Source organism: Sinohyriopsis cumingii, chromosome 12 (genome assembly GCF_028554795.1).
Source record: "Sinohyriopsis cumingii isolate HCF-2022 chromosome 12, ASM2855479v2, whole genome shotgun sequence".
Lineage (NCBI taxonomy): Eukaryota > Metazoa > Mollusca > Bivalvia > Unionida > Unionidae > Sinohyriopsis > Sinohyriopsis cumingii.
Window position 1 is genome coordinate 27118035 of NC_142972.1, and position 576716 is coordinate 27694750.

General features: G+C 35.9%; 7 protein-coding genes across 23 annotated transcripts in view; 2 read left to right on the forward strand and 5 right to left on the reverse strand.

The window, feature by feature from the left end:
* Positions 1–1035: 1035 nt before the first annotated feature.
* On the reverse strand, positions 1036–42620 carry LOC149786143 (uncharacterized). 2 transcript variants are annotated; one of them, XR_016424884.1, is made up of 8 exons: positions 41506–42620; positions 32842–32968; positions 28549–28714; positions 24503–25532; positions 22156–22273; positions 12191–12345; positions 1981–4597; positions 1036–1910 (listed from the first exon to the last, which is right to left on the reverse strand). XR_016424884.1 is itself a non-coding variant. In XM_089976479.1 (7 exons), exons 1-7 carry the CDS (start codon positions 42486–42488, stop codon positions 4495–4497), a joined length of 2682 nt encoding a protein of 893 aa, XP_089832605.1. In that variant the 5' UTR covers positions 42489–42620; the 3' UTR covers positions 1036–4494. The 2 variants fall into 2 exon arrangements, 1 of the variants encoding a protein (XP_089832605.1); XM_089976479.1 differs by having other exon boundaries at positions 1036–4597.
* Positions 42621–124940: 82320 nt separating this feature from the next.
* LOC149786144 (serum paraoxonase/arylesterase 2-like) lies at positions 124941–178561 on the reverse strand. 6 transcript variants are annotated; one of them, XM_089976493.1, is made up of 10 exons: positions 178425–178561; positions 169965–170045; positions 164920–164990; positions 157260–157315; positions 154055–154205; positions 149545–149668; positions 148258–148458; positions 140067–140148; positions 134535–134675; positions 124941–127565 (listed from the first exon to the last, which is right to left on the reverse strand). In XM_089976493.1, the coding sequence occupies exons 2-10, from the start codon at positions 170027–170029 to the stop codon at positions 127395–127397; spliced, it is 1062 nt and encodes a 353-aa protein (XP_089832619.1). In that variant the 5' UTR covers positions 170030–170045; positions 178425–178561; the 3' UTR covers positions 124941–127394. The 6 variants fall into 6 exon arrangements, with proteins under 6 accessions (XP_089832619.1, XP_089832615.1, XP_089832614.1 ...); XM_089976489.1 differs by having other exon boundaries at positions 178397–178561; XM_089976488.1 differs by having other exon boundaries at positions 178367–178561.
* A 22298-nt stretch (positions 178562–200859) lies between these two features.
* Positions 200860–404585, reverse strand: LOC149786145 (uncharacterized). Of its 8 annotated transcripts, XM_089976484.1 has the most exons (26): positions 404173–404466; positions 394176–394324; positions 390953–391055; positions 379862–379917; positions 378221–378322; positions 372782–372895; positions 368961–369043; positions 366986–367069; positions 363355–363469; positions 281265–281436; positions 277529–277603; positions 267906–267995; positions 264279–265100; positions 258542–258686; positions 255928–256003; positions 255019–255255; positions 251181–251313; positions 244175–244261; positions 237482–237679; positions 236800–236896; positions 234237–235907; positions 232401–232617; positions 225026–225076; positions 220355–220405; positions 215962–216009; positions 203665–203719 (listed from the first exon to the last, which is right to left on the reverse strand). In XM_089976484.1, exons 1-25 carry the CDS (start codon positions 404216–404218, stop codon positions 216004–216006), a joined length of 4980 nt encoding a protein of 1659 aa, XP_089832610.1. In that variant the 5' UTR covers positions 404219–404466; the 3' UTR covers positions 203665–203719; positions 215962–216003. The 8 variants fall into 8 exon arrangements, with proteins under 8 accessions (XP_089832607.1, XP_089832606.1, XP_089832609.1 ...); XM_089976481.1 differs by lacking the exons at positions 215962–216009; positions 404173–404466 and adding an exon at positions 404532–404585 and having other exon boundaries at positions 200860–203719; XM_089976480.1 differs by lacking the exon at positions 215962–216009 and having other exon boundaries at positions 200860–203719; positions 404173–404464.
* Positions 404586–421030: 16445 nt separating this feature from the next.
* LOC149786146 (large ribosomal subunit protein eL24-like) lies at positions 421031–431761 on the forward strand. Its single transcript, XM_089976496.1, has 5 exons — positions 421031–421084; positions 421222–421297; positions 425335–425582; positions 429359–429410; positions 431629–431761. Exons 1-5 carry the CDS (start codon positions 421080–421082, stop codon positions 431713–431715), a joined length of 468 nt encoding a protein of 155 aa, XP_089832622.1. The 5' UTR covers positions 421031–421079; the 3' UTR covers positions 431716–431761.
* A 12434-nt stretch (positions 431762–444195) lies between these two features.
* LOC149786147 (U3 small nucleolar RNA-associated protein 14 homolog A-like) lies at positions 444196–504493 on the reverse strand. Of its 2 annotated transcripts, none has more exons than XM_089976497.1 (14): positions 504467–504493; positions 499723–499798; positions 491068–491135; positions 489368–489435; positions 479955–480097; positions 479428–479505; positions 474645–474722; positions 474135–474257; positions 468443–468537; positions 464503–464626; positions 462585–462662; positions 460456–461528; positions 455186–455285; positions 444196–444500 (listed from the first exon to the last, which is right to left on the reverse strand). In XM_089976497.1, the coding sequence occupies exons 2-14, from the start codon at positions 499774–499776 to the stop codon at positions 444234–444236; spliced, it is 2349 nt and encodes a 782-aa protein (XP_089832623.1). In that variant the 5' UTR covers positions 499777–499798; positions 504467–504493; the 3' UTR covers positions 444196–444233. The 2 variants fall into 2 exon arrangements, with proteins under 2 accessions (XP_089832623.1, XP_089832624.1); XM_089976498.1 differs by having other exon boundaries at positions 504471–504490.
* Positions 504494–504655: 162 nt separating this feature from the next.
* On the forward strand, positions 504656–540720 carry LOC149786148 (sialate O-acetylesterase-like). Of its 2 annotated transcripts, none has more exons than XR_016424885.1 (9): positions 504656–504886; positions 512639–513000; positions 513154–513295; positions 520369–520588; positions 520933–521033; positions 528659–528786; positions 532954–533111; positions 535104–535193; positions 536158–536295. XR_016424885.1 is itself a non-coding variant. In XM_089976499.1 (9 exons), exons 1-9 carry the CDS (start codon positions 504730–504732, stop codon positions 540339–540341), a joined length of 1731 nt encoding a protein of 576 aa, XP_089832625.1. In that variant the 5' UTR covers positions 504656–504729; the 3' UTR covers positions 540342–540720. The 2 variants fall into 2 exon arrangements, 1 of the variants encoding a protein (XP_089832625.1); XM_089976499.1 differs by lacking the exon at positions 535104–535193 and adding an exon at positions 540078–540720 and having other exon boundaries at positions 536158–536356.
* A 23685-nt stretch (positions 540721–564405) lies between these two features.
* LOC149786149 (guanine nucleotide-binding protein subunit beta-like protein 1) overlaps positions 564406–576716 on the reverse strand; it is a 21057-nt gene continuing 8746 nt past the window's right edge. For both annotated transcript variants that reach the window (XM_089976500.1, XM_089976501.1), the window contains exons 2-3: positions 572325–572621; positions 564406–567220 (exon numbers count right to left, since the gene is read on the reverse strand). In XM_089976500.1, coding sequence (XP_089832626.1) covers positions 566547–567220; positions 572325–572619 — 969 coding nt within the window. In that variant the 5' untranslated portion in view covers positions 572620–572621 and the 3' untranslated portion in view covers positions 564406–566546. The remainder of the gene's footprint in view (positions 567221–572324; positions 572622–576716) is intronic.

Consider the following 576716-nt stretch of genomic DNA (forward strand, 5'->3'; position numbering starts at 1 on the left):
TGAGCTGTTTAGTAAAAGCACTATGTTGAGGTGTAGTGATCATGTTTTCAAGATGACCATATTGGCACAATTTTCATTTTGGACCAACCAGATATAAGAAGTTTGTTGGTGAAAACCCCATAGTAATACTACTTTTCAGGAGGAGTATCAATAACAACATTTTCAAGATAGCCACTGTGGCAGACATTTAAGTGGCATTTTCATAAGGACCAGGTAGACATTTATCAGAAGTCTTTTAGTGAAATTCCCATGTTGCTATGAACTTGCATTCAGGAGAAATAACAAGATGTTTAAGATGGCTTTGGTGTGGCCATATTGGATGTCCAAGTGGCACCATTTTCATAAGAACCAACTAGTCAACGGGATTAATGTGTGTGTAAAGTTTAATGGCAATTCTTCAAGTAGTTTCTGAAGAGTAGCAATAATACAACTTTCATAAACAGATGGACAGCAGACCATCCCATGAGCCTGGACTGGATTAGTGTCTCACGGGTTTTGGTGCAGTTTCGCTTGCACAACTTCATGCACAACTACTAAAATTTCAAATTTCAAATAATTTAACTCAGCACACTAATTTCATCAAATTCAGTTAAATATGATTTTTAATTATAATTCTTCTATATATCTTTCTAAAAGTACCTTCTCAAACTCCTCGACTTGTCCCTGAATTTGACTCATTTTTGAAAAATACAGGGCTTTTCTCTCTGGTGAAAAAAAAAATGTATTCCAGATTTGTTCCCATTTTGCTGGTGGAGCATCAGACTTGCAATCCAAAGGTTGCAGGTTTGATACCCACTCAGGCCCGTTCTTGTTGGATGCTTCAGTTTGTCCTTGGGACATGCATTTTGCTACATTATCCTTGGCATGATATAGCCAAAAATCTGTTGAAAGTGCTATTATCACCAAGAATAAAATTAAGAAAAAATACACCAAAACAGATCAGGTCTATCCATCCAAGTAGAGAGGAAATAACACAGCTTAGAGTTTCAATTTTCAAAGTATGATTGATAGTAAGAACAGGAAAACCAAATACAATTTTTACTAAAAATATTTTTATTCATGAAAATAAAGTATAAAAGAGTGATCAAAAAACTGAGTTCTTATGTATAGAATAAACAAATGCCTTTACAGATGGGTACACTGCAAAGGGTCTCACTGAATAAAATTTTCTCGACATGGCCATAAGCAGGAACTTATTTTGGGAGAATGGGCACTCAAGGGCTACAACTCCTCCAAATAATGATGTGGAATGCTGTAAATCCAACTCATTCTATGCCTTGTCAGTATAAAGGTAGATTCTAAATTTGATTGAAATCCAACATTCTTTGGTAAAGTTATGATGATAAAACCAAAGTAGGACATGTAATCATCGGCAAAAACTCTTCTAAAGGATAATGTGGAATACCGAAAATTTAACCTGTTTTAGGTCTCACCAGTATAAAATTTAAAGCAAAATTTGGCTGCAGTTCCATCCTCTTTAATAATACTAAATTTGATTGAAATCCACAAGCCATGGTAAAGTTTGCTTCTAAAACTCGAGTCAAAAAAGGCTGGTGAATAAGAAGCATTGAAAAAGGAAATGTAACTTGTTGAGGTCCCATCTATATAGAACTGCATGCCATTAGTTAAGTCTAACAATCCTCGGGAAAGTTTTGCTGTGAAACTAAATGTAAGAGGACTGGCAATCAGGGCCCATAACTCCTCAATGACAGAGAAACCACAAATTCTTTATCAATATAAATAGGTATACCAATTTAGTCAAAGTCCAGCAATTTTCTGTCAAGTCTTGCAGATGTCAAATTGCTGATTGTGGGATTAACTGGTATGAGCAACACAATTATTACAGAGCTCTAATGACTTCTTCAAATGGGGACCTAATTACATAGAGTTATTACCAATCAAATGGGGACCTAATTACATAGTTACTACCAATCAAACGGGGACCTAATTACAAAGAGTTATTACCAATCAAATGGGGACCTAATTACATAGTTACTACCAATCAAATGGAGATCTAATTACAAAGAGTTGTTACCAAATCAAATGGGGATCTAATTACATAGTTATTACCAATCAAATGGGGATCTAAAATAGTTATTACCAATCAAATGGGGACCTAATTACATAAAATTGTTATCATATATACTTGCTAATAAGTTGAGTCAAACTGCAAATTAAAAGATCATGATCTGCTTTACCATAATGCGTCTGAAGACCAGGGTCTATGTTGTTTGTTCTAATGGTTACTCCTAACAAACTGTAAAAACCCAGATCTGCTGGTGCATTATTTAGTGGCAGATCTTGGTCTGTGAAATTTGTGAATGGACTCAACTTGTAAGTGTATATATATGATACAAGTTTAATGGGGCTCCAACTATACTGAGTTATTACCAATTAAGTGGGGATCTAATTACAGAGTTGCTTCCCAATTAAATGGAGTCCTAATTACAGACAGCTGTTATATAATCTGACATTTGATTCATACAGAAAGGATAAAAGAAAATTGGTTTACTTTATATATCACAAATACATAAACCAATGAAATAAAGCTATACCGTTTTGTGTTAATGTTACAATATATGTACATATTATCAACTTTTGTGTTAAATTTCCAATATACTTTTTGAAAGTGACATAACTTGAAATCCCTTAAAAGCATTATTAATGGCACACTAAGATTTTAAACCAGATTTAAATTTGTCGTCATGTTTTTGCTCAAATTTGCAAGGTAAATTTTAACATTACCATACATGTACCTCTCCATATATTTAATGCTGGATCAAAATCAGCAGGTGATTTTGCATAATATAAGATTACTATACCATTCTTGAACTACAATTTTTTTATATTAGTTTATGAAAACTTAAATGGATGTATACACATGATATATATTTACAAATATTTCATTTCTGTTGTGATGCAACTAATTACAAAATCGGTCTACTTGTTTGTAATATACTGTACAGATATTGTACTACTTGTTTGTAATATACTGTACAGATATTGTACCACATGTTTGTAATATACTGTACAGATATTGTGTACCATAGAAAGCTATTTACAGATGCTAACAGAAGATTACATAAAATTTTGTACGGACTTTATAATTCACAAAGAAATCTTCAAGACTTTAGCCATCCATAACAAAGCACATTTTGTCCAGTAGTCCACCAACAAATCAATTTTCGCCTTAAGAAATTATGCTGACACGAATGCCATTCTAATTGTAAGTGTGCAACATTATGTTTTAAACTGCTCTTCACAATCTATTCAAATTCAATTTTAAATTTACTTGTTCAAATAAAAAACTTATCGATCATGCTTTAACTGACCTAAATTTTGACTTGTGCAAATGTGAATACTCAGTTATTCATCGCTAGATGAAATCAAAATTTTGTCAGAAGTTACAAGTTAAAAATGTCTTCTTACTGGCAACTAATACAGTGGTGCTAATTTTCCTGTCAAGTAAAAAAATATGTGTACCAGCCTATAAACAACACACAGATCTACTACTGCATAATGCGCTGCATATGGAAATATCTTTTTTAAAAACTCTATGTACAATACAATTGTCAACAGTAAATTAAATATAAGATTTCATTGTTAGTACACGGTATATATTAGAGACCAACTATAAAAAAAATAACTGAAATTATATACATGTCAGTAATGCTTACTACTTTTCAGTCTGTACCCATTATATATATGAACAATAGACATAAATTCATGGCATACACTAGTACATCATTCATACATCATTTCTTGCAGAGTTTTCAATCACACCAAGGAGTGGAGTATTCCCGAGATAAATGATTCCATATAAAGTTAATCAATGTCACACAATAAGTGTGGATAATCACATTATACAAACAATGAATGAAGTATACCATCCTAATCACATTTACTGTATTTTTATAATTAATGAAGCGTACATTCATCTCCAGTAAAGAATGTCGTTACAAACACGAACAAATGTTTTCTTTGTGGTTTTTTCTTCTTTCTGAGAAGTAAAGTACATGTTCGTATAGAAAAAAAAACAAAAGGTAAAATTAATCTTTGAATGTTCGGTGTAAAGATTAATTACACAATAACTATAACTTAGATGAGGAGTTATTGCACAAATGAAACAAGAAATTAAGTGGTTTCAAAACTGAAATGTTTGCCTATGAACTTAGGCAAGGAGTTTTTAAAGTTTTACACAAATGCCTTAAAAAATGAAGTTATTTGAAGACTACAAAGCTCATCTGTATGTTAGCATGAGAATCAAGACAAAGATGGATGTACATGTATAATCTTCATGTCAATTTCATTCAGAAAAGAACTTTATTTTTCACAATTACAGAAGAAAGTAAAGAAAACTCAAAGAACATTGTGGGACCATTTAAACATGACAGAATAAAAATGAAGTTAATAAAAAAACAAAAGAACCATCTGGATAATAAATGTGTATAGTGATTTGTGTAGATTTGGGTGAGCTTCATATCATCATCAAAATCACTTGTTCCAGAAAAACAACAAAACAAGTGCTACAGACATCAGACCCCAGTTGGCAATTATGGATGCAGCACCAGCAATACGGCACTTCAACGTATCAAACCTGAAACATAAACAAGATCTGCATTAAAACTTATTTCACAAAGTCAGACCCCTTAACACTTATGTATATGTGGTACTATGTGCTTTAAACAGTGTTCCAGTTTGGCATAAATATAGGGGCACTATGCCCCTCCCAACATTTTGAGCACCTGTCAAATTTATGACCACCACTGTCAAATTTATGACCACCACCATTACAATTTATGACCACCTCTGTCAAATTTATGACAACCACTGTCAAATATTTGGATGTCATTGAAAATTTAAAAGCACTCCAATCATTAACTTCCAAATTTCTTTCTGTTCCAGCATCATGCTGCTAGCTGGTTTTGCCACAACCTTTCCATTGTTTAACTTCGATATTGTTAAATCCCACATTGCTGCACACAAAATTGCATTTCAATGTTGCGCTATCCTGTATTAGAAAATGTCTACGAGAAAGAGAGCTGGTAATTTACTTGCAAAGACAGAACCTAAAAAATAAAATAAAGTGAAATATTTTGGTACATGCATTTTATTTTAAATTTATTTACAAGACTGCAATGTTTACTTGATTCCTATTTGATACCCTAAGCTAAAAATCTATCACCCATATTGCCAAAAACATATATCCTAAATTATGTATCTGCATACACTGTGCACAAAAGAGACAATGATAAGACTTATAAAACTTGATTTTTGTTTTGTAACGATGTATAAAATATGTATTTCCATTTGTTTTGGTTGATTACCTCTGACACATATTTCATTTTCGTTTAAACCATTTTGTGCATTTATGTTATGTGCTGACTTTCTGTCATATTCTTGACAGAATCACCCCAGAAAAGGCAATTTATGCATTTGTTGATCATTTCTTCATCACGAGAAGCTACTGGAAAGCTTTCTCATGTACCTACATTAACCGAGCCCAAGACTCAAACCCACGCAGACAAAGGTGAGACGGCAGTGATCTGTAACGGTGACCGCTTTAGACCAATCGGCCACTTGGGGGCCCAAAATCGCTTATTTAGTGTCAAGCCAGATTCAGCACATGATATTGTATATGCTATATATTGTACATAACAGATAGAAGGCCTCAGGGTAGATTAGTTCTGTAACTAATCGAGTTACCTTCTCTAAATAAAGTCTTTATTATTATTATTATTATTATTATTATCAATACTACATACACACAATATATAGACCCTACATACGTTAATGAAATGGAATATGAATATTAATTATGAGAAATAAGTTGTATCATAAAAGTAGCTCATTTTTTAAAAAAAGGGAATATTTTGTTATATTATTTACATTATATGGAGAAAGTAATTATATTTAAAGATTCATAGTTTTAATTTTTATGATATTAATTTTTTTTTTATCATATATCATGTAGACTACACGGTCATTTTTTATTATTATCATTATTATTATTATTATTATTATCAACAATATTACAAAATGTGAAAATGGATGATAAAACTATTATTGGAACAGGAAGAGTAAAATGACCTTTTGATATCTGTTTCAGATTTTCTCAAAATTAACCTAAAGAGGAACAGTGACCAATGGACATGGTGGCAGCCAAAAGTTATAACCACTGGGAATGCAGAATAATGAGAACTAGACAGTATGGGCAAGAGACAGAGGAATGGAGATGGCTGCAAAGTTGGCATAAACAAGGAAGGCTGCTTCCCCTGATAATATTACCCTTCACCAGGCCACTGAACATCATAAATATTTCCATGGCTGGTTTATCCAACTGATGAAGATGAAGATGGATTGCAAAATATATACTGCACATAGTGACAAAGGTGAAGATGTCGTTACAGATGTTCAGAATAGTCAATTCCATTTTTGAAGGGTTGAAGAAGTGTCAGATAATAGACCAAACATCTTGCTATATGCACACAATGGAGAAGTAACAAATGCATTCATTGCAGATGAAAAGATCTTTGCTGGCTCAGCAGAAATAATCACTGATGCATTGGGGAACCAACTGAACAATAAGCAGTTGTCTGTACATGAAATGTCTGGATTTGCACCAAAGGGTGCAGCTATCTTTTTAGGAAAGAACTGAGTTTGGAAAAGACTTAAGGACAATAATGGGAAACATACTGAATCACTGCAAGAACCACAGATCAGCATTGGCAAGCAGGGATTCTTTTGCAGGAGTGCTGGCAATGAAGCAGTTAGACAGCATCATAGAAAATCTGTACAAGAATTACAAATACATTTTCAATGAAACAGAGTGTCTGAAGGTTTTTAATGAGGCCCCTCTGGCAATCAATGAAGCTAATAATAATAATACTTTATTTATAGAGGGTGACTCAGTAGTGAAGGTCTATTTTCCATTGAGGCCCTCTTCAGGAGAGTATAACAATGCACATTATATGAAGATAACAATAATTACTATTTATTATAACATGTTTAGTATTAAAATACTAAATTCCATTATCTATTAGAAACACATACATGCTCATGATATCTCTTCTTAAATACTCTAATATTTTCAGCAGATCTTACATGTAGTGGAAGCTTGTTCCACAGCACTATACCAGAGTATTGGAAGCTCTTTTAAAATTGCTCTGTTCTTGGTTTTGGTGCTAGAAGGTTTCCATATGATATTGATCTCAACTGGTATTGTGCTGAGAAAGGCCTGAATGATTCCTGACAATCAGAGATGGCTTAATCATATGATATTGATCTCAACTGGTATTTTGCTGAGAAAGGCCTGAATGATTCCTGACAATCAGAGATGGCTTAATCATGTGATATTGATCTCAACTGGTATTGTGCTGAGAAAGGCCTGAATAAGTCCTGACAATCAGAGATGGCTTAATCATGTGATATTGATCTCAACTGGTATTGTGCTGAGAAAGGCCTGAATGATTCCTGACAATCGGAGACGGCTTAATCATGAGCAGGCAGTCATGTCAGTCGGGAACAACTAGACATCAAAAGTCTTGTAGCGAAGCCTCATGACAACATGACCACCTCATCTTGACACAACCATCCATTTAGAAGAAGTAGCAATAACAAGATTTTCATGATGGCCAACTGTGTGCTTGCCAAACTGGATGTCCATTGGCACCATTTTCATTTAAGACATTCCAGATACAGTAAGAAATCTTTTGGTCAGAAGCAGTCACACCAGTATGTCTTTCTGTGGCAGTGGAGTTTTCAAGACAGATGCTGGCTGTAATATTAGCAGTCAGAATGGCAAAACAATCTAGACATCATAAGAAGGCTTTTACTGAAAACCTCATGCTGATATAACCATACACTCAAGATAAGTAAAAATAACGAGATTTTGAAGATGGTCATTGTGGTATAGAATGTCTGAGCAGTACCATTTTCATTTAGGACCATCTAGACTATGAAATTAATGTCTGTGAACAGAATATAAGGCAATCCTCCAAATATTTACGAGTATTAATAACAAATTGTGCTAATGTACGGACAGATATTAGATCAAAGACCATCCTGTAAGCCCTTCTGGTCTACGACATTTTTTCATTCAGAACTTGTTAGGACAGAATTTGATCTGACAACAGTATTTTATGTAGCATTAAACTGATTGGCAGTTCTGGTGAAATCTGAGGGTCAGGTTTTATTTTTAAGTCCTCCAAAATGTGTTGGAGGAGGATATAAAGATTAGTTGTTGTTACTATTTTCTATTTTCCATCTAATTAGAGCTTAGGTTTTATATTTATATAAAGTTCTGACCTGTCCTGAGACAACATGGTATTAAATGCATCAAGTATGACTGATTATTGTAAAACCCAAAGTACAAACACATGCAATTGTTCATTATGTTTCTTTCCATTTCTTCCACATGCAAGACTGATAAATATTATGTGTGTGTGTGTCCTTCATTATAGCACAATTCAGACATAACACATGGTGAGGCTCCCAAAACTGTATATCAATTTCGTAAACTTCTTAAATTACTATAAAGCTCTAGTGCCAAAATAAACATGTTTGATTTAATAATTTGGCAAAGTATATTGCATTCTTTTCAGTGTCTTTCTTTACTTGAATAAAAAGGTTAAAAGTTTCTTTTGGAAATCTTCATTTCATCTGTGTCAAAAGTCAATCATGGCTCATTTCATCTGTGTCAAAAGTCAATCATGGCTCATTTCATCTGTGTCAAAAGTCAATCATGGCTCATTTCATCTGTCTCAATAATCAATCATGGCTCATTTCATCTGTCTCAATAGTCAATCCCTGTTCATTTCATGTGTCAATTGTAAATTACTGTTTATTTCATTAGTGCCAATAGCCAATCACTGCATTTTGATTTTAGTTTAATTCTTAAAGATGTCAACTCATTAAAGCTAAAAAATTTCAATCTATTTATTAATGAACCATCAACAATGTGGCCATTTAGTCTTCTTTGTGTTTGTCGTTAACGCTTCCTATGCATAAATGTTGCTTAGTCCAGGGTCAACAATTGCCAACATCTGATTGCTTAGTCCAGAGTCAACAATTGCCAATATGTGATTGCTTAGTCCAGGGTCAACAATTGCCAACATGTGATTGCTTAGCCAAGGGTCAACAATTGCCAACATCTGATTGCTTAGTCTAGGGTCAACAATTGCCAACATGTGATTGCTTAGTCCAGGGTCAACAATTGCCAACATGTGACTGCTTAGTCCAGGGTCAACAATTACCAACATGTGATTGCTTAGTCCAGGGTCAACAATTGCCAACATGTGATTGCTTAGTCCAGGGTCAACAATTGCCAACATGTGACTGCTTAGTCCAGGGTCAACAATTACCAACATGTGATTGCTTAGTCCAGGGTCAACAATTGCCAACATGTAATTGCTTAGTCTAGGGTCAACAATTGCCAACATGTGATTGCTTAGTCCAGGGTCAACAATTGCCAACATGTGATTGCTTAGTCCAGGGTCAACAATTGCCAACATGTGATTGCTTAGTCCAGGGTCAACAATTGCCAACATGTGATTGCTTAGTCCAGGGTCAACAATTGCCATCATGTCCAGGGTCAACAGTTGCCAACATGTGATTGCTTAGTCCAGGGTAAACAATTGCCAACATGTGATTGCTTAGTCCATAGTCAACAATTGCCAACATGTGATTGCTTAGTCTAGGGTCAACAATTGCCAACATGTGATTGCTTAGTCCAGGGTCAACAATTGCCATCATGTCCAGGGTCAACAATTGCCAACATGTGATTGCTTAGTCCAGGGTCAACAATTGCCAACATGTGATTGCTTAGTCCAGGGTCAACAATTGCCAACATGTGATTGCTTAGTCCAGGGTCAACAATTGCCAACATGTGATTGCTTAGTCCAGGGTCAACAATTGCCAACATGTGATTGCTTAGTCCAGGGTCAACAATTGCCAACATGTGATTGCTTAGTCCAGGGTCAACAATTGCCAACATGTGATTGTTTAGTCCAGGGTCAACAATTGCCAACATCTGACTGCTTAGTCCAGGGTCAACAATTGCCAACATCTGATTGCTTAGTCCAGGGTCAACAATTGCCAACATGTGATTGCTTAGTCCAGGGTCAACAATTGCCAACATCTGATTGCTTAGTCCAGGGTCAACAATTGCCAACATGTGATTGCTTAGTCCAGGGTCAACAATTGCCAACATGTGATTGTTTAGTCCAGGGTCAACAATTGCCAACATGTGATTGCTTAGTCCAGGGTCAACAATTGCCAACATCTGATTGCTTAGTCCAGGGTCAACAATTGCCAGCATGTGATTGCTTAGTCCAGGGTCAACAATTGCCAGCATGTGATTGCTTAGTCCAGGGTCAACAATTACCAACATGTGATTGCTTAGTCCAGGGTCAACAATTGCCAGCATGTGATTGCTTAGTCCAGGGTCAACAATTACCAACATGTGATTGCTTAGTCCAGGGTCAACAATTGCCAACATGTGATTGCTTAGTCTAGGGTCAACAATTGCCAACATGTGATTGCTTAGTCCAGGGTCAACAATTGCCATCATGTCCAGGGTCAACAATTGCCAACATGTGATTGCTTAGTCCAGGGTCAACAATTGCCAACATCTGATTGCTTAGTTAACTGACATTCACATCAAGCATAAAACAATGCAGTGACAAGAAAGTTTTTCACCCAAATAAATCAATTAATTTACAATCTAATTAAGCGTTTGCTGACCACATTTTCTCTCACAGCTTAATATTGCCAACATTTTTGGGAACTACTTTATAAATAAAAAAAAAAGAAAGATGCCATCATGCACACATGGCTTAACAGTGTTGTCAGATGCAATCATGCACTCAACACAACCCCTGAATCACACTGTCAATTCCTGACACAACTCAATCCATTTGTCAACAATTATTCAAGATGCAGCAACAGTTACGTATAGTATTAAGATTCGTATGGAATCTAGCTGAGAAATTTCTAGCTGTTTGAAATTTATACAGATGCTACTTAATGACCTTAATATCAACACATGGATATATATTGAACTAGAAATGTTCTACATCTTTTATTATGGAATTTTTGAATTATTTTTGGTACTGAATTTAGAGACATCATCATTAACACATACACTTCCCTGTGCGTATTTTTGTTAATGGAATTATTATGGATAAAATGAGCTCAGCCAGTAAGTATATGTATCAATAATTTAATTGTGCATGCAGTGCTAAAATAAAAATGGACAGCTGATGTCAGGGGCTCCTCTAACTCAAAAGCAGGCCAGGTCCCTCCTATATTCACACAGGCCAGGCCCCTCCTATATTCATGCAGGCCAGGCCCCTCCTATATTCTAGCAGGCCAGGCCCCTCCTATATTCAAGCAGGCCAGGTCCCTCCTATATTCAAGCAGGCCAGGCCCCTCCCATATTCTATGTCAGTTGCATGTTGGGCTTGTCCAAATAAAAAGGTGTTATCTCATTTGCCTGACAAACCTATAGTGTACAGACAAAACTGCTGCAGAAAACCTTGCATGCATTGGTTGTTGTGGGCTTAACTCCATTTCTCAGCACATGATAGGCTACACATGGTGGCCTGTATAATTGGTGGAGGAAAAACTAGCGAAAACCCCTGGAAGAACAACCAACCCATGAGAAGGTACTAGCAAGCTTTCTCACATACCCACAATGGAAGAGTCAGAGACTTGAACCCAAATGGAAAGAGCTGAATTGGCAGTGAACTTTAAAAGGCAAGCTCTTTAGACCACTCGAATGCCCAGTTCCTGCATGCATTGGTATTATACATGTATAGTATACATGCTATACATGCATGTATTGACGTATGGTTGAATGTTTAAAATCAAATATTAATACATAATTAATACATAAACTATTTCTTGCTTAATATGCATTGATTTAAGCTGGTCACTAAGCCACTGAAGCAAGAGCTTGGCACCCACTCCCATACACCCCCTTCATTTGTAGGTCCATGAGGATATATATATGTATCATTTGCTTTAGCTAACTGACTTAATTTGATTATCAGACCTGGCTTTTAGCAACCTTTTAGAAAACTGAGACCTGCTAGATATAATCAAAAGATGGGCAAAAAGCACTGTGGTGTCAAACATGAAAAAGTCAAATTAAAATGCCAGATATGATAACAAATATTCAATATATTACTTGTTGTCAAGGCCAAACTGCTTCTTCTCATACTCCTCTTCCATTGTCTGCCCATCAAAGAACCATGTGACATCCTTGAGGGGATACTCGTACCCCTGGCGACACTCACACTTATAACCACCTCTCTGGAAACGCTTCCCTGGTATTGGCACACACTGAAGCAGACGAAATAAGAGTAAATTTATCATAGTGGTTACATATTCATAATTTTTCATCTTTTCACTTTATGTTCTTGTCTACTCTCCCTATACGTCTTCTCTGCAAATTTTGGGCAAAACTCCACCCATTCATTCTGCTGGAAGAAAACTTGTACCTCTGATTTGATTACAACTGTGCAAAGGGGTAAGCACTGTACAAGTCATTTTCGGTTCAAATCAGATGCGGATGAAACCTGTATGGATTACACTAAGCCCCTATCTCTTCCGTTAATATGTATTTGATTTTTATCCAGGACAACATTTCATAAAGGATATCAACAATTAGATTGCCTGTTGTTTTCTTCCCTGTTGTGGTAACTACAATTGTGGATTATAGATATATAGGCTAAAAATAACATATCACCCATACCGGCAAAAAACATATATAGCCTAAATTATGTATTTGCATAGTGTGCACACAAGACAATGATAAGACTTATATAGCTTGATTTTTATTTTGAAACAATGTATAAATGATGTATTTATTTCCATTAGTTTTGGTTAATTACCTCTGATACCTATTTTTGTTTTCATTTAAAACATTTTGTGCATGTATGTGTTTAGTACCAACTTTCTAGAAAAAGACAATTTACGTTGATCAATATTTCAGGAAAAAAATTGTAGTACAGTACATGTACTTTGTAAATTAATAATAGCTAAATGCTGATACTGTTTATTGAGAAGAATTACAAATGTTGGTCAGCAACAAAAACTGTTTTGTTTATGCAACATTTGAGAGAAAAGCTTAGTTTATGTGTAAAAATTACATTATACCAAGGCCAAAGAAGGAATTGTTTAAAAAAAGTTTTCAATATACTGGTTCACTGGTATGAACAATGTTCTGCAAGCTCCTAGCATTTCTTCTTTTCATAATGAATGTCTCAAATGGATGAAATCTTTAGAAAATTGAACAGTTCTAGTACAATAAATACTACTTTTCTGTAATTTTGCGCCATTTTCAGAGTTGAAATTTTCAGTGCAGAATATTTTATATTTATATATGTCCTTGTGTTCATAGATGCCTGTGCATATTTACAGGCTTGATACTTTGATTTTTAAAATCACCGAACTATTGAGTGTCAAGCCAGATTCTTCACATCATGTTGTATATACTGTATATATTGTACATAACAGATATAAGGCCTCAAGGTGGATTAGTTATGTAACTAAATGAGCTACCTTCTCTAAATAAAGTCTTTATTATTATTATTATCATTATTATATTATTATCATTATGTTAATAATAATTCAAAGAATAATATTCCACATGATGATGATTGATCCTAAAATATGATTTTTCATCCATTTTTATGAGAGAGAGAGAGATGTAAACTATACCACATGTGAGGTACCTGATCAACATATATAGCAGTTTCATTCTTCGCCAACCAAAAATATCAGTCTGATACATTTATTGTCAAGATGTTGAGTGAACTAGCATTGGAGGGTATAACAAAAGCCAAAATAATTACAGTTAGATTAAAACCAATGTATTTATTCCAGTTCTCTAGATATCAGTTTGTAATCATGCCATATTGTTGCATTTATTTCCCCAAGTTTTGAATTTTATATTAAACGACATAGAAATTAAGGATGATCCATCAAGCCACAAAAAAATGTTTCCAGTCAGCAGACCCTAGCAGTTCCCCCTTGGATAAAAACAATAAACAATTTTAATTTAAATAAAAGAATGAAAGTCCTGTAATTGATTTGTATATCTAACTGAACCAGTTTTGCCTAGCCAGTACTTGAAGTGCTTAGTATATTAGGCAGAGATGCTCCCAGGGTGCATGATTACGTGATTCGCACAAAATTTGTATGAATTTACGCACTTGGAAAGCAGTAATGCACAAGAACTCCCACAAATTAGTTTCAAGACACAGATATAAAAATGTACTCTGCACACTATACAATTTATTTCTACCATTCTATTTCGTAACTATTTACACATCTGCTTTCCTTAGCAAGGCATGAATGGTTGTTACACTAACTCTGATTGGCACATTGGGCCCCGTAACAAGTATTCTGTCATAGTGTGAACCTTGCATCAAGCAACTTTTACAAATCCATGCTATCCAGAAGACCCAAAATGGCTGAGTTACAGTGTGGTTCATCTTTTGATGATGAATTCATTCAGAAAATAATGGCTGATCATAGTAACAAAGGCCATTTATTTTTAAAGCTAGGAGGTATATCAGATTATTGGAGCTGAGAAAGTATTAATGGAGATACCAGTGAGTGATTTTGAACCCCAAAATGGTCTAAATTTGAGTCTGATGTACATGCTGGATGGACTAAAACTAGATGGCATGATTTTCAACCCTTCATATCAGTGGTACCGTATTTTGGAATTATGAAAGGCTGTCTGCCAAATTAAAATACAGACAATGAAAAAGTAGACAGCACTTTTCATTTTACAAAACATACACACAGGAACAAATTAAATGTTTATTTTGCAGTGTTGACACAAGACCATATATATACACGTCACAGTAGAAATATAATCATTATTTTATGCATTCCTCACAGAAGAAATATCAGTTTACACATAGCTAATACCTGGCCATTGTAGAGATGCAAGCTACCAATCAATGAATGCTGATGCCTTTATTAAATGTTATTGTTTTTGCATGGTCCACATGCAAGAACCAAAATGATATTCTGGTAATAGGTTATTCATGCATATATTTATATTCTGTACAAATATAAATTTGGTTTCTGCCTGTGGACCAGCCTTATTTTTTGAAAACAGCTCCAATTTTAGCACAAAATGGCTATTTCATAGTTACATCATGAGCACATGCCTATGATGCTGTATCAAATAATTTTATAAATCAATTACAATTTGTAGATTTCAACTGTTGAAACATTTTCTGCCATGGTATTATCTGATAAAATTTTAACGTTTGTGAATTTTTGGGCCAAAAAGAGGTGCCATAGTATCTACCGATTTAAAATAAAATGTGATTTATAATTCTGTGACACTGTGACCATAATACTCTAAAGCTATGATGAATTTAGAACTGAAGTATGGTGTTATGTATATCTATATTGTGTTCAACCTTTGTCCATGATTGAAGATTGTAATGATATTTGCAAACAACATATTACATAGCTAATTTTTGTCCATGACTGAAGATTGTAATTTAAGATAATGATCATTTGCAAGCAACATGTCTATTTGGATTTGAGTTCAGGACATTGGAAAAACCCATGTTCTACCTGATATATAACAGGTTAGTTGCTAAAATGTTAGTAAACAGACCTGACCTTCTTTAAATTTTGATGGAAAATTTCACTGTAAATTACCTAGGTCATAAGTCAGGTTAAAGTCAGTATATAAGACTGAAGTAAGCAAAATTATTTCATTCCTACTTTAAGTTCAGTTGTGTTCAGACATAGTTTGAAGGAAATCATGTATTTAAAAATTATTCATTGGAATTACAGTGCTCATTGACATTTTTGGACAAAATCACTATTTTGGGATTACATGTATTGTTAAGTCATTCGAGGACATTCTGGATTGTATAACTGTGATCCATGAAGACTGTTGGCATACTGACCTATTCAATACTGGCACATCAGCACATTCAATATACAAGTCCATTCAGGACATTAGACACATTTGAACTTGTGATAGCACTTTTAGGATTATCTGGGACTTAATTCACTATACTGCAATTAAATTTTCACTTTGCATTCTATGAAAATAAATTAATTATTGAATTTTAATAAATTTATTAGATTTTTTTTTTCTGTTACTTAGTTTAGAGACCATTGAGTTGGAACAATGGATTTATGACTATATTTCCTAAAGTAGGCTATCCTGTAATGAATTTAGATCTATATTTCCTAAATTAGGCTATAATGTAATGAATTCTAAATTATATTTTCTAAAGTAGGCTAAAATGTAATGAATTTAGAACTATATTTTTTAAGATAATTTACAATGTACAGTCAACTCTCAATTCTTGCATTTACATGAATTAATATTGACACCCATATACCCTGAGATGTGCCCTGTTCATGAAGATACCCAAACATGCAGTATAGGTTCCCAATCATGATTCTGGAAGCTTCACTCTACCTCAATGTTGCCATTGTAGTAGCGGTTACTCTGTTCAACACTCTTAGTTAAGAACTCCCTTTATCCCTTATATTAAGTGTTTTCCAACAGTTATTATACAAGTGCTTCCACCTCCACAAGGAAATGAAAAGCTAAAACTCTGGAAGTGTTATGTATATTTTATATAGTTTATATCAATTTAATTTAATTGTTTGTTTGTAAGTTTTAAATTGTTTTTTTTTATTCCATTACATGCTATTTTAAGACAACTTTGTTTACTGGATTTGATATTGTCCATAATAAGACTTCAGCTCTGACTGATTTGTTTTATTTTTGACATGTGTGTGTGTGTGGTTTGGATTTTTAATGTAGCTTTAACAATTTTCAGTCATATCACTATCATGTCTACAGTGTGGCAGTTTACAGTGATGTCTAGCACTGGGGCATCATGCCACAGACATGTAGGTATATGTCCAACCCAGTCACATTATCCTGACACCAGGCCGACCAGTCCTAACACTAACCTCTTAATTCTGAGTAACAGGCGAGGCAACTGTTAGTACCATTTTTAAAAGTCATTGGTATGACTCAGCCAGGGATAGTACCGACGAACTCCTGCATCTGAGGCTGACATTCTAACCTCTAACCGGAGCTGTCTATTTTTGATGTAAACAACTTTATAAAGGCATTGTATCTAATGCTGACCTAGTTTCTGACCTTGATTTAGAACCAGTGATAGTTTTTGGTAAACAACTTTGTTTTAATTTTTGTTGTTGTTCTTTCTCAGAGTAAGATTCATAAAGTGGAATCATGGCCATACTTGGAGTATGTGACAAATAACATGTGTTCATTGTTACAAACCTTTGGTTTTCCTAGAAGGATGAACTTTTGACCTCCATCCAGGACTCTGTTTTGCATTGTAGTTAAATTTATTACTAATGTTTTGATAAAAAGAATTGTCATTCATGCCGTAACACTTCAGAAGTCAAATTGTTTTATGTTGTGAACAGTTTGGGCTAATTATTTTATTTTCTTCAAATTATTTGGATTTCAAATGTAATTGTTTACTCTGGAAATACTAGTGCTCTATATTAATTCTTGGACAAGGATATTTATCAAAATTTATACAGAGTGAAAAACTTGAATAATATTTTCTGTGATTCAACAAGAGACTGTTGAAACTGCAGCACTTCACAGGTTACAACAGACATCGTCTTCCAGTTTGGATTTCATCAGGACTCGAACTCAGATTCATTTAGGACTTTTTAATAATAGGACTTCTATTACTTAATTTTTTGATCAATTCTGGATTTGATTCATAAACTGTATGTTATTTTTCTCATTTTTACCTTGTTTTCTAGGGAATTAAATTATTTGTAAAAGTTTACAAAGCTTGTTGTCTTCGCTGTTTTCTTGTTAGTTTCTGTAAGAGCCTAAACACGTAACGAAAGCAAAACTTCAAGTTGTGGAGAGAAATATGAAAGAGGTGAGTAGGTGTGCTACAGGGTACAGAGTCAACTCTTCTTACAATTAGGAATTGATGATATAAACAAAGGCATACAGCATTTACGAAAGTATTGGCTGAAAAATGTTTTATTTTGGTGCATTTGGTGTCATAAATGTTAGGTCTAAGGAATGCATCACATCACTTTTATATAATTTCCAATAGAAAAATTCACCTCAAGTCATGCAAATTCAACATGCACAAGGTTTCTCAGCAATGTTGTTGTTGTTGTTGTAGGGTTTAATGCCATTTTTCAGCACACGATATGCTATACATGGCAGCCAGTATTAATGGTGGAGGAAGAACCCAAGATTCTCAGGAATGCAATGTACATGTAGATCAGTGGGTTACTGTATATAGCTAACTATGACAGAACTGATAAATAATATTACGCCTTTGTCAAAACATTTTCATAGACAATGATGCATAAATCAAGGGTTTACTAATCCACTTGCCCAACATCCAGGACAAGCTCCAATTCGGTTTGGGCAAAATTAACAAGACAATAGCCCATGGGCAAATCCAAAAAAATGAAAGAGGTATATAAGTTACAAGAAATTTTATTTAACGTCATTGGTTTGGGTAATATACCGTGACTCTGAGCTACTTTACTGACAATAGTTGTCTTCATTTCCTAATGCTTTACGCTCTGCAAGTTTTATACCCTGCAATCCTGTTACAACACATATTTCAAGAAAATGTGACTGGGTGGGACATCATGCTACATATCTGCAGCATGATGCCCCAGTGCTAGACAGCACTATAAACTGCCACATTGCAGACATCGTAGCAATACAACTGAAAATATTTTAAAGCTACTTTAAAAATCCAAATCACACACACACACACACACACACACACACTCACACACAGTATTTATATGTTGTTTACATGATAATTACAGGAGACTCTATACATACTGCTTGGCAAACAATTAAATGGAAGAAAAAATAAATGTGTTCAATTCATTCTCAAAAGCAAATTTATTTTGATGCAAGTTTCTTATTTGAAGTGGTAATTATTAAACAAGTGTTGTGAGTATAAGTAAATTATACAGTCTCCTTCTAAATCTCTCTCCTTTTTAAAATTGTAGCTATGTCCAAAATATTTTCTACCTATCTCTGTGCATGCATGTCCATATCTGTTTTTGCTGTTCCAACTACATCTGCATTCAAACTCTTTCTAATCTACAAATCTATCTACATGTATATAAACATATATATTTTTGGATAACTAATTATCTGTATATGGTTTTAAGATGCCAGTAGATATACAAAAGGAAACAAAAGTTTCAATAATTATAATGTGATTTACTTAAAATATACCATATTTTTATCTTATTATTTTACTCATGTTGGGATGTTGTATTTCGGGCAAGCTCAAAGTCCCACAGACAAGTTCAGTTTTCCAATCAGGTTGTTGCTGGCAAGCTGACTTTTTTAATCTGTAAATCCCTGCATAAATGCATGTTTTGGTCTTTATACATTATCTCCAGCATCAATGCATGTTTTGGTCTTTAACTCATTAACACCTGGAGATTTTTGTCATTTTCATTTGAAATGCAAGTAGGAAACACATTTTGGGGGCTACTTCTGAATACATCCATCTATTTTGCTTGCATATGTACAGCAGGGTAAAAGTTGGAGTTATTTCTTTCTTTTCTTTTTTTTGCTTACTGGACCCATCATTTTTGTGCCCTGGCCCCATTTTACTCCAAATCCCCATCTTATCCCACTTTGTGCAATGGTTCTCCTGTCTGTTTGCAGTTCATAATGGTCTGCCTTAAAAAGTCTAAACTCTGGACACAAAACTGGATTCCAACCATGAGCAAAATTTGGGTGCAAAAAAAACCCTGGTCTCAATATATAGGTTTTTACCTCTGTATTTTGTAAAGTGACTAGAAAGTCCAGATTATTTACCAATGTAGAGCTACATCTGTCTACTTTTCAGTAATACCAACACTTTAGTGTATCTCAAAGGACCTTGATGCCACAGAGCTTGGAAGTAGGTTACTACCTCCTGGCACTTAAATGGGGCAGCAGGGGTAAATGAGTTAATATACAATAACTCCTGAGGACAAAAAACCCACATTAACTTTATAATGAATCAACCATGTTCCATTCTGCAAGGTTTCAAAAGGTTCCCTTTTGAAGGTGGTATACCTGGAGATGTCAAATGAAAGGAAATTCTAAATAAAACATCCACAAACACATGACAACACACCAATGCATAGCTGCTTTTCTCTGCTTGGGAGAATGGGCAACCAGAAAGCCATATATTTGGTAGTGTGACTCATCATAGTTGTATCCATTCTGGAGTACATCACTTCCTTGTGTATGTTTTTATTGCCACTGGACAAAATAGAGGAATTCATTGAAGTTTGTCTGAATTTCGGTTTTGACACCAGAGAACAACCACTGTACCTATCTCGTGATTATTCCGCCAGTGCCAAGTCCGATATATCAGAGTCATCCATAACTGTGATCTCCATAATATGGACGTCTGCAATTATTATTGCTCTCAGTTATATTACATATCACAACATTAAGAAATGAGGATTATCTGTGGAAAATAATCTGTTGCACCAAGTTCTCCATACTTGAAGTACTATATTCCATCATAACCATGGTAATTATACTGTATACATCAAGATCCTGAAATTCTAATGAACCTTGACAAACATGTTTTTTAAGATAATTAACATGGTGGCTATATATTTGTGAGATTTAATCAATCCTGGTGAAGATCTGACAGCGACCGCTCAGGGGTCATGTTCTGATGAACTTTGAATTAACCAGTGGAAATGCAGCTTTCAGAAATTTGAAAGCAAATGAAATCATTTGGCACATAGTGATGCTCTTCAGCCATTCTGCTGAGTCTCCCAAACGCGCAGTACAAGACTTCATCTGTCTGGCTGATAAAATTATCAATTATGGTAATAACACAGGCAAACAGAACATGACCACTATGTGGTCACTGTCAGATCTTAATATACTTACTTATTAAATATACTAAAAACTATCTCTTATTAGGGTATGGATTTGCTCCAATTTTAGTATTATCCTTCCATGTTTCACTAGTTTTCTTTCAAACTACCACTATTTATTTACAAAACTGATATTGAAACAACAGTATTTTATGGCCCTTGCAACAACAGTATTTTATGGCCCTCTGTACAATCTAATTATTAGCTAACAAGGGGCCCCGAGTGGCCGAGTGGTCTAAACTGCTCTCCGTTCCAGATCACTGCCATCTCACCTTTGTCTGCATGGGTTCAAGTCCAAGGCTTGGCTTGCGTGGGTACATGGGAAAGCCTGCCAGTAGCTTCTTGTGGTTCTTCCCTGGGTTTTCCAGGGTTCTTCCTCCACCAGTTATATTAGCCGCCATGTATAGCCTATCTTGTGCTGAAAAATGGCGTTAAAAATTCGCCTGTGGTTGGAATTTGATTTTGTGTCTGGATTTTAGACTCTTTGGTCTCAGATCTAAGGCAGCCTGGTATAACTGCACACAGACAGATGAACCTTTGCAAAAGGTAGGATGAGATGGGCATTTGGAATAATGAGTGGTCTCGATACAAAAATGATGGGTCCTTTAAGCAAAAAAAGACAACCAAAAAAAAGAACTCCAACTTTTACCCCTTCTGCTCATATACGAGCAAAATAGCCAATGAAAAACGATGTTGCTAAAACAACTAGGCATTTGGTTAATGAAAAATCACTTGGAAGTCGATGTATTAGGATGTATTCAGAAACAGACCACAAAATGTGTTTCCTACTCGCATTTCAGGCGAAAATGACAAAAACCTCCAGGGGTTAATGAGTTAAACATCACTGTGAGAAGTGTGTGTTTATAGTGCCATTGATATGCTCAGAGTCATGACACCATATCAAAATTAAATGTACAAGTGCAGGAAACTTTTATTGTCAAATGTAGTCTCTAACTTGATGCCATATTATTGTGACTGTTTTTATTTCTTTGTTGTCCATGGATACTAAGAACAAAAAAACAGAGAAGTTGAAGAATTTTAATAAATAATATTCTTGATATCACAGACTGCTATTTAAAGGTGTTTCATTCCCAGAATATTACATTTGTTAAGGGCTAGCCCAAATGAAAATACCCTATATAATTATCTGCAGTTGGATTGTTTTTCTTTACCAAAGTCTTTAAGAAAGGCAATCAATTATCATGTACTTACATATTGAGATTTGTAGTCACATTTGGCCGTGTTCTTGAAGGCGTTAGCCACATGAAACTCTGCAGGACACTGGATTATGTCCAGTTCCTTCAGGGACACATCTATTGTCACCACACCTCTGAAAATTTAAATAAGGTCAATATTTTACACTAATATTTCTGTGTGTTCTTGTTCAGTTGTAGAACAAATTATGAAATCTTGTTAACATAAGACCATCACACTGATCCACATTTAAAACCAATGTTTTCGCATTTAAGATGGGTGAATCATAAATTCTGTGAGGATATAATTTTATAAAACTTGATGAGCACTGCAATAAACAAGAAATAGATCATCAATATCACATGCATAGGTGTCAACTTGTACGGTTTACCCGTAATTTGTATGGCTTTTTCCTTTTTCGTCAGTGTACAGCCGTACAACCGTTTTGTGTGTTTTTTCCGTAAAAAAAATGTTAAATTAAAAAAAATAGTTTTTTGTTTTTTTCATTTTATGTGAATCTGGGACTCTTGGCATAATCTTTTTTAAGCACGAGAATTCAGTGAGACTATGGTGGCCTGAAACAACCAATCAAAAATCATACTCAAAACCACGCTTTTCCTTTGATAATGAAACGAGTTTCATTCATGGTTCAACTCCAGTGTGTGAAGATCTTGTCGTTAATCACTTGGAGATTAGACGCTCACTCGGATTTCTAATATTGACTAATTGCCTGTGTAGTAAGTATCTTTTCTTATTTTATACATTATTATTTTATTATTTATACTTATTACTATCAAATGCATAAAGTTTGCATAAATTTTCATACTTTGCATAGTGTGGCAATCATGTTGGTTTAACTGTAATTCATCATACTGTTCTGTGTAGAGATAAAGTCAACTTTAAAATTTTTTAACAATATACTAATTAAAATTAATACTCTACTGATTTTAGCACTGGCATTTTATTGTACTGTTATAGTTTTGATTCAAGTCTGTCAGATAGGTAATGAAAACAGGAAGATGCATTGCCATAATGATGGACGTAGTACAGATACTGAGTGACTCGAAAATATATAACACTGCCAATTGATATCAAGTTTGTGACCAAAATTGGCACATCATATAGCAAATTCATAACTTTTCAAACACCAGATTCGCAATTTTAATAAAAACGATCAACTGCTTATGAGGTATAAACTTTCTGACTGCTACTTTGTACAAAAAATTATTTCTAGATTTCAATTTTTGAATAGCTTCTGGCGTATTATCTTGGGGTTTATGGGGACAAATAAAAATTTGTAGCATATTTGTAATAGGGAGATCTTCCTCTATTACATGTCAAATCTAAATATTTAAATTATTTTTTGTATTTCTCTCATCTAGTTGAAATATTCCATCCTTCAAATGGCTGAGCCTAACTCAAAGAAATGCAAGCTTGAAGACACTGACCGAGGTCGTGGCAAGTTTCACTGGCTGACTGGATTAAAGTTTTCCCTGGCACTGTAGATGTATCCAAGTTAGGATCTTCACGCGCTTTTTGAAAATATGCAGTAAAGACATTAAACTAGTGGTGTCAAGCATATATGATCGGTAGGAACACTTCAGGCCAAAACTGCATGAAAGAAATTTTGAAATGAAGGAGGAAGCATCCATCAAAAGCTTCTTTGCTTAGCCAAAGCAGGAAGATGATAGTGTTATAAGTAAAAAGAATGATATAAAGTTTCAGAAATGTAAATAATTATGTAAATATGTGTCATAATAATTTGTGTATAGCATTTTGTTGTTTTAAAACTGTTGATCTTACCTGTCCATATGAACACTGATAAATACATGTAAATTATCTTCAATACAAATCAGATTAGAAACATATCTGCAACGCAGTGGTACTTCCCCAAGCTTTATACAATCTTTCAAAGCCCCCAACCCCATTTTACCAATCAAGTATAAACTTAAAAATCACAATGTATTTTCATATGCTGTCTACTTACTGTCACAACGTCTCTGACAGACCTTGGATAATTTTTTTTATGTAACATTCTTCACTTAGTCCATCGATAACCAAGCTATGTCAGGCTGTCTTAGGTCTTTTCCAGTAAAACATCATTGGGATTCGGGAAAGACAATTTCAATGTTGTTAAGTTGTCACTTATAGAGGCAATTTATAATTTTGCATCATTTTCATTTTATAATATTGTAACATTTTCATCTGTTTGAGTAATCAGAGTAATCCAACATATATTTTAAAAAACTGCTGTCCCTTATGTTACCATGTATTTTTATTTTACCACATCTTATCTAGTTAGCCTCTGTTCTCTCCTCAAAAGCAGTCATAACAAAAATTAAAGAATATTAACAACTGGACTTACTTAAATTCAATGTTAGACTTGAGGCTATCCATGCCAAAAAAGGGAATGTAGTAGGTGACCACCCAGTCCATCCCCATGTCGTCACACCTAAAGTAAGGCCTGGACCATTCCCCATCTTCATAACGTGGAGCCCTGTAAGTGATGGGATAGTGCTCAAATCGAATTAGACTGGTTATATTTGGCCCAGACCGAAGCATAAATTTGTCCACATACTTTCTCAATCCGTTAAAATTTGCAACCCAACGTCCTTTCATTTGTCTGAACCAAGGTTCATCTACATAAGGAGTGCTAAATCCAGCAAAGTCTACGGCTCTGAAAGTGTCCAGACCTCCACCTTCAGTTTCATTTCTGAAGGCAAAAGGACCAAAGAACTCTCGTGTGATCCCTGTTGCATATCGGGCATCGGTAGAATTAACTGGTGGTGACATGCGGAACTTGTAACGATCGAAGAACACCCCTGCTCCTCGCACTTTAAAGTCGGCCATGACCATGGACAAGACTTCTCCAAAAATATGGGTCTCATTCAACCTGCGATCTCCTTTAAGCTCCCCAAATTGTTCATACTCATCTACATTCTGAAGGAAGTTGCTTAGAAAATGTGCCATCCTCAATGCCGTACGCCCCTGGGCCTCAAACTGTTTGTTCACACCAAATGAAACATCCCCAGGGAGGTATAGTTCATTCGCCTCCTTTGATTTGCAGGTTTTTCTGGTCACATCGAGACGTCGATTGAGGATTGTTACCATTCGTGACCATGCTGGCTCTTCAAATGCATCTCTCTTCTTTCTCAGTTTTGGAGTTTCCCCAGAATAGTTTGGAACAAATCGCTTCTTTTTTGTACTGTTGATGTCAACTGATTTTTCTATGGTTTTTTTATTTGCAGCACGCTTTGCGATCCATCGTTTTCTGGGAGTTTGTATCAACTCTGGTGACACCAGATCAATGAAGCGATCCTTGGTGGGAGCAAGCTCGGTGGATCTCTTCTTGCGGGTCACCCATGTTGGGTTCTGATTAGGAATCACTCTAAGGTCTAAATAGAAATAGAGACATAATCATGAAATTTCATGTATAAAGCCAGCTGGATTATGGAAATGTGCATGTACATGGGAAAATCTAATATCAATTGATAAAACAAGAATCTGGTACTGAATCTTCTAGATGGCATTATTAGTCATCCAAAATATGAAAGAATGAAAATTTACTTGAACATAACTAGAAAGAGAGTACCAAACGAACTGACGCCCTCTGCTGGTTGAAAACATTTTCAAGGAATTCAAGATAAAACAATTCATAATTTTAATTGTTGAATGCTGAATCAGTCCTTTAGGGAAACCCCATGTCATTTCAGAGGTAGTAAGGACAACAATCAATTTAATTAAGAGCATCATCATGGCAGCAATACTGGATTTACAACCAGCATCATTTTAAATTAGAACAAACTAGTTGTCATAATAAATGCATTTGTAAAAACCCTATGTTGATAGGTCCATCCATTTGGTGAGGAGTAGAGAAAACAATGTTTTCAAAAATATGACTTTCTATTCAGGAATAGAAATAACAAGATTTTTAAGATGGTCGCTATGGCAGTCGTACTGAACATCAGTTTGGCACCATTTATTGGCAAAATTTTTATTTAAGACCAACTGAATGTCATAAGAAGTCTTCTGACGAAAACACCACATCAATATGACATTCTGTTCAAGTTGTGAACAGATGTTTAAGATTGCAACCATTGTGGACATATTGGATTTCAGATCAGCATCATTTTTATTTAGGATCAGTAAGATATCATATGAAATCTTTTTGTGAAAACCCCATGTTAATATGACCATTCATTCACGAAAAGTAGCAATGACAGAATTCTCAAGATGGCCAGTGTGGTGGCCATATTGGACATCAGATTGGCACCATTTTCAATTGCCTATGATACAACATTGAAGTAAGGAGTGATGATCTAAAAGACCGTCTACTCACTTTAATATTGAACTTTCAAATAGGGAATTCAAGGTATGACTGGGCTCAACCCTACATGTACAAGCAAAAAGATGGGCATTCCCCAAGGTAGTATCTTATCTGTTACGCATTTTAACATCAGAATTAATAACATTACCGAGTATTTGGCTTTTAGTGTTGATTATTCCCTATATATTAATAATTTCCTAACATGTTATCAATCAAAACACATACAATTAAAAGATAATTGCAACAAAATATAAATAAGATTCAACATTAGGCCATGTTCAGTGATTTCAGGTTCTCAAAATAAAAAACATTATGCATGCATTTCTGTCAGCTATGAAGACAACATGATGATCATAAACTCACAATGGACAGAACACATATGCTGTTTGTTGAGGAAACAAACTTTTTATGCAATGTCTTCGAAGAAAATTCACTTTGTTCACACATTAAGTAACTGAAAGTTATATGCTTTAAACCCTTTGATTTACTCAAAGTAGTAGTGTATGTTGAATTGTGTGCTGATGAAAAAGTTATATATACATACATACACACAAGGGGGATACCTTATCAACCAGGCGCTGCTGATTTACCTGGCTACTTTTACTTTACACCCAGCTACTCAAAAAACATTTTTTATTGCCACTGGGAAAGGTCCCCCAAACCCTGCCAACATTAAATCTAATGGAAGGTCCTCTGTGTGTGTGTGATACAAATTGATTGTTTGGTATTCAGGTAGAAATTTTACACTCCTGCCATGGTCAGTTGGTGCAAACTAGTCAGCTAACAATTTACCTATCAAATGTCATATAAATACCTATCAAATGTCATATAAATACCTATTGAATGTCATCTAAACACTTATTGAATGTTACCTAAATACCTATCAAATGTCATATAAATACCTATTGAATGTTACCAAAATACCTATTGAATGCTACCTAAATACCTATTGAATGTTACCAAAATACCTATTGAATGTTACCTACATACCTATCAAATGTCATATAAATACCTATTGAATGTCACCTAAATACCTACTGAATGTTATCTAAATGCCTATCAAATGTCATATAAATACAAACTGAATGTCACCTAAATACATATTGAATGTCACCTAAATACCTATCAAATGTCATATAAATACCTATTGAATGTCACCTAAATACCTATTGAATGTTACCTAAATACCTATCAAATGTCATATAAATACCTATTGAATGTCACCTAAATACCTATTGAAAGTTACCTAAATACCTATCAAATGTCATATAAATACCTATCAAATATCATATAAATACCTACTGAATGTCACCTAAATAGCTATTGAATGTTACCTAAATACCTATCAAATGTCACCTAAATACCTATTGAATGTCACCTAAATACTGCAGTTAAATCGCATACTATAGCAAAGTGATTTTGTCAACCTGTTTAAATTTTATACTGTACTTAGTATTTAAATATAATTCTCCTTACTGTTCTCAAATTATGTTTAGCAGAATATTAATTGCATAGTCATCGTATTCTCATGCATATTACTTTCTACCTGTATATCTTCATATATGCTATTCCACACCTATTCTCACTCACAACAGTTTCTACTAATACTCTATTCTTCATATATGCTATTCCACACTTGTTCTCACTCACAACAGTTTCTACTAATACTCTGTTTCTTCATATCTGCTATTCCACACGTGTTCTCACTCACAACAGTTTCTACTAATACTCTATTTCTGTATATCTGCCTTTCCACACTTAATCACAATGAAAGCCACACTGGGGTGACACGGATTTGAACAGAACTTTTCCACTAATGTTTGAATAAGTATTTTTTTATGCAGAGAGACAGGAGAGGGTGGAGTTGTGCAGTTGGTGAGTATTTGATTTGTGCATGTGTATGTGTGGTAGGAACATGTGAACAGTTCATACTACATAGTGATTGATATTTTGTTCTGTAATCGCTATTGCATTTTTGTACTCATTTTGTTTATTTGTTTTTAAAAACACCACATCCATTGTAAGGATAAATAAAGTAATAAACATTTATCTATATTTGTATTTGCAATTGAACTAAACTGTACCTTGTGTGGAAAGACAGTCAAATCCAGTGCGATACTCTTCCTCTGTGGCCTGTTCAATCTCCCAGCCCTGGAAAGGACCATCATGCCACCATGGGTAATAATACCCAGGCCTACACATGCACTGGTAACCACCACGCCGGAAACCCCACCCAGACAATGGCTCACACTGAAATGATCAAGAGGTGAACAGTGCACACATTTGAAACTTTTTTCACCATCCATTTTCTAAACACTTTTAGGACTAAAACTTATCACATTCTTAAAAACTTGAATTTGGCAAATTGCATCCCACCAAATGTATCCATGCTTTGAAGGTAAACAACCAGGGTTATGGCCTAAACAAGAGGTAAATGTTGAAATGCTCTATAGTTATAAGGTGGGTATTTTGATAACTTTAAAGATATAAGCGATGGGCAATTCATACATGCTCTTATGCCCTACTAATGCATACACAGCTACAAGGTGTGGATCTTGACAGCTTCCAAGCTAAAATCCAAGGGCAGGTCTCCAACCCTTTATGCATGACCCAAGGTTTGTATTGGATACAACATCTGAATTTGTCTCATGTTCTTCAGGCCTGGGATCTCAACAGTTTAAAAGTTATGGCCTAGGGGCAAGATCCCTACACAATGAGCATGATCCAGAATCTGCAATGATATTATCTCTGATTTGGTCTCCCCACATACTTAAAGGTGGGGATCTCAAAAATTTACCAGCCACAGGCAGACAGAAGTGGACAAACAATCAAGAAAAAAAAAGAACTCATTATTTCTGTTGAAACTTCCCTTCCTACCCCTGCTGCTCATGGGACACGTCAAGCATCACAAACAATAATACGACACGAACCTAAGACTCGTATTGAACAATGGGTGACATAATGGGTAGCAACAGTATTACTACAATACTGCTCATGTATTAACAGATTGTATCATGCAGCCAAAACCAAACTCAAAAATCAACATCAGCAACATGTACAACAATGCTTACAATATACACATTACACAAACCTATTTTTAAAATCAAACCAATCTAGCAGGAACAGATCAACAACTGCATGCTGATTAGTCAATGTCTCTCATTTAGCTTCATTCAATCAAAGTTACATGTACTGGTTTTATGTCATTGCTACATTTTCAAAATCAGCTTTAAAAACAAAATTGAATGATCATTGGATGTACTCCAGAAGAAATACTAAATCAAAAAAGTGTGTTTGATTGACCATTTGAAATAATGGAGATGAGACAAAAAAGTGACTGTGTTTGACTGACTGTTTGAAACACTGGAGAGGAGGCAAAAAAATTGACTCTCTGACTGACTTTGAAACATGGGAGATGAGAAAACGAAAGTGTTCAACAACAGATATTGGGATGTACTTTTGACAAGGCTGGACAGATAAAGTCAGTGGACATAACCAACCACCTGTCACGAAATTGGAAAATAGGAATGGAAATGTATTATAATTGCTCAAATTACAACAAGTGGTCACAAAGCCGATGTGCATGATACTGAAAGCTATTCTTGAAGAAAAGAAAATGTTAAGTGGGAAAACATTGTATACAAGAAGTCAAGGTCTGACAAAAAGGATATCCTATGGTTTCAATTCTTTAACTGCTGCTTCACACGTCACTGAATGTGATAGAAACAGAAGTCACAAATATGCTCTTAAATATTTAAACAAGAGTCCCTTAATGGGATTCATGCTTTACTGGGTGAAAAGAATTTTTAGGAATTCAAGATAGCTCCATTTCTTTCTTTCAACTGCTGAGTGTTGAAACCATCGCTGATATTCTTCAGTGAATACAAAATTTTCAAAATTAACTGCTCTACCGAACATGTCAGATGTCAGATTGGCACCATTTTCATTTTGGAAAATAGACATCACAAGAAGTCTTTTGGTGAAAACCTCATGTCAAAATGACCATCCACTTGGAAGGAATAGAAACTAGTGATACAAGTACCGCTTGTATGAGCAAATGTATTTATAAGCAGATTAGCAAATGCAGGTTAGTAAGTGTAGGTGTTGTTAAGTAGCTGACTGGGTATTGGTCAGTCTGTGTGTTGGTTGGCATGTATGGGTGTTGGCAAGTGAATTATGTTAAACCTAACATTAAATTTCCCTTGTCGATACTGCCTTTTTTTTTTATATACCTAAAACAAGAATATTTTTAGCGACATGGGGAAATGACATGCTGATCTCATTATTACTTTTTTCTTGTCGCCAGAATCATACTAATGGTAAATCCTTGTGTCAATATAATTATTTCTCGTGTGTATAATGAGCAATGGGGAAGGGTGATACTGGGGTGTGAAATATAGGAAATCGAAGAAATTTTAACCAGAACTCGGATTACACGACTGTTAAATTTATCCTAATGTCAAAGGGATAAACGAGTATGTCGCGGACTGAACTGTCTCAGCTTCATAATAATTCATCCAATGTATGAACAAAATCCATCAAGAAAATATATGCAAAGTAAAGATCCTAAAGCAAATTCATAACGCAATTTTTCAATCAATGTGACACCGACACCAAGATCAATGCAAGAATAGAGTGTGTGAAGAATGACTTGTCTTAGGTTAATAGTAATTTGTAGTAAGTACATTTATGAACAAAAGTATATCAAACAAAATAAATGTTTTAAACAATACCTTAACGCAAATATTGTTGGTTGGTAACGGTTAAAGGTATAAACAAAAACGTCTTTTCACACTTTGATAACCAGTGCTAACCAACTGAACACCTAAAGTATGTATCGACATAGTCCAGAAAGGAATGTAACGTGTTATATACGTATTTATTATAAATAAAATTACCCAATCAATACCTGAAGTAAAATACTCATATAATGATAAAACGTTTTACGATAACTAATCTCAATATGCAAACATAAATAATTTTCAAATTCTCCCGTCTTTCGTCTTCCACTAATTTATTCCGTAAATTCTTTCTTCTTTTAATTCATTCCACCAATTCTCCCCTCTTCCACTATTAATTCCTTCCGTTGCCACCCTAGTTGGAAAACAAAAACATCTGCCCGTTATCTGATTATATCCTAGACCAGCAAGTTGTTGTCCACCTTTTTTTTTTTCTTTTTTTTTACTGGTGGCGTCAGTCAAACAAAAAAAAAAAAACAAGGTGGAGAACAACTTGCTGGTCTAATTATATCCCAATATGTTGCATTTTACAGCCGATTTCATCGCTGTCACCGTCTCAATGACAACTCCCACTTCAAATACTGTGAAAATCACGTAAAATAGTCACTTGCTTTAAAACTGAAAATAACGTAAAATTAGTCACGTGTTTTAAAACGGATATAATCCTTATTATTGGATTCAGAAATGTACAGTTCACAAATATGGCAGTGAGACTAGACCAACAAGTAGGTCTTCGCTTTTTTTTTCCTGATAGCGCCGTCAGAGAAAAAAACGAGGAGACCTACTTGTTGGTCTAGCGGTGAGTTATATTTGTAGATATCACTCAGGAGTTTTGTCTCATCGTATTTTAGTCAAGTAATTATGACAAAAACATTAAAATTGTAAGCAAAATATGTTTCTGCCAGTTCTTATGACACTGCGTTTTGTTTGCTGTTTTTAAACAAACGTGTCCAAATGTTTGCTTCTACTGGAAGCATTATTCTATAAGCCCAGCAATCAGATTATGGTGTCGATGTGTCCCTCCACAAACTGCACATTCCTGTAGTATATTTCAGATGAAACAGACCAATACATCCTTTTGCACCTTACTCCCGATGCACTAGGCCATACTGCTGACCACAATCGCAAGATATTTAACAATTGCACTTAGGTTGATTAATTTCGTATCTAATGTGTGTATTTTTAAAATACGGTTACCAAATTTTGATAATTACATACATACATACATACATACATACATACATACATACATACATACATGTTAAATGACTATAAGATACTAGTTTAATGAATTACTTCCTCTTCCCAAAAATGTGTTAGGAAAATTAACTGATTCAAACGCCTGCGAAAAACGACGATCAGCAAGCATAAGAATGGACGATGGGCAGAAAGAGACACGTAGGAGGAAAATATAATGTTCTAATAGAGCGCTGAAAAATCATACGAAAAATTGTTAACGTTTAACCCAGGATAAAATCAGACTCAAATACCGGTACTATGCCCAATAATGTGATAAAAGAGGCCAGTTCCGCAGAAACCAATTGTGTGAGCCGTTTAAGTGGTGTGTGTGTGTGTGTGTGTGTGTGTGATTGTTTGATTGAGAGAGAGAGAGAGAGAGAGAGAGAGAGAGAGACTTACAAGTGTTGTGGGCTTGCACCTGGCTGTCCCAGCGAACATGTTAGGATCTTCATTACCCTCACTCGTTGGGCAAGGATTGATATCGATACGCTCAAATTCAGCATCCATGCCGGATATAGCGACAAATCTAAAAATTAAACGTAATATACGCTTGATAATATTTTTTTTTAAAAATTCATGTAAATAGCTAAAGATGTGCGCCAAGCATTTTAGCTATATATATATATATATATATATATATATATATATATATATATATATATATATATATATATATATATATATATATATACTGTTATCTTAATTTCATTCTGAAGATGTATATAGCGTTGTGTTTAGATTTAATCTGAGATGATCATTCATTTAAATTTCTGAAATTACAAAGTGCTAATTTGACAGTTTGAACTAAAACACTTTTTAGGATTATTGTGACTTAATTTCAAGACATTCTTGATTACATCTCTGTGATACAGCAATACTGTTGGCATGTCAGCATATTCAATACTATTTGATACATCAGCACATTCAAGGCCTGGAGTTCAATCAGAACACTATTCTTTTGGACTTGTGATAGAATGTTTAGGATCATTTTAGATTTAATTCACAATATTGTAAGTTCCTCTTTAATTTTTATTTTGTAACTTAGAGCCGAGTGGTCCAACTATAGGCCCGCACTCATACATGTCGCACACGGTGAAATAGAGAATTAAATTATGTGTTGACTTTACTAAATTATGTGGGTTTTCCTTTCCTCTTACTTAGTATAAGACCACACAATCGTAATAATAATGCCATATTATGCCACTCAATGCGATATACAGCCCCTTCCAGGGAATGGGCTTGTGACCCCCTACTTCTTAATCGAGAAACAACTTTTTTTCGATAATGGCATGATTACACTATCATAAGTTTGTGGTTGTTTTTGTTGTGTTATTTTCTTTTTTACAATTCGAAACTGTCTTTGTCAAATAAAACCGAAACAATGCTTCTTCGAAACAAGAGTCACTTAGAGTGACTGACGCTCTACTGACAAGAGAATTTCCACATATTCAAGATAAGGCCAACTCTTCTTTTAACTGTTGAATTTTGAAACCATCTCTGATAGTCTTGAGCAACAAGAATTTCATATTAACCGCTGTGGCAGCCTTATTGTATGCAATATAAGCAATTTAGGTAAAATACCATTGCCAATATGACCATCCATGCAGATTAATTACAGACGAAATTGAATATGCTAAATGTGGCAGCCATGTTTATTTAGGACCAACTAGATGGTAGGAAGTCTTTTGGTGAAAATACTATATTGATATGACCATCAATTCTGTGTGTGTGAGTGTGTGTGTGTGATATGGATTTTCAACGTAGCTTTAACACGTTTTCAGTCATATCGCTACGATATCTGCTGCTGCTGTTGTTGTTGTTGTGGGGTTTAACGCCATTTTTCAGCACACGATAGGCTATGCATGGCAGCCAGTATTAATGGTGGAGGAAAAACCCTGGAAAGAACCACCAGCCCTCGAGACGTTACTGGCAAGTTTTCTCACATACCCACATTGGCCGAATCCTAGACTCGAACCCACGCAGACAGAGGTGAGATGGCAGTGATTCGTAACGAAGAGCGCTTTAGACCACTCGGCCACTCGGGGTTCCATATCTGCAGTGTGGCTGTTAAAAGTTAGGTCTAGCACTGGGGCATCATGCCGCAGACATGTAGCATAATGTCCCACCCAGTCACATTATCCTGACACTAGGCCGACCGGTCCTAAAGCTAACTTCTTAATGCTGAGTGCCAAGCGAGGCAGCTGCTAGCACCATTAATATAAGTCTTTGGTATGCCTTGACCGGAGTTCTAACCCGTGATCTTCCGCATTCGAGGCGGACGCTCTAACCACTTAGGCCACCGGAGCGGTCACCATAGATTCTGCAGAAGTAAAGATAATATTTTCAAAATGGCTGAATTGATGACCATACTGGGTGTTAGATCGTTATTATTTATTTCAGAGACCTACTGAACCTCATAAGAAGTCTTCTAGTTAAACCCCAATGTCGATATAACCTTCCATATCGGAGGAGTAATAATATTTTCAAGATGGCCAGCCATAATGGATATCAGATGGTCAAAAAAATTTAAGACCATGTAGATCTGATCAGAAGTCCTCTGATGAAAACATCATGCTGATTTGACTTACTGTTCAGGAGAAGTGTCAATAACAAGATGTTTAATATGGCGGCTGTGGTAGCCATATTGGATGACAAATCGGCACCATTTTCCTTTAGACCCAACTAGGCATCGTAGAAAGTCTTTTAGAGGAAACTCTATATTGATATCATCATCCAATCAGGAGGAGTTGAAACAAAAATATTTTCAAGATCGCCGCTGTGACGGCCATATTGGATACCAAGAGCGCCAATCCACTACGCTCCTTTATCGTCCGTGGCTGCCAGCAATATGCATTATTCTTCCTGAGTATGCATAAACAAAATTCGTCATCCACAAAACAATGTAGCAATCTCCAATACATCAATGAAAGCGCCCTTTTATTGATCGACAAATGACCGTGTTTGGAAAAGAATCTTGGTTGGCTCATTCAAGCAGCATGAAGGGTCCTGTTGGAACTATATTGCGGGAAAATTTTACTTTCGCCGTGCCTCGCTGGAATGGTTAAGCAGGTTAATGCATATTCACTAGAAGCGAGGAAATCTTATAGTAGGGTGATTAAGAAAGCGATGCGGATTTTCACTCGTGGTAAGTGTAAGGACAAAATTTGTTGCAATTATCCAGATAGTAGAGCTGACATACAGAATGACTGTAGCGTCTCCTTGTCTTCTGTGATATAATATATGAGACCTGCTTCTCTGATGCACACAGTCAATAAAGGACAATATGATGTTTGGAACGGTGAAGAGATTTCTAGACTCTCAGATCATGAGCTTACATCCCACCCCTGTACATATCTGGAAAAGGAATGTGATGTACAATTGCTTCTGACCTATGTTGCAATTGGCTGTCATTCGCCCCTTAGCTATGTCCATTTCTGAAATGACGGTAGGTACGCTTCTGATTATAGAGTCCTATACTCTCGAAGCGGATGTAGACCAAAATGCATCTGATGTTCTTTAATTCTTCTGTCTCCGATTACAGGTATGATAATCGCTTTATTTTTTGAAGATTTTTCTCACAAGCTACGAGGTCAGTATAATGGAATAAGTGTTTGAAAACGGTGCAGTCATCATTTCAATTTTCCATTTCCGATATCCTCATTGTAAAGTATAGTGTCATGGATAAATTTCTGTTGCTGATAAATAGGAAAACGTATTAAAAATTGAGACTGGCTCTTTATTAATTCTAATAGTATTACTTTTCATTATATTATTTTAGCTATCAACTTCATGCTCTACGATAATTATTTTTATAATTTGCAGCCATGAATAAAAATTACAAAAATTAGATTTAAAAAAAATCATTTACCAGGAGTTACAAAAATATAGATATACACAACACGACACTATGGATTAAGCCTGGTTGGTTTAATCAATTTATCTCATAGAACTGGTAGATTAAATGTTAAAAATAATGTAAATACTTTCATACACAAGGGAAACTCGTTATTTCCAAATATAAAGCCTATTTCACTTTTTTTTTTACATATCATTAAATAAAAATAAAATTAATATAGAAAAAAAATTAATCGACCCTTGATGGGTTTTTTATGAAGAAAAATATATATTTTTAAATTATTCTAATGAAAAGACTGCTTATATGCTTATATCTATCTATTCAAATGCACGAAGTGTGGGTGTTATAGTTGTTAGAGCGTCCGCCTCGGATGCATGAGGTCGTGGGTTCGATCTCCGGCCGAGTCATACCAAAGACTTACAAAAATGGTACTAACAGCTGCCTCGCTTGGCGCTCAGTATTAAGAGGTTAGTGTTAGGACTGGTCGGCCTGGTGTCAGGATAATGTGACTGGGTAGGACATCATGCGACATGTCTGCGGCATGATGCCCCAGTGCTAGACATCACTATAAACTGCCACACTGCAGACATCGTAGCGATATGACTAAACAATTTGTTAAAGCTACGTTAAAAATCCAAACCACACACACACACATTCAAAGTACAATAGTTTGTCAAGAGAACAGCTCATTGTACACCCGCCATGTGTTTAATGGCCCTCTACGTAGTAAATCTTAGGGCATGTTTGACTTCGGAGATTATTGATCAATGGGTCTAAATAGCCTCAACCTTTGGTCGTGACATGCAGTCTTCAACTAAACTTTCCGTATAGAAGCCATTATTCTCGTCTTAAAATGAACCATGACCGTGACATGTGATCTCTAAAACATAAAACCTACAAATTTCTTTATTACCATAACTGCATATCATCCACAAAGTTGTCTTTTTATCCAAACTTATTCTGTAAAAATCATTTTCTTTTAGGAAGAACTACACCATGGGACGAATGTAATTTAGGAGGAGTAGCAATAACAAACTTGTACTCACGGACGGACGGATGGACAACAGGCCACATCATATGTTCTCCTAATCTATAACAGCAGAGTGAGAACGGTTTGAAATTGTATTGTTCCATAAAGTTTATCGAGAAGCCGAGTCGTTACATATGGCAACTGTCTGCCGTATTGTTTATTGCTAGCAACCATTGTTTGGTCTTTCATTGTCCTTCAATACACTGTATCTGTCAATCACCAACTGTGTTGCTGCTGAGATTGGCATTCGAAAGAGTGCACAACGCTATAAAAGAATTCGTTCTGAAGAGCACACGACTTTAAAAGGATGCGTTCTGACGAGTCCAACAAGGACTCTAAAAGGATGCGTTCTGAAGAGTGCACAACAATCTAAAAGGATGCGTTCTGAAGAGTGCACGACTCGAAAAGAATGTGTTCTGAAGTGTACACAACGACTTTAAAAGGGTGCATTCTTAAGAGTGCACAGCGACGTCAAATGCTTTGTTGACTATGCTTACACATTATCTTGGGTTTCCGTCATTTAACGTCAAATGCTTTGTTGACTATGCTTACACATTATCTTGGGTTTCCGTCATTTAACGTCAAATGCTTTGTTGACTATGCTTACACATTATTTTGGGTTTCGGTCATTTAACATCAAATGTTTTGTTGACTATGATTATACGCTGTCTTGGGTTTCCGTCATTTAACGTCAAATGCTTTGATGACTAGGATTATACGCTGTCTTGGGTTTCTGTCATTTAACATCAGATGCTTTGCTGACGGATTATACGCTGTCTTGGTTTTCCGTCATTTAACGTCAAATGCTTTGTTGACTATATGCTGTCTCGGACAATATTTGCGTTTTATTTTAATCTGGGGGAAATATAATGCGATAGATTTTCGTTCAGCTATCTCATAGGATTTTAATGGTTTTCAAGAAACAGTATTCAGTCAACTTCTTTCAATGCAAAAACTCGTTGGCACTGGCCTTTACTAATTGAAACCTTTGTCCGAAACGTTCAGGGCAGTCATTTACATCACTCTCTAACACCCTCACTCCACATCTCTCTCTCTCTCTCTCACACACACACACACACACACACACACACACAAACCTCAACAAGCAACACACCGTTGTACTCCTACGAGGTTTCAATAAACGTCAAGACCTATCCGGGTCGACTGCCGTGGCGTGTCCTAGGGAACAACATTCATCTCGTGTTAAAAGTGTCGTTAAAAAACAGCAACAACCGACATCAAGAAAAACAAAGTGAAGTGTTAATGAGGAGGTTCTGTACGTACTCCTCAAAGACCTCAATTACTGCGGCAAAACAAAAAGATTTAATTACTCAGACTTGTAGCATTTATGATCCCTGAACTTACTGTTGGGATACCGTAAGTACTCGCTTACAAGACGAGTCAAACGGCAAACAACTTAGATCCTGATCCTCCCTAACATAATGCGCCTGCACATCAGGGCCTAAGTTGCTTGTTCTACTGATTACTTCTGAAAAACTGCACAGACACAGATCTGCCGCGCATTATGTGACGACAGATTTGGATCTGTGCAGATTGCAGTTGGACTTGTCTTATAAGCGAGTACAAACGGTATTGTGATAGTCTGTTCATATGTTGTTGTAGGGTTTAACGCCATTTTTCAACACATGATAGGCTATACATAGCAGCCAGTATTAATGGTGGAGGAAGAACCCGGGAAAACCCTGGAAAGAACCACCGACCCAATAGAAGCTACTGGCAAGCTTTCTCACATACCCACATTGGCTGAATCCGAGACTCGAACCCACGCAGACAGAGGTGAGACTGTTCATATGTAAATATGTTCTGGCATACGTACGAATGTAATGCCCTTGAACTATAAAACCTTAAAAGCTACACAAATGAAACTTGTCACTGATATTGCTGCATGTGCAAAGTTTGCCAACACTTTTGGGATACTGATCACACCATTTTACATAAATTTCGAAGAACTCTTGGGTGGTGGTAAGTCCCATAATAGCTTGCATGTGTTATAGATGACCTAAGTGTTAGCATTGGACCCTGGGTCTTTCCCTACCCCACAAGAACTTATCCCTGATTATACTGTGACATACAATCTATGGAGATCCACACCCAATAACCATACATACACGTGCTGGGTATAAGAAAAAAACATACAAACATGCAACTGTTATGGACTCAACCAACAGGGATCAAGCCCCTGGGTCATAACTTGGAAAACACTGAGATCCCCACTCTACGACATGCATACACCTACAGAGGTACTGATCTGAAAATGAAACTTTACACGTGTAATTTACATCATAGATGATAAAAACGTTTTTTTTTTCGTTTTTTATTTTACCTCGAAAAACGCGTTTTTTTTACGTTTTTTATTTTTTGCTGGACAATATAAATTATATGGAGGAAACCATAGAGTGGTCAGATCAGTCAGATGGTGATAACGACGCTGAGTGACAAAAATTTCCATGTTATCTGGACTACGGTTTAAAACTTTTGACATTGTTTCATATTTGTATCACTGAAACTTTAAAACTGGTATGTAGCGTGTAAATAAGTAAAATATTGATTTTTGTGTTGCCTAAAAACTACTGGAACGTTTTTTTTTTCGTTTTTTATTTATTGAGAAAAAAATGCGTTTTTTTTACGTTTTTTTTAATTTTAATTTTAACGTTTTTAACATCTATGATTTACATTGACCCCTGAGTATATCTCAACCATAGGGGCCTATGGCCCCTGGATCATAGCTTGAAAGCTTCCAAGATCTCCAGCCTTCAACCCTGTACATATTACATGGCATGCAAACCAATTACACATGCTCAACATACATACAATTTGCTCCTGAAGTAATTATTGCCCTCAGGGACCTACCAAAGACTTAGACTTTGGGTTGGAGGTCAAAACGGCCTACCGTGGGGGAAAATGTTGTTTGCAAACCGCCCCAACCCCCCAACCAACAATTATTTGTCTCCATTTTATGTTTGAAAATAAGTTTAAAGAAAAACTTAACATATCATGGACTTTAACAGCAGGTTCTGCCGTTTAATGGAATTTAGTTTAAACCATATTTATTTAAGAAACTTTGTCAGATACAATTACAAACACATGATTTGGGGGATTAAGTAGGAAGCATAAGCTTATTAGCACTGTCTCCCCAGCTGTAAAAAGAAAGAAAATACAACATCAAGCATCTCGAAGCCAGTACCAATACAACATCAAGCATCTCGAAGCCAGTACCAATACAACATCAAGCATCTCGAAGCCAGTACCAATACAACATCAAGCATCTCGAAGCCAGTACGAGCGGTTTTATAAAAAATATGCATACACTTATATACAAAGCGTAACAATGAATAAGAACTAATAACTTGCCATTCAGTCAATTAATTAAATCTATTAGTCATAATGTAATTTTGTACAGCTAAAATATTTGTTGTTTTTTTTACAGTTAAAAATAAAATAGGGTTACCAAGTGTATATAGGATCTGATCTCTAAGATTTAAATATTTGGCACAGTCTAGAAGAAAATGTTTTGCATTCTCAATTTCACAGCAATACTTATTATCAGATTCACGATTAGTTATTTGCTTTTGTTACTGAATATTTGATACTACGCTTTTGATGGTGTTTCGGTTATAACCACTATAATCATTCCAAAATGGGTCATTCTTTTTCTTATGCAAGTATATTAATTACATTGACACCGATATGGGAGCAGCGGTTGTCCTGTGGTAAGTGTGACTGGACTGGACTGGGTTCTGGATTCGAATCCTGTACAGATCCGTTTAGGCTGGGCATGGTACTTAATTCCGTCGCTTCGACAGCAAATCGTCTGCCATGCGGTGACAAAGTGTTAAACATCAATCGATTAGGGGTACCCAAAGTGGTCCAACTGCTGCAAAAGGGTCTTTAAATGTAAGGTCTAAGGATGAGTATTATATTTGCCCCTCCCACCACGGTAGTAGTATCCTAGTGCAGTAATCTTCCCTGTTATATACCGTCTTAATTCTTTTCGTTAGTTATATCCACATACCTTAAAATAGCCGGTCTTTGTAACATATCAATTCTTGTTGCAGCTAATGATGTGGATGTTGACTGGGGGTGGGAGACATATGGGATAATAATGACACTTATTTGGGTGTTAGTGAAAAATGAGTTGCCAATGATGTGCATTTACCTTGGCCTCCTGAGATGGGTCCAGTTGGAGTAGCGGGGCATGAATTCCACGACAGGTGCTGTCATACTGACAATCCATCTGTTGGACCGACCGCAGTCAAAGTAAGGCTTGGTCATCATGACGGGGAGGGTGAATTCTGTGTCGCCCTGGCCAGGTTGAGGGGGTCCAAAGAAGGTGATGCTATCAAACTCATCTTTCAGAAACTTGCCAGTCTGGTTAGAAAATTTTACGCCCACAGAGTACATAAATTTACGCAGAGAATCCTTATACGCGGTATTGTCCGGCCACCAAAACAAGGGCTTCTGCCTGCTCGGATCCGTGGGGTCGAATTCGTATCTCGTGTACGGACAGTACTTGAAAGACTCTGCCGTATAATTCGTGTCACGACCAGCTGCATAGTCTTGAATCTCGCATGTTAAGTTTGAAGGTTCTCGAAGCCAGTTCGTAGGTTCGTTATAATCATCGGCTCGCCATGATCGGGGCCCAAATAGTTCCAAAGTTTTGTTGAAATCAACAGTGGTGTACCAATTGGGGTAGGAACAGTTATTGTCAAACAAAAGAGCTGAACCGTTAATAAATCCTTCAAACGCCGTTACATCGGCCGCCGCTGACATGTAGAGATATTCGAATCCTGGCTGAGACGGGAAGTCCTGATCCGAAAGATTCATCCTTTGGTAAATAAAACTGTAATAGAAGGCCCTATTCAAAGCCATATTATGCAAGTTCAACAACATTGACCTATTGGCAAACAACACTCTGCTTAACAATTTGTTATATTGTGGAACTTGAGCTACTGACTCTGAAGGTAATTCAAGTTCATTTTGGGGCTTTGACCTGCAATTTTGGGCTGTGACCGATGCTATTTTGTCCATAATTTCATCAAATTTGTCCCTCTTTAACCACGTAAAAGGTCCCGCCTGTACGAGAGACAAGGCTAAGAAACCCAATATGCCTGTCGCGATAATCACACGAAGGTATTCCATAGTTAGTGTAACTCCGTGTTCCCTTTAAGACATCACTGAAGGCACAAAAATTAAAAAATCTTTCCAACAGAATATAAACCAATGTCTTCCTATCCAAAATGGCGGCACCTTGTTTATTGCTCACCTATTCAAATCAGGTAAAGGACGCCGCATCAGGGCACATGTAGGTAACATAGTTTCTGTTTCAATTTGTTTATTTTTTAAAAAGGATAAATATATAGATATACTAATTTGTCAAAATATGTACACATTTCAATAATATGACTTTATGGGTATTTAAAATTTAGCTTGCTCTAAAACAAATCTTTTCTAAACATATAAGTGCTTGGACACTTTTAAATTCCTCACACTTACAGTAAATAATTTCCCACATGTAGCCCCTTCGCTGCAGGCATTGATCGTCGTCTCACTCAGGTATTGTAAGCAGTCTCGCAGTGTACAGGTGGCAAAACTAGGACACCCTCTGAAATGTCATATCCGTGTTCTTAAAATTAAGTATACATTTATAAAATTATACTTTAATACAATTTATATAAATAAACATATAACAATGGTATAAGCAAATAATTTATTTACGTTAATGACTAACACCTCTGTTATGTTCGCATGTTTTCCGCAGTGAGGCGCTGCATAGTTGTTGAGGTAATAAACGTAGAACAAAGAACGGTCCATTCATAAATATGTCTCATCCGTTTATTCGCTTCTAAATCTAAATTGGTTATTTTTCGGAAATCCGTTTACTACTAGTGATAACCGATCTTCAGTCATACGATGTATACTGTATGCTTGTAGTCTCTTATTATACCCCCCCCCCCTTATACATTCCTCTCTTTTTCTCTCGCACTTTTGATACATTTTTCATTTTACATTGTAATCTTGCATGTTTCTGTTCCAAACTTTTATAGTTATGTCTTGCTTCTGCCCAACTGATCTTGGATCATTGATGTTATTGTTGCTGTTGCTGCTATTTTACTTGTTTCTTCTCTCGAATTTAATGTTATGGTCATTCACCCTCCTCCTTATTATTATTATTAGTAGTAGTAGTAGTATTAGTGGCAGTAGTAGTAGTATTAGCTCCGTTTAAACTGTGGAATACTCATAATCTAAGGGCCGGGTTTGATACCCCACCCAGGCCAGCCCAGGTCGACTGCCTCTGCGTGTCCTTGGGAAAAGGCAGTTAGCTCCCATTTTCTCTGTATGAAATGTGTTAAAATTGCTGTTAAAACCAACAAAAGGCACTTTTTACACTTTGTTTTCGATGCTATTGGATGCTGTGATGAAACTATATTGTTTTATGAACATTTTCCTTGGAATTATTTGTATTTGTCTTTTTAATAAACTAATGTTCAAATGAAAAATTTCTGAGTTGATTGCTTTATAGATTCGTTGTTTCCATCATTTTGCATTAAAGAAATTTAATTCCTTGTGCAAAGTTCTTTCCTGGAAGGGGTGCCTGGTTGAAATGGGGATAGGAAAGGTAATGGGATGACCACTGGATATTCAGGAGAAAATCCGTAAGGAAAAAGTAAAACTTATGAGGCCGGCGAGAGTTAATTCAGTGACTTTTGTCTCCATATCTCACTCTCCTCATTTCCAGAGTGGAGGTAGTTGAGAAGGGAGATGTTATAGTGGAGGTAGTGGAGAATGGAGATGTTATAGCGGAGGTAGTTGAGAAGGGAGATGTTATAATGTTTCAATTAGCATAGGATGTGTGTTATTTATATTTACGTCTCCCTTTGTCAGACTTAGTGATTATTTATTGATGACGAGGAGTCGGTGTTGGGAAGATATTTCTCAACCCAAGTAATTAGCCAGTTTCTAAGAGCAGATGTCATTATGTACAGTATTCACGAGATTTGATGACAGCGTGGATTAGGCCTTTCGAAAAATGGACCATCCCTAATTTCTTAACTTAAGGAATTATCCGGATATTTTTGGGGATACCTTTTTTTTAAAAGTAATTTGAGATAGGAATACAAAAAATTGTATTAGGAGTTGGGTCGTGTTTTGTATTGTATGGCGTGGAGTACTAATATTTGACTCGGAAAGGCTTACTAATCTGTCACAGAAATGTGAGACAAGAGAAAGCCATGCAAGTGTGAAATTGTTAGTTTCATAATGTGTGGTCTTTAGGTTGCATGTAACAATGTATTTTGGAATATAATTTTGTATGAAATAATTTTATATTAATGGACTACATACATTACGTATTTTACAACTATCTGAAAACACATAACAGAATTGGAGCGTTTGCAATATAAAAAATACGTTATATATAAAGTACATCGCTTCATTACCAGAGATTCACATGGACTTGACGTTGTGTCCGTAAACTTACCAGAGATACACACGAAGTTGATGTTGAATTCATAAATTTACCAGAGACACAAGCGAAGTAAATGTTGAATTAAAAAAATGTAAGCATGTTTGAACTTTTCGTGTTGTACCAGGGAATACACTTTTTTCTGTGTTCAGAGTCAAAATGGTATTGAAGAACAATATTATTTTTCGCCAGTCTGGAAGTAAACAGTTTCTGCATTTTTTGGACGGATTAGTATCATGCTTGGTCCACCAACGAGATTCTCTTTCTAGTCGATATCAAGATACCCGTAGTAGCGTGGTCTCTCTCTCTCTCTCTCTCCATATATATATATATATATATATATATATATATATATATATATATATATATATATATATATAACACTTTTTTACTAAAGAAAGTGCAAAGTGTACTATATAAAACAAACCTTGATGAACTTTTCGAGTTAGCGTACCAACAAAATTGTCTAAAATCCTTTGTTTTACACCACATAAGATATATTTGTTACCAGGTGCTCCTTAGAAAAATTTAACTTTCACTGAATACTAAACTAGGCAATAAATGTCCGACCATGGTAGTCCAATTCTGTTTGAAGGTTAGAATATTACAGTTAAAATTATTTTACAAACATTTTGTACATATTTCCTTTTATTTAACTAAGCAACTTGTAATATTTATTAATCATAACACAGTTGCAATTGTACCCTTTCAGTTGTTTTCTTGTACAATTAGCTCTAATTTAACCCTTTCAAATAAATTTTCTTGTACAATTAGCTGTAATTGTACTCTTTCAGTTAAGTTTTCTTGTCAATTCAATTCAAATCAAGTCCAGTTATACTAGTGGACAGAAAAAATACCAATATTGTGTAAGCCACCTGTGCAATTAGTTCAAATCCTGCTAGTCTGTTGAATTTCCTATCCCTTAACGTTCTATCTAATCTAGTACAGAAGTGTACATAAACGAACTCCCTATTATTCCTTATTTAAAATAATATGTCTAAGCGACATTTAAAAGTTTTGTCACTGGTAGGTTTTTCGATAGTTGTAAATTTTGAGCGGTGGTCCAATGGTTCAAATTTGTAGGTTTTTTGGTAAATTCAAAGAGGGAAACCAAGCCAATTTAGGTTTCCCTATTAGACAAAAAAGGCAATTTGTTTAGCCCTTAAAAGGACTATTTTGGTGGTGGTGGTGGTTCCGCCTGTTTTTCTCCACTCATGTTGAAGTATGTTATTGGCGGTGTGTATCGTCTCCGGGGGCGGTCTGCTGGTGGTAGGCCTGGATCGGTTAGGTCTTTCAGGATCCAGTCAAGCATTCGAACCTGATATGAGATGATCTGTGTTTTCAGCCCGTGGTGGACTGTCACTATAGTAGCGATCATGACTGCTAGATTTAAAGGGCACTCTAGAAGTAGTTCCCCTATCTTTTTGAAGGCCGTCAAAGCTTTTTTTTGCTTTTGATTTACTTGGCTTGGTAGTAGGGCCAACATCTTCTTCCCATTTGTAGAGTATTAGGGTGCCAAGTTCGTCTAGAAAGAGGGTGGCTTCTTCTTTGCTGTGCCAAATATTTGTTATGCCGTAATCTGCTGAATATCCCCAGGCAATGTGTCTGTTTGCCTCGTACAGAGTACGTTTGCCTACCCTTGGATCTGCTGGGTTTGCTGGTTTAGGTGGAGATGTGACTGAAGTAGTGGATTTCAGTTCAGTTAGAGTTGTTTTAGTTTCGAGAGATACGGCTTGTGGTGGTGGTGGTGGCGGTGATGGAGTTAGCTTTAGCTTCTGCTTCTTTTTCGTCTTCGCAGTTGGAAGAAAAGGTGTCTCAGTCATACTCCGGATGCTTTTTATCATCGGAGAAATTTGTGGTGGTGGTGGTGGTGGTGATTTCGTGACTGCTTCAATCTGCTGTGGTTCTGTAGTTGTAGTTGTTGTAGAAGCTTCCCTGGTGTTCGCCGCCCTTTGGGTTGGTTGTAGTTCGCTGGTTTGAGTGGAGATGGTGGTGGTGGTAGTGGTAGTCCCAGTTAATAGGGGCGTTCTTTTCGGGTGAAGGTGACCGTCTGTTTCGTGCGGTCTCGTAACAGGCGTGGTAGAGCGGTTAGTTCCCTGAAGTGGGTCCAATATCCTTCTCTGCCTACGTGGCCATTGTTTACGTCTAGTCCGTTTCACGAAGTATAGGTCTTCCTTCTCATCGATTAAGTGGCCTCCGTCATTGCTGGTTTCCCAAACGAGTAATAATGTAGTTCGTTTCGTCCCAGCTCGTAAGCTCCAATTAGCTGCCTGTTGGAGACCAATGGCTCTAATGGCTCTCAGTGCTGGTGCGGGGATTACTGCAATAGCCGGCAGCCATTTTTTCGTGACGCCTGGCTGGCTTTGTTCGCTCTGTGCAGTTCCGCTTTCCATCGCTGTCGTGTTACCTCTTGCTCTGCTCGACGCGACTATGATGATGATGATTAGACTTGAAACTGCCCCGGCTTTAAAGTCAAAGCGCGGACGTGAAGGAAAACATCCCTATACGGTTTACGAGCCGCAACGTTCAATGAGTGTCATGAGAGGGATAGTAAGAAGTCAAAGAGCATGAATCAAGATTCTTATAGCCAAACAAACGACAAAGACATTTTTTCTTCAAAACAACATTTTTTAAATTCAAAATCACTTAACACTAACAAACAACTCTAACATTTTTTAACAATAACCCAACAATATAACATCAGACATTTTTTTCAAATCACAAACATTTTTTTCAAATCACAAACATTTTTTTCAACTAACACATTATTTTGGACAAGGCTGACAACGTTGTGAATGAAATTGTGATTTCCACTGTTGGAAGTCATTAGGTCATTGATGGACACTACGTTTCCTAGCTTGAGACAAAAGATAGGTATAATGGTCACAGAACCATCGATCTACTTTCACATCGTTTCTAGAAGAAGAGCGAGGATCAAAATGAGTCACTAAATGTTCTAAGGAATAGTCCAGGCTGCGATGATGCAGAAAATACACACAATATTGTCCACACTCCAAGGAATCTGTGCCTTGTAATTTCACATTATTGAATCGGGTGGTCTGAGCATTTCTTCTCATAAAGTCAATGATATCGTCTTCCAAAGGGGGCAATCCATACGAATCGAAATATTCCACATATCCTTCTTAAGGAAAGTAGACGGCTATCCAGTGGGTTCCTGGGAGATGACTGTCGTCCGTGTTGATCACATAAGCTAGATGGTCTTGAGGTTTGCGATGAGGAAGTTCATCTTTAGCACAGACGACAGGATTCCAAGAAGCCGCGTACGAACTATGGTTCAAAAGGTAATAAAGTTCCCAGGTATCCATTGATTTGTGTGTTTTTTTTCTTTTTCTTCTTCACAGGTAATAATAAGTGATCAATTCGATCCTGACTTTTTGCTTGAAAATGTCTGACAAATAACCGTTTCTTCGCTTGGTCTACCCACTCTGATTCAGGAGAGCTTCGATACGATGGATCTCTTGAGTGGTTAATGGTGGACAAGAATGTTCACGCAAGTCTTTATACCACTGATGCAACACGACTTCGTCCGAGATGAGACTCCAAGCTTCGTCCAGATACTCGTCCAATTTTTCTTCTTGACTTAGCATCAGGCATTTATCGTGTTGAATTTGACTGGGATGATCGTTTTGACATCCATAGCAATCTTTCTTGATCAATTCTTTTATTTTATCTGCCAGGACTGTAGCAAAACAGGAGACTAAATGGGCTTCTTGTTCTGGCCATCTCGACTTCATCATGATAACTTCTTCTTCCACGGTCTCCTCACATTCCATGTCCAAAGTTTCTCCACTTTGTAAAGAGGGATAACAGTCTTCCATGGCTTCTAATAATCTAGAATTACTTCTCTCAAACTGTTGATTTCTATGGTATTGTCAAATTCTGCATACAGGATGACGTTCACTGTGTTCCCTGCCTCCAGTGGACTCGCAAACTGAATTTCCACACGAATTTGGCCGGATTTTATAGGGTGGAAATGCCCCTCGTCGCTGCCTTGGTCTCGAGTGAAATCAAAAGCTCACAAAGCGTAGCCTCCTGCATAATCGTCGTACGTAATGTCGTGACTGGTGTTGGTTTCTAACTGTCCCGTGGCTTCGTACAGGGACAAGTACGATCTCAAATAATTCTTCGCGGCACCAAAGATAGGCTCAAAGGGTCGAGTACACAAGGTCTTACCATCGCGACTGACTTCAATCTTGGACACATTGTAATGTTGAAACTCAAAAGGATTTTGATCGTGGGTTCCGTTGAAGGCTGAATTCCTGACGATACCAACAATCAAACGTTTGGGTAACTGTCCTTGGAACAGATGATCTTCGATCATGGATCACTGTCCTGCAGGAATGGTGAACGTTTTCACTTCCATTCTTCGTATCGGATACTTGGCGGTCGTTTTGCTCAACGTCTGACTGACGTCGTTTCCCACTTTAGGTAACACTTCCACACGACGCACGTAGAGTCTGGCTTCTTCGATTTTGGTTTTGTAAGTGGAACCATCAGCAGCCATCAGATGGAAAGCGGCACTGCTGCGATTCAGTCTCAAACGGATATCCACCCCGTTCAGCAAATACTTTTCTTGTAACCACATGTCTAGATGCAAGCGATCCATCAGTTCTAAACTACGACTTAGATGAATTTTCGTTCGTCGTTCTACAAATCCCGTTGGATTTGAAGCATCCCCAGCAAGTGTAAGGCCGTTGAACTTAGTCGCTTTGTCAGGTTTCCATACCACGCAAGCATCCAGATGAGTGTTCTTGGCTTCTTTTCCGTACGTCAAGAGATTCTCCAGGTACGCTTGGTAAGGGTAACTATCCATGCTGCTGCTGACCAGTTTGTTATTCAAGTACAAGTCCACTTCGCTAAACAAGGAATGCATGAAATTATTGACAGGAGCTACTACATCATCATTGTCTAGGTTAGTTTTGGGTGGTTCGATCACTTTCACTTTCAAGTACAAGTAACTGCTATTCAGATCGATGTAATCTTCGGGTTGTCCTTTGACTTCAAACTCGATGGGAGCTGAATCCGTCAAAGAGGAGACGGGATGAAATTCCACCCATTGGGATTCTTGCATCGTCATCATGGTGGGTGGCATGGCAAACAGATCCAGTTCCGACTTGGAACAAGCGCAAGACTCTCGGTGCATCATTTTTTTCTATTTCTCAATAATCGAAAACGTCTAAGTCTCGAACGGTTCTTCTTTTCTTTGTCTTTCTAGCTTTAGACGTGTGAAGTCTATTGAAAGGGTGTTTTCTTTGTCGTCTCTTTCTGCCTTGTCCTTGCTGAATGCCTGACTCAGCAGCGTGCAGGGAATTTATAGGAGTTTCTCGTCGGCCTAAAAGGTCTTTACCCGTTTGCAACAAGACATTTTTGCCTGCCCTCATGAAGGCTTCTTTGGGGTTTTGTTTGTCGATGATGACATTTTGGAGAAATTCTTTGCCTTGCGTCAGTGCGGCATCTTTCAAGGCGTGCAATCCGCGTGTCACCATCGGTTTCAACACCGGAGCCACCGAACGAAAAGCCGATTTTAACATATCTCCTAAACCGTGTCCTCGCTGTCGAGCAACCCCTCGGTACAGTGGATACATGACTTACGAGTCGTGAGAGAACCGTTTTCGAAAATGGAGTTTCACCGTGACTTTTCCTTTGGTGAATGGAATATTTTGTTCCAGATCTCCTTTTATAGCAATGTTGACCTGTCCAAATAAGACTTGCTGACAGGCAAAAGTGAGGATGTACAAATTCGCGGTGGACGTGATAAGTGTTTCCACCTTCCTTGTCAGCGGCCGTGGCAGAATCCACTTTGAAAGGAATGACACGCAGTAACGGTACGGAGGTGTGTCCCACCACGTTGTACTCCACTACATCGGAGTACACAAACATCAAATTCAGTCTTTGGTTCAGTTCTACCGGGGCACGAAATAACTTGCTAAAAGAATCGTTGTCGGAAATGACTGACAATTCAATTTTCTTGAGCATGGCTATCCTCATGTCCATGTCCCCACCCAACATGTCAAACAATTCAGGACAAAATAAAATGGACACGATTTTACCCCCCTCAGGAAATTTCATTAGGAAGCGACGAGCTGCTTTGTGGTATTCCATGGTGACACTTTTTTGGACACTTTCCAAAGCTTTCATAAACACGACATTGGTGACACGTTGTAACTCGGGTAAGTAAAACGTTCCTTTGAGCACTTCTCCGTTCATGTCTTCCAATTTATAAAAGGCAGGATGACGGCCATGCACTCGTCCAGTGACACGAAACAATTCGGTAGTCCAGTTAGGTAAGTAACCTTTGTCGAAAGTGCGTTTGGTTTTGCCAATGCGTACCCAATCTCCTACGGCCAACACTCCACTTTTCTTGGGGACAGCCCTCGTCGGGGACGTACCAAACAGGCGCTCAAATACCAACACTTCGTTCTCGGGAGTCACTTCTTGCGGGGCAAGTCCGATGCTTCGATGGTAAGATTGGTTGTACGCTTGCACCAGGTGCGGTAAGATGTCGATGTACTTCAGAGTGTGGTGATGCGTAAAATATTTCCACATGCGTTCTTTCAAAGTGCGTTGAAAACGTTCCACGATGCTGGCTTTGGTTTCGGGATTCTCGGTGGTAAAAAAATGAATGTCACGTTTCTTTAATTTTTTTTGGAAAGCTTGGCCCAGAAACTCGGTGCCTTTGTCCGTTTGCCATCGAAGAGGGTGACGACCGCTTTGTTTCAACACTCGTTGCAGGGCTCGCACTAACTCGCTGCTCGATTTGGAAGTCAAGGGTACGACCCAGGCAAATTTGGAAAAGACGTCGATGACACAAAACAAATATTTGTAGCCGCGATTGTAGCTGGCCAAATGAGAGACATCGGCTAAATCGGCTTGCCATCGATGATCGATGCCTTCCACTCGGGTGCGACTTCTGGAAAACTTGCGTCGAATGGGTTTGTGTAAAGTGTAGGTAGCTTGTTCTTGTAACCATCGTTGCACTTGAGGTAAACGGAGACTTTTCAGTCGCGTTTTGGCAACACGATACAATTTTTGAACTCTTGCGTAACCTGCAGGATGGGAGGGATCGTAGTAAATGCTGGCTAACACCTTCTCCATTTTTTTGGTTTGTTAATAAGGCACCCACTCTTCGAGGATGCTACTTTGGGTGGGTCGAAAGGGTGGTTTGGAAACGGATTTACGTGTCCGATGGGCTACGGGAGTAGTGGTGGTGGAGGTGGCAATGGAATGGCTTTGGTCTTCTTTTCTTTTTTCACTTCTGCTTTCCCTTCTTTCTTTGTCACTTCTGTCGGAGGAGGAGTGGACATCATCTTTTTAACCCAAGTTTTCATGTCTTCTCGTTGGGGTGTGGGGGACGGGGTCAACAAGGATGATGCAATCTTACTTGTCATGGGAGCTGCTGACGGTGTTTGAAACACTTCTCGTATCTCTTCTTCCTCAGGTCCTCGTGGGGTAGCATCTCTGGTGACCCCTGGGGATGGTAGTAGTGGTGGTAGTGGTACTGGTGATGGTGCTGGACTTTTCATCAAGGTCTTAAAATCTTTCAGAGTGGGAAGAGCTGTTTCGTCTAAAGCTTTCTGGTGAAAGAGTTGCAGTCGTTGCAAGAGTTGACCGTACTTTTGCGATTTTTCTGTTTCGGACAAATCTTGGCGATCCATCAAGGACTGCAGTTCGTGTTGTAACTGGGACATCTCGCTCAAATTGGGATTGGGAGGTAAATGCGGGGTGCGTTGTTCTTGCCAACGATGGTATTCCATCCATCGTTTGTAAGGCACTAAAGCTAGTTTTCGTCCTTCCATGGGGTTGTCAGGGGTCGATTCTGAGATCTTGGGACTTCCGAGGGCCTTTTTATCTTGCTCCCACCAGTCCTCCCAACATGGTTCCCAAGACTCCTTTCAGTAATAGGCCTAACAAGAGGGGTAAAATTCCTCCACGTTGGACCAACATCTTCTTCTTTTGTCCGATGGGAATTTTCTTTTGAACCCTTTGGCGAAGAACGTGACGATGTTTGCCTAAGCATTGTTTCTGGTGTTTGGACAAAGGGATCGTGCCTTTCAAGACGTTCAAACAACATTCGCACACGGCATCGATGACCTCTTTGGAGGCTGATTGAATGAGTTTTTTTCGTAGGGGTGGAGAAGCTTTGGACAGGACAGATAACATGTCCCCATGTTTGACTAAACGAGGAGGCAGTCCTTTCCTTTTCTTTCCTTTGGTTTGTTTAGAAGAGGGATGTTTTCTGGAGGGTGACATCTTCAGGAGCACCAAAAACACTGATACCCCGACTTGGTCACATGCCTTTTTTATACTGGAACGCGTCGCCACTGATTGTCTTTACGTCGTATCAACTTGAGGACAGGCATGACACGTCGTGCAGGGGTACGTAACGGACTAAATCGAGCCAGTTCTTGCTTGGACAAATCCAGTAAACTTTGTAACATACCCGATCTTTCTTGGACTTTGATTTTGGGAGAAGGTACTTTGTGAGCAGCAGCCACTGCCACTAAATTGGAGGGTCCTGCCACTGGAGAAGTTCTTGGGGTCATCAACGGAGAAGTTCTTGGTGTAATCAACGTCTCCAACTACTCTTCAGTTCTTGGTGTCATCAACGGCGAAGTGGATGAACCTGAGGCTGCCGGAGACGCGGTCACCGCCGTTGCAGGTCGTGGTTTGCGAGTGTAAGGTTGCGTCCTGGCGGAAGTGCCTGTCTTGCGACTAGTTTTCTTCTGTGGACTTTTCTTTTTCTGGGGACTTTTTCTCTGTTTCTTTTTCTGGGGGCTTATTTTCTTTTTCCGGGGTGGTGACTGGTAAAAGGAGGGTCCCGCCACTGGAGAAGTTCTTGGAGACACGGGTCTCCTTGGGGACTTGGTCTTGACACCGTGGCTCTTTTTCTTCTTCTTGGAGCTTCGTTTGACTTTTTCTTGGGGAGAAGTTTGGGAGCATTAGGATCTCATCTTAAGAGAGAGCGAATGATGACCCCTCCTAGAGTACCGCTCCCTCCAGGTTTCAGAATGATTTGTTTTTTGGTTTGAGTGTCGATGCGAGGATCGGCCAGTTGGGTCAAAGCGACTTTGTTTCGATCAAAAAAGCGTTTGGTTTGATGAGGAATCTGAATGATCCCTTGTAGTAATTGACGTGCCGTCACCGTGAACCATCGTAAGAATTCTTTGAGACTAGCTTCTAACACGCGAGCCCGTATTTGTGGATTTTTTTCTCGACTGATGCCATACAAGGCACGAATCAATTTGACGGGAAGATGCGACTGAGGGGACGTCATGTTCAGACTGTGTGAGACAGACGAAAAGTATCTGAGGTTTTTATAGATTTTTTTGTTGAGTGAAGTTAAGTCGAGGACGGAGACGTGTACAGGACAGGCCCTCCGTCTTGGCACCAGTGGTGAAACAAGTGGGTACGAAATCGCAAATCATCGGGGGTCGTAGGTTTCAAATCGACGAGTAAATAAGCGTGTGGAGTTTGAGTGGCATCGTCGTACGCCTGAGTCAGCCAAGGCGTTCCTAACTGTTTGGCTAAGACTTGCACTTGCGATTTATCTCGAGGGGTTTTAAACAAGACCACGTAATGTGTATTGAGACTGATGGTGCGATGGGCTTTACTTTGTTGAAACAAATTTTGAGTGATGTAAACGACACTGGCATTACGGTGATGCCCTTTGCGCGTAAACCACAGTTTAATTTCTTCTTCGTCTTCTCCTAACATGTCGTCGAAAATGACCAAATGGGTTTGACGGGAGTCAGAGACGATGCCGTCGTCTTCTTTAGGAATGCCTTCCACAAACACGATGGAATCGCCTTGACTTTCTCGCAAGAGGCTGTACGCCGATTGCCACTCTTTGTAACACCACACGATCCGCTGAGGTGGTCGATCGATCAAATGATGTTTATGTTCGATCAAACGTTTGACGAATTCGGTTTTGCCTGAACCGCTAGGTCCAGCAATGAGCGTGTTAAGGGGATGGCGAAGATACAAAGCCTCCCAACTGGCACGATCTAAGTGTTCGTCGATGACTTTGACAGTGGAGGAAGAGGGAGCAGAGACAGCAGAAGTAGCCATAGTGTTAGGAATGTCACTTGTGACACGAAAACAAACAAGACAAGTGTTTAGATACTTTTTCAGGACACGTTTATTGAATGTTTTAAACATGAATACGAAAGACAAAAATACATAAAATCCAAAGGCTTAAGTACAACGATAAAAGGAACATCAAAATCATCAACGTGGAATAGAAACAGGTGTCTGTACAACATGTTTTGGGTAATGTTCTGACCAGTTCTGTAAGGGGTAAGGTCACACAAGTGTCCTCCCGAAAGGGTCTTTCAGGCATGTCCACGACAGTCCTGTCCTGGGTGACGGGTTCTTCTTCTTCTTCTTCTTCTGGCACTGTCACTAACACTGGTTGAAAAGTAACTTTTTTCCTTGAACAACTCTCGTGCATACTGGGCCACTTCTTGGGTCCAAGCCTCAAAACCCCCTTTTTTCCAGGCACGGACATCTGTCCAATGGGGGTGTAAGTTACAAGCTACACACACATCGTCATACACGTCTTCGGTAGCTAAAAGTTGACGAATCTTTTTTTCTTGTTGAGGTCGAGAAGTATCCAGATGAAAACGCAAGGCTTTGAGCAAAAGGAGTCTTTCGTGACCATTTAAGGCCATTTGGGTGGTAAGTACTGTTCATAAAGAGTCCACAAGGAATCGGCTGGTAAACGAAATCCAAGAAAACAAGTCACTCAGACACACACCACTTGTCGACCCAAATTGATTGGATACAGTTCTTGTAATAATTGATGGTAATGATCCACGGTTTGAATATGGTCATTGAGTTCCTTCCACGGAATCTGTTCAATTACATGTGATAAAAGTCGTGGCATGTCAGCCTGTTTGTATACTCTCTTTGTTTCGGAAACAATACACGTACTTTCTACCCAGAGATCTTCGTTCTCCAGTGGGGAATCTATATGCTTCAAACTGTAACCTAAACTTCAAACTTCGCTTAGAAGTTTCCTCTTCCTCTAAGTAGATTCCACGTAAAATATATTGGTAATCCTTTAACTTGTCTTCCTCAATGCGTTGCACTAGGTGAATCTCGAAGTAACCAAAACGATCAACACGTAGATCATCGGGGGCCTGGAAGTATTGAACAAGGTCTGACCATTGAAACAATTTCTGACGAATGAGATCTTTTATACTATTCAGGCACCAGTGGTTAAACATCTGGTGACGTAACGGATGCAACTGTTCTTTACGTTTGACTTGTATTTTGACCAGCTCTTGGTAAATGCGTTCTCTCAACTCCACAGGCAAAGCACGAATGTTCTCTTGTAAAGTATCCATGAATAGGTCAGCCGTACAATTCACAATCTTCTCCTAGAGTAAAAGTAATCCACAAAGTGAGTCATTTCTGACCACTGCCATTCAGGGTAACGTCCAAGAATGTCACTGAACTCTTTTGATGTAAACGGTCTAGAGTAATATAATAGGACGAATACACACTTGACCCAAAGAAATCTAACACATTGGTTGACTTTTTTCACTTTCCTCTTGTGAATTTCTCGGCACAAAAGTTCTACAGTTACCCATTGAGATTTCACTCTGGCAAACCCCTGCCAAACTTCCTTGTAAATCTTCTCTTGCAGTTCTTTAGGTAATGATTCAATATCCTTTTTGAAATGAAGTTTAAATACTGGTCTCGGTGATGTCCAACATTTGACTCCTAACCAATCTGGTTTCTTCTTCTTCAACGAAATGGTAAGTTACTTCAATGTCTCAGTCCCACTAAGGGTAAGTAATGACAATTCGGTGACCAACGAGCATGTTCTAGATAGGCCGAATCTTGTGGTTCCCAGTGGTGAAGTGACACACCGCAACCGAAGCATTTGACTTTATCCCCTTCGCCTAAGTAGAAAAATCCGGCTCTGGCTAATTCTTCGGGGTTCGGACCTCCCAGATACCTAGGCCATTTTCCTTTGAACGATTGAAGACGATTTTCAAAGTCGCAGTATTCCGACAAACGCACAGGAAACGAATATTCGTCTTTCACAGGTTCGTTTCGATGAGGGAAGGGTGACATGGACAGAAGTTTGCTCAGGGCTGGATGACATCCTTAGAGGGGTAAACGTGAAGGTGGACATCCATATCGACCATGAAACCCAATAAAGTGTCCACGATGACCAGGGACATCGATTTTGCATCCCTCAGGTTTGACACGCACAGCATCACTTTCCATGATAGGGGTAGTGACACTAAAGTTCCCATGATGCTTTACGGCATCGCTAAGGTCACAGCGTACAGCATAGTTCCCATCGCAAGGCTCACAATCGCATTCCACTTCAGAGGCCCCAAACTTGAATTGTGCCTGTCTGAACATGTTTTGTGTTTCTCTGAAAGTATTCATCTTGTTCGCTTGGTCTTGGTAGTCACAATGAACTATCGATCTTGACCATAGCCCCCATTTTATACTAGTCGCAATGAAGTCTCAAGCTTGTACATCGTTCCTTTTTTATGTCTTGTTTTGGAAGGTACCGTCTCTAAGGTGCCGTCATAATTGTACCGTAGTGTAATGGGTGGAAAGGCCATAGAAAGATAAGGGTAGTGCGGAGACCATCGAGTATGTTCCAGAATAGCTGAATCTTTATAGATACATAGATCCATTCGTAACTTCAGGCCACAACTGAAACACTGTACTTCGTATCCCAATCCAGTCTCAGGTCCCAAGTAGACAAATCCTGTTCTAGCTAAAACATGCGAAGAACGTAATCCTTTCCTATCTGTAGGCCATTTTTGAAACGTGTCCAATCGACGGGCACAATCACAATAGTCAGGTAAGAAGACTGGAAAATGGTACGGTTTGAACTTGGAGTTCTCACTGGATTTCTCACTCGATTCTTGCTGTGGCGAAGTCATACTTCTGGTGAGTAGCTATCCTCTTACAGCCAATGTTTTATACCGACATGTCCATACAGCAAAGTAAAGTGTTTGGGAAGCCGCACTCGCTTCTGGTACACGATTTGATAGACTTTTTCCAAGGGTCGACTGACGATGTGGTGAGTGGGTAAACGTACAATCTTGTTGGGCTGATAGGTGGTCACTTTAAAGTGTTCATCCTCTCTAGACTGTAAGGCTTCTTTCAATACCCCAAAGTTCACCACACGACTGGTACGATAATTCAGAGTCAATCCTTTCACTTTACACTTTGTGTGCACTTCTCCTTCTTTGTCCCGGTATTCGTAGCCATAATTCTTTGGACCGTCACTGACGAAACTTAGAATCTTGTCGTCGGGATGCTCGCCTGTCCAGGCTCCTAAACGGTCTCCTTCGATGTCAGGGTGATGTTGACTCGGGTGATGGATGTAAATGCAACTGTCCGTGTCAAAGCACTGGACACGTTCCCCTAACAGTTCTAAAGCTTCGTACAATTTTAAGCGAGCATGAGCTGTCACGTAAGCCGCAATGATGACATTTCCAAAGGGGTCGTCTTGTACAAAGTCCAGATCTTCTTCGTAATTCACTAAGATCAAATTCTCGCGAACGACGTCTACGTGTTTCATGAATTTGGTTTTGTCGTGAATCATTTGGAAGTAGCGGGAAGGCTTGGTCAAATATTCCGTCTTGGGTAAACACGGTCGTTGTGCCATTTTTCCCCACAAGCAATTTAACATCACTTTGGCAAACGATCGCCTGCCTTCGTTTTTCTCGATTTGGTCTAAAGTGATGCCTTCTTGTGCCCAGTATTTCTCTTTGAATTGTATTTGGTCTTCGGGAGTGTGACACCAGGACGGATAGCCGCTGGCTTCTTGCTTCAGTTTCAAAAAGGCATCCACGTAGTCTGCGAAAATGCCTTTCTGCGTGGGGTCACCCTTGTGGTATTGTTGTGTCTTGGGAAAGTGACAAATTTCGTACACTTCTAACAGTTAGTATCCCATGTCCAGAGCTTTGAACAATTCTACGCTAACCCACGTCCCCGTCAAGGCCCGTTCTTCCTGGGTGTGCTGACAAGGTTGGTCTTGGATGCACGTTTCGGCACAAGTACGGCACAAAGGAAACATCAGTTTGCCTTGGCATTGGTGAGGTAAGACGGGATGGTATAGGTTCGTGGGAGGCAAAACTTTGCACTTGATCAAGCCTTCGTATTGTCGTATGTTTTTCAGGTCGATGCGTTCGGTGAACAATTGTGGGTGCCCTGCAGGAAAGCGACAATATTTGCACACGTAGGGATACAGCGAACACACGTCCAAGTATTTGATTTCTTCTCATTTCTCTTCGTCGGCTTGGTACAGCAAACAGGTGACATTGGTCCTTCCTCCGTACAAACTATCCCTCGGGTTCAGGGGGTCCATGAACTGGTAACTTTCCACGAAGCATTTAAACTCTGGATCGGTTTTCAAACGGTGATCGTACTCGTGTTCCCACATTTCCACCACTTGGTACCCTTCCTGTTCTAACTTTAGGCGTCGCTGACAAGTGGCCGGGTACAAATCTTCCATGGTTCGTTGTAAAAACTGATTTTTAGTGCCACGGTCAGGGTAACAGACGGGACATCCGTGAAATAAACAACCGTTAAACTCGTACACGATCTTGGGGTTTTCTAAGTCTCAGCCATCGACCGAATGCGTTCCGATGGTCTTTTCGCCCCCTCCGTTGCGGGCATGCTGAATCCACTTGTCTTCCTTGTCGCACAAGTAACGTAACCAGCGTAGGGCTTTGACCGAGTATTGACGTTTGAGGACTGATGACAGCCACGGTGTTTTCAGGCATGAATCGTTGGCGGTACACTAAGGAACACGCTTTGGCAATGGTGCAAGCTTCTTTCAAAGGATCGACCCCTCCGTGTTCCATGAACAGTTCTCGAAATTTTCCACAGCAACGCCGTAAAATGTCCACGTCGGAACGACAATACTTTAGCATTTCTTCCTGAAAGTCGAAAGGGTCCGAGGCGTGAGCCTGGTACCAAGCGTAGAAAGCTTCTTGTTGTTCGGTACGCATGTTGTCAGGGTCGTAATAGTGAGCCTCAGGCAAACGGGGTAGAACGGCGTGTTGATTGGCTTCCGTATTGAAAAAGTGTGGAAAGTACCCTTTAGCCATTTCTGTCATTCCAAACGTTTTAGGCATTCGGCTCAAAGGCATGGCCAAATAGCTCATCGAATCTTTAAACTGTACTTGTCCCACTTGCATGGAAATGATTTTGGCTCCGTTCAAAATCACTTTAGGACGCTCGGTACCTTGTTCCGTATAGTATCTGAGAAGAAACTGTCCATCGTATCCGGAGAAATTGTGAGCCATCACCGTGGCATGACGATGACAATCTCCGTAACGTTCGATGTCCTCTTGGCACCACGTCTTGTCGATGGGGTCTAAGACCCATTGGGCAAAATCGTCTCGCGTCTTTGGTCCTCGAAAGATTTTTTCACGTCCTCCAGGAATCTTACTGCAGTGAGGGCAATAACTCAAGATAGGTTCTTGAATGCACTTTTCGCACGCACGATGAGCCACGCAGAAATTAGGAATGTGAATACCGGTCTCTTGCATGTATTCGAAATTGAAAAAGATGAAATTGCCTTTCTTCTTCTTCTTGTGACCGTCCTCTACCTCTGGTTGGGGTTGGTATTTTTGCACGTAACATTTGTGTTCCAAGTCCACGATGTGGTGACAAATGTGACATTTTTTCTTTCCTGAACATACGTGTGCCTTGGCATTATTGGTACGTATGCATTGTCCAAAGGTAGGGCATACTCTCAGGAGTTGACAAGCGCATTTCTTCTGTGAACCTTGTGTTTTCAAATGTTGTTGGTAACAGGTAGGACTGACAAACGTGCGCTGACAAGCTGGACAATGCACTGGTTCTTGTCCTTCGTCCAGACAGGGTTTAGAGGCCAAACATCCTGAGGATTTCGATCCACAATGTTTGTGTTGTTCTCGATTGTTAAGGCCATAGTCACATTTCTCACAATAATAAATATATCCCAGGAATCCAGTGATACTGGTAATGGTATCGAAATGGTCAACGTGATGATAAAGGTGAATGTATTTTCCATCCTTAAAATCTTGGCCTCGAAACAACAGAGACCCACGCACTTCTTGAGGGTGCACTTTCAAGGTGTAGAATGGAGCTAGGACATCTTGCAATTTTTGCATTTCAGGAATGCCACAGGGTGTGTCTTTAGGCAAGCCGGCTTGTTGTAACAGGAGTTCTGCTTCATTTCGTTGTTTGGCTCGGTCATATTGTCGAATAGTTTTCCATGTTCTTTTCCATTCTACCGTGTCGTTCTTGTTGGCATAGGTTCGTCCCACCACGATGGCACGGGCTAAACACATCTGGTCTTGAGGGTTGTTAATTCGGACGAGACTTGTTTTGATCCTGCGAAGCTCGTCCACCAATAACATCTTTTTGCGTCCAGTCCCTTGAGGAGGAGAGACATGGGTCATGTCCAGTGTGGCTTTTCCATCGGTGATGTCAAACTGGTCATTGGATTGTTGTACGTGTTGAATCTTGTCCATGACTTTGGAAGCGGTCAATTCTGCAGGGCTGCTAAACTCGATCCAAACAGGGGATTTCAAACCTTCGTGTTGTATGGAAAGTCTCAAGCGATCGTCTTCTTTGGGTTGACATTGTCGCTTGAGTGTGGTAAGTAAAGAATCAAACACCCCGGTGATGAACCCTTCTGCTGTCTCCAACGGTACTTCGGACTTGAAATCTTTAAACTTCACCGTGTAGGTGTAAGCCGTGGTTCTAAATTTTCTAGAGGAGCGCTTTTCTGTCTCTCGAATGTGATAGTATTTTTCAGGGTTAACTAAGGGTGGTGAACTTTGTTTAGAGGGTTTGGATTCTGGTTCACTCATGTCCTCTTCAAAATCACTGGCATGAATTTGTGCCAAGACTTCAGCTCGGGTACGAGGCGATAGATCACGTTTCTGCCTCTTACTTTCTTCTTCTTTCTTCTTGAATGAATTGGATCGTTTCATCTTGATAGCAAAACGTCAAATGACTCAAGTTTAAACACCATGGACTAATTTATAGTCATGGCAGACCAGGGTATATAAAGGGTATGTGTCTTGTCTTTTCACTATTCATTTCACTCTCAAACCGAGCACAACGATGGAAGAGACTACCCAGATCGAACGTTTCATCAGAGCTTTGCGAGGGGTCATTAGAAAATTTTCTTCAGACCAGCCATCGGAGTACTCTCCTTCCTTTCGAGATAAAAGTCAAGATACTTGCTATATCTGTCAGAAGAAAGGACATTGGTCTTCAGAGTGTCCAGACCGTCAGAAAAGAAAAACAGGGGCTAAAAGAGACAAAAGTCAAGATACCTATTATCATTGTGAAGAAAAAGGACATTGGTCTCCAGATTGCCCTAAGAAACAAGAGGAGACAGAAGAAACGGATTATGGAGAGGAAGAAGAAGAGAAAGAAAGTATACAGGTGAAGAAAAAGAAACAGGAGAAGAAAAGAAGAAGGGAAGAAAGTGAGGAGGAAGAAGAGGAAAAGACTGTGACGGTGAAGAAATTTATAAAAAAAACTGAGAGTGAACAATGAGACAGAAAAAGTCTAGGAACTTTTTAAAGTGATTTGTTGTGAATTGTGAATTGCATTGTAAATATTTATAAAAAATAAATTAGAAATAAAGGTAATTGTCTTTGGGTTTTGATTTTAAAATAACGTACACTCGCACACTCATGCACAGACACGTGCTATAGGGGTAAAATGGATTTTTTTTGAGTTATTGGCAATTGAAAGTCTATCTCTTCTCAAGAAATGTGGGTGGCCCTGAAAAGGGCCTTTTTTGGTGTAGGGGTGAGTTTAAGCAATCAACTTTAACTGTCTTAAGCCTTTGCCACGACCAAGGCCTACTTCTGGACTGCGTACTGTTGATGATGATGATTTGGTTGAAATCACTAAGGGTGGCACGGTAGGCTTAGTCACAGGGTTGGAGTGTTTAGCTCGGGAAGGTCGTATTTTCTTCGGTCGTGATAAAGAAGTCTGATACATTTCCGACTGGACGTGGGCTGACTGAATTTTGTAACGCGTGTTTGGATTGGTCAATGTACTCAATTCGTTTCAATCCTTCCTCTACCTATAAATAAGCGCAGTTCACTGCATTGATTCAGCTGTTACACGGCGCCTCAAGATGTGGACCGACGTACAATCTTCCACGCTTGTGTCTTCGATGATGTTCCGGACGGACATACCAATGTATGTCCGATCCAACTGGACAGTTGTCCATAGGACAGACACGAGTCTATGGATACGTAGGATCTATGTAGAACGTCAAGGATGTCTCAAAAGAGTGTTAATCTATGGTCCTACAGTGAGACGCAGCCTAAGGACAAGAAGAAGACCAATGCGGTGCCCTTTATGTTAAGGGATACATTAACATAAACCCAAAGGCCCTTTTCAGGGCCACTCCAATCTCTCAAAAAGAGATAGACTTTCAATTGCCTACCCCATTTTTTATTTTTATTTTTTATTTTTTTATTTTTTATTTTTTTTATTTTTTATTTTTTTAAAAATAAATAGAGACCCCTCTCTGTTTCAATTTTCGTATGTTCCGTTTCCATAGACCCATCAGGTCGGGACCGTATTAAAATAGGGTCCCGACCCTGTTCCATTTTCCCTTGTCGCTCAACAGACCCACAATCTTTTTCCGATGTTAAATTCCCCTTGAGGCTAGAGTGACCCAAGACTTTTTCCCATGTTCTATTCCCCTTGAGGCTAGAGTGACCCAAGACTTTTTCCCATGTTAAATTCCCCTTGAGGCTAGAGTGACCCATGATTTTTCCCCATGTTAAATGTCCATTGAGGCTAGAGTGACCCAGGGGGTTCTGTAATGCTAATTTCCCTTGAGGCTAGGGTGACCCACATCACTACTTACGTGTGTTGTTGTTGTTGTAGGGTTTAACGCCATTTTTCAGCACAAGATAGGCTATACATGGCGGCCAGTATAAATGGTGGAGGAGGAACCCTGGAAAACCCCGGGAAGAACCACCGACCCACGAGAAACTACTGGCAGGCTTTCTCACGTACCCACGTTAGTAGTGAATAGGGATACCCTAGCGACAATGGAAATTAGCATTACAGGACCCCCTGGGACACTCTGGCGACAATGGAAAATTAACATGGAGAAAAATCGTGGGACACTCTGGCGACAAGGGAAATTAACATGGAGAAAAAATCATGGGACTGTTGAGCGGCAAGGGAAATGAACATGGAGAAAAATCGTGGGACTGTTGAGCACAAGGGAAATGAACATAGAGAAAAATCGTGGGACTGTTGAGCGACAAGGGAAATTGAACATGGGATTTTTTTTATTTTTTTTTAAATATTTTTTAAAAAAGAGGTAGGCAATCGAAAGGCCATCTCTTTTCGAGAAATGTGGGTGGCCCTGAAAAGGGCCTTTGGGTTTATGTTAATATTAATATTAACATAGATGGCATCTGTCACATCTTCTTCTTCTTCTTAAACTCCTTCTAACTGCAGGTCCATACACAAGTACCCTCTTGAGACATCCTTGTCTTTCTATGTAAACTCTTCTCATCCATAGACTAGTATCTGTCCTATCAACAATAGTCCACTTGGACCGGACATACATGAGCATGTCCGTCCTAAACATCATTGAAGACACAAGCGTGGATGATTCAACTGTGGTCCACATCGTGAGGCGACGAGAACAGGTGAATCAATGCAGTGAACTGCGCTTATTTATAGGTAGAGGAAGGATTGAAACGGATTGAGTTCATTCACCAATCCGAACACGCGTTACAAAATTCAGTCAGCTCGCATCCAATCCGAAGAGAGCAGTTTGTGACATCAGTTGGTCTATATAGATTCGCTAGCGCTTGTGTGCAGTCAATCTATGCGACAGTGATTCAACATGACGGAAACTCAGAAAACGATCCATTGGGGTGCATCAGCAGTGGAGACCGCCCAAGGGAACCCGGACTTACTTTCAGAAGAGGTACATTGGGATTTTGTGGATTTTCTTACCTCGCAAGAATTTGTTCCGGAACCTTCGTTACCTTCTTCATTACCGCAAGTGGAGAATTTTAGACAGAGACAGAAAGAAGAATTGGAGAAATTTATACAACGACAAAAGGAAGCGGAACAAGCTTTTCTCCTACAGCAACAGCAGCAAGAAGAAGAGGTAAGAAAAAAACAACAACAACAACAAGAAGTAGCAGCAAAGAAACAAGAGGGTGAAAATCAAACGGTCACGGTACTGTTGGACATTTTATCGGAGTTAAGGAGTCTGAAACAAATGTATCAGACTTCTTTATTACGACCGAAGAGAATACGACCTTCCCGAGCTAAACACGTCAACCCTGTGACTAAGCCTACCGTACCACCCTTAGTGATTTCAACCCAATCATCATCATCATCAACATTACGCAGTCCAGAAGTAGGCCTTGGCCGTGGCAAAGGCTTAAGGCAGTTAAAGTTGATTGCTTAAACTCACCCCTACACCGAAAAAGGCCCTTTTCAGGGCCACCCACTTCTCTCGAAAAGAGATAGCCTTTCAATTTGCCAATAACTATAAAAAAAACAAAAACAAAACAACCCATTTTACCCCTATAGTACGTGTCTTTGTATGAGTGCGTGAGTGTACGTTCTTATTTTAAAATCAAAACTCAAAGACACTTACCTTATATAATTAATTTATTCTTTTATCCATAGTTACAATCCAATTCACAATTCACAACATATCACTTTAAAAAGTTCATTGACTTCTTCTATCTCCTTGTTTAGTATCTTTGTTTTTTCAATTTCTTCACCCTCACTGTCTTTTCCTCTTCTTCCTCCTCACTTTCTTCCCTTCTTCTTTTCTTCTCCTCTTTCTTCACCTGTCTGCTTTCTTCCTCTGAAGAATCCCTCTCTTCTTCTGACGAATCCCTCTTTTCTTCTGACTCCTCTTGTTTCTTTTTTGGGCAATCTGGAGACCAATATCCTTTTTCTTGACAATAATAACAGGTATCTTGACTTTTGTCTTTTCTAGCCCCTTTTTTTCTATTTTGACGGTCTGGACACTCTGAAGACCAATGCCCTTTCTTCTGACAGATATAGCAAGTATCTTGACTTTTATCTCGAAAGGAAGGAGAGTAGTCCGTCGGCTGGTCTGAACAGAATTTTCTAATGACCCCTCGCAAAGCTCTGATGAAACGTTCGATTTGGCTAGTCTCTTCCATCGTTGTGCTCGGTTTGAGAGTGAAATGAATAGTGAAAGGACACGACACACACCCTTTTATATACGCTGGTCTGCCATGACTATAAATTAGTCTATGGTGTTTAAACTTGAGTCATTTGACGTTTTGCTATCAAGATGAAACGATCCTATTCATTCGAGAAGAAAAAAGAAGAAGAAAGTAAGAGGCAGAAACGTGATCTATCGCCTCGTACCAGAGCTGAAGTCTTGGCACAAATTCATGCCAGTGATTTTGAAGAGGACATGAGTGAACCAGAATCCAAACCCTCTAAACCAAGTTCGCCACCCTAAGTTAACCCTGAAAAATACTATTCCATTCGAGAGACGGAAAAGCGCTCCTCTAGAAAATTTAGAACCACGGCTTACAAATACACGGTGAAGTTTAAAGATTTCAAGGCTGAAGTACCGTTAGAGAAAGCAGAAGTGTTCATCACTGGGGTGTGGGATTCTTTGCTCACCGCACTCAAGCGACAATGTCAACCCAAAGAAGACGTTCGCTTGAGACTTTCCATACAACACGAAGGTTTGAAATCCCCTGTTTGGATCGAGTTTAGCAGCCCTGCAGAATTGACCGCTTCCAAAGTCATGGACAAGATTCAACACGTGCAACAATCTAATGACCAGTTTGACATCACCGATGGAAAAGCCACACTGGACATGACCCATGTCTCTCCTCCTCAAGGGACTGGACGCAAAAAGATGTTATTGGTGGACGAGCTTCGCGGGATCAAAACAAGTCTCGTCCGAATTAACAACCCTCAAGACCAGATGTGTTTAGCCCGTGCCATCGTGGTGGGACGAACCTATGCCAACAAGAACGACACGGTAGAATGGAAAAGAACCTGGAAAACTATTCAACGATCCGACCGAGCCAAGCAACGAAATGAAGCAGAACTCCTGTTACAACAAGCCGGACTGTCCAAAGACACACCCTGTGGTATTCCTGAGATGCAAAAATTGCAAGATGCCCTAGCTCCACGATACACCTTGAAAGTGTACCCTCAAGAAATGCGTGGGCCTCTGTTGTTTCGAGGCCAACATTTTAAGGACGGAAAATACATTCATGTCTATTATCACGATGACCATTTCGATACCATTGCCAGTATCACTGCATTCCTGGGATACGGTTATTACTGTGAGAAATGTGACTATGGTTATAATAATCGAGAGCAACACAAGCATTGTGGATTGAAATGTTCAGGATGTTTGGCCTCTCCACCATGTCTGAGCGAAGGACCAGTGCCTTGTTCAACTTGTCTGCGCACGTTTGTCAGCTCTACCTGTTACCAACAACATCTGAAGACGCAAGGTTCACAGCAGAAATGTGCTTGTCAACTGCTGAGATTGTGCCCTACGTGTGGACAAGGCATATGTACCAATACTGCCAAGGGACACGTATGTCGAGGAAAGAAAAAATGTCACATTTGTTTCCACATCGTGGACTTGGAACACCAATGCTACGTGCAAAAATACCAACCTCCACCAGAGAAAGAGGACGGTCACAAGAAGAAAGGCAATTTTGATTTCGAATGCATGCAAGAGACCGGTATTCACATTCCTAATTTCTGCGTGGCTCATCGAGCGTGCGAGAAGTGCATTCAAGAACCATTCTTCAGTCATTGCCCCCACTGCAGCAAGATTCCTGGAGGGCGTGAAAAAATCTTTCGGGGACCGAACACGTTAGCCGATTTCGCTCGATGGGTCTTCGACCCCGTCGACAAGACATGGAGCCAAGAGGACATCGAACGTTACGGAGATTGTCATCGTCATGCCACAGTGATGGCTCACAATTTCTCCGGATACGATGGACAGTTTCTTTTGAGGTATTATACGGAACAAGGCATCGAATGTCCTAAAGTGACTTTGAACGGAGCCAAAATCATTTTCATGCAAGTGGGACAAGTACAGTTTAAAGATTCGATGAGTTACTTGGAATGACAGAAATGGCTAAAGGGTACTTTCCACACTTTTTCAATACGGAAGCCAATCAACACGCCGTTCTACCTCATTTACCTGAGGCTCACTATTACGACCCCGACAACATGCGTACCGAACAACGAGAAGCTTTCTACGCTTGGTACCAGGCTCACGCCTCGGACCCTTTCGACTTTCAGGAAGAAATGCTAAAGTATTGTCGTTCCGACGTAGACATTTTACGACGTTGCTGTGGAAAATTTCGAGAACTGTTCATGGAACACGGAGGGGCCGATCGTTTGAAAGAAGCTTGCACCATTGCCAAAGCGTGTTCCTTAGTGTATCGACAACGATTCATGCCTAAAAACACCGTGGCTGTCATCAGTCCTCAAACGACCCACTATGTCAAACGTCAATACTCGGTCAAAGCCCTACGCTCGTTACATTACTTGTGCGACAAGGAAGACAAATGGATTCAGCATGCCCGCAACGGAGGGGGCGAAAAGACCATCGGAACGTATTCGGTCGATGGCTGAGACTTAGAAAACCCCAAGATCGTGTACGAGTTTAACGGTTGTTTATTTCACGGATGTCCCGTCTGTTATCCTGATCGTAGCACTAAAAATCAGTTTTTACAACGAACCATGGAAGACTTGTACCAGGACACTTGTCAGCGACGCCTAAAGTTAGAACAGGAAGGGTACCAAGTGGTGGAAATGTGGGAACACGAGTACGATCACCGTTTGAAAACCGATTCCGAGTTTAAACGCCTCGTGGAAAGTTACCAGTTCATGGACCCGCTGAACCCGAGGGATAGTTTGTACGGAGGAAGGACCAATGCCACCTGTTTGCTGTACCAAGCCGACGAAGAGAAAGGAGAAGAAATCAGATACTTGGACGTGTGTTCGCTGTATCTCTACGTGTGAAAATATTGTCGCTTTCCTGCAGGGCACCCGCAGTTGCTGACGGAACACATCGACCTGAAAAACATTCGACAATACGAAGGTCTGATCAAGTGCAAAGTTTTGCCGCCCACGGACTTGTACCATCCCGTGTTACCTCACCATTGTCAAGGCAAACTGATGTTTCCTTTGTGCCGTACTTGTGCCGAAACGTGCAACCAAGACCAGCCTTGCCATCACACCCAGGAAGAACGGGCCTTGACGGGGACGTGGGTTAGCGTGGAATTGTTCAAAACTATGGACATGGGATACCAACTGTTAGAAGTGTACGAAATTTGTCACTTTCCCAAGACAGAACAATACCACAAGGGTGATCCCAGTCAGAAAGGCATTTTCGCCGACTACGTGGATGCCTTTTTGAAACTGAAGCAAGAAGCCGGCGGCTGTCCGTCCTGGTGTCACACTCCCGAAAACCAAATACAATTCGAACAGAAATACTATGAACAAGAAGGCATCACTTTAGACCAAATCGAGAAAAACGAAGGCAGGCGATCGTTTGCCAAAGTGATGTTAAATTGCCTGTGGGGAAAAATGGCACAACGACCGTGTTTACCCAAGACGGAATATTCGACAGAACCTTCCAGCTACTTCCAGATGATTCACGACAAAACCAAATACATGAAACACGTGGACGTCGTTCGAGAGGATTTGATCTTGGTCAATTACGAAGAAGATCTGGACTTTGTACAAGACGACCCCTTTGGAAATGTCATCATTGCGGCTTACGTGACAGCTCATGCTCGCTTAAAATTGTACGAAGCTTTAGAACTGTTAGGGGAACGCGTCCTGTACTTTGACACGGACAGTTGCATTTACATCCATCACCCGAGTCAACAGCACCCTGACATCGAAGGAGACCGTTTAGGAGCCTGGACAGGCGAGCATCCCGACGACAAGATTCTAAGTTTCGTCAGTGGCGGTCCCAAAAATTACGGCTACGAATACCGGGACAAACAAGGAGAAGTGCACACGACGTGCAAAGTGAAAGAACTGACTCTGAATTATCGTACCAGTCGTGTGGTGAACTTTGGGGTATTGAAAGAAGCCTTGCAATCGGGAGAGGATGCAAACTTTAAAGTGACTACCTATCAACCGAACAAGATTGTACGTTTACCCACTCACCACATCGTCAGTCGGCCCTTGGAAAAAGTCTATCAAATCGTGTACCAGAAGCGAGTGCGACTACCCAACCACTTTACATTGCCGTATGGACACGTTGGTATAAAACTTTGGTTGTAAGAGGATAATCACCCACCAGAAGCATGACTTCGCCACAGCAAGAATCGAGTGAGAAACCCGATGAGAACTCCAAGTTCAAACCGTACCATTTTCCAGTCTTCTTACCTGACTATTGTGATTGTGCCCGTCGATTGGACACGTTTCAGAAATGGCCTACGGATAGGGAAGGATTACCTTCTTCGCATGTGTTAGCTAGAACAGGATTTGTCTACTTGGGACCTGAGTCAGGATTGGGATACGAAGTACAGTGTTTCGCTTGTGGCCTGAAGTTACGAATGGATCTATGTATCTACAAAGATTCAGCTATTCTGGAACATACTCGATGGTCTCCGCACTGCCCTTACCTTTCTATGGCCTTTCCACCCATGACATTACGGTACAATGTTGACGGTACCTTAGAGACGGTACCTTCCAAAACAAGACATAAAAAACATAAAAAAGGAAAGATGTACAAGCTGGAGACTGCATTGCGACTAGTATAAAAAGGGGCTATGGTCAAGATCGATAGTTCATTGTGACTACCAAGACCGAGCGAACAAGATGAATACTTTCAGAGAAACACAAAAGAAGTTGTTTAGAAAGGCACACTTCAAGTGTGGGGCTTCTGAAGTGGAATGCGATTGTGAGCCTTGCGATGGGTACGATGCTGTACGTTGTGACCTTAGCGATGCCGTAAAGCATCATGGGAACTTTGTTCTCACTACCCCTATCATGGAAAGTGATGCTGTGCGTGTCAAACCTGAGGGATGCGAAAGCGATGCCGCTCGTCCTCTTGGACATTTTACTGGGTTTCGTTTTAAAGGGGAATGTTCACCTTCACGTCTACCCCCCTACGGATGTCATCCAGCCCTGAGCAAACTCCTGTCCATGTCACCCAACCCTCATCGAAACGAACCTGTGAAAGACGAATATTCGTTTCCTGTGCGTTTGTCGGAATACTGCGACTTTGAAAATCGTCTTCAATCGTTCAAAGGAAAATGGCCTAAGTATCTGGGAGGACCGACCCCCGAAGAATTAGCCAGAGCCGGATTGTTCTACTTGGGCGAAGGAGATAAAGTCAAGTGCTTCAGTTGCGGTGTGTCACTTCATTACTGGGAACCGCAAGATTCGGCCTACGTAGAACATGCTCGATGGTCACCGAATTGTCATTACTTACCCTTAGTGGGACCGAGACATTGAAGTAACTTACCATAATCTGTTCATGGAAACTTTACAAGAGAACATTCGTGCTTTGCCTGTGGAGTTGAGAGAACGCATTTACCGAGAGCTGGTCAAAATACAAGTGAAACGTAAAGAACAATTGCATCCGTTACGTCACCGGTGTTTGAACCACTGGGACCTGAAGGCTATACAAGGACTGATTCAATTGAAAGTGTTCCATTGGACAGACATTGATCAACGATCCCCTAGTTTTAAAAAGGATTGGTTTGTTATGGACGATTCTATCTACTACATCATTGTAAACTTACTGCATCGAATTCCAGAGGAAGAGTTAACGAATTACCAACATCTTGTACACAATGTCAACTTAGTAAATGAGGAAACTTCTGAACGAATTGTAATGTGTAAATTAGTGACTAAACGATTTAAATTCGACACTGAAGTAAAACCATGTCTGTGCAAAGAGTACATTTCTTGTGTCAGACAAAAGAGGATTTAGTATGACCTATTCATGGATACTTTGCTAGAGAACATTCGTGCTTTGCCTGTGGAGTTGAGAGAACGCATTTACCGAGAACTGATCAAAATACAAGTGAAACGCAAACTCAAAGTTATTGAACCTTTTTTAAATTATGCTCTGTTCCAAAGTATAAGAAGACTGATTATGAGTGGATATTACATCAGGCACAAAGGTAAACGAGGCTATTGGCCACCACCCAAGGATTCCAAAAACAGTGTATATACTTATGGATACTTTACAAGAGAACATTTCGGGCTTGCCTGAGGAGTTGAGAGAAAGGATTTACCGAGAGCTGGTGAAAATACAAGTCAAACGTAAAGAACAATTGCATCCGTTACGTCACCAGATCTTTAACCACTGGTACCTGAATGGTATAAGAGGACTGATTCGTCAGAAATTGTTTCAGTGGTCAGACCTTGTTAGTGACTTAGTGAATGAACGAAATGTTCATCATTTTGGTTACTTCGAGATTCACCTAGAGCAACGCATTGAGGAAGACGAGTTAAAGGATTACCAACATATGTTACGTGGAATCTGCTTAGTGGAAGAGAAAACTTCTAATCGAAGTTTGAACTGTAGGTTACAGTATTCTAGATTTCCTACTGGAGAACGAAGATGTCTGGGTAGAATGTACGTGTATTGCTTCCGAAAAAAAGAGCATAAAAACAGGAATCCATGCCACGGCTTATGTCACAAGTGATTGAACAGATTCCGTGGAAGGAACTCAGTGACCATATTCAAACCTTGGATCATTACCATCGATTATTACAAGAACTGTATCCATTCAATTTGGGTCGACAAGTGGTGTGTGTCTTAGTGACTTGTTTTCTGGGATTTCGTTTACCAGACGATTCCTTGTGGACTCTTTACGATCAGTACTTACCACACTCCCATGGCCTTAAATGGTCACGAAAAACTCCTTTTGCTCAAAGCCTTGCGGTTTCATCTGGATACTTCTCGACCTCTACGGGAAAAAAAGATTCGTCAACTTTTAGCTACCCAAGACGTGTATGACGATGTGTGTGTAGCTTGTGACTTACACCCCCACTGGACAGATGTCCGTGCCTGGAAAGAATGGGATTTTGAGGCTTGGACCCAAGAAGTGGCCCAGTATGCACGAGAGTTGTTCAAGGAAAAAAGTTACTTTTCAACCCGTGTTAGTGACGGTGCCAGAAGAACCCGTCACCCAGGACGGGACTGTCGTGGACATGCCTGAAAGACCCTTTCGGGAGGACACTTGTGTGACCTTACCCCCTACTATAGAACTGGTCAGAACATTACCCAAAACATGTTGTACAGACACTTGTGTTTATTCCACGTTAATGGTTATCATGTGCCTTTTATCCTTGTACTTAAGCCTTTGGCTTTTATGTATTTTTGTCTTTCGTATTCATGTTTAAAACATTCAATAAACGTGTTCTGAAAAAAGTCTATAAACTCTCGTCTTGTTTGTTTTCGTGTCACAAGTGACATTCCTCACACTATGGCTATCTCTGCTGTCTCTGCTCCCTCTTCCTCTACTGTCAAAGTCATCGACGAACACTTAGATCGTGCCAGTTGGGAGGCTTTGTATCTTCGCCATCCCTTTAACATGCTCATTGCTGGACCTAGCGGTTCAGGCAAAACCGAATTCGTCAAACGTTTGATCGAACATAAACATCATTTGATCGATCGGCCACCTCAACGCATCGTGTGGTGTTACAAAGAGTGGCAATCGGCGTACAGCCTCTTGCGAGTAAGTCAAGGCGATTCCATCGTGTTTGTGGAAGGCATTCCTAAAGAAGACAACGGCATCGTCTCTGACTCCCGTCAACCCCATTTGGTCATTTTCGACGACATGTTAGGAGAAGACGAAGAAGAAATTAAACTGTGGTTCACGCGCAAAGGGCATCACCGTAATGCCAGTGTCGTTTACATCACCCAAAATTTGTTTCAACAAAGTTAAGCCCATCGCACCATCAGTCTCAATGCGCATTACGTGGTCTTGTTTAAAACCCCTCGAGATAAATCGCAAGTGCAAGTCTTAGCCAAACAGTTAGGGACGCCTTGGCTGACTCAGGCGTACGATGATGCCACTCAAACTCCACACGCCTATTTACTCGTCGATTTGAAACCTACGACTCCCGAGGATTTGCGATTTCGTACCCACTTGTTTCACCACTGGTGCCAAGACGGAGGGCCTGTCCTGTACACGTCTCCGTCCTCGACTTAACTTCACTCAACAAAAAAATCTATAAAAACCTCAGACCCTTTTCGTCTGTCTCACACAGTGTGAACATGACGTCCCTTCAGTCGCATCTTCCCGTCAAATTGATTCGTGCCTTGTATGGCATCAGTCGAGAAAAAAATCCACAAATACGAGCTCGTGTCTTAGAAGCTAGTCTCAAAGAAGTCTTACGATGGTTCACGGTGACGGCACGTCAAATACTCCAAGGAATCATTCAGATTCCTCATCAAACCAAACGCTTTTTCGATCGAAACAAAGTCGCTTTGGTCCAACTGGCCGATCCTCGCATCGACACTCAAACCAAAAAACAAATCATTTTGAAACCTGGAGGGAGCGGTACTCTAGGAGGGGTCATCATTCGTTCTCTCTTAAGATGGCATCCTAATGCCCCCAAACTTCTCCCCAAGAAAAAAGTCAAACGAAGCTCCAAGAAGAAGAAGAAAAAGACCAGGTCCCCAAGAAGAAGAACTTCTCCAGTGGCGGGACCCTCCTCTGACCAGACACCACCCCGGAAAAAGAAAAGAAGCCCCCAGAAAAAGAAAAGTCCACAGAAGAAAACTAGTCGCAAGAGAGGCACTTCGGCCAGGACGCAACTTTACACTCGCAAACCACGACCTGCCACGGCGGTGACACGGTCACCGGCAGCCTCACGTTCATCCACTTCTCCGTTGATGACACCAAGAACTGAAGAGTACTTGGAGGCGTTGATCACACCAAGAACTTCTCCGTTGATGACCCCAAAAAGAACTTCCCCAGTGGCAGGACCCTCCAATTTAGTGGCAGTGGCTGCTGCTCACAAAGTACCTTCTCCCAAAATCAAAGTCCAAGAAAGATCGGGCATGTTACAAAGTTTACTGGATTTGTCCAAACAAGAACTGGCTCGATTTAGTCCGTTGCGTACCCCTGCACGACGTGTCATGCCTGTCCTCAAACTGATACGACGTAAAGACAATCAGTGGCGACGCGTTCCAGTATAAAAAAAGGTGTATGACCAAGTAGGGCATCAGTGTTTTTGGTGCTGCTGAAGACTCAAAGATGTCACCCTCCAGAAAACCCCAAGGAAAGAAAAGGAAAGGACTGCCTCCTCGTTTAGTCAAACATGGGGACATGTTATCTGTCCTGTCCAAAGCTTCTCCACCTCTACGAAAAAAAACTCATTCAATCGGCCTCCAAAGAGGTCATCGATACCGTGTACGAATGTTGTTTGAACGTCTTTAAAGGCACGATCCCTTTGTCCAAACACCAGAAACAATGCTTAGGTAAACATCGTCACGTTCTTCGCCAAAGGGTTCAAAAGAAAATTCCCATTCGTCAAAAGAAGAAGATGTTGGTCCAACGTGGAGGCATTTTACCCCTCTTGTTAGGTCCCATACTGAAAGGAGTCTTGGGAACCATGTTGGGAGGACTGGTGGGAGCAAGATAAAAAGGCCCTCGGAAGTCCCAAGATCTCAGAATTGACCCTTGACAACCCCATGGAAGGACGAAAACTAGCTTTAGTGCCTTACAAACGATGGATGGAATACCATCGTTGGCAAGAACAACGCACCCCGCATTTACCTCCCAATCCCCATTGAGCGAGATGTCCCAGTTACAACACGAATTGCAGTCCTTGATGGATCGCCAAGATTTGTCCGAAACAGAAAAATCGCAAAAGTACGGTCAACTCTTGCAACGACTGCAACTCTTTCACCAGAAAGCTTTAGACGAAACAGCTCTACCCACTCTGAAAGATTTTAAGACCTTGATGAAAAGTCCAGCACCATCACCAGTACCAGTACCACCACTACCAGTGACCAAGACAGAAAAAGGAGAAGAAGAAGAAGGGTTTCAAACTCCACCAGAAAAAGTACGCAAGTTAACAACACCACCTACCTCCAGAATTGGATGGATTAAAAAGATGATGACCACCCCTTCTTCATCACAAGAGAAAAAGAAAGTGAAGACAGAAGTGAAGACAGAAGTGAAACAAGAACCGATATCCCCCGCTCAGACATCCTCCTCTTCAACACCTATTGCCAGTCGCACACGCAAAGCATTGCAATCCAAGAAAGTACCCCAAGAGAAAAAGAGTAGCATCCTCCAAGAGTGGGTGTCTTATTAACACACAAAAAAATGGAAAAAGTCTTAGCCAGCATTTACTACGATCCCTCGCATCCTGTAGGTTACGCAGAAGTTCAAAAATTGTATCGTGCTGCCAAAACTCGACTGAAAAGTCTCCGTTTACCTCAAGTGCAACGATGGTTACAAGAACAAGCTACCTACACTTTACACAAACCCATTCGACGCAAGTTTTCCAGAAGTCGCACCCGAGTGGAAGGCATCGATCATCAATGGCAAGCCGACTTAGCCGATGTCTCTCATTTGGCCAGCTACAATCGTGGCTACAAATATTTGTTTTGTGTCATCGACGTCTTTTCCAAATTTGCCTTGGTCGTGCCCTTGACTTCCAAATCGAGCAGCGAGTTAGTGCGAGCCCTGCAACGGGTGTTGAAACAAAGCGGTCGTCACCCTCTTCGATGGCAAACGGACAAAGGCACCGAATTTCTGAACCAAGCTTTCCAAAAAGAATTAAAGAAACGTGACATTCATTTTTTTACCACCGAGAATCCCGAAACCAAAGCCAGCATCGTGGAACGTTTTCAACGCACTTTGAAAGAACGCATGTGGAAATATTTTACGCATCACCACACTCTGAAGTACATCGACATCTTACCGCACCTGGTGCAAGCGTACAACCAATCTTACCATCGAATCATCGGACGTGCCCCGCAAGAAGTGACTCCCGACAACGAAGTGCTGGTGTTTGAGCGTCTGTTTGGTACGTCCCCGACGAGGGCTGTCCCCAAGAAAAGTGGAGAGTTGGCCGTAGGAGATTGGGTGCGCATTGGCAAAACCAAACGCACTTTCGACAAAGGTTACTTACCTAACTGGACGACAAATTGTTTCGCGTCACTGGACGAGTGCATGGCCGTCATCCTACCGTCTATAAATTGGAAGACATGAACGGAGAAGTGCTTAAAGGAACGTTTTATTTGCCCGAGTTACAACGTGTGACCAAAAAAGAAGACGACGTGTACGACATCGAAAGCATTCTCGAACGCAGAACCCGTAAAGTGGGCAAACGACGTGTCAAAGAAGTCAAAGTACGTTGGAAAGGATATCCACCCAGTTTTGATTCTTGGATCGACGCTTCGCAAGTCATCGACTATAAAAAGAAGTGACCATCATTCCCTTTCACACAGACGCAGCTACGTCGACCACTCCTTCACCTAGTTCTTCTGTGCAAGATTTACAAAAACAACCTTTGTGGGTGTGGTGTGGAGAACGTGTGCCTAAAACGCAAATCGTCTTTTTCTGCCAAATCTTCGTGGTGTATTGTGTCATCGGGGCAGCCATTGCCAATTTGAGTTTGCAACAAGGAGACAAACAATTGTGGACCATTTTATTGAGCAGTTGCATCGGTTACCTGCTTCCCAATCCCTCCCTGAAATTTTCCTCGAACGGGAACCACGGAAACCTTGTGTCCAGTGCCAGTGCCAGTCACCACTCCAACAACAACCACAACCAGAACCCCATTTTAGGCGGAGACACGCCTCTGATGTCCAGTAACCCCTCGGACAGCCACAGAACTCTGGAATTATGAGTCACCAAAACCAATTTTACTTAACCTTACCCAGTGACAGTTCCATGGAGGTGTTTCCCAAGAACACGTTGTGCTGTTACACGGCCAAATTACCTGAGGCCATCCCCTTAGATCACGAAGCCCATTGGGAAGTGGCTTTAGTAGAAATCATTCACCCAACCCAAGTCTACAATGTCCTTCCCAATCAAAATGTTTTTACGGTGGAAGTTCATGACGAGGAGGTGCAAAAGCACTAGGATAAGAATGTTAAATATGAACACAAAACCTATAATGACAAAACTCAAACGTCGACCTACCACTTGTTCATTCCCCCAGACTATTATTTTAGTGGTCAACATTTGGTGAGCACCATAACCTCCAGGTTTAATCTCGTGTTTCTGAAAGCTTTGGAAAGTGCCCAAAAAAGTGTCACCATGGAGTACCACAAAACAGCTCGTCGCTTCCTGATGAAATTTCCTGAGGGGGATAAAATCCTGTCCATTTTATTTTGTCCTGAATTGTTTGACATGTTGGGCGGAAACATGGACATGAGAATGGCCATGATCAATAAAAAGGAATTACCAATCGTTTACGACAACGAGTCTTTTAGCAAGTTATTTCGTGCCCCGGTAGAACTGAACCAAGGACTGAATTTGATGTTCGTGTATTCAGATGTGGTGGAGTACAACGTGGTGGGACACACCTCCGTGCCGTTACTGCGTGTCATTCCTTTCAAAGTGGATTCTACCACGGCCGCTGACGAGGAAGGTGGACACACTTATCACGTCCACCGCGAATTTGTCCATCCTCAATATTTACCTGTCAGCAAGTCGTATTTGGACACGGTCAACATTGCTATAAAAGGAGATTTGGGACAAAATATTCCATTCACCAAAGGAAAAGTCACGGTGAAACTCCATTTTCGAAAACGGTTCTCTCACGACTCGTAAGTCATGTATCCACTGTACCGAGGGGTTGCTCGACAGCGAGGACACGGTTTAGGAGATATGTTAAAATCGGCCTTTCGTTCGGTGGCCCCAGTGTTGAAACCGATGGTGACACACGGATTGCACGCCTTGAAAGACGCGGCACTGACACAAAGCAAAGAATTTCTCCAAAATGTCATCATCGACAAACAAAACCCCAAAGAAGCCTTCATGAGGGCAGGCAAAAATGTCTTGCTGCAAACGGGCAAAGACCTTTTAGGCCGCCGAGACACACCTATAAATGCCCTGCACGCTACCGAGTCAGGCATTCAGCAAGGACAAGGCAGAAAGAGACGACGAAGAAAACACCCTTTCACCAGACTTCACACGTCTAAAGCGAGAAAGACCAAGAAAAGAAGAACCGTTCGAGACTTAGACGTTTTCGATTATTGAGACACAGAACAAAATGATGCACCGAGAATCTTGCGCTTGTTCCAAGTCGGAACTGGATCTGTTTGCCATGCCCCCCCCCAACCATGATGACGATGCAAGAATCCCAGTGGGTGGAATTTCATCCCGTTTCCTCATTGACAGATTCAGCTCCCATCGAGTTTGAAATCAAAGGACAGCCCGAAGATTACATCGATCTGAATAGCAGTTACCGGTATTTGAAAGTGAAAGTGATCGAACCACCCAACACTAACCTAGACAATGATGATGCAGTAGCTCCCGTCAACAATTTCATGCATTCCTTGTTCAGCGAAGTGGACTTGTACTTGAATAACAAACTGGTCAGCAGCAGCATGGATACTTACCCTTATCGGGCCTACCTGGAAAATCTCTTGACGTACGGAAAAGAAGCCAAGAACACTCATCTGGATGCCTGCGTGGTATGGAAACCTGACAAAGCGACTAAGTTCAACGGCATTACACTTGCTGGGGATGCTTCAAATCCAAAGGGATTTATAGAACGACGAAAGAAAATTCATCTAAGTCGTAGTTTAGAACTGATGGATCGTTTGCATTTGGACATGTGGTTACAAGAAAAATATTTGCTGAACGGGGTGGATATCCGCTTGAGACTGAATCGTAGCAGTGCCTCTTTCCATTTAATGGCTGCTGCTGATGCCACTTACAAAACTATCATTCAAGAAGCCAGACTCTACGTGCGTCGTGTGGAAGTGTTACCTAAAGTGGGAAACGACGTCAGCCAGACGTTGAGCAGAACGACCGCCAAGTATCCGATACGACGAGTGGAAGTGAAAACGTTCACGATTCCCACTGGACAACGATCCATGATCGAAGATCATCTTTTCCAAGGACAGTTACCCAAGCGTTTAATCCTTGGTATCGTCAAGAATTCAGCCTTCAACGGAGCCTACAACGAAAACCCTTTTGAGTTTCAACATTACAATGTGTCCAAGATCGAAGTCAGTCGCGATGGCAAGACCTTGTGTACTCGACCCTTTGAGCCTAACTTTGGTGCCGCGAAGAATTATTTGAGATCGTACTTGTCCCTGTACGAAGCCACTGGACAGTTAGGAACCAACGCCAGTCACGGTATTTCGTACGATGATTATGCAGGAGGTTATGCTTTGTGGGCTTTCGATTTCACTCCAGACCAAGGCAGCGACGAGGGACATTTCCACCCTATAAAATCTGGCCAGATTCGTGTGGAAATTCAGTTTGCGAGTGCACTGCCCCCAGAGAACACAGTGAACGTCATCCTGTATGCAGAATTTGACAATACCATAGAAATCAACAGTTTGAGAGAAGTTATTCTAGATTATTAGAAGCCATGGAAGACTGTGGAGAAACTTTGGAGATGGAATGTGAGGAGACCGTGAAAAAAGAAGAATCCCAAGACAAAAACGAAGAAGTTGTCATGATGAAGTCTACATGGCCAGAACAAGAAGCCCATTTAGTCTGCTGTTTTGCCAAACACTTGGTGGAAAAAATGACGGAATTGATCAAGAAAAATTGCTATGGATGTCAAAACGATCATCCCAGTCAAATTCAACACGATAAATGCCTGATGCTGAGTCAAGAAGAAAAATTGGATGAGTATCCGGACGAGGCTTGGAGTCTCATCTCGGACGAAGTCGTGTTGCATCAGTGGTATAAAGACTTGCGTGAACATTCTTGTCCACCATTAACCACTCAAGAGATCCATCGTATCGAAGCTCTCCTGAATCAAAGTGAGGAGACGAAACGAAGAAACGGTTATTTGTCAGACATTTTCAAGCAAAAAGTCAGGATCGAATTGATGACTTATTATTACCTGTGAAGAAGAAGAAAAAAAAACACACACACACAAAACAATGGATACCTGGGAACTTTATTACCTTTTGAACTACAGTTCGTATACGGCTTCTTGGAATCCTGTCGTCTGTGCTAAAGATGAACTCCCTCATCGCAAACCTCAAGACCATCTAGCTTACGTGATCAACACGGACGACAGTCATCTCCCAGGAACCCACTGGGTAGCCGTCTACTTTCCTCAAGAAGGATGTGTGGAATATTTCGATTCGTACGGATTGCCCCCTTTGGAAGACGATATCATCGACTTTATGAGAAGAAATGCTCAGACCACCCGATTCAATAATGTGAAATTACAAGGCACAGATTCCTTGGTGTGTGGACAGTACTGTGTGTATTTTCTGCATCATCGCAGCCTGGGCTATTCCTTAGAACATTTAGTGACTCATTTTGATCCTCGTTCTTTTTCTAGAAATGATGTGAAAGTAGATCGATGGTTTTGTGACCATTATGCTTATCTTTTGTCTCAAGCTAGGAAACGTAGTGTCCATCAATGGCCTAATGACTTCCAACAGTGGAAATCACAATTTCATTCACAACGTTGTCAGCCCTGTTTAAAGTAGAATGTGAATTGAAAAAAATGTTAGATGTTATATGGCTGGAATATTGTTTAAAAAATGTTAGAGTTGTTTGTTAGTGTTAAGTGATTTTTGAATAAAAAATATTGTGTTTTGAAAAAATGCCTTTGTCGTTTGTTTGGCTATAAGAATGTTGATTCATGCTCTTTGACTTCTTACTATCCCTCTCATGACACTCATTGAACGTTGCGGCTGGAAAACCGTGTGGGGATGTTTTCCTTCACGTCCGCGCTTTGACTTTAAGAACCGGGGAGTTTCCAGTCTAACCATCCATTATCGACTCATCCTCCTACGAAGATGTGCTCCAAACTAGCTAAGCTAAACGAAGCCTACGTGAATTTGCATAGGGTCAGACAGAGTCTGATACCGAAGCCAGAAGAGATAGAGAATGTGAGAATGTTAAAAGTCACTGAAGACCTGATAGAAGAGCTCTTCAGAGAAGAAGTGAACAGGGAGAAAGAAGAATAGACAGAGAAGTACAGACTTCAGAGACAGCAGCAGCAACAGCAACAACAACAACAACAGCAGCAGCAGCAGCAACCTGAACCTGACAGAGGCTTTGTCGATTGTCGTATCGACACCAAAGAGTTCTTCTTCTCTTTCCGAAGAAGCAGACCTATCGCCAGAAAGTCTATCCTCAGAGGACATCGCATTCTTAGAAACTAAAAGATTGCCATAGCAAACAAAAAACAGCCCTTTTCAGGGCTACCCCAATACTCTAGAAAAGAAATAACAATCGATTTGCCAATGTGTGTAGGTAGATTAGTGTGAATATAAACACTAACTCTTTTTTATATTGTGAGGGTATGTGTTTGTGTATAGGATTGTGTGTTTGTAAGTGCTCACGTACGTTGGTGTGGATAGTAGATTAAGATCATGTCTTTTTTTGGTGTTTGAGGTGTGGGGAGAGTAGATTTGGGGTTTGATTGCTTTGCGTATGTGGATAGAATATTGAAGTGATTAATGAAAATTTTTTAGAATAGGAATGGGTAGTATAAAAAAGTGAGTGAGTGTTTCTTTTAGGTCCGCGCGTTGTTTTTGGTCATGATCTAGGTAAGATCAATTTTATGTTTTTAGGGGGATGTTTTCCTTCACGTCCGCACTTTTAGTATAAATTGAAACTCGTTCGGCAGTCCAGCTACCCTTGTTGATTGATCAACACCAGAATGAACACCAGACTAGCGAAACTGTTGGAACTTCATGTGCACCTGGAATATGCCAGGCGCATACTAAATGAACTGGCCGCGGAGGCCATTGTCGAAGAAGCAAGGATGAAAGAGGAGGAGGAAAGAAGAAAAAAAGAAGAGGAGGAGAGAAGATACAAAGAAGAGGCGGAGAGAAGATACAAAGAAGAGGAGGAGGAGAGAAGAAACAAAGAAGAGGAGGAAAAGGAGAGAAGAAATTTCAGAATCCCAGAGACAGAAAATTGGGATTCTGAAGCTATTTATCCTCCCTCTGCTCTCTCCCCCAAAAAAGTAAAAAACAACTGGAGAACAAGATGTGTATGTGGTGCCAGGCCTGGAAGGTGCCATCATTAACCAGGTGTCCATGAAGTTCAACAAAAAAAACCCAGCCCTTTTCAGGGCTACCCAATACTCTAGAAAAGAAATAACCATCAATTTGCCAATGTGTGTAGGTAGAGTAGTGTGAATATAAACACTGACTCTTTTTTCATAATGTGAGGGTATGTGTTTGTGTGTTTGTGTTTGTGTTTGTGTTTGTAACTGCTCACGTAAGTTAGTGTGAATAGTAGATTATGGGTTTGTTTATTGTTTCTTAGCGTAGGTGGAGAGTATAGTTTGGGTTTTGTAACGGATCAAGTACGATTGTGTGGATAGTAGATTATGGATTTAGTTTGAATGATTTGCGTGTGTAAATAGTAGATTTGGGGTTCGTTAAATGTTGCTTCACGTTATGTGGACAGTAGATCATATGAAATGAGAAAAGTAGGGGGATGTTTTCCTTCACGTCCGCGCGTTGTTTGGTCATGATCTAGGTAAGATCAATTTTATGCCTTAGGGGGATGTTTTCCTTCACGTCCGTACTTTAACTATAAGAACCCACAAGGTTAGATGTTCGAACCATTCTATGGAATAATAAAAACGAAGATGGTGGTTGCAAGTGAGTTGTTCAACAATTTGGTACATATATACAATTGGATAATGGATGGTATCTATGTAGTGGAGAGACTAGAAAAAGAATGGAAGATAGCAGAGTATCTGGACTACGCTAAATGCCTAAACGTAGCAAAAGAAGTGATAGCAGAAATGATAGAAGAGGAGGAAAAGAGATTGAGAGGTATGATAAATCCCACCTATGTCAGAGTGGGGAGTTTGAAGGAAGCACTGGATTATGTCATCCAAGTCCGGTGCTTCCTAGAACATATAGTGTATTGGACGGAGTTGTCATATGTGAAGAGGGGGCTGGACAGGTTGAAAAAAGGAGAAGAAATAATGAAACAAGTGATGACTGAAGAGGTGAAAAAGATAAAAGAAAAATGGAGTCAAGAAAGACAGGATAAGGAAACAATAAAGAAGAAAGAGGCCTTTGACAAAGTCAATCAAAATTGGATCAAGATACAAGAGATGTTCAGAGCTATGGGTCACCCAGACTGGTTACCAGAAAAAGAAAAGAGGAAGAACAAAGGAATTTGGGGAAAGATTAGGGGTTGAATGAGGAAATGGAGGAAATAGAAGAAGAAGCAGAAGAAACCCAAAGGCCCTTTTCAGGGCCACCCACATTTCTCGAAAAGAGATAGCCTTTCGATTGCCTACCCCTTTTTTAAAAAATATTTTTAAAAAATAAAAAAAATCCCATGTTCAATTTCCCTTGTCGCTCAACAGTCCCACGATTTTTCTCCATGTTCATTTCCCTTGTCGCTCAACAGTCCCACGATTTTTCTCCATGTTCATTTCCCTTGTCGCTCAACAGTCCCACTATTTTTTCTCCATGTTAATTTCCCTTGTCGCCAGAGTGTCCCACGATTTTTCTCCATGTTAATTTTTTCATTGTCGCCAGAGTGTCCCAGGGGGTCCTGTAATGCTAATTTCCATTGTCGCTAGGGTATCCCTATTCACTACTCACGTTAGCCGAGCCTGAGACTCGAACTCACGCAGACAGAGGTGAGATGGCAGCGATCCGTAACGGTGAGCGCTTTAGACCACTCGGCCACTCGGGGCCCCACGTACGTGTGTGTGTGTGTGTGTGTGTGTGTGTGAATGGAATTAAGTAAATCTTCATCGGTGAGTTCTAGGTGACCGTTTAACCCGAGAGAAATTTCAGACACTGGCAACCAGTCAAATATCATCACATTTGGTAGTCCCCCATGAGCTGAAGCTCGAAGCGCCACGAACACATATTTTGGTGTACGAAAACCATACTGGTTACATATTTGCCATGTAAACTGTCCCTGAAGAGTAAGGCCTGTCTGCGAGCATATGGTGACCGCAACAAACGACACCGTTGACGTGGTTTCAGGTTGCATCGACTACAACAAACGTGATTATGTGGTCAGTGAGGGGATTATCGCAGGCACCCACAACGTTAATTGTTGATAACCCAACGTTACCAACAGCAGCACCTCGGTCACGCCAAGCTGAATCGCCACTGGTACCCTTACGGCTTAACATGACTGTTTTGCTCCAAAACTAACCTTGCGAATATCTCTCCAAACCCAAATATATAACTGAGAGTAATCGCAAACAAAAACATTAGGTAGACTGTTTGACGTTTTAATCGAGGCTGTAGAAATCCAAGGTTAAAATTATTGTTGGAGTTAAGTACATCTGCACCAGTATTAATGCATGGTTTTGATGTCGCACAATAGTGTACAGTATGATCTACAGCCGTCCAACCTTTTTGACACCATGGACCACTGAAAAATGTTTTTCTTGAAGCCGAGGGCCGCAACAGAAAACTGGAAAGCAACGACTATATAGCTGCTCGAGCTCTCGCGGGCCATTTAAAATCAGGCCGCGGGTTCGACAGCACTGATCTTCAGTATCGGATGAGTACTTATAAAACATGATAGACGTGCCAGTAAACTTCGCATAGTCGTCGCTCTATCTGACAAGTCCGATAATAGTCGTGACAGTGTCAGGGCTGTCCAGAATTGCTTCAGTTTCCTTTCCATCGAAGAGATATCGTAGGCTATCAAACAAATCCAATCTTGGCATCGGCAGCGTAATCGTTATCGTTGTCCTGTCTGCGTTTTTCCTCGATTTCTAAGAAGACCTCTTACCGGCGAAAATACAGAAATGTGTTCCAGGAACGTCACTGGGCATTTGCCCCCCCCCCCCAATTTGCATGTGCTGTAAAATTGGTTTAGCCTATATACGAAAATTAACAAGTCCGTCAAGTTTTGCCCACCCCCGAATTAAGTTTTGCTCCCCCCCCCCCAAAAAAAAAAGTTGAAATGACGTCCCTGATGTGTTCTTTACCTGTAATTTTATTTTTAATGTCCTGAGGTCCCTAGCCAGATACGAATAATACAGAAAATCTTGATGCTCCTATATTTCCTCACAGGCAAACCCATGTCCCATTCATTATCGAGTGTATCTTGGAATTGTACCATCGTTTTCAATTATACATTATTGGTTTCGTTCAGTATCTTTTTCAAGACAGCCGTGATCCGCTTCATATGGCCATATTTACGCTGCTGTCAGATGAATTGATAATTTCACTAACCGGAGCTGGCATAGTTGCTGTAGACAGAAGTGTACCTGCCTTTGGTGGTGCTTGAACCACTAATTATCTTAGGCGATCTTGAATCGATTGAACCACCTGCAATCCTATATTTTTCAGCCGATGAGCAACCATGTATTTGATGCTATCAACGATTGTCAGTGCTAGCTGTTAAATAATTGGTGTAACGTGCGAGGTCAGTTCCACGAGTACCTTTGGTGCTCCTATAAATAACCTCTGGACAACATCACCAAGGACATTGATGATTAATGCGTCATGTACACGGGTTTTATCACGTTGACAACAGTCACTGATATTACACGTACTTATATTTAAATTCAAGTCGATCTCTAAAGTACAGTTGTATTGTCAAGGTCTCCTAAATATGTCCAGCATGTGTCCGTCCTGGTCCACAACGGTAAAGCAAATATGTATATCCTAGTCATTATGACATGAAAGATGTAGTCGCGCCGCGGAACTAATCCGGAAATGTCAGGCGCGAAATTGTATCACATGCGTAAGATTCGTTCGTCCTCTGTAATCGCATTAATATCATTGAGCCAACCAAGAACTGTTATCAGCAACGACTGTTCAATATCAACCTCGTACTGTAGAGATTCAGCTGAGGTGTCACAGTTGCGTGTGGACTGGTATACGCGTATGAAACATTTTAGAGCCTTTACCGCTCACCAATGTGATCCTGTGTTGGATCTCATTATTTATTGATTCAATCTCGTCAGAAGCCCAAGATCATTTTTGGTTACCCCTCTGTCTGCCGGAAACACAAGAGGGTTTTCACGTTGATGCCACCAAAAAGCCGAGATCTAATATTCGGCACATTGCAATAAACGTACAACGGAGTTAGTGCGATCTCGAGTGGGCGGAATTGCCCCATGGTGATTGGAGTAGAAAAGTCACAGTAAAGTTTGATTTGTTGCTCTTATCGTGATCATGGAGGCAACGCTCGGGGTTGTATTTCCAACTACATGCTTTATCGGGAACCGACCCCACCAGTGTTTCCATCTGATCCTCAAGGTCATAGATGTCACAAAGTCCACTAAGATCTTCTCCTTCCTTTGGTTGTTATTCCGGTTCTTATTTTAGAAATTCCATAAGTTATGACGTATTTGGCTCTCTAGATGCACGTTTTGTTTAACTGAACTATTCTGATTGTTTCTGTTTAAATTCAGGCCTTCATTGTTATTGTTTTTGTATTGGTGTAGGTTGGGGAGCTACGAGTCTTATTTGCTGTATAAATGCACTTCTTTCCTCGTCTTGTTGCTGTGTGGGTGCAGACGTTTGTTGTTCATGAGTTTGGGGTAATACACATCTTTGTTTGTTCTTGGGTTTAGGATGATACACTTCATGTTTTGGGTTATGAGGTGATACTTGTTGCTGCTGATGTAAATATGCATTTCTTTGTTCAGCTATCTGCCTGTTCGTTTCTTCTTGTTCTTTTAGAAATTCAGCAAATTATTGTTGTTGTTGCGTGCATGCTTGTGCTTCTTCGTGTTCTTTCCGCGTGGAAGCTTGCGTTTCGTGACAATTTTAATTAGGGCGTGTCTTTGTATGCTGGTCCGGGTTGAAATTCAAAGGAAATGAGTTGCATTCTCATATATTCTGTCTTAAATTCTTCTGCGTTTTTCATTGTGTTTCTTTTCATATGCATTAAGAACGCGTGTAGAATACTTCCACTGATCACCAGTGGAATATCTCTTTCAAGTAAACTCTCACAATATCATTTTAAACCATTCAGTGTCCATGAGTTTATCATGTATTTTGATAATATTTTTAACAAGTGATCTTTCCATGTCATAAACTTATGTCCGGAATTATCCATTTAATTCGATCACATACATTCTGGATTATCTCATCGTGATACATCAAGACTGCTGGTACATTAAACCATTAAACACTGGAATTGATTCTGAACACTTTATCCTTTTCGACTTATGATAGAAGTGTGTTCAGAGCGGCATACACACGATTATTAAAGATCACCTGGCGAACTGGCTATTTAAAGTATTGTGCCAGAGTTTACATCCCTGACTTGTACTCGAATATTACGGTGTCGCTCCACATTCTCTGCTATCCCTGGCAGGTTTGGACGTTTCTTGCGCACATTATTGGTTGTGATGTGCATCAACAACGAGTCTGTGTCCATATACAGCATCTAAACGTTGCTACAGTTCGGCGGTTTGACCGTATCATAATAAAACTCACACATGACCATTTTTAACACAGTCACGCAAAAATGGATTGGCTTTGTCAACTTCACTTTCGATTTTTAACTGTGTACGGGTCCAACAAAGGTCTTCCGGGAACCAGTAAACCTGCAAAGTATATCTTGCACACTGTCTCGAACAAGGTCAATGCAGATATGTTTTCTAGGACTCTCCAGTGCTTTAAAAAATACAGCACTGTTCACAAATTTAAAGGAGTACATTTCAAACGCATTTGTGGTTTCTGTGCGTATATTTGTATTCCTTTGTATGTAGGGCGCCATCCATGCGCTCTGGCGAAACCGCAACACTCGTTGGACTTGGCATATACGCATACCCAATCGCAGACACAGCTGAAGGTCTTCGTATATGAGATACGTAGTTCAGAATTTCGACACAGATTTGGTACTTGCTTAGTACTGTTATGCATGTCTACATTGTGTGCTTAACCTTTATTCAGTGATTGTAGGTTTTACTTTAAGATATAGGTTATTTGGAAACAACCCGTTCAGATATCTACCTTTTGTCCATTTTTTTAAGTTATAAATAAGATGCCTACTTATATTTGAGTTCAAGGTACAACCCTATTTACAAAACATAGAATGTTATATAAGCGAACTTAAGGGTTCTGGTTAAAGAAAAAAAAACTTTTATTCTTTCCATTCTTTAAGTTAACTCTGTGGAAATATTTACTGTTGTTTTCATTTATAATTTGTGAGAAATAACTAATCTAAATTATTCATTGGAATTACAAAGTGCTCATTGACGTTTGGATTTAAACACTATTTTGGGATTATTGTGAATTCATTAAAAGACATGGATTACTTCACATGCATGCCAACCATTATATTTATTGTGCAATCATTGCACGTTTTCACCAAATGACTTTTACGCTCGACCATATACGGATTACGCTCTTATGGTTCATTACATTTTTTTAAACGTCATAAAAAGTTGTTTTTGTCATTATCATCTCTTTAATTCCACATATAAATTTGAGAATATTCTTAAAAAAGATGACTGTTGCGTAAGAATAGCGTGAGAGTGCTTTCTTTATTTGCTATTTATAGGATGTATTTCACCCATTTTCAAGAAAACAGACGGGTTTCTTCAAATATGAACTTTGTCTCACATGTTTATTACATTGATTAGCTTTTCAGTTAGCACACCAGTCTAATGTTTTAAAGAAAGTGCCGCCAGAATTTAGCGAAACGCTTTACGGTGTGACTTGTGAATGTTATTTGATGAAAAATGTTAGAGCAGATGGATCTTTTTAAACTTCAAAACATGTTAGATCAGAAAAAAAAGGACAAATCTGAACCGCTTTACACACATGGAAAGATGAATATGAGAGTGATGTAATACAGCACTTAGAGCACATGATCATGTTTATTGCAAAATTCCAGTACAAGATAATTCGGAGGAAGTAGACAAGTTAAAGTGAGTGCTGACATAAATATATTTTCAGTTTATTTTATGTTTGTATTCTGGTTCTAATCCATATGGACTTAGCCCTTCGTGATAAGAATTTGGTAGAAACACTGTTTCATTCGTGCTGTAATTCTGGCATGTAATGTGTACATTAAACCTTTTACGCCCAAATTATCTTTTGTGCTGGTTATAATAGCAATCATTACGCTTCAGCCTTTCGCCGGGTTAACATGAAGTCTTCACTGTGATACATCAAGGCTTGGTAAATTAGTATATTTAAGATTGGACTTCATTCGGAACACTATACTTTTGGATTGTGATTTAAATTTTAAGATAATCTGGCATTTAATTCACAATAATTTAAGTTCCGTTTAAATTTCCATTTTTTATTCTGGGGAAATAAATTGTTTGTTCAATGTGAAAAGCTTGTTTGTTTTGATTCCATCTGCTACTGAGGTTAACACAATAGAGTCGTGACTACATTTTGTAAAATGTTTTCGGAAATATCAGGATGTTACAATCATACTGGGATAACTACTCGCGCTTCTGATGATAATGGATAGTCATCGTGTCCGCGATGAAGCTTGTCTGGAGACTCCATGTTAATTTCGTAAAAGTACCCGATATCACTGTTTTTATTATCTTCTCGTATTTATTTTTCACGTCTGTGTGCGAGGGATCAATCTATTTTGACCCCACCAACAAACATGAGCTGCATCTTTGCCAATTAATATAAGCTGTTGGTGCAACTGTTTAGGACAGAAGGGTTGTATCCATCCACGAGCGGATGTTGGATTCTTCGTAGCGGTGACTTGCGACAGAAATCTCGCTACGGATTCCTCTGTGAATAAATAAGTGCTGACTTTTTGTTAGTGAGCAGTTGCATCTCAACTTGGTTTGATACAACCATACGTCCCACTCCATTTGACAATAGGTAATGTGCAGAATCAAGTTTATAAAACGCTTGTCAGTATCTCAAAGACATCTGCCAGCAGAAGCACGTCCGTTCTCAAATATTGATCATACTAGTCGCCGAGGTTTTGACCACTAAACTCGGGCCAGACATTGTTTGCACGTGTGTAGTTCTTGGTGTAAATACTTTCGTGAGACAACGATAAATGGAATGTCTCGATCTGTGGCAAGCGAGTTTCGGCAAATATGCTCCAGTCGATCATGTACTCGTAGGGATATATTCCTTTATGAGTAAGCAATGTAACCGTTCCATAATCAACAGCTAGACGAGTGATAGTATAACGATCATTGCTATTCGCTGTAAGGCTTCTCACGAGTTTATCCAGGCAGAAATTGAGGAACTTCAGCGATTAATAAAATACAGTTGATCCAGCATAAACGTCATGTATTTTGCTGTGTTATTGGGGATCACGCTTATTAGGGCATTTAATGCAGTTGCAACTCCTTGCGTGATCAGTTGCCCATCATACCAACGCAGGTTATGAAGAACAACAGGATTTTTTGTTTTACTTGGGTAAATTCGCAAACGTAGATTTGCTGTAACAAGATAACAAGTTGGGATTATTTCGGATTTACAACAGAACACTTTTGATACAAATACAGTGTTTCATAATCAACGACTTGAATGAGAAAATAATTATGATTAATGCGTGCGTATATAATATTTAAAATATTGTATCAATTAACATCATCCGCACTAGCTCAATAATGAAAATACAAATAAATGACCTTAAACAGTAATAATAATAATAACAATAACATTATTGAGGACTTTGTGTAGCGCCTAATCTTTAGAAGCTCTAAGCGCTTTACAACATTAGACAACGCCTATAAACTAAAAAACATATATAATGATATTATTACAAAAAAACAAACACCATGCAATTAGAAAACATAAAAATATGCTGAAAATATTTAAGGTAGGAAACATAATTAGGTCTTTAAATTTGTTCCTGAAGTCGAAATAAGTGAGTTTTAAGATCACTCTTGAATTAGATCACTGTGTCTTTGTGTCTAAGTTCAGTGGGCAATTCATTCCACGTTATTGGGCCCTGGTATGCAAAAGAACGTTGTCCATATGACTTCGTTTTCGTAGTGGGAATAATGAGTATACGATTGTCAGAAGAGGAGCGTAAGTATCTTGCTGATGTATACACATGGGTGAGGTCAGATAGGTAGGTTGGATTGGAGTCCGTCAGTGAAACATATCACAGAGAACTCTAAGTATGATCCGAGCAGCTGTGTTTTGAACTTTTTGAAGTTTATGAAGTAGATATTGAGATGAACCAGACATAATTGAGTTACAGTAGTCCAATCTTGAAAGTACTAATGAACACACAAGTGTTTTAGTGGTATCAGCTTAAAGATATTTGCGAATGGAGCTAAAGCGTCTCCGCTCAAGATATGCAGCCTTGCATATGTTCATGACATGATGGTGCAATGTGAGAGTACTGTCCAGAGTGGCACCTAGGTTTCGTACTGACTGTGTGAATTTAATGTTGGTGCTGCTGATATTTATTGTTTTGAGGTAAAGGATGTGACTGAGAAAGTCTTTGTCCTGTGACCAGAATGGCCTCAGTTTTATCATCATTCATCTGCAGCTTGTTACATGTCATCCATGATTTCACATCAGAAATGCACCTCTCTACACCTTGGATGGTAGCATCAACTTCAGTTGGGTGGCTAGATTTGTATATTTTGGTGTCGTCAGCATACAACTGGTGAGACACTGGACGATCTATGACACTTGAGAGCGGCTGAGGGTATAAAATGAAGAGAACATGTCCAAGAACAGACCCCTGTGGAACACCACAACATAGATCAACTGGGCTGGAGTGTATTTCATTTGCAGACATAATTTGTGTTCTGTTGACCAAGTAGGACTTGAACCACAGTAAGGCTGTATGTTGAATGCCAAATACATGCTGGAGACGGTGAAGTAATATATCATTGTCATTGTGTCAAATGCTGCAGACAAATCAAGGAGAGTGAGGACTCTTTCCGCTATCCAAAGCAGACAGAATGTCATTAACTACTTTTAGAAGAGTAGTTTCAGTACTGTGGCAAGGACGATATGCAGATCGTACATTGCTAAAAAGACTGTTTGAATTCAGATGAGATACAAGCTGGGATAGAACAACCTTTTCTAAGATTTTTTATATGAATGGGAGATTAGAAACTCGGCAGTAGTTCTTTAAATCGTTATGGCCGAGTGTTGGTTTCTTCAGCAGAGGCTTTACAATGGCAGTTTTGAAAAATGATGGGAATTCCCTGGATGAGAGAGAGGTATTAATAACATCAGTTAGTGAAGGCAATACTGAATCTAAGCACTCAAGCAGGAGTAAGCACTCAAGCAGGAGTGGTGTTGGAATTGGATCAAGTTCATATGACTTTGGTGCACTCTTCATCAGGATTGTACGTACTAAATCCATAGAGACAGGTTCAAATGCTGCTAATGGTTGCCGCTCAAATTCTGTATCCCAGCTGTATGGTGACGACGAGTCAATTGAAATTGTGTTGTCAAACTTATCTCTAATGGTTTGTACTTTGTCGCGGAAAAAATTTGCAAATAGGTCCGGAAGGTCGACTAGAGAGAAGGTAGTTGGAAGTCGTTTACATTTGTTCCTTGACATTAGCTTGTTAGTAATCTCGAAGAGCTCTTTGCAGCTGGAACTTTCCATGATCTTAGCAGTGTAGTGAGCTGATTTCGCTGCATGAACTATATTTGTGACGTTCTTCTTAGCGGCTTCATAGATTTGCTTATGAATAGTGAGTCTGGTGGAAAGCCAAAGCCTCTCAGCTTTATGGCGGTCTCTTTTAGCAGTGCGAAACTGGTCCCTAACACTGTTATACCATGGAGAACACTTTTGAATTGATACTCTGCATTCGGTGGCTGGGGCATGTTTGTCGAGCAATGAACTCAGGCAGTTATCGAGTTTTTCTGCTATCGGAGGTAAGCAAGCTGTTAGGTTTTTCTTGGATGTCATGCATTAGTTTTGTTCTATTTATCATACGGAGGTTTCTCTTAGTAGAAATAAAGGTGGAGGGTTAGGGACTGATACGTCAAGATGGTATATAATGCAGAGGTGATCTGATGCAGTTTCGTAGGATACCAGGGAGGACCGTAGAATATTTTCATGAGGTCTATGAAGAATACAGTCTAAATGTGACCTTCTTTATGGGTGGGTTGGTTATATGACTGTTTGAGGTTGAAAACATTAATGGAATCTAGGAGTTTGTATGTGTTTGGGTTTCCGGAACAGTCACAGTGAAAGTTTAAATCTCCAAGAAGAATCAGGTTGCCACCTATCTAAGTTCCATACGCCAGGAGATTCGGAAACTGCTCCAAAAAGAGAGATTGAGTCAGCTTTTTTTTTCTACTAGGAGGAGGGCGGTATAGGCAGAAGAATTGAACTGAGCGTGGTTTGGACTAGTTCAAACGATGTGTGGCAGAAATTGAAAGTTGTGTGGTTAAGACGTTTGATCATGGAGTTCATTGTGATGACAGCAATTCCACATCCGCGAAACCGGTGGGTGTTAGATACTATCATGTTTACCCCAACCCAGAGTAGCTCCAGTTTGAAACATGTATAATCAAGGTAATTCTGACAAGCCATTGTTTGATGTTAAACATTGCCGAAGGCTAGCACTAATCCGTTACGTAAGATTGCCGTAGCTAGAAGTGGAGAGCCGGACCTCGGAGTTGCGAAGTCACAGATAGCCAATTATCACCTAGGTGTGGAAATGTTGTCCAAGATCAAAAGAAGTTGCCTGAAGAAGTGGGAGTGTCTTAACTCCTTTTCCCTGCAAACAGACAGACAGGTTGAACTGGCCGCTAAGACGATTGGACAGGGGCACAATGCCACCCAATCAGAATCGCGATAGGGGAGAGACCCTGATTTGGGTAGAATGTCATCTCCGCGTCTTCCGGCAAGAATTAGTTCGCTGAGAGAAATTACCCAGAGGAGAGGTTAGCGTAACTCCGAATAGCCATTCGTTATTGGCGGGAAAATCTTAGAGCAGGAAATTCTAAGTAGAGAGCTTCAAATAAGGTCAGTGGGATATTTGTTCGGTCTTTGTGGAATGCGACTGCATTTTAATTGTAGGTCGTATGTATACTTTATTATTCCTAGAATCGTAGTAGGAATAATTACTTTGTTTTGTTAATATGTTTGCATATTTTGAAGAAATGAGTTGGTCTTTGTAAAGAATTATATAGCTTGCTAGCCGTCGTAAGAGTTAATATTGTACTTTGCTATATGGGTATTTTATAGTAGACTAACACCTGTGTTCATGTGATTATAGATTTTGCCATTGTTGAATATTTGTAATGTACAGACATACGTCTGATTGTTGTCAGATTGTAGTACGATGAGAGTAAATATATATGTATATATACTGACGTGACGCAATGTATTGATGTCTGTATAACAATTCGCTGATACCGTGTTATTACGCCATTGTTTACCCTGCAAGAAGTGTGTGTGAATTTCGATGTGTATGCATGCGTGACCGAAACCGTGATAGCTTATCTGATGATTAATTGTCGATATAGTGTGAGGTGGGATTTGATAAAACATATGTTAACGCCTTGTGGTTTTTCACAGGAAGCTTTGAGGGACAGACCAGTTACAGTTTGGTCCCACAGTCTCAGATAGAGAGACGGAGGAAAGGAGAAGAAAGGAGAGAAGAAAGGTGAAGTTGAAGTCTGGGAGTGAAATTGGAGGAGGAGATAGAAGAGAGGGAAAGGAGAAGAAAGGAGAAGTTGAAGTCTGGGAGCGAAATTGGAAGAGATAGTAGAGAGGGAAACGGAGACGAAGGAGGAGTTGGAGAAACGGAAAGAAGGAAGGAATTAGCGGGGAAGAAAGAGATGAGTAGATGCAAGGACGGGGGAAAATCGAACTCACACTGTAAATCACGGGATGAATTAGGCTGTCACTTGGTCGAGGAAAAGACGAGTGATTGGAAGTTATCATTTTAATTTATCGAATTTATTAAATTGTTATTGATTGACTTTTCATCTTCGTGTTCTCTATAATTTAACCGTTGGCATTGCTGACTGGGGGCTCAGTGCTGTAAATCTACCTCGTCACTAATTTAACTTTCTAACCTCACGAGCCAGGGTGGAACTTTCATCATAATTTAATTAAATTATATTGGAAGAACCCCACCCCAATGCGTGCAAACGTCACAGATACGCGTACTTGGGCTCATCGCCTGATGCTTTTAGCCATATTTCTGTCAGGAAAAAGGCGTCGATATTCTGATTGCTGATAAAGTTAACTATTTCTGTGCGCTTTTCCGGTGGTCCTACTAATTGGGCATTGAATAATGCAATACGAAAAGGTATCTCTTGGATAGTTGACACAAAGTTTAACGATTTAATAGGGATTTGAATAAAATTATCTAAACTAACGGTCGAATTTTTAAATTGCTGAGCCGGAAATGGCATAAGGGAGATAACTGCAATTCTTCTTCCTGTTCTACGCCGGCCAGTTTTGAAACAGCGTTTCTTTTTTCGCTTCTGTTATATTTAAGTAATGATGAATGTAGTCCCAGTTCGTTTAGTCTAGAGCACAATGTAGTGTGGAGAGCCAAGGAGTGGTCATTTAACTCAATTAATGAGGGTTCATCATAGCATAAATGGGTTGACTGGCGAGTATCACGTGATGGCGGTTTGTTCAACAACAAAGGAAGTTGTAGCAGTGGAGCAAGATAGCTGATAAAAGTCTAGTTGTTCTCGTTTCCAAAACAAGGAGATGAAGAAACACATACGAACTAAACAGCCAATGCACGATGAGCACAATAACGTAGACGAAGACAGACAACAAGCACATATATCATGAAAAACGGCACACAAAAAAAACGGAACAGCTGCTTCAAGCCGGTTAAGCGATAGCGGCCATAATGACAGTACAAGGACAAAGGGTGATTGATTCACAGTGATTTCACACGAAATTATGTGTTTTGCTCAAATAGTAAAACTGGTACTTTACTCATATAGTAAAAATGTATTCACTCAAATAGTGAAAATGATGAAAACAAAGATGTACAAAATATATTTACAGTCCCAAAACACACTGGGTGTTACAAACCCCAAAGATTAGCCCACGGCTAAAAAATTACATGTATGGAGCTACTCCATCACCAGCACACTTGGCTACCAGTCACACTGGTCAATCAGGCAGACAGTATTCCAGGTTGGTCAATCAAGCAATCAGCGCCCACCATCCTTGGTCAGCAACGCCCGATCACTTGCTACTCGACATGCAACACTTTTCTCAGCTCTACGACTGCTATGGTTCAGCTTCACAGCTGCTACGGTCAATTCCAATGGTTAGCTCTACAGCTTGTACCACCATGACTCCGATCACTCTGGTCAGTCTAGTCAGCTATACAGCTGCGACTCCGACCACTCTGGTCATCTGAAAATACATCTAACACCGTGTACAATGCATGACACGGGCATTTTACGATAAAACGTAATGACGTTATATACGGTAAGCTACACAGATTACATTATCCGCAAAATAATTACAAAACAATGCACAAGTTCAGAAGTGAACCCAACGGTGCCCAACAAGAATCCTACAGTACTAAACGTTTCTTAAAAATGCAACTTTATATAGTGCTAATATAAATCTCTTGCTAAGTCACAAACAAGAATAGAAGATATTTGCATGATATTACGCAAGTCGAAGCTACATAGAAAATATACAAAAATAAACGTGGTAGTACAATAGTTATAACTTATGCACAAGAAATTAATAATTCACATACCTCTACAGCTGAAGATGTGCAAGTCCTTAAAGTAGACCGCTCACTGACAAGACTTTCCGTAATGTAAAGATTTTGTCTTACGGTGAGGCATTTATACACAGACGATGTCTGTGTGCTGAAAGTTATCGGTTCTTCCCATCGAAAGCACTTCGCACTTAAAGGAAGCTTTTTTGGGGATAGAACTTCCGGTTCAGGAGTCCCGGGTCTCTAAGAGGGGAGACGGAAGTAAAACTAGCAGGGCAGTATGAGTTGACAAGCCTAGTCGGTATAGAGTAGAGGAGGAGGAGGAGGAGGAGGAGGAAATGGAGAAGGAAGAGGATTATAGAGAAGTCGAAGAGGAGAAGGAATTTGGAGAAAGTAGGGAGGAAGAGGAGAAGGAAGTGGAGGAATAGGAAAGAAGAATATACAGATGAGTAGACAACAAGGACAGGTGGAAAGCTATCACACACTATTAATCAAATGATGCAATAGGCTATCACAGAGTCGAGCGGAAGGAGAGTACTTGGGAAATTGTAATCGTTTGATTATTGAATTGTCATTAAACTATTCGTTGAATTTCACCCTTTCTGTATATTCAGTCATTTGACCGTCGGCATTGCTGACTGGGGGCTCGGAGCTTTACATATATTTTTCACTAATTTAACTTCCAACAAAAAGACTGGATGGGACTTCTATAATAATTTAAATAAAATATTGGAAGCTCCCCACCCCATACCTACTACAGTGACGGCATAACAACCCGTCACGCCACATGTATGTTTTGTCCAGTATTTCATTGCTGGGCTGGAAAATTTATTTCTTCAAATTATTTAATTCAGGTGGTTATTTTCTCTGGAAATACAAAAATCCTCTAATAACATTCTTGGATAGAAACAATCGCTGGAATTTATAGTGAATTAAGACCTGGAATTATATTACTGGGATTCAACAAAAGACTGTTGGCACTTCATCACTCCACAAGCTACCACAGACACATCATCATCGTCAGTTTTGGGATTTATTCTAGACTTGTACTGAGTTTTATACCAGACTTTAAATTATTAGAACTTGTGTCTGTAATTCTTGTATTATTTTGGGATTTAATCCGCAATACCGTTAAGTTTTTTTTTTCCTTCTAATTTTCACTTTGTATTCTAGGAAAATAAGTTATTTGTCAAATTTGACAAAGCCTGTTGTCTTTAACTCTTTTCTGTGACTTATTTTAAAAGCATATACTCGTAGCAGATAGACCGTTTGCGGAAAGGTCCTCTTCCCCAACTGAGTAATTTCCGTGTGAAACGTTAAAACGTATAAACAATGCCAAGCAAATAAATATACACTTCGGCGCAAATTATTTCGGAAATATAAAACATGAATGGCTCTAACTCTGTTAAAGAAGTTCAAGAGCTGTATGGAATCAGCTCAACAAGATTATATCTGATATGGAATGCTCTAAAATAGTATCATGATGTGAAAACATCAGGCATCAACAACAAGAAAAATATCTACCGCCCATGACTGGAGAAAAAAAAATCATTTAGCACTGGTTGGATTCGATGATGGGGTGGAAACAATATCACTGAATTAAACAATATGAAAAATAGGAGATATTCGCTTAGAGCCATTAAATAAGCTCCTAACGCTTGCAACGATTTCAGCAGGGCTCGGATCTTTATTTGTAACACTAACATAGTGTTTCACAGAACAGCAATTTGGAAAAGGATATAAATGAATGGTAGAGGAAATGATAAATTAAATCCGGGAAGAAATTGAGCTGGACATGATTCTTACTTATCCAGCAGGGCCGCGATCAATAAAAAAGCGAGGAGAAGTGTCAAGAAGGTCGTGTATGAGGTCTCGCTTACCAACCACTGCTCTCCAACCTCGAAACCCATGAAACTTGCTTCCACGAGGACTCACTCGGGCTACAATCGCGAATGCATAGGTAACCAAAAACAATTCCAAGCGGGGAAAATTCATGGGGAATCTAGAAGGGTTTAGGGTTGGGAATAATGATATATAAATGTATTCTCAAGCGCTCATTTCGACACTACTTTTGGTTTAGCGACAATGAAACAAGTATATTACGGTTTTGAATTAAATCATTTCAACCTTTATATGATTGCAGTTACCTCAGACATAATAGATAAAGTTGACCTCTATACTTTATTAAATTTTTCAAAAACCACTTCCTGATGCTCCAACGTTTCATCTTCCTTTATAAAATGCAACCCCAAATATATTGTTTTGAATATTTTGCATTAATTGTTACAGTTTTCTCCGGCAGAACAGGAGCTGAAATAAATTCTAGTTGTTGCATAAATAATGTGGAGTAAAAATCGATAGTTTTTCTAATGATTTCCGTACGATCGCTTATTGCATACTTTACAATAGCTATAACTATTAACAGTTCGACAATTATCACCACTAGTAACTGGACTGCTCCGGTGGCCTAATGGTTAGAGCGTCCGCCCCGGATGCGAGAGGTCGTGGGTTCGAACACCGGCCGAGTCCTACCAAAGACTTCAAAAAACGGTACTAACAGCTGCCTCGCTAGGCGCTCAACATTAGGAGGTAAGTGTTAGGACTGGTCGGCCTGGTGTCAGGATAATGTGACTGGGTGGGACATATTGCTACATGTTTGTGGCATGATGCCCCAGTGCTAGACATCACTATAAACTGCTACACTGCATACATCGTAGCGATATGACTGAAAACTTGTACGTTAAAAAGTAGAATGTGATGTAAAACACTGAGACGTATTAAGGAAGGACATAACCCTATGAAAACTACCGCTCAGTATGTAGGTCCGACCTCCCCGTCGATATGTCACACCTGTTGCTTATGTAAACTTCAAGAAGTCTGGGCCATAAATTTCACCTGTTTATCTGCATGAGTCCTAGAGCAGCAGGGAAGTTGTACAGACCCCCTGGCTCAGATAAATTTAACCCTCCTACCAAACATTTCTCTGTAGAAGCCTCAGATTTCAAAAATAAACCCTCCTACGCAAATTAATCCGCAAAATTTCAACCCAAAGTGCATTTTCAGACATAAAAAAAAACAGCATTTTTTTGGGGGGGGTATTGTAAAATTTGTTTGTGCCATAATGAATTATGGTGGGTTGCGATTTTATGAGTAAATTTGATCAAGACCAACTCGATACCTACTACGTGGATCATGAAGATTAATCGTGACAAAACCGTGCGGTGTTGCTTGAGCGTGACTGAAGAAATTTTTAAACTTATTTATATCCATGTCGCCGTTGCACCAAGTTTGATGAATATTCCTCAGCGTGTGAGTATCAACGCCATTAAAAACTGATAAAATATTACAATTATCTCTAATTACCTTCGGAATTTGCGTATATCGCTGCGTCACGTAAATCACATCGGTGTTCTTGTGTCGGCCACGCGAGAATATCCTAGCTGGGTTAGTTTGCTTATCCAGCATCACATCATCGAAAACAACAAGATTATTAGCATCACCGTCTAAATTTTCCACTGATGGAGCCTCATTGATATCCGTTATAAATTCTATCGTGCCATCCTCAGTTTTATCGCTAAATTCCTTTAGTACTTTATAACATCGCTGATCATCAACGGACGGTGCAACCAAATATAATTTATCCCATTTTAACCATCTCATTATCAAATTTAGCAACAATTGCGTTTTTCCAGAACCAGATGGTCCAATAATTATCATTCTAATCGAATTTGGTAATGCCTCGGTGTGCTTTACTTGCTCGCGTTTTTTCGTGGCTGAAAAATCAATTACATTCATGTTATTAGAATATTATGGATTCATATTGTGTTAAGTGTCGCACTCGAACTGCTACGCTAAATCCAATCGAAGTCGTTACGCGCAACAACAGGAATGCAATCAAAGGTGAATGTGAAGTTTGTAAGACAATTAAGTTTAGATTTGTAAAAAAAAAAGTAGAACCGGAGGAGACATCGCAACCTCCTTAACAAATCTGCCTGGAACTCCCTGGGCGAAATATCCCGGAGAGAAACATTTACCAGGATATAATTACTGCGGACCTGGTACAAGGCTAGATATAAGACTTAACGATAATAATCAACCAAATCCTGGCGAGGATCCAGTAAACGCTATCGATAACGCATGCTACTATCACGATCTTGCATATCGCAGCGGAGATTTACAACAAAGACATCTCGCTGATATTAAATTAATTCACGCAATAGATGCTATTCCTGATAAAAATTTCAAAGAGAAATTGGCAACTTGGTTGATAAAAGGAGCAATGAAAGGTAAATTAGTACTAGGTGCTGGTAATTTATAATGGAGCAAATATATTATTCTCCGCGAGGATTTTGGCGAGGAAAATCAGCAATAGCCAAACTTGCTAAGGCAGCAAAAGTAAAGCAATCTGTCGCTGAATCGTGGCTATCGAGGCAAGCAGTCTGGCAAATTTATCTTCCTCCGCCTAAGAAAATATCATATGCGAGTTTCTCTGTCAGCGTCCCTAATGAAGTCCATCAGGCTGATCTTATGTTTCTTCCTTACGATACCGTTGACGGAGTTACATACAAATATGTTCTGACGGTTGTTGATATTGCAAGTAGGTACAAGGAAGCGGAACCGTTATCGAATAAAACAGCAACAGATATTGCTAAGGCGTTTAGCGAAATTTATTCACGATCTCCATTAACATGGCCGAAGCTTCTCCAGGTTGATCCAGGTCGAGAATTTCTTGGCGCGGTTACTTCACTGATGAAAAAGAATAATGTTAAAATCCGTCGCGGTATTGTAGGTGTTCATCACAATCAAGCTATCGTTGAGAGATTCAATAAAACTCTTGCAGAACGATTATTCGGATATCAGTACGCGAGAGAATTTATCCAAGATAAACGATCTCACGATTGGGTAACAAGATTACCTCACGTGATTAATGCGCTAAATAACGAAGTAACACGAACAATATCAATGAAACCCGCAATTGCAATTACAAAGACAAAAATACCACTAAAGCGAGATTCTACTATTCCACCTGTGCTAGGTAGCGTCACGGTCAGATATTTATATAAGGAGGGAGAAGCCGAGGGTGGCAGAAAAAGAGCAACTGATCCAAACTGGAGTGTTACGACACATAAAATATCAGCTGTAACAAGATCATCAGGAAGGCCAGCGATTTATTTTCTAGATTCACTAGCGCCACAACGCGGATTTACCAAAGAAGAATTACAAATAATACCAAAGGATACTCAATTACCACCATCGTCGTTAATGTGAAATTTAATTCTACCTAACTGAGATAATTTTCTTACTCGAGACACGGCCAGATAAACTAAATTTGACCAGGAAATTCTATCATCGACGATCCAGACCTGGCCATCTACTGTTAATCCCTGTGATGAATGTATCGTTGCTGCGTATCCGAGTTTCCATGGCGATCTTTCTGCGTTTATTGCATCATTGACAAGATTAATATCAACGAAAATAATATCATTCAAAACTAATATTTTTTCTTCTCCACATGGCAAAATAACATTGATATTTTGTTTCCTAGTATCAGTTGGCCTATAACACAACGGCACCTGCAATGTTGGAAATTTATCACAATGAAGTTTGAATAATATTTCCTGAATAACATCGCGAACAATTTTTCTGCTAGCAACAATCAGATGATCTGGACGCCACAAAGTTAGAAAATTATCCATCGAAGTTTCGTCGATTATTTTTCTCATCACATCACATTGAAATTTATTAGGTTGCAATCGAATCATTTTTTTAAACTCGGTCAGTAAAATATCATTAGATCTATAATCAGCATCAATCTCTTCATAATAATCTACAAAATTTCTAAGCCACCTGTGAGGAGATTCACCATCAATAGGATCAGGTTGGCCGTGATCTCCGCACATTATTACAGCGGTATTTTTTTCTTCTAGCCAACCCAGGAATAATTTTAACACAACTAAATTTACCGTGCAAATTTCATCAAATATTATAATCTTGTTGATATATTTATTTCCCATTCGAGCTGAATCCCACAATCCACCACTATATTTGAAATAACTGTGATACGTACAAGAATTAACGCCACGCTGTTTTATTTCTCGCGCTAATCTATGAGTTGGAGTCAACACGATCATATCAGAGTTTGAAAATAAGTTTATTGCTCGTGTTGTTTTACCACTACCGCCAGGACCATTTAGGTAAACGAATTTGTTTCGTGAAATTGGATCAAACACAGATGATGCTGTTGATATTTCATCGCATTGGTCTTTATGAAACTTATCGCAATCTTCCACATCCGCGTCCTCACAATAATCTAGAATATCCTCGTTTTTTATTCTCCAAGTTCCCCAAGAACCATCGGTGATTAAATTTTCTAATCTGCACTGATATTTTTTATCAATATAAAATGAATCCGTTGCAACCCTTACCGCGATATCAGAAAATTTATTTATCATCGACAGCAAATTAATACTCACATAGGCGAGCATTGATGATCTTAAATGAGTATACTGCGCGGATTCTCCATCGAGATAAGTGATCACGGTACCCAACTTTTCTCCATCAATAATAATATTTTCTCTGTTGCAAAATATTCCACGAGACACTGTATCAGCAATAATAAAATCCATCTCCGCATCATTGATAAATAACCTAGCGTGGCGATGTTTATGATCAACTGATCCTCCTTGAGTAAATTTACCAATTATTTTTCTTCCAATATCTTTCGCGTTCTCACAATCCGTGGGTAACCACACCTCGGTCTGCTTTCTATACGATATAATTGCTTCACTTACCGTCAATGATATTAACATCGACGAATCCAACATAAATCTCAACAATACCGTAGGGACCCATCTGCGTTGAGATAAATGCCGACCAAACCAAATATAACAAATTTTATGCAAATTTTCAGCAAGTTCGAATGAAGTAACATGAGCGAATCCGGTCATTACAAAATCGGGTAACGGTCCGTTAATTGCCACTCTCGTCATCTCGTTAGTAGGATGACCGAATTTAGCAAAGTAATCTGCACAATCGCCATACCCAAGGAAACTTCCAGGATAGCATGCGCTCATATCAACGGAAATCATATCTTCGAAATAATACTTGGTATTCCATAATCCTCCATGGCCGTATTCGATACAGCTAAGTTGAATATCATTAAGAAATTCATTCCTTGTAGGTTTCCACGAATTTCTTTCTCTAGCAGCGTGAGCAGCAACAGACGGAACAGTAAAGCAATTTGTCAGTAACTGATCTGGATTTGACGAATACTTCTCCGCGATATTTTTCATCGATTCATGTAATATTTCATCTCGGTAAATATCTCCGCGTGGTAAGATAAATTGATCGTATCTTTCTTCGCTAGAAAATAACCAAATCGATATTGGATCGGACTTGGCTAATAGTTTGATAAACCTAAACATTGCATCAGAATTGTCTTTTGTGCCATCAACGGGATAAAACTTAACAACACGATCTCGTGGGAATATCATTACCGACTGACTCCACGCATGTGAATTATGATCAACAATTTCGATTGGTGTTCCTCGAGAATTATACGGCGATGAATATAATATTTCACCCGATAGTGTTTTAACCGTAATAGGAAATTTAAGTTTCTTACTTAACGCAGCAACATCATCGATTGATGCGCCATCAGCAACTGTCTTTGCCCATGAATTAATTTTATCCAATCTCAATTGAGTCAGACCAGATCCACGACGAGCATTCCTCATGTGTTCGATAACTCGTTCAGCTACACAATTTATTATCGGAGATTCCCTCATCGTAGGTAGGTTTTTCACATCAGGATTATTATTCAGCCGATAAATTCCATAGACAACAGCACTAGAAGGATACGCCCTAGCATAATAAGGACCATCAATCCCTAGTAGCAATCCTGGTTTCGAATTTTTATCAAGAACAACATTTTTCTTACCGCCACGTACTGGATCTCGTTTATCACGAATAATCCAAATGTCATCGGGCATTTGTGCAATAAATTTTATTCCGAAAATAAATCTCTCTTCTTTGTGTGAGTTTTTTATATGTTCGATTATCTTCTTCGCTCGCTCCAGATTCATCGTAGCATCAACGAAATTAGTTTTCCATGTCGACCAGGTATGAATCGCTCCATCATCGAAAAATTCTTTCTTTGCACGATCAACCTCTGGAATGATATATTCTACCTCATCAAGATCAAATAAATCCATTATTATATTTTAGACAAATATCTAAATTATAATATGCAATGCAAATGGATAATAGTTGGATCAACAAAGTCATGTGACAAATCCTGCAGAGGTGAATATTGCGGCGCTCATATATACGAAGTTCGACGAGGCAACAAGGGTCCGCAACGGTGTTTAGTTTGTCAAGTTGGTATTCGAGGAAAGACAAGATTGTGTTTCTCTTGTGGTGGGAAAAAATATCGTGAGTTACGGCGATATTATGAAAAAAGATCCTCGTCAGTGATAAAATGTGAGGAAGATTATATTAATCGTTTCAAAGCAAATTACGATTTAAACAAACAGAATATTGTATATGGAAATGAAATCAACGATTCCTGCAATGAAAATCTCACACGAGTATAGATCTCATCCTACCATCGAGGGTTACGAAGCATCTGAGGATGGTAATGTCAGATATATAAAAACGAAGAATCTTGTTGGTAATGTTGATAAAAACGGTTACGTGAGATTTACAATCAACAAAACTAAAAGAAGAAGGGGAGTAAAATATTTTAACCACAGATTTGTGTTCGAATGTTACAAAGGACCAATAAAAATCGGACTTGTCATCGACCACATTGACGGTAATAAACTTAATAACGAATTATCTAACCTTCGAGCTGTGACGCAGAGTGAAAATTCAAAGGCTGGTAACACAGGTGGTGGGCAGCGACCAGCTAAGGCTGTCAAATCGGTAAATCAGGTAACAGGTAAAGAACTTGTATTCGAATCAATGACTGCAGCTGCGAAATATTTCGTTATTAATTCAAATTCGGTACGACGAGTAGCAGAAGGAAAAATTAATAAAACTTTTTCTTATGATGCTAATTCGTGGATTAAATTTTCCTACATCCGAATAATATTTGATTCGGAAAATGACGAAGAATAATTGAATACTACAAAATTAGTATAATGGACGAACAAACAATAAACGATATCATTGTAGCCATCGACGATCTGAAGAAAAAGGTAGATCTTCCATCGGATCTAGACACAAATAAAATTCGATCGGAATTTGAAACGATTATTCAAGGGAAACTTGAATACAAATACACACTGCCGTCCGAATATAAATTAATAAAGAAAATCCAGATTGCGATATATCAATCACTTGCGACAGTCAGCGATGATCGCATCGAGGATTTTGTTAAATTATCGATGTTGGTAGAAAACGCTAGATTGATTTTATCAGACGCGTATGAATCACGAAAAATTACAAGTTCGCGTGTCAGGCAGTTGAAAAAACTTGTCGATGAAAGTAAAATTAGGGAATCATCTATATCCTGAATAATTTCTGCAAAACAAAAAAAAAGATTAATTTTGAACATTCCCCTGGTTTTTATTTATTTTTTTCGCCTATTTTTCCCACGGATACAGATTTGAAAATCTCACTCACGATTTCACCAAAAGATTGATACTCACAGTTTCCCCGCGTATATCAAGTAAATTTCCTTTCTGATCCGTTAATTTGAAATTTATTCTTGACAAAAATCGATTATGACATCGCAGGTAAAACGGATTCATTGGCTCCTTGATTATCAAATAACCGGGAGATGCGCTAGGTGAAAATGAATACAATACAAATCCCTGATTCGCTTGATTCGACACTGACGAATCAACATTATAGCTACCCTCGACAACATCCGCGTGAAGATAAATCGCGATAACATCCGTTATATTAACGATACCCGGCGAGATATGTCGTCCAAGTTTGGAAGGATCATTGTTGTGTTTAAGAATCAATTCTGAATATATTTTTTTGGTCCATGAAGCATGTAATTTCGGAAATAAATCATCAATGGTATCAGTGACGGATTTTCTCATCGCATCAAAATCAGAATTGGGAAATTTGAAATTTGGCAGTGTTTCCTCGGTTAATTCAAATACTCTCATGAATTTTTGTTTCTCACCCGAGTTCTTGATCAACTCGAATTTGCTAATAGGAAGAACATAGTCGGCAATTGATATATCGTCGACTATCGCCCGAATAAACATATCATGATAATATTCAATATCATTCGCAAGTTGATTTAAAATTTTCACGTGCTTTATAATTTCGCTACATGAACCAGATTTATTTAGGATGCATTCATGAAATGATCCTCGCAATAAATTTAATTGTAATTCGTGTTCTTGAATAAACTCGTCTAGTGTTCTTCTTACCAAGATACCGTCTATGGGGGCTATTATCCTGTTAATGTGGGTAGCGTCGAAGATTTTCACATCTGGGGGGATTTTAGGAAGAGGTAACCACGAGAGAATTCTTTCGTTAATAAAAGTGAAAGCGAACATTACTAGATTAAATTTGTGGTTGTTCATGAGATTGATAGCGCTGTGGATTAGAGGTTTGTGTTTGATATCTCCATACCATCCTTCGTCGGTTGTAAAATCCGATTTTTTTGGTTCCGGTATTTCTGGAAGGGTTTCATCATACCAACCTGGAATAATAACATCCGATTTCTTTGGTTCTGCTAGAGGTGCAACCTCGGGCCAACCTAATACGGTTCTAATCGACGATTGGTAAATATCAACAATATACGGCGATTTTACTTCGATGATCGATGACAATGTTGGATCATGTGAAGATATCTTTATTCCCGGAGTAGCATCGCCGGTTAAATTTGATATTCTAGTGGTAAACTCATTATTCAGCTGATCAATTTCGTAACTACCGGTTGGTATACCAACAACGATCCAATCCGGTGTTCCATCGGGTTTATTCTTATTTGCAAAAACTAGTGAATTATTTGACATCAAATTACCGAATGATTTTGATCTAACATTAGGCCAGCTGTTGTAGACACGCAACTGTGTTAATGCAATTTCGCTAACGTTAATTGGTGTTGAGAAATTAATGCTAAACTCGGGTTTCGTTGAACTTAACGATATTAACGTTGTTGTTGGCGGTGTCGTGTTTGTCACGATCTGGGCTAACTCGGACATTATTAATATTCATTTGTTCAATCTCCGAGTAAATACTAATCATTGTAGAAAATTCTAGATCGGATATAATACCATCGTTGAGACTTTCAGAAAGTAGCGATGATAATTTCGAATACGCGTCACTTATCTTAGTTAGTTTATTTTTGTATAATAATAATTTCTCATTTGTGCATGAAGATATTTTCTTCGCAATTATATTTAAAACACCAGCGATTGTTGTTGCTGACGAGATTATTATTGTTGCAGCGATTGGCGCTATCATTGTTACCGCGGATAGAATTATTCCTGCACCAGCGACCACAGCAGATACCGCGTACACTGCAACGTCAATGATAACTAATTTGCGCTGGTATTTATTTATTTTTGTTTGATAATCGTCAAGTTGTTTTCGCAACGAATCCTGCCATGATCGCGCCTGATTGTAACGGTAATCAGATGCGGTCATATATAATATAATTCTCTGTATAATTCTGGGGGTGTTTCTGATAAATATTCGAAAACTACAAAAAAATGAATTGGGGTTGTTATGGTTCTATCTGGTGGTACTAGTTCGGTATAAATTATTTGCCCTTCAGTTAAGGGTACAATAATAAAACCAGGATAATATTCAATGAAAATTGCATTAGTGGTTTTTGCATTGAATTTTATCCTGGAGATAATATATATTCGATAAATACCCGTAATTGGCGCCTGAAGGTAAAATGGTTCAACACCAGGTGTCCATATATCTTTATGTGTATTTACCACAAATGGCACACTGCAGGTAACATTTTTTATTTCTACTTTTTTTGGTATCGAAATTCGCGATAATCCTTCAAGGTTCATTGACGATATTTTTGTGTTGATATCGTCAATTTCTTTACCTAATTGCTTTACGTCAGTGGCGTGACCAGTTTTATCGGCGGATTGATCAATTTTTGCTGTTGCAACAAGAAGTTTCGTGTTTAAATCTCGAATTTTTTCATCGTACGTTGATGTATCGACTTTTTGACGCGCTAATTCACGTACCACGTTAATTTCATCGTTGATGGATTTTATTTGTCCTTGCATCACGTTAATCCCCTTGGTAAATTCAGGAACAACAACATTACCAAGTTTAATAATTTCCTCGTTGATTTTTTTGTTGAGATCGTCGATCGATGGTTTCTGACCCATCGAGATATTTACTTCGTTAATTTCGGCAAGAATATTAGTAATTTCCTCGTTGATTTTTTTTATTTTTTTGTTGAGATCGTCGATTGATGTTTTATCGATTTTCTGACTCATCGAGATATTTACTTCGTTAATTTCGGCAAGAATATTAGTAATTTCCTCGTTGATTTTTTTTATTTTCTCGCTAAGATCGTCATGTGATGCTTGATCGGCTTTCTTATTTGCTAGTTCGTTTGCGGCGGAGGAAGTATCACTGGATGTTTTTATATTCTCGTCAAATTTTTTGCTAAATTTATCTAAAGCATCGTCAAGTTTTTTAAGGTCGTTATTTAGCCTATTAAGTCTTTTTGTCATTCTATCCTGAAGATCGTCGTGTAATGCTTTATCGGCCTTCAGGGGTAACTTTGCTATAATATCGGCGATATCAGCAATAGATTTTAATACCATCTCCGATTGGCGAGTAAATTGACTAATGTGATCGCGGTATTCGTCTCGCTTGATTATATCAGTTATTTTGACGTTGCTAGTTTGTAATCGCCCTTCTGCATTTTGAAATACAGCAACTTCACCAGGATCAACTTCTGACAGCGATAAAAGATTGTTAATATCGCTCTTGGTTGCAAACTTTGATGTATCGATGTCGACTGCATCTTTTTTTTCTTTCCTAAAGAGAGACCTACCGTAAATGTCAACCATGATATTTATCTACGGTATATTCAAATAAAATTTTGCGAAAAGGACGAGATGATTTTGAAATTGCATCAAGGACGTTAATTGACTCCGGGCCGCATATTGGTGGATCTGCTAATGTTTGTGTTGGAAGTGTTGAATACCAAACCGGAAGTTTTAGTTTTGACACGTATTTGATAAATTCATTTGGCGGTGCTAATCCGTATGAGTCGAAGTAAATAACTTCGCGAGGATTAATCGCGTAAGCAACCCAGTGAGTGCCAGGGCCGGAATTTTTATCGAGGTTTATTATTCCTGTCTCGGTGAGATTTGGTTTGTTAGGTAGTTGATCTCGCATAAATACGCCTCTGAAAAATTTTATTTTCTTTTTTTTTGCTTCACTTATTAAATCTAAATTTGAGGCTGGTAGGCTCGACTTAGACCGGATCCGTACGGGGGTCGTCTTAGGTAAAGGCCGGATCCTTGTTGCGGCTGCAACAATTTTGCGAGAAGAGAGGGGAAGAGAAATCCTCCCTTTTTTTTGCGATATCCTCTTCCAACAACTTTTCCTGCTATTGCGGAACCTATCCCACCAAGTGCACCTAATCCTACTGCCTTTGCGCCTGCTATTAACGCGGGTATAAGCGCAGCCAATGGAAAAATACCACCTACTTTGATCATATCTCTGATTGCTCCTATTGAGAGATTCAAGCGAATACCAGTATTTGCTGATCTGGCTCTGGTGAAATGTCCGTGTTGATTTTTAGTTAACGATAGTTTGTTAGGTCCACCGTGAAGTTGATTACTTTTTAAGGTTAAACTTAAACCTCGTCGCGCTGTTGTTGCTGCATGAAGTTTTTTCACCTGACCGGGGGTCAGAGTTACGCTGACGTGATCGTATGGCATATTAATAATCACTTAATCTAAATTTAGAATTTATTACATATTCTCTACGGGAGCGTCGATAACTCTCATTCTACCGCTGATGCCTTCCAGGAACATTGTTCTATCACTGAGAATTACTGCGAATACCTTATATAAATTATTTCCTGTTCGAATTCTAGCTTTGAAATGAATATCGACGACGGATTGCTTTATCAAATCGAGATGTTCCAAGGAAAAGTAATAAATAGGATAAAGTTTATTAAAATCTAGTTGTGATATTTGCAATCCAGTATCGATATTTTGATCGCGACCCATGAAACTTAACAATCGATGATATGCGCGAGCTGTCGAATAATTTTCAAAATTGATGGATATTTCCTCGGATGGCTCCTGTTGGCCATTTACTCTCAGTGACACGTTTGTTGCGCTGATATTATCGAATATCATGTGGCTATATAATTGATGATATCTTCGTGTATGCAAAAAAGCGACAAAGATATGACGTGGCGCAGAGGTACCTTGCTGCGATGCAATACGCCAAGTAAAATCACCATCAATATCAGTAGTTGTGGAATCTGTTGTTGTTGTTAGCCATGACATGATAGATTTACCACCTTGATTCATAAATGATAATAATTTTTCTTCCACGATTAATGATGGAGTTATCGCTGGCATCCACAAGGTAAATTTTAGTAATTTTACCCTACCTCCATGATTCGTGTGATCATTTGCACCTATCACGTTCGTTTGGTAATTGATATCACCTTCTCGCCAAATAGCATCATTACTATCTGCTTTTCTAATAAATGTTACGGTATGCTTTGCTCCGTAAATAACTTTTCTAAAATGCCTGCAAAATCCAAATATATGAGATAACGGAATAGCACAAGAGAATTTTCTACGTATATCCCACAACATAGATTTTCTCGTGGCAAATCCAAGATTATAATCAGGATTAGTGCCGAGGGGAAGATCTTGGATAGTATTAATAAGGACTGGGGGGGCGGCGCGATCTCTAGGTTGTCCGATATCAAGCGGTCTATTATCGGGACGATCAGAATTATCTTTGGCAAACATCATACCCGGACCAGCTGATCTGGTAAAATCATCCGAGTATCTCGCTAGACCTATTATCGTTGTTGCTAAATCAACATCATTGGTAATTGACTCAATCTCTTTTCCATCAATCATGTAAGTGGCGCTCTTGAATAATGCCATAATACCGTTATTAACAAATCCGACTCTAAAATCTGCTCCATAGAGAGTAACGCCGTCATCTCTAGTAATTTCACCGGTAACTTCGATATATGCCTCAGATGGAAGAAAATATCTTGTTGTATCGTGAACTTGAATTTCCAGGCGATTATCAGTATTTGGTGTAACTGTGTCGTACGAGAAATACTGGAAATCTCGCACTGATGTATCCCTACCTACTGGTTCATCCATGTCAAATACTTCATTTGACACTTGTGAGAACATTTATTATTAATAATATCATCTAAAACGAAGACCATCGCCTGAAACAAAACTTGTATTTGCTAGATTTGTCCTAGCAACATCCTGCGCTAGATTTGTCTTAGCAACTTCCTGTGCTAGATTTGTTATAGCAGCTTCCTGTGCTAGATCATTTATTTTTTTATTTGCCGCATCATTTATGGCCTTACTGACTTCAGGTGGCATTTCGCTGGTAATGGGTAATTTGACGGGTTGCTTTTTACGTACTAAACTTAATATTTTATCTTTGATAGCGTTGAAGCCTTTACTGGCCAAATTACCGATACCAGAAACAGCAGTCTCACCTATCTTTCCTATTGCTTTTAATCCTAGTTGTTTTACCATTGGTCCAATTTTAGGTATTACTCGCGTGACAAGACTTCCAATGATATCGCCAAATCCATTACCGTGAATATATTTGTATACTGGCAATCGAGAGTTTACTATGCGGACCTGATTAGGTCTGCGTTGATGTTTATGAATAATCATGTTATTTCAATTGTATTGATTTAATCGATGAGTTCATCGACAAACTCTTTATAAATGTGAGAATCGATGATACCACCACGGAATAATCGCTGACAAATATCTGATGCTTCGTTGACTATCTCACGGGAGTTATTTCCAGCTCGCTTTCCTCCGATTAATACTTCAAGGCGAGATACATCGTTGACAACACTATCGGGACAAACTGAATATCCGCTTCCTGTTTTTTTTGTTTCTGGAGATTCCAATGGCGTTGAGTAAAATATTTCGTCTGACGGCGATGAAGATGTCCCTGACGACGATAACCCTGACGACGATGACTTCGGTGGCAAATCCCCTATAGGACTATCTTGTTTAGGATATTTATCCTTTATAGTAAGATATGGGCTTATAGCAGCCTTTTCAGAAGTACCACTTCTCTCAGGTGGCGAACTTTCCTTACCTGTAGGTAATGAAAGAGGAGTGGGACGAGGAGGAAGAGGTTGTAATAAAGTAGAAACATCTGTAGGTAATGGATCGAGGTAGGAGTATGCTGATGCAGGAATATCCTTTTTAGGTGTTGCTAAAAATTCTCTTGCTCTTGCTCTTGCTATTGCTTTTCCCTCTGATAACTCTATTTTGTAATTACCAACATCCGATATAAATTTCCCAAAATCTTCATCGGAATATCTTACTGGTTTTCCTAAACTACCAAAATACATTATCGCATACCAATCAACAGTTTTAACTTTATTAGCATCAAATTCTTTTCGCAAAAAGAATCTTTTATTTTCCGTAGAATCATCCGCAGCCATTTGAACTACTGAATCATAGTTACCAAGTAAATAAAATCTTATTGGATTCAAATAATTATCCGCTGATACACTAGGATCAATTGTAAACGAACTAATAGCCGGTGATGATTTATATTCGGGTACAATTATCGGTTCATCACTCTGATCTTTTTTCTTTTTTGGTTTTCTTTCCTTTTTCTGAGGTGGAGTTCTTTCTTTTGGTCTAGCTCCTAATTCCTCTGGTTGAAATATTGGCTCCTGTGGTTGAATATCTTCCTGTGGTGCTGCTTTTCTTCCTCGTGTTTTAGTTTTTTCTTTTCTTTCTTGTTGTTTTCTTTCTTTTTCCAGTTGTTTTCTTTCTTTCTCCAGTTGTTTTCTTTCTTCCGCCTCTTGCTTATTATATCTTTGTGTATCTCTTGCCGTTTCTAAAAATCTTCTGTAACGCGGATCCGCTATCTTACTTATTGATGTTGTTTGTGTGTAAATTTTATATACCATATCATACCAATTATCGCGAGTTGCATATCTTTTTTTCCCCACTGCAGTCAAAAATTCAGCTCGACTACTAAAATATTCCTCCGCAAATTGGCCAATCTCATCTATATTATACAATGTCGAGAGGGGCTGTGATATTATTTCCCATCCCTCATCGGTGAAATTTTCTCTTAAATTATCGATATTAAACTTCCCTTTTATCATTGAGATTTTTCTTCCTCCCGGTTTTCCACCTCCAGGTTTTCCTCCATCAGCAATTGCAAGTTGTTGCGCCGCTGCTGCTATTGCTAATCGCTCGGGTAATGTTCGTGATTGATCCTCAATACCTTTCAACATAGGAAAGATTCCACGTTTTCTAGCATCTGGATCTTTTTCGTCGCCATATACAACCTGCTCAATTGTTCCGGTCACTGGCTTCAACCATTTTGCCGAAGTTTCTGAAATTCCATGTTGCATATCTTCGTAACCACGAACATTTCTCTTAAATAATCGTTTTGTCGGAATTAGCTTCTTTAATGCCGCTAATTGATCTCGCGCTAATCTAGCAGATTGAGGCTCTCCAACTGTGCTAACTTTTCGACTCATCTTATTTTCAACTATATTGTTTTATTGTGAAATAAAATTAGTATCCGCAGTCGGAATTTGCAATCACAAACAAATTTTACAATACCCCCCCCCAAAAAAATGCTGTTTTTTTTTATGTCTGAAAATGCACTTTGGGTTGAAATTTTGCGGATTAATTTTCGTAGGAGGGTTTATTTTTGAAATCTGAGGCTTCTACAGAGAAATGTTTGGTGGGAGGGTTAAATTTATCTGAGCCAGGGGGTCTGTACAACTTCCCTGCTGCTGTCCTAGTATGTGGACTGAACAGTCCCATGTATCCGTTTCTTGATCTGGTCACATACTTTTGGTACCATAGCAGCGGATTTCACTGTAATTAATGAATATAAAATAGTACCTTCTATGTGTTTTATAAGTGATTGGCTTATTCATGCACGAGGTGTCTGGAATATAGTGATACCGTTTGTATATCAGACCCTTTATTGGGGATTCAATCCCATCAGTAGTATATGGGGAAACCCTAGTCTCAAAGGAAATCTCAGTCAAAAAGGTCGTGGGCAACTCTAGCCTCAAGGGTTTTTGAAAGATCATGGGCAACTCTGGCGTCAACGGGAATTTAACATGGAGAATATTGTTCCTGTATACGGACAATGGAATGGATTGAGTTTGTATAGAGACAAAGGGAATTGAAGATTGGGATGTATAGTGACAATGGGATTTGAACATTGGGTGGCGTCATGGGGTTTATAGGGTCAAAACTTTTTATAGGGTGAAATATATTTGAAAGGACAAAGGGTTGATAGAGACAAACATAGCCATACAGAAACAAAAAAGTGTCAATGGAATACCCAGTCAAAAAGGTTGTGGGCCACTATAGCGTCAAGGGTTACTGAAAGGTCGCGGGCCACTATAGCGTAAAGGGGAATTGAACATGGGAAAATTGAATGGACCATTTTGGCATCAAGGGGAATTGAACATAGGGATGTAGAGTGACAATAGATTGGGACTGTCTAGGGACAATGGGAATTTAACATGGGGTATACAGGAACGTCACTTTGGGGACAATGGGACTTTAACATGGGAATATTGGGCATGTATAGGGACAAAACATATTGGGTTTGCATAGGGACAAGATGAATGATGACGTACTGGAGAGTGGCAACAATGTCCGCCAAGCGTTATATAAAGTTATATGTCCCACTCCGCCCAAAAAAAGACTCTTAGCCAGAATAGAGACTCCAAAAAGAAAAGTCTATTGTATGGGTACAAAACATTTATTCAAATATATACATGGGCTCTATGGCCTGTGCCTTGGTCTAAGCACTATCCATTTAATACATAGGAATTTGGACATGGAACAAACCTATTCACAAGTTATCTATTTCTTGGTTCTAGAAAAATTTCTTTTAAAAATTAAAGTTCATGCCTTCCAAAAAAACCTATATACAACGTATATGCATTTCAAAAAAGAATGACACTTTCATACTACAGTTAATGAGAAAAACTAAAACAAGATACAAACGATCAAATATAACAAAATTAGGGCTTTTATTTCATCAGTCACACACGTTTAAATCTGGTCAGCTACCATTTGTGTCCCAGCGTAGATGTTTCCCTTCCCATCACGTAGTCTCTTTCATCTGTAGATCTATTGGTATATCCATCATGCTAGGTTATTGTCTTCTTCCCATGAAGGTACAACGTATGCCATATGAATGGTCACTTTTCCATCGGTGATGTCAAATTTTTCTCTCTTCATCTGCACGTCTTCAATAACCCTCAATCGTTTGGAAGAAGTTAATTCTGCTGGTGTACTAAACCCGAACCATACAGATTTCAAACTGTCGTGATACATAGATAGGTTCAAACGACCTCGATCTTTAACTTGACACTGATGTTTGAGTTCCTCTAACAAGTGAGTCAGATAAGTCCGTGATGAAACCTGCTGCTTCCTTGACTGGAACCTCAGACACAAAGTCTTTAAAATTCACCGTGTAGGTGTAAGTTGTCCTAAATTTTCTCGAAGTCGCTGTCTGAGTCATTTGGATGCTAAAATACTCCTTTAGGTCTACTGAATCCATTTTCTTCTTGGACGCACTTTGCTGTGGCGGTATGGTGGTGAAAGTGGTCAATGATGTTTGTTCCTTCTCTTTTTTCATCTGCGTAGAGTGATTCACCTTTCTCGACCTTTGTCCTTGCAATGAAGTGTCGTTCTTGGACGTCGTCCCTATTTATGCCTGGCGATATCAGCGTGTACATAAGGTAAAGTCTTGTAGTCTGGAAGTCCCACTGGTTGTACATAGATTTACATGACATTAGTAAATGAACAACTAAGATTTGGTACTGCATTGGTGATATGATCGTGAGGCACGGCATCGCACTCGAGTTTTCTCTCGCTTGATGCTTGCTGTGTGAAAGGATTCATCTTTGTCGCTTGGTCTTTGTAGTTACAATGAACTATCGGTCTTGGACGTTGTCCCTTTTTATATGCTGACCAATATCGATGTGTCCGTACGGCAAAGTGAAGTGGTTGGGAAGCCACACTCGCTTCTGGTACACGATTCGATACATTTTTTTTCAAAGGTCGACAGACGATTTGGTGTGTGGTTAAACATACAATCGTGTGCGGTTCGTTGCTGGTCACTTTAAACTTTCCATCCTGTCCAGACTGCAAAGCTTCTTTCAGCATGCCAAAGTTCATCACTCGACTGGTGCGATAATTGAGAGTCAATCCTTTCAATTTACACTCCTTGTGCACTTCTCCTTGTTTGCCCCCGTGTTCGTAACCTTCATTTTTAGGACCGCCACTAGCAAAACTTAGAATTCTGTCGTCAGGGTGCTCGTCCGTCCGGGCTCTTAAACGGTCTCCTTCGATGTCAGGATGACGTTGACCCAGGCGATCCATATAGATGCAACTGTCCTTGTCAAAGTACAGGATGCGATCTCCTAACAGTTCTAAAGCTTCGTACAATTTTAAGCAAGTATGGGCTGTCGCGTAAGCAGCAATGATAACATTTCCAAATTTGTCGGCTTCTACAAAGTTCAGCTCTCCTTCGTATTTGACTAAGATCAAGTCCTTACGAACGACGTCCACGTGTTTCATGTATTTGGTTTTGTCGTGAATCATCTGGAAGTAGCGGGAAGGTTCTGTCAAATACTGCATCTTGGGTAAACACAGTCATTGTGAGATTTTACCCCACAAGCAATTTAACATCACTTTGGCAAATGATCGCCTTCCTTCGTTTTTCTCCACGTGGTCTAAAGCGATGCCTTTCTGCTCTCAGCATTTCTCTTTGAATTTCATTGTGTCTTCGGGAGTGTGTCCGCCGCTAGCTTCTTGTTTCAGTTTCAAAAAGGCATCCACGATCTGCGATAATGCCTTTCTGTGTTTCGTTGCCCTTGTGGTACTGTTATCTCTTGGAAAAGTGGTAAATTTCGTTCACTTCTAACAGCTGGTATCCCAGGTCCAGAGCTTTGAATAATTCCACACTGACCCAAGTTCCCGTGAAGGCGCGTTCTTCCTGGGTGTGCTGACAAGGTCGGTCTTGGTTGCATGTCTTGGCACAAGTACGGCACAAGGGAAGCATCAGTTTTCCTTGGCAATGGTGAGGTAAAATGGGATGGTACAAGTTCGTGGGAGGCAACACATTACGTTTAATCAATCCTTCGTGTTGTCGAACGTTGTCCAGGTCGATGTGTTCCATCAGCAATTGCGGGTGCCCTGCGGGAAAGCGACAATATTTGCACATGTATGGGTACAGCAAACACATGTCCAAGTATCTGATTTCTTCCCCTTTCTCCTCATCGGCATGGTGCAGCAAACAGGTGGCATTCGTCCATCCTCCGTACAAACTGTCCCTTGAGTTCAGAGGGTCCACCAACTTGTAACTTTCCACAATACGTTTAAACTCGCGATCGGTTTTCAAACCGTCATCGTACTCGTGTTCCCACATTTCCACCACTTCGTATCCTTGCTGTTCTGCACTTCAGCATCACTGACAAAAGTGGCCTCGTACAAGTCTTCCATGGTATGTTGTAAAAACTGATTTTTAGTGTCAGGTTGAGGGTAACAGAGGGGACATCCGTGAAATAAGCACCCGTACACGATCTTGGGGTTTCTTAAGTTTCAGCCATCCAATGAATACCTTCCAACGGTCTTTTCGCCTCCTCCGTTTCGAGCATGTTTGACCCATTTGTCCTCTTTGTAATGTAGCCAGTGTAGGGCTTTGACTCAGTATCAGCATTTGACAAAGTTCGTCGTTTGAGGGCCGATGACAGCCATGGTGTTTTTGGGCATGAAACGTTGGCGGTACACTAAGGAACACGCTTTGGCAATGGTGCAGGCTTCTTTCAAAGGATCGATACCTTCGTATTCCACGAACAGTTCTCAAAATTTTCCACAGCAGTGCCTTAAAATGGCCACGTCGGAAAGACAATACTTTAACAGTTCTTCCTGAAAGTTGAAGGGATCCGAGGCATGAGTGTGGTACCAAGCGTAGAAAGCTTCTTGTTGTTCGGTGTGCATGTTGTCGGGGTCATAGTAGTGAACATCAGGCAAATGGGGTAAAATGGCGTGTTTACTGGCTTCAGTACTGAAAAAGTGCGGAAAATTGCCTTTGGCCATTTCTGTCATTCCAAACATTTTAGGCATTCGGCTCAAACGCATGGCCAAGTAACTCATCGAATCAATAATTCGTACTTGTCCCATTTGCATGTAGATGAGTTTGGCTCTGTTCAAAGTCACTTTGGGATGTTCGGTACTTTGTTCCGTATAGTATCTCAATAGAAACTGTCCATCGTATCCCGAGAAATTGTGAGCCATCACTGTGGCATGTCTCATCGATGGGGTCTAAGATCCACTGGGCGAAACTGGCCAGCCTGTTAGGTCCCTGAAAGATTTTTTCACGTCCTCCAGGAATCTTGCTACAGTGAGGGCAATGCCTAAAGACTGGCTCTTGGATGCCCTTCTCGCACGCTTGATGAGCCATGAAGAAATTAGGAATGTGAATGCTAGTCTCTTGCATGCATTCAAATTGGTAAAGATGAAATTGCCTTTCTTCTGGTGGTCATCTTCCTCTTAATGTTTGGAATGGTATTTTGTAATGAAGCATTCATATTCCAAGTCCACAATTTGGCAACAAATGTGACATCGTTTCTTTCCTGAACATATGTATGCATTGGCACTGTTGGTACGTATGCCTTGTCCACAAGTAGGGCACAATCTCAGCAGTTGACAAGCACTTTTCTTCTGTGAACCTTGCGTCTTTAGATGTTGTTGGTAACAGGTAGGGCTGACAAAAGTGCGCTGACAAGTAGGGCAATGCACTCGTTTTTGTCCTTCGTCAAGACAGGGTTTAGAGGCCAAACATCCTCAGAATTTCAATCCACAATGCTTGTGTTGCTCTTGATTATTGGACAGCCCCACTTGCTGTAACAGTTCTGCTTCACTTCGTTGGTTGGCACGGTCCAATTGTCGAATAGTTTTCCATTTTCTTTTCCATTCTTGTCGGCATAAGTTTGTCCCACCACGATGGCACGGGCTAAACACATATTGTCTTGAGGAGGGTTGTTAATTCGGACGAGGCTCGTTTTGGTGCTACAAAGGTCATCTACCAATAATACCTTTTTGCGTCCAGTCCCTTGGGGAAGAGATATGTGGGTCATGAACAGTGTCGCTTTTCCATCGGTGATGTGGAACTTGTTAGATTGTTGCAAACGTTGAATCTTGTTGATGACTTTGGAAGGTGTTAATTCTGCTGGGCTGCTAAACTCTATGCAAGCAGGGGACTTCAAACTGTTATGATGAATGAAAAGTCTCAAGCGATCATCTTCTTTTGCGTCACATTGTCGGTTCAGTGTGGTTAACAAAGAATCCCACACCTCGGTGATGAACCCGTCTGCTTTCTCCAACGGTACGTTGGACTTGAAATCTTTAAACTTAAACGTGTATATGTAAGCCGTAGTTCTAAATTTTCTAGAGGCGCGCTTTTCCGTCTCTCGAATGTGGTAGTACTTTTCAGGGTTGACTGGTGATAGACTTTGGTTTGAAACAGGCTGTCTCTGTCTAGTTACAGATGTGGAAGGTGTTGGTTCAGGTTCGCTCGTGTCTTCGATCTGAGCGAACACTTCTTTCGCATGTGAGGCGATACATCACGTTGCTGCCTCTTAGCTTCTTCTTCTCTCTCACTGAAATCATGTGATCGTTTCATCTCGATTGCTGATTCAGAAAGGAGTAAACCAAGTTCATCCTCACTGTATATATACCTCTTGTTCTGACAATGACTTGATATATTTCACAAGGGTGAAAGCCAAACAGATAGGAACCCCTGGCTGACTTATGCGAACAACAATGGTGCGTCTTAAACACCTCATGCATTATGACGACCCTTCAATTCAAACCCTACCATGAAAGAAGAAAGTTGCATGACAGAAAAAAAACCAGACAGTTGGTGTCCTCAAGAGAACTAGAGACGGTACTGTGCCGCTCAGACACTCCAGAAAACCACGTTACTCGGCAATGATGTCTCCTTCTCTCAGTCACTTCTACTTTGTCGTTGACCACGATGTCTACCAACCCTCTTTTAACACACATTTTGTCTTCATTTGATATTCTTTTTTAAAATACTAAACCCATTTTTAAAAGAACTACCCTTTTTTGACAACAGCGAAGGTGTCTCCTGCTGTTACCAGTGTTGCTGCACCTACAAAGGTGATCTTTCCTAAGACCAAAGTATGAGACAGAGCAAATATGTTGTGAAGTTTAGTAGATGTATTTAAACAACAACTGTCAAGCCCCTATGTCCCTTTTCGGTCTGTGATAATAACTTGTGATACTTCGGATTTTCTAAAGTGGAAATAGGCTAAACAACATAAAGACCGTAACAACAAAAGAAAGCCTTAAATCTTCTATAAAAAGAAATTACATCTATAAAAAGAAATTCATCAAAAATAGAATTAAAGATTAACGATGACTAACCAACAAAACCGAATTTAACAAAGGCAATGACATGTGTAGAAATACCTCTCACTTTGAGAAGGTATGCATATGCAATCTGCCATGCACCAACAACTTGAAAAAAATATAAACAGAGAGAAACCTCAAGTCAAAATTAAGTTTGTTCAAAATTATTTGTGTTTTTAGGGAACATACCTAATCACTAATAAAGGGGGAAGAGGGGAATATAGACATAAAACTTTGATATTTCTGATAAAATGAGGGGATATTCCTAACGTTCTTAATCAGCTCTTGGACGGGTCTGTGGGATATCCTCAAATAAAGAAGTACATACTTCTGGTCACGTTGCAAGTGTGCACGTGTTTTGGAAAAGGTAAAAATTAAAAAATACATTTTTCTTGTCACATTTGTAAAGTGAAAAGTCTATGCAAGTGTCAAAAGCCAAAGTCATATAACTTTTGTACGGCTTGCAAACTTTTCCATTTTAGAAAATGTGAAGTTATTATCACAAACAGAAGAGGAACATAGGGCTTGACAGTTGCTGAGAATCTGTATATCTGCTGCAGACCCTGATCATCTGTATGGCTATTCCTTGGGTTCTACAGCAATGGCCATCTACCATCACAAACTTCTCCACTTGTTTAGGGTCCAGCTTTAGAATATTTCATCTGACAAGAACCCACATAGCCTTTGGATTGGCCACTGTGGCCAACTGGATAGCCTCCCTCCTTCCATAGTGTCCCTTTGTATAACTTCTTTAAACATTGTTACCATGAAGTGGAAAGTCATCGGCCAAGCATGCCCTTTGTGCTTGATCTCAAACTCCCTTGAGCAGCTATTTCTATTGTGAATGCTGCCACTGGTAATGTCCATTAGAATGATTGTCTGCTTCAGACTTCTTTCCAAGTTGACCACATCAATGATGGTTACTCCTGTTATGTGTTTAGGCTCTAACAAAATGTAACAAGAAAAAAGTGAAGACAACAAGCTTTATAAAATTACACAAATAATTTATTTCCCTAGAAAAACAAGGTAAAAATGAGAAAAAGAACTTAGTGTTTTATGAATTAAATCCAAAAATGATCAAAGAACAAGAATTAAAAAACAGAAGTCCAAAGTCCTAGTAATAAAAAGTCCTAATCAAACTGAGTTTGAATCCCGATGAAATCCAAAATGGAAGGTGATGATGTATGCTATGGTTAGCATCATACTGATATGTCAACAGTTCTTTGTTGAATAACAGAAAATAATATTCCAATTTGAATTTTGTGTAAATTTCGATAAATATCCTTGTCTAAGAATTAATTTAGAGCACTAGTATTTCCTGGGAAATCAACTTGAAATCTAAATAAACTGAAGAAAACAAAATAATTAACCCAAAACTGGTCACAACATAACACTTTACTTTATAAGTGTTAAGGCAAGAATAATTATTATTTCTCAAAACATCAGTAATAAATCTAACTACAGCGCAAAACATATGCCCGGACGTGGGTAAATACTCTGGAAAAACCAGAGTTTGAAACAATTGCTACATGTTATTTGTCACATACTCCAAGTATGGCCTCGATTCCACTTTATGATACTTCCTCTGAGAAAGAATTAAAAAAATATACAAAAGCTGTGTACTACAAACTATCTGGTTCTGAATCAAGGTCAGGAACTAGGTCATCATGAGAAACAATGTTTCTATAATGTTGTTTATGTCAAAAATATAAACAAATCTGTCAGAATTGAACTCTATTCCAATAAATAAAATTACATTACAATAGCAAGTAATGGAATAAAAAAAATTAAACTTAATAAAAACAAACAATTACATTAAATATAAATTAAATCAAATATACATAATACTCCTGTTTCATGAATCCACCTCTCCTACACCATCAGCTTCTGGTGGCTGGACTTTATTAGGCCCTCCACAGTGTCAACAAAATGAAAGTATTACATCACCATTACAAGATGCAGTTCCCATCACTCTTCCTGAAGGAAACCAGGTTGCTGGGGTTAGGCTCCCATATTTTGTAAAGATAATATACTACTTGAGTATCTCAGCAATGCTCAGGAGGTCTGCAAAAAATATGTTTGAGAACCACAGCTCTAGTGGATCATCCTGTTTGACACCAAACACACTGTACACATGTGCCGCCTCATTGACCTCAGTTTAAGCTTTTGCACCACAGCCTGTCCCTTACCTTGTCATTACTGCATGCCCAATATAGCTTCAACTCTGTATGTGTCCCCTGTCCAAGTGAACAACACAGCGCTGGTTGTTCCCTTTTCATGGCTCTTGCATTATTCCATGGCACATGATGCTTCACATAGCACTATTCTTCCCAGCAGCATCCACTTACACATGTGGTGGATCCCCCATCTTTTGGTATAAATAACCCTCTAAAACAATTATCCTGCTGCTTTTAAGGCCAGTTCATGTGGGAGTCTCTGCCATCCTGACAAAGAAGACCCTTCCATGGCCCTTTTGGGCTGGCTATCTGGTGTCAACCAACATCATAAGGCTCAGCAGGAGGAATTTGACCTTATGGAGGTGGTCTTACAAACCAGAGTTTGAGATGGGGGGTGGCCATGGGTGCTGGTTCTTCCTGTTCATCATCTCAAACCATGGTCATTTCACTGAATATGTCAAGCTTTTTTTTTTTATAGCTTTAACATTTCATTTATGATGTAAAGCATGGTGGAAAATGGATGGTGGGGGGTAAAATAAATGTAAATTGTAGGTATGATGGCCTTTTTATTTAAAATCATTTTTGCATACTATTATTATTTTCCATTGCTGTCCAAGTGGGCAGAAATTATGTGGCACATAACTTTCTTGCTAACAATGTGTGCTGAAAGGAAGTGAGTAAAAATTATGTGGTATGTAGCTTTCTTGTTAGCAATGTCTGGTAAAAGGAAGCAGGTAAAAGTTATGTGGTATGTAGCTTTCTTGCTAACAATGTGTGCTGAAAGAAAGTGAGTAAAAATTATGTGGTATATAGCTTTCTTCCTAACAACGTGTGCTAAAGGAAGTGAGTAAAAATTATGTGGTATGTAGCTTTCTTGCTAGCAATGTGTGTTGCCAATGAATTAAAAAAAATGCTATGCTGCAAGCATTAACCATCTAAATAATTAGTGTGTATTAATAAGCATTAGCCATCTAAATTATTAGTGTGTATTTATTTGGATGTACTGCTCTAATTGTCAGTAAATTCCTCTCTCTCTTGCAATAAGTCGGCACTCAACACAATGTATCAACTGCATCCAGTCAGTTTCTTTATAATGATTCATCAGCACTCAAAATTAGCTGAAGAACTAGTCACTGTTCATCTATCCATAGCAATAACTGCAAAATAATAGTATGTCACATTTTATCTGATGTGATTTTTTAAATATTTTATTAACCCCTCCCTCTTTCTCATTTTGTTATACAAATATGAAACCCTTGCACCTCAAAATGTCAAGATAACACAGAAGAGCAGTGATAACAAGACTTTTAGGATGGTCATCATGGCAGCTATATAGGATGCCAGATCAGTTACATTTTCATTTAGAACCTACTAAAGACAACACAGAAATATTTCTGTGAAAACTTGATGTTGATATGACAATATATTTTTATGGAGTAGCATGATTTGCAAGACGACCTCAATGATTGGCAGATTAAGAATTGCTGTCAATATGAGGATGTAAGAATTGCTGTCAATATGAGGATGTAAGAATTGCTGTCAATATGAGGATGTAAGAATAGTTGTCAATATGAGGATGTAAGAATTGCTGTCAATATGAGGATGTAAGAATTGCTGTCAATATGAGGATGTAAGAATTGCTGTCAATATGAGGATGTAAGAATAGTTGTCAATATGAGGATGTAAGAATTGCTGTCAATATGAGGATGTAAGAATTGCTGTCAATATGAGGATGTAAGAATTGCTGTCAATATGAGGATGTAAGAATAGTTGTCAATATGAGGATGTAAGAATTGCTGTCAATATCAGGATGTAAGAATTGCTGTCAATATCAGGATGTAAGAATTGCTGTCAATATCAGGATGTAAGAATTGCTGTCAATATGAGGATGTAAGAATTGCTGTCAATATCAGGATGTAAGAATTGCTGTCAATATGAGGATGTAAGAATTGCTGTCAATATGAGGATGTAAGAATAGTTGTCAATATGAGGATGTAAGAATTGCTGTCAATATGAGGATGTAAGAATAGCTGTCAATATGAGGATGAAAGAATTGCTGTCAATATGAGGATGTAAGAATTGCTGTCAATATCAGAATCTTTAGAGGATGACCATATTATTTCCCATGTCTATCCATCACCACATGTGGACTGTTGTTGTTTTTTTTTAGGGTTTAACACCATTTTTCAGCACAAGATAGGCTATACATGGTGGCCAGTATTAATGGTGGAGGAAGAACCCTGGAAAACCCTGGAAAGAACCACCAATCCTTGAGAAGCTACTGACAAGCTTTCTCACATACCCACACTGGCTGAATCTAACACTTGAACCCACATGGACAGAGGTGAGATGGCAGTGATCCATAATGGTAAGCGCTTTAGACCACTTGGCCACTCAGGGATTTAGCTTCATGAAGTGATGGTTTGACAGAAGAAAGGATTGACAGAAGAAAGGAGTGATGGATGGATAAACAAACATGAGAAATCCTACATGTACATTGACTCCAATGGCTGCAATATAAAAAAAGTCACTAATATATGCTCTACTTCCAGACTCTATGACCCCACCCATGGGCTTAAGACAGGGTCAAAAGTGGCAGCAAGACAAATATAAAGTATATAATAATTTTATATTCCAAAAATGAAGAGACATGTGAGAGGGGTTATTAAAATATGACTGATGAAAAAAAACTTTAACCAAAACTATTATTAACATCATTCAAGATGTACTTTTTATCCCTTGACCTGATAGGGAAAAGAGGAGGATACGTAAATATTATAGACAACCTCAATGCTGGATGCCCCGTTTTGAGGGGCATGCAAAACTTTAAGAATTTTAATACTGACGATGTCATTACTAAAATAAGTGATACGTACATCTCATTGTCTGCAAAACATTGGCTTGACAAAAATGCATGGCAACCAGCAAGTATTACCTTTAATTATTTGACCTGAACATCAATAAGTCAATATAAGTCAATATTCCTGGCATCACATGACTGAATGGTTTAGTCAATATATTTGGCATCACATAACAACAGTTGTGATCCAATGGAACCAATAAGAATTCTTCCCTTAAAGTTTGTAGCTACTGTACTAGCAGAAATTTCAGTTCCATTGTTTCGGTAGACTTCTATCACATCTGTTATCAGACCTTTTGAAGTCTTCATACGGAAAACCTGTGTAAAGAAAAAAACTATTTAGAATCTAAAATATTATCTATTTACTTGTGTATAATGTGTACAGTTGATCTGCTGTTGATCTGATGAATTATGGTCCATGCTGTTTGTCCAATGATTTTAAATGGAATGTATTGCTGTTGATCTGGTGAAGTAGGGTCCATGCTGTTTGCCTAATGATTTTAAATGGAATGTATTGCTGTTGATCTGATGAATTAGGGTCCATGCTGTTTGCCTAATGATTTTAAATGGAATGTATTGCTGTTGATCTGGTGAAGTAGGGTCCATGCTGTTTGCCTTATGATTTTAAATGGAATGTATTGCTGTTGATCTGGTGAATTAGGGTCCATGCTGTTTGCCTAATGATTTTAAATGGAATGTATTGCTGTTGATCTGATGAATTAGGGTCCATGCTGTTTGCCTAATGATTTTAAATGGAATGTATTGCTGTTGATCTGGTGAAGTAGGGTCCATGCTGTTTGCCTAATGATTTTAAATGGAATGTATTGCTGTTGATCTGGTGAAGTAGGGTCCATGCTGTTTGCCTTATGATTTTAAATGGAATGTATTGCTGTTGATCTGGTGAATTAGGGTCCATGCTGTTTGCCTAATGATTTTAAATGGAATGTATTGCTGTTGATCTGGTGAAGTAGGGTCCATGCTGTTTGCCTAATGATTTTAAATGGAATGTATTGCTGTTGATCTGATGAATTAGGGTCCATGCTGTTTGCCTAATGATTTTAAATGGAATGTATTGCTGTTGATCTGGTGAAGTAGGGTCCATGCTGTTTGCCTAATGATTTTAAATGGAATGTATTGCTGTTCATCTGGTGAATTAGGGTCCATGCTGTTTGCCTAATGATTTTAAATGGAATGTATTGCTGTTGATCTGATGAATTAGGGTCCATGCTGTTTGCCTAATGATTTTAAATGGAATGTATTAATGCAGATCTGCACTCTAAATTACACATAGATAGTCATCCTTGTTTAATTAAACAATAATAAAGAAAATACTGATATAACAATGTATTTTTTAAGTCCCAAAATAATTTTTTCTTTTTCATTTGAACCTGATACTGAAATAATGAATTCTGAAACTGAAAATATCAGAAAACGACAAACATAAAATTGAATCCCATCAACAAATTACCTCATGAAAAATGAATTATCCTTCAACTAAGATACCTTAATTTGCTTGCTTATAATCATGCTAAATTTATGTCATTAAAAAATAATGAACACTGCATATCTTTTCCTTCTTACATTCCATTTGTAGCTATTCAAACCATGTATGAACATTAGGCTGATAAATGTAATGACAGATTTTCCTCTCTCCATTGTCACCACTCTCAGTTTTGTTTGCTATTATATTTTTTTGTTGTGTATTTCTTATTACGCTGATTTGCCAAGCCAATCACAACAAAACAGATTTATTACCATAATAAATTGTCCCTGTGTAGATATTAAACATCTATTGCATGAAAAATCAAGGAACATTTCCTGTATAGATGTTGAACTTCAACTGCATGAAAAATCAAGGAACATCCCCTGTATAGATGTTAAACTTCAATTGCATGAAAAATCAAGGAACCTTCCCTGTATAGATGTTAAACTTCAATTGCATGAAAAATCAAGGAACATTCCCTGTATAGATGTTAAACTTCAATTGCATGAAAAATCAAGGAACATTCCCTGTAAAGATGTTAAACTTCAATTGCATGAAAAATCAAGGAACATTCCTTGTGTAGATGTTAAACTTCAATTGCATGAAAAATCAAGGAACATTCCTTGTGTAGATGTTAAACTTCAATTGCATGAAAAATCAAGGAACTTTCTTTGTGTAGATAGTAAACATCCTGTACATAAAAAATTCAAGGTGTTTCTTCTTCAACATGACTGTCCCTGCCAACAATACCTCATTTGGAGATGGCAACAATAAAGACAGGTATGGAGGAAAATACAAATGTTACTTAAGCATGAAATTAGGTCACAGTGACCTACTCTTGGCATGGTCGAGTTACTCTCCATCAGATGCACTGACATATCAGTTCTCATGCATAGATGAAATAGGGATAAAGAACAAATGAATAGTCAAAAATACCAGTTACTCAAACCTAAAAACAAAATCACCATAACCCACTTTTGGTATGGCCATTACTCTTCTTGAGATGCCACATACATTTTTTCATAAATTCTGATGAAATAGGGTATAATATATTAAAGGTGTAACAGACAGCTGAAGATACCAATATCACTCAAGTGTGAAAATAAAATTACACTGACAAAGATTTTTATATTCTCAAAATGCATCCACATGCCAAAATCATTTAAATAGCGACAAAGACATTGAGAATGTAATGAACGAATAAATGAAAACAACAAAAGACATTAAATTGCCAAAATGAGGTCACCGTGATCAACATTTGGTATGGATGAGTACCTGTCACTGTGATGCCAATATTTATGTGTGTTTGTGAAACTGGGACTATGATATTTTGGGTGTTATCAATAAACAGTTCATAAAAAAAAGTAATTAAAGCATGTTAATTATGTCAGCATGATCTAGTTTAGGTACAGTTTGGTACTCTCCCAAAAATGCATCCCTGTATGAATTTGGTTTAGGTACAGTTTAGCTCTTCTCCTGGAAATGCAGCCCTATATGAATCTAGTTTAGGTACAATTTAGCTCCTATTCTGGAAATGCATCCCCATATGAGTCTAGTTTAGGTACGGTTTAGCTCCTCTCCTAGAAATGCATCCCCATATGGATCTAGTTTAGGTACGATTTAGCTCCTCTCCTGGAATTGCATCCCCATAGAGATCTAGTTTAGGTACAATTTAGCTCCTCTCCTGGAAATGCATCCCCATATGGATCTAGTTTAGGTATGGTTTAGCTCCTCTCCTAGAAATGCATCCCCATATTGATCTAGTTTAGGTACAGTTTAGCTCCTCTCCTAGAAATGCATCCCAATATGGATCTAGTTTAGGTATGGTTTAGCTCCTCTCCTAGAAATGCATCCCCATATGGATCTAGTTTAGGTACAATTTAGCTCCTCTCCTGGAAATGCATCCCCGTATGGATCTAGTTTAGGTACGGTTTAGCTCCTCTCCTAGAAATGCATCCCCATATGGATCTAGTTTAGGTACAGTTTAGCTCCTCTCCTAGAAATGCATCCCCATATGGATCAAGTTTAGGTACAATTTAGCTCCTCTCCTGGAAATGCATCCCCATATGGATCTAGTTTAGGTACGGTTTAGCTCCTCTCCTAGAAATGCATCCCCATATGGATGTAGTTTAGGTATGGTTTAGCTCCTCTCCTAGAAATGCATCCCCATATGGATCTAGTTTAGGTACAATTTAGCTCCTCTCCTGGAATTGCATCCCCATATGGATCTAGTTTAGGTACGGTTTAGCTCCTCTCCTAGAAATGCATCCCCATATGGATCTAGTTTAGGTACGGTTTAGCTACTCTCTTGGAGATGCATCTCCCTACAAATTGTCATCAGTGTAGATAAAATAGGGTCAAAGATATTAATGGAGTAATGAACAACTGAGCTATGAGATAGTGCAAAATCTGAACCAGACCATTGGTACTAATTTAAGTATGATCTTTTTTGGTATCAGCTGTTGTCCACACACAACCAATAAAATAAAACATGATCCACTGATATTACTAGAATCTATGTTGGGGTTTCCACCAAGACAAGGAAATCCCAGTCAAGAGGTTACATTATTTGTCCCCCCCTCCACAAGAGTCTGCCTCATGGGAAGTCAAACAATGTAACCCTGCAACTGAGATTTCCTTGTCTTGGCACAAACATGCAACATAGATTATTTTTCTCACCCAATTTTTTCAATTACTTTAAAAATAATCCTGCATTTTTGCAATACAGTTAGCAGATTCAACATATACATTATTAATCTATTGCCTATTACTTCATATAAAGTTGATCTGCTCTTGTACTCTTCTATGAAAACCTGAATAATTATCAAATCTAGCTATGTATGCCGCTCTTAGCACAGAAAAAAAGTAAGGAAAAGGTTATAATTGTTATGTGTATTGCACAATGAGTGTCTGGAGCAATGTACTTTTGTTTTGGAAATACTTCAAATTAATATAAATATGTTTATGAAGGCAATGGGGTGACCTGTCAGCCCAAAGTACACAAGTACTATGCATTGGAAAGTAGAAACATTTTATATTACTGCTATATTATCACAGTTAATCGATGACTGACAAATGAAAATAGCAGTAAGTAACTAATATCTTTTATATGGTTAGCTTTAAACTTTCATCAGTTTTGATCTGGAAAATGTTCCATGGTAGGCCATTACTGTGCATAGTGATTATATGATTCTAATCTGGAAAATATTCCATGGTAGGCCAATATTGTACAGAACTTGAACAAAAAGTATCAATCCCATTCTGGTATAATAAAATATTAAAATAAATGATAATACAATCTTTCTGAAGAAACTGTGTGAAATGTATGTACTTTTTATTAAAGACATAAATAAGGAATATGACATTTTCCTTGCACATAAGCACATAATGTGTTCATACAAAAATCTAATATCAATATTACTTTCGTATAATTCTATGGAGTTCTTGATGCAATACCAGGAACTTGGAAAAACACAATTAGAAATACTAGAAAAAATAATCTGCACTACATGAAAATAAAAATCTTCTCAGGAATCATTCACTATATTCTTGAGATATAACCACAAACCTCTGACTTGCCCACAAGGTCATGATGACCTGGTTTTCAAACAATTTCAAGTTGGTGCTCAGATAAGCAGTATTTTCCTTCAGGACCAAAAAGTAGCCACCAAATTATTATCAATATGGCCACCATATCAGCCATTTTTCAAGCCACACTACCATCATTTTAATGCAAAAGCAACTACATATCCGAAAACATGCTTCAGTGATAAATTAATGTTGATACTGTATAACCATTCATTTTGGAGGATGTGTCATTACAAGATTCTAATGAAGGTTGTCATGGTTGTTGTGGTGGCCATATTGGAAGGCCATTGTGGCACCCATTTTCATTCAGGAGAAACAACTTAGTACAAGAAATGCTTATGTGCAAAATCTATGTTGACATCACTATCACTTCTTCTGGAGAAGTAAGAACAAGTCTTTAAAAGTGGACATAGTGGCAGCCATTTTGTAAGGTCAGATCAGCACAATGTTCATTTTGGATATCATAAGCAAGAGGTCCCTGTGAGCCTGATATTGCTCACTTAGCTGACATCTGCCTAAAAGCCAAACACAAGAGAAGATGATCAAGAAATTTGAGTCAGCAGGATGTTTTTACAAAAATCTGTATATGTTATGAAAACAACAGCTTCCTGGTTTCTCTATCTTGGGCATCTCCACCCACATCTTAAAGCACATTGGGATGATTTACCCAATATCATGAGGCTTTTTGTCAAAGGTGTTTAAATTCTGTTAAGCAACACAACCATCTGTATATGTGAATGAACAGAATTTAACAATATCAGCACAATTATGACTACATATTGCCAATTAAGAGTTAAGTTGTTAAAATGTTAAGGTAAAAATTGCTAAAACTTTGGGAAGACAAACCCTTCCTAACAAACATAAACATGAAGTCCTACAAGATAAAAGATGATAGCTAAGTTCTTTCAAATTTTGAAAAAGGAATAAAATATAAAAGAATAAAGGTAACAATCTTTAAAATACACTTTCAGAATTTAAAACAAATAAAACACATTCTTTAAAAAGACCAAGATTTGTCTGGTGTTAAATGGGAGTATCAAAAACAAGATTTTTAAGATGGCTACCATAGTGGCCATTTTGTACGCCAATTCAATAACATCAAAAATCTTTAAATGAAAACCCAAAGGCAGTAAGATGCTAATGTGGAAGCAGCTATATACTGCAAATATGAAGTAGTTTTTACAGTAAAAGAATGTAAGTAATGCCATCCATCATGACAAAGTTGCTGTTGCATGACTAATCAAATTTTGGGAGGTCACATGGTAGGCATCATTATCATGTTGGAACAAGTAAATAAACTGAAAAGTGTTTAAGAAGAAAACCACATTCTGATATATCCCTTACAATATACTGGTAATAACAAACTTCTGAAAGTGGTCACCATGGCCATCAACTTGGAAGTGTAGTCAGCACCATTTTCACTTAGGAACAAGTAATTATTATAAGAAGTCTTTCAGTAAAAATTCCATCTTAATGTGATCATCTGTTTTGGAGAAGGAGCTATAACAAGATTTTCAAGATGGCTATCATATTGTATCAGACAGCGACATTTTTACTTTAAGGAACATTATAAGAAATCTTTGAGTAAAACCCCCATTTAACTACAACATCTGTTGAGGAGAAGAAGCCATAAAAAGATATTCAAGATGGTCACCATGGTTTTTAAGATGGATGTCATGGGGGTCATATTGGATGTCAGATCAGTCTTATTTTAGCTTTTGACCAACTAGACTTCACATGAAGTATTTTGTTAAAAATTCTAGACTGATATGACTGTTCAGAAGGAGTTGAAATTAAAAATTTTCAAGATGACCACATTCCGTTAAATAAAAACTCCATGTCAATATGACCATTCACTCAAAAGAAGTAGTTGTAACAAGAATTTCAAGATGGCCACCATGCGACAACATCTTCATCAAGGAGCACCTATGTATCGTAAGACGTCTTGTAATAAAAACTCAAGTATGACCATCCACTGAGGATAAGTGGTGAAAACAAGTTTTTGAATTTCTTGGCACGGGGCACCCGCTTTATTTAGGACCAATTAGAAAGACCTAAGCGTGAAACTGTGTCAAGTTTCAATGCTTTCCTCAAAGTAGCTTGGGAGGAGTGGCTTTAACAAACAAGATAATAGATGCATAAAAGCAGAGTTAGCAAAAATGATAAGCAATAAATCAACAGATAGAAAGATAAACAGATAAACTAACATATAATACCTGCGAAGGTGCTGTTCTGCTTTTCCCTGCATTGGCATCATATTCTAGAGCTTTCCCAGGGCTGGGGTGCCCACCCACCCACAAATCCCCAGAGCTGGGATCAACTTCAATATTGTCCACACCACTGTCTACAGGAACAGTCTGGAGAAAATAAAAATACCTTGATAGAAGTAACAATTAATACCTAATGGACACCTGTAATTAATGAAAAATGGTTAAATATTGATGAGAAACATTATATTTTGTTTTTGTTTCCGTAGAATATCTTATGTACAAAATATCCATTTATACTGAGTCTTTACCTCAGTTACTGTTTGTACTAGACACCTGACTGTATTGTTTTCACCTCAGTAGATCACCTGTTTGTACAAAATATCTGATTATATTTTAGTGTGTGTGTGTGTGTGTGTGATTTGGATTTTTAACGTAGCTTTAACAATTTTTCAGTCATATCGCTACGGTGTCTACAGTGTGGCAGTTTTTAGTGATGTCTAGCACTGAGGCATCATGCCGCAGACATGTGGCATGATGTCCCACCCAGTCACATTATCCTGACACCGGGCCGACCAGTCCTAACACTAACCTCTTAATGCTGAGCGCCAAGCAAAGCAGCTGTTAGTACCATTTTCTAAGTCTTTGGTATGACTCGGCCAGGGATCGAACCCACGACCTCCCGCATCCGAGGCGGACGCTCTAACCACTAGGCCACCGGAGCGGTATATTTTAGTGTAATTGGGGTAATATTAACTAAAGAAGGAGAGGAAAATACCAATGCCTTAACCTTAGCAAATAGTTTAGCTACTCTTAATGAAATGGTTTTGATAGTCACATCTTAGATAACTGTGCATGCGTATTGCACCAGAGAGGGTCTGCAAGCTGTGTAAGTGCAATACGCGATTGTATAACCAATAGAAGAATTTTGAGTGTGTGTGTGATTTGGATTTTTAATGTGAAAAAGGCTGATATTAAACAATTTCAGTTTCATTCACTCAGTCAATGAATAATATTTACTTAGTCTTAAATCTGTTAGACTGCTTTTGTATGTTGACTGCCTTTTATGTTGCAGTCATTCTATTGTTCTCATCATGTCAGTCAGCATATATACATTATATAAAGCTGCTGAAATAGACAACAGTTTCCTTCACACAGGGCCAGCAGTAGGGAGAAGTAAATTGTCACACTTTGTAGTTTCAACTCAGGAAAAAGGTGTGTGCTGTTCTTTTAGCCAATTATACATTTGTCAGTGTACTGCATTGGAGAGAAGACAAAAATGAATGCAGTTATTTTCTGTGAATTTAGCATCAGCAAATTTCCCAGCGTCTGGCTGATGACTACCAAGCCAAACAAATGCAACAAATTATTTTGAAAAAATCATTCAATGAAGCATAGTGGGTGGGGAGAAGTAGATAAAAAAAATGATATACATGTAAGTAAAGAATAAGCTGAGGTGTCTCACTCAAATAATTCAACGCCCTCTATCCACTATCATTCCTAAGAGGCAAATGTAGGAATTTGCTAGCAGTGGAATACAACAACTAAAATTATTTGGGTTTCCATAGAGGGCAATAAATTGTGGAGTGAAGAGTGAACTTTTTGATTCAGCTGAATACATCCAAGAAGCCTTGAGCAAATTCAATACTGCATGAAAACTTCCATTTGCTCACTCAACAGTACATAAGTTTCAAATTTAGTATCCCTAAGTCTCAATTTTTTTCCTACCAAATGCTTTCGAACCAAATTAACACCAACCCACCCCTCACTTCCCACCAAAAAACCTTATTGATTTGGAAGACTGACTTGTGAGGACATTCTAAACACAGAATTTGTCATATGACAGAGAACTTTCACCCATGTAATTCTGTCACTAAATAACTGACAACACCATCCTGTGCACTATGACAGAGAACTTTCACCCATGTAATTCTGTCACTAAAAAACTGACAGCACCATCCTGTGCACTATGACAGAGAACTTTCACCCATGTAATTCTGTCACTAAAAAACTGACAGCACCATCCTGTGCACTATGACAGAGAACTTTCACCCATGTAATTCTGTCACTAAAAAACTGACAGCACCATCCTGTGCACTCTGTTATATATGTGCAGCTACTAGTACAATTCTTTCATTGTAAGAAACACAACGCCATCCTGTACACTCAGTCTATCTCTGATGTTGAAGTACAGCATCTGTGATGCTATGATTTTTTTACTCAGTTTTCCAGCCATCTTTTCAGAATTACTTTTTGTAGCTTTTAAAGTACTTCATTTATTGCTGTATGTATCTATGCTGTATGTATCTATACTTTTTCAAGTGCTGTTCTGAGATAGGTAGACACTGCAGAATGTCGATAGTATCGACTTCCACTTAAAATCTGCTGATTCTTTCTTCTGTTATGTAAGCTCTGTTAAGCATATCTTCCAAGTGCATCTATTTGCCAAGTCTTTTATTCAAATTAATATCATACTTGATGCGAAGTAACATGCATTGTAATCTTATTGGTGTAATGTAAAACTCTTCATTATCATTTCCAAGGGTTTGTGGTCAATCTACACTTTCACTTGTCCATCATATGTAAGCTAATGACATTTCTCCAGTCCCAAAAAATTATAAGAATTCTTTTTCAATTTGTGCACATCTTATTTCTGTCTCAGTCAATGCATGACTGGCATAAGCTACAAGCTGTCCTTTCTGCTGAATGAATGTTCCTATGCCACTCTGAGTTTTCTGAATCCTATGCCATTCTGAACAGTCTGAATCTTAGGCAACTCTGAACTGTCTGAATCCTATGCCACTCTCAACTGTCTGAATCCTATGCAACTCTGAATTGTCTGAATCCTATGCTACTCCAAGTTGTCTGAATTCTATGCCACTTGGAGCTGGCCTTAATCCTATGCCACTCTAAGTTGTCTGAATATGCCACTCTGAATAGTCTGAATTATATGCCAATCTGAGCTGTCCTAATCCTATGCCACTCCAAGTTGTCTGAATCCCATGACACTTGAAGTTGTCTGAATCATATGCCACTCCAAGTTGTCTGAATCCCATGACACTTGAAGTTGTCTGAATCATATGCCACTCCAAGTTGTCTGAATCCCATGACACTTGAAGTTGTCTGAATCATATGCCACTCCAAGTTGTCTGAATCCTATGCAACCCTGAATTGTCTGAATGATATGCCACTCCAAGTTGTCTGAAGCCTATGCCACTCTGAATTGTTTCCATCCTATGCCACTCAGAGTTGTCTGAATCCTATGCTACATCAAGCCATCTCACTCCTATGACACCCCAAGTTGTCAGAATTTTATGCCACCTAAACTGTCTGAATCCTATGCCAGTCTAAACTGTCAGAATCCTATGCCACTCCAAGCTGTCTAAATTCCATGCTACTCTAAGCTGTCAGAATCCTATACCAATCCAAGCTGTCTGAATCCTATGCCACTTGGAATTGTGGACCTTAATGGTTTCAAACAAAAGGGAAAAATTTCAACTCATCATCTTCATCTAAAGCAAGTGTTGTCAGGAAGAGCATTTCAAGATGGAGAAATTGATGTTACAGATCATCCTGAGAGGTCCCCTGTGGCCTCAGTGGTCATGGTTCAGTAACCTCCTCAACCTGTTCGTAGCTGACCCTAATAAATTACTGCTGAGGAGGGATCTGCTATCGCAGCAAATAGGATCCCTCCTGCACAACAATCCACACATCTTCCATCTCTGCACCTGTCTGTGACTTGTATTATTTGTTTTCATATCAACAAACTCTACAAGCTTTATTTTGATGTACTCTTCCTCTACACTTTCATGGCCTGATTCATGTTCAATTAGGTTAACTATTCTCAGCTTCCTTCCCATCTCTCTGTGTTATGCTATCTTGAAATGGTTTAATTTTTGACAATAACTGCATCATTGTCCCAAAAGCTGGACAATTTCTTGGACCCGGCTCAAGCTGGTGACTAAAGAACTTGCCTTGGTAGATAGATGGATAGGTTGAAATGAGACAGTCCAAACTTCCTCCCCCGTCCCCTGACCAGTAGAGTGGGATGAAGATCGAGATCCCAATGAGGAGACAGTCCGTCATCTTGTCTTTGCTCTCAGGGCAAAACAGGACTATTCCTTCTTACACCCTCCTTGACAAACTGAACTTCATGATTGTGATTTTGGGCATTTTGTTTCTGCTCACAGGAAGGAAGGGGACTAACCTGTTATTCTCATTGGAGAAAGGAGTGATGATCCCTTCTAAACGCACGAGAAGGTGATTGGTAATCCTTTTATTATGAAACAGTAGGGCATGGGAAGGTACATGGCCTGCCCAGTCCTGCAATGGAAGGAGACATGGGAAAGTCATTCATGGTGTCATGTGAGGAAAGAGAGGCATGAATAACTCTCCATTGTGTGATGGTAATCACCCAGCCCTACAATTACTGAATGGGAACAGAGAAAGAGTGCAGTGCCTATCTCTTTCCCTAGACAGGTGAACAAAGCTCTGATTGGTTACTGATAATGACTGACTGGTGCCTGTGTCTAAACCAGGTGCCCAGTGACCATTGACAGTCTGTGGAAGACTGACACTAAACATTTTAACTGTGTACTGGCACCCTGAGTACTGGTACTTGATGCATTATCTAATGACAAGTGAGGAAAATATGGAGTCAAATATCAGGCACCTGTTTCCCAATCAGTTGACCATGGACCCCTCACTTATGGGAACTGATGACTTCATAAAAATGCATGCGATTGACAGTACATATGCCAAACGACTAAATACATGATGAAAAACAATGAGTGTAATGAGATATGTGAGACCAACATAAAGTCAGTTGAAAAGAAGAACAATATTCTGAATGATGGAAATAATAAAAGAATCAGACTATGATCATGTTTCTTGTTCAAGACCAGGTAACTTCCTCCAGGGTATTGGTTGGATAGCAATTTTTTAATGTACCCATATGATATAAATGTAACCAGATAAAACCAGGTGGTGGGCCTGATATGGCCCATGGGCCAAAGGTTGCATATGCCTGTTCTGGACCTCCAAATACTATTGGAATATTCACCGAGGGAAGTGATAGCAGTACAATAATAGCAAGTAATGTATTAATGCTTTTGGGAGTTAGCTCCAGAATATGGAAATACCAGCCTTGAGACCATATCATGAATGTCTTATGCTAACATCGAGAATATGGAAATACCAGCCTTGAGACCATATCATGAATGTCTTATGCTAACATCCAGAATATGGAAATACCAGCCCTGAGACCATATCATGAATGTCTTATGCTAACAAACTCTTGCTCTGACAAATACTATACCATCTTACTGAAATTTTCATGACTTAGCATGAATCTCAACAAAAGGATCTTAAGATTTTCTAACATAGGATCTTAAGTTTTTCTGTTTGCAAGGCAGAGCAACTCCAATGAATAAGTTATAAAGACATACATGTGGTATTACGATATGCAGACTAAAAACATCCCACCAAACTATACATCACCTTTAGTATAAAATCGGAGATAAGAAAAAAATAACATGATACCTGTATACCATCTAGACTGTCATCCTTGTTTCGTTTGAACACTGCAATCTGTTGGCTGCCAAACTCTGCCACATACACAAGTCTGAAATACAGTTAACAAGGTTTTTGGGATGAATTTGGAAACAGTATATTAAAAACACTAGTATCCAACCCAGTTGAAAGGCTGAAAAAAGCAAGAAGTTTAACATCCGTCATGAGAAACAATGATTCTGATAGGAAAAAAATATATATAAAAATATCTCATTTTATTCCCACACTGGACACTCCTTGGACAAAAGAATTTTTGCTGTTTTATTGAGATGACCAGTATAGAGAAATAAGACCATTTTGATGATCACAGCTGTTCCTTGTTTATTTTTTCTTCATGTTTAAATCTTCTTGTGAAAGGCTGATCACTAGTCTTTTCTTTAATGGGGTCCATAAAAGCTGAACAAAAAAAGTGTTTCTTTTGATAGTTGATGCTGAAATAAAAGTAAATTTACAAAATGGAATGAAATTCAATATGAAAGCAGGAAAGCCATGTAAATCTAACCTGTATTTTTCTCTTAAAAAAATCAAAATGATAAATTCTATCATTTTTGTCTACCAAATACCATGACGTAAAGCTTTCTTTTTCTGACTGCAAAAAAATAGAAAAAGAAAACAAAAATTTCTGATAGGTATTCCTCATATAACAACTTTTTAAACATAAACAGATTGGAAATTTCCAAATTCCATATCTCTTCCACCTTTCCAAGCGCTGTACAATTTGGTAGCTCAAATACAGTGTGACCCTGCTATAACACGGTAGTAGTGAGCCTAAGAACCAGACCATGTTATAGACCAAACCATGTTATAAGCAACCAGGTCAGTTAGCTTAAGAAAAAGATGCATGTACCCAAAAAAAATTGCAAGGGGGGGGGGTAGGTAATAAATGCAGGCGGTAAAACATGTGCTTCATCAGCACAGTTACCATCTTAAATCAATGCATATTAAATGAGAAATACACCTGTAGTGTAAACAGAGAAGGCATATATATTAGTTTAATTTTTTTAACCACGAATTGGTATATGTACATGAATACTGTTTATATATACATGTCTAATGTATAACATGAATAGAGTATTAACACCGTGTACTCACCCGCAAATCTCATCATAGACACTGAATCCACAATTCAAGCAATTCCAGACTTGCCAAGTCTGAAAAGTCCGTCTCAGTAAGTGATTAACAATATATCATTAACTGCTATTGTAAAGCTGGAAAACATAATTAAAAGTTTGATGCATCGATGATAAACATTATGTTCAACTGAAAGGTTTGTAATGTATGCGTAGACTTTATTTACCACTAGTACAGTTGCACAAACTCTAGTTCCAAACCCTATGCAGCTCATTGAATTTGTTAATATCTTCTTGGAAATACTTTTCTATTTCACATGACGATGGCAATCATATCTCCCACCACAAGACATACTCAAATTGGCACGTGATGTCCAATAAACGTAATTGTGTCCTTTCCAGCTATTATTCACAAGAATCTGAATACTCCTTTTTTATTCTTCTGTGTTTATTATTAACGCTGGGTTCCAAGGGTTTCATTGCCGGGAGCGGATGTGGGAGATAAGCATCCACTTCCCTTGGAAATCTCCCAATGGCTTGCGTCTGATAGAGCCTCTGACAACCAAATCCAGTTTCAGGCCTTCACGAGTGGCGGAACCTGTTTAAACTGACTGGAGAAGGAATGACAGGCGAGTTTCTGGTGCCTCAAAACCAGATACTTTGGGCAGATGGGGCTCAATAACCTTGGGTGGTCACTCATCCAGGAGAAGGTAAACTCCGATCTCAAACCTTCGCTGCCTTGCGACTATACCCTCTCATGGGAAAGGCTAAGGAAGTAAACCCCAACAGAAAATCCAGAGACGGAGTCCCTAAGGCGACTTGGCACTGATTTCAGTGTCATCTCGGCAACTCCTGTGACGCAGCTGGTGCCATGATGTACTGGCTTGTCCTTTCCCTTGGATCCATCAGCTGCGTGGAGAGGGGGGATCAGCTGCATGGGCAACAGTTGATTCTCCATATCACCCTGCCCAGGCTTGCTCCCTGGAGAGGACACTCGAGCTTCACTCCACAGCATCAACACAACATGGGAAGCAGCAGTTTACTGGCTATAAGTCACGCTCGATTGGTGTACAGCCAGATGCCAGGGGTTGCTTCTGATGGTGGGAGAGACCAACATGTTTCACTGGACAGCTACCACCCGCCTCAAACTGGGCAGCCCCCAGCCAATAAGGTGCTGTCCCGCTACAGTTCGCCTGCCTTGCTGGGTACGTAAGGCTTAAGGTACGCAAGTACCTAACAAGTGGACTGCAACAACTGCACCAAGAAATAACAAAAAAAATAATAAAAGAAGACTTCAATCCTCAAGCTAGGTACCTGGAATGTCCGGACCATGCTGACTGGGCTTTCAGATGATCTCCAGACAATCAGCGACGTTCGAAAGACTTCAGTCATCAATGATGAACTTGCAAGGCTCCAGGTCGACATCGCCTCACTACAGGAGACACAACTACCAGATTCCGGGTCCCTCAGAGAAAAGAACTACACATTCTTCTGGCAAGGAAAGAGCGCCGATGAAGCCAGAGAGTTTGGTGTTGGATTCGCCGTCAGGAACACTCTGCTGAGGATGATAGAACCCTGCCAACAAGGAAACGGAAGACTGCTATCCCTCTGCCTCCACACCACAAACAGGCCTGTCAACCTGATCAGCATTTATGCTCCCACACTAAGATCCTCCAGATAACAAGGATGAGTTTTACGATGAGTTAAACTCGCTCATCGACAAATTTCCCAAGGAAGAGAACTTGATTTTGCTGGGCGACTTCAATGTCTGGGTGGGTGCCGACCATGACTCTTGGCCCTCCTGTTTTGGCAAGTTTGGTGTTGGGAAGATGAATGAGAATGGGCAGCGCCTTCTAGAGATGTGCTCGTACCACGACCTCAGCATCACCAATTCATTCTTTCAGACAAAGCCACAGCACAAAGTGTCTTGGAGGCATCCACGGTCTAAACACTGGCACCAGCCAGACTTGATCATTACAAGACGGTCAGCCATGAAGGGTGTGCTTCTTACCCGTACCTTCCACAGTGCTGACTGCAACACCGACCACTCGCTGGTGTGCTGTAAAATGAAGCTTCAGCTGAAGAAGATCCACCACTTTAGGCAAGAGGGTAAAGCACGCATTGATGTGAGCAAGACATCATATCCAGACAAGGCTGAGGAATTCACCTATGCTCTTTCCAAGACATTTGATTCGGAACCCCCCAACAGCAGTGCCAAAGAAAGATGGGATCACATCAGAGAGACTGTATACAGCACAGCTACACGGATCTTTGGTAAGAAGCAATCAAAGAACCATGACTGGTTTGAGGCTAACTCTGCCACACTCATGCCAGCCATATAAGAGCATCGCAGTGCTCACCTTTCAATACAAGCGATCCCCCTGCCAGAAGACACTACATGCATACAGGTCTACCAGAAGCAAAGTGCAGAGATTAGCACGGCAGTGTGCCAATGAATACTGGCTTCAGCTCTGTCAGAGTATCTAGTCAGCAGCAGATATCAGAAACATCAGAGGCATGTACGATGGCATAAAGAAAGCAATGGGTCCCACAAAGAAACTGACAGCACCACTGAAGTCTGCCACAGGCGATACCATCCACAACAAGGGCAAGCAGATGGAGCGTTGGGTGGAATACTACTCCAAAGAGAACCACGTGACCAATGATGCCCTCAATGCCATTGAAAACCTCCCTCTCATGGCTGAACTGGACGAGAACCCTACTGTAGATGAACTAAAGAAGGCCTTAGAAAAACTGTCCCTAGGTAAAGCCCCAGGGAAGGATGGCATCACAGCAGAACTCATCAAGTGCGGCTGTAGCGTGCTGCTCACACACCTGCACGACCTCCTCTGCCAGTGCTGGGACGAGGGTGCAGTGCCTCAGGACATGAGAGATGCTAACATCATAACCCTGTACAAGAACAAGGGCGACAGAAGCGACTGCAACAACTACAGGGGCATATCACTTCTCAGCATCGTGGGTAATGTTTTCGAACAGACTGCAGATGCTTGCTGACAGAATTTACCCAGAGTCACAGTGTGGGTTCCATGCAGAGAGGTCCACAATCGACATGATCTTCTCTGTCAAGCAACTGCTGGAAAAATGCAGAGAACAACACAGACCCCTCTTCCTGCCTTTATAGACCTCACCAAGGCATTCGATCTGGTCAGCAGAGATGGACTCTTCACAATCCTGGTGAAAATAGGTTGCCCTCCAAAGCTGCTAAGCATGATCCAGTCCTTCCACGATGACATGAAAGGCACAGTGCAGTACGATGGCTCAACATCCGACCCCTTTGACATCCGCAGTGAAGTTAAACAGGGCTGTTTCCTTGCCCCCCACACTCTTCGGCATCTTCTTCGCAGTCCTGCTCAAGCACGCCTTTGGGACATCCACATTAGAGATTTACCTGCACACGCGATCAGACAGCAGACTGTTCAACCTGGCAAGACTGAACGCAAAGAGCAAAGTGTGTGAAGTAACCATCAGGGACATGCTCTTTGCAGACGATGCTGCTCTAGCCACCCACACAGAAGCTGAGCTTCAGTGCATGATGACCCGCTTTGCTAAAGCATGCGATGAGTTTGGGTTAACCATAAGCCTAAAGAAAACAAACATGATGGTTCAGGACACGGAATCCCCAAGCATCATCATCAACAACTACGAACTTGAGGTGGTGAGTCAGTTCATGTACCTCGGCTCTACCATCACCAACAACCTTTCACTCGATGCTGAGCTCAACAAGCGGATCGGAAAGGCATCAACAACTCTCTCCAGGTTGTCGCAGAGAGTGTGGAATAACAGCATGCTGACCATAAACACTAAGATCACCGTGTACCGTGCATGCATGCTAAGCATTCTCATGTACGCCAATGAAACCTGGACTCTATGCCACACAAGGGAAAAGACTGAGCACCTTTCACATGCAATGCCTCCAATGCATACTCGGGATCACCTGGAGCAATCAAGTAACAACTAACGAGGTGCTGGAGCATGCCAAAATTCCCGGCATTATCACACTCCTCCGCCAACGTCGCATTAGATGGCTGGGCCATGTACGTCGGATGGATGACGGATGGATCCCCAAAGACATTCTTTATTCGGAACTCGCCTCTGGCAAAAGGTCGATCGGATGGCCACATCTCCACTTCAAGGATGTCTGTAAGCACGACATGAAAGCCCTTGATATCAATGTCAACACCTGGGAAGAGCTCACTCTAGACAGATCAAGCTGGTGACATGCTCTGATCACTAGTCTGAAAACTAGAGAGGACAAGCAATGCTTGCTAGCTGATGAAAGACGATCGCAGAGGAAGAAGCAGCAGCTCCAACCAACACCAAACACAACCTTCAAGTACAGCAAGTGCAGCAGGTACTGCCACTCCCACATTGGACTACTTAGCCACATCAGACGCTGCACAACCGCCAACCGGGACATCTCTCATGGGCGCAGTTCCATCGTCTCTCTCTCTCGGCTAACGGATGCCAACAATTATTAACACTTTTCAAGAAGATTATTTTCCCTTTCTTCTTAAACATGGAGGTATAATATTAAACAGATACCAATACAAACACCAGATGAAGCACCGTTTTCTGGATGCCATTTAATTTTTTTAAATAATCAACAGTTTGATCATGCAGATGCTTCACATGAACAAATATGTGCAGTTTAAAGAATCTGGGGTGCTGCTGTTAAGTTAGTCTGGTTTCCTTTCTAATTTTACTAATTCTAAGATGAAACCTGAATCCAAATAAAACATGGATAAACCAATTATTCAGATTTTTCAGCAACGATCATTTTTCCGTAGTTTTTGCTAGTATGCCCTAAGTCCGTATTTTAGGGGTAATTTTCATAAGACTTAGAGCAAAATCGTAAGAGTTGGCAGGTCTGCAATTCCATCGAAAATATGCACACACAGATTTAAAATATTCAACAATTTTGTCACAGGTCATATTGGTCTGAATTCAGTGGAAAAACATAGCACATTCATGTAATAAATGACAAAGCACATTTACTTTTCAGTATGTCCCAAGTCAGTAGAAGTTAGTTAGCGTTTCAAGCTGCCGTTGGTAGTGTTTGTAAGCAAAAACCTTTCCCTTGCATAAAGGAAACTTTCATGGCACAGTTAACGTGTTCCAGTCAAACTGGAAAATGCAAAAATCAATCAGATTCCATTACTTTTATTTAAGTTTGGTACTGACTTCCTTTGAGAAAAGTTTTTTGTTTTCATTGAAGACTGTAGTCAGCTTTCTTTGATGAAGGGTGCATGTGTTATTGAAATCACTGCTAAAGGACAGCTTTGGAGAACCAAACAAATGCCCGTTTCATATTGTGGCGGCAACATCAAATAACTGTATTGCATGAATGCGACTGATTTTTTTTCTCCATTTGCCCAGAGTACAATTTCATAACAATGCTCCAAAGGTAATCAGTTTCCTTTGAAATTTCTATTTTATCTGGGTACATTTTTAACAAGGAATTGGCTGTCATTTGGCCTGTTCTAGTTACTGTTCCCCCCTGCCTATTGAACAAACCAAAAAGTAAGATGTGCATGTTTTTTTTTTACATTTGTGGTAGAAGGGTGATGCTGCTTTCCATGCATGCATCAGAAATTTAACAAAGGGATGTTCTGAAGGATTTAATTCTGACTGAAAAGAAGAGGAATTGTACTTACCATCCACATACAAATGTCAGTCTTTGTAAATATATTAATTACTAGTGAGTGGCCAAAAATCTGATGAAAGATAGATTACGAGATAATGCCTCATCCGGTTGATCTCTGTTACCAGAAATGTCAACAACAAAAAAGCGGATATCTCAACATATAGTATTCATGCTAGATAAATTTCAGTGCATTTTATATCCAGTCTGCAGCTTCCTTTCATGGGGCTTCTGAATTTCTCCACTCCAAACAAGTGGTTGTATATACAAGTTTAAAACAGCCAACAATGTTGCCAATATAAAAAAATAGGCAGATGGTATATTTTGCTGCCAATAAGGGAAAATATCCAAGTCTGCAACATTGGCAAAGAACTACGCGATCCCCGAACAAACTTTTTACATGTTATTTTTTGTACTTTTGAGAAGAAAAAACTACTTTGTGTAAGATAAAAATACATATAAAACTGCAGGAGCAATGCCACAATTGTCTTATATTATTTAAACGTGACCTCTTCCCCAAAATGATAATAAACTTTTAGTGGGTTTTTGTCGTACTTTTAAGAAAGATATTTTTTTTTTGTGTACAAGAAAAATACATGTACATAAATTTCGGGAGCCACACAACGACCGTGTTATATCCAAATTCGTGTTATGACAGAGCATGCTGTAGCAGGGTCACAATGTACTGTTTTTGCAGTTTCTTTTTCCTCTGCAGGAAAGAAGATACAAATATAAATGTAAAAGAAATATATCAGGCTAATTTATGCTTTTAAAACTCATTCTATCAAATATTTGTTATGGTATCAATTTTCTTGTTTGGGGAAAAAATACAAGGTGGGATCCTAAAATACATGGATCAAACAAAATATTCTATTGTTTCCACAAAAGATCATAATTTAATGTGGTATCTTTACTGTTTCTTTAAATCTGCAGCTTGAAGTAACCATGAAATCTATTTAAAAAAATAGTATCCCATAAAAACTGATACCCCATGAAAAATAGTTAATTCACATTAAGTTTCCACTGCAGCCAAAAATGTTTGAGCCCCAAGAGTGTGAAATTTATAGGAACAATGGAAAAACTGATTTCAGGATGGGAAAATACAATAAGGTTATCTATATATGGATACAAACATGCATTTCTTCATATAAAGTGGTTTTTGCCCAATTGTGTTAATAAAGTTTTCACTAAAAAGTCCAAATGTTAACCAAAAATATTTATAAATGGAAAAACTGCCATAGTGGCATAAAAATCTAATCAATTTATCTACTATGCACACAACATGCCTTCCAATTTTATCTCTCTGCCTCAAGTAGTCTTGTGTAATGATACTAACAAGTTCCTTGGGATGGACGGACAGAACCAAATGAAGATGACATCACTACAAACAGTGGGGGATACAAATACTAAGCCACCAAGTTATACATACGATTTATCTGGAGATATATTTATTCCACTTGGCAGGTGGAGTGAGGAAGCAACGGATCTAGCCTTCATGCCATCAAAAAATAGGACTTCCCCATACTTCACAAAGAGAAAGTATTCCATGTATGTCAGGTAGTGATTCTTGAACCAGAGAATTTGGGTGATGTAGAACTTGTCAATGTCAATGACCAAAAGGTCATTCATGCTGTGGAAAGAAGTAGTTTGTAAATATGAATCGTTTCAGGCATACTTAAATGAGACTCTCACACAAAATAATCACATTATTGTTTAAAACTGTAACTCTCTTCCTCTCATCTTAACTTTCTATCAGTCTGAAAACTAAAAAACCTGATGGAACATTTGCGAAAAAAGCATTTTCTACTATGTTTTTTTGCCTATCTATACCTATCTAGTCAACATTACTCTACAATTCTGGTCTGAACTAATCTGAATGAAAACTGACTTCTTCAAGGACAGGAGCTCAAAAGATACAGTACTCCCACATCCATAGCAGTATTTTGGTGTCATACTGAATATATGGCAAACTGATCAAAATAACCAATTTTCACATGAACAAATGGCTATCCCAAGATGCACACAAAGTGTAACATTAATGGAAATAAGTTGATGTTGTTTAATATTTTTATACAGTGATGAATAGCTGTGAGTCACAGCCAACCAGTTTTGATGTGCCATATACTTTCATCAAAGGACTGATCCATACTGAAGGGTAGCCAGATACTTTCATCAAAGGATTTATCCATACTGAAGGGTAGCCAGATACTTTCATCAAAGGATTTTCTATACTGAAGGGTAGCCAGATACTTTCATCAAAGGATTTATCCATACTGAAGGATAGCCAGATACTGTCATCAAAGGATTTATCCAATCTGAAGGGTAGCCAGATACTGTCATCAAAGGATTTATCCATACTGAAGATAGCCAGATACTTTCATCAAAGGATTTACCCATACTGAAGGGTAGCCAGATACTTTCATCAAAGGATTTACCCATACTGAAGGGTAGCCAGATACTTTTGTCAAAGGATTTACCCATACTGAAGGGTTGCCAGATACTGTCATCAAAGAATTTATCCATACTGAAGGGTTGCCAGGTACTTTCATCAAAGGATTTATCCATACTGAAGGGTTGGTCATTACACGTGTACCAAATATATTGAGTTATAGCTGGGAAAGGAAGGAGAGAATGACTGACGCATAAAAACTGTGAAATCAATGAACTTAAGTTTCTTATAGCTGGGTAACAAACAGAAAAGAGGAAAGATACTTACGTTCGAAATAGGGGATCTGTTATACTTTTGATGTACTTCAATTCTCTCTTTGTCTGGTCAAACTCAAACACCTCTACTCTGTCCTGATCTGGTGGATGGGTCAATACATAAAGATAAACCACACCTGAAAAAAGTACACAACATGTTTTTGAAAGCTGAATGCTACTAGAGAAGCTGCTAATGTAGCAATTGCAAAGGATAATACACTAGCAGGATTCATTCTAGACTTTGACCTTGCAACATTGACCTTTTGCAAAGGATAACACATTAGCAGGATTCATTCTAGACTTTGACCTTGCAACACTGACCTTTTTTGCAAAGGATAACACACTAGCAGGATTCATTCTAGACTTTGACCTTGCAACACTGACCTTTTGCAAAGGATAACACACTAGCAGGATTCATTCTAGACTTTGACCTTGCAACATTGACCTTTTGCAAAGGATAACACACCAGCAGTATTCATTCTAGACTTTGACCTTGCAACACTGACCTTTTGCAAAGGATAACACACTAGCAGTATTCATTCTAGACTTTGACCTTGCAACACTGACCTTTTGCAAAGGATAACACACTAGCAGTATTCATTCTATGCTCTGCCTTTGCAACATTGAACTTTTGCAAAGATTAACACACTAGCAGTATTCATTCTAAGCTTTTGACTTTTATTTTACATCTTTAGTACATGCAAGTTCCTTCCGAAAATTAAAGACAAAAGATCACTATGGCAGACTTTAGACTGATTTGAGTGAAATAGTGGAAACTCTAGAACATTATGCTTTAGTCTGACTCCACAAGGAACAATTTCAAAGAATATAATACTGGAAAATTGAATATTTATTGTAGTATTTAATAATTTCACAATGCGAGTGCCTTTGATATAGATATGTCTTTTGATTTCTTCAACGAACAAGAAACATGGGTAAGGTGTTTGTGACTCCTGTATTTTTTTTCTAAATGATGCCACTTTTTGACCTGGTATTGTCCAATGGGCCCCACTATTTTCATTTCTGGAATTAACACTGTACTATGATATAAAAAAGGAACCATTTACTATTTTTACATATTTGATATTCACAGCAAACACTGATACTCTACTGGCTGAAAAAAATTCCATCATCATCTGGTCACAAAACCCCATGATAATATTACATTTTGTTCAGGAGGATGAGCTATACAATTTTCAAGATGGCCACTGTTAAGGCCATATTAAAAATCAGATTTAGCACCCTTTTCATTTAGGTCCATCTAGACTGCATAAATTGTCTTTCAGTGAAACCCCATGTTGATATGACCATCCATTCTGGAGAAATAGCGATATAAATTTTTCAAGATGGCGACTGTGGCAGCCTTACTGGCCATCAGATTAGCACCAATTTCATTTAGGACCAACTATACAAGTCTTCATATGAAAACTCCATGATAGTATGACTTTCCGTTCAGGAGAAGCAATAAAATGTTCAAATTTGTGCCAACGGATGGATGGATGTGGACAACATACAATCTCACAAACTCTTCTGGTATACGACCAGGAAAGATGAAATATTATGGGTACAGTGATCCCACATATTAAAGACCTCAGAGATCGTAGTATGGATATGTGGAGTGAATGAAATATTACAAGTATTCAACATGTGCAGTGCATGTTGGCATGCATTACTAACCCTGCCCTATCCTTCTTTCTCTCAATGCAGTCTATCCAAAGTCTTCAATGGCAGCAATTGCAAAACTCTCTCCAGTATGTAGAACTTGTAGAATTTATATATAGATGTACTTTTGTATTTCTTTCACAAGAATTAAAGGAAATACTACATAGAAGTCTCAGTTCTGGTAAATAATGTATAATTATGGATGATATCTGTGTTGCATATGAATTGTGTGAAGTTTGTATTGTATTGTCTCAATTGTAATTCTTGTTTATATTTATTGTATTTATCATCTAACTCCCTTTCCTTGGCCTCACTATCATATGCAGGTGCTTATGTAGAGGCTAGGCTCTGTAAGTAACACTCTGATCTGTCAAATCTATTAAAGGCTGCAACTGAACATTTGTCAATTGTGCTGCAAGATCATAGGAGCTCAAATAGCCACCCTCTGCTACTTGGCACTGAGCATATATTTAAACTTGTAGCTTGATCAAAGGGTTGTCACATGGGAAAATGAAGAGGGTACTACCTTTAAAAACTAAAAGAGATTAAGGTCAAACATTAATTCGCAGATGTAGAACTCTAATTGTCATTGAACAAATACATGTACTAAATTCATGATTCGATCTAATGGATTGTCAACTTAAAGAACAAGTGAATGTTGCCTATACAAGCCAAGGGTTTACTGTGTCATGTGCACTCTCAGAAAACTTGGGAAATATCAAATGGGAATTAAAAATCTAACTTATGGAAAAGGAAAATACAACTTGAATCAAAACTGTCACTGCATCAAGCAAAGTGTTTATACAGCAAAACACAAATATTAATACAAATACAGGTTGTTAGGACTTGCATGAAAATGGAAGCAACATCCTTGCTAGTAAACACGCACAGTAAATTACAATGATGGACACTTCACTATGTGGTGGGTAGTATTTAATTTACTTATTATATTTTAAAATCCAAATAACTAGATACAAGTTAATGCATAATGATTTGTCATAAAACAAACACAGTACATACCATATATACATTTCTGAATGGGAGCAGTGGCATGACAGTATAAAAATATTTGAATTCACTGCATTTTTGGGCACTGCAAACTTCTTGAGTTTCCAACTTTACCTGTAGATGATTGATTTTTTTGTATATCTTGCTTATACGATGACCCATATTCTACAAGAATCAAATTTTCAGTAAAAGAGGTAGAATTATAAGCAAGTATATATGGTACATTGCAATTTGCTGATCATGTATGAAAGAGAGAGAGAGAGTGATGCTGCGGTAAAAGAATCTGAACTGAACCGTTAAAGATAATGATCACACATTTAAGGAAATCCATGTGGCAATAGTGAAGATTGCCTTTTTTCAAAACACACCTGTAATTGAAATCTTGTGAGTAATATCCTTAACAACTATCATTTAATCAACTTGATCAAAAGAATCTATCTTTGTCAAACTGTTGTTTTTGGGGGGTGGGGGTGGGCCCTGAGTGGCCGAGTGGTCTAAAGCGCTCTCTGTCACGGATCACTGCCACCTCACCTCTGTCTGCGTGGGTTTGAGTCTTGGGCTCAGCTAATGTGGATAAGTGTGAAAGCTTGCCAGTAGGTTCTTGTGCGTCGGTGTTCTTTCCAGGGTTTTCCACCATTAATACTGGCTGCCACATATAGCCTATCTTGTGCTGAAAAAAATGGCGTTAAACCCAAAAACAAACTGTTTTTTTAGATTAGGCAAGCTCTGGACATTTCACTGGACCCAAAAGAATTCCCAGCAGTTTCAATGGGCAACATACTAAATAGGCTGGACGCAAGAACTCTGTCTGTGACTTACTCAAAAGTCATTGAATCCTGTATACTTCCAATGTTATAGTTAAAAAGTTAAAAAAAGTAACCAAAACAAGTAAATATTCATCACCAATTTGTAATAGATAGTGAGCATTTATATTATCATGTCTTTGTGAGAAAATGCATGAGTGACCTTGACTCCAAGTTGAAGGTAACAGATGGGCAATGTAATTTGAAATAATGGCTCAACAGAAAAATGAAACTGTGGACAAATATGTAACAGAAGCATGTGATACATATAAATAAAGATGTTGATGTATGAATTATTGAGATTTTGCCAAATGTAGAGTTTGCAGAACATAAAGCATTACAAACTGTGCATGACCTTTCTCTCAATTTTTCTGACTTGACCAATCAAGTACCTAGCAAGCTTGAGCTTGTCCAAGCTGAATTTGAGCTTTATACAGGCATCTGGCACATGAATTTGTCAAGCTGTATAAAAGAATCATTAAAAAAATTAAAAATTTCTTTAAGTACATGTACTAGGCCTTTTTTGTCACAAAATACATTCTCTCAAACAATCCAATATTTTCACCGGCAATACATCATCATAAAGCTTTCTAACAAAGTTAACATAAAAACATTTCTCACACGGTGAAAGTCAATACCTTTGATAGGAATGTGTTCCAGAGGCAGAGTATGTGCTCAGTTAATGTACACATGCAGAGTATGCACTCTATTCAATGTTGACCCTTCAAAACATATGCATTAATCAGGTATTTATAGACTGTACATGTTCTGCGATTTCTTCTGTATTAGTGATGCCACTTTCTAATGATGGGTTTGATATTATGAACTTGTCTGTAAAATTTTCATTCCATGTATTTTGCCAAGTATTATGAACATGACAATTTATATAATATTTGAAGTCAGTACGGGTATAAGGAATCTTCCATTCAGAAAAGGATGACTGGAGAGTAGCTTTGTTTTAGTCCTAGTTTGTGTGTGCACACTTTTCTTGTAACAAAACAAGAACAATGTGGTCGATTCATGTGTTTACTGAGAGAAAAAAATCCTTGCCAGTTTCAGGGTGCTCCCATACTGATATTCCATGGACATGTTGCATGAAGTTTGGTACTGCATCAGTCCCCAGCATTGGTAAGTCCTTAACCCCATGCCGGGGGTCATTAAAATCAAACAATTTCACTTTGCCTTTTGCCAGGTAATAGCCCTACAAAAGAAAAGAAAAGAAAATGGCAAGTCAAAAGAATCCTGGGCTTCATGATGGTAAGTAAAATGATCAGTCCGGGTTTATGGCACATCAGCATAATAAGGCCACACAACAAACATAATAATGAACCGTACAGGCATAGAAACAATTAAAAAAAGAACTGGAATAAAAGTATGTAAAGAATTCTGATGAAAAAGCAATGTAAACAGATGAAATATTCTAAAAGATATCACACGATGCATTTCAGATCAAGAAACCATGATGTACTACCATATTTGCTGGCCTATGAGACGATACTTTTTGACCAGAAAATCTTAGCTTCGTCTTATACTCCGAATTGACTTACATGTGGATTATGTCAGCTGAATCACTGTATCATATTTTTCGTACGGAAAATAATTCTCCAGAGTACAGAAAATAATGTGCAATAATATTTCATTTTGGGGAAGAGATCATGTATGAACAAATATAGGATCCCACAGTGAGTGTTTTAAACAATTACATGATCGTCAGTATTAAAAATTAACAGAGATCAGATGTACAAGCGGCATGCACCAGTAATGTATGTTGTTTGTAATATACTTTGTTTAACATTAATTATCTGTGCATTAGAATTTACAAATTAGAAGATGAATAACCATGACATATAAGTTATTATAATTTAATTCCACACAGCATCGCAAGTTTTATCCTATCTATAACTCAATACATTTTTGGGTCAGCATTAATATATGTAGCTAAAAGTACATAATACATTTAAAATACTTCTTGTGAAATAAATTAGGTACTTTTAATTACATTTAATGATCCTAATGGAAAGATTACAGAGTTACAGGTAGGATAAAATTCGCAATGCTGTGTGGAACGAAGTGAAAATCACAATCTGATGTGTTGATCTGGCCTTGTTTTATACTCGGCATCGACTTTCATAAGGAAGAAGGATGGAAAATTTGCCAAATTAGCTGATTCATCTTACAGGCTGGCAAATACAGTAATTAAATCACTGAGACAATTAAGCAAATTACATTTTGTAATAAATGTTTGCTTCTTTCAAGAAATCCAGAATCTGAGATACACTTATAGTCTCAGATAGTTCTTTCATATTTTTTGTACTGTAAAGAGTTTGTTGTGAGAGACACTCTTGTGGGTCCCTGGATCTCATGTATATATAAACAATCACTGATCTGACAAAACTCTGAAAAGAAAAATTATAGGGTGTTTTTTAGAAGAAAAATGTGTTTATCAAGTACATTGTAATTGCTACAAAAACCAAAAGATTGATGGGGGGGGGGATCCCAAAACACTTATCTTGGCTAATGATTTTAAACGAAAAACTAAAACTTGGTTTTTACATGGAGTCAAAAACAGTTGCAAGTTACATTTTCAAAGAGAAATATAAGATATAAAAACATTTCCACCAAGTTTGATTTAAACTGACCCCGTGACTTTGGAAACATAAAAAATATATTTTCCAACTGACTGCTGTAGAAGGTTATTGGTAATTGCAAAGCGACCAAAACCACAACAATAGCAAACTATATTATAACGAACCTTTCTGCAATCCTTAATCAAACTCAACACAAGTCTGAAGATGTACAAAAGAATGTTATGTTAGCTTTCTATGGAGACTGAATTCAATATGGAAACCACAAAAAAACACATTCTTCACAGTGTTACGATTCTATGGTCACAAATTAAGTAACAGGAAGAAGCAAAACTAACAAATTTTATAAAACTTAACAAAGAACTTAGTTATCAAAGTTATAAATGAAGATGTGAGAGGAACTTATAGTATTATGAAACGAATCCAAAATAATCCTGAAAAAGGTTTATGAAAGTACTAAATGAATAAAACATTCTGTATAAATTTCAAAACCAGAAATGTACTTGTCCACCAAGAAAACTCATGACATCAAGATGGCATCATCCAGAACTCCTTCAAAAAATTCACAACTGTTCCAGAATAATAGTATAGACAAAATAATGAGCACTTAATATTTCCACTGAACAAATGTATTTCATCTTAAATAATATCTAAGTACAACATGAAACACATCTGCAGACTTACAACAGGAAGACAAGAAATGAAGATGACTCCTAAATATGAATGAATTTGACTGTTCAGTTCTTTCCTTAAAAATCCTTCTTTTGTGACTACTGGTATATTTCACAATATACTCTGTAACAGATGTTATTGCAAAACACCTATTCATGTGATCTAGCCCAACCAATGGGGAATTACTTTTCTAGAACTGTCTAAACCCCATCAACCAATCAGAAATTATCCCAAAGTCATCATTAAGGATATTATTATTAGTATTTGTCAACACACATATAAGCATCTATTTATAGATCCCATATAATTTTTACTCTCATAACAGACTCAGGTTATGTAGGCAAAATTGAACTAAAGGTATTCTGTACAATTTACAGCTATGAATAAAACTTACAAAAATTAGATAAAATCATGTACCAGGAGTTACAAAAAATAAAGATATACATAATGATATTACAATGTCATGAGGTACAATTATACAGTTTAATGTTTTATGAAAAATGAATGGGCAGTTTCTTCAAAAGATGTGGAAAATGTCACATGACAAGCATACCATAAGCCAATGTGAACAGTCAAGTAAGGAATGAGATAATGTTTGCCCATTCCAAAGTGTATATACAAGACAAACACCAAACATACTGGATGTGCTTGTTGAATGTAGGTTTAAATTCTCCATTACAAGCTGACTAGGGACCTGCCAGTCATGATACACATAAAACTGATGACTGCCCTTTCACTGTAAATACTGCTTGTAAAATGCTTGTTTTTATTTCTCATGCAGGTCTTATGTCAAAATATACTGGCTCTTAAGATTGTGTGTGGACCAACATGGAAAAGTCTACAGATTTTGGAGCAGGTAGCTTCTAGATAAAGTGATTTAGATAAGATTTATACAGGCCATTCAATATGAGCTATCCCATTTTTAAGGTACTGAAAAGTGATAAAAAGGAGGTAGGGGGAAGTAATAAAATATTTTCTAGACAAATAATGATACTCACTGATGAGATGAAAGCAAGTCCATTCTTGAGGACAGACAAATCTTCAGCACCATCCTCTAAATGATAATAATATTAATAATATTGATGATGATGATGATGATGATGATGATGATGATGATGATTACAAAATCAACAGCAAAAACTGCACAACTGCTTTTACCATACAAATATACCTGGTTTTTTTTTCACTTTTGATGTGAGGGTGAAGAGGGGAGCTGATGTGGCATTTGACTACCACTTAGTTGTTGCAAGGCTGAAACTTAAGCTGAAGAAGAACTGGATGGGCACCAAAGAGAAGAAAACAAAGTAAAATATTATTCTGTTGAAAGATACAAAACTAAAGAAGAATACAGACTGACGCTTAACAAATACCAAGTGCTACAAGAGATTCTTGAAGATGAGGAAGACAAAGCGAACAACAGATGGCATAAAGTTAAGAAGTCAGTAAAATCAGCATGCCAAGAAGTACTAGGCCCCATTAAGCACCAGAAGAAACAATGGATTTCATCCGAAACATTGCACAAAATCCAGGAGCAGAAACAAAATAAAGCAGCAGTAAATAGCAGATGGACAAGAAATACAATAGTGAAGGTATAAAAAGAGTACACTGACATCCACAGAGAAGTGAAAAGAAGCATCAAGATAGACAAGAGAAACTACGCTGAAGTACTGGCAGCAGAGGCAGAAGAAGCGTCTGGAAGTGGAAAAATAAAAAAGCTGTACGACATCACTAAGAAGCTGTCCGGCAAGTACAGCAAAACAGAGAGACCCGTAATGGACAAGCAGGGAAAGACCATGGCAAGTACAGAACACCAAATGAATAGAAAGGCAGAACATTTTGAAGAACTGTTGAACAGACCAGCACCACTAAATCCTCCAGAAATCCACCCGGTCATTGCAGACCGCCTCATAAGCTGTGGCAATCCCACCAGAGACGAGATCAGGAAAGCCATCACCCAGCTGAAGAACGGCAAGGCAGCTGGACCTGATGATATCCCAGCAGAAGCCCTCAGAGCAGACCTCGAGGCTTCAGTGGGAAAGCTATACCCCCTCTCTGAGAAGATCTGTGAGGAAGAAGAAATACCGACTGACTGGAAGGAGAGATACCTCATCAAGATCCCAAAGAAAGGCAACCTCAGCAATTGCTCCAACTACTGAGGAATCACATTCCTGTCAGTACCAGAGAAAATCTTCAAACAGGTCCTCTTAGAGAGGATGAAGGAGGCCACTGACCCATAGTTATGAGATGAGCAAGTGGGCTTCCAGCAGAACAGATCATGTATGGACCAAATAGCTACTCTTTGCTACATAGCTGAGCAATCGTTGGAGTGGAATTCTTTGCTTTACATCAGCTTTGTCAATTATAAGAAGGCATTTGACAGTGTGGACTGAGAGACACTCTGGAAACTTCTTAGCCACTATGGCATCCCAACCAAGCTGGTGAACCCGGTCAAGAATGCTTATAACAGAATGTCCTGCAGAGTCATTCTTGCAGGACAGCACACAGCTTCCTAGTGCAGACTGGCATGAGGCAAGGCTGCTTGCTGTCACTGTTTCTCTTCCTTCTTACCATCAACTATATTATGAAGATGTTCACCAATGGGAGGAAAGATGGGATCCAGTGGACATTGTGGAGTCAACTGGACATTGCTGATGACAAAGCACTCTTGTCCCACAGTCAGCAGCAAATGCAGGATAAGACCAATGTACTGGCAGCCACATCAGCACAGGTTGGCCTCAACATCCACAAAGACAAGACCAAGAGCCTGAAGATCAATTATGTCAATAACAACCCAGTCACACTGCATGGAAGTCCCTTGGAAGAGGTGGAGTCCTTCACGAACATGGGCAACAGGGTGGCAAGGATCAGAAAGGAGAGAGAAGCTTTCCTACAGCTCAAGAACATCTGGAGCTCCAAAGAAACTTCCTTGAATACCAAGAACAGACTGTTCAACTCCAACGTGAAGTCAGTCCTACTGTATGGAGCAGAGGCCTGGAGAACCACCAAGTCGACCATAAAGAGAGTTCAGACTTTCATCAACAGCTGCCTAATAAGAATTCTCCAGATCCGCTGGCCAGACACCATCAGCAATGCCAACCTGTGGCAGAGAACCTCCCAGCTTCCAGTAGAGGACAAAATGAAGAAGAGAAGGTGGGGTTGAATAGGACACACCCTATGTAAGCCGCTAACCAACATTACCATACAAGCAGTGAGATGGAACCCTCAAGGCAAGTGAGAAGGGGCCAGCCAAAAAACAACTGGCGATGTGACCTTGAAGCAAACATCAAAAAGCTTGGTCACACCTGGAGTCAACTCAAGGGGATGGCACAGGACAGAAGTCTCTGGCGATCTTTTGTGGGCAGCCTATACCCTGGCAGAGGTGACAGGCAAAACTGAACTGAACTTTTTCAATTTCTTTCTTTGGATCTGATATGGAGAAGAAAGAGTCTAAAAATGAATATTTTGCATTGTGTTATAAATGTGGAAGCAGATGTTAGGGATGACCATGCCAAATTCCAATGTGTATGTGTATTTGTGTGTGTGTGTTTGTGCACACAAGAGAGAGATTGTATCCCTTTCATTAAAACATAAACAATACAATTTTTTCAGTTTTACATAAGAACTGTCATTAGTGATTTCCCCATTCTTCCCTTCTAGCATTAATAATTCTCCTTCAGTTTTATTCATTTGCATTTATTTAAGCACAAGTGGTTGCACATGACTTTACTTTTAACTATTCATGCTTTTAAACTTAAAAAAAATCTAAAACAGCATAATTTATGAATATTTCTGCACACAAAAATAAATACATAAGGTTAAGTTAAAATCTTACATTGTCAGACTTGATCCAACAACCGATGGTTTGATTCATGTTGATTTATTGACAGTAGTTGTCCATGAACATTAGATTGATTTATTGACAGCAGTTGTCTGTGAACACTGGAATAGATTTATTGACAGCAGTTGTCCATGAACATTAGATTGATTTATTGACAGCAGTTGTCTGTGAACACTGGAATAGATTTATTGACAGTAGTTGTCTGTGAACACTGGAATAGATTTATTGACAGTAGTTGTCCATGAACATTAGATTGATTTATTGACAGCAGTTGTCTGTGAACACTGGAATAGATTTATTGACAGCAGTTGTCCATGAACATTAGATTGATTTATTGACAGCAGTTGTCTGTGAACACTGGAATAGATTTATTGACAGTAGTTGTCTGTGAACACTGGAATAGATTTATTGACAGTAGTTGTCCATGAACATTAGATTGATTTATTGACAGTAGTTGTCCATGAACATTGGAATAGCACCTGCCATTTCAGCACAAATTGGGGATTTTTTTAAAGTCCTATTCTGGAGGTGCTAATTTTGATCTTCATTAATTTGGAAACTAATCATGTATAAATAATGCACAGCAGAGTTTCTCAACAGAAGTTCAACTAGCCGCCTGAACACTACAATAAAGGATGGTATCTGAATCACCAGGCTTTGCCACTGAGTTACAAATCTTCCTAGTATTGTCAAACAAGAGCCCCTTCAAAGGAATCTCCAGGTTTTGACACTGGGCTACAAATCTTCCCTAGGGTTCTGTCAAACAAGAACCTGTCAAAGGGGCCAATGTTCCACTGTCCATGAAGATTTTGAGCATTTCAAAAACCATCTCTGACACTGCTGAGAAATTCCAATTGTTACATACCAAATTTCATAATAAAACAATTTTCTCATGTTTGACTGAACATGTTCAAAAGGCAACTTTCTGATTGGCACCATTTTCATTTAGAACCTGCTAGATATGATAAGAAGTCTTTGGTGAAAACATCATGTCAATGGGACTATCCATTCAGGGCTAGCTACAGTAAACATTTCATGATGGCCACCATATAAGAAGTCTTTTAGCAAAGCACCCCATATCAATATTGCCATCGATTTTGGCAGAGTAGTCAAAACAAGATTTTCAAGATGGCCACCATACTGGCCCTACTGTATGTTAGATTAGTATCGTGTTCATTGAGACTATCATGATAAGAAGTCTTTTGGTGAAAATGCCATGAAATTAATGCCATCCATTTAAGCACAACAATAAACATGATTTAGTAATCACATCTGAGGTCAGATCAGCACCATTTTCATTTAGTACCTAACAGACATAAGTCTTTTAGTAAATACACCATGTAGATATGACCATTCAATCCTGAGGCATATTGAAAACAAGGTTTTCAAGATGGCCAAAATGGGAAGGAATGCACTCCCCAATCTGAATTACAGTCAAAATATCTAACATGAGGTGGGAAAGGTCTGAGGAAACTTGGACTAAATCCCACATGAACTTATTGTACTGCATTGATAAATAAATAGATATATATTATGATTGGGTAAGCAGATGGAAGGAATACTACAATGAATTAGATAGGCAGCTACTAGTATTTGGTTTAAGCTGTATGCAACTGACAGTAACACTGGCACTTCATATACTTGTTAAGTTATTATCAGTAAAAGCTGAAACTGTTCATTTTGAAATAATATCCACTAACTTATTTAGTTTTCCTTGTGAACCCATTCAAATTAAACAAAATGCAACTGGACAAATCTTAACAGCAAGTGAAGTTTTTAAAAAAACAAAGGCATGCTTTTTATTGGCAGAATTTACTTGAGGATTTATGTTCTAAAATTGTGAATACTGACTCCAAAGATCTGAACAACAATGGATCAAGACAATATATTTAAAAGGAAATGTTTTTAGTCTTTACATCTTAACAGAATTTCTTTGCATATTTTTGGCAGAAAAAAATCTGTTATATGTGATATGTCCAAATATTCTTTTTGAGGTTGCACACCATATTGCACTTAAAGTGAAAGTAGCTTTTGCATGTTTAAGCCATCACTAAAATGGAGAAGCAGCATGGAGCTGGTGTTACACAAGAATACCTTCAAAAGTAATATACTACAAAAATGTTTCAATAATTTGGTATTCAATATTCAATTTAGAAAATGAATCAGTACACAGCTCCTGTGTACACAATGTGTGACCACATGCAACTACTTTTTCTGCAAATGGTTAGTCGTTCTGAGTGATGGAGGTCAATGGCTGAGTAAGATAAACATGTCCACATCAATCTGGTTAAGAATGAGACATCAGATTTATGAAAACAATGTTGTAAACAATTTTCCATGAATCCACAGTTTATCATGGCTTCTATATTAATAAGTCCTCCTCCAAAGATACTTAAAATTTATATATATATATATATATATATATATATATATATATATATATATATATATATATATATATATATACACACACACACCTCTCCCTCGATAACTTGCGCTCGTCGGGGTCCAAAAACATCTATCGCACTATAAGTGAGGTGCAAGTTATTGAGGAACCTATAAAAAAGCCTAAATCAATAAAGGGATCGATGTAAAGGCAAATGGGGGTGGGTGGGTTGGCAGGTTATAGTGTTGAATTCTCAATTTATAATCATGCTGAGATTAACTGTGAATAAATATCTCTTCATAACGATGTACTTTATCTTTTCCTCATAGAGCAACATTAATTTCAGGATAAATTACAGTATATTGAGGAGATCATCAAAAACATTATTCCACAAGGTTTCCGTTCGCTTAACACGTGTACCACTTCACACATTGTGTACTAAGTCACTAATTTGTGTGTTGAATTGGATACATGATAATACTTGCCATTCGTGACACGCTTGACAAATATACAATGCTGTCGAGCATTTCTGTGCACTTAAGGTTTCTGTCTCCAATACTGAAGCAAAACGCATACCGAATTCGATTGATTGATGAAAATAACATACAACAATGCTTACCATTTGAAATGAGGCAATTGTCACCAGAATATTCTGTTCAAAATAATATTATTTTTGGATACAGGGGATACCACCCCCTTGTTTTCCTGACTCGCGATATGTTGGCCTATTCTACACACAACATGGAAAAGATGTAATATTTATCAATCAGGCAATAGAAATGAAATACATTACTTTGGTCTGTTTCTGTCAGCAGTTCAGTTGAGTAATTAGGTTAGGTTTATAGCTAGTTTTACAAAATTCAAGGTAAAAATGCCAATAAATGGCAAGAGATATTAAGCAAACTAAACCAATCTTGTAGAAAAGCTAGTAAAGTTCAACGTTTTGAAAAAAAAGAAGCTATTATATGGATGAGAAGCAACAATGAATAGGATGTAATGTTTTGACAATGTCTTATTGATGGTGAAAAAATTACTAAAGAATTTAGAAACAGACTATATGCTGGCGAATTTCTTGAGAATTAATGTTGTTGCGGCAAGTTGACATGTTGGGTAGCAGACGATTTTGTACGTCTGGGACAACTTCTTGCAAAATTGGAAACTTGGATTAAAATGCAGTATTGTTTTATGGTATACATTTCCCTCTTCTGTATAATGTATTTATTTATATGATTCTAAAAGATACATAGTAAACTGGATTTCTGGGTTACCTGTTCAAAAAGGTCATGGAATGGGTCTTCATATTGACATTTAGAAATCACATTTTCATATGCATTTAGAGTCGAAATGCGGGATATTTTTGTACACTTTATGCATATCACTTTCCTTAATTAAAGTACAATCGTTCTTTCTTGATACAAAATTTTTTTGGGAAAAAAAATAACATGTGATTCAATGTTTACTGAAATGATGTATCGTTGCACAGAATTACCCGACGTGCAGAATAAGCCGACATGGTGGTAACTTCACATTTTGAAGAACATCAGTTAATTTTTTTGTGTTACTCCTTGATTTCTCTGCTCAGATTTGCATGCCTTTGAATTTTTTCTTTGTACCTCCCTTGCTTGATTTGATACAAAAGACATATTCAATGTGATAAAACAACACAGGTCTCTTTTAATTGATTTTTTAATGCAACAAACACTTCCCATGTTGTTGATCAAAACAAAGCCGTCATGTAATTAGGTTCTCACAGAAGTGCTCACGGGTTTCGATGTGCCGGTCCATTGACTCTTTTCATGTTTTCAAAGAACAGAATATGTTGTGATTATAATGTTTACACTGAAACGGAATTAAAGGATTAGAATGTGACTTTCACATAGCAAGACATTTAACTGGTGTTTATTTCATTCTATGATGTCACCTGTTAGCATTTACCAGAAGTTTTCATTGATCGCTATTTCACCAGGCTGTTTATTTACAGTGTATTGACAACTATTTATCATTAAAAAAACTTACATAATATATGATATGTTATTTAGAAAATTTCACAATATGGATCCTATCTTTACAGGCATTAATCACCATTTTCAATGATAAAACGAGCAATGTATCAAAGTTTAATTTACCAATTCTTATCGAAATTTTTTCACATTCAGCATATTTTAAAGATATTTAAAATATATATTCTTTGGAAAAAATCGGGAGCCATGCCGGACACCACATTATAAGCGGGATCTCGAGTTATGCAGGCAAGAGTTATCGAAGGTGTGGTGTGTGTGTGTGTGTATATATATATATATATATATATATATATATATATATATATATATATATATATATATATTCCCTTTCTAATCATAAATTGTTTTTGCAAGCACAGTGTAACAAAGAAGATCTATAAGCACCACCAGTTTCTAAGCAATAAAATTCTTACCTTCATAAAGTGTCCTACATGGCCCTGGGGCATGGTGGTATTTCACATCCTTGTAGTAACCCAAGAAATACCTGTAAAAGTGATGGCAATACTTATGAATAACATGGGCAGCATTTGGAAATAAATTCTTACTTGTGTCCACAGTTTTGGAATGAAATCCACATTAAAAGAGAAACTACCAGAGAACTGGGTAGCAGTGCAACAAAAATCAAATGATGTTTTATTTTCAATTCATTTTTTTTATCCACCTGCTCCACCCCACCCCCCTGCTTCAGTGGCCTAGTGGTTAGAGTGTCCGCCTTGGATACAGGAGGTCATGGGTTTGATCCCCAGCAGAGTCATAGTAAAGACTTATAAAAATGGTACTAACAGCTGCCTCGCTTGGCACTCAGCATTAAGAAGTAAGTGTTAGGACTGGTCGGCCTGGTGTCAGGATAATGTGACTGGGTGGGACCTCATGCTACATGTCTGCAGCATGTTGTCCCAGTGCTTGACATCATTATAACTGCCACAATGTAGACATTGTAGCGATACAACTGAAAAATTGTTAAAGCTACATTAAAAATCAAAATCACCCCCTCCACTTCCTATCTTTATAAATACTTGAACTGTTTCAATGTAAAACATAACCTCATTCTTCCCTGCTTTGATCTCCACAAAGATGTTTGAGTCTCTTTAAGTCCCTAAGGGTAAGGACTGTCCCATCAGGATGTACTTGCTGGGTATGTACAGTTGTCTTTTCATACACAGTTATAGGGTGGGGCACTTGATGGTTTTCAACCCATGATCCCAGAGCTAATTGGGTGGGTAGGACCCTGGTGCCAAAATCAGCCACATATATAATTTTGTCTTTCATGCCCAACAAGTGTATATGTTGTTATAGAGTTGGGATTTCAATTTTCCGTTAAAACCCATGAACTACTTCCTGAAGGCTGGCAAAACCATAGTACATGTACTGTATATATGGACCATATCAAAATATCCTGAGCTTCTTTGGAATAACTATATTAATTATATAACTAGAGACATTTTTAGTAGAAAACTACATGTAGTAGCCAGTTATCATTCCAGAAAATTAAGATAGGACAGTGGGTGCACCCCATTGCCACATTACACTGGCATCACTACATTACACTAGTAACACCATATTACACTGGCATTACCACATCACACTGGCATCTTTACATTACAATGGCATCACCACATTATACTGGCATCACCACATTATACTGGCATAACCACCTTACATTGGCATCACCACCTTACATAACATAAATGCATTACACCAGAATTAAGATATTAATCTGGCTTCACCCCACTACACTGGCATCACCACATTACATTGGCATCACCCCACTACACTGACATCACCACATTATATTGGCATCACATTACACTGGTATCACCACATTACATGGCATCACCACATTACAATGGCACCAGTAAACTACACTGGCATCACCATGTTACACGTGGCATCACCACATTACACTGGCACCAACACAATACAATGGTATCAAAACATTACATTGGCATCACCACATTACATTGGCATAACCAAATTACATTCGCATAAATGCATTACACTGGCATCACCACATTACACTGGCATCACCACATTACATTAGCATCACAACATTATATTAGCATAAATGCATTACACTGACATCACCACATTACACTGGCATCACCATCTTACACTGGCACAAACACATATGTGTGACAATGATGATATGAAGTCAGATCTAATCATGTATGCAGTTGAATAATTTTAAATAATCAAAAATTGAAGTATATTTTCATTTACCAAAATAATCGAAGATATAATTTATCAATATTTAGACATTCTTTTTCCTGGCTGCAGTCTTTCATGCAAAATGCAGCAAGAAATCTTGATACTTAATTCTGAGTAAATTTGAAATCATTCTGTTTTGTCCATATACTGATATTCTTTTCCATCTCTTCAAACTGAACAGCTTTACTTTTAAATGGAACCTCTGCTAAAGTTTTAAAATAATGACTGTAAATCAAAGATATAATCTTTCTTGTTGTGCCTACAGAAGTAACACTAGAAAATTTCTCGTTTGGGATTAAGCCTACATAGGCAATACAATATTGTTATGTATATTAATTTAGTGTGTGTACCTAAATTTCATTATATCAGTCGCTGATGTTTGTAAAAAAAAGGATTTTTTCCCTATTTGATTTTTGTAATGATTCTAATAAGTAAACAAGATATTTAATAAACATTAATTTCAAGGCCTAAGCTTAATAAATTAATAGATTAGAAGGTTCTGGCAGCAAACTTATTTACAGTTTGGTGTAATTTTTCATTAGTCTGAGTGGATATTCCAAAACACTCTATTGTAACAAAAGTCAAGATAAATATGTATATAAAGGATCTGGCAAACAATTATTCATTCCTGTTTTATGATCAGTCTGTGGAATCATTTATAGCTGTGTTCAGATATAATTTTGATAGGAACTGTATTTTTATTTTTGAAAAAACTCAATCATTTTAATGGAAAATTATACCAAACAGTAAACAAGTTTGCTTCCAGAACCTTCGAAGGTCAAAAGACCATAACAATATGTTTACAAAGTACCATTATCTTAAAGTACAATCTACATGAATAAAAGTTAGCTATCAAAACATTTTGTTTACAAATGATCATTAGCTTAAACTACAACAAACAATTATGGATAAATGTTAAGCCCACAACACAGACATATATAACATAGGATTGAATTGTAACTTATTAAAATTACCTACTTCTTTCTTCTTCCTGCTTCTAATGTTTTTCTTTTTAAAACATCCCCAATATTTTAAAATACTGCAGTCTGTGGGAGTTTTAAAAAAACAGCAAAGGCAACACAGAAACTTGGTTACCGTAACATGCATTTCTTATACCATGTTCGGAAAATATGAATGTGTGTGTATGTATTTGTGTAATATGGATTTTTAACATAGCTTTAACAATTTTTCAGCCATATCACTATGATGTCTGCAGTGTGACAGCTTATAGTGATGTCTAGCACTGGGACACCAGGCCGACCAGTCCTAACACTAACCTCCTAATGCTGAGCGCCAAGCGAGGCAGCTGTTAGTACCATTTTTGTAAGTCTTTGGTATGACTCGGCCAGGGATCAAACCCAAGACCTCCCGCATCCGAGGCATATGCTCTAACGACTAAGCCACTGGAGCGGTTGGAAAATATGAATGAAATGGACAACTATACAGAATGAAATTTTTCACTGAGAAATAGATATAAGGAAAATCTTTGATATTTAATAACACTGAAGAAAAATCTAATAAATGAGATGTGTAAATATGGTAATTTTTGCATTAATTTTATATGAAACAGTTCCAAGACAACAGATGGGATTCTTCAATGTGAAACTACTTGTCAAAGATTCATTCTATTTTGATACTACATACATAGTGGACCAGTATAAGTTGAAAATAAATGGTGCCATATATCATTTTTAAAAAAACAACAGGCTCTATCAATGTGACTGTTGGATGTTATATGACTGAAAAATGTTAGAGGAATGGGATTTTGTTAAACTTAAAAACATGTTGCATGGGACTGTCATTAGGGGATAAACCATGGCAGTTTGAGGATACTATAACAGTCATCATTTGTGGACTTTGCGACTATTCACGAAAGTTACTACAGACATGTAGAATAGTTAAAGTGAATGTCATGCATTACTAATTTATCAATTTCTTTTGTGTCTATACTCTTATATTAATTACTAATCCACATGGATTTATTCAATTTGTGACAAAAAAATTAACTGCAGATCCAGGTAAATAGAAAAAATAAATGTATGTTAAATAAATTAAATATGTCCATTTTTCATACATTCTTCTGTAATTATCGCATGTAATATATAGATTGCTCTTTCTATGCTCAGATCATGCTTTTACATTTATATTAGTAACAAATTATGCTTATACCATCTTGGGGGTTGGCATGTGTGAACCAACAAAGCAGTTCTGGTTCACATTTAATACAATTGCTCTTTGATTGGGTACTCGGGTAACCAATCGTTAGGACTGACGGGTAACTGGTAGAAATTTCCCCAAATTTTGACATCTCTAGTGGGAGGACAGGGTGTGTAAATACTGGTATGAGAGAGCAGAGCTTCCGAATTCCAAAGTCTGAGTATAATAGTTGTCTAAGGGTTTGGGGCCTATGACCATACAGATAAACATAACTAAAAAACATAAACAATAGTTTGAATGACCTTGACCTTGCATGAGGGTCAGTGGGAAGCAGGGGTGCATGGATATAAAAGGGAAGTGCTGACTGATTCTACAGTCCAAGTATGAGAGCTAGTTTGGAATGTATCACCATAGAGAAGAACCATATCTGAAAACTTAAATGATCTGAATGGGAAGAGTTTCTTGATTTTACAATCCAAATATGTCAGCTAACCCTCACACGTTTTGACCATATAGAAAAACTTTAGCCAAAACATAAGATTTTCAAATAATCATGACCTTGCCTGAAGGTTATAAGGAGGGTAATAGTGCATGGATATTAAAGGACAGAACTTCCTGATTCTACAGTCCAAGGAGCTATCCCTCCCAGCATTTGTGGCTTACGGCCTTCAGAAAATATTGGCCAATACTTCACTCAATGTTGTCGCTGCCACCAATGCAGCTGATGACCTAGGGTTTGTTGATGCTAAAACTGGTAAGACAAAATTTGAGGGGCCCAGAGTGGCCGAGTGGTCTAAAGCACTCACCATTACAGATCACTGCCATCTCACCTCTGTCTGCGTGGGTCAGAATCACGGGTTTGGCCTATGTTGGTATGTGAGAAAGCTTGCCAGTAGCTTCTCGTGGGCTGTTGGTTCTTTCCGGGGTTTTCCTGGATTCTTCCTCCATCATAAATACTGGCCACCATGTATAGCCTATCTTGTGCTGAAAATGGCGTTAAACCCTACAACAACAACAACAACAAAATTTGAGTTGAGTACATGTTAATAATTAGTAATTCTGTTAATTAAACTGAGTTAAGATATGAACTTACCACAGTCTGATCAGATACTGGATGAGAACAGCCAATAGAATGAAGAGGATAATTTTTCCATACATCTTTCTACGTCATATACTAAAGAAAACAGAAACATTTAATTTAAAATGCTCTAGATGACAAGAAAAAATAAACCAAAACATGCTTAATGGCAATGTAAGTACATAATTAACCAAAACATATTTAAAAGCAAGTATATAATAAACCAAAACATGTTTAAATGCAAGCTAAGATTGTAATAAGCCATTAGGAAGATGTATTAAGGTATTTTGAGTATTTAATTTGCATAGTTTGTTAGTTAAGTTTTTAGTTTTTTTAATTAAATTATATGCTATGGATAATTGTATTTTGGACATGACCTTGTCCAAAATCAAGTTCCTCTTTTTACCTGACCTGAATCTTTGATTTTTTAAATTCTGTGAACATCTGTTACATAGCTAATATTTTCTCTAGGAGTATGGGTTTACTATTAGGATTATTATCTCAGCCTGAATCAAGGACATTGTGTTCACCATGTTCTTTATTTTAATTTTAGTAACAGACCTTTTCATTATAACAAAGATTTTATCCAGTAAACATTTGTTACCTTTAAGAATGAAATTTTCCATTAGGTAATACTTTTTAAAAAAGAAAATGCTAATTGTGACATGTGGTCAAGTAGAGGACTATATAATCTTGTTTACTGGAAAAATTATTTATTCATGCTAAAATATCTTGAGGCAGAATCATTGTTGTGTCCAGTATTACATTTGGGCTGGAATTTATTTATTCAAATTATTTATTCACTGGAAATACATAGTTCTTGTCAAAGAAAATAATATTCTTGGACATAGAGACTTGGATTTATAGTGATATTCAAATAAGAATCTATTCTTGGATTGCATTATTATGACCAAACTAAAGACTGCTTACACACCACCAAGACATGAACAATCACAGTCACATCAACACCTTCAGCGTTGGATTTATTTCCGGAATATCACTAAATTTTATTCAGAACTTTAGTCATTAGAATTGTGTTCAAAATTCTAAGATTATTTGGGATTTAATTCGCAATGCCATAAGTTCCTTATTTTATCATTTTCACTTTGTATTCTAGAGAAATAAATTATTTGTTGAATTTTATAAAGCTTGTTGCTTCTAAATCTGTTCTATACTTCTTTTAAGACAACAGAGTTGTAATAATGGATGCATCTATCTTTCCTTATACTGTGTTCATGAATACTATTTACCTACTTGTATTTGTTTGATTTGTAATTCAGTGTACATTTAGCTATTGATAATAAAGGTGATTACATAAAATGTAGATAATATGCTCAACAAAATACAGGGCTCTCAATGGAATTTCAGGATTAGGATTTCTGATCTCTTTACTCATGGATCTCAGAAGTCCCCAGCCTATTTCTGAGAGTCTCTGGCATAAAATTCAAGAGTTCCTAACTTCCAAAAGGATAGAAAGGAAAAAGAAAAGCACATGGTCGCTATTTAAATAAAATCAGAATAGCCATCACACTAAAAGGAAAATGAATTACCATCATTAAATGAAAGAAAAATGGAATTTAAAAAATATAACACAATGTAAATGTGCAAAAATATAAAATAATTCAAAATAAATATGTTAATTAGTAAAGAGTGTTAAATGCCTTATGAGTTGACCCTAAGGAATAAAGGTGGGATATAACATGGGTTCTTTAGAAAAAAAATGAACTAATCTTGGTACACGTATTGTACCTAAATACATGTAACCTGAGACTACTAATTGTTGTCAAGATGAATTTACACAAGCTTTAAGTACTGATATTCAAATATCACCAATCAAATGGAACTTTTGCCTACTGATGTATTTTTTCTTTTCTTGTTGGCATTAGCATTATTTTCACCACAAATCTGTTTCCTGAAAAATGAAAACATATTCTGCCAACTTGTTTTCATAAGTCAACATATTTTTCTGCACGTTTAAAACATCTCTGATGATACTGTAGTACTCTGTGGAAATCCTGCTTACTTAACAAGCAATTATTATCATAATTATTATTATTATTATTATTATTGGATATCAATGGTCTGACAATACTGTCCAAATTGAACTCTGGGAAAGCTTTGATTACATTCATGATTTATATTCACATGATCGACAATTTAGTTTAAACACTGTTAGTTATAACAAAATAGAACATCATCTGTTGGTCAATTAATCGCAGGTGCTTCCACTCAATAGAATGTGGTTTCTTTGAACTACATCTATGCTGCCTTCAGAGGGGCAGCCCTTTCTACATTTATAATGATTTTTTTTGCTGTTGCTGTTGAAGGGTTTAATGCCATTTTTCAGCACATGATAGGCTATACATGGCGGCCAGTATTAATGGTGGAGGAAGAACCTGGGAAAACCCCTGAAAGAACCACCAACCCATGAGAAGCTACTGGCAAGCTTTCTCACATACCCACATAGGTTGAATCCAAGACTCAAACCCACGCAGAAAGAGGTGAGATGGCAGTGATCCGTAACAGAAAGCGCTCTAGACCACTCGGCCACTCGGGGCCCCCCAATTATAATAAGGATTAACTATTACTTAGTCGTTAAGCCTGTTTACTTAAGTCTAGCCTTCAGCAGACTGGCCATGGCTGACCAGAATATGAAATGAAGGAGTGTCCTGGGGTTAAATGAGGTACATCAAAGAGACATGTAACAGTGAGAAACAGCACATCCTTCAAGAATGTCATGTATATTTGACCCAGAAGCTTGGGTCCCTGAGAGCCCTGGAAATGTTAGTTTATTTTTTGTATTGAGTGTTGATGCAAAAACTATTCAATTGTAAGATAGGGTTACTAACTAAATTAGACTGTTAACTTTCTTTGTCTGAGACTACTAAGGAATATTTACGCTTGCAAGGATTATCAATAGATAAAACTGTGCCTTAATATGTAAAATATATGAACCCTCATGTTTTTCACTGCTTTTTACGTGGTGCACTGTATAGCTCATGTAACATACTATTAATGAACGACATAATATAAAGAAATACAGGCAGTTTATTCTCCTTTATATAAGTATAAATGATTAGATGTGTATAATTGATTTAATATCTACAACTTATTGAATATGTATAATTGATTAAAAGGTATAATTGATTTAATAGATACAATTTACTGAATATGTATAATTGATTAAAAAGGTATAATTGATTTAATAGGTACAATTTACTGAATATGTATAACTGATGAGATAGGTATAATTGATTTAATAGGTACAATTTATTGAATATGTAAATTGATTAAATAGGTATAATTGATTTAATAGGTACAATTTATTGAATATATATAATTGATTAAAAAGGTATTATTGATTTAATAGGTAGTTTATTAAATATGTATAATTGATTTAATAGGTACAATTTATTGAATATGTATAATTGATTAAATAGGTATAATTGATTTAATATGTATAATTGATTAGATAGATGTGTATAATTGGTTAAATATATATAACTGATTGCATGTGCATAATTGATTATATATCTATAATTGATTAAATAGGTATGATGTATGATTGATTCAATATGTATAATTGATTACATGTGTATAATTGATTACATGTGCATAATTGATTAAATAGGTATAACTGATTACATGTGTATAACTGATTAAATATGTATAATTGATTACATGTGTATAACTGATTAAATATGTATAATTGATTACATGTGTATAACTGATTTAAAATGTATAATTGATTACATGTGTATAACTGATTAAATATGTATAATTGATTACATGTGTATAACTGATTTAAAATGTATAATTGATTACATGTGTATAACTGATTAAATATGTATAATTGATTACATGTGTATAACTGATTAAATATGTATAATTGATTACATGTGTATAACTGATTTAAAATGTATAATTGATTACATGTGTATAACTGATTAAATATGTATAATTGATTACATGTGTATAACTGATTAAATATGTATAATTGATTACATGTGTATAACTGATTTAAAATGTATAATTGATTACATGTGTATAACTGATTAAATATGTATAATTGATTACATGTGTATAACTGATTAAATATGTATAATTGATTACATGTGTATAACTGATTAAATATGTATAATTGATTACATGTGTATAACTGATTTAAAATGTATAATTGATTACATGTGTATAACTGATTAAATATGTATAATTGATTACATGTGTATAATTGATTAAATATGTATAATTGATTACATGTGTATAACTGATTAAATATGTATAATTGATTACATGTGTATAACTGATTTAAAATGTATAATTGATTACATGTGTATAACTGATTAAATATGTATAATTGATTACATGTGTATAACTGATTAAATATGTATAATTGATTACATGTGTATAACTGATTTAAAATGTATAATTGATTACATGTGTATAACTGATTAAATATGTATAATTGATTACATGTGTATAACTGATTAAATATGTATAATTGATTACATGTGTATAACTGATTAAATATGTATAATTGATTACATGTGTATAATTGATTTAAAATGTATAATTGATTACATGTGTATAATTGATTAAATATGTATAATTGATTACATGTGTATAATTGATTAAATATGTATAATTGATTACATGTGTATAACTGATTTAAAATGTATAATTGATTACATGTGTATAACTGATTAAATATGTATAATTGATTACATGTGTATAATTGATTTAAAATGTATAATTGATTACATGTGTATAATTGATTAAATATGTATAATTGATTACATGTGTATAATTGATTAAATATGTATAATTGATTACATGTGTATAACTGATTTAAAATGTATAATTGATTACATGTGTATAATTGATTAAATATGTATAATTGATTACATGTGTATAACTGATTAAATATGTATAATTGATTACATGTGTATAATTGATTAAATATGTATAATTGATTACATGTGTATAACTGATTAAATATGTATAACTGATTACATGTGTATAACTGATTCAATATGTAAAATTGATTACATGTGTATAACTGATTAAATATGTATAATTGATTACATGTGTATAACTGATTAAATATGTATAATTGATTACATGTGTATAATTGATTAAATATGTATAATTGATTACATGTGTATAACTGATTAAATATGTAAAATTGATTACATGTGTATAACTGATTAAATATGTATAATTGATTACATGTGTATAACTGATTAAATATGTATAATTGATTACATGTGTACAACTGATTAAATATGTATAATTGATTAAATAATGACAATTTCACAATTTATGGAGCACATAAATAATCGTAGAATTAGAACATTTTAGGTATTAGAGTATCCAAACTGTGAATCCATTATGTTTCCCTTAAAAGATGTTTTAATCTTGGAACCAACCATTCCATTTCAGCATTGGAAAATTTCTCAAAATAATGCAAATTCATTCCTAGTTGGTTCCATTTATAGGCCACCTTCCTCCAAAGCAATTTGGTGTAACTTTTTGAAACAAATGGAAAATGTTCTTGCGCAAAAGAAAGAAACATATATTTGGTGATATAAATAAGGACCTTCTCAATACTCAAATAAGGAACAACTGGATGGAATTTATTGAATCATTAGGCCTAGTCAAGCTGATAAATGAGCCAACAAGGGTAGCAGAAAAATCAAGTAGTACTCTTATTGATCACATTTATACCAACCTACCAGATAATGTGGCTTGTGTTAATGTACCGAATGTTGGTCTTAGTGACCACTACTTTTTTACATGAAAGGTTAAATGCAAGAGAGAGAGAAATAAGAAAAATACACACAACACTATCACATACAGGTCATTCAAAATTTTTAATGATGAACAATTTCTCAATGACCTATATAAAGTTCCATGGAATATGATCCAACATTTGGATGACTGATGAAGCTCTGAGGGTGTGGACTGATTTATTTATGGATGTAGTCTCTAAGCATGCACCACTAAAAGTACATCAAGTAAAGAATGAAATACAACCTAATTGGCTTACTACTGAAATCCCAGACATTATGAAAACACGAGACCAATTCAAGGCTATGGGAAACCATGCACAATATAAAGTATGGAGAAATAAAATAACAAGTATGATTAAAAAAGCTTAAATTTTTTTTATTATGAATCATTTCTTGAAAACAAAAAGAAGAAATCAAACACCATAAGAAAAGTCTTCAATGAACTCACCGGAGGAACACACAAAGATCAGACAAATAAAATTCACTCACTTCTGGTAAATGACACCATAGTCACTGATGACACTGACATTGCAAATGTTTTCAATGATTTTTTCACCAACATTACCACAAATTTAAAAGAACCAGTGATAAAAAAAACAACTTTAATGAACTGAAAAGTTCTGCAGCAGCAAAATTTCCAAGGAGGCATGTTTCTCTATCCCACCAGTATCAAAAAACTTAGTTAAAAAATGTCTTGATACCAAGAAAGCTACAGTACTTGATCAGACTGGTCCACGACTCATTAAATCTTCTGCCTCTTCTATTTTAGATAGCACAATATTCATAATCAATTTAGGTATCGTAACCTCATCTGTCCCCAAAATATGGAAAACTGCAAAAGTAACTCCTATTTACAAATCTGGTTCTAAGGATGATGCTGATAACTAATGACCAATCTCAATACTACCAACTTGTCAAAATTAATTGAAAAACATGTCCATGACTCATTCATGTCATGTTACACCCTAATCGATCAGGCTTTAGACAGAAACATTCATGTGAGACTGCCCTGATCTCCCTAACTGACAAATGGCTTCAAGCACTTGACCAAGGTAGAATAATAAGATCTATATTTGTAGATTTCAGGAAAGCTTTTAACAGGTTGATCATGAAATCCTTTTGAAGAAACTGAAAATTTACCAATGCGATGAAAGCACAATTAGATGGTTTACTTCATACTTAAGTGGGAGAACACAACATGTTTATATAAATAATGTTCTGTCTGAACCTGGAACAATCAGATATGGAATACCACAAGGATCAATTCTAGGTCCATTACTATTTATTTTCTTTAGTAATGACCCACCACTTTTACTAAGGGATTCATCTATAGATCTCTTTGCAGATGACACAACATTGTCAGACATCCAAAACACAAAGCATGAACTCTAAATTTCTTTACAGAATGCCCTAAACAAACTGGACAACTGGTGCGCATGCAATGGCATGGTCGGTAAATACTGGTAAAACTAAATATTACTTATCTCAATATAGCAAAAAAGGACAAATCATGACTGCGATGAACTATGTCTGACATGGAAGGATACAAATCTGCAAATGGTCTGTCATGATAGACTACTTGGTGTTCTGGTAGATACTAACCTATTATGGACTGAACATATTAAACATATCGGTAAAAAAAAAGTCAATTCAAGCTTATGGCTTTTCAATAGGATAAGACATTTTCTTTCTGAAAGGCACAGAAAACTATTTTATAACAGTTACATACAACCCTTTTGGACTACTGTAATACAGTATGGGGTAATTCAAATGATAAAAACATAGCAAAGCTGGAGCATCTTCAAAAAAGAGCATTTGGGCTTATATCAATCCAGAAAGAAAGGAAGGAAAATTTAGCTGGTAAGTTAATAATATTACCTATTAAAGACCGAATCCATTTGAGAAAAGCCAAATTAATGTACAGGATATCCAATAATAGTGCTCTTGAATATTTACAATCACTATTCCAGTAAAGGTTACCTGGCAATGCTCCACACCTGTGATCCATGTCTACCAAAGAGTATAAAATTCCCAAACCAAATAATTCTTTTTAAAAACGTTTCCAGTACTCTGAACTTTGTTCTGGAATAGTATCCCAATTGAGATTAGAAATGCCCACTCTATTTCCTTCTTCCTAACCAGTATATCCAATGACTTTAGAAATGCTGATAAAATAAATTTCTTCGTATGAGGGCCTTAAGACAGATTAGTTCTTTGCTAATCGTATTACCTTCTTTAAATCAAGTCATTATTATTATTAGTATTATTAGTATTGTCAAGAATGGGGTTAGACCAACAAGTAGGTCTAGAGTGCGGTAGAATTTTCTTTACAACAATTTTTTTTTTACCGCGAGGCATTTTTAAATTACTATAATACTTTTATTCTTTACACAAATTTTAAGCAAGACATTTTTTGTCCAGCTCTTCTGAGATTTGAGGGTTAAAAATCTTTTTCAAAACTATAATCCCTCCCAATCCCGTTTAATAATCGGTCCCCATGGCCATCGCGTTCACAAGAGATGTCAAGCCAACTTATTTATTACACGTGCATGTAAAATTATGTTTGTTTGGGTTTACTTTCTTACACAGATTTCGGATTCATTTTCATTAAGACGGCTAAAATACCTTCCGAAATAAATATATCTGGCACTTCACCTTGTTTAGGAAATAAAACTTATCTCACACTAGTCCTACAATGTAAGACGTATCACATCTTATTTATGTTTTTAAGTGCTACGTACCATACGCCCAAAACATAAATATCATCGTCCAGATCTTACACGTAGGACTAGTCTCACACGTACTTTGTACAGACGGACGGAAAGCATCTCCTAAGTGAAGAGTACTAACGAACATCACGCACAGATAAGAAGTGCTAGACGCGAGCTTGCTGAATAAAAAACAAAAGAAGCAATAATCTGAAGGAAAACTATCGTATGATAGACAGGGTCCTGTGTCACTGTCAGAACGGGTCATGGGGGTAATTTTGCCCTCGGTATGTATTTTTGTTTTCCTTCAGATTATTGCTTCTTTTTTTTTCAACATCACGCTCGCGTCAAGCATCTGCAGAAAAGCTGCATCTTCGCTAGCCAAGGTTCCGATATCATAACCCTATATATCTATCGGAACCTTCGCTCGCGAAGATGCGAAAACCTCTGACACGGGTCAGATGAGAACAAAGAAAGACGCCATCATTGATTCAAATATATTTATCAATTTATAAAAATGAGTGGGCATAGAGGGTGAACATTTGCTGGAACGTCATTTTGAAAGACAAAAAAGCTTCCTACGAAAATGAAAACAAAAGGTCCATAACGCCAAACCAAAGCCTCTTACTCACCGAGAGTTTCTCTAATTGGATTAGTTTCATCTCTTTTTTTTTCTTCTTCTTTTTTGTTACTTTATCGCTGTCGTTTGTTTTTCCAAAATTTGCATGCGCGTTTTCGTTTACCGCGGTACGTTTCACTGAACTCGCACCCTCACTGCTGCTATAATTAAATCATTATTATATCAACCAAATATTTTATCAAGACATACACAATATCTTGTTCTGGGATCGTGTAAATGTATTGTTATAAATCCGTGCAGAGTAATTTGTACTTTTGAGAAAAAGAATTTAAATCTAATCATGTCCATATCTCCACTACACCAAGTTTAATAAATGTTTCTCAAAGTATGTGTATCAACTCCATTTAACACAACTAAAATATTACAGTTAGCTCTGATCACTTTAGGTACTTGTGTATATTGCTGAGTAACATAAATCGCATCAGTATTTGTATATCTGCCTCGAGAAAATATTCTTGCTGGATTTGTTTGTTTATCTAACATTATATCATCATATACTACTAAATTATTAATAAATCCATCAAGGTCATCTACAGATGGGGCTTCATCAATATCGGTGATAATATTAATAAAATCATTACCATCTTCATCCAACAATTTTGCATTTTCATTAAAATCTTTGAGTACGTCATAACATCTCTAATCGTCAACTGACGGAACTACTAAATACAATTTATCCCTTTTGAGCCATCTCATTATCAAATTAGGCAGTAATTGTGTTTTACCAGACCCAGATGGACCTATTATTATCATTTTGATAGAATTCGGTAATGCTGAAATATATTTTACTGGCTCTTGTTTTCGTGTCATTGAGAAATCAATGACATACTTGTTGTAGAAATATAATTAAAAAAATTATGAATCTATATTGTGTACGATGTAGAGCATCCACTCCCACGCGTGGACTAGCAACAATAATAACAAAAAATAAAAAGCGTGCACTCAAAGGTAAATGTGTAAAATGTGGTGCAGGTAAATATAAATTTAGTTCTAAGAATAAAATCGGCGGTGATATCGCTACATCATTAGGAAAATTACCAGGAGCTCCAAGGGCTAAATACCCAGGAGGAAAATATCTTCCAGGATATAATTATTGTGGTCCTGGAACCAGACATGATTGCCGACTTGACGAGCGAGATCAACCAAAACCTGGAGAGTTTCCTATAAACGCGATTGTTAAAGCATGTCTCGTTCATGTTGTAGCTAATAAAAGTAAAGATTTAGAACAACGACATATTGCAGAGGTAAAATTAATTCATGCATTAAATTCTATGAAAAATAAATATATTAGAGAATCATTAGCTAATTGGTTGGTAAGATCTGCGATGAAAGGTAAATTATTATTCGGAACCGATAATTAATCAACCGATTATTATAAAATAATAAAATCGATTTATTATAGCCTATGGGGATATTTGAAAGGTAGAGCAGCGATTAGTAAACTCGCTGATGCAGCGAATGTTACACGTTCTGTTGCTGCAAAATGGTAGCACGACAGGCAATATGGCAAAATTAACTACCACCAACGAAAAATATTCCGCATGCACATTTTAATGTCAGCACTCCTAATGAAGTTCATCAAGCAGATATTTTATTTTTACCACATGATATTATTAACATCGGAAGACGTCAATTAACACACAGATACGCGTTGACTGTCGTTGACGTTGCAAGTAGATATAAGGAAGCAGAGCCGTTATCAACTAAAACAGCAGCTAAATTTCCTCTGCGCTTGAACGAATTTATCAACAAGGACCCTTACGATGGCCACAGCTATTACAGGTTTATCCTGGCAAGGAATTTCTTGGTGCGGTATCATCGTTGATGAAGCAACACAATGTCAAAATCAGACGAGGACATACTGCAATTCATCGTAATCAGGCAATTGGTGAACGATTTAATCGAACACTTGCTGAGCGGTTATTTGGATATCAATATGCAAAGGAAATAATTCAGAAAGATATGAGATTTCGCGAATAGGTTGCAAGATTATCAAGTGTGATACATGCATTAAACAATGAGATTAAACAAACAACTGATATGAAACCCGTTAATGCTATTACAAAAAAAAACATATACCAATACAATGACATGACTTTTTAAAACAACCAGTATTAGGTAATGTAACTAAGATATTTATATGAACCCGGTGAACTTGAAGAAGGTAAACAAAAAAGAGCGACTGATCCTATTTGGAATATACAACACATAAAATTTCAAGTGTGGTAAGATCCACCGGTAGACATGCAATCTACAGATTAGATTCAACTGCTCCTCAACGTGGATTTGTATGCGAGTAATAACAAGCAAGTCCTGAAGATACACAATTACCATCTCGTTCACTTTTGTAAACTAGCACCTCGACGTCGATCACATTCAGGACAGGTCAGCATTACATTTTCGCGTGTGTGACCAAAATTACTATTAATTCTGTCTACGGTGAACTGTCTTGGATTATTTTTTTAATATCGCCACAACATTACTGTGTTACAGCTTGCACAATGATTGTTCTGTCGCTGTTTCAATGTCATGATAAATTCAGCATCGAGATCAAAGTCGCGTTTTTTTTGTCCCATTGTTTATAACTAACTTTATTTTTCTTCTTACTATATCATCGTCATTGCCAGAAATGGTTTCCTGACTTTGACTATTATGTCCTGTAAAGTCTATGATAACCCTCCGCAACTGAGATATTCTTCTGACTGGAGACGCTGCGAGATAAACTAAGTTTGACCATTCGATACGATCATCGACAATCCAGACATTTGTATCAGAGATGGTTGATTCTTGTGATGAAAGAATTGTCATTGCGTATCCTAGCGTCCATGGAGTTTTGTTCCTGACTCGTGATCGAATTACACAATGGCACGGGTAGATTTGAAAACGTTTTGTTATATAACATAAATAATTGTTGTTGAAGTGTATCAAGAACTATATTTCTCCTTGCAACTATCAAATCATTTGGTCTCCATAAATTCCAAAAAAATATTAATAGGAGCTTTTGAAATTATTTCACGCATTATTTCACACATTATTTCACACTGAATTTTATTCGGTTGTAGTCTCATGAATTTTTTAAACTCTCTTAACTTTGGATCAAGTGCTCTGTGGTCATCGGTTATTTCTTCATAATAATCCACAAAATTCCTCAGCCATTCGTGTGGAGACAATACAACAAAAGGTGGTGGTTGACCATGACCGCCACACATTATTACAGCAGTATGTTTTGTCAATAACCAATCAATAAATATTTTTAACGTTTCTAATGAAATTGTACATATTTCATCCCAAACAATAATCCTTGGAATAAATTTCTGGCCCATTCTTTCAGGAGTCCATTTATCTCTCTTCCATTGAAAGAATTTATGATAAGTGCATGATATAACATTTCTTTATCTCATTTCTGTGGTCTGTGTGTAGGTGTTAGTACAACTATTTCAAAGCAACTGTTCAAGAATAATTCGATCACACGAGTTAATTTACCACTACCACCAGACCCATTGAGATAAACTGTTTCATGTCTAGCTGCAGGATCATATGCAGATGGTGCAGATGATAATTTTGATATTTGATTTTTCGTGTGATAATAAATACCCTTAATTTCAACGTCGGTGGATTCAGAATAATTAAATATATTTTCTTGTTTTATTCTCCATTCATCCCATGATGCATAAGTGCCGATATGTAGTTGTTATAGCAATCCTGTATTCTTGTTGATATAAAATGAATCCGTGGGAACTCTGACAGCAAACTCAGAAACTATATTTATCATTGATAATAAATTTATCGAAACGTACGCGAGTATTGAAGATCTTAAATGAGTAAACTGCGGTGACTCACCATCAATATAACTCATAATTGTAACTAATTTAGTTCCAATTTGGCAGGAAAACTGTTTCTCGACTTATAAACGTGTTTCTATTCGTTGTATAAATAATTATAAAATCGAGTTCAGCATCATCTATAATCAGTCTTGTACAATATCGTTTATGATCATATGATCCTCCTTGGGTGAATTTACCGATTCTTTTTCTACCAATATCTTTTGTGGTTTTATTTTCCAAATCACTCATATCAGGATTTTCATCATCGGAATATTTCTTTTGTTGTGTAACCAAACTACTTTCTGCGCACGATATGATATAATTGCTTCACTTACTCTTTACCATAATAGTATTTTTACGTCAAGCATATACCGCAATAATACTATTGGGGCCCACAATTATTCTGAAAAATGTTTGTCAAACCCGACATAACAAATGGGATGAAGATTTTTAGCAAATTTAAATGACTCGATACAAGCAAATCCAGTCAAGTCAAAATCCGATAATGGTCCATTTATCGATACTCTGGTCATCTCGTGTGTGGGATGATCACATCGCTCAAAATACTTAGAACACTCTCCCATACCAAAAAAAAACTTCCCGGATAACATGCAACTATGTTAACGGAAATAACATCTTTGCGATCGTATTTAGCATTCCTTAATCCACCGTGTCCGTATTCGACACAACTGCGTTCTATTTCTTCAAGAATATCCAATCGCGTTGGTTTCCACGAATTTCTCTCTCTAGCAAAATGAGCAGCAACTGACGGAACGGTAAAACAATTACTCAGTAATTGGTCAGCCCTGACATTGTTAGGGTCATGGGTACATTTCAACACAATATTTTTCATTTCTTCATGGAGAGATTCTCCATTAGGCCGTACAAACTGACCATAGTTTCCATTATCGGAACTTTCAAACAGCCACACGGAGACAGGATCATTCTTACTTATTTCGTTAATAAAATCAAGTATATCTCCTTGCTAAAATTTAACAGTTCGATTTAGTGGAAATATTGTTCCTGCATTAGTCCACGCATGCGCATTATGATCAATAATTTCAATAGAGGCTCCTTTCGATTTATACTTTGATTCGTATAAAATCTCTATTATTGTTCTTACTATTATAAGGAATTGTAATTTCTTTCCTAGCTCAGCGACGTCTTTGACAGGTGCTCCTGTATTTTTAATTATTTCTCCCCCCTCGTTTATTATTTTATGTCTTTTGTCCGTTTAACCGTTTCCACGTATTGCGTTTGTAAAAGTTTCCGTTACTCGTTCGGCTACAAAATTTATTTTTGAAAATTTCATCGGTTTTAGATTATTAACGGTCGGTTTATCATTTATCGGATAACGTCCATAAATAACCTCAGTTGCACGATACGCTTTTTTATAATACGGTTTGTCAATGCAAGTCAGCATTCCTGGTTTAGAATTTTTACTTAATACGACAATTTTTTTCATTATGAAGGACAGATTCACGTTTGTCACTGATCATCCAAGTATCATTGTTTGTTTCTGATAATACAATAAACTTCACTCAAATATCTTCGATTGTCGAGATCATTAATAATCGGCGCTGCTTGTTTGTCGTTCATTGTAGCATCGATAACACCATCGGTGTTGCTTATGATTTTAAACGTCGACCACACATGAGATGCAAAATCTTTGTGAAATACTTTCTTGGCGTCATGAATAGTATTAATCAAACTTTTATTCGTCGGATCAACAGATCTCGTATCGGTAAATCGGGGGATATTCTGTCAAGATACAATTTATCTTTAGAAGGCTTTATCTTAATCTCTGTTAATTCTTCCATATAATTAAGACAAGTATATATTTAAATTGAATTATGGTATATATGTTTGAAGTGTGGTGTTGGAGTTAGAGAAAAAACGCAGTCGTGTGTGCAATGTGGTGATAAAAATACAGAGAGCTCAAAAGATATGATAAAAAATAACAACGACAATAATAACAAAGTTATAAGAAACGCTGAAGACTAGCTAAATTTTCAAAATAATAATCATTTAAATAATAATAATATATATATATATATATATATATATATATATATATATATATATATATATATATATATATATATATATATATATATATATATATATATATATATATATATATATATATGGATGGAATAAAAAGAATTTGTGAGGCATCCTATCATTAAGAAATATGAAGCATCCCGTTTTGTATTTCTGGTTATCTAATGTTTGGCGTTGATGGAAAGAAAAAGTATTACTCTCATAGGTTTATTTTCGAATGTTTCAACGTATTAATCGAATGCGGTCTTGTAATCGATCATATTGATTCAAATAAGAAAAATAACAATTTATGTAATTTGCGGGATATTAAACAAAGTCAGAATTGCAGATTTTGAAATCCTGACTGTAATGATAAGAGTGCAAGATCAGTTGTATCCGTAAATGTAGAGACAGGTGAAGAAATAATATTTCCATCGATAAGGTCTTCAATACATTATGTCGCAAATAATATAACCAAATCAGATTTATTCGAAGAAATATAAACAAAAGATACTTTTTCATTATTGTTGAAGAAAGATAACTTTGTCAAGCTAAGACAGCTCCGGTAGTGTTGCTACACTAATACTATATTACTGTTTTTTTTTAATTTATTTAATTTTTGTTTCACATTCTACATCGAACGATTGTTCAGTCATTCTGAAGCTTTTATCATTGGTATGACAAGGATATCACTATAACTTTTCACTATTATTGAAGGGAGATAACTCTGTAAAGCTAAGCTCTCTCTCTGGCAGAGTAATTCAGCAGTTATTTCTCTTGTTACTGCGTAATCTCACAATTTATTTATTTTTGGTATTGTCGTAAACTAATTATACAAATATGCAATAAATTAACTATCTGCGTGATAACTGACAGACGTAGTTTAAGAAAATATGTCACTTACCTTGCTCACTCCAGAATGCAGACTTCCAGACTGATTGAGAGGTAGCAATTCTATGCCTTTTATAGTAAAGATAACGCCCACGCAAATGACAGAGATTTCCAGAATTACTCAATCACGTGATTTTTCTGGAACATTATAAAACATTCACCCATGCGTATGACAGGGATTTCCAGAATCATTCTCCGTGGACTATAAAAGGCAAAGAATCGCTACCTCTCAGTCAGTCTGGAAGTTTGCATTCTGAAGTGAGCAAGGTAAGTGAAGTATCTATTTAGTAATCTAGAGGTTATGTTTGCGCTATATTACATAATTGTATCATATCGTCTTGGTTGAGGAATACAATATATATATATATATATATATATATATATATATATATATATATATATATATATATATATATATATATATATATATATATATATATATATATATATATATATATATATATATATATATATATAATGATTATTGCTTTTATCTGAATTTAGTTAAAATTTCTTCTTTTTTATTCTTCCACTAATTTTAGTCGTTTTTGTCGAGGAAAATCAGACAATTCTCTAATTGATTTTGACTATTTATTTTATAAATTCTTGTATAACACCTAAAAATGATGTTTTTCATGTGGGTTATTTGGTCAGTTTTTTGACTGATCTTCGAGTAAAAACTTGAGAATTTATCGAAAAATGGTCAAAACAAATTAGAGAATGCTGGGGCTGGGACTTTCACCCTCAAGAATTACGAAATCTGGCAGATTTGTTTTGACAAGTTCATCAAAATAGACACCAAACAAAAAAATAAACAAAACAATTTTGTCATCAGAATAAAATAAATATGATTTCACGTTGAGGATGAAAATCGTCAAAAATCTATAGCTATGATTTTACGTAGAGATTTATATCCAAATTTTCGTTTCTTAATGCAATTAAGTATCCGCTCTGGTCAGTAAGTGTTAAATGTTTCTTGACAAGTATGGATTATGACATCGTAGATAAATATGATTGATCGGTTCTTGTACGATTAAATATCCAGGAGGAACTTACAGCGTAAAGGTATATAAAATATATCTTTGCTGAGCTTGACTAGATTTTTCAAGATCAATTTGATAACTGACATCAATTGCACCACATACAAGACTGAATGCAATCGTTGATGTTATATTTATAATTCCCAGTTAAATATGCCTACCGCCACAGTATGGATCATTGTTATATCTGAGAATAACCACGGGTGGGGCTATTTTTCTTCATAACTCAAGTATTTTAGGAAAGTTTCCTTCGATAAGATTATTAACTGATTTCTTAAATACATCAATGTCAAATGCTGGCAATATAAAATTTGCTAACTTCTCCACGGTTATTTTATAATGATTAATGTATAGTTGCCTAATACTTTTTATTCCGCGTCCTCCTATATCGTAAGTTCTCTCATTTATCACCGCGACATATCTCTTCTTAGCAAATAAAATCTCTGATTCAACATGATTTAAATGTTGCATCGTCGCGATGATTCTATATTTTAAATCGTCATTGGGGAAGCTGCAAAACGTAATTTTTAAATAACTACGCTAAGGTCTCGAATGCTTTTGTGTATTCGAGTTCTTTGAATTTAACTTCTCTGTCAACGTCATATAATGCAAAGAGCGTCACGGGATATTTTTTGCTGCCTATGGTGATTTCGGTAGGAGATTCAAGATTATGCTGTAAATCCGCATGAAATACCCATGGATAACCTTGTAAATATTCCGGATGCGTTATGTATCTTGCGTATTGTGTAAGAAATTCATCTCGTTCTGGTTCTGGTGGCTCATGATATTCAGGTGGGACTTCAGGACAACGTAGGACGCTTCGAATCGATGATTGATAAATACCTACAGGGTAATCTGGTGAATACATTTCAATCACAGCTGATAATGTCGGTTCGTGGACTGTTATAGCTATCTTGGATTTTCTTCCTCTTATAGATTTTATTCTGAGCTGGAATTCATCATTGATTTATTCGATTTGATAATTACCTGTAAGTACGCCGACAACTTGAAAATCGGGAGTTCCATCGTCAAGATTTTTATTTGCAAATACAAGCAAATTATTTGCTTGTAATCCACCGCCTGATTTTGACCTGATATTTGGCCAGCTATGATATGCTCGTAATTTTGCTAACGCTATTTCGTTCGCGCAAATAGAAGTTGGAAAGTTAAAAATAAATTCAGGATTAGTTGAGCTTACCGATATCATCGTAGTTTTTGACGGTGTTGTGTTTGTTACAATCTGTTGAAGTAGCTCGTTCGGAGTCGACATTCTTATTTAAATCCTGATTTTCTAAATCGGACTTGTATTCTATCAGAGCCATGACTTCTTTGTAAATCTTTATCATCTACGTAAACTCAACATCTGATATTTTTCCATTGTTAAGACTTGCTGATAACAACGAAGATGACATCGAATATGCTAACGTCGCTGTATGTAAATTTTACTGTATAATTGTGCAGTTTTGTATTCATGCATGTACATATTTTTTTCACAATAATATTAAGAAGGCCAGCAATTGTTGTTGTCGTTGAAACACGAATTTCAATAGTTACTGGCTCCATCATTTTTATCGTTGACATTAGTACGCCGGTTCCAGCAATAACAGCGAACACTGAATACGCTATTACGTCAAAGACGAGTACACATCTGTGATATTGTTTTACCATTAATGTGTACTCGTCAACGATATCTTTTAGTTTTGTTTGCCATTCACGTGCTTGATTGTCTCTAAAATTATGAACGTCCATCGGAAGGCTCATTATATTTTATTTAGTAATCAATTGAGGTGTTTCAGCGACAAATTCCAGACACCACCAGTAAGACGCTGCGGTAAAAAATTTTTATCAGATGATTCTAGTATAAATGTTTCTTCGTCCCTGCTATTTAATACAATAGACACGGTTCCAGAAAAACTGTCGATTGAATGACGCCAAGGATACGTAGTAAATATAGTAAATTTTGCATCGCTAAACATGGACAGCCTGTATACGCAAGTGACTTCCGTGGTATACTTGATAGTGTTATTTTGTTGTGACCATGTTGAGAATCCTGATGACACTGTGTATACCATGTTGACAATCTGCTTGTGGGGAATTTTAACAAATTCAATTTTTAACGATATCAGGAATTACACTTATAACTTCTTCTAGTCTTTTTCTGATCGTCTCATTATCCGATATAGCTGTTTTGATATCAACAAGTTTTACGTTGGCAGCCATTGGCTTATCAAACAAGTCATCTACAATTTTATCGAGTCTTTAAAAACTTCTATGACGATTTAAAAACATACTTTCGTGAGTGTCATACTCAGCTCGCAGCGTGGATAATTTAGTATATACTGTATTGTAGTTATTGTCTACGTATTTGTATTGTTGCGACATCTTCATTAGATATTGGATCTCTTAAAACAACTATTTTATTTCCATTCATGCTGAGTTTACCTGTCATTGTATCACCGGTAGATCGTAAACGATTAGCAACACTTCTTGCAATTTCACTTCTAATAGTTGCGATTGATACACTTGAATCTCTGATTCTACCGCCTTCAGTAAATACTGGAATGTTATATGTGGTAGCGCCAAGAACTCTACGAACTAAATAATTTTTTATTTAATGTTGCTTGTCTTCAAAACACCGTACTTATCACGAAAAATGACAACCTCATCCTGATCAACTTGTGCAAGTTCATAATGTCGGTGAGCTCAACTTTGGGAAATACATCATATACAATATTATAAAGGTAGCAAAGCTTGTGAAATTTATGCCGGTTTGCTATTATAGTTCAGGAGGTTTAGTTATATGTATTTTGAGCAGATGTACTTCTCATTAGACCAGTGTTATGTATATTTAATTGAATTGTTTGATAGTTTTTAAAATAAATTATATTTCAGTACATGTTATTGTAATGTAACAATGTTTACTGGACTTGACCTTGTCCAAAACTGAGTCAATTTCTGCTTAACGTGATTGACTTTTTTATTTTTTTTATTTCATTGATGTAAATAAATAATAATAGCTTCATTATTCTCTATGGGTATGAGCTCATTGAGAAAAATAGTATTCAAGTAAACAAGAAGGCGTAAATATGTTGATCAGGGTCAGGGTTTTGGATATCCCCAAGTGAATGTAATAAGTTATTGTGTTGTAAGTAAAAAAGGCTCATTAAATTATGCTAGAAAATTATTTTCCATTAGGTAATGGTTGTTTTTAGAAATTGCTAATTTGTGACCTGAGGTCAAACAAAGAACTATATTATCTTGTGACTGTTAGGATTTTACCAGTCGTGCTTTAACATCTAGCACTTTAAGATGTATTGCGTTTTGACCAGTTTGGGCTGAATTTTATTTTCTTCAAATTATTGAATTCAAGTGATTATTTTCTCTGGAAATACAAAAGTTCTCCGGTAAAATTCTTGGATAAAGACATTGGAATTTATACTGAATTTAAACCTGGGAGGATATTTCCTTGATTCAACAAAAGACTGCTGACACATCAGTACTCTGCAATCTATAACAGACACGTCGTCGCCTTCAATTTTGGATCTCTTCGGGCCTTGAACTAAGCTTTATTTAGGACTTTTTATTACTAGGACTTGTGTCTTTAATTCTTGGATTAATTTTGGATTTAATTCGTAATACCGTAGGTTATTTTTTCTCATTTTTCCCTTTGCATTCTAGGAAAATAAATTATTTGTTAAATGTTACAAAACTTGTTGTCTTCACTCTTTTCTGTTACTTATTTTAAGAGCATAGACTCGTAACACCAGTGTAAAGTGCCGAATTTTGAATAGTATTGAACCTTAAAGTTGAATGCAATGAGCATTCAAATTTTATCACATTTAAGCCAGAAAAATCTTGTGAAGCGTCACTTCGACCTTTCTTCTTTTCTCCTCCCCCCATGTCAGTGTTAAACTTGAAAGGCTAACGTCCATGACTCATTAAGATTTGACCAGGGCATTGCAACGCTGTCCCGAGAAAGTAAACATTTGAGCTATCAACCATAACCGCTTGGTAGGAACCCATGTCAAATTATCATTTTCAAAGGTAAATTGATATGCAGCTTAGTTCATATATTCTAGGCTATCCAAAATCTGACGAAAGAAGTGATTATCTTGGGACAATTTTGGAACCGCTGCGTACGATTTGTCAAAGTAAATTAAAGCGTACACTTTGGAAGTAATGTGAATTTAAAGTGACGATCAGGGTAGAAATTCTTTAGTCCAAAAATGCTGAGAGAGGAGAAGTTTGGAGCCGAGGAATCATAAAAAGAATAGTGCTTTCCTCGTTAAACAGGAATGGGGACCAGGTGGCTTTCTTGTAAGAAAAGACAAGATTTAGTTCTAGAACGCACAATTTCTGAAAGGGAACAGCATTAAGGTACTGAATTTTAATTTTTCACATAATTTTCTATTTTGATTGTTTGTTTTATGCAAATGTGTTAGATATGACAAGGATCCATATTATGTATCGCTTTTTTTCTTCTTCAATTTCATGGAAATCTGTTGATGCTAAAGTTGTTATGCAATTTATCTCTTTAATTTTACAGTTACTAGTTCATCGATAGAACTGACGATTGCATGCTATCCAAATTTTTATATCGGTGGATTTTCATAGGGTTATATGAAATGATTTCCTTTGTCTGTTAGGACGATACTGATCATTGTGAGTTAACGATAATCACATATTTATATTTGATTTTGTAATGTTTAAATAATCTTGTAAGTTAGGGATTGCTGTGAGATAGAATTTTGTGAATTTTATGCAATAGTAATTGAGCATGTGGTAGCGTAGGTAAAGAGATACGGTAATGTTAGATAGACCGCTCACGTGTTAATTTATGGTCGGTCGCTGTGAAGCGAGAGTGATGATCTATCGAATTAGTTCAGACTTTATGCAGTGTTTGGATAGCTAGTTATTTATGCTTCTGAGTAACGTAAGTGAGGGAATTTATGCACGTATATAAAGTGATACGCATAAAGATTTTGGGGTAATTTTGTTCTTTAAGGAAACGGCTTTCTGGGAGAGACAGGACAGTCCGAAGACGGAAGTCGGAAGTCCGGAAATAGATGACGTGTTCGGAATAAAAGACTAGGAAGTCCAGGAATAGATGAAGCGTTCGGAATAGGAAGACTAGATAGTAGAAATAACTAATACACGGGTAACAAGAGGAAGGTGATGCAATCAGTCGTGGACATTGCGCTCTTTTCACCACTCGTTATTATGATGAAATAAATCCAAATTAGACACTTCTATTAAATTCAGTTGACATAACTTAATTTGAATAGGAGTTGCCGCTATTAATTGTTATTGATAAAAATTTGTTATTTTTGTTGTCTAAGGAGGCTCGTATTGCATATTTTTTCCAAAAGTCTTGCTCAGTTCTCTGTTGATATTCTATCTCTCCACTTCCACCGGGCTATAAAATCGAGGGAGGTCATCTCCTAGATAACGCCTCCAAACCCAATTAACCACCTCTCTTACTAACAGGCCGACGTCAAAACCAGTCACACTTCTTTTTGTTTCAAGTTGCACTTTTTCTTATTTTAAACATTTGACGAACTAAAAGTAACTCAAACGTATTTATGATTGTCAACTAATAGAAAGAGCTTTTCAGTTTTAGTTTAGGATAGGTGGGCCCTAATTTAGATGGTTGGGCCCTAATTGAAACTAGCAGTGCTTCAGTTAAGGTGGGATTGAAGTTTGCAAGCGATTATTTTGACCAGATATCAATGGTGTGTAAATCTATATTTAGTATACATTCAATTTCATGTGTTTTTGAAAATAAGCTACCATCTGCTAAGTGTATTGTGCTTGAAAGATCATCATAAATATCGTTGATGTAGACCGTGATCATTATGGGCTAATACAGATCCATGTATGACTCGTATAGTAACGTACCGAAAAGTAGATTCAATTGTAGTTTCGAAGACAGTCTGAGTCAAGCTAGATAAAAAGTCTGTGATCTAATCAGCGAAATAGATATTGATGCTATAGCTACTTTAATTTATGTATTAGTCCTTTGTGCCACACACGGTCAAGTGCTTTCTAAATATTACAGAAGAAAATTATGCATTTACCTTAAATATAGCCAAAGGGTGGGGTGAGGGTGGTAATAAAAGCGGGTGCAAAAATACATGCTTTTGATTAAATGAAGATAAACTAGACTGAAAAACACTTGTATATTGACAACTTATATTTGTGTAATACAATCCATATTCCGTTAAGTACTGTATATATATATATATATATATATATATATATATATATATATATATATATATATATATATATATATATATATATATATATATATATATATATATATAATAATAATAATAATAATAATAAATCCATGAATTCGAATATAGATCACGTTATAAAATTCATGTGACAAATTAAAAAATGTAAGTAACATCTTTGCAAGATACCCTTCCTTCAGTTACACTGACGGCCAGATATCAATAATTTCAAAAGATATCGTTTTATGCCGCAGCTGGTAGCGACCGAAAGCATAATTTTTTCCATTGCAAAATTAAACTTTCATGGCAGAATAAATGTGTTGCAGTCACTTTGGAAAATGCAGCGATCCATAAGATTCCATTGCTTTTATTTAAATTTGGTGCTGGCCTTCTTTCATGAAATATTTTCAAGATTGTAGTCAGATTTCTTCGATGAAGGGCACGTGTATTATTGAAGTTACTGCCAAGGACAGCTTTGGAGATGTATGTTTCTCATTGCGGCGGCAACAACAAATAATTGAAGAACATTGATTGAGACTGAATTTTTTTTTTTGTATTTATGCAAAACGATCGGTGCTTAAAAGGCAATCTTTTCTTTGAAATTTCAGCAAAACTTTTCGGTGTACATTTTAAAAACAAAAGGAATTAGCCATCATTTGGTCAGTTGTAGTAGTTACCGATCCTGACCTCAAAAGTTGGTTGATTGTAGCTAGACCCGATACCATGACTATTGAATAAAATAACAAGTACATGTCCTGGGTTTTGGGGTGGGTGGGGGTGGTGGTGACATATCTGGTAGCGGAGTGATGCTGCCATCCACGCATGCGTCAGAAAATATTTATTAAAAAAATGGCAAACAAGTGTTTTATTCTGATGGATTACCACAGAAAATGTTAGGGTTCTGAAGGTTTAATTCTATGAGAGAAAAGAAGAGGAATATATATATATATTAATATATATATTAATTACTAGCGAGCGGTCCATAGTCCGACAGTTTTTTGTTCGAAAGATCCATTATAAGATAGTACCATGTCAGGGTGATCTACACTACCAAAAATGTCACCCAAAAAATAAATTAAAAAAAATAATAAAAGTTGAGATCTCAGAAAGTACTCAAGACAGATGTCAGAATAAGTGGATTAGGATATAACAATGCAGTGTAAACATGGTTTGTCAATATAAACAAAGAATTTGTTTATTTAACAATAAATAAATTTCAGTGCATTTTATATCATGTTTGCGGCTTCCTTTCAGGGTGCCTCTGAATTTCATTACTCCAAACTCAAGGTTGTATATAAAAGTTTATAATGTCGCAAAAAAGCGCCAAAGAAATCCCCGGAAGAAAAAAAAACCCACCTCGCCAGATGGTATATTTTGTCGCCAGTAAGGAAAATAAATTGCTATTTGCGACATTGGCGAAGCCAGCGTGATCACTGAATACACTTTTTGCAAGTTATTTTTCAAACGTTTAAGAAGAAAAAAACTTATTCCATGTACTAGAAAAATACATGTATATAAAATTGCACGAGCCACGCCACGATCGTTTTGTATTAGAATTCATACATGATCTCTTCTTCGAAATGATAATAAACTTTTTACATGCTACTTTTTGTACTTTTAAGAAAGAAAACTAAACTTTTTGTGTATGAGAAGAATACATATATATGAAATTTCGGGAGCCATGCCAAAATCGTGTTATATCCGAATTCACGTTATAAAGGAGCATACTACATACTATAATACCTGCATTTCCATCACAGATAAGATTGATCACAAGCAAATGTGTACTGACGAATGGATGAACTCTGCACAGCCATGACTAGTGTCCACTTCAAAATGTAGTTCTTGACCCTTTTGCAAGTAATCATAATATCATTTGCAAACAGATAAGTTGCTTCTTTTAATTTTTTAACTTCTATTGTCATTCATATTGATAAAAAATGACACTTATTAATTAAACAAGAAACATGATTTAAAAGAAGAAAGTAGAGCACTATGGTTAACTACCTGTAAATTGAAAACACTGGCTTTTACATGCCAAAAAGAGTTGGAAATATAATCTAAGCAAAATGAGGCACCAGGTAACTCAAACATTTAAAGGTATTGACAGCTTATCTAAGTCATTATTATGATTTAATTAACATTGCTACCTACAATACAATTTTCATCCTCCATTTCTAACTTTCCCATTTCCATTTCTTCATGACTTCATTTTGCCATCATTCATAGGTCCAGAGACATCATCAACTGTTTTTTTTTTAATGGATTTTTGGAGAGAGAGAGAGAGAGAGAGAGTAAATCATGTTAGCAATTCTGTCTTGCCATGAGAAACATTCCTTGCAGGAAAGAAAAAGGTAACTGGCATTGTTATCACTCTACAAATTACATAGTATGCCACAATGCATTTGAAGTTCATGATAATAATTGCTTTGAAATGAGAGAGAGAGAGAGAGAGAGAGAGATGGATGTGGTCATGGGGTTGAGGAGACTTACCATAAAGGTATTTATTCATTGCCCATCCCTGTGATTCTTTAGTGGTCGATTAGTCTGCCACCTTACCAACCCACACAATGAGTGAAAAAAGTTGAGGGATGATCGAGTGGCCTTCGGACATTTTAATATCGAATAATAAGTTTTTCATATCCACATAATAGGTTTTATAAAACTGCACATCACAATGACATGGGTCATCAGAGACACATTGTCATGGAATTGTACAAATCCTTTTACTTATTAAATACACGTAGTCGGGTTTTGTTTTTTTTGTGTACAACGATTCCCGAGTGTTATTTATGTACATTGTACAATATTTTGAAACAGTTCAGTTCATCCTATGCTGTAAGTGCGAAGTGTTTTCGATGGGAAAAACCGAATGCTTCCAGTGCAAAGACAATGTATGAAGACTTCGCCTGCATATAAATGCCTCACCGTAAGACTAAATCTACACATTGCGGGACATCTTGTCAGTGAGTGGTCTACTTTAAGGACTTGCACATCTTCAATTGATAGGTATAAGTTATTTATTAATTTCTTGTGTATAAGTTATAATTATTGTACTACCACGTTTATTTTTTTTATATTTTCTATGTAGCTTCAGCTTATATAGCATAATGCAAATATTTTCTATTCCCGTTTGTGACTTAGCAAGAAATTTATATTAGCAATATAAAGTTGCATTTTGAAGAAACGTTTAGTACCATAGGATTCTTATCGGGCACGAGTAGGTTCACTCCTGAATCTCTGTATTGATTTAAATTATTGTGCCGATAATGTAATCTGTATTGCTTACTGTATATAACGTCATTACATTTTATCACATATGCCTGTGTCATGCATAGTACAGGGTGTTAGATGTATTTTCAGTTGATCAGAGTTGCAGCTGTAGAGCTGATCAGAGTTGACGATGTACCAGCTGTAGAGCTAACCACAGAAATTGACCACAGCAGCTGTAAAGCTGAACCATAGCAGCTGTAGAGATGAATGAACAGTGTTGCTGGTTGAGTAGCAGGTGATTGGGAGTTGCTGACTGATTGGTGGGTACTGGTTGCTTGATTGACCAAAGTATTGAATGGTGGTTGGTGTCTACCTTAAAAACTGACTGCTTGATTGACCAGTGTGACCGGTAGCCAAGTGTGCTGGTGACAAAGTGTGTACCTCCATACATGTAATCTTTTTGCTCTCATGGAATTGTATAATCATTTTATTTATTAAATACATGTACTTGGGTTTTGTTTTTTGTGTACAGTGATACCCGAGGGTGATTTATGTATATTGTAGAATATTTCAAAACAGTGAGTTCAGTTCATCCTATGCCACATGTGTGAAGTGCTTTCAATGGGAAAAACTAAATGCTTCCAGCACACAGACAATGTATGACGACTTCGTCTGTGTATAAATGCCTCAGCGTAAGATTAAATCTTTACATTAGGTCTTGTCAGTAAGCAGTCTACATTAAGGACTTGCACATCTTCAGCTGTAGAGGTATGTGAATTATTAATTTCTTGTGTACAAGTTATAACTATTGTACTGCCACATTTATTGTTGTATGTTTTCTATGTAGCTTCGGCTTACATAGTATAATGCAAATATTTTCTATTCTTGTATGTGACTTAGCAAGGAATTTATATTAGCAATATAAAGCTGCATTTTAAGAAAGGTTTAGTACTGTATGATTCTTCTCGGTCACTGTTAGGTTTACTTCTGAACCTGTTTGTTGGTTTTTAATTACTGTGCTGATAATGTAATCTGTGTAACTGACTGTATATAACGTCATTACGTTTTATTGTATATGCCCGTATCATGCAGAGTACACAGTGTTAGATGTATTTTCAGTTGACCTGAATGACCAGTGATTGGAGTGGTCAGACTGACCCGAGTAATCAGCTGTAGAGCTGACCAGAGTGATCAGTTATCAGTGATCGGAGTTGACCCTAGCATCTGTGAAGCTGAACCATTGCAGCCGTAGAGCTGAATAAACAGTGTTGCTGGTTGAGTAGAAGGTGATCGGGTGTTGCTGATCGAGATTGGTGGGTGCTGACTGCTTGACTGACCAACCTTGAATACTGATGGCTTGATCGCCAGTGTGACTGGCAGCCAAGTGTGCTGGTGATGGAGTGTATAATTCCGTACATGTAATCTTTTAGCCATGGGCTAATTTTTGGGGTTTGTAAAACCCAGTGTATTTTGGAGACTGTAAAGATAATTTGTATATCTGTCCCTTTTGTTTACATAATTTCACTATTTGAGTGAATACATTTTATTATACGAGTAAAACACATCATTCTTTCATTGTGAAATCATTATGAGTTATTCACCCCTTGTACTTATACTGCGTAAAGCCATTTATTCATATTTTCATAAAGTTCATGCATTTTATGTTAATTGATCCAATATTTAGCTCATATATATGCACATATTAATCACAATTAATTGCTCATTCAATTCGTTCGTTATTAAACACTGTATCTGTATCACCATCAAAAGTGTTGGCATTTATGAATTGTGTCAGTCATAATATCTTGACAGTCATATGAGTGTATTTGATTGTATATTGGTATTTATCAATAGGGCTCATTATGATGTACTGGCTTGTCATTAGAGCTGTACAGCTTGTCACTAGAATAGATCCGACTTATAATGGTATTTTTCAATAGTGGTGATCTTGATTTACTGGTTGCCATTCAGTGTAGATCTGTAACAAGAGCATATCTGACAAGGTTGGTATTAAAAAAAAACATGCACTAATCATTGTTTATGACACCCTTACCATATAAATCGACTTTAATTAGTTTTGTTTTCAGAAAGAAAATAAAAATACAGCAGTAATACCTTGTTATCTTAAAAAAGTTTTCTTTTAAGAAAGATTTGGCTGACCTTGTTCACTTAGAACACCTCCAACTCCTTGCCTTCCCCTTCCCCCCTTTAAGACCGCTCTGGTGGCCTAGTGGTTAGAGCATCTGCCTCAGATGCGGGAGGTCATCAGTTTGATCCCCGGCCAAGTCATACCAAAGACTTACAAAAATGGTACTAACAGCTGCCTCGCTTGGTGCTCAGCATTAAGAGGTTAGTGTTAGGACTGGTCGGCCTGGTGTCATGATAACGTGACTGGGTAGGACATCATGCTACATGTCTGCGGCATGATGCCCCAGTGCTAGACATCACTATAAACCACCACATTGCAGATATCGTAGTGATATGACTGAAAAATTGTTAAAGCTACGTTAAAAATCCAAATCACATCACATCCCACCTTTAAGCATCTGGAAGACTTGCATAGAACTTGGGTATGGAATTGATATGCATGTCTGATGTATTCCTTTAGTATGGAATTGATATGCATGTCTGATGCATTCCCTTAGTATGGAATTGATATGTATGTTTGATGTATTGCCTTAGTATGGAATTGATATGTATGTCTGATGTATTGCCTTAGTATGGAATTGATATGTATGTCTGATGTATTGCCTTAGCATGGAATTGATATGCATGTCTGATGCATTCCCTTAGTATGGAATTGATATGCATGTCTGATGCATTCCCTTTGTATGGAATTGATATGTATGTCTGATGCATTCCCTTAGTATGGAATTGATATGTATGTCTGATGTATTCCCTTAGTATGGAATTGATATGTATGTCTGATGTATTGCCTTAGTATATGGACACCTAGCTGAACATGTACAAGATATCTGCATTTACAATATTCTTGCCTATTTGCAAGCTAGCACATGAAATGATGCAAAATTATGTATAAATATCAATGTCGGCATTTATGTATAATTACCTGGATAACTGTAACAATTATGTAAAATTTCATGGATAATTATGTAATATTTTCTAATGAATACCAGAATGCGTATAACTGTGTTGTCTTGATGTACATGTTATTTCAATAATAATTTATAGAAATAGTAGTAAAAGCTCATATGAGATTTGTTTTACAATTTTATGTCCCTGCTGACTTGAAAATAAAGATTACTTGACTTGAGCAAGCATTGTACATGATCCGATATTGATGTTAGCAGGCATGGAGTCCATGGAAAAATTTCAACTTAAATATTTTTGAGGGAATTTTTTTAATGGATAATCCAAAAGAGTTAACACCAAGAACAAGTTGTTAAATTTCACAAATCGGCCTAAAGTGGATAATCTGCAATGAATCCATTGTTATGTATATTTTATTTGTATTGTTGGTTTTTCTCAAAGATTATGACATATATATATATATATATATATATATATATATATATATATATATATTGTAACTGACCTTTGTCTAAAATCAAGTTGATAGTGTACCTGACCAGTGACATTTATTTTGTAAACAACATAATACAGAGCTAATATTTCTCTAAGATAAAAGATTAAATATTCAGATCATTATCAATGGAGGTAAACATGTTTATTTGAATCTGAATCTAGGACATAAGTTTTTGACTTGGAAATTCTTAACATTGTTGACTACTTTTAATGTTTTCAAGAGGAGGCTGAACTACATCCTGGCTCCATTATTGTGTCTTAGCTTTTAATACCAATGTTGTTTACCTGAAAAATTACTCAATCTTGCTTTAACATCCAAAGTGGAATCAGTCTTATTGTTGTGCTTAGTTTTTAATTTGGTTTGATTTATTTATTCAAATTATTATTCAATGAAATTACAAAGTGCTCATTATATTATTGGACCAAAACATTAAATTGAATTTATAGTGAATTCAGTCGAGGCCATTTTGGATTATATTATTCTGATATATCATAAGACTTAACACATCACCACATTTCAGGCTATTGGCACTTTAGACATTAGAGACTACAAGCACATTAACACATCGAATACTGTAATTTATTTGGAATACCACTGCAATTCAGTTGGAATTTCATAATGTGGACTTGAGACAGAACTTTAGGAACTATTTGGGATTTAATTCACAATACTGTAAATTCTTTCTAAAGTTTCACTTTTGTATTCTAGGGAAATAAATTATTCAAATAACTTTACAAAACTCCTTGGTTTTTGTTCTTTTTTGTTACTTAGGTTAAGACCAAAGAGTTGTAACACCAAATAGATATGCCCCATCAGTGTTTCAAAGGAAACAAGATGCACGAATAATGCTTGTCCATATTAAAGCTAAAATAACCTGTAAGAATGAAATAAAAACAATGAACAAATGTATAATGTAAACATTCAAGAGGACTGATAATATTTTGTTGAAAGATTAAAAGAGCAAAATAAAAAGGATTTTATAAAACACATTTAATTTTCATAGTAATAGCCAACTTGTGAGGCCAATTTGTGAGATTTTGATTAATTTACTGTATATACATGCTTATAAGTTGAGCCAAACTGCAAACAACAAAGATACTGATCAACCATACCATAATGTGCCTGCAGATCAGGATCTATTCTGTTTGTTCTACTAATTACCCTTACCTGCACAGAACCAGATCTGCTGGTGCATTATGTGACAGCAAATCTGTGTCTGTGCCATTTGCAGTTGGACTTGTAAGCGAGTATACACAGTATGTACAAAATATGAAATTTCTACAAAAGACTTGTTATACTTTTGTCTGGTTGAATCTTTTGTACAATTAAGAAAACTATATTAATGCATACATACATACAAAAAACACATCTATTGTTCTGTCATTATTTTACCTGAAGATACAACATACATATGGACGGGTAAAAAGCGATATATGAAACAAAAACTTCTTTTTCTGCAGCAAATAGCTTGTTGCAAGTTTAACAGTATCACAGACAATTATCACACTTTTGTAGTATGGATTTTTATAAATATATTTTTCCTTAAATTATTCTGTGCAAGGAATGGTTTGGTATGAAGTAATGGTTAATTTACCAATCCATTTAGAATGTATCCCAAACGATGATGCAAGTATTTACTCCATTATGGTTTCCAGATATAAATTTCTGATGTTTACATTAATTTATTTATACTGAGTATAACAACTGAGAATGGTCTAAATGAATGATAAAACAGACTTGTCATTTATAGTAAAACGACATGAAATAAGAGGTAGTCCTATGAACAAGTGCTAGAACAGTTATAACATTCTGCACAATGTACCCTTAATGGAAATATTACTGAAGACCAAGGTTTTCATTCTATCATACAATACTGGTCAAATAATGAAAATGACTTTTGTTCAAGATAATGAGTTTTTATGTCTTTGTTCTTTATCATCAAAATAAGTCTGAGTGGGTGACAATGTAAGAAAATAAAATTTGTTCAGTACAATATAGAACTATAGCAATCACATGTCTAATAAAAATAAAATTACACAAAATGTATGTAAAACACTAATTAATGCATATTTTTTCATTGATCTTTTTATAAGCACCTTTATGCTTAAACTGAGAATCTTTAATAAAAACATTCAAGCCAGTTTGACGTCCAGTATCAATTGTTCAAGCCAGTTTGACGTCCAGTATCAATTATTCAAGCCAGCTTGACGTCTAGTATCAATTGTTTAAACCAGCTTGACGGCCAGTATCAATTGTTCAAGCCAGTTTGACGTCTAGTATCAATTGTTCAAACCAGCTTGACGTCCAGTATCAATTGTTCAAGCCAGTTTGATGTCCAGTATCAAATGTTCAAGCCAGTTTGACGTCCAGTATCAACTGTTCAAGCCAGTTTGACGTCCAGTATCAATTGTTCAAGCCAGTTTGACAACCAGCATCAATTGTTCAAGCCAGTTTGACGTCCAGTATCAATTGTTCAAGCAAGTATGATAGCCAGCATAAGGTATAGAAGCATGTATGGTAGCCAAAATAAAGTGACAAGTGTGTGTGATAGGCAATAAAAAGTGTACAGGTGAGTATGATAGCCAACAAAGTATAGAAGCATACATGATAGCCAAAATAAAGTGACAAGTGTGTGTGATAGGCAATAAAAAGTGCACTGGTGAGTATGATAGCCAACAAAGTATAGAAGAATACATGATAGCCAACATCAAGTGACAAGTGTGTGTGATAGGCAATAAAAAGTGTACAGGTGAGAATGATGGCCAATATAAAGTAATGGTATGTTTCATACATGTATGAAGTAAATAAAAAAAAACCACAAACTGAAAATAAACAGATTGACTTTTCTGCATACAAATTGCATTGAATTTCATGTACAAATACTTAAATGCAACCATTTTTTCAGTTTAGTGCAATTAATAGTATGAAAAATATTTACAATGACTTTGGGGTAAATAATGAAGAGCCCAAAGTGAGTCTAAATTGCTCATCTGACTTATTTTGGCTTGACGACAATGGAACTGTAGAGAGTTGGCAATGCAGTTCTAAAGATTTTGTAATGACTTCTAAGCATATAAATCATCAGTAATAAACATGTAGTGAAATACATTTGTACACAGCAACATGCAAATATTTCTCGGCTAAAGTTGTAAATGTTTCTCTCAGATTTCAATGAAATGTTAACCTATTAAATCTTCAGAGTTACTGGTTTTTGTGACTGAAAATATGTATGTAATTTATGATTGATAACTAAGACATTTTATTATTTACGGAGTCAAAAAAATGGAAGAAATATACATCTACATGAATGTACATCTACATGAATGACATTAAGATTCCTATCATCACAGTTTTCCAATGAATAATATATTCCATATATTGGTAACACAGAGCAGAAAGTCAGTATGCATCCTGATTATTCCTTTCTGTTACTGAAATCACAATCCCAGAATGATGCAATGTTTTGGACTGATACAGTTTACACTGTCTAGTATCATTTTATTTTAGACAAAACCAATAAACTGTGTGCTAAACAGACCAATCTCTTCCATCTGTTGAGAAGCTTGTGTCTGCCATCAAACTGCTGTGTGTGCCACGGTCACCGAGTTCATAATCTCGCTACATCAGTCTACAGTGAGTAAAGGGTCAAACCTAAAGTGAACATGATGAGGAACCAAGACTGTTTATAGCATGTGAATTAGGAGGGGTCAGGAAGGTGTCTTTGTCTGTTTCTGGAGCTGTGCTGCTGATAATACTGGGACGTGTTGAGATGATGCGGGACTACGAGATCGAGATCGGGGCCGTCTGTGTCGACTTGGAGTGCTAGGAGGCTCCTGAAAATAAATATTTACTAAAATGATGAGAAATTAAAAACCCAGTTTATACTACATATATATGAGTAAGAGCATACATTTCACTGTTAAAGTCACCCTAGCATACAATACACCATAACATACATTGCCAACTAAAATAAAAGATGAATTAAAGTGGTGTACCACTGTATATACATTGTCATTGTTATGGGTTTAACATAATTTTTCAGCACATGATATGCTATACATGGTGGCCAGTATATCTGGTGGAGAAGAACCTGGGAAAGTTGGTTGTCAATTTTATGATATACTAGCAATTTAAGGCTATCCACAAACAAGGATGTGATAATGGTTTATGTATCAGAAAGTTTTATTACCAACAAGTGACAAACACAATGATGAGATGGTGGGGATAATATATGAAGGTTTCCAATCAACAGAGAATGTAAATGGTGTGTATGAGGGTAATTAGTACGAATGGACAGGTACCTGACATAGTCACTCAGGCCTCGCAGGGTTTTGCACTACCCAGAAATACTTGGCCTGGCTGGGTTTGAAGTTAAAACTTTAGGATGACTAACCTTTCCAAATAAACATACACATGCATAGCTGCCAACCTCAGAGTACAAAAATAGTGACTGCTTATGACAAAAATACTGATTTTCAGGAAACAAATACTGATTTTTAAAACTTCAATGCATATGTAACTATTTACAATATCTACAACCATCAGTAAAGCAGGACAATAACTTACATAATTATTTAATGTCAAAGATGCATTTTGTTGCACCCATCAAGAATGTACAAGTTCACTCAGTTCATTCAGGCACAGGCTGTTTATGTTTTTCAATCATTATCGATTTCAATATACCATCTTTCACTGATGATCTGAATTCTGTGCGATTTTCTTACTGAACTGTCTTGCACATGAGTAATCCTTTGCTATTTTACTGTCTGGAAAAAGTGTGCAAAATAAAATCGCTGTCAACACTAGCAACTGAAAGAGGGAGGTACAAATTTTGTAAAACGAACCTCTGAATGAATTACATCAAAGTTCTCTCTGGTATTTATAAGCATTGTTAGTTCAGACTGTATTGATGATGAATCAGCAAGCTGATGATTATTAGCTTTTCATGCTCTTTTATTTTGTGGGTACTTCTGTGCCCATTAGCAAAATCACAATTACACAATTTAAACATTATGGCATAACTGTCCTTCCAGTTCTTTTTTCTTTTCTTTGTTAAAGAAAATTCTGAATGTTCTGCTGTCCTTTTTGACATGATGAAGATGAGATATAGTGATAGCAGCAACTGCTTTGCACAATCCAGTGGTGATTAAAGACTGGCATGGTAGCCTCAATTTCTAATGAACTAATCATATTTTAAAACTCTATATCCCTATATACATGTGATACATTTACTCTAAGAATGGAACCAGGTGCCTGTTCTAAACAGAAAATTACAAGTAAATTTTGTGTTTAATATTTTATTTTAAAACAAATGGATTGTTAACAAGAAAAAACATACATCCATATTCAGGTCCAAAATATGGGACAACTACGGGAAAACCATGACACTTGGCAGCTATGCACATTTAGTCTTGAAGATAAAACAGATCTTCGAGATGTTAAACTTCTTTAAAATATATGTAAAATACAAGATAAAGGTAAAATGAAATAAAAAATTCTTTAAAATGTATGTAAGATACAAGACAAAGGTAAAATGAAATTAAATTCTTTAAAATGGATGTAAGATACAAGACAAAGGTAAAATGAAATTAAATTCTTTAAAATGGATGTAAGATACAAGACAAAGGTAAAATGAAATTAAATTCTTTAAAATGGATGTAAGATACAAGACAAAGGTAAAATGAAATAAAATTCTTTAAAATGTATGTAAAATACAAGATAAAGGTAAAATGAAATAAAATTCCTTAAAATATAGGTGTTGATAGCAGTTATATAAACAACGTTCTGTTAAAAGTTCAAAACATTTTGTTGGTACATTATTAAAAAGTTTCTGAATTGAAATCACACAGAAAACTTCTGTCTCACAAAAGGGAAGTCAATCATTTAACAGGAATGTGTTCCATTGGTCATAGACCCAGTGTACAAGAAATGCACTCTTTGTCACGGTTCACCTTTCAGGAGGTATGACACTTTCCAGTGACAGATTTGATCTTCCAAAGCATGTTTTGTGGAGTTTTCATTCCACATATTTTGCCAAGTGTACAAAACGTGTCAAATCAGGATATGGAATCTTCCATTCACAAACGAGTGACTCTAGGGCAAGTTTGGTTGCTTTGTCTGCACCTTCTTTGTCCTAATACTGTATCAATGTGACTGGCAGTCAACAGAACAAAATCAGAACAAAATATTTTTTTGCCACATTTTATGAAGAAATCAAATTTCTGCATGATTTAAGAATTTAATAGTTTGACAAATTTCAAGTTGTGCGAGGCTTTCATGGTAGAAAGCAAATCAGAACAAAATAATGAACTTTTTGTGACAGATATTATAAAACTGAGTAGGACTGTAATTTGTGATAAAAAAAAGAGGCATTATCAGGTAACCAAATGGAGATTGTGCCCTGGAGTGCTGCAGTGGCACCTACAACCATGTCTCCATCAGGATACAGATGCCTGATGGGAGGCTATGATTTCATTGAATTGACTCTGAAACATGAAAAGATTGGTATAGGACTGTGAAATGGCAAAATGTATGTCAAAAGGTGAAAGAAATTCAGTTTCTTATTAAACAAGGCTGGTATTTGGGTCTAAGGACAACAACAAATGCAGGGTTAGATGCATTAACAAATGCCAGATTAGATGCATTAAAAGATCATTGGTAGTATACCAAAGATTAAAAGATCATTGTAGGTAAACCAAAGATCCAATTTTGTCATTCTGAGATAAAGTGACGGTTCATTTGCTTCAACACAGGTTACTTAATAGGGAAATTCTAATGTTCCCAGAAAAAAAAGTGACTTAATTGAAGCAGATCAGGCAAAGACCCGAAAATTCTAAATGTTCCCAGACAAAGTCTCAGTCTACGACTGTGCGCTGGACCAGCAATTTGCCAGGGAGTTCTAAATGTTCCTGGTCCATGACTGTGCACTGGACCAGCAATTTGCCAGGGAATTCTAAATGTTCCTGGTCCATGACTGTGCACTGGACCAGCAATTTGCCAGGGAGTTCTAAATGTTCCTGGTCCATGACTGTGCACTGGACCGGCATTTGCCAGGGAATTCTAAATGTTCCTGGTCCATGACTGTCACTGGACCAGCAATTTGCCAGGGAATTCTAAATGTTCCTGGTCCATGACTGTGCACTGGACCAGCAATTTGCCAGGGAGTTCTAAATGTTCCTGGTCCATGACTGTGCACTGGACCAGCATTTGCCAGGGAGTTCTAAATGTTCCTGGTCCATGACTGTGCACTGGATCAGCAATTTGCCAGGGAATTCTAAATGTTCCTGGTCCATGACTGTGCACTGGACCAGCAATTTGCCAGGGAGTTCTAAATGTTCCTGGTCCATGATTGGGCACTAGACCGGCATTTGCCAGGGAGTTCTAAATGTTCCTGGTCCATGACTGTGCACTGGACCAGCAATTTGCCATGGACTTCTAAATGTTCCTGGTCCATGACTGTGTACTGCATCAGGCATTTGCCAGAGAGTTCTAAATGTTCTCAAAGTTCAGGTTTATGATTGGGTATTGGATCAGGCTTTTCTGTTCCCCAAGTCCAAGTCCATGATTGTGTATCTGATCAGGCATTTGCCAGAGAGTTCTTAACATTCCCATACAAAATCCAAGTCCATGATCATGTATTGAATCAAACATTTGCCTGAGAGTTCTTAACATTCCTATACAAAATCCAAGCCCATGATCATGTATTGGATCAAGCATTTGCCAGAGTTCTTAATGTTCCCAGACAAAGTTCAAGTCCATGGTTGTGTATTGCATGAAGCATTTGCCAGAAAGATTTGCAAGTTGACTGATATACAATAGAGACATAGTTCAGTTTAGCTGTTACTAAAGATTTATATAATTAATGTTAGATCTTTCTGTCTGCTCCCAAATGCAGAAAAGTTGGTTTATGGTCAAAAGTAAGTCCTACAAATTTGGTCAGCTCCACATGAGGAGTAAAAAAAAAAGATCATGAATTTTATACAAGCAACAGAAGTACACACAATTTTAAATTTCAGAAATGATAATTGTCTTCTGAGCATAACCTTGGATCTAAAGCAAGTCAAAACGCAGTCACTTCCTGGATTAAGGCATCTCGCCTTGTTAGTTTTATGTTGAATAGTGAAGCCCACAATATGATGCCCTTAAGCACACCCACATCAAAAGTATAGCTTTTAGAAAATCTGGACCCTACCCTAACTATATGTTCTTTCTTTATAAATGCTTCATTAAAACTGATACTAGAGAAGTCAGTCGTTTACCTTATGTTTCAAAGATTTGCAAATACAACTTTACAGTTTTAGAGTACTATAGTTGGAAGGGTTGGTGTGGTCCGTTTCAGGTCTGGGTCTTTATAACACATAGGACAATAGTTGGAAAGGTTGGTGTGGTCCTATTCAGGTCTGGGTCTTCATAGTGTTATAGGACAAGAGTTGGAAGGGTTGGTGTGGTCCTTTCAGGTCTGTGTAACACTGACCCATTTATTTCTCACCAGGATAGCAGAAAGTTATGTTTCCAAAAAATGTATTGTTTAGTATTGTATTAAGAGCTGTACATGTCTGTTGGTTGGTTGAAATGATAACTCATTACTGGCTTTATCATGCCAAGGAGTCAACAGGTGCCAAGTGCCTTTCCCAAGGGCACACCAATGCAGCTCATTTGTGTTGGCCGGTGTGGTTTCCAAACCTTGGATTATGAGTCTAATACCATTGAAATCCGAAGGTCCCTTTAAAAAAAAAAATTTGTTTCAGAAGTTGATTATGGATAATATCTCCACAGGTTTTATTCAGATTTGCAACTGTTGGATTGATATAGAAATCTCTAAGGACCTTTTCTGTTCTCTGATGTTATACTTGCAAGCATCATAAGACCATGGCTTGTCAACATATTCAGGTATTGAATAATATTTTGGTTATGTGTTCCTCCACTATATTCTGGAGTATGTTATTAAATAAGAGTACTGGATCGGTTACATTTTTCATAATGATCAGCCATAAAATTTGATTTGCAGAAAAAACAAAACATTTCTCAGTCAGCTTTATTCAATTTCCATCTCTTGATCTACCCTTTGAGGTTCAGGTGTATTTTTTAAGAATATTGCAAGGTGCAAGGTTACTACCAAAGAAGTGATCACCAATTTCCCATTGAGAAGACAAGTAAAAGAAATGGGCCACAGATGGTCAGATCTCAGGATGATTAGGATCCTGTAGCATGATGCAGGCCAGTATATGACTTGTCATTACAAAGGCATGATGCAGGTCAGTATAGGACTTGTCATTACAAAGGCATGATGCAGGTCAGTATAGGACTTGTCATTACCCAGGCAATGATTGTGCTTGGAAACAAAGTTCTTTCCTCAGTTGTTTATCTTTTTGCATCCCCAAATTGTACGGAGGCCATGACAAATGCCAAACAGAACAAAAAGGTGCTGGTCTCTGCTCAGTAAGATCATCAAGATGATTGACTGACCGACGAGTACTTTTGGGAATATCTATTAAGCACAGTGTAAGGCTATGTGTATGGACTATAGCCTGTAATGAAGTATTGAGACTACTTGGAGAAGTTTTTTTGTTTATGACGATGGCCTTATCATAAATATTTACCTTTCAACCTTGGCAATAACATTATATTATGGTATCAGATATATTTATGGACTTGGTGAAAGTATGGTATTTGTAGGCGGTATTTCTGGTGCAGTTTCCATGCTTTTTAGACTTCTAATGATATTGAAGAGCAAGAATGGATCATCAAATCATTTCATATCCATGTGTCTATCATCAAATCATTTCATATCCATGTATCTATCATCAAATCATTTCATATCCATGTATCTATCTATCATCAAATCATTTCATATCCATGTGTCTATCATCAAATCATTTCATATCCATGTATCTATCTATCATCAAATCATTTCATATCCATGTATCTATCATCAAATCATTTCATATCCATGTGTCTATCATCAAATCATTTCATATCCATGTATCTATCATCAAATCATTTCATATCCATGTATCTATCTATCATCAAATCATTTCATATCCATGTGTCTATCATCAAATCATTTCATATCCATGTATCTATCATCAAATCATTTCACATCCATGTATCTATCATCAAATCATTTCACATCCATGTATCTATCATCAAATCATTTCATATCCATGTATCTATCATCAAATCATTTCACATCCATGTATCTATCATCAAATCATTTCATATCCATGTATCTATCATCAAATCAATTCATATCCATGTATTTATCATCAAATCATTTCATATCCATGTATCTAGTACATTTGATAATTCAACCTTTGTTCAGTTTCAAACATGCATTATACCCCTGACAATAAGGTCAAAAACAATCCATTGAGAGTACATTTATGCATGACATTACACTGTAAAGTTGCTTCAGAAAGGTCACTGTATAGCTTTAAATTTACATTAAAGTTTCCTCAGAGATCATTGTACAGCTTTACATTTACATTAAAGTTTCCTCAGAGATCACTGTACAGCTTTACATTTACATTAAGTTTCCTCAGAGATCATTGTACAGCTTTATATTTACATTAAAGTTTCCTCAGAGATCATTGTATAGCTTTACATTTACATTAAAGTTTCCTCAGAGATCATTGTATAGTTTTACATTTACATTAAAGTTTCCTCAGAGATCATTGTACAGCTTTTTATTTACATTAAAGTTTCCTCAGAGATCATTGTATAGCTTTAAATTTACATTAAAGTTTCCTCAGAGATCATTGTATAGCTTTACATTTACATTAAAGTTTCCTCAGAGATCATTGTATAGCTTTACATTTACATTAAAGTTTCCTCAGAGATCATTGTATAGCTTTAAATTTACATTAAAGTTTCCTCAGAGATCATTGTATAGCTTTAAATTTACATTAAAGTTTCCTCAGAGATCATTGTATAGCTTTAAATTTACATTAAAATTTCCTCAGAGATCATTGTATAGCTTTATATTTACATTAAAGTTTCCTCAGAGATCATTGTATAGCTTTAAATTTACATTAAAGTTTCCTCAGAGATCATTGTATAGCTTTAAATTTACATTAAAGTTTCCTCAGAGATCATTGTATAGCTTTAAATTTACATTAAAATTTCCTCAGAGATCATTGTATAGCTTTAAATTTACATTAAAATTTCCTCAGAGATCATTGTATAGCTTTAAATTTACATTAAAGTTTTCTCAGAGATCATTGCATAGCTTTAAATTTACATTAAAGTTTCCTCAGAAAGATTATTGTACAGCTTTAAATCTGTGGCTTGCAGCAGTCACACACTTAAAAAAATTGTTATCCCACAAGATACAGTGCATTCACTCTAATATTAAAAAACCAGTATCCCCAAAATACAGTGCATTCATTCTAATCTTCTATTTACAGGTTAGTTCACATTATGCTAACTATCTTGTGCTTTCTTTGCATATTTCCCTAAAGACAAAGAAGGACTGTAACTCTGGCATTTACATTTTACCAGCAAGACAAAGAATGACTGTAACTCTGGTATTTACATCTTACCAGCAAGACAAACAATAAATTTAACTTTGGTACTGTTTACATTTAACTAACAAGACAAAGAATGAATGTAACTCTGGTATTTACATTTTACCAGCAAGACAAACAATAAATTTAGCTTTGGTACAGTCTACATTTAACCAACAAGACAAAGAAATATTGTAACTCCGGTATTTACATTTTACCAGCAAGACAGACAATAAATTTAGCTTTGGTATTGTTTACATTTAACCAACAAGACAAAGAATGATTGTAACTCTGGTATTTACATGTTATATTACCAGCAAGACAACAAAAGAATGTAACTCTGGTAAATACTTCTAATAGTAAGTTAAGTCTTACAAGCAAAGTCAAACTGGACAAATATTTTATGTCAGTTGTACCTTTCCACATTACGTACTTGTTGATGAATTTAGGGTTCAATTTTATTGTACTGATTAACTCTACATGTCCTTTTGACAACTCATGGTTTGACAAGATGATGTTTTTGACCAGTTGTTCTCTAACTTGTTGCCACAGATACTGCATCTGATTGCATAGAACAAGGATACTTAAAACATAATAAAAAATCTTCCAATTTCACTCCTTAGTTAATGTGAAAGCAACAGTTTGACCTAGAGAATGCTTTATTAATGACAGAACATAAAGTATGGCTGTGCATTTATCAATTCACTGGATGAAAAATAAAAGTGAAATGATAATGAATCACACTGGTTAGGTAAATCAACAAAAATCATTGAGCAAAAAAAGAAATAAAAAAGATAAAGGTGAAGAAAAAGTGGTTAATAACCGAAGTTAAATAATTGAAGCTCTCAGGAACTATTGTAATTTCTACTTCAGTCAATTACCTGCCTGGTCACTATCACCGTATCACTAATCCTTTCAATACACAATTCATAATAAAAGTTTAAGCTTTAATTTCTATAGTGGCAAAAAGGCACTGATTTTCATCTTGAACAGATGTGGATGACAAGCAATCACACAAAATGCAAAACCTGTCAATTTAATCTAATGCTATCTACTCTATATTTTACCACAGTAATATTTTAAAGGGTGGGTTTAAAATCTAAGTAATGACAACCTACTTTTATAAGTGCATTTGGTGAATGTTAAATATTAAGCCTAGCATGTTTTTTTCTTTGAATAACCTGCTAGATCCCAAGCTGGGTGAAATGTATCAGAATGCACATGTAATATGATAAAATGTTATTCGTTATTATTATGATGTTCCTGGAGACATCGATTTCAACAGTATTAAGCATTTGGTATTTGATATGATGATGAAAATAGTGAGAGGTTATTTATTTCCTGCAATGTTCCCAAGGAATGTTTTAATGACATCACATCAACCAAAAGTCTGCAATAATGTCATTAAATGTTCAAAAGATAAATCCTTGATTTTAAAGAAATTGCTATAATATTTGGTGGCATGGTTGTTTCTTATTAGTCAGTTTGTCCTGTGTACCTTTCCTATAAGATGCCATACTTTAATATATGTGTTACTAATGAAAAGCTTTGTTTATTATATATCTCTTTCTGAAATGGTGTAATATGAAATTTAAGACACATTAAAATAACTTCTAACGATCAATGAAAAAAAAGCCCCATAAAAAGACACGTTAGATGGATGGAAATGATGGATCATGGAAACAGTGTCTCATATTTTATGCAATTTGTTACGGATGAAGCAATAACAATCCATGGTTATCCAATTCCTATTTAATAAGACAGAACCTCATATGTTAAAAAGAAACAATAGAATATAAGAGAAATATTTTTTATCTGGCCTCTCTGGCCATACCCACTTCATCACAAATTTGACTTGACAATGCCCTTTTGATAAGGCATATTGGGACATGATAACTGTATAACCATGCTGTGTTACTTCCTCCTGAACCAAACTTGAAATTGAGCAAGTAGCAACAAGCCAATCAGCCAGCCTCATTGTGGAAACATGTTATACATTTCAGGGGAAATCTGACAGATGTTTCATTAAGATGTGATTTAAACATCCCGCTAACCTATCCATTACATTTTTGTTTATTAGTCTGGCACTGCCTTTCCAATGCCTGACACCCTTTTTTTTTTTACTGATTCTGACATTTTGTGCAAATAGTTGTTTAAATCCAAATAACCTAAATAATATTAAATCTTAAAAAATACTGATCTTAAACATCACTGGGTTCCACTAAAACCAGATAGCATAAACATTTCATCACATTATGAGCCATGTAATTTCTCCCTCAAACAGAGATACCCACCATTTTTTAAATGTGTATGAATTAATTTGATGTCGATCGGTGACATCCGTGGCCAACAGAATTGATGACATCAACATAACACCATGCTATGTCAGATTGTCCTCAGCCTGAGTTTGCCCTTCCATGTATATTCCAGCACCCCAACTGATCACCAACATTACCTGAATTTTATTTCATCTAATGCATGCTTTTACTTCAGATCCACTTAAGAAATGCAGACTCTCCTCTCTTCATTCCCTCTCAAATTAATTTGTGTGCCATGTGCAAATGTTGTTATTATTAGATTAGTCAATAATGGAATTTGTTACGTATCACATCACTAATTGGAGCATTCAGTAAAAATATCAGAATTATGAGTGACTTCACTGTCTGAATTAAGGGATGGCATCTCTTAATTTTAAACTGAATATATGAACCTCGTTTAAACCTAACATCTTGATTATTTCATAGAACTGTTTATGTCAGATAGCTTTCTTAGCAAATCATATCCTTCCTTCCTTAGATTGAAAGAATGGTGAAATTTATGATAAATTGTGGCAGTGGGGTTTTAAGAAAAGGGTAAAATGTACAACAATTTTCACTCTTGCTCTGTCCCTCAGAAATTACAATCCAATAGTACTGCTTGATGGGAATTCCACAGCAAATATTGTGTCCTGTTCCTTAAATGGCATCAAAAACCTATCATTAGTAAGTTTTGTCTTCCTCACCTAGTGAATAAGCAATATGTTTTAAATGTCATCTTCGTCAGCAACATCAATTGTGTACTTCCATGTAGTCATATTTTTTTAAAACATGTTGCTGCAAGAGTACTATCAACAATTATCAAAGTAGGCCACAGTGGTATGCCATGTTACTTCATGCACATGAGACTATATTTATGATCCATCATGTAACTACATTTCATCAATACCCTTGCAAGTAGTCAATGTACTTCAAGTATACACTCATTCTAAGGAGTCAAGGTACTTCAAGTATACATTCATTCTAAGGAGTCAAGGTACTTCAAGTATACATTCATACTAAGGAGTCAAGGTACTTCAAGTATACATTCATACTAAGAAGCTGAGGTACTTCAAGTATACATTCATTCTATGAGTCAAGGTATTTCAAGTATACATTCACTCTAAGGAGTCAGGGTACTTCAACTATACATTTATACTAAGGAGTTGAGGTACTTCAAGTATACATTCATTCTATGAGTCAAGGTACTTCAAGTATACATTCATTCGAAGGAGTCAAGGTACTTCAAGTATACATTCATTCTAAGGAGTCAAGGTACTTCATGTATACATTCATACTAAGGAGTCAAGGTACTTCAAGTATATATTCATTGTAAGGAGTCAAGGTACTTCAAGTATACATTCAAACTAAGGAGTCAAGGTACTTCAAGTATACATTCATACTAAGGAGTCAAGGTACTTCAAGTACACATTCATACTAAGGAGTCAAGGTACTTCAAGTATACCTTCATTCAAAGGAGTCAAGGTACTTCAAGTATAAATTCATACAAAGGAGTTGAGGTACTTCAAGTATAAATTCATACTAAGGAGTTGAGGTACTTCAAGTATACATTCATTCTAAGGAGTCAAGGTACTTCAAGCATGTGCTCATACTAAGAAGAAATACTCATCATTGCCAAAAGTATGCAATAGTGACTAATTTTTTAACTGATGTGATTAAATTAAGTCTTCATTCAGCGCCATTTATTGGATACTTTTGCATGACTCATAAAACCTGGGTGACTTCATACTTAATAACACTATTCACTGCTATCAAACTCAGTAACTGACCTACTTTTTACACTCCAAAAGCAAAGATAGGTTATGGGCATGGGAAAGTTGCAATCATTCAATTCTTTTTTTGACTCTTCATCTACTTAACACCTGATGACACTAGAAAGCTGGCAATCATTCAATTCTTTTTTGACTCTTCATCTACTTAATGCCAGATGACACTAGAAAGCTGGCAATCATTGAATTCTTTTTTGACTCTTCATCTACTTTAACACCCAATGACACTAGAACATTTTCTGCTATATGCCAATACCTGGTGAACATTAGATGTGTAGTTCACACTACACTTGCTCAAAGAAGCGAAAACTCAGAATAAGTGGTAAATGATTACTGTCAGATTTCCCCTACTTTTGAAAAGAAAGCTGTAAAGCGAAAGCTAAGCTTAGTTTTTCATACACATCATGCATTTCTCAATAAAAAAGATCTTGTATAAAAACTTATCAATTTCAGTCATGTGAGATATTTTGGTGCTTAAAGAAAATACCTTTTCCATCAAACCCTCAGTACAACCCCTGGTACAAGACACCTATTCCTGTTAAGGTTTAGAAAAAGAAAGAGAGTTATACTAGATCATGTCTGATGGCAAATTTAACTATCCTTCTTGGTCTTTATTAGTAAAGCTTGTTTTAACATTACAGTGGTCCACCTCTAATACAGCCACTCATTCTGCACTGGGAAATGGGCCTTATATGATGGGTGGCCTTTCCAGAGGGGGATTACATTTACTGTTAGAAGTATATGTAATGTATGTAGTCAGAAAACTCAAAATAACATTAATTATTAAGAGGTTCTGTTTGTCTTAAGAATATACTTATTTCAAGTGAATATACATTACATTATTAGTTCTTATTTGGGGCCCCGAGTGGCTGATTGGTCTAAAGCGCTCACCATCCCTGATCACTGCCATCTCACCTCTGTCTGAGTGGGTTCGAGTCCATGGCTCGGCTAGCGTGGGTACGTTGGAAAGCCTGCCAGTAGCTTCTTGTGGGTTGGTGGTTCTTCCCTGGGTTTTCCAGGGTTCTTCCTTCACCAGTTATACTGGCCGCCATGTATAGCCTATCCTGTGCTGAAAAATGGCGTTAAACCCATGAACAACAAAAAGTTCTTATTCTTGACTTAATCATGAAATAAGAGTGGGGTATTGTTGTTAGTCACATTGCAAAGCCATTCAAAAGTGTCATTTAAATTTTGATACATAATAAATTTCTTTCCATAAACTCTATTTTCCTACTACTGCTACGAATTCTTCTCTGTTATGCTGTTGTTTATTGGAGTCTTTCCAACATACATTTTTTTGGTACACCCCTCCTCCTATGTTATTGAGTCAAATAACTTTTACTTTTCTTCTAGAAACAAGTACTGTCATGTGATTATTTTTTGGTCTTTGTCTGGTACCCTGTTTTGTTCAAGGTTAATTTCTGTGAGTGACAATACACAAAATCTTTATTTAGCCAGTGCTGACCATGTTATGATCTTGACAATTAGCATCTGGTCATAATCATGAATGAGAGGAACTCCATAGCTGTGTGAGGCCTAAAACTCTATCACAACACTGTTGAACCCATTTCTTGTAGATCATATAGATAATGATATAATATTAACCGTAGTGGTACACATTATAATATTAACCGTAGTAGTACACATTATAATATTAACCGTAGTGGTACATATTATAATATTAACCTTAGTGGTACACATTATAATATTAACCATAGTGGTACACATTATAATATTAACCGTAGTGGTACACATTATAATATTAACCATAGTGGTACACATTATAATATTAACCGTAGTAGTACACATTATAATATTAACCATAGTGGTACACATTATAATATTAACCGTAGTGGTACACATTATAATATTAACCGTAGTGGTACACATTATAATATTAACCGTAGTGGTACACATTATAATATTAACCGTAGTGGTACACATTATAATATTAACCGTAGTGGTTTTAACCAACACTTCTTTCAGTAATGAAAACCTGACTTCGGGAAACAGACATCGGTAGAGATAATCTGACTATTCTCCTTACAGTATGAATTAAATATTGGTTCTGGACACATAGTAAAATAAAATTTGGCTGCTAGTGAGGGAAAAAGTTGACATTTATGCACTCATATACTGGCTGCTGGCCATGTTAGAGAGGTACTTTTGAACACAAACTTGACAGAGCCAAGGGATTTTGGTTGTAAAAGGAGGCCATTCAAAAGGGGACCGCTGTAGGTCTTTTAAAACAACTGCTTTACAACTTTCATTATTTTTTTGAAAGTATAATATGTTTAAGAAATCTAATGGAGTTGATCTTGAAGCCAAGGATATTGCAATTTTGCCAAAGAATAATAAATAATTTCTCTCACTTCATGTGAAGAAAAAATGTTATGGATCAGATTACATGAAAATGAAGATAGAGTGGCCCTTGACAAAACAAAAAAAAATATTGTCATTTGGTGTCCACTAGCAAAAGCCCATTATAGCATAAAGTACTGAACATAAATATTCTGAGATGCAAAGAAACTTGTGTATAATTATGTTGTATGGATCCCCATAATCAATTAGATCAAAGCAAAAAGTGTGTTTCAAGTATCCTGTATTTCTAAATACTGTTGACATCCATTCTTAGAATAAAACTGACTTAAATTTCAACACAAATGACCAAAATGGTAAATGTAGTGCTTACAATGTTTAAGTCCAGACAAAAGTTTATATTATGATTAATACATTACACTCCCAGAATACAAAAATTTAGAAATGATTGCTGAAGCAGAAAGCAATATACAAAGTGATTTACATACTGGCTGTGTGTGCTTATGTAGGGACATGTATGTCCATATGTATACATCAATGTCTGTATGTACATGTAAGTTACTTGATCTGCCGGAATCAACTAAGGTATTCCAGGTAAATTTACAAATGGATGGACAGGGAAACATGGTGATTATTTTCCTTTGTGTGAACTAGAAATCAGCAATTGATATGTAGACTTCTAAAAAGTGTTTTTCTGTGTGTCAAGAAAAATCGAGATAGAATAACCCTTATTTTCAGCCTCCACAAAAAGCAGGGCAAAGAATGTACAAAGCAGTAAAAAAAATGGAAGTAAATGAAATTTTACAAAAATGATTCACTCTTGCTTTAAATATAAGCTAAATTAATCTGAATTTTTATTTTATGGTCAGTAGGAAAGGAAACAAAATAAATAAGCTTAATGAAAAAGGAAGAATTAATTCAAGCAAAATTTGAGTTTTTTTAAAAACCAGTTTAGTTACTGATGTTAATTCACAATTCTTCCTAAATTAAATGTGAATTTACAGAGATTAGATATGTAAAACAAAAGTTTTGACCTTTTTTGATGAAAAAGGCCAGGAACATGCTTGCTTTGCATACCTATGGTTCCAGTTCAATGACTGGATTCACCAGGTATGAGGCTACATATGCTCTGGATTCCCCATTTTTAACTCTCTCTGGGAATTCATTTTGCCAAAGTCTGAGTCGACCAATGGACAAAGTACTATAAGTCATAATAGATCACTAAATCTTTCATTTTAACATATTAGTAGCTTCACATTTTTACTGAATCACTGATAAGCAACAATATACATTTCTGGTTGTAGGTTTACGATGAATAATTAAAAGCAGCATTTGCTTGCATGTTGGAATGTATCAAGATGGATGAAACAGATGTGTGACTACTTTAATTGAGTATGAGAGATTGTAAAAACAAATGTGACATGAATTACTGCTGAAAATTAGGTATGTTAAAATAAAAGACAAAACATCTGACAGGGCATTTTTGTAAATGTAACAGGCATAGTCAATCTGTTCTCTCATCGAGCAAATCTAAGTATAACATGGCGCCTATACAAAACTGGTTACTAATATCTAACACTGGTCACAAGCTTACAGAAATGTCTGTCCAAGTTAACAATGACAGTTACATCTTGCATGCATTTTAATTGGCTAGTTCTACAGAAAAATGGTTTGCTCACAATTTCACAATTTACAGAACTTTGCATAAGTTTTTAGAACTCGTATGATATACTAATTGTTAATTATCCAGTACTTCATATATGTTATTAGAACTAGTTCATTACAACATTTGCTCATTACACCTGCTGATTCAGTACTTTGTACAAGATGTTAGAACTAGTGCAATAAACCATTTTCCCAACTACCTCAACTATTAAAGAACATTGTAAAAACTATGAGAACTTGTATGATACACCATTTGCTAATTACCCCAGATGTTACTTTGTACAAGTTGTTAAAACTTGTACAACATAGACTTATGTTGTTAGAACTTGTACAATAGATAATTTGAGTTGTCAAAACTTGAACAATACACCATCTGCTAATTACGCCAGCTGAATGAAAATTTTGAAAAAGGGTTACCTATGCAAATGACAAGACAAAATAAATTAACTCTTCAAAAAAGTCAAACAATTGCTCATATTTTCTGAAAGCAATTTGTCATTTGCACCAACAGTTATCTGAATTTTATATTGTAAAGTCTTCAAACGTCAATACCACTGAAGCTAAGCCTTTGAAATAATATTTTCAATAATGTGATTTGAAGAAAAATGGTAGATTCTGTCCTATGGAAAGGGAAATAACTCTTGTAACAATGATCATAAGAACTGTCATTTCTATAACTGACAATGTACCTGCTGAAATAAAATATACAAGTGTGATGATTATTTTTTTAAAGAACTCTTGAGATTGTGCAAATCTTCAACCTGTGCTTCCACCAAGGACACATCTCAAAACCACAAATCCCACAAAATTTAACTTAAACTGAAGCCTTTCAAATGCACATCTAAAACTTTTCAATACACATTTTTAAAGATCACACAGTGTTTGATCATTCTCACCGGCACAATATAGAGTATTCCATTGGAATTAGGAAAGAAGTCCAAGGATATCTGAATTTAAAGTCAAAATTTGTAACAATGTATTAATCTTGTGAAAACAATGCAATAAGTGAAGCAGACTTGAAATTTATACTAAATTTTGGCACCCAAAATCTATAAACATAATTAAAGACAGGAATGAAGTTTAATCTGTTTTTTGTATTTATAATATGAATCCAAACTAAGAAAAGAATTATCCTAAACTACGCATGAATGCTTGTGGATAATACCAGACCTGCCAACCCTAAGAAGACCTTGTCAGTAAGGCAGACAATATTTTTCCATAAGTCAGACCATTTTTCAGTAAAGTGCATTAATACATCATGTACTGATATTGTCAGGTTGGAAGTAATACATTAAAAAAGTTCAGAAGTCTAATCAGAGACTGGTACAGTGACAGCAAACATTATGTTCAAATAACAAGTTTTGACAGTAAACATCGACCTCAATTACCTCCAGTAGTTTTACAAACTGGATTAAAAACTCTAAGGAACTCAATGGCTTCATGCTATCACACAATCCTTTGCTTTTTTCCCCTTCAGTTTCAAGTTTCAAGTAATTATGGCAACCATCTCTCTTGCCATGAGATACTCAAATCAACATATGACGTCCAATAAATGAATTTGTTGCCCTGGCTTCTTTTTCCCCATGAATTCTGAACATTCCTCTTTATTCTTCTTTGCTATTTGAACATGTATTTTTGTGTTGGTTATCATTTTTACATAATTCTATAAGCAACAACTTGATCATACAGTTTGCTTGAAAAAAGCATCTGAAGTACTCCTGTAAAATTAGTCAGGTTCCGTGACCAACTTCACTGATTCCAATGTGAGAACTGGATATGACTCAAACATGGATAAGCCAGTATCAGGATTTTACAGCAACAATTGTATCTCTGTCATTTTTGCTATTTTTCTGTAAATCCATATTCTATGGGTCATTTTCATTAGACTTACAGTTAAATTGTAAGGTTTGGCATGTATGAAATACAGCCACTGTTAAAGAGAGATTCAAGTAGAATTGAGAGTATCTTGGATCCAATCAAGAATGTTACACCAACCACCTGCTTATAAGAATTACCCGTGAATAAAAGTTAAGTTCCAGAGGTTCTATATACAGTCTTACCCACTTATATTGACAACACTTATGTCAACAAGCCATTTATTTTGACAAAAAAGCAAAGTCCCAGTCCCTTGGTCTACTGTTACTACCAAAAAATTGTCATGCTTATGTTGACAACGAAATAAAAAATAAACATACATGTCGACAGAAGTTCTTGATCCCAGCCTGAACAATTCCTTTGTTTTCTAATTATTTATGTTGACAAGCTGCCAGTTCTGACCCGTACTTTGTTCAACAATTAGTTTATCTTGCTGCCAGGCTTTAATTTTCCCACCTAATCATTTATGTCGATCAGCTGCCAGTTCTGACCCATACTTTGTTCAACAATTAGTTGATCTTGCCACCAGGCTTTAATTTTCCCGCCTAATCATTTATTTTGGCAAGCGGCCAGTTCTGACCTGTACTTTATTCAACAATTAGTTGATCTTGCCGCCAGGCTTTAATGTCACGGTCGGATAAAAAAAATAGGCTTTTGTTTAGTCCTATAAAGTTGGCCTCTTGCGGTGACTTAAATAAAAGCAATGAAATCTGATTGATTCTTGCATTTTCCAAAGTGATCAGTGATTAAAACAAGTTTATTGTGCTGTGAAAGTTTCCTTTTTAACTTTATTTATTTTTATGATGGCTACCATCAGCAGTGTAAAATGCAGATTAAATTTACAGTCTCTGGAAGCTAAATATCTGGCTGTTAAGAAAGTTACGGGTGGAGCATCTCACAAAGATGTCTGTGAACATTTTTCTCTTAAACATAACACCCTGTTAGGATGGATAAAAACTACTGAGTCAATAAAGAAAGACTATACTAAAGGTAACTGCACTCCCCAAAGGAAGAATCTGAAGACTGCTAAATTGAATATGTATAGGTGGCCACAGCAAAATGGTTAAATGAAACCCGCATTGCACATTTCACCTTATCCATAGATCGTGATATGATAATCAAAAAAGCAAAAGAATTTGTAAAAAACTTAGTGTGGAGAACTTCGCTGCAACAAGTGGTTGGTTCAGTAGCTTTAAAGTTCATCATAACATCGGATACATGAGGATTTGTGGAGACGCCAACTCAGCAGACACATCACAGCTTGATAGATGGAAAGCCCGACTTAAAGATATATTGCAGAATTATAAGTCTGAGGATATATACAATGCGGACAAAACAGCTTTATTCTTTAAGTGTACTCCAGACAAGACATACTGCATCAAAGGTCAACCATGTGTTGGTGGGAAACAGCCTAAAGAACGCATCTCTGTTCTAGTCACATTGAACATGATTGGCAATGATAAAATGCCACTTCTAGTTACTGGCATGTCTAAGAAACCTCGCTGTTTTAAAAATGTGCACAATCTTCCTGTGGATTATTATGCAAACACAAAAGCTTGGATGACAACAGACATTTACATGGAGTGGATAAGGAAACTTCACAGAAAAATGAAAGTGCAAGGAAGAAAAATTGCCTTGCTTGTGGATAATTGTTCTGTGCACCCATGTGTGGACTATCTCCAACATGTCCAACTAATTTTTCTTCCACCCAATACCACGTCACTCATACAGCTGATGGATCAAGGAATCATCCAGAATCTAAAACTACATCATCGTAAACTTCTCACCCACAAAAAGCTGGCTGCGATTGATCAGCAAAAAGAATTTAAGGAAGATTTGCTTGGGGCTCTGTACAACTTGAGGAAAGCTTAAGGATTAGTGAAGCCAGAGACCATACAGAACTGCTTTATGCATGCTTTCTTTCCTGGAAACGAGGAATTTCATGGATTCTCCCCATCAGATATCCATACAGTCTTGAAAAAGATGGCTTATATGAAGGTATTGGAATTCCGATGGATGAGTTTGTTTGGATGGCTACTGAAATGGATGACAAGGAACCATGCCAAGCCGCTCTAGCAGATGATGACATTATAAAAATGGATTACATTTCAGAAGACAGCACAAAAGACAAGATAATTGATACTGATGCTAATGATGAATCGGAAACACTAACTTTGCCATGTATTTCAGGCAGAGAGGCTTTTTAAATGTGAGATGGTTTGACAAGATTTTTTGCACAATCAAACTCATTGGTAATATCAGAAGAAGCGCATGGTCACTTGGAAAAGTTGCAGTGTCTTCTTCAGAACGAACAACTAACAAGGTTCAAACAGAAGAAGCTTGCATGAAGTTCAGAAATGCATGTATTCTCATTATCTCCCATGCCCACTTTTTGTGTTAACAACATTTAATTTTTATTAATTTAAATTTAAATTAAATTACATTTTTTTGTAATTTTATGCACTGATCATGCTAAAGATAATAATCTCAATTGCATATATATGTATTTGTCATTAAAATCTTTCTCTGCTATTTATACTTTGAGAGAATTCATGACTTATTATCTCCAGGATGTATTTTAAATGTATACCACTTGACCTGACATTGTTACAATATTGTATTGTAAGAATCATTTTCTTTTAATACCTCATTAGCATGCGTCAATGTATACAATATTATGCCTTCATTAATCATATCAGCCACATATCTCTTGTTCACTTTTATGTACTTTTCATGATGACTTCTGTAACTAAATACATGTACTGTTTAAACAAACTTACTGACAGTTTTCATTTCCCTGTGAATAGCCCCATCCCCTTGGTACCCTCAGTAAGATGGGAACAGACTGACCAAAATCTAGGCCAATTTAAGTACATGTACTTGAAGCATCTAAATAACAACTATGCAACCATGTGCAAATGCCGACACTGAATATCATAGTGAATGTTTTTCATATCAGGATGTGACCAATGCAATATTTCATTGTGGATTTTATTACACAAAGGTAACCAAAATGTAATTTGTCAATAAACAAGTGTATTTCACACTGGTTTTGTCTTCATGTACTCAAAATTTCCATTGTTTGTTTTCTCAAAGTGTAAATGCCACTCACTGACGAATTAGAGTATCTTTTTTCAGCCCCCCCCCCAACTTTTCTTGCCATCTGCCTATGTCGACAATATTTCCTCTGGCCTGAGGATGTTGATATAAACGGGTAGGTCTGTATGTATATATATATGTATATATATATATTTACACACACACACAAACAAATCAGGACAAAGTTAACTGTATATAGAGACCACTGACATGTACACTTGTTACACACAGGTTTTGCTGTATCAATTAAAATGTAGCTCCATATTTCTAAGAGATACTAAAGAAATTCAGTGGTATAAGAAAACAATGACCAGAAATGTTTTTAAAAAGTTTAAAAAGTTCTAAAGCAATAAATCAGAACACATGTATCTATCTGCATCAACTCTTGTTAACAGTTATTTTTCAGTGTGCCAAAGAAATTAATCAAATAAAACAAATCAGAATTAAGGTGAAACAGGGATACAAAAGATAGCACTATGAACAGTCTATGGTTAAACATTTACATAAAATAAATGATATCAAAATAAAGGATTATTAACTATTAAATTCTCAGTAATTTGTTGGAGATATCTAATAAGCATGCCACCATTTACCATATTCTGTTTTCCACCATTCTGTTGTGATGATCCCTCACACAGATTCTCCTAAAACAAAACATACAAGATATATAAAGGACACTGAAATATTTTGCTATTATTAATGCATCTGATATATATATATATATATATATATATATATATATATATATATATATATATATATATTATATTCTACCAACAGTCATTACTAGCATGAAATTTCAACATATTTACTTTCCCTAATTACTTTTATAAAATGTTATGCTTGTATAAATCCATTCTTATACAGACAATGAACCAGGTCCAAGCTAGGAAGTGAATCTGGTGAAACAGTCACCCCATTTCCTGTCATTGTGCCCAAATATACACTTTTTTTCTAGTTTACATCTCTCCCACACCTAGGAAACTGTGTGGCTCAGTGGTCAGCATGCCACACTTGTGACCAAATGGTGCAGGTTTGAATTATATCATTGGATCTGCATAGGATGACTAACTTGGTGGGTCCTTTATTCCAACTGCCTCAACACTAAGTAACCCATTTGTGTTGTTGTGCCATAAAAAACCAAGCCAATCAATTCCTCACCCCATTATAGGCAACTGAATACTTCTGTATTCTGAGTACAATATTAACTCAAGCATGATTATTTCTGTTCAATGAGTAATATAAAAGAGTTGAAACATAGTGTTTTCATGCCTCTGACCAACTTTTATGAAAATTTAATGATTATGTCATGTTTACCCCCACCCAGAGTAGCCCAGTTTGAAACATGTATAATCAAGGTAATTCTGACGGGTCATTGTTTGATGCCGAACATTGCCGAAGGCTAGCACTAATCCGTTACGTAAGACTGTTGTGGCTAGAATCGAAAAACCGGACATCGGAGTTGCGAGGCACCCGATAGCCAATTATCACCTAGGTGTCGAAATGTTTCCAAGATCAAAAGAAATTGCCTGAAGAAGTGGGAGTGTCCTAACTTCTTTCCCCTGCAAACAGACAGACAGGTTGAACTGGCCGCTAAGACGATTGGACGGGCACAGCGCCACCCAATCAGAATCGAGATGGGGGGAGACCTTGATTTGGGTAGAATGATATCCCTGCGTTTTCCGGCAAAAGTTAGTTCGCTGAGAGAAATTACCCAGAGAAGAGGTTAGCGTAACTCCGAATAGCCATTCGTTATTGGCGGGAAAATCTTAGAGCAGGAAATTCTAAGTACAGAAAGCTTCAAAGGTCAGTAGATATTTGTTCGGTCTTTGTGGAATGCAACTGCATTTTAATTGTAGGACGTATGTATACTTTATTAGTACTAGAATCGTAGTACGAAGAATTACTTTGTTTTGTTAATATGTTTGCACATTTTGAAGAAATGAGTTGATATTTGTAAAGAATTATATAGCTTGCCAGCCATCGTAAGAGTTAATATTGTAATTTACTATGTGGGTATTTTATAGCAGACTAACACATATGTTCATATGATTATAGATTTTGCCATTGTTGAATATTTGTAATGTACAGACATGCGTCTGATTTTGTCAGATTGTAGTACGATGAGATTAAATATATATGTGTATATACTGACGTGACGCAATGTATTGATGTCTGTATAACAATTCGCTGATACTGTGTTATTACGCCATTGTTTACCCTGCAAGAAGTGTGTGGGAATTTCGATGTGTATGCATGCGTGGCCGAAACAGTGACAGCTATCTGATGGTTAATTGTCGTTATAGTGTGAGGTGAGGTTTGATAAAACATTTGTTAACGCCTTGTGGTTTTTCACAGGAAGCTTTGAGGGACAGACCAGTTTCAGTTTGGTCCCGTAGTCTCAGATAGAGAGACGGAGGAAAAGAGAAGAAAGGAGAGAACTCAGGACAAGTTGAAGTCTAGGAGCGGAATTGGAGGAGGAGACAATAGAGAGGGAAAGGAGAAGTTGAAGTCTGGAGCGAAGCTGGAGGAGATAGTAGAGAGGAAACAGAGACAAAGAAGGAGTTAGAGGAACGGAAAGAAGGATGAATCAGCGGGAAGAAATAGATGAGTAGATGCAAGGACAGGGGGAAAATCGAACTCACACTGTAAATCACGGGATGAATTAGGCTGTCACTTGGTCGAGGGAAAGACGAGTGATTGGAAGTTATCGTTTTTAAATTATCACATTTATTAAATTGTTATTGATTGAATTTCATATTCGTGTTCTTTATAATTTAACCGTCGGCGTTGCTGACTGGGGGCTCAGAGCTGTAAATCTACATCATCACTAATTTAACTTTCTAACCTAACGAGCCAGGGTGGAACTTTCAATTTAATTTAATTAAATTATATTGGGAGAACCCCACCCCAATACAACAGAACGCCACAGATTATTTATGTCTGAAATTATGTTTCAATCCATGGTACACCGAATAAAAAATCTGTAACCAAATCATTACTCTGAGGAGCTTTAAAGGCTAACTGCTTTAAGAAGGGAGTGAAATTCCATGCATTTGTTATATGTGTAGCCTGGCCATTTGTAACCAAAGGCTGATTGCTTTAAGAAGGAAGTAAAAATTCCATGCATTGGATGGATGTGAAGCCTAGCCATAGCTTTAAGGGAGTGAAATTCCATGCACTGGATTGATGTGTAGCCTAGCCATTTGTAACCAAAGGCTGACTGCTTTAAGAAGGGAGTGAAATTCCATGCAATGGATGGATGTGTAGCCTAGCCATTTATAACCAAAGGCTGACTTTAAGAAGGGAGAGAAATTCCATGCACTGGATGGATGTGTAGCCTAGCCATTTATAACCAAAGGCTCACCACTTTAAGAAGGGAGAGAAATTCCATGCACTGAATGGACGTGTAGCCTAGCCATTTGTAACCAAAGGCTGACTGCTTTAAGAAGGGTGTTACGTATATCTGCTTTAATTGATATTTATTTTAATTTAATTGTTTGTCAGTTTTATATTTTTTATTCTATTATATGTTATTATAATGTAAATTTATTCACTACAGATGATACTTTTTCAGAAAACTGTTTGACTGTGACTGTTAGTTTATAAACACCAGTTGTTGATCTAAATTCTGACCTCGTTTCAGAACTTGTAGCTACTTTCATAAATAAGTTCTGTTTTATTTTAAAATGATTGGTTGTTTCCAAGGTCATGATGGGACTACATGATTTAAGATGCAAACAATTGCTTTTATTTTTTATTTCTTGGAGTAAAATGATTGGTTCTCGTCAGGGTCATTTTGGTGTACGTGTCATAAACATGATCGCGTGACCTCTCTCCCTTTCGATTTCGCAATTCCGGTTTTTCCATTATGTGCATTTGTTAGTTTTAATAGAGATGCTTTGAGAGAGATTTCTCAATTTTGGGCTTTTTACACACTGATGTCAAATTATTTTGTTGTAGCCAGATTTATAGTTCTAATTTTCTTCCGATCAGTTGGATTTCAAAAGGATTAATTCTTTTTCCTCTGGAAATATTTTGAGGTGTGCTCACACAGAAATTTTGGAAAGACATTGCTTACAAATTTGATTTGGATTTCCAACACCAGAGTGCCATTATTTGTATTTCTACAAGGAACTGTATATAAGCACAGTACTCACTACAGCATATTTCACCATCATCCATCTTGGATTTTCCACCAGAATTCAAACTTGAAATTATTAGAACATTTGTTACTAGGACTTTTGCAAAATAATTCATGGATTATTCTTAGATTAGTTTTGGATTTGATTCTTGAAACCGTAAGTTCTTCTCTTTTTTCCATTTTTACAGAATTTTTCCAGGGAAATAAATTCTTTGTTAAATTTTAAAAAACTTGTTGTTTTCACTCTTTCTGTGTTACTGTTTATTTGAGCCTAAACACATAACAAGGGAGTGAAATTCCATGCATTGGATGGTTGTGTAGCCTAGTCATTTGTAACCAAAGGCTGACTACTTCAAAAAGGGAGTGAAATTCCATGCACTGGATGGATGTGTAGCCATGCCATTTGTAACCAAAGGCTGACTACTTTAAGAAGGGAGAGAAATTCCATGCATTGGATGGATGTGTAGCCTAGCCATTTGTAACCAAAGGCTGACAATTTTAAGGGAGAGAAATTCCATGCACTGGATGGATGTGTAGCCCAGCCATTTGTAACCAAAGGCTGACTACTTTAAGAAGGGAGAGAAATTCCATGCAATGGATGGATGTGTAGCCCAGCCATTTGTAACCAAAGGCTCACTATTTTAAGAATGGAGAGAAATTCCATGCAATGGATGGATGTGTAGCCTAGCCATTTGTAACCAAAGGCTAACTGCTTTAAGGGAGTGAAATTCCATGCACTGAATGGATGTGTAGCCTAGCCATTTGTAACCAGAGGCTGACTACTTTAAGAAGGGAGAGAAATTATATGCACTGGATGGATGTGTAGCCTAGCCATTTGTAACCAGAGGCTGACTACTTTAAGAAGGGAGAGAAATTATATGTACTGGATGGATGTGTAGCCTAGCCATTTGTAACCAAAGGCTGACTGCTTTAAGAGGGGAGAGAAATTCCATGCACTGGATGGATGTGTAGCCTAGCCATTTGTAACCAAAGGCTGACTACTTTAAGAGGGGAAAGAAATACCATGCACTGGATGGATGTGTAGCCTAGCCATTTGTAACCAAAGGCTGACTGCTTTAAGAAGGGTGTTACGTATATCTGCTTTAATTGATATTTATTTTAATTTAATTGTTTGTCAGTTTTAAATATTTTATTCTATTATATGATATTATAATGTAAATTTATTCACTACAGATGATACTTTTTCAGAAAACTGTTTGACTGTGACTGTTAGTTTATAAACACCAGTTGTTGATCTAAATTCTGACCTTGTTTCAGAACTTGTAGCTACTTTCATAAATAAGTTCTGTTTTATTTTAAAATGATTGGTTGTTTCCAAGGTCATGATGGGACGACATGATTTAAGATGCAAACAATTGTTTTTATTTTTTATTTCTTGGAGTAAAATGATTGGTTCTCGTCAGGGTCATTTTTGGTGATGCAAACAATTGTTTTTATTTTTTATTTCTTGGAGTAAAATGATTGGTTCTCGTCAGGGTCATTTTTGGTGTACGTGGCATAAACATGATTGCGTGTCCACTCTCCTTTCGATTTCGCAACTCCAGTTTTTCCATTACGCGCATTGGTTAGTTTTAATAGAGATGTTTTGAGAGAGATTTCTCAGTTTTGGGCTTTTTACACTGATGTCAAGTTATTTTGTTGTAGCCAGATTTATAGTTCTAATTTTCTTCCGATCAGTTGGATTTCAAAAGGATTAATTCTTTTTCCTCTGGAAATATTTTGAGGAGTGCTCACACAGAAATTTTGGAAAGACATTGCTTACAAATTTAATCTGGATTTCCAACACCAGAGTGCCATTATTTGTATTTCTACAAGGAACTGTAGATAAGCACAGTACTGACTACAGCATATGTTATCGTCATCTATCTTGGATTTTCCATCAGGATTCGAACTTGAAATTATTAGAACATTTGTTACTAGGACTTTTGCAAAATAATTCATGGATTATTCTTAGATTAGTTTTGGATCTGATTCTTGAAACATTAAGTTCTTCTCTTTTTTCCATTTTTACAGAATTTTTCCAGGAAAATAAATTCTTTGTTAAATTTTAAAAAACTTGTTGTTTTCACTCTTTCTGTGTTACTGTTTATTTGAGCCTAAACACATAACAAGGGAGTGAAATTCCATGCATTGGATGGATGTGTAGCCTAGCCATTTGTAACCAAAGGCTGACTACTTTAAGAAGAGAGTGAAATTCCATGCACTGGATGGATGTGTAGCCTAGCCATTTGTAACCAAAGGCTGACTACTTTAAGAAGGCAGATAAATTCCATGCACTGGATGGATGTGTAGCCTAGCCATTTGTAACCAGAGGCTGACTACTTTAAGAAGGGAGAGAAATTCCATGCACTGGATGGATGTGTAGCCCAGCCATTTGTGACCAAAGGCTCACTACTTTAAGAAGGGCGAGAAATTCCATGCACTGAATGGATGTGTAGCCCAGCCATTTGTAACCAAAGGCTGACTACTTTAAGAAGGGAGAGAAATTCCATGTACTGGATGGATGTGTAGCCTAGCCATTTGTAACCAAAGGCTGACTGCTTTAAGGGAGTGAAATTCCATGCACTGGATGGATGTGTAGCCCAGCCATTTGTAGCCAAAGGCTGACTACTTTAAGAAGGGAGAGAAATTCCATGCACTGGATGGATGTTTAGCCTAGCCATTTGTAACCAAAGGCTGACTGATTTAAGGGAGTGAAAGTATTTATTTTAATTTTACTTGAATCAAACATTTAGTAAAATTGCTGTTTTCAGCAATTGTAGTAATATTTTAAAGTTTGTCTGTCACTCTACACTCACATTTTCTTTTTTTCAGACCCACTTTGCCCTATTCAGGAAGGGGAGAGAAAAGTTAATTCACCCCAAAACTTTAGTCACAACGAGTAAATAAATTATTTCTTACCATATTCATTTTTGTTCACAGCAAATGGTCCTATGTAGAACACACACCCACCCACCGAAATATATAGGAATAAGCTATTTGCTATCAGATTTGGTAATTTCACATTACTCAAATATAAACTGTAAATCGTGAATGGTGGGCTGAATGGATTTTGATATGAAATATATAATGTACATAGCTGATAATTATATTATTGTTCATATCACTGCTTCACTGATAAGATTTAATAATAATAATAACAATAATAATAATAACAACATTTATACCATACTATTACTGAATTAAGTAAAGGTGAATAAGAAGTTTTATGAACCATTACACCTCATATTGATCAACGTGAAGCACAGGTCAATATGATAGGTGTACTGGTTTATAAAACTCCATATTCATCAAAATATCGGTCTATCAGTTTTATTACAAAATTTAGTGAATCTTTTAAAAATCTATCTTGTTTTAGAACAGAAAAGTGGCATTCCAGCTGCAAGATATTATCAAAAATACTTTAAAGTAAATGACATTGGGACAGCATAATGCAATGAATTATTGCCAATCCCATGATGCCTTACCAGCCAACAAAAAAGGCTTTGCATAGAAAACATAGAAAATATGATTCTAAACTAACTGAATGAGATTGGTGCAATTATCTTAATATATCTAATCTTCATATTTAAATTTAAAATAACAATCCTCTCTCTTTTTCCAAACACCTCCTAGGCTCTAGGTATGCTTATATCCCCATTAGATAGTAACATCTCACCCCAATCTTTACTGACTAAATACATGCTGTAAATTTATGTAACTTATTCTTTTAGCATAACTTTCAACATTCATTTTATCCAGATTATTTTCAAATGAATCACAGGCTTTCTTTAATGTAAAAATACTGAAAATGACAGCCCTACATGTGAACCACTCCTCTTGGTGACTAGATCCTGCTGTTTGGAAGGCAAGATTCCATGGAAGGATGCGTGTCTCTTGACATTGGAGGAGAGTACAGGAGAGGATGTGTTCTTTTCACGATCTCGGATAACTGGATTGTACTCTGTCCTTTGTGTTGGTGTAGTGGGTGGACTTTGTTCTATCACTCTGACTGGAGTTGCTCGCTGGTCAGAATTTGTTCTGCAAAAAAAGAAAATTTTTCATAAACCTTTCCTAAATATCTACAAAACCTATTATTGTAGAAATGAAAATAAGAAAGTGACATTCTGCCATGTGCACTGTCATATTTTCATCTGAAACACCTATAATACATATATGTTCCTTTACACTTTTTACTGAATTCAAAAGAAATATGTTTTAAGAAAGAGAAGATTGGTCCCTTGAACAAAAGAATGACTGACATGGGCCATGACCCTATCATGACACCCAAGGATATGACCAAGATGCAAATGTAGTACAGGAAGAAAGGATGTATGTCATAGGTTCTTACACATATTGTGATGCTATGTTAAAGTCATCCAACCGAGTGGGCTACAATTTAATATCCTTCAAAACATGTCCTCCTTCTTGACCCATCGACTCCAGCAATGAATATAACCCAGGGACAAGAGTAGTAAAGGAAGAAATGAGAGCGCAATCATGTTCACTTTAAATGTGAAATTAGTCCCATAAGAAGTAAGAAATTAAAGAATAACAAATACTGAAAATAAAACCTTAGCAAAAAGCATTCACACAAACAAAAGATTGACCAATGGACAATCCAAAAATCAGATTTCTGTTTAGGGGTATAACAGTCACAAATGATGTACTTTGTGAAAATATATTTTCCCCCTCAATATGCAGTGCACCTTATTTTCTGACATATTCAAATCATCAAAACTCAAATATATTTTGTTTTCACATCTTTCAATATGTTATTTATTTGTTCCAGTCCAAAGATGCTAGCATAAATACAGTCCATATTTTATTGAAATAAACTATGCTATTTGTAACAAATGTTCCATTGGAAATGATTGTACTTGCTAACTATGACAATTCTAATCTAACGACAATCAAAATTTATAGATAAAAACAGCATATCAGGTGATTGGAGCTGTAGAGACTTGTGCTTTTGTCTGCTCATTTTCACCTTGAGTCATTGATGCTGAACAGTGTAAAGTATTTTTGAAGTTGTATAAATAATATATGGGAATAAATTTCTTAACAAAGGAATATGCTAAGTGCATAAATTATTAACAAATCAAACAGCTATTAGTTTGAAAAGATTTCAAAGAAAGATTAAACTATTTCTTATAAAAAATACAAATTAATAATAGGCAGCGACTATAAAGCTGAAAACAGGTCAAGTTTTTGTCAGGGGCAAAAATAACCCAACTATTCTTGGTGGTTGGCAGGTAAGAACATCACAACATGGAAATCACTCATTAAAGTTTCACAAATACAAATTCTTGTCTCCTCAGAGACCTAAATGCTTCACGAAGCCAAATTCTGTAATCTGCACTATTTCTTTTTGAATTGTGATTAGCCGCATGGAGATTCTGAGTTTTGTACCAATAAAAATAAAACCAATCTCCGGATTACTATATCGATATCCTCCATAATCTAATTTTTAAAAGCCCCCAAAATAAATGAGTTTTACTGAACGTTATACCTCACATGTAAACATGACTATGACATATGTTAAAATTTTAACACAAAACCTTAACACTGCTTACTACAACATCACTAACACCATTTAGAAGGTAATGTATATTACTTTCATTGGCAAACTTTTAAGAAAAGAAAAAAAAGCATTATACCTTCTGTGAGTGCGGTTTTGTGGCCTCTTTACACTCTGACTGTCATCTGAGTGGTTACCAGAGGAGCCATCACTGTGGACTTGAGCTTTCTCTATGGCAGGTTCACTTGTCTCACTTCCCCCACTGATTCTGCGGACTCTTGATGGTGGTCTCTCCTCCTCTGAAGGAATGCCAGAGGCATTTTCAGAAACTTTACGCTGAATTTTTTTCCTTGGATCTTCCTGGCTCTTAGAGAAAGTTTGTAATTTCTGGAGCAGCTTTGTTACAATGCCATTGTTATTATTTGGCTTTTTGTCCATATCTAACTGTCTTGAGATTAAGGTTTCAGGAAGGTCACTTTCAGAACTAGTGGAAAGAATTCTCCGTCTGTCCGACCCAGTTGGTGAGAATCTTTCTGTTGGACTTCTGTTATCATGTGATGAACGAACAACAATTGAAATATTTTCCATACTACCTAAGCTACGTTCTTTTCGAGTTGTTGGCAATTCATTATTATCCAAAACACTCTGTGTCAGAGTGGCTGATGATGAAGCAGTGGATGACGTATTTTGTCCTATTTTTCCTAAAAATCGTTGCTCTAACACATCTGCCACTGGCAATCTTCTTCTCTCAGTAAATGAAGAGCGAGACTCTACATTCTCAACAGTGTGTGTGGGACTAGCAGGTCTACTGCCTGATGATTGCCGTTTGCGTCCATCAATGATGGGAACTCCCTGGCTGCCACCTGTTGGACTAATTTTGGCACCATTTTTCTTTTCTACCACCTCAGCACTTTCCATGTCTTCTCTTCTTATATCAGACATCTGGTTCTGTAAGTCTTTGCTACGTCTGCGGCTATGTGTCTGAGTAATTTCACTATCACTTGTTACAGATTCTTTTCTTTCTAATGCCATTTCATTTGATCCATGAACAATATTCATGACTTTAGTATCTGATTTTTCTGATACAACTGAACTATCCGATATGTCTCCTTTCATGTCTTTTAAGTCTTTACTTTTTCTTTTTTTGCGACTTTTATCAGAATCTTTACTGCAAGAGTCTTCAGAATTAATATCCACTGATGAAGCCCCCTTAGCACCTAATGCATTGAGTATGGAATGTTCTCCATCAATTGTATAAGTTGAAGACATCTGATGCTCCTCCATTCCTGAGGTTCCCTCTACATTACCTGCCTGTCGGCTATCAAAACTAAAGCCTTGAGATTCTTGTGCAACAAGCCTGGCTGTACTTGGTCGTGGTTCCAGCATGGCCTCTTTAGGCTGGGTAACGTAATTTTCACCAGCAGTAAAGGGTCTGTTCTGGTAGTCCTTACTGTGAGTTCGCTTGTGCATCTTTGGCTGGGTTAAAATTCCCTCGAACTTGTGCCCCGATTTTACACTGGTTGATCTGTCAGAATCAGCAGGACCTGCAGCTTCATTGAGACTAGAATCGTTACCAGGTTCTTGTCCACCAACTTTTGGAGTGTGTAACTTTTGGGATTTATGTACCTTGTCTTTTCTATGAGAATGCTTTCTTGCACTGTCGTTGGAGTCCATTTCTTTATCACTTTCATATGATCTGTTACTATCACTACTTGATGACCTGCGACGAATTAAACCTTTGGCAAGGGCTGCCATTATAACATCAGAGCTGTTAGACTCTCCAAGAGAAGATACTGCCTTGACATATATCCTGGAAAATTATACTGGATGTAAGAAAATATCAAGACAGAATCTGATGTAGATGTTGGAAAATCAGATATAAATAAGGGGGAAAATATTTTCATTTATATCAAATGATAAAATATTATGTGACAAATACAGAGCATATGACAATAGTGCTAGTCCTCATGTCATAACTGAAAGAGAATGAAATTTATATCACTACTGGTAACTGATTGATAAAACAGTCAATTACTGATTGGTTATGCAAAAATAATAACTGAACACTATTTAACAGACTGTTTACAAAGTTAAAAAAATGAATGCCAGGTTCGAACTCAAGAAACATTTCAATACAAAAAAAACAGGTACCATCAGTAACTGTGCATATGTACTAATTGTTTTTCAAATTTATTTCTAGAAACTTTTTCTACTAACACACTAATAAACTTGGAGAAAATATGAGCACTGACTGAGTGGTATACTATATCACCTTTAGAACTGATCTTTTGACCTCCCAAAAATTTATTGCCTCTCCTGCTCCATATCTATGTATCCACAAAGTTTAGTTAATGTACGTGGTCTACAACTAAACTTATCATTCTGCAATCATTTCACATCTCTAGGTTAATGTAATCTTGATCTTGGACCTCTGAACCCAACATCCATGCAACTTGAAAAAAGTTATAAACAAAAAGTAACATCAAAAGAATTTTTTTTCCCTCTTACTGGAGGCAAAGCAATTTGTTACCTAAACAAGTTGACAATACATACTTGTATGTTAGATTTGGGTCCAGACCCTTAACATGGGCTTTCTACTTAGTCCCAGCAATATGGGCTTTGTCCTTGTCATTGATATAAACATGATATTGTATGACAATACATACTTGTATGACAATATATACTTGTATGACAATACATACTTGTATGTTAGATTTGGGTCCAGACCCTCAACAAGGGCTTTCTGCTTGGTCCCAGCAATAAGGGCTTTGTCCTTGTCATTGATATAAACACGATAACCTGCAAAACATTATCAATAGGTACCTTTTGTAAAAACCATTACAAATCTGAAGCACAAAATTAGAACAAAAGAAAATGATTCAGGAAGAATTTTTATTTTTTATTTTTCCTGTAATTAAAGTATTTCTATGATTGGAGTTTTAAAAAAATTCAAACATTGTTTCAAAACTCTGGAATTTATCAGATGAGAAACCAGTGACACAATATTAAAAATTAAAATTTTTACATTATGGATATTAAACAAATGCACAAGAAAACATAAAACCACTTCCAAATGAAATTCTCTCTCTCTTCCTTTCAAAATATATTTTGTTTAATGAAAAATGAAAAATAGTCATAAATTCTGCAAATGGTATATATTTTTCAGTGACAAGTAACAGTTCTAGAGTAGCAGCATATGTAAATTTCTTTTACAATGGTACTTTCATCTGAGTCATATTCATCCATGTATCTTACTTAAATATGGATAAGATACAACATGGAATGAAAAGATGCTCAGCAAGTGTTGAATCTTCTATAATTTACTTTTCTAATCTAAAAAATGTCCAAAATTTGAAATAAAGACAACCAAATGCTGTTTAATACCTAGAAGAGGTTTCTTCATTTCCTTTCCTTCTGCATCTAATATTTTTGAAGGCTGCCATCTTAGAACAAGTGCATTGTCTCCCCTGTGTTCCAGACGTAGTTTCCTAGGTGGTGTTGGAAAGCCTGGCTGTGGAACTCTTTGGAAGTAAACATCCTCCTCTTCAGAAGGGTAGGGAGACAGGGAGTGAGGGACTGTACCTGTTGACAGAAAAACTGATAAAAATAACCAGAGTTCCATATGTTGGGATGATTGATAGAGTAGCCATTTTGAATTAAGGAACCTAGCTTCTCACCATTACAACATTGTGTTGACAGTCCTATTAAGAGGAAGAGGAAGTGTGTGTGTGTGTGTGTGTGTGTGTGTGTGTGTGTGTGTGTGTACATTGGATCTCATGGCACAACACAATAATCGTGGCTACAGAGTACCAAGTAAAAGTTATATATTAAAAATGGGAGAGAAAAAAGGTTAACTATCACTAAATGGTAATCAAGGTAAGTTAGGAATTATGTGTTTAATTCTCCAATATGCATCAACATGTATGACAAGGGAGATTACTGACTAATGGATCTCAATGACCTGGACCTTTATTTTAAGGTTTCGTCAAAACAAGCAACATCCAATGCAAGTATGTGAAGCTAATCAGCAAGGGCTGTAACTCTGTCCAAAATGGAGCAGGTGTGACGAAATATATAAAAGATACATTCATGACTATGAAACTATGCTCACATAAACTGCATCATCAGATGTCTGATGGTTCATGAACTATGCTGATTACAAACAACATCCCATAGAAGGATATGCTGTTGCTGTTTTGGGAATAACACTATTTTTAGTACATGATAGGCTATACATGGAGGCCAGTCTATCTAGTGGATAAACAACCTAGAAACAATCACAGAAGGAACCACCAACCCATGCTTAAGCTAATGGCAAGTTTTCTCACATATCCCAGATGGCCGAGCCTGAGACTCAAACCCACATGGAGGTAAGATCTCAGTGATCTGTAAAGGTGAGTGCTAAAAACCACTTAGCCACCCTGGGTCCCTGCAAAGATATCAAGCTGACAAACGTCACAACTCTGTTCAAAAACAAGCAAAACCTGCAAATAGCACACTTATGTCTAGTACACAACTTTCTTACCAAAGTCAATCAGAATGTAGTAATGGTTCTTGAATTACTAGTTACAATCATCATCCATGTCAAGATATTAAGTTAATTGTTACGGGCCATAAATCTATCCAAATGGATCTAATCCAACAAAACCCATCAATCTATCCAAATGGAGCTAATCCAACAAAACTTATCAATCTATCCAAATGGAGCTAATCCAACAAAACCCATCAATCTATCCTAATGGAGCTAATCCAACAAAACCCATCAGTCTATCCCAATGGAGCTAATCCAACAAAACCCATCAATCTATCCCAATGGAGCTAATCCAACAAAACCCATTAAAGGCACATCTATGCCTATGAAACAATGTTCATACCAAATTGCATCAAAATATATTGAATGATATCTGAGCAAGCAACAGCCTATGAGGATATGAAGTTAACTGTCAAGGGCCATAACTCTATCCAAAAGCTTAAGAGACAGAACCCATAAAAGACACATTGAGGACTACAAGACAATTTACATACAAAATTACATCCAAATATGTTCAGTGGTTATGGAATTATGTTTTGTTACGAGGATCAACTGAAGTGAAGATATAAAATTTACAGAAACAGGGGTGATAACTCCACCAAAATTGGATCCCAAAAGCCATAACTTTAAAACAGCTACACTTAATTGGCAATTCAACTGCCAGATGACATCCAATTAAGCAACATGGCTTCAGAGCTTTGGTGATCGCAATAAGTATGAATGGGTACAGAGATGGAAATGGGGAGTATTGTATGGCCCTTTAATTTTAATGTATGACCTTAAAAACCAAAGTTTGACTGTGACCTGTTCTAATTCTGCATCATCCATTCTTCATTATAAACCTCTTTCATTTCACAAAACAAAGTGAATCATCTAATGTTTAGTATTGGCACTACTATTTTAACTGATATGTCTATGAACTAAGCTATTCAAAACTGAACAAAAATGATAAACACGAAAGTTAGATGAAATGAAAATGTTGAAAAATTATGAGCAAAAAAGAGCAAACATCATGAAAATAAGAGCAAAAATTATGCATTTGTTTTCATAAAATCTGAATTTTAAGTGTGTTTGATAATTATTAGAGGAAAGTATTACTGTTGGGATGTGGGTGAATTCTGCAAACACTGCATGAAGTGATACAATATACAAATGTTTAGTACATTTTAGCTATGTCTTACATCAGTAACTACTATATACGTATTTGTTTAAATAGTTGTTACTTTTTTCTTCATTGGAAGCTTTTCCTACTTGATGTATTGACTTTCATCATTCAACTGATTATTGTACCACAACAAAAACCCTTATAAAATTTGGTGCAGGTATGTAACATTTTTTTAATCTTACCAGGACCAAATATGCATTTTAAACAATTTGAATGGCTTAATTTTTCTAAAACAAGAAACAACCAACAGTGATATAGCCAGATGGCAAACCATGGATATTGTGAATTCACTTCATTCAGATTGTACTAATCCTAGAAGATTTTTTTGGTTCCTCTAAACCACAGATTGTACTAATCCTAGAAGATTTTTTTGGTTCCTCTAAACCAGAGATTGTACTAATCCTAGAAGAATTTTCTGGTTCCTCTGAAACACACACTGACTCAACTAAATATACAACAGTGACTCTATGAGCAATAATTTCTGAGAACACATTCAATCCTAGCAATGACTCTAAATGACATAGTGCAATAGACTTCATCCCTGGAGACTGTGATATTTATTATGGACCTATCAATATGGTCTTAGAAGAGACAACAAGAATTAGCTTACACAGGATATCAAACAATGTAGATTCTTAATGCATTTTACAAAGTTTAAGCCTAACATGAACAACTCTGGAGACATGACCTTTTTAGAGTCAAAACATTACTGGTACCTTGTTTTGGTCTTGGGTCCAGATTTATGTCTTCCTTTCTTAACGACTTAAATCAGTTCAGTCAAAGTAACTTTCAGATAGACCAAGTTTTGCTATAACTATCCCAAATTAGACATTTACACAGAATATAGACTAGAAGTATAAAATCAGGAACAAAAATGTCCAATTTGTATCCCTCTTCACAAATCATGACGAAATAACCAATCTCAAACAACTTCCTCTTAAACAAGCTAACCATTTGTCAACAGGAAAGTCATGCAAAATAGGACTTACATGGATTTGCTAAGGGGGAATTAAGGATAAAGTTTTTTTTATCTAACCCTATTTTAGATGAGAATTCTCTCTAGTAGAATGTGTTATATTAAGAACAGTGATGTGGTGCAAGAAAAGATTACTCTACAAAGAACTATACACAAGCATGCTAGGATATATACTGCTAGCAGCATGATATGGTAGATAAATTTCTTAATGTAGCACAAAGGTTAACAGGAATATCTCTCAAACACATCAAAAATCTCCACTGACCATTACAGTTTTGGTCTATCTCACCTATTTGGTCAAAATTGACTTGATCTCACCAGACAAGCTAATAAAAATATCTCTTAAATGCATCACACATCCCCAAAGATCATCAAATTTTAGGTCTATCTCACTTCATTGGTCTGTTTCATGTTGATCTCCCCATACAAAGCAAATAGGTTTAGGTCTCAAACCCATCAAACATTTCCACTGTTAATCATATTTGAGGTCTACTAGTAATATTACCTTGATCACATCAAAGATGAGAAAAACATGATGCATTGAGCTAATTTTTAACTCCAATAAAAGGTGTTCCAGTTTTTTTTTTAAAAAGATGTGCCAGAAACATCCATTAGTGTCAGTGCATACAAAAAATATTTTTCTAAAAAAAACACCCCATAAATATGATACCCGTAAAATTGAGAACTGAGTAAAACATGGAACAAGAGGCTACTAAGGTAACTCTAGTCAGTAGTCCATGCCTAAATTGTTTTGTTACAATTATTGAGACAAATAATTTTCATTTTTCTCTTTCAAGCTGGACATGGTTCTTCTCATAACTGCTATAAAAGTCAGTCCCTCAGTATCATGAAGATCATGGAGTCATAAACTTGTACTATGTCAAAGTCAAGGTTGTCCTATACTAGGGTACATTATAATGGGTAATACAGTAAATACTCAGTATAATGCTGGACAAGGGAGCTATAAAACTGTCCCCTGTTAAAGCCTGGGTTGTCTTACATTAGGGTGCATTATAATGGGTAAATGCAGTACTCCCTCACTATAATGTTGAGCAAGAGAACGATAAAACTGTACAGTGTTTTAATTAAGGCTGCACATTCAGGTACATTATACACAATGCCTTATACACCCACTTAGATGGGAACCATCACCATAAATGTGTTATATCAGAGACTGTGTTGTAATGAGGTACATGATACTGAGATACATTATGCAGTCATATTCCCAACTTGAATGGAAATCAACACCATATCCATGTTATATCAGGGACCAAGTTATACTGAGGTGCCTTATATATCATACAAAAACATACAACACCCACTTACATGGGAACCATCACCATATTCATGTTATTATCAGGGACAGTTTTATGCCAAGGTGCCTTATATCATGATACATTATCCACTAAGTCCCATCATACATTATCAATTACTGTGTTATCTTGAAGTACTTTATAAATAGGTACAATATACATAAAGCCTTGTACACACACTTGGGTGGGACCCATCAACCTGACATCAAGATTCACATACTCAAATATAAAGCAAATGCCTCTTATTGCATGAGTACCATGAAAGTGTGTTACAATTCTGAACAAGTACCATTTTACTTCCACTTGTTCAAAAGGACAAGTACCTCAAAAGCTCATATCAAGATCTCCATCCAGAAAAAATGTAAACATCTGACTATATTTGGTCCATACAAACTGTCCGTCATAACAAAGTATGTGTATTCTTCATGCAAGTGCTTTTGGAAGAATAATGAGGGTGTGTTTTATCCAGTAGTACTTAACAGCTAGGTCCCTTTCAAAATGGGACCTACAATTTACCGAACTTTCAGGAGCATACAAATTTCACAATTTAACAAGTCCACAACATCCAACAGTACAAACACTGTCATGTGTTTATCATGATATCCCTTTTTATTATAAAACAAATTGTACTCAAAAAAGTTTCACAAAATTAAAGTCAGTACAAATATATATGATAAGAACATATAATTATTTTGATGACTGAATCATGCAAAAAAAACCTAACAATTAGAATAACATGACTTGATTTTATGCATTGCTGCATCATGATAGACCTGATGTAATGTTTTGTTACTTAGTCACAAACTTACTGGTTCATATGTGTACTTAAAAGCACCCAATAAGTGCTTGACAATGGCCAGAAATGTTTACAATTTACTGGACCATTCCATGCAATCCATTTATATTGGAAGTCAACAGCTAGGTGAACACATTTAAAGTATGTAAAGTAAAGGAAGACACAAGCTGGGTACATAACATGTACAACATGCAAAGCATGGGAAATCACAAACTGGGTACATAATAAAAATATTTACAGCATGCAAAGCATGGGAAGTCACAAACTGGGTACATAATAAAAATATTTACAGCATGCAAAGCATGGGAAGTCACAAACTGGGTACATAATAAAAATATTTACAGCATGCAAAGCATGGGAAGTCACAAACTGGGTACATAATAAAAACATTTACAGCATGCAAAGCATGGGAAGTCACAAACTGAGTACATAATAAAAACATTTACAGCATGCAAAGCATAAAGCAATGAGCACAAACAAAGGTGTAACTATAAGATTCAGTTCACATTAAATAAGTGTTTGTTATTTAATTTAGAGTGGCTAAAAGATTCAGACAACTGTACAGTTAAATCCGAGCTAAACCTTACACTGCTTTGCATTAAACTGTATCACAGTGGTGAACCAGTAGTTCCATCAATGTCGATTAGTTTCAACTTTTAGTTTACAAATGGTGCACAGGAGGTGCACTGTATGCAAGTTTCAATTTTAAGTACAACTATAAATGAACAAGTAAGCTAAACGGGACTCACGCACTACTGTGTACTGTTGTGTATTCTTGCTTATGAGTTGAGATTCTAAAACAACAAAATCTGAATCATGCACTGAAAAGTCTGACACAAGAGAACTATATTTACATTTGAGCCAAACACACTCAAATTTATACAAACATTTTGTGTACATTACAGTAATTACTGTATGAAGTAGTAATTAATAAAGGCAAAGTGTTTCTGAGAGCAAAAGTTGCTTTTTCATGCTGTATGAAAGTAAAAATAGTGGAATAAATCTCCATTTATATACCACTATTTCAGGTTAGCAACTAAAGAATGAGCATGCAGCCATCCTTATTTCTGGTAAATTTCCAAGAATTTTTTAAAATTTCATCTTACTAAACGAGTCAAAGACTTTTTTATATTTGAATCATGAGGTATATCTCAACTTATAAACATTTTTACAGAGTACCCTATGTGGATTGGGTTTCCTTCTCCCTACACAGGTGCGCAAGACTAAATTAGAGAGTTTGAAATAACACAAAAAGACTATATAGCAATTCATGGTAATAGATCTGGAACTCCTTACCCCAGTGAGCTCCCTGAAGGGATTCGTACCCTGATACCACCACCTCGTCATGAAAATCTCCCGTCACCAAAATCGAACCATCGCTGTCTGAAGTAGGACAAGGTGGTCACATTATGCTAATGTGTTTACTGTAAGTCAATCTTGAGAAAAAGTTAAGAGCCTGTGGAAAAACTGCACCAATACAAGCTCAAGTCTTTCATTTTAATTCTATCATTGAATAAAACCTACTGAAGAATCAATATTATCAACATTTACAATGAGACACATTAACATACATCTTAAACAAAACAAATTTTAGAATCTGCAACTTCCAGTTTTTTCCTTTGCAAGATAATGTGCAAACGTTTACCAGTATCTGAAAAGATTTCTCTATTACTTTCAATCTGCTCCCAGAAAATAATATTTTTAAGATCCAAAACTTGACCAAATTTGTGTATAATGACATATCTTGCTGTATATTATGAAGTATAATTACAAATTAAGTTAAACTTGCTGTTTTATTTCTTTGTGTTCATCAGGAAAATTCATGTTTATGTACTGCATAACTTGCAAAATATATCATAAAAGACTTAAGCTTGTATTTATGTTTAAAGAGATCTGATTAAATTCTAAAGTAAACACACTACATCCCTTCCAAATAATTTTCAAAAGATTCCACTATTTCAAACTGCTAATTTTACAAGTAATTTAGAGCAGTTAAGTAACATGTTGAAAATATAACTTACCATAACTCTGTATAACATGATGTCTCACATGCAGGTGTTATGTAATAGACTTTCATATACAATTATTGATAATGACACAAACACCAGCATCACAAAAATAATACCTATATCTCTGTTAAGGGTAGAACCATCTCAATAAATTTATGACTTGATAGTATTTCTTTTTAATTACTGTGATAAAACGTTTATTTAAAAAATATTAAATTCAGTTAGAAATGAGATTCTAAAATGTTGTTATTAAACAAAACTTTTCAAATAACAAATTTTACATTTTACTAAAGAAATACTTTCAATGTTGATGCACAATTTCTGAGCTTCTAATTATTCCCACCCATGTAAGTTTGTTCTACATTTCTTCACAGGTTTTACTCAATTTCTTTTGTGTGCAATCATGTAAATCACAAAAAGTAAATCATGCAATCCTGTAAAGCATAATACAATCAATGATAATGTTTTTCATGCATGAACTCAGGCCAACAAAAATTAATTAAACAGCCTTCTCAAAGTGGGGAAACACTGAATATCATACTTTCCAGTAATACTCAGAAACTGTCCCAATGGCAGCATTATCAGTTTTTAATTATAATTTTTCAAGATTTTTATTAGTGTTTTCAATTTCTACATTTCTAAGGATATTATAGCAGGGAAAACTGTAGATTTTAGAAATGGTGAGCACAAATGAGGTACATTTTTATTTACAAATTCAAAAATTCCTAGAAAACTATGACTATCAGACAACTGCTTTTGTATATGCTTGAAATAGTCTATAACATTGCCAACAACTGTAAAACTGTAACAGTGATGATAACTGTAACATGGAAACATTGCTAATAACTGTAAAACTGTAACACTGCAGTTTTAGTATGGAACTAGGACCACTGATTATTAATTGAGCAGAATACCAATTTTATTACTTCAAGATCATGCCACTGACTGTAATATCAGCATGGAATTTTTCTTTTTACCTTTCCAAGACTTTTATCAGTGATGTCTACTTATATATATATATATATATATATATATATATATATATATATATATATATATATATATATATATATATATATATATATATATATATATATATATATATATATATATATAGGTTTTGTCAATGCACTTAGATGATTTCAATTTTTCCTGCACATTAAAATTAACCACGTCTGTCCAATATGAAATTACTGTTTAGCTTTTACAAATACCCCTGTGTATACCCAGTACAAGACTGCTGATTAAAGTAGCTTTTACAGAAACCCCCATGTCTACCTGGTATGAAACAGCTGATTAAGGTAGCTTTTACAAATACCTCTGCGTCAGCCTAGTATAAGACAGCTGATTAAGGTAGCTTTTACAGAAACTCGTGTCTTCCTAGTATGAGACAGCTGATTAAAGTAGCTTTTTACAAAAAAACCTGTGTCTACCCCATATGAGACAGATGATTATGGTATCTTTCACATAAAACCATGTGTCTACCCAGTATGAGACAGCTGATTAAGGTAGCTTTTACAGAAACCCCTGTGTCTACCCAGTATGAGACAGCTTATTAAGGTAGCTTTTACAAATACGTGTCTACCCAATATGAGACAGTTTATTAAGGTAGCTTTTACAAATACGTCTGTGTCTACCCAGGATGAGATAGCTGATTAAGGTAGCTTTTACAAATACGTCCGTGTCTACCCACTAAGAGACTGCTGATTAAGGTAGCTTTTACAGATACTCTGTGTCTACCCAGGATGAGATAGCTGATTAAGGTAGCTTTTACAAATACGTGTCTACCCAATATGAGACAGTTTATTAAGGTAGCTTTTACAAATACGTCCATGTCTACCCACTAAGAGACTGCTGATTAAGGTAGCTTTTACAGATACTCTGTGTCTACCCAGGATGAGATAGCTGATTAAGGTAGCTTTTACAGAAACCCCTGTGTCTACCCAGGATGAGACAGCTGATTAAGGTAGCTTTTACAGAAACCCCTGTGTCTACCCAGGATGAGACAGCTGATTAAGGTAGCTTTTACAAATACTCCATGTCGGAGCACTTCATTTTGATTGTTTAGAAAGTATGAGCTAGTTACATATGGGTCATCTGGTGCACAAAAAAATAGTTTTATTCTCTCAAATGTTAATATTGATGTCAACTGAAAAAGAAGTGGTCTGAGTCCATAAAAAACATTCTGACAAAAATAGAGATGAAATTATGCTAGAAAAAATCTCTGAATACTATCAGAATAAATACTCAACCTCTTAACTGATTGTTTAAAATTTACTTTTTATATCTCATTGTTGCAAGCCAATATTATTGAAAGCCAATGACAATAATTCTGTATGCTCACTTTCTTAGCTATGACTGCCTACAATAAGATTTCCTCCATTCTAATGAATATGCATAACTTGCTAAACATATTGTTACAAGAGAGATTAAAATTTTCTTGGAAAGTTGACCCAACAGGACCTTTTCTGCTTTTTGAATCATTCAATCAAAGTTTCTCTTTCTCACTTATTGATCTGTAAAAATGACACTACTATTGATAAATAAGAGGTAATTGCATTGTGTTGTTGATGAGGCATTTTCATTAATGTATCTTCATAGTTTAAAATAAACGTAAGTCTGGTTGCAGGCAGAAATTACTGTAAAAAAAATCATAAGTTTTTCCCTATGGCTTGTGATGATATATTTTATCTAAGTGTAACACACATCCAGCTTTAAACAGTGCAGACCCCCAGTAGTCATAAAACATCATAAGCACAAGTTTTAAGTCAAAGTCAAATTCAAAAATTTCAACTGCTATTTATGTTAATTTGACTAAATGTACTCTTTCCAAATTTTCAGAAATGGCTTAAATTTGTTTGCTCTATGTGACTGCAAAATTTCATCTCTGCCAAGTGATTTTAAGTATGGTTTTACTTCTGGAGTCTTGAGGTTGAGTTTAATTATTGTGCTCAAACAGTGTTGCTGACTACGGGGTAAATCTGATGTCTCCAAATGCACTGGCAGATCAGTGTTTATACCATCAGCTTGAAGTCATTAGTGTCATAAACACCACAGACTGCATATTATACATTATGTGGCAACAGATCTAGGTGTGAGGTCCTTAATACAATGAACGCCATCAACCCTGATTTGCAAGTACACAATATGCTGGAGATCTGGGTTTATGCAGCTTGTAATTGCGTATGCATTCACTTACACAGCAACTAATAAATAATAAATAAATTTGATCTTAAGATAATTGTTTCTTGCCCCAGTGGTCAATGTGTTGTTGTTGTTGTTGTTGTAGGGTTTAATGCCCCACTGGTCAATGTGATTTGCTTCTTGTGAAATTGGTGTTAATTAAAAACAACTTATTTTATCCACATTTGTGTTTATATTTTATTATCCAATGTTTGTATCCATTATCTCCAGACACTAGGAATAACAAGGCTACAGAAACTTCAATGAACTAACCCTATCAGCACTACAGAATCAAGAGCTCAACTTTCCCAGGAATCAGCATTGAACCAAGATCTATGATTACTTTCTTTTAATGGAATCAAGACTGATCTCAAAAATAAAACATCATAATCATTGTTCATCACTTCCAAATGATATACCTCACATACAATGCATTAACAGAAGTGCGTATACAATACTGTTTACTGACAGGCCAGTCTAAACTGCCAAATAATTATACCTCAACCCTGTTACAAATCTTTTCATTTTTAACTATTTCAGATGCTTGCTTCCAGTTGAAGAAATGTAATGATGTCACTATACAAACCACTTTGCACTCTTTCTACCTGATAAATATAATTATACCAAGGTTTGAATTTCAATCTGTACAAGTTTCCAATCGGTAACCATGAAATTTACTCTGCCAATTTTTCTTAATCTTTATAGAAGTTCTTGATAGTTAAAATTAGTAGCTGAAGATTTATTTATTTTTGTTTTTAAGCAGAACCTAAACACAAGACATTCCTGGCCTATTTTAAAACCTGATATGCATTTCTTACTCTAAAGCGACCAAGTGTTAACAGTTGACATTGGAGAAAAGTATTCATTAAGAATCAATCCTACTATCAAATATGACTAACAATCACATCAGTGAGCAGAGAATTGTTGCCATGTTTAGTGAAAATCTTGTTTTCTTTTTTATTCATCAATTCAAATATAATTTCTACGAACTTTACATCGAAAAAATTCAGATTGGTTGATAAATGCAGTATATACAGGTCTTCTGTTATGTGTCTACAAACCCTTAAATGCATTTGACAACTTGACTACATTTGCACAATGTGAAGTAATGGAATTTCCTAAATAAATGAGTGGAAAAATAAATGGAAAAATATATCACAAAAAGTTCCCTGCTTAGTATTGTCTTTGTTAGTCATACTGGTAATAAGAAACAGTTTTAATGTTGAACTCTATCTCAGCTGTTAACTCTTTAGTAATAATTTGCTGTAAGTCAGGCATGCTTCATACAGCCCTGGAGTGATTTTGTTACAGACTTTCCTAAAACATCACTAACACAAACTCCACCTGGCAAACTAGTCATGTCATGTGTCATTTGATCTGCCCAATGTTCCATTCCCTCATTTTTTAAAATCAAGCTGTTTGGACGCAAAATTCAAAGAGTTTTAATGAAACTGAAGAACATTTCAAGAATAAAACCAACTTATTCTAAATTCAAGGAGTTTCCAAGGCAACCCTTCAAATTTAAGGAGTTTTCAAGGCAACCTCTCAAATTTAAGGAGTTTTCAAGGTTGTATGAACCATGCCATGGTAAGGAATAAATATTCTACCTGTATATTGCAAGAAGTAATTCTGAGATTATGTATGGATAAATAAATGAAGCTATATTAATTACAAGACAAAGACAATGCTTAATGATCAAACCTGGTTACAGAGCTAGCTGACTACATAAAGACAGCATACACTAGCTATAATTTTCATCTAAGACAGATGGAGAATATACAAGAAACAGAGATCTGTCATGAAAAAATTAGTGAAATGAAAGTTAATGAAAATCACCTTCAGTTACTAGACAGGTAAAAAAATACCTTTACTACAAGAGTAATATTTCGAAGGCTTTTGCCTATGAGAAATAAGTAAGTCATTGAAAAGTTTAATAAAGTTACACAGTGTATGGAAAAAAGGGTGTGTACCTAAAATGTGTCATGTACGAGTAAATATTATTGACATTTAAGAAGAAATTATTATCTCACTTTGTACGTAACAGTTAATTAAAATAACACATCCTCCAATTTATTTTCTGAAAACATTTCATTTTTGTCATCCTTTATAGTTTATCAATGCAAAAAAAGGGTCAGATTTAATTTTTGTCATCGTATATAGTTTTACAATGCACAAAAAAGGTCAAGTAATAAACACCTTCACAGAAGTATGCTTAAATTAGGTTCATGTTTGAAGATTATTTGCTTTTACACTTCTCGATTTGGCAAGAGAATTCACCCACATATGGTACATGCCTTCTGGAAAGACTTTGAAGACTGTGGTGCTGAAAGGGTTAATATGACTGAAAGAAAACAAAATTGAAAGATCTGCATATTTTTTTCTTTTTCAATGCATATTCGAGAAACTAAAATCCCTATTATATTGGATTTTTTATTCATATGATGATGAAAATACTGAGAGACCCTAACCCCACCCAAAGAATGATGACTGAAAGTGATTACTGTGGAGTTATGTGTGTGTTATTTGGATTTTTAATGCAGCTTTAACAATTTTTCAGTCATATTGCTATGATGTCTACAGTGTGGCAGTTTATAGTGATGTCTAGCACCGGGGCATCATGCCACAGACAAGTAGCATGATGTCCCACCCAGTCACATTATCCTGACACCAGGCTGACCAGTCCCAACACTAACCTCTTAATGCTGAGCACCAAGCGAAGCAGCTGTTAGTACCATTTTTGTAAGTCTTTGATATGACTTAACTGGGGATCGAACCCATGACCTCCTGCATCCAAGGCGGATGCTCTAACCACTAGGTCACTGAAGTGGTTTCAGTTTACTATGGTATCCCACAAAAAAAAGTAGTATGGACAGGGCACTTTTGTATGGTAGACCCCCACTTAAGTAATATGGACAAGGCACTTTGGTGTGATAGTCCCACTTGAATTGCACTGACAAGGCATTTTGCTGTGGTGTTATGATTAGCAGTGTCATATCATATCATGCAGCAATATCAGCATCAATTCTGGTTAATATCAGCAAGTGATAATCCCTGTCAAGCACTCTGTGTAGCAAACACACTGCATGTGGCAGAATCAGGTGGAACGTTACCTGGCTGTAGCTGGAGCTGGGGCAAGGGTTGCGGCTGCCTCCCAGGACTTGGACTCTGGACAAGGCTTGGGATGATGCCCCCCTGGATCAGCACACTGGATACAGACCTTAATGCATCTTGAAGCTGGGACACCTAAAAGAAAAAGAGACTTGTAATTAAACTATATTTCTCACATATGCATGCATTTTATCAATAAGGTACAATGACTTTTTAAATCAATAACTGAGTTAATTCTATGTTTAAGCAGAGTATGCATTACACAACAGCACTTGCAATGCTTTAGCTATTCCACCAGTAATATACCTGAAACTGAATGACAGGTGAATTTCTAAAAGACTCATTTTATAAATTTGAAAAGAAAGAAACAATTTTAGACAAAATTAGCTCAAGACTGGTCTTAATACATCTGGAGCTTGGCAATCTAAAAGAAAACTTGAAGGCAGCCATGTTGAAAGTCTGACTGGCACAATTTTCAGCATGGACAACTACATATCATAAGAAGTCTTTTTGTGAAAATCCAATGTTGATATAACCAAAAATTCAGAAGTATAAAAAATTTACATGAATTTTAAGCCGCCCACTGCAGTGGCCTTAATGAATGACAAATGGGCACAATTTCATTAAAAAGCAACTCCAAATCATGATTTCAAGATGGCCACCCAGGCAGCCATAATGAAAGTCATATAGGTGGTGCTCTACAGTTTCGTATTTTGCATAGGGTTAGGATTTTAAAGAAAAAGAATTTCCCCAGCTTTCCTCACTGGTTATACTGGCTATTTAAAAAAGACCTTGTATATCTTAGGTATAATACAAAGAACCTTTAATTCCCTTTATTTTGGTGCATGATTGATGGGTGTACTATGGGTTATAGAGTATACAGCTTGGCCTTACTTCAGATGTTCACCTTTCAAAACAGTGCTAGCTCTACCTGGTCATTTTCACTTCCTGAACTTCAGAAGTAAATTGTATAAAAGAGAGCCGATAACTTTTTTTACATTTTATATATCTGGTAATTCATTCATAGCACTTTCAGAAGCTGGTATTGTCTAGTCTGGCAAAATTCATTTTCCCTATTTTAATAACTGCTATGTATAGTGTACTTTCGACTAATTCAAGCTGATTTTTAAACACAAGGGAGCAGTCATTTTAGTTAGCAGTGTGCTTAAATCATGTAAAATTTCCAAAGTACAATATCCAAAAGAAATAACGTCCACATTACATTAATGTAGCATAGAGGTATGCCAACATTCTCTCCACTGTGCATGTTTTAAATGCGAACTACTTCACCTTACATATGTCACTCTCTCAGAAGTACATATTATCTGGTGAGCGCCCCCATAGGCAATACATTCATTGAGGATCAACTAACTGTACATGATAAGAAGAATATTGTTATGATTCTTCAGCGAAGATCACAGGCTGATATGACTACCTGATAAGCAGTGACAAGATTTTCAAGATGGCCACCATGACAGCACTGTTGGAGGCCACATCAGCACCATTTACATTTAGGTCTAACTGCATATCATAAAACGTCTTTTAGTGAAATATGACCATCCATTCAGGAGTGGCAATAACAAGATTTTCAAGAAAGCTGCTCTGGATATCAGAAAGGAACCATTTTCATTTACAACAGACTAGACCTCCAGATTTAACTGTGTGCCAAGTTTCATGACCTTGCACCACATAGTTTAGAAATATCAACAACAAGCATTTGCTACTGGGCACCAAACAAATGAATGAAGAAGGGCCACTGCATATTTGTCACTGACAAAAATTTATTTTAGCAGCTATGGAACCAGACTGTGCAGTTGCTACTGGACAACAGAAAGATGAGGGAATAACGACCATAACATATTTGTGTCACAGAAAACAGATTATTTTATGAACTATGGAACCAACTATTTGCAATTGCTACTGGACACCAGACCGAATGAAGGAACAAGGGTTATCACATATTTGTGTCAAAGACAACAAATTATTTTATGAGCTATGGAAGTAGATTATGTGTGGTGGAATGTTAAATGATGTATTAAAAAAAATGAAGCTCCATGATTGGATGAAAATAATTACCAGATAAAACATCAATTTTTCTGAATAAAGCTATGCATGGGTAAGTTTCTGATGCCACTTGCCAGATATTGACAGTGTGACCTACAAGGGAATATGCCTATAAAACGAGCCATATCTTTCTGTTCTTACTAAAAAAGTACATCAATGTTGAATACACCAAGACTATGCTCCATGGGAATTAAATTATTTGTCTGTACCATGTGCTCTACTGCTTAAAGACCAGTAAACTAAAGAAAGACCCATTTTGTTCAGCTTTTATCTAAATAAAAGGTTTAACAGCACGTCAGCAAAATACTGGCTATTGTCAGACATGATTTTGGTCTTCCATAAAAAAGGTGATTTTATTTAAGGGGGGATTTGGAGGTCCTCCCCCTATGGGGTCTCAAGAGGCCCTGATCTGGGGTCCACTGGACACAACATGTTGATATACCAGTCTAGCTCTTTTTGAGGCTTTGGCAAAGATTTCTTTTGCCTTCCTTTTATCACCACTGACTTTTTTGGCTCAATGTTCAATCGTTTCTTTTCTTTCTCAACGATAGCCTTTTTCCTTTCAAGCTGGTGCTTGTATTGGCGACTTGCAGTACACATATTCTGACAGAGGGCTACATCTGTTCTCTCATGCAAGAAATCTTTTTTCTTATAGTAATTAAATGCACTTTTTCCAGCTACCTTTTGAGCTTCAATTTTTCTGTATGCAACTTCTTTAGCAGGTGCTGTTCCAAACTCTTCCAACCGCGATTACCGTAATTCAGATCTTTCTTGCAGAGGTCACATAAACTGACAACTACATTTCCATCAACTTTTCGCTCCAGCTATTCCCATTTCCATACATTTTTTAAACCTTTAACTTCTAAACCATTCGTGTCATGGTCTCTCTCAACAACTTGGGATGCCATGTTTTGCAAGCATGCTTCTTCTTTCCATTGCTATCAGTTTCCGTTATACAAAGATTCACTGGATGACTACAAGCCTTTGACCAATCAGAATACTCTTTACAAGAGTCATGTGCTAACTAATATATGAAAAAATACTCTACAAGGGTTGTTACAGAATGTGACTGGACAGACTGTTTTTAAAAAGCCCAGATCAGATATGATATAAACAATGGACTATATTAAGAAAAATCTGATTCAAGTCAGGAGAAAAGTGGAATTCCACTTTAAAATGGAGAAAAATCATGTCTGTATTGTGCTGCTAAATCCTGTAAATACATATTTTTTATATCGAAAAGACATATATATATATATATATATATATATATATATATATATATATATATATATATATAACCTTTACTAATGAGGTTGATTTGCATACAGACATACGAACAGACAAACATGGATGCCAAAGTGATCACTGTGTCAGGCTTTTTCCAAAATAAGCTCAACAAAAATCCATCTTTCTAGAGCAGGGGTGCACAACCTTTTATGGCCCATGGCCAAATTACATTTTCTAAGACCACTCGAGGGCTGCAAACAATAATTTATTTAATATAATTAATGTTCATGGGCAAGATTTCTGTGTTGTTTTAATTCGCCCTGAGGGCCAGACAGAACAAGTTCACGGGCCAGGGTTTGTGCATCCCTGTTCTTCAGTTTTTGTTTGATTAGGAAACATTGCCCAAACCAGATGAAGAAAAAAATTGCTATGACATGCACTTGGTACATCAGATCAAAATTTTAAAGTTTTAATTATCCCAAAATGTAGAAAGTTGTTAGACGAAATAAAAAATATTCATTCCAGTAGATCTTTCACAATCATAACCTGCAACTGTAAACTGGCACATGTTTTCTCCAGCTCTATCTGCTTATGCTCCCCATTGGTTGATGTCAGCATGCCCTTGCCACTTTCCTCCATGTGATTCAGCATCTCTGCCCTGGCTAGTGTGTTCTCAATCTCTTGACTACAGTTGTACGAGTTATACTCATGCTTGTTTGTGTCAACAGAACGGAACGTCTGCGAGTTCAGCACCTCAGTCTTCCAGGCTTGTAATGATTGCACCTGTTGCCATGAAAAATCACTAATTACAGTATTTCCTTCAAATATGCCCAAGAGCCAGCTCTGTGTATTACATTATTTCCCTCAAATATGCCCTGGGGCCAGCTCTGTGTATTACATTATTTCCCTCAAATATGCCCTGCGGCCAGCTCTGTGTATTACATTATTTCTCTCGTGCTATGCCCAAGGGCAAAAATATGTGTATTACATTACTTCCCTCAAATATGCCCTGGGGCCAGCTCTTGGTATTACAATATTTATATTGTATGTTTATATTCTCATAAGATGACTTTTGCATCTTTAAACATTATATAAAACAATAATTAACAAATGAAATGACCTAAATTTGACAAATCCTTATGTGATGAGGATTCTTTTGCCACTCACATGAGCCTCAAAAATAAACTCTGTATCTTTGAATATTTTGTGAATCTACTATATTTTCCTTGTATTAAAAGCAATTTGTCAAATCAGGCAATTATTTACTTTTGATAACAAAGGAGGCCACCATTAGAAGAATTTGCACTGCAAATTTATTCCTGAAGTATTGATGGTTGAACAACAGAGTAACTGCAATATGTTGATGCTTGAAACATTCATTGCATAAAGAGCAATAATAAAAAAATCACAGTAACAGTAGTTTCATATCTGAAATCTGACAAAACTTGGACATACTTCTTTCCATAAATGCCTTAATGCCTCCAACTGCAATGTTCTCAACTGCTTCTCTTGTTCATATAGCTTCCTTTGTCTGAAAATGTAAGAAAATTGAACTTAGAATCACTAACTTCACCCTGGCATGAAACAACATGAAAAAACTTAGGAACTGTCTCTTACATAATTTCAAGGCAGATTGGTTTAAAATGGAGACAAATGATAGTCACTAGCAACATACTATATGAACACCACTGTTTATATGGAGCAAGTGGTTACAGTGAAAATTAATGACAGTGACTGGCCACCTAATGAAAATACACTATTGTTCATTAGGAGAGAGTGGGTACAGTGAAAACTAATGCAAGCGAATGGGCAACTTAAAGTAAATACACTATTGTTCATTGGGAGAGAATAGGTACTGTGAAAACTAATGACCGTGAACAGGCAACTTAATGTAAATATACTATTATTCATTTGGAAAAAGTGGGTACAGTGAAAACTAATGACAGTGAATGGGCAACTTAATGTAAATACACTATTATTAATTTGGAAAGAGTGTGTACAGTGGAAACTAATGACAGTGAATGGGCAACTTAATGTAAATATACTATTATTCATTTGGAAAAAGTGGGTACAGTGGAAACTAATGACAGTGAATGGGCAACTTAATGTAAATACACTATTATTAATTTGGAAAGAGTGTGTACAGTGGAAACTAATGACAGTGAATGGGCAACTTAATGTAAATACACCATTATTCATTAGCAAAGAGTGGGTACTGTGAAAACTAACAAGATCAAATAGACAAATTAATGTAAATACACTATCAATCACAATAAGCAAGTGGATACAATGAAAACTATACTGAGTGGGAAACTTAATGTAAATACACTATTAGGACAGAATGGGTACAGAGAAAACTTATGACAGTGAAAGGGTAACTTAAAGTAAATACATTATACATTAGGAAGGAGCGGGTACAGTGAAAACTAAAGACAGTGAATGGGCAACAAATGTAAATACACTATTTTTCATAAGGAGCAAGTGGGTACAGAGGAAACCAATTACACTGAATGGGCAACCTAATATAAATACATTGTTAATCATAAGGAGAGAGGAGTACAGAGAAAGCTAATTATACTGAATGGGCAACTTAATGTAAATACACTATTATTTCAGGGATACATGGAAACGTAGCATTTATAACTTATCCAAAACAGTATCTACAATCCACTATCCGAATGGCTAGAGCTGCAAGAAATCCAAGCAGATCACTTGTTACGTTTACCATAAAAGATAATTTATAATAATCATAATGATCTCTCTGACAATGACAGATGTCACATATCAGTTTCTCGAATTCAAACCTTTCAAGTAAACGTTTTCTTTTTAGTCAAGGCATCCCACATCAGTGAAGTTGTCATCTTGAATATCTAACAGGTCACGTCAAGTTCTTCCTCAATGTCAAATTCATTTCACCTGCTAAGGGAAATGACTCTTGCATCCATGCAAGAGTGTAACGCAAGAGAGTACTTTTCAAAAGACTGCTTCAGCAAGCTACATATGCCAAGAGTTTAATCGTAGACCTTTGGCAAGCAAAAATGTGGCACTAATTATTCTGGATTTCATGGTTGACACAAACCACTAATTTAAAACAAAAACAAAGATTCATCTTCTAATACAACAGAACCCTTCCCAAATCCACAAATTTAACTGCCCATGAAACAGTTACATTTTGCAAAGCCACAAAAATTGACACCCACAAAATTAGATGCCTTTACAGCATGTCCTGGGAAAATGTGACTATTAACAAGGGTTGTGAAAAGTATGGTTTCTTGCAGTAATACTGAATTTTTGTATAAGTTTTGTCAGAAATTTGATAGGAATAAACATGTTCAATAATAAATTTGGTAGTAACAAACACGTTCAATAGTAAATCTGATAGGTACAAACATGTTCACATGTAAATTTGATAGGAACAAAAGCAGATTCCTCCTCTGACAGCATTATTGCAGTAATAAACATGCTTATCATCTTTACATAGTGTTGTTTACAATGACAATGCCATTTCATCTCAATCTTATTTCTAATGGGAAAATGAAACATGCCAGAGGACAGAATGCAAACATTTCATTCCTAGAAACTGAGTTTTAAATGCAGGATAATCAAAATATGTCAGATATAAAGAACCCCATATTCATTATTAATAGAAATTTCTATTGCATCATTTATAAATTATAAGAGATGGCTTATTTATCAATATTATTCTTGTCTTTCTCTCTTTCATTTTCCTACAATGATTGGCTAAATGACAGGTCTAAATCCTTTATTCAAAGTTGAGGATGATCTTTATAAATTGGACTGTTTTGTAATATGTTTTGGGTTTACAGTAAGGGCTATTCAGGTTCCTCGAGTCTGTCATTTCACCTAAATGTACCCAAAAAGTGAAGCTCTCTGATTTTCCTTGACTTCAGGCTATTCCCACATTTGTTTGAATACAATGCACTAACGATCAAAGTAAAATGCTTAATAATCATGTGTATGACAATAATCAAGTGTACAGCACAACAATTAAGTATATGGCATAATAATCAAGCAGACAGTATAATACATAATCAAGAGTATAGCAGACCTGTCTAATTCTGAGCGTAGTACAACAATATGGTCCTCTGCTCTCCTTGCCCTGATTTCCTGCCTAACACGCACCACATCAACATTATGTTCTCGGGCCCAGTAGCCTCGCCACATCTTCTGAATCCTGATGGCAGCTTTTTGCTCTGAAAAAAACCCAAAAACAAGACTGTTAAACAAGCTAAAGTCTTATCCTTGTCAACCCAGAACTTCATATACTCTTTGCTGTAGCATTTTAAGTGAAAGCACTACATTACTCAAATCCGGGATGAAAATGCTGTAGCTTTTTCATAATCTTACACTGTCCTAACCATTCTTCTCTCACTGAATGCAAACACTATCATCCCTGGAACATCTCAAAGTTACAGACATTTCATAAGATTGAAATTGCACTTCAGTTGTCATGGTACCAATATGTTTTGTTGGTTCTTGTCTCACATGAGAGTGAGATCTGAATTGACAGATATACATTTCCAGTACAAAGACTAACTTCATCTGTCGAACTGGAAGAATGTATTTTAAAAGAAATTTATTAAGTTATGTTTAATGGAAGGTCAGGGAAATATTATCAGTGTTAGCTGCTCATCACGTAACTGTTTATAATGAATTAGCAGAGTGATTTATTCAACCAAACAGAAACAAAATTTTAAATAATACCAATCCAGCTGCTTAGAGACATCAGAGTTAGTATTAATGGTGAGAAGTGGAAATTGACAAGTCATGGAAGACAGCTAACTAAGCTCAATGACACTTAATTGGACCTGGTGATGAATTGAAAGTATAGGAGGTTCCAAAGAAAACTCTCTCACATGTGTACCTTGTTTGGACACATCTACATACTACACACCTAAGCTAGTGTAAGGTACAGTTGAGTGTAGTCGAGTAACACATGCTGGTCTAGTATTCTAGCACTCTATTATTCACCAGATATAAATTCCACTCAACTCCACAGGCACAAATGGGATCTACTTGGCTAAATTGGTAGAACTTAAAGCACATAATAATTCCATGGATCTTGAACCAATCAAATTGCAAAACTCCATCACACACTGACATTTGGCCAGATGTGTAACACCAAGATAGTACACAGTGCAGTCTAGTGTAATCAGTGTACAGTACATGACATACAAGGATCTGTAACAATTTCTTTCACAATTATTGATGAATATGTTGACAATCATTATGTTATTGCCACCAGAAAAGTACTCACATGTCATGATACCAGCGGTAAGAATTCAGCTAATAATTTTGTGGTAATAATCTAACATACATGAAACTTGCCCTGTATTTAATATTCTATGTAGATAACTAAATATTTGCTTTAAAAAACTTTTTCTTCTTTTAGTCACAGTGACCCTTAACTTTGACCCAAAAATTGATAGGCTTCTTCCTTACGCCAAGCGCAAGCTACTCACACAGTTTGGTCCAGGTTTGTAGAAATAATATTATCTTACAGAAACAACGAACCTACTGTATTCTTTCATTCACAGCTACTTATCCTTTGAGTTTCTGACCCCAAAACTGACAGGGTTCTCCCTTATCAAAAATACAAGCCATCCATAAGTTTCACAAATAACAGAGAACACAAATAATTGTGCTGAAACCATTTTCTTATTTCTGTCAGAGTCACCATGACTTTTCAAACCTGACCACAAAATTAAGATTCTTCCCTACACTTATTGCAAGCCATCCACAAAGTTTAGTGTCTGTAGATGTGGCCAACTCAAGTTATTGTGCAAAACAAAATTGGTAGTAGACAGATGGATGAAAAGACAGACAACATCACAACCAGGTTATGGTGGGCATATAAAAATCAGTCCCTTAAGTTGAATGAACTCTTTTATCATGAACTATGCTCCTTGAAAAAAAAGAATATTAGCAAAATGTGCTAATTTTGGTATGAAATTTTTGTAATAAAACAACCAGCTACAAGGATAGTCAGTAATAGCATTTCATTACTTACACAATTAACTGTGTGTATGTATTACGCATCTCCCCCAAAAGAAAGTAGCTGATGTACATTAAGTGGCCATAAGTGTGGACTATACATATGCCCAATTAATTCTATTACCGCTGAAAATTGTTAACTAGGCTGCAGAAAATCATAAACGTTATAAGATTCAAATGAATTCTATACTGGAATAATCAGCATTTTCAACAATTCATCCTTCAGTTAAACTTCTGATAAACGTTACTAGGAATCCCCATAATTTGGTATGCAAAACACCTTTTAGTGATGTAGTATAAGTATACAAATTTTCATTCCTTAATTTCAAATAGCTTCAAAGAGCAGAAGGGAAAATGTGCTGAAAACATAAAATACTGTGCAGTGACATTGTCTTCGAAGATAGCACCCCCCAATATATGTGACATACTTTCTGGTGATGTTGTATAAGTGTAAAAAGTTTCTTCCCTTCATCTCAAATGACTTTAAAGCTACAAAGCAGAAAGGAAAGTGTGATGTAAAATGCTGAGCTGTGACTTCGACCTTGAAATTAGGGGACACGCACGCACGCGCACACACACACACACACACACACGTGGCATGAGACACACCTTCTTAAGTTTCATCCCTAAATCACAATTGGCTTTAAAATTGTTAAGCAGAAGGAAAGATGATAGAAAATGTAAAATACTGAGTTAACACCTTGAAGATAGGACTGCCAATATGGTGTACAACACACCTTCTAGTGATGATGTACATATATACCAAGGTTCATTCCTTAATATCAAATGGCTGTAAAATTATAAATTATAAAGGAAAGAGTGATGAAAAAAATAAAATATGAACTGTGATCTTCATCTTTAAGATAGGACCTGCTTTTGGCGTGTGACACATAATGATGAATCAGTATACCAAACTTCATCATGCCTTAATCTCAAACGGCTTTAAACTCAAAAAGCACTTCAAGTTAAGAAGCAGAAGGGTGTGTGTGAAATATTAATGGATGGATGGATGGGTGGATGGATGGATGGATGGATCTACATATGGGTGGATACTATGTCCTAGTCTTTGAAAAGGCAGAAGGCAATAATGGAAGTAAAGAAATCTGAAAATTATTTGTGTACTGAATTTAATGTACATTTATATTATACAAGTATTTCAAAACTATATGCAACCTCTCAAAAGGGTCACCTTCACAGGTAGCTGGTTAAAGGAGTTTTCATTGTCATTTATATGGCTAAATTGTAACCCCAATATAAGATCTTTCAAATTATATTTTGCATTTATTAAGAATATACCAAACAAATAATAAACTATTAAAGAAACATCAAATCCATTCTCCAGATTATACTTAAAAGTACTTTTTCTTACCATCTGGGTTTTTATTTAAACAATTTTTTCACGATTCACTAAATGGCGGAAGTTTTGTTTTCAAAATGAGGCATTTGCACTAAACATTCAGCAGGTATCCAGGAATAAAGTCTGAATTCTCCTTAACAGACCCGAGGAAAATTTGTACTCCTCAACTCTTTAGGGCTTTTCCGGTAAACTATACTTTGGACCATGGGAAGGCACTTTTAACATGGAGTAGTCACCCACAGAAGCAGTTTAGAATTTTATGTAAAATTTTCTATGATGGTATCAAATAATCAAAGTACTCTGGGCATGTATTTTGAGAAATACTGCCTTACATGTGCACCATGTATTTGTAAATGTTACAGACCTTAATCAAGAATAAAATGATTCCCAGGAGCAAAACAGAGCGACTGAGAACCCTACTCAAGAGAAACAGTTTAATGTAACAGTGACTTAGTTTTTACTAATGCCTGTAGTACTCTTCATGTACCAGTATGTACCAGCCCAAGTCATTTGACTCTATGAGCAACAGTATCTGAGAAAATGACCTAAATACAATCCCTAACCTCAGTGTTGATGCAATTCAGACAAAAACAGTAAACTGTGTTACAGAAGTGAATGTTTGTGACCTAAGGAACATTCTCACTCCTGTCAAAATATTATGGCTAATAGCCAACATAAATCCGATAATCAAAAAATATTTTTAATGTGTATTATGGCTTTTCACCTTGCAAAAAAATGTACACAGAAAAAATATTAGCTAAAAGTTAAGATATAACTGCACACAATGATAGATTAAAATCCATATTTGTTGGAATTAATGGTAATGTGCTTGCAGACAGATGGGCAACAGATAACTATGTAGAACATTATTGTAACCATTATTACGGTCAGTTGAGCTATCATTACTTCATTACATTCAAATTGTTTCAAGCAGTCATGTTCATAATCAATACATTCCAATCACACCACACCATTTGATGCAGCCATGATCATCATCAATACATTCCAAACACTGTTTCATGCAGCCATGTTCATCATTAATTTCAATCAGTTTTATACAGCCATGTTCATTATCCATTCATTACAATCACACAATTTTATACAGCCATGTTCATTATCAATTGAAGCGCCGAGTGGCCGAGTGGTCTAAAGCGCTCTCCGTTACGGATCACCGCCATCTCACCTCTGTCTGCATGGGTTCAAGTCTCGGATTCAGCCAATGTGGGTATGTGAGAAAGCTTGCCAGTAGCTTCTCGAGGGTCGGTGGTTCTTTCTGGGGATTTCCCAGGTTCTTCCTCCACCATTTATATTGGCCGCCATGTATAGCCTATCGTGTGCTGAAAAATGGCGTTAAACCCTACAATAACAATCATTATCAATTCATAACAATCACACAATTTTACACACCCATGTTCATTATCAATTCATTCCAATCACGGCATTTTATACAGCCATGCATATTAATTCATTCCAATCACTATTTTATACAGCCATGTTCATTATTAATTCATGCCAATCACACCATTTTGTACAGCTACACTCATTATCAATTCATGCCAATCACACCATTTTGTACAGCTACATTCATTATCAATTCATTCCAACCACACCATTTCGTATAGCTATGTTCAGCATAAATTCATTCCAGTCATACCATTTTGTACAGTCATATACTTCATTAATTCATTCCAAACACACTGTTTTATGTTCATCACTAATCCATTCTGATCATGCTGTTTAATGCAGTCATGTTCATCACTAATTCATTGTAATCATTTCTGACTTATTCCTCAAGTATTTTGCAATTCTTTATATTTGCATACTTTTATCTTTACTTTTAATTGGCACCATATTTCTAGTATTTAACTTGCATGCTGTTAAACCTCCATGCACAAGACATATGGCAATGTGTTGTAATGATGGTATTCTTCGCAAATAGTGGTATTGCTGCAAGTACTTCATGTGACCTGGCGCCGAACCGTGGAGCAAGAACTCAAGACCAGAGGCCTCACCCTGCAGACCGCCCCCATAACAGCAGCTGACAGACCAAAATGGTGCTCCCTTGCTGTCACCTCAAGCACCAGACGGGGCAGAGAGGATTGATTGATTGATTGATTGATCTTTTATACAAAATGGCAAAAGTTATACCGTAAGTACTAGACATGATTAATATCTGATTGGTTCTTTTATACAAAATGGCAATAGTTATACTGTAAGTACTAGATGTGATTAATATCTGATTGGTTCTTTTATACAAAATGGAACTAGTAATACTGTAAGTACTATACCTGATTAATAATTTTTTGATTTTTAGGCTAATGACATTCATTCCAATTTACAGCATTATCCATTAGCATAAATCAGACTTCACTATGCTGCTCACAGCTAGGATGAATATATATCAATATATAATTAATACAGAATTCTGCATTACCATCCGAGGTATAGTCCACAAGTACTGCATCACTGTTTGGTCTGGATATAAACCCTGAATCTTCCAGTTTGTTATTTACATCAGTTGGAACTTCTCTTCTGATAGCTTTTCTTTCAAGATTGTCTGAACTGGGTGGATTAACCCGTAACTCTTTTGGTCGAGTTTTTGCGTCACCTTCTGTTGCAGGTGGTTTATGTATACTGGCATATTTTCCAGGAATATAGTCTGAGTGTGTCCGTGACACATTTGATGAGTATTTTGCAACAGGAATTCCTGTTTTAGCACCAGATTCATTTTTATCATGTCCTTTAAGCTGCTGATGCCTGGCACTTTTCTTTACTTCACTTGCTTTATCTATCAATTGTTTTGTCCTTTTCTCTGCTTTTTCTTTTATTTGGTTGATCTCATTACTTGGAATGTTTGTTTCCGTATTTCTTGGAATTATTGGCTCAATTTGTGATGCATCCTGACTACTGTCATAATCCTGCGCCAAAGCTGTTGGTGGAGTTTTCTTTTTTGTTCCCACAACTGGTTCATTACCAGAATGTTGTGGTGGAGAAAATTCAAAGTTTGGTTTTAAATATCCTTTCAAAATTTCCTGATTTAGTGGTCGTACTTGTCTGCTGTCATAAGCGACATATTTATTTCCAAGGGTTGTTGCAGGTCTATTATCTCCCTTGCTGAAAATATTAACAAAATTGGCAGTATTGGGTGTTGAAACTGATGGGGCCGTCATTGGTCTGATTGGAGATTTGTCGATGTCAACAGGAAGATAAATGGATTCCGAGTCAAGTAGACTGGTTGTACTTCTTGAATCATAATCTGCAATATCAGAAAAAGAGCTATGTACAAAAAGAACTGATCTACATCTCCTCTTTCTTATTTGAGGCTGATTTTCAAAGATCCTCATGCCAAAATTTGCAGAAATTGTTTAATGAATAAATCGTTTTAGACAGTGCTTTATATAAATCAAATTCAATATCCAAATTTGCCAAAAAGTAAAGCAGTAGTTTTCTGCAACTATTTTAGCTTACAAGTACTGAGATAATGAGATGCAAATTAAGTTAGCCTAACATTAGCTATTCCACCTTTTGACATAAAAATTAAAAACTATGCACATCAGAATGGAATCATAAAAGGCTGACAAAAAGGCTGACAAAAAATAAATCAGTGTCACTATCAAGCTTGTGCTCTGTGTCCCAACTATTTCAGTTTGATTTTGCTGCAGGAAGCTTGTCATTGATAAAAATTACCTTGTCCATTGTCTCAACATCTCATATCAGTACTGGGACTGATAATTTGGCACATGAAGTGATAACAATTCTAAAGAAAATGTAAAATATGCCACTCTCTCATTTTTGCATACCCAGGTAACTCTCAAGCCATTCCCTCCTTTTATCCTACCCAGGTAACTTATAATGTATAAACAGGGTGTGGACCCATTTTTTAAAATAAGAAATATTCCTCCAAATTGAGCCCTATTTGCTCAATGTGAATAAAATCCCAATCAAATTTAACCTCCATTTATTACGTATTTTATCATCAAGTGATTTGTGTCCAGAAGTTTTATTCAACATCATGAAATTAGCAATATAATTAAGAGATTGTATATTCCAAGTGCTCTGTAAATAATGATATATAAAGAAATATGGATCATTTATTTTATTAGTAATGTGTACTGGTGGCAACTGTCTAGGAAATAAATATCAATTAAGTCTTGTCAAGTGAAATTTGCAGTTTTACCCTCCAATTAATTATCAGTCTAATTATCAATGTGATATTTTATCTTGTATTTAAATGAGAAAAGTGTCCATCAGGGCAATGCCCATAATCATTTCCATTAGAACCTAATTAAATGCCAATTGTCTTTTGATCTTTGACTTGTGGAAATGTCTCTTGCCTTGTTGCAATCAATTAAAAGCAGACCTGCTTCACATTATCATAGTAATTAATTTTTATTATCAAATAAAGTAACGGACATGGAATAAGAAAATCTACATGGATGGCAAATGATACCTGTGATGGAGCTAGCTCATGGTGTTGTGTCAAGTTAACCCATTTTAACTGATGAATTGAACAGTATTTTAATTATTATTATGTAAGTAACATAATTAAAGTAGCTAACATTAATCAATAATTAATGCTACTCATTGGCAAAATGTGATCAGGATAGCAAGGGAATCAAGCGAAGGGTGTACTATGAAAAGGCTAGTGTTATAGATAGAGTTCATTAAGAAGAAGTGAGTTCCAAAGGTTATGGAGGGAGTTAGGCACACTGCTAATGAATCCTAGCCAGTCAATGATTTGGACATCAATGTGCTCAAAGTTATGGAGGGAGTTAGGCACACTGCTAATGAATCCAAGCCAGTCAGTGATTTGGACCTCACTGTGCACAAGTTATGGAGAGAGTAAGGCAAATTGCTAATGAATCCAAACCAGTCAATGATTTGGACATCAATGTGCTCAAGTTATGGAGGGAGTGAGGCACACTGCTAATGAATCCAAACCAGTCAATGATTTGGACATCAACGTGCTCAAATTTATGGAGGGAGTTAGGCCCACTACTAATGAATCCAAACCAGTCAATGATTTGGACCTCACTGTGCTCAAGTTATGGAGGGAGTTAGGCCCACTGCTAATGAATCTAAACCAGTCAGTGATTTGGACATCAATGTGCTCAAGTTATGGAGGGAGAGAGGCACACTGCTAATGAATCCAAAATGAAAAGGTTGGCATTAAATGACCAAAGTGAAAAAATAAAATTTCATTTTTTTACAACTTTGCAGCAATTTAAAAGAATGTGTTGATTATACAGTTATGTGTAATTACTGTTATTTGATATTTTATTACAGCATCAAACGAAGCAGTCCTTGAAAGGGAGACAACAATAGCTCATTATGTAATGAAACCCCACCTATAATGAATTACTGAATAAGAAAATATGAAAATAATCCAACTATAAATTAGTATCAATGAGAAATATAAGTATAAAATTATGTCAGTAACTTAAGGAATTTAATGTATGTGTTGAAAGCTGTGATGCAATTAGCATGTAATATGTTCATATTAAATAACGAAATTATAGGCAAGGCCCCCTGAAAATAAAAAGGGTCTTGCCTATTATTTCATGTATTTAAAATTTAAGCCATGATTGACATCCTCAAATGAAAATTTGAAGGTGTATCTTTTGCTTTTGTCTGACAAAAACAGTGCCCTGGAGGGCATACAGGGTCAAGATTTGGGGGACATGGGACAAACAATTGCAGGAAACTGGCACGCCCACACTCTATGTGCAACACTGGACAAAACAAAATACTAATTATTGGATAACCCAGAACAAGTAGGCACTATAACATACTGATAATTTGATAGCCTTAACCTTGCAGAAAATATACCATATTAATAAACAAATAGCTCAAATAAAAAACAAAATGATGCATCATCTAATGTAACATCCTGTATGGACAGATCATATTATAATTTGATAGCCCAGACCAAGTTGACAACACAACATACTTAAAACCAGATATCTCAAACCAAGCAATGTACCACATTATAATCAAATAGCCCAGACCAAGCAATGTACCATAATATAATAAGATAGCCGAGACTCAACATACAACATACCATCTGATGTAATATCCTGTACAGACAGATCATTTAATGTATGACCCTGTCTGTTTGGGGAGTGTCCCACTGCTGGGCTGCCAGGGTTACCTGGAACAAAAGAAAAAATACATTGTTAATTGCCTAAATATGCTACTGTTTTTACTAATGATTAACATACAATCAGCTACACACACCTGGTATTCCTTGTACTCAGTTTCACTCAATTTCTAACCAATTTTTATAGAAATAAGCCTCCTGGATTATCTTATTTGTATTTCTGACAATACTGTGATTTTTATGAGATACATACTTTACATGGCATGAAAAAAAAACTTTAGTTTTCAAACTATTCACCATAGAGTCCTTTAATTACAGAAAATGAGTTCAGGAATTCCTCAAATTTGTGTAAATCGTTTGAAATTCCACAAAGATAAACGAAGACTAATTTTTGGGAAAATGTAGGATATTATGGCCATTTTAATCCACAATGCATGCTTAATGGTCAAAGAAAAGCTCATATTTCCAAAGCAGTAAAACTAAAGATATTTAAAATCTAAATGTAAGTAAGAAAACTTGAGATATTTACTGAAACTGGACCCAGATCTGTAGGCACACAATGAGCCAGGAGACCAGTGTATATACTTCTTGTTGTTCTTATGGCTTCCATCAAACAGTGTAGACACATTGGCATGATCTGCCAGCAATTTACAGGGTCTACACTATATATTTCTCTTAGGATTCCCATTCAACAGTGTAAACACAATGGCTTGACCTGCCAGCACATTACGGGGTCTATAATATGTTTTTCTTAGGATTTCCAATCAACAATGTAAACTCAATGGCTTAATCTGCCAGCACATTACAGGGTCTACACTATATATTTCTCTTAGGATTTCCATTCAACAGTGTAAACACAATGGCTTAATCTGCAAGCACATTACAGGGTCTACACTATATATTTTTCTTAGGATTTCCATTCAACAGTGTAAACACAATGGCTTAATCTGCCAGCACATTACAGGGTCTACACTATATAGTTTTCTTAGGATTTCCATTCAACAGTGTAAACACAATGGCTTGATCTGCCAGCAATTTACAGGGTCTACACTATATAGTTTTCTTAGGATTTCCATTCAACAGTGTAAACACAATGGCTTGATCTGCCAGCAATTTACAGGGTCTACACTATATATTTTTCTTAGGATTTCCATTCAACAGTGTAAACACAATGGCTTAATCTGCCAGCACATTACAGGGTCTACACTATATAGTTTTCTTAGGATTTCCATTCAACAGTGTAAACACAATGGCTTGATCTGCCAGCAATTTACAGGGTCTACACTATATAGTTTTCTTAGGATTTCCATTCAACAGTGTAAACACAATGGCTTGATCTGCCAGCAATTTACAGGGTCTACACTATATATTTTTCTTAGGATTTCCATTCAACAGTGTAAACATAATGGCTTAATCTGCCAGCACATTACAGGGTCTACACTATATATTTCTCTTAGGATTTCCATTCAACAGTGTAAACACAATGGCTTGATCTGCCAGCACATTTCAGGGTCTACACTATATATTTCTCTTAGGATTTCCATTCAACAGTGTAACAATTTTAAAAAGCTTCCAATACTCTGGTACAGTTCGTGGAACAAGCTTCCACTACATGTAAAATCTGCTGAAAATATTAGAGTATTTAAGAAGAGATATCATGAGCATGTATGTGTTTCTAATAGATAATGGAGTTTAGTATTTTAATACTAAACATGTTAAAATAAACAGTAATTATTGCTATCTTCATATAATGTGCATTATTATATTCTCCTTAAGAGAACAGTCCTTGTTAGAGTTTGCTGTACATTAAGATTATTTGAATTTTAAATCAAATTAAATGGTATTTTTTAACATGTAAACTCCCACTGCAAACTAAAAAAGTCTAAATAAAAATAAAAACAAACTCAAAACCTTATAAAACATTTGAAACCTGCTATAATGGCATATAAATCTAATCAGGTCATGTGCATATGCATTGAAACATGTCAGTCATATTTAATTTGTCTACCTCATGCAATTTTTGCTTAACTGTACTCAGATTTTTGTAAAAATGACAAAAGTTTTAAAATGTTTTTAAAATTGGAAATATACTGTAATGACCTGAGATTTTAATCTGGTCATCTCTTGCTTCAAGGGATGGATGGATGGACATCAGCAGAATAATGTTCTGTCTGATACTGCAATGGTGGCATAAAAAATATGTTTAATAGCAAAAGAATTACATAAACATCTGTTGTGTCAATATGAACCATAGATTCTTTACAACTGTTACTTCAGCCAGCCTCTTTAGGTGTGTCAACCTACATGTACAAGCAAAAGCTGAGTCAATGAACGGGAAAAATCTTTGACTTATGATAGAATATTGGTATTTTAAACAAATTAAGTTAAATAATGGCCTGGATCTAGTATAAATTTTGACCTACAAAAGCAAATATTTATTAAATTTATAATAGGTTCTGTGAATTTGGTTGTTGGTCTTATTATGTATGCAACCACCTAAAAGATATTCGATTTTTTTTGTTTCAAACAAGTCACCTTGATTCAATAAGCTGACCATATTTGCTACTTTTTCTCACATTGCATTTTAAGAATTGGCCGAAGAAAAGTATTTCTTGTTTTGGCAGACTTGTTTGTGTATGCTTAACATTTTTTGTTTTCAAAATAATGCAATTTGTATCATTCATCTGGACATAGAGATATCAATGAAGGATTTTCTTACAACTAAACTTACAGAGCCCTGGGCAGATGAGTGGTCTAATGCACTTGCCTTTACAGAGCCCTGGGCAGATGAGTGGTCTAATGCACTTGCCTTTACAGATCACTGGGCAGATGAGTGGTCTAATGCACTTGCCTTTACAGATCACTAGGCAGATGAATGGTCTAATGCACTTGCCATTACAGATCACTGGGCAGATGAGTGGTCTAATGCACTTGTCTTTACAGAGCCCTGGGCAGATGAGTGGTCTAATGCACTGGCCTTTACAGATCACTGGCATCTCATCTCTGTGAGTTCAAGACTCAGGCTTGGCCAATGTGTGCCTGAGAAAGCTTGCCAGTAGCTTCCTGTTGGTCAGTGATTCTTCAAGGGGTTTTCCCAGGTTCTTCCTCAACCAGATGTACTGGCCACCATGTATAGTCTATCATGTGCTGGAAAATAGCACAAATCACACAACAACAACTAAACATATTTTGTATCAGAATTAAAGAAACATATTTGTGTGATCTTCATGACAAGCAATAGGCTGGTAAGGACCAGCAATTTTTAAAAATACAAACATCAAAAGCTACAATTCACATTATAGTTCATATCCAATCCAGCAATTCTAGTATCAACATCATATTTTCCCTTTAAAGTTACAATGATGCCATGCATATGATAAGAAAAAATATCACTACACAAAAATAAGTTTTGAAAATGTTCTTCACATCTCTAACTGCATCTAGTTCAGCTGACTCCTAATAAAATTTCACTTTAATATCCTACCTGCTGAGCCTACATATCTAACTTCAGATGTCTTCAACCGCTACTGTTTATACCCTAAGGACAGTCTTTGTTATGTAACGGCCTGGCAGGATGCCAAGTCTGAACTTGCTTTTAAGAGCTTATTACAAAACTTCAAGCAGTTTATTTTAATTCAGTTCAATTTCAACGTCATTCATACAAAGATCAACTGTTGATTTATTTATCTTATCTTCTCTGTCATTCATCTTTTATTAATGCAACCCAAACTACACACTAGACTCTCAAGGTATAGCTCCACTCTAATACAACATTCAGAAAGTTTACTTATCACAGAGGTAAACGCTGACAAGACAAAGACGGAGTATAATGTATGTTTCTGAGTGCTAGAGTCTTTACAATGTGCCAAACAATCAATGCAATGCTTTGTATCAATACAGTGATACGCTGAATGACTAAAGTTTGTAAGCATTCTGTACAAACAAGGCAGAAACCTTGACCTACATGACTCTCTCAAGATAGCAACTTCTAAACACCTGAAGAGAATTACAGAGAAAAGGTTCTACTCTGTATAAAATATAAAGCTGTAAACAATAAACAGAAATGAGGACAAGCATGCCCTGCCAACACACACACATATATGAGAGAAAACTGATAAACAACATATCTGGGCTAATACAATATGTGCAATGAGAATTGTAAATTGGAAATATGATCCCCGACAATTTGGTTGTGGGTCTGGGAGACATATAGGCTGGAAATAATACACGACCCTAAAATATGCATTTTTCCTAACGCCTTTTTAGTACTGTCTTCATATTATTATGGAATTAATCACAAATACACTACAAATCAGGCAGCTGTTTGCTGACTATGCCTTACATATCCTTAAAAAATATACTTTGACTGGATAGAGACAATAAATAAATATTTTTACCCACTGTATAGAATTATTACCTATTATTTCTCTAAGATCCATATATATGCTGCAGGCTTTCATTCAGTAAGCGGACTGAGAGAAATATGAGACAACATCAGTGAAACTTTTTCAATGTGTTAATTCCTAACATGATCTGTAAGAGATTAAACCATCTGTCGCCATAATTGCTAAGGCTGTCACATAGGGTGCAAACTGTCTTCCTTGCTAACTCCATTCAGATAGAGCAAAAGTAATCTTTTTACCATTGATCCCTATGCATTTTTCTCTAACCACGTCCACACAAATTTATTTCTGAAAGCACTGTATACTTCATGAACTGTTCTATTGTCTACTTCAGCAAGAGCATGGGCAATGTCTAAAGCAAGAGTCAAACTGGCACAGAACCCTGTTTTAATAATATATAAGATTTCCAAAATGAACTGAGTGCCATTTTGTGGCAGTCATAATAATTAGACTGGTTGATTCTGCAGACCTAGCTGAAGTAAAAAATATTTAATAATGCATTGACTCGACAAAATCGTGTAAAGAGCTCCACGTTGGGTACAAATACGTTCATTCAAATGGTGTTATGGTATGTTTACACCATATCGCAAGACCACCTCATAAAGTGTTGATTCTCACATAAAAACTTTACCATCCCAACCGCAACCAATTTTCTCCATAAATTTACAAAATGTAATAAATGATCGATTTGATCCAAGCAATGATGGAAATTCTGTTGAGTTGTTTTTAAGAAGCTGTTTAATGGTTCTTTTAGTTTTAGTAATGGCAGCCATATTTGACAGAGAATCAGCAGTATATGTGCAAACTTGAAAGGCACCTATGCCAAAATGCTTTCAGTCAAATTTGGTCAAATTCTGCTGAACAAAATTAAAATTCATCAAACCAGGCTGACCTGTCAAATTGTGTTTCTATTTTTAGAAACTGCAGCCATATTTGATGGTAGGCTGGCACTGTATGGACAAATGTCAGGATGCTTACATTTAAATTTATCAAGTTCTGCTGAGTGATTTTGAGGAATTTTTAACAGTAATGTTTCTTGCAAGTTGATCAAGCAGTTTTATTAGAAGTTGTAAATAGTCACTGTGAATTGATCCAGGACGAAAGACACAAGAGACAAATAATCATATCAAAAACTCACTTGACCTCATGGTCAGGTGAGCTAAAAAATACTAGGGCACTACTGCAGCAAATCAAAATAATAATCTGGCATTTTTTTTACACATATAAATAGTGGCACAATACTGCAAGTGATCTGATTAAGGGAAATAACTCTTGTAACGTGCTGTTAAGCTATCAAATGGTAATAACCTTAGTAGAAGTATACATGCACAGCACAGCACAGCCAAATATACATTTTTTTCATCAATTTATCAAGAAATCTAATGAATGAATAATAAAATTTCAAAAGTTAAAAACCAAAAATTATTTCAATGTATCTCTGCTGTTTAAATGAATCTCAAACAGGGCTTGTATGGTATTAAGGACACCTGAAAAACATTTAACTGAGCCATATACCACTGAAAAGATACATCGACAAAAATAGTATTCAAGGAAATTAGCATCGTTATTATCTGAGAATAACGTTGTGTGTATGAGTCAATATACAATGTAAGCAACTACAATACCACCCCCAAAAATAAATATTACCTCCACACAAAATATAAGGCACACAAAAATAATAAAATTCAGCAAATTTTTACTCCCCACCTCAAATAAATTCACAACAGCCACATTAGGAAAAAGTTGCCACGGCATCATTAACTTCTATCTAGGTTTCTCCAACAGGTACATGTCACTCCAGGATAGACAATAAGAAAGATCCTTTGAAGGGACTGATGCTTCATTCAAAATCAGGCCATTTCTTCTTTTTAACACATTGGTTTGTGTGCCTATGACCTCATATGCACACATTTCTATCTCACCTTCAGTCTTCTAAAACACTGACCTTGAACTTGAAGAAAGGAACCCTAAGACGGTTCACAACAGTTTCTAAAAATGATATACCAAGTTTCATTCCATAATCTCAAAAGGCTCTAAACTTGTGGAGTGAAACAGAAAGTAAGATGAAAAACTTTTTTCTAAAAATGTGCCAAGATCCTGACTTTGGAGATTGCACCCCCTTCCCATGTGGCACACGATGTACCTTCAAGTGATGATGTAAAGTTTAATCTATTACTCTCGAAAAGCTTTATAGTTATGGAGTGGAAGGGAAAGTGTAATGAAAAACAAATTATTCAGCCTTGACCTTGATTTTCAAGACAGCATTCCTAATGTGGTACATGACACACCTTTTATCCCTTAACATAAAATAGCTTTAAAGAAGAGAAAGGGTAATGAGAAACTTTAAAAGTGAGCCATGCCCTTGACCTTGAAGACAGCATAGCCAATGTGATACACAGCACACCATTAAGTGGTGATGTAAAAGTATGCCAGGTTTCATCCCTTAAACTCAAAATGGCTTCAAGATGGCTTCAAAGCAATGGAGCAGAAAGGAAAGTGTCATGAAAACATGCAATATTGAGTTATGACTGAAACTTTGCAGGCAGGACCCCCAATTGGTTCACAACATGTCTTCTAACGATGATAAGTAGTATAAAAAGTTTAATCCCTTCATCTAAAATGTTTAATCTCTTGATCTTGAAAGCTTTCAAAACTAAAATGAGGAAGCGAAAGGTGGATAAAACAAAATTAAAAAACTGAGCTATGGCTGTCACCTTGAAGATAGAACCTCCAATGAGGTATGCAACATACCTGCAAATTATGTTGTGTAACTAAACTGAGTTTCATTTCCAAATCAAAACTGGCTTTGAAGTTATTGAGCAGAAACAGATGTATAGCTCATGGATGACACGAAAGACAGGTGCTATATCCCAAAAGCTTTTCTCTTCCAAATGGAAGACCAAAAAAGGACATATTTTTTGACAGATCTAGAAGAAAAATAAAACTAAGGCTGGCTGCACTAAAACCAACAATATTCACAAAAAAGAGGGGGGGGGGCAGCTAAAGCATTGCACAGGTGTAGGTTATATGCATGTACTTCATTAGATCCTTGATATCTAGGCAACAATGAAGCTCTAGCTACCTTGGTGATTCCCAAGACTCTTAGCTCATGAGATTAATGGAATTTAATACAGCACTGTCTATAAATGAAAGCAATTTTCTGCTGAACAAAACTCCACTTCAAAAATTCTCCTGGATCTCAAATGCACTGGCATGCCTCATTCTTGATAGTGAAGAACAAGAACCAATAACATGTGCCTTTCCCACTGGGTGTTAATCCACTGGTAAAACTCAGCTGAATCTGCCTATAAACAAGCAACATGCATATACCAAACCAACTGTTAAAATTGTATTAAAAAAAACTAGTAGACATAAATAAACTGAAGTATCTCTTAAGTGGACAGTTAAAGGATTGCAACACTCAGCTGTTGAAAATGCTGGCTGGTAAAGAATGGCTAAACATCCAGTGACAACGTAGTTAGAGTAATCAGAACTGGACCAAATATGAACAATTTAGGTAACTCAGCTGAATTTCATTCTAATTTTGTCTACACAAATGTAAATATTAACCAATTATTAAAATAAAATTAAAAAATTATCCAAAAACTAAAATAAACAACAACATATTAAACAGATATAAACTGCAACATGTCCCAAGTGAACAGTGAAGAAACTGAGACATACCAATACACACCGCAATATGTTCCAAGTGAACAGTGAAGGAAATGAAACAGATATACGCTACAATATATTCCAAGTGAATAGTGAAGGAATTTAAACATACAGATATACACTACAATATGTTTCAAGTGAACAGTGAAGGAAATGATGTGATGTGATGTGATTTTTATTTTTAATGTAGCTTTAACAATTTTTCAGTCATATCGCTACGATGTCTGCAATGTGGCAGTTTATAGCGATGTCTAGCTCTGGGGCACCATGCCGCGACATGTAGCATGATGTCCCACCCAGTCACATTATACTGACACCAGGCCGACCAGTCCTAACACTAACCTCTTAAGCTGAAGGCCACCGGAGCGGTGTGAAGGAAATGAAACACAGATATAAAAAACAATATATCCCAAGTGAACAGTGAAGGAATTGAAGAATGCAGATGTTGAAACTGTGGCTGGTAAAGGACAATTAAATGTTGTTGTTGTTATAGGGTTTAACGCCATTTTTCAGCACAAGATAGGCTATACATGGCGGCCAGTATTAATGGTGGAGGAAGAACCCGGGAAAACCCCAGAAAGAACCACCGACCCACGAGAAGCTACCGGCAAGCTTTCTCACATATCCAAATTTGCCGAGCCCGAGACTCGAACCCACGCAGACAGAGGTGAGATGGCAGTGATCCGTGACGGAGAGCGCTTTAGACCACTCGGCCACTCGGGGCCCCCGACAATTAAATATATAAAGTGATAAGGTAGTTTGGGAAATAACTAAACTGGGTACAAGGAAGGTTTGACAGTTTGGCAGAAGTAAAAGAACATTTTAAAAGTGAGGAACAACACCTGAACAGGGTAACAATAACTGTGAAGTTAGACAGCGGTTTCGAAGTAATGGTAACCAAAGTAAGCAGCAATACGGGTTACTTGGGAGAGAGACAGTGTAATGTTTGATTTCATTCTTTTCCATGCAGGTATTTGATAGCAGGGTAAAAGGTAAAAAGGGTAAATGCTGAAAAGAAAGAATCTACAAAGAGTGAGAACATTTTGATGTGCACTGAGAAAAGTCCATTTCTCGATGCAATGAATGCATGATCATGTGTAAACGTTCTCAGAATGGCAATGTTGGTCACCACCACATTTGCTCAATACGACTGGTATATTTGTACACACACAGGCCTAAATACTTTTATACAACAGTAATCTAAAAACTGGCAATAGCATTGTATCCAAGTGATTTAAAACTTATGGTTCATACGCAAAAACAAGACCGCTTAAAGGATCTGAAATGAATGAAAGAATCTGGATGTTGCATACATATCACAAACGTCTAGCAGTAAGTGGTATGTCCAATGAATGCCAGCTTCAAATTTTATATTTATCACACAAGTGGACTGACTACTGTTTCATCATCTTTGGTGATACTGCCAAGTGTAATGTCACAGTCTGGCATGACATAAAACTAAGACAATGTTTAAGTTTGAATGCTGTTGGATAAAGCAGTAGAACTTACTTCCACTCCAGGCCTTGACTGGTCCTTTGTTATGTGCCACCCCATGCTGTTGCGCCACTGGACTGGATAGATGACCTGCCAGGAAAAATAAATTATTACAAAATCCTTCAAACTGTAACAGTCCAGTGCATACAAAATTGAACTAAAAGGGTATTATTATGATACTTTAACTAGATGTACATGTAGTCACAGATATGCACATCCCTGCACATCAGGTGTGTTCTTATCAACATGTTTTCTTATATGGCAAACAATATATGTTTCTCTTTTCTCAAGACCTTAGTAACAATAAAAGATCAGAATATTTCCAACACATGTTCAGCAGGAATACTTTACACAGTGTTGAATAAATACTATATAAACATGCTGAATTTTCAAAATTCACCATTTAAATATTGTTTAAATATATCTTCTACCAAAATCTCTCACTTGAGATAAAAGTGAAACCATACTGCACATCAATGCCAACCATGTAATGGTGGATGCTGAAATATCATATGAGCCCTATATTGGTAGAAATTTCTGACATCTTCACTCTTTCAAAGCTGCCCAATAGAACCTTACGGCCCTCAATGAGAAAGAAGCCTGTCCTGATCATCCCCAGCACAGATCCAACTGAGACTGGGAATCTCCTTAAAAGGTGAGCTACAAAAAGGAACTGGTTCTTGGCAGGAAACCCAGGTTGGCAAATATATAAAAAGTTCATAATTGGATTCTAGCAATGTCTATATTCCATCTAGACAACAATGAGCAGGATACCAGCCTCTGAAGTGCAAAATAACTTATGAGATCAGAAGCTTGAGTGCATTAGACAAGCCACCTTATAGCCTTAATGGTGGACACTGAACATATTTTTGCCTCCAAAAAAAAGAAGAGAAGAAAGTCTTCCACTTTTCTTGAAGGATGACCACTTGTCCTTTCCTACAGCACCAGAAGATTACCCACTCTGCATCTCTGACCTTGGATATGAGACCACCTCTTTGCCTGGACTATGAAGTTTGCAATCTTACTCAAAAACCAGTCCTGGCAGGTTGACTGCTGCAGATAAGCAAGGCGTGAAGGTTGACAGTTTGCAGACTGTTGTGAAGACACCTGTGCTCAGACAGCAGATCCCACCTCTTTGGTAATCTCCTGGGCTCATCTACCAAAAGGTTAAGCAGATACTGAACCAAATCTGTTGGTGCCACATAGGGGCTACCAGGATTAGTTAGGCAGTAGAGGTCCTGGCTTTGCAGAAGCACCTGTAGAATCATTTTGAAAGGTGGGCAAATGTACATGGATAGAAGCTGCCACCCTAGACTCAAAGTGTAAACCACCATGCCCTCTGATCTGGAACTGAGGAGACATAAATGGGGAGTTTGTTTTTCAGTCTCGTTGCAAACAAGTCTAACAATGGCCTCTTCCATTTGGAAAAGTGACTGCTACCTTCTGGTGCAGTGGCCACCAGCAAGTGGTGAAGTACTGCATGAGACAGCAAATGTTTCTCATATAATACTTACATGATCACATTACACATGGGACAACTTTCTTTGCTAACTCTGAATCCAACCCTTGCAGAAAGATGGAAATACGTCTTTCTGTCTATATACTGAACAAAGGGAAGCAACACTTACAAGTTAACTCCCTTTTCTACCCGCAAGGTGTGTATAACTGCCTATAACTCGCCTGGCCACGGCCATTCTGTCATCATTGGGAATTGCCTCTACTGTATCCTGCCGAAGATTGTTCCTTCTTTGGAATAACCCCTGAACAGGATATGCAGATAAAGGATCTTGCACTGACGTGTACTGGCAACTCTTGTGATGCATGTTTTCTGATCTTAATTCAAGCCCCCCAAACAAAAGGGGAGGGCTAAATGGGAAGGTGTGCAAGGTTGCCATATGGTAGGACTTTAAAGATGAAGAGTGTTAAAGTATCCTGCCTTCTCAGTGAGGTAAAAAAAATGGAAAAGGATGCTAAGTCAAGCAGTGAGGAAGCTAATATAACATTCCTCACGAGCTTCAAGGCTGTGCTGAAGATCTGCTGATCCACTTCATATCAAAGTGTGGCAACCATGCCAAAAACTGAAAAGAAAAAACACCTCTTGGTTGGAATCATCTCTCATTCTTACTGCATTTAGATGTAACACTATCTCCTGGATCTTCATGGGGATTGGAGGGGGCATCTCAGGGAATCCCCCATGAGACTTGTAAAACATTCCGAAGTAGGACAAAGGCTCAGCATTTCATGTTGAAAAGAAATAGATATTGCTCTTTTTCTGGCAGCCCTTGAGCTATTTCCAAGTACATCAGACAATGTAGTCTCTGTCCACACCCCACATACTTTACAAGAGTGGGATGAAGAGCAACTGATACAGAGTAGGCAAGTTTTATGAACGCATATATATATATATATATATATATATATATATATATATATATATATATATAATAAATGTCATCTGCATTAATAAAAACGAGTAAAATAAGTTATGCCTAGAAACAGCACAGACAAAATTCCACTGTGGAAAATGTATGTTGCCATTCAAAGTCAAATGTGATGAAAACGATTGGTATGATAATGAAAAAAATATCAATAAATTCACTGGATTTTACAAAAATGATGTATGCACCATATAAAACAACATTCTGACTTACTGTGAAACGGAAAAGAAAATGTGGATTTTTTAATTTAATTTATAACATTTATTGAATTTAATTAGATTTTCTGGAGGACATCTTAGCATGTGGCAGCAAATGTAAAAACTGGTTTAAACCATGTATAATCGTAGCCACCAAGTGGATAGAAAGGGAGTTAAGCTGTAATAGTCACTTCCCTTTTTCTATTTATTATATATACTTACTATACTGACAAAAAGACATTTTTCCATCATTCCAGGTAGGCTGGATTTAGAGAGAGCAAAGAAGTTATCCCTAGTGTAATGCGATCAGGTAATGTATTTTCCATATAAACTGATACCTCCTTCAAAATACTGATGGAGGCTGCCAAAATAGATTGGTATGCAAGGCAATGGTAGTGACTGTGTGGGTCTTAAACTCCAATGCCTTAAAAATTGTAACCATCAGGTAAGCCCAGGTTCACATCAAAATCCCCACTTGTGATGCCACAGCATCCAAGTTGGAGGAATAACGGGATATGCTGTGGAATGATTCTTACAGATGGAAGGTTAAACCATCAGTCAAAACATAGAAGAGGGTACCAACTCTAGACAACAAGCCACCGCTAAGAGTCTCACCAAACTGATGAGAATATTCCTATCTCCCAGGCCTGTCGGTTTGGAACATGTCTCAGGGATGGAGGCAGTACACAAAGAGGGACCATCTCCACTGGTTACTCAGCAAACTCACTATAGTCCACAAACACAGAAAAAAAAACATCATCATGCTCCTGTTGAGGCAGGATTTTACTTCCAATGTCTCTCTGCTGTGGGAGAATAGGGATAATCTCTTCCCACAACCACTCATGGGAAGCGATGGGACCATCCTTACTAGGAGACCTTCTAGAAGAATGCGAATATTTCTCATCCTTTCTAAATTATTCAGGGGGACAGCGTTGCCCACCCCCAGCTAGAGACTGCAAATTTGTGGCAAAAACATGGTATATAACAAATCATTAAAAAAGGTATTTGTGTTCTTCAAGTGCTGAGGCGAAGTTGTCTTATTTGACACATGAATAATATCCAGTCTTAAAGGACATGGAATAAAACATATTGTGTAATACTGTGATTTAAACTTACTTGGAGCTGTGTTAGGTCTGGTGTGGCTCTGGGTGAGTGGTGGCACCTGCTGGCTGGCAGTCTGGTTATGTCTGGCACTGCCAAGTTGTGGTTGTTCTTGCTGAAGCTGGTGCTGATGGTACCGCTGCTTTGAAAGAATGTGTGCAAGCTTTGCGTCCTCTGCTGATTCAAGCTGAAATGGACAAGCAGAAATATTAGAACTATTTTCAAATACACGTGTTCAACACTATTATAGCTTCCTTTCCTCAACAATCACCTTAATTTGACAGTATAAATTATGGACTGAAAAATGACTGAGAAATTGTTAAAGCTATATTAAAAGTCCAAATCACACACATCACACATAAATTACGGTGAAGTCTCTTTAATCTGGACTCTAATTATCTTATTATCTTAAAATCTATACATTTTAAGTTCACATATAATGAAGAAATAATATTCAATTTATGCCATCATGCTCGTTTTTACACCATCACTGGCACCATGTGTTGTGACTTGCACATAGCTCACAGATGTGCATTTACGTTACTTTTGAATCACACAGATTTAAATTTATGACATAACCTCAGGAATGTATCTATAGCGCAACTTGAGTGATACCTGTACCATAATTTATGGAAACGAGTTTCCTCTATCATTTTCCCATGCTTTATCATGGTAATATTGTTATATCCTCCACCTGTCCATAATTATACTTCTTCCTAAACTGCTGGTCGGAAATTCACCAAATTTGGTACACAGGCTGCCCATGTGGTGATCCTCTGTGAACTGAGTATGATTTCTGGGACACTACCCTAGGGTCCCTAATGGGGTCAAATGTCAAATATCAAAACATTGCAACTAGTACTATTTTTTTTATCTTTTTCAACCAATCTTTGTACAAGCATTTGCCATATCAAAATATCTTTTGGGTTAGATTTCTTGGATAACAATAATGATAACAATAAATTCAGTAAAAGTGTGTGAAACAAATGAAAAACTAATTTATCTTGAGGTCTACGTAAAAAGGAACATAAGTACAAATAAATACACACATAAATACACATGCATACATGTCAATAGCAGCATGCATATACAAAATTATGCTCAGTTTCTTTCCTTGCTCTCCCCCACATGGACACTCTCCTATACATATTAACCCATGCTTCAATAATCATCTAAATCTATATCGAAATATACCTATATTCATATTTTCTCTCTCTCTCTCTCTCTCAAAAAAAAACACCAGAAATTTCTAATCCCTACTAGAAAAAAGTCCAGAGTATTGGAAACTTCTTTTGAATAATTCCTTATTTGGGTTAGATTTTAAGCTAGTTCTCTGTATACAATCCCAATAAGCTAGTTCTGTGTATAATCCCAATAAGCTAGTTCTCTATGTGTAATCCCAATAAGCTAGTTCTGTGTATAATCCCAATAAGCTAGTTCTCTATGTATAATCCCAATAAGCTAGTTCTGTGTACAATCCCAATAAGCTAGTTCTCTATGTATAATCCCAATAAGCTAGTTCTCTATGTATAATCCCAATAAGCTAGTTCTCTATGTATAATCCCAATAAGCTAGTTCTCTGTGCACAATCTCAGTAAGCTAGTTATTTGTGTACAATCCCAATAAGCTAGTTCTCTGTGTACAATCTCAATAAGCTAGTTCTCTGTGTACAATCCCAATAAACTAGTTTTCTGTGTACAATCCCAATAAGCTAGTTCTCTGTGAACAATCCCAAAAAGCTAGATCTCTATGTATGATCCCAATAAGCTAGTTTTTTGTATAACCCCAATAGGCTAGATCTCTGTGCACAATCCCCAAAAGCTAGTTCTCTGTGCACAATCCCAAGAAGATAGTTTTCTGTGTACAATCCCAAGAAGCTAGTTCTCTATGTATCATCCCAATAAGCTAGTTCTCTGTGTACAATCCCAAGAAGCTAGTTCTATGTACAAGTCCAAAAAGTTAGTTCTTTATGTACAATTCCAATAAAATTGTTATCTATGTAGAATCCCAAGAAGCTAGTTCTCTGTGTACGATCCCAATAAGCTATTTCTGTGTACAATTTCAATAAGATAATTCTCTATGTATAATCCAAATAAACTAGTTCTCTGTGTACAATCCTAAGAAGCTAGTTCTGTGTACTATCCCAAGGAGCTAGTTCTCTGTGTATAATCCCAGTTAGCTAGTTCTCTGTGTACAGTTCCAATAAGCTATTTCTCTGTGTACATCTCCTATAAAATAGTTATCTATGTAGAATGTCAAGAAGCTAGTTCTCTGTGTACAATTCCAATAAGCTAGTTCCCTATGTATAATCCCAATAAACTAGTTCTCTGCGTACAATCCCAAGAAGCTAGTTCTGTCTACTATCCCAAGAAGCTAGTTCTCTGTGTACAATTCCAATAAGCTATTTCTGTGTACAATCCCAAGAAGCTAGTTCTGTGTACAATCCCAATAAGTTAATTCTCTATGTACAATCCCAATAAGCTAGTTCTGTGTACAATCCCAATAAGCTAGTTCTCTATGTATAATTTCAATATGCTAGTTCTCTATGTACAATCCCAATAAGCTAGTTCTCAATGTATGATCCCAATAGGCTAGTTCTCTGTGTAAAATCCCAATAAGCTAGTTCTCTGTGTACAATCCCAATAAGCTTGTTCTCTGTGTACAATCCCAATAAGCTAGTTCTCTGTGTACAATCCCAAATAGCTAGTTTTCTATGTATAATCCCAATAAGTTACTTCCAAAGCAAAATTGTAATTGGGAAAATCTTGAGATAAAATACCATAAGTGTATGCTGATAAATAATATGAAATACCCACTCAAAAACATGTGCTAATGTATCAGGTAGCTATTTTAGATCCTGATCTCAGCATGACCTTTCCAATAACCCAATGAAATCATGCAACTGAACAAGTCAACAAGTTACAGCCAATATAGTTTTTCATTGGCTGAAGTTCATGTATTTGTCAACTTTAAATTTAAACTGGGAAGTCCTGTTGTTCCAGTCTGACAAGAATGATTTGTCAGTTAATTGTGTTGTTAAAGGTTCTATTAACTGAAGATAAAATACAGATCTGGAATATAGGAGAATATCAGCAATGTAAAGACCTTATAAGTCAATAGAAGGAATATTGAACTAAGGTAAAGGTTCTATCAACTGTGTCAAAATATGGACCAATGCACAGGAGAATACTAGAAATGTAAAGGTCCTCTAAATCAACTGCCAGCTTTATATCACTCCATTACTGCATACAGCTAGAAAAAGCAGATGTATGACACGCATATCTCCTGACAGATCAATACAGTTTTGAATTGGTATTGATTATTGATGTAGTACAAGTTCTTTTAATCTATATGCCTAACTGACAATCAGTATTAATGCCAAGTTCAGACTCCATCACAAAACTCAATTACGACCAAGATGACAAAGTAATCTTTCAACTGGGACTATAAGAACATACACCTTCCTTTTACCAAATCATGTAAACATTAACATCAGAAGAAAGGAAGGAAACAGTCATATACTGATTCTATAGCAATTTCAGTGATATGCTAGAAATCTAAGTTCAAGGAAGTAACCGTACTATGACAGTACAGCTCTCTTTCGTTATAGCATTCTTTCCAATAACAAAAATCTAGTGATAACATTGTCTCATCCATGGGCGTATCACACATTTAAAAAATAACTGATGTTAATTTCCAGTTCTTTCCAGTTTTCATCAGCCCAAAGATTTATCTCGCCGTTTCATTCAAGTTGGCCATCACCTAAAATTTTGTTTTTAATTACGATCTGCGTTTATCTGTCTTAAGCCACAACTTTATAATGGTCATGCATTGCATCTAGTTCAGGACACCCAAAATTTCCAATGACACAAAAACAATGTGTCAAGTCTGTCAGTTAAGCAATGTGATAGCTGTTGTCACATTGGTATTTCTATCATGTATCATGTAGTAGTCAAGCTATGTGATAGGAGTTATCACAATGGCATTCCTATCATGCAGTAGTTGACTTATGTGATACAGCTATCCACCTTTATAACATGTTATTATAACCTGATTCAGGATATAATGCAGTAGCACTATGGACCCCATGACCAAAATCATACCAATGTATTGCAATAACGGTTGAAAAAAAACAAGGTAAAATTTAGTCTTGAATAATAATTTCCTTTTCAAAACACCATTACTGAAACAATACTGATGATGCCTGCTACACCATGGTTCTGTACATTACAATATTTTCATTTCTGTATATATTATGTTACCCTGTATAAAATAACTCAGTACATGGACCCTGACTACTGCATTAAAACAAGGGAGAGCTGTAGTTGTCATCACACTGATATTCCTGCCATGTTCATACTCCTTTTGATTTGATAACACCACAAGCATAAATAAGCAACTGTCAGTTTTAAATTTTTTTATGACAAATTATTGTAACTCTACACAACCTGCCATTACATGTGAAGCCCATAGTTAAAATGCCAGTATTAGTACCTTAAATTTAAGTTGGAGTGTGAGTTGCCAAAGTAGGAGAGGGGGTTGGAGGACCTCCCCCAACAGGAATACAGGATTTTTAAAAGGAGTCAGGTGTAAACGTAAAGTAGCTAGGTAAATCACCAGGCTCTTGGCTGATATATTCAGTATCTTTTCAGAGGACAATCATGAAATGTGGACCCATCAGATGTAGACACATATAGATTCAAAAGGCAATTCATCATGAAATGTGGACCCATCAGATGTAGACATATGGATTCAAAAGGCAATTCATCATGAAATGTGGACCCATCAGATGTAGACACGTATGGACTCAAAAAGCAATTCATCATGAAATGTGGACCCATCAGATGTAGACACGTATGGATTCAAAACGCATTTCATCATGAAATGTGGACCCATCAGATGTAGACACGTATGGATTCAAAAGGCAATTCATCATGAAATGTGAACCCATTAGATGTAGACACATATGGATTCAAAAGGAAATTCATCATGAAATGTGGACCCATTAGATGTAGACATATGGATTCAAAAGGCAATTCTTCAAGAATTGTGGACCTATCAGATGTAGACATATGGAGCGAAAAGACTTTCAGTCATGGACCAATCATATGTAGATATACAGATTTTAAAAAAGCAGCAATACTTGTGTGTGTGTGTGTGTGTGTGTGTGTGATTTGGATTTTTAACTCAGCTTTAACAATTTTGCAGTCATATTGCTATGATGCCTGCAGTGTTGCAGTTTATAGCGATGTCAAGCACTGGGGTATCATCCTGCAGACAAATATCATGATGCCCAACCCAATCACATTATCCTGACACCAGTCTGACCAGTCCTAACATTAACTTCTTATGCCGAGCGCCTAGCGAGTTAGCTGTTAGTACCAGTTTTGGTATGACTTGGCCAAAGTCTAAACCCGCAACCTCCCACATCTGAGGTGGATGATCTAACCACTAGGCCATCAGCCCCGTTGCAATAATTCTGAAGAAAGAAATTATTTCAATCAATTATATTTTAATTGATATTTCTAGCAAAATATGCCTTGATGTTCTCTTGGACTGGCATTAAATGGAAGCATACCCTTCTTCCCATTTAAAATAAATTCATCCATGCAAACGTTTTATATGAAATTTTGGTGCATAATGATGTCAGTAATTATGGACCCAATACATCACTGTACAATGAGGAAGTGCTATGCTTCCTCCAGTCAATGTCAAAGCTACGCAAGAATGATAAAATACTCTAAGAACTTTTACAGGAGGAAATTAACAGGAGTTTTCATTTTATATGGAATTTACAACTATTAGCATTCCTAAAAGTTAAGATCTTTTACCTGAACCAATCGGATGCCATTTCTAAACTAACTGATGTATACGGTAATACCTGGGGGGTTTAAATGAGGAAGGTTTCTGGAATTTCTGAACTTTTTTTTACATGTCAGGTGTGAAGCATTCCATATGTTTAATGAAAAGCATTTTTAACACAGAGCTATAACACAGTACCTCAAGCATTCATTTTTTTAATCCTAATTTAACACTTAAAACAAGGTAAAAACTATTCATTTCAAAGTCTATGAATGCAGAAACAGACAGGGGAGTAGCAATGTCTCACAGGCTATTTAACAGCTGCACATGATCAAGCTCGGCTGCCTCTGTGTAGTACTTATTTTTTATTTCTAGTGCTGTCATCCTCAGCACAAGTGCTTTGTCCAACTGAAGAAAAGGCAAATCAAAATAATCAATAGCAATCCACGATATCAGTTGATGGATATACCCTGGCACCCAGATGGTGTAATCAATAGCCAACCACTATATCAGTGGGTGGATATACCCTGGCACACAGATGGTGTAATCAATAGCTAACCACTACATCAGTGGGTATATATATACCCTGGCACTCAGATGGTGTAGCTGCAAGACAGCTTTTATACCCTGGCACCCAGATGGTGTAGCTGCAAGACAACTTTTTTCAGAAAAACTAATACATGTACATTGTACTTGGTAATTTGGGTTATTACAATTACTCAGACAGCTACTGACATTCAAGAATTAGTGGTAATCAGTTATGGAATTTGGTAACTGTTAACCATAAATAAAAGAAATCCTATGCATATTTAGTAAGTTGAGCATATGTATAAAGAAATTAAAATGAACGTCATCAACACATATACAATAATCTACTATTCCAAGGTATGATATAGCAAGATATTAATACCAACTTCAAGTTTATGTAAACTAATACACACATGCATTTATAAATTCATGTGCCAAATATTTTTCCTCAGATGCTGTTTTGGAATTGAACACCATTTCTAAGTGCACAAAGGTTATACATGGCAAACAGTATAACTGGTGGAGGAAGAACCTGGAAAACCCCGGCAAGAACCACAGACCCATGGAAAGCTACTGGCAGCATTCTCACATACCCATGTTGTCTCAGCCTGAGACTCTAATGCATATGGAAAGAAGTGACATGGCAGTGATCGGTAAAGGTGAACGCTTTAGATCAATCAGCCATCCAAGGCCCCTTTTTTTCCTTTGACATCTCAGACATTCTTATGATCATTTTACACTAGAAACACACAAGTTCAACACTTAACATTCGAGTTATTCTGACAGATGACATGTTACTGATATAATATCATTGTATGAAAAGGCAGAGAATATGACAAATGAATTAAAGGTGGAATGGAACACAGAGCACATGTAAAAGCAAACAGGAAATATATTAGTCTCAGCAAGTGTAACACACAAGTTTCATAAGATTTTAGAAACTTTACTTGCTGTAACTCTTGCCAGTTCACTGTGTATAAGAGTTGTTTCAGACTGGGATTAAGTAGTTCAATTGGTTACAGAATTTACTAACCATTCCAGTCCTTTTGTGACTCATACTGAGACACAGCTCAAGACCTCCAGGAAATATAAACAACAGGCATTAACATGAGTGAAGTTCGCAACTGGAGATAATCTGCCTCTGTTTCCACCAGAACCAACAAGTTACAAGTGATTAATGACAAAAACCCTTTTAACCAGTGGATAGGTAACACAACCATACATACCCCAATGGAAACATGAGATTTTATCCAGTCTAACTGTATCATTCGCTAAAGTCCAAACTGCAACGTAAGGATATAAATTGCACTGTCTGCTAATTAGCGTGATGATTCACTGATGCACGTTGTACTAACAAAGATAATGTTTAAGCCAATGAATGAATTACTGGAGTCTGAAATTTCTGATTCATTATACTGGAGCTGATGATGATGCAATGATTCTACCCATAAAATATCATGCATTATAATACATAAAAGAAATGAAATTTAAAGTAATTTTTTAAAAAGTGGACTTTTTATCTCATCTTTTCCTACTTAATAGAGAGTTATCTATCATTAGATAAACAATAAACAGTAAACATATCCAAATAACATTAATCACCGTATGAAGATATATCACTGTGGAGTATATCTTACTTCATGAAGATTATGTACCAGTCTAGCATCTTAAAATGAAAACACATGCTAGACATCATCCCACTACATTTCCAGCTGTTGTGCTATGATGATAACAACAGCCATTCCTATTTCTTTCTGTCATCTATGTTACATGATTCTGGATTTTTAAAACTGATTTTTGTCAGTGAAGTCTGACACTGGATGTAATTATTTAATAGTAACTGTTTTCATTTTATTGTCATCATATTTTAATAGGAGTAAACAAGCTGGAATGAATTATGATGTTTTAAATATATAAATGATAAGAATGGTTCCTGTTTCTTATAATCTCAGTTAATTTACTCGAGTTGTAGATACAATAACTTATGAACTTTATTAACATGTCATCCTAATCAGTTGTTCTTAACAAGAAACAGTTTTAATGCTTAAAACTAAGACTTTCTTTTGTACAGCTAAATAAGATTTACATGGATTTTTGGACCACAATGTGCTTAAGGATTCAAAACCTTGTATTGCACAGTCCAGTGGTTTTTCAGCTGAACTGGGGGACTTGGCAGAGAAATGTTAGTGGCATAATACTAATACTACTAATAATAAATATTTTATTTTCTTACGGCAACTCAGTGAGGCCCGCAGGATGAAAAAATTATTAAAGTATAAAAGCACAAAGTGTATAGGAAATGCATCAACAGATTATACTGGAGTGCGTGTATTTCAATATTTACAATGAATATTGCTTTTAAAGATAGTAGTCACATCATTTTGTTTTGAACACATTTAGATTTGTTTCTCATTGAATAGCTCTGGTGAGTTCATTCCATAAAAAGCTCCAGAGTGGGCAAATAATATTTTCAATTTTAACTGTTTGTATATGGAAATCATGTCTTGCGATCATCATTTGTAATCAATCTCAATTTCGGTCCTTGGTACTGTTGATCTCAATTTAAGTCCCTGGTACTGTTGATCTCAATTTAAGTCCTTGGTACTGTTGATCTCAATGCAGGTCTTTGGTACTGCTGATCTCAATTCATGTCCATGATACTGTTGATCTCAATTTAGGTCCTTGGTACTGTTGAGCTCAGTTTAGGTCCTTGGTACTGTTGATCTCAATTCATGTCCTTGGTACTGTTGATCTCAGTTTAGGTCCTTGGTATGTTGATCTCAATTTAGGTACTTGGTACTGTTGATCTCAATTCATGTCCTTGGTATTATTGATCTCAATTTAGGCCCTTTGTACTGTTGATCTCAATTTAGGTCCTTGGTACTGTTGATCTCAATTCATGTCCTTGGTACTGCTGATTTCAATTTAGGTCCTTGGTACTGATGATCTCATTTCATGTCCATTGTACTGTTGATCTCAGTTCATCTCCTTGGTACTGTTGATCTCATTTCATGTCCTTGGTACTGTTGACCTCAATTTAGGTCCTTGGTATGTCGATCTCAATTTAGATATTTGGTACTGTTGATCTCAATTCATGTCCTTGGTACTGTTGATCTCAATGCAGGTCCTTGGTACTGTTGATCTCAATTTAGGTCCTTGGTACTGTCGATCTCAATTCATGTCCTTGGTACTGTTGATCTCAATTTAGGTACTTGGTGCTGTTGATCTCAATTCATGTCCTTGGTACTGTTGATCTTAATGCAGGTCCTTGGTACTGTTGATCTCAATTCATGTCCTTGGTACTGTTGATCTCAATTTAGGTCCTTGGTATGTTGATCTCAATTTAGGTACCTGGTACTGTTGATCTCAATTTAGGTCCTTGGTACTGCTGATCTCAATTCATGTCCTTGGTACTGTTGATCTCAATTTAGGTCATTGGTACTGTTGATCTCAATTCATGTCCTTGGTACTGTTGATCTCAATTTAGGTCCTTGGTACTGTTGATCTCAATTCATGTCCTTGGTACTGTTGATCTCAATTTAGGTCCTTGGTACTGTTGATATCAATTTAATTTTTTGCAGCTCCTAGTTTAATTTGAAGTGACCAAGTGCAATAGAAAATGGGTGGGGGTGGCAGGAGCATGAATCATGTATCTTATTTTTGACAACTGCTTTTTTATGGTTTTTTTGTGATACATTTTTGTGTTCTCTTCAGCATTAAAAAAAAATGTCATTGGAGTTTTGCCACCCCATAAAATTTGCCACCCTAGGCCCGTGTATAGTTGCCTTTGTGGAAATAAGTCACTGCATGAGATAATCTCATAATTATTTGTACAAGATAATCTCATATTGTAGCTCAGGAAACATGTGGCCACTCCTAAAATAATGGATAAACCAGAAGGCAAAAGAACTTCTCAATAATTAATCTGAAACATATGCCTATCAACTGTAAAGCTGTGTCTTATTTATGTGTTGGCCATTACTAGAAAATGTCCTGTCTAGTTTAAATTGCATGCTAAATCAAAGTTGGTTGCGTTTTGAATCTCATAACTTCGTGTGTATCTTAAGTTTCAGGAACTGTCTGTGATAATAAAGGTTCTGGGGTTATTGATGTTGCCTCTGTTGATAAATGATAAGTTTGATAATGGGTCTTTCATCTCTCTCACTGGTCCAGTTCCTGCTTGGTCAATCCTTATGATAATGTATTTTAGCATATGTAACTAACTGACATTTGATGGTATTGTCCACCAGTCACACTGGTACGAACAAAACATCTCTTTTCAAACTGGTTGGATCTTCTCAAGGGAAATCATGTTAACAGAACTTCTAATTAGGTTGTATGCTTTGCTATTTATCCCCATAGAATATTTTAGTCATGTGGGACTTCTACAATTATGACTAATCTACCACTCAATAATGACTTCAAAAGTAATTTTGAAAATATCAATGCAAAACATGATGTATCAAGTGCATAAGGTATGTAACATGTTGCCCCACAATCAGAACATTGTCTCTTTCCAATGCAGGTTAAATAACTTAAATTCTCAAAATGACTCAGACATAACTGTAATAATTCTTCCATACCTGCCACCCTTCCAGGCAGTGTTCAGGAGACTTGAGATTGATTAAGTATATTTTGAAGCCCTTAAGGGGGGGTCAGTGTATGTGAAAATAACTGAAAATTCAAGTCTGAATACAGTAAAACCTGTCATGAGATACCTCTGCTATGAGACCACCTGTTTTGAGAGACCAGGATCTCCATGCACATATTTATTGATTATATAGTGTTATGACCTGTTATGAGAGACCACCTGTCTTGAGAGACCATTATTTTTTGGCAGGCAGGGTGGTCTTTCAAGACAGGCACTATTATATAACAAAATAAATGTATTCTTAGATTTTTTTTTGTTGTTTTAGGGTTTTACGCCATTTTTCAGCACAAGACAGGCTATATATGGCGGCCAGTATTAATGGTGGAGGAAGAAACCGGGAAACCCCCGGAAAGAACCACCGACCCATGAGAAGCTACCGGCAAGCTTTCTCACATATCCACATTGGCCGAGCCCGAGACTCGAACCTACGCAGACAGCGGTGAGATGGCAGTGATCCGTGATGGACAGCGCTTTAGACCACTCGGCCACTCGGGGCCCCTAATGTATTCTTAGAAGTATTTAATACATTTTAATAGACTTACCACTATCAAGTATTGATAATTACTACAATACACATGCAGAAAATCACAATCTCACATACAAATAATCTCAAGCACGCATGCAAACAATCACAATCTCACATACAAATAATCACAATCACATATGCAGACAATCACAATCTCACATACAAATAATCACAATCACATATGCAGAAAATCGCAATCTCACATACAAATAATCTCAATCACACATGCAGACAATCACAATCTTATATATAAATAATCTCAATCACATATGCAGACAATCACAATAACACATACAAATAATCACAATCACACATACAAATAATCACAATCACATAGGCAGAAAATCATAATCTCACATACAAATAATCTCAATCACATATGCAGACAATCACAATAACACAAACAAATAATCACAATCACACATACAAATAATCACAATCATACAAATAAACTCAATCACACATACAAATAATCACAATCACACATGCAGATAATCACAATCACAGATACAAATAATCACATGCAATCATAATCACAAATACAAATAATCTCAATCACATATGCAGACAATCACAATAATACATACAAATAATCACAATCACACATACAAATAAAAACAATTACACATAAAATAATCTCAATCATACATGCAATTAATCACAATCATACAAATAAACACAATCACACATACAAATAAACAGAATCACACATACAAATACAATTACAAATGCAGATAATCACAATCACACATACACATAATCACACATACTAAACATAAAAAAATTAATGAAAATCATTTTTTTAAAAATGCAACCCAGTGAAGGGGTTTGGGAGCTATAAATCATGCTTTTTTTGCATAACATATGTTCTGGCAGGTATATACTTTTCGGATTGGTAAGGTTTTGGTGGCCAGCTATGTTCACTTCCCAGATAGGTAGGGTTTTGGTGGACAGGTATGTTCACTTCCCAGATAGGCAGGGTTTTTTGGTGGATGGCTATGTTCACTTCCCAGATAGGTAGGGTTTTGGTGGACAGCTATGTTTACTTCCCAGATAGGTAGGGTTTTGTTGGACAGCTATGTTCACTTCCCAGATAGGTAGGGTTTTGGTGGACAGATAATGTACTTACCAAATTAATATGTTTTGGTGGACAGGTATGTCAAAACCCTATGTGAAGAACTGATTATCACAATGAAACATCTAAATTGAAAATAACATCAGAGAATTAATTAATTCTTACATCTTTGAAGTGAAAAAAAAGTTTGAAGAAATCAGTTTGAACAACCTTTAACTCCTGCTTGTATTACTACCAGTAATGATGTGTATGCTACTCGGATCATACTTAGAGTACGACGATCAGAGCACACCTCCCCGCTGCTCTATACCCTACACTGGCTATCCATTCGATCCAGAATCAAACACAAAATTTGTTCTCTGTGCTACATTTCACTGACGGACTCTAGTCCAAAATACCTATCCGACCTCACCCATGTGTACACACCAGCAAGATACTTACACTCCTCTTCTGACAATCGTATACTCATTATTCCCACTATGAAAACAAAGTCATATGGACAGCATTCTTTTGCATACCAGGGCCCAGCAATGTGGAATGAATTGCCCGCTGAACTTAGACACAAAGACACAGTGATCCCATTCAAGAGTGCTCTCAAAACTCACTTATTTCAACTGCAAGAACAAACTTAAAGACCTAATAATGTTTCCTACCTTAAATATTCTCATCATGTTTTTTATGTTTTCTAATTTCACGGTGTTTGTTTCTGTAATCATATCATTATATATGTTTTTTATCTTATAGGTATTGTCTAATGTTGTAAAACACTTAGAGCTTTTAAAGATTAGGCGCTATACAAAGTCCTCATTATTATTATTATTATTGAGTTGCTGTGACAAACAAAGCTATTATATGATTTAATAACATCAAAATGACTACTACAGTACAAACTCTCTTGAAAGAGCACCTCTTCTGCCCTAAAATCATGGACTTTCAAGACTGAAGATCTCTCATTAAAGGTAATAACATTGTAAAACAAATCAATGAACCAAGTACTAATGACATGTCAGCACAAAAATGGCTATATGGTACCTATCAAAAGTAAATTTCTAAAAAAAATAGAAAAGGGAAAAATTGCCCCAAAAACCTCTAGTAAGATAAACCTTCCAAAGAAATGTTGTTGTGGGTTTTGACACCATTTTCCAGCACATGATAGGCAATATATGGCAGTCAGTATAACTGGTAGAGGAAGAACTGGAGAGAACCCCATGAAAAACCAACAGCCCATAGGAAGCTAATGGCAAGCATCCTTGCATACCCACTTTGGTTGTGCCCAATTCTTTAATCCATGTGTACAGAAGTAACAGGGCAGTGATTGGTAAAATTCTGTGTTCCACTGTCCATAAAAATCTTGTTTCTGAAGTCAGGAAATCTCTCGTAACAGTGGTCTAGGCTTGTTTTACTATATTTAGCTCTGTGATATTTTCCCAGCATGCAATAGGAAAGGCATCAAATGTTCAAAGTGGAGGTTCAATAAGCATTAAACTCGGAGCACAAATAATGAACTCTTGCTCATGTTTCATAATTTATTGTCTTCTAAAATTTCTCAATGCGAGGTAAGAATTTGAAAAAATCATTGTTGTCTGAATATCTACATACATGTCAAATTATGACACCTTTTAGAGACTAAGATTCTGATGAATGTTTAGTTCAATTTTTGTCCTCAGATAGCTTGGTCACTTCTGGGTCAGGGGTTTAAAAAAAATAAATGTACTTTTTGGTATGACTTATATGCCACTGAAATCACTGCTTATACAGTTTGAAGACAAAGTCAAACTATAGACGTGAGTGCTCACTAAATCAAAATATTGTAAATGCCATGCTGAGATAATCATGGAAACATGATATGAAAAATAATGGAACAGATAGGTCATTTGATATATAGACTGAGAGAAAAAGATGAGATAATTTGATAGGCTGCTGGATGGATCAGTGGTATACTGGCAGTATTTTATCAACATAATTACATGGTTTCTTTCTGCTTTTAAAGACTATGGATTAGAAAAATGTAAAATCTTGCTATGATTAATAGCCTAAGAAAACTGTATTGTTACTGAAGAAAATTATCTTTGTTCAAAACAAATTTTATACAGATATTTTACGACTTGAAAGCTATTGTGTATGCTTACCTGGAAAGACCCTAAAAACCCATTATTGGAACTTGATCATGCCATCCTTGAGTGGACTGATATAAATTGTTAAATAACTGGTGGATTGTTATTACTAAATTTCAGGAGATAAAGGCATATGTAACATATACAAGGCAGCATGATGAGACTACTAATTTAATAGCTTTATGTCAACAATAAAGTCTGCCATCTCAAAATTAACAAAGCTTATAGGAAACATGACAAACCTAACAAAAGAATGAGTGACTAGAATATGTCAGTATCACTAATGAGACAGTGGCTCATTTTCGTATCAGAGAAACACACCAGCTATGACCTAGGATAATTTAAAGCCAGCTGTGCATCAGAAAGATTTACAATCAGAAAAGATCTGAACATGTCTGAGCATCACAGTTAGCTAAAAACTGAGAATAAAATCATTAATGTCCTATATATTGGCCCTGTATTTGCTCACTTATGAGTCCAACTGCAAACTGCACAAACCCAGATCTGCAGTAACATAATGCACCAGCAGATCTGGGTCTGTGCAGTTTGTTAGGAGTAATCAGTAGAATAAACAGCAGAGGACTTGATCTGCCAGCACATTATGCTATGGCAGATCAGAATCTTTGTACTTGACTTATAAGCAAATACATAAGGTAGCTGCAAGTCCTTCAACTGTAACCAGACAAGTGTGACATGCCTACACCTGAATCTGGCAATGTGTAGACCAAAGATTTACCAAAATATAAGTTCACATAGTAGATCTGGATATAAAATTACTCTTCTCAGGGCCACACTGCACATGGTCATTCAAACTGGACTTTCTACTGATAAGAATTTTAGTTAAGAAAGACACAATGTGGAGCGGCAACACTATGCAAGCACAAGGCAAATAAATTGAATTACTACATGTTCAATAATTGTTATCTGAATTCTAAACAACAATGTATCAGTGAAAAAAGGTATCTTGATTTTTGTTACAGTAAAACCTAACAAGTAAGACCTCCATTTTGAAGACTTTCAATAAATAAGCTGTGTTATATAAAAATGAAACACTGGTGAAATGGCAAGAAAATCTAATCAGGTCATCTATTTGTAACCATGATAAAGTGTGAACAATTTTATGGAACAAAGAAAGTTCTTTTTGCTAACAGTGATCTGAGAGAGATTCACAAACATATTGATGGACAGCAATAAAACAATGTGCCACTTTCTGCAATCATAGTTGTGGCATATTAATAACTTTAGTCCATGAAGGGCACAATTTTGTGGCGCTGACAGTTGCATAAAACCTGAATGTGACTGTGATATCTTTGCTAAACAAGGGTCTGGTGAAAACCTGAATTTTCCTGGTAATGTCAGAATGCGGGTTTTACAAAATTTGGAAAAGTGAATGATAAAAATTAATGTACGGTGTAATACTTTTGCAAATTTAGTGCTAACGAATTTGTATATTTGCATATATATTATGGGTGTTTCTAGTTCTATATTCCAGTGACAATGAGCTAATCCAGACCCATTATCTGCATCACATTCAGGTTCATCTGATTCTCATTGTGGTTTATTACCTACATTACATTTAAATATCAAATCTGTTCACCATAAGTTATATTTTATCCTACATATTTCAATGATTTTAACATTAGTGTACTTATATCGATTCATCTAGATAATAACATTAATGATGATTATCTTAAGTCATTTACCTATAGGACAAGTCACATGGGTCGTGTATGCGCATTTACTCATTTTAAATTAAATTTTAAAATTTAACACTAATTTTCTTTAACCAAAGTCTATTCAATCCTGATTATTGAATGCTTTGCACCTTAACTGTCACCAAGAAACTTCCAGACAAAAATTATCTATTACTCTGAACTTTTACAATGGTGGCCATATACTAAACTTGGGTCAAAATAGGAGCGTGTCAAGTGGAATCGTCACAATCAAGGGTAGTACGAATTTCTTTATCAATGTGCATAGCTTTCATTGTGATATCACAGCATGTGACATTCAATCCAGATTGTATTGGACCACACCATGAGGTTCATTTCGTCCAAAAACGTCTATGTACTTTAACATTGATTTTGCTGAAATCACCTCTTGGGGCATCTAAATAATGACCTTCCCAAAAACTATACATGTATATGAATCCAAACGAAGTGAATACTTGCCACTTAAAAGTATGCAGAATCAAATTCTAAAAAAATGACAGCCATTACTGAAATAGTTGGTGTTGAATGCCTACATGACCTGTGTGACTTGTACTATAGGATCCCAATGCAGGTGACATTGTGTCCCCCATCTTCCAAAATTTGGGGGACAATCATTTTTATGAAACTGAATACGTATTGAATACAAATGACTGATGACTTGTCAAGGCTGTGATTGGGTTACACCAATCCAATCAAAACAGGTAAAGTTATTCTCACATAAGCTGGAGCCCATTTTCCCTGCATCTAAAATTCAAACTCGAAATTGTCTCTTTTGATAACAACATATATCCTGACATCTGAACCACACATACTGACTATATTTCAGTTGACCTGAAAATGTTAACTGTTCTGAAAATATTTAAATATAAAATTAGCTGAAAAATCTTTGAAAGAATATATTTTAAAAACATCTGTCTTATAAGGATTTACCGATATTATATGGAATTGCCCTTCCACCAAAGAATATCTTAAATTCGAAAACTAAGATTAGAAGCAGGAAGAATCATGACTGGTCTTACTATATGAATATCATATTGTAATGAAGAAACTGGTTTTTCTACCTTGGCAGATAGACAAAAGTTTCCTAAATTGTGTTACTGTCAAAAAATTGTTTATGGTATGTCTCCTTATCTTGCTGACCTTCTCTCATCAGTGGTTGGTGACACAAACAGATAAAATCTTAGGAATAAGTTTATTTGAATTAATGCTAGATTCAAACTAAGTTCAAATTCATTCTTACACTCTTCTAGTCATATCTGGAATTCACTCCCAGGTTCAAGAAAAGGTGCAAGTAACAATCAATCATCAGAAGTGCTTGCCCATTTCTTAGTTGGAAACAGGAAAATATCTACCATATATACTCCTTGTAAGTAGAGTCAAACTGAAAACAACAAAGATCCTGATCTGCAGTAGCATAATGAGCCGGCAGATTAGGGTGTATACTGTTTGTTCTACTGATTACTCCTAACAAATTGCACAGATCCAGAACAGATCTGGGTCTGTGCAGTTTGCAGTTGGACTTAAAAAGAATATATATATATATATATATATATATATATATATATATATATATATATATATATATATATATATATATATATATATATATATATATATATATATATATATGGTATTCTGCATTCTAGAAATAACTGTAGTGATTTACAAAATGATTTATATTCTAATCGTGGGGGCCATGAGTGGCCGAGTGGTGTAAAGCGCTCTCCATTATGGATCACTGCCATCTCACCTCCGTCTGCATGGGTTTGAGTCTCGGATTCAGCCAATGTGGGTATGTGAGAAAGCTTGCCAATAGCTTCTCGTGGGTCAGTGGTTCTTTCCGGGGTTTTTTCCGGTTCTTCCTCCACCATTAATACTGGCCGCCATGTATAGCCTATCGTGTGCTGAAAAATGGCGTTAAACCCTACAACAACAACAACATATTCTGATCAAATGAGATATAATCCACAGTGTGCTTGTGGTGAGGATTAAAAAATTGCATATCATTACATATTTATTTGACTGAACAGCATAGGAAATTGGTTCAAAATCTAACTCATCTACAGATATCTGCAGCCAAAAATATTCTGTTACATAGATTTGATGATATTACTGCAAAATGTTAATATTCGCTTATTCGACTTGTTCCAAGCATATAGTAAAGATACTTTACATAATTAGGGCGCATTCAACATTAGATTTCTCTACTCAATTAATTACTGCCATTTTGATAAAGAAACCCAATATATTTGTAATCTTTAGCAATAGATTGTCTTGTGAATTCATTCTGGTGCATGTGCTCATGCGAAACATTTGCCTTATTTATTAATTTATTCATTTATAATATCATTCATGGAATCAGTTCTCTATCTCTCTCTCCCCCTCCCTCCCTCCCATATGTACCTATTTTCCGTGAATCATTTATATATACATATAATTATGTGAAACCATATTAATTTTGCACTGCCATCCATGTAAATTTTCGAAATGATTGTTGGGAAGAGCTATTTCTAAGCTGTAAAAACTTTTAGCCTGAACCCCATTTGTCAATATTTACTGCAATAAAGATACCCCCAAAATATACGGATTTAATATTTTATTTGTCATCAACAAAACAGAAGTTGCCAATATTTCTAAACATTTAAACGTCAACCTCAGAGTATACCCAAGCAAAGAAAATAAGCAGTTTGTGTTTTAAGTAGGCTTTGGCACACATACAATTATTGACTACTCTAAAAATGGTGGATCTGTACACTGAAAAACTGTAAATGAGTCATAGTTTTAATTATTACTACACATGCAGAGAAGTCAATACTAAATACAATTATCTGGGCCAAGAGTCCAACAGATTTCCAGATAACTTTTGTGCTCCATTTTTTGCTTTTAAGGACCAATAGATTCTCAGTAAGTCTAAAGATTCTGTTTCTCAAGCAATATCTTTTGCCTTTTCTCCTTTCCAATTAACATTCTTAAAACTGTAACAAATGCATCCTTTTCTACACTATAATGTATGACACTATTTTTGTGAAGAAGAGAATGCTAAAAATATGTATTCTGTCCCAAACTGCAACTATGGAGTCTTTGAAAAATTCTACTATTGCATGATTTTTTAAGCAGTTTATAGGGCTTCACTCTAAGCAGTTTACAGAGTCCCACTCTGAGCAGTTTATAGGGTCCTACTCTGAGCAGTTTATAGGGCTTCACTCTGAGCAGTTTATAGGGCTTCACTTTGAGCAGTTTATAGGGTCCCACTCTGAGCAATTTATAGGGCCTCACACTGAGCAGTTTACAGGGCTTCACTCTGAGCAGTTTATAGGGCCTCACACTAAGCAGTTTATAGGGCTTCACCCTGAGCAGTTTATAGGGTCCCACTCTGAGCAGTTTACAGAGCTTCACTCTGCGCAGTTTATAGGGTCCCACTGAGCAGTTTATAGGGCTTCACTCTGAGCAGTTTATAGGGTCTCACTCTGAGCAATTTATAGAGCCTCACACTGAGCAGTTTATAGGGTCCCCACTCTGAGCAGTTTATAGGGTCCCACTCTCAGCAGTTTATAGGGTCCCACTCTGAACAGTTTATAGGGTCCCACTCTGAGCAATTTATAAGGCCTCACACTGAGCAGTTTACAGGGCTTCATTCTGAGCAGTGTATAGGGTCCCACTCTAAGCAGTTTATAGGGCTTTACTCTGAGCAGTTTATAGGGTCTCACTCTGAGCAATTTATAGGGCCTCACACTAAGCAGTTTATAGGATCCCACTCTGAGTAGTTTATATGGTCTCACTGAGCAGTTTATAGGGTCTCACTCTGAGCAGTTTATAGGGCCTCACTGAGTAGTTTATAGGGCTTACTCTGAGCAGTTTATAGGGCCCCACTGAGCAGTTTATAGGGTCTCACTCATGACCTCATGTCACTGAGATAAAAGCCCGCTGGTTCCTTATGCCAATAAGCATAGAATCACAGCTGGTGGTTCACTATGCAATGGCATATCCAGGTAACTGCTGTTCACAGGAACTTATTATACATGGGTAATTACTGTCATTATAGTATTTTTCCCATAACAAGAGCTGGGAAAAAGCCTAAATTTCATGAGAAAATATGGGTCGGCCTCTTTTTAAGAAAAAGATTTCCAATGTAACTATCTTCAATGCTTGTTTTTCTAGCTGAAATGCAAAGTTTGAAGAACTCTAAGCTTAAAAAAATTACACAACAGAATTCAGTCAAAATTTGTGTGCATGTCCGTCTTTCTGTATGGATAGCAGTACTTGTGTTTGCTTCTGTGTGTCTAAAACTCCACCCAAGAATTTCTTTGATGTCAGATCCTAACACATGAAACAAAATGTTTACCTGCTCTGTTCAAAACAGTTCTGCAGAAGACTAATAACTCACCATACAATATAAACCACTTTAAAAATCTGTGACACAAAATTCTGCAAAAATCTAAACATCATTACTATACATGATACTTATGTATCACCCAAGATACAAGATACAATCAATTTTGGTTAACATTGGTAGTCTGGTTAACATAAAACACTAGCTTGGGACAAGCTATTTTACTTGCATGGATAATAAATGTATGTTACAGAGTTAAAAGACACAAGATCAAGCTTGACTAGGAATCTAAACTAGTAATCCTGATTTATTATGAAACTGTGAAAAACTTTCTTACAAGGAAAAGTATATACAACAATCACTTATTTTAATGCTATCACAGTATACAGCTTTATAGCAAGACTACCTATAATGATGATGAAAAACTAAAATGCACAAAAATTTCAAGAATCTTCAAACAACAATATTCACATGCACTGATGTAATTTTGCTGACTCTGGATTTACAAATACAATAGCTCTGTATAATCAACTTGGAGACTGATTTCATTTTTTTTCTTTGATAAAACTCTCCATGACCACAATTACGAAAAATTAATTTTTTTAAAGTGATTCAAATAAAAACTTCAATGGATTTTTAATTGAAAAAGGTAAATAAAGATCTGTTCATGATAACGCAATCACGGTTTTCCCTTAAGCAGAAAACCTGCATGCCTGACTTACTTTAAGTTGTTTGTTTTTTTTCTTTCTGGGGGGGACATCTGTTTGAAAATCTCCAGGAGTACCAACAGCTGAAAATTTACTTGCTTTTTTTCCTTAAGTGAATTCATAACCTTAGCTCCATGACCCTAATTTCAAAGTCCACAGAATCCCTTAGTGTACAATTCAAAGTCCTTCAGATGATATCACAGCTTATCACCTTCAAATGTATCCCTTCATGACAGGCTATCTAGATATCACAGCTACTTGGATCCTCAGCAATTGTTTAGAAAAGAACTCTGAGTTACAGGGTTACAGCACTCCCTCCAAAATATGCCTAGACTAAACTGTGTGAACAATACTGATTTCTTCTTCAAAAGCTATCTTGCTGCTTAAGAGACCTGGGCCAGTGTTATCAAATGTATTCATCCTAAAATTTGAACTGGAACTAAATATTACAAAATTCTGATCGGAAATATTTAAAAGACTTTTAGTTTCAATTACATGGCCTGAATAAAAAAGATTTAATCATCAAATTCCAAACCATTGCTTGACATATTTCTTCAATATTAGTTAACCTTCTGTAGAATAGGCCCAGTACATCCTTCTGCAAGTCATAAGAGACGACTAATGGAAGCAGAACCTATGGTGACTCAGTGGTTAGCATGCCAGGCTCGCAACTTTACTCCAACTGCCAGACTCACAAATTTACTCAGATTGCCAGACTCACAACTTTACTCCAATTGCCTATGTACTAAATAACTTAATGATGTTGCTTTGTTATAGAACACTTGCCCAATCAACCAATAAATTTCACCTGGACCAAAACAACCTCTGTTAATTGCTTCTAATCATGGAGTCTTGAGTCCTCAAGTTCAATTTTCATCCATTCACCTGCATGGCGTAATTCTCACCCAAGAATATGCATGTATGTAAATATTAAGATTTAATGCACTATCAGTATAATAATGGCTAGGTGGTGCTGATTAAAAGTATAAGTCTAAAGATATAATTTTACTCAACTTAGGAAAAACACTTCATGTGCCTTTATGTGTGGTAATAATGCTGTGATTACTTTATGATAAATTTATACAACCTTTCTCCTACAACAAGGCTTTTATGAGAATTTTACTGAATTGTTTCAAACATACTTAAGCTCAAAATAAATTTTAGAATAAAGTTTGATACATGGGGGGATTACATCATTGATAATAACTTATATTTATCAGGCACATACACAGCGATCAACCTAAACTTTGTACAGATATTGTATTTTTCCACACAACAATTTGTACAATTCATAAATGTTCACTGAAAAAGATAATTAATAAAGACATAATCTGATAGGAAGAAACATGAACCATCACTCACTCATGTTAATACAAAATGTGTGCAAGAAAACTTTCAAGACAAAAAACCAAATATAATCCCGCTTCCTATGTTTTTGTGTAAATATTCATGCAGTCCATTAAAATCCTGCACAGATGTTGTACTGTGCAGACTCTTACAAGTCCAATCCAACTGCAGAACTACACAGACCCAGATATACTGTTGCATAATGTGTTGGTAGATCTGGGTCTATGGAGTTGGTTAGGATTGTTCAGTATAACAAACAATACAGGCTCTGGTCTGCCAACACATAATGCACAAGCAAATTTGGGTATATATATGCTGGTTGCAGTTTTGTGGCTCCTACAATCCATGATTTTAAAAACTTAATAAAATGTGTAAACATAGCAAACATACCATATTTCGATTAAATATATCCTTAAGAAAGCCACAGTAGTTCATTCAAAAGAACACTGGTCACCTACTCCAAAAGGTCTGGGGTTTGATACACGTCCAGGCCAATCCAGAGCAGTTGCCTTTATTTCATTGTTGGGAAAGGTACTTAGCTCCCATTTCGTCTGCATGACAAGGTCAATAAAGTGTTAAAACACCATGAAAATCAACAAAAGACAATAACATTTCAACAAAAGTGAAAATGTCTGGGTCTTTTAAATGCAAAAAATCATATTCTAAAACAAAATGAACTGACATTTAATAAGTTACCTTGATATGTCTGTAAGCTTCACAGAGTTCCCTGTGAACGTTTTCCATTCTAAATTCCTGGTTGGCATTATTTATATTGACCACAACATTCCAAACCAAGTCTACAAGTGACTATAATCTGGCCTAATGCTTGGAAACCAAGTCTACAAATGACTAATCTGGCCTAATGCTTGGAAACCAAGGCTACAAGTGACTAATCTGGCCTAATGCTTGGAAACCAAGTCTACAAGTGACTATAATCTGGCCTAATGCTTGGAAAGCAAGTCTACAAGTGACTAATCTGGCCTAATGCTTGGAAACCAAGTCTACAAGTGACTAATCTGGCCTAATGCTTGGAAAGCAAGTCTACAAGTGGCTAATCTGGTCTAATGCTTGGAAAGCAAGTCTACAAGTGACTAATCTGGCCTAATGCTTGGAAACCAAGTCTACAAGTGACTAATCTGGCCTAATGCTTGGAAAGCAAAACATACATGTAATTTTCTATCCTTCACACAGACTGCAACAATGGCACACCATAACTCATCAGGTCAATACTAAATCACTGATATATAATGCTAATTTACCTTATTTGCAGTTGTCAACAGTGTCTGTCATTTTGAAAGCAAAACTATGGTACTGTTATGAAGTTAAAGTAAGTATTGTTCGACTAATACATTCTTCCAGCTGACTGTTGCACACAATTTTAAAACTAGTTATGGCTAATTACTGGTATTAGCCAGCCCTTCCCCTTCATAGAAATACACACTGTTTATCGAGAAACTTTTTTCTATGGCTTTAATTACAACTTCTGCACGCAAAACACAATGTAAATAGACAGTGCTATATTTTACAGTGGGTATATTAAATATGTTACAACTTCTGAAATATAATACAGCAAAATACTTCTTGCCCCAATGAAAGAACTAAATGACCAGACTTAAAACAACAGGCATAGAATTTGACACCAAAGGTGTTCCTACAACGTGGAAAATGTCAAAATGCAAAACTTGGCCCATTACGATAGCATGATTTAAATCAATAACACAGTGCTATTGTTTTTATTAAGATTATGGGTAAAAATAACATGTTTCTGACGATAAGAACGTTGTGACATATTCCTTAGTAAATAATATCAAATAAAGGTAAGTCCAACACGTTTTCAAATTAATCAACATGTTCTTCATTGTTGTAAAGATTACCTTGAGACCATTCTTTTCAAAACAACTCTATTCTGTCCCTGTTGCCCTAACTGGTAAATTCTCTTTTTAATTTATCTCTCATACAACTCAAATGCACTTATTTAACTCTTATAAGAATTTAGTCTCATCTGTAAATATGCAATCTTTTGACTACTATAAAACTAGAGTTTACTCATGTTTTTACCTTGATAAATGCATCTCAAACATAGCATTCAACAAGGACTTAAATGTTTGTGCTTTTTTAGGGGGGTGGGGAGCATGTTGTTACATCTTAATGGATATGAGATGATTTAATCAGACATCAACCATCAAAACAAGATATTTGGTCTCTGGATTCCAAACTTCAATTAACTGCTATCTTGTGACCAAAGAAAGAGGACAACAAACATTTCAACACACCTGTGAATGTGAAGTCACTGTGAGACTGCTTTTATTGGAATACTGTGAAGTTACTGTGAAACTGCCTTTATTAGAATACTGTGAAGTCACTGTGAGACTGCTTTTTTTTAGAATACTCCATGATATAAAGACAGAAAATTCAGTGCTATTGCGTTCTTCACTCCCCATGGGACTCCATTACAATGGAAAATGACAACTTTGTCTATTTTTTACAAACGGCATAGGACTAACTGTCAAATGAGGAAGCAAATGATGACTGATTGCCCACTGACAGCAACCTAGTTTTGGCTACAAAGCCTGCTTGTGTCATGAGGACTGCAGAACCATCTGATCTGAACAGAAGGTAGTTTGAGTCAACAGAAAGGGCAAGTAATTTGTTCATGCTGCATGCTGAAGCTAAAGCTATCAGGAAACAGGTTTGTATTATATATGTATTAGTTTCTGCAACATTCGGACTAAAGATTCTAATTTACCTAAATTCAGCCATGTTAAAGCCCAGGACAGATTCCATTTTGGAAACAGGGTGAGGGATTTTTTGTTTGTTTCAAGTCAAATTTGAACAATTCCTACAGATCTTTATCATGACTAATATCCCCTTGATGCCTGAATGTGTAGCCATCAATGGTAAATGGGACCAACTTTTTACTCCTTGTAAAGCCAGAGAAAAAATGTCAGCCAGTTGAAGGATCAAATCACCCAATGGGTCAATGTACATCTAATGGGACAATGTACACCCAATGGGACAATGTACACCCAATAGAACAATTTACACCCAACTGGACAATGCTCCCCAACCATATATACTGGCACGTCTGTTTGGGGCTTCTCCAGATGGAATCCTGCAATGAGCCAAATGTGGTTGTGCCATGACCCAGTAATGATCCTACCTCATTCATGATCCTGACATTTTGGCTGTACAGACTGGAAAATAGCTGCTATTCAGTCAGCAAGGACATCTGTAGGGGCTGCCTTAAAAGATGGCCCAACTGGGATAAAATACGCTGCCACAATGAATAATCCAAGGAGTTACAATACAAGAACTCTCTCATTGAAATCCAAGTTTTGTTGGAAATGGACTCAACAAGTTTAATGATCCTTACTAGGCACGAGATTGAGACTGGTGATAAAGAGAAGGACCAAACAATGAGATGGATGTAGGTCAGACCTTTCGCAGTTCACTAGAAACCCGAAATGATTCAAAAGGAATAGGCGATCTGTTCTGTTCTGGACAAGAAAACAACTTGCCATGATGTTTCTGAATGATGTCATCCAAATGTTCTGCCATCACTGTAGATCAAGTCAACTGGAACAGAGTGATGATGCATTCCATGAGTTTGGTTAAAGCTCAGGGATGGATGTTTAGACCCAAAGGAAGAGCTTTAACTTCTCAAACATTTTAGCAGTATGCAAAACAATGTCCATGAAGCCAGGTGGATTGGAACACGAAAGTATGCATTCTTCAGATCAAGATTGACACTTGTTCCTCCTGACGGAGAACCATTCTCACCTTGCCATCTCCATCTTGAATTTTAGTGTGAAGTATATATCGACTGAGGTGATTCAAGTCAATAATTGGCCTCAACGTGCCAAATATCCAATTCCTGGGTGGTTGACTGAATATCATGTCAATACTGGGAGGATTTTTGGGAAGTATATTGCATGAGGATGTTTGTGTGACAGCAAAAACATAAATCTAGCAACATCTAGTGTCAGTGTGGGCAGGTAATGTGAAAGAGTTACCACCCTTTCACTACATGATAAAGACAGAAAAGGCGATTTTTCGTCTCTTTATGTATGTCTGGCTTTGTTGCATGCTTATATTCCTAACACTAATGTGATCAAGGAATGTACTGGAAGGGGAAAGAAGGAGAAGCTAATTATTACCATAGACACCAGCTTATAAGTCAAATCCAACAGCAATCTGCAAAGATCCAGATCTGGGTCTATACAGTTTGTCAGAACTAATCAGTAGAACAAACAACATAGACCCTGATCTGCCTTTGCACTGTGTGACTGCATCTATGCTGTTTACAGTTTAGAAAATTTCAATTTTGAATTCTACCATCACCATCTTAATACTGCTTGCAATTTTAGAACAGAATTTGTTTGTGTGGATTTCTCTGCATGGAATCTATACATAATTAAATTAATATGAAACTGTGTATGTTTTTTTTATGTATGCATGTAGGTTAATTTCATATGCAAGTGTATGTATGTCTGCATGTATGCATGTATGTATGCATGCATGCATGCATGCATGCATGTACGTACATACGTACATATACATATGTATGTACGTACGTGTATGTATGTATGTATGCATGTATGTCTGTATGTATGTAAAAACTGTTATTTTAATGTAAAATAGCTCAAATGTAGACCAACTCTAAAATCAATTTATCCATTGTCCATACATTAGACATGAATTCCCTACCCTCTTCTATATACACCTCTTGCATTAAATGAAAACTTTTGCTATGAATGTACACTGGTTTCTGTTTCTGTTCTATATACATGAATGATTCAAGATGAAGACTCAAGTTCATTCTATTTCATTATACTGTCAAAGATTAAAATTTGGAGTTCTTACCATAAGCCGTCCTTTTATCTTCATTTTCACAACTCCATTCATGTTCACTACTTCTACTGTTGTGTCTGAATTTTATAATACACTGTACATTCATCACAATACTATAACAGCTAAGAAATGACCACGGATAGAAACCTCCCTTTCTGTAAGATCAAGCTATCAAACTTTGTTAAATCTTGTGTCATGATGACTGGTATCACCAGTAGAATATGTCCAACTAAATACATGGATAATAGAGGTATTTATTTGAATGCTCAAGGATTTTCTCTAATCACAATAGGGACGCCATCCATGTTACTACATGTTCCCATTATCATCTTCTTAACCCAGCTCCTACCGTTGTGTTCCAAGCATAAACCCACCATATCCACTAAAGAAACATCTCCCACAAAACAAATACATGTATTATTAAATGACTGAGAATACATTTTCTAATAATTTCTCATACATATCAAATGTTTTCTGAATAAGTGAAAATACATTTTCCAATTATCTCTTTTCACTCTTTTCTATTCTGTTGGAATGAAATGTCTCACATAATGTAATAAGAAAGACCTTGCCAATTCCAGCTCTATCATCCAATTAGGATATTACTTTGCTCAGTCAGATAAAAAATAAAATTGTTTTATTTAAATAATTGAGAAATGAAACATGTGCATATTCAGTTATGCAGAAATAGTGTAGAAACGTCATAACATATGAGAGAGATAGAGAGGTAAATATACAGAACTTTACTGTAATCAAGTATAAACATAACTACAGGTATATCTCACCAGTTTAAGTCGCTTGGTGAGAATTCAGCATTTCTGAGAAAATATGTTATGGGTAAAATGTTGAAAAAATAATAAAGACTAGAAGCACTTTCTTAGAATCTGATTTTTTAAATGCAGACAGCATGATCCCATAGTAGCACTGCCTATTTCTGAAGGCAAGACATGAAAACACAGGTTGTGCACAACACTCTGGATAGTATACTGACCTTACTTGATGACCAAAAATGTTAAAATCCTAAAACTGGATCAGTTCTGGCTAGATACAATGGTGTTGATAGATACGGCACTTTACTTAATTGCCTCAGATCTAAATAACCTTTGCATGTAGCTATATGCCTTAAAACACCTAACTAAACCAAGCTTCCATATCATCTATGAATGGTGTTATGATGGCATACCACATACAGGTAAGACATCTCATCTTTGAATGGTGTTATGATGGCATACCACATACAGGTAAGACATCTCATCTATGAATGGTGTTATGATGGCATACCACGTACAGGTAAGACATCTCATCTATGAATGGTGTTATGATGGCATACCACATACAGTTAAGAATGGTGTAAGGATGACATATCACACAAAGGACAGGCATCTCATCTGCAAATGGTGTAATGATGACATATTACACAGGTGAGTGTGTGTGTGTGTGTGATTTGGATTTTGAACGTAGCTTTAACAATTTTTCATCTATGACGTCTTTAGTGTGGCAGTTTATAACAATGCCTAGCACTGGGCATCATGCCTCAGACATCAAACATGATGTCCCACCCAGTCACATTACCCTGACTCCAGGCCGACCAATCCTAACACTAACCTGTTAATGCTGAGTGCCTAGTGAGGCTGCTGTAGGTACCATATTTATAAGTCTTTGTAATGACTCAGCCAGGGTTCGAACCCGCAACCTCCGGCACAAGAGGCAGATGCTCTAACCACTAGGCCACCGAAGCAGTCTATCACACCGATAAGTCATCTAATCTGTGAATGATTTTATGCTGACATACCTCACACAGGTGAGACAGGAAATCCTTGCACATCAGGGTACCAAATTTAGGTATACACTAAAACTGGGTTCAGGTTTAATTTGAAAAAAGCAACTAATATGGATATAGAATTATAATTTGATTTTAATTCTTATTTCAATTAAATGCTGACATACTGCCACTGGAAAAGTAGCAGCTGTAACTCGCCATTCACAAGTGAGATGACAAACTGTTGTAGGATAATAAATCTGAAAAAAAGAGATTATCTAATAGGAAACTGTTAATAAAGCAAATGTGGTATATATATATATATATATATATATATATATATATATATATATATATATATATATATATATATATAAAAAGAGTAGAAGCCTAGTGTACTAATCACTCTGGGCATTCTTCCATGTTGTGACACGTTCCAAAAAAAATGTCTTTTGGCAAATGAAATTTATTACTCTGAATGGGATGTGAGAAAAAAATAGACTACAACCTTTTGAATAGTAACCGTGGAACTGTGCTAGATAACAAATCAACTCCTACAAGCTTATATTCAAGTTCTGCATATGAAAAAGCTCAAGGACAGGATAAAATATAGCTGTGAATCAGGATGATACAAGTACAGGCAAAATGAAGAAAAAAACGTGGTCTCTATGTTTTATATGGTGGTGATGCTTATTCTAAATAATTACTTAATTAATGATGACATGTCACAAAGAACATAAATTAATAATAGTACATTCATAAGAGCAAGCCCAAATCTTAAGTTCCAATAGGCAAATAACGCAAGAAAAATGACATCATTCTTAATTGTTATTTCTTTAAATCTTAGTCCCATGTGACATCCATTAAATATAAAAGTTAATATTCTCATCTGCCTACACTTACATTTTCCAATGTAAGTGAATTGACCCCACTCAAATGTTTTGATCATCAACAACAAAGTAGCTAGGACTGATTTAGTCAGGTTTTAAAATGGGATGGTCAAGCTCTATTAAATTGGCATAATACACCTTGCTCGATATGAATGATTTCAAACCTTACAAAACTATAGTCAGTATAATTACAACACTGTGACAGCCACTTGTTTAATCAGGTGACATATACTCAGTGTGGGGTGAGCATAACATGTCAATATCATCAGGACTAAACCAAATACTGACTGAGGTGTGGGGTGAGCATCAGAAATGAACCAAATACATGTAGACTGCAGTGTGGGGTGAACATAACATGTAAATATCTTCTGGACTGAACCAAATACAGATGGCAGAACAAGGACGTGATAATGTGCTCCATTAAGATTAAGAAAAACCAATGGTAGCCCCACTTAAATAGTATGGAAAGGCACTTTGTTATGGCATCCTACCACTAAAGTGGTATGGAAAAGGCACTTTGCTATGGCATCCAACCACTAAAGTGGTATGGAAAAGGCACTTTGCTATGGTTTCATCCCACTAAAGTAGCATGGAAAAGGCACTTTGCTATGGTTTCATCCCACTAAAGTAGTATGAAAAAGGCAGTTTACTATGATGTGTGTGTGTGTATGTGTCTTGGATTTTTAATGTAGCTTTAACAATTTCTCAGTCATATCACTAAGATGTCTGCAGTGTGGCAGTTTATAGTGATATCTAGCACTGGGTCATCATGACGCAGACATGCAGCATGATGTCCTAACTGGTCACACTATCCTGACACTAGGCTGACCAGTTCTAACACTAACCTCATAATGCTGAGTGCCATGCGAGGCAGCTGTAACTACCATTTTTAGTAGTCTTTGGTATGACTCAGCTGGGGATCGAACCCACGACCTCCCACATCCGAGGCGAACACTCTAACCATTAAGCCACTGGAGCAGTTTCAGTTTACTATGGTATCCCACCAATACAGTAGTATGGCCAGGGCAATTTTGTATGGTAGACCCCCACATTAGTAGCATGGATAAGGCACTTTGGTGTGACAGTCCCACTTGAATAGTATTGACAAGGCACTTTGCTTTGGTAGCAACACTTAAGCAGTAGTGGTGAAATGATTCATCAAGATATTGATAATTTTCATGTCAATATACATATTGATCCAAGTGAAGGATGGAAAGAAAATGATACTTACCACATACAAGTTACTTTAATCTTCAACCAGTGCTTTTTTATTTTTTAAATGGAGGATTTATCAGGCAGAGGCATACATTTCTATCAGCCTAAAATGAAAAACTACAGATAACACCAACTTCCCTTCTACAAATTAACACAAGGTGATTAACTCATGTGGCCCAAAATCTGCCCCCACTCCGCCTCTCATTCAATTCCTTGCTAATTTTTTCAATCCCCTTTGCAGGCTCAGCCACTGATAACATATACCAACATAAAGGAGACATTCTAATTTGTTTCCCATGAACAATTTAAGCACTGTATTTCTCACTTGACAGCATTTTTTCCATGAAGTTTCTCTGCTGATTTTCATCTTGACTACTTGGATTCAGTTTGGAAGCCTACATTTCCAGTGTGTCATATACTGAAATATACTACAGTACAATCAAATTCTGATGCGTTGTTTGTCCAGTCATGGGTAAACAGTAACCATCAATTAGAACTGAATGTAGCTTATTCAGTGGATGTCACACTGGAAGTGTTGTTGTTGTTGTTGTTGTGGGGTTTAACGCCATTTTTCAGCACACGATAGGCTATACATGGCGGCCAGTATTAATGGTGGAGGAAGAACCCGGAAAACCCTGGAAAGAACCACTGACCCACGAGAAGCTACTGGCAAGCTTTCTCACATGCCCACATTGGCTGAATCTTAGACTCAAACCGCCGCAGACAGAGGTGAGATGGCAGTGATCCATAACGAAGAGCGCTTTAGACCACTCGGCCACTCGGGGCCCCACACTGGAAGTGTAGGCATCCATGCTGGATCCAAGTAGATGCAAAACAAAAAGTGGCAACTGAATGGTCAGTAAAGAACTGACATGGAACTTTGCTATAGTAGATCCCACTTTAGTATTACTGACATGGTACTTTGCTTACGGTAACCCCGACTTGTGTAGTATAAACAATGCACTTTGCTTATGGTAACCCCCATTTAAGCAGTATGGACAAGGCACTATGTTTATGTTAACCCCCACTTAAGCAGTATTGAGAAGACACTATGTTTACGTTAACCCCCACTTAAGCAGTATGGACAAGGCACTATGCTTACTTTAAATCCCACTTAAGCAGTATCGACAAGGCACTATGCTTATGGTAAACCCACTTAAGTAGTATGGACAAGGCACTTTGCTTATGGTAATCCCCAGTTAAGTAGTATAGACAAGGCACTCTGCTTATGGTAAACCCCACTTAAGTAGTATGGACAAGGCCCTTTGCTTATGGTAATCACCACTTAAGTAGTATAGACAAGTCACTTTGCTTATGGTAAACCCCACTTAAGTAGTATAGACAAGGCACTTTGCTTATGGTAATCCCCAGTTAAGTAGTATAGACAAGGCACTCTGCTTATGGTAAACCCCATTTAAGTAGTATGGACAAGGCCCTTTGCTTATGGTAATCCCCACTTAAGTAGTATAGACAAGTCACTTTGCTTATGGTAAACCCCACTTAAGTAGTATAGACAAGGCACCTTGCTTATGGTAAACCCCAGTTAAGTAGTACAGACAAGGCACTTTGCTTATGGTAAACCCCACTTAAGTAGTATGGACAAGGCCCTTTGCTTATGGTAATCCCCACTTAAGTAGTATAGACAAGTCACTTTGCTTATGGTAAACCCACTAAAGTAGTATAGACAAGGCACTTTGCTTATGCTAACCCCCACTAAAGTAGTATGGACAAGGCACTTTGCTTATGTTAACCCCCACTAAAGTAGTATGGAAAAGACACTTTATGTTAACCCCCACTAAAGTAGTATGGACAAGGCACTTTGCTTATGTTAACCCCCACTAAAGTAGTATGGACAAGGCACTTTAACTATGATAACCCCACTTAAGTAGTATGGACAAGGCAGTTTGATTATGGTACCCCCAATTAAGTAGTATGGATAAGGCACTTTTCTTATGGTAATCCCCACTTAAGTAGTATAGACATGGCACTTTGATTATGGTAACTCCACTTAAGTAGTATGGACAAGGCACTTTGATTATGGTAATCCCACTTAAGTAGTATGGACAAGACACTCAGCTTATGGTAGTCCCCACTTATGGAGTATGGACAAGGCACTTTGCTTATGGTAATACCCAGTTAAGTAGTATAGATAAGGCACTTTGCTTATGTTAACCCCCACTAAAGTAGTATGGACAAGGCACTTTGCTTATGGTAAACCCCACTTAAGTAGTATGGACAAGGCAGTTTGATTATGGTACCCCCAATTAAGTAGTATGGATAAGGCACTTTTCTTGTGATAATCCCCACTTAAGTAGTATGGACAAGGCATTTTATGTTAACCCCACTTAAGTAGTATGGACAAGGCCCTTTGCTTATGGTAATCCCCACTTACGTAGTACAGACAAGTCACTTTACTTATGGTAAACCCCACTTAAGTAGTATAGACAAGGCACTTTGATTATGATAACCCCACTTAAGTAGTATGGACAAAGCACTTTGCTTATGGTAATCCCCACTTAAGTAGTATGGACAAGGTCCTTTGCTTATGGTAATCCCCACTTAAGTAGTATAGACAAGTCACTTTGCTTATGGTAAACCCCACTAAAGTAGTATAGACAAGGCACTTTGCTTATGTTAACCCCCACTAAAGTAGTATGGACAAGGCACTTTGCTTATGGTAAACCCCACTTAAGTAGTATGGACAAGGCAGTTTGATTATGGTACCCCCAATTAAGTAGTATGGATAAGGCACTTTTCTTGTGATAATCCCCACTTAAGTAGTACAGACATGGCACTTTGATTATGATAACCCCACTTAAGTAGTATGGACAAGGCAGTTTGATTATGGTACCCCTACTTAAGTAGCATGGATAAGGCACTTTTCTTGTGGTAATCCCCACTTAAGTAGTATAGACATGGCACTTTGATTATGATAACCCCACTTAAGTAGTATGGACAAGGCACTTTGATTATGGTAACCCCACTTAAGTAGCATGGATAAGACACTCAGCTTATGGTAATCCCCACTTATGGAGTATGGACAAGGCATTTTGCTAAGAAATAACAAGAATTCATTTTCCTTCTTAAGATTCATTAATAATTATTTTTGGTGATATATTTACAGTTTTGTTTTAAAGTGCCCCCAAAAATGTTAAACAAGCCATGATATACACCAGAACCCTGGACTACTTGGTATTCAAATAGCCCTTCTGCACCTAGTTGGGGGGGGGGCCACTCTTCGCACTAATGTAAATTGAGGGCATAACAGCCTTCTATTTCAGGATTTTAGGATATGATGGCAAGTGTAAAGTTTTTAATGTCTTACTGTTGAGGACATTCAACCTATTGTAAAGGTTTCACATGTTTTTAAATATTTGTGTACCTAGGTATTCAAAATGGTTTTAATTTTAAAATAAGATACTCTGATACAAATACCCATTTTGACCAAAGATTACACTTTAATGCAAAATAAATCCACCACATCTGCACAAAGGTTCAGAAGGTAAGTTCTATATCACAGGCAATGAGACATTAAACTGAAAATCTTATGATAAGTAATGAATTCTGTATAGCACTAACTTGTTAACAACAGGTATAGACTTATCTTGGTAACATTTGAGTCCTAAATCAGTTGTCATGAAATCTCTTGAGCCCAAAATGTGAACTTTTCCCCGCATTATATTGATTTTTATCATTCTCATGTAGTCATGGATATACAGATAGATACACCAAGAGTGATGATTTTCTCACAAGATAAAAATAACGTTGTGTAACTTATTATTTCCTTTGAAATTCTCTAACGATTAATTGCCTTTTCTAAATTTTATCAAGGAACTGAAAATATTAGAATCTAGGAATTAATTTTGGGGAAAATACCATGAAAACAGTTAGTACAATGATCTGTCTGGTATTTCTACAGGCATTTTAATCAAGTTTCTAGCAATGTGAATCATCTTCATTACAAACAAAGCACAGATGTGCTGCAGACTCTGTGGTCACCCTGAATTAAGGTTACAAACTTAACAATTTTAACCAACCTACAAGTAGGACCATAATGCACTCCCCACTTCAAGCGTCCAGTTAGGTGTCTTAGTTGATCTGTAATTAGTCCTCATCATGACAGTGTTTAATGTACACGGAAGCCATAAAATATTGATTTGTTACCATTCTTGACCTACAGCAGGAATAAAAGTCATCGCAAACAGCTATTATCTGTGAAAGCAAAGGGTAAGGAGACACTAAGTCAACAAGTGGTAGACAAATATGACCCTGTCTCACAGTGGCAGGCTAGCCTCATTATATTTACTGCATTAAATCATTATGACATCCAAATAAGACATGTTGCACTGCAGCCAACAACATTTATTATGACACTGCTTCAACAGCTCAATAGACAATTTATACAATCTCCTATATTCCCTCTTGACCTATGTCTGCAACCGAATAATCCTTGGACCTGGTCTAGACGATTTCCACGATTGTTTGCATTTTCAATGAATGTATGATGAATTATCTGACAGAACTGAGAGTTTGTTATTTTAAAATAGGACAACTAAACCACCATATGCTATGTAAATCCAAATCAAAGAATAAAGCATAATTTATCTTATGAACACAAAGGTACCCAAGTCAGTTGTTTTGAATGCAATAACATGAAGTAACTGTGGAGTAATCTGTCCACTTTACTTCATTTATTTATAAACTTAACATCTGGGAATGATCACCTGTGAAATATTGAATTACCATATGTATTCACTCAAGTCCAGCTTCAAACAACCTAAACCCTGCTTTGCCATTGCAAAATGTGCTTGCAGGGTTTAGGTTGTTTGTTCTACTGATATTTGTAACAAAACAAGTTGGACTCAACTTATAAGTGAGTATATCTGGTATGAATATATTAGAGTTTAATGGTACCTTAGTGCAATTATGGATATAAATGGTACATGAGTGCCATAATGGCTATAATGATACATGAGTGCAATAATGGTTATAATGGTACATGAGTGCCATAATGGCTATAATGGTACATGAGTGCAATAATGGCTATAATGGTACATGAGTGCAATAATGGTTCTAATGGTACATTAGTGCAATAATGGCTATAATGGTACATGAGTGCAAGAATGTCTATAATGGTACATGAGTGCAATAATGGCACATGAGTGCAATAATGGCTATAATGGTACATGAGTGCAATAATGGCTCTAATGGTACACGAGTGCAATAATGGCTATAATGGTACATTAGTGCAATAATGGCTATAATGATACATGAGTGCAAGAATGTCTATAATGGTACATGAGTGCAATAATGGCACATGAGTGCAATAATGGCTATAATGGTACATGAGTGTCATAATGGCTAAAATGGTAAATGAGTGCAATAATGGCTATAATGGTACATGAGTGCAATAATGGTTATTATTATATGCTCATTTTTTTCTCTGTTAACTTTGTAGAATAATAATAATAACAATAATAATGAGGACTTTGTATAGCACCTAATCTTTAGAAGCTCTAAGTGCTTTACAACATTAGACAACACCTACAAGATAAAAAACATAATAATACTACAAAAACAAACACCATGAAATTAGAAAACATTAAAAAAAAAACATGCTGAGAATATTTAAGGTATGAAACATTATTAGGTCTTTAAGTTTGTTCTTGAAGTTGAAATAAGTGAGTTTTGAGAGCACTCTTTAATGGGATCACTGTGTCTTTGTGTCTAAGTTCAGTGGGCAATTTATTCCACGATGCTGGGCCCTGGTATGCAAAAGAACACTGTCCATATGACTTTGTTTTCATAGTGGGAATAATGAGTATATGATTGTCAGAAGAAGAGTGTAAGTATCTTGCTGGTGTGTACACATGGATGAGGTCAGACAGGTATGTTGGACTAGAGCCCATCAGTGAAATGTAGCACAGAGAACAAATTTTGTGTTTGATTCTGGATTGATAGGATAGCCAGTGTAGGGTACAGAGCAGTGGGAAGGTGTGCTTGTTCAGTATTTTATGATATTGCACACTTTCATATTGCACTCACACGCAGGACATGTGTGCCCAATAGTGTATTTGGAACTACTTTGTAAACAAATCATGTACTCTCGTGTAGCAGATGCTTTATGTTTTGGTTGATCAAATTTGTTTCTGAATGTTTCATGGACTGCCACATACCAGCTGCTTTGCTACATTCTGCATTAATGTTTTTGATACAATGTTTCAGATTTTGGCGATAGATGCCAGATTTCATAAAATTGCTTGGTACCTACAAATAACATGCAAGTTATAAAGGCATAAACTGTCTCCTTTAGCTGGTAACAAGAATGGCAAAAAATATACAGTTTTACATTCTGAATTTCCTCAAAATGTACATTCTTAGTTCTGCAAATCCGAATTACATGAGCCATGTCATGAGTTCTCAAGCTTGATTACATATTTCAAAATTGTACTGTAATTTCAACTATATTCCAAATGCAACTACATCCTCCTTACTAATTTCAAAATGAAATAAACATTAAATTCAATAACGTCTTTTTGATAATTGCAATTGAAACACTTCATATTTTTCCCAATTTATGATTTCAAATAGTCAATGACAGAACAAACACACTTGCAGATGTAAACACGTTTCTCTCGCACTGCTTCAATCCGATGTATTTCATGTACAATTTGCACAGATGAATCCAGTCCATAATCACAAAATTTCATAGAATCGACAAAAATACCAAAATCTATTCATTCCAGATCAAATTGAAAACTTGTTGCAATGTGCGTTCATACACAATATGACTCCAAATTTCAAGTAGACAAAAACGCCATTTTCTTTCAAAACTTATGTCTAGCACGAGACAAGTTCAAATTTATCTGGGCAGAGTTATGTGCGCATTAATAATGTTGTTGTGTAATGATGACTGTGCTTGTGTATTTAGTTTGGAATATGGCATACATTCATTTACGTTGTTTCTTGTAGTGTATTTTGCTTATATAATTAAGCCTTAGGTGGAATAAGAAAATGAGCATATAATAAAAAGATTACTGCATCTGTATGGGAAAATATGAACTCGTTTTGTCGGATGGATATACTGCACTCCCAAGGTCATGCAGTATTCCATCCAAAAAACTTGTTCATATTTTCCCATACAAATGCAGTAACCTATAATAATGGTACCTGAGTGCAATAATGGCTATAACTGTACATAAGTGCAATAATAGCGATAATGGTATATGAGTGCCATAATGGCAATAAATGGTACCTTAGTGCAATAATGACTATAATAGTACCTTAGTGCAATAATGAGTATAATGGTACCTTAGTGCAATAATGGCTATAATGGTATCTGAGTGCCATAATGGCTATAAATGGTACCTTAGTGCAATAATGACTATAATGGTACCTTAGTGCAATAATGGCGATAATGGTATATGAGTGCCATAATGGCAATAAATGGTACCTTAGTGCAATAATGACTATAATAGTACCTTAGTGCAATAATGAGTATAATGGTACCTTAGTGCAATAATGAGTATAATGGTACCTTAGTGCAATAATGACTATAATGGTACCTTAGTGCAATAATGGCTATAATGGTACCTTAGTGCAATAATGAGTATAATGGTACCTTAGTGCAATAATGGCTATAATAGTACCTTAGTGCAATAATGAGTATAATGGTACCTTAGTGCAATAATGACTATAATGGTACCTTAGTGCAATAATGACTATAATGGTACCTTAGTGCAATAATGACTATAATGGTACCTTAGTGCAATAATGACTATAATGGTACCTTAGTGCAATAATGACTATAATGGTACCTTAGTGCAATAATGACTATAATGGTACCTTAGTGCAATAATGAGTATAATGGTACCTTAGTGCAATAATGGCTATAATGGTATCTGAGTGCCATAATGGCTATAAATGGTACCTTAGTGCAATAATGACTATAATGGTACCTTAGTGCAATAATGGCTATAATGGTACCTTACTGCAATAATGGCTATAATGGTATCTGAGTGCCATAATGGTCATAAATGGTACCTTAGTGCAATAATGGCTATAATGTTATCTGAGTGCAATAATAGCTATAATGGTACATGAGTGCCATAATGACTAATAGGTGCAAATTAAAAGGTAATTTATGAAAATGTAAACATGAAGAATTGCACAAAAACTTTAGAAGTTAAACCCTTCAAAATAAAGGTAAGCAAGAAGCATACAAAATTAATATATAAATTATACTGATTTTATCAAATGTAGATAAAAAATAAGGTAAACATGTAAAATCTTCCATACAAAAGGTCAAAATTTGTTGTATGAACTGCATTCCATAAAAAAAACTCCAAGATTTTCTCAAGTGTGGTACAACATAATAAAGTTTTTTAAGTGAGTTCACATAAAAATAACTTCAATCTCACTGGATGGAAATATACAAAAACTTTTCAAGAATGTGTTCCATTATCATGGTATGAACCTTGGTCCAGGTTCTCCCATCAGGAGGAATGCCTGAGCCAGATATAACTGCTGGCACACTACCACTTCATCTCTGTGATTTGTTTTGTATGGGGGATGCCCACATCATCTCTGTGATTTGTTCTGTATGGGGGATGCCCACTTCATCTCTGTGATTTGTTCTGTATGGGGGATGCCCACATCATTTCTGTGATTTGTTCTGTATGGGGGATGCCCACTTCATCTCTGTGATTTGTTCTGTATGGGGGATGCCCATATCATCTCTGTGATTTGTTCTGTATGGGGGATGCCCACTTCATCTCTGTGATTTGTTCTGTATGGGGGATGCCCACATCATCTCTGTAATTTGTTCTGTATGGGGGATGCCCACTTCATCTCTGTGATTTGTTCCGTATGGGGGATGCCCACTTCATCTCTGTGATTTGTTCCGTATGGGGGATGCCCACTTCATCTCTGTGATTTGTTCTATATGGGGGATGCCCACTTCATCTCTGTGATTTGTTTTGTATGGGGGATGCCCACTTCATCTCTGTGATTTGTTCTATATGGGGGATGCCCACATCATCTCTGTGATTTGTTCTGTATGGGGGATGCCCATATCATCTCTGTGATTTGTTCTGTATGGGGGATGCCCACTTCATTTCTGTGATTTGTTCTGTATGGGGAATGCCCACTTCATCTCTGTGATTTGTTCTGTATGGGGGATGCCCACTTCATCTCTGTGATTTGTTTTGTATGGGGGATGCCCACTTCATCTCTGTGATTTGTTCTATATGGGGGATGCCCACATCATCTCTGTGATTTGTTCTGTATGGGGGATGCCCATATCATCTCTGTGATTTGTTCTGTATGGGGGATGCCCATATCATCTCTGTGATTTGTTCCGTATGGGGGATGCCCACATCATCTCTGTGATTTGTTCTGTATGGGGGATGCCCATATCATCTCTGTGATTTGTTCTGTATGGGGGATGCCCACATCATCTCTGTGATTTGTTCTGTATGGGGGATGCCCACATCATCTCTGTGATTTGTTCTGTATGGGGGATGCCCACTTCATCTCTGTGATTTGTTTTGTATGGGGGATGCCCACATCATCTCTGTGATTTGTTTTGTATGGGGGATGCCCATATCATCTCTGTGATTTGTTCTGTATGGGGGATGCCCACATCATCTCTGTGATTTGTTCTGTATGGGGGATGCCCATACCATCTCTGTGATTTGTTCCGTATGGGGGATGCCCACATCATCTCTGTGATTTGTTCTGAATGGGGGATGCCACTCCGCAATAGTGGGTTGATGTTCTGAAGCTTATTTGCAAAGTTTCATACCACATATTTTGCCATGTGGACAAAACATACTGATATACTATCTGAAGTCAATATATGGGATCTTCCATTCAGAAACAGGTATCTGCAGGGCAGCTATGGCTGCTTTATCTACCCTTTCATTACCCATAATTCCAATGTGGCTAGGCAAACAATTGTACAGAATAGTTTTTCCTGACTGTTCGAGAATATCATGTTTCTGTAAGAATCTGGGATAATTAGATGTAAAATTTAAGGTTTTGCAACAAAGCTCTTAAGATCTGTGTCAAAAATGGTGGCTTTATCCAGCAACTGACTGGTAATTGTACCATGGGATGTTGTAACAGCAGCTCCATCCATGTCATCTTTCAAACCATCTTTATATAGGGATGTCAAGCTATGATAAGTGGCTCTGTTTTCATTCAATTCATTCCAAAAATGGCCTCAATTTGTTGATGACTATTTTTTAAATTGGCAAAGATTAAAGTGGGTTGGGTTTTTTTTGATAAAACAAGGTGGTGATTTTGGAACATATAAATTTTACAGCATGTCCTACATGATTTTGAGGTTTTTAAACATCTAAGTTTGTGCAAAATTATTAAGTTTAATTTGGCCTGGTTTTTAACAGTACAACAATAAAAGCCGGTGTTTTAGTGTACAAGCAATTTGAGTAACTGTGCCTTGCCCAAGGACATACCACAGCAGTTAACCCTGGCTGATCGAATGGTGGAATCTGAACTCGCATTAATTTTACAAAAGCAAACATACTTATAAATGCACACTCAGCTTAGTGTACAGACAAGACCCTGACATAATTGTAAACTTACAAAACAGAGCAGCATGTATACTTTTTGATAAACATTTCTGATGTACATCCCGAACCCCAGTTCAAAACTGATTACAGTAGAGCTGTTTTAGTATATAAAGGTGTAAATGGAACTGCATTACAATATTTACAAGACCTGCTCAGTCAGACATAGTCTAGTTCTGTACTATCATATGTAGGAACTAGAAATCTCTTGCAACCAAAACCTAAAATACAGCCATTTAAGAGCTTTGCAATATCTGGATTTCTCATCCAGAACAGCTTGTCTTTTAATGCCAAACAATCAAATTCTCTCAGTGCTTTTAAAAATAATTGCTTTGACTATATGTTAAATAAAACCATATATATATATTTATTTTCATTATATAAATGTAACAGACATCTGTGCTCTCCGTGTGCAAATATAAGAGAAAGTACTTCTTTTAGAAGCGCCAATACAAAAGAAGAATTTTCTTTATGTTATAACACATCAACTGATGTGATTTATTTGATAACCTGTAAAAAATGTAACATGCAATATGTTGGACAAACACTTCAACAGGTTTCTAAGAGAATGAATAATCATCGCTTTCATATTAAAAACAAATATAGAGATCCTCAGTTCTCCTCTAATATTTCAACACATTTGAATACAAATAATCACTCTCTATTCTGTTTTTCTTTCATGCCAATAGATATTGTACATGGAGACATGAATAGACTCATTAAAAAAAAGTTATTTGATTCGTAAGTTAGATACTTTGTATCCTAATGGCCTTATTACCAATGCACTATATAAAATTGTATCAAATATTAATTAAAAAAGTGATATGCTGTATATCCTTTACAAAAATATAATTGTATGTATGACTGTTTGTCTCTATTTTACTGATTCAGGTTTCATTAGAGACTCACATATCTTTTGGATCCTGTCATATATATATATATATATATATATATATATATATATATATATATATATATATATATATATATATATATATATATATATATATAAAACTGTCATGATGATGCATATAATTTATGACGTTATGTAAATGACAATTGTTATTTTAAAATATAAAGACGTCATCCATTTCTTTCAAAACATTTTGTGCCTGTCAAGAAGCATACAGTAAATGCGAAACTAGTTCCATTGAATTATTGGCTTTGTGTTGTTTTGGATCCCAATAGATATATAAAAAATAAGTAAGGCATTATTATTTTTATTATTATTATTATTATTATTATTATTATGAAGAATATGTACACATGTAACCAAGGCATAAGATGGATGTGACTCCACTCCTTAATGAAGCAAATATTTATAAACAGGTTAGCAAAAGAATTAATTATAAATTTATGTTAATTAAAATATATCATATGGATACATCTATATATCTTCCAATGAAATCCCAATTTAATGTTACTATTTCTGTACATGATGTCCAAACCCTGCCTCATGACATTTCTGTTCATAATGTCATGGCATTTATGCATATATTGTCCAAACAATGTCAAAATATTTCTTTAAATAATGTAAAAACCCTGTTCCAGACATTTCTGTACATAATGTTCAAACAATGTGTAATAAAATTTCCATACATAATGTCCAAACCCTGTCATAACATTTCTGTACCTAATGTTCAAACACAGTTTCATAATATTTATTTACATAATGTCCAAACTCTGTCATAACATTTCTGTACATTTGTTCAAACATTATCAGATAAAAAGCATTCTGTACGTAATGTCCAAACCCAGTGTCCAAACATTTTTCTACATAATGACCAAACCATGTTAAAACATTTCTGTACATAATTTCCAAATCCTGTGTTACAATATTTCTCTACATAATATCCAAACCATAACATTTTATTTACATACTGATTAAGATATATTCATTTAATAGACACCTGGTTAAACTGCTGTTTTAAAATATAACCAAAGTGACTCAGTGGTAAAGCCAATAGTTTAAAATAAACCACATTGACGCTGGTTAAGATGCTGGACCTGTGACAAAAAGAGTACAGGTCTGATTCCCACTGTTGGATCATATTGTCTGTTCTTCTTTTTACTGGTTTTAACAGCACTTTTAATACATTACTGCCTACATTATGCTAAGGAAATAGGCACAAGTGTCTTTCTCAAGGGCATCAAGTCAGCCAACCTGGTCTCGTCTGGGTAGGTATTAGACCAACAACCCTTGGATTACAACTCTCACACTCTCCCATCTGAACTACAGAGGGTCCCCCACCACTGGATAAGTTGATATCAGCTAGCTACCATAGTGTCCCCTTAGGTGAGGTGCTTTACCTGCCCTGCACTTTACACTATATAACTTCAAAACGTTTTGATGCTATAAAACACCACAAAAAAACAAACATTAATTTAAATATTACAAACTTTAATGGTAAGATTACTTAAATTTCCAGATGTCTTTTTAAAAAAAAAATTTACACATGCTTATACTTAAAACTGATTTATCCTTTGTATATATTGATCACAGTAACATGAAGTCCCCATTTTTCCTTCATTTTGTTAACTTACAAGGTGTGATATTACTGAGTCACATTGTCCCAGTACACATGTACTACGTACTACATACAGTATGTAATGCAGCTTGAAAAGATGAATATGAAAACTGAATTGTAAAACACTGATACAATGGCAATGTGTATGGAATCACTAGGACACAAAATAATTGTTGACAAGTGGGATATATGTAAGGCACACAGCCAAGAAGATTATTTCAGTTTACCTTTGCCAATCCTTTAATACAAAATACTACATATAATTTTGACTAGTGTGATCTCACAACAGAATGACTATACAACAAATTCAGGGCATTCCCTAAATACTCTCAGCCAGGCAATTTACTTGCTTAACTCAGCAAGTATGGTTTGCTTCCCTTGTGCTCCAGCCCCAAACCACTTTCAAATCTTAATCTTTTACTTCCAAATTTTTGGAATGCCCTGGAATTAAATGATATTCATGGCTATCAATTTTCATACTTTTGGGAAAATAACATTTTGATTGGTTTTTATTATATGTGAAGATATGACAAGAAGTCCTCTTGTTCCTATATATGGGCAATGGGTTGATAATTCATGGTTTATAACACAAATTCCATAAAAACTGATACCGCCAGATACTAAATATCACAGGTTTGGAATTGCTTATTAAACTATCACCAGACAAAAGAAGAATATTAATGAGCGGTAAATGTAGTTTATACGGTAATTCTGTGGTTACTGATACAAATTTACACAAGACTGGACATCAACAGCAGTGTGTTGTCCAAGACTTGAGAGTTAAACTGGGCCAGGATCTTTTTTAATGATACACGTGCAATTTTAAAGAGTATAAATATGAGAAATTCAATTATGATTAAAAATAACTTTTTCAAACCATTTCAATGCAACATCACTTTAAGTTATATTTAATGACAGTTCCTTCTGACCAGTGACTAGTACTTCTGGGCAAGTTTATTTCTTAACTAATTTGTCCAAATTGATGCATAATTTTAAAAGTTAATGTCCAGCAGTGTTACAAGTTGTAATGTAGTGAATTTATCTGGACATTCACATCGTACCAATGATGCATTCCTCACACAACAAATGTATTCTTTATGAAGTTATTGGTTATTAAGTCTAGAGAACTTCCTCTTGCAGGCTCAAGGAGGTAGAATAGACCTAATGTACCCTATTACAAGTCATAAAATGCTACAAATGGAGGCAACTGTTTTGCCCTAGTAGGCATCCCAGGATGACGTTCCAGATGAAAAGGGTATATTTAGGGCATAAAAAAATGTGTGATTTATACTTTTAAAAAATGAGAATTTTATTATTTAGCATTTTACTCTTTTCTGCTTTTATTTTGTACTGAATGCTTTTTTTTTAGACCTAAACATACTTGACATTATATAGCCCAGATTGTGCTGATGTATCATAAACTCTATACATACATAGCTATGAAAATCTAGAGAACCAATTATTATCACAAAATATACGTCTCCCACTATGATCTGATAGTTAATCTATATTTACTGTAACTGTAGTTTACATTTGATACAAAAATCCCAAAATCTGAAAGAACACGTTATTTGTCTTATGCCTTTGGCTTCACATATATAAAGTAACCACTCCGGTGTCCAAAATGGTTATAGTGTCTGCCGCAGATGTGGTAGGTCACAGGTTCAAGCCCTGGCCAAGTCATACCAATATTTATAAGAATGCTACTTGCAGAACAATATTTATAAAAATGGTACTTGCAGCTGCCTTGCTAGGCACTCAGCATTAAGAGGTTAGTATTAGGACTGGTCGGCCTTGTGAAAGGATAATGTGACTGGATGGGACATGTTGCTACATGCCTATGACATAATGCCCCAGTGCTAGAAATGACTATAAACTGCCACACTGCAAACATCAAAGGGATATAAATGAATTTTTTTTAAAGCTTTGTTAAAAATCCAGATCACAAATACACACTCACATGTATAAAATATTATTTTCATCCAAGCACATGCTTGTGGGGTGCTCTTTAAATACTATCAAGTCAGGTGGAATAGTTATACTTTACTTTGTATCTACAAAATCTGCCCCCATTCACCTGAACAACATTTTCCAGTGAAGAAAATCTACTGGCATCCCAAACCTAAGATTATTACAAGGTCACAATTTCAAAGCATGCAAGCCAAAAAAGGAGCTATAAAAAAAAAAACAACTATCAATTTTCAGGTACTCATGTTTGGAACAACATTCGACATAATATTAAACCTGCTCCAAATATCTATTCCTTCCACATTAGATCGATGAAATCATGAAATATAGAGTATTTATTCATGTACATCACCCACCTCCTGTTCTTCATTTTCATTTCTGCAGTAATGTAGCATTTGTGTAAATAGTTGTTTATGTACTGTAACTTTGTGTTTACTGTTGTGTATGTTTATGTTTATTTGTGTAAACATATCATTTGCTTGTATTTTATATATCCATATTCAAGGACCACAAGGTGACAAGGTGATTTAGATCTCATTTGCAACTAATTGAGTCATCCAATGAAAATAAAGCATTTCTTCTTCTTCTTCTTCTTCTTCTTATTATCATTATTACTAATTTTCTGATGTAAAATAGACATCTTACAAGTAAAATATGCAAACTACAGTAGATTGAAAGTATCAATATTAAAGAAATTCAGGTATTAAATAAAAACATGATAGAAGATTTTTGTTTCTCAAAGCAACAGAATCAAACCTTCCTAGACCTGTGATGTTCTTCAATTAACACAAAGTATTATCCTGTAACCTTGAAAAAAGGTCTGTCACCAGAACCTCATTAGGCCTTGTGACCCATTCATTGTGACCCATTCATAGTAACCCATGAGATGTCCTTCAATTAACACAAAGTATCACCCTTTGAACTTGGAATGAAAAGGTCAGTTACCAGAACCTTAATAGGACTTGTGACCCATTCAAAGTATCTCAATATCTAATTAGCTCTTGTGACCCACCCTTGGTATCTCAATATCTAATTAGCTCTTGTGACCCGTCCTTGGTATCTCAATATCTAATCAGATCTTGTGACCCATTCATAGTATCTCAAGATCTAATTAGATCTTGTGACCTGTTCATAGTAACCCATGAGATGTCCTTCAATTAACACAAAGTATCACCCCTTGAACTTGGAATGAAAAGGTCAGTCACCAGAACCTTAATAGGTCTTGTGACCCATTCAAGGTATCTCAATATCTAATTAGCTCTTGTGGCCAGTTTAGAGATCAAAACATCTACTTTGGTTAGGTTTGGTTAAATACCCTTTTGATATCTTGCTTATAAGATAAGGATGGATGGAGAAGCAGATGGACAACACAAAACTAATATGTCTCTCTTCCTTTCATAAAGGAGGGGTCATAATTAAGTATGTAGCTGAGTGACGTGTTATGTCTGACATGTACATGATTTCTGGTTCAATTTAGGCACACAAATGAGGAGCATGTAAATCTGCATAACCTGGATGCAAGCCAACTTCACTGTGGGATTCATAATAACAGTGTAAGAGCATGACAAGGTCAACATGATTCAGCAGGAATAATTAAACAGGAAGTAAACATATTTACTGCCCCATCATAACATGATGGTTGTAAGATGTGTGTCTCAACACAGGAGTGCAAATTTCTGTTGATACTTTGGTTGTTGTTATTATCTGAACATATTTTGGAATAGCCTTATAATTTGGAATTTAAGCATTGAGAAAATGGCTGAAAATTCTGTGGGATGGAATACAGTGGTTAGGAGGCAGCACCCACAAACTGTACATTATCTGGCTCAAAAGAATATCGCCCAGACTCGAAACGTAAGAGATAAGATGCAGGCTAAACAGGTTCACCAGCTGATAAGCAAATTTCAAGTGTATGCAACATATCTCTTGACCATTTTAAGACTCTTAGCAGTTACAATAAATTAAGTCAATTTTTGTTTATGTACAAGAATACAAAAATGCTGACTAACAGATCTCCGCCGTGGAGTATGTTGCACATGCTGCTAGTGATATGGCTGACATAAACTCAGGCAAAAACAAAACATTGGCTTATAAATCAACTGACCTTGAAAGATGACAAAGATGAAACAATATGATATTATTTTGGGGGTTGTCAGAGGTCATGAACAAGAACTGTTTGGATGTAGTGCATGACCTTTCTCTGTGACCAAATAGGACTTGTCCCAGACACTATATGCATAAACAGAGCTCACTGCATTGGAAAACAGCCAAGAAACATGAACAAAGACACCAACAGAACTACCATCAGCCATTATGCTAAAGTGAGACACAGACCAATGATAGCAGCATTGCGTGACTATCAGGATCCTGAATTGATATTATCAAATGTTTTTAACTGAAGTCCACCGAATTTAGCATTAGTTGTGATAATCCGCAAGAAATTACAAATGCTCAGAACTCATTATTTAGTGAATTAAAACTTCTGAAAAACAAGTATCCACAACCAAAAGTTACCATTCAGTTCCTGGCAATATTAACCTTGGTAAAAAGTCAAAGATGTTTTTCCAGATTGGCATCAAATTATTAGACGCAGCAGAATGAACAACTATAGCATGTCCCGAGATCCTTTGCTAACTATCAAGGACAAGAAAGAGTCAAAAAGCATACAAACCTCACAGGCTGTAAGATAAATTCTGAAACAAGTAACTTTGGAGATGATGATGACGATGATGCCGATAGTTAAGAAGCTGTTGCACACGGAACCGTTTTATCCAAAGAGGTCCAATCTGAAGACAATATCGTGGAAAGTGATGATGACTTGCAGCAGATGACACCACTATCACAGATACTGAAGAAAAGGGTTTCGGAACTATACTGTCGAAAGAATCGGTAAAACTTACAGAAAACTGCCAGAGAAAGAACCTGCAGAACCTTCAGATACGCCACCAGAAAATTCAGAAAGTGACTCAGAACATCAAGCATCGGTTACCGTTTAGGAGTACATGGAATATTCAAAGGCCAATCATTGTGATGATTCCACAGCAATGTCAAATAAGACTAAAAACATGGGTATAGCAAGTCTATCAAAGAAAAATATCAAATGCACATCTTTAAATGTTTGTGGTCTTAAATGTAACTTTTTTACCTCGATTTCTGCAAACTCATCCAAAAATGATTGACATCTTCGTATCCAAAATTACAAACAAGTGTACATAAACAAATATGTACTTTTAATGGGAGACTTTAATAGCAGAACTCATAACATAAATGAATATTTGGAATTAGATGAGTTCTTTCTCACTTTAATTTAGTTGCGGATTGTGCAGTTTTTCAATGATACCACAAAAATTCTCATTGAATATAAACTGCCTAAGAAACGAGTGACACTGGACAAAGAAACTAACACTAGAAAAAGTCTGATAGACATATGTAGAAATAATAATGTTGTTAAATTAAATGGAAGATATAGTGACCATGATAATATGATTGTTGGTTCCGAAACAATTCTGTTATTGACTATTCCATCATTTCTACTGACGGTTTGAAATATGTTAATAATTTCTGCATACATGAACTTGACCCACTTTATACTGATGGTCTCTCGCTGTTAATTACTGGCTTTAGATTTTATTGCAAACCCATGCAAATATTATTTGATGAAAACAAAATATCATCACAAAAACCAAAATGGCAAGAAAATAGAAAGGATGATTTTATTAATAATACTGATACCCATAAACTTGAAGAAAAAGTAAAGAAGACACATGAGGCACAAAACTGATTACACTGAGAAAAAAATTATATCAACCAACTGTACTCATTGACTGCCTCATTATTTAATGATTCTGCTACAAAATATTTTGTTGTAAATAGTAATGACACTTGAAAAAAACAACAACAGATGGTTGGGAAGAAAATGACAAAAGGCCCACAGAAAGTATCATCTAGCAAGAAAAATATATAACATAAACCAAGCATATACAAACTGAACAAACCATGTGAATGCAAGTAAAATAAACAACAACAAAATTCAATGAACTTTTACATAAACAGAGAAAATAGGTTAACAAAAAAAAACTTGTTAAAAAAAAAAACTTTTGAAAAATGAAAAGTAAGAAACCAAGGCATTACTGGAAAATACTAAATAAAGGAAAGGGGCCAGAGAAACATAATGTTAACCTTGAAGAATTATATGAATTTTAAAAAAATAAAAATACCGACAACAAAATTGAATTTCTTTCCAAAGATAACATAAATATCACAATCACACTGACAACATTCTTAATTCTGAAATTACTGATATAATCTATTGTAATAAAAGTCTTAAGAACAATAAAACAATGTCAAATATTCCAATTTTAGATGGAAAAAGTGATATGCAAATTTCATGGCCTGTCATCTCCAATTCGTGTTTTTAATATCCACCTTTTAGTATCAAGGTTGTTATGATACCCTCCATTGGTACAGCTACTGTTTTGCTATCTCCTCTTAAACCGAGTGGAAAGTTCACAAAACTTGATAGATAAGTTGTCCATATTGTAACCACCTGCTGGAGGGGTATGATTTCTGTTGCCCTTCCCTGGGATCCCTGACACATACATTGACCAAAGTGCATACCCTACCAGTGTCCCCTGACAGTGGAACACATTGTTGTTAAATATACTGACTGTCTGCCTATGAGACAGAATTTTTTGCTATGTGAATTCATTAAACAACTTTATGATCTACCACCAGAGAAAACCTTGTATTTGTTTAGGTCACAATAAGAAATTCTGACCCTATATATTAAGGATTTTATATCATTTTCACCTTTATCTTTTATATTTTTCAAAAGAATTTTAACACCTTTATCTTTTATATTTTCAAAGAATTGTAACATTGTTATCTCTTATTTTTATCTTGTTATACTTCATGTCAATATTTATCTGGAAGGGTTATATTACAAAATTTTTCTTTTTAAAGTATTTTGTGTGTATATATATATATATATATATATATATATATATATATATATATATATATATATATATATATATATATATATATACACATACATATATATACATACATATATATACATACATATACATATATATATATATATATATATATATATATATATATATATATATATATGTGTGTGTGTGTGTGTGTGTGTGTGTGCGCGCAAAGTATCAAATTTTAAAATTGTATTGAACCTTAAAGTTGAATGCATTGAGCGTTAAAATTTTATCACATTTATGCCATAAAAGTCTTTGTGAAGGGTCACTTCGACCTTTCTTCTTTCCCCCACCCCCGGTGTCAATGTTAAAACTTGACTAAAATTAATGATTGAGTGAGATTTGACCAAGGGCATTGCTATGCTGTCCTGAGAATGAAAACATATGAGCTACCAACCATAACTGATTGATAGGAACCCATGTCAGATTATCATTTTCAAAAGGAAATCGATATACCGATTAGTTGACAGATTCATTGCTGTCTAAATCTGTCAGAAGAAATTATTATCTTGGGAAAAATTTAGGAACCACTGCCTACGATTGGGCAGAATAAATTTAGGTGTACACTTTAGAAGCAATAAGAATTTAAAGTGACAACCTTAGTCAGAATTCTTTAGTCTTAAAATTCCTGAAAGGGGAGTAGTTTTGGCTCCGGGGGAAGCCTAAAGAGAATAGTGCTTTCCTCATTAAACAAGAAAGGGACCAGGTGGCTGTCTTGTGAGAAAAAAACAGAGTTTAATGCTAGGATGCACAAGTTCTGAAAGAGCACAGCATTAAGGTACACAATTTTAATTTTCCACATAATTTTCTATTTTTTGATTGTTTGTTTTACGCAAATGTGTGTGCTATGACTAGGTTCCATATTATGTATTGTTTATTCAATTTCATGGAAAAGTGTTGATGCTAGAGTTGTTATGCAATTTATTTTATTCAATTTCATGGAAATGTGTTGATGCTAGAGTTGTTATGCAATTTACCTTTTGATTTTACAGTTATTAGTTCATTGGTAGAATTGACTGCATGCAATCCAAATTCATATGTGTAGGATTTCATAGGGTTATATGAAATAATTTTCTTTGTCTGTTAGGACAATACTGGTTATCGTGAGTTAACGATAATTGCCTATTTATATTTGATTTTATAATATTTAAATAATATTGTAGGTTAGAGATTGCTGTGAATTAGAATTTGTGAATTTCATGCAATAGTGATCGAACATGTAGTAGCATAGGTAAAAGAATACGGTAATGTTCCATAGATGCTCACGTGGTAATTAATGACCTGTCGCTGTGAAGCCAGGGTAATGTTCTACTGTACTAAGTCAGAATTTACGCAGTGTGTGGATAGCTAGTATGCTTCTGAGTAATGAAGTGAGGGAATTTTATGTCCGTGTAGAAAGTGGTACATACAGAGATTTAGAGGTAATTTTGTCCTTTAAGGAACAGCTTTCTGGGAGAGAGACGGGACAGTCTGAAGACGGAAGTCCAAAGAAAATGAGTGATGAGTTCAGAAAAAGGACTAGGAAGTCCAGGAAGAGGTGGAGGGTAGAGAATAGGAAGGCTCTAGGAAACAGGAAGACAGTGATACATGGTCAAGAGAAGGAAGGTTATGCAAATCAATCGTAGACATTGCGCTCTTTTTACCACTCGTAATTATGATGAAATTAAGTGGTGACAACATTAATACCAAACAAATTAAAGATTTGACCAATCAGAGATAGAATTAAATTTATGAAAGTAAACTCAATGTGCACGGGGCCCATAATAAAGACCTTCATTATTTGGAATACTACTTCCATCAAAGGCAGGCTGGGCAGTTTCTAAAATCTGTTTTAAATTATCATTAAATAGTCCCAAACCTTAAAAAGGAACTTTTCAAAAAAAGGTTTTCAATATTCTGGAGCCATTCATAGGAATAGTATACCAGATGAAATAAATACACAATGTCATCTTCCCTTAAGAAATATATCTAATGGCTGACCAAATAGTCATATTTCCATCCACTTACTTTTTTATTTTTTATCATCTTTACCTGCATAATATCATATAAATAAATATTATTAAGCAGACAAAATTACTATGGACTTCTTTACCTCCTGCCTGAATATAACATCAAGCCCCTATTTTGTTGTCAACTGAAATCCACATTTAACCATAACTTTTCTATTTGTTTGCATATATCTTTATATATGTAAAATATCAGTACTCAGAAATGTGTGACAAGGTCTGTCAAGATCCTAGTGTGTGTGTGTGTGTGTGTGTGTGTGTGTGTGTGTCAGACAGAGATTGAGAGATCAAGCATGCATTTACATACTGAGGGCCGCTAGCTAGATTTGTGTCTGTATGCTCAGTCATCATCTCTAAATAGATACATTATTATTATTATTATTATTATTATTATTATTATTATTATTATCATGTGGGGGTTTGCCATGGAATAAACTCTAATTACATATTACTCCCAACCCACACCACCCCCAACATACTCAATAGAGTGACTTGGGGTTAATTAGCAAAATCTGTTCCCTATTGTTATTTGTCTTCCAGCCATAGCTACATAATTATGTATGATTTGGTAAATAAATGTCCCGTAATTTGATTATTTGTGACTCAGCACCCCTAGTAAAGGCAGGTCCAAAACAATACCCTTTTTCCACTTGGTTATGATCTGAACAAGATGATTATCAAACTTCATGAACTTTAATTCAGATAATGTTGCCTAACATCAAATCTATATGGCTTTATCTCTAGAACACATTCTGAAACAATATTTAGCACACCCTTTTTTCTATTCTACTCTTTACTGTACCATTTTGATGAATTTTGTTCATAATGATTAAACAATGAATTTGATCTTTCTATTATTCTTATTCTTCTTCTTCTTCTTCTTCTTCTTACTGTTATTATTATACCAAGAAATTATTGCAAATTTTTCTTGTAATTTTCATAGAAAATAATTACTGCAATCTTCCTACATTAAAATTGCATGTTAGCATTTCATGTCAGCTTGCAGAAACTTGACAAAATTTTCTTTGAACAATGGAATTGACTTTAATGAGTGTAATTATTTCTCTCAGTCCAAGAAAGTAAATGCATAAAGTTCTGCCAAAAAACAAAGCACTTACCTTTCAGTGAGATGATTGTATGATAAATCATCTGAAATAACACATTCTATGTTTTCAGTTTAATATCCCTGCTCTTTAGTTATGCAAGCTTTTGAACCTTCACTAGTGACAAATCAATGCCAGTGTATCACCTCAAAAGTGGAAAGTATTGATATATTCATTAGCCAAACATATTGAACCACCTATGGGTTCCGGGTTGAGATTTTATTGCTCCACTAATAGTAATGTGCACTATCTTGAAGAAAACTAGGTATATGGTGGCATTTACCTATAGCGCAGTCCCATGTTGTCATTTTTCAACAGACCAGAGTGAGCCCATTGTCCTAGCTCAGGTAGGTGATCCCACCATAGTAACCAGGTGTAAACAACATGTCACCTTTATGTGACAAGTACAAAAAGACTGTAATAAGAAGTGGCTCATAAGGGGGTATAATAAGTAAAATGATTCAGAATTAAACATGCACCTACCTCCGCTTCTTGTTTTCCTCCTAAGAATACTGGCAGTGACATCTGTGCTCTAAGCCATTACCTCGATCCAATGCAAGACGTGATATTGAATAAATGCTTCCATTATGCAGACAAAGGGTAGCCAATAATAGATTACAGTGATCAATAACATTAGGTGTAAAGTTACCAAAATACATTCAACCCTCCTTATTGTGATCACCCCGGCAAAGCAACCACCTGTACACATAGATTTACTGATACTATTATCTATTTGTTAAAGTTACCTGCAATTAACACTTTTTCCACAAGCTTCAACCTTTCTTCATGAGTTTAAGGAATATTTTTGAGCACTTATTTTACCATATCGAGAATATTTTTCAAACAGCTATGAAAATGTACCAGACTAACATAAGGTCTACAAAGAATTATCTCTTCATAATAAGCAACACAATAACAAAACCCACATATAAATAAACAACAGAACAAACTGAATGGAGATATTTAATGAATTATTCATAAAACAAGTGTGCCAAGCACAAAGTAGAAAACTATTTTACACAAAAAGATTCAAAGATTTTATTTACTTTGACAATCTTGATTCAAACAGTGATGTGGTATTTTAATTAAAATTCTAAAAAAAGGATAGGTAAGTCTTTAACCCACTTATGTTCACATTACATATTTAAGCTTCTTAGATGTGTTTAATTAACAAGAAAAAAAAACAATCCCAAATTATTGAGAATGTATTTATTTTTTGGGATATAAAGATTATTGGTGTTTAATAAATTCACTGACATGGAATGGGGGATACCATATATATTATAATTACAAAACCAAATCTTCATCACAAATTCGCTGGCAGATCTGCGTCTATGCATCTTGTAAGGAGTAATCAATAGAATAAACAACAGACCCTAATCTGCTAGTACATTATCTGACAGCATATTTGGGTCTATGTTGTTTCCAGTTGGACTTCACTTGTAAGCTAGTACATATGATAATTTGTTCCCACTAATGACAAATTGTTTCTTTGGTCTTTAATCTTGATGGTAACCATGAAATTCACAAAAAAATTGTACTACTGGAATTATAGTAAATTCAAAGTACTGTTATTACCTTATATATTCAATTATAAGTCCAGCCTAACTAAAGACAGCAATGACCCTGCATTACAGTTACATAATGCACTGGCAGATCTGGGTCAATGCCACATATTAACAGTAATAAGCAGAACAAATGCAGACCCTGATCGCTTTCGCATTATGCAATGGCAGATGAGGGTCTAAGTCATTTGTAGTTGGACTCTACTTTTAAGTAAGTATATAAGCTTTTGGTTCTTTTGCCAACATAATCATTTCTGTATAAATTCTGCTGAGTCAAATTAGTGTCAATAAATTCCTTTTTGTGGATATCAATGTTTTTTTTTTTTAGCAAAACAAGCAATTTTCTTTTGTATTTTGGATGAGGATATGCCTATGTTGGGGACAGTGGTTCTCAACTCTTGACTGATAGATAGTTACATCTAAGCCTTTTAGGTTTGTAGTGACCATGTAATCCAGAAAAGTGTGCATTTCACGAACAATAATATTGGTATTGGCTCCTAGCATATTTGACTCCCATGTAATTACATGTTCCTTTTTTTATTATAAACCTCAAGTAATTTGTATGAATTTTAATATCTCTTATTGTCAGCTAAAAGTGTTATACACCTTTGACTCTGAAAACACAATGCATTAGCATTCCACTAACCCTTAATTCAGTACAATTGGCAGCAAGCCATCTTTGTTGCCATTTGGCTGAGATGACTTTCTAACAAACTATACTCATTTGGTGACAAGGTGAAGTTCTTGTATAGTTAACATTAGCCCCCATACAATAGCCACACTAAATATCAGGCAAAAATTGCACTGGTTTTAAAATTTGGTTATATGCACAAATTGTTTTCAGATTTATTTTTTAAATTTTTACCTTGGAGGAAAAAAATTGCAAGGGTTAGCACTTAAAAACAGGGATGGTTGGCTGAACAGAAACACAAATATTTTTTCGGGGACCTTTCATATACAGGCAGTTGGAGGGGTGGGTTTTGGGATGAGGTTGTGGTGGGGTTGGAACTAGGTAAAACATTAATATGGATTGCAGGTTGGACAAGTTTCCATAAAGTACAACAGGAGTCAATGTAGATCAGTTGGTTGAGTGTTAGACTCGTAATCCATGGGTCATGGGTTCAAAGCTTGCCCTGGTCATCCCAGCTCAGCTACCATGGTATGTCCATGAGAAAGGTATTTGTCTCCCATTTTATTGACATGATATGCCAAACAAAGTGTCATTAAAAAGCAACCAACAATAAAGTCCTAATTTAAGTCAACAGTTGTCTAAACATACACTCAAATTTACCTAATTTAAAACAGAAAAATATGAAATAGCCATACTTAATATATTTAACATAATATTTAAACTTTTAATGAATACCAATCATCAGTGCCAAATTAAAAAAAATCAAGACAAACATATTCAAATAGGAAGAAATGCATTCCATAACATACTATAGTAGTAGGCAAAAAAAATGTTAATTTGATCTTCAAACTTTCATCTGAGATTTTGCCAAAAAGTTAGACTAAATTTTAAAAATCTTGATTTACTAAACTGTGGATCAAAATAGTTACTTCTCTTCCAAGACAAAAGGCAGTAAAACATGAAAATCTGATCTGACAAATCTCTTATGGTACTTTATTTAGTACATCTCAGCCATTATCTCAGTTCAACCAATCTCTAATGTTGGTTTAGTACATCACAGTTTTTATTTCAGTCCAATAAATCTCTTATAGTGTTTTTAGTTCATCTCAGTTTTTATTTCAGTTACGTTTTCTTGACCAATAAGTGCTGGTAGACTGGGTCAATGCAGATGGGTAGGAGTAATCAGTAGAACTCACGAAAACTCCTGTAAGAGTGCAAACTGGCAAACTTTCTCACACACCACACTGGTCAAGCCTGAGACTTGAACCCCCAGTGGCTAAAGGTGAGATGAAAATAATCAGTAAAGGCAAGTGCTTTTGACTGCTTGGCTACCCAGTACCTCCAACTGCACAAACCCAGATGCACAATATGCTGGCAGACCTGGGTCTATGCAGTTTGGTATAAAATAATCTGTTGTTATTGTTGTTGTTGTAGGGTTTAACGCCATTTTTCAGCACAAGATAGGCTATACATGGCGGCCAGTATTAATGGTGGAGGAAGAACCCGGGAAAACCCGGGAAAGAACCACCGACCCACGAGAAGCTACTGGCAAGCTTCCTCACATACCAACATAGGCCAAACCGGAGACTCAAAATAATCTGTAAAACAAAACAAACAACACAGACCCCAAAATGTGAATGCAATATGTACTGGCAGATCAGGGTCTATGCAGTTCAGTAGGAGTAATCAGTAGAACAAAACAAACAACACAAAGTATGGTATGGGATTGCATTATGAGCTGGCAGATCAGGTTATATGTGGTTTGCAGTTGGTCTCAATTTATACAGGAGCATGTACAGTAATAGAAAATTGTTCTCACAGTGTGATACTCCTCAGTAAGTTGAAATATTAAAAAAATTGTAACTAGTTTATAATCATGAATCAAGTTTAATCATCATCGTCTGATGCTGCTGATGATAATGGTGATAATTATCACTGTTATTGTTGCTGCTAAATGATAATTTAAGCTGATAATGCTAACTGATAATGTTTAAATTTACTAATCCGAATTTCAATTCAAAAATGTCAACAAATTACATACAAGTAATAAAATAAAACAGCATTCAATCAAGTTTTATTGGACGATTTTTCTTTACAGAAATCCATAAGTTATGTTTTCAAATCATTCATTCCTCATTAATGGTAACTGATCTTGAAAATTTAATTATTTTTTCATGAATCTTAAAGTGTTTTTGTATAAAGCTTTCATTGTAAAGGCATGGCTAAAAGGGAATGGCTTTCATTGTACAACCATTATTTCATTTGTTAAAAACCATTATTTAATTTATAACATAACAAATGGTTTGGATTTTTTTTAAATGTAATATTTTTCATTTATTTATTTTGTAATCTTTTCCTATTGTAAATTTGGGCCTTGGTAGGTCAAAGAAAAAAATTACTAAGATAAAAATTATTCTGAATATACTAAGAAACTAATGTCAATAACTATTTGTTAAATACAGTGACCTTGTTTTCATTAGGATTAGAATTCTTAGTAAATACTCTTACATGGTAATGCTAAATTTGAACTGACCATGGTTTTGAAAAGGAAGTACAGGAAATCAAACTGGAGAAATGCTTAACTGATGACAGCACAAATTAATTGTACTCAGAATACTGAGTCCCCAAAAATTAATGTCCTATCATTGGCAAAATTATAAAAATAAAACCAGTATTGGGTATTTTAAAATTACACTTAGGATGGACTGAAGTTAAAATAATATAATAATAATATGGACTGAGTTTCTTTATTTTTCTTGTGTTGCTATCTACTAATGAGATAAGTGACCAATGAAGGCCCTTGCTTTGCGTCAGGGTAGATAATCCTTGTCAGGTTTACGAACAAAAGTTATGTTTTTATGCCTATCCCACCCCGCATTTGTTTTGCGTGTTTTAACAAAACTTTCAACATACTACTGTCCATACCCTGCAATGGAAATAGGAACTAAATTCCTCTCCCATGGATACAAATAGGTGGATACTGAAACCATGAACCTTGGATTATAAAGTCTATCTGATGGCCTACCAACTGAGTTACAATGGCTGTCCCCCTCCCCCATGTATTCTTGGAGTGGAAAAAATATATGTATCGATGTCTGAATGGCTAACAATACTGCCAGGACACATCCCTTTTTCTATTTCTCAAGGTTGGCAAGTGCTTTTGTATTTATCATCATTCAGAATAATGTACCTGACACTTATCTTGACATTTCATCTAATTAAAGAAGTAAAATAACCATGAGAAACAAACCAGTTTTCTCTGCAACTCTCGAAAGCAGAAATTGTGTTTGGAAAGTGACATTAACAGCTTCCTAGTATTGATGATTTTCCATTTAGGGCAATTAAGCTAACAGTTTAAACAAGTTATCTGAACTGGACCGAAAAACAACAGCAGTCACTGTGATTGGTATTATCAAAGCTTCATCTTAAGTTACACAATTTTTGACTGCTTTCAAGTTCAGATAATACAAATTTACACTACATTAAAGCAAATTATGCAAAAGAATAAATACCAATAGTTAATGCAAAAGAATAAATACCAATAATTAATGATCGAAACAATTATATGTTAAAACTTTAGATAATACATCCTATCTGCATGCATCATATGCCTAACATAAAGCAAACATTATTTCTCTGCCTGACATGGCTTTTAAATTTTATACTTAAGCTGTGTTTCAAGTTTCCATTAGCAGTGTGAGAGTAATTCTGATTATCCCTTGGGTCACATGACAACTGATCCACTGATGACAAATCTGAGTCATGTCCCCAATAACTAGGTCAGTACCAATAACTGGTCAGTGCCAATAAGCAAGACTGTCCACATACAGGTGAGAAAGATACTAGAGTCGGGGAGGGGGGGAGGGTGAACAATCATGAACAGTACATTATGTTCCATGCTTAATAGTCTTCTATGTAGGTGCTAGTAACGCATAGTTGACTCTGGAAATTAATGACCATTGAATCAGTGACCTTAACCTTTGGTCATAGCATAGTCTTAAAATAAACTTACTGTGCAGAAACCAGTATTATGTTATCAGTCTTACCATGACCTTTGACTTTTAACCCACATCCACTGGTTTCTTTATAATCCTATGTGCAAGTCGTCCAAGTTTTGACAACACTAACTTACAACAAAAGTAATCTGTAAAACCCATTTTTGACTGAGTCATAATGGCCCCGTCAGTTGACATTTTGATCCCATAATCAACATGATTCTTCACTGCATTTGGCAAAAGACATAAGCAAATACCATTTTTTTTATTTCTTTCAGTCATAGTGACATTCACCTCAGACCTTTTGACCCCCTATACCCAAAGTGTAGGTCATCCACAAATTTTGGTTAAGGCACATTGTTGCAAACTGAAATTTGTGTCTTTAAAGTTGCTAATTTGTTAGCCACATTAGCACTGACTTTTGATCTTTGATCCTTCAAACCCCAAATCAGTAGGCTTCTACCTTGCTCCATGTGCAAGACATCACAAAGTTTAGTCTGGGGCTGTCATCTATAACTAATGTTACCGCACAAAAATGAGTCTTCTTTTTTCAGACCAGTCACCTTGACCTTTGAACTCTTGACTTCAAAATCAATATGCTTCTTCTTTTCTGCAAATGCAAGCCATCCTCAAAATTTGTTTTGGGTCTGTGAAGTAAAATTAATTTCATTCAGCAGAAACCATTTTTCTTCTTTCAATCACATGACCCGGACCTTTGACTTCTTGACCACAAAACTGACATGATTTCTTTCCAATTCCAAATACAAGCTTTTACAAAGGTTTGGTAATATTAGTGGAGACTTTTGAGTCATTGTGCTGAAAATGAAATAAGGATGAAAATGATAAATGTACAGAAAACAAAGTCGGAGAGCATCCTAACATGATACTCTTTGCATTTTGGCAGGTGTAAAAGAACTAAAAACAAACTGTGGTTCTTTTCTTTTTTAGTATCAAAAGTATCAGTGCATTAACTCGTCATTTAAATATCTTCATATCAATAATAGGAGTTTTTCTTACAGCATGTAAAGTTTTGTTAACAATTTGGCACACTCAAAGAACCAGAAAACCTTTCATTAAAATATCATACAAATAAAAGGGAAATAACAGTTTTCAATGAGTAATTCTGTAAGGTGGATTAGGTCAATTTTGGATTTCTTTGCGACCTTTAAAAAAAGGGTAAAAAATATACTGACATTGTTGTTAGTTATTGTACACAAAACGGCATAGTGCTGCCTTACAAATGAGACAGGAACATAGCAGGACAAGATATTTCTACTCAACTGTTAATTTTTCATCAGCTGTAGATGACACCAGTCCTATTAACATTCAAAACGCTATTAAATTCATCCCAACAAATTGAAAGAATCAAAATCGGCACTTAAGTGATGTGAATCAATACAGAAAGATCTCAGAACAAACTATGCTGATATTTCAATTGTGGCTGAAAATCTTTCTTGATGCAATCAGCTTTAAAAACCTGCAAAATCCGGCATTTGTTATTGACTTTTTATTGATAATTTAATTCTCAACATAAAACTGTCAAGGACCAGTTATGTCATCCAGTTGATATTGATCATAAACCAAAAGCTCTTGGAAGACACCATATGTATTCAAGTGGAAACTCGAATGAAAGCAAACAACAACACAAAAATACCATAACTAATGTAACAAAATATCTACCTTTTGATCCGGTTGAAATATTCCTTCTTCTATTATTGGGAAAAAAGTCTACTCATACTCACCAATAAAACAAATAAAAGTAACACGATGTTAATGCTTAAGTACCTAGGACTACATGGAAATAATATCAGGGAAGACTGTCATATTTCCAGGCTGCACTGCACATCAAGAAGTTAGGTACTTTGGTCGAAATTGAAGGAAGTATTATTAGTGAGAAGTACATTAATATTAGGGCTGTACCGAACATTCACTTCATATTCGCTTCAGGGCCAAATAGTGGGTCAAATAGGTATTCGGCCAAATAGTAGTGGTCGGACTGAATACGAATAGTCTACTTTAACATCTAATGAAGCTGGCACAGGCCATTTGGACATCGATCACTACAGCCTATTTTAAGATCTAATGAAGGAGGCACAGGCCATTTGTACATCAATCACTACAGTCTATTTTAAGATCTAATGAAGGTGGCACAGGCCATTTGTACATCGATCACTACAGTGTATCTTAAGATCTAATGAAGGAGGCACAGACCATTTGTACATTGATCACTAAAGTCTATTTTAAGATCTAATGAAGGAGGCACAGGCCATTTGTATATCGATCACTACAGCCTATTTTAAGATCTAATGAAGGAGGCACAGGCCATTTGTACATCAATCACTACAGTCTATTTTAAGATCTAATGAAGGAGGCACGGGCCATTTGTACATCGATCACTACAGCCTGTTTTAAGATCTAATGAAGGAGGCTAAGACCATTTGTACATCAATCACTACAGCCTATTTTAAGATCTAACGAGGGAGGCACTGGCCATTTGTACATCAGTACAGCCTATTTTAAGATCTAATGAAGGAGGCACGGGCCATTTGTACATCAATCACTACAGCCATTTTAAGATCTAATGAAGGAGGCACGGGCCATTTGTACATCAATCACTACAGCCTATTTTAAGATCTAATGAAGGAGGCATGGGCCATTTGTACATCGATCACTACAGTCTATTTTAAGATCTAATAAAGGAGGCGATTTGGACATTGATCACTACAGAATACATAAAGATCTAATGAAGGAGGTGCACGTTTGACTAAAAACAAAGTAGATAATGGAAAAATCACTTTGAGAGAAGAGCTGGACAAAGATTTAGAAAATATTAATACCTTCTTTGGAGGTATAGGTTTAATTTTTGTACCTAAAGGCTATAACAAAAATCATCAGACCGCTTATGTATAGTTGGTAACATTAAATTAGAAATCATTCTATTCAACTGACAGAAAGTGACCAGGAGACTATGTGTGTGTGTGTGTGTGTGTGTGTGTGTGTGTGTGTGTGTGTGTATGTGTGTGTGTGATTTGGATTTTTAACGTAGCTTTAACAATTTTTCAGTCATATCACTATGAAGTCTGCAGTGTGACAGTTTATAGTGATGTCTAGCACTGGGGCATCATGCCGCAGACATGTAGCATGATGTCCCACCCAGGATAATCCTGACACCAGGATGACCAGTCCTAACGCTAACCTCTTAATGCTGAGCACCAAGCGAGGCAGCTATTAGTACCATTTTTGTAAGTCTTTGGTATGACTTGGCTGGGGATCAAACCCACGACCTCCTGCATCTGAGGTGGACTCTCTCACCACTAGGCCACCGGTGACCAAGAGAAGGAGATGCTATTAAAAAACTTGTCAAGTGTAATATGCAATACATATTCTTTGAACTTACCATTATCAAATTTTGAATCTCATGTTAATTCTGTAAGCACTACTAAAAAGGGAGCAGTGATTATTCTTTACAATGCTTTTCATTTGTGCCATGAAAGTTACCCATATAATAAGCAAAGGGTCCATATTCAGAGATATTTGTACATAACTGTGTCTTTATAAATAATGCTTAAAAACATAAAATGGTATGTAATCACATTTTAATTGGTTCTTATTATCCAAGAACAAAAATTAAATGAAAAATTTCAAGTAGCAATGAAAACTTACATTATAAGAAGGATAGTAATATAATGAAGAACCTTATAGTGAGGGTATGTTGCATATTCTAAATTGTCTGATGTTGCTTCCACTAGCTATTCAATGCATATGACACTGCAATAGATTTTTCTTTGCTTCTGCATGCTTTATACAGTGAACCTTAAAGTCGGGCATAAGATACAGACTGCATACCCAGTACATTACATTTTATCACACCTTGTCAGGCTTAAGATAAAGACAACATTCCCTGTAAATTACATTTCATCACATCTTTTCAGGCATAAGATATGGACTGCATCCCCTGTAAATTACATTTAATCACACCTTGTCGGGCTTAAGATATAGACAACATCCCCTGTAAATTACATTTTATCATATCTTGTCAGGCATAATATAACAGACTGCATCCCCTGTAAATTACATTTCATCACCTCTTTTCAGGCTTAAAATGACATTTTATCACTACTTAACATCAGGCATAAGATACAGACAACATCCCTTGTAAAAGTACATTTTATCACACCTTGTCAGGCTTAAAATGATATTTTATCGCTACTTAACATCAGGCATACAATACAGACAACATCCCCTGTAAATTACATTTTATCACACCTTGTCAGGCTTAAAATGATATTTTATCGCTACTTAACATCAGGCATACAAACTTAACATCAGGCATACAATACAGACAACATCCCCTGTAAATTACATTTTATCACACCTTGTCAGGCTTAAAATCACATTTTATCACTACTTAACATCATGCATAAGATACAGACAACATCCCCTTTAAACTATATTTTATCACTACTTAAAATACAGCTCAATATACAGGCAGCATCCCCTGTTAATGAGATTTTATCACACCTTGTCAGGCATAAGATACAGATAGCATCCTGGTAAATTACAGTTTAGTCAGACATTAGATACAGACAGCATCTCCTGTAAATTGCATTTTATCACACTTAGTCGGCACAAGATACAGACAGCATCTCCTGTAAATTGCATTTTATCACACCTTGTCAGGCTTAAGATAAAGACAGCATCTCCTGTAAATTAAATTTTATCACCCCTTCAAGTTAGATACAAGATACAGACAACATCCCCTGTAAATGCATTTTAGGACACACAGGCATAAGATAACAGAGAGCATTGCCTGTAAATGAGATTTGATCAAACCTTGTCAGGTTTAAGGGACAGACCACATCCCCTGCAAATTACATTTTATCAATTCTTAAAGTCAGACATTACATACAGACAGCATCCCCTGTAAATTGCATTTTATCTTGCTTTGTCAGGCCTAAGATTTTTATCATACTTTGTTAGGCTGGCAGGTGGAGAGAGATCTCCTGTCCTACAGATAAAGCCTGAATGATTTAATGTGCTGACAAAGGCTCTGATACAGGATTTCAATGAAATCGGATTTATAGTAAATATTTGCTGTGAATTACATAATGACCATTGTACAATTACTTCCTACTGCATGTCTGTGCTTCATTTATGCAGGCAAGATTAATTTATGCAACCTGAAATCTATCTATCACCATTCTGTAATGACCAAAAACCATTAAATAAATTTAACCATTTAAAATTGATAGCATTAGGCAATTGCCTATAAAGCTGGTTTGAAGTTCATAAAAAATTTCTTTTCAAAAGCTCCCTGGAACACTGCAATTTTCCAAATGACATGCATCATAGAATACCAAATTGAAACCGACTCTATCTTAGAAAACTGCCTGTGTTCTGTTCCTTGTTTAATTATAAATCAATTGTACATGAATGTCATCTGCCTAACTATAACTGTATGTAGCCTTGGTGACGATCTGCTCATGGTTTTCTTCCATTAACTTTACACAAATGGGGCTAACGTATGTTAGGTTTTATTTTCCTATGGAACAAGAAGGAAAGTTCTGTTTATTATGTAATAAGTATTTACTGGAAGAACTACAGTATATATGAAAATCAGATGTCCATATTAAGTGAGGGCTAAACTTAAAAGATACCAATGTTCTTAATTAACAGTTGCACAAAACTGTGCAGAAAAACCCATCTTTAGAATAAACTGACTACATGAAGGAGGCAGTTGCTAAGAGTAAATGATGGACAGATGGATGAAACCAGTTTATTTGCTGGGCAGGAGATAATATTATTTTATAATACTGAACAATACCAGTAGACCAGTATCATATGAATTACCAGTATCAGTAAATACTAACGTACTGTTGTTTATAACTGATAGTGGAAAACCAGTACATTTCTCCATCAGTACAACACTGTTCATAAGATCAGAAAGAGTGATCATGTTATCTGTAAGAAACATTGAATTGAGAGATGTTCCAGCAAGGCTGTTTCTTGATCATGGCCAGCATGTCAAGCCTGTCCCAAAGTCTTTATAATGATAGCATGTCAAGCCTGTCCCAAAGTCTTGATAACGACAGCATGTCAAGCCTGTCCCAGTCTTGATAATAACAGTATGTCAAGCCTGTCCCAAAGTCTTGATAATGACAGCAAGACAAGCCTGTCCCAAAGTCTTGATAATGACAGCATGTCAAGCCTGTCCCAAAGTCTTGGTAATTAAAGCATGTCAAGCCTGTCCCAGTCTTGATAATGACTGCATGTCAAGCCTGTCCCAGTCTTGATAATGACAGCATGTCAAGCCTGTCCCAGTCTTGATAATGACAGCATGTCAAGCCTGCCCCAGTCTTGATAATGACAGTATGTCAAGCCTGTCCCAGTCTTGATAATGACAGTATGTCAAGCCTGTCCCAAAGTCTTGATAATGACAGCAAGACAAGCCTGTCCCAAAGTCTTGATAATGACAGCATGTCAAGCCTGTCCCAAAGTCTTGATAATGACAGCATGTCAAGCCTGTCCCAAAGTCTTGATAATGACAGGAACTAAAAGACTTTAACACTGACTTTAATCTAGGATGCTGATGTCCAGACGTTCACACTAGGACATGAAAATGATCTCTGTTGTTCTTCCACTGACACAAGTTCAGCAAACTAACTGAGATTCAGTGATTTTTAATCAAAATAAAATTGGTTCTCAATAGCTAAGAACTTTAAGAAAATGAAACAAATTAAGTCCATGATCAAACATGTCATCTAAGAGTGACAGTTGTATACAGAATAACTATAGTCAGGGATGCCAAATGGGATCCATGACCAAACATGTATTCTAAGAGTGATAGTAGTATACTGAATGACTTTATAGAATGGGACACTATATGAGATTCATCACCAAACCTGTCTTCTAATATTGTAAGTGGTATACTGAGGGATTTTATACTCAGCGACAATATATGGGATCCATGACCATATTTGTGTTAAAAGAGTGGCAGTGGTATAGTGAGGGACTTTATACTCAGGGACACAATATGGGATCTATGACCATATTTGTGTTCAAAGAGTGGCAGTGGTATACAGAGGGACTTTAATGTGAGGGATCACTGTATTGTAACTCATTATATACTGGAGTGCTATGGTATTGTGGGTCTTAAAGTTTGCAATAAGTAAATAAAAACGCTGACCTTCAACATATGATATGTCCATTTCTTGTTCTTTGCTCTATACAAAATGCATTTAATTTACAGTATAAATCAGATGACTGCAGGAAATGATCGATAAACAGATGCTATGTAAATTCCAGGTTATGCAAGGGGAGTTTCTCTTTGACAAAACCGATGTTTCGTTGAGTATCTTGCCAGCTTAATTCATTAAAAGTACATACTTTTAACCTAAAGTTCACTTTCTATTTGTCTTGATCAAGTTCACGCAAGTGCTTTGCTCTTTGTTATCAACACTACAAACACTTACTATTTGGAGAACAGACTGGTCTCAGTTTGTAATTACTTGGAACTGGTGCTAAAGGGGTTACAAAATAGATCAGTTCCAAAACAAAAATTCTCAAAGTTGAATTTAGGTTGTTCATATTATCAATTTGTATATTTCCATAACAGCTGCTTGAGTTGGAGTTTACTTTGGGCAACTAAATATCTACAGTACTTGCTTTACTAGGTGAGTGGATTTTTTAAAAAAATGTATTACTCTAAAACTGTTTATTATTATTATTATTATTATTATTATTATTATTATTATTATTATTATTTCTGTAAGCAAACATTATTCATGGATGTTAAATTTGTTGACTTGTTCAAAAACACTGGATTCTAATTTGGCCCCGTTATATTTTAGTGACTGTACACCTAGACAAGTTACACCTAGACAAGTTATAATATTTAGGGTGGTAAATTTTGACAGTATTTATTTTACAATCCCCATTGGAGACTACTAAATCACTAAAATTTCTCCATCAATACAAATATGAGGTACACTCCATTATCATTACCTTTGATTAGCAGATACTGTACCAAATATTCTGTTTCAACTGACTGAATGACTCTTCATACAGGTTTACCTGGTAATGTTAAGACTGATCCTGTACTGAAACAATCCACTTTTCAAAAGAAGTAATCACACAACAAGGTGCAATTGAGACACCGAACTCATGATTTATGAAACTAACAACTGTTTATGAGACTTAAATACGTAAATGACCATACTTTCCTCTTACATCAGGATGCTGCTTACAAATAATTATTTCACTCCCAACCAGTTAATTAACTCTGTAACAAAAGGATTGCTATAGGCAAAAATCAATATGAAATGGATATCTTTGTAAAGATTAATTATCTTGTCATAAATGAAATAAAAAAATGTTTTCGCTCCTATTATTCCAGTAATAGAGGTCTTGATATCTGCAAACCTGGTGGGGTATTTACAAATCATATAATGACATCTACAAAATTTCAACCATAATAAACAACACCAACATCGAATTACAAAAAGCCAACTAAATTTTGTTTGTGATGCATAAGTTCAGAACCTGTTGTTTCTAGTTAAAAATTTCAAACATCAAATTCAAAATGTGTTTTTAGACATCAAGCTCATAGTATATTAAAGATCTAAATGGGGGTGGGTGTGTGGAAGTTTACATGACTTTGTGTGTATTTAAAGCCTCCTAATGTTTCCGGCCATGTTACCACATAATTATAACCTTAATGTGTGATCAATATAATGCACTGATAGCTTTACCAAAATCCCTGAGTCAATTTTGAGAGGAAAAATGCACAGTGACATGTATCAAAGAAAACTAAAATCAGGAAAGTGATTGATAATGTACTGAGTCTTTATCAAATAAATACCCACACATACACATATATTTTTTTTTGTCATAGCTTTTCTTTCAATATCTGTCTATATTACTTGGCCATTTATGTACAGAACTACAATCTCAGTCTCAAATAAAACAATATCAGTCTGACAAACAAAGCATCCTCAGTCTCAGACAATGAAATCTCAGTCTCAAACAACAAAATGAGCTCAGTCTCAAAAAAGCAATCTCAGTCTCAAACAACAAAACAATTTCACTCTCAAACAAAACAATCTGTCTCAAAGCAATCTCAGTCTCAAACAAAACAATCTCAGTCTCAAACAAGAAAAAAATCTCAGTCTCAAACAAAACAATCTCAGTCTCAAACAACAAAACAATCTCAGTCTCAAACAAAACAATCTCAGTCTCAAATAACAAAATGATCTTAGTCTCAAACAAAACAATCTCAGTCTCAAACAAAGCTGAATCTCAGTTATAAATCCAGGTTATAGCTAGAATTTCATTGAAATCAACTTGCATTCATAGGAATCATGAAATGATAACATGACCAAGGTTCAACACTGAACTTAATATTAGTAATGTATTATTAACGTACATATCAAATGGTAAGCGAGTTAGTTTTAGTTTCTAAGAACCTACATTACAGCTCAAGTGATTTTTCCTATCTCCATATTTCGCAGTAGGGGAGTTAATGCCCTCCTTACCTGCTCTGCAGTGGAGGGGTCGATACAAATCACCGACACAACTCTGCTGTTATGTCTATTTCTTCTCCACTGCAGAAGGGACTGGTCAACATTAGTGACTGAAGTTTGAAAAGCCAATGTATGAAGACCACCTATGGAATGACTCAGAAGTCAAAGTGATTTACAATCAGATAATGCTTGAAGAATTAATTGTCTTTATGTCAACTGTATATTCAATAAATGTGTGTTTCAACATATATAATATACTACTATTTGCAGTTATTGCCGATGTCAAAAATTTATGTTCATTCCAAATCCAGTCTAAACAGCATAACCCAAGAAATTTACAGCATGATTAGTGGAAAGTAGATTACAAACACTTCCAGGAATTTGACATTTTTACTTTATTCAAAGAAAACATACACAATGACTTAATGGAAGGCATACTTATATGGCTTCCCTTAAACAGCATAAATTTGTCCTTTTGTTACAAAGGAAAAGCCATTTTCTAATATATGGACAGTTACATTTCAAATGACAAATTCTGGTATTTAAAATGAAGAAAAGAACAAAAAAAACCCACTGAATTTACACTGAAATGCAAGCCACATGCTTAGTCTTGTGCAGTTATGGTGGTAGAGTGTCAATAACAGCACATACTCATGTGGTTGAATATAAACGACTCTGAGCCTGTGGGGGAGAGAACAATTCATTCTGACCAGGATATTTATATAAATTACAAGATAAATTTGTTTGAACTTGAGAAGATTTTAATTGCATGAAGCTATGGAGTATATTACTCAACAGATCCAGTTACAAGCCAGCAATGAACAGCAGCATTCTGTCAATTGACCACAGTGAAAATGAATGAAATTTATTACTGCCAAAATGAATAATGACATGGGTAAAATTGCTCTCTCTCTCTCTCTCTCTCTCTCTCTCTCTCTCTCTCTCTCTGTGCCAGAATGAATAATGACATGGGTAAAATTGCTCTCTTCTCTCTCTCTCTCTCTCTCTCTCATGTATAAAGCAATCAATGATTTCCAGATTTTATTTTCCAACCCCCCAAAAACTCACCATAAATATTTTTTTGATCTTCACGACTACCTGATCTCAGTATCCAAATTTTCTCCCTCTCATCCTCTCTAGTGTTTTGTCAACAAATATATTCAGTTCACTTTTGAAAAGGAAAGATGTGTAGCTATATATGCTACTGTATTGTAGTTCATTCTTGAGATTAAAATTTGAATTCTTTCATGTTTCTTATGTAAGAAAATATTATGTGCTGTGCCTTGTGCAGGGTCACACTATAGCAGATAAACCATCTCTAATTGTCTCAGTCTCCAATTTCTGGGGGTGAGTGGGAGGCAGGCCACCAGTCTGATCTGGCCTTTAAATAGTGGGCTGCTGTACCACATAAAACCCATACCAAACTTAATATATATATATATATATATATATATATATATATATATATATATATATATATATATATATATATATATATATATATATCATTTATACTTTTTGATTCTGCAAACAACCCCCCCCCCAAAAATGCAGTTTAATATGAAATATCAATGATTGTATTAATGTACATTTTTCCAGTTTTTGTGACTCTCTCTACCTCTCTCTCTCTCTCTCTCTCTCTCTCTGGGGCCCTGGGTGGCCAAGTGGTCTAAAGTGCTTGCCTTTACTGATCAATGTCATCTCACCTCTGTCTGTGTGAGTTGGAGTCTCAGACTCAGACAATGTGGGTATATAAAAAAGCTGCCAGTAGCTTCCCATAGATCAGTTGTTCTTACCTGGCTTACCTTCTCTCTCTCTAACTCTATCTCTCTCTCTCTCACACACACACACACATCTGAGGATTTGGTAAATGGTATATACAACGTATCTGATGAATTTTTTATATTCTATTTTCGTGATATTTCCTTAGCCATTGACTTTATTTACTTTATTTATGCTTCTATCCTTCTCTATTATTCTTGCAGTTCAATCTGACCAATCATGGTTAATTTAAAATATTTACATCCATTTTTAAATGAAACTTGATGTCGTGCAACACATTCTTCAGTGACCACTCGCAGTATGGTCATTTTCTTATTTTGGCAGATATTATATAATGTTTGAGGCCACCTGATCTCAGCATCCAAAATTTCTCTCACTCTGAGCCTACAAAACAAAAAAAGATATGTCCGACTATATTATTATACATATTGCTAAAATTATCATTACCAACGATGGGATTTTAATGTTCTTGCTTCAGATAGACATCTGTGTGATAAATACCACATTTTACTGATTTGATTACACTTTTTTTTTTAATTAGCGGCTGCACATGAAACCTCCTCACCAAATATATGCCACTGTTTATACAGTTTTGTGGGGGGGCAAAGAAATGATTATGGAAGTACATGTCTGCAGAAGTTGAGAGTACATCACCTCTCTCACAAAAGAATTTGATGATTTGGTTCACTGTATTTAATTTGACATTTAGTTAGTAATGTTGATATTATATAAAATTTGATTTGGAAGCTTGGATGAAGCAAGCACCTTGAATGTACCCATGACACAACTCTCTTGACACATGTACCGAGTTCAGTTGAAACATCTTGGTATGGTACCCCTACAAAACTCTCTTGCCACGTGCACTAAGTTCAATTGAAATACTTTGAATGTACCCTTGACACAACTCTCTTGACACGTGTACCAAGTTCAGTTGAAACACCATGAATGGTACTCTGACAACTCTCTTGACATATGCACCATGTTCGATTGAAATACCTTGACTGGTACCCTGACACAACTCTCTTGACACATGCACCAGACAGATGGACATACTGATAGCTACAGTATATCTCCATATTTTACATACCAGGGAGATACAAATCTACTAAGTATGTAAATGATATCTGCTTATAGATTGATGGGTCACCATTTTAAAAATGCTATGAATGTTGGGTTTATAAGAGAGGTTGCCTAAAATAAGGTGACCTCTTATTTGGGGTGGCCTTTCTAACAAGTGATCTCTTATGAGGGAACCAATATATTTGCGCCTCATAATTTTTTTTTTTTAGTAAACTGACAATGTAGTGCCCTTAGGAAGACATGTAAATCAACACTTATTTAAGTTGGCCTTGGTTTCAATGAATACCAGTGGAAGTAATCCTATATCTGCAATGGACCCCAATTTGTGAAAAACAGTCTTTCCGGTAAAAACAATCATGGAAATGACATGTAATTAGACTCTAATGTTTCCAAAATATGATATCAAACTAAACTCAATGAAAACATCTGCCCCCTGCCAAGGTAAATTATCATCAATTTTCATCCAATACTAGAACCAGTTTCTATTTATCCCATCATTTTGTTGCCTGAAAAGTTCCTACCACTCTTTGAACAATTTATTTGCAGAGTTTCAATTTCCTACAGTACTGAACAATCAATCTAACAACATTGATTTTTCTTCAATATGTTGATGTGTATGCCTTTTCTGGATCGGTGAAATGCATTTTAATTATTCATGATGTTAACTGAGATATGGAGCCAATTTTAACGTGATAAGCTCATCAGGTGCTGTCATGTATAAATGAAATTTCATCTGCACTCTCTATTTATGGTAAGTATGTAGAATATGATGCCATATTAACTAATTTTTTAAAATTAAACAATAACTTTTACAGGATTTTAACTTTTGGACTGATCAATTATGCTTCCTGTACTGAATGAACCTTTTGGTTAGAAGCAAGATTGTTCCAGGCCTTGAATGCACCAACAATACATTATATTATATACAATGTACTTACTGAGTGGACAAACAAGGACAAAGCTTATGGGCAAAAGACATTCTATAATAAATTAATCACTTTGTTCTAAAATTCTTAGTTTTTTCAGTCTACTTTAATCAATAGAACCAACACAAGATAGTGTGTCACTGAATGAATTGGAAGTGTGTGGTAATTATTGTATGCAAAATGTATTTCTGATTAACTTTTGCTTTCATAGATGCAATATAAAATTCATAAAATATAAATTCTTAACCCCATGGTTCCATCCAAAGGACTGAGCTACCTCAGTATGTTGAGATTTTATATGTGAAAGAAACTCTGGGTGACTGTATTAGACATAATGATTGCACTCAAAATCTTGCATTGTTTTTATGCTTTTTTTCCTGAATCTTGAGTATGAAGAATTCAGGACAATTATGAATATTATACTGACAATATTTTGGGTTTGGTGTTTGGTGTCAGGTCATGTTGTTGTAATGAATCTCAGTGTGGAATATTTGGTATTTGGTTTCAGTTAATCTAACTGATATCACAGTGTGGAATCTCTGGTTCTTGTTGTATCTGTTGTTTTAAATTTCACACAGTGTGGAATATTTGGTGTTTGGTGTGTCAGGTGTTGTTGTTTTGTCATGAATCTAACAAAGAAGATACTTTCTTTTCTACATTAATATGAGACATTTTTTTATCCTGTTGTATAAAAATTGCTAGATATTTAAAGATATTTAACAAGTGATAAAGCTATACATTTTCTTTGATCAAAATACATTGTTTTTGTACCATAAAATTATAATATACATGTATTTCTGGTCCTTGTTCTGTTTATTAAATGCCAGTGCTCCAAGTTCTGACTAAAGTGGTCACAACTGAGACAAAAAATTAAGAACAGTGAGTAAAAATGGTCAGACTGCTCAGCTGCTTCAGTGATTACAGCATCTGCCATGGATGTGGAAGGTCGCGGATTCAAACCCCAGCCGAGTCATACCAAAGACTTTTCAAAAATGATACTAGCAGCTGCCTCACTTGGCACTCAGCATTATGAGGTTGGTGTTAGAACTGGTCAGCCAGCTGTCATGATAATGGGACTGGGTTGGACATGATGCTAAATGTCGGCAACTTAAAGCCCCATTGCTAAACATCACTATGAACTGCAACACTGCATAAATCCTAATGTTATCATTAAAATTGTTAAAAGCTATGTTAAAAATATAAATCACACACAATCACATAAAAATGGTCAAATGTTTGCCCTCTGGTGACCTTCACAATCATAATGTGGCCACTAGAAAATGACGATAACTTATTTTAATTTTAAGTATATACCATGTGTTACACAATAAATATTTCACAGTTTACAATTTACACCATAATCCCATTTTAATTGTGAGACTACAAATTCTGAAATTAAGTTGCCACTTTTACATGTTATTAGACTGGATAAAAGCATAAAGTAATCAGTATCAAATATAGGACCTTTGCATCAGGTGTAGTTCATTGTACAGATAGTGAAAATGTAGATAAGAAGACATACATATCTGACCTATGCAATCATGAACAGATGATGGTAAAGGCAAAGAAAACTGACAAATATATAACCTGTACAATCAGGTATATATTTAATGGTACAAATAGTGAAAATTTAGACATGGAAACAAATATGGAACTAAATCTGGCAGTAAAATTAGCATCAGTTCAACTACTCTCAATTGTTTTATATATATATATATATATATAATGTGAGCTTAACTTTTGTCCATGATTGTAGATTGTACTTTGAGAAAAAGGTGATTTGTGTACATGTTTATCTAGCTACCTTTTGTAAATGATTGCAAGTTGCAAAAGAGATGCTGACATAGTTTTTTAAAAGTTTTATTTCAGAATACTCTAGAAACAAAGTTGTTTACTCTTTGATTTAATTTTAATAATATAAATGACTAGAGAATTCCAGAACATTCTGTTGTGACAAAAGGTAAGTGTGGATGTAGTTAAAATGGGATTTGCTAAACAATTATTCATTCCTGTTTCATAACAAGTGATAACACTATAAATTTTCTTTGGGATTCAATGATCAGAATTTAAAGTTGTGTTTAGATTTAATTTGAGAGAAATTATTTATTTAAATTATTCACTGGAATTACAAAGTGCTCAACAACTTTTGGACAAAAATACTGCTTTCGGATTATTGAGGACTCTTTCAAAAATATTCTGGATTACATCATTGTGGTACAACAGGACATACAAGATTGTTGTAATTCATTCTGAACATTCTATACTTTAGGAGCTGTGACTGAATATTTAGGATTATTTGGGGTTTAATTCACAATACTGTGTCTTTTGAATTTCACTTTGTATCCAAGGGAAATAAAATATTTGTTGAATTTTAGTCAAACTGTTGGTTTTCACTTTCTTTCTGCTACATAATTTAAGACCATAGAGTCATAACACAATACAGATCATAGAAGGTAATGCAGATTAAGGCCAGGTCCCACTGTAAGGAGTGATTCTGATGAAATAGTCATCTACAGTCTGTCATTTCACCTAAAAACACCCAAAAAGTTAAGCTAAACCTACTTTCCTTGACTTCATGCCATTTTTCACACCTGCTTCTATTTCAATGCAATGTATTAATTTTGAAAGTCCAATGTTAACTTTTGTTTTAACTTTGACTCAAAAAGGAAGGTGGAAAATTAGAAAACGAACTTTTGGTGCTAATTTGACTATCATAAAATCCAGAAATTACACTGCAATAGATGTAATTTTCTTTACTCAAAAATGATTCTTGAAACATTTAGTTACAAACATGAAAATATACAAAACAAATGTTTCAAGTGACTGTTATGAACATTATAAATTCTGGACAATATAACACTCACTTGTCCCATTTTCACCAACTTCACTCTATTCTTGCTGGAGAAAAGAGCAATTTTGCCCAAAATATTAGAGTCAAGCATGGACCCTGAAGGCCCTTTATCAGTTAATTTCAGGCCATATGAAGACAGAGGTTTCAGAGAACTCCAAATAGTGACTTTTAATGGATGGCCTGAGGCTGAAGCAGATGATGATTGTTTACAGTTCCATCAGACAGATCTTGGTATGCTAATAAAATTAACATTAAGCTTTTTCATAATTGCCCTTTAAAATTCATTGACTAACATTCAATTCATATCATCTTCAATCAGTAATTCTACAAAACATGGAATTTTGCTCCCAATGTATAAAGCAACAAACTTTTAAGGGCTTGGTGGCCTAAATTTAAAAACGGATACTTATATTTTCAAGTGACTACTAATGTTTGATATTAGTTTTAAACACAGTATACCAGTCTTGCTTCTGAGTCAAGAAAGATTATCATAGTCCTATTTAAATACTTTGACCTTTGTAAATATAAGATTTCTATATTCCTCCTTGAACCCCTTGTCCATGGTAAGTGGACAGACAGACAAACAAACAGACATAATACACTCCAAAGGTGGGTGTATGCAAACTGTTTTGCTGTTTCATATTATGCTGACCTGACCTCCCGCCTCATCCCCTGGCCCCACCAGGGTCCAATGAGTACCTTTTTAAACATGCACAACATGCACCCGATTGCAGACAGCACAGAATCATATCACCGATGATAAGGTGTGATTGCAGGCAGCATAGAATCATATCACCGATGGTAAGGTGTGATTGCAGGCAGCACAGAATCATATCACCAATGATAAGGTGTGATTGCAGATCAGAGTATGCTGTTTGAAATTATAAATCTACAGACCCTGAAAAGTTAGCACACTAAGCAACAGCAGATCGTGATCTATGTTGTTCACTGTCAATCATGCATTATACATGGGTCACTAAGTAACTGTATGTTAGTGATCTATGTTGTTCACTGTCAGTCATGAATTATACATGGGTCACTGAGTAACTGTCTGTTAGTAATCTATGTTGTTCACTGTCAGTCATGCATTATACATGGGTCACTAAGTAACTGTCTGTTAGTAATCTATGTTCACTGTCAGTCATGCATTATACATGGGTCACTGAGTAACTGTCTGCTAGTGATCTATGTTGTTCACTGTCAGTCATGAATTATACATGGGTCACTGAGTAACTGTCTGTTAGTAATCTATGTTGTTCACTGTCAGTCATGCATTATACATGGGTCACTGAGTAACTGTCTGCTAGTGATCTATGTTGTTCACTGTCAGTCATGCATTATACATGGGTCACTGAGTAACTGTCTGCTAGTGATCTATGTTGTTCACTGTCAGTCATGCATTATACATGGGTCACTGAGTAACTGTCTACTAGTGATCTATGTTGCTCAGTCATGCATTATACATGGGTCACTAAGTAACTGTCTGTTAGTGATATATGTTGTTCAGTCATGCATTATACATGGGTCACTATGTTGTTGTTGTTGTTGTTCTTGGGTTTAACGCCATTTTTCAGCACAAGAAAGGCTATACATGGCGGCCAGTATAACTGGAAGAACCCTGGAAAACCCAGGGAAGAAACACCGACCCATGAGAAGCTACTGGCAGGCTTTCCCACGTACCCATGCAAGCCAAGCCTTGGACTCAAACTCACGCAGACAGAGGTGAGATGGCAGTGATCCGGAACGGTGAGCGCTTTAGACCACTCGGCCAATCGGGGCCCCGGGTCACTAAGTAACTGTTAGTGACCTATGCTGTTCAGTCATGCATTATACATGGGTCACTGAGTAACTGTCTGTTAGTAATCTATGTTGTTCACTGTCAGTTATGCATTATACATGGGTCACTAAGTAACTGTCTGTTAGTAATCTATGTTGTTCACTGTCAGTTATGCATTATACATGGGTCACTAAGTAACTGTCTGTTAGTAATCTAAGTTGTTCACTGTCATGCATTACATATGGGTCACTAAGTAACTGTCGTGAAACAACATGCATGTGCAGAAACAGGAACACCCACTTCGGAATCAAAACACAAAATGTCTCAAACTTGAACTGCTTTATGCAGTGATTTAATGTATTGAGGATTCTGTATAGCTAAATAAAAATTGCATCATCAAAATCAATATGTTATGTAAAATTCCCATTCCTGTTTGGAAACAGTGAATAATGCACAGATATGTATATCAATATGCATAATTTCCAACACATTAATGTACTATCATATAAGCCAATAATTTTCTGTACTTTTACAGCAGGAATGAACTGATGCATGACAGGAAAATGTCAAATAGTTCCATGCTAATATATTCACAGAACATGGATACCCCAATGCAGGGTCTGATATAGGAAATGTCAAATAGTTCCATGCTAACATATTCACAGAACATGGATACCACAATGCAGGGTCTGATATAGGAAAAATGTCAAATAGCTCCTTGCTAATATATTCACAGAACATGGATACCCCAATGCAGGATCTGATATAGGAAATGTAAAATAGTTTCATACTAATATATTCACTGCAGTGCCTGAAACTGACCTAAATACAAGACTTAACCAACATGTGAAGGATGGATGCATGGATAAGGGAAACACTATATGCCCTGCCATTCTCACAGTGGGGTATACAAATTCGTACATAACAAATTACTTAGCAAAAATTTGCAAGATCAGCAGCAAAGAAGAGTTGAGGATAAATGAGGATATTTAGATAACAAGATCAAAGATGATATTCTGATTGAACAAAGAAAATTTGTATGGCAAGTCAAGCCATAAAGACATAACTCCATAAGTTTCCGAAACACTTAATGGTATGGCACGAATGATGGTAAATGGGTTTATTATATATTTCGAAGTGAGAGATTGAAATATTTCAGTGGGAGACAAATTATATCGCCACAGAGGCAATACCTTTTTTATCATCACAGTGGCAATATCACTTTGGACTTTTTTCATCTGCTTTTATGTGTTTTATTCAGCCCTTTATTTCCATATTTAGTTTTATTTCATTTGTCTTCTTCTACTTTTGCTTCTTCTCTTTATCCCTCCCTTCCTCTCTCTCTCTCCACATAAAGGATGTACAGATCTTAAAATGCGTTAACTGTACACTCTCTGGTCTACATTTATGCAATCGGTGAGGAGCAGACCTGCCACCTTGAGTGGAATGAAAATTAGGACCAGTGTTTGCGAACATATATTTACAAAATCTTTACAAAGGAATTGACACTGTCTTGTCTCATATTATTTACTTAATATGAAAAACATATGCTATGATCATACCATGACAATTTATCATTTTTCCATTTTCATCTTTTATGCTGATATTTAGTCCTAATTCAATTAACACTAAATAACAGCATAAAAGATGAAAATGGAAAAATGACAGATTTTCATTATACATGGGTCATTACATGTAGTGTATTCCTCATGGAATTTCAGAATCATTGTTGCTCTCTTTGAAGGAGGCACAGCCACTGTGACTCAAAAGGATTTTTGGGGCATTTTTACAAATCAGGATTTTGTGAAGAAAAAAAAACTGAAAAACCAGAATTTTCAGAATTTTAAACATAAATTCTGATGATCCCAAATAATTTGGGACAAGTGGTGGCAGGTCTGGCGGTGCCATCAAGAAATGAAAAAAAAAAATTCAAACAACAAACAGTAGGCTTTGTGTAAACTTTCTTTTAAAATTAGCTGTCTACATGAATCATGAACCTGTTAGTGACTGAACTTACATGACATGCTGATATGTGTCACCCATTTGATACAGTACTGATTACCCATAAAATCTACAACAAACAGTACACCACTTTTTCAAAGAAATCTGGCGATTAAATACAGTAATAAAATTTTTTAAGTAGAATATTAAATTGCATCACAATTGTGTCTGAAAATTATGGATAAATCAGGCTCTGAATAGTGTTGACTGCAAACTGAAATTAAGTGACAATCAAATATTGGATATAGCATCTGCTACAGAGCTAGATTGCAAACAAATTTGTATTTAATGTAGAAATGAACAAAATGAAGAAATTCCTTTTATGTTAACTCAAAATGATTAAAATCTTTCATTTAAAGATGTTATGCTCCCATGCAAGTGAGATATAACTGCTGTTATGTTTATAGTTACACCTCCTGAACGGTATCAATCTGTGCACGAAACATGTTAACAAAAGAAATATTTTCATACAAATGCAGCTATTATTTTTGATAAAATACACAATTTGAAGGATATGTATATCCAAATGTTTATATCTACAAGCTAACTTTTTAAAATGTCACTGTGGCAAAGTCATTGTAAAATGTTGGAATTTTATAGTAATGCATATGTTAACCAAACTGGCTCAGAATGGAGAAAATCAAAGCAAACTTTGACAGCTTCTGCATTAAAAAAATATATAATTAAATCAAAATCCATACTTTTTAGTAGATATACAGAGATATTTCACTTGTAAATGGAAACAATCCGTATTGTCACTTGTGGCTCTGCTGCTAATGACTAAATAATGTTTCCACTTCTCTCATGAAATATTTCCCTATATCTACTAAAATAAATGTACATTTCCTCTACATGTTACTACTAGTATATTTCGTATTGTGGAATGCAATGATACAACACAGCAAACATAAAGAATACATTTATAATTTCTTTCTTTTGTACAATAGGTCTGATGCTCTCTCTTCCATTTCATAAGAGGTGATAGCTGAAGCAGGAACAACTGTGACTTGGTGGATAGTATGTGGGACTCATGAATGAATGTGTGCGAGTTCAAATTCTACCATCAGATCAGCCCAGGTCAGCTACAATGGGCAGGACACTATTCAAATTGTCTTGGCACTCAATAACACTCTGGTGTTCCAGTGCCATACAACACAATACCAAACCAATACTTTTCTTATGGTTATGGTGTGAATGAAAAGTATTTTTATGCTTCTCAAACCTTAACATTAAAATAATGGCACTGTATAACTGTGGATAAATTCAACTCACCTCAGCCGATGTCGTCAGTGGACAGGCACTGGCCAGGTATTGCACTAGTTCTGCATGCTGTCCCACCTTAAAGTGACGACCCCTGCCCTGACTGTACAACCATTCTGACTTCAAACTGGAAGATGAAAAAATATAGAACTGTCTTGTTACAAATAATTATATCAGATTCACTATTCTGTATTTAAACCACAAAAGGGTTATTTCATATCAAATCAATTATCACATTTGGTTATTTTATCTATGATCTCTACCGCTGGGGTCTACAATTACATAAAGCAGAATGCCATTCATTTCAATCCCAAGTTTTTCAATGTTATATGTATCTCAACACAACAAAGGTGCTATCTAATACCTGCAACCATACAGGTCTAATAACTGCAACCACATAGGTCTGATACCTGCTGCCAGATACTTATAATACCTGTAACCCTGAAGGTCTAAGACCAGCAGTCAGATTGGTCTAATACCTGTAGTCAAGTAGATCTGATAACAGCAGCCAGGTAGGTCTAATACCCATAGCCAGGTAGGTCTAATACCAGCAACCAGGTAGGTCTAATACCCACAGCCAGGTAGGTCTAATACCCATAGCCAGGTAGGTCTTACCCATAGCCAGGTAGGTCTAATACCCATAGCCAGGTAGGTCTAATACCAGCAACCAGGTAGGTCTAATACCCACAGCCAGGTAAGTCTGAGAGAATCTAAAGTTGTTCTTCCTGTTGTGAATCATGTGGCTAACTTTCCTTATTTTCAAAGATCAGGTTTATTACTGTATCCATTATCTGCAACACCCTAAGTGTGTGGTAGTGATGTTATCATAAGTCCAAAGTTGTATCGCAATATTGAAGACCTTTTACGATATTGTTTTAATAATACCATAAATATATATACTATTTCAAATCAATAAAATCTGCATTGAGACTTTCTCTACAAAGCACACTGAAGACACGTACATGGCCAAGAGCCAGGCCAAGGTAATAGGTCATATTTTTATCACTTACAACTGTAGACTATGGCTATATATATATATATACATATATATATATATATATATATATATATATATATATATATATATATATATATATATATATATATATTTATGGCAAACATGTATCCATTAAAATCTGCTATAGTACAAGCAAGATTAGATTATACAGGCATTTTTTTTGTCCATTGTTATCAACAATGAAATTCAAGTTTAGAGACAAATCGTACAACCCTTCATATTTAGTATTTACCAATACAATGACCATTTCAATGGATTCCATGACCAAAAAAAATAGCCAGTTCATAAAGGAATTTCCAGTTGATGGTGTTGTCCCAGTAGCTGGTGGGACTAGGAGCATCCCTTACAATCCAACATAGGCGCAGTCAAAATGAATTAGTTATCTCACTGACTATAAGAGACACTGTCTAGTCCTATCAAGCCATGCTTTTCCAAGTTATTAATTTTCCAATAAACTATATAGCTCAGGGGTATCAAACTCAAACCACCCTGAGGGTCGCATGAGGGCACTTTTGATGGCCCAAGGACCACACCACCTTTGTTACTTCTCATGACACCTTGTAATGCCAATCATTTTGCAGGCAATAGGAAACGGCTTGGTGGGCTGCATGTTTGAGAACCCTGGTATAACTGATGTTATTTAGATATGTTGTGTTTATCACTGAAAAATTATGGCAGAAAAATACCAATATTAGATAATTTGACACCCACTATAACAATGAATGGACCGCTGATAATGGTAAACATTTATTTGGTAATAGTGATCTGCATTAAATCAAAAATGGATTTACATAGTCAAGGTTGTGTGTCTCAAAGTTTTGCAATATCTATACCCTTCCCCAATGTCATTGTTATGCTAACAAAATGACATACTGCAATGATAATATATGGTAATGTCACTGGTGTCTGTGGCTGACAGGTCTAAAACATCAACTGCATACAACCAAGGCAAAGTTATCAATCCTGACTAAGCCAATGTTTTTTTAATACCAAACCCCAACTTATTTCAATGTGGTTTCTATCACATGTGCTGCACATGAAGGTATTGGACAAAATAGCTCCTTCCCAATAACTGATTGTATTTATTACATTTATACCCTGCAGGCTTGGGGACTATGAATAGGCCTGATGCACCCACCTGATGTCGTAACAGGCAACTAATGTAGGTAGAAATACAGTGGTTCAGTGGTTCAAGTGCCAGACTTCTGACTGAAAGGGTTCAAATTCAAATCCTACAATCAAATTAGCATGGGTCAGCTACCATGGTGTTCTTGGGTAAATACTTCATTCAAATTGCCTCAGCACTAAGTAAACTTCTTGTGTTATTGTACTGTAAAACACCAAACATCACCTCTGTGCCATTTTTCATAGGCTACAAAAGCTCTCCAAAACACAAACAACCTGAAAAAATCATTTATCCTGGTTCAAATTGGATATTTTCTGGCATAGGAAATGATTATATAACTTATCAAGATGGAAGATGAAGAACATAAATTCTGAAATGAAATAGGAAAGCCATACAATATGTCTAATCTGAATTAGTGATAGGAAAGCCATACAAAATGTCTAATCAGAATTAGTGACAGGAAAGCCATACAAAATGTCTAATCAGAATTAGTGACAAGGAAGCATAACAAGATGTCTAATCAGAAATATGTCTAGTCCAAATTAGTAATAGGAAATCCATACAAGATGTCTAATCAGAATTAGTTACAAGAAAGCATAACAAGATGTCCAATCAGAAATACGTCTAGTCCAAATTAGTAATAGGAAATCCATACAAGATGTCTAATCAGAATTAGTTACAAGAAAGCATAACAAGATGTCCAATCAGAAATACGTCTAGTCCAAATTAGTAATAGGAAATCCATACAAGATGTCTAATCAGAATTAGTGACAGGAAAGCCATACAAAATGTCTAATCAGAATTAGTGACAGGAAAGACATATAAAATGTCATGTCAGAATTAGTGACAGCAATTCAAGTGATTAAAAAAAAGATCTGTATCAGTTTGATGTCTATTTATTCTACAGAAATTTTACTTGCAACCTATGTATAGGATCAATCATGGATATTAAGGAATGAATAGAGTAAAGGAATGGACTTCAAATCTACTACACCTACCTTGACCATGCATAAAATTTAAGGCCCTCTGACAATAAAAGAGACCTCTGTCTGCATGGGTTTGAGTCTCAGATTTGGCCAATGTGGGTTATGTGAGAAAGCTTGCCAGTAGCTTCTCATGGGTCAGTGGTTCTTTCCAGGGTTTTCCCTGGTTCTTCCTCTACCATTTATACTGTCTGCCACATATAGCCTATCTTGTGCTGAAAAATGGCATTAAACCCTACAACAACAACAACAATAAAAGAGACTTACATGCAACATATGGTCAGATAGATGAAGCCATACAAACTTTCCAATCTGGACTTGTCCACACAATGTAATATCAAAACATTTGAGTATAAAATACAATTTTTGTGAGATGAAACAATTCCAAACAGTGACTCTGTGCATCAAAAATGGTTTTCATTTGTTAAGAAGTTTGGAAGGTGATGTTTCAATGGATTGACATGAAGAATTAAAAGTCCGTGTTACATTCTTCATGAAAAAAACAGAGATACTTACCGCTCCTTTTCACTGACTAGGTAACCATCCAGTATTTCCAGACCAACGCACCAGTTTACAACAAAAGGACGATAGTCAAATCCACTGCATCATCATTAAGAAAAGCAATATATATCACTCAAATCAGCTGATAATTATGACATACAGAAAACATCGATGTGGAAGCGAGCTACAAAAATTACTAATGATTAATTAGACTAATTATCAGTAAGGATTAAACAGAAGTTGTTTGGCAGGGGATTAATTTTATAAAAAAAACTACAAGTCATACAATGTAAATGCACATCATATATAGAAAAGGCCATGAAAATCTTAATTTCCCTACAAGGGAATAATGCTAAAACAAGTTCATCCAATAACCCTTCCTTCCTCATGTTTAACTCTGGAATATTACAAACTGGATTAGCTGACATCTCAAATACACAAAGGTTAAAAAAAAATGAAAAGAATTTAAAAAAGTACAAAACAAGATTCATTGTAAAACATGTATGCCTCTACCCCACAGAAAATTTCTGATTGCAAGAAATGGAAAAAATCATAATAACAAAAAAACTGTTGTACTGACAAGAAATTGTGCTCAGGTCATGTACATAAGCATAGAAATATACATACCAAATTAAATTTGCTGACAGAGTATTTTTAATTTCTATGTTGTGATGATATAGGTTTTCTTTTAATGTGATGATAAAAAGTTCTGTTGTAAAGGCCTAAAACGGTAATGAATTTATAGAAATTCAAATATATATGGATGCCAACTAAAACTACATTTGTCTACCTCAAATGGCTTCTGCATGATCTTACTAACAAGGTATTTGTCAAAAATCCCAAAAGTTTGAGAATATGTTTTTAAAAAAATAGAAAAACTGTACTAATGACATAAAAACTGAACCAGCTAATCTATAAATATCCCAACTGAAATTCATTTGTAAGCAATGATTGGTTTTCACTCAATCTTGCTAACAAAGCTTCTTAGGACAATTAATTTTGGCTTGGTTTTGTATTTTGCACCAGAGCATTGCAAGCAGTTTATAGAGTGCTAAGGCCATTGGAGTAATGTGCCATATCCAAGGACATGTCATGTTACTCAATCCAATGGTAGAGTCTAAATGCTGTCATGGTAACCAGAGACACCACAGTTCCTCCTTAGACAGATTGATGAGCATATTAACTGGAATACAGATGCAATGCACATCAAGATGCTCCAGCAACAAGCAGTGAAGAAGTGAGGGCATTAAAAAAGTAAACGAAGAACTCAGATTTGAATTGGGAAAAAATAAAGACTACAATGAGAAGAGTATCTCAATACACCACTATGAGCAGAGTAAGTCAATTTAACACATATGCAACAAACAACACCAATATATATGTGGGGTTTTTAATTTTAGAGCAATATAAAAATAATATAAGTAATTCATCAGAATCTTCATATATTAAAAACACAATCCTCCAAAAGGCTTTTCACAGACTGATTTCTGTGACAATCTGACTGCTTAATGACACAATAAATCAGTATTTTATGCAGAAAAATTACATTATAAATAACTGCAATTGTAAACAAAACATGATAACAATATTTTCTTTTCTGGCTGCAAGATAAGATCTGGCAAAATAAATAATTTGATTTTAATTTAATTTAAACTCCTGTTAACTGTTAAGACTGAATTACCATCAAACTTTGTTTTAAAACAAAAACTTTGGAAATGATGCAAAAGTTAACTTCTTGGTTTATGCACTGAATGTGCCATTAAACTACCCTGCATCTCCACTATTAGTTTCAATTTTCATTCCAAATATTTTATCTTAGAAAATATATGATAATAAACACTGGGGATATTGAACTTCTGCAGTGCATTATTTTATGAATATACTGGAATTTCTACTTGATGTTATAATACATCACATTCACTTATAACTTTACTAAACTAAAAATCACTATAGCATATGGACACATCTGTAATTTCATAAGAAAGGATACGGCATGGAAGGTGTTGTCATCAGAAAGGGGTTGTTCATCACAGAGAGCTGCTGCAGTTGGACAAAGCATGATAAATATGACACCTGTAACAGACAAGACAACTCATCTTCACATAGGAAACGAAAAGAAATAAAACAATTAAGTGCATGTTTTGAAGCATGAAATCAACAGTATCCCTGATGACTGATGTGTAACTGAAATTTTTTATCAACAGTATCCCTGATGTGTACCTAAATGTCTTAATCAACAATATCCCTGATGACTGATGTGTAGCTCAATGTGTTAATCAACAGTATTACTGCTGACTGATGTATAACTAAATGAGTAAATCAACAGTATCCCAATGACTGATGTGTAGCTAAATGTGTTAACCAACAGTATCCCTGATGACTGATTTGTAACTAAATGTGTTAAACAGTATCCCTGATGATTGATGTGTAACTAAATGTGTTAACAGTAGCCCAGATGATTTATGTGTAACTAAATGTGGTCATCAACAGTAGCCCTGACGACTGATGTGTAACTAAATGTAGTCATCAACAGTATCCCACATAACTCACATGTAACTAGTGTTATGTATATTTGATTTAATTTATATTTGATTTAATTTAATTGTTTATTAGTTTTATTTTTTTTATTCCATTACATGCTATTGTAATGTAATATTATTTACTGGATTTGATATTTCCTGAAATTCAGTTCAGTTCTTTGAAAACCTAATATTAGATCTTTGTATCAAATGCTGACCTAGTTCCTGACCTTGATTCAAAATCAGTAAACAACTTCTCTTATTTTTTATTAATTCATTCTAAGTGTGAGTGAAATTGAGGCTTTACTGGGAGTAAGTGACTTTAAACATGTAGAAATTCTGGTTTTACCTGAGGGTTGACCCTTACCCGGGCATCTGTTCTGCGCAGTAGCCAGATTTAATAGTGATGTTTTGAGAAATAATTTTAGTTGGGCTTTTAAACACTTAGACGTCCAGGTGTTAATTCTGTTGTGACCAGTTGGAGTTAAATTTAAATTTTTCTTCAAATTATTTGGATTCTAAGAGATTAATTCTTTTTCCTGGGAATATTTAAGTGCTCATAACAGAATTCTTGGAAAAAGACATTTATTGAAATGTTATTCGGAATTCAAAACTGGAATATTATTATCTGTGGTTCAACAAAGAACTGTAAACACATCATTACTACACTGACTTTAGCATACGTCATTGATTCCATTTTGGATTTCGTCGGGACTCTTAGATTTATTAGAACATTTTATTATTAAGACTTCTTTTTTTTAATTCTTGGATTATTCTTCCATTATTTTTTAATTTGATTCTTAAAACCATAAGTTCTTTTTCTCATTTTTTACCTTTGTTTTTCTAGGGAAATAAATTATTTGTTAAATTGTACAAAGCTTGTTGTCTTCACTTTTTTCTTGTTACTGTTTATGAGAGCCTAAACACATAACACTAGATGTGGTCATCAACAGTAGCCCAGATGATTTATGTTTAACTGAGTTATTCAGCAGCAGCTCAAATGATTTAACATCGGCTTAGATTTATGTGTAAATAATTTTGTTAATCAACAGTAGTCAGCTGATTTTTGTGTAACTAAATGAATTAATTAAAAGTAGCCCAGATGATTTAATATGTAACTAATTCAATTAATTAACAATAGCCAAGATGATTTATGTGTGCAACTGAGTTAACTCATTAACCCCTGGAGGTTTTTGTCATTTTCACTTGAAATGCAAGTAGGAAACCCATTTTGGGGACTATTTCTGAATACATCCTAATACATGAGTTTGACATTTTTGCTGAGGACCCTGCTTACAACATTTAGAAGTGAGACCTATCAACCCATCTCCAGTTTTACCAGTGCTGTTGAGCCCTCAAATCTTGCAAGGCCAACGTAGGGATTAGCCCTTCAAGTCTCTACATCAAGCTGGGTGGCTCTCAAAATGGCTTGTGCTGTGCTATAACAAAACATTTGATGCCTCCAAGGCAGCTTCCCTACAGAGGTGGAGAAGCTTGGCAAAGAGAGCCAAGGACATCAAGGGCCAAGTGTCTTAATAATGGCCTCCAACAATCTCTACAAAGTGGCTAGAGATAATGATTACTCGTCCAAAAGAAAGAATGATGCTGTCAAGAAGTTCGGCATAGGAGGCTACAGTAACCATCATACAAGTTTCACGTTCCAAAACTGTAGGGACTTAATGGACAGTTGGGCTTAAGGACCATGCCAATATTGCTGAGTCCAGGCATGAGGTGGCTAAAGGGAATAAGCAGGTGAATGGACCATAAAGCTGGAGGTGGAAATCAGAGGCCAAAGACCAGAAAAGGGGACAGACCACCCCTTCTGTTGTCTAGCAACCTCTTAACATAGTGACAAGTTCTTTGTTAACTCCCTAACAACATCATTGAGTGCAAACGCAAAAGTAGGCTAGTGGTATATTGTGCCCTGGACAGGACTCACATGTCCAAAGACCCGAGGACTTTGAATATAGATCTAATGGAAGGAGGTTAAAACTTCCTCCTCCTCTACCTGACCCATACAGTGGAAGGAACATTGGGACCCCAAGATGTGAAAAGAGCCCAAAACAACAGGGTCTTCTGTGAACTCATTTGCCTCTATCAAAATTAGAGTTAACTGCTCTGTCTCTGCTTTTGGGATGAGAAATAAGAAAAAAGGGGAGTGATAATCCACTCTCAACACAAACAGAGCTAAACAGTGGCTGCCCTATCCTGAGAAGCAGAAAGACATGGCAAACTCTCCTCCAGGTAGTGGAAATTACCAACCTCCATCTGGGCTAAACAGAAATATAGAGAAAGGGGGAATGATGACTCCTCTTGCCCCTCCCTAGATAAGTGATTAAAGCCCATTCCCCACAGGGATTAAATGGTACACTGAGAAGGGTACCTGCTGCCAGGTGCCTGGCACCCAATGATTGGAGACAGATACCTGGCAACCAGTACTTGATTATCTAGTGACTGGTGCCCAAAAACTCACCCAGTACCAAGTTACCATAACCCAGTGCCTAGTGACCGGTTCAAAACTGGTCAGGCGATGATGACCTGACACAGAAGTTTCTATGCAGGGACCTCAAATCCAGTAAATAATATCCCCTTGATCTGTAAAAAGCAAGAAGAAGCCCACAAGTTCCTTTTGGTGGGAAGGTGGGACATAGTTCCAGGTTTTGGTGACTTAAATATATCCAAAAGTGCCATGGATCCCTACATCACAGGAGTTCATCAGACCAAAGGCAACAAAAATGACATCCATCCATGCATGCATACAAATTGCATACCATCCTTTGGGCTGCATGTCTCATGCAGCCTTTTATGAATGCATTTCCCCAGATATTTTGGCCTACTGAAATGCTGAAGTAAAAAACAAAAAATAAACAATAAACCTCATGAGAAAGTGGCTGGGTAATACCTACCCAAATACCACAAGCTAAAAAAGACCTCATCTGAAACAATCATCAATGGATCTGTCCTTGCAAAGAGTGGGGGATATGTGTCAAGACACAGGCACTGATATATGATATAAAGAATTTTAAATATGACATTGGATAAAATGTTAAACAGACCTAAAAAGCTACAGTTTATTCAGGGAAGATTAGTCAGGTGGTATGTAGAGGCATATTCATGAAAGTTTTGTGCACCATCAGTATTTTCTATATGTAAAACTATTTTCACCTAAGTTTAAAGGAAGGTGCTTGTGTTAAAAACTGCTTCTTTTGCCCCTTTCTAAAACAAACTTTAGTCTTCCTAACAAGCAACATCTTGACAAATGATTGGGCAAGTGTTATGAAGTAAAAATTACCTCATTAATGTCACTTATCTCATTCTCCGCCAGTGACAGAATGACTATAGAACTGGGTAGAAACTGGGGTGCCTGTTTCAGAGTCGTCAGAATGTTGCCATGTAGCAGCAAGGTCTGTAACAAAAACACATGCAAGACTGATTGTCTATTTTTCTATTCAGTAAAACCTATCTTGAAAGACCACTTCCGAGAGACTACCTGTCTTGAAAGACTATATTCTCAATGCAATGATTTATTGATTATATAGTGTTATGACATGTGATGAGACACCACCTTTTCTAGAGACTGATTTTTTGGGCAGAAAGGGTGGTCTTTCATTTAAGGTTCTACTGTATTTACAATGTATGACAAGCATCTAAGTACAAACAACACAGACCAAGATCTGCAGTCACTGTTCATTTTTAAATTATAAGTAGAACATCAGAGCATTATGAATTATACAATGGCAGATTGGGATCTACAGTATTTGTACATTATGTGGCTAGATATATTTCAACAATCTGCAAAATATATACAAGTACCAAAACGAGACTAAATTCTTGGTAACTATTCAGGTCACCATATGACCCTGAATGACTTTTGGAATAATATATTGAAACAAAGGACAATTGATGGCCTGTGATTGTCAAGAATATTCTGCAAAGAGACTGGATTTTCTATGATAGATAATGCACCTTGTTATTGATCTCGTCTAGTGACTGAGTGGAAATGACAACAAAAATATGTTGTTTTTTTTTAAATTTGCGACAGGTCTGCATTAGAGGCCCACACACATCGATACCTATTCATTTGAGACATAGATTAGCCCAGCTTGTGTCAGGTCCACACTAGATACCCATACACATTCATACCTATTCGTCTGAGGCATAATTTCATCTCAGAAGGGTGTATCACAAAGTACTAAAGTGTTCAGGTAGGTGTAATATGATTTTACAAAAGGTATATCACCAAGTACTGAAGTATACAAGCAGGTGTGATATGATTTTGCAAAATGTATATCACCATAAACCGAAGTGTTCAAGTACATGTAATATGATTTTGCAAAAGGTATATCACCAAGTACTGAAGAGTTCAGGTAGGTGTGATATGATTTGCAAAAGGTACATCACCAAGTAATGAAGTGTTCAAGTAGACTTAATATACAAAAACTTTAACATATTACTGTGGACATCAACTTTTTTTACCTATCAAGATGTCACCAAAGGTGTATTAATAGTTAGCTTATGTTATTCAAAACTATGTGTCAACAAAAAATAAAACTGAATGAAATTGTTGCAAAATAACCCATTCCCCAAAATAATCAAGCATTAGATGAAATATATTTTAATCTCTCTCTCTCTCTCCAAATCAATAAATTAACTTAAAACATACACAGATGTAATGCATTTTTTTTCTCAGTCAAATGTCACATTTTCCAATGTGTTCCTAACTCATACTAATTCTGCAGGTAAGCAAAATATTTTGCACCTGCTGAAACATAATATTAAGTTTATTTCAATATGCAAAGCATGCTCTCTCTCTCTCTCTGTCTCCTGTTCTCTCCATCTCTCTAAATCAATATATCAGTCTAACATATCTTCCGATATAATGCACTTTCTCACTGGTTAAACATCAAAACAAGTTACTGTAAAATCAATGATGTTTTTGTCATTGACTATAATCTAACTGCACTATCATGCCAGTCTCTAAAGTTTAGTTTTAGAGAAAATTACATTTTCATTTATTTTGACAACATTTTCCAAAATTTTAGAATGGTTGTTGTAGGGTTTAATGCCATTTTTCAGCACACGATAGGCTATACATGGCAGCCAGTATTAATGGTGGAGGAAGAACCCGGGAAAACCCCAGAAAAAACCACCGACCCACAAGAAGCTACTGAAATTTTAGAATGGAGATTATAGCATAATATTTTTTTGGGGTGTGTGTGGATTGATTAATATTGGTTTTACTGTTGCTTCTATCAATTTTACACAGTGCATGTTTGATAGAGCTTGATTTGTTTCAGTAAAAGCAACAATTAATATTTTCAAATCCCTAAATAGGACACATTATCCCCTAAATCATATATCTCTTTCATATTCAGAAATACATTAAAGACAAGCAAACAGTACTGCTAAACCTCAATAGAGACATCCAAAAATTACTTTCAATTTTCTACAGATAAAAGCATAAATTACTGTCAAACCTTGATAGGGACAAGCAAAAAAGTGCAGTTCAGCTTTGATAAAATCAAACAAAAACAAGTCAAATCTTGAAAAAGATGAGCAAGAATAGCTGTCAAACTTCAACAGAAACAAGCAAAAAGTAGTTGAGCCTTGATAAAGACAATCAGAAAGTAGTCAAACTTAAATCAAGACAACAATAAGTAGTCAAACCTTGATAGAGACAAGCAAAAAGTACTGTCAAACCATAACAGAGACATGCAAAATGTACCGTGAAACCTTAACAGAGACATGCAAAATTTACTGTGAAACCTTAACAGAGACATACAAAATATATTGTCAAACCTCAACAGGAACAAGCAAAGAGTACTGTCAAACCTCAGTATAAACAAGCAAAAAGTACTGTCAAACCTCAGTAGAGACAAGTGGAGTACTGTCAAACCTCAGTAGAGACAGATGGAGTACTGTCAAACCTCAGTGGAGACAAGCAAAGAGTACGGTTAAACCTCAATAGAGACAAGCAAAGAGTACTGTCAGACCTCAGTGATCACAACCACAGAGCTCCCTCTTTATGACCTGCTTAATGGAATCCATTACCATACACATGTTCAATGAGAGGCAGCAATATAATGGGGGATTTATAGTGAGGGACCACTGTTATCAACTTATATAAGCAGAAATATGGACACCCAATCTTCTATGCTTCACTGCAAGATTCTTGTAATAATCTTAATTCTAAATTATATGAACTATTTTCTTGTCCACTTGTGATCTTCGATAATTGAGAGGGGCCATGTTTTTGTGAAAGATAAATTTACACTGGATAAATGTCATACATTTAGGAAACAGAAATATTGGTTTTCAATAAACTGGTGCAGATAAGGTTTTATTGTTCTTTCATAAGATGTTATGCACTCTAATTATACATTATCAATACGGAAAGTGCAGACTATTTCAGGCATCAGGATATGTGCAAATGACGAACAATGAGATTATCTGAATGAGATAATTGGCATGCCTTAATCTTCAATAATAATGAGTCGGTTGAGCACAATAATTTATAAGGGTAGATAACACAAAGTTCTGAATCTATAATAAAACACACTGATAAGAAATGACACTCTAACAAACACTGCAAATACTGAATTTACTACACATAATTACTGTATATACTCGCTTGTTAGTCAAGTCCAACTGCAATCTGCATACACTTAAATCTGCCAATGTATAAGACACCAGCAGATCTGGGTCTATGCAGCTTGTTAGGAATAAAAACTAGAATTTAAAAAAAACAGACACTGATCTGCTGGAACATCATGCAATGGTAGATCAGGGTGCAATTTGCATTTGGACTCAACTTTTGCATAAGAATATACAGTATATTTGAATGACTGGATAATGTTTTCATTAAGTTTTTGCAACATACTCAGATTTTAAAAAATGTGTATGTACAAGACTTGTACACTATTTCAAATAGGATAAGCCCAGGGGATTAGCCTTTTATAATTTTCATAAACTTGGTAATTGGCTAATTACTATCAATGATATCTTCAACAACTATGTGCTAAATTTTGGAAAACAGTGGGTGGGTGGGCTTTACATCAAGCACTGGTTTAAGATTAGATAAATATGGTAATATAAAAGCCCAGGACATAGAATATTTATCATTGTGAGTGAGACCATGACTTTTGACCCATAATAAACCTGAGAAAAACACACAGTTTTTGTACAACTTGCATAACAACCTTTCTAATGATACCACTTAGCCTTGGTTTTACTGTAGTTGGGATATAAAGTACAGGTCATGCCCAAAACCACTAGCCTTAGATTTACCAAAATTAGGGATATAAAGTCCTGGTCATGCCCACACCACTAGCCTTAGATTTACCAAAATTAGGGATATAAAGTACAGGTCATGCCCAAAACCACTAGCCTTATATTTACCAAAATTAGGGATATAAAGTCCTGGTCATGCCCACACCACTAGCCTTAGATTTACCAAAATTAGGGATATAAAGTCCTGGTCATGCCCACACCACTAGCCTTAGATTTACCAAAATTAGGGATATAAAGTACAGGTCATGCCCAAAACCACTAGCCTTATATTTACCAAACTTAGGGATATAAAGTCCTGGTCATGCCCACACCACTAGCCTTATATTTACCAAAATTAGGGATATAAAGTCCTGGTCATGCCCACACCACTAGCCTTAGATTTACCAAAATTAGGGATATAAAGTCCTGGTCATGCCCACACCACTAGCCTTAGATTTACCAAAATTAGGGATATAAAGTCCTGGTCATGCCCAACCACTAGCCTTAGATTTACCAAAATTAGGGATATAAAGTACAGGTCATGCCCAAAACCACTAGCCTTAGATTTACCAAAATTAGGGATATAAAGTCCTGGTCATGCCCACACCACTAGCCTTAGATTTACCAAAATTAGAGATATAAAGTCCTGATCAGGCCCAAACCTCTAGCCTTAGTTTTACCATAGTTAGGGATATAAAGTCCAGGTTTGGCCCAGACCTCTAGCCTATAATCTGTTTTTTTAATTCTTTCAAAAGCTTTCCACAATAATCATTTCATCTTTCATTATTTCATGTTCAAATATGAGTTTCTGCATCATGTTTCAAAAGCAAGCAACAAAGCACTGACAATGATATGGCCAGATAACTGAGAGGCTATAGCTTTGTGCAACCTGTGCAGAAGACTTTTGTCAAACTGTCAAAAAAGTTATCCCTAGAGATCCAAATCTCTGCACAGTGAGGCATTTCAGCTTGGAGTGGGGACAGGAGGAGGAAACAACCCTGCCAATTGTTCCTATGAGTATACATCACTCATAACTTGTCAACGTAAAGCTCATATAGCAGACCAGCGACAGGACTTAAATGGGTCTGGGCTTATCTACAGACCCTGTAGCATGAAGATATCCGACAGCCCTATAGATATTGTTAATGGACACATCTAGGTGCTGGAGATTCACATGTGTCTGCATTCCCTCAATCACATATGGAATAAAATAAACAGGGGTAGGGGGCTTACCTGCAGACCGTGTAACATGTAGATATCAGACAGACTGGATATACTGTTATCGGACAGGTCTAGTGACAGGACTTGAAGGGGTCTGGGCTTATCAACAGATCCTGTAATATGGAGATATCAGACAGACTGGATATATTGTTATCCAACAGGTCTAGGTACTGATGATTCACATTGTTTGAAGTCCCTCTATCACCTATGAAATACAATACACATTGGGTAGGGGACTTACCTGCAGACCTTGTAACATGGAGATATCAGACAGACTGGATATACTATTATCTGACAGGTCTAGGTGCTGGAGATTCACATTTGTCTGAAGTCCCTCAATTACCTATGGAATACAGTAAACAGTACAATTATACAAATTTCAAGATTCATAAGGGTGCATTTTGATTAATACATCTCTCTTGACACTAATATTGAAGTAATCATTGGGTGAAAAAAACAAACAAAGTAGTAATATGAGAAATTATGGAAAATTTTAATTATGACTGCATCTATAGTTTATGGAATTTTATCTTTCCATTTGATCCATTCAGCTTTGGTTACCTACTCTAACATTCATTCATAACTGACTGACTATTACTCCATTAGTATGACTGAATAATACTCCATTAGTATGAGGAAAGCTATGTATTTGCACCAAGACCACCAGCTACAAAGCTTTCTCTCATTAGTGTGTGCACATCTCACACACATATTGGGTTATTGGTACTGGTTACATATTCATTTAGCAATGCATGTTAAATATTGTATATTACACAGAACAGTCAACTGACTGAAAGATTGTTAAATATGCAGCATGGGACACTAAGCTGACTGAATGAAAACATGCTAAAAGTACATCACAAATGCATTTTTCCAAGATAATATACACATTCCAACAGCTAGTACAACTCTAAATATACAATCATGTTTTCTACCTCCTAACAATGTATGTTTTATATGCAGCTTTTTACTTGAGTGATCATCACCAGTATTAATACCTTTCGTGTAATTGTGTTTTAATAAGGAAGTTTTTTCTTTTTTATCTTTAATGAATGAAATGAAATCAACAGATATAACAAACCAGGTAAAACTGTTGCATATATATGGAAAATTAACCTGTGTTAAATTAGTGCATGTACACGAGGGATAATTTGTATTAAATTGCTGCACCTGTTAAATTAGTGCATGTACACGAGGGATAATTTGTATTAAATTGCTGCACCTGTTAAATTAGTGCATGTACACAAGGGATAATTTGTATTAAATTGCTGCACCTGTTAAATTAGTGCATGTACACAAGGGATAATTTGTATTAAATTGCTGCACCTGTTAAATTAGTGCATGTACACGAGGGATAATTTGTATTAAATTGCTGCACCTGTTAAATTAGTGCATGTACACGAGGGATAATTTGTATTAAATTGCTGCACCTGTTAAATTAGTGCATGTACACGAGGGATAATTTGTATTAAATTGCTGCACCTGTTAAATTAGTGCATGTACACGAGGGATAATTTGTATTAAATTGCTGCACCTGTTAAATTAGTACATCTGCATGGAGAATTAAACTGTTAAATTGGTGTACCAAGCCTAGATTTTTATGATTATTTTTAATGAAAACATAGACCACGAATCACTGATTCATATGCCGGTCTGTACCATTTTCATAATGGTCTTGATCTGGAAATGCATACAGTTTGCAGATAATATTTAATATATTAAGCTGATTTTTTAAAATATATTTTGTATGAATCCTTAAGCTGCTTAGAAATATTCTTGATAAGTGATACAGTAACAACATAAGATTTGACAATCAAAAAAGGATTTTGAACAATGATCTAAAGAAGCTGTCACTTAGAGGACCTGGTCTATTTAGTCATACCTTGACACTATTTCCGGATAAATTCAGCCATGTCAATTCAACCAGATCACGGAGACCTGGAGAGACAAAAAAAATAAAGACATTTACATGTACACTGTTTACTGTGACAGCAGCACCTATTCGGATAAAACAAGTAAGGATCATTTCTGTTGCACAGTTGTCCCTCATTATATCACAGTTGAGTGGGTTCAGAACCACCAGCTGTGTTCTGTAGCAAATTGCATTATAGTGAGAACTGGTAAGTACCACAAAATGATATATTGACAAACGTGTCACATATGGAACAACAGTTTATCAGAAATGAACAAAATTTGTTAAATAATAGTGTTTTGAAAAGGAATAAAGATATAACACTAAGCTTCACATTGTTTTCTTTAAAACCATCTTGTTTTATACCTTGGTATGATTTGGATCATGGGGTCCATAGTGGTACAGTGTTATATATGGAACTATGTTATAACAAAGCATGTTATCACAAGGGATAGCTTTATTTAAATTATAAATACAGGATGGTATAAATTACTGTAAAACACTGCGGTATTAACAATGTAAATATACTTAAAATATATGTAAATATTCCCAAAGAATTCCCTCACTATAGGATACTTAATTACAATACTATTCCTTTTACATGGATGTATGGACAAGAATACCCTTCTATTATGTAGTAGTAACATAAGTATAATATACTTCATTATAAAGTAGTTACACTATAAGCCAATATCCTCCATAGCTTCTATTGATAACATTGTAATGAGGATGTGTTGTATATTTCTGCTGAATAAAATCTGTAATGAGGGTGTGTTGTATATTTCTACTGTATAAAGTCTGTAATGAGGGTGTGTTGTATATTTCTACTGTATAAAATCTGTAATGAGGGTGTGTTGTATATTTCTACTGTATAAAATCTGTAATGAGGGTGTGTTGTATATTTCTACTGTATAAAATCAGTTTTTCAAAGATAATTTGATACAATGCTTTTCTTATTGTTTGCATGGTGAAGAAAAAAATTAAGATTAATTTTGATATATAATTTAAAAATGGGAATTTTTCATGATTGTGAACTCATTTTGGGAGGCCAATTTATAGTGGGAGTAGAGTCAATATTGGGCGCTTGGAAAAAATCATGGAATGAAATTGACAGGTGATTACAAAAATAGTTCAGAGTTAAATTATTTTACAAAACAGAACATTGTTTTCATACTTTGCACAACTATTGGATTTAAGAATTTTTTTAGTCCATACCAAATGTGATTCATACATCACCTAATTAACTGATTTATGTGGCAGATTCAAGTGGGACAAGTTCACAGTGAATACAACTAGAATCAATCCCTGTGTTATATCTGCCATACTGATAACTGTGTATAGGAGACCAAATCAATGGAGACAGGAAATATCAAGACTGTTCTCAGGGTTATAAGATTTCCACATTATTTGAAAATAAACATATATCCCGCGCAATGTGTAGCTACTTCATACATAACAAACTAAGGAGTATTGATTCTGAAAATATAACATCAAAAGAAATCCAAGCCAATCATAACATTCATCTTCCATTACAAGTGTATTCCTGCTGTTTTCGTATTTTATTCTTCATAATGTGACAAATGAAGTCTTTCAATGAAAGGATTGAAATTTGTGGCAAGATAGTTTGTCCCTTCACCAGTTCATGCTATATATCTTTCTGAAATGTCAGTTAAATTAACCTTACTTGGCATCTCATTGTGTGTGTGTGTGAGAGAGAGATTTGGATTTTTAATGTAATTTTAACAATATTTGAGTCATATCTCTACGATGTCTGCAGTGTGGGAGTTTTTAGTGATGTCTAGCACTGGGGCATCATGCAGCAGACATGTAGCATCATGTCTCACCCAGTCACATTATCCTGACACCAGGCTGACCAGTTCTAACACTAACCTCTTAATGCTGAATGCCAAGTGAGACAGCTGTTAGTACCATTTTTATAAGTCTTTGGCATGACTTGGCCAGGGTTCTAACCCGAGACCTCCACATCTGAGGTGGATGCTCTAAGCCTCTAACCACTAGGTTACTGAAGTGGTCCTCGGTTGTGACCCTGTATATATATATATATATATATATATATATATATATATATATATATATATATATATATATATATATATATATATATATATATATATAAAAGTCAGCTTATGGAAACTAGACCAGTATATACCTCCTATACCCCCAATGCTTCTGTCCCTTACTCCATGATGGAGACGAGTCTAAACTGCAAGAGTTGCTGCATTCACAAAATTATGCAATATACTGTAACGAGCACAAGTCAAAAGTTGCAATAACTCTTACAAAAAAATCATGGGATAACACAGATTTTTCATTATGTGAACCTTTAAATGATGACCATATATACCAAAAATTTTCAACATTCCATAAAAAGCTGCAAAGGCAAGATGTGTTCACAAAATTCTGGTTTACAGTGCATTCAGCTGCAAAGACAATAACTCTATTTTTTTTTTAATTCTTGGAGGAAGGTGATTTGTCAATACATGTTCATTATTCAGGTGATGATTATAATATATTCCATCTTTTTTGGCTATCAATAAAAAAATGGGAACTAATTTCATAACAAGATTCTAATATTCTATGTTAACCAACAGGACAAAAAGGGCAATAACTCAAACAAAATACTGCTGGAGCAAAGTGATTTGTTGACAAGCACATCTTCAGGTGATGATTAAAATATTTTTGCCAGATTTCATGTCAATCCATCAAAAACTGTTATTACATGTAGTTGTGCTCATGATTGTGTCAGGATACAAAAAAGGACAATAACTCAAATTAAAATTGCAGAAAAAAGTGTGTGTGAGTGTGTGTGTTTGATTTGGATTTTTAAGGTAGATTTAACAATTTTTTAGTCATATCGCTATGATATCTGCAGTGTGACAGTTTATAGTGATGTCTAACACTGGGGCATCATGCCGCAGACATGTAGCATGATGTCCCACCCAGACACATTATCCTGACACCAGGCCAACCAGTCCATACACTAACCTCTTAATGCTGAGCGCCAAGTGAGACAGTCGTTAGTACCATTTTTGTAAGTCTTTGGCATGACTCGGCCGGGGATTGAACCCATGACCTCCTACATCCGAGGTGGACACTCTAACCAATAGGCCACCAGAGAAAAAAAGTAAAACTGTTAATAGGTGCATCCGCAGGTGATCATAATATTTACCAAATGTACATGGCAATCAAAAACTGGGGGACTAGTTGTGTCTAGAGAGTACAATTAATGTATATACATATGGTAACTTAAAAAATAACTCGGAAATTGTTGCTAATATTTACATCAAATTTTTAAGTCTTATTTTGTTTGAAATATAGTCAAAGGTCCATAAAATTTAATTTTTCATGCAAAAGATCTTAATAAATAAGTGAGCATAGGCAGGACATAAAGAAAATTTTGGAACAGTCCATTCCGTTTCACCATATTTTCTAAATCAATTGGAACCTGACTTCAATCCACTATCATATCAAAGAAAATGCTAATTTTTGACAAAATCAACATAGCTCATTAACAGTGATCAAAATGTGTAGAAAAAAACATTAAAGTCTCACAAGCTGTGGGCAGATCAGTGACAAACACAATGGCCCCACTAGCAATGGTGGGCATTAAAGCCTGCTAGCAGTGGTCATTTCTCTGATAGACATTAAAGCCCCATTAGCAGTGGTTACATTTGTGATGGATATCAAAGTCAATCTAGCAATGGCTATATTTGTGACAAACATTAAAACCCACCTAGCAGTGGTCACTTTTGTGATGGATATTAAAGCCTCTCTGGTAGTGGTTGTATTTGTGACAGACATTCAAGTTCCACTAACAATGGTCATATCTGTGATGTACTGTAAAGCCCCACTAGCAGCTGATGAACATTAAACCACTGCTAGTAGATGTTATTTCTCTGACAGACATTAAAGCCTCACTAGCAGTGACCAGCATTAAAGCCTGCAAGCAGTGGTCATTTCTCTGATGAACTAATGTTATCCAATCATATCTAGAGATTTGAGCAGTGTTGGAGAATTTGTGAAATATTAAGACATGCACTTATCCATGTATCCACATTTAATAAGCCCCACTAGCAGTGTTATACATGTACTTGTGATGGATATCAAAGCCAATCTAGCAGTGGTTATATTTGTCATACATTTTTAAAAACCTAGCAGTGGCTATATTTGTGTCATTGATTAAAACCCCACTAGCAGTGGCTATATTTGTGTCATTGATTAAAACCCCACTAGCAGTGGCTATATTTGTGTCATTGATTAAAACCCCACTAGCAGTGGTAATATTTGTGATGGACATCACCAACGGTGGTCATATTTGTGTTATACATCAAAGCCCCACTAGCAGTTACATTACAGTCTCAATAAAAGTGGTTATATTTGTGTCATAGATTGAAACCACACTAGCATTGTTTTTATTTGTGTCATACAGTAAAATCACACTAGCAGTGGTTATATTTGTGTCATACAATAAAGCCCCACTAGCAGTGTTTATATTTTTGTCATATAGTAAATTCCCACTAGCAGTGTTTATATTTGTCATACAAGAAAGCCCCACTAGCAGTGCTTATATTAGTGTCATACACTGAAGTCCCACTAGCAGTGTTTATATTTTTGTCATACAGTAAAGTCCCACTAGCAGTGGTTATATTTGTGTCATAGATTAAAGCCTCACTACCAGTGGTTAAATTTGTGTCATACATGAAAGACCCACTAGCTGTGTTTATATTAGTGTCATACATTAAAGTCCCACTAGCAGTGTTTATATTTTTGTCATACAGTAAAGTCCCACTAGCAGTGGTCATATTTGTGTCATAGATTAAAGCCCCACTAGCAGTGCTTATATTTTAGTCATACATTAAAAACCCACTACCAGTGGTTTTGTTTGTGATGGAGATCACTAGCCTCGGTTATATATGCATCATACATTAAAGTCCCAGTAGCAGCAGTTATAAATGTGTGACAAGTCCCACTTGCAGAGTTAATATTTGTGGCTTTATTAATAGTGACTACATATGAAATGACAAAATCAACCCCATACTGATTTTGGTATTATCCAAATCAGTCAAAACAGTCTTGGAAAAATAGGCTAAAATGTCTGTAATGAAAAGTGGAGCTTCTCTGTCTTTGTCCCTTGGCAATGAAATGAGCTCCCTGAGACAACTGTATTTCATTGGCTATTTATATCCAACAATATAAACACCGTAATAAATATGGTATATTATTTTAATGTGAAACCATTGTACTGGGCATTATTTTAATGCAAAAATATTGTACTGGACATTATTTTAATGCAAAACCATTGTAGTGGGCATTATTTTAATGCAAAACTGTTGTACTGGGCATTTTACAGGCAAATCAAAATTATGTTTAGTACATGTATATAGCATTAGAGCATGTGTATCATTACTCATTAATAAAAAAATAACTTTGTAATGCAGTTGTCCTATCCAATGCATTCATTATTTTGTCAAAATGAACCCATAAAGGTCATATATGGAAACCTGTGCTGAAAGTTTCTGGGCCTTTTATGCTCCTTATTTATTTATTTGAGATTGGTTGAAATGGGGATGGCACTATTTTTCATTGCCACAAATTACCCTATATCACCCATGTCATGAGTCATGCTATGAGCAGTATGATAATACCATAATACCACATGTTGGTATAACACTATCACAGATATGGTAATACCTCATGCTGGTTTAAAACTATCACAGATATGGTAATACCTCATGCTAGTATAAAACTATCACACATCTGATAATACCAGTTGGTACAAAACTATCACACATTTGATAATACAATATGCTGGTATAAAATTATCACACATCTGAACATACCATATGCTGGTATAAAATTATCAAAAATCTGATAATACCTCATGTCTGTATAAAACTATCACACATCTGATAATACCTTGTGTTGGTATAAAACTATCATACATATGAACATACCATATGTTGGTATAAAACTATCACACATCTGATAATACATGTTGGTATAAAACTATCAAACATTTGATAATACCTTGTGTTGGTATAAAACTATCACGCATCTAGTAATACCATATGTTGGTATAAAACTATCACACATCTGATAAACTTTCACACATTTTATAATACCTTGTGTTGGTATAAAACTATCACACATCTGAACATACCATATGTTGGTATAAAATTATCACACATCTGATAATACCACATGTTGGTATAAAACTATCAAACATTTGATAATACCTTGTGTTGGTATAAAACTATCACACATCTAGTAATACCATATGTTGGTATAAAACTATCACACATCTGATAAACTTTCACACATTTGATAATACCTTGTGTTGGCATAAAACTATTACATATCTGATAAAACATTATGTTGGTATAAAACTATCACACATCTGATAATACCTTATGTTGATATAAAACTATCACACATCTGATAATACCTTATGTTGGTATAAAACTATCACACACCTGATAATACCTATGTTGGCATAAAACTATCACACATCTGATAATACCTTATGTTGGCATAAAACTATCACACATCTGATAATACCTTATGTTGGCATAAAACTCTCACACATCTGATAAAACATATTGGTATAAAACTATCACACATCTGATAATAGAGGGCTTATAATACCTCATGTTGGTATAAAAACTATCAAACATCTAATAAACTATCACACATTTGATAATACCTCGTGTTGGTATGAAAACTTTCACACATCTGATAATAGCATGCAAAAACATATTACTTTTTATCAAGTTGAAATGACAACCAAAGATTTTTTTTAATAATTCCAGTGGTTATTTGCAAAAGTTTTATGTTGCAAATATTCTGCAATTATGGAATCTTTTAAATGTAATGATGGTAAAATACTGTAATTTAGAATAAACAGAAGGAACAGTTTGACATTGATCTGCCAGAATATTATACCATGACAAGCAAGTACCCAGTGCTCCAGATAACTTTTGGACCTACTGGGAATTTCATTCATAGAACTAAAATTACTTGAGTGAAATTTGATTGATGCTTTCATAAAAATATTAAATGATAATTATTTAAAATTTTAAAATACTCAATGATTTTTGTTTCTGTTCTGAAGCAAAATTTCTCTGTGCTCATGTTATTATCTTCAGAGACACTCTCTTTACCAAGCATCTCTGTATATTTGGTGTACCCTCACCTTAAAAAAATATTTTTCTCTTTGCATCTGGTACAATGCATTCATCTCAGAATTTTCTCTGTATCCCTTACAGCAATAACTTCCAAGCACGGTAATGATTATCTCTACAAATCATGCTTCTTACTGTCATTTGGCTCGAAAAAGCTAAGCTTTTTGTTGAATTTTTCAACAGACTTTCAGGCACTGCATATTTTCTTAATTTTCCTGACATTTTTAGCATATGCCCAGTATTATCTGATTCTTTGATTTTATACAAGAAATGAACAAAAATCCTTTCAATTGAAAGAATAAAAGTGTTTAAATAAGCTATTTGTGTACACATGTATATGCACAAAGACATCAATGTTTTGAATGAAAGAGAACTTCTGACTATGCATACCAGATACAAAAATGGGTATTTAACTGTTTTATTTGAGTGAAATACATGGATATGCTGTTTATCTTGTGCGCTGGGTATTTATGCTGTTTTACACCTGGATGTGCATTGTTCACAAACATGACAAGTAACTATTATGTATTTTCTTGCTATTGCTCAACTGGACATATGACAAGTACTCTAAGCTAGCTTTTTCAGGATTTTTGTTTTACACCGAGCTAAGAACACTTCTAAATATAGTATTTTACCTAGATATAAAATAAAGATTCATTTCATTTGGATAATTCAAACAGATTTACACAAAAATGAATAGCTATCTTGATATAGGAATTAATAGTAATGTTCAAGATAGAGAAAAAATGAGAAACAAACCCCCCATTTTCAAAAAACAACCTAACAGAGCTGGCACATAATTAGGCCACATGAAGCAGAGCTTGGGGGAATAACTTTACAATGAATTTAATTAAATTATAATTACTTTTTTAGATGTATCTTTACAATCACTAAACTCTTTGTGAGGAGAGTAAATGATATATTTGCATTATTTTTTGGAATGTAATCAGATTTTGTTTACTACTTCATTTCTTTCTAAAATGAAAAAATTATGTATGTGTATTGTGCATTTTAAGGGTCACAGAGTAATATATGTCTGCAAAACTAAACATTTTACATTTTATATTTATGAAAAACACAGATGGCACAAATCAAACATTTTTTAATGTCCATTTGACTGCTTGTTACTATATACAGGCACACCGCTCCGGTGGATTAGTGATTAGAGCATCTGCCTCAGATGCGGGAGGTAATGGGTTCGATCCCCAACCGAGTTATATCAAAGACTTACAAAAATGGTACTAACAGATGCCTTGCTTGACGCTCAGCATCAAGAATTAGTGTTATGACTGGTCGGCCTGGTGTCAGGATAATATGACTGGGTGGGACATCATGCTACATGTCTGCGACATGATGCCCCAGTGCTAGACATTACTATAAACTGTCACACTGCAGACATCGTAGCAATACGACTAATATTTTTTTAAAGCTACATTAAAATCTAAAACACACACACATAAACAGGTAAGTTGTTGGTCATAAGGAGTAATAGCAAAGTGGCATTGGATATCCTTTAAACTCTACTTTTATATCATTAAGTCTAAGCTGACACTCGAATTAATTTTTATTTTTAAATATACACATTGAAATTTATCTGATTTTCATGAGGATGTGATTTAGAACAACAGTGTATGCTGGCATAAAACAAGGCAAATGAGGTCGACAGTAAAAACTGTAGCCAAATAATTCTTCTGTAGAACAACAAAACCATCTAAATTAATTAAATGACTGACATCAGTTCAAGTTGGTAGGATATGTTCAATAAAAGACAGCTATGTTATAATAAGGAAGTATTCTTAATTACATTGTATTCTGCACTTTGACTGAATTTCAATTACTTGCAATAAAACAAATGTCTGATCACAATTAATGATTAGAATTGTATAATGTCTGCCTTTAAAGATTATTCCTACCATTAAAAAAATGTCCAAATTGTTTATTTTATACAGGACAGATGCCTTGGACAGTACATACTGTATGAAAAGGATTACGGTAATGTTACCATCAAAGCATGTCCAAATTGTTTATTTTCCACAAGAATGTTGCCTCAGTATATATCACATGCCAAGGATTAATGTTACCAACAAAATATGTCCAAATTGTTTATTTTATACAGGACAGATGCCTTGGACAGTACATACTGTATGAAAAGGATTAATGTTACCAACAAAACATGTCCAAATTGTTTATTTTCCACAAGAATGTTGCCTCAGTATATATCACATGCCAAGGATTAATGTTACCAACAAAATATGTCCAAACTGTTTATTTTATACAAGAATGTTGTCTCAGTACATAATGTATGACAAAGATTAATGATACCATCAAAACATGTCCAATCTTTCATTTTATATAAAAATGTTGCCTCAGTATATACTGTATGATATAAGATTATATGCCGCAGTTTAACTCAGTACTGCAGATCATGCATAATTTTTTAAAAAGCAAAGCTGATATTGTCATGTGAGCAAGAACAGTAAGTCACTGTGGCCTATTTATTGCTCATATACAAGAATGCACTTAAAAAATGTTATGATTATTCATGTAGAAGTATCAGATAGCAGACCCAATGATAAGCATGCCTGTCAGCAAGGAAAACAAAAACTTTAAATACAACAGTATCAGATAGCAGATTTAAACACAAAGACTCAGTGGTAAGCATGCCTATATCAACAAGGAAAACATGAACTTTACACACAATTGCATCACATAACATTTAAACACACAGATTCAATGGTAAGCACACATATGTCAACAAGGAAAACATCAACTTTACACACAACTGCATTACATAACAGATTTAAACACACAGACTCAATGGTAAACAGACATATGCCAACAAGGAATACATGAACTTAACACACAATTGCATCACATGATAGATTTAAACACACAGACTCAATGGTAAGCACACGTATGTCAACAAGGAAAACATGAACTTTACACACAATTGCATCACATAATAGATTTAAACACACAGACTCAATGGGAAACATACCTATATCAACAAGGAAAACATGAACTTTACATACAATAACATTAGATAATAGATTTAAACACAGACTCAATACAAAACATGCCTATGTCAACAATGAGAACATGAACATTATATACAGCAGTATAAAATAATAAATTTAAATACATATACTCAATACTAAGCATGCCTGTTGGAATAAATTTAAATACATATATTCAATGCTAAGCATGACTGTTGGAATAAATTTAAACACAAATACTCAATGCTGAGCATGCCTGTTGGAATAAATTTAAATACATATATTCAATGCTAAGCATGCCTGTTGGAATAAATTTAAATACATATATTCAATGCTAAGCATGCCTGTTGGAATAAATTTAAACATATACTCAATGCTAAGCATGACTGTTGGAATAAATTTAAACACATATACTCAATGCCAAGCATGACTGTTGGAATAAATTTAAATACATATACTCAATGCTAAGCATGCCTGTTGGAATAAATTTAAACACAAATACTCAATGCTGAGCATGCCTGTTGGAATAAATTTCAACACATATACTCAGTGCTAAGCATGCCTGTTGGAATAAATTTAAACACATTTACTCAATGCTAAGCATGCCTGTTGGAATAAATTTAAACACATATACTCAATGCTAAACATGACTGTTGGAATAAATTTAAACACATATACTCAATGCTAAGCATGACTGTTGGAATAAATTTAAACACATATACTCAATGCTAAGCATGACTGTTGGAATAAATTTAAACACATATACTCAATGCTAAGCATGACTGTTGGAATAAATTTAAATACATATACTCAATGCTAAGCATGCCTGTTGGATAAGTAATGATAACGTTATAAGAGCTTACCATCAATGCTGACAAGGCTGTTGTTTGAAAGATTCAAAACTGTCAAATGCTTCAGTTTGGACACACCAATCATCTGAACCAATCGGTTTTCCACAAGGGACAGCTGTGGAATTAATAATAACAAAAATTATCAACAGTGAATGAATCCATATTGCATCCAATTGTTTGCAATTTATAATGTGAATTAAATTGTTCAGTTGTGATGTCATAATACTGTATCAGAAACATTACTGTTGTTGTTGTTGCCATTTTTCAGCACAAGATAGCTATACATGGCGGCCAGTATTAATGGTGGAGGAAGAACCTGGGAAAACCCCGGAAAGAACTATCGACCCATGAGAAGCTACCGGCAAGCTTTCTCACATGCCCACATTGGCTGCACCCGAGACTTGAACCCATGCAGAGGTGAGATGGCAGTGATCACTTTTGACCACTCGGGGCCCCTGAAACATTACTGCATTGCAAGACAGTAAACATATCTCAAGAAACCACTCCTACTGCCAACAAAGGTGATCCTCTAACAGAGGTCATTACATCATACACAAAAAGGTGTGTGTATGTGTGTTATTTGGATTTTTAATGCAGCTTTAACAATTTTTCAGTCATATCACTATGATGTCTGCAGTGTGACAGTTTACAGTGATGTCCAGCAATGGGGCATCATGACGCAGATATGTAGCTTGATGACCCACCCAGTCAAATTATCCTGACACCAAGCTGACCAGTCCTAACACTAACCTCTTAATGCTGAGTGCCTAGCAAAGCACCTATGCATATGATTTTTATGAGTCTTTGGTATGACTTGGCCAGGGTTCAAACCCACGACCTCCCGCATCTGAGGCAGATGCTCTAACTACTAGGCCACCAGAGCGGTCCACAAAAAGATAATCTAAGCATTAAGAATGTGGTGTTAAGTGACAGATGGTCTGTCTATAGCATGGTCGAGCTTTGTTATGTGACAGAATGGTCTTCTATAGCGTGGTCAAGCTTTGTTATGTGACAGATAGTCTATAGCATGGTCGAGCTTTGTTAAGTAACAGATGGTCTGTCTATAGCATGGTCGAGCTTTGTTGTGACAGATGATCTTCTATAGCATGGTTGAGCTTTGTTATGTGACAGATAGTCGATAGTATGGTCGAGCTTTGTTATGTGACAGATGGTCTATCTATAATATGGGCAAGCTTTGTGAAGTAACAGATGGTCTCCTTGTAATAAAGTCAAGCATTGTTAAGTGACAGATTGTCTGCTTATAATATGGGCAAGCTTTATTTGACAGATGGTCTACCAATATGGTCAAGCTTTGTTAAGTGACAGATTGTCTCCATATAATAAGATAAAGCTTTGTTAAGTGACATTATCTCCCTATAATATGGTCAAGCTTTGTTAAGTTACAGATTGTTTCCCTATAATATGGGCAAGCTTAGTTATGTGACAGATGGTCTACTGATACTATTATCAAGCTTTGTTAAGTGACAGATTGTCCCCTATAAGGTCAAGCTTTGTTAACTGACAGATTGTCTCCCTATAAGGTCAAGCTTTGTTAGGTGACAGATTGTTCCCTATAAGGTCAAGCTTTGTTATGTGACAGATTGTCTTCCTATAAGGTCAAGCTTTATTAAGTGACAGATGGCCCACTATAATATGGTCAAGCTTGGTTTCACTATACTATAAAATCTGCATTAGAGGCACATATAAAAGGTACACTTGGGTCTCTTAATTTGCTAATTATCTTAAACACAGCATCCAGTGTAATGCGAAAATGGCTAAGAAGTGAATTTGTTTAACAATGGAGGTATGATTTTTATGCAAAATGGCAAGCTTCTCCTGTGTGTTCTGTAAAGTAAACAACTTTTGCTTTATTGTATATCCTCTGTGCATTTACTGGTTAAGTATCTTTAAAAAGGATGGGAGAACAAAACAAATCCAAATAAGGACTTAACAGCTTTAATTATCAAATAATGTAGGTATCTGATAACTTTTAGATTTACTTGTTGGCTCACAACATGTGTTATAAAGAGTCTCAAGTTTATACATAAATTCATCATTATAAGGCATCCTGAGTGTGTACAGAAATTGAATGTTATAAATAGTCCCAAGTGTATACAGAAATTCAGTGTTATAGTCCCAAGCATATAGAGAAAGTCAGTGTAATAAACAGTCCTTTGTGTATTCAGTGTTATAAAGAGTCCAAGAAAATACAGAAACACATTTTTATAGTATCCCTAGTTTCAGGACAGAAAAAGCAATAAAATAAGTCAACCAATCTTAAAATCAGCAAGGGACTAATAAAATTAGTTGTTGTTGTTGTTGTTGTTCTAGGGTTTAACACCATTTTTCAGCACAAGATAGGCTACACATGGCGGCCAGTATAACTGGTGGAGGAAGAACCCTTGAAAACCCAGGGAAGAACCACCAACCCACGAGAAGCTACTGGCAGGCTTTCCCACGTACCCATGCTAGCAGAGCTTTGGACTCGAACCCACGCAGACAAAGGTGAGATGGCAGTGATCCGGAACGGTGAGCGCTTTAGACCACTCGGCCACTCGGGGCCCCAAATAAATTAGTAAACAACCATTAGGTTATGACTGCTAACTATAAGAAAATTTTAAGGAAGGTAATCAGAAACTAAAATGGAAAAAGAACCAATGTTTAATAAACATGCGTGATAGATGAAGGATAGGGAATTTAAAATAAATACCTACACTTGCTACATGTACTTAGATGCCGTTTTTAGAATAAAAGACTTACCAAATCTGAAAAACTAATGTCCTTTAAAAGTTACATTAAAATGACAAGATGTACACCATGTATACTGAACAAAGGTTTAAAAACTCTCAAGAGAACTTAAATAAACAGCAATAAAAGCTAATCAGGGTATAAACCTAATATTTAAGAAAAAAGTAGCACAGACAATTAATAATTCACTCACTGACTCATGAAGTGGCAGCTTTTTTTTATGTAGGCGATGTTTAATATTACAAAATGATGACCAAAAACAATGCTGAGCACCAGCATGGAAGCCCAATATGTGTGGGGTTCTCAGACTGGGTTGGACCAGTGTTTCTGGAAGCTTCTGCTTCACCCTAATGAGAGGTCAAAATTTTCTTAATTTTGGTTAGGGTATTTTCCTCCCAGAAAAGTGCTATCTATGCAATAGCAACATGTATGGCATTTCTGATATAAAATAAATGAATTTACAGCTGAGAGAATGTATTACATTTACCTGTCTCAAGTTTGGACATTTCTCCAGATTCTCTATCTTGGTAATGTTGTTCTTATCAGCAATGATGGTTGTAGGGTTGTCATGTGAACTGACTTCAAGGCGACTGAGACCCCTATGGGACAAGTCCAACACCCCACCTTCATCAGCATCTAGGTGGGGAAAAAACAAAAAGTAAACCCAGTAAATCTTAAAGAAAAGTCAAAAATGTCTATTGTTACTATACTCTGTTCTTATAACTGAATAAAATTCAAACTTTTCAGAGTGAAACTTTAGATTTTGTTTACTCATAAACCTTTTACATTTTTCTCAGGGTTATGGTATATGTTAGCTTAGGACCATGAATAATGCATTACATAGTTTAGGATCAAGAATTTGGCATTATACAGCTTAGGGTCATGAATGACATAGCTTAGGGTCATGAATAAGGCATTACACAGCTTTGAATCAGTGTATCCCCCAGGGGTGTAAAATTCAGGGTAAAAAATAACCTTGATATCAGAACTGGGGATCAAATAAAAAATGTGGGGATCAAAAATGAACTGACAAATTTTCATCTCACCCATACTTTTTCAGCTTGAAATAGGATATTACAACTTGCACAATATACTATCTCTCTCTCTTTCTCTCTCTCTCTCTCATAATGCAAATAAACCAACATGCACAATTAACAAACAAATGCACTGTCCATTCGAAGAATAATCATAGTAGTTCATTTTTATTTTAAAGTCATACTTTCATCAGTCGTCTTATAATCTTTATGTAGCAATATTATAGACCAACACATTACATATAAGCCAATACAAAAAACCAATTAAATCTTTTTAACCAAATGGCAGTTAATTTACTGCCTAACATAAAATGTGTACTATCATCGGTTTCATTGTACTTCGTCCTAGACCATATTTATCCAAAACTCAAAAATGCTAATGATTAATCTTCTTTCTAATAAGTTACACTTGAACTTCAAATCTTTATTTTATTGCAGCAAGTTAAAAACCAACAAAATCTGCAATGACCCCCAACTCTGTAATCCAAATAATGCATTTGTCTCAGCAAGTTTACTGATTTCTTTGTTGTGAAAGAATGTCTTGGGGATAATGTGTTCTCCAAATATCTTGTGGCGAACAAAGGCAGATTTTAAAATGTTATTAAACCCCGTCACAAAAGGATTATTCACTTTTGCAGTCTTTGCAATCATATGATCAGAAGTCACACCAGTAATCCTAATGAATGTGCCGTATTCCATAGCTTAGGATCATAAGTTAGGCATTACATAGCTTAGGATCACAAATAAGGCATTACATAGCATTGGATCAAGAATACGACAATACATAGCTTAGGATCATGAATAAGGCATTAGCATAACATTGGATCATAAATAAGGCACTACCTGTGATGTCTGAAAATCCATTGCAACTGGTTTGATGTATTCTAATGCTATAAGCTTTGTGCACTATACTGAAGTCTTGTTAGGAATACAAGGATAAGACTGAACTTATTTGCCATATTTGTGTATATTAATGAAGTTATTGTTCTTGTTGTAGGGTTTAATGCCATTTTTCAGCACAAGATAGGCTATACATGGCGGCCTGTTTAAACAGTAGAGGAAGAATCCAGGAAAACCCCAGAAAGAACCACTGACCCATGAGAAGCTACTGGCAAGCTTTCTCACATACCCACATTGGCTGAACCCGAAACTCTAACCCACACATGAGATGGCAATGATCCATAAGGATGAGTGCTTTAGACCACTTGGCCACTTAGGGCCCCTTATTAATAAAGTGGATAAGGCACACCTTTCTTTCATCATGGATATATTTTTCAAGATGATGTAGTATTACTTTTATCCCCAAAAGCTGATTACATACTTCAGAAACCTCTTCTTTTTCACAGATGGACAAAGTAATTCTATTTTATTTCATAAATAAACTATACATGAAAAACACAAGGAATTTACATTAATAATGCAGCTTTAAGCATGTAAAGAAAGATGCTGAATTGATGGCTCGGAGTGCAGGACATTTTTTATAAAATTTTTATAAAACACTGTCCTTATTCAACAATATTACATGAGCACATGTATTTTCCAGAAAAATAACAGAATTAATCCTTTTGATTCCAAGTAATTCGAAATAACTCACAGTACAACATACAACTAACAGTTTAACAGCCCAACATCTACTGAGATTAATTTTCCAAAACATGGGTTATATGGGCTCTCTAAAACGTAAACAAGGGTCACATGATTATCTTCAGGAAGTTTACAGAAGCAAATACTTGTTACAGATCACATTTACCCAGTGTGACCCTGACGAAAACCAATCATTTTTACTCTAAGAAATAAAAAATTTGTTTATATCTTAAAGACAAGGTTCCATCATGACCTAGGAAACAACCAATCATTTTAAAATAAAATAAAACTTGTTTATGAAGGTTGCTACAAATTCTGAAACAAGGTCAGAATTTTGATCAACACCTGGTGTTCATAAACCAATAGTCAAGGTCAAACTATTTTCTGAAAAAAGTATCATCTCTAGTGAATAAATTTACATTACAATATCATGTCATAAAAAAAAAAAATAAAAATTTAAAACTGACAAACAATTAAATTGAAATAAATATACAGTATATTAAATCAGATATAATTAAATCAAATATACATAACAATGTACCCCCTTGAACAAAGTGAGTGAGAATGCTGACTTTATCTTGCCAAGTCAGTCTATAAAAACACTGATACCAGTACTATATCTTAGGTCTGAATTCTACAGTGCCAAGTCAGTCTTTGAAAACACTAATACAAGAGCTGTTATTTTAGGTCTGAATTTTGATGTGCCAAGTGAGTCTTTAAAAACACTAATACAAGAGCTGTATTTTAGGTCTGAATTCTGCAGTGCTAAATAAGTCTATCAAAGCAGAAAAGGAGTAATAAAATTTTCACCAAAATCAATTCCAGAATGAAATGATATGTAGATAATAGCTGAAATATGAAAAGTTTGAACAAATTTTTTTATCATGTCCAGCCTAGTGTATGGTATGTGTATATATTTTCTGTTTACCTTTGGTTATTTACCACATTTTTAATCTCATGAGATCTTTCACAGCTGAAGGTAACAACCCACCATCATAGCAAAACGTAGCAAGCAAGTGTGAGATAGTTTAAATATGAATGTGTGCAAATGTAACAGAAATTTTGTAACAGTTAAGTATGTCAGACAATGGTTCTGAATATCAAACATGACATTTCAGCTTTCTGATAACTATCTACATGAAAAGTGTTACATCAAACAGCTTTCTGATAACTATTACATGAAAAGTGTTACATCAAACAGCTTTCTGACATCTACATGAAAAGTGTTACATCAAACAGCTTTCCGATAACTATCATCATGAAAAGTGTTACATCAAACAGCTTTCTGATAACTATCATCATGAAAAGTGTTACATCAAACAGCTTTCTGATAACTGTCTACATGAAAAGTTTTACATCAAACAGCTGAACATGACTGATACTGACCTTTCCTTTCTTTAATTTTCATTGGCCTTGGTAAAGATATTTCAGCAAGTTACTTTCCAGTGTTATACAAATGCAGCATTAGTTTACAATCTAAAATCAGCAAATGACCAGGATTTATTCCAGAATAACTATTTGTTATGACTAAGATGTAAATTCTTCTGTCATTTCTCACTGTGATAGCAACTGTCAACATATAGCATCCAATAATCAGTCTTGGTTGGCTTGTGATCAAGTCTGTATTTACAATCCTACTGGCAATGGGCCAAGATGTCTACAAATTTTTAATGATCTTATATTTAGCCAACAGTTATTCTATCAGCATAAATGTTTTGATACACCATATGTACCCATATAGGCATAAAGACATATTTATCATATTTACTAATGCTGTACATATACCTATAATCCGGGTACAGATTTTTAAAAATCATTGAGCTTGTTTCAATGGCAATGACCTTATTTTCTAAGTAGGTCATGTTTATTTAAATAATTTGGATATTAGTTTTCTAAACAGTTACTGTACAATGACACTGCAATTTACACCAAAATTACTTCAGGTGAATTAGGTCTAAGTTCACTGCGTATTAACCTTTTTTGAAATTAAGACCATAAAAGCTATGTACTTGTAAGTGGTAATCATCATATCCGTATGTATCAAATTCTTATGAGACTAGTGGCTTGGTACTCTCAATGATTCCAAATATGAACAAAGTAACCATGAACAGGTATAATTAAAATAAACAAAGACTTACTCAATAGGTAAATGGATAATACAGAACACTAGGGGAATATTTAATTACCTGAAATTTCATTGCCATTGTAGGCATTTTATCTACAGTAATGATGGAATGTATTGGATGTCCAATATTTGATCCACATTTGAAAAGGACTTAACCAAGCAATTACAGTACATAATTATCTATTCTTGGCTGACTTATACCATATACTGTGACATACTGACACAACAATGATTATGGGAATTATGTTTTCTTATACCTGAATCTATTTGTTTATCATGATGACTATTCAATCCTCAAATACAAAATGATATGTCTGTGGACTCTGTGGACACGACACAACAAATATTATTCTAAACATTTGCTATTTTTTGTTTTCCAAAATATGCAAATAAGTACAGCCTGATGTTTTGAATAACAATGTGTTCTGACAATCAGTATTTTCTCCATGCTGCACAACTGCAATTTTTTTCACAACAAAATTTCAAAGGATGCACAAGACGTTGGTGATGTCCTAAAAGGTGCACAAAAATAGCTGTCTATATTTTTTGCTATTTGTACTCAGCGTCACACTACATGTGTTAGACAAGTCTACTAAATCATCAAGATGCATAATTCTACCACCATGGCAATGTTACAAGCTCCTATTTGACCAATTACTTTGTGCTTTAAAAGAACTCTCAGCAAATGAACCATAAAGAATTAATGGCTGTCTCACTTGTTCACTGTGGATACACAAATCAACAAAGCTAAAAATGACTTACACTCTAATATAAATGCAAATGTCATCTCAGTATAATGCCCCCTTTCTCACTCAGTGGTCAATGATGTTACAACTGCTGAGAAAACATTTGATGTAAACTTTTTCATTCATTGGTTAAAGGTGTTAAAATTACTGATAAAGCATAAAAATACAATTAAACCCCACATAAAGATCCTCAAAACAAAATATTAATCAAAATAAATTTCATGATTTCTGAGATGTAACATTCCTGTTGAAAGTGTTATATCCCAAAAACGATATCAATTTTATGCCAGTCTTATACGTTTTTAACATTGTATGACCTTGCCACAAAAAAGCAAAACCAAATATATAGAAGTTTGTCAAACAATTCTAAGGAAATAAATATATAATACCAACACTTTATGTTTAGGCTCCCCAAAAATCAGAGTTTCCAATCAGCCGACTGTCCATATTTTCATTACCAACCCTAGCACTTTTTCTCCCAATCATAAAAATATATATATATATATATATATATATATATATATATATATATATATATATATATATATATATATATATATATATATGTATATATACATATATGTATATATGTATATTGTGTCTTGCTTTGTACCCGCTTCTCCCAGTTCAGCTCTCACTTCTCCCTGTTCTATCCAAAAGGAGCAGCCACTTTTCCCTAATATTTAAGTCTAGCTTGACCCCTGTTAATATATCATAATCATATCATGAACACTCCCCTGATGTTTGGAATGCTTGCATTTTATTTTAAACTGTATTTAGAAAAACAGTGCTAACAGTTTGGGACTTATTCTGTTTGTCAGGGGAATATGAACTCCCATGGTAATCATCATCAAAATCAGCTTTGTTTTCGTGTCATTTTCATGTGATCATTATCACATCTGTACTCTTCTGCATGCATCTTTATATAATTTCGCTGTTCCTAACCACAAGGATGCAGGTGAGCTGCATGTCTGTTAGACTGGACAACAGGAAATAGCTTAGTTTTCATATAGACACTGAGAGAGTCATGGAATTAATCATGCAATCAGACATTTCCCTGGGCCATAAATCAAGAAAATAATAGATCATTATTAGCTTTATGCAGTCAGACTTGTTCCCTGACTTTGCTGTTTTAGTTGCTGGTTTCACCTATAATCCTCTTATCATATAATCACATGAAGACAAAATACCATGGACATTTAAAGCAAGAAACTGTAACAAAATCGATAAGGATGGAGAAATTTGTTAAAGTTAGTTTTTGTAAACTAACTGATTTGAAATCCCTTGATTCCTTCTAGCTGTTACATCACAAACAAATAGAATTACATGTACCAATTTTCTCAATTGGCTTTGTTTTCTATTCTTTACTATAATAATAAATACTTCACAACGAATGATCATTAGCAATTATATTGGTGATACAGCAATGCATGCACACTGTTTTTAATCATATTAGTGATACAACAATGCATGCATACTGTTTTTAATTATACTGGTAATACAAAAATACATGCATGCTGTTTTTAATTATATTGGTAATACAACAATGTATGCATACTGTTTTTAATTATACTGGTGATACAACAATACATGCATGCTGTTTTTAATTATACTGGTGATACAACAATACATGCATTCTGTTTTTAATTATACTGGTGATACAACAATACATGCATGCTGTTTTTAATTATATTGGTAATACAACAATGCATGCATACTGTTTTTAATTATACTGGTAATACAAAAATACATGCATGCTGTTTTTAATTATATTGGTAATACAACAATGTATGCATACTGTTTTTAATTATACTGGTGATACAACAATACATGCATACTGTTTTTAATTATTGTAGGGAAAAATAAGTATAATTATTGAGACTCCTATTTTTAAGGCCAGAAATCTTCAACCTTTTTCAAATAAGAAGTCCTGGACTGCAACTTATAAAATCCCATGGAGAACCTTGAATGCAATTTCTGTTCTCCATATTTCACTTATTACCTATAATTAGCACTCACTTGTATTGCATAGATATAAATAATAAGCCATCCCTTGTTCACACTGACTTGGCAATGTATCACTGGTAAAAAAAATACTGAGTGATATCTATACAGTTGTTAAGTTATTGTATAAGTAACTTGTAAAATAAATGAATACAATGTTTTTCACACTAAAGAAACTGAGAACATTACATTATATTTTAATCCACTTAATTACACGACTTGGTAGCTGCTGATGAATATTAATTATTAATATAGAGCAAGTGTTTTGTGTGACTTCATTGGTACTATCATGCAAACTAATTATGAAACTTTAAATTACTGTTTTTACTTACTGATATAATAAAGACTTAATTTCTGTATTAAACTCTGAGCAATAAACATTAAGATTTTTGAAGCATTCAGAAAATTAAACTATTCCATGGGCCCCCAAAAGCTCATTCCTAAAGATTATGATGAAATACACTGACTGTGCACTGATCTGAAAGCAAATATGTATTCTCAAATTACAAGCTCAGAAATGTATGCCATATCTATTCAGAATTAATCCACCTAAACATGCAGAAACTGTAAAATTATTGGATTTATCATTCACTATGAGCCCCTATACAGCAGAATGTGAATGAGGATTCATTCTAATGACCAATATAACAATTAAGGGATCAAACATTTAGATGGGGGGGGGAGTATGTTGGTATCACAATCATAGTAACAAATATGGCCTTGTAGGGCAAATGATTTTTAGAAGGGTAGCCGGTTCCTTAAAAGCTACTAGGACTTGGTCTGTGTCTATGAAAATTTTTTTTATATACTTTAAAAGAAAGTTGTTGTTATTGTTGTTGTTGTTGTAGGGTTTAACGCCATTTTTCAGCACATGATAGGCTATACATGGCGGCCAGTATTAATGGTGGAGGAAGAACCCGGGAAAACCCCGGAAAGAACCACTGACCCACGAAAAGCTATAAGCAAGCTTTCTCACATACCCACATTAGCCGAATCTGAGACTCGAACCCATGCAGACAGAGGTGAGATGGCAGTGATCCGTAACGGAAAGCACTTTAGACCACTCGGCCCCCATTAAAATAAAGTAAAACAAATTCTAAATAACAGCTATGAGAAAGAATTCCAGTTGACATGGAAATAAACTACCCCATCTCTGGTGTTTCCAGATGAAGTAGCATAGGCAACCTGTAATAACCATAGGTGTCAACTTGTATGGTTTACCAGTACTTTGTACGTTTTTTTTTTCCTTTTTCATCAGTGTACAGCCGTAAAACCATTTTGTATGGTTTTTCTTTAAAAAATTAAAATTAATTTTTTTTTCCTTTTGTATGCATCTGGGACCGCACTTTTCCTTTGGTAATGAAACAAGTTTGATTCATGGTTCAACTACAGAGTGTGAAGATCTTGTCATATATCGCTAGGAGATTAAATGCTCACTCAGATTTCTAATATTGACTAAACTACCTGTGTAGTAAGTATGCTTTCTTATTTTATACGTTATTCTTTTATTATTTATACTTAGTACACATCAATTTTCGTACTTTACATAGCGTGGCAATCATGTTGGTGTAACCATAATTTGTCCAACTTTTTTGTGTGGAGATAAAGTCGATTTATTACATTTTTTAACAATATACTAATTAAAAATAAATACTCTTCTGATTTTAGCACTGCATTTTATCATGCTGTTATAGTTTTGAGTTAAGTTTGCAAACAGGAAGATGCATTTCCATAATGACGGATGTAGTACAGATACTGAGTGACTCAAAAATATGTAACACTGTCAATTTATATCAAGTTTGTGACCAAAATCGGCACACCATGTAGCAAATTCATAACTTTTCAAGCACCAGATATGCAATTTTAATAGAAACAATCAACAGCTCACAAGGTATAAACTTCCGGATTGCTACTTTGTAAGAAAAATTATTTCTAGATTTCAATTTTTGGATAGCTCCTGGCATAGTATCTTGGGGTTTATGGAGACAAATATAAATTTGTAACATATTTGTAAACAGGAGATTCCTCTATCACAAGTCAAATCTGAATTTTTTAATTATTTTTTTTAAATATTTCTCTCCTCTAGTTGAGATATTCCATCCATCAAATGGCTGAGCCTAACTCAAAGAAACGCAAGCTTGAAGACACTGACCAAGGTCATGGCAAGTTTCAGGCTGATTGGATTAAAGTCTTTCCTGGCATTGTAGATGTATCCAAGTTAGGATCTTCACATACTTTTTGTAAAATATGCAGTAAAGACATTAAAGTGGTGGTGTCGAGCATATATGATTGGGAGGAACACTTCAGGACAAAACTGCATGAAAGAAATTTTGAAATGAAGAAGGGAGCATCCATCAAAAGCTTCTTTGCTTAGCCAAAGCAGGAAGATGATACTGTTATAACTTAGTAAAAAGAATGAAATAAAGTTTCAGAAATGTAAATATATATATGTGTCATGATAATTTGTGTATAGCATTTGTTGTTTCAAAACTGTTGATCATATATAATGTATGAATACATTTTTTTGTGTAAGGTTTTTTTTGTCTTTGTAAGGTTTTTATTTGTCTGGCGTACAGGTTTTCATCTCAAAGGGTTGACACCTATGAATAACTATGTAATTTTTTAATGCATAACTGATGAGCAAATGAATCAGAAATGGGCTGATATGTAGCTTATGCTAATTCACAGTGTGTAAATTCAACTGTTATCCAGCCAACTGCTGTGTTTACTCACTTGCTAAAGAAACAACCAGTAAGGGCTAATGTTGCATTCGTGACTGTCCAACGTTTCATTCAAATCAGATACATGAAATAAGATGTAAATCGGATATTAAGACTTTTGTCCCCAATGTGTCCATTGTATTCAACTCTGCCTCAATCACAAGTCTAGACCAACATCTGGATTTCATGACTTAATATACTTACATTTAAATGGACCTAAAATCAGACAAAATTATTGACAACGAAAGCAGGTCAATGTGACAAAGAGTACCTTGTTTAGGTAGAGGGTTCTCGTTTAAGATGTCAACAACTCTCATTTTTCACCTCAAAAATTCCCTTTCTTCACATGGTATATCTATCAGCTTCAATTTGGAAAATAAATATTGCCACAAATAATACACCCCTTTAATGGTCGTGACTCATGGACTCTAACATGACTGACATTCATGAAGAAAAGATGCGAAAGGCATCGTTGACATTAGCAACGGCCTCCGCATTGTGCGTTGTGTGCTTTCAACTCCAACAAAGAGACTATTATATTGCTTGTAACCTCTATCCTTTTACAATAATACATAATGGATATAGTCAATTCGAGTAAATGGTTAAACCATGTGATATCATCGTAATTACCAAAGGAAAACATGACTGATCTTGCTTACTATACAAACCCTCATCTGCCATTCCCGCATTTGTATCCAAAATATAACAGCGATTTTGATTGGGTAATATTTGCTTCCTTGGTTGTCACTATTATCAAATCGCATTGCGAAATTACGGGATATTGACCAACCAACAAAAATGCGCGCAAAATTCTTCATCAATTACAGAACTGTAAAAATCAAATGAATATAATAAAATATGAAAAATGGTGGCTGATAAAATTTAGATTAGAAAGGTGTGTGTGTGTATGTGTCTCTCTCTCTCATATAAAGACATTCCCGATAAGCAAATTGCTTTATCTTTTTTAATGGGTTTTTCCCGATGGCCAAATCATATGCCACCGCTATAAGCAAGTGTTATTTCACTATATGTTTCCTATACCTCATTTTTAAGAGAGTATTATATTCGTTAACTGCAAGATATTGTTTTCCTTTTCTTCTCCTTTTTTTGCGACCGGAATTTTTTTCCTTCAATTTTGACACCACCAAGTTTTAATTTACCATACGACAGTTCGATGAAATGAAAAAAAAAAAAGTATTTCCAGATCAAGGATACACAATATATTGAATAAGATATAGTACTCCATGCAAATTCGTTCCTCACCCCAAAACCAGCCTTAACAATATGGAAGCAGCAGTGCTGTGCATTGCAAGAAGAAAACAACCTTTTTTTTTTTTGTTGTTTGTTTCAACAAATTGCCAAACGGCTCATCAACCAATAAATCAAATGACAGTAATACCAATTTCTAGCTCCCTCTTTGTCTTTTTGTGTCACATAACTTTTATCTGTGTCCAAAACGTCGAGTTTTTTTTTATATAAACCATAAAACAGGACAAAACTTTGTTAGAAAAAAAAGCACAAACGGAACAGTTAGCGGATGCAAGATGTTACGACTCTATTATCTTAACCATAGTAACAGAAAAGAGCGAAAACCAACAACCTACCTCTAAGTCTTCTTCAGGCTAAGCACTATAGACCTATAAGGACTACAATACTTATCCTGAAAAAGATTTAGAGATATGGGCAAGAGAGTCTGAACACTGTCACTAGGCTGAAAATTCTATCTCGGTGTTTTTGTCATACCTTAATTTCATTTTTGACTGAGCAGAGTGAAGAGTGGTTCTTGCTACATCACAAGTCTTTGACAATCAACAAGATTAATTTCAGAATCTACAGTTGAAAAAAGTATCTGTTTTACTAGCTTCAACGGTCCCAGAAAACATGTTCAAAAATTAGATCAAAAGGACTAAAGCCTAATGATTCTTGAACTGATTCCCTAACAGCAAACAACAGTAAATGAATACTTTCGCCCCAGTCTTTTCCAGCATCGAAACAATATGACCGAATCATATTTTATTTAAAAGTATTATTAAATCTTTCTAAAGCCCCTTGGTCTCCAGGGTGATAAGCAGATGACTTGAATTACTGGGTGCCAAAATTCATGCATAACTTGCTACCATTATTCTGCTAAATGGTTCTTAAAATGCATGGATGGTTGCAGATGAGATTTAGGTATCTTCTGATTGGATGTTCCTACCATTTGACACGTGTGACAAGATGTACAATGTTTTCTGGGCTAAACTAAGAATTTCCCATCCATACGACTTAAAAACAACAATTTGATAGTTCACTTATCACTCGTCACGAATAAGTACCTCAGTTGGTCTCCATTTTCTCATAAGGGCCCCATTTTAAAGAAAATAACAAACAGGTACTTGTGTCACTTCAGTTTCGCTAATAGCCCTCTAAAACAAACGGGAGATCTCAGGGTCTTGTTCCTGTTCGACAGTGAGTGATTGCAGTTTGTAACGCTGCTTATAATATAGTGAATGAGTAGTTAAAAGAGGATCTCTGGGATGAATACCCTTTAGGTGATTCATAGCATGAGCAAACGCGACCTTATCAAAACTGGCCAATAACTGTGTCAGCTAAACGAATAATTTCCTGATCAACATCATCCTCAAGAGATTTCATTGCCATAGCTAAAGTAACTGCATAAGCTGAATATAAATAAGGAAATTCTTTTTTAATTGGATCGACTTTCTGATCCAAACAAGGCTTGTTAGTTGCAATTTGATTAACTTCAACCGTATCTCCAGCTAGATCATTGTCTCGATGGATAAAGACATAAATTTCTCTCTCTCTCTCTCTCTCTCTCTCTCTCTCTCGTCTTAATGCAACTTCACTTTTCTTTATTTTTTCATCAGATGTATTTTCCTCTCTCTCTCTTTCCACTTTCTGAAAATGCATTTTTCTTCTCTTTTTTCTTTATATAATTGCATTTGTTTCTCCCTTTCATGTTTATTGAAGCTTCATTCCTCTTTCTTGTTTCTGTAAATGCCAGTTTCACTCTCTGCTTTATCTTTATGAAACTGATGTTTTTATTTACATTTTATCACTTTCATTTCAAAGCCAGTGTTAAGTATATTTAATTTGCATTGTTTGTTAGTTATTATTTTAAAGTACATGGCAATAGTTTCTATATGAGTATGGGTCTAACAATAGGATCATTATTAATAGACGTAAACATAATTATTTCGTTCTGGGTCTACGTTATTGGAATGCCGATATAAATATATCTGGCATACCTGATATATTTCACATTCTATATTACAAGTTCAGTAACAGACCTTCTAATTATAAGTAAAATTGCATTTTGTAAAACTTAGGAACTTTCTAGAAGGTTATTTTCCATCAGGTAATTGTTTGTTTGTTTGTTTTTTCTTCTTCTTCTTCTTATTTCTCGTTAGAAAATAGTAATTGTCATCTGAGCTCAAGGAGAATATAATCTTGTTATCTTAGGATCTCGGCAGAATCAATTGTTTTATTGCTGTGTCCAGTAATTCACTTGGGCTGGAATTTTATTTATTCAGATTGTTTATTTTTCTGGAAATACAAAGTGCTCTTCAAAAATACACGAGCAATCACAGGTACGTGAACATCTTCAGCGTTGGGTTTAATTTGGATTTGCACTAAAAAATTATTTAGAACTTTAATCATTAAGACTTGTGTCTATAATTATATGATTACTTGGGATTCAATTGGCAATACCGTCAATTCCTTGTTTTACATTGTTACGAGTCTATGCTCTTACAAAAGTAACAGAAAAGAGTGAAGACAACAAGCTTTGTAAAATTTAACAAATAATTTATTTCCCTAGAATATCAAGTGAAAAATGAGAAAAAGAACTTACGGTTTTACGAATCAAATCCCCGAAAATCCAAGAATTAAAAATAGAAATCATAGTAATAAAAAGTTCTGAATGAAACTGAGTTCGAATCCCAATGAAATCCAAAAGTGAAGACGATGACGTCTGTTGTAACCTTCGAAGTGATGTTGTGTCAACAGTTTCTTGTTGAAACACAGAATATTATTCCAGTTTTGAATTCAGTATAACTTCCAATAAATATTTTTATCCAAGAATTTTGTAGGAGCACTTATATATTTCCAGGAAAAAGAATCACTTGAAATTCAATAAAACAAAATCTCAACTTAAACTGGTCACAACATATGTTTGGAGCCCGACTTACAATCCTTCATCATAACATGAGTTATAAGACTAACTAAAACGCAAAACTAATGCCCGGATAGGGTCAAGAGTTCATCTTTCCAGAAGGAATGGAAGTTTGTTACATGATAATTATCACGTCGTCCAGGTATGGCCTTGACTTAACTTAATGAATCTTACTTTGAGAAAGAATTTAAAAAATGAAAAAAGTTGTTTATGAAAACTGTCACTGGTTCTGAATCAAGGTCAGAAATTAGATACAGTGTTTCTATTATTAAGTGTTTATAAAAAAATAACAGGTCAAACAGAACTGAACTTAGTTCTGAAAAAAAATAAAGTCAAGTAAACAATATTACATTACAAGAACATGTAGTGGAATAAAAAAAGTTAAAACGAACAAACAAACAATTTAATTAAATTAAATATACATCACAACATTCTCACTTTTTATTCGAAGGAAATACATTATTTGTTTAATTTTACAAAGCTTGATGCTTCTTACTGTTTTCGATTACTTATTTTAAGACCTTGGTGTCGTTATAGCCAGATAGAGACATGCTAATCAAATCCAAAGCAATTTTATAAAAAAAATTCTCTTCCACCAAATAATGAACCAAACTTCGTCTTACTATTTTCTTGGTTAAAGATACCTCTGCCTCGGACATATATTGTATTGTCTGGCAAGCTGGAGTAATGCATCCTTTTTCAAGGACCCTAACCCTTGTTGGGTACGATTTAAAATAATGTTCCCCGCTTTAGATGACATTGTGAAAACTTGTTGGTTTTACAACAAATTTCTCACACATGTAAGACTTAGATAATTCCAATACAATGTGAATTTAAATTTCAAAAGCAAGGGTTTTCTAAAATAGTTCAGTTAAATTCTACTTCCGGACGAGCCCGATATTTTCTGTTACGACTCTATGGTCTTTAAGTAAAAGAGAAGAACGAAAAACAGCAAGTTTTTTAAACTTCAACAAATATTTTTTTTCTAGATTACAAAGTAAAAAAAAAATTAAAAACTTACGATATTGTGAATTAAATCCCAAATAGTCATAAAAGACCGATCACAGGTCCAAATGTATAAAGTTACAATTCAGTTACAGTGGTCTTCAAAATAAATATGGACATTAAATATGTTGTCTGTAGTCTCGTACATGATAATGTGCAAATGACCTGAAACGGGGCGATGTGTTATCAGTCTATTTCTGTATCAGAATAATAAAATCCAAAATGTCATTGCCTGAATTCACAACAATTCCAAAATTAATGTTTTAGTCCAAGAATATTATTGAACATTTTATAATTCCAGAGAATAATACTTTGAACAAAATAAATAAACCTAATTATGAACTAAATACAGCAATAAGACTGGCTTTGCTTCAGATGCTAAGGCAAGAATAAGTACTTCTTTCTAGCAAACAACATCATATAAAAAGCGTGTGATGTGAGTGTGATTTAGATTTTTAACGTAGATTTAACAATCTTCCGGTCATATCGCTACGATGTCTGCAGTGTGGCAGTTTAAAGTGATGTCTAGCACTGGGGCATCATCCCGCAGACATGTAGCATGATGTCCCACCCAGTCACATTATCCTGACACCAGGACGACCAGTCCTAGCACTAACCTCTTAATGATGAGCGCCATGCGAGGCAGCTGTTAGTACCATTTTTATAAGTCTTTGGTATGACTCGGCCGGGGTTCGGTCACACGACCTCCCGCATCCGGAGCGGACGCTCTAACCAATAGGCCACCGGAGCAATCGACACAATAATATAACCAGAATTAAGGTCAGTCTCCTCTCTAAAACCCACAGTTGTCAACATGTTTAGGCAAGCCACCGCATCCAACCAAATTAAGTTGTTTAAATTTGAACACAGTTCCTATATGATCGAGACAAGGGGAATGGATTCATAAAAAAGCAATAAACTGACAACGAACAGTGCGAAACTAGTATATAGCTAGCATGAGCGCTTTCGACACTTTAATGAGTCTTTTTCAAAGTTGTTATTGAGTTTAATTATAGTGGCGTGCGCACAATTGTGCATGTGCCACTTTTTTTTCTGACTGCACCGCAGCCTGCGAGTTGTTCCTGGGGAAGGGAATGGTGCCACCTCCCCCAGGCTTTTATGGGTTCAAGGAACCCTGATAGTTTGACCTCAATATGTGGGTCCATAAAGGTCCCTTACAGTTGAATGGTTGGCTGTCATTATTGGAAAGGAGAGCTCGGGAGCGGTCCAGGTTGCTTCACATCGCTGGTTTCTTGTTGCATTTGCCAGGCGTCTCTTGACTTTTTTTCTTCTTCAAAATGTTCTACAAAGGCGGGTGTTCTATGCTGTTTATAGAGGTTGTTAGTAGAAATTATGTATGAAGAGAGATTTTCAAGGTTATTATGGTATTACTACTAGTCAAGGTGTTTAGGGTGTGCTTCCTACATTATGTTATCTATAATTTGTTAGATATTGCCTCTTTAAGTTATTTATTTATTAATGTTTTTAGAGATTGAATGTTATTTATACTTTATTTAGCAAGAAACCGGATCCCTAGCCGATTACACGGTTCGTTAAGGACATCTAGGACCGGAGTCCTAGCTGATTAGTCGGTTCGTTAAGGACATCTAGGATATCCGATTTTGCGGTTTCCTTCGTTTTTGATAGGTGCTTCGTAAGTGAATTATTTATTAATATTTTTATATAAAACTGAATGATATGTTATGGGTTTTTATGTGGGGGCTTCTAAATTTATTTAGCTAGTTAATGGGTCTTTTGGTTTTGTGGGGATAGTAATTATATTTTCTTCCTAAGTCCTGCTGAATCTATGAATTTATTTATATTTGTATATGCTGATTGTTTATTTTTATTAGAGTCCATAAGTAACTCGGGGTATGTGTGTGGTGATCCAATCTCTTTTTGGTTTTTGATAAATATTTTCCTAGCGGGATGATATTTTGGGCATATATTGAAAACGTGGTGTAGATCTTCGGTAGTGTGACAGTTAAAGCAGTTAATGGTTGCTGGTTTGGGTCCTAGAAACCTTCCAAAACTGCTTGCTAGTTTAGTGTTTCCAGTTATTATCCTGTTTATGGTTTTCTGTTCTAAATAGGTACCCTTAGGTAGCTGTATGTTCCTATCTACGGCTTTTGGGGTTTCATGGTGCTTTTTACCTTTTGTAGAGGAGTTCCAAAAATCTTGCCATTTTTGGTCTATATATGTTTGTGCGAAGCTTAATGCTTCTGTAGAGCTATAGTTAAGCTTGATAGAGTTTTGATCTCCTAGTTTGGTTTGTGCAACTTTGTCTGCTGTTTCGTTGCCAGAGATTCCAATGTGCGACGGTATCCACATAAGCTCGACTAATTTATGTGCTGTGGTGATATCGTCGATTAATTGGCATGCTCTGTCGAGGAATTGTTCCCTAGAGTGTGTATTGCGATTTAGGATCGATTTGATAACGCTTAGGGAATCGTTTATAATGACTGCTTTATGTATTTGGTTGTCTTTGATCCATTGTAGTGATTCAAGTATAGTCCAGAATTCAGTGGTGTAAATGGAGCAACAGTCAGGTAATCTGGATCCCGTTTGTATATTGAATTCAGGGATGACTATTTCTGCTGCTGTTCTTGGTGGGTTGTTTGTTTTTGATCCATCGGTATATATTTTAACATAGTCCGGGTATTTTTGGTTGATTTCGTTTACCAATACAGGTTTTAGTAAGTTTTCTTGTCCTTCTTTATTACCTAATTTGATAGCTTCAGTGTTAATCCTTGGTGGTTTTTGTAACCATGGTGATTTGTTCTGGTCTGTATTGTTTGTTACCTGTTTTTTTCGTAGAGGTATCTTTTCTCTTAGTTCAAGGATTACTTTGCCACTTGGTTGTGGTGGGTATGATTTTGGGTTTGAAGACAACTTTACACTTGTTTATAGCTATTTTGGTGGGATGGTTGTCTGGGTGGGTATCTAATCGAATGGAGTATCGGAGGAGCAGTTCTTGCCTACGTAATATTAAGGGTAGTTCTCCTGTTAGTGTTTGTAGTTCTTCTTATGATGTTAAGGGGAGTGTTCCTGTGCATAATAGTAAGGCTTTTCTCTGGATAGTGTCAAGTTTTTGTAGTACATGTTGCTTATCCAAGTTATATGCTTGGCAACCGTAATCCACTTTTGTTTTGTTTTCTCCAGACATTTACGATAGGGACGTGTAAATAACCTCATTATATTTTCCCTCCAGACAGTCGCCATAGGGGGGTGGGGGTGTAAATGGCTGGACTTCATTTTTGGCACCAATGTTGAAACAAATTGGTGTAAAATCTCAAATAATCGGGAGTGGTCGGTTTTAAATCGATAAGTAAATACGTCTGCGGTGTTTGAGTGGAACGGCGACACGTATAACTCTGTCAAGGTGTTCCTCACTGTTTGGTTAACACTTCCACAGGAGATATATATCTTGGACATGTAAACAATACCACATATTGACCATTAAGATTGATAGTTGTTTTAGTTTGCTGGAAACAAAGTGTAATGTAAATACTACTAACATTACAATGGTGTCCTTTTCATTTGAGCTATAGTTAAAGTTTAATTCCTTCTTCGTCTTCTCCAAAGATGTCATCGAATATGACCAGATGCTTTTGAATAAAGTTAGACACAATTCCATCGTCTTTGCAAGGAATGCCGTCTACAAACGAAATGGACTCTAATAGACTTTCTTGTCGTGTGTAAGCCGATCTCCACTCTTCGCAAAACCACGCGATCCGTTTTTGTGGACGATCAAGCAATTGTGATTTGTGTTTGAACAAACGTTTAACAAATTCGTTTTTGTTTGAACGACACGGTCCAGCAATCAACATGTTAAAGGACCTCCCACCACTGACGATCGAAGTTTTCGTCAATCACTTTGAGAGCGGTGGAGGAGGATGCAGGCATAATTTTTGGTGCTGAGAAGTCAGCGACACAAGATATATTATACACACACGTATAACTTTTTTTTCAAAAGTGTAGCCACAGCAGAACCCACAAAATATATTTACATTTCATGAAATAAAACACGAAAACACACAAGGCACAAATGATTCGGTACATCAATGAAGCAGAAATTAATAGGAAGAAAATTGTGCATATCACTGTCGATCAATGTGTATCCACGAAATCTTTGTAAAGGAACTGGCGTTCTAGTCACTGCAGAATCCAATGTCTTTAGTCTCTTAAGGAACGTTATCTCTAACTCATTTTTTTAAAAATCGTACAATGGTACTGCTACTATTTTCGTGGACTTGCAATATTTCTTCTATTTCAGGATCATATTCCACTGTTTCTAAAGTTGTTTTAATTTTATTTGCACTTCTTGCACCGGTTCTAACTTAACTTCATTTATTGGATTAGTGACACACAATGTCAGACACTTCTTGCATCCAAGTACCTAAGCGAAGACTTTTCCTGTCACGAACGTCTTGTTGGTGTAATCAACTAGCCATACACACTTCTTGGTGGATAAAGTACCCCAAATATCGTCTTCACACGAATGTACACAACTTGTCTTCCTCACTGTTCTCAACATCTGTTTTCGTGCAAAGATTAAGTTTTGGTAGTCATGTATTTAAGGTATATATGTTCATAAAAAATCCACATCGAATTTGTCGGTGAACGAAATCCGAGAAAGGTAGTTACTAGCACACACAGCACCTCGTCCAAATCTAAGTAGAATATTATGCGGAAACATATTTTGTAAAAGAGTTTTTAAACCTCCAAGTCCTGAATACTGTCATGTAGGTATTTAATCAATGTTTGACCATTTGAATACTTTCAAACAAAAGGAAACCTACCGTCTTATTGCATTCAGGTACCACATATTTAAAAGTTTATGTTGGAAGGATGCCATTGTTCTTTGCGTTTCACTTGAATCTGTACAAACTCCATGTAAATACGTTCTTGTAACTCAGGCAGCAAACTACGAATCTTACCTTCTAAAGTATCCATGCGGATAATGAACAGGTCCAACCAAAAGATGGTAGTGATAGCACTCAGACCATCTGATATGTTCCAGGAAAGTCGAATCCGTATACTCCATTCGTTGGTTTTCACACCACAACAGACACACTATAATTGGTCTTATCGCGCCTAGTAGAAATCTGGCTCTGGATAATGTTTTGGTGCTGGGTACTCCATCCAAATACTTGGACCATTGTTTGAACGACTTGAGTTGAAATAAAATCTCAAAACACATACAGCACCACAAGAAACTTGTATTCTTTTTTCATGTGTACGTATCGATAAGCAAGTGGCATCCAGCATGGTTTGCGTGTGTATGGATGAGATCTGTACATCAGTACACGAACTGCATAACTTGTATCACTATAGCAGAAAGGTCGCGCTGCATCGCTTTCGCTAGTAGAAAGTATTTATCTTACCCGTACTGTAAATGTTCCTTCACGACATCAAAAGTTTGCTACTTTACTCGGCCGATAGTTGAGTGATGTTGAGTGTCAGTCCTTTTGACTTTTCATCTGGTATGAATTTCTCCCTGTCAGTTTTTTTTGTATCCGTACATTCTGGGGCCGCCGTTAACAAAACTTACAACATTATCTGTTGGGTGTTCGTCTGTCCATGCCCCTAAACCTAAATATTTAATCAGTACTCATAATGAACATTAGCTATGTAGTATGTTTACAAAATAAACATCATTAGTCAGGTAGACCCTTAGCTTGATTTTAGACAAAGGTCAATTACAAGATAAAGAATTAAATAACATATAATCATGGAGAAAAGGCCAACAAATAATAAAAATTAAATGTACATAACACTATGTTGTTGACAACTAAAACTAACAACACCTTTCTCTCTTCTGAGCGATATTATGTCTGTATATGTCAGGGGGTATACTAGTATATCTATAAACAATGTCTTCCCTTGTGCGTACAGCATGTTTTATTGTTAGTGTGAAAGTATGTATATCAACACTTTGTGCCATCTCTGTTGATCGTAGATGTGTGTTTATATAGTGATCAAAGAGCGGGTGGTGATTTGTAGTGGATGTGTGGGTGTTTGGATAGTACTCAAAAAGTGGGTAGTATATGTGGTGTGTTGGAATGTAAAGGCGTGTGTTGGATTGTAGATAAACCTTGTAACACTACCGTTCTCGTTTCACCCTATACACACTTTTGACCACATAAACACTTTTGATTTATGAACAATTTTTTCTCCCAAGTGACATTTCCATTTAAACTTATGGACCATTTTACCATAGGATTTCCTCTTGAACGCCAAGTGCCAATTAGATTTAATAGCATAGCTTTACGTGAATTCCAGTATGACCCCAATAGCCACATAAAACTGCTCTAGTGTCTACTGAGTTCAAGATTACAGAGGCACCACAATGAAACCACGAATGTGGTGTCATAAATCGTGCATAACTTCTCTGGTTAAATAACCAGACATGGTAAATTCCACATTGAGAACAGTGTCCACATTGAAGCCAGATGACAACACTGTTTTGCCCATACGCTGTAACTTTGATACGATTTCCGAGTGCATGTTCGGTTGTATACTCTCGGGATGATTAACCGGCAATCTTGAAGATCACGAGAGCACTTGTATTCTGGAACAATGATTAATTTAGGGCCGGAAACAACAGCCTCCCCGGCAACAGTACATTCGATACAACAGTCTTGTTCATCAGCGACCATGTCTGCAATATCAGCCCACTTGGCCCATGTGTGAATCTCAATATGATACTGTGCGGCTTTTGCAAGAGGTTGCCTCAAGGTCTGACGCGGGATGTTCGCGAGTCCCAATGACCAAAGCAATCGGCTTTTCTTGCGCCTCACGGTATCGGTATTCCACGTTTTGGCATTGGATTGTATAAGCTGATTAATATATTTTACAGATGAGAAAGCGCAGTCGAGTCAGTCCTGGATATTATTTCAGTGACTTCGTTGTTTTGGTGGTTCGTTTTTTTTTTTTGCGCAACGGCATCGTTGGGTTATTCATCGACGACAGGATACGCATTCATGTTGGCAAGAATTTATCTCCTCTGCTCATGATAACACTAGGCGACAGATCCAGACGGTTGGCAAAGTTGATTATGCGACTTTACAACGATACCACATTTGTGGCATGGTCGAGTACCTGACTAACAAGTAACCTGAGGAAATGTGATTCCAATATTCACACTGATACGTTCTTCTGCAGATGGAAAGTTTTCCAAGGCATGCGCCTTTTCTTTTCTATACACACACAACGTAATGCTAATGATTGCCTTTTCCAGTCGCTTTCGCTTCATCTTCTCATGCGCAGAAAGCGGTATCTGAATCCGGAGGTCAAAATTTAGACAACAGGTTTGAATGTAACGGAGTCTATTAAACTACATACAATAATTTGTAGACCAGCCTTTTGCAAACATAAGAGTTTATGCTTTCAGGGATCATAATTTTACTTGCAAGCCTGGATAGAATATTTCTCAAGTCGGTCACTTGAGCTCAAATGATCCAACGCCGAGTATTTCACCAACTTGATCCAGACTCTGCACGTTTGTTTCCAACAATATAACATTTCTTGGGATGCGTATATATCATTTTTATGATTGACTGCACTACTTCGTTGTAGATTAATGCGTATACGTCATGACGTCGGATATGGATACCATTGCTATATTATTAGCAAAAGAATTTGTCTAAATTTATTTGCCCATTGCTGCATTCACCGGACATTTCAATGTCGTCATCACTGAGTTCACTTAGTGGGGACTCAATTAACGTCAGAGACTTGAAGTTTTCTTGCACAATGGTATATATCGACTGTTCGTGCTTCTTGTCATTTGCTTGCTCCAATACGATCCCTAAGACGATTAATTTATCAAGAAGCTATGGATACGTATTTAAAAAATCATCATGTATTGGGCTTTTTTTTTTAATCGAATCGATATGATGCATTAGGCAAAATGATGCTCTAATCTTTTCTGTGACGTTAGAAACGTCCAAAGTAGTATACACGTCAATCGGTGAAGATTTGAATATTATATATACTCGTTACATTTCTTCAATATAAACCTCACAAGAAAGGAAACAGTCTCCGCTCGTATTGTTAATGTAGACGGCATTTCTTAGCTTTGCTTCGTTGCTGTCTTAAGCTATTGCACATAATTTCTTAGTCAACAGATGTGATCTATCAGTGTTGATTACGGTGGATTGAATTTGCAACCCCAAATGAGCTCCTAGAGTGCCAAACAACGTCATACAAGGCTCGGGGTTGTTTCAAACTGGATTAAGTCTCAAACAGTTATGCGTAACTCGTAGTTAAAAACAACATTAAGTAGCGCGTTGTCAGATTTGACTTTCATATTGTGTGCAATTCAATCTAAACTCTATTTTTGCTCGATTAATACAGAAAATATAATTCTCCAGGACTGTGATTTGAACCTGAAATGTCTCGATCAAGAGTGGGACAATAACCAATTATACCACGGAGAACTCTTAACATGTAAAAGAAACTAACTGATATATAAAATTAACAGCACTTTCGAACAGTGTGATACCCCACCCCCATTTACCCACGTGAAAACGAATCCATGTTAGAACTAACGTTCCATCGTCATTTATTTTCGATACTGCATTTATCTTGTTCTATCAATGCAAAATATCACATACGTTTATTATAGCTAATATTTTGGAATGGTTATTCTGTGTATCATATTATTAAATTAGCACTTCCAGCAACAGTAATTTGATATCGGTGGAGATCAATTTGATATAAGACAGCTTAATTCAAGTACTTTCTGATTTTTTTGAGCAAATATAGACACGCAGAATAATCCATTTCTTGACTTGATGAGTCTTATACAAGAAACAGTACACTGCAGGCAGAGAACCGCAGATCAATAATAACAACTATAAAGCTATCTGCCTCCAAGGTAAAATAAAACACCCCGTGTAAACTTCACTTGGGGGCTCATGCGGGTTACAATCGCGGATGCACGCGAGTAGTATCATAAAGGGCGTGTACGAACACACTTAACTATCACGTCTACAAACCTATGAACCGCTGACTTGACTAGCTAAGCGTCCACGCTGATAAACACGTGTGCAAAAATCCTGAGATTTTTTTAATATCAAGTGTAAAGAAGAAATAATAATTTCATTACTCGAAATAGAAGTATACAACGCTGTTACTTCCCCTTAGTTACGATTTCCCACCTATAGAGGACGCAACCGGAAATGACGTACATTTATCCCTACAAGACGAAGTACACGCTTTTTGTTGTCGAAAAATAAAACACTATAAACTATGGATAGGGAATATTTTAGATGAAACTAATGAAAACTAATTTACTGTTCAGCCTTATAGCGGTATGCGTGCACGACGCACTAGATAGTGTCGCTTTCAAAACTGTTCCATTGTTTCAATTTTTTTTGAAAATTCGGGTTAAAAGAATCAATGCTGGCTTCCCTGTGTCGGCAGACTTTATAAAAAAAAAAAAAAAAAAAAAAAAAAGATGAAAGAAATGGGCACATATAAAGAATCCAAAGGAACCAAAACTTGACTTTCTTTTGTCGGCCGACTTCAGAAGAAAAAATCGGCACACTAAAACGATACCAAAGTTTCCGGGGTTGGCTTGCATTGTAATAAAATAACCTATGTATTTGATACCCTGTCGGTAAGTTTAAACAATGAGTTTATTCCTCCATGCTAGACCAACAAGTTGTTCTGCACCTTGTTCTCTATGCTCCATGCCATTTGTGTTTATCACCCGGGCTTCTATTTGTTTGCCTATGGAATCATAATTGATGTTTGCAGGGTAAATATTATACACAATAATAACTTGCTTTAATAATACTTTTGTAACCCATGCTAGCAAAAAGATTATCATTTGCACTCATATTGAATGTATTTTAAAATAATTATTTTTTTTAATTTGCGAGATACCGACTTATAGTTAACCTGGATACAATACAATCTGGGTCAGTTTGCAATAAGTAACTTATCATGCATAAATGGCAGGTGCCTTCAAGCAATCGGATGATACTTTCGTCTCATTTGCGATTTTGTTATTTGACATAAGCGATACACACTACACTAAGGATGCATACGCAAAAACAAACAAGTGTATGTGTATCAATTTATTTTGTACCGTGAGTGTGTGTGTGTGTGGGGGGGGGCACAAATGAAACACAAAATTATTTCCTTTCTAATTTGTACGAAATAATGTAGCAAATATGATTGACAATATTGACCAGTAATGACAAGCTTTCAATTTACGCGCGCACACACTAAGACAACTTGAAAATTAAAAACAAACAATAAAATTAACTGGTAAGAGTTTCATATTGCAGCAACTAAATACTGACAAAATTTTCAACATTATTCTCTCTCTCTCTCTCTCATGTGTAATCTAGTATGTATTGTATGCAGCTGTGTTACAACGTGAAGCCTAAAATTAAGTATATTTGTTATAATATCTCATGTACACTACTTAGCAAAATGTATACGTGTTATGTAGAATATTATGTTACGTATTTTTGTTTTATAGATGATTATTGATGATTTGACAGTAAGACTTAAATTGAGAATGTCGTTGTGCAGATGCATATATTTGTTAGCATAAAAATGTATATAAATATTTTAATTAGAACAAGCAAGATATGTCAGTTTGTGTTTTCTCTCATAAATATGTACGTTACGAAGTATGATTATTTTCTTTCAAAGAATATCAAAATAGTTTGTTTAAATTTAGTTTTTTTCCTCCCTAAAACCTATCTTATATAGCATCTACTTTTTTTTGAAGAAAAAGAACGTACAAACCATTGTTAAGTTTGGCCGAATTGCATTTCGAGTTGGGCCGAATTGTCTTCGGGCCAAATTCACTATAATCCGGCATAAATGATACAACTATCCCATCCCTCCCCTATTCGATCCCATAGATTAAATACCATTTTTTCTGGTAAACATGGTTTTTCGGAAAAAGAAAGAACGCTTTTTCCCATCATCACGCTTCTGGTTACATCCGTATGCAACACAGTGCACCATATTTGCCGTACTAAAGCACGATCGTACGCTATATGACATAGACATTTACGTGGGGAAATTAAGAACTTGAATGGCTAGGTTGAAGAGAAGGGATAAATGTACGTCATATCCGGTTTTGGCACGCGGAAACTACCGATTGTTTACGGAGATTGCCGAATCATTTTTTCATTTTATAAAGCGAAGTTTTAAGTCTAATTAAACATTTTCATGGTGTGTATACATAACCAATGCGTTTTGCTTATAACTATAATACTATCAGACGTTTGTACAATATTGGTGGCCGGTGACCTTTAAGTATTAGATTGTTGGAGAATGATATTTCGTACGGTGCTTATGAGGTTGAGTAAATTTCAAAGGAGATGATTAGGTATGAAAATATAATAGGTCTTGTACTCCAACGAACGAAAGCATTCCTCTTTATCCTCATTGTTGTTGTAATAATAATAATAATAATAATAATAATGTTATTATTATTTAGTGAGGTCAAAAGGAATAAAATGATGCAGAAGCAAGCACTTAAAATAAAGCGTAAATAGCACACACAATCTTTCACTAGCGTACTTAAAATGATCGGCTTAAAAAGAATCAGCACTCCGTGAATGACCAGATTTTATCTTAGAAGGTGTAGCATTAATCTCGCGCAAATTTATAAGCTCAATATATAGTATGCTTGCTCAATGCACTGTTACTTGTATTCTTCGTTTTTAAGTGATTTGGGAATTTTACAATAATAACTTTGCAATATTTCAGCATTGCCTTGCCTGTCGCAGTATTATTATTATTATTATTGTTATCATTATTATTATTAATTGTATTATTATTATTATTATTGACAGTCCTTGACGATAATTGACGATAATTCGTCTTCTGGTGACTGTTGTAATAGAGCCAACGTTTTGCGATGTTTCGGCACGATTCTGCTTTTTGTCCATCATTCGCATTTGAATGCAGTTTTACTTATTTCACAACTTCCGGTAATAATTCTCTTTCCGGTTTTCAACATGAAGTAAGAATGTTTATAACTTTTTCTGACAGTAATCGAGTAATTGTCAGTAATATAATGTTCATCTTCAATCTCATTAATTAAAATTGAAATATACCGTCGTTTCCCTTTGCAAAATATGAATTATTTTTTATTTTCAGGATCGAGCTGTGTTCATTCAGCGGGTATAAAATTTACCCTGGCCATGGCAAGAAGGTTGTCAAGACGGATGGCAGGGTACGTAGTCTACATTTGCTTTGGCGAGAAGTTTTAATGGGTTATACTTAAAATGTCTAAGAAGATAAATCATCTTTCTACCGATTTCATTGAGATAGGGGTCGATCTAAGGTTGTTTAAGTTGTATAAACCCTGTATATATCAGAGGTTCGTATCGTTATTTACAATTTGCCATGTAATTCCTACTATTGTACAAGTCATATAGCTTATGTGTGCACATTTACTTATTTTAAATTAAATTTATATTTTTGTGAAAATTTAATACACATCTTTAATTCTGATCGATCTGCCCCTTCACTGTCGTCTAGAAACTTCAGGACGAAGATTAGCCCTACAGTGTAAGACGTAGCACTTGTCCTACAATGTAAAACATAGCACATGTTGGTTTTGTTTTAGTGCTATGTCTTACTATCCAAATAAAGGCCTTGTATAGCATGTTCCAATGTCGGTTGACATCAGAATGAGTAGTCAAACTTTCAGGAATATCTCACACACTTGGCAGCCTATATTGACACTCTTCCACTAATTTATGTGTAATTAATATGCTTACTGTGCCGTCTTTATCCTGGCGGAATGAAAATATGACACTAGCAGATTTTCATGTTCCGTTGACATACATTTGAATTTGTTGCAATGCGACGGTAGTCATTGCATGCCGAAGTATGTTTAAGTAGGTTCATGTGGGGGATGTTTCTTGAACGAAATGAAACATTGCTTACAATTTCAATAGGCATAATATATTTTTATTCATTTCGTTAAAGAATAATATTTCAACTTAATCCGATTTTGGCATTCCCGGCATTCATCGATTTCCAGCCAACTGAAATGTAAGCCAATGAACATGAAAATAGGTCCATTTCTTTTGTGAGAATTTGAATTTATTAGAGAAAAGACATAAGGGTAAGTGACTTTTGTTACACTGTTAGTCGACATCAAAACATGCCACACAGCGCCATTTGTTAGGCAATAAGACTCATCACCCCCCAGAACAAAAATATAGTATGATCTGTCGTATGTTGTAGGACGAGAGGAAAATTACAGATTGCTATGGACCTTTACGAAGGTGGCCAGGTACTGAACTGTGTTAAGAAAAGTGCACGTTGAGTCTACTAATCACAGTATAGGGTAGTATGAATTCTTTGATGAACATATGCAGCTTCTTTCATCGTAACATCACAGTGCGCAAATTTCACTTTGGATTGTACTGGATCAAACTAGTCATACAATGTAAGACCTCGACCATGACATTTTTATTTTGGGCATTGATGTCTTACTGCCCAAAAAGCGGTATTGTGTAGAATTTTCCAGTGTCATTTAATTTTGAAACGACCGGTCAGATTTTCAGGAATATCTCACACTAGGCAGCCAATATTGGTGCTTGTCTACAAATTAAAGTTCTATTGTTTTAGTCAGTTTTTGTGTCTAAGCATTTTAATTTTTCTAACCATAACATGGACTGTGCTAAATATCAGATAATAGAAAATATTAAATCTGATCCAGAGCTCTCTAGTAACATGATCTTTAGGAAAGATAGAGCTTTATTGGATACTCGCGGTAGAGATTAACATCTTGGTTTAAATGGGAGCAATTTTCAACTTTATAATTATTTTCCCTCCCATGTGAACCAGGATGTTTCAGCCCCATAGTCGATATCTAAACTTTAGTTATAATCTGCTATTTAAAGTAACTGGGTAGGATTCTCCACTCTCCAGAATGAAAGCCGTCAATTTCCTTTAGTACTTTCCTAGTAGTTTGCACGATTAAAATAACTACTATGAAAGTTTCAATAACTTGGGTAAAGGTTCTGTGATATTGACGCATACATGCCAACCATTATGCATTTGGCGTAATCATTTTGTTTTTTCCCCACTAAATTATGCCTTATGCATAAATGTATTCAGATTACACATTTTCAGTATATCCCCCTCCACAAAAAATTAATTTGTTTTCTTAATTTTATTAACATCCCATTAATCCCACAGACCATATTGTAGAAAAGACGGCTTCTATGTAGCCACAACTTAAGAGTACACTTGTCTGTATTATGTTCTATTTAAAGCAGCTGTATTGCGTAGTTTATGAGAGAACAGACTGGTTTTCTAACTTTTAATCTTTGCTTGCAGATTCTTGTTCAAATTCATACCTGGTATAGAACCAGTATGTATGTATTTGATGCTAAAAGTCGAATAATTTCACAGATTGATTAGAAAAGAGAGAAAAAAATATATTCTGAGATGAATACATGAATTACATATTACAGCGTTCCATTCTATGGCAGCTTCACGCACCTTGCAGACTGTGTGGACAGGATTTTAATACTGGTCATGGTGGTAAAACAAAGAAACATTGAATTAGCTCGTTTTACTAACTCCACTCCTAAGGTAACTTCTTTTCTTTACAGCAGAACTAAATTGTGGACACGAATTTTATAAATGCAGAGGCGTTATATACCTAATTCTTAATACAACAGGGACTACCCCTAGTGGTAGAAAACTAATTGGTCCTTTGTTCAAATGGATGTTTCCTGATTCCAAAATTGCAGAAAATATGCATGTGCAAGATACTTCACGTAAAATTGCATGAAGTCATGAAAATTGGTCCATTTAGTATTACAGGAGTAGTGATTATGATCACAAAAAGTTGTACCCAGTCTGTGTAAGAGACTTTGACAACAAAAAGAGCGGAGTCAGAGTGCTCTTTCATTACCAGAAGTAGATTGCACTGGAGAAAACATTTGTTTATTTGCTTGATAATGCTTTAAATAAACAGAAGTTGGCAGAACTCAGACATGATTTTTCTGTTTTAAAGCGGATTTCTGCTTTTCTCCTGACTTGAATCCGATATTTTTTTAAATATTGTCTTTGATCTGTTTTTATATTAGTTAGCCCATAACTCTCGTAAAGAGTATTCTGATTGGTCAAAAGTTTAAATTCATCCAATGAATCTGTGTGTAATGGAGACTGATGGCAATCGAAAGAAGCATGTTTGCAAAAAATGGCATCCAAGTTGTTGAGAGAGACCATGACATGAGAAGTTTAGATAAAGGTTTAAAAACATATGGAAATGGCTGGAGCAAAAAGTCTACGGAAATTTAGCTCTACATTAATCGCGGTTGGAAGAGTTAGGATCGGCACCTACAAAGAAGCTGCATATGGAAAAAGCTCAGAGGGCGTCTGGAAAAAGTGTAGTTAATTACTATAAGAAGAAAGATTTCTTGCATGAGAGAACAGATGTAGCTCTGTCAGAATATGCGCACTGCATGTCACCAATACAAGTACCAGCTTGAAAGGAAAAAGGCTCTCATTGAGGAGGAAAAGAAACGATTGTGCATTGAGCCCAAAATGTCAGTCAGAAATTTTTCAGCTAAATCTTAGGTTTTGCTTTCTTTGAATTGTATATTTTCCTTAATCGGTTTGCCCACTGATTTATGAAAACGGACAGTCTAATGAAGCCGTATTACATAGACAAGCTATGTCTGCCATTTTTACCATATGACAGATTCACTTGTGGTTTCAATCTGATTTTAGAAAGAAAATAAAGCAAAACAGTTGCTTTATGCAAGCAATAGATTTTGCCTTGGGTTACAAAACAGCATTGGAAATACCTGGCTACGGTGAGGGAGCATCTCAAAAGTCATAAATTACTGTCACTCAGTGTACATCTAAAATAATGATAGGGAGAAGTCTGCTGCTTGATTTAGTCGGACTGTACTTGCTCTGAAGTCTTTTTCCTGATGGAATCAAACCCTGCCACAAGCAGTTGGATGTTGTCAAGTTCCATTGACAATGATTTCACTTGGTCGAAAAACAGCGGTAGCAGACGAATACTGAAGTAGGGGTAAGGTTCTTTAATGAAATGAGGAAATGCACACAACGTTGGCAGTAGTTATTATCATCAAAACCAGCAAATATTTGTGTGTGTGTGTAGTTACTTATATTTTTATTTTGAGAACATTACCTTTGTCACTAAAGTAATTTTAAGTTGCTGATACATATATCTGCTATTTTATTATGATTCATGTTGGACATTTTTATCAGGTTTTCCAGTTCCTTAATGGAAAGTGTGAAGCTTCCCATGGAATGAAGCGGAACCCTCGTCAAATCAACTGGACAGTACTGTACCGGCGAAAACACAAGAAGGGCCAGACTGAAGAAGTGTCTAAGAAGCGCGCAAGGCGTGCAATTAAAACTCATCGAGCAATCACTGGGGCCACTCTTAGTGACATCATGGCCAAGAGAAATCAGAAACCAGAAGTTAGGAAAGCTCAGCGTGAACAGGCAATCAGGTAGTTTTAAAAAGTTCATACTATTTATAGTTTAACTCTATGCGAGGATTTTATAACAAGTTCTAACAATTTGTTTCACATAGGGTACACTTTTATTGGCATGTCAAAAAATAAACTCAGAGTAGTGTAATAAACAATAATGCAGGGATGGCGCTGGCTTCAATATTTTGTCACCAATTTTTTTAAAAATCGCCATTTTCATAATATAGTACTATCCATTTATCTCTACATTCTCGGGACCAAAGTTGTCGACATAAGCAGGTGTTTAGGCAAGTACAGGGGGTGAAAATAAATTGAAATTTCGCATACAAGTGAAATTTTTAAGAGATGACCTGTCATCGGTGAATATGAGAGAAAAAAAGGGAAATTTTGATTAAAAGAAGACAGCTAGTCTGAAATACACTTGTATATTGACAACTTACATTTATGTAGTACACTCCACAAGGTGTTAAATAATATACATGCATGTGAAAAATCCATGTATTTGTGTATTTGATCATGTATTAGAAAATTCATGAATCAGTCATATTCCGTTAGAAAACACAACTAAAACATGTACATAAAAAACGGTACTCATTTGACCGATATCCCATTGTCAACAAACAGTGTTTTTTGAAATAATTCATTGATATTTATTATCCTATTAGCATGTGGCTGTATAGTTGTTTATATGCTACATGTACTTAAATTGGCCTAGATTTTGGTCAGCCAGAGATAGCTACCAAGGGGATGAGACTATTCACATGGAAATGAAAACAAATTAAAGTTTTAACATTCTTGTAAGATATCCCAATCTTCATTTAACTCGACATAAAGATATCCGTTGTTTGAAAATATTGGAACTTGAATTGGGTTTTAAACCACCCTTGGTAGCAACCGTAAGCATGAACTTTTTTGTTGCAAACAGGAAACTTTCACGACACTATATGTTCCAATCACTGTGAAAAATGAAACATTGCTTTTAAGTTTGTTGCTGACTTTCTGTGATCAAAGATCTTCGGCTTGCTTTGATGAAGGTTCATGTGTTAATGAAGGCTCCGCTAAAGGTGCTCTTTGAAGGACCAAACAATTTCCCTTTTGTTATTGCTGGAGACAGAATTTTTTTTCTTCATTTGCTTATTAAAACGATCAATGCTTCAAAGGTAATCAGTTTTCTTTGAAGTTTCGGCAAAACTTTTTTTCTGGTAGATTGTAGTCATTCCCGTTCCCGATTTCAGAGGTGGTTGATTGTATCTAGTCAGGTAAGCATGACTATTAAGGTTATATTACAGCACAGTACTAGGGTCAGACATCAGCATAAGCAGATTATGATATAACAAGGCCATGTTATGATGGTTTGTGAATATGAACAAAGGATTTGTTTATGTAACAATAAACTCCACTGCAATTTTATAACAAAGTTTGCAGCTTCCTGTCATGGTGCCTTTGAATTTCTCAACTCCAGACTCAATAATGTATATACAGTTTTTAACAGCCAAAAATGTTGTCGCCAAAAAGATCACCTGATGGTATATTATGTCACCAGTAAGGGATTTTTTTTGTGTTCAGTTTGCGACTTTGGTGAAGCCCAGTGCGATTCCTGATAATATAATTGATGTAAAGCCCTTATGAATGGAATCTTAAAAAATTTGTTTATTTGACATGAAATGTATGAAACGTGTTGAATAATTTGTAGAAAGCAACTTGGGTATATAATAAAGTAGTATGATAAATATTTTATCAAATGAAATATTTTTTAGCATTCTATATACCAGAAAGGAGAACTTAAACTGGGACTGTTTTTAATGCTCACTCTGTCTCAGATAAGGTGAAGGATGCTGAAAGAAATTGAAGCAGTTCTCAGTGATGATAATTAAAAGCACTGTGCGGGTTGTGTGATACTGCTGGAATGCAAAATCCTTTCACTCAAAACAAAAATTCCAGCTCCCAGCAGTCAACCTTTAGTCATCATTTACTTAAAATGGAAGATTTAACTGTCATTGATGGTTGCCATGCTGTGCATAAAAGACAGGTAGACCTGTATACTGTTGAAGAAATTCATGTGGAAAACGAGGACTGCAAAGCAGAAAGTGTAGTACAATCAAATATTAAATTAATCAGAATAATGGAATAATAGACTTTGATATCCAAGATGACAAGTGTACATTTGTCAGGTTAAAGAAAAGGAAAAAGTAAAGAAACTGATTTGAAAAACTGTTTTGCAGATGAGTGTGCAGTATGTTGTATAAAAAAGGGAAGTTACTGAGAAACAGCTTCCCTCCAATGTGATCTTGCAATTTACTTCAGATATATAATAAGATAATTATCAAGTACCGTTTCATTTTCACTTCTGTGCTTTTGAAAGTGAGGGAATGATGAGTTTATTCCAGGGATTTAAAACTAGGATTTCATGTGTGAAGTGTACTTGATCCCACATCCTGAAATTCTTCAGATCCCTTACTTCTTTAGGTTTTCTGTTGTATGTAGCTTCTGTCAATTTCTCACTGCACTAATAATGATGGGTATTGGTTGAATTTAAAGATTTTGATTGATTCTGATACATTAATCAAGTGTTGATTTTCATTAGTTGGGGATATTTTCATTATTTTGTATGGGAAATATGGTATTTTTCATTTTTGTATGGAATATGACATTTTTTTGCATTCATGGAAACGTTTGTGTTCTTGAATTTTCAGAATTAATACTATCACCAGCTTATTTTACAAAATCTCTGAAATGGCCTATCATTGATCAGAGAAACATGTCGAGTTGTAATGCACTGAAAACATAGGAAAAGTTTGTTATTTTTAAACATCTGGATGAAGTCTGGAGTAGTTTATAATCAGTTGTTGATAATAATTGGATGCTTGGTTGTTTGGCTTTTCCAAACAGTCGATTCTTTTGATTATTCATTTTACCAATGTATGCCAGTAGCTTGTCGATGAATCTACCTATCAGATGCTGGTGTATATATAACCACTTGTATCAAATTCAACTGGCCTCAGTGCTTAGGGCACTGCAGCTATGCCGATGATGGGTATCAAACTCATCACCCACGTTATTTGTGTTCCTGATCTGTGTAAGCATTGTGAGACATGGGTGTCACTCCCCAGTTGCAGTGACATCATTGTCAGTCTTGAGTTGCAGCAGTTCAGATGGGGAATACGTCACTTCATGGACATGGCTCAGATTGCTGCTACACAGTATACTGGCAAAATAAAGAGGCTATGTCAGATTGCTACTACACAGTATACTGGCAAAATGAAGAGGCTATGTCAGACTGCTGGTATATACAGACCTACCACCTATTCCGATTTTTAAATAAAAATCCGAAAATTATCATACACTAGTCAAGTCTTAGTTCTAAGATCATTATTAAGAAAAATCATTTGAAATGGGCATATGGCATTTCATTTCTCATTTAATTGTTATGTCAATCTCCAGTTTTACATATTCTTTCTTCAAAAATTGCTAGGGAAGAATGTTACTTTGAGAGACACATTTGTAGGTTTGCCATAAATATGGTTCTTAAAATCAGTTTATAAACCACTTAGGCCATTAGCAGTTGTGGCATAGACCGAAAGGTTTTTGTGCTAACCATTACAGATCCTGTGCAAGCTAATTACTTTGAAATAGGCAAGACAGTTTTTGTGAAACCCTTTTCCAAAAATAATTTCTTTTCAGTGGTAATTTTTTTAATACATGTTGTGGGCTACTTTTTTAAATATACTCTTAGTTAATTAATTAAATTAATTTCTTAAATTCAGATTTATGATTTAGATTTCTTTCTCCATCAGGGCTGCCAAGGAAAAACAAAAAGCAAAAGAAGCAGTTAAGAAGACTACTAAGGTAAACTACATCTTTGCCACCACTGGCAGTTTTGCACCACCCTTGTTATTTTAAAAATGAAGTACCACCTCTCTGATTTTGAAAATGAAGTGATAAATTCTGTACAATACGTTTCAGTTCTTCTGACTATTTACTGTGCATGTTTTCAAAACATTACATGTTTTGATTTTTATTTTATTCAAAAGCTTTGGGAAATATTGTATTGGGTGTTAAAATATGGACGAAGACAATGCAATGTTTACTATGTATAGTCCAAAGATTCCACACCTTCATTGAAATAGACGTTCCTAGGAACTGGAAAAAAGAATGTGAGCAGGCTGGTCTTTTATAATGAAAGACTTTCATTTGATTTGAAATTCAAAGATGACTGTATTAGGGACTCCCTGGTCACAGGTTAGGAATTATAAAGTAATGAATGAAATGAATAATTTTTTTTTTTAATATCTTTGCAGGCTTTTAATTTTTAAAATCAGAGATACAACTGCCAGGGGTTGGGGTGGCAAATTACTGGATCATTTATTGCATATATTTCTTAAAGAGTTAATTATGCATTATACATTAACATAAACTTTTTGAGAGGATTTAGTAATGATGATTCCATGAAAATTTTAAGATCTTTTTTTACATTGAGCCTTTCTACTAGTGATGGGAGAAATTCGATTAATTGTCATTGTTGTGGCCCTGCAACTTTCATTTTCACAGAACTTCAGTAATTATTATTGGAAATAGGCTCTGTTATGCATTTAGTGTGACCTTGACCTAGGACTGTTTTGCATTTAGATAGTGTGACCTTGACCTAGATCGATTATCAGTATTCGACCTAGATCGATTATCTGTGATTTTTGATGACGATGAGAGTGAAAATGAGGATTTTCTCGGGTTGGTCTCATCAATATTGAGCAATCAGGAAAGATGCTTGGCAGTTGGATATTTTGCGAGCTTTAGATTCTGACATAGAAGTTTCTAAGATTGAAACGTCAGAAGAAGAGGATGCTGATAGCGATGATGGCTGATGACATATTTCAAAAAATGTTGGACATAATTTTGTAAATGGTGTATAAATAAGTTGTGAAAGACTTGGACAAATAGGGAAAAAAAATACATCACTCTTGACAAATTCATTTGGAATAATTGGTGAAAATTTAGTGGATTTTTTTAAAATATAAGAAGAGAAATTAAGGTAAGAGTGAATGCATGTGCATGATGTTTACAAAATTTTCCAAACAGGTAAAAACTCTCTGGGACACAAGCAGCTAGACACAGCTTAGTGCTGCTGGGGCATAGCAGCAGTGATACTGATAATATTGGGGCTGAATGAGTTAATTTTTGGATTTCAAGAAAATTTTGAATTTATTTTTGACGTGATCTTAGCAGAAATTGGTCGTCATGTTCCTTTATCATTGTTTAATATAGTTATGGCAGCTGAATGTCGGACAAACTTATATGCTGCTTTATGTTGATGAGACCTTGCCATTGGTGCTTTCTTCCTTTTCAAATGTACCTTTCATTCATCTACCATTTCACCATTGTTACCTTGAGCTCTCATCTTAAAAGCTACACTTATTTCTTGCAATTTAAAAACAAGTCAAATATTGGGAGTTCAAACATGGTTTAGAAACAAGCATTTACATCTGCAAATATCAGAACATATGTAACTCACCAGTTGCCCATGGCTGTGTAAGAAAGTTTGCAAAAATTTATTTTCTGTTTGTCAAATCTTGCTTTAAATAGTAAATATTTAGAAGATGGAAATGACGGACATTGGCAGGACATTGTGTGAAAATAAAGAATTGGTAGAGTAAAGATACTGTAGGCAGTTATGTAAATGAAGAATGTGGTAAATAACAATCAGTAATAAAGGTGGTGAGACCATTATTAATTTAACATGACCTCTCTTTCATGATTGTTTTTGACATTGCATTGTTAAACTAAACAAAGCAGAAGTTGGGCTTGATTTTGGAGTCATGCCAATAGGTTTGTGACGCACTGCTTTAATATTCTTTGTTCAGTTAACGTGTACAGTTCACATTCACTTGACATAATTATGTATTATTTTTTGCTTTTCATTTCATTTTTTGTAATCTAGAAGCATCCATGTCATTGAAAATTCTGTAGACAACGCCGTTTTTTTCCAGGAACAATCCAGTAGTTCTGGACAAGTGTCCAGTTTATGGGCATTGTATGTTTCTATGTACCAATGTTCTTTGATTTATTTCAGGCAAGCGTTCCAAAGTCGCAGCAACCCAAGCAGAAGGCAGTCAAGAATGTGATGGCCAAGACTCCCAGAGTCGGTGGAAAGCGATAATTCTTTATGTAACAGTAAAAATAAATGGCCTCTGGTTGAAAACAAATAGTTTTTACGTTTTTGCTTTACACCTAGTCATAAGGCCAAGTGAGCTTATGGTATGGGTCTTATCCATCATGTATCATTTGTTAAAGTTTTTTATTTTTAGCTGGTATACAACCAAACAGTCAACCAGTCTGCACATGATTTTACATTGAAGATTTGGTTGTTTTTTTTTTTTTTTAGAATCAAAACTTAAAACATGAATTGCATAATGTATAAAATAATTGTGATATTAAGCTATTATTTGTTGGAGAACTTAGTGAAGAATACTGAATATGCTCACAAGGCTAATGCCAAAATGTTTCAGTATTTTAAAAAGTTGACTTAACCAAAATCAGTTTTACCATGAAAGTGCATTTAACATTACTGAACGTTTTTGGGCTGAATGTGTTAAAATTGCTATGACATGTACACATTTTTGAATACATGTTAAAATTCCTATGACATTATAATATTTTTGAATATGTGCAAAAAGTGTTGACACATATACATTTTCTACTTATTTGTTGCTTTTAAAAGCATTTTTTATGCATTTTTCATAGCAGCCAACGGCCCTATTTTTATGTGTATTTTGGACCTAATATGGGTATATGATTTTTGTTAAAAATGTTTTTTAAATAAATAAAAGAAATTTTAAAAAAATAACTGCAATTTTCTGTTTAGAATGAGCACCTGGTTCCATCCTGAGAGTAAATGTATCACATGTATATATGGTTATAGAGTTCTAAAATACAATTGTTTTATTCAAAATTGAGGCTACCATGCCTGTCTTTAACCACCATATTGGATTGCGCAAAGCAGTTGCCGCTGTCACTGTCTCTCACCTTTGTAATATTCAACATCTAGTCATATTCGAAAAAGAAAGCAGAAGATACAGAATTCTCCAGCAAAGAAATTAGAAAAGAACTTAAAAATTGTGAAACCATTTAGTAATGGAGAAAAATTAGCATTTTGCAAATTGTGTATTTGTGATTTTGCTATTGGACATGGGGCCATCCATTTAGTATGTAAGCAAAAATCTGGCAAAGCTTGACCCCTCCCCCCTCCTTGTACACATGCATACTTGTTTAACCCCCTCCCATCCTGAAATTTATAGAACAGCCTTTATTTAATCCATGCAGAAATGATAAAGGATTAATAATACTAACGTGTTTAATAAAACAGTTCTACCGACGGTGAATGTCTGGCTGCATCAAAGAAAAAAGCTGCATAACTTTAAAAAGTTTGTCTAGCGTTCTCTAAAATTCAAATGCTGACTGAACACAGTTGACCAGGTTACGTATTAGACAAATTATTATCGAGGTTTCACCCCTCCCCCATTTCCTATGTATATGTACATTATCAGTAGTCCCCCCCCCATGCAAGCGTATGCATTTGGGTTAACCTCCCCTCCGTGTGTATGTATTAAATGGAGGCAACCATAACATAAAATAGCATGAAAAAGCTAATAAACAGCAGCTCGCTGCTTCATCATCAACACAGCCTAAACTTGCAACCTTTTTATAAATACCATAGAGAACCTTAATGTAATTTGATCAGAAGTTTTACTGAATTTCTTGTAGATTGATTTGTCCCTTTTTCAGACAGTAAAATTGTAAAGGATTACTCTCATGCAAGAATGAGAACAGTTCAGTACAAAAAAGTACAAAGAATTCAGATCATCAATGAAAGATGCTACATTGGAATTGATAATGATTGCAAAATCAAGATGTGGAAAGGGCTCCTATAAAAAGCCTGTGGCTGAGTGTGTTGCACTCTTGCATATTTTGAATGGGTACCCAGATGGAACAGGGTGCACATTTAGAAGGTGCAGGAGTGCAACACCTGCATCTTTGACATTAAATAAGTTATTGTCCTACTTTTCTGATGGCTGTAGATGTTATAAATAGTTGCGTAAGCATTAAGGTTTTAGAAATCAGTATTTGTTCCTGAAAATAAGTATGTCATATGTATTTCAGTATTTTTTTATTCTGGGGTGGGTAGCTATGCATTATAGGCTACATCATGCCAAGGAAATTGGGACCAAGCGTCTTACCAAAGGAAACACAAAGGCTGCCATCTTAGCTGGCCTGGGTGAGTACCAAGTCGGTGAATCTTGGATTATGAGTCCAACTTGAAGAAAACCAGGATGTCCCTTAACACATTGACACCTGGAGGTTTTTGTCGTTTTCATCTGAAATTCGACTAGGAAACACATTTTGAAAGCTATTTCTGAATAAATCGTAAAATACCAACTTCCAGGTGATCTTCAATAACATACTGCCTAGTCGTGTTAGAAACATCATTTTTCATTGGCTATTTGGCTCGTGCATGAGCAGAAGGGTAAAAGTTGGATTTTTGTTGTTGCTTAACAGACCCATTATTTTCGTATTGAGACCACTCTTTATTCCAAATGCCCATCTTATACTACTTTTTGCAAAGGTTCATCTGTCTCTGTGTGCCTTTCTATAATACCACCCACCTGAGTGCAGGGATGGTCCTGGCTTTTAAAAAGCTGTCGCCAAAAAAATCGCCAACCTCAATATTTTGTCGCCAATTTTCAAAAAGTGTCACCAGAACAAGTAGTGTACATTTTTGAAGTGTTAATTTAGTCTATTAATTAACAGGCAATGAAAATTACAAAAGATGGGTTAGTTAATACTCTAATTACAATAAGCATTAACAAAATGTTACAAAGTGTTATATGAAGATCTGTCGTGATTTTAGGGCTGCCAACTTGTTGAATGCAGTTTCAAAGTCTAATTTTTCACATCTGTACATGCTGATTCTCATTAAATTCTCGAGAGATGAGATGCAGAGTTTATTTCTGATGTCAGTTTTTATGAGGTTTATTTTACTGAATCCACGTTCACAGTCTACAGTGCTGACAGGTGACACCAGTAGCCCCCCCCCCCCCCCCCCATGGCTAGCTTCACAAAGCTTGAAGTGAATTGCTTCCTAAATCCCAAGAATGATCACTGAATGCTGTATAAATTTTCTTGACAAGCAAACTAGGATCTCCATTCCCACGAATGAAACTTATGAGTTAACACCTGACAATATTGGACCGTATATATAAGCATAAATTCACACCCAATTTAGGGATTCTTTCACTCCTGTATTTTGAGAAATAAATAATTATTATTAGTTATGCAAAACGGGTTTTTTTTTGCTATTTCTTGTTGCGGAGTTTAAGTCTCTGCAGCCATAACACGGATTGATGGCAAAAGGAAAAGATCAATGAGTAAAATGCTGCACTGGCGACAGATATAATTGTGATTGAGATTTTTTCCATTTGCTTTGTATTTATACGCAATAGTCGGTACTTCAAAGGTTATCAGTTTTCTATGAAGGTTCAGCAAAACTATTGTATTGGTATATGTAAAAAAAAAAAAAAAAAAACAACAACAGAAGGATTAGCCATTCAATTAATTGTATCTGTTCTATTCGCATCTTAAGAAGTCGGTCAGTTGTATGTATAGTTCGGTAGCATGATTGACTGTATCACAGCATACAGTACTCTGCCCAGATGTCAGCATAAGCAGAGTATGATGTAACAATGCACTCTAAAGATGGGGTTGTCAATACGAACAAAGGATCAATTGTGTAACAGATTGATTGCAATGCATTGCTTAGTCAAGTTTGTGGCTTCCTTTCATTCTCCCTTTTAATTTATCCAGTCAAAAATCCATGATTGTATGTACAAATTAAATAACCAAAAAGTGTCGCCAAAAAAATCGCCAGATGGGAAATTTTGGCGCCAATAAGGAAAAAAAATCGCAATTTGCGACATTGGTGAAGCCCAGGACGATTCCTGCTGAGTGTATCATACATGACCTTGACGCTGCAGAGCTTGGCAGTAGGCTAATACCTCCTGCTACTTAAACTTGTCACCAGGAGTTAGTGTGTTAATGGCTTGCATTATGGAGGATGCACAAGTGCAATAATGTGCCAGTAATTGTTTCTTTTAGCTAACCTGGCCTTGAAGGTCAAGTGAACTTGTGTTATGCCCTAAAGCAATTTTGTATCGTTCATTATCTGGCGACAGTTGTCATTTTCAACATTGAACGAGTTCTTCTCAAGAACCAGTGAACAAATGATTTTGATAAAGTCTGACAGAAAGCATCCGGACAAGACTTTTAATTTTGTACAAATGAGGCTGATCAGATATCAAAATTAAAACCTGCCTGTTCATCGACAATCTTACAAATGAGGCTCATCAGATATCAAAATCTGCCTGTTCATCAACAATGGCAATCTTTTTGGTTCTTTTCAACTTCTCATAAAACCTCCAGACCAGTTTCAGCCAATCTTTGCACAAAACATTCTGGCAGGAAGTCCTTCAAGATCTATACAAATGATTCCATTTTCCCCTCAAACATGGCCACCATTACCAAAGCTAATAAACCTTTTTTTCACTTCTAATAATTTCTTCTCAAAAATTGTTACCAAAACTTGTACAATAGACGCCAATTTGCCATCAAAGATGTTGAATGGTAAAAAGAACAATTTCTGAACAGCTTGTTCAAAACCACTTTATAAAATTTGATAGAACTTGACAGAAAGCATCCTGGCATGAAGGTTTCATGTTATACAAACACTATGAATTGGCCATCAAATATGGCTGCTGCTGCTAAAAATAGAAAGCCATCAATAACTTGTAAGAAAAGAAAAAATGTACAGAATTCAATAAAATCTGAAGACCAGGTGCAGACCTGCCAGCCCTCACTATTTTGGCATGAATTTCACGACTCAAAATGGCGATTCACAGAGCATGCAAAAAAAATCACAAATTCCTGATTTCTTGATCGGCATAATCATGAATAAAATAAATTCCATCACGTTAAGTGCTGGGCAAAATGGCATCAGTGATCACTGATACCCATAACGGTCCAGTATTGTTTGTTGCAATATATCCAGTTTTTAGTTTACCTTGTAGCAAGCATTGTAAAGGATCAAATCTATATTTAGAACATTAGTTTTACAAATACTCGTAAAGAAAACAAGGGCCCAACTGATTTTTAAAAAAAAATTGGCACGTACCTACTCAAAGCAACTGTAATTATCTTTTTAAATAAACGCCAAATGCAGACAGCTTTTTCGAGTGCAAGAATTTTCGAGATATTGAAAGATTAGTGTGTATCGTAATTTGCTTGAGTTCATATTTTTCCACCCATGCGCAGATTAAGCAATACAACAGTTATGTTTTCACCTTCTTTGAAAAAGATGTATTCAACAAAAAGTGAAATATAGATTCGAGTACATCAAAAATTTGCCTTGTATTCAACCATCAAATATCAAAGTACATTATGCTTTTTGTACAGTAGTATGCTGCGAATTTTTGAATTGGGAATGTGCACAGAGGCTCGTATCGTTGCTTACAATTTACCTGCCATACATGTACTATAAAATAATAATATAGTACATGTTTAACATAAATTGTAAACAACAATACGAGCCCCTTTGAGCATTTAGCAGAACGATGTGAAAAAGCACGTAGATACTGGAAAAATGAAGAGCACCCATCAGATTTCGGCCCTGGAGTTCTTTAAGCCACCTACTCGTGTCCTGCAATCTACTAATGCTGAAGCATTGTTTTTTAGTTTTCTTGTTGAACATAACCTGCCTTTCTCAGTTGAGATCAGCAATGGTGACATTGAAAGAGTATTTCCTATTGTAAGGAAAATAAGACAAACTTGAGTTCCTCCTTAGATACTGAAAATTTGCAACAATTTTTAGTCACCAGGATTAAACAGCAGGCAAGAAGCCTGAACTGTTTTGAAAACAAATTTACCATAGCCCAATTGATGAAGTTCTGCCACATCATCATATTACAAATAGCGTGACGTTTGTGTATATCAATAAATTTGGCTGCAAATACATTTGTACATGTAATCGGTGTAAATATAATGTTTTATAAATTATTTTTAGTGGGGGATTTTTCATATAATGCAGTACTGACCGTCAAAGTGGATGGGGCTAGTGTCATAATTTTTCACTGTGTTCAAATTCACTAATTTTTTCCCTCTTTTCACTAATCGCAAGTCTGGAAGGTTGGCAGCTCTGCCGGTGTTCTAGTTTGAACACATTTCAGCTTCATACAAAAAATTGTTTTTCACTAGCACAAAGCATCCTAAGATAGGTCCTTTCATTAGTGGACAAATGCTGATGTGTATTTGGATATGAAGAAACAGAAACTGGAGAAACCTTGAAATCTTTTTTTTTATAACGTGGAATCAACAACAGAGGAGAAAGCGGTAGATACTACAAGTCCACTCTTTGGCCAAAAAAAATCACAAATTTTCAAAAGCATTGTTGATCTGATAAAACCATGGCAAAGCATTTGAAAAACTTAAAATTGCAATTGATTTTTAAAAAATATTTGATGAGATGTTGTAGGGGGCTGCCCATTTAGTACATATGCATGTTGTTGTTTTTTAAAACCCAGATGTAGATGCTTGCAAGGGGGGGTCTACTCGTGATGTACATGCACATAGGAAACGGGGGTGTGTATGTGTGTTAACCTTGATAATGATTTGTCTAATACATAACCGGGTCATTTGAATTTTAGTGGACACTAGACGAACTTTTTAAAGTTATGCAGCCAGACATTCAACATCGGTGGACTATGTTTTATTAAACACGTTAATATTATTAATCCTTGATTGTTTCTGCATAAACCGTACAATAGAATTTGGGGGTGGGGTGGGGTGCATCAAGTGTATGTACGCAGGTTGCAGCAACCAAACATTTTTAAGAATATCAAGGTAAGCAAGAACAACCTTTACTATGAAATCATTTTGGTTGCCGCATGTAAAAAATTGTACACATTTAAGTGATATGCATTCATTGGTACCTTGCTATCCATTGCTACAATGCCATCTGTCTTTACAACGGTCAAGTATTAACCACATCTAAGCTGATGTTTCTGCTACAATGAACACATACAATAATTCTGACATCCACCAGAAGGAATACATTTTATTTTAAAATTTATATGGTATAGTCAAACGCTGTGAAATATTTCATTTTCTTCCCAAGTAAATGGGCATATTTTCATCAAAAACAGCACATTTCTCCATCTTCAAAAGACCTCACAAACTTACCAGTACAATTATGAATTATTTCTTATTTGATAGAAGACTTTTTTAATACCATATAACATGTATGCAAATGTATTCTTATTTAAGCACCTCTATAATGAAATGACAACAAACTGTTCTTAGCTCAACAATTTTGCCCCACACCATATGGGCCACACAATTCAAGTAATGGGTATCACAAAATGTATTTTTTTCTTCTCCTCTATAAAAATAAAATAGACATTCAAAGTCTCCTGTAATTTGTATTATTTTTGGCTTTTATCTTATTGCATTTTGGGACACGATGGATATTGGGAAGAGTGTAAATATAAAATAGGCGCATGAAAGCATTCGACCCAGAAAACCAACAGCAGCAAATAGAAACTTATGGTATTGATTTACTAATATGGCCTAAAACATAAAGGAATAATGTTACAAATATTAATACAGTGTATCATTTCCTTACCATGATCATTTTAAATATTTATTGTTTTATTTCATTTTACTGACAGCTACCTCGCAAGACACTCAGCATTAATAAGTTGGGACTGGTCGGCATGGTGTTGGGATAATGTGACTGGGTGAGACTTGATGTTACCTGTCGGTGGCATGATGCCCCAGTGCTGGACATCACTAGAAACTGCCACACTGCAGACATCGAAGTGATGTGACTGAAAAATTGTTAAAGCTACATTAAAAATCCAAATCACAGCACACACAATCATTTTGCTGACTATATTCTACCCTTGTATGAATTCACTATTCTGAAATCAGAGAAACCTCATCAGAGTAGGAAATAATAATGCGAATCATGCAAGCTATGAAAGTACTAAAATGTTATGGTGTATATGTGGATATTTAAATGGACCATCCTTATTTTCCACATTACGTAATATAAATTTTAAAAATAGGGGGAAATAAATGCAATAATATGGGATGATTTTCTACAATAATGAAATCTAGATCCATTTATGGATTTATATTAATGACTAAATATACAGCAGTTTGAGAGACAAATTCTCAATTTAAAAAAATAGACGAGTTTTGTTTGGGTTAGCCTCAGTAATGGTGTTGACGATCACAGGCAGGGTGAGCATTGTGCATTGGAACAAATACATTTGTATTAATCCGTCTTGCAGTAATTTGTTTTTCATATCATCCATTCTGGAGACATGTTTGATATACAATAAACCTCTGTCAGTTTATTTTTCGTCTTGACAATAAATGTATTAAAACTGATATCCTCAGTCGGTGAAGTATATGTTGAAAGAATGCCTCACATGCAGTATAGTTAACAGACGTTGTACTCTCTCTGTCTTTTATAAAACTGATAGAAATGAATCAGATTTTCGGATCAGTCATCATCATAAGTTTTTTTATCCGAATTATTAACATTTAAGTTTTTTCCCGAACAATGCATAATCAAAACAGCTCTTATCACTGATGTTCTGAACATATTTAATTTTTCTCAATACACCGCATGAACATTCAGAAAAGTGTATTCACTACATTGTGATCAACAAATACATAAATTGCATTCTTTTGGGTGATTCTGGCAAGATTATGACAGAAAGTTAGCACTAAACATACACATGCATGAAAAGTTTTAAATGAAAACAAAAATAGGTCCCCGAGGTAATCCACCAAACCTAATGGGAATGTATACGTCATTTATACATTGTTTCAAAACAAAATTTCTATAAGTCTTATCAATAACTTCTATGCACAATGTGTGCAGATGTACAACTTAGGGAACTGTTCTGGTGGCCTAGTGGTTAGAGTGTCTGCCTCGGATGCAGGAGGTCACAGGTTTGAACTCCAACCAAATCATAACAAAGACTTACAAAAATGGTACTAGCAGCTACCTCGCTTGGCACTCAGCATTTAGAGGTTAGTGTTAGGACTGGTGTCAGGATAATGTGACTGGGTGGGCATGATGCTACATGTCTGTGGCATGATACCCCAGTGCTAGACCACTATAAACTGCTGGAAAATTGCTAAAGCCACGTTAAAAATCCCAATCAAACAAACACACATGCAATTTAGAATATGTATTTCAGTAATGTGTGTGATGGGAGATTTTTAACATAAATTTAGTCGATGAATATAGGTACCGCAATGGAGAAAAAAACCATGGGCAATTTCATTGTTAATGTTCTGTATTAAAAGCAATTCTGAAAAAATTAAAGTACATATTTATGGAAGAGAAAGGGACATATTATGTCTGAACAAGTTTCATCTGGAACTGGGGGCCACGAGTGGTCTAAAGCGCTCTTCGTTACGGATCACTGCCATCTCACTTCTGTCTGCGTAGGTTCAAGTCTCGGATTTGGCCAATGTGGGTATGTGAGAAAGCTTGCCAGTAGCTTCTCGAGGGTCGGTGGTTCTTTCCAGGGATTTCCTGTGTTCTTCCTCCACCATTAATACTGGTCGCCATGTATAGCCTATCATGTGCTGAAAAATAGCGTTAAACACTACAACAACAACAACAACAAAATCATCTGGAACTGATCATGGGCTGAAAATGACTTACAGTGCCTACCTTTTTGAACAATAAGCATCCTTTTAATCCAGATTTCTTGGCCAACCACTCTTGCATTTAGTTATTTTGGCAGCCGAGTGATTTTTTGGTAAACTTTGACCTTTTTATTCTTTATCATTATATCTTGTCTTCAGAATCTGATTTGTTTTGCCTAATAGTTAAATTGATTGGATCTCTGTACTCCTGTTTGAGATGCTGACTGATGTATTCTACATGAGTTTTGTGGGCCGTCATATCCATGTCTTTTTTTTTTGTCCCACTGGTTAAATAATGTACTTAATGAAAGCATGTCAAGTCAATGTGATGTACGCATAGGTGAGAAAAGAACCACACTATCTGCTGATCTTTTTCTAATTCTTGTGACTTACAATTTGTTTTCAGGGAGAGTATGTTTAGCAGTTTTGATTGGCCAAAAAATGCAAAAATTATTGTGCCTCCTCCCCCATAAAAAAAGTGCTGCTCTTGTTCACCTGGACAATGCTGTACTTAAGAGCTGTTCACCTGGACAATGCTGTACTTAAAGAGCTGCACAAAAACAATAAAATGCAGTTAGAAGGAACGTACATGTTGCACCTTTCAAGTTGCTGAAAGCAAATTTTCATAGGTGATAAAAGTCTTAGATATATTTTTCAATATGATGATTACAAATTATGCAGACAGCAAATTAATTTTAACAATTCCCAAAAGGATGGATGTAAATATATACATTCATTTTTCCTTACAAAGTCAAAACCTTGATAAATATTGTAATGAAATTGGTCACAAGACTTGCTTTTCTTTGACTAAAATCTGTATTGATTAATGTGTCCAATTTGCCATGACAGAGGAAGCCACTATTTGGGAAAGTTGACCGTTGTTTGTTGCTTGGCTGTACCAAAGTAACATGGGAGTTCAATGATGAAATAAAGATCCCGCAGAGCATTTTATTTTATGTCCTAAGCTCATTAAGTTCAGAATTTTTCTTTGCTGAGTAGATATATTCTGCATGAATACAAACTGAACATAACATTCCTGACAATGTTCACAGTGCTAGAGCTATAAAAGTAGGTTACTGTGAGTTAAACTTGTAAGGCATAGATATTAACTTTTATTTAAGTCTGAATATACTTCCACATTTGTTTGTACCCCCCAAATGATTTAAAAGACAAAAACCACAAATGAGGTAAAAGATGCACAGAACTTAGTTCATTTATTGATTTAAATTTCAAACCTGATTATGCCCAAGAGGTCCCTAACACTGTTATTCTCTGCGCATTTCATTCCAAATGGAGGTTTTCAAAAGACAACCCTGCTCACCAGTCATTTCCAGGTCTGGACAAATCCATTTTTAGTGAAGGGGTGTAAGCACAACTACACATGTAAGTACACAGAAAATGTCTACTTATGATATTTGCAATGTCGAATCAAGCAAAGAAAAAGAATGACAACTACAAATTTTACGTTCATGTGGATTTAACAAGAGGTGTAATTTCTATGTACATGTGTGCAAATGGATATAACTCTAAACTCCCAACATTATGATAATTTACAGAATTAACTGGCAGTTACCAAAAAGGATGAACTACATCACTCTGTTGTCTGAGGAAAATAGACTTGCGCATAGTGTGCTGAATATGTTGCCATGTTAGTATGGAAAGTCCATTAAGCATGAAAGGTTCAGAGGATGCCAGTGTTAAGGCCACTCTGGTCACAGTTGGGTTGAAAATTATAAATCAACGAATTGACTAAGTTCTGTGCACTTTTTATCACATTAAAGATTTCCATTATTGAAATCGTAGTGGGTTACAAGCAAACGGGAAGGTATATTCAGACTGTAGTATGGAGCTTCGTGGTTCAAGATTTAATGAAGAATAATATGTCCAAATAAATAAGACTTGTTGACATCAACAGCAAATTCTGCGATTTCTTTTGATGAAGTAAAGGACATCCAGTATTGCTTAAAGTAACAATTCAAGCAGCTGAAGCTATCATCAACAGTAAATCCATATATTCTGTCATTTTCTATGAGGACTGTAGACTTTTTTAAATGCAAATCATGTGAGTAGACTGGTTCACACTCCCTGCTGAAGAAACTATTTATTTTAGTGATGACTGTCTAAACAGAGCAGTGTCTCAGTCATTTCTATGATGCTTTACATAAAATTAAGTAGAATCCTAGGAGACAATTATTTCCCAGTGATATTAAAGGATTTCATAAGGTCAGTAATAATTGTTCTTAACTGGGTAAAGTATATTTTTAAATTTGGAAGGTGTACCTAACTGAACCGCCGTAACATATACTAAAGTTGCATATTCACCATCAACAGTATTTTATAAATGGAGCTGAAATTTTAAAAAATGATCACTGCTGTGTAAAAAGTAACTGATCTAATTTTACTAGGATTGTTATCTCAAAACAATGCGTCTGTCAAGATTCATTGCTGAACATGCAACAGTTGAGAGAAATGAAGCTAACTGGATAGCTTTTTGCTGAAACTGAACAGCGAAGATGACTCAGAAAACACATTCCTACAATGCAAGACTAAAATGTGACACCTATCATCTATTTCACATGTGCACTTTCAAGACAAATGTAATACCTATCTCAGTTTTGGTGCACTTGTGAGACAGAAATGTGATACTTATCTCAATTGCGAGACAAAAATGTGATAATTATCTCACTTGTGAGACAGAAATGTGATACCTCTCATTTGTGCTGCACTTGTGAGACAGAAATGTGATACCTATATCAGGAGAGACAAAAGTGATATCTTTCCATCTCATGCTGCATTTGTGAGACAAAAATGTTACACCTATATCTTGCTTGTGCCACACTTAAGAGGACAAAAAATCATATATGCATAATAATACATTTATTTTGTAGAGGTCTTTGTTTAACTATGGACATCAATCTGATTGCTTTTCTTGGCTGCTCTAATTATTTTTCCCTTGTTTGGTTTTCTCGTTTTGGTTGTGTTGGCTTGATTCTGAAAGACCTGGGACTTGTTTATTGGGTCGATTATTTTGCCAAGTCTGGTTACAATCGCTGGCTTGATAAGACGTTTAAAGGCTGTCTCTGGAACCCATGTCTTTCCAATAGGTGCCTGAATACTTTGCTCAAACTGCTCTACACTGGTGTATGGGAAAGGGAGGCTGCTCACCTATAAAACAAAAAATTCAGTTTTCATTTATAACAGCAGGGATGGCACTAACTTTAAAAAGTTGTTGTGAAAACAATTGCCAACCTCAATATTTTGTTGCCAATTTACAGAAAGTGTTGCATAGCAAGGAGTAAATATTTTTCCATGTCCAATGAAGAAACATAAGGTGTTATGTATATCTATATTATGTACATTATCTTCACCATAATAGATTTTTTAAGTGTCATTACTTAATGACATTTTAATACTAATATCCTATGATTGTAGTTTGCAATGTAAGATGAGTCATGTATAGTGGATATGTTGATTTCATTAATTCTGGAATTATCCCCACCACCACCACTACCTGCTGGCTACTAAAACTCATTAACTAGGAGTTCTGAAATGTATTTCTGCTGTTCTCTGCTTGCTTTAACGATAGCTAATTGCTTCCTAAATTGCCTTAAAAAATGAATCAGTCGTAGACTATTCTGAGAACTTAAGTAAACGTGTTTTATATATGGAATAAAATCAGCCTTCAAAGTAATGTCGCAAATGTTCAGAAACTTGTCAGTAATCTTTAATACAAACAGCTTAAACATTCTCATTCACAGGCAATGATATGTCATAACTTTTATTCTCCTATATGTATCTCTCTGATTTACCTATACTGGGTTGTTCCACTTTGTGACATTAACCTAAGCAACTTTGCACAATGGGCTCAATCACTGCAGTCGTCAATTACACGTCACTAGCTAATGCCATCCCATCAGGCAATTACTGAAATAGTGGTTTATACCTGACCTCTTTGCCCTTTAATTGCCCAAAGGATGGTTTTAATCAGCTTCAATCATTACTGCTTACTGTTTATACACACTGCATGTAATGGGAATGTACTGAAGCAGTGTTTGTTTGTTTCTTTTTGCTGAGATTACCAAAAATAGTATTTTTCATAACACAACCGTGTCAGGGGTTTGGGAGTAAAAAAATATAGTGATTTTAGCATGACATGCCATGTTATGGCAGGTATGTCAACATCCTGAAAATAAATTTTTGCATTTCATCATTTCAATCGAAGTTTTATTGGGCAAATTATAATTTTTTTCAACAAGCCCAGTGGGCACTTCAGTTGGAATACAGGAGTGCCTGATCTAAATTAAAGGGGTCCTGGGCATCAGGCTATCAGATTTTTTAAGCACCAATAAAATTTCAAGATTTAGATGCAGTTGAGATAAGCATCCCATGATCCCCAAAAGGCCATGAGTGATGTGAATGGAGGTTGTGTGTGTTTAGGAAACATCTCCGAAGTATATAGTTCTGACCGAGACTGAATTATTTTGCTTTTCTGTAGGACTTACATAGAACAATCAGTGCTTAAAAGGTAATCAGCTTTTTTTTCTAAACTTCAACAAAACTATTTTTTCTGGTACATTTTAGTAAAACAAAAAGGATTAGTTGTCATTTGGTCTATTGTGGCCATTCATGTTCCAACTTTCAGAGGTTGGCTGACTGTAGCCAGTCTGACTATTTGAGTGTATCACAGCATACAGTACTCAGGCCAGATGTGTGCATAAGTGGCTTATGATATAACAATGCACTGATAAGACTGTTTATCAATATGAACAAAAGAAACAATACACATATTCCAGTGCATTTTATATCCAAGTTTGAGGCTTCCTTTCACTGTGCCTTTCAATTTCTCTAATCAAACCAGAGAATGTATGTATAAATTTTAACAGCCAAAAATCATTACCACAAAAAATCTCCAAATGGTATATTTTGTCCCCAAGAAAAAAAATGCAATTAGCAACAATGGCAAAGGCTGCCACAATCCCTGACCGAGACATTCTATCAAATATATCAAGCACTTTGTATATGGTAGTATGGGGTGAACACTGAGGTGAAAAAAATGAGGAAGTACTAAGAAATCTTGTATTGCTTAGAACTGCACACGCCACCTCTGTGCAATGAGCCCTTGGAATGTAGCTGCAGAAGTGAGTTTAACACCAATGAGGTTCAAGGACTTGCAATATTTGTAAGCCCCACTTTTCATACCAAATCCTGGCTTCTAAAAATACAGAAGAGGTTTCTTTTTGTCAAAACTGCTAGATGGTAACAAAATTTAGCTTGCAATTAATCTAGACTTAGGACAACATATAAACACATAGATCTTAAAGTAATCATCATGTTGGGCTTCTGTCATCATTATGAACTTGAACAACAAATTTATTTTTTCTCCCAATATTTTCAGGACAAATTAATTATAAACATTTTGGAATTGGGGAGGTGATCTGAAATAGCTCTGGGAGGTGCTTAGAAAAGAAATGTGACTTGTATAAAATGGTAAACAAAAATCAGTCATGGTTTCTTGCTCATATATATATATAAATATATACTTGTCTAACACATCTCATGCATCACATGGATCATAAGGAGACTACAAATGTACCTCCCAACCAATTCCCTCATTTTTATAAATTTTTCTGTTCTTGTTGAGGACTTGATCCAAAAACTTTATAGTCCTTACAAAGTGTTTTTACAAAACCGTGAAGCTAAAAACAGCTTCTGAAGGCACATGTCACATGTGCATGAAAAGTTGGAAAAATCCAATATCCTTTGCCCAAGCAAATGACCTATTTGTGTAAATGAACCATGCTATTTCAATTAATGCATCTAGCTTATAGCCATGGTAATTTAATGAATGCATCTAGCTTATAGCCATGGTAATTTAATGAATGCATCTAGCTTATAGCCATGGTAATTTAATGAATGCATCTAGCTTAGAGCCATGGTAATTTAATGAATGCATCTACCTTATAGCCATATAATTTAATGAATGCATCTACCTTATAGCCATGGTAATTTAATGAATGCATCTAGCTTAGAGCCATGGTAATTTAATGAATGCATCTAGCTTAGAGCCATGTCATTTAATGAATCATCTAGCTTGGACCCATGGTAATTTAATGAATGCATATAGGTTAGAGCCATGGTAATTTAATGAATGCATATAGCTTAGAGCCATGGTAATTTAATGAATGAATATGGCTTAGAGCCATGGTAATTTAATGAATGCATCTAGCTTAGAGCAATGGCAATTTAATGAATGCATCTAGCTTAGAGCCATGGTAATTTAATGAATGCATCTAGCTTAGAGCCATGTAATTTAATGAATGGATCTAGCTTAGAGCCATGTAATTTAATTAATGCATCTAGCTTAGAGCCATGCAATTTAATGAATGCATCTAACTTAGAGCCATGGTAATTTAATGAATGCATCTAGCTTATAGCCATGTAATTTAATGAATGCAACTAGTTTAGAGCAATGTAATTTAATGAATGCATCTAACTTAGAGCCATGGTAATTTAATGAATGCATCTAGCTTAGAGCCATGTAATTTAATGAATGCATCTAGCTTAGAAACGTGTAATTTAATGAATGCATCTAACTTACAGCCATGGTAATTTAATGAATGCATCTAGCTTAGAGACGTGTAATTTAATGAATGCATCTAGCTTAGAGACATGGTAATTTAATGAATGCATCTAGCTTAGAGCCATGTAATTTAATGAATGGATCTAGCTTAGAGCCATGTAATTTAATTAATGCATCTAGCTAAGAGACATGGCAATTTAATGAATGCAACTAGTTTAGAGCCATGTAATTTAATGAATGCATCTAGCTTAAAGACATGTAATTTAATGAATGCATCTAACTTACAGCCATGGTAATTTAATGAATGCATCTAGCTTAGAGCCATGCAATTTAATGAATGCATCTAACTTAGAGCCATGGTAATTTAATGAATGCATCTAGCTTATAGCCATGTAATTTAATGAATGCAACTACCTCATAGCCATGTAATTTAATGAATGCATCTAGCTTAGAGCCATGTTAATTTAATGAATGCATCTAGCTTAGAGCCATGTAATTTAATGAATGCAACTAGCTTAGAGCCATGTAATTTAATGAATGCATCTAGCTTAGAGCCATGGTAATTTAATGAATGCATCTAGCTTAGAGCCATGGTAATTTAATGAATGCATCTAGCTTAAAGCCATGGTAATTTAATGAATGCAACTAGCTTAGAGCCATGGTAATTTAATGAATGCATCTAGCTTAGAGCCATGGTAATTTAATGAATGCATCTAGCTTAGAGCCATGTAATTTAATGAATGCAACTAGCTTACAGCCATGGTAATTTAATGAATGCATCTAGCTTATAGCCATGTAATTTAATGAATGCAACTACCTTATAGCCATGGTAATTTAATGAATGCATCTAGCTTATAGCCATGGTAATTTAATGAATGCATCTAGCTTAGAGCCATGCAATTTAATGAATGCATCTAGCTTAGAGCCATGGTAATTTAATGAATGCATCTAGCTTAGAGCCATGTAATTTAATGAATGCAACTAGCTTAGAGCCGTGGTAATTTAATGAATGCATCTAGCTTATAGCCATGTAATTTAATGAATGCAACTAGCTTATAGCCATGTTAATTTAATGAATGCATCTAGCTTATAGCCATGGTAATTTAATGAATGCATCTAGCTTAGAGCCATGCAATTTAATGAATGCATCTAACTTAGAGTCATGGTAATTTAATGAATGCATCTAGCTTAGAGCCATGTAATTTAATGAATGCATCTAGCTTAGAGCCATGGTAATTTAATGAATGAATATGGCTTAGAGCCATGGTAATTTAATGAATGCATCTAGCTTAGAGCAATGGCAATTTAATGAATGCATCTAGCTTAGAGCCATGGTAATTTAATGAATGCATCTAGCTTAGAGCCATGTAATTTAATGAATGGATCTAGCTTAGAGCCATGTAATTTAATTAATGCATCTAGCTTAGAGCCATGCAATTTAATGAATGCATCTAACTTAGAGCCATGGTAATTTAATGAATGCATCTAGCTTATAGCCATGTAATTTAATGAATGCAACTAGTTTAGAGCAATGTAATTTAATGAATGCATCTAACTTAGAGCCATGGTAATTTAATGAATGCATCTAGCTTAGAGCCATGTAATTTAATGAATGCATCTAGCTTAGAAACGTGTAATTTAATGAATGCATCTAACTTACAGCCATGGTAATTTAATGAATGCATCTAGCTTAGAGACGTGTAATTTAATGAATGCATCTAGCTTAGAGACATGGTAATTTAATGAATGCATCTAGCTTAGAGCCATGTAATTTAATGAATGGATCTAGCTTAGAGCCATGTAATTTAATTAATGCATCTAGCTAAGAGACATGGCAATTTAATGAATGCAACTAGTTTAGAGCCATGTAATTTAATGAATGCATCTAGCTTAAAGACATGTAATTTAATGAATGCATCTAACTTACAGCCATGGTAATTTAATGAATGCATCTAGCTTAGAGCCATGCAATTTAATGAATGCATCTAACTTAGAGCCATGGTAATTTAATGAATGCATCTAGCTTATAGCCATGTAATTTAATGAATGCAACTACCTCATAGCCATGTAATTTAATGAATGCATCTAGCTTAGAGCCATGTTAATTTAATGAATGCATCTAGCTTAGAGCCATGTAATTTAATGAATGCAACTAGCTTAGAGCCATGTAATTTAATGAATGCATCTAGCTTAGAGCCATGGTAATTTAATGAATGCATCTAGCTTAGAGCCATGGTAATTTAATGAATGCATCTAGCTTAAAGCCATGGTAATTTAATGAATGCAACTAGCTTACAGCCATGGTAATTTAATGAATGCATCTAGCTTATAGCCATGTAATTTAATGAATGCAACTACCTTATAGCCATGGTAATTTAATGAATGCATCTAGCTTATAGCCATGGTAATTTAATGAATGCATCTAGCTTAGAGCCATGCAATTTAATGAATGCATCTAGCTTAGAGCCATGGTAATTTAATGAATGCATCTAGCTTAGAGCCATGTAATTTAATGAATGCAACTAGCTTAGAGCCGTGGTAATTTAATGAATGCATCTAGCTTATAGCCATGTAATTTAATGAATGCAACTAGCTTATAGCCATGTTAATTTAATGAATGCATCTAGCTTATAGCCATGGTAATTTAATGAATGCATCTAGCTTAGAGCCATGCAATTTAATGAATGCATCTAACTTAGAGTCATGGTAATTTAATGAATGCATCTAGCTTAGAGCCATGTAATTTAATGAATGCATCTAGCTTAGAGCCATGGTAATTTAATGAATGCATCTAGCTTATAGCCATGTAATTTAATGAATGCATCTACCTTATAGCCATGGTAATTTAATGAATGCATCTAGCTTACAGCCATGGTAATTTAATGAATGCATCTAGCTTATAGCCATGGTAATTTAATTAATGCATCTACCTTATAGCCATGGTAATTTAATGAATGCATCTAGCTTATAGCCATGTAATTTAATGAATGCATCTAACTTACAGCCATGGTAATTTAATGAATGCATCTAGCTTAGAGACATAGTAATTTAATGAATGCAACTAGCTTATAGCCATGTAATTTAATGAATGCATCTAACTTACAGCCATGGTAATTTAATGAATGCATCTAGCTTAGAGACGTATAATTTAATGAATGCATCTAAATTACAGCCATGGTAATTTAATGAATGCATCTAGCTTAGAGACGTGTAATTTAATGAATGCATCTAACTTACAGCCATGGTAATTTAATGAATGCATCTAGCTTAGAGACATAGTAATTTAATGAATGCAACTAGCTTAGAGACATGGCAATTTAATGAATGCATCTAGCTTAGAGTCATAGTAATTTAATGAATGCATCTAGCTTAGAGCCATGTAATTTAATGAATGCATCTAGCTTAGAGACATGGCAATTTAATGAAAGCATCTAGCTTAGAGTAATAGTAATTTAATTTAATGAATGCATCTAGCTTAGAGCCATGTAATTTAATGAATGCATCTAGCTTAGAGCCATGGCAATTTAATGAATGCATCTAGCTTAGAGCCATGTAATTTAATGAATGCAACTAGTTTAGAACCATGTAATTTAATGAATGCATCTAGTTTAGAGCCATGGTAATTTAATGAATGCATCTAGTTTAGAGACATGGCAATTTAATGAAAGCATCTAGCTTAGAGCCATGTAATTTAATGAATGCATCTAGTTTAGAGCCATGGTAAGTTAATGAATGCATCTAGCTTAGAGCCATGTAATTTAATGAATGCATCTAGCTTAGAGCCATGTAATTTAATGAATGCAACTAGTTTAGAGCCATGTAATTTAATGAATGCAACTACCTTATAGCCATGTAATTTAATGAATGCATCTAGCTTAGAGCCATGGTAATTTAATGAATGCATCTAGCTTAGAGCCATGTAATTTAATGAATGCAACTAGCTTAGAGCCATGTCATTTAATGAATGCATCTAGCTTAGAGCCATGGTAATTTAATGAATGCATCTAGCTTAGAGCCATGTAATTTAATGAATGCAACTAGCTTAGAGCCATGGTAATTTAATGAATGCATCTAGCTTAGAGCCATGGTAATTTAATGAATGCATCTAGCTTAGAGCCATGGTAATTTAATGAATGCAACTAGTTTAGAGCCATGTAATTTAATGAATGCATGTAGCTTAGAGCCATGGTAATTTAATGAATGCATCTAGCTTAGAGCCATGTAATTTAATGAATGCATCTAGCTTAGAGCCATGGTAATTTAATGAATGCAACTAGCTTAGAGCCATGGTAATTTAATGAATGCATCTAGCTTAGAGCCATGTAATTTAATGAATGCAACTAGCTTATAGCCATGTAATTTAATGAATGCATCTACCTTATAGCCATGGTAATTTAATGAATGCATCTAGCTTACAGCCATGGTAATTTAATGAATGCATCTAGCTTATAGCCATGGTAATTTAATTAATGCATCTAGCTTAGAGACATGGCAATTTAATGAAAGCATCTAGCTTAGAGTAATAGTAATTTAATTTAATGAATGCATCTAGCTTAGAGCCATGTAATTTAATGAATGCATCTAGCTTAGAGCCATGGCAATTTAATGAATGCATCTAGCTTAGAGCCATGTAATTTAATGAATGCAACTAGTTTAGAGCCATGTAATTTAATGAATGCATCTAGTTTAGAGCCATGGTAATTTAATGAATGCATCTAGTTTAGAGCCATGGTAATTTAATGAATGCATCTAGTTTAGAGCCATGTAATTTAATGAATGCATTTAGTTTAGAGCCATGGTAAGTTAATGAATGCATCTAGCTTAGAGCCATGTAATTTAATGAATGCATCTAGCTTAGAGCCATGTAATTTAATGAATGCAACTAGTTTAGAGCCATGTAATTTAATGAATGCATCTAGTTTAGAGCCATGGTAATTTAATGAATGCATCTAGTTTAGAGCCATGGTAATTTAATGAATGCATCTAGTTTAGAGCCATGTAATTTAATGAATGCATCTAGTTTAGAGCCATGGTAAGTTAATGAATGCATCTAGCTTAGAGCCATGTAATTTAATGAATGCATCTAGCTTAGAGCCATGTAATTTAATGAATGCAACTAGTTTAGAGCCATGTAATTTAATGAATGCAACTACCTTATAGCCATGTAATTTAATGAATGCATCTAGCTTAGAGCCATGGTAATTTAATGAATGCATCTAGCTTAGAGCCATGTAATTTAATGAATGCAACTAGCTTAGAGCCATGGTAATTTAATGAATGCATCTAGCTTAGAGCCATGGTAATTTAATGAATGCATCTAGCTTAGAGCCATGTAATTTAATGAATGCATCTAGCTTAGAGCCATGTCATTTAATGAATGCATCTAGCTTAGAACCATGGCAATTTAATGAATGCTTCTAGCTTAGAGCCATGTAATTTAATGAATGCAACTAGTTTAGAGCCATGTAATTTAATGAATGCATCTAGCTTAGAGCCATGGTAATTTAATGAATGCATCTAGCTTAGAGTCATGGTAATTTAATGAATGCATCTAGCTTAGAGCCATGTAATATAATAAATGCATCTAGCTTAGAACCATGTAATCAAATACATAGTGAGTTACCGAGAGACCTCCAAAAAATCCGCTTGACATCCAGAAAATCGAGAGTGTGTCTGTGGTGTGGGAACTGGGCTGTTTAATGACTGTATCCTCTTTTTATAATCACATCAACAGTAATTGTCAATAAAGTTGCTTTTCTGATGAATTTGCTCATTATTTTGTGTAAATTATGTTTATTTTCAAAATGTTTAACATCTGAAAGATTGTTAACATTATAACAACTGGTTAAACATCCACCACGTGTACACGAAAACATTTGTGTATTATGTCACTGCTTTTTGTTTGTTGATTAGTCTGGTTCCCGGAGTGGGATGTGATAGTGTTGTGCAAAAAAGGGATTCTGCATAGCAGGGAACTAGGCTGACTGCTGATACAGCACCAAACAGGAGTCCCTTTTTTTCTTCAAAAACATGCAACATTTATTTTGTGCGACATTCGTCTACATCGAAACTCAATTGTGTATTGTTCAATTAATAAAATACTGATGACGTGATTTCATTGCAAGTAATAGTAAAACTTCTTATCATCCTTGAGGATATCTCCATGTACCATTTCAGGAATTCTCTGAAATTCGTTTTCCCCACCATGGTTTGTATCTGTGAAACAAAGCTCTTTATTTTACGAAGTATTCATATCTCTTGGCTGCCTTGCTATCTTTGATCACAGCTATGACTGGGTAGGTTAGTTTAAGGTAGTTTAATTAAATTACATACACAATAACATTTAGAACAGTGTTCGATTGATCAAATGAAGGAATTCACCTGACGTAAGACCGGGGCTGCAAGATCTTAAGCATGGAATGATTTGCATGGTTTTTAACTTTTTTAATTCCACCTCCTTTATTTGATTCAAAAGACATAATTAATGTGATAATACAAAGGAGGCCATCTTTTAATTCAGTATAACATAGAAACAAATACTTCAACTAGTCAGATATCAAAACATGGTCAGCACTTAATTATGTTCTCAGAAAAACGCTCGCAGGCATAGATATTAGGGTAGATTGATACATTTTAGGTTTAATTACATCGCATTTATGACGATTACATTTAAAAGGAACTAAAAGATAGATCTAGAATACAAATTTCACTTGTTAAAAAGTTATTTAATTGGTATTTATTTATTAAAGTACTTCCTCCCCTAGGGGTGACATTTTCACTGATCAAAATTTGCTTGAATATTGTTAATTACAGTGTACTAAGAATGTTTGGAAAGAAAATGTAACAAATTATATGACTTCTTTTTTAAAAACTGATATTTCATATTGTTGATTACAATTTCCTGGTCCTATCTACCAATTTTGATGATAAAACGTGGGATATATCAAAGTTTCTGTTACCAATTTTTATTGTGATTTTCTTCAAGTTCAACAAACAGGGACCAATTTTTGGGTATTTTCTGGTTTAAGAGAAAGTGAGTATCGCCTTGTCAAAATAAATCAAACCTAATGTGTCACATTGTCAGAAATATTTCCACCTAATGCATCACCTTGTCAAAAATATTCAAGCCTAATGTATCACCTTGTCAAAAATATTCAAACCTAATGTATCACCTTGTCAGAAATATTCCAGGTTTGCAAAAAGTTTTTCGAAACATGGTACTGCATTACTTCAGACCCTAAAATGTCAACATGCATTTATGGACCTGTACCTGATGTGAGGCAATAGCTTTGTCTTTCGCTTCACTGATGATCACATTTCCCAGATTCCTGTCCCTCCTAGGTGGTAATGGTGGTGCTTTGATAATAAACCTGAAATGAAGCATAACAACTGTAAGAGAAACAAAGACTGCTGAAATCTTTACTTCCAACAGATCATGATTACTGTACTCCATGGCATGAATCAAACTGGGGGGGGGGGGGGGAGGGTCTCTGGGGCACAGCAACACATAAAGGTTATTTTTTGCTCAGGCTGTAGGGGTACCATGATATTTTATTGATTTTACTGCAAATTAACAAATGAATCTGCAATCATTCTGATCAAAGCAGTAACTTTTGAATTTGATTGGTTTCAGTTACAGAAAAAAGACCCCAAAATAATACAAATGATGTAAAATTTTATAGTACATGCTCCTGCCAACCCATTATCACATCCTCACATAGCCCATTATATGTTGTCTGAGAGGAAAAATATACATCACATCCTCACATAGCCTGTTATATGTTGTCTGAAAGGAAAAATATACATCACATCCTCACATAGCCTGTTATATGTTGTCTGAAAGGAAAAATATACATCACATCCTCACATAGCCTGTTATATGTTGTCTGAAAGGAAAAATACACATCACATCCTCACATAGCCTGTTATATGTAGTCCGAGAGGACAAATATATTTTTGTACGCTTAACTGCTATATTGACCACTAAGTTCAAAGAGTGAGCCATCCATAACTGTTTCAGAACAAGAGTGATCTTGAACTTAAGCAAATAAACATATCCTGTGTTCACAAACATGTCCTGTAATCAATACACAAACATGTATTGTAATCAATACACAGACATATCATGTATTCAATACACAAACATGTCCTGTAATCAATGCACAAACATGTCCTATAATCAATACACAAACATATCCTGTAGTCAATACACAAACATATCCTGTATTCAATATACGAACATGTCCTGTAATCAATGCACAAAATATATAACATTTTATTGTTATTATTCAGCAAAGGAATAATCATTTTTGCACATGTCAGTCTCACATATTCAGTTTACTGGCAAAATCTATGATAACAGACCTTCTCCATGAATAATAAAGATAATTGGCAAAATCTGTGATGATAAAAGACCTTTCTCTATGAATAATTAGAGATAATCAGCAGCATTTGTGTGATAATAAAAGGAATTCCTCCATGTAAAAACAATTTCATCTGAAATGCTGTGGGACATACTACTATGAAACATTTTAACTGCTGATACCAGCTGGGAAAGGTGATTGTCTGGGTTGCAGCCACTGGACCCACCGGATTTAATTCTTTTCTATGTGAAGCTAGATCACTAAGATAAAATCTTGAGAACAGCTTCTATTATGTCCTCACTTGAAACACTATGCTCAAACATTAGGTTTGCTGAGATCACACTAATCTCATGAGCTGAAATTCTTGATTGGAGAGGGAGTGTATGACCACTCTAACTGCTTGCTGACACAAACCTTTTTTTAGCTACAAAGCCTGTTTGCATCATTTGGACCATGGAACCATTCAATATGAACTGTAGATAGTTCAGGTCCACTCAATAGGCATGGAACCATTCACAGGTCCACTCAATAGGCATGGAACCATTCAGTATGAACTGGAGATAGTTCAGGTTGACTCAACAGGCATGGAACCGTTCAATATGAACTGTAGATAGTTCAGGTCCACTCAACAGGCATGGAACCATTCAATATGAACTGTAGATAGTTCAGGTCCACTCAACAGGCATGGAACTGTTCAATATGAACTGTAGATAGTTCAGGTCCACTCAACAGGCATGGAACTGTTCAACATGAACTGTAGATAGTTCAGGTCCACTCAACAGGCATGGAACCGTTCAATATGAACTGTAGATAGTTCAGGTCCACTCAACAGGCATGGAACCGTTCAATATGAACTGTAGATAGTTCAGGTCCACTCAACAGGCATGGAACCGTTCAATATGAACTGGAGATAGTTCAGGTCCACTCAACAGGCATGGAACCGTTCAATATGAACTGGAGATAGTTCAGGTCCACTCAACAGGCATGGAACCGTTCAATATGAACTGGAGATAGTTCAGGTCCACTCAACAGGCATGGAACCGTTCAATATGAACTGTAGATAGTTCAGGTCCACTCAACAGGCATGGAACCGTTCAATATGAACTGGAGATAGTTCAGGTCCACTCAACAGGCATGGAACCGTTCAATATGAACTGGAGATAGTTCAGGTCCACTCAACAGGCATGGAACCGTTCAATATGAACTGTAGATAGTTCAGGTCCACTCAACAGGCATGGAACCGTTCAATATGAACTGTAGATAGTTCAGGTCCACTCAACAGGCATGGAACCGTTCAATATGAACTGTAGATAGTTCAGGTCCACTCAACAGGCATGGAATCCTTCAATATGAACTGTAGATAGTTCAGGTCCACTCAACAGGCATGGAACCGTTCAATATGAACTGTAGATAGTTCAGGTCCACTCAACAGGCATGGAACCTTTCAATATGAACTGTTGATAGTTCAGGTCCACTCAATAGGCATGGAACCGTTCAATATGAACTGTACATAGTTCAGGTAGGCATGCAGCTTACTTAACGTACATGCTGAAACTGAAAGCATATCTGGTATGACAGGCACTCAGTGAGGTACTTACTAAGGGATATAGTTGAACCCTGTCAAAACCAATGAAGATTCTATTCAGGATAATTGTGAGGGATTTATAACTAAAATTAAAATGGGTAAGCTGGTCTGGTAAATATTTATCATAACAATACAATCTCTGCCATGACATCTGTTGGCTGACTTTTTCTACTCGAACAACCAGAGGAAAAAGCCAGGCATGGCAGCATTGAGTGGTGTTGACTTTACACTAATCTTTTAACATATGCCACTTACCCTCAACAGTGTTTGAAGTGAAGGGCTTTCACCTTTTGACATTTTATAAACAATTTAAGGTTGAAATAATTTTCTTCACTAGACTCTTTAAACAAGAGCCAGGCATGAAAAGGCCAGTATAGGCAGGGTTGAAACAACTGTGACTGGCTGTTTGAGCAGGTTTAGCTTCAGTGTTATTTTCCTGGGGATGTCTATTGCTAGAGTGGGCAAATGATTCACCCAGGACTTGTCCAACCTGAGAGAGGCCATCAGAATCCCTCTGCAGTTCTGTCCTCAAAATCTGTATTATTTTGGTACCTTGACTGGGGTGGAGGATGGGTAGGCACTGGCCTAAAACCTGTTCAGCTACATGCCTATAGTACTACCACAGACCAGACTTATGGGTCTGGGACTGGATAGATAAGGTAGGCAGTTTGTGATTCCAACTTTAGGCAAAACGTTCTAACACTGGACTCGACCAAAGCACACATATTTAATGAAAGAACAACTCGTGAATATTGGACTTGGTTTGAAGAGCCTGGCTGTTTCCTGACAGTCTGTTTGCCAAGAATGTGTCAGACCTGGATGATTATCTTTAGCTGCAAGCACCATTACACCTGTCTGACATGACAAAGACAACTTTCCAGAACAGTTGATCCTTCCAGAGATGAAAAGAAATGACTATAACCTGGCATGGTAACAGCAAGGATAGATGGTGAATCTGCTGGGTTACTGGTTGACTGACTGGTGAGCTCAACTGCCAGCTGGATGGAAGGATGTGTCAAACTGACACCCATATGGTTCCAAATACAGCTGACCTGTTGGCCAGTATGTTGCAAGTGACAGCTAGATGGCAGCTGGAGCAGCAATGTACAGCAATAAATGAAGTTTAAATGGATCATCAAGAGCCATGAATGCCCCATGCACTGCTTGGTCATGCTGGAACACCTGTTCACACTAGGCCGCTTTGATATTGTGGGTGGGGGCACTCCTCCATAAACTCCCAACTATCCATAGCAGTTTGTGATGGATACAGGCAAAAGTTGTCATTGCCTCCTGCATCAGGTGTTGCATCTGCTGTTCCAGCAGTATTTGGAAGACTGTATGAATGACAACTTTGCAATTCTGTATTCCTCCAATTTGCTAGATTAAATCCTCAGTCATCATCCACTCGATTTGGATGGTGGTGGTGGGGACTACTGTGATATCCCCCACAATGCTAGCAATTAATGCCATGTTTGGATGAAGGCACAATACATCACACTCCAAGACTTCGCAGATCTCCCCTTGCTCCTGATGTGTTTCCACAACACAGTCTCCCAATGAACACTTTGTCTTATGTATCCCATTAGCTTGAAATTTCTTGCCCTTCATGCATTTCATCAGCACTGTTTAAGTGGAAGACAGCATTGATGAAAAGGAGGAAAATAATGCTGAAGTGTTCATAATCAAATAAACATCACTCATTACTAAAACATGCTAAAATATATAAGCAGTAAGTGTGAATAAACAACACACACAAATAATACTGTGATGGAACACAAATATAATTTCCAGAACCGCAATAAAAATTTCTATAAATACTGACCAAAAATGAAAAATAATGATCTGGCAACCAAACAAAAGTGCTTTCAGTTGGCCAACTGTCCCTGTTTTTCATTGCCAACCCTAGCACTCCCCACCCAGAGTAAAGTAAAAATATAAAAAACAAAATCTCAAAATTGATTTGTGCATCTAACTGAGCTAGTTCTGCCCAGTACTTGAAGCACCCAAGTAATTATATATATTTTTTTGTATATAAAATGTTTAAAAAATACCCCAACCTACCTGCCTACCTTAATTTAAAACAAGTGCAATACTAAACATGCATTTTTTTGGGCCTTAGCACATGTAGCAAATACCTTATGACACACTATTATATCAACATTTTTTAAGGATGGGATGAAATTGCAAAAATATTCAAGGCTTTTGAGAGACCCTTCAGTATTATATTGGAAGAGCTTAGCTAAAGCTTATAACTGGCATCACCCAGCAATGGGAATGGGGAGGTAATGGCTGAGTGCTTTCCCTTTTGATCTAAATGATATATAAATGGAGAATAAAAAAGTCTTTTAGGGAAGACTGGATATGAGAGGTAAATGATTAAAATTTTCCTAACGTTAATGTGATCAAAGAATGCATAAAAAACCCAATAAGTCTGTAATTTAACAGGAAGGTAAGAGTAAACTATTTTATATTCAACTGAGACTCTAAAGTTTTTTTCCAAACACTCTAAGATATCACTCCCATTTCTCAAAACCCAGCATATCCAATTATCAAGATTCTAACATTATTCTTTATAAATATCATCACACATACTTTTTTCTCTTCTTTTTGGAAGGCTCAATTCCCTCCCCTCCCCAATCTCCCCAACCTGGTAGTGCTAGATTAATATCCTTGGGTTTCTGTCGATCTCGTATCTCACGCTTCTCTCGACTGAACTCCTCAATCACATCATCATCTGCAAATGCCTGTGCAATGGTCATCCTCTGCCTGTCATCTGCATTAAGATCGTCATCTGAAACGACATCTGGAACTGAACTTTGAAGCATCTTGGTCTCCAGCGTAAACAATTTCTTGGGGTCAACATACGCTTCTTTAGTATTCTTTTTAAGTGTTTCCCCATTGCTTGTATCTCCTGTCCCTTTCCTTGGTTGCGAATCCTCACAATCAACTCCATAATTAGGATCCTCAATTTCTTCTAAAGTTTTTTTGCGTTCAAGACCTTCACTGATTAGATTTTCTTCGTGATCAACTTCACTTGTTTGTTTCTTCTCCTGCTGTGTAGTTGTTTCTTCTCTCTGTAACCCTTTTTTATTGTTTCTTTTTCTTTTTCTCTTTTTCCTTTTTTTTGTTACGGAAGATTCATCCATGCTGTTCTCGATCTTGTCAAATTTGCTCAAAATTGTTTCGATATCTAGTTCCTCATTGCTTAAGTTTGATTTCTTAGACTGAGAACCTTTTCTCATTCTGGTCTTTGTGTACACCCGCTTCTCTTTTATATTGGTTTTTCTTGCACTTTTCTCAATTCTCTTCTCATTTTCACGATTGTCATGACTGTCATTATCTAAGTCATCCAGCATATTCTTATTCTGACTGTTAATCGAAGTGTCTTCTTTAATTTTATCATCACGAACTATGCCATTCACATTATCTGTGATTACAGTGGAAATGAAGGCATCTGGTTTTTTGTACAAGGCTGTATGAGCTATAGGCTTGGCAATCCAGGGATTCTCATCTACTTCATGCAGCTCGCTGTCAGCCATATCGGCAGCATCCTCCTTATCCATTATGACTCCACCCTCAGACTCCGTGTCACTGTCTGCAAGTGGGATCGTTTTCTGTCTCAACTCTTGACTCATCTGAATCATGTCCTGAACAGACTGTCTAGCCTGAAAGGAAAACAAAATTATACATTGAACCTGGAATTTACAAAATATCCAAGTCTGCTATGGCATGGAATCTTACACATAAACTGAGAGTAACAAATGAAGTAATATTTCTACCAAAATCTGACCAGATTAAGATTGTAAAGAAGCTATTTGTTAACAGTGAATAGATCAGTACTGCAAAATGTTAATTCTGGTATTATATTTTAGGCATAATTAAAAGAAGTCCTTTATCTTGGCCAAACTTGATTTTTGTCCAAAAATTCTTTTCATCTACAGCCAACTTGTATCTAAAGTTGCGGGAAAATGACAACAAAATCTTGTTCATCTCACATTATACTGTTCATAACTGGTTTCCTAAATCAAATTTGCAAAATTGATGAATTTTATCTTACTGACATATATGGATGAGCACCTCTTCCTTTCAAAATATAACAGGTCATTTTGCACAACTAGTTCTTCCATTCTAACAAAAATTCAGATATATGATTATTTTTAATCTTTAATCCATAAACCCTTAAAATAAAGACATATCAAAACAAAATGATTAATTTGTGCAACAATTTCCTAAAATGGAAGAGCAAAAGAATTTTTTTATATATAAAAGCATGAGCTTAAGTCCTATTAATGAAATTAAACTGTTTCTTACCTGTTTATCATACTTGGCATAAATCATGTTTCCTGTTTATCATACTTGGCATAAATCATCTGTTTCCTACCTGTTTATCATACTTGGCATAAATCATCTGTTTCTTACCTGTTTATCATACTTGGCATAAATCATGTTTCCTACCTGTTTATCATACTTGGCATAAATCATCTGTTTCATACATGTTTATCATACTTGGCATAAATTATCTGTTTCATACCTGTTTATCATACTTGGCATAAATCATCTGTTTCATACATGTTTATCATACTTGGCATAAATCATCTGTTTCATACCTGTTTATCATACTTGGCATAAATCATCTGTTTCCTACCTGTTTATCATACTTGGCATAAATCATCTGTTTCTTACCTGTTTATCATACTTGGCATAAATCATCTGTTTCTTACCTGTTTATCATACTTGGCATAAATCATCTGTTTCTGGGAATATTTACTGCCTCCTCTGTGCTTGAGTGACATTCTTTCCTACAACAACAGCAAGCAAATGATGTCATTTTAATATCCCACATAGTAGAAAATCATATCGAAGGTTTCCAACAGAAAAAATTATTAACTGTATTAAGGAGAGGAGACCACATTTTGTCAAGCTCACCATTCTTCAAGTGAAGGATATTATTAATGATGATAATCTATGGTGTGAACTGATGTCTGGAGACCAAATTGATCACCATGCCGAGCTTCTGCCACAGCAGACTCTATCTACACAAGAAATGAAAACAGTACTTTCTCCAACAAAATTTTCATTAATGATTCATTATTGCATGTCTTCCCTGTTGTCAAAAATGAGTCTTGGTAACCTTGATCTTAACCATTTAAATTTCTTCTTTGCCTAAAAGGTAAACCATTGTTGAATTTTTTTAAAGATGGTGTCTTTTTGGGGGGGCTATTGTGACTTTGACCTTAAAGCTGTCAAACACATCTGTCTAGTGCCTTCCAATATGTACTATCCCTCTTCCAAGTTTTGTACCATTATGAAATGTGTGATTAAAGCTATCTTACACAAACCTTTTCCCTTGTTTGTGTCACAGTGCCCTTGAACTTTTGGCCCTCAATTTGATAGGTTTCTTCCCTTCCCCATGTGCAAGCCATCCACAAAGTTTTATCAAGGTACAAAGTTTAGAACTAAACTTAATGTCCAGAAACTTGGGCCTTTTAGCCCCAAAATAGGTCTTTCTTATCCTAAGAGCAAACCATTCACAAAATTTATCAAGGTACATGGTCTAGATCAAAAGTGTGAAACCATTATTCATCCTGAAGTCGCAGTGACTTTGATCTTTGACCTTATAACAACAGAATCAAAAGGCTATCTTCTAATACCAAGAGCAGTTATCCCAAAAGTAAAGTAAAGGTCGATTAGCCAAAACTGATCAATTGTCATAGCTGAAAAATGCTGAAGATGTGATAACTTGAAATTGTATATGATATACAGTGGCAGATGGGTAGGTGGTGATGGGCCTGAATATCTGACAACCTACCACTATACCTGTAAATCACATTATGCCTCACACCACTGACATATATAGTTATATTAGGCAGTACTAACAGCATATATTAAGGTTTGAGTGACACATACTGAAACAATCATTATACAGAAACATTTTTTCTTCTTCTATTAGTCACAGTGAACATGGCTTTTGGGTTTTAGATTCCTAAACCTCGAGGCTTCTGCAATGTATCCACAAAGGTTGGGTAAGATCTTCTGTCTAAAAATAAAGTCATTATGCAGAAATTTATAGAGTAATTTCAGCCTTCTGTTTTCTAAGGCTTGCTTGCTAACTCCATGCTGAACATAAAAACACCATGTCTGTTGTTCTGGGATTAACCTGACCTGTTAGTTTGACTTCAAATGTTTTTACTTCCAAAAACATCTGAGAATGTATACTCTGGGGTTTTGGGTGAAAAGCCCCCAAAAGAACATAACGTCAGAATGAGCTTCTGGGCTTCCTTCCATGGAAGACAACTCTTGATTAATCAAGGATAATGCTGCAGAGAACCAGATATTCTTTAATGCTTAAAGGATAGAGGGAGGTTTCATCTGATGAGTAATATGTCTGTTTTTTTTTTTAACCACTGTGGGATGTGTTTTAACTGAAATGTGTGATCTTTAATCAAAAGAATATTGTGGCATAAATTTAAACATAATTAGGTATATAAAAAAGGCCTATCTGCACACTTGTAGCTAACTTTTTTAACTGACATTATGTGCATATATTTATGTAATCTTGGTTAAGCTTTAAACACTAGTAGATCTTTTTTTGTACATTGTTTTGATACATTTTGTACATTGGTTTGATATATTCAGTACCTCTATCCTCTCTTTTTCCAGCTGTTTCAGTTTTTCCAGGTAGGCCTCTGGATCCGTCTTCTCCATTTCTTCTAAGGTTTTCATCTCCTTCTTCTGCCTTTCTTTTCGCAGATGTCTGTGGTAGCTAGAATTATTAATCTACGTATGAAATTTACTGCATTCAACTCAACATGCTAAAACTCTGCTGCACATCTTGAAAAGATAAAAAGTACATACAATTAAACCAGTTTATAACATAGTCTACAGTCAAACCAGTTTATAACATACTCTACAGTCAAACCAGTTTATAACATAATCTACTGTCAAACCAGTCTATAACATACTCTACAGTCAAGCCAGTTTATAACATACTCTACAGTCAAACCTATTTATAACATACTATACAGTCAAACCAGTCAATAACACACTCTACAGTCAAGCCAGTTTATAACATACTCTACAGTCAAACCAGTCTATAACATACTCTACAGTCAAACCAGAATATAACATATTCTACAGTCAAACCAGTCTATAACATATTCTACAGTCAAACCAGTTTATAACATACTCAATATATGTCATCAACAGGAATTTGGATGTATAAACGACATGAAGACAATGAAGTCTTCACGGTCTTGCATGAACAGGTTACTAAATTCACTGTCCTTTTTTTCACTTCTGCTTCAAACCACACAAAAACAAATGAACTGACAATGGAATGGTGATTGTTATCTGCTTACATTTGTGCATAATTCATGGTTATACTTGACACGACAAACAGCAACAATGATACTTTGGAAATGTGATACTAAATTTGTCTTTACTCTGCAAGCAAGACAAAAATGACATGACCTAATGACATATACATGTATCAAACGACAAACACATGGGCCTTCTTCATGCAATCCTTAGGGCCCTTCAACATAATATGCACAACAAATAATTCCTGATGACCTAATGAAATCAGAAGCAAAGTCTAAATTAGGTGAATACCCTACAGCTGTTTTTGTTTTAATACTATCAAGACCACTAAAAATGTGTCAAGATTGAAACTGATATTCCTCCTATAAAAAGTCGCAGGGACTCACAACATGTATACATCGCTTCATTGATACCTCATGCACAACAGGGTCCAAAACCATTGACTGCACTATAAGTGAAGGCTTAAGTTATCAAGGGACCCATAAAAAAACCTAACAGAGGTATGGAAATCAATTTAAGGAGGTGAAAGTAGAGAAGGTACAGGTTACATCGTTGAATACCCGTGTTCAAATTAACTGCATATAAATGTCCTTCTAATGGCGTAGTTTGTTTTTCTTCATAACTTCCCTTTAAATTCAGGACAGAATATACTGAAGATATAAAAATATTATTCCACACGATATCTGTACACTTGACATGTGTACCGATACCACTTTGTGAATTACTTCAGTGCTTTTGTGCTGAATTGAATTCTAGTTTTACTGTTTGTTCAAAATTAAACAAGATATTTTTTTCTCTCCAAAAAACTGACACTCTGAGAAACAACAATAATGAAACTTGTGTTGTTTTTATTGATGGATTCTTCTGTCAATCCAGATCGATCAATCAACAGACTGATAGATAGATAGATAGATAGACTGATGACAAACATAAGTGGGTCTAAAAAAAATTTAAAAAGCAAATGAGAACACTTTGCAGTTGGTGATGCGCTTGACAAATGTCACTTCACATTCGCTGCATGATTCACTGAGCATATCTCCTCGACCACAAATTTTATTATAGTCTATGATAGCACTGGAATATCCAAAGGCATTCATGGATTGCCATAAAATCAGTCATTATCCAAACTTTTGCCATTTTCTCTGCCTGTACATATTGCTGTGTGAACCAGGCATACATGGCAACATCTAATTCAATATTGTTTACAGTCTGTGCCCGTTTTCATTTGTTGTTGTTGTTGTAGGGTTTAATGCCATTTTTCAGCATAAGATAGGCTATACATGGCGGCCAGTATAAGTGTAGAGGAAGAACCCTGGAAAACCCCAGGAAGAACCCCCAACCCACAAGAAGCTACTGGCAAGCTTTCTCACATACCCACATTAGTTAAGCCTGAGACTCAAACCCATGCAGACAGAGGTGAGATGGCAGTGATCCGGAATGCTGAGTGCTTTAGACCACTCATGGCCCCTGTTTTCATTTGAATCCATCATCAGAATCAATATCATACAAATAATCCCCAAATTTCTGTTCATCCTTCAACCAACCTCAGAGTGTTGATATTTTTCTCTCACTAAAAACTTTTGATCTTGCTCCCACATTATGAACCCTCTCTCTGACACAAAGCTATTCATTCCCTGAGTACACTTTCACTTGAGTCCTTAATTCCCCATGATCACATTTACAGACGATTAGGATACATTATTAATTAATAGAAATACTTCAATGATCTTAATTCATTACCCCTGGCACTATGTTTATGCATCAGGAATTAGTACCCTACTTCCAAGCTCTGTAGCATCAAAGTCATTTAAGATTCACCAAAGTGGGTGGTATTACAAAAAAGCAGATAGATTGATAGACCAATAGATGAACTGACAGACCGATGGATGGATTGATAGACCAATAAATGAAAAGTAAAACAAGTAGATGGACTGAGACACCAATGAATGAAAAGTAAAACAAGTAGATGGACTGAGACACCAATGAATGGATTGATAGACCAAACAGATGGACTGACAGACCAACAGATGGATTGATAGACCAATATATTGACTGATTGACTAATAAATGGACTGATAGACCATGGATGAAATGTTGTTGTTGTTGTTGTTGTTGTTGTAGTGTTTAACGCCATTTTTCAGCACAAGATAGGCTATACATGGTGGCCAGTATTAATGGTGGAGGAAGAACCCTGGAAAACCCCCGAGAAGAACCACTGACCCATGAGAAGCTACTGGCAGGCTTTCTCACGTACCCACGTTAGCCGAGCATGAGACTCGAACTCACGCAGACAGAGGTGAGATGACAGCAATCCGCAACGGTGAGTGCTTTAGACCACTCGGCCCCCATGGATAAAATGAAAAACATAGATGGACTGATGCACCAATAGATGGATTGATAGACCAACAGATGGATGGATATCAAAATAGGTGGATGGATAGACAAAGTAAATGGATCTTTGGTTCCTCAGAAAAGGTGTCACTTGGATATGTATATTTGGGTTGCAAGTATGAAACAGGCTGGACTATCAGAAGTTGCATATTGGATAGTGCTGTATTTATCTGTGTGTGAACATGTTAACAAAACAGTTTAAAAGTGACAGCCGAGAATGAAACCTGCTGGTACCTATGTGTGGTTTCTTTTCTCTTTGTTAGTTTAAAAGAAAAATCTCTCTTTCAAATTAAAATTATTACAATTAAACTTTATATATTTTCAAAAACACCTAAATAGTCTCAGCATTCGTTGCTTGGAAATCTTCCATTTCTTGCAATTCATGTAATTGTGTTTTAATGTCCAAGTCTTTAAATATTAAATGACATTGTGCACAGCTTAAAAGAGCATTCTGCACTGTGTATTGTAGCTGAGCTGACAAGTAAGTTCTACATGATGTCCACAATTATACTAATTAAATGGGGCAATAAAACTCTAACCCGTCCACCACAAGCCATGATGTGGACAATCCACATTGACCACTATGTCCTGTCTATGATGGATATAGCATGAAACAGATTAAGGTCCACCATGGAAATGTGGATTTTCTTTAAAATGTGATGTGTGTACTGTACATCAGAGCAGGATGAGCAAAACTGTTTATATGACATTAACAGTAATAAGAATGAACAGATCACTTTACATACTCTTTCTATAATAATATTTTAATGTTTAATTATCATGCAGGAACTAAGTGAAAATAGAAATATTAGCTATTACCATGCATATAAATGGATTTGCTTTCTTAGAGATTTTCTTACAGACTTACTTCTTGCTTTTGATTTTCTTCTGCCATCTGGATTTGGCCTCTTTGTAGGACAGCAGTGCTCTGTGCTTTTGTAACTCAGCTCTTCTGGCTTTGGCCTACAGGTAAACAAATTTTCGTGAACAAAAAAAAGTCACTTTATTTGACAAATACACCTTGTACTTGGTGTTACTAAAAAGGTAACCATATGATGCTAATGTGATGCAATCAGTCAGAATCATGGTGTCAATTCCCATCTGAACATGCATTTATTGAAAACACCATTTCTCAGCACATGTTAGGCTATGCATGGCGGCCAGTATAACTGGTGAAGGAAGACGCAGGGGAGCTATCGGCAACATTCTCACATACCCACATTGGTCAAGCTCAAGATTCAAACCCAGGTGGAAATCGTATTGGTTTTAGTTTGACTGACGTGTGCTGTAATTTTATAAAACTTAAATTGTGTTTAATTGTTTAGCTGATTTTTTGGACTAAGCTGGTTGGGTGCAAAGATATGTATTGCCATTCTTTAAATAATAAGTACCAAGGATGACAAAATTACCTCCCATTTATGGTATAATGTATCATAATTGCCTTGCCACTTCTTCTATTTTGTGAAAGTCCAAGAAGCCAGTAAATGAAAGTTTTCTTGAACACATTTTTTAACAGTCTGAAAAGTGTTTTCAAAAATAAACAAAAAGTCATCCCAACCTCACCACTCTATATTCCTTAAATATGCTGGCTAGAATGGGCACTGCTGTCATTTTTTCATATTTCTTAGTGTGTCTATACAGTATAAACTCACAAATGGGAAAAACACTAATGGAAAACAAGTGGATTTTCTTGTCAGGGATAGCTGGCTATCATATCAAGTCAAAGGACTAAGTCTGGCACTTGTAAACCAGATCAAAATGTAAAGTGTATTATTTGTAGTCATTTAGGTACCATTGCTGATCTTAAATAAATAATTGATCGTCCTACAATTTAATATTTAAGAAGTGTGTTACAAAAGACTGTTCATTCCTGACCACAAAGCAATCGTCATTTTAGTCATCATAAAAAGTTACAGACAACAATTATCAACTGCTTTGGACTTCTACAATGAAAGACTGGCACTAACTTGCATCAAGAAAAAAGAATGCCAAGTTTAAACATTACCAGTGCTGGGGTAGTTAAATTATTTCCCAGTATGCAATGCTTTCACTGTGACATTATAGTATGCAATATTTAATCTGGTTTAAACTGGATCACACCTCCTGGTTACCAATGTCTAAAAATGTCGATGGACTTTAACTCTGAATTTGTCATGTACATTTCTTGAGTCTTTTATACAATGATCTTCCAAGGAAAATTGGAAAATGGGGAGCAAAGTAAAGTGAATAATTGATTAAAGGTATGTATGACCAAATTCTAAAAAAATGACACCTATAGCTGAAATAGTCTGTACAGAACCACTACATGACCTGTACTTTAGAACAATACACATAGTACTAAATCTACATGCCCCCTATGACCTGTACTTTAGAATACTTATTGCACACAGTACTAAATCTACATGCCCCCTATGACCTGTACTTTAGAATAATACACACAGTACTAAATCTACATGCCCCCAATGACCTGTACTTTAGTATAGTACACATAGTACTAAATCTACATGCCCTGTACTTTAGAATACACATAGTACTAAATCTACATGCCCTGTATCTGTACTTTAGAATACTTATTGCACACAGTACTAAATCTACATGCCCCATGACCTGTACTTTAGAATAATACACATAGTACTAAATCTACATGCCCCATGACCTGTACTTTAGAATAATACACATAGTACTAAATCTACATGCCCTGTATGACCTGTATTTTAGAATACTTATTGCACACAGTACTAAATCTACATGCCCTGTACAACCTGTACTTTAGAATACTTATTGCACACAGTACTAAATCTACATGTCCCCTATGACCTGTACCTTAGAATAATACACACAGTACTAAATCTACATGCCCCCATGACCTGTACTTTAGAATAGTTATTGCACACAGTACTAAATCTACATGCCCCTTATGACCTGTACTTTAGAATAATACACATAGTACTAAATCTACAGGCCCTGTATGAACTGTACTTTAGAATAGTTTTTACATAGAGTACTAAATCTACATGCCCTGTATAACCTGTACTTTAGAATAATACACATAGTACATAATATACATGTACTGCATGACCTGTACTTTAGAATAATACACAAAGTACTAAATCTACATGCACTGTATGACCTGTACTTTAGAATAATACACACAGTACTAAATCTACATGCCCTGTATGACCTGTACTTTAGAATAATACACACAGTACTAAATATACATGCCCTTTATGACATATATTTTAGTATAATTCAAATAGTACTAAATCTACATGCCCTGTATAACCTATACTTTAGAATAATACACATAGTACTAAATACACATGCCCTGTATGACCTGTACTTTAGTATAATTCAAATAGTACTAAATCTACATGCCCTGTACGATCTGTACTTTAGTATAATTCAAATAGTACTAAATCTACATGCCCTGTACAATCTGTACTTTAGTATAATCCAAATAGTACTAAATCTACATGCCCATTAATGTCTGATATTTATCTCAGCAACACAAAAGTAATACTTACATGAAAAAATACAACCCCACAAAAATAGTATCCATGCTTCACATATGAGATGTGTAGTATTTTAGAATTTTCAAGACCAAATGTTTAACAGATTATCTTTCAAAATTATTTTCATTCAATATACATGTTGTATTCAGTACATTTTCTGCATATACCACATTTCTAGGTATGCAGAAGAGATTCTCCACAATACCACTGTCCAACAAACACAGATTTTAACACACTGGAAGCATTTTATGTAAATACTCTAGAAGTAAGCAAAAGAAAAGAAGCTGCTTCTGCTGCCACGAGCTGTAGCAGAGAAGTATTTTAATCTGTTGTGTTTGTACTATTTTAATCTGTAGCCTGTATTGTATTTTAATCTGTTGTGTATGTAGTATTTTAATCTGTTGTGTTTGTATTATTTTAATCTGTAGCCTGTATTGTATTTTAATGTTGTGTGTGTAGTATTTTAATGTGTTTTTTGTACTATTTTAATCTGTAGCCTATATTGTATTTTAATCTGTTGTGTGTGTAGTATTTTAATCTTAGCCTATATTGTATTTTAATCTGTTGTGTGTGTATTTTAATTTGCTGTGTGTGTAGTATTTTAATGTGTAGCTTGTGTAGTATTTTAATCTGTAGCCTGTGTAGTATTTAAGCTTATGTGTAGCATTTTAATCTGTTGCATGCATGGTAATTAGTCTGTTGTATGTGTATTTTGCTGTACGTGTACTATTATAATCTGTAGCCTGTGTAGTATTTAAGCTTTTGTATGTGTAGTATTTTAATATGTTGCATGTGTAGTAATTAGTCTGTTGTATGTGTATTTTGCTGTATGGGTATTTTAATTTGTAGCCTGTGTAGTATTTAAGCTTTTGTATGTGTAGCATTTTAATGTTGTATGTGTAGTATTTTAATTTGCTGTGTGTGTAGTATTTTAATCTGTTGTATGTGAAGTATTTTAATTTGCTGTGTGTGTAGTATTTTAATCTGTTGTATGTGAAGTATTTTAATCTGTAGCCTGTGTAGTATTTTAATCTGTTATATGTGAAGTATTCTAATCTGGTACATCTGCAGTATCTAATTGGTTGCCTGTGTTGTATCTAATCTGTTGCATCTAACCTGTTGCCTGTGTAGTATTTTAATCACTTGCCTTTGTAGTTTTAATCTGTTGCATGTGTAGTAATTAGTCTGCTGTATGTGTATTTTGCTGTATGTGTATTATTTTAATCTGTTGCATGTGTAGTAATTAGTCTGCTGTATGTGTATTTTGCTGTATGTGTATTATTTTAATCTGTTGCATGTGTAGTAATTAGTCTGTTGTATGTGTATTTTGCTGTATGTGTATTATTTTAATCTGTTGCATGTGTAGTAATTATTATGTTGTATGTGTAATATTTAATGTTGTATGTGTGTATTATTTAATCTGTTGCCTGTGTAGCATTTTAATCTTTGCCTGTATGATACTTAATCTGTTGTGTGTGTTGTATTTTGATCTGTTGTGTGTGTTATATTTTAATTCTTTGTTTAACTTCAAATTTTTTGCGGAATCTTTGTCAGATGCAAACTTAAGTTTTTCAGTTTTGCTGATTTGCTTAAAGCCTTTAGCTGTCTTCAATGTGGTCTTTGTTGCTTCCACTTAACTTTCCACCGGAGTTTCTTCCCCTATTTTATATGTACATTACTTAGTTTACTTATGAAGCATGTTCAATGTTTTTACATTTTAGTTCTATAAAGTTGTTTGTAGTTTTTAGTTCCTTTCAATTCCTGTACATCTTGTTCTCATATTTCACCCTGTACTTAGCTGCTTTTAACTACTCTGCCTTGTGTTTACAAGTCTTCCAGTGTATTTTACACCAAGTGTATATGTTCATTCTGTATGGCCAATTATTTTCCCCTTATAAATCTAGGCATCCCACAGCAAATCAATGCCAAATTTACAGAATCTAGGTGGCCTAGAGCAAAATTTATATACACTGTATAGAATCTATGCCACCAACAGCAAATTGATATCAATTTACAGAATCTTGGCATCCCACAGCAAATTGATGTCAATTTACAGAATCTAGGCAGCCCACAGCAAATTGGTCAATTTTACATAATCTTTTCAGCCTACAGAGAATTGGTGTCAATTATACAAAATCTAGACAGCCTATAGTGAGTAGATGTCAATTTTACAGTATCTAGGCCACCCACAGCAAATTGATGTCAATTTTATAGAATCTAGGCAGCCCACAGCACATTGATGTCAATTATACAGATTTTGGGCAGCTCACAGCAAGCAGATGTCAATTTTAAGGAATCCAGGTGTCCCATAATAAATAAATAAAACACCCTTTAAAAATAGATTATTTTTTTTTACACAATTGCATATTCCCACATACTTACACTCACATATACAAACTCAAAATAAATTAAAATCAAATTAGAATTGTTTAATTATTCCTCCAATTCCAAAACTTTCATTTTTTTTAACATACTGTCCATAAACATTACCTTTCTCACTATTTATTTGCATCTTCCTTTAATTTTCATCTCTGCTGCCTTTTGTCACCTGCATATAGTTTAACTGACTGGCTTCCTGTCATTGAAATTTTGTTTCTCACATTCAGGGAATATATTTCATATTCCATTGTATCATATTTCATGTATCATCCTATCATATTTATCGTTCATTGTATCATATTTTATGTTCATTGTATCACATTTCATGTACCATTGTATAATATTTTTGCTTAAGCACTTTTCTCCCTACCCATATCTACAGATAAAACTCCAGTTCCAAATTGTATCGTCCCAAAAATCTGATTTCTCATAATTACATCAATATAATTTATAATGCGGATTTTTCACTGAAATACTAATACGGCAAATTCCAGAATCATTAGCACCTCTACTGAGGATGTGAGGGCTGCCTAGGTTCTCTCTGCTAGCCCATAAGCAAAACTCTGGTACAAGGTTCTCCAAATATAAAGTGTTCATAAGTATAGATAGAAATTATTCCAAGTAATCTTTATGGTCATGTTCTGGCATAGGAAATATGTGCCATCTCACCTCATCGAGACTCATTGCCCGCAGTGCCTCTTCCTCTGCTCGTGTCAGTTCCTTTTTTTTACTGGGGATATTCTTGCTTCCCCTCAACAATGCTGCTATTTCCAACTCCAACGGAGTACGTGGCTTAAATAGGTAAACAAAGTTTTACAAAATTTGCTTTGTTTCACAAGAAATGTAGAAACTTGTTACAATCAGGAATAAAAGTGTGTTTTAAATTTGTCTTATATTTTATTATGATACCATCATGGACAAACAAATGGACTGATGTGTGATTTAACATCTGACAGGCTAAAGAGCCTGATATAGTTAATGAAGAAAAAAGGTAAAATACCTTCTTAAAATGGATATTTTAGATAGTCAAACATTTTAATTAAATCTTTTTTGATAAAAAGGTCAATACTTTCTTGACCTTTTTTACACATGTAAAGCTAAATTTAGCTTTTCACAAAGGAATTAACACTTATGAATGAATAAGAGATGGACACTCAGGGGCAGGTGTATGCTATTTACCTGAAACTTGGCAACAAAACCATCTGTTGTCTGCAGTTTGAAACTTGGCTGCTGAAGTGGGAATTTAAGTTGCTCTGCCTGCAAAACAGAGATTGACTTTGACAATGGCTATCAAGTTCCTAAAGCAAAAAGATTAAGGTCCAATTACTTAATATGTGTAGTACATTCATTAAATACTCAGCTGGTATGGAGTAAATACTGTATATTTTCGCATATAAGTTGCATCCAACTGCAGACAACATAAACCCAGATCTGCCATCACATAATGTTCTGGCAAATCAGGGTCTATGTTATTTTCTCTACTGATTAGTTCTAGTAAACTGTACAGAGCCAGAACTGCCACAGACATCTTACACTGTGGTCACCAGTTTGGATAATTTCACCTTTCACAATGCATGATGATTGTTTCATTTCATAATGAGTGTGTAGAACCAGTGCATCACACAATCAGTACAGACAGTTAATTCCGTAAACAATTCTTATAATTACCACAAAGAGGGACAATATGTGACCATGTAATGATGCAAGCAAAAACAGTCCATTATATAGATAATGATGAAAATGTTCTGTCTGTGCAAATATCCTAAATATTTTTCTTAAAATTCAGGTAATAATGTTCATTGCACCATGAGACAAGAAAGTAATACAAGCTTCTCAATTTACAGTTAACAAGGTAAATATAGACCTGATAAAAAATATTTTCAGATAAAGCCTGTTAGAAAACTGTTATAGAAGTACTAACTCCTCAACAACCACTCTTTTTGATAAATTGATTTGCTTGAATCAAGAGAAATGTACTTTGGTTTTTTATGGAACAAATTGCGGAAAATGTTTTTCAGCTTTTTCAAACAAAACTGACCAAAACAGGTCAAATTTTTTTGTTTTTAATTATATCATTACATTTAAATATACACAGATCAGTAAACAAGAATTATCATGAACATCTCAAATGAGGTTTTCACTACTTCTTGTTTTTACACTATACAATTTAGGAAGCAAAAAAGTTCCTTAGAATTCTTGTACAAATACTTCCTTAAGTTGTCTACTTACCAAGAAAAGCGGACATAACATATATGGTATCAACTTCGTGTGACGCGCAATTTCAAAATCTAATGTGAATATCCATTTGCATTTCTCTAAAGACTTTGTTCTGACTTTAATCAAAAAGTAAAACAGTCTCAAACACTATTCATCAGTGTATGTTTAAAAAGCTCTGCCAAGCCAAACACATGCATGTGTACTACCTTCCTTTTACCATGTGCAAATTGCTATGGAAGCACTGCTTGAAAAAGTGTATTACATTTTCCGAAGACCAATAAGACTTGTACTCTGTGAGAGTGTTTCCCTTCATGCACATTTGTATGTCAGAGATGCATGTTGAAGATATCTGATGCACACATTTTGTTGCTGTGCATAATTTTAGTGCAAAGGATTTGCATAATGTGATCAGGTTTTATTCAATATCCAATGCATAGGATGACGGATGGCATCGTGTGTACTTGGAGAACAGGTATTGTTATGACAGAGTAGCTTCCCCTAATCTTGCAAGCTCTGTCACAATTTCCATTGAGCTCAGCAACATGTCATTCAGACAAACTAACCTCAATGCTTGTCAGACTAGAACAGCTTACACTCACAATCACTAGCTAAGTGAAAGAAGCAGAACACAACAAAGAAACTGTGGATTCCATCTTTAATGAAAAATGGAGAAAATGATTCTCTTGACTGGAATATGGCACATCCACTGGGATTACCCATTTGACGTGTGATCACATGATTGTGAAGACTGCAAAAGTTAATAATCCTTTTGTGACAGGGTTTAAGATTTTTTTATAAAAAATCTGCCCTTGTTCACCACAAGATATCTGGAGAACACATTATCACCCAAGGCATTCTTTCACAAACAAAGAAATCAGTAAGCTTGCTGAGACAAATGCATTATCTGGATTACAAAATGTGGAGGTCATTGTAGTTTTTGTTAGTTTGTAACATTGCTGCAACAAGAGAAAGATTTCAAAGTTAAAGTGTAACTTACATAAGAAGATGAATCATTAGCCTCTTTGATTTTTTGGATAAAAGTGTTCAAGGATGAGGTATGAAGAAAGTATGCATTTTATGACAGGCAGTAAATTAACTGCCATTTGGTTAAAAGATTTATTTGGGTTTTTGTATTGGCTGATATATGTTATATGTAATGTTGGTTTATATTATTGCTACAAAAAGATTAAGATGAATGTTACAAGTATGACTTTAAACTAAAAGGAAAATAAATACAATTATTCTAAGAATGGACAATGCATTTGTTAATTGTGTGGTCAGAACATTCTTGACCCCCCATTTTTTAATTGACCCCCAGTTCTGACACCAAGGTTTTTTCCTGATTCAATTTTACACGCCTGTGGGGATACATTGCTGTGATATGTTATAATGTCCATAATATTTCCGTATTTTAGAACACCATCTTCTGTTATGAATATTCCAATGCTGCATGAAGCCATGCCAGTACTTGGTTGCATGGGTAGATGAGGTACTGAGAATTTGTTTTCCCTTTCCAGCTTTGTCAGCCTTGTTATGTATATCTATATTCTCTGTAACTTCTGGTATATGATTTTATTTAATTTTCATAATTTTTATTCATAGTCGCAAACTATATAGAACATTTTCTGTTATAAATTGTGTGCGTAATTTGGTTGTTGAGAACACAAATCATGTAGGAACTATAAATAGTTGTTTACGGACATGTTGATAATTAGTAATAATAATTGTAATAATAAGACTTAAAATGGCACCTATGGCATAGTTTCTCAGTGACTGATGGGATATTTAAGTTTCGAGAAGAATTCTGTGGCTTCCCCATTGGTTGTGTGAGGTCATGTGAATACAGAACGTCATGACTTGGTACGTCAATATGTTGTCATATGGGTTCCATTGCAAAATACAGTTACAATTTATGGAACATATAAGGAGAAAGTTAAGCATTCAGTTTCATTCCGATTTCTGGAGTCATTCACACTTTTTGTGTTCCTGATGTAAGTATGCAGACAAATTTTATGTTGTACTTGGACATTTTTCGAGAGGAAAAACATTTCTTTGAACTGTTCAGTGGTGATCAAAAGTGCTCGTTATTTGGGCTATAATATTATTCTGGAACTGTTATAAATTATTACAGTACAATACCGGTATTGAAATTATATGGGACTTTCTTTCGTTTAGGACATTCAAAAAATTTTAAAAGGACAAATTTGAATTCACTTCATTATAAGTTCCTCTCCCATTTTTCATTGATCACTTTAATAACTGTTTGTTAAGTTTTACAAAACTTGTTGGTTTGTTACTTTTCTGTTACTTAAGTTTGTGACCATAGAATCGTAACAGTCTGTTTAACTCAAGAAGAGCCACAGAAAGATGCCAGTGTCCTAATGGGGTGATTTGGACATGTGTAAACACACTACACGTTGCTCATTTTCTAGAAGGTATGTTAGAGAAAAAAATCCAAGGATTCCAAAATGACAAATATCAAAGACTGCTTCCCGCTTGTCTTATTCTGACAGGTGTTACCATGAAAACCATACCAAATCTATTTCATGCAGGAAATACTAATACACCTACAATACAATCAATATTTTTTTTAAAAGCAAAAAACATTTCCTTCAAATAACCTGTGAAAATCAATTTATTTTATTCAAATTACAATAGCTCAAACATGTTTTGCCAAAAATCAAGGAGTTTTTGTCACAATTCAATGACTTTTTAAGAAGAAAAATCCTTATAACCTAATTCCATAGTTATTCTGGGCCTCCATTAATTCTATGACTTTTCTATGTGTTACAACTTTGTGGTCTGGTCTTAAACTAAGTAACAGAAAGAATCAAAACCAAAAAGTTCATTAAAATAAAAAAAACCATTATTTCTCTAAATTACAAAGTGAAACTTTAAGAAGAACTTAAAGTATTGTGAATTAAATCCCAAATAATTATAAATGTTTTATTACAATTCCAAAAGTATAGTGTTTCAAATGAATGAATGAATTCCAACCTTGAATCTGATGATATACCAAGAGTCTTGAATGAACTTATTTACCAATATTCTTGACGTATCACAATAACATAATCCAAAATATCTTTGAATGAATTCACAATAATGCTAAAATTGTTGCAGTCAAAAACACCAATGAGCTCTTTGTCATTCCAATGATTCCACAGACTGATCTTAGGACAGGAATGAATAATTTGTTTACTGCAACATTACATAAAAACCTAAACCACAAGAAGATGACCAGGACTGTTGGTAACAAATTTGCTTCCAGAACATTCTAAGTTTGTAAATAAAGCTCCACATTGAACAAGTATAGCAAACAACTTATTTATAACTTACAAACATGACAGAAACAGAATAGTCAGGTAGGCCAAACCACTACCCCTCAATTACAAAGGTGAACACAATACAAAATAAATATACACAACACTAGGCCGATGCCTAATCTGTGTAGCAATTCTATAAATACAATCTACACTGTTTACCTGGAAAATATTTCATAAGTAGTATGGCTTCTACTTGACATGGTGTAACTTAAAGCTTTGGTTCCATCATCTGCGTGTTAAACTGATTTTCATCAGAAAAGAGAGCAACTAGCGAAGAGAAATGAAATTACCTTTTCAAAAACATTCACTTGTTCTATGCACTAATGTTTTGCCCAGATACTTTTTGAACATTTTGAACTTCCTGCCTACTTTGTACTACAGGACTTCATTTACAGTTCTAATGTATAGCAAATAAAATGTACCTTTCTGTTTTGTTCGACAATAGGGTCCCAAATGCCCAAATCCTTGCTGGTCTTCTCATATGCTACTACTCTTTCAATCTGTAACAAAATCATTCAATCAGTCACTATCACAAAAGCATAGTTTCATATAATATTTAGTTTCACATTTAGCTACGGTGACATTTATACAAAATTCCTAACAGCAACTTCTTTTAAGATGAATTTTATTTTTAAATGTCTGACAGAGGGTAATGAGCCTATTTTTAACATCTACTGATGCACGAAATAAAAAGAATGCAACACAATTTTCAAGTTCCTCTTCAAAATCCCATTCTTGGCAAAAAAGTGTTTAGTATTTCACCCTCTCTGGCTAAATTAATAGGAAATGTTCCAAATAGTGTGTTGCCAGTTTTCTATTTTGAGTCTGACAAACCAATTCTGATGAAGATTACCAGCACCTGCAAAAACACATACTCCCCTACCCCAAGCTTATTTCCTTTGGAAACTCAGGTGTCCATTTTAAAATAAATAAGATTGTTCATGCGTACCTTTTCTTTCTGATGTCTTGGGAGCGGGGATGGTAACACTTTATTTCTCCTCGAAACTGTTTTGAGCTGCTTTTTAAGGGTACCATGGCTGGCTGAGTCTTTCAGGGTACCAACTAACTCGTACAGTTTCACCCTCCTGTCATCTGCATAATAAATGTAATAGGTCTCATTAGCAACAACTCAAATGTTTGGTGAATATTTCAATGGAAATTAGTCGAAGGTACTTACCCAAATTTACACCTCTACATAAAATGTCTTTATACATTACTTAGCAGATAGCTGGTTCTCTTGGTGAAAACATTATGCTATAGCATATAGCCTGCTCCTTTTGGTGAAAATGCCATTCTAATTGAATCCAAAGAAAACCAAATCAATTAACACATCCAAAAATATGAAATGGAACAACCACCACTACTTTTAATGAATGATACAACTTTTACAAAATATCAGATGTCATAACCATTTGGGCTTAATTCTTGATGAATCCCACACAACAAGAAGGTAACTAAAAAAGGAATTTATAACATACATATTACAAACTTTTAAATTCAAAATTGACAAAAATCACTGGAGCTTCTTATTTAAACTACAAGACTTCTTTTGGAGTACAGGGATATTGTCTGGAATAACTATGGCTGGCATGAAGATATCACAAAGAAATAATTCAAGCAAAGGAAGAAAAATTATTTGTTGGGTAACATAATCTATGTCATATGCTAGATATTTGGAAGGAACTAAATGGACAGACTTTGAATAAAATGTTATGATCATATTCTTTAAAACAACCCATGGTATGATCCATGGATATCTGTGGCCTGTGTCTTTAAAACGACCCATGGTATGATCCATGGATATCTGTGGCCTGTGTCTTTAAAATGACCCATGGTATGATCCAAGGATATCTGTGGCCTGTGTCTTTAAAATGACCCATGGCATGATCCACGGATATATGCGACCTGTGTCTTTAAAATGACCCATGGTATGATCCACGGATATATGTGACCTGTGTCTTTAAAATGACCCATGGTATGATCCACGGATATATGTGGCCTGTGTCTTTAAAATGACCCATGGTATGATCCACGGATATATGTGGCCTGTGTCTTTAAAATGACCCATGGTATGATCCACGGATATATGTGGCCTGTGTCTTTAAAATGACCCATGGTATGATCCATAGATATATGTGACCTGTGTCTTTAAAATGATTCATGGTATGATCCACGGATATATGTGGCCTGTGTCTTGAAAATGACCCATGGTATGATCCACGGATATATGTGGCCTGTGTCTTGAAAATGGCCCATGTTATGATCCACGGATATATGTGACCTGTGTCTTTAAAATGACCCATATTATGATCCATGTACAGCAGTGGAATTTGGTTCCACTAAGTGTGCAGCAGGTAAATAATAGCTTTGTTTTAGATCTAATCTCTAAATGCCTTATATCAAATTAATTTTTACCAAAGTTTGTTACTGAATGGAATCTTCTCCCTTTAGAGAAAAGAACAACCCATCACTGTATTCCCTTACGTTACGTTTAAAGAAGAATCTAGAAAAAGTGGCAGACTATTACTATCCAAATAAGAGATTAACACAAATTTTACATTCAAAAACACAACTACCTTGTAGCTCATTAAATGATATCCGATTCAAAAATCATCTTTTATCAAACAACAATTGTTCATTCAGTGAACCAGAAACCAGAAATTTTGTTTAGATTATATCAGGCACATTATTATCCTGAATGGAACATATACATCGTCCCAAAATGTATACATGTACATTTATTCTTCCATACAGATTATAGGTATGCAATAGTTGTTAAAGATCAGTCTGTGCGTGATTATCAGTATTATTCTTATTATGCGCGTGTACCTAACGCACGTGGAAGGATCGAATTAAAAGTAGAGGATACAAGTAGATATTTCTTGCCTGCTGAGGCATTTATTGAGGTCGAAGGTAGACTTTTAAAAGCAGATTTTACAGCATACAGAATTGGTGATCAAGTTGGTTTGATTAACAATGGTGTCATGGCATTATTCAACAGCGCTATATACATGACTGACAGAAAAAATACTAAATTGTGTCTTGAAAACTTCACTGTTGCCATGCCGATACTTGGTCTTGCACTATACAGTGATGATTACATGAAATCGGCTGGATGTTTGCAAAGGATACAACTGATCATCCAGAAGGCAGAAACGTAACAACAAATGCAGCTGGAACTGAAATTGCATCAATGAATGAAAATTTCAACTTAGGATTTGCTGCATGGCAAGGAATGCTAGGCAATGATGAAGAGTTTTCATGTGCAATTCCTCTGTCTTTTTGGATTTTGCAGAAATGTTACAAAGGTTATATTCGGCGCTAAACACACTATGGTACTTGTTAGAAAGCCACTGACAATGATTAAATCTGGAGACCCAATGCAGTTGATGCTGGTAAAGTAATACTAACAAAACTATTGCTGTGGATGCCAGTAATGACTCCATCGAATGCTGTCTTTTATGAAATCATTGTAATCATGGTTTACAATGACCAGAGATAGTATTCAGGGTAATGCTGCAGGGTTATTCACATGGCAAATAGCATCACAGTGGGGAGTGTTGGCACCACAACATATATTCATCGCAGTTCAGATAAATACCAGATTACACTCGCACGAAGGAAATCCAATGGTATTGACACACTTGGAGTTTCTGAAGTTGCTTTAAGAATAAATGGACATCAGGAACCTTTTGAGGAAGTGTTGCTGAATTTTGAACACAATCATGTAGCACGTGCTGATGACATTTATGGGATGTGATCAAAATGTTGATACTGGTTTGCAGATATCTCAGCAGGATTTCACAAGGCTGTATCCAATCTATTATTTTTCGTTGGAGCATTTAGATTTATTCAGGCAATCTGTCGTTGATATACACTTCGGAGCTTGTGAAGCTCGACTACCCGCTGGTGGCTATAGAGCAATCGCTGTTATACTCAGTGACAAATCAATGTTACTCAAAGGTGTTGGTGGAAGAATGAGAGTTATTGATGCTCACATGGAAAATAAGTAATTGTAATTAGATCACCGTCATGATTTAAAATCATGGGATATTTATAAATGTCATATCATCATGTTAATGTCAGTATGACTCCTGGCCAGATTAAAAAACTACAATCCGGGTTAGTAAAAAAATCCGGAACCACAATAACCCTACAACACACCCAGGTCACAGGTGGTCAAAATAAGTTGTCACTGAAAGAATGTCAACTCAAATAAATGTAACAATGCCATAATAGCCAAAACTAAATCAGGTGGTATATTTCCACTTCTTGCGGTGAAACCAGCATTGATAGCCACTGCAAAAGCAGCCGCATTAGGTGCAGTTGGAACCACTGCTGGGATGGCATTGAAGAAGCAACAGGACAAGGAATTAAAAAAAAGAAGGAAAGGTCTGAGACTTCCAAAGTCATGCACGATTTTACAAGTACACGGCATCGCCGTGTGATTTAAATAGATCTTGAAGTATAATGGTGGATATTTATGGAAGATCCTCTTTGCGGGACAAGAAGAAAAAAACAGTGATATATCAAATTACGTGACTAAAGATCGCTGATATTAAGAATTCTCTGGAGTTGACCGAGATTTAGTTGTTGTTTTTCAGGATAAATACGCTGTCTTAAAAACAAGTAATATCACATGGAATGACATAGTTTGTAGAGTTCTCAGTGCTAAAACAGATAATATTCCAGTGTTTACTGACGGCAGAAAATTCAGAGATTCAAATATATCAATTGCAGCTATTAGAAATGAAATTGCCAGTCATTTACAATCTACCGGTGATACAATGACCGGTGAACTTAGCATGAAGGGCAATAAAATAGTCGTTTTTAAGAGGTCCAACTTCTGATGAAGATGCCACAACAAAAAAATATGTAGACAATAATTGAAGTACTGTAGACGCCAAATTATCCACACTGTGGGCTGAGTATGATGTACAAGTTGGTTTGTTTAATCATACTCATAGCAATTTTCAACAGCTTAAAGAGATCGCAGAAGATTTCTTTGGAACTCCGTATGCAGTGCCTGTAAAACTTAGCACAATTATCAGCAACGTTGACACAAACAAACAAAAAAATATCAGCAACATCAAAAGTTAAATTCCCACTATTACCAAGCAACTTGACAAAATTAAGATACCTCACAAACAAAATATTAATACTGCATACTCGGTACAATGTTTTTCTCTCTCACATGGATGTGCAAAAGTAACACTATCAGATACACCCCATTGGTTAAAGGTATTTACAGATTTACAGTGTTTTCAGATGTGCAATTTAATGTGTCTTCGGGCATGTCTACTGGTGTTAATATTGTTAGTACAGTAATTGACAGTGGCACCAGAGAGGTGTTTACAATAAAACACCCAGTGAAATCGCTGGAGATGGAAGTTTGGCAACAGCGTCACTTACATGGTATGTAGAATTTATAGTTGATTTAACCCCACCATAGTGTCAATTCATGGCTGGTTGAGCTTACTGATAAATGGACGTACAGATGTTTAGATACAATCAAGTACACAAATGGCAGACAGCGCTAATAAATATCATGGACGACTATTCTTTGAAGGTAAAAAAATATTGCAGACGTGTTTGGTATTTGCTAATAAAAATAAGCCAGATGGAGCACCTGACTGGCACGATGTAGTTATACCGACCGAAAGTTATCAACAGAGCAAATCAATGATGAATTTCAGCATAAAATAAAGTTGATAACGGGTTGTAATTCTAAGATAGCTATAACAGTTCACAAACCAACCTTGCCGGCCACAATAGAGATAAAATTGCCTGATTATGCCGTTGATATATACTCGAGTTCGATCAGGTCTCTGTTAGGTTGGCCTGAAACTGCTCCGACAGCACCTACACAGATACCTGAGCCTAAGTCAAATGATTTTAGATTGATAAATCGTTTGTATCATGGAATTACTACATGATATAATAATTACTGGAAATCAATAATACAAGACCTGGACTGCAGCAAATTACTATACAAAAATGATATATTTTGGTGGGAGTTTAAATATTTCATAACTGTTGAAGGTACCTATAAAACAGGTACATGTATACCCAATGATGGATCTTTTGGAAATATTAATTGCGAACACAACAAGAAAAATTACGTCAGCGTTTTACAGAGGATCTTTCTGACTTGACATCGGGCAAAGATGAGATTATTAAACAAATAGAAATATTAAATCAGATTGTATTTGATCTTAAATCTGCTAACCAGAATTTTATACAAATGGTAATCAAGTCAGAAAACAGACTCAAGCAAATGTTTCTTAATAAATATTCAGTAACAGAAGCAGATTTGTCAACTTTTAATTTTTCTGAGTATAAAGTTGCCAAACTAAAAAAATCTACTGACAATCTCATTAGTGAATATTTTCCTAAAATACTTGAAGAGTGGAGAAAAAGAGCCCCACCGGCAAGTATTCTCCGATATAACAATAATCAGCAAGGTGAAGGTAGACATATTTCACACGGAAAAGTAAATAATAACTTAAACATCGCAGTCAATTTTGTATGTGATGCAATCGATGGTAGTTATCAAACAATAACAGGAGAGATTTTACATGATTCGGAACATTATAAAAAAGGAGGAGCTCCAACTGAAATTATTGATCATAATGTGCATGCATGGTCTAGCGCAATAACAATATTTCCACGAAATCGAACCGTTAGATTTTACCACAGAGACATGTTTGATTTTATTAACGAAATAAGTAAGAATGATCCTGGATCAGTATGGTTATTTCGAAGTTCCTCTGTTGATGAAAACTACGATCAATTTGTACGGTCTAGCGGAGACATTTATCATTTAGAATCTCTCCATGAAGAAATGAAAAATCTTGAGTGCTGATAAATCCCCCTTGACAATGTCAAAACTGAACAATTACTCAGTATTTGTTTTACCGTTCCGTCAGTTGCTGCTCATTTTACTCAAAAGAAAAATTTGTGGAAATCAACATGATTTCAATTTCTTGAAGATATGAAATGCAGCCATGTCGAATATGGACATGGTGGATTATAGAGATGTTATTTCAGTTGATATGGCAGCGTGTTATCCAGGAAGTTTTCTTGGTACTGGAGAGTGTTCTAAGTATTTTAAACGATTTGGACATCCCACACATAGATGATCAGAGTATCGATAAACGGACCTTTACCTGATTTTGATTTAACCTGATTCGCTTGTATCGAATCATTTGAGTTTGCTGAAGATCTCCATATGATTATGATTTGTTATGTCTGGATTCAATTGGTTGACATTTTTCAGAGAAAATGCGGGCACCAATAGTATTGTTATGATATATGCTTGATACAAAAATACTGATATCTTACCACAACCAGATAAGTTTTACCTTGACAAAGTCAAGGAAAATATTAGAGAAAAATTTCCTCATCATAGCGAGAATGAAATTACTGAAATTTTTAATAATACATCTAAGGTCAGAGATGAAAGTGAGGAAAAGTCATGAAAGATCTTGCCAGAAAAATAATCAGTAAATTTACTCAAGGTGGATCATGTGATCATGAATGACACTGTACAAGATTAATTATAGATGATGCTGAACGGGATTTTATAACTGCTGATACCACACACACACAAAAATACATTTATAGATCAAGAAACAGCTTTTTTGTCAGATGGAACTAAATTAGGAACAATTGTAAGTTATACTCATGGAGAGTCACCGCAGTTTACTCATTTAAGATCTTCAATGCTCACGTACGTTTCGATAAATTTATTATCAATGATAAACAGATTTGCTAAATTTTCTGTTAGAATCACCACAGATTCATTTTATATCAAAAGAAAATATTCAAAATTATTGACTCAACTTACAAGTACTGGTTGGGGTGAGTGGAGAGTAAAACAAAAATAATTACACTCTTACACCAAATCCACTGATGTTCCGATTAAAGATATTTATCGCAAAAATAATCAGATATCCAAATTATCATTAGCATCAACTGTATATGATCCCGTGACTAGACATAAGACTGTTTATCTAAATGGACAAGGTGGTTGTGGTAAAACAACTCATGTTATTGAACTATTTCAGCAGACAACATCAGGGTTGGTCGTGTTAATACCTACACATAGATTTGCAAGAGAAATGAGAGAACGAGGTGCAAAATCACGCACTTATCACAGCTTCTTCCGATGAAAGGGGACGCATGGACTCCTGAACGAATGGGTGAAAAATACATTCCAATGATTATTGTTTGGGATGAGATATACACAGTGTCTAAAGATACTCCAAAAATATTTCTCAACTGGCTGTTAACAAAAAGCACCGCTGTAATAATGTGCGGCGATCATGGTCAACCACCACCCGTAGTTGGATTATCTCCGCACAAATGGTTAAAGAATTTTGTAGATTATTACGAGGAAGTAAATACAGACCATAGATTGCTTGATCCAGAATTAAGAGAGTTTAATAAATAAATCAGACTATAACGGAATAAAATTCAGTGTGAAATAATGCGCGAAATAATTTCAGAAACTTGTATGAACGATTTTCTGCAAGTGTGGAGACCAAATAATTTGATAGTGGCAAGTAGAAAGATAGTTCGTGATACACTTCAACAGCGGTTATTTCAGTATTTCGGTTATAGCATTTACTGGATATTCTTGGCTGATCTTGATTATCGAGTCTCATATCAAGTCGGGTACCAGGACCACAATAATTAAATATAGGAATATATTTTTCTCCTGGGTATGTAGCACATGGTGTTCCTGGTAACTTTCCTAGCGAAGTAGAGATATCAACACCCTTGGCATCTGTCAAGGCCTTCTTGGAAATAAATTTATATATTTTTTGTACCACATTGTATACACTTGCCTGTAACCGCACGCTTGTTATTTTTTGTTGTTATAGTAGTTAGTCCACTCATGGGGGTGGGTGCTCTACATCAAACACAATATAGATCCATATTATTTATTATATTTCTACAATATGGATGTCATTGATTTCTCAGCAGCACGAAAGCAAGAACCAGTCAAACATCATCCAGCATTACCAAATTCTATCCGTGCAATCAATATAGGACCTTCCAGGTCTGGTAAAACACAATTGCTACTTAATTTGATAATGAGAGGGATCAAATGGGATAAATTGTATTTGACAGCACCATCAGTTGATGACCAGCAATGCTATGAAGTACTTAAAGATTTTAATGAAAATGCAAAATTGTTAAATGAAAATGGTGATGATATTATTGAATTTATTACTGATATTGACGAAGCCCCATCTGTAATAATAATAATAATGACTTATTTAAAGAGGGTAACACAATTGGCTAAGAACAAATCTATCTTGAGGCCCGCATACAAAGGAATTTATTTATTTTAGCTGCATCTCTGAAGCCACTGGATATACTGGGTTTGGAAGAAGGAAACTGAGTGGCCATTTCTAATCTCAACTGGAATACTATTCCAGCGCAGAGTTCCAGAGTACTGGAAACTTTTCTTAAATAACTCCTTATTTGGTTTGGAAATTTTAGACTGTTTGGTAGACATGGATCGCAGGTGGGGAGTATTACCAGGTAGCCTATCTGTAGATGACCTCGATCGATTTATTTATAATTTATTAATACACAACAACGTAATGCTGGACAAGCAATCAAATCCAGCTAGAATATTTTCTCGAGGAAGACACAAAAACACCGATGTCATTTATGTTACTCAGCGATATACACAAATATCAAAAGTGATCAGAGACAATATTTTAGTTGTATTTAATGGAGTTGATATACATACTCTGCGAAATATTCATCAGTCTTGGTGTAGTGGGGACATGGGTATAATTAAATTAAAAAACTTCTTTTCATGAGCACAGTCAACCTCACATGGATTTATAACAATAAATTTACACAACCCCCGATCACGAGTTTATGTATAGGCCTTGATAAAAAATTTGGATGAGACTAAAAATTATAGCAGCAGAGGGATGTAAACTCTCCTCGTGGAGGTGAGTTTGCCCTTGTAGAAAGCTTTTATTTTCCAAAATGGAGCCTTCCTTCTTGAAAGCTTTATTTTTCAAAATGGGACCCCCCTACCTGAGGTGGGCTTGCCCTCTCTGCTGCTATATTGACTGGGCAACTGACAGGAGATGAAGGACTCTACCATAAGCTCTCTTAGCCTTATATGCAGGTGAACCATAAACTCAAACCCATCAGTTGGGCCTGCAACATTTTGAGTTTTAATGGTTCAACTCCACTGATCATTTTCAGAAAATAAAGTGCTAAGTGATGCAGTGATGAAACAGAAATTTTAGAAAATAAAGTACCAAGAAATACAGCGATGAAACAGAAATCACAGCATACTTTCAGCTAAAGTCAAAGCATATTTACCTCCACTTTTTCCAAAGCTGAATTCAGAAATTTCTTTAGACACAATGGTTCTCTGACTGAACCTCTTACTGAAAGCAAAAAATAATAATTTTCAATTAAAACTCTTGTGTTTTGTATTCAAACGTACCACTGCTGACTTGCCATATATACTCAATTAAAAGTCAGCTTGAATATAAGTCAACCCAATCTCCCCATTTTATGGTTGTAAAAAGTTAATTTCTGTTTCATCCTTCTCTAAGTCAGAATATTTTGCAAGTCACATTCTTCAGATGGGGTAACTTGTCATCAGGAATTCCAAGTTGCATTTTTGAAAATAAACACGCCACACTGGATAGAGAGATAGGAAATGTAAAGACAAACTTGTGTAAAACGGTATATGTCATAAATAAATTGACAACTTAAATTGATCCATTTTCATCTCATAAAAACCAAAGAAATTAATGTTTGTTATTTTAAATCCACTTATACAATAATTCCAAGAATACTATTATAGGTCAAATACAAAAACAGATTGATCTGATTCCTAATATCCTGTAATATTTTAATTACATATGTTTTATCCCAAAAAATAATGAATGTGATATTTACTCTTTTATGATTCACAGTATCTCAAAAATGTCACTATTGTCTTCTGGTATAAAGCTCAATAATTTGTCTTCATTGTCCAAGTGACCAAATAAAGTTTTGAAATCTGCCATTGTCATCTAGTTATCTGGTACATCAGCACATTAAAAAATTGGAATTCATTCAGGATGCCACTGGTATTCATTCTGAATTCTCCAAGTTTGGACTTATGATAGAACAATTTGGACTATTTAGAATTTAATTCACAATACTTAAAAGTTCTTCACTTTATATTCAACGGATATAAATTATTTCTTGAATTTTACAAAAATTGGTTTTCATTCTTAGTTTAAGATCACAGAGTTGTAACAGTAAGGAAATATTCTTTTTCTTTCCAGTTTCTATAAAGACAAAGAATTCCCCATAAAATTACAGGTAAAAAAAGCAGCATCTACATGTACCCTGATATGCCAGTTTATTGTAAAACTCACAGAAAAACTGCATTAATGCTGTTGGTAGTACTTATCATACACAGGAAAATATGCCAAGGAAATGGTTTACTACCATGCCTGGTTTTCTGTATGATCTGCTTGCATATTCTGTAACTCAAAAAAGCTGGGTATATCTGTTTGTAGCTGAGTATGTTATAGAGACCATTCTGGTGGCCTAAGTGGTTAGAGTTTCTGCCACAGATGCAGAAGGTCGTGTGGGTTCAAACCCCAGCTGAGTCATACTAAAGACTTTAAAAAAATGGTACCAACAGCTACCTTGCTTGGTGCTCAGCATTAAGAGGTTAGTGTTAGAACTGGTCAACCTGGTGTCAGGATAGTGTGACTGGTTAGGACATCATGCTACATGTCTGCGGCATGACGACCCAGTGCTAGACATCACTATCAACTGCCACACTGCAGACATCATTCAGATATGACTCAGATTGTTCAAGCTTTGTTAAATATCTAAATCACACACACGTTATACACAGACGTATGGCAAGGAAAGATATAATGCCTGGTTTTCTATGCATTTTCTGTATTCAATATTGTCTGTAGCTGAGTATGTGTTATACAGAGAGAAATATGGCATGGAAACTGAATACCATCATCACTGGTCTTCTGTACATTTTCTGTATAACTTACATTTTGTTTCCGTCAAGTGACGTTATTGCATCAAGTAGCTGGTTGTGTTTCTTCTCATCAAAGACATCCTACAAAATCAAAAAGTAGATTTAATGCATAACAAGAGAAAGATTTTCCCACCCTGTGTTTAACAGGCATGTATGTAGATGCTATAGTATATACATACTCTCCTGTTTGTTTGTCCCCCCCCCCAATGATTTTTAAAATGAAAAGCATCAAGGATATAAAAAAAATGCACAACACTTCATCATTTCATAGATCAATTTATAATGTATGACCTGACTGTCGCAAGGGGGTCACTTACAGTGTCGTCTTATTTGCATTTAAAATAAAATGTAATCTGCCATTGTAAACAGGTAGACATATAGCTCAGTCCTTTCCCATTTTTCTAGGGTAGTCTATTTTCAGTAAAACTGTATAGTATGCATCCACTGTCTGCAACTTCAAGTTTAATATTTCTATTTTTAAAAAAACATAATTAATTATTCTGAGCTTATCAAAGTCTGCAAATTACATTACATCTGGTGTCTGAAAAAAGACTTGCCCATGCAAAAATAGTGACCATCTTACTAAAGAAACTCCCATTTGGTTGGAAATGCCATCAAGCTGAAAGTGTTATAGCCCACTGGCAATAATCAGGCTACAAATAATAAACTGATAATGAAATGACCATGTTTTGTGCATTTTTTTAAAATATCACATATCTGACTTTAAAATCGGTACAAAAAATACTGTAGTAGGTTAGCATCCTTCCTGGCCCAAAAGCAAACAATTTGTAAATTTTACTGAAGAGAATGGAAAAAAATCAAACATCTTTATTGGGGTCATTTTGACCTTGACATTTCAGCTGTGTACCACCAAAATCTGCATTTCCTTCCCATATCAGCAGGTGCTCAACATTTGGTGCCCTTTTGCAGTATGTAAAATTGAAATTATTATACAGATACCTAATCCCTTATCTGGCAGTGAACTTGACCTTGGACTCTTCTGACCCTAAAATCAATAGGTTTCATTCTTGCTTCATGTGCAAACCATACCTGATATAGTTATAGTAAGAATAGTATAGAACTGAATTCAACTGCAGAAACCCGTTTTCTTATTAACCTTACTGTGCTTGACCTTTGACCCTTCAATCCCAACACCAACAAGTTTCTTTCTTATCCCAACTGCATGTCATTCACAAAGTTTGGTCAAGGAAATAATCTAGAACAAAAGATATTTTGCAGTAACCATATTTTTTAGTTATAACTCTGACCTGATTTTTTAAAACCCTTCATTCAATAGGCTTTTTCTTCACTCCACATAGTTTTATCCAGGTCCATAAAGCAGAACTAAAGGTATCAAGTGAAAACTATTTTTCAACTTTCAACTACAGTAACCTTGACCGTTTGACTCCCAAAATCAACAGGCTTCCTTCCTCACTCTAAGTGAAAGTCATAAAATAATTTGAGCAATAGCAATGTTCCAGAAGAAAAGTGGATGGGTATAATAACATGATACACATAATGGTGGGCATATAAAAATAGCCATAAGTCTAACTATAACTGCTTCAAATCTTATATTAACATAATTTTACAATTTTAATTCTGGTTGGACTGGGCTATTTGAGGAAAATGGACTTAGGTCTTGCAAAGTACAACATAGGTGTTTCAGGCTTCAAACAAAAACAAAAGTACCTTGAAGGCAATGATGTTCTACTGGGCACACGTTTGCAGGAATGCAAGAGATGATCATTTCTTTCTTTTAACTGCAGAGTTTTAATCGGGCTCTGAGATTCTTCACTGATAACAAAATCTATAAATCAGCTGCTGTGGTGGACATACTGGATTGGCAACACCTTATTTAGGACCAAGTAGAGGTTATCTGAAGTCTTTTGGTGGAAACTCCATTTCAATATGATCTTCCATTCAAGGGGAGTATTGACAGAAAGATTAGCAAACAGCCATAATGACATCCAATTTAGATGTATGACTTGCATCAGGATAAACTAGATATCACAAGAAGTCTACTGGTAAAAACTCATTACTGATTGGGATGAGTACTGATAAGGTGGCCATATTGATAAACAATTTGCATCATTTTCATTAAGATCAACTAAACACCATAAGAACAAATCTGAGGATAATCTGATGTCAAAATGATCTTCCATTTAAGAGTAGCAATAATTAGATATTCACGATGAACATCAGATCAGCACCATTTTAATTTAGGAACAAGACCACATATTTTAATGACACTATGTTATACATATCTGTATTTTGTACTTGACCTTGTCCAAAATCAAGTACATGAGCAGTAACATTTATTTTGTCAACAACATAATACATAGCTAAATATTTCTCTGTGGTTTAAATATTCAGAGCATTATCAATGGAGGTAAACATGTTTATTTAGGTCTGGGTCTAAAACATTAGATTTCCATTTGGAAATTCTTAAACTTGTTGACAACTTTGAATGTTTTATAAAGGAGACTGACCTACATCTTTGCTCTATTATTGTGTCTTAGCTTTTTATATAATGTTGTTTTCTTGAAAAATTACTAATTCTTACCTGAAGCAGACTTTAGCTAATGTGGATTTATTCAAATTATTCTTCAGAGCAATTACAAGGTGTTCAAAAATCTTCTTCGACTAAAAACTTTAATTTGGAATTATCGTGAATTCAGACAGGAATATGTTGGATTATATTATTGTGATATATCAAAAGACTGTTAGCACATCACCACACACACTATGCCAATGCACAATCAAGACTATAGCATATCAATACATTCAATATCGGAATTTATTTTAAATCACACTTAAATTCGACTGGAACTTCACATATCAGGACTAATAATTGAACTGTAAGGACTATTTGTGATTTAATTCACATTTCTTTTAAGTTCCTTTTAAATTTTCACTTTGTAATCCAGGGAAATAAATTATTTGTTAAATTTTCAAAATTTGTTGCTTTTTAGCTCTTTTCTGCTATTTATTGTAAGGTCATAGAGTCAAAACAATACACACACACACACACACAGACACACACACACATTTGGCCAAGATTATATATCAGATGTGCACAATATTCATTTTAGTCAAAATTTGACAATGGCTCTTCTGGCGAGAGCACGATGTTTATATAACCAGTAACCAATATTTTCAAGGTGGCCATTATGTTGACTGCATGGGGGTCACCATTTTCATTTTATGACCAACAAGACACCATAAGAATTCTTTCACTGAAAACCCATACATAGAGACATGATGCCAAGTCTCAGAGAGGCTGCTCTTATCTCATGAGTAGCGATCTAAATGAGGCGACTCTGTTCTAGTGATAGGTTAGTGTATGCCATGTATGTCCTAGTGATAGGTTAGTGTATGCCATTATGTTCTAGTGATAGGTTAGTGTATCCATGTATGTTACACATTTCAACCATGATGAGAGGGCGTGAGGAGTCAAGTCCACTTTCACAGATTTAAATGGAAGAAATAGGCAGCTTTGAGCTCCACAATCTGGTTCCATCTGCTTCATAAAAAGACTGAGCACATATTCCAGGTCCTGTTTGAAAGTTTATTGAATTTTGTCAATACAGGAGAGGTTGTATAATGACATTTTGATTTTCCACTAACTGCAACCAATTCCTGGCAACAAAAGCGGGTTACCATATGATTGAAACAAAGGCAGGCTTGGGTCAAAAGAGAGTGCATGTAATTCACTGACTCTGCTGAAGCAAACGCTATCAGAAAACAGGTTTTGCATGAAAGAAGCTTCAGCAAGGAACCAAATAAAGGCTTGTATTGGTTTGAATTTGGTGAAGTGAACCAGGAAAATATCCACTTGGGAAACAGTGTGAACAATTTACACATATGCAAGTCCAAATATCAATAACTTAGAGAGGTCTTCGTTATGACAAAGATCCTTTCTGTCATGAGGACAGATGTGTCCTATATCAAAGAAGAGTAGACTTTATCTCATACCCGTGGAGATTTTTGTCAGTTTTGCCTGAAATGTGAGTAGGAAGCACATTTGGGGGAAACTTCTGAATACATACAAATACATCTGCTTCCAAGAGATTTCCATTTAGCCTGATGCCAAGTTGTGTTAAAAACATAATTTTTCATTGGCTATTTTGCTCATGCCTGTGCAGAAGGGTGAAAGTTGAAGTTCTTTTTTTGTGTGCTTATTGAACCCATCATTTTTGTGTCCTGGCCACCTTTTACAAGAAATCCCCAGCATATCCTACTTTTTGCAATGGTTCACATCTCTGTGTGCAGTTCAAACCAGTCTGCCTTAGATCTGTGGACAAAAAGTATAAAATCTGGACACAAAATCCAATACCGACAATGGGAGAATTTTTTTGTGCAAAAATCTTAGGTCTCAGTTTTTACCACTGTATTTTGTAATGTGAGTAGAAAGTCCAGATTATTTATTATCCTTGTAGAGCTACATCTGTCTACTTTTCTGTAATACCACCTGTTTGGTGTATCTTAAATGACTTTGACACTAAAGAGCTAAGAAGTAGGACACTACCTGCTAAAGCAAACATGGCGCCAGTGGTTAATGAATTAATAGTAATCAGAGACAACTTGTTTTCCTCAAACCAAGAAAGGTCAGCAACTTGTGGGACAGAGGCATTCAAATGGACAATGTTTTCTCACTTTTCCTCAGTTCCTGAAAATGCACCACTTCCCTTTGTAAGACTCTGAAGTGAAAGGCCTTCTGGCTCTTGCAATTATTTATACGATTTAATGGTTGAATTGTTTATGCTGCTAGTCTCTCTGGACAAGGGACAAAAGCCAAGATTGAAGAAGAATTGAACATGTGGGTTGAGGCTGTCTGAGATGATTTAGCTTGGCCATGATCTTCCAGATTTACTCCTAGGCCAAGAATAGGATTCAGCTAGGCCTTGAGCTTTCAGATTTACTCCTAGGCCAAGAATAGGATTCAGCTAGGCCATGATCTTCCAGATTTACTCCTAGGCCAAGAATAGGATTCAGCTAGGCCATGATCTTCCAGATTTACTCCTAGGCCAAGAATAGGATTAAGGATTTGTCCCAGTGGAGGGGAAATCGAAATCAATTGCACTTCTGGCCCCTCAAGTTGTGTAAAATCTGAATGGATGATGAGGTGAACTGATCTTGCACATCTGCATCTTGAATTCTGGGGAATTGAGAGGACAAAAAGTGTATGTGGGGACCATATATGAATCAAAAGCACTGGGATAACTTGGATCACCCACTAGCCTGGCAGAAAGATCAATCCAACACTGCTGGAAAACAAGAAACATGCACTGATTGGATAGTTCTGTGTGTGGTTGGGAGTCAATGGCAAGAGTGGACAGGCAAGGTGGTAGAAAAACTGTTTCCTATCCCCATGACATGACTGACCCTGAAACTGTTTACTAGATTGCTTCTACTGATAGGATTAGGATTTCAGCTGGTTTTTTGACTGTGCCATGAACGATCCCATATCTATTGTCACCTGCCATCATGTCACTGAGGGTATGTCAGTGATGATGTATAAGATAATGGTTTATGCACAGAGAGATGGAGGGGGAGATCTTAGCCTGCCAGCCTCCATACATCCTTTGTCTTGACACCAAACAGCAGAGGCAATCCAAAGGGATAGGTTTGGAGGGTCTGGGCAGGAAATGGCTTGAGTGAGGTTAAGCAAAACATGCATTCCATCACATGAGATGAAGATTAAAGTCAGATATAAAAACATTCGCCATGGCTTGGTGGACTGCCCTGTGAATTACTTTTGATATTCTAGCTGTTACCTCTCAGTAGTGTGCACTGCTGGTCTTGCAAGCCTGAAAATCGCCAGAGACACCTAGTCCAACAGTGAAGACAGGTCACTATATTGCAAATGAGTTTTCAAGGTGTGCAAAATTCCTTATCCACTGTATAGTAAGCATGCAAATTCAGCCTGACTGTAGCATAGTTCTGTCTGATGTCGAGATCTGTGAAGAAGGCACCAGAAATGGTCTTATACCAGCAAGACTGCAAAGGATACTTGTAGATGAATCTCAAAAAATGAGTGGGGCCCCGAGTAGCCGAGTGGTCTAAAGCGCTCTTCGTTACGGATCACTGCCATCTCACCTCTGTCTGCGGCGGTTCGAGTCTAAGATTCAGCCAATGTGGGTATATGAGAAAGCTTGCCAGTAGCTTCTCGAGGGTCGGTGGTTCTTTCCGGGGTTTTCCCGGGTTCTTCCTCCACCATTAATACTGGCCGCCATGTATAGCCTATCGTGTGCTGAAAAATGGCGTTAAACCCCACAACAACAACAACAACAACAAAAAATGAGTAACTTCCTCATCATTATAAACAACTAAGGCCTTAACCCTGTATGCTGGTTTAGGGGTATGAAATGGGATGGCAGACATTATGAGTTTAGCAATACCGAATAAATTCCTCAATTGTTGCCTTAAAGCTACACTCTGTATGCTATAGTGGGATCTAAGCATGAACTATCAACAGGTTGATCCCCACACTTAGTGTGCAGGTTGTCCAGGTTGATATCAAGATTGATATCTGGACAATAGGCATAAACGAAGCATCACTGTCATCTCTATGACAGTCACTGTCCAAGAGCCACAAGTAAATGGCTAGCCATATCCAAAGGATGCAGTCATCGAACTGGTATGGATGGCTAGTCAAAATAAAAACAACCAGTATGGGTTGAGCATATGGACGGCAGTGTAGATGGCTGTATTGATGGAATACTGGCAATGTTAGATGGACAGACAAATCTATTAATAAGATCCCCAGCAATGTTAAAATTCCATGGGTCAACTAGAAAGGCATAGTATGATATGTAACAGAAGCCACACGGTCACTAAATGGTATGGATTGAAAACTGGATGGCTGGATGGTATGGTTGGCAGCCAATACAGCATCGAAACTGTGGTGTGGCTAGATGGCATTGCTCATTCAAGTCATTTATAAATCCCATGTACCCAGACTTATATGACCATGATCTGACATGCATGGAGACTTATACCACTGTGACTGCCCAAAATTGGATGGAAACACGCCCAAAGTGTTAAAATTCACAACTAAAATAAAAGAAAATGGAGGGATGGGAAAAACGTCCCAGAACTAGTCAGCTCTGTTGTGACTTGCAGCACCAAATGATGCACCTTTAACTAAAGAGATGACGTTGATGGTTTAGAAGTTGCAGCTTTCTCCATGTCCCAAATGTAATAGCAACAGCAGGTAATGTTCATCATATCTATGTTGGGGTGAGGAGAACCACTGGCATTGCCCACCAGGCTAGCCAAAGACTCAAAATAATGTGAATGACTCTAAGTCCTTTGATTTTCCATGTCACTCCTTATTTCTTGCAGTTTTCCTAAGAACTGTTGACCATGTATTCTTTGACCAACTGGTGCACATGCTGCAAGTAGCCAGTTATATACACTTTGTACGGGCAAGACTTCTTGCTTTTAGTACACATCATCATTATGGTTAATTATGAAATGACAAAGTACAAGAAGAAAAACAAAACAGTTAACTGTGTTAATAATGCCAGACACATCTGATAAACCAGGGGTGATAGTATGCATGAAAACGAACTTAACATGTTCTATCGCAATGTAGCCATGTAGAACTATGTGGTCAGAAAATGGAGAAACTAAGTTCACACAGGTTGAAAAAGTCCCACAATTATGGTTTAAAAAAATAAAATTAATATGTACCACCTGTTGAAGAAACCTTAGTACATAAAAAAATAACAAATTACTCAATTGATGGGATGATAAAACACATTTCCAACAGATTCTGTCAGGTGATTTGAACAATGTTGTCAGTTCACAGTGAAAGCTTAAAACTAGCATCACCTGTTGGAGGCAAGGGGAGATAATAGGCAAGAGTTATCACACTATATAGTAGAAAAATAAAAAAGATATTTTCATCTTTGGGATGGATGGACTCGAGAGATAGTAGGGCTTATATTCTTAACATTCCTGTGACTGGGGAACATATCTGAAGGAGAAATGCAAACTTACTAAACTTGAATCGCTAACACGTGTGCAGAACAAATACTAATAACTTTCAAGAGAGCTTAAATTAACATAAATAAAACTTGATCTGGGGTATAATCCCAACAATCATAAAAAATACGCACACAAAAGAAATAGTACATTTGCTTGTAGACCCATGAAGCAATGGCAAATCCCTTTGATGCAAACAATGTAGACAATATATCATATAGATTAAGAAAAAGAAAGAGCAGTACGCATGAGCAAGAATGTATGGGGTGTCCTAGTGTTCTGGAATCTTGTGGTTCACCCTAATGGGAGAGCAAAATTTGGTCATATTTTTGGGGTAATTTCCTCTTCAAAAGTACCAGCTATACTGCAGCAAAATGCTTTTCAGATGTCGGATTAATGTATTCTAGAATTTCCTCAGTGTGATTTATGTTAAATTTTCACTAAAACATAGGAAACAATTCTGGAATGGTTGGATTTTTTTTGGTTGAAATCACTGAATCCTACATAAAATTAAATATATTACAACCCTGTGTTGTTTATATTTTTGAAAAAAAATGAGGCAATGAGTTTTATACAAATTTACATTAAATATCAATACATCAATACAACAGTGAAATGTTGTTCCTTATGAAAATGTAATTTGCAGAAAATGTATAGATAGAAAGATGGACTGTACCTCATTGTCGCTCAAATCTTGAATCTCCTCTTCATTCTCAATGTCAGCTTCCATTTTTAATTAAACTTTCAATCAGCTGAAAATTACAAAATAAAAACCTGTACATAAGTTATTTTTTATGTGAAAAAGCAATCAGAACTAATCCATGGACCTTTCTAAAAGGATGAAGGGCACAGCAGCTTATGTTGGCCGGATACATGAACTTATCCTCATATTCCTAGTACATGTAGACACACAAACATATCTTATCGGTGGGAGTCTGAATAGGTTATAACCTAAGGGTCAAGCTTCTTGTAAGATAAGTATAGATTTAGACTATAATACTGATTACATTATGACACAAATTTAGATACTACACAATCATGGCATGGGTCACAAAATTTTACTGATTCATTAATTTGACAAGATGCATTGCATTCTTGTATAAACATATGCCTCACTATTGCAAATGGCTTAAACATTCTTGTTCAAGTCAGTGGTGTGTAATAACTTGTGTTAATCAAATTGCTTCTTAGTTGTTGTTGTTGTAGGGTTTAACGCCATTTTTCAGCACACGATAGGCTATACATGGCAGCCAGTATTATTGGGGAAAAGAACCCGCGAAATCCCCGGAAAGAACCACTGACCCTCGAGAAGCTACTGGCAAACTTTCTCACATACCCACATTGGCCGAATCATGCATCTTAGTAATTTACCTATAACTGCAAACAAATTGGGTTATTCAACTCTACCCATACAAATTAGCTAAATGGGCTCTCCCACATCAGTGGGTCACCGAATGACCAAGTGGTCTAAAGCACTCACTGTTATGGATCACTGCCATCTCACCTCTGATTGCATGGGTTCGAGTCTCAGGCTCAGCCAATCTGGGGACGTGAGAAAGCTTGCCAGTAGTTTCTCATGGGTCAGTGGTTATTTCCGGGCTTTCCCCAGATTTTCTCTCCACCATTTGTACTGGCCGCCATGTATAGCCTATCTTGTGCTGAATAATGGCATTAAACCCCATAACAACAACAACAGTCTCCCACATCGGTGTTCAAAGGATTCTTCACCATAGCTATGTTTAGCCAAAAAAAAAGTTAATCTTAGTTTTCTCTGATCCTTTCAACCCCAATTTTAATTACCCTACACCCCAACATAAATTTCAAACGACAAAAAAAATGGGATGGGTCAGAGGAAACTCAGATTACCAAATAAGTAGGCTTTGAGATGATTGTTACTTATAAGATAAGAAAACCAAAAACTAAAAAACTAGTTTTCTTTTCATACAATCACTGAAATTTGTCCACAGATGAGCACAATACATTGTGCAGCAATAAGATTTGTATTATATAATTTGATGTTCGGTGAACAATTCCAAAATTTACGTGAAAGCATCTTTGTTTGAGTACACAAAAGTCTGTAATGTAATGTCTCAATACGCGTGACCACCTTATCTATTATCTCAACAAAATACCAGGGGAAAGTACTACTGTCTTCCCTTGTGTTGTATTACTACAGGTTTGAACCCCTCCTCCCCAAAAAACAAACAATAACTCTATCCACTGACTGATACTCTCAATTTCCTTTGTAACAAGCCCCTATACCCTAGTCCAACATGTAAGACCTTGACGCTGATATTTATGTTTTGGGCGTCAGAGTCTTACTGCTTAACTAACAGCGCTGTATAGTGTGTTTTGATGTTGACTAACATTGTAACAGAAGTCAAATTTTCAGGAATACCTCACAACTGGCAACTAAAAGAATAGTGCTTTTTCTACAAAATAAAGTCATAATGTTCTAGTCAGACTTTACTACTCTGATGTATTTTCCCTAATAAATTCAAATTATCATAAAAGAAATGGACCTGTTTTCAAGTTTCATTGGCCTACACTTCAGCTGAACGTTTCATTTTGTTCCAGAAACATATCCGCCACATAAACCTACTTAAGCATACTTCGGCATACCTCGACTACCATCGCATTGCAACAAATTCAAATGTATGTCAACGGAACATGAAAATGTGTCCATTTGCTAGTGTCATATTTTCATTCTGCCAGGATAAAGACAGTACAGTAACATAGCTGCCAACCTTCCAGGCTCATAATTAGTCAAAATAGGGATAAAAAGTCGTGAATTTGGACATGAATTAGTGAAAAATACCATGACGATAACTCCATCCACTCTGACCACTCAATTCACCCTGACCGTCAATACTACACTATATCAAGTTCGCAATATAAAACTAAAACACTACATATACGCAGAAATATTTATTTATCAAGACATGATACTGTGGCAGACTTGAACTTCCTCAACTGTTTGATCGTAAGTTTGTTTTCTAAACAGTTCCGACTTCTTGCCTGCTGGTTCATCTTGGGGACTAAAATTGCTGACAAATTTTCTCCAGGTAAGGAGGCCCTAAAGTCTGTCTTATTTTTCCTCACCAGCGAAAATACTCTTTTCGCTGTCGCTGTTGCTGTGAGGAATGCACAGGAGCTGCAGCACTTTTGGTTCTTCCACAGGAAAATTTGGAAGCGATTTTCTAGTCCGGGAACATTTGTCAAAACAAATGTTTAGCATGGTCTCCAGCTGATAAAGGTAGATTGTGTTCGACAAGAAAACTCACAAATAATGCTTCAGCGTTGGTAGCCTGTAGGTCTTCCGCTGATGGCTTAAATTATTCCAGAGCTGAAATCTGTGAATTCTTAATTTTCCCAACTTTTACGTGGTTTTTGTTTGCAACCGACGTACTTCCTCACATCGTCTCTGCGATGGCACATTGCGTGCAAAAAGCATGATGAATATCAATGTTTAATGGCAGAATGCACGGCCATTTTTTGATATATTCCAAATTAAACTTCACTTTTTGAGTAATACATTTCTTTTTCCTTGGTGGGGAAGACATTTTCAAGATCTTACATGCGATGCTGAACGGTAACTCAAGTCAGTGTTGGTGATGCATGCATGGAGCAAAATTCCGGTTAGGCCCCATTTTTCTCTCCAAACCATTTGTAAAACTACTCTTATACATAGAGATTAAAATATGCTAAAATGCTTGCTACCGGGCCAATGGTACTAATCGGCTGTAGATCTACTAATATCGCAACCAGCAGTACCGGACCGTTTCGGCAACTGCAAATATCACTACTAGCGCTTAACGGGAAATCAGTTTTTTTTATATTAAAGATTTAAAATAACTGAGGATTGGAGAATTCGTGAATTTTTGGCTTGCGGCATGAATCCACGAATCGCTGAAAAAGTTGTGAAATTCACACCAAATTCGTGAGGGTTGGCAGCTATGCAGTAAGTATATTAATTACACATAAATTAGTGGATAATAATAATAATAATAAGAATAATAATAATGAGGAGCTTGTATAGCGCCTAATCTTTAGAAGCTCTAAGTACTTTACAACATTAGATAACACCTATAAGATAAAATAAAAAAAAACGATAATATTATTACAAAAACAAACACCATGAAATTAGAAAAACATTAAAAAATAAAAAAGATGCTGAGAATATTTCAGGTAGGAAACATTATTAGGTCTTTAAGTTTGTTCTTGCAGTTGAAATAAGTGAGTTTTGAGAGCCCTCTTGAATATGATCAATGTGTCTTTGTGTCTAAGTTCAGTGGGCAATTCATTCCACATTGCTGGGCCCTGGTATGCAAAAGAACGCTGTCCATATGACTTTGTTTTCATAGTGGGAATAATGAGTATACGATTGTCAGAAGAGGAGCGTAAGTATCTTGCTGGTGTGTACACATGGGTGAGATCAGATAGGTATGTTGGACTAGAGTCAGACAGTGAAACGTAGCACAGAGAACAAATTTTGCGTCTGATTCTGGATCGAATGGATAGCCAGTGTAGGGTACAGAGCAGCGGGGAGGTGTGCTCTAATCGTGGTACTCTAAGTGTGATCCGAGCAGCTGTGTTTTGAACTTTTCGAAGTTTCTGGAGTAGATATTGAGATGAACCAGACAGAATTTAGTTACAATAGTCCAGTTTTTAAAGTACTTATGAACACACAAGTGTTTTAGTGGCATCAACTGAAAGATATTTGCGAATTGAGCTGATACGTCTAAGGTCAAGATATGCAGCCTTGCATATGTTCATGACATGTTGGTGCAATGTGAGAGTACTGTCCAGAGTAATACCTAGGTTTCGTACTGATTGTGTGAATTTAATGTTGGCGTTGCTGATATTTATTGTTTGAGGTAAAGGATGAGTGTCGATATATGCTGCCAAATGTGTGAGATATTCCTGAAACTTTGAGTACTCGTTCCGATGTCAACGACATAGGAACACGCTATGCAAGGCTGTTATTTGGAAAGTAAGACATAGCACTAAAACAAAACCATCATGTGCTATGTCTTACTACCTTTACCCGTACCGTCCAAATGCGCTTTGTCGGCAACACAGATCTCCCACTAAACAATTGTACATCAAATGATAAAGACCAAAAATATTTGCCGGAAAACATTAGGCGAACGTGAAGATGATTCAAATTAATTTGTTTTACATATAATTTTATTCCATTACAATTTATAAACAATGACATGTAATGCAGCCTAAGCGAGGACTCGAATTTAGGTAACAACCACAAATTTATGTCTTTGGGAATGCCTTTGTTAAACAAAATGAGAGAATAACCAGAATGCAAACAAGTTCACATTTTAAATTACTCAACAACCCTTTACTATGTTCCAGATTTGGAAGTATAATCTTGAATCGGGTAATGAACACGTGTGATCACATACCAACCTAGTACCGTATGCAGATTTATTATGTTGTAAAATATACCCTCCTGCCACTAGAAAAGATGTGTGTAATTATTAACAAAATCTATATTTGTATAAATTTTGTTGCCTATACGTATATTTTTTTCAAGTATGATATTTTTTCTTACATTAGCGATTTGATGTCGTAAAGTATTGCCTAAAGTCGGCCGCATTCGGCTTCTGTATTACCTACGAGGCAGGTATACCTGTATAATAGGTCATTTAACTCATTATCAATAAATATGGGCGTGAAGGTTGGACACTGTATCGCAAGATACAGACGTAAGATACTGATGTTGAAAACTATATCTATATGCCTTATTGCTGCGTGTCATGTTTCATCAGAAACATTTGTGTACAGCATGAAACAAGATGCTGCTACACAACCGAGACCGAGAGGTATATTGACTGTTTATTTTGATATGCTTCATATACTTCAAAGTGTCACCACAGATTATGTTGTACTTCCATTCGACAACAGTTCGGGAAATATTAAAAAAAATATGGTAGAAATTAATTATCAACACAACCTATCTGATGAGTTAGTCCTACAATGTATGATGTACCACATGTTATTAATGTTTTGGTGCTAAGTATAATCAGTGTAAGTATAATGAGTTAAATTTGTGGACGAGTGTCTATTTAGCATTTTTAAACTCAGATCTAAAGGAGCGACTTGTCGTCAGTGAGTCAAGAGTTGTACTGGATAGATAGAAAAAATAAGGATAAAACCAGTGTAAAATACAATTATATTGAATGAGTGTAATATGTCGCAAATAAATTGACAACTTACAATTTATTCAAATAAATTGATTAAAATACATTATGATTAGCTTTTTAAATCCATGAATTCATTTAAAGGTCACATAGTGGTTTAAAAATAGTTTAGAATGATCCAGTGGGTTGTTTTCAGACGTCACAATTGTGTACACAAATACCCGCAATGCAACGAGCACATATCTTGTACTGCCATTTGAGTCCCTAACAAACCTTTATCAACACGAGTCATCATGTATATTCAAGATAATGATAATATTTAATTGTCGATTAGGATATTTGCTTGATTGAAATGATGCATAGATTATACTTTAAATCATTTATACTTGAAATTATGTGCCACTATAGCACTAAAATAAAAATAAAACTAATTTACCTGGCTTATATCGAAAGACAGAAGAGTGAAGTTAAACCATAATCGAGCATATAACTATCAAAAATATAAAGGCAGTTATTTTTTTATACAAACAGACAATATTGTCTTTTAAAAAAATATTTTGTGTGATGTCCCTAAACGTGTAACCGTGAAAGAGTATTTGCAGACAGTGATCTTTGGGATACAATAACAATTACAGAAATAAAATTTCATAGCATGTGTATTATGCCAGAACTTTTACGTACAAATGCTTTTTGCAAACACATGTCTGTGCAAAGACAGCTGATAAACCAGTTTTAAAAAGTAGAGTCAGATATTGTATTTGTGGTGGAGATTATGGATGTAGTATGATACTAAATATAAGCGATAACCATTCAAAGAAATTTCGTCTTAAATGTATTAAAATGAAACATTTGCCTGATGGAGCATAACTTTGTACCAAATATCAAAACCGATTATTTTTTAAATACTTTTAAAACTATGAAAATATATATTAACAATTGGTTTTTAAACTTTAACTATAATCAAATGAAGATCATTACATGTATCCATTTGTTTGTGCATCTGTTTATTGATGGATCTATTTGGTTATGAAAGAATAACAAAGATGGTTGATATTTCAATGTTTTACATGAACAAAAAAGGAGAAAAGTCACGCATTTGGTCTCGTGCAGTTGATATGCATAACGGAATATGATGTTATATTAAATCCTTGTGCACACAATGAGACATGCCTTCATAAGTATGTGGTATGAACAGTGTCGTTAGGTGTCAGTTTGTGTGGCTAAAGAATCAAAATGGCGGATATGGAAGTACACACGTTTTGTGACGTCACGTGAAAACAGCAGATTGACACTATCTTGGAATATGTTAATTCCACACATCTTATAAATAAACAAAGAAACTTAAGCCACATTTTAGTGATTACCGGTAATAGTATTCTATAAATGTCAGCTGGTTCAAAGTCCAAGATTTCTGAATTGTCTGATGAAGTTAAAAAATCTTCCATTGTCATCTAGCCATTACAGCTATCATCCAACTGTTTCCTTGGGGTCACTGTCATCTGCTGGTAATTATGTAGAGAATGAGGTTGGGCTTTGATCATATGGTCGGTGAAGTCTATATTCAAGGCTGCAACTGAATAAGTGTCAGTTGTGTGGCAGAATCACTGAGTTCAAATAATCACCCTCAGTTACTTAACACTGAGCAAGTATCAAACTAAAGGCTCAACCATAGGTTTTCTATGTGGGAAAACATAGAGTTCTGCCTTTACATAAGCTAAGGTGTTAAGGTCAAACATACACAAGAAGATGTAGAACTCTACTTGGTACTGAGTAAGTGCATGTATTAAAAAGATTGTCAACTTGAAAACAGTGGGTGATGCTCCTACAAGCCAAAGGAGTATCAAGCTTTTTGCACTGGTAGAAGACTTGGGAAATATCATTTGGGAATTAATGTAACGCTAACAAGGAAAATACAAATTAAATCAAAGCTCTTGTTGCATCAAACACAGTGTTTATACATCAAACACAAATATTAATACAAAGACAGGTTGTTAGGACTTGCGTGAAAATGGAAGCAACATCCTTGCTAGTAAACACCCACAATAAACAACAACAACAATAATAATACTAATAATAATAATAATAATATTCATAAAGACTTTATTTAGAGAAGGTAACTCAATTAGTTACAGAACTAATCTACTTTGAGGCCTTCTATCTGTTATGTACAATTTATACAGTATATACAACTTGATGTGAAGAATCTGGCTTGATACTAAATAAGTAATTTTAAAATTAAAAGTATCAAGCCTGGAACACATGCACAGGCATCTGTGAAAACATAAACATAATATATAAAACAAAAAATATCATCCTGCATTGAAAAATTCAACTATGAAAATGATGCAAAATTACAGAAAAGCAGCCAGTATTTTTTGTATTAGAACTGTTCAATTTTCTAAAGATTTCATCCATTTAAGACATTGATTATGAAAAGAAGAAATGCTAGGAGCCTGCCTAATGTCATGGGGAATGTTGTTCCATACCAGTGGGCCAGTATATTGAAAACTTTTTTAAACAATTCCTTCTTTGGCCTTGGTATGATGTAATTTTTACTTCTTATGGACCTTAAATTTGGAGTACCATCAGCATCTCTGTGGCGAAAGATATTGCTTAGATAGGCAGGAATGGCTTTTCTTGATACTTTATACATCAATTTGGCCTTTATAAGAAATATTCTTTCATGTATTGTTAAAACCTTTATATTAGTCATTCCATCCAGAAAATTGTCTATACATTAATTTATAATTAAATGGCAAGCCCTCTTTTTGAGTCTTAAAAGTGTTGTTATGTTTGAATTAGAGGTATTACCCCAAATTACATTACAGCAGTCCAGATATGGCTGAATATAACTTTTATAAAAGATGACCCAGTCTGTATACTGAAGAGGAATGTATGTTTTGATTTTCCTCAGTAGCCAAATATGAGAACACACCCTTTTTTGAAACATGTTTAATGTGAATAGACCAAGTAAAATTGTTATCTATGAATACACCAAGAATTTTATCATGAGAGGTCATATTAAGGCTCACACTGTCAAATAGAACCTGAAGTTTGTAGCTCTCTAGCCTTGCTTGTTTTTGTTGTGTTGTAACTAGTAGGGCTTTTGTTTTTTCTGTATTTATGATCATATTGTTTTCCTTGCACCATACCAGAAGTCTGTTGAGAGCATCTTGTAAGGTATTTTCAAGTACAATTTTGGTTTTACCCATCTCACACAGAGTAGTATCATCTGCATAGAGGAAGAAACTGAAGCTCCAATCCTAAAAGGTAAATCATTGATAAATAGAATGAATAACAGAGGCCCAAGGATAGAGCCCTGTGGTACTCCACAATTAATATTTTTACTTTCAGAAAGTTGGCCATTTAAAGATACTTTTTGCACTCTGTCGGTTAAGTAAGAAGTACACAAGTTTAGGGAGTTTTCACATCATTGATAGATTTTTAGTTTTTCATTCAAAATTTCATGGTCTACAAGATCAGAAGCTTTATGAAAAATGATGGACACTTCACTTTGTGGTGGGTAGTATTTTTTTGTCTATAATGTTTTCAGATTTTTGAAATCCCCAAAATGGTAGACACATGTATTTTGTATAGGATATCTTCATGAAACAGATGAACACAGTGCATTTGACAGTATTTTGTGTACTGCAAACCCAAGAGTTTCCAACTTTGCCCCTAGATTTACTGATTTTTTTGTATATCATGCTTATAAGATTGCCCATGCTCTGCATGAACTGAATTTTCAACTTATAAGCGAGTACATGTATATGCGATATATTATGTTTCAGAATTTGTATCATTGGTTTACAGTCTAGAAATTGATTAAATTGGAAATATGATGAAATAAGTAAAAGATATGGCCTTTTGATATAAAAAAAAGATAGATTTAAAAATGCAACAACACACTTTCATTGTGTCTTTTTTAGTAATTTGTCTATGTGATTTGTATATTGGTTCTCTTTCAGTGAGATTAGTTGAAAATGAAGCATTCTGACCTAATTATATAGCACAAACTACCAGCTTGTAGATTACAAAGCTAACTTTTTGACATTGGGGCTTAAAATCACCATCAAGGGACCTTACTGGAAGGAAGTATGTAGTTGATAATAAATAAAGGAAGCTTGATTTTAAGGCCTTGGGTTATGAAAGTGGGGACTGCAGGTATGGTCCTGGCTTTTAAAAACTTGTCACCCAAAAAATCGCCAACCTCAATATTTTGTTGCCAGTTTTCAAAAAATGTCACCAGAACAAGTTGTGAATATTTTTCCAAGTCTGTTAATGTAATAGGCAATGAAAATTGAAAAAGATGGGATACTTATTATTTTATTGACAACAAGCAATACAACCATAATATTACAAAATAAATCATTACATGACTGTTTTGCACTACTTCCATTGCTTCCCACATCACTGTTAGTGCATAGGTATGACTGTTGTCACCTGAAATAAATGCATTATCAAATCTAAAATATCTACTTTCCTGACATCTACAGTCTCTATCTTTCTCTCTGTTTTTAATAGAAACATCAGGCATTAAGCAAATCTGTATTATGTATATTATTTTCAAAATAATAGTTTTGTAAGGAACTTTAGTTAATGACATTTTAATACTAAACCCTATGATCGTACTTTGCAATGTGAGATAAATGACGTATAATGCAACCATCGATTTCATGCATTCAGGAATTAAATGCCCCCCCGGCTAGCTTCACAAGGCACATCTCTATCAACCAGGAGATCAGAAATTTATTTTTGCTGCACTTTACATACTTTGCTCATAGTGAATTGCTTCCTAAATACCAAGAATGATCACTGAATGCTGTAGATTTTTTCTCAACAAACAAACTAGGATCTCCATTCCCACCAGTGAAACTTACATGAGTCAACTCCTGGCATTAATATACCGCACATATAAGCATTAATTACCATCATTAAACTAAAAGAAGGCATGATGAAACATATCACAGAGCATGTGTCCCCCTCCCAAAAAAATAATTTGGAATAAATATGTTATTTAGTAAGCAGTGTTACATGCATATATGAGTTACCAATAAGGAAATAAGGTGGGATATAAAATGTGGGAAATAGTTATCACATGTATGGTAGCTTGAGACCACATTTGAACTGTTAACATAAATTCACACCCATTTTAGGCATTGTTAGTTATGACAAAAAAAGGACATTGTTTATTGCTAGTGCTTTCACTCACTGTAGAACAGGCGGTTTCTTTGAAGTATGTCGAAGAGACGCGAGTCTAACCTTTATCTATTGTGCAGTTTGGGCACAGCTGACCAGAATATATAATGGGGGCATGTTGGGGGGGGTAAACGCACTCCACAGGGAGAAACAGCGTGTCTTTTGAAAATTTCATGTGTATTGGACCCGAAAAATCGGTGAATATTTAGTGAAAACGATACTTAAATATACTGCAAACAACTTCACGATGGTAGGTCCCAATCTGCATGTTTTTTTATTCTATCTCCCAACTTGGTTTTCAAAAAGATTTATTTTTGGCATGACACGCTAGAATAACTGATTGGTATTAACTAAATTTATTCAGTGACTATTTGAATTCTTTGGAAATCTTTCTGTACATTTGAAACTTCAACACAGAAGGGGCATTTTTTGTTGGAACGTATTCGGATTTCTTGGAACTATTGGAATTGAAAAGACTTTTAGGAAATAGGAATTCATTCACCATGCTGTAAGTTAATTTAATTCTTTTACTCCTGTATTTTGAGAAATAAATTATTTTCAATAATACAAAACTTGTTTGTTTTGCTATTTCTTGTTGCATAGTTTAAGTCCCTGGAGTCGTAACACGGGATTGATGGCAAAAGTAAATTATCATTGAGCAAAATTAACATATATTACTTACCCTGCCAGGATTCCTGCTTGGTGACGCATTGCTTCAAAAAATATCAACCAGTTGTAAAGGAATTGACGACTTATGCCTTGATACATATATCACAGAACATCTGCTTTAACTTTGTATCATATCTCAGCCACAGATGCCCAAGTTTACAGTTGTCAAGATATTTTTGGGAACTTTTGACCCATTCATCATTATGTGTGTTGCACTTGAAGCATTACTACCATCACTACATGTAGATAATGTTCAACTGTCAGGTATAACATCAGGTTCAGTGACTGTGTTGTCTTATGAATTTGCACTAAATCCAAATGCCGTTAATTCTGTTGACTTACTCTTAGGATGAGACGAAGATGCAGTGTCTGACCCATGATAAAGTTGCACTATTGACAGTATACAATTCTGATTGAGATTTTTTCCATTTGCTTTGTATTTATACACAGCAATTGGTACTTCAGAGGTAAGCAGTTTTCTCTGAAGTTTCAGCAAAACTGTTTTATTGGTACATTTAAAAAAAAACAACAGAAGGATTAGCTGTCATTCAATTAATTGTAGCTGTTTGTATTTGTGTCTTCAGAGGTCAGTCAATTGTAGCTATATACCAGTAGCAAGATTGAGTGTATCACAGCATACAGTACTCAGGCCAGATGTCAACATTAAGCGGATTATGATGTAACAGTGCACTGTAAAGATGAGTTTGTCAATACGAACAAAGAATTTGTTTATGTGACAGATATATTCCAGTGCATTGTGTATCCAGGTTTGTGGCTTCTGTTTGTAAACCCTTTGAATGTCTCCACTCCAGATCCATGATTGTATGTACAAATTAAACAGCCAAAAGGGTTGTCACCCCAAAAATCACTAGATGGTATATTTTGTTGCCAATAAGGGAAAAAATCACCTTTTGTGACTTTGGCGAAGTCCAGGACAATCCCTGGGACTGGGACCATCATTTTAAGGCCTAGGGTTATAGAAGTGGGAACTGGGACCATTATTTTAAGGCCTAGGGTTATGAAAAGTGGGGACTGGGACCATCATTTTAAGGCCTAGGGTTATGTAAGTGGGGACTGGGACCATCATTTTAAGGCCTAGGGTTATGTAAGTGGGGACTGGGACCATCATTTTAAGGCCTAGAATTATGTAAGTGGGGACTAGGACCATCATTTTAAGACCTTGATTTATTAAAGTTGGGACTGGGACCATCATTTTAAGGCTTAGGGCTATGGAAGTGGGGACTGTGACCATTATTTTTATGCCTAGGGATATGGAAGTGCAGACAGAGACTATCATTTTACAGACTAGGGTTGTGGAAGTGGGAACTGGGACCAATATTTTAAGGTCCAGGGTTATGGAAGTGGGGACTGGAATCATCATTTTAGGGAAATGCATTCATATTGCAGACAGATTGTTTTGTAGCAAATTTCTAAAGTTGATAATTCTGCATGATTTTTTTTATGTATTTTTTATTGGGACAGGGTCTTATTCTTTTTCTTGGCAGCATGTGCTGGATAGAAGATGGTGAGAAAATAATTGTAATCTACCTGTATCATTTATTTCAGTTATTAGTAATGAAGTATCTGGAGTATCAAACTTTTCTTTTGCCACATACTTTGGTGACCACATGGTTCTTCAGAGAGGACCCAGGCGGGCTAATATTTGGGGCTATGCACCTCAAGGGTCAGAAGGATCTGTGGTTACAGTTACTCTCAGTCCTGGTACAATGAAGAAAATGGCCATAGTGAGTGAGGGTCCATATGATGACTCACTGGTATGGAAGGTACAGTTAGATCCAGTGATTTCTGGCAGTCCATTCAACATCACAGCCAATCTGATGTCAATGGAAATCATGTTGATGGATGTTCTGTTTGGAGACATCTGGATCTGTTCTGGACAATCGAATATGGAATTCACCATGACACAGGTAAATAATAAATTGAAATGCTGTAAATCAACGCAGCTCAAAGTGTGTAAAGTGCTCATATATTTCCTTTTATTCAAGGTATCTAAATACTTCAGCCCGTGCATACAAAGGGTTGATTGCAAACAGGTTGTCATTTTTTATTTTTCTCAACAGGTTTTCAATGCAACTGAAGAGTTGGATGATGTAGATTACCCTCAGATTCGGCTATTTGCAGTCAATCGTGTGAATTCCTCCACGCCACTGTTTGATCTGCCTGACAATGGAATTCGGTTGCCATGGTCTTTGCCCACAAAAGGTATGTATTAATTTTGGATACATGACCCTGTATTGTCAAATTGTCTGTATAAACTTCAGATACATGGCCCTGTATTGGCAATTTTTTTAATATTCTTTGGATACATGGCCCTGTATTGGCAAAATTGTTTGCATAGACTTTGAATACATGGCCCTGTATTGGCAAAATTGTTTGCATAGACTTTGAATACATGGCCCTGTATTGGCAAATTTTCTGTATAATCTTTGGATATGTGACCCTGTATTGGTAAATTTTCTGTATAAACTTTGGATACATAGCCCATATTGGCAATTTTTTTTGTAATAACTTTGGATACATGGCCCTGTATTGGTAAAATTGTTTGTATAGACTTTGAATACATAGCCCTGTATTGGCAAATTTTCTGTATAATCTTTGGATATGTGACCCTGTATTGGTAAATTTTCTGTATAAACTTTGGATACATAGCCCATATTGGCAATTTTTTTGTAATAACTTTGAATACATGGCCCTGTATTGGCAAATTTTCTGTATAAACTTTGGATACATGACCCTGTATTGGCAAATTTTCTGTATAAACGTTAGATACATGGCCCTGTATTGTCATATTTTCTGTATAAATTTTGGATACATGACCCTGTATTGGCAAATTTTCTGTATAAACTTTAGATACATGGCCCTGTATTGTCATATTTTCTGTATAAACTTTGGATACATGGTCCTGTATTGGCAAATTTTCTGTATAAGCTTTGGATACATGGTCCTGTATTGGCAAAATTGTATGTATAACCTTTGAATACATGGCCCTGTATTGTCAAATTTACTGTATGAACTTTGGATACATGGCCCTGTATTGTCAAATTCTCTGTATAACCTTTGAATACATGGCCCTGTATTGTTAAATTTACTGTATGAACTTTGGATACATGGCCCTGTATTGTCAAATTTTCTGTATAAACTTTGGATACATGACCCTGTATTGTCAAATGTTCTGTATGAACTTTGGATTCATGGCCCTGTATTGTCAAATTTTCTGTATAAACTTTGGATACATGACCGTGTATTGTCAAATTTTCTGTATAAACTTTAGATACATGGCCCAGTATTGGCAATTTTTTTAATAATCTTTGGATACATGGCCCTGTATTGGCAAAATTGTTTGTATAAACTTTGAATACATGGCCCTGTATTGGCAACTTTTCTGTATAAACATTGGATACATCACCCTGTATTGGCAAATTTTCTGTATAAACTTTGGATACATGGCCCTGTATTGTCAAATTATCTGTATAAACTTTGGATACATGACCCTGTATTGTCAAATGTTCTGTATGAACTTTGGATTTATGGCCCTGTATTGGCAACTTTTCTGTATAAACTTTGGATACATGACCCTGTATTGTCAAATTTTCTGTATAAACTTTAAATACATGCCCTGCATTGTCAAATTTTTTGTATAAACTTTTGATACATGGCCTTGGATTGTCAAATTTTCTGTATAAACTTTGGATACATGGCCCTGGATTGTCAAATGTTCTATATAAACTTTGGATGCTTGTTTTCTTAATATCATCGCAAAAAAAATATCTATGTGTGCAGCTGATAAATTATATGAATATACAACAAAGTTGCACATGGCAAGACGTGCATACGCCAAATTATCTTTGCTAATATCATCAGGTTTCAGCGATGGGATAATATCAGATCAGGAATTCACAGAAATGATTAAGATTTACCATGAGGCAATGACGCATTTTATCAGGAGACAAGGTAGACAAGGTAGAATCTACGTCCTTGATACAGCCATTGCCTATGAAAAATGATATTAGACCCCTGATTTAGAATCAAGGTTTAAAAAATAATAATGTCATCAGAATTACTATAACAGATTGTCGCTAATACAACTCAGTCAAGATCCATGATGATATCAGCAAGCTCAACCAATCCAGAGTTCAACGTTAGCTTTCCAACTGTGATTCCAGTGAAGGAAATAGCACTAGCACAATTACGAGTGCATCATAGCTGGCCAAATATTAGATCAAAGTCATTCAGTGGGTTGCAAGCAAATAATTCACTGGTATTTGCATATAAAAATAAACCCAATGGAACCCCAGATTGGAATGTTGTGAGCATACCTATGGGCAGTTATCAGATAGAACAGATCAATGATGAATTCCAACTCAGAATCAAATCTATCACAGGAAAAGAGTCCAAAATCGTTGTTATGGTTCATGAGCCAATATTATCAACCATGATAGAAATATCAATCCCTGACTACTGCATTGATATATATTAGTCGTTGATCTGAACTTTGTTGGGAAGGCCTGATCAACCACCGGTATATGAGGGACCACAACAGCCTAAAGGAGATGATTACACTTCAGACAAAAAAAGAGTATTTTGGAGTAGACAATATGGAAAATGGTGACCTTCGAATGTGTTTGTATATAAGAGAGAGCACAACGATCAAACAGCATGTTTTATTTTACGCCGATGGGGATATTGGCATAGGTTGGTATTGTGAACTACTCTGTTATGATGGTCCCTTTTATAAATTCAATGAAATAAAAGAGCTCTTTAATAATATTGTTATCGAGTATAATGCGAATATAAATTAACTACTCAAGAAATTTACCAAATACATAATAGAGTATCCCAATGAGAAACTTAATGAGGAAATTATTTCACAGATAAAATACATAATAAAAATCGAGGATGATCTTGAATCTACAAACCGTAAAATTGTAGTCTGTTATTGATTTAACTGATACCAACCACTCAAGTAAAAAAAGAGTTTTAAAGTGAATGTCAATATCTGAGGCTGATTTACCAAAATTTAAATTTTATGGAAATCTTTTCATAGTCAATGATATTATCAATGAATATTTTCCTGTGATATTAGAATCGTGGAGAAAAATAGTCCCACCAGCAAACATCCTGAAGTACAACAATGATCCATAGGGTGGAGGTCATCATATTTTTTTCACCAGGTGTTGTCATGATCACATCAACGATTGCAGTCGATTTTGTATGTGATGCAATTGATGACAGCTATCAAGTAGATCTTGAAAAATCCAGTCACGCCCAGCAGGGATACATTTTATATACATTCACACCTCAAGTGCCACCCAGATTTTTTATTGTGTTAGAACCTATTAATCGAGTTTATCTGTAATGTTATAATCTGCTCTTGTCACGGATGCATTTCAAACTTACTGACCAGCACGGATACCAGCTTGATTTAAGAAATTTTTTAAATATAAGTTTGTTTGTATGCTCTTAAGATCAGGATTTTGTATAAAAAAACTACAAACTCACAAAAAATTATTTATGTGGTATTATATAATGTACCAACATGTGAGAGTTTTTGTATACAACAAAAGAGGTACTCAAAAGCGCCATCAGAACTTGACACTCCCCACATGGAAAAATTTAGTGTTAATATACTTATTGATGAATACGGCGATGAAATTTTTTTGTAAACACAGGAACAGTCAAATGAACTGCAATGAGAACCTATTATTGCGATTGTGTGTGATAGAGATCAAATTCTGAATTATGCACATTCTTGCCTTAAATTTGATAAGCTTAAAATATATTCTGATTCAAGACAAAAATATTAAATATTTGTTTTACTATAGTCAGAAATGAATTATTCCCCAAGTGACATTATCATTAGTTTCACACTTTCACTTTGTTTAGCTGTTACAATCACTTTCACTTTTACAATCTGTTATAACTGTCACTTTGTTTAGCTGTTACAATTACTTTCACTTTCACCCTTGACTTCACCAAGGATTTTGTCCTTGATATAATTAGCGGGTTTGCAATTGGACATAATCTTTTTCAAATGTCTTAAGGCACATTCATGATCTTTTTTGTTTCGTATTTGTGAGACAGCTCTGATCTAATTTTCTCAGTCGCATGTGCAAGTGAAACAAATTGTTCAACTTGTGTATCATCAATGGTCGCCAACAATTGTATCATGGACTGATGGAGTAATTTAATGAACCTATATTTGAGTGGTAATATATATCTACCTTCAGATCTTCGTTCATGCAGTGATTCAAAATCAAAAATAATTTTTTCAGGATCAAATTTGTATACGTTCATCATATAATTTTCAGTTGCAGAAATAATAGTGTTAATATTTTTGTAAGTCATTATATAATAAATATCTGTTTAAAATTTTTAAAAATATGCACACACAACCCCCAGTGAACTCGTAGATTGGCAAACAACATTCTAGCAAGTCCAGAGGGTGATATATTTACAGTTGCATGTACAGACACAATCCCCAGTGAACACCTAGTTGCCAAATGACATTCTAGCAAGTCCAGAGGGTGATATATTTACGTTTCCATGTACAGACACAGTCCCCAGTGAACACCTAGTTGCCAAATGACATTCTAGCAGGTCCAGAGGGTGATATATTTATATATATTTACATCTATACATACATACACCACAGGGGTCTTCTCTATGTTCAACAGATTTCTGCACACCCTTCCCATAATCAGCCCCAGGGAGTGCAAAAGAGCACATAAAGGTGTACATTTATCTGTTGAAGTTTGAGCAAATATAGGGAGGACCCCAGTAGTTATAAGGGTCATATACTCTATAAGGTGTTTGATACTTGGAAATCCAAAATAAGCTCACACAATGGGCATGGCTTGTTTGCTGTCCGTTTTTCTTTTTTCTTAATTATTATCCCTAACAAAATCTGGAGGAAGCAAGAAACCTGACAGATTTAGAAAAACAAAGATAATGTTTTCCCAAAAAAATAAATCAAAAATCAAATAATTAATTTGTTTTTGTAAAACACAATTTATCTACCTTCACCAATGACAGATTCATTGACAGAGTTATTTCCTCTGATTATATTGGGACTGTATCAATGACTATCATTGTTGCAAATCTGGATTTTTATACGCAACATCATGAACATGGAACGCAGCTATGCTTGATCAATTGCATTTAATGGATGCTCTCCAGGTCTCTCGAGTCGGATATCAAGTCAGGTTCCAGGACCACAATAATTATATCCAGGAAGATGTTTTTCTCCAGGATACTTAGCCCATGGAGCTCCTGGTAATTTTACCAGTGAAGCAGCGATATCACCTCCTATTTTATTAGAGAATTTTTTTTTTTTTGTAACACATTTTACACAAATGCCTGTAAGTGGATGCTTTTTATTCCTTGTTGTTACTGTTGTTAATTCACTGTTTGGGGTGGGGCTCTGCATTGAACACAGTATAAATTCATATTAGTTATTACATTTGTACAACATGAATATCATTGATTTCTCAGTGACATGAAAGCAAGAGGCAGTCAAGCATCATCCAGCACTACCAAAGTCTATCAGAGCAATTATCATAGGTCCATCTGGGTCTGGTAAGATGCAATTGTTGCTTAACCTGATAATGAGATGACTCAAGTGGGATACATTGTATTTAGTGGCACCATCTATAGATGATAAGCAATGCTAGAACATGATTAGGATTTTAATGAAAATGGAAAATTGTTGGATGAGGACGGAAATGATATTATTGGTTTTATCACCAATATTGATGATGCTCCATCTGTGGATGATCTCAATGGGTGTATTAATCATCGCATAGTATTCAGTGATGTGATGCTAGACAACCAAATCCATTTTGGATATTTTCTCGAGGCAGGCACAGAAACCCAGATGTGATTTATGTTGCTCAGTGATATACACAAATACCTAAAGTTATTAGAGATAACTGCAATCTTCTGATTATCTTTAATGGAGTTGATACACATACTCTGCAAAACATTCATCACACTTGGTGATCAGGGGAGATGGAGATGATTAAATTCCAAAACTTCTTTTCATGCACTCAAGCAATTCCTCATGGATTTATCATGATAAATTTGCATCATCCCTAGTTGCGAGAGACAATTACCTTTTTTCACACCCATGAGGGGGTATATTTGACACACAAAAAATAACTCAATTAGAAGTCCCAGGCAGGCTTGTATTTTTTTAATCCGTCGTGGGAAGGCTTTATCGCGCAAATAATTATGGTCTTTGGTTAGCGTTATTGAAGCATGTATTTTTTTACCCTCCATAGGAAGCTTTATTTTGGTCTGAAATTCTGGTCTGTTCAGCCTCCCTGCTGCTATAATGATCATTCTTTTCGAGAATCCAAGTGGATGTTCATTAGAGATGAGTGCCATTTTACAAACACACCTGTAACAGATATCTTGCATGTTGTGTCATTAACATTTATCACCTAATCACCTTGAAATTGGTCATATGCATCAAAACGATACTAACAAGTCAGCTTTTGAGATTTGGCATATTTAATTGGAGTAAAATGTCTGCCAAACAGTTTCATTGGCCATACATAATGATGAGGTAGATCTTACTCATTGTCTGTGGCAAGAATAGGACTTGAAAGTGTGTGAATACCATATACTTACAAAATATTACAAAATATTACAATTAAAATGTAGGTAATATATAACAATAATGATATTTTTTCCCACTTTATAATAATTTGAATATTTATTCCCTGCTTGTATAAATGTAAAAATATATTACCTGTTTGTCAAAACTTGATAATGTCTGCATCAGAAAACGTGAGACTGTCCTTGACATTGGCTGCAAGATGAAAGTCACACACTTTACAGTGTATTATGAAACAAAAGATCGATGACTGAAGTTTCAGGCATTGATGTAACAGATGCATATGGGACAGATAAACATTAAATAAAGGCATCAATATATGTGATGTGGTGAGTTGCAAAGTATAAAAGATGTCTCCAAACTTCAGTGTATGAAACTTGCCAAACTTAAAATTACAAATTGAACATGACAAATCTCTCTCAGATTTTTGGACCAACATGCAAATTTGAACTTGCCTGATCCAAGTTTAAGCTTTTCCTATGTGTTGGGCAAGGAAATTTGTTCAACCCTGTAAGCCACAGACTTTGGATGGGTGACCATTTTATGTCTGGAATTTGTAATCAAATTTGGACTTGTAGTGAATCCAGAGTTTAAAATTCCAAAAGACAAAGTGCTGATATTGCAGATGCATGGATGTAAAACTTTCATTCTCTTTCAGCAACGGTAGGTAACAGCAGTTGGGGATATTTCTCTGCTGTTTGTTGGCTGTATGGGAAGTACCTCTTCAAGCAGCTGCAGATTCCCCTGGGGCTGGTAGAGACATGCTGGGGAGGGACCCCAGTTGAAGCCTGGTCTTCGTTTGAAGTGTTACAGGAATGTGGACTATCTAAAACGAAAGATGATATCTCCAGACTTCTGTATCAACCTCCAGAGAATTTGTAAGCACAGTGTTATATATAAATATAGAATTTTAATGATTAAATTCTTATATACTAAAAATGGGTTCATTTAATTTTTTTAAGTAGAGTTTTTCCTAGTTTTCTTTAAACATACTCATTATTTTAAATTAGTGCAAACCACAAAAGTCAAACAGTCATAAAATGTGAGCATTCTTGGTTCAGACAATGAATTGGCTGTAATAATACTAATACTCAGAGTTCTTCATAATACAGACCAGTAAAATTATAATGGGTGAAATATTTGAAGTATTAGGGTAATTCGTATGTTAAATTTACATACTTTATACATTGTCAAAAGTTGTACTGATTTCTCCATTTAACAGCATGACTGGTCTTGGTGGTCCTAATACCCCAATGGAGCTCTGGAATGCAATGGTCCATCCTCTGCTTAACATGACTATATATGGAGCTATATGGTATCAAGGTGACAAATCATACAGATGGTGGTATATTTTGTTAAATACATTATGATACACTGACATTCAGATGGTGGTATATTTTGTTAAATGCATCTTGATACACTGGCATCATACAGACAGTGGTATATTTTGTTCAATACATTAAGATACATTGAAATGCTGATGATGATATATTTTGTTCAATCCATTATGATACACTGACATACAGATGGTGGTATATTTTGTTAAATACATCACGATACACTGACATCATACAGACAGTGGTGTATTTTGTTAAATACATCACAATACATTGACATACTGATGATGGTATATTTTGTTCAATACATTATGATACACTGACATCATACAGATGGTGGTATATTTTGTTAAATACATCACGATACTCTGACATCATACAGACAGTGGTATATTTTGTTCAGTACATTAAGATACATTGACATACTGATGATGGTATATTTTCTTAAATACATCTTGATATTTGACATCATGCTGATGGTGGTATATTTTGTTAAATACATCACGATACACTGAACATCTTAAAAGTCTTTATAGTTTGACCAGAACACTTTAGCTTTGAAGTGTTTATACTGTTGTTTGACCAGAACACATTAGTTTTTTAATATTTATAGTTTGACCAGAACAATTTGGCTTTTATAGTTTGAACAGAACAGATTAGTTTTGATGTATTTATAGTTTGACCAGGACATATTTACTTGAAGTGTTTACAGTTTGACCTGAACCCAATAGCTTTGAGGTGTTTAGAGTTTGATGAGAGTAAATTAACTTGGATGTGTTGATAACTTGACCAGGGCACATTAGCTTTGAAGTGTTGACAGTTTGACTTGGACACATTAGCTTTGAAGTGTTTACATTTTGACTTGGAGTTGGACACGTTAGCTTTGAAGTGTTGACAGTTTGACTTGGACACATTAGCTTTGAAGTGTTGACAGTTTGACTTGGAAACATTAGCTTTGAAGTGTTAACAGTTTGACTTGGGCACATTAGCTTTGAACTGTTTACAGTTTGACATGGACACATTAGCTTTGAAGTGTTTACAGTTTGACTTGGACACATTAACTTTGAAGCGTTTACAGTTTGACTTGGGCACATTAGCTTTGAACTGTTTACAGTTTGACATGGACACATTAGCTTTGAAGTGTTTACAGTTTGACTTGGACACATTAACTTTGAAGCGTTTACAGTTTGACTTGGACACATTAGCTTTGAAGCATTTACAGTTTGACTTGGACACATTAGCTTTGAAGTGTTTACAGTTTGACTTGGACACATTAGCTTTGAAGTGTTTACAGTTTGACTTGGACACATTAGCTTTGAAGTGTTTACAGTTGGACATGGACACATTAGCTTTGAAGCATTTACAGTTTGACTTGGACACATTGGCTTTGAAGTGTTTATAGTTTGAAGAAGATACATTAGCTTTGAAGTGTTTATAGAGTCAAGAAGGATTAGCTTTGAAGTGTTCATAGTTTGAACAAGGTACATTAGCTTTGAAGTGTTATAATTTGACCAAGGCATATTATCTTTGAAGTGTTATAATTGTACTAGGGCATATTATTTTTGCAGTGTATATAATTTGACCATATTAGCTTTGAAATATTTATAGTTTGATGAAGGCACATTTTCAGATAGCAAACAAAAATATCACTTTCCTGGCAATAATAGAATCAATATGGGCTTCTCTTTCATCATCATTGTTAAGATTTGTATATAAATTGCAATTACCTAATGTGCATTAAAATGTGTTCCACTGTAGGTAAGAAATACAAATATTGTTTCACTGAAGGTAACACAGTGTTCCACTTTAAGCATGACATTCAGGTAGTGCTCTCCTGAAGGCAAGACACATGGATAATGTTCTACTGAAGGGAAGACATACAGTGTTGTTCCACTGAAGGCAAGACATACAGTGTTGTTCCACTGAAGGCAAGACATACAGTATTCCACTTTAAGCAGGACATTCAGGTAGTGCTCTAATGTTGGCAAGATACATGGATAATGTTCCACTGAAGGGAAGACATACAGTGTTGTTCCACTAAAGGGAAGACATACAGTGTTCCACTTTAAGTGGGACATTCAGGTAATGCTCTCCTGTAGGCAAGATACATGGATACTGTTCCACTGAAGGGAAGACATGCAGTGTTGTTCCACTAAAGGGAAGACATACAGTGTTGTTCCACTGAAGGGAAGACATGCAGTGTTGTTCCACTAAAGGGAAGACATACAGTGTTCCACTTGAAGTGGGACATTCAGGTAGTGCTCTCCTGTAGGCAAGTTACATGGATAATGTTTCACTGAAGGGAAGACATACAGTGTTGTTCCACTATAGGGAAGACATACAGTATTCCACTTTAAGTGGGACATTCTGGTAGTGCTCTAATGTTGGCAAGATACATGGATAATGTTCCACTGAAGGGAAGACATACAGTGTTGTTCCACTACAAGGAAGACATACAGTGTTCCACTTTAAGCAGGACATTCAGGTAGTGCTCTATTGCTGGCAAGACATATGGATAATGTTCCACTGAAGGTAACACATAGTGTTCCACCTTAAGCAGGACATTCAGGTAGTGCTTTCCTGTAGGCAAGACAAATGGATAATGTTCCACTGAAGGTTACGCATTGTTACAAGTCTGTGCTCTTAAAATAAGTAACAGAAGAGAGTGAAAGACAACAAGCTTTGTAACATTTAACAAATATATTTTTTTTCCCTAGAATATAAAGTCAGTATGAGAAAAAGAACTTACGGTATTGTGAATTAAATCCCAAAAATAATCAAAGAATTACAGACACAAGTCCTAGTAATTTAAAGCCCTGAATAAAACTCAGTACATGTCCCGAAGAAATCCATAAACTGAAGGCTATGATGTGTCTTTTATAGCTTATAGTGTTGATGTGTCAACAGTCTTTTGTTGAATCACATTAATATAATTCCATGTTTGAATTCACCATAAATTCCATTGAATGTCTCTGTCCAAGAATTTTATCAGAGCACTTTTGTATTTCCAGAGAAAACAATCACTTTAATTCAGTAATTTGAAGAAATGAAATTCAGCCCAACTGGTCATAACATAATGCAACTTTAAAGTGCTTGATGTTAAAGCATGAATGACCAAGTCCTCTCAATTACAAGATCTCTACTTGACCTCAGGTCACAATTAGCATTTTCTAAAAAGAAACCATTGCCTAATGGAAAATAGCCTTCTATAATGATCCTAATGTTTACAAAATCAAAGCCATAACCTGGATTTCATTCAGGAAATTCCAAAACTTTGACCCAAATAAACATATTTACTTCTATTATTAATGATTCTGATATTAAGCCCATACACATAGAGAATAATTTAACTCTGTATTGTTTACAATAAATAAAATTTAAAAAATCAGATTGGATCAATTTTGGACATGGTCAAGTCCAGCATACAATGTTACATTACAATAGCATGTAATGAAATGATAAAAAATTAAACTAACAAACAAACAATTAAATTAAATATACATAACAACATACAGTGTTCCACTTGAAGCAGGACATTCAGGTAGTACTCTCCTCTGGGCAAGACACATGGATAATGTTCCACTGAACGGAAGATATAGTGTTCTGCTGTAAGCAAGACCTGTAGTGTTCCACTTTTCAAACTTGAACCAAGTGATTCTCCTAAATGGAATAGTGACTAGTACATGTGCTTAGGGATTAAGTGATAACCCTAAATGGAATAATGAATAGTACATCTGTTTAAAGAATCAGTTATTGTCCTAAATGGAATAGTGATTAGTGCATCTGTTTAAGGATTAAATGATTATCCTAAATGGAATAGTGACTAATGGATCTGTTTGGCGATTAAATGATTATCGTTAATGGAAAAGTGACTAATGGATCTGTTTAGCGATTAAATGATTATCGTTAATGGAATAGTGATTAGTACATCTGTTTAAGGATTAACTGATTATCCTAAGTGGAATAGTGACTAATGGAATAGTGACTTTTACATCTGTTTAAGAAATAAATTACTATACTAAATGGAATAGTGATTAGCACATCTGTTTAAGAATTAGATGTCTGGTTTTAACTGTAAACATTATAACCTTAAAAACTTGAATATTTGATGAAGATTAGTATGTACCATTAAGATTATCCATTCATTTTTCTCTGTCCAGAGCTCAAAATAATTTTTGCACATACAGAGTTATGCAGACTTTTCCAGAGTATTGTAAAGTTTTAGATTTGTTTGCAGGTTCTTTGCTTACGCTAAATATCATACCTCTATCCTATGGAAATTAGCAGTGTTTGAAAAGTGAAATTTGATTTTTGGCATATAAAATATTTGTATGAAGCACTCACCATGCTGTTTATCCCAGACAGTTATCAAGCATAAGGAAAGGTTTGCTTTGATACAATTAGGTATTTTGCAGTACAGCAACACAAATAGGTTATTCTATACTTAGTCAATTGAAGTAATGTGCTTTGCCCCTGGACACTTCATGGTGGATGACCTGGGCTGATTTTGATGTTGGAGTTCCAACACACACTACTCTGGCTGCAAATCCACCATGCTAACCACTGAGCCACCATGGATCTTTCCTCCATCTTTGATCACCATTTCTGACATGCAGGAAAGTGCATCAGGCCTTAATCTACATCTATTTCTTATTATCCTAAGTGGAATAGTGTGGGTGGGTTTAAACTCCAACATCAAATCAGCCCAGGTCGTCCACCATGAAGTGTCCACACACAGATTGAGAAATAAAACAAATTCAGAGTAAAATTTCTTTTGCATTAAGCATTTCTGGTGATTGCATATAACACAGTCAGCTGCTCATCAGAATCATGGGGTAGAAGGATATTTTTACTGCAAAGTATTTGCCCATAAATAAACTTTCCAAGTGTCATGGCTGCTTATTAGGTCAGATGCGATATATATAAATCATGCATGATTTAATTTATTTATTATTGTTTGCTGTATCAAAGTACTTATTAAGTTGAATACAGTATTTACCACATTTCTTGTAATTTTGGGGCCCCGAGTGGTCTAAAACGCTGTCCGTTACAGATCACTACCATCTCACCTCTGTCTGTGTGGGTTCGAGTCTCGGATTCAGCCAACATGGGTATGTGAGAAAGCTTGCCAGTAGCTTCTCATCATTCGGTGGTTCTTTCCAGGGGTTTCCCGGGTTCTTCCTCCACCATTAATACTGGCCGCCATGTATAGCCTATTGTGTGCTGAAAAATGGCGTTAAACCCTACAACAACAACAACAATCTTGTAATTTTGTTATACTCCTCAAGTTTTCATACATTGTTGAGGCATACTACATTTTTGTAGATGAAAGTTGGTTTTGTATTGGATTTTTTTAATTTTTTCATTCAAATGAAGTCTGAAATCTAAAGAGTGATGTGTTTGAGAATTAATGTATGCATACAAATATTGTAAATATAAAAAAAATAAGCAGATCAATACTTAGAAACTGTTCTATGACCAACATATTTTTTTCTATACATTTTTATTTATATTTTAAGATTTTCTCTTCAGTGCCAGTGCGAATTAAAAGCAGGTCTAAATGGGTACTAGCTGTTTTCAATAAACTGTACACTAAACTGAAATTACCACAAGAACTTGGGCCATTTTATAAATCTAGATCATCAGATACATAACTTTCCAGTCATATTAACATAATTCATGTTAGTATCTTTCCAGTTATGTTAACATAATTCATGTTAGCATCTTTCCAGTCATATTAACATAATTCATGTTAGTATCTTTCCAGTCATGTTAACATAATTCATGTTAGCATCTTTCCAGTCATATTAACATAATTCATGTTAGTATCTTTCCAGTCATGTTAACATAATTCATGTTAGTATCTTTCCAAGGATGTTAACATAATACATGTTTGTATCTTTCCAGTCATATTCAAACAATTATTGTTAGTAGTTTTCCAGTCATATTAACATAATTCATGTTAGTATCTTTCCAGTCATATTAACATAATTCTTGTTAGTATCTTTCCAGTCATATTAACATAATTCTTGTTAGTATTTCTCCAGGGATGTTAACATAATACATGTTAGTATCTTTCCAGTCATGTTAACATAATTCATGTTAGTATCTTTCCAAGGATGTTAACATAATACATGTTTGTATCTTTCCAGTCATATTAAAACAATTATTGTTAGTACTTTTCCAGTCATATTAACATAATTCATGTTAGTATCTTTCCAGTCATGTTAACATAATTCATGTTAGCATCTTTCCAGTCATATTAACATAATTCATGTTAGTATCTTTCCAGTCATGTTAACATAATTCATGTTAGTATCTTTCCAGTCATGTTAACATAATTCATTTTAGTATCTTTCCAGTCATATTAACATAATTCATGTTAGTATCTTTCCAAGGATGTTAACATAATACATGTTTGTATCTTTCCAGTCATATTAAAACAATTATTGTTAGTACTTTTCCAGTCATATTAACATAATTCATGTTAGTATCTTTCCAGTCATATTAACATAATTCTTGTTAGTATCTTTCCAGTCATATTAACATAATTCTTGTTTGTTGTTGTTGTTGTTGTATGGTTTGATGCCATTTTTCAGCACACAATAGGCTATACATGGCGGCCAGTATTAATGGTGGAGGAAGAACCCGGGAAAACACCAGAAAGAACCACCGACCCACGAGAAGCTACTGGCAAGCTTTCTCACATACCCACATTGGCCGAATCCGAGACTCAAACCCACGCAGACAGAGGTGAGATGGCAGTGATCCGTAACGGAAAGTGCCTTAGACCATTCGGCCACTCGGGGCCCCAATTCTTGTTTGTATCTTTCCAGTCATATTAAAATAATTTTAGTATCTTTCCAGTCATATTAACATACTACTTGTTTGTATCCTTCCAGTCATATTAACATACTACTTGTTTGTATCTTTCCAGTCATATTAACATACTACTTGTTTGTATCCTTCCAGACATATTAACATAATTCATTTTAGTATCTTTCTTTGAGATCTAAGTTTGGTTGAAGTGCTGCCAGATATTTACAGTATTTAATGACTACCATTTCCTCTTTGTCAAGTTTTAAGCTTCAGCTGAATTGGGGCAAATAAGGTACATAATTCAAAATTGCATGAGGAAGGTCTGACATTTTTCTCTTGCTCTTTTCTTATTGGGTCATGTTTTATTTCAGTCAAGAGGTTTCAGATTAAAAATTTGTGATGGAATATCTGTCTGTGTCACAGTTGATTTTCAAACTTACCTGTTCCAGTGCAGACATGTAAGCATATTTTAATGATGTGTACTGGAGCATGCTGCTTTAGCAATATTATGACAGATGCACATTAATTGAATATTGTTGATAATGTAATATTTTGAAATCCTCCTTAGTACTGGATCCTTTAATTTTTCATCCATGATCTCTTCACCAAGATGATATCTTTTTTTTGTGGCTTTTTCCTACTCTGCAAATAATTTATATTTTTCATGCATCAAAAGTTACTTGAAATGTGGTACACTATGTGTTTCATTTTCGATTACCATTTGACCTATTTTTTATGCCAAGGTATGTTTTCCATGCATTTATGTTGAACAAGATTTATTTCTATCTTCAGGGGAGGCAAATACAGTATTCAATCGTGATTACTACAACTGCACCTTTCCAGCAATGATTAATGACTGGAGAGAGAAGTTTCATATGTACAGTGATACAGATATTTTATTCCCATTTGGATTTATACAGGTAATAACACGGTGCTGTCATTATTCTTCTTATCACATGATAACTGGAATACAATTACTTATGAATTGTTACGAGTCTATGCTCTTAAGATAAGTAACAGAAAAGAGGGAAGACAACAAGCTTTGTCAAATTTAACAAATAATTTATTTCCCTTGAATACAAAGTGAAAAATGAGAAAAATAGAACTTACGGTATTGCACATTAAATCCAAATTTTAATCCAAGAATTAAAATGCAAGTCCTATCAATGAAAAGTCCTAAGTGAATCTCAGTTCAAATTCTGATGAAATTCAAGATGGAAGGTGATGATATCTTTAATAACCTTCAGAGTGCAGATGTGTCAACAGTCTTCTTGGTGAATCACAGAAAATATTATTCCAGTTTTTGAATTCAGTCTAAATTCAAATGAATGTCTTTGTCCAAGAATTTTGTCGGAGCAGTTTTGTATTTCCATTGAAAGCAATCAATAGAATTCAGTAATTTGAAGAAAAGTAAAATTCAGCCCAAACCAGTCACAACATAATACAACTTAACATTTCAAATGTTTTAAGCCCAGCTGATATCATTTATCAAAAACATCAGTTGTACAAATAACTAAAATGCAAAAGAGATTCCCGGATGAGGGTCAAAAGTTCATCCTTCTGGAAAAAATAGAAGTTTGTCAATAATTGGCACATGATAAAATATCAAGTAGTCCAGGCATGACCGTGACTCAACTTAATGATTCTTACTTTGAGAAAGATTAAAAAAGAATTTAAAAAAGTTGTTTACCAAAACTGTCACTGATTTTGGAACAAGGTCAGCAACTAGTTACAGTGTTTCATGAAGCTATTAATAGTTGTTTACATCTCAAAAAAATATTTTAAAAAATCAAAAAAAGTTGGTCAGGTCAAACAGAACTGTAGTCAATTCTGGACAAGGTCAAGTCCAGTAAACAATGTTACATTACAAAAGTATGTAATGGAATAAAAAAGAAATTTAAAACTAACAGACAAACAATTTAAATTAAATATACCTAACAGTATAAATCATTAACTTGACCCTTTCGATATTTTAATGAGGATACAATTTTTCTGTTGCTTAATTCCCTGATACAAAAAATCTACAGTTATCTTAATAAGCACAGGTGAAATTTACCATAATTATTTTCTTTCACTTTCAATAGCTTGCAGGCAGTGGGGTACATAAATAGAGACCATGGCACAAGCAGTTTCACAATGTTCAGTCCAACTAAGCAGTCCTTTTTTTTTTTTTTTACATCTCAATGTTGAAATTTTCATATCTTTCTCTTTTGTTTTCAGAATCAGTAGACAATCTGGCGTTCTAAATTTAAGTATGATTTTGGTTTTGCATATTTTTCATCATCCATCTCCATATTTTTGTTGCAAAATTTAAAATAAAATGGATTCCATAGATCCTATCATGTTTTGAAGAGGTCTGCAAATTATCCTCTATATATTAACGAGGGAGTGCAAATCATCCTTGTACAGTGTGACCCCGCCATAACATGCCCTACAATAACATAAATTCAGACATAATGCAGATGCAGTGTGGCTCCCAAAATTTCTTGTATTCATTCGCACATGAAAAAATATTTTTTGTTCAAAGTACATGAAATAGTGTATAAAAAATGTATTATCATTTTGGGGAAGAGATCACGTATGAATTTAAATATAATACGATGGTGGCATGGTTCCTGAAATTTTAAATACATGTACGAGTATTTTTCTCGTACCAGGAAAAAATATTTTTTTTAAGTACAAGAAATAGTGTGCAAAATGTTTATTATCATTTTGGGGAAGTGTTCACATATGAATTTTAATATAATATGATCATGGCGTAGCTTCTGAAATTTAACAACATTACCAGGTTCTTGAAGTGTTATGCCAAAATAAACATTATTGGAAATGTTACTTATTACTGGTCCATGAAAAAAGCCAGCAAGTCGTCTTTGTGATTGTTGTGACATCAACAACAAAAAATGAAAGCCACCGACATGTTATCCGGGCTTGGCGGTGTTATTAGATGCAATCAGTTGACCAGTAAATAATGTCGGCTTTATTAGCTGGAAGTTGACAGTGAATGAAATTGTACATGTGTTCAGCTTAAATTTTTTTTAAAAGTGACTCGTGACCATTGCAGGCCTACTGCACTTAGTTCACGGGTTTTACATGTGTATGATGTTTGCTTATAAACTCGTTATTAATTTCCTATTTTTTATAATAATTATAAAAATATTTTACTGTTATGGAAAAGCAAGTTCACAAATGCAAGTCATTCTCTACACTTTGCTCAATGATTAGTATAGTAGTTTTCACACATTTCTTTCAATATTCATTAATCTGAAGTAAAAGTTATATGCATGCTGAAAGCATGTGTTGATTGTTAATTATTTTTGCTGTGGTTGTTCAAACGAATAGGCATACAAGCATTAATTATTGGAAATTTACAATGGATAAATTTACATGGAAACGCATATGAGAAAATTTTAGAAGTATGAAATTTGTACAGACAACGTTAATCGACCCTGAAACATAATGAACCGTACAAGTGCTTCATCTTTCTTAAACTAATTTTGCTGTTAATTTTTCCCACTGAATTCAGACACAATGATCTGTGAAAAATTATTGAATAGTTTAAATATGTATGCAATTTTTGCAATGGAATTACATGTATTATGGATTAATTACAAGCCCCAACAGTACAATATCAGACGCCAAGTAAATGGTGTTAATACTCTGTTCATGCTATATATTAGATGTTGAATTCAGACACAGTGATCTGGGACAAAGTCAATGAATATTGTAAATCTGTGTGCAATTTGTAGTGGAATTACATGCATTATGGATTAACTGCATGCAACGACGGCACGATAGTAAATGGTGTTGATACCCTATTCATCATATACATTAGACATGAATACACGTATATGTGCCAATGAGTTGTTCTCTGAAAAAAGTAAAATACTGTAAAACGCCGTATTAATGCAACCCCGCTATTAACACAATCCAAGTTTTTGGACCCCAGTTATCGTGTTATAGCGGGATTCCACTGTATATTTTGATGAGGGAGTGCAAATTATCCCAGTATAAATTAATGAGGAGTGGTGTTTAACACGTAAGAATCTTTGGATAGCATAAAAAGTCAAAACCTGAACTAAACAATTTTTTTCTCTAGAAAGTGGCATCTATTGGGCTTGTAATATAGTATGGTAGTCACATTTAATCAGTACCATACAAGATCATGTACGTACATGCCAACCATTACACTTTTAGCGTAATCATTACACTTTTTTCACTTAAATTACGCCTTATTCGTAACTGTATTCGGATGAACAGAGCAAAGTTTGTATACTCATTGAACAGAGCAAAGTTTGTATACTCATTGAACAGAGCAAAGTTTGTATTCTCATTGAACAGAGCAAAGTTTGTATTCTCACTGAACAGAACAAAGTTTGTATACTCATTGAACAGAACAAAGTTTGTATTCTCATTGAACAAAGCAGAGTTTGTATTCTCATTGAACAGAACAAAGTTTGTATACTCATTGAACAGAACAAAGTTTGTATTCTCATTGATCAGAGCAAAGTTTGTATTCTCACTGAACAGAACAAAGTTTGTATTCTCATTGAACAGAGTGAAGTTTGTATTCTCATTGAACAGAACAAAGTTTGTATTCTCATTGAACAGAGCAAAGTTTGTATTCTCACTGAACAGAACAAAGTTTGTATTCTCACTGAACAGAACAAAGTTTGTATACTCATTGAACAGAGCAAAGTTTGTATACTCATTGAACAGAACAAAGTTTGTATACTCATTGAACAGAACAAAGTTTGTATACTCATTGAACAGAGCAAAGTTTGTATACTCATTGAACAGAACAAAGTTTGTATTCTCACTGAACAGAACAAAGTTTGTATTCTCACTGAACAGAACAAAGTTTGTATACTCATTGAACAGAGCAAAGTTTGTATACTCATTGAACAGAGCAAAGTTTGTATACTCATTGAACAGAACAAAGTTTGTATACTCATTGAACAGAGCAAAGTTTGTATTCTCATTGAACAGAACAAAGTTTGTATACTCATTGAACAGAACAAAGTTTGTATAGCTAGAGTGCTTATTATATAATTGGGAATGTATGATAGTCTTTGTTCTTTCTTGAACAGCTTGCAGGAAATCAGCCTTCTTATCACATAGATTCAGGTTTCCCCGACATTCGCTGGCACCAGACAGCTGACATTGGTTTTGTTCCTAATGAAAAGATGGCGCAGACATTTATGGCTGTGGCTATTGACCTAACAGACTTTCTGTCACCATATGGAAGGTTAGCACATTATTTTAGTGTAGGCCGACAATGCTCACAGATCTCTTTGCGTAGGCTAACAATGCTCATAGATCTCTGTGTAGGCTAACAGTGCTCACAGATCTCTTTGTGTAGGCTAACAATGTTCACATATCTCTGTGTAGGCTAACAATGCTCACATATCTCTGTGTAGGCTGACAATGCTCACAAATCTCTGTGTAGGCTAACAATGCTCACAGATCTCTTTGTGTAGGCTAAAAATGCTCACAGATCTCTTTGTGTAGGCTAACAGTGCTCACAGATCTCTTTGTGAAGTATATAATTTTAACTGCTTTAACCCTTGGCTTGCAGTGGAAATGTCATTTGTAATCTCTTCCTGGGGAAGTGTGGATATAATTGGCGAACCATAATATCTGTATCGTTAGTCGTAGAAATCATAATTATTTTGTACTTAAATTCTTCAATCAAAATTTTTATTAAATATTTGCAAATGTGCATACTTAAGAACAGGTCATGTAGATACTGACAGTTTCAATAATGGTTTTCATTTGAATTTGAATACAGATACCTTTATATGGCAGTTATTTTCACTTTAGCTGGATCATCTTATAACCATGTTCCTTTGGAAGGTCATTATTTACATGCACTGTGTTATTTATATCTATAATTTTTGTAACTCCTGGAAGATGATTTTATATTATTTTTATAATTTTTATTCATGGCTGTAAATTGCACAGAATATATTGAGTTAAATTTTGCATATGTGACATGGGTGTCATAAGAGTTTTTAGTATTACATGTGATCTATAAATAGATGCTTATGTATATGTTGACAATTAATAATAATCTTTAAAAAAAAAGACTTAAATGGTGCCTTTGGCTTAATTTCTTATTGGCTGATGGGATTTCAATAGTAGTAATAATAATGAGGACTTTGTATAGAGCCTAATCTTTAGAAGCTCTAAGCGCTTTACAATAAAAACATAAAAAAACATATATAATGATATGATTACAAAAAACAAACACCATGAAATTAGAAAGCATAAAAAATATGCTGAAAATATTTAAGATTGCTGGAAGAATTCAGTAACTTCCCATTGGGTGGGCTAGGCCACATAAATAGGCAGATTTGATGCAAAATGAGTAGTTTGATCTGTCACTTGGGACTGCTCTGGTGGCCTAGTGGTTAGAGCGTCCGCCTCAGAAGCAGGAGGTCATGGGTTCAAACTCCGGCCGAATCATACCAAAGACTTACAAAAATGGTACTAACAGCTACCTCGCTTGGCGCTCAGCGTTAAGAGGTTAGTGTTAGGACTGGTTGACCTGGTGTCAGGATAATGTGACTGGGTGGGACATCATGCTACGTGTCTGTGGCATGATGCCCCAGTGCTAGTCATCACTATAAACTGCCACACTGCAGACATCATTGACAGCTCCTGTGGCCTAGTGGTTACGGCATCTGCCCCGGATGCTGGATGTCGTGGGTTTGAACTCCAGCTGAGTCATATCAAAGACTTACAAAAATGGTACTAACATCTGCCTCACTAGGTGCTCAGCATTAAGAGGTTAGTGTTAGGACTGGTCGGCCTGGTGTCAGGATCATGTGACTGGGTGAGACATCATGCTACATGTCTGTGGCATGGTGCCCCAGTGCTAGACATCACTTTATACTGCCACACTGCAGACATTGTAGCGATGTGACTGGAAAATTGTTACAGCTACATTAAAAATCTAAATGACACACACAAACACACAGACATCATAGCGATATGACAAAAAAATTGTTAAAAGCTACGTTAAAAATCCTAATCACACACACTGTCACATGGGGTTTGTTGTGAAATAAAGTTGCAATAGACGGTGTGTATAAAGAGTGGACTGAGAAATCAGTTTCATTCAGATTTTGGAGTCATTCTTGTTTTTTGTGTTCCTGTTGTAAGTCTGCAGACATGTTTTATGTTGTATTTCGATATTATTCATGAGGATTTGGTTTTGCTTTTTTCTGTTACTTAGTTTGTGACCATAGAGTTGTAACACACTGACAGATATGGCAAAATCAATGTTAAAAGTACATGGACATTTTCGGAAAAGGTCAACCTAAAGGTATGATAAGTTCAAACCAGATTGAATGTCACATTGAAAGTTGTGCATGCTAAATTAAATTAATAGTACTTAGTTATTTTATATGATAGACTTGGTGAGTTCTTTTCTTGACCAAGTTTAGTTTCTGGCCATCATTGTTGAAGTCCATAGTGATCAATAATTTGTATCTAGAATTTTTAAAGAGGATATTTAAAGTGCAAAGTATTCAATAATCAGGATTGAATAGACTGTGTACCAAGTGTTCATGACATATATACCAAGTGTGTCATGGACAAACTAAGAGTTAAGCTCTGGAAAATTATGTTTATGGACAGACAGACAAATGGATGCAGTGATAGCTCTATCCTGTGTATTACTTACCAGGGAAATAAAAAGTCTCATGAATTTCACTCCCCATAAATTGTTAATTTGCATAATTTATAGAATCTTAAGTCATTCTGTATTGGATCGGTTGTTGATCCAATCAAAACAAGTTTCTGTCAAGATGTTTTTCCCACAGTTATTTTAAGACATCATCAAAGCACATGCTGTTGATGATATTATTTGTTGCAGATTTTTTCCCCTCTGTTATTGTAATACATTATCAGAGGACATGCTGTTGTTTGTTGCAGATGTTTTGCCTACTGTTATTGTAATACAATTTCAGAGGACATGCTGTTGTTTGTTGCAGAGTGAACTATTTACAGCATTTTCTGCTGCTTGAGGGATAAGGCACACATGATGCAAGATGCAAATCATAAAGATATAAATAAATGATCAGAAATATTTTACAGACTATGTCATTTTGTCAGCAACATACCATTTCTGATGAGAAGATAGTCACATAGCAGTTTGCTGAACTTTTAACATAATTTCATTTATTCTTTAAAATGGAAATAATTTTTATTATTACTCCATGACATAGGTATCTTTTTATTTTGAAGATTGACTTGTTTGTAATCAGCATGTTTTGTTTTAATTTCAGCATTCATCCACGAGATAAACAGGATGTAGCAGCACGTTTGGTGTTAGGGGGACTAGCAGTGGCTTACAACAAGAAATATGTTGAGTTTCAGGGACCATTTCCAGACATGTTTGATTTCATGTTTCAGAATTATACACTTCTAATTCGATATAATGCAGGGGTGAGGAAGATGAAGTATTACAGTAGAATTGGTTTTGAGGTAAGCTAATTGGCCATCATCACTTAAAGATCTCTAAGATAGGAAATATTTTTATTCTTACAGTTTGTGAATTATGTAGTACTTATACTTGTTGCTAGATAAATGATTGTAAGTCAGAAAATCAGCACAGAGACAATATTGTGCAAAGCAAAATTCTTAAGAGCCATCTGGCCATCTTGTATACAATACCTGGTTATAACAAAGTTCACACTTTAATAAATCCTACAGAAACTTATTTAATAGTTTAGATTGCTTACAGCATGAGGAACCAATTAAGCAATTTAAGTGATTATCAGAATGTTCAATATCTCAAACAGTGACTAATTTCATTCAGATCTAAACAAAACCAAACGTTTTCAAATGATATGTAGATTGTGAATGCTAGTGATAACAAAATAAGGAACTTGCAATAATAATGAATGCAGGTAATAGATGACTTTTTAATAGAGTTTAGTAGGGGTGGGGTGGTTAAGTGAGTACTCTCCTTATCATATTTTGGTGCTACAAGGGCTAGTCAGAAGTTAATATTTACCACTCCAAAAATCCCCGAAAATACCAGTATATATTTCCCCCAAAGTACTAAGAAAAATCTACACCCCAAAAAGTACCATGAAAGAATTTTCATCACAGTCATACTTCTATGAGTTTGGTTTGCATATGTAAAGTAAGTATCAGAACCTCATGCAGAACACAATTCTTTATCAAGATAATATAATTACCCTGATGTAGTTAGAACAGTAAAGCCAATTACTGGACAGTAAAGCCACATATTGGGCTTTGTCTAGTTCTGTCAATATTTTCATGATAACAGATTTTACAGCTGCATGATAGCTTTACTGCCCAGTATGTGTTGTTAATGACCAGTATGTGGCTTTACTGCCCAGTATGTGGCTTTACTGGCCCAATATGTGGATTAACTGGCCCAATATGCGACTTTAAGCCCAGTATGTGTCATTACTGCCCAGTATATGTTGTTACTGCCCAGTATGTGGCTTTAAGCCCAGTATGTGCCTTTAAGCCCAGTATGTGGCTTTACTGGCCCATTATGTGACTTTAAGCCCAGTATGTGTCGTTACAGCCCAGTATGTGGCTTTAAGCCCAGCATGTGGCTTTACTGCCCAGTATGTGGCTTTACTGGCCCAATATGTGACTTTAAGCCTAGTATGTGTCGTTACAGCCCAGTATGTGGCTTTAAGCCCAGTATGTGGCTTTACTGGCCCAATATGTGACTTTAAGCCCAGTATGTGTCGTTACAGCCCAGTATGTGGCTTTAAGCCCAGTATGTGGCTTTACTGGCCCAATATGTGGCTTTAAGCCCAGTATGTGGCTTTACTGGCCCAATATGTGGCTTTACTGCCCAGTATGTGGCTTTACTTTACTGTGACCTACTTTCCAGGATATATTGCAAAATAAACATTTATATAAAAAAAAATCCAGGCTCTAATTCTAATACCTTACTATAAGCAAGTTCCAGTGTGTCTGCACCTTGGGATTCAGGATAAACATTTAACATGTGCTATTTTATAATGACATATACTAATTTAGAGTTGGAATTGATACATACAAATAATAAAGCCTACTGTGTGCATGGAGATATGCACATTTTGTAAGCTACATTTAATGAGTTTTAAGCACAGTTAAATCTGCAAGGTACATACATTGCTACATACAGTAGTATTATCACGTCACCTGAAACCCTATTTGAATTCATATACATATTTAGGATTATGGAAGATAGTGTATGGACTCTATGAATATTCACTTCAGATAATCTATACAAAAGTATTTTATTTAAACAGTATCTGAAATGACAGCACAATGCTCTCAAATAGCAATATGGGCTTGGCACTTATTGGAAAACGTTCTCTACAGAAAATAAATACAATCATCAAATGACCTAATGTTCAGATAGCAATGTTAATTGAGGCTTAGGCTATTTTTACAATAGAACATTTACAAATTATTTGTGAGAGATGTATTTATTAATAATCAAGAAGCATGCAAGTATAGTATATATTTAGTTTTGAGTCATTTTTTTTATAAACAGCCAGCCATGTCCACTAATACACATGTAAGGCTATCAAGGACACTACCTGTTCCTTGAAGAACAAAGATAGACTGGTGGATGGGAAGTGATGTCTTAGAGGAAAATGTTAATTGTTCTGCATAGCAAGTGGGAAAGATTAAATCCATTACAACTGCACTATATATGCACCTCCATGCAAATAGGCCCTGAGTGTCATTAATAGATAATCAGATTTATTTCCTTTCATCTTCTTTTATGTATTTTGTTGGCTATGTGGCTATGCTTATTAAGCAATACTAACATTGTTTAGGTGTAACTTCCAGTATGACACTAAATGTGACTCAGTCTGCATCCAGGTTTCTCATGCTATACAGCCTGCAGTGCATGGTAGTACCTGTGTCAAATAGTGGTCATCAGGGAAGTGGTTGTTACTTGTGGAATTGTAATTGTTCTCTTGACCTCATTTGCTGGATTTGGTCAATTTCTGTTGTGTCGTTTGCTTTATCTGAGACCATTACCATGTTATACTGTATAGAATTGTTCAGCGAACATGAATCAACCACAAAACAAAAGAAGTTAAAGCATACCATATGCAACCATTTCATGGACACTGATGAATTCATCATTTAATAGATTTAAATATCTGTTCATATACATGTAAATGCTTGGAGGTCATAGAATTAAAAAAACATTTGTTTGCCAAGAGGAGTATATAACAGTTTATCAAGTGGAGTTACAACTCAGTGGTCTTAAAGTCAGAAAGAAGCAAAATCAACAAGTTTTTTAAAACTTAACAAATACTTTAATTCTCTAAATGAAAATGTAAGAGGAATGTGCAGTATTGTGAATTAGGTCCAAAATAATCCTGAAAAATTTTATCACAATTTCAAAAAATTCAAGTGCTCTGAATAAATTCCATGTCCTTGAATGTGCTGATGTGTGAACAGTCTTCATGTATCTCAATGGCATTGTCCAGAACTCCTTCAAATAAATGTACAACAATTCCAGAATAATAATTTAGTCAATGAACACTTTGTAATTCCAGTGAATAATCCAAACAATTTGTTTCCTCTCATATTATATTGAAACAACAATAATAAACACATCTGCAGACTGATATTAAAACAAGAACATAGGAAATAGGAATGAATTAACCATCCACCTATACATCCTTATATACACCCATACAACCCTAAATCACAATTTTCTTTCCTACTTGCAATGTGACATACCACATTACTCTACATCACAAAGAACCCACCTGATCAACCCATCTAATTTTCTCAAAACCCGTAAACAGGTTTATTATAAATATTGATATTAACAATCGTAAACACCAATTTATATATCCTATGCAAACACCAATTTATATATCCTATGCAAACACCAAATTATATGCAATCTATACACATGCACCAAAGTAAATGACCCAATTCAGAATACATGAAAGGTTCCATAGGAGTTTTTTAAGTGGAGTACATAGGAGAAACATGTTAACTTTGAATAATTAATCACCATTTCTTTTTCAAGTTATTGAAGAAAAATTTGGGAGCCACATGTGTACGGCATAAAATTGGATACTGCATTTCAGAGAATTGCTGAACAAAAGTTGTTGTATTTACATGAATTACTTGTAACATATAACAAGCTACTGCAGAAAACTTTTGTTCTTGTAATGTTTATCTTGTGTTTCAGATCTGCTGCTCTTTGACATCAGATAATAGCTGTAAACCTGGTATTTCCTGGTGGATACCAGCCCCTATTATTGAGCCTGGAGAATTTCACTCTGTTGTAAGCACTTCTGGATGTCACAGGGAAAATGTTACGGGGGCACGATACGCATGGCTGGAGAGTCCATGTCCATTTAAGGGATGTGCAGTATATGACTCTGTGACTAATCTACCACTGTCACCATTTGTTTTCACAAATGAGAAGTTCAGAAGTATGCTTATACACTAGGATACCAGAACGACATAACTGAAATGACTTGAGTATGCTTATACACTTTGATATTAAAATGACAGAAGGATATAGTTGAAATGAATGACTTGTGTATTAAGTGACGTGTTCTTACATTTATACATGAAGTGGCCATCTTTGAATGGTTTGATGTGTGCAGTTTTGTTATATCAGCTGATCTCATAAATGCATGTAGTATTTGATACACAACCAAAATGACGTTTGCTTCAGGGTATACTTAAGTAATAATAATAATAATAATTTCTTTATAGATAGATGAGAACTGAATTACTTGAGTTCATCTAATCTCCAATGAACCCTTTACTATGTAGAGAATTTGCAAAGAATTATCACTGTTATATTAAAATGTACTTGTGTATATTCTGTCTTTCTTACTTTCTCTGGCAAAATAAGTACTGACAAGTAAACAGACATTATTAAAATATATTAGAGAAGCAAAGTAAATGCAAGTAAAGGGGGCACTCTACAGGTATTATGAACTTCTGGTGTAAGGTAAAGTTGTCTGCATTTGCAACATGTACACTGGAAAGAATGTTGGCACACCTATATGTTACTGTTATATACTGTGGTTGAAATTTCTTTCAATATTGTACTTGTGAAAATTGTAAATGATCTAAGCACACAGCTAACCAAAAGACTGTTCCCATGTGCTCCAAAGATAAGCCTGAATTAGTCTAAAGTACACCATCTTTAGCAGTTGTTAAAATATTGAAAATGACTTTGCCAGACTGGACAATACCAGAGTCTGGAAGTGAAATAAATGAATTACCCAATATGTAAAGTGTACGATAAGTTATCTGCTCTTTTTTACAATTTATGTCTAAAGTCCAGAAAGTGAAGATGACAAAGTGGACCTAGCAGTTTTTTTTATATCTGAAGTAAGGCCAGGCTGTATACTCTATAACCCAAATTACACACATCAATCATACAACATAATAAAGGAAATTAAAACTTCTTTTAAAAATACTTAAGATATAAAAGGTATTTTTAATAGCCAGTATGACCAGTGAGCTTGCACCTTATTTGTTTGTCATTGGGGTTGAGATTTTAGCTATAACTTTAAAGCAAAATGTGGATGTACGGGGAGTAATCTTTGACGCCAGTGGATGTAAATTGGGTCAGTATTCTTCTTGATGAGTCTCATTTTTCTCTTGAAGCAACTATGAATATCTTGCAAGGTTTCTCTCTATTATCGGGACTTAAATGTAACATAACAAAAACAAAAGCTATTTGGATTGGAAACAGGAAATTTTCTAATGAAAGAATATGTCCCAAAATGGGCCTAATTTGGTCCTCTTCTAACTTTACACTCCTTGGCATAGAATTTTCTCCAGATTTACAACAGATGGTGGAAATTAATTATATGAAGAAACTAACAAAAGCAAAACGAATACTGGCAAAGCTGGAGTCAAAGACATCTGTCAAAAGATGGTAAAGTAATTGTTGTAAAAACTCTTGTTCTGCCTATATTCATACATCTTTTTTCAGCACTTCCAAATCCATCTGCAAAAGTTGAAGCAGAACTAAATCGCACATTATTTAAATTTGTATGGGGTGGAAAAGTAGAGAGAATAAAATGTGGTATACTAGTTTCCCCAGAAAACGAGGGAGGACTAAATATGATACACATATTTTCATTCATTAGTTATATTAAGATAAGATGGGTTAAAAGATTGCTGGAAAAGGAAAATGGAATGTGGCAGAACTTAGTCATTACTCAGAAATAAAAAGGACATTTGGAATTTAGGGAGAAGGAAATTAGAAGAATTTAGTAAGTTCATTAAAAACAGTTTTTGGAGAGATGTAATTTTGGCAGTATCTAATTGGAAAGAAGAACCGCAAAGTCCTAACGAGTATCTATCCATGAGTATTTTAAATTTTGTTCCCCCTAAAATGTTCTATCGATACAAATCCAGGACAGAAGCGGGTTTTGAAATTCTGAATGATCTAGTAGATGATTATGGTAATTTAATACCTTTTGAAATAATAAAACAAAAAACTAGAGCATGGAAAGATGCCATAAAAAACCATTTAGTACATAATAATTTTGATAAGCAGGAGGATAAAATAATTAACTTGCGAAAACAAGATTCACTCCAGTTTGTTTACAAAGCTCTTTTACAGGAAGCTAAAAGGCAACACACTGCAAAGCAAGAAACTTGGATGCAAGTATTTAATAAAAATATAAGTAGTGAGGAGTGGTCTGAGATTTATAGCCAGGCGAAATGTTGTACCAAGGATACCAAGTTGATCTCTTTTAACTTTAAATTAATCCATAGAATAATTGCTACTAATGATTTTTTAAAAATAATTAACATATTAGATGACAACAAATGTACTTTCTGTAAGAGTGAAAATGAAAGTATTGAGCATCTCTTTTATGACTGCAGTATTACTTCACAGTTTTGGTACCGTTTTATTATAGTTTTTGCACCTTTTTGCCCAAATATTGTACATCTGTCCAAAAAAGAAACATTCTTAGGAAGTGAACAACTGGACAGTTTGGGTAATTTCCTGCTTATTTTGGCAAAATATTATATTTATACTTGCAGATTGAATATAAAAAATCCTTCTATTTTTGCTTTTAAGCAAATAGTTGCAATGCATAAGAACATTGAAAAATACACTGCCAAGGTAAATAAAAAAGAGGACCAATTTCTTAAAAAATGGACCTCAATAACGAACATGTAACTTGTATCTGACTTGATGGCAAACAGGAACAAAATACTGTAATATCACAAAGTCCATGTCACCTAGATTGTGTGCCATATGCATGTGTGTATGCATGTGTGTTTTTTCTTTCTCTGTAGATTATATTTTTTATCCCTAGATCATCTGATAACCAGAAATGTTTGATTGTAAGGTGACCTTGGAATGGTTCCCCGATCCATTGGTCAACCTATTACGTGTTAATAAAAAAAATTATTAAAAAAAATAAGAAAAAAAAAGTATGACCAGTGAGAACACCTGGGAAATTCTTTTCTTTAAAAATTTAACCCTATGCTCAATACGAAACTGTAGAGTGCTACAAAATACAGCTACACAGACATTACTAAAATATATTAGAGAAGCAAAGCAAGTACTTACAAGTAAATACGCTACGTAGACATTACTGAAATATATTACAAAAAGCAGGAGGGGTTACCTACATATATATACTATTATTTCATAAATTTAATAACTGCTTTGAAAAGCATCAATGGAGAGGTCCTGTTCAATTTTCTTAAGTATGTTTATTAAATAAGTCTGTTTTGAAATGGAGCAATGGACCTGTTTAAATTGGAATGTTTGGTTGTTCTGTCATATCAGTGTGACCTACTACCATTGTCATTAAGAGTCTTCATGCTTAGTGATAAGTTGTGTAGAAATGTATTGCTTGTTGATACCTATTTTTGTGACTGGTAGAAGAGCGATCTGGACTGGTAGGATGGCAGTCATCTTGGAAACACATAATGCAAATTACCAAGTGACAGTGTATGAAATGCAGACGGGACCAGAGAGTCGAACTTGATCAGACTTGGTGGATGTCTTAGTTCATAGGAAAAGCATGACTGATTTTTATCCACTGTCATCTTCTGGGTTAAACCAATTCCAACTTTGTCAGGAATATAAGCATTCAGTATATTCTTGATCATTGAAAGACTTTATATTTTCTAAATATGGAGATACCTTTGTTGTCTGAGATGCATCCCAGAACAAATGAAGGAATGTGGGTTATTAGATCCAGAGCTCCATTCGTTGCGTGTGATCATACTGACTCCTGCTGGTTTTCAATTCGAACTTAAGCAGTTGCTGTTGTCCAAGGCATGTCAATATTATTAATATGGTGCATCCAGCCAAAGTCTGGCCCTGGTGACTAATAGCTTCCTGTGCTAGTTCCATCATAAATATTTGTTTTGTTGGGGTTTGGATCACAGACACAAGTTCTTCTGTCCAATTGTTTGCTACATCAACTGGTGCTGAAAGCCCTTTCACGGTTTCTTACACAGGGTCGCATTCTTCATCTACAAGAGGAGTTACATCCCTAACTTGTAGAAGATACTTCAGGGATTTGAGTTTTAATATTTTTCTTATTAAAATGATCAAAATTTAGCACAACAAGAGTATTATAATAATTTTGTTTATATTCCTTCCAAATATGACTCTGTTCTAGAGTTGTCCAATGATAGTCTTCCAAGTAGTAGTTTTCAGAAAAAATAATGATATAAACTCCTGACTTACTTATTGCTTCTACTGTCCATTCCTCGCTCGGATATCCAAACTTTTTGGCCTTTACAAACCATGGAACAAAACAAATATATCTGAGCTCATGAAGTTTAGTCACTAGATCTTCTGTCACCCATTTAAAAAGTGTACCATCATCTTCACCATCAAATAAAAGGAAGACACCATGGCACAGGTCTTCCTTCTCAATGCAGCAGGAAGTTCTCAGCCTTCTTTTAAGATCAAACAGTCTGTATCTAAAGTAGGGAAGAAGGGCTGAACAGAATATGAATATGGCTAAACCTGCAAAAGAGGAGATGGAGATTGTTATAATCATGCCTAGGTTACTCACCTTCGGCTCACACTCAAGCCATTCTTCATGTACTGGTTTTGTTTGGTACAGTTTTCAAATGTGACACAGTTGACCTCTGTATCATTGGATTTACATTTTTACCTGAATTTCCTCCCAGACAAGAGCCACAGATTATTGCAGTTGAACTCTACTGTCACACTTCCCAATGGAGACTTGCAAGGTCCATAAGATTACTGCAACTGAACTCTGCTGTCACACTTCCCAATGGAGACTTGCAAGGTCCATAAGATTACTGCAATTGAACTCTGCTGTCACACTTCCCAATGGAGACTTGCAAGGTCCATAAGATTACTGCAATTGAACTCTGCTGTCACACTTCCCAATGGAGACTTGCAAGGTCCATAAGATTACTGCAATTGAACTCTGCTGTCACACTTCCCAATGGAGACTTGCAAGGTCCATAAGATTATTGCAATTGAACTCTGCTGTCACATTTCCCAATGGAGACTTGCAAGGTCCATAAGATTACTGCAATTGAACTCTGCTGTCACATTTCCCAATGGAGACTTGCAAGGTCCATAAGATTACTGCAATTGAACTCTGCTGTCACACTTCCCAATGGAGACTTGCAAGGTCCATAAGATTACTGCAATTGAACTCTGCTGTCACACTTCCCAATGGAGACTTGCAAGGTCCATAAGATTATTGCAACTGAACTCTGCTGTCACATTTCCCAATTTAGACTTGCAAGGTCCATGTATATAATAGTGTCAGGAAGGGAGAACAGTGCATGGTAAATCATTATGACTGGCTGTTGATGAAAGGTTTTTGAATACATTATTTAATACCAATACCACTGTGTTGTTTGAGATATTAAAAAGGATTACTTTACTTATATATAAGGAAATCGGCTTTTAATTCTTTTTGTTTTTTCAATTCTTCTAGCTTTGCACTTGTAAAAAGTGTCAATCATTGGAAAAAATCGATGTAGATGTAATGTGTTTACAGTCACATTTCATAGTTGTTGCTATATACTCATAATTCATACTTCAAGGCCCTGGATAGCAGACTGGTCTAAAGTATTTACTGATATCTGCCATCTAACCTCTGTCTGTATGGGTTCAAGTCTCAGACTTGGTCAATGTGGTTATGTGAGAAAGCTTGCTTTTAGCTTCCCTTGGATTGATGGTTCTTACAGGGGTGTCCCATTTCTTGCTCTACCACTTATACTGGCGGTCTTGTATAACTGACCTTGGCTAAGAAATCACATTAAACCCCCAGACATGATATTCATATTTCATCGAGATATATTTAGAGATCTCATCAAAACCTTCGGTAAAGTTAGGAATTTAGACCAGGTAGGATGTTTAAAAGTCACAAAACCATGACTTGTTACGACACTATGATCATAAACTAGTAACAAAAGAAGCACAAAAAATCCAACAAGTTTTGCAACACTTAATAAACAACTTAATAATCAAAGTATACAAATGAAAATTTAAGAGAAATTTACATTATTATGAAAGCTATGTTAAGTCCAAAAAATTATATGTTCAGTATGAATTGGCAAATACAAAATGGCATTGTCCAGAACTCCTTTGAATAATTCATAATAGTCCCAGAATAATGAGCACTTTCTATTTCCACTGAATAATTCAAACAATTTTTTTCCTCACAAAAATATCTAAATGCAACATGAAATACATCTGCAGACTTGATGTTAGAACAAGAACACAAGGAATAAGAATGAAAAACTGCCAGTCCATGCTACCTTTATACAGGCAAAAGGTACAACATGATTTTGTCACTACTCCTATGTGACAAATTGCAAATCTCCAACAACTCTTGAACCACTCCGGTGGCCTAGTGGTTAGAGCGTCTGCCTCGGATGCAGGAGGTCGTGGGTTCAGTCCCCAGCCAAGTCATACCAAAGACTTACAAAAATGGTACTAAGAGCTGCCTCGCTTGGCACTCAGCATTAAGAGGTTAGTGTTAGGACTGGTCGGCCTGGTGTCAGGTAACAGTTTACAGAAGCTATAAAGTAAGTGAGGAAGAACAAAAACACACTGAAATTAAAAACTTAAATGTTAGCAATTTTGTATTACTGATAGCCATTGTATCTGAATTGGTTCGAGATGTACATATGATAATATTTTGTGTAATAGTTGGTTAATATGAAACAATGTATCCACCTGCAATTAAACTTGCAAGGAAATGTAGATGCTCACAAGATGCGTGTTTATTTTGCTTTTTATCATCTCATATAAGCATATAATCACCTTGATCAATTTCAGTATGAAAAATGTATTTAAAAGAACTCCAGAACTTGATTATTTATGGAGTGGCTAATTATAGGGAGACTGTTTAAACTAAACCTGACAGACTGATGATAAGAAAATCCTAATAGATCTTCACAGTAGAATGTTCGAGGTCTATCAAGGAACCAATATTTTCATTTTGATTGATGACTATGGCAGCCTTAGCAGTGTAAACACACAGCAATTAACCAAACACTAACTTCCAAATGTAGGAATTTTGAAATATTAGTATGGGTAGTGATACAAATATACAACTATAGGGTCAAAGATTCCCGAGTGAATAAATGATCTTGGTTTTATCTTTTAGCATGGGTAATTGTACAATCGTACAACTATAGGGTCAAAGATTTCTGAGTGAATAAATGGTCTTGGTTTTATTTTTTAGCATGGGTAATTGTGCAATCTTACAACTATAGGACCAAAGATTTCAGAGTTTATGCATGCTTTTTGGTTATATTTTATAACAAAGACAAACAAGCAATAGAAACTGTATTTGAAGAAAATGAGAACCCTTGTGATGGCCACAGTTGCTACAGGTTGATCCTGGCAAGGAATTTCTTGGTGCAGTATCATTTCTGATGAAAAAACATAACGTCAAAATCAGACGAGGACATATTGCAATTCATCGCAATCAGGCAATTGTTGAATGATTTAATCGAGCGGTTATTTGGATATCAGTATGTGCAGGAAATATCCATGAACAAAGTTTAAAAAAGACATGAGATCTCGTGAATGGATTGCAAGACCACCAAGTGTAAGAGCTGCGTTTAAATAATGAAATTACTCTTGCAATTTATATGAAACCCATTAATGCAATCACAAAAAAACATATACCAGTACAATGACATGACTCCTCAAAACTACCAGTACTAGGTAATGACACTGTGAGGTATTTATATGAACCTGGTGAACTTGATGGGGTTAAAAACAGAGCAACTGATTCTATTTGGAGTGTGACGACACATAAAATTAACAGCATGGTAAGATCCACAGGTAGACCTGCAATCTACAGACTGGATTCAACTGCTCCTCAATGTGGATTTGTACGTGAACAATTACAAGTAATTCCTGAAGACACACAATTACCACCGCCTTCACTTTTGTGAATTTGTGCCTTGACACCGATTACATTCTAGACAGGTCAGCATCACATTTTCACATGTGGCTATTAATTCTATCTAAAGTAAACTGTCTTGGAGTATCATTTCAATACTGCCACAACATTACTGTGTTATAGCTCATACATTGATTATTCTGTCATTGTTTTAATGTCATGATAAATTCAGCATCAAGATCAAAATCACACTTATTTTTTTTGTCACACTGTTTATAACTAATTTTTTTCTTACTACATCAATATCATTATCAATAACATTATCGCTATTACCAGCACTTTCTATAAAGTCTATAATAATCCTCTGCAGCTGGATATTCTTCTGACTTGAGACACTGCGAGATAAACTAAATTTGACCATTCTATACGATCATCAACAATCCAAATATTAATATCAGAAATTGTTCATCCCTGAGATGAATGAATCATTGTAGCATATCCCAGCATCCACGGAGTTTTGTCCCTGACTCCGTCAGGCATTAACGCACTCTCAATAACACTGACAGGAACTAAAACAATATCCTTCAGTACAAGATTTTGTTTTTCTGTTGATCCTGGTATATCATCTTCAATATTCTGTCATCACATATCTACTGGTTGATAAAATAATGGTATGAGTGGATTTGAAAAATTTTCTTTATGTAACATAAATAATTGTTGTTGAAATGTATCATGAACTATCTTTCTACATGCAACTATCAAATCATCTGGTCTCCATAAATTCCAAAAATTGTTAATAGGAGTTTATGAAATTATTTCACGCATTATTTCACACTGAATTTTATTTGGTTGTAGTCTAATGAATTTCTTAAACTCCTAATTGTGGATTAAGTGCTCTATCATCATCATTTATTTCCTCATAAGAATCAACAAAATTCTTTAACCGTTCATGTGGAGACAGTCCAACCAAAGGTGGTGGTTGACCATGATCGTCACATTATTACAGCAGTATTTTTTGTCAACAACCAATCAAGAAATATTTTAAGTGTTTCTAGCACCACTGTACACATTTCATCCCAAATAATAATTTTTGGAATATATTTTTCAACCATTTGTTCAGGAGTCCATGTATCACCCTTCCATCAAAAGAAGCTGTGATAAGTACGAGATTTAACTCCTCATTCATTCATTTCTGTGGTGAGTCTGTGTGAAGGTGTTAAAACAACCATATCAACAGAGTTTAAAGAACTCTGACAAATTAACTCAATCACAAGTGTTGTTTTACCAGAACCTCCAGGCCAATTGAGATAAACAGTCTTATGTCTAGCTACAGGATCTTATATTGATGGTGCTGATGATAATTATGATATTTTATTATTTGTGTAATAAATATTTTTGATTTTAACATTGGCAGATTCAAAATAACTAAGTATCTATTCTTGTTTTATTTTCCATTTGCCTTATGATGCTTAAGCGCCTATATGTACTTGTTCTAACAATCCTGCTTGTTTTTTTATTGATATAAAATTAATTCGTAACAACTCTAACAGCAAATTCAGAAAATCTGTTATTCATCAATAATAAATTTATTGAAACATACACGAGCATTGAAGATCTTAAATGAGTAAACTGCAGTGGCTCACCATCAGTATAACTCACAATTGTACCTAATTTAGTTCCATTTGGCAAGAAAAGCATTTCTCGACTTATAAATATGTTTCTCTTCATTGTATCAGTAATTATAAAATCTAGTTCAGCATCATCTATAATTAATCTTGTACAATGTTGTTTATAGTCATATGATCCTCCTTGGGTAAATTTACCAATTATTTTTCTGCCAAGATCTTTTGCATTTTTATTCTTAAAATCGGTTATATCAGGATTTTCATCATCAGAATATTTCTTTGCTGTGGTAACCAAACTTGTTTCTGCAGATGATAGAATATAATTGCTTCACTTACTGTTAACAATAATAGCATTTTTACATCGAGCATATACCGTAATAATACTGCTGGAGCCCACATTTTGTCTGAAAAGTGTTTGCCAAAACAGACGTAACAAATTGGATGAAGATTTTCAGCAAACTTAAATAACTTGATACAAGCGAATCCAGTCAGGCCAAAATTTGGCAATGGTCCATTTATCGATACTCTGGTCATCTCGTGTGTAGGATGTCCAAATTGCTCAAAATACTTAGAACACTCTCCCAATCCAAGAAAACTTCCAGGATAACATGCAACCATATCAACCGAGATAACATCTTTATAATCGTATCTTGTATTTCATAATCCATCATGTCCATATTCGACACAACTTGATATTATATCATCGAGAAAATCAAACCTTGTAGGCTTCCACTAATTTTTCTCTCTAGCAAAATGAGCCGCAATTGATGGAATCATAAAGCAATTACTGAGCAACTTTTCATGACTGTTGGTATATTTCAGCGCAACATTTTTCATTTCTTCATGGAGAGATTCTGTTCGATAAATCTCACCATTAGGTCTTACAAACTGATCAAACTTATTTTCTTTGATGCAGATACTTTCATCAGGTTTTATTAATTCGTCGTGATTTTCTTCAGAACTCTGAAATAACAATACTGATACATTATCAATTTTACTTATTTCGCTAATAAAATTAAATATATCTCCTTGGTAAAATTTAACAGTTCGATCTCATGGAAATATTATTACTGCAGATGTCCATGCATGCTCATATGATCAATAATATTTATCAGAGCTCCTTTCGATTTATAGTTTGATTCATACAAAATCTCTCCGTTACTGTTTTTACTGTTCTTGGGAATTTTAATTTCTTTCCTAATTCAGTAACATCATTTATTGTAGCTCCTTTATCCACGACTGATTTGTTAATTTGTTCAGGTCATAGATCATTTAGTTTATTTCCACATATCACGTTTGTAAAATGTTCCATTACTCGTTCAGCTACATGGAGCCCCAGTATATGCAGTCTGAGTAATATGGTCACATAATGTCCGACTATGAAGTCTGGGCAAAATGGTCACATGATGCCTGAATATCTAGTCTGAGTAATATGGTCACATGATGCTATAGTTGTAGTCTGAGACATGAATAGCAAGTATACCTTGAAATGCTTTCACGTTAATTTATGTGGTAATAGAAGTATATTTACTGATGTCTCCGACTGGAAACCATTTTAATGCACATTCACAAGTAATGTATTTTCCAAGTAGTAAATTAGTTCTGATCCACAATTTTTACAGTAATAGCTTACAGAAAGTCACTTGTTGTGTAATGGAATCGTGATGGTAATTCAATGCATCACCAATATGACAAAGTACAACAGACACTTTGTATCAACCGTAGGAAACATATAATTCAACTGACTTTCCTATTTTAATCTTAGCAGAGACCTTCAAATTTGCATCCACTTAAAAGCGTAAAAAAAATAGAAAAATGATTCATTTGGTTTAAATGTATGTTTCATGAATATTTAATTTGTGTAAAATACTCTGTTCAGTGAAAATCTCTGGAAAAAATAGTCTGTTCCAAATGGGCCACAACTATAGGACTTTAAAGTTGTACGTATGACAGTATTGGCAATGGTGTACATCAATCGATCTTTCCATTTTAGTTCTTACAAAATAAGAATCTGTCTGCGGCGGTTCGAGTCTAAGATTCAGCCAATGTGGGTATGTGAGAAAGCTTGCCAGTAGCTTCTCGTGGGTCGGTGGTTCTTTCCAGGGTTTTTTCTGGTTCTTCCTCCACCATTAATACTGGCTGCCATGTATAGCCTATCATGTGCTGCAAAATGGCGTTAAACCCCACAACAACAACAACAACAAAATAAGAAGGAAATTTAAGCATTTGGTCTTTCCATAAGGTATCTTTATTGTACAACAAAAGGAGGAGGAAAATAAAGCATTCGGTCTTTCCATAAGCTGTGATTTTTTGTTGCTGATTTTTTTTAAAAATTGTTTAAAACAAAAGAACAACGAAATTAGAACTTACGTACACACAATGCATAATGGGAAAAGATGACCAATGCTTTGAAAATGATCTAATTTTAGACATTGACATTATAATGGTTTTGAATTACTTGAGATTGTCGATAAAGGTGTCTTTCTCTTGCTGAATACATACGTGTAACTATTTTAATCCTGCCTGCATTCCATGGTAGGACATAGTGTTCAAATTACAGTAGCAAGCTGGTGCTTACGTTTCATTTGTAGTTAAAACTGTACACATGATGATTTGCGGCTCTATTTCACAGTTAATGATGTTCTCAAAGCTTTGGATAGCGGAAAGATTACAGTCCTCGCCCTCCTTGATTTGTCTGCAGCATTTGACACAATAGACCATGATATATTACTTCACCGTCTATAGCATGTATTTGGCATTAATGATACAGCCTTACTGTGATTCAAGTCATACTTGGTCAACAGGACACAAATTGTGTCTGCAAATGGAATACACTCCAGCCCAGTTAATCTATGTTCTTGGACCTGTTCTCTTCATCATATACACTCAGCCGCTCTCAAGTGTCATAGATCATCATCCAGTGTCTCACCAATTGTACGCTGATGACACCCAAACATACAAATCTAGCCACCCAACTGAAGTTGATGCTACTATCCAAGGTGTAGAGCAGTGCATTTCTGATGTGAAATCATGGATGACATGTAACAAGCTACAGATGAATGATGATAAAACTGAGGCCATTCTGATTACAGCACAAAGACTTTCTCAGTAACATCCTTTACCTCAAACAATAAATATCAGCAGCACCAATATTAAATTCACAGTCAGTACAAAACCTAGGTGTCACTCTGGACATAGTCCAAGTTTCCTCTGACCCTTGCCACCCCATATTTGATATTTCGACATTTATGTTGGGGTGTAGGGTCAGAGCTCATTCCCTATCGAAAAGTTGGAATTCGCCAACACCATTTGGTGTCGGCATGGGTTAGCTGTTTACCTGCCGGCCTAACAAACTTGAACGACCTTTCATAGAGATATACCTGCATGAAATCGATAGAAATATGATTTATTTTCTCAGAAAATGCGATCATAGTCAGATTTCAGCAACGATGTACTTTCGTCTAGTCTGTCAGCGGATTAAAGACATGACAAATGCTATGCTCATGATTTTTGAGAAAATAAATCATATTCCTATCGATTTCATGCAGGTATATCTCGATGAAAGGTCGTTCAAGTGTGCTTTGTCGGCTAGAAAGCAGCTACCCCATGCCGACACCAAATGGTGTCGGCGAATTCCAACTTTTCAATAGGGAATGCCCTCTGACCCTACACCCCAACATAAATGTCCAAATATCAAAAAATGGGGTGGCAAGGGTCAGAGGAAACTTGGACTATCTGGACAGTACTCTCACATTGCACCAGCATGTCATGAACATATGCAAGACTGCATATCTTGAGCTGAGACGCATCATCTCCATTCGCAAATATCTTTCAGTTGATGCCACTAAAACACTTGTACGTTCATTAGTACTTTCAAGACTGGACTATTGTAACTCAATTCGGTCTGGTACATCTCAATATCTACTTCAGAAACTTCAAAAAGTTCAAAACACAGCTGCTTGGATCATACTTAGAAAACCACGATCAGAGCACACCTCCTCGCTGCTCTGTTCCCAACACTGGCTATCCATTCGATCCAGAATCAAACAAAATTTGTTCTCTGTGCTACGTTTCACTGATGGACTCCAGTCCAACGTACCTATCCAACCTCACCCATGTGTACACACCAGCAAGATACATACGCTCCTCTTCTGACAATCGTGTACTCATTATTCCCACAACGAAAACAAAATCATATGGACAACGTTCTTTTGCATACCAGGGCCCAGCAACATGGAATGAATTGCCCACAGAACTTAGTGATCTCATTCACGAGTGCTCTTAAAACTCACTTATTTTGACCGCAAGAATAAACTTAAAGACCTAATGTTTCCTACCTTAAATATTTTCAGTATGTTTTTATGTTTTCTAATGTTATGGTGTTTGTTTTTTGTAATAATATCATTATATGTTTTTTTAGTTTATAGGTGTTGTCTAATGTTGTAAAGCACTTAGAGCTTCTAAAGATTAGGCGCTATACAAAGCCCTCATTATTATTATTATTATTATTATTATCATTATTAATATTTGAATAGCTACCTTTTGATGCACATGTTGTCAGTGCCGTTAATGTCAGAAAATAGCAAAATGTGGTAGACAACAGCTTTTTGGTCTATGTTTATGTCTACCGTGGTCAAAGAGGTGAAAGAGCTTTGCGAAGAGTGCTTCTACGTTATCCCTAAGGTTATTTAACCCCAGGAGAAATGCATGGTTTTTCAGCCATCCTTCAAATCTAAATGTCAGACTTCAGCATATAACCAGTATACACTGCAACCTCTCATAATAACCACCTTCTTTAAACAAAGTCCTTTCATATTCAGCCAGGGCCTGATGTTCCATTCCCATACTTTCATCTAGAGTTTTCGCTTCCCTTATATAGCCAGCATTGTTCATGGTTCTAATTCAGCTGCTACAGTATATCCATGAAAACATCATGAAATTAAAAATTCAATAACTTCAAATTTGCAAATGCTCAGGATCAAGCCTATATTTATCAGTATAGACACATCCTTGATGACAGCTTCTGTGTAGCAAAAGCTATAAAAGCCGCAGCATTTTCTGGATATACATGAAATAAGTGCTTTCAATTCAGCACCAATGAGTCGGGTGCTAATTTAAGTAATGAGTTTTCCAAATTCAAGTCTGTAAAAGAGACTGATATATCATCAGTTAAACAATGTCTCTGTTTTTAATTTAATTGTAACTAGGATAAGTTATCAAAAGACTATTTTTATTAAAATCTTACTTTCTTTATCAACCAGTCATGGCTAGCTAAACCCATGCATACTTTAGTTTATCTTCAACCATTTCCAGACTGGTTCCCATTCTTCCAAATCATTAGTACCACGAGTCCTTAAAAGCAGTTACACTGAAATCAAAACAAGTCCAAATTTCCTGGCTAGGCTTTGAAAGTAAGCTGGGGTGGAGGCTAGGGTGGGGCTACCAAGAATTTAAAGAAAGAAGAAAGTAATTTTCCTGGCTGTTTTTCGCTGACAAATTGCTTCCCTCCGGCTCATATATCCTATGGCTTTTTTGTTTTTTTTATAGCAAGAACAACTCAGAAGTGTGTCCATTATATCAATGTACTTGGCTATATTAACTATTGCAGAATTTGATTCAATGGAACCCTTTTCAAAGGTTATAGATTGTTTGGGTATCGGTGAACACGGATGCCCAACAGTGATTGAACACATATGCCTATCACAGCCCCTGAAACCACATAAAAGCACATGATGACAAACGTGACGGAAAAACATCCAGACGGACAGACAAGGATAATACTATATACTTCTATTATCGTGGTGGGGCATACAAATTATACCGCTAATAAAAGGAAGGAACAAGAGATAAAAATTTAACGTTGTCCTAAAGAATATTTTGCAAGCAATCTCTGAAGGTGACTGGCATTTCTTTTACACAATAGCTTTCCCTTTGCCTATTTCCAAGAAACAAAAGTAATTGATCCCTCTCTGCCCATACATTCCATTTTATTTTGTTAAGAATTAGAATACTTGAAGTGAGTTCATGGAAAATGGATACCCACCACAGTGCCAAAATAACCTAAATGGTAAACCATACCAGCTTGTGGCGTATCAGTAAACATGGATGCCCAACAGTGATTGAACACATATGCCCACCACTGCCCCTGAAACCACATAAAAGCAAATGGTATATATATTCTATGTGGATGGACAGAAAATTTGCTGGAACACAATATACTCTTACAGTTCAACAATTAATTATTCACTAAGACTCCGTCGCTCTTTCAATTTTATATTATTGAGTTTGCAAGACATTATAGCAATTTAGTTATTCATACATTGACCCTCCGTTATGGTTAAGCAAGAGACCATGTTAATCATTAGCAATTAGCTGATAATAATTAATTTATCTCGTATTCAACAGATGCAGAAGAATACCTTCATGCATGCAGATTTAACATCAAATAAAAAAATTATCTTAATTTGCATCAGCAAATACATGTCACAGCCAATCTAAGAATATGGCTATCAAATGAAGATATCTTTTTTTTTGCAGTGCAAATACATTTAAAGTACAAAATCTATCAAACTTAACTCTTTTATTAAAAACTTTTATCAGGAAGGACAATTTACAGTTGGCAAGAGCAAATATGTTACACATCAAATATGTTACACAACATCAAATATGTTACAAAACATCAAATATGTTACAATATGTTACACAACATCAAAATATGTTACACAACATCAAATATGTTACACAACATCAAATATGTTACACAACATCAAATATGTGTATATAAAAATTATTAAACACCAGCAAGCAATATTTATCAGTAAATAGTGGAAAGCTAGTGTGTCTGTTCTATACATCGCATAATCTGGCAAATATGTACTCTACGGAAAAACTCAAGATAAAAAGTTCTCTTTTTTCAAATGCCATTATATCAATATACTTGGCTATATTAACTATTGCAGAATTAGATTCAATGGAACCCTTTTCAAAGGTTCTACATTGTTTGGCTATCGATGAGATCTGGATGCGATGTTTATATGAACTGACAAATTAGCTGATCATACATTAGTTTATTTTTTATTCAATGGAGTCAAAAGAAAACCTTTAAACACGCAGATTTGCCTTCAAGTTAAACCACATCGCTTTAATAAACAAAATGCAAACCGTTTCTAACGTTTGACGAAAGAACATGCAGACAGACTGACAATGGTAACAACACAATATGCTACCACTGTGTAGGTAATCCACATCAAGAACAACAACCAAACAAACAGAAGAGATTTTGGAACTACATTAAGTCCTTACATAGAGACAACTGTGGTGTGGCACCACTCAAGGAACACGGGAAACTACATTCAGAGGCATCCGACAAGGCTAACATACTGAATCGTCAATACCAGTCAGTTTTCACACAAGAGGATAAGAGTGATCTACCAAGCCTACATGGAGATCATTACCCACCAATGCCTGACATCCAAGTTACTGTAGAAGGTGTATACAGCTTGTTGCGGAAAATTAACCCACAGAAAGCTACAGGACCAGACATGATTCCATGAGCAAGGATCCTGAAAGATCTAGCAGAAGAGTGTGCACCATACTTGAGTTATATTTACCAGAAGTGCCTCTCAACAGGTTATGTCCCTGATGTCTGGAAAACAGCAAACGTTACAGCTATCTTCAAAAATGGAGAAAGATTCAAGGCCAGCAATTATAGACCGGTCTCCCTTACATGTATCTGCTGCAAAATGCTTGAACACATCATAATCAGCAACATGATGCAACATCTAGATCACTACAACATTCTAACAGACTGCCAGCATGGTTTCCTAGTGGATGAGCTCGCCAAATCCTTAGACAGAGGGAAGCAGTATGACCTTGCAATCCTTGACTTCAGCAAGGCTTTCGATCGTGTCCCCCATGAAAGACTCCTCAGTAAGTTGGACCACTATGGCATCAGGGGTAACACACAGAAATGGATCAGAGATTTCCTATCAGACAGATCGTAGAGAGTTATAGTGGATGGAGCAACATCAGACCCAGCACCAGTTGTTAGTGGGGTACTTCATGGGAGTGTTTTGGGTCCCATACTCTTCCTGGTGTTCATCAATGATCTACCTGCAAGCGTCAAATCCAACACAAGACTTTTTGCAGATGACTGTATAGTCTACCGGGAAATAAATGTCTTCAAGGACTGTGAAATCCTTCAAAAAGACCTGAACCAACTGGCCCTCTGGGAAAGAACTTGGGGTATGTCGTTCCATCCAGAAAAATGCAGCATCCTAAGAGTTTACAGGAAAAAATCACCAATCTTGTCCGAATATACTCTTAAGGGGCACAAGTTAGCCAATGAGCAGGCAACAAAATATCTTGGGGTGGAATTGTCTAGAGACCTCTCTTGAAAAAGGCACATAGACAAGATAGTGAAAAAAGGGAACAGTAACCTTGGTTTCCTGCGCCGCAACCTCCAAATCAACAATGAAGAAGTAAAAAGTGCGGCATATTTCACTCTGGTTCGACCAGGTCTTGAGTATTGCTCGACTGTGTGGAACTGTGTGGAACCCACATAGTTAAGATCTAACAAATAAGATAGAGATGGTTCAGAGGAGGGCAGCTAGGTTTACCACAAATAAATATCGTAACACTAGCAATGTCAGTGCAATGCTCAACCATCTCCAGTGGGAATCACTCGAATCCAGGCGAACCAAGGCCCAGCTAACCATGATGTACAAGACTGCGAACAACCTAGTGGACATACCAGCGGACAAATACCTGACCCTGGCATATAGCCAAACTAGGGCAAACCACAGGAAAAAGTTCCAATTAAAGTCAGCATCGACAAATTGTTTCAAGTTCAGCTTCTTCCCATGTACAATAGGGACTTGGAACAAATTACCATCAATAATTGCAGAAGCTCCTGACTTGGTATCTCACAAGCAGGAGCTTTCCAAAATCACATTCTAATGAACTAGTCAGCTACAAGTAAGACCTAGTGATTCTCAGGGCTATGCTGGTTGAGGTTCCATATCTCATTGCTGCTACAGTAGCCGGATTGGTCTGAGTATGAAGGGACAAAAACGCACATTGACACACTTTTACTTATTTCTGTCTTTCCAATCATTACTCTTCTGACTGTCCTATCACTTCCATCTTTACTTTATCTTTGACCACGTACCACCCGTTGCTTAATAGTCAAGTGTGACTGCGTCAACGTATTTATAGATAGATAGATAGATAGAATGGTAACAACACAATATGCTACCACTGTGTTAGTTTGCCATATGAGTTCTGCCAATAATAAATATAATGAACGAAAGGGTACGACTCAAGAAAAGTTCCCAGTCCCTTCCTTACTCACCTCTTACCCCCCCCCCAAGATAAATCAGTAGATTACAATAATAAACTCTGCTTAGTTTGCCAAATTTCATCCAGTCAAAAACATTTTAGCCTTTTTTAAATCTGTGATAGAACATTTTTACATGGTTCAACATGCTGTACTACATTACAGTCTTACAAGTGAACATTAAATCATTCACTAAAACTTCACTGCTCTTTCAAGGTTTAAACGAAATACTATTTTAGGCATCAGTGATTAGCTGATAATAAATTAGTTTGATGTTTTATTCAGTAGAGTCAAAAGAATTCTTTCAAACACACTGGTTCAACTATATATCAAAATTATTGGCATCAGCAAATCCATATGCAAATGTCTCCTTTGACAGCAAATACATTGAGAGTACAAACTCATCCAAGCTGAATTCTTTGACACAGCAAATACATTTAAAGAACACACTCTTTCAGACTGAATTCTTTCATTACAAGACTTTTATCATGGAGAACAATTTACAGCTATCAATAACATGTATGCTACGCAGCATTAAATGTGTGTACATAAAAGTCATTAAACACAAACAACCAATATTTATAAATTAGTAACCTGATCTGTATGTTCAATGCATCACATGAATTAGCAAATACATAAGGATAAGTATATTCCTAATTCTATGATATAATAAGCAGTCTTTTCCAAAGTCCATGATGTATTTGTAATTTGTTACATTAATTAATGCAGAATTATTTTAAATGTTAGTCTTTAAAAATGTCTATACGTTTTGCGTATCTATATCTTGGTGTGAGTTTTGCAGTAAAATCATCTTAATAGAAGCAAACCATTTCAACACTTAGAAATATGACTTATTATTAAAAGCGTGTTACCAAAAGAACTTGGTTAGGTTGTGCAAGGAGCCTACTGTTGCATGTAGTTCTAATGCAATGACCTACATGCAGTTCTTGGTATTAGATTGTAATGTCTGCTGTCACATGTAGTTCTAATGCAATGACCTACAATGCAGTTCTCGGTATTCTGTGGTAATGTCTGCTGTCGCATGTAGTTCTAATGCAATGACCTACGTGCAGTTCTCAGTATTAGATTGTAATGGCTGCTGTTACATGTAGTTCAAATGCAATGACCTGCATGCAGTTCTCGGTATTCTGTGGTAATGTCTGCTGTCACATGTAGTTTTAATGTAATGACCCACATGCAGTTCTCAGTATTCGATTGTAATGTCTGCTGTTACTTGTAGTTCTATAAAGATAAACAACATATGTTTAATCTGTATTCATTAAAGGTATTTTTTATCACACACAATTGTCAAAGCATGCTACAAGGAGTCATTCATAGATACTGTTCTAATGTAAATACTGTCCCAGTCCCGTTAAATATTGACCCTTCTTAACCCTCCCATTACTAAAATGAAGGTGGGCAAAATAACCTTTTGTCACTCAACTTCATAATGAGGCATACAGTAACAATGACAACCATCCAAATGTCATTTATGTAAGTCTAGCATACAATAGCATTGAAAATTTGTTACCAAGCACACCGATTTCCACCCATCCCCTGTTGTTATGCACACCAATTTCCACCTGTCTCCTATTGTTATGCACACCGATTTCCACCCATCCCCATTTTGTTATGCAAACTGATTTCCACCCATCCCCTATTGTTATGCACACCGATTTCCACCCATCCTCTATTGTTATGCAAAGGAGTTTACCACTGCTATATAAGATTAATAGTAGGATTTGTTGAGCTGGGCAGAGAACTTCAATAAAAAGTACTCATTTATTTCATCTTTAACACTAGAAATAATGGTATCTTTAAAATGGCAAGAGATATTAGTAGATTAGTGTATTTGATTGTGACATTTCAGCAAAATCTATGAAAAATATGAATGTTTAATTTGAATAGAAATTTGCACCATGGCATTTTGTAAACCTCCATAAAGAAATTTAAATGCAAACTACACGAATAAAATATGCATACACATTAACAATATTCAAAATGAATATCTCTCATTTGCCTCAAGCGATTCCAAGGGGTAGTTCAATAGTAATATATATAAATATATATATATATATATATATATATATATATATATATATATATATATATATATATATATATATATATATATATTGTAACAATCCAGGGGTTTTACTTGACCAAACGATGTCAAACCCTGGTGCGATTCCACTAGAAGTCATAAGTTTACCTTAATTCCAAAGACTTCCATACAACCTCTGTTATAAATTAGAAAGCCCGTGTCCATGCTATAAATAATTTTACTCTAATTAATACAAGACCACAGATCTCATAACTTTTCAATTGTCTATCGACCACACATCTGCATAGTTTTTCTTCATTAACTTTACATACTGTCAGCATTTCACGTCGTAAAACTATACAACTCCTAACACAGGGAACTATTTTTATTACACCACCTTAGGCCACTCAAATCATGGTTGCAAGCCACATTTCGCCTGTAAATTACATCACATTTTCCACCATGTCAACAAAAACAGTACCTGCCAATGACAGAACAGTCCCTTCTTGCTTATTCCATTGTGTAATTTACCACTATCCAATCATAACTACTGCACCTGGAGTCACACAACCAATGTACACAACTAGATTTTAATAGGGTCCTTGGAACAACAGGGACACTCGTGTGGCTCTGACCTGAATTCAACAAGCGTAAACCATGGCATCATGGAAACTCACTAACACTTTACTCCGTTATGTTTGCTCCTAGTAATTGGCTAATTATTTCAGGCTAGTGAATATTTCCACAGGACTGAGTTCCCATAATCAAACAAGTAATTACAAAAATCTAAGAATTCCTTAAAATGGGGTGCTATAACCAAATGCGCATTCTCCACATTGATTACAAGCCCTTAAGGGCGCTGCTCACTATTATAATCAAGAAACTGAATACATGCAATGTTTTTTTCTGTGTCATTGGCAAAACCCATGATCAAAGAGCATACTGTTATTTTTCATATTGTAATATGATCCTTTTCGATTTGTTCAATTATATCTCTGAAAATAAGTTGACTCCAAAAAGAAATTGGTCACAAATATAAAATATTAATGATTTATGTATGACAGTCAAAACAGTCAGTATATAACGTGTAGGTCATTTGACCTTTCCATGGGCTGGATTTGAAGAAAAGAAGAACAAAATATGGATTATCATATACTCAAGATCGTTTTGAATATGCTTTGTTGGGAACCTATTTTAAATATTTGGTTTTTTTCAGGATATTGAATTACCTTGGCTTGTCACACAAAGTGCATACCTCTCCAGTGGCCTAGTGGTTAAAGCGTCTGCCTCAGATGTGGGAGGTCATGGATTTGATCCCTGGCTGAGTCATACCAAAGACTTAAATAATGGTACCAACAGCTGCCTCTCTTGGCACTCAGCATTAAGAGGTTAGTGTTTGGACTGGTCAGCCTGGTGTCAGGATAATGTGACTGGGTGGGACATCATGCTACATGTCTGCAGCAAGATGCCCCAGTGCTAGACATTACTATAAACTGCCACACTGCAGACATTGTAGCAATATGACTGAAACATTGTTGAAGCTACATTAAAAATCCAAATCACACACATACACAAGGTGTCTTTATTCCTATTTGATATATATGTGCCAATTGATTGCAGGACATGAAATTCATATTTCAATACTAAGCATGGTTGAACTTGTTTTGTACTATCGCTAGGACTGTATAATGACGATTAACCTGAGGGTTTATTGTGCCATCATTGCTCATTAGCCAATAGAAATTTCGTCTGCATATAAAAAGGAATTGAAGATATCGAGCAGCAATACCCACGTTAAATGTTGGCCAGATACACGAAGTCGTCAATTCCTTTAAATATTGTTGAATAATGGTAATAATAATAATATAGTTATTATTATTATTATTATTATTAAGAATCTTTGGATACCAATCCAATATGAGACTTGACCATTAATAATTACAAAATATTTGATGTTTTGATAAAAAAATGTTGTTTTATTTATTTATCATCAAAATGACAGTGTTATTTTACAATGGATAAAAGGTAATGTTGTTTTGCAGATAATCTTGGAATTCACAAACATAAATATTATCATTGGAATTAAAGACAAATCTCAGGTTGATAATCCTTAATGCAAAAACAATATATTTATAAATGCAGATTTAACTGAGACAGGAAAGTTTGTATCAGTTATAATGATTGTTACTGTGAACGGAGAAATATATATCGGCTATAGAGACTATAAATGGGGCAAAGTTTGACATTAGAATGTTATTGTACAAAGAGTTGTTTGAGTCATAAAGGATTTCATTGGAAAGATATGTGTGTGTATAGTATATATTTTGTACACGAGTTTGGTGTGTAGATATTAATGCATGTATGTGTAGTGGCATGCTGAAGTGAATTTCTATCTCAATGCATGCATACTCCCATATTTGATTTGTGTATATGCTAATACCATCCACTGGTATGTTATCTATAAAATCTAAATGCAAACAATAGTTCTTGTGCTCTTCTGTTTTTTTGTTCTTTTCTTACATACTTTCACCAGCAATCTTAAAGCGAAGAAAAATATCTGTTTAGAACTATACACATTTTTGTCTTCTAGTTGAAATATTGTAATAATAAATATGCATTACATTTATGTATGATCTGTTATGTCAATATAGCTTTTAAAATATATTAATAATTTTAATAATAATAATAATAATAACAATAATAATAATAGAAAAACACCAGCAATTTCACTCAAGATATGACCTAAACAAAATATTAGTAGCAATTTCCTCCAACCATCAATTATTGATGAATTACATCAGCATGCAAAGTGAAACACTTCTTTTAAGATTCTATTGTTAATAACAGCGATTTTTTTTCTAAATGAATACACTCTCTTTCAAAGCAAAACGCAAAGGTTTTACACTGTATATGCTAACATTCCCATCCGACTATGACATCCATTATGACCCATTACAAATCTCCAACCATTCTTTCAACAGATATTTGATCTTCTCATCGTATGATGTGAAAAACGCAGACAGCGGGGAGTGCAATACATGTTCATAAAATGGGATATGAAAAGAAATATTTTTTTATTTGTAGAGCATGTTTATAAAAGACTTTACCAACATATTTAACCATAGACAAAGAGAACACACATAAACACATAAATATATATATTTTTATTGTTATAACTTAAATTTTTATAATTCTCAATAAAATCATAATTGTATTCCATGTAATTAAATACTAGTGTTTCATTCATATCATAGATAAATATTAGTGATCAATACTTGTGTCAGGAAAATTGCATACATCAGCAGCTGCATTCACATCATGCCTGGGCTGATAATATGTACTAGTGTTAGGAAGGTCGTGAGTTCTGAAGTCAGGTGGCGTGAGATTCCTCTAATGGATAAAACCATTTGTTTGAATGGAATGTGTATAACATTGCCTTTTATGGGACAGATGTATGCAATCTGTCTTCCAAATTGGATATACATGCACAGAGCAAAAGCTCGACTAAGTTACTATACCATTGGGGCTTCAGAATTGTGACTTTCTCTTGCTGGTAAAAAAAAATGTATCTTATTACAGTTTAAAGACTTTTTATTAGTACACTGATGCATTTAATTGTTGTTTAAAGACACTGTGGAAAGTAATTCAGTTTTATCTTGGAACATGTTGTATACTTTTAGTCTATAATATTAGTTATGAACAGCATTTATGGATAATTTGAACTTACTGTGAATTAATATGCATTCTAATTGTGGTCTTGAATTATTGTTAAAATGACTTGCTGACAACTTCATGCTCATTAGTAATTGATTTAGAATTGAAATACCTTTGAAGCTAGAAAAATATATTACAGCATTTAAGATCCAACACTGAATAATTTGTTTATACAACAAAACAATTTTAGTATTAGTTAGAAAAATTGAATTCTTACTGTATTTTAAGGATATTTTGTCTGTCGTCTTTAACTAGCTGTAAAAATTGATCTGCAACTCCTGTATTAAAACAGTCAATCGAAGTGACTGATACTCTGCTCTCTGAAATAATTCTTCTCTGGAATTTAAGACAGGAACATTTCTTAACTGTGGAGTGTTCAAACCATCTCTGATATTCTTGCGTAATAGGATTTTCAAATTAATCACTGTGACAGTCATATATATTGTTACAGCTATGTGGTTTTAAACTATGAAACAGAAAGAAGCAAATCCAACAAGTTTAATAAAATTCAGAAAATAATTTATTTCCCTAGAATGCAGTGAAAATTCAAAAGACACTTACAGTACCTGAATTAAATCCCAAATAATCCTAAATGTTCTATCATAAGTATAATAGTATAGAATGTGACAAATGAATTCAATTAGTCTTGAATGTGCTGATAGACCAATAGTCTTGAATGTGCTTAAGTACCAATAGTCTTCAATCTGCTGATATACCAATGTGTGTGTGTGTGATTTGAATTTTTAATGTAACTTTAAAAGTTTTTCAGTCATACTGCTACGATGTCTGCAGTGTATCAGTTTATGTTGATGTCTGGGACTGGGGCATCATGCCACAGGTATGTAGCATCATTTCCCACCCAGTCACATTATCCTGACACTAGGTGAGCACAGAGCGAGGCAACTGCTAGTACCATTTTTATAAGTCTTTGGTATAAATCGGCCGGGATTCGAACTCGTGACCTCCCGCATCTGAGGCAGACACTCTAACCACTTTGGCCACTGAAGTGGTGCTGTTATACCGACAGTTTTGATGTAGCACAATGACATAATTTAGCACGTCTTTGAATGAGTTTTCAATAATCACAAAGTAGTGTTTTTTTTGTCCAAAAAGACCATGAGCATTGTGTAAATCCAATGAATAATTAATTCCTCTCAAATTATACCTGAACACAACTAAAAATGATTCCAATGACCGATCTTAAGATAGGATAAAGACTTTATTTACAACCTGTTTATACACAAACTGTCGCATGTTCTATGACACAACAGAATGCTTTGGAAATGGGTCATTTCTAATGGAAAACTTTCAAAATATTTTCAACAAGTTTGCTTCTAGAACATTATAAATTATTATTGTGCAAATGCAGCAATATCTAAACTGTCCCTCTGAGCATACTTATTTCATGACCTGATAGGAAGCCTCTGTTTTCTTTCTCACTATCTGCCATGCTACATGTTTTGGAAAGGTCTGTGCTCAGGCCTAGAGACTGGGTTTCTCTGCTATATATAGTCACCTATAACTCATTTCATCAGCACAGAAATATCAGTACAAATAAAATACTTAGGTCATGTATCTATTTATTTTCTTTATAAATATCCCATATAGATATGAGACTATCTCTTGAGCCACACGCAAAAGTATTGTCCTGAGCATATGCCAGGCATTGAACATTTTCTCTGTGGTAGGACAGTAGTGCTAATGGTCTATTCTTCTTAAGGCCAAATAACCTGACTTGCTTATCCCAACCTGCCACTCCAAATACTTTGTCATCTGTTCGAATTAATATATCATTAAATCCTGGGTTTGTCACCTGAATTGTGTCTGTAACAGATATCTGACTCTCCTCCTTGACTGTCCATGTACAGAGTTTGTTGTCTGTTGACCCAGAAATCCCTTTGTTAGCTGTGTTGCTGTAATCCATACACATCACTGATTCACTGTGAACCTGAGCTTCACTAATCAATTTATATATTCTAATATCCCATAATGTGATACTGCCATCTTCATAGCCAATCAGAATTTCACTTGCATGCTCATTTTGCTTTTGTCTACATTTCAGGACCATGATCATTCCAACCTTGTTCTTTCCACCACTGTGTTTCAAACATCCAATAATTTTCCTGGTTCTAAGGTCATAAAGGTCAAGTTGTGAGTAGTCATCACTGGAAACACCAATCCACTTTGAACTATCATCAGCACTAAGAATAGTTCCTCTGCAAAATCCAAGATCTCCACATTTCAGGCAACCTAATCGAGACAACAAAGGTATATTAATATTTATAAAATCTTTATTAAATGTTTGAAGGAAAGAAAATGATCTTGATTTTTATAAATTTACAAGAAACGCAATCAACATTAAACAGTTTAGCCTTTATGAAATAAAGATTTTGTAAAAAAATTGATGAGTAAACTCACATTGTAGTGACCTAAATAATAATAATAATAAATACAATAGCAATTTATATTTCACAACGGATTTTTATTTTAATAATTCACTAATGAAAAAAAAATTAACATCATAGTGACCTACTGTTATGTTGTCATATTCACAGGGCCGGCACCAAACCCGGCCATGCGCCCTAGGTGGCTGCCTAGTTTGCCTATATGGTAGCGCCGGCCCTGCATATAAATACTCGTAAAGTAAATAATGCCACTGAACTGGGATAACACATTTAAGGTTAACAGAGCCCTTAACTCTGCTGAGGACATAGACATTAATTCAAAAGAACTGAACTTTATAGCACCTTTATGACAGACAACAAGGATTGTAACTAGATATAATCTCATATGATCATATCTGACAGTAATGGATATTAAATAATTTAAAACTGCTTTGCCTTCTTTCTGTCAAATTAAAAATTCAACTAAAAAAGCAACATGAAACAAACTAGAACACTATTGTCCCTCCACGGTGACCTAAACACAGAACTTAACCAGTCATACTGATGGAAAGACCCAAACACAGAACTTAACCAGTCATACTGATGGAAAGACCTGAACACAGGACTTAACCAGTCATACTGATGGAAAGACAAGAGTAGCACTTTTGCTCTTTAGAGGTTTTCGCACATCCTTAAAATTTCATGAACTTGATATACAAATCAATGACAGATACCATAACAATATATCACCACAGATCATGCACAAGTTTAATTTAAAATTCCAAATTGCAATTATTTAACATTACCACCTGTGATGTAATGAAGAACTTAGAACTTGATTAAAATGAACTAATTTCTTTGGTGTATCTTTACATTTTCACCAATATGCATGGTAAAGTGAAATAAATTTTAATGACCTTCTATTAATTGCTTACACAATATATGACAGGTTATCATTAAATCATTCATTTTTAATCAGTGATGCTGAGTCTTTTAATAAGATTAGTCAAACCTCACTCCCTCTTATTAAATCTCATCCCTGAAAAAGGAATTTATTCATTAGTAACACAAAGACCAATATCCTGCATATTTCACATTCATCTGTACCAATCTGGAGTGATGTATTACTGTCATTGAGACTATATACTAACCATGATAAGTATAAAGTTGAGATGTTGTGTTGCTGTCTGGAGACCATATACTAGCCATGATAAGTATAAAGTTGAGTTGTGTTGCTGTCTGGAGATTTCACACTCGTCTGTGCCAATCTGGAGTGATGTATTACTGTCTGGAGAACATATACATGTACTAACCATAAGTATAAAGTTGGAGACGATATACTGACCATGACAAGTATAAAGCTGAGTTGTGTTGCTGTCTGGAGACAATATACTGACCATGACAAGTATAAAGTTGAGTTGTGTTGCTGTCTGGAGACGATATACTGACCATGATACGTAGAAAGTCGAGTTGTGTTGCTGTCTGGAGATAATATACTGACCATGATAAGTTTAAAATTGAAATGTTGTGTTGCTGTCTGGAGACCATATACTAACCATAAGTATAAAGTTGAGTTGTGTTGCTGTCTGGAGATGATGTACCGGCCATGACAAGTAGAAAGTTGAGTTGTATTGCTGTCTTTTTGGGACTTGATAGCCTCAACAGCCTCTATACCCCATGACTTGACAAGCAAGCAACAATGTGCAGCCAGTGGATCATTAATCCATGAAAGTGAAGTAGCCCAATCTAGAGTCATTACTTGCAAAGAAAATTACATTTTGTACCAATGCCCACGTGATATTACTGGAAATGTTATAATACACACTGTCTAATATGTAAATTCACATCTTGTTTGATATAAAAACTCTTTTGCCATCTGTTTGTCTTTTTCTCCATGTTGTTCTTCTAGATTATATTCTATGAGTTTCATTATAAAGTGTGCTGCTAATGCTGAAATATCTGCAAGTTTTTTTTACCTGAAGAAATTTATTTTTATTCATATATACTTATGTAACTTATATGTGTCACTGGATACTGATTTTTTGTCGCTGGATATTGATTTTATCTCACTTGTATCATGACATTGAGCCCGTAGAGTTTCTTGTTGGAGGGCCTTAATACTATTAATTGTAAACTGTATATCGTTTTGATTGATATCCGATGTTTTTACCTCAAGGCAATATTTAAGAGCATTCCAAATGATATAATCTGGTTGAGCTTATGCCATACCATTCAGGAACAGAAACACTTTTATGTCTGTAAATCCACAACAGCACTGTTTCCTATTTGTGGTCGGAGTTGTCAGTGATTTCCCATTTTTACCAGCGCTCTCTTCAATTCAGCCAGGCTAATTATTTTATCCATGATAACCACCAAATACAATTTAATAATCATATGGAGACTGCTTTATGCAGTAGTTGTAGTCAATCTCAAATGGAAAGAATCACTAGTGGTCCCAGATTTTTCACTGATTCTTCCAGTCACTGACATTGTATCTCGTTATTAGTATGTCTCCAGTTGTTATTAAAATAAAAACATTAAGTCCATCAGCAATAACACAAAATTGTCAAATAATTAAATGTGCCAATTTCAGGGTCCTCGTAGCAAAATTCCATTGAGGTGCTTGATAAAATATATTTCAGAATGGAATTCACGTAAAAAACTGCAAATGGCGCATTGCTTAGTACAACATGATTTTTGTGAGAATGATATATGTATCCAATAATGTCAAACATATTGTAAATTTTAACAATACTTTTGGACTGTTTATATTTGACAACAGCCATTACTAAATTCAACCGCTCTGGTGGCCATGTGGTTAGAGCATCTGCCTCAGATGTGGGAGGTCGCAGGTTCAAACCCCAATCGAGCCATAACAAGGACTCATAAAAATGATACTAACAGCTGCCTCGCTACGCACTTGACATTATGAGGTTAGTGTTAGGAGTGGTCAGCCTGGTATCAGGATAATGTTACTGGGTGGGACATGATGCTTCATGTCTGTGATATTATGTCCCAGTGCTGGACATCACTATAAACTGTCACAATGGAGACATTGTAGCGATATGACTGAAACATTTTTAAAGCTAAGCTAAAAATCAAAATCACACACACATTTTACTAAATTCCTCTTCAGCTTGCACTGCTCTGCTTCTCCATCAAGGTATATCATTTCATAAAAAAGTACTCTCTAGATCTAATCGAGAGTCTCCCGATTGTGTGTAGAAAACCCAGCAGTCTCAAGCCAGAGAAAAATTCTCCTGATTTAAAAATATGATAAAAAATATTTTTTTGAGTCATTCTGAGTCAACAAGAAGTGATCAGGGCAATCATCATATAAATGTCCTCCGTATGCACGCAATAGCTGGACAGTAAATTCAAAGATTTGCCAGTCCTGCTTCAACCAACAGCTAAGTAGGAAAATGTTTTGATCAACTGATCATTTCAGCCATGCTGATATTTACAATGACAGAATTCAGTGTCTGAAAATGTCCCCTTATGTAGTCATTATAAAAGTACATCAAAAGAATATGATGCAACAGCTGGGAAGCAAGTTCAAACACTTCAAATGCTGCTGAGGGGGAAAATGTGCTGATACTTACAATAACTGGCTTTAAAGGCATAAAGACCCAGAGATGTAGATGTGGTCATCATAAAACTACACCCAATGAAAACCATTATTGTGGTGGGTCAGTGGTTCTTTTTGGGGTTTTCCTAGCTTCTTCCTCCACCATTAATACTGGCTGCCATGTATAGCCTATTGTGTGCTGAAGAATGGCGTTAAACCCACTACAACAACAACATCAATATAGTGTTGTTTCCAAGTGTAGCAGAATAAGTAGTGCATGCAACCTCAAGATCAAGACATGTCGAGACTTAGACAAAATGCCATTTGCAAATTTTGGATAAGAATTTGGGGGTTAAATGGCAAATTGATAAAGACTGTAATGTGATTCAGAAGAGTGCTAAGGTTCTTACAACTGATAGCTCAGATGGGACAGTAGCCAAGTGCATACCTTATTGTTTGGAAGACCTTTCCTTGTAGTGACAAAATTCAGTCTCACTCTGATGGACAAACAAGAGTTTTATAAGAAGTGGTGTAAAGAATTAGAAGATTGAACTCAATGGCAACCACTGGTTCCTCTAATATGTACATTTCAACATTTTCTGGAAGGGGACTGCAACTTTTGCTGGCACATCAGTACCATGCTGACCACAGCATATGTCATCGCCTTCCATTTTGGATTTCATCGGGATTCCAACTCAATTTTATTAGGCCTTTTTATTATTAGAACTTCTATTTTTTAATTCTTGGATTATTCTTGGATTATTTTTGGATTTGATTCATAAAACCATAAGTTCTTTTTCCCATTTTTACCTTGTTTTTCTAGGGAAATAAATTATTTGTTAAATTTTACAAAGCTTGTTGTCTTCACTCTTTTCTTGTCGCGTTTTGTAAGAGCCTAAACATAACAGATGTGATGGATATCTGGATGTATGCACATACACACAAGCAGGCACCAAAATAAAATTATCATACCCACCTTTTTCCAAATTTAAATTCCATGAAATTTTAGAAGCTTTATAGTGAAAAGTTTTGAAACCTAGGCTGCATGTTAGTGGTTGGCTGAATGCCTAATGTCAATGAAACTTGAATTCGGACAAATAAACTGTGCATCTCATTTGTTTCATCAGGCAAGTGGTCTGAAGGATTGAGTTAACTGAACCAAGATTAATTTATTCAGTTTTCAATAATTGTAAATATAAAATATTTAAGTGCTATAAGAAATAAGACTGACATTTGCAAAGCAGTTCAGCTTCTGTATTTTTTCAATTCTCATATAAAAGTAATTTTTATTTCAAATTTCTTTGGACAAGAAAAGCCCTACTTTCAGATATGATCTTCATGACCTTTCTGCCTGACGGGCAAGTAATTTTAACATTTAATGTCCTTCCCTAATAACACATACCAGTTTGGTGCCAGCCAGCCTCTGTAAATGACCAGATTTTCACCATTCCATCTCGGCCCTGTGTTAGCAGTGATTCCTCTTTTATCCCCATCCACAGAATGGAGCTCTGCTTGTGTGCCTCAAGCGTAAACTTGATGCGACGCCTCTTCATGTCCCATAGGTGAATACATCCATCCTCTCCTGCAGCATACAGGTGATCTGGGTCATGTGAGAATGTAAGGTATGTAACAGGTACTCCCACACCACGTAAAATGCACCTTGGGTTGGGCGGTGCATTTTTGGATTCTGTGGCCATTGCTGCGAAGGAAAAAAATTATCTGTACATATACATTAACTTTTGGGAAGAAAACAGAAGGTTAATCTTATACTCCTCACAAAAATGACAAATGCTCTAATTATGAGTTAGCGTATATACTTATGTCCTTAAAACAGGCTTTTCTTGTTGAAAGGAATTCCCAGGACTGAAATAAAACTCTAAAGTACACAGTGAAATAAGTTATCGGGAGTTATACACTGTATACATTCTATAATAAATTTTATCTAGGTGTCCTAATCAGTTGGGTAAGCTCATGTCAGACCAGCAGAAAATGTAATGAATCACAATTGGTTGGCCATCCACTGTAATCTCTGTTATATAATGTTTGATTGACAGATGTCACCAGTGGCCAAGGAATCAATGTATGCCCAGCCTGGTTTATTTATGCTTTTACTAGATGGCAATGGTACAGAGAACAAAAATAATCATGGCAGAGCATGTGTATTAGCTTCTAATGGCACTGCAAAAGAAATACCGCATAGTCTTGAGAACACCACATACAGTCTTGAGAACACAGCAGTCTTGGGAATACAACATACATGTACAGTCTTGTTGTTGTAAGGTTTAATGCCATTTTTCAGCACATGATCGGCTATACATGGCAGCCAGTATAAATCGTGGAGGAAGAACCCGGGAAAACCCCAGAAAGAACCACCGACCCATACGAAGCTACTGGCATGTTTTCTAATATACCCACACTGGCAGAATCCGAGACTCGAACCCACGCAGACATAGGTGAGATAGCAATGATCCATAACAGTGAATGCTTTAGACCACTCAGCCACTCAGGGCCCCAGTACAGTCTTGAGAATACCACATACATATACAGTCTTGAGAACACTATGTAGACTTGAGAACACTACATAGTCTTGAGAACACTGTGTAGTCTTGAGAACACTGTGTAGTCTTGTGAACACTATGAAGTCTTGAGAACATTGTGTGGTCTTGAGAACACTACATAGTCCTGAGAGCACTACATAGACTTGAGAGCACTACATAGTCTTGAGAACACTGTGTAGTCTTGAGAACACTGTGTAGTCTTGAGAACACAATGAAGTCTTGAGAACATTGTGTGGTCTTGAGAACACTACATAGTCCTGAGAGCACTACAGTCTTGAGAGCACTACATAGACTTGAGAGCACTACATAGTCTTGAGAACAATACAGTCTTGAGAACACTACAGAGTCTTGAGAACACTGTGTAGTGTCAAGAACACTACATACAGTATTTAGAACAACTGGGTTCAGTACATACCTATATAGTGCATATAATCTTTGTATTATCTTCACTGCCAGTTATGGGAATGTACATCATGAATATGTTCCATACTTCTGAGGATCATTATCAATAGAAATTATTACTTTCAAGGTGACTAGATCTGTTCATATGCTTACTGGTAAATGCCATAATACAGGTACTGGTTGGTTTATTTCTATGAAGAAAGCAACCACACATGCACCAACATTTATATTCAGCATGCACCTGTAGATCATGTTAAACAGTAGGTTAAATATTTCACGGCTTCTTAATGGTGAAACTTTGCACTTTACAAGTGTGCTATTAACACAATGCCAATAATGCAATAACTATCAGCATTTAACAGTACAGTAATGGCTATATGGTGCCAAATGAAAGTTATAAAAATGAAAAAATGCACAACAATTTTAGGAAGATAAACTGTTCTATAAATGATATAAGAAACAGTAGATAGTTTCCTATTTTTTATGTCCAGATTTTTTAAACAATTCCTTTCAAACTCAACAATCATAGAGTCTAACTTCTCATAACCTGTTAAACTACTGAAATAAAGAAATGCTGGAGTCAGATTTAAGCAAATGCCATTATAATCACTATTCCAAACTTTAAAGTCAAAACCACTCACTGGAGTCAGATTTAAGCAAATGCCATTATAATCACTATTCCAAACTTTAAAGTCAAAACCACTCACTGGAGTCAGATTTAAGCAAATGCCATTATAATCACTATTCCAAACTTTAAAGTCAAAACCACTCACTGGAGTCAGATTTAAGCAAATGCCATTATAATCACTATTCCAAACTTTAAAGTCAAAACCACTCACTGGAGTCAGATTTAAGCAAATGCCATTATAATCACTATTCCAAACTTTAAAGTCAAAACCACTCACTGGAGTCAGATTTAAGCAAATGCCATTATAATCACTATTCCAAACTTTAAAGTCAAAACCACTCACTGGAGTCAGATTTAAGCAAATGCCATTATAATCACTATTCCAAACTTTAAAGTCAAAACCACTCACTGGAGCAGAGGTTGGTTTGACCAGTCCTTAACACATTCTATAATGACTAGAAAACAAAACTGACACTTAAGATATCTGAGATCTGAGCCTTCCCCAAAATATGACATATTAACATCACAACTAAAGTAACAAAGAGTCCCTCCAAGAGACAGCAGCACTTTTGTCCAAAAATGATTTGCATCAATTCAATATCTGACCATTTGTTCTTTTTAACAGTGCATAGTAGTTAAAACCATCTCTGATATTCTTGAATGATAAGATTTTCAAATTCACATGAGGTCAGATCAGCACTATTTTCATTCAGGACCAACTGGACATGATCTTCATGTTAAAAAACATATGCTGATATGAATTTCCACCTGGGATGAGTAACAATAAAAGCTTTTCAAAATTCCTGCCATAGTGGCCACACTTTATGTCAGATTAGCCCAATTTTCATTTAATACCGACTAAATATCATAAGAAGTCATCTGATGAAAAACCAATATTAATACGACCTTCCTGCATGGAGGAATAGCAATAAAATTTTCAATATGGCCACTGCGGTGGTCATACTGGACATCAGATCGGCAAAATTTGTATTTAGAGCCAACCAAATACCATAAGAAGTGTTCTGGTGAAAACCCCATGCTGATATGACTTTCATTTCAAGTGGAGAACAAGATTTTCAAGATGGCCACTGAATTGGTCATACTGGATGTTTGAGTAGCACCATATTCATATAGGAACAACTAACTACACCTTGGGATGAATGTGTTTGTAAGTTTCATTACAATCCTCCTAGTAATTTGAAAGGAGTAGTGAGAACAAACTTGCAATAATGTCAAGATGAACACTGGACAATTCACAAGATAACATATTCCATCAATACTTCTGGTATATGACCAGTAGAGCTACAAAAATAAGGTACAATAAAACATGGGATGTAATAGGGAAATTACATTATATTTAAATGGATAAGTAGATAATAGATATAAAGATAAACAAACAGGAAGATAAGGGTTTTAGAAATAACTAGGTTTATGGGAGAGAGAAATGTTCAGTCAAAAGACCTTGAACTGAAAATTAAACAACCAAGAACAGAACTGAGTTAACTTAATCATGTTTGAAATACATCATAACACTTTTCTTTGTCTACATTTCCACTTAAAATTCAATTGATATAATCAATCAGTAGCTATCCAGCAAGAAAGCAAAGTAAAAGCAAGTCCCTCACTGAAATATTCCAATACCAATAAATTCACTTTTATTTTCTGGCAAGTGTTATGTTTATTAATATCTCTTTTAGCTTCCGCGTCATACAATATTCATTACCTAGCACTTTCTGCATCAAAGACTGTGACAAAGGGATAATCAATACTGTCATTCATGAAAGTCTGTCACAGTGGCAAAATGAATACTTACTTTAAACAGACCGTGACAGTATGTTACATGAAATAAAGGATGAAGAGATGAAAGAGTGTGTGTGTGTGTGTGTGTGTGTGAGATTTGGATTTTTAACATAGCTTTAACAATTTTTCAGTCATATTGCTATGATGTCTGCATTGTGACAGTTTATAGTGATGTCTAGCACTGAGGCATCATGCTGCAGACATGTAGCATGATGTCCCACCCAGTCACATTATCCTGACACCAGGCCGATCAGTCCTAACACTAACCTCTTAATGCTGAGTGCCTAGTGAGGAAGCTATCAGCATGATTTTTATAAGTCTTTGGTATGACTCTACCGGGGTTTGAACCCATGACCTTCACATCAAAGGCAGATGCTCAAACTGCAAGGCCACCAGAGTGGTTGAA

Bases quoted from the DNA above. Each gene is read 5' to 3' on its own strand.
- LOC149786143 (XM_089976479.1), bottom strand. From the start codon at position 42,488: ATGGAATACCTTCGTGTGATTATCGCGACAGGCATATTGGGTTTCTTA. The intron at 28,715-32,841 runs GTAAGTCTCTCT...TGATCATTTCAG, and splicing joins GGTGCAAGCCCACAACACTT to TGTGAGCCATTGTCTGGGTG. The intron at 25,533-28,548 runs GTACAGTTTAGT...ATTTCTATTTAG, and splicing joins TGACTGTCTTTCCACACAAG to ACCTTAGAGTGATTCCTAAT.
- LOC149786144 (XM_089976493.1), bottom strand. From the start codon at position 170,029: ATGTATGGAAAAATTATCCTCTTCATTCTATTGGCTGTTCTCATCCAG. The intron at 157,316-164,919 runs GTAAGAATTTTA...ATTATCATTTAG, and splicing joins ATGTAGGACACTTTATGAAG to AGGATGGTGCTGAAGATTTG. The intron at 154,206-157,259 runs GTGAGTATCATT...TTTCTTTTGTAG, and splicing joins GACTTGCTTTCATCTCATCA to GGCTATTACCTGGCAAAAGG.
- LOC149786148 (XM_089976499.1), top strand. From the start codon at position 504,730: ATGGGCGTGAAGGTTGGACACTGTATCGCAAGATACAGACGTAAGATA. The intron at 504,887-512,638 runs GTATATTGACTG...CATTTATTTCAG, and splicing joins TACACAACCGAGACCGAGAG to TTATTAGTAATGAAGTATCT. The intron at 520,589-520,932 runs GTAAGCACAGTG...TCCATTTAACAG, and splicing joins TATCAACCTCCAGAGAATTT to CATGACTGGTCTTGGTGGTC.
- LOC149786145 (XM_089976480.1), bottom strand. From the start codon at position 404,218: ATGAGAGTTGTTGACATCTTAAACGAGAACCCTCTACCTAAACAAG. The intron at 391,056-394,175 runs GTAAATGTAATA...TTAATTCCACAG, and splicing joins AATGTCCAAACTTGAGACAG to CTGTCCCTTGTGGAAAACCG. The intron at 378,323-379,861 runs GTATGACTAAAT...TGTATTCCATAG, and splicing joins TATCCGGAAATAGTGTCAAG to GTAATTGAGGGACTTCAGAC.
- LOC149786146 (XM_089976496.1), top strand. The intron at 421,298-425,334 runs GTACGTAGTCTA...CATTTTTATCAG, and splicing joins TTGTCAAGACGGATGGCAGG to GTTTTCCAGTTCCTTAATGG. The intron at 429,411-431,628 runs GTAAACTACATC...GATTTATTTCAG, and splicing joins CAGTTAAGAAGACTACTAAG to GCAAGCGTTCCAAAGTCGCA.
- LOC149786147 (XM_089976497.1), bottom strand. From the start codon at position 499,776: ATGGAAGCTGACATTGAGAATGAAGAGGAGATTCAAGATTTGAGCGAC. The intron at 491,136-499,722 runs GTACAGTCCATC...TTGATTTTGTAG, and splicing joins AAGATTTGAGCGACAATGAG to GATGTCTTTGATGAGAAGAA. The intron at 480,098-489,367 runs GTAAATATGCTT...TTTATTATGCAG, and splicing joins CAGCTTTGGAAAAAGTGGAG to ATGACAGGAGGGTGAAACTG.